Source organism: Pezoporus wallicus, unplaced genomic scaffold (assembly GCF_028554395.1).
Source record: "Pezoporus wallicus isolate ANWC-B61680 ecotype Strahan unplaced genomic scaffold, APGP_CSIRO_Pwel_v1 contig_5767, whole genome shotgun sequence".
Taxonomy (NCBI): Eukaryota; Metazoa; Chordata; class Aves; order Psittaciformes; family Psittacidae; genus Pezoporus; species Pezoporus wallicus.
The window spans coordinates 7,820,585-8,397,300 of NW_026640599.1; the positions used below are offsets into that span (position 1 = coordinate 7,820,585).

The 576,716-nt window shown below is 40.1% G+C and overlaps 7 protein-coding genes and 1 non-coding gene across 36 annotated transcripts in view; 2 read left to right on the forward strand and 6 right to left on the reverse strand.

The window, feature by feature from the left end:
* Positions 1-11,813: 11,813 nt before the first annotated feature.
* RS1 (retinoschisin 1) lies at positions 11,814-24,663 on the reverse strand. 2 transcript variants are annotated; one of them, XM_057419684.1, is made up of 6 exons: positions 24,433-24,663; positions 17,841-17,866; positions 17,441-17,546; positions 13,726-13,867; positions 13,405-13,600; positions 11,814-12,281 (listed from the first exon to the last, which is right to left on the reverse strand). In XM_057419684.1, exons 1-6 carry the CDS (start codon positions 24,560-24,562, stop codon positions 12,129-12,131), a joined length of 753 nt encoding a protein of 250 aa, XP_057275667.1. In that variant the 5' UTR covers positions 24,563-24,663; the 3' UTR covers positions 11,814-12,128. The 2 variants fall into 2 exon arrangements, with proteins under 2 accessions (XP_057275667.1, XP_057275666.1); XM_057419683.1 differs by lacking the exon at positions 24,433-24,663 and having other exon boundaries at positions 17,441-18,055.
* On the forward strand, positions 19,706-71,181 carry PPEF1 (protein phosphatase with EF-hand domain 1). Of its 5 annotated transcripts, none has more exons than XM_057419677.1 (17): positions 19,706-19,715; positions 42,234-42,409; positions 45,805-45,932; positions 46,760-46,811; positions 52,390-52,562; positions 54,280-54,394; positions 56,474-56,520; positions 60,025-60,191; positions 61,711-61,747; positions 62,207-62,356; positions 64,447-64,647; positions 66,016-66,201; positions 66,814-66,956; positions 67,545-67,651; positions 68,690-68,853; positions 70,336-70,420; positions 70,894-71,181. In XM_057419677.1, exons 2-17 carry the CDS (start codon positions 42,346-42,348, stop codon positions 71,085-71,087), a joined length of 2,013 nt encoding a protein of 670 aa, XP_057275660.1. In that variant the 5' UTR covers positions 19,706-19,715; positions 42,234-42,345; the 3' UTR covers positions 71,088-71,181. The 5 variants fall into 5 exon arrangements, with proteins under 5 accessions (XP_057275660.1, XP_057275664.1, XP_057275661.1 ...); XM_057419681.1 differs by lacking the exon at positions 19,706-19,715 and adding an exon at positions 32,133-32,284; XM_057419678.1 differs by lacking the exon at positions 19,706-19,715 and adding an exon at positions 36,142-36,606 and having other exon boundaries at positions 42,237-42,409.
* TRNAV-UAC (transfer RNA valine (anticodon UAC)) lies at positions 30,797-30,869 on the reverse strand. The gene has a single exon. It is a non-coding gene; the product is annotated as a tRNA-Val (tRNA).
* PHKA2 (phosphorylase kinase regulatory subunit alpha 2) lies at positions 57,508-117,880 on the reverse strand. Of its 4 annotated transcripts, none has more exons than XR_008973526.1 (32): positions 117,741-117,880; positions 112,350-112,508; positions 110,977-111,024; positions 110,344-110,512; positions 109,417-109,499; positions 108,721-108,801; positions 106,519-106,617; positions 106,051-106,197; positions 105,763-105,816; positions 105,083-105,205; positions 103,273-103,368; positions 101,741-101,848; positions 101,031-101,109; positions 100,220-100,354; positions 98,220-98,329; positions 95,884-96,028; positions 95,332-95,410; positions 94,293-94,456; positions 93,500-93,673; positions 92,249-92,337; positions 91,245-91,378; positions 90,791-90,947; positions 89,170-89,249; positions 88,527-88,605; positions 88,272-88,401; positions 86,285-86,386; positions 85,639-85,757; positions 81,654-81,821; positions 80,005-80,058; positions 78,460-78,660; positions 75,881-76,211; positions 57,508-57,634 (listed from the first exon to the last, which is right to left on the reverse strand). XR_008973526.1 is itself a non-coding variant. In XM_057419676.1 (32 exons), the coding sequence occupies exons 1-32, from the start codon at positions 117,816-117,818 to the stop codon at positions 76,038-76,040; spliced, it is 3,666 nt and encodes a 1,221-aa protein (XP_057275659.1). In that variant the 5' UTR covers positions 117,819-117,880; the 3' UTR covers positions 75,514-76,037. The 4 variants fall into 4 exon arrangements, 2 of the variants coding, with proteins under 2 accessions (XP_057275659.1, XP_057275658.1); XR_008973527.1 differs by lacking the exon at positions 57,508-57,634 and adding an exon at positions 61,821-62,166; XM_057419676.1 differs by lacking the exon at positions 57,508-57,634 and adding an exon at positions 83,701-83,748 and having other exon boundaries at positions 75,514-76,211.
* A 1,876-nt stretch (positions 117,881-119,756) lies between these two features.
* ADGRG2 (adhesion G protein-coupled receptor G2) lies at positions 119,757-172,368 on the reverse strand. The gene is made up of 27 exons (XM_057419546.1): positions 172,242-172,368; positions 164,470-165,087; positions 154,480-154,521; positions 153,107-153,145; positions 151,177-151,209; positions 147,064-147,105; positions 145,342-145,389; positions 144,069-144,136; positions 142,430-142,500; positions 141,384-141,423; positions 141,248-141,282; positions 139,858-139,940; positions 139,145-139,205; positions 137,896-138,632; positions 136,891-137,089; positions 136,392-136,548; positions 134,174-134,323; positions 133,826-133,948; positions 132,730-132,775; positions 132,119-132,222; positions 131,411-131,535; positions 130,338-130,606; positions 129,464-129,563; positions 128,886-129,160; positions 126,824-126,925; positions 125,958-126,110; positions 119,757-122,365 (listed from the first exon to the last, which is right to left on the reverse strand). The coding sequence occupies exons 1-27, from the start codon at positions 172,357-172,359 to the stop codon at positions 122,181-122,183; spliced, it is 4,023 nt and encodes a 1,340-aa protein (XP_057275529.1). The 5' UTR covers positions 172,360-172,368; the 3' UTR covers positions 119,757-122,180.
* A 20,609-nt stretch (positions 172,369-192,977) lies between these two features.
* On the forward strand, positions 192,978-264,294 carry PDHA1 (pyruvate dehydrogenase E1 subunit alpha 1). 2 transcript variants are annotated; one of them, XM_057419465.1, is made up of 12 exons: positions 192,978-192,982; positions 252,833-252,891; positions 256,019-256,087; positions 257,593-257,766; positions 258,465-258,591; positions 260,358-260,449; positions 260,830-260,922; positions 261,341-261,496; positions 261,701-261,772; positions 262,530-262,597; positions 263,394-263,502; positions 264,067-264,294. In XM_057419465.1, the coding sequence occupies exons 3-12, from the start codon at positions 256,031-256,033 to the stop codon at positions 264,229-264,231; spliced, it is 1,113 nt and encodes a 370-aa protein (XP_057275448.1). In that variant the 5' UTR covers positions 192,978-192,982; positions 252,833-252,891; positions 256,019-256,030; the 3' UTR covers positions 264,232-264,294. The 2 variants fall into 2 exon arrangements, with proteins under 2 accessions (XP_057275448.1, XP_057275447.1); XM_057419464.1 differs by lacking the exon at positions 192,978-192,982 and having other exon boundaries at positions 252,778-252,891.
* Positions 264,295-264,658: 364 nt separating this feature from the next.
* On the reverse strand, positions 264,659-354,668 carry MAP3K15 (mitogen-activated protein kinase kinase kinase 15). 11 transcript variants are annotated; one of them, XM_057419467.1, is made up of 30 exons: positions 354,102-354,664; positions 324,094-324,233; positions 321,429-321,452; positions 316,482-316,553; positions 312,930-313,123; positions 311,738-311,906; positions 310,046-310,152; positions 296,259-296,429; positions 295,099-295,211; positions 294,408-294,567; positions 293,631-293,781; positions 293,125-293,232; positions 291,770-291,819; positions 288,686-288,781; positions 287,346-287,433; positions 283,204-283,337; positions 282,476-282,603; positions 280,656-280,786; positions 280,271-280,376; positions 278,093-278,250; positions 275,109-275,292; positions 272,479-272,656; positions 271,582-271,756; positions 269,446-269,631; positions 269,018-269,123; positions 267,610-267,820; positions 266,635-266,747; positions 266,027-266,124; positions 265,822-265,898; positions 264,659-265,325 (listed from the first exon to the last, which is right to left on the reverse strand). In XM_057419467.1, exons 1-30 carry the CDS (start codon positions 354,427-354,429, stop codon positions 265,208-265,210), a joined length of 4,074 nt encoding a protein of 1,357 aa, XP_057275450.1. In that variant the 5' UTR covers positions 354,430-354,664; the 3' UTR covers positions 264,659-265,207. The 11 variants fall into 11 exon arrangements, 9 of the variants coding, with proteins under 9 accessions (XP_057275450.1, XP_057275449.1, XP_057275453.1 ...); XM_057419466.1 differs by having other exon boundaries at positions 266,605-266,747; positions 354,102-354,662; XM_057419470.1 differs by lacking the exon at positions 316,482-316,553 and having other exon boundaries at positions 354,102-354,662.
* Positions 354,669-366,981: 12,313 nt separating this feature from the next.
* The window catches only part of SH3KBP1 (SH3 domain containing kinase binding protein 1), a 231,365-nt gene continuing 21,630 nt past the window's right edge, over positions 366,982-576,716 (reverse strand). For 3 of the 10 annotated variants that reach the window (XM_057419651.1, XM_057419649.1, XM_057419652.1), the window contains exons 2-19: positions 570,171-570,302; positions 507,920-508,043; positions 476,658-476,764; positions 467,120-467,237; positions 461,731-461,805; positions 450,742-450,938; positions 431,109-431,184; positions 424,141-424,235; positions 403,837-403,938; positions 400,403-400,454; positions 396,220-396,300; positions 393,492-393,654; positions 388,028-388,113; positions 375,710-375,819; positions 374,228-374,353; positions 371,543-371,811; positions 370,067-370,130; positions 366,982-368,053 (exon numbers count right to left, since the gene is read on the reverse strand). In XM_057419651.1, the coding sequence (XP_057275634.1) occupies positions 368,012-368,053; positions 370,067-370,130; positions 371,543-371,811; positions 374,228-374,353; positions 375,710-375,819; positions 388,028-388,113; positions 393,492-393,654; positions 396,220-396,300; positions 400,403-400,454; positions 403,837-403,938; positions 424,141-424,235; positions 431,109-431,184; positions 450,742-450,938; positions 461,731-461,805; positions 467,120-467,237; positions 476,658-476,764; positions 507,920-508,043; positions 570,171-570,212 (1,929 nt within the window). In that variant the 5' untranslated portion in view covers positions 570,213-570,302 and the 3' untranslated portion in view covers positions 366,982-368,011. Of the gene's footprint in view, positions 368,054-370,066; positions 370,131-371,542; positions 371,812-374,227; positions 374,354-375,709; positions 375,820-388,027; positions 388,114-393,491; positions 393,655-396,219; positions 396,301-400,402; positions 400,455-403,836; positions 403,939-424,140; positions 424,236-431,108; positions 431,185-450,741; positions 450,939-458,192; positions 458,472-461,730; positions 461,806-466,552; positions 466,671-467,119; positions 467,240-476,657; positions 476,765-507,919; positions 508,044-567,238; positions 567,391-570,144; positions 570,303-576,716 lie in introns of those variants that run through there. The other 7 variants (XM_057419655.1, XM_057419648.1, XM_057419646.1 and 4 more) reach the window with 5 other exon arrangements.

Here is a 576,716-nt window from a genome sequence, read left to right on the forward strand (position 1 = left end):
TTGCCCTTCCCCTTGTGGTTCTCAAATATAGCAGTTGCCTTGTTCTTTGTTGTCTCTCTAGTGCAGATTATCAGGGAGTTAGAGGCCTTATCTACTACTCCACCCTGTTTGCTGTTTTATCCCAAACAGCTATCCTTAGACTTGCTCAGGATTTTCTTAATTTTAATTTTCCATTTCATCTGGGTGAGATAACTTACCTCATTGTGCCCCCACCAAAACACACTGCCTACCAGGCTTCTTCTGTTCCACCAGGTCTCTGTTTTCACAGGGCATTGTTTCTCTGGATCCATTCTGAGAAATGCAAGGTGGCATCTTCATTGTACAGGCTTAGAAGCGCATTGTGAAGTGACTGCTGTTGTAGAGCTTTCCATTAGCAACATTAAAACACGTTCATGGCACAAGATGGAAGCCGCTATTCAGGTTTCCTATAGCATATGAACCTCTTGGTGTAAACTCCTGACATGTAAATCCAATGGCAGAGCTTTTAACTCTTTAAAAATTTTAAGGCAAAAGTTTAAGTGTAGGTAATTGTCTCAACTTTCCTTTTCTTCCTACCTTTTTTTTGCTTTTGCTAGTGCACATCTTAGACTCGTACTACTGAAGAATATGTCTAATTGAAAGGAGTAACATATATATATATATTGCTTATATGGAACAATAAGCTAAAATCTTCCCTGAAACCATAATTTTGTTGGAAATTCGATGCAGGCATTTTAAAATCTGGTTTATCTGCTAAGGACTTCCAGGACTGCTTAGATAGCCACTGTGAAATGCTAGATTCTGAATTTGTGTCATTTGGGAGCAGAAAGAAAGAGGTTTAGAAACATGTGATCTTTTTTCACAATCTGCCAGTACAGACTATTCAAAAAATAAGCTGGATAGGTGACTTTCAAAAGTTCTACATTTATGGATAAGATTCCCTGATATTTTTTAACAGCTACTAGAAATCTAAAGCGCACAAACTTTTAAATTTACCATGCTTTCTGTTGTGGAAGGGATGTGATGTGGTGTTCATCTTTTTAATCCTGGAATACAAATTGATTTTAAAATGTGTTGAATATTTAAGGATGACTTCATGCAACTTAATAAAACCATTTGTAAAGTGTTTGTATACAACCCTTTGTATCATGCTGTTGGTACACACCTTACCAGATTTTTTTTTTTCTGGGGGGGGGGGGGGGGCATGTATTCCATTCTTAATTAATGTACAATTTCTATTGTTGCTGTAAATATTCTAAAAGAGAAAAAAAAAATCCTGTGGTAACCTTAATTATCAGCATGGAAATGGTTAATTTTTACTGAGCACAATGTATTTTTGAATGGGCCTTCCAAAATATGTCTTTAATAAAAATGCGGATTTTGCACTAGAACACTGGTGTTGCTCAGCAGCTGATCTTGTTCTCGACACGTCTCCTCCAGAGAACCTCCCCATGCGTTAGCTCAGCTCAGATGGGAAGAACAGGCCAGAACTGTACCAGGACTCCTCTGCCTGACAGGTCACTGCCAGGTCCTGGCCAATGCCCCAGCTCAGAAGCCAGCTTGTATATGCCCCCAAGCCTGATGTTTCCACAGGAGCAGAGGGAAAACACCTCTGAAGCACCTTGTTGCCCACCAATCCTGTGGTCTCATCGCAGACATTGGTTGGTGCTGTTCTTCCTTTCAGGGCAGGAATTTCAGCTATTCTCTCCTGTGAATAGTATCAACCCACCGATCCCCTCAGCAGGCACTACCCAGGAATGAGAAGGCCCTGAAAGTTTTCAACCCTTCCAACCCTTAAATCGTTTCTGCTACAGAAGGGGCTACTGTTGGTAGCATGTTGACATTTCATCATTGCCGCACGTACCCGGACTCTTCTAGGCAAATGTTCAGGTGTTAGTGATACAGTTTTTGATGGGTTCCTCTTTAATGTGTCCTGGCCCTCACTTGCTTTGTTATTGTGTGCAGCTGTAAAATACTTTAAATATTTCTCTGTTGGTCTCTCATTCTTCAGGGTAATTGGAAAAAAACTGAGGAGTAGGGACCGCTTTATCTTGGTGTCTCTTCTTTCCCTCCATGCTGCAGTAGCAGATTTACTGAAAGCCAGGACTTGCAGTCTTGTCAGATCCTTCCAGATCTGACCACCTGATGGGTTGTGCCACAGCCACAGCTGCTGTGAGAGGAGGCTGGTGCCTGCTGTCTTCACTGAGCTGTATCCATCCCCTCCCAAACAGAAAAACTGCTAGCCTGAGCTAATGGCTTCAACCTCCACAAGGACAAGATATCCAGCATTTCAACAGTCCCAGCCAGAAATGTATTCTCTAGCCTGTTTCCTCGAGTTGCCTAGGTCTGGGGACTTGGCTTTACTCTTACAACCTCATTTTGCTCTTATTCTGTCAAGGATCTCGTTGTAGCAACCCCACGCACTTCATACCCTTTTCTGTACCACCTACAGAGGTGGTACCTGCAGAGCTCCAGAAAACGGAGTGGCCATGCTGTGGTAGCCCCAGTGTATCAGCACTAGTCCCCTGTGGAATGGGTAGCATAGTGGGTGTGGGCATCTGTCTCTCATACCAAAGTGAAGGGATAATTCCTGCATGCACACATAAAGAGAAAGGGGCTATTGGCTTACAAATAGTGTGGTTGGTCCAGGGGGCTGAGGCAGTCTCTTATCATATGGCATAGACTGGGTAAGATGATTGATTTTTCAGCGTGGTTCCCTCACTCCTCTCTGTAAACATCCCAGACTAAAAATTCAGGTCACAATGCTGAAGGCAGCTCATGGTCTTGCCTCCTATTGCAAATCAGTTGCATTCTACACAGTCGCAAAGCCATGCATTGGTCTCCCTACCTCTGGAGGAAAAGACCCACAGGATATTCACTCCTAGAAGATAAATGTCCTTTCAGCATTGATTTGTATCATCTCCTGCAGCCTCAGTTGCTGGGCTCATTCTGGTTAATTGTGATTGGAGGCACCTGTGCCTCTAATTAAAAGGATAGTGATAAGCTAGGAAAAGTTAGACTTTATGAGGAAAAGTTTTGTATTTTTGTAATTGCATTTGGCTGGTTCTATCTCACTTTCATAATGCCCTCAGTCACACTGTTACTCCAACATGCTGCATTTATGCAGAGATGGAAGTCAAGTGCAATTCTAAAAGCATTTTAGGACCACTTAATTAACCAAGCCTCTCAGCACCCTTCTTTTTAGACAAGAGGCAGAGGTTAAGTGAATTTCCAAAGGTCGATTAGCAAGCAAGCTGCACAGCTGGGATCAGAACAAAAAGCCTGCTTTAGCAGTAAACATTCAGACACTGCAGAGGGAAACCAGGAATAGGTCCCTTTTCAACACAAGCTGGAGAGGTGAACTCCAGGCAAAGGACAGGGCAAGGCAAGAAGCAAGTGAACTGTGAAATGCGCTGTGTGCCAGTTAGTTCTACCTTATTTATCACTGTATATATCAATTTGGAAAAGGAGTCTAGTGATTTGTTTGAAACTGGGAGGCTGAAAGACTGATAGCACAGGTCCTTCCTACCTAGACAGTCTTTTCCTCCAAGGTTTTATTACATCCTATATGTAGGATCAGTCATGTGAAGATACATAATTTAGTGTGGTGCCTTGGTCTACAATGGTGCATCATCCATCCATTCAGGCTGTGGATTAAGCCTGAGGGCTCTTCCAAATTACACAGCTCTTGGCCCTTGCCAGAGCGGGCTTTTCCCAAACCAGCCAACTTGCAAAACCCTGGACTGTGCATGGGAGCTTTTCAGAGGCCAGTCACAGCCAAAGCTTTGAGTAACTGCAGTCAAGCTTAACTGCTTTGGGGTGCTACAAACATTCATTTGCTGGTGCCCAGTCCATCCATTCACCCCTCTAACCCCACTCCACATTCCTCAGTCACACAACAAACCAGCAGCACCGAGCTGCCTTCCCGCCAGCCACCAACCACCAGGACATGGAGCAGAGCTGCCTGGGCTGCTCTTAGGGAAGGGGAAGCAGTGTCTTGATGTGATGGCAACTGTGTCCAGGTGTCCTGGGTTCATCAGTAGCAGTCATTTGTCTCCTCCTTAGTAGCTGGTGCAGTGCTGTGTTTTTGACTTTCAGCCTGGGAACAGCGCTGATAACACTGATGTTTTTAGTTGCTGCTCAGTAATGTTCACTCTGACCAAGGACTTTCTGAGTCTCATGCTCTGCATGAGAGGGGAAGCTGGGAGGAAGCAGAGACAGGACACTTGACCCAAACTAACCAAAGGGGTATTCCATACCACAGCACGTCATGCCCAGTGTATAAACTGGGGGGAGTTACCCCGAAGGGCTAGATCACTGCTTGGGTTGGGCTGGGTATCAGTCAGTGGGTGGTGAGCGTTTGTATTCTCTTCCTTTGTTATTTCCCTTATTATTATTATTGGTGGTAGCAGTAGTGGTTTGTGTTATACCTTAGTTACTGGACTGTTCTTATCTCGACCTGTGGGAGTTACATTCTTTTGATTCTCCTCCCCAACCCTTCGGGAGCTGGGGGAGAAAGAGGGTGGAGTGGGCGAGCGACTGCATGGTTCTGGGTTATCAGCTGGGCTTAAACCATGACACCAGGGCCTCAAAACATGTTAGCTTTCAGCAGTGGTGTTTCACAAGGGCTATGATGGCTGGTGGAGAGCCTTTGTCTCCCCGTTGTCGTATGTGCCATGCCTCGAGGGTTGCTCTTACCCCATGCTGGTCCCACAGCCTGGCTGCATGGAGGACTTGCCTCAAGCTCAGAGAACCTTCTCAGTAGAGCTTGACTCAACTGATTATCATTAGGGAACCATGCAAATCCACTGATTTCTTACTAAGAAAACATGACTCTAGATCCTTTCATGGACAGGCAAAACTCCTTTGGGGGTTGGGGAGGAAGCAAGGGAGTGATGGTGAGATAACAACAATCATCTCAGAAGATGGGGATTGGTCTGTTCTACATATCTGTAGACTTCATTCTGTTTGTATGCTTTCAGACTCACCAGAACAGCTTATTTTTGTGACAGCAATTATTTGTCTCTATACACAGGAAAGAAAACAAGGCAAACATCTGCCTTCACAAATTAATAAAATGTGATGAATTCCACAGATGTCCAAAGGCTTTTCTCATGTTTTTGGTCACACCTCATTTGGTTTTAGTAACATCTCAACTCCTGCCCTGCACACTGAGTGCTCGCCTCTCTGCCAGTAGGGAAAAGAAGAGAGCACGAGAGGCAGGGGGCCTGCCTCGGTGCTGTTGTCTTCTTGCCTCACCTCTCTCTGCTGAGACAGCTCATGTGCCAGTGCCACGATTCCTTGGGATGGGTGCATGGGTTGTTAAAAAATAGAGAAAAGGCCTTGAGTGCCAGTTATGTTTGTGCCAAAGATGTGTGGGAGCCAAACAGTAACTGATACTCCAGAAGCCCCCAACACTCTCTCACATGGGAGCTGTGGGGGCTGCATTTCCCACCTGGGATGTGCTGAGCATCAGCTCCCGGGCAGATGCAGGGACATGCGCAGTGGCACCAGGTGGTAACCCAGGGAGATAGTGTATCATCAGAGCCTCCACATGGCCCAGACTCCTCAGGCGCTCAGCACCCCCTGGGGATCAGGACATGGAAATCAAGGCAGTTAATGAGAGCGAGACCCTGTTCCTCTGCCCAAATGCCCAAAGGGAGCAAAGCACCCTGGGCTCCCTGGGATGTGCCAGTGGAAAACCAGAGAGGATATGGAGAGGGTTTGGCCACCTGATGCACAGGCACCAAAACCAGCCACAGCAGCTCAGGACAGAAGGGACTTGATAGAAAGGGACATGTGGTGATTTGAGATTGTGAGATACAGGCGGCACCTCTCATACTGGGGACAGACCACATCTGACCTCAACCATGTCTCAAGGATGTCAGAGGCCAGCAGAAGGAAAGGCAGGATGAGATGGCAGATGTGATGCCCTGGCACACACACCAGTAGGGCAGTGGGGGGATGCCCAGGTTTAGGGACAAATAATCAAGCTACCCTCCCTGAGAGAATCCAAGCCCTGCCTTTGGACCCCATCTGCATTTACTTAGGTCTCCACAGCATGCTACAATGGTGATTTCACCAACCTACCATGGAGGGCCAGAAGCACCACATCTCACAGAGGATCAAACCTGCAGCCATGAAATCTCCTGCCTTCCCCAGTATATGCCACATAAACACCCACCACCTTTACAACAGGTTTTCTTTTTTAGGGACACAAAGATGACCAGAGAGATAGAGCACCTCTCATATGGGGAAAGGCTGAGAGTTGGGGCTGTTCAGCCCAGAGAAGACTCCGGGGAGACCTTAGAGCAGCTTCCAGTACTTAAAAGATGCCTATAAGGAATATGGAGAGAGACTTTTTAGCAGGGCCTGTTGCGGTAGGACGAGGTGTTTTACACTAAAAGAGGGGAGATTCAGGCTGGATGTGAGGAAGCGTTCAGGAGCCTCAGCTCCGAGCGGCGAGAGCCACTCAGGGAGCCTCGAGCCCTCCCCGGGCCTTGCCCAGGAGCCGGCAGCTCCGCTGAGGCGGGCGGGGACTCGCAGGGGGCGGAGCCAGGAGAGATGGCCCCGCCCTGAGCGGGGAAAGCCCGCCCCAGGGAGGGCGGGAACAGCGCGTGGCGCGGCCGTTGGAGCCGGCAGCTCGAGCGGGCAGCGGGGGGAATGGGGAGCGGTGGCCGCGGGGCAGGGCCCGGCCCGGCCTGGGAGCTCTGCGCTGGCTGCCCCGGCGGTGACAGCGGCGGCACCAGGCAGAGCCGGTGAGAGGGGAGGCTGCAGGGCAGAGCTCGGGGTGTAGGGAGGGAGGGAGTGCCTGCCTGCGCCGGTATCGTGAGGAGAGGGTGCGCAGCGGGCAGGGCTGCGCTCGGTTCGCCCTGGTGGAGGCAGAAATCAGGAAGCCTACAGGTGGAAAGAGTATTTTATTTGTTTATAAAGTTAGGTTAGTTTGGTTCAGTTAATTTCAGTCTAGTTTAGCTTAGATTACGTTTACAGTTCGTAAATATTTCAGAGCGGTGCCCTGGTGGTGCGAGAGCAGCTCAAGAACCCAGCCAGAATAGGCCGGGGAAGACCTGACAAGGGGTGGTGCTCAATGCTACAGAGGACAAGCAGCAAGTCCTGGGGCCACTCTAGGCCCACCAGAGGCAGACGGCTGCCTCTCCCCGGATGTGGGGCATGAGGGAAACCAGCGTGGAGCACGAGCAGCTGCCTTTGGGCGACACTAAGCCAAAGGAGCCCCATGAAGAGGCTGTGCTCGGCTGCAGAGGAAGGCAAAAAACCCCAGGGACACTTGCCAGTCCAGCCTGGGAGAAAAAAGCCCTCCCCCCCCCCCCAGCTGCAGGACACGAGGGGCCACCTTCATGGTGCACGAGCACCAGGCAATAACGCAGCCAGAAAGGACCGAGGAGCCCTGACAAGTGGTCATGCTCAGTGCTCAGAGGAAGGCAAAAAAAAACCCGGGGACCGGTGCCAGTCTGCCCCGGGGCAAAATTCCTTCTTGACCCCAGTGCTGGCGATCGGCTACTCCCTGAGCATGTGAGCAAGACCTGCTCCTGGTCCGAGGGCTGGGTATGCCGCTAAGGGGACAAGGGGACAGTGGCACTGCCTTTTCTGCCTCCACCTGGAGCCATCTCAGGGGCTTCCAGCAACACTAAGATGCCATTGTTCTGATGACTCCTTAGAGCAAGAATCCTTCCTGTGCTTGGCAGTAGGAGCTCCAGAGCACTGGGGGAGGGCACTGAGTGATCTGTGCATCCTTTTTCTTCTGGTTGCTGCCACTCTCTCCCCAGGAGATGAGGATGCCGAGCTCCTCGATGACTGAAGCAGGATTTCCTTCCTTTCCTTCCTTTCCTTCCTTTCCTTCCTTTCCTTCCTTTCCTTCCTTTCCTTCCTTTCCTTCCTTTCCTTCCTTTCCTTCCTTTCCTTCCTTTCCTTCCTTTCCTTCCTTTCCTTCCTTTCCTTCCTTTCCTTCCTTTCCTTCCTTTCCTTCTTTTCCTTCCTTTCCTGCTGATGAACTTTGAGCGTGGCCCCTCCAGGAACTGGAACTGCAGCACCGAACCTCCCACAGCTTCATGCGTCTTGAAGTTCTTCCCCCATTAACCCCCTCCCAGTAATTCCCCCGCTGCCTTCAGGGCTTCCCCTGGGATGCCCTCAGGCTGCCAGCTCTGTCATGGTGGCAGCGCCAGGCACTCTGGCAGTGGGACGGGAGGGCGCTGGACTTATACTGCCCCAGAGCATTGTGTTGCTGCGTTGGAGGGTGCTGGCACTATGACATGGCAGTGATGGGGCCCCCGCAGCCCTGCCCACTGCAGCCCTGCTGCTGCTGCCCCTTCACCCCGCATCCCTTGGAGAAAGGCCTTTGGGCTGCTGGCCCTGACGCAGTGCCTGTGCCCAGGAGGCCCAGGCAATGTCCCTGCCCATGATGGCCACACACTGGGCACCACTGCGGGGTGTCCCTGTAAATAAATCTGTGTGTTCAGACCGTATCCATAAAGGCTTTTATACCACGTACAGTCATTTGACTGTGGCCATCCCAAAGGTGAAAGAAAGGGGTTTGGGTTCCCTGTGCATGAACTTTACAGAAACGTAGAGAGCATGCATCATTTCCTCACCACTCCTTATCAATACACCAAGTGACATTTGCTACTACACTGCTTATGGTGAGGTCTTCTTCTTGAAAAGAAGAATTTAAGGAATCTCTTCTGTTTTTTTTTGTCATGGTTTAAGCCCAGCCGGTAACTCAGAACCTGGGAGCCCCTCGCTCACTTCCCTGCTTCTTCCTCCCCCTGCTCCCAGAGGGATGGGGAGGAGAATGGAAAGAATGTAACTCCCATGGGTCAACATAAGAACAGTCCGGTAACTCAGGTATAACCCAAAACCACTGCTGCTACCGCCAATAATAAAAATGAGAAGAGAGAAAGGGGAGAGAATACAATTGCTCAGCACCTGCCGACCGATACCTAGCCCGACCCGAGCAGTGATCTAGCCTTTCTGGATAACTCCCCCCAGTTCCTGTAGCGGGCATGACGTGCTGTGGTATGGAATACCCCTTTGGTTAGTTTGGGTCAGGTGTCCTTTCTCTGCTTCCTCCTGGCTTCTCCTCCTCCCTGGCAGAGCATGAGACTCAGAAGGTCCTCCTTGGTCAGAGTAAGTGCTACTGAGCAGCAACTAAAAACACCAGTGTTATCAGCTGGAGAGTATGGAACTCTTATCTGGGGACAGATGATGAGTCAACAGAGAGCTTTTGGGTCAGGTTCAAAGAGAGAACTGCGATGTGATGTACGTTACTATGGGGATCTGTAACAGGCTGCCTGCTCAAGAGGACTCTGTTGGTGATACATTCTATAGACAGATAGGAGCAGCCTCATGCTTGTAGGCCCTTGACCTCATGGGGGATTTCCACCACCCTGACATCTGTTGGAATGACGGTACGGCCCGGGACAGGCAATCCGGGAGGTTCCTTGATTGTGTGGAACACAACTTCCTCTTGCAAGTAACAGCTCAGCCAACGTGGAGAGGTGCCATGCTTGACTGCATACTCACCAACAGGGAGGGGCTGGTGGGGAATGTGACGCTCCAGGGCAGCCTTGGTTGCAGCAATCATGAGATGGTCAAGTTCGAGATCGTCAGGACAGTGAGAAGGGCACGCAGCAAGCTCACTGCCCTGGACTTCAAGAGAGCAGAATTTGGCCTCTTTGGGAGGTTCCATGGGATAAAGCCCCACAGAGGGCAGGGGGGCCCAAGACTGCTGGTTGGTATTCACCTGCTCCAAGTTCAGGAGTGTTGCATCCTGACTAGATGTAAATGCAGCATGAAGGCCAGGAGGCCACTAATGAATGGATAAGGAACTGCTGAGAAAACTTAGAAGGAAAAAAAGAAGCTTATAAAAGGCAGAAGCAAGGACAGTGTCTTGGGTTCAGCAGCCTTTGTCCGGGAAGCTAGGGACCAGGTCAGGAAAGCTAAGGCCTGGTTAGAATCGTCTGGCAAAGGATGTGAAAGATGACACTTCTATAGGTATGTCACAAGCAAAAGACAGACTAGGGATGATGTGGACTCTCTCCAAAAGCTATCAGGAGGACTGGCTACCCTGGATTTTGAGAAGACTGAGGTTCTCAATTACTTCTTTGCCTCAGTCTTCACCGGCAAGTGCTCTGGCCATACCGTCCAAGTCTTGGAAGGGAGATGCAGGGACTGTGAGAATGAAGACCCTAGGCCCACTGTAGGAGAGGATCTGGTTTGAGACCATCTTAAGAAACTGAACGCACGTAAGTCCATGGGACCTGATGAAATCCATCCGCGGGTCTGAAAGGAGCTGGGGAATGAAGTTGCTAAGCCACTGTCCATCATATTTGAGAAATCATGGCAGTCAGGTGAAGTTCCCAATGACTGGAAAAAGGGAAATATAACTCCCATTTTCAAGAAGGGGAAAATGGATGACCCAGGGAATTACAGACCAGTCAGTCTCACCTCTGTGCCTGGCAAAATCTTGGAGCAGATTCTCCTGGAAGGCATGCTAAGGCACACGAAAAACAATGAGGTGGTTGGTGGCAGCCAGCATGGCTTCACTAAGGGGAAATCCTGCCTGACCAATTTGGTGGCCTTCTATGATGGGGCTACAGAACTGATGGACAGGGGTAGAGCAGTTGCCATCATCTCCCTGGACTTGTGCAAACCGTTTGACACTGTCGCACAAGACATCCTTGTTTCTAAATTGGAGAGACATCAATTTGATGGATGGACCACTCAGTGGATAAAGAACTGGCTGGATGGCCACACACAAACAGTTGTGGTCAACAGCTCAATGTCCGGCTGGAGACCAGTAACGAGTGGTGTCCCTCAGGGGCCAGTTTTAGGACCAATCTTGTTCAACATGTTTGTTGGTGACATAGACAGTGGGATTGAGTGTGCCCTCAGGAAGTTGCTGATGATACTAAGTTATGTGGTTCGGTTGATACACTGGAGGAAGGGGATGCCATCCAGAGGCACCTCGACACGCTTGTGAAGTGAGACCATGCCAGCCTCATGGAGTTCAACAAAGTGCAAGGTTCTACACCTGGGTCGGGGCAATCCCAGGCACAGCTACAGGTTGAGCAGAGAAGAGATTCAGAGCAGCCCTGTGCAGAAGGATTTGGGGGAGTTGGTCGATGAGAAACTGAACACGAGCTGGCTTCAGTGTGAGCTTGCAGCCCAGAAAGCCAACTGTATCCTGGGCTGCATCAAAAGGAGTGTGGTCCTGCAGGTCAAAGGAGGTGGTCCTGCCTCTCTACTCTGCTCTCACTTGGATTATTGCGTACGGTTCTGGTGTCTCCAACATAAGAAGGACATGGAACTGTTGGAGCGACTCCAGAGGGTGGCCATGAGGATGATCAGGGGACTGGAGCACCTCCCGTATGAAGACAGGCTGAGAAAGTTGGGGCTGTTCAGCCTGGAGAAGAGAAGGCTGCGTGGAGACCTCATAGCAGCCTTCCAGTACCTGAAGGGGGCCTACAAGGATGCTGGGGAGAGACTCTTCATTAGGGACTGTAGTGATAGAACAAGGGGTAATGAGTTCAAAATTACACAAGGGAAGTTCAGGTTAGATATAAGGAAGAAGTTCTTTACTGTGAGGGTGGTGAGGCACTGGAACAGGTTGCCCAGAGAAGTTGTAAATGCTCTATCCCTGGTAATGTTCCAGGCCAGGTTGGACAGAGTCTTGGATTGACATGGTCTAGTGTGAAGTGTCCCTGCCCATGGCAAGGGGGTTGGAACTACATGATCTTAAGGTCCTTTCTAACCCAAACCATTCTGTGATTCTGTAAGAAATTTTTTACAATGAAGGTGGTAAAATACTGGCACAGAGAGGTGGTGGATGCACCGTCACTGGAGACAATCAAGTCCAGGCTGGATGTGGCTCTGGACAACCTGATCTAGTTGAAGATATCTCTGCTCATTGCAGAGGGGTTGGACCAGATGACCTTTGACGCTCCTTTCCAACTCAAACTATTCTATGATGCTATGATCACCAGGCATGGTGTGAAACAACATTTTATTCAAGACAGCCCTTCTGTTTGCAAGCTGGACATCCATACTGAAGGACTGTGGCCACAGCCAGAGCTGGTGCAAGGCAGATCAGCTGCACAGGTGGACACCTATACATTTGCCCCAGGTGATGGTGCTCAGCCACACTTGCCCAGGCACTCAAGGAGCTCCATGCGGATAGCAATGCGCACATGCCAGCCCAGTGGGATGAGGCGGATGTAGCGGGCCACGATGGGTGGCCGCAGCAGGTTCTGCACCGAGGATGAGCGGTCTGAATTGCCATAGAAAACCTGTGGAGAGAGGTATGGGCAGGTGGTTAGGGGGCTGGAAATCCTGCCCCATGAGTGTGGGGTGCTTGTGCAGAGCAGAGAAGGAGGAGGCTCCCTCTCCTTCACCCCCAAAATTAAAGACTAAAAAGAGCCAGGTGCAGAAAACTTGTCACACTCACAGGGTTTTCTGAGTAAGTCACTTTCCTCCTGTTGTTTCTGCACTTTTTATAGTTAGGCTGGACTTAATCTCACCCCATTTTCTCTCAATTGCCTTCCCATAGCAAGGCACTGCATGTTTGGAGTGAGTATGGTTGGCCTTGGCTGTTTGCATTTCATGAGCAGGGCTCCCAGACACACTGATTTAGACAAAAAATGTATTCAGGGGCCTTTTTCCTCTGCTTGGCCATGTGCCACATCTCCTCCTGCCAAGACCTGTTTTCAGGGAAAGCTCAGCATCTCCCCAGGGCTACAGGAACTAGTACTTCAGCAAAGCCACCTGAGCCTCCCATGCTGGCATGGGGCAATCCCCACAGATGGATACTGAGGATGGCTAGGATGCAGCAGCTGTGGCATCCCCCAGGCCAGGTGGGATGCAGGTGTATGACAGCCACAACTGTACCATCTCCCCAGTGCAATTTTTTGCTTCAAACCAACCCCTAAGTGCAGCATGACAGTAGTTCAGTGGGTTGTGACTTAACCAGTTGTGGATTTTGTCTCAGGGTTTTTTCTGTGTTGTCATCATGCAATAGCCCTGAATTTATGGCAAAAGGAGCCCCCAGTCTGCAGTGCTCAGGCATGGCCGGGGTTCTGTGGCTGCAGCCAAGAAAGAGGTTCCACCATGGAGGTGCTGCCTCCTCTCTCAGCTAATGCCTCCAAGCTTTATGTGGAGTCCCCTGTTATCATTAGAAAATACTTAAAATTCATTCTGTCCATCTGTGGCTGGTCAGTGTGGAACTCACCCTCACCACATGGGAGGATGCCCTAACTGTGCTGCCTCTGGACTTGGGGTGAGCACCAGGCCACATCCACCCTGCTCCTCCCACAGAACCCCCCTCTAGTGGCACCTCCCCGGCAGGATGTGATTTGTTCATGTCACCAAATAGGCCATCCCTGCACCAGTGGCCAAAGTGCAAAGTCCACCGACCCGGTTGTTGCCGGTCTGGTCCTTGTAGTAAACCCAGTTGAGGTTTTCATCGGTGCGGTACTGCATGCTGTACTTGGTCATCCACTCATCGGCATCGCAGCGCCCCTGCGTGAGGATTCCCGAGATCACCTTCACCTCTTTCAGGTCGATCTGCAGCCACTGGCTGTTGTCCTGGTACTTTGAGAGCCACGCACACCTGGGGGGACATCACTGGACCCAATACATCTGCCACCACTGCCCTCCGGGGCAGGCCCTCCTGTTCCCACACAGACAAGGGTCGCTGGTCCATGGGGCCGCCTGGGGAGGCATTTCTGAACTCACCCGAATCCTTGACCATTGAGGCGGGCCTTGTTGGCCGTCCAGGAGGAGTACCAGCCCGTGTACTGTTCAGGGTTGGAGCAGCTTATCTGGTCTGGGGTGACAGCGCCGGACTCAAAGCCCAGGGGCTTGTGGTAGGGGCACTCTGCAAAGCAAAGGAAAAAATACCTTAAGGGTGTCTTTGTTCCCTGGGTGTGTTTGTACATGTGTTGTCAACACCTTCTGTGGTTTCACTGCTCTTAGACCCACACTACAAACCCTGCAGTATTTGCTGCACAGGGCCATGGCATCTTCATTTTTAACTCTAGTGTGAATTTCTAACTCTTATCTCTCTATCAAACTTATTAAACCTGTGCTGCCTGCAGCATTTTGAAGGGAAGATTTTATCCAGATGTTGCAGTCCAAATTTCCTTCTTGCAAGCATGTGGAAGCAGATCCAGACTGGGATCCATTGACCTGAATCCAGCCTCCAGGTTGTCAAGTCTCTGCCTGGTTCTTGGAGAAATGCCTCTTCTTACTGGGCTTTATCTCCTTCTGCTCCTCCTCACTGACCTGATTTATGGCCATGCCTGCATGGCAAAATTGCTGAGTCTGCTCTGATCAGCCCTCAGATCTTCTGCATTTTCTGCTACGGAGACTGTATCTGGAGAAAGTCATCTTGTGGAAAACCTGTGGATACTCTGGTGCCAGTGAGATTTCATGCTTGGCCCTGCTGAAGGCTTAAGGATGTCCATCTGAGGTTTTGCCTTCCAATCTTCAGGCTACCAAACCTGATCCCACAGCTGTCTTCCACCACAGTGAGAAGTTCAGCAAGACTCTGCTGGCTGCAAAAGCCCTAGGGGCAGAAATATTCATTCACTATTAAAAACTTCTGTGGTGGGTCACCACACAGTGCTCTGGAAGGCAAGCCTTTAGTCATGCTGCCATGCAGATCATCTACATGCTGCCTGAACATAGTTGTGAGGTTTTTTTTGTTACGAATGGCAGACATGCAGGGAGCATCAGTGGGCACCCAGAGCTTGGCACGACTGCAGCTTCCCCCGTTCAATGGCCCAGTACTGCAGCCATGCAGTCAATGTCTCATTAGCAAGCTCCACTGTGTCGATATCCTATGCATCAATATCTCATTAACATATCTTGCTCAGTCAGTACCGCATTAACATGGCTTTCCCCATGGAAGAACATAGCTGCTGTCCCACTTTCCTCCAGGCATGGAAACATCATGCTTTTCCACCACGTTAAAACCCTTGCTGGGCTGAGGTGGCCCTGTGTTGTTTACTACTCGACAGGCTTATCTCAAACACCGCGTAACTTTACTTTTAGCAATACTAAGCCTCTGACCACACAACTGTAATGCAATTAGCAGGTCACCTTCTGGCATGTCCAGCTGCCCCATGTGCACAGGCACACAAAACAGATGCCTGGTGCCCTCCTAGCCAAACCGGCTGAGCCATTTAATGCTGTTACTGCAAACCTGAAGAAAACTCATGGAGTGGTTGTGAGGCCAGCTGCTCCCCTCCAGCCCTGCCAGAGACAGCTCTGCGGCACATCAGAACTGCTGCTCTGCAAAGCATCACCAGGCAGCGGAGGTGTGAGGCCTCACCACTATGGCTGGGCTGGGGAGAGAGACAAGCTGGGAGATACAGTGAGGAGATCCATTATTCAGAAGAACAGCCTTTATTAGTCAAGGAAGATACCTTCATTACTCAGCTACATATTGTTAATGTGTGAGAGCACCCCTCACAACTAGCCTGGCCAAGAAACCTAGAGCTGCTCCTCTCACACGTGTCCCTCAGCCATGGAGAGATCAACCAAACTTGCCATGTCTCCTCTCCTTTCCTTCCCTTTCAAGGAACAAAGTTTTAAAATGAAAGCAGGTAGGTTTATATTGGACATGGAGAAAAAAAATTTTGTGACACTGTTGGTGAGCCACTGGAGCAGGCTGTCTAGAGAAGTTGTGGATGCCCCATCACTAAAATTACACGAGGTCAGGTTGGATGGGGCTTTGAGAAACCTAGTCTAATGAAAGATGTCTTTGCCAAAGGCTGGTGGGCGCATTGATGATCCTATGACAAAGAAGAGTTGTGATAGCCAGAACTTTGAAGGAGCGGTGAGCCCAGGAGGGCTGTACCAGCTCAGGCTCATGTTTGGGGTAGTGCATATGGGTTTCTTGCATAAGACACTGGAGGAAACTCTCACAACAGGACATATAAAGTGTCATTTCTGGAACTCCTGTAAGTGATTCTTCTGCATCACAAGTGCTATCTACAGAAAATGCCTTTTTCCTTTTCAGACCTACCCCAGCAGGCAGCCCTATGGAGATAACAGCTGCAGAAACCAGAATGACAGTGTGAGAAGCCGTAACCCTTTACTGGGGGTGTTTGGGGCTGCTCTGCTCGGGGGACAAGACACCACCCATGCACAGTGGTTGAATCCTCCCCCTTGTAGTTTCTCCAGACAGCAAAGAAGCCTGTGGACAATGTTCAAGCTGGTTGAGGCCCAGGCAGATGTGGCCTCCACAGGAGCAGGATGCACAGAGGGAGAGCTCAGGGAAATCAGATGGGCAGACCAGGATAACTGGAAAGCCTCTGTGCTTGTCAGCTCCCTCACACTGTAGGAGGGAAACCTTCAGGTCCAGCAGAAGCATTGGATAGAAACAACTGGGGGTTTTCACCTCGCATTTCTGTTTGTGGCAAGCTCTGCCAATGATGTCATATCTTCTTGTCAATACATGTTTTATTTGCTTTCTAGTCTGTCCTGACTTCCACTGAGAGCTATTCCAAGATAATTCACTTAACCTTCTCCTCCTCCAGGGCAGCCATGACACTGAGCACTGGGGTGATCTTTCCCCTGTGTGTCTCCCCTGGAGCAATGGGGCAGCATAACATACCTCAAGTAGTTGCATAGCCTCTTGCAGGAGCTGGGAGGAAGTGGTTGCTAGTGGGCATGAGGCAGTGGCATGGCATGCCACCCAGCTGCAGCTGGGATGAACACATTAGTGTGACAGAGGCACAAATTAGAGTGAAGCTTCTGTGGAACACACGAGCTAAACTTGAAGGTGAGTTGGGCACTGATAAGACCTTGCTGGGATAACAGCAGGGAAAATGTGGCAGAGAGTAACAAAGAGCTTGATCAGAAACCTGTAAAACATGATCTGTGAGGAGTGGTTGAAGGAGCTGGGCAGAGGCAGCCTGGAGACCCCCCCCCCCCCCCCCCCCCCCCCCCCCCCCCCCCCCCCCCCACACACACATTTGTGGTCTTTTACTGTATAAAAATATGCTGCAAAGAAAGAATAAGCTGTTTTTCTTGACCCTTGGAAAGAGGACACAAAGTACCAGGCTAAACTTCAGCAAGGGAAGATGAGCCCAGGTGGTACAAAAGGTTTCTTACAGCATACTGTATTAGTTGCCCCAGGCAGTTTCCCACACCGGTGTGGAGGGCTGTAGGATAGGGCAGGCAAGCACCCACTGGCACGCACCAGCCTGGGCCACCCTGGGTGATCTTCCAAGGTCCACGCATGACCTCTGCTGCTACTGTCCCTCTGCCTGATGATGCAGGGTCACCCTGCACCTCCCACTGGTACAGCTCCCCTGGCCCCACCAGCAGCTGGGATTGGCATAAGTACCAATAATGTGCCACCTCTGCACTGCAGGGTACAACAGGGGTTGCTGCTGAAGATCACCAGACAGACATGGCTAAAAGTGCACTGGCCCCTTACCTGGCATGCACTCCAAGCTGTTGGTCCTGCTGGACCACACCGAGTTAGGACCTCCTTGACAGTCACATTTGCAAGCCTTGCTGTGCCACATCTCCAGTCGCTCATCCTTAAGGGAAGGTAAAAACCAGTAATAAATCAACATAGTCATCAACAACAGTGACATCAGATAAATCTGAGTACTGAAGCACCCATCCAGGCTGCTGTACCTTCTCTGATCCCCCTCCTTCATTTTGGCCTGGCATGAAACATGGAATGTCTGCCCCTTGGATTCAGAAGTGGGAGTATGTGCCTGGGTTTGGAGGCCCAGGTGCCATCCCTCCTTCTGCCCCGAGGCACCAGAACTGGGCAATGCCAGACCCTCAGCATTTGCCCAGCAGCCAAACCAGCCAGAGACTCTTACCTCTCCTGGAGAAAGGGCCATGGCAGCTGCAGCAGCAGGCATGGAAGGAAGAATAGAGAGATCAGAAATGAAGGCTGAAAGAAAATGTTAGGAAATGCAATGAACATTTACTCCTGAGCTGGGGACAAGTAAAGTGAGGAAGGACTGACAAATCTACTGTGCTTTCCCAAGTTAACTGCAGGGGAAAGCAAGAGAACATGGGCAGGAACAGAGCACTATGTGTGCCTGTGTGGGTCCTACTCTTCCACTGTGTTTTCTTTTTAATGCTTTTGGCATCTCCTCTTTCTGATCAGATACACCTGAAACATCCTGAGGAGAAACCCAGGCCAGCCCCCTCAGCTTCTGCTTTACAGCTGATTTTGCCCCTATCCCTTTTTGCCATCTTCTTGCCTCACAGTTTCCCTTTCTTATTGTGCCTGTGTGAGCTGGTGAGTCCCAGGGGTGAAATCCCAGCCCAGTGCCACCGCAAATCACCAATGCCTTTGGAGGAGATGGGACACCCCACGAGGTGTCTGGCCTGAGGACACTCCCCCTGGATGGGATAGAGGAAAATGAAATGTAAATAGGTCTCTCCAATCCATCTTACATACAAGACTCGTTTGTTTTTGTTTTTTTTTTTCCTTAGGCTGTAGAGGAAGAGCCACAAGAGATTTTTGTAGCATCTGACCTGGTTTATCTCCTCCTGCCTGTCACTGAGCAATGGCTTTTTCTAGTGAAGTTCAAAGTAGGCTATGTTAATAGCATTTGGACCATCAGTATAGTGCCCAGTTAACTATGAAAACAAAATAATTTTTAAAAATGGCTGCTGATAACTCATTAACACAAGTCAAATGTCAAACATTGTATATTCAATGCCAGTAGGGAATCTGCAAGCCACTAAGGACCAAGCTTTTGAGCAGGCAAAAACTCGTATGTAAGTTTTGTGAATACAGAAAGAGGACCTTTCCACCAAATGAATTAGACTCTGAATTATTCACTAAAATCTAGTTATGATTTATTCATTCATACACTGTCAATTTGCTGAGCCTAGGAAGCTCCAACTAATGCTGGGAATTTACATCTCACGTTTCTATAGCAAGTTTCATCTCAAAAGACTCACAGACACTGTGCAATTATAATCAGCTGAAATATAAACTATGTACAAAGCTCTTTTTATTACTGAAATGCAACAGCTCCTTGCATGTGACGCTGAGCCTGAATGTATAAAGAGTTTGAAAGAAAGACCCCAGCAAAGAACAAAATTATAAAGAAATTTAAAAAGGAAAATCCCTTTTTGAACACAGAGATGGTGCCCTTTGCTTCAGTGTCCCAGCGCAGCATTTCTGGCATCAGGAACTTACGGCATTAACCCAAGGCATCAGCCCTGGGAGTAGAAGCAAACATCAATCTACAATAAAAAGATGTGGCTTTTAGTGAGGCCCAAGAGGGAGGCAGGAGTCATCCAGATACCATCAAGCTCAGCAGGAAGTCGTGAATGCACGTCTCCAAACCTGGCCTCTCGGAAAGTGTAGGCTGGGGGCCACGCACAACACCACGCTCCACCCTCCCCAGCACAGATGTCACCCAGCCAAGACCTGTGATCCATTGTGCAACAAGAAAACCAAAGCAGAGCTGCAAGCCCAAGGCCATGTAGCGCATTGTCACCTCCATGCTGTGCCACACAGGGCAAAGCAGGTCAACTTAAACCAGAGGGAAGGTGGCCCGGGGAAGCAGCAGGTTTGGCTTGGGGTAAGCACAGCAGTCCTTCCTGAGCAACATGGCCTGATAACCCCTGGCATCAGGAGATGAAAGGAGAGGAAAAGATGCCCTTGCCTGCAGTCGGATAGAAAAAGTAGTAATTGATATATTGGTGTGTTTACAGCTGTGACGGGTCCTGTCCTACAAAGGAAATGAAGAGGAAAGCTGACTGCCAATAGTCTAAAAATGTGATGGCCAGCATGCTTTTATAGTGAGCATGTTTGCCTTCAAGGAAGGTTACAAAGATAATTGGTAATTGTAGGTCAGGCAGAACGAATTGTTGCAATTCATGGGAGAGTCATAAGTCCTGCGTGGTCGCCAGGGGCTGTTGTTTTAAAAGTACAAGATTAAAAAAACCCCAAAACGTTATAAAAGAAAAAGCCCTATTAACAGGCCTCCTCCCTCCTGGACATTCAGCAAACCATCAGTTCAGTGAAATAAATTATAATCTGTGCAAGTCTGTGAGAGGCAGGAAGATCAGGAAGATAAGGCATATACCTTTCCTGTCCCTCCATCCTGCCCTGCAGCATGGCATGTCCAATGCACTGCCATGCAAAAATGCCATCTCATAGTTCAGAATCTGGGGACAGGAGCTTGGGAAAGCACCAAGGGATGATTTTGTGCCTGATGGGAATGGGCTGAAGCATGGGCCCTGGGATAGCCCCGCTTGGCACTTGATGCTGAGCAGGATGAAGGGGAGAGATACCCACAGACCGAACCAGGTCTGGGAGAGAAGGAAAAGAGATGGCAGAGGCAGTCCTGGAATGCTGAGGTGGAGAGGACAGGGGTTTCCTGAGGTGGAAGTGGGCTAAAGCAGCAGCTACAACTTGGGGCTAGCTGGCGAAAGGAAGGGGCAACCAGTAGCATGGAAGCTCAGCTGCTGGCTTTTTAATGACAGGAACAGGTAACTGTGTGCCCCAGAAAATTTGTGGTCATTAACAACATGGTTAAACAGAGAAAGAAAGGAGGAAGGTAAGTGTGCAAAGAAGTAACATCAACAAAGGCAGAGTACATTTCATAGAATCATAGAATGGTTTGGGTCAGCAGGGGCCCTAAAGATCATCTAGTTCCAACCCCCCTGCCATGGGCAGGGACACCTTCCACTAGACCAGACTGATCAAAGCCCCATCCAGCCTGGCCTTGAACACTGCCAGGGATGGGGCATCCAATAAGCCAATAAGGCATTTTGGTAACATCAACTCTGAGAAATAATATTGAACATCCTGCCCATAGGGCCATGACAGCAAGCCATCCTTTTTAGGGTGCCTAGAATTAATGACAGATGTGCAAGCATGAGAAAGCACATTTACAATAAAACAGAGAAATAAAATATAACACAGAATAAAAGTCAGTCATTTGATTTGCCGGAGTAAGTTCACATAAACCTGGCCATTGCAGGTAAAGTATGTGGAAAATGTTAATGACTTTGTTTATTTCTTGACTTTACAATTTAGGTGGTCTAAAAGCTTAATCTGGAAAATAGTTAATTTTGTCTTTCATGTCTGCATGCATCAACTCAGTTTAGCAGAGCTCAGAAAGATGAACAAAATTATTTCCTCTCCTCGTAGTGAAGGGCACTCCCTCGTGATGCATCACTTTCCTAGCATGGTGGCTCCTAGGTGCATAGCTAGTCAACTGCTTCCCTTCTGCACATAGGGCAGGGGAAAGGAAAAATGCTTAAAAAACAGAAAAATTGACTGGAGACCTGAAAAAGGGGTGAGTGGAATGAATGGCACTGGTTTTAACACATTTTCTGAGAGGCACACCACTTCAAGTCCCTGTTTTCCTTGAGCACCGCATTAGAGAGCATCAGGAAGCAGAGCTAGGTACAGCACAGGGGGCTGAGACACTGAAAAAGGTACTGTGGTACCTCTGTGCCCACTGGGTGCTAGTTTGTGGGTTGCTATATTATTAACCTCAGCTATTTTTACATCCCAGGCCTGGAAATCGTGCCAGGCAAGCATGGTGACTCACATCAGGCTGCACCAGCCTCGAGCATGGTGCATTTGGGGAAGCTGCTGCGTCCCAGGCCACCATCATACGTGGCATTTTCCCCATCTCTCCTTACCCCTGTGCCAGAGGTGATGGGACAGCTGTGGCTGGTCCTCAGGTGCCCTTGGCAGGCGTAACCTCCTCACCCAGTCATTTGGTGGTTGCTTATTTGTTTTCCCCTCAGGGCTTTTTCAATGGCCATGCTAAGCAGGATCCTTACTGAGCTGAGCAAACAGTGCCTTTACTTGTAAAACGTGCAGGCTTTAAATGGTCCTTGTGAGCTATGCTGACAGGCAGAGACCATCAGGGCATATGCAGATCTATGTCCACCAGAAGATTTTGGGAGTCGGACTGTCCCGGTGAAAGCAGGCTGTTCATCCGCGGGCTTTCACCACCTAAAGCCACTCTGTAAATGGTATTTTGGCCCTGGCAACCCCCAGCAAGGCAACAGGACCAGCACCAATGCCAGTCTGCACAAGAGAGAAGGGCTCGTATTTCATGTTAAGCATCTCTCTCCTGCTTTAATGCAGCTTCTGCTTTCCTCATTCCTTTTGTGGGGATTTTCTCATTGTTTTATTATTTTCAATTCCATTTCATTTTCTTTCTTTAAATGATTTGTATTTGGTATCCACTTTCATTCATTTGTATTTTGTCTCATATAATATTTGCTGGTATTTATCTGAAAATTATAAAAAACATATTTAAATAAGGACAATTATACCTATGTAATTAATATTATCTTTTATGCCAGCTGTCTCCATAATGTTTCCACATTTTTTTATGTTGTGAAGATATGTGAAAAAAAAAGTTAACAAAAAATCAACCTTTTACCCTTTTCTTCTTAAGAGATGTGTAATTTTTCTAAATTTTTTTTTTTCCTCCAAAGTGTTCCTTTGAAAACTTTTGGCAATTTCTGATCTTATTGACATTTGTTCCTTCCTGCTTAGAGCGTATAGCTATGTAGAACATTGCCTGCATAATAATTTTATTAGATTTATTGATTATGCCAAAGGGCAGCACTAAAGATGTTATTTACTGTGATCTGAGGCGGGTTTGGGCCTTTGATTTTGATTTTTGTGGGGAAAAAAAGAAAATAATTCTTTTCAACTGCTGAGACGTGCTTATTTCCCAATGTGTAGTGATCATGGCTGGAATAATGCAGCACAGGCATGTCACATTCAATGTGCTAAAAGCGTATTCATGTCAACCCAGGGCTCAGGGTGCTCCCCCTCACCATATGGAGGGGCCCCGGCAGCTGCTGTGGCTCACGTCACAGGAGCCTGCCTGCTGCACCATATGCTACGGCTGCTGCTGTGATGGTGTCGCCGGCAAACACAAGCCCAGCCAAGGTGTGGGGGGTGCTCCTCTAAGCCACTTCTTTTGCCAGGGAAAATAAGTTAAGTAGCTTATCACGGCTTCAGCACACATGGCTTAGGGGATTGGCCTAGCAGCACCTGCTCCATGGTAGGAGAGGCAGCATTGTGAGGTGAACCAGGGCAAAGCACCACTTCTTGCTCTTTATCCAGAAGAGGACATATGGACCACAAAGCAGAGAAAGCCAGTAAACTAAGAAAACCAGTGAATTAAGAAAATAAATTCAATACCAAAGGAGCGATGCCTGGAAAGAGATCATACAAGTAATTTTTCACTGCAGGCTTTCCAAAAATATCCTGATGTGTGGGTGTCTATTTAAAGCAAGCTGTGTCTGGGATAAAGAGCAAGGTAGGAACTCATTCCAAGGACTAATTGCAGGTTATGCTATGCACTGGGAAAAAAATGCTGGAGTCCAGGTAAAAAAACAGCCTTCCAAGAAGCTCAGTTACCAGTAACCTTCCCAGGTGAAACAAAGGAGAGCAAAGAGATAAGGTATGAAGAGAACACACAACTATATGCTGGGAGATTATAAAGCCCTAGTAATTAGACAGAGGGGGGTACAGCCAAACATAAAAGGATGATGTGAAGGCATGGCTATTTGGGAAACACTTTCCATGAAATGTGGTAGACCAAAATATTCAATGTAAAGAAAGAAGGACAGAAAAAACTAGACAAAGCAAAAGACTGATAATTCAACATTCATGGCGGAAAACCTGGATTATCTGATAAATCTGTCCCCCACTCTGACAGATCATACTCTATTCACACATTAATGTTGGTAGATAACGCCCAGCACCTAGCAAGAGCAACCTCAGCCTTAAGACAACAGCAGCTTTGTTATTGGCTTTGATGAAGCCAGAATTAAACACAACCCACAAAAATTATCTCCTTGTTCCACAGCTGGGTTCCACAGAAGGCGACCATGACCCTGAATTTTCTGGCTGCTTCTAGCTCTGGTTTACCTACTTTCATTGCTACTTTTCAGAAAAGTAAGTTTGAGAAAGCTTCAGAATTGATACTTTTCTTGACTTATGATTGCTTTTTGTTTATAAAGTGCCTTTGGAAGTTTTTTCCAGGCCAATATGCCTGAAAGAGACTTTTAAAAAAAGTCAGATCTCCATCAGCAATGTCTTGCTGGTAATGATCAGCTTCTCATTAACCAAGAGTTTTGATTAAGGAAGGACCAGTCTTCCATATTATACTGTACCTCATTTTTCAAATCAGAATTATTATTTACACACTGGCTCAGCTGCACTACAATTTTTGTTGCAAATTCATATTTTGACAAATTATATGGCAAATTTTTTACACTGCAATTATTTTGTGAAACAGTTTTACTACTGAATATTCATAGAGCTGTAAGAATGCTGCTCACTCATGTACATTAATTATGCATCTCCTCCACAATTTTGACTTTCCCCAAATCATTATGCCTCCATGAGAATGCAGAGAAGAGCTTTCTCTATACTCCACAGCCCCTGGTGCGTACCTTTGTACAAGAAAAGAAGAAACAGCACGACGCTTCCCATCCTGAACCGCATCTTTTCCTTCCTCTTTTGAGAATAGCTCCTTAGCATGCTGTTAGGCTTACTGGGAAGGCATGAGATTAACTTAAGCATTGCCTAAGCACCTTACTCTCCTTCATTCTCATGATTTTATCAAGCACTATCAAGCCAACCACAAAATTATTACTGTCAAGCTCAATCATCTAGGATGTCATGTGCAACAGTTTTTAAGAGGTAAAAAGTAATGAGGTACTGACACTCTGAGTACTGATAGGGAGAAAACTCCAGGAACAAATCTGACTCTGTATGCAGACATTTGTTCAACTAAACAGGGACATACCTACCTAGAAACCACATACCCCCCCCCCCCCCCCCCCCCCCGTAGAAATGTAGCTGTCTAATGCTTATAAAATATATGTAATGTTGTGCTGGTTTTGGCTGGGGCAGAGTTGATTTTCTTCATGGCAGCCAGTATGGGGTTGTGTTTTGGATTTGTGCTGGAAACCATGTTGATAACTCAGGGATGTTCTAGCTATTGCTGAGCAGTGCTTACACTCAGAGACAAGGCCTTTTCTGCTTCTCATACCACCCTACCAGCAAGTAGGCTGAGGGTGCACAAGGTGCTGGGAGGGGACACAGCTGGGACAGCTGACCCCAGCTGACCAGAGGTACATTTCATACCATATGGCATCATGCTCAGCATATACAGCTGGGAAAAAAGAAGGAAAGGGGAGGATGTTTGGAGTGATGATGTTTGTCTTCCCAAGTCATCATTACCATGAAGGAGACCTGCTTTCCTGGGGATGGACCTGCCTGACCATGGGAAATGGTGAATGAATTCCTTGGTTACTTTGCTTGTGTGTGCATTTTTTGCTTTACCTGCTGAAGTGTCTTTATCTCAACCCACAAGTTTTCTCACTTTTATGATCCTGCCATCCCACCAAGGGCAAGTGAGCAAGGGGCTGTGTGGGGCTGTGTGGGGTTAAACCATGACAAGTATATATTGTCTGTTGTATGTGGTATGTATTCATTATCTTCCATCCCAGTTATTTACCTCTACACTATCAATGCCTTTCCTAATAACAGCTGTAGAAATCTGCCCTGACCTTAATGCTCTTTTAGTCACCTAATAGCAAGGGGTTGAAAACTGCAATTAGTAGATCAAATGGAAATTGCACATTTCAGTAGTTTACTTTCTGAGCTGTAAAAATCTCAAACCAAAAAAAGTAAACCTCCCTTTGCTAACAGTTCTACCTATAGTACCCTCTAATCAGCTTACGTCAAAGAGAGTTATACATTTGATTTTAAAATGACTGAAAGATTCAAGACGTAAACAGACTGCTAGTGATTCTGGTGGATCTTGCACCCATTCCTCCAATCTCTGTTAATTATGTGCAATTAGCAGTGACTTTTTAATGAAGGTTTTTGAAAGTAATTGCTTCGGAAGCAGCTTTCTATGTTTCAGATCTCAGATTGTATGCACGCAAAATAGATTAAAGTGCTGCATAGATCATGTATGCTGCTGCTGAATTAAACTAGACCTGTCTCTAGTTTTCTGGTGTACACCCATTCAAAAACACTGTGTAAACAAGGATGCTGACTTTTTGGAAACAGTCTACTGGGCAGGATTCATCTCACCTGCCTCTGGATACCCACATATTTGGAATGCTCTTTAAATGAGATGTCAGGGACAGCATCTCTCTGCAGATGCACCTCCAGTGCTGCATCCTGCCCTCGCCAGAGTGTGCGACATGACTGGGACAAGCCTCCTGCCAAGGGGGCTTGCTGCTTTGCTCAGCCTTGAGCAGTTTAACCTGCTCAACCCAACACTTTTCCCATTTTAATCTACCCTAAAGAAGAGGACAGGCAATCACAGGCAGACCCCTGAATGGACATGGACATCCTGCTTCTTGGACCTGGGCCAACTCACCCCAAACACTAGGGAACATCAGTGCATGGCAGGGTGAGTAAGCAGTGTGGCTACAGAGACAAAAATTTCCAGAGCTGCTGAAGACGCTTGGATATCTATTCTCTCTTTGCATTGATGAGCACTTGGTATTTAAGTCCCATGGTCTTGAAAATCCCAGCTTAAAAATCTCTAAATACATTCATTCACGTATCTCTTGGAAAACCAGATCAGAACTTCAGCCTCTCAGCTCATGGTCACTGGGAGGCAGAGCTGCCCACCCAAAGAGAAATCACCTACTGTACTTTTAAAAAGTGAAACCAAATTCTCTCCTACCACCCTAAGCATTTTAAAATCAGCCATGGGTTATGGTAAGCTCCACCTTTCAAATAGGTCTTGATTTTGTGTAAGGAATGTAATAGCTCAGAGATCATGTTCAGAAATAGCACAGCTGTTATCAAAGAACACTTCATCCAAAGGTACACTGTCAGGATTGGTGGCTCCCAGTTATAAAATTCCCTCCCTACAAAAAAAAAGTGCAATCTGTGTTTAAAAATGTGTCTGTAGCATTAAAAAAAAAATGAACTGGCTCACAGGAAGAGTAGAAGAGCCTTTAATATATTAAAATATATTAAAACTCTAGACAGTTCAGACCCTCTGTGTCTAATGGTGTTTGTGGGCCTTCGTTTTAGTAACTGTAAAGAGCAAAACTGTGCTGCCACTACAGACAACATTGCTAACTGATCATGTAGTTAATTCCTAGTGAGCATACAAATACTTTCAGGTATAGAAGACAGAAAACAATTTAAATCCAGTACACAATATAGTACCAGATAGGGCTACATTTCCCTTAAAAAAAAAAAATAAAATAAAATAAAATTGAAAAGGATAAAATTAGCCTGGCATTGATTATGGAACAAAACTATGGCTGGTACAAACGGTCCAAAGGAGGAAGGTTTGGTGATACCCACAGTGCTGTGTAAAACAGAGGCAGGAACTGACTGGGCAGGTTCACTCTTGGCCACACATCTCCAGGTCCAGCTCGTGTCCCATTGGCTTTAAAACATTTTGGTATGTTTTCATGGTCCTCAGATATTTTGGTGTATTTTCTTCCCCCATATTGTGGGAAATAATACAAAGGCTGCCCTGCACCATTGGAATGCTCTGAGTACATGAGTTTGAGTACAGCTTGCACTTCCAGGGGCATGACATGAAGGCATGGGGGTTTGTAAGGGTGTGAACCCCCTGGGATGGCAGCAGGGGGAACAAATTGAATGGAGGCTGTTCAACACCCTGCCTGGGGATGCTCCCTGGCATGTGTCCCTCCCCAGCTGGGTTAGGTGGCCTGAACCACAATTTTACCAGGCGTTTGCTAAGAATTAAACAGCATGGAACACTGGAGGCCAGTGTTCCAGTCCATACTTTGGCCTGGCTTTGTTAGCAGATAAAGATACATCTCACCACCATTTAAGGAGCTCTATGCCAATACTGTATGCAGACTTAGTGCTTTCTGCCTATAGCTTTCTCCTTATGAGAAATGAATTTGCTTCTGATCATGGCAGAGCTGTGTATCTATGAGCTCCCAAAACACATATATGTGCATGGAGGCCTTCCTGGCATTTGACTGACTGGCAGTGTGCACGTGTGCCCTCAGAGGGAAGCAGGTAAGAAAAGCACTCGTGTGAGAGAGAAGTGCAACTCCATGTAGTGGTTTTGTGCTTCTCCCAAAGTCAGACTGCCAGACAGCTAAATCAGAGCGGCACACACAGATTCACGCGTCTGGGAGCTGAACACACACGACATGCAGTGTCTCAGCGCAAATGTGTGACTGGTGTGGTTTGGTTTTAGCACAGTTAGGGAATGTACAAAATACACATTTATACATGTACGTGTGAACCACAGAAGAAGGATACTGACATGCTGAGAGCAAGACTGCCAACGCTTTTCAGAGCTTGAGTCAAGCCGGTAAGAGCTGGATCCTGTTGAAATGGATGAAGCTATGATGGTCTACACATGCAGAAGATCTGTATCTTGAAATAAAATATTCTTTCCACAAGCCTGAAGTGTGAGCTTAAGTTCTCTTCTGAAAAGGAGCCTTTTCCCTAAATGTAGGAAAACACAGTGCAGGTAGTTATTTGGTGCTGGCCACCAGGATCAGGCCCACTCACCCTGTTATGCATGCAGCTGGGGGAGTTGTGGCTGTCATTGGCAGGGTAGGCACCATGGGGACCACCATCCCTATTACATGGGAAGTACCTACATCAAAAGCTGGCAAACCCTACATTAGGAAAAGTCTAGCTACAGCTGATTCAGCTTTGAGCCTGTGTCCATCTGTGGAAGACAGTTTACCCAAGAGATGGAATACATTGCTTCGGCTTCACCTCCCGGGGGCTGCACACACAGTTCTAACCAAGTTAAGCAGAGGAAAGCCAGAGCTGACATCTGCACTTCCAGGCTGCAGGACACACAGGCCATTAGTGTCATTACAGCGCTTAACGTTATGAAATTACCCTGCTAGGTCTTACAATGTAATATATGTGTGCCTTCTACCCAAAATAGCTTTTGCAGCCTGGTCCAGGTATCTGCACATTGCACTGCAATTTGTAACTGCAACTTGCCCACACCCCAGAGTGTTTCTTTAAGTAAGACCAAACACTGACAAAGGATTCATAGTTTTCTTATGATGATGATTAAGAGAAGTTTCAGCTAAGCCGATTTTTCTCTTTCATCTTTATGATAAGTAAATCACACCCTCCTGCTCTGATCAGCAGAGCTAAGGAGCTTCCTCCTTCTGCAGAGGTGTTTTAGCCCCAGCACTCATCAGGGCTCCCATGCACAGACAAATGCCATGGCAGCATCCATGCCCAGAGGTTACCCTTTTCTAAAGGCTTGCATGTGCAAAATGAGACAACACATAATAACTCAAACTGCTCCAAGGCAAGCTCAGATGGCTTCTTCTTTCTCGATTAATAAAATCAGCAATACACGCAGTACAGGGGAAAACAGTTTTTCTCCTGTACTCAAACACTTCTCCAAGCACAGAGGTGAAAGCAACAGTGAAACAGTGAAAACTCCAGTCTGCCCTGGAGAAAACTTTCCTTGGGGATGCATTGAGCTGCAGCCTTCACCACCGCTATGTGGATGCTCGCACACCCTACCTGGGAGGAGGCACAGGCTCCTCCCCTCTGCCTCCAAGGCTGCCTCTGGTCCCTGTAGTCCCCTTGGTTACCCAGCCCAGGGACCATAGCAAGACCATGCTGTCGAGAAAAGACTCCTCTTTTGCTGCTGAGGATGAAGCCTCTGACCTGTGGCAGGGAGAGGCCCCATCTGCACCTTTCTGCAGCAGCCAGCCCCGGCCTAAGCTGCAACAGTGAGAAGGGGTCCATGGGAAGATGCAAAATGGCCCCCAAGAGCTCCTGTATCAGGCAGACTTAAAAGAAGGGGTAACACTTTTATTAGGCTTCCATCTACCTGTTTCCCCTTCCAGGTGACACTCAGAAAGGCCTCAGTGCAGACAGGCCCACAGCCCCTGCTCTACCCTGGGCATCCCTACTGCACCAGAGGCATGGGGGCTACTGACCACCACAAAACTGGTGCTCAGGGAGTACTGTAAGGTGAGCGACCAGATTTAAACCCCATAAATCCTGTCTCGCAGAGCCATGCTGGGCAGACAGGTGGAGAAAGCACCAGCTGCTTCGGTACCTCAGGGCGCTGGCACAAGCCAGCCCTTGCTGGGTCTCTTTGCATTTTGGTTGATGTTGTTGCAGGAAATCGAGCTTTTTAGAGGAAAAAAGCAAGCACTGCAGCAACATTGGCTAAATCATAGAATCATAAAATCAGCATCATAGAATGGTTTAAGTTGAAAGGGACCTTCAAAGGTCATCTAGTCCAACCCCCCTCCCATGAGCAGGGACATCTTCAACTAGATCAGGTTGCTCCGAACCACATCCAGCCTGGCCCTGAATGTCCCCAGGGGTGGTACACCACCAATTCTCTGGGCAACCTGAGCCAGTATTTTACCACCTTTATTGTCAAGAATGTTTTCCTCACATCGAGCCTTAATCTCCTCTCTTTTAGTTTAAAAACATTACTCCTTGTCCTATCGCAACAAGCCCTGCTGAAAGTCTCTCCTTTTCAGAACTGAAAGGCTGCAGTTAGGTCTGTCTTCTCCAGGCCAAACAACCCCAAATTATGGTCATACTCTTAGAAAAATTACTCTGTTGAACAGGGCCTGTGGAAGGGAGTTTCCTGCTTGAGGAGCCTTTCCACTCCCCTCACCTTCCACTTCTGCCGCAGGCAGGGCTTACCCTTTCTTTACACGCTTATAAGGTTGCCCGTCTTGGGGCGGGGGGGGGGGGGGGGGGAGTAGAAAGCAGAGACTCATCGCTCTATAGGAAACGACGAAAAATTGAGGGGGAAAGCACGAAAATAACCAGCGGCGCTGGTTCCACTGGGGCTCGAACCCAGGACCTTCTGCGTGTAAAGCAGACGTGATAACCACTACACTATGGAACCGCCACATACGCCCTGCTTCGCGGGACTACCCCTATGTGATCAGACACTGGGGCGCCTCCTGCGCTCGAAGCCGGGGGGAGGGCCGGGGGAGCGCAGCCGTTGGGAGCGTGAAGAGTGTAGCGGGGACAACATGTGAGGGAGGAGGAGTCAGGCCTCTGCAGCCGCGGCTTTTGTTTGCCCTTTTTTAATTTTCGTTTTAAATCGCTGGTTAATTAAAAATGTAGTCATTAAAAATCACCCTAATGCGTCTTCTGCCCCTCAGCTAGCTACAGAGGAGCAGTGAAGGGGGTAAATCGCTTTAGTAGCTCTCACGGTAGGGAAGGCACAGGTAAGGTTTTATGCGCGACTTCAGTGTCGGCATGCATCTCCACGCATTAGAGCCCTTCAGCTCCCGCCCTCGGGCCCTTATCTGCCCCGCCAAACCCGGCGCTGGGGCAGGTAACGAGCCTGGAGGGCAAGAGTCCCGTTAAGGCTCGGAGCGGGTACTGCGAGCACCCCGTTTCTATGCACCCGTACGTCGTGCTCCTAACGCCGTGACCTCCGGCTTGGGAAATGGCTGGCCAGCCAGCCTTCCTGCACATCCCACTGCCCTTGGGTGTGCTTGGCCGCTCGCTTCTCCCACGTGAGAGGGAAACAGCGGGACTGGTGCGTTAAATCTCGCACCCAGCGGGCTGGACGGAGCATGGGAAAGGCAGGCTGAGCTCCGGGAGAGGCGCAGAAGCACCCCTATTGCTTGGGAGGAGCGCGGCTGCGGCTGCGTGGGTCCCAAGTCAGCCAGGCATGGGAAGGCGTTCCTCCGCGGGCGGCGGGTGTTCCAGCCCTCCCGGCAGTGCGGGAGGAAGGTGTGGATGGTTTCATGGGCACAGGAGGCAGTGTTTGGAGCAACGTGCTAAGACAGAAGGCAGAGCTTGTCAGTGCTTCCTTGAGGAAGCTGTTGCGTGGTGCCTAACGGATGTGCGAAAGTTACGATTTATCCCCTCAGGCACAGCGTGTGACACTCTACAGAATGTTTTTAAAGCGAGGCGTGAAAGCGAGACCCTTTGCTTTCTAAAATCCACCCCGGAACAGCGGAAATTTTCTTTCACCACCAGCAGGGTAAAGCAAAGCTCCCCTGGAAACGGTCATTACCCCCCACATCGCTGAATCCCGTCGGCGGGCGAGCTGCGGCGCTGGCGGCCACGGCTCGGAGGGACGGGCTGGGCTGTCCTGGGCGGGGCCGAGCGGAGCGGGCGGTGCTGCGGCCGACTCCCGGTGCGGTGCCGCACCGCGCCGCCAGCAGGGGGCTCTCCGCGCTCACCAGCTCACCTTCTCACTCTCCGTGGCCGGAGCCCTCGGTGGTTGGTACTGCGCAGGTCGGTGTGTCAGGTTGTGCGTGATCCTCCTCTGGAGCTGGGTTGTTTTTGCAAAATGTTGTGGTACGTGTGGTTACAGTACGAGGCGGCCTAAGTGTTCCGTAGGTGTCTCTTTGCTAAAGGGAACCTGATGGAGCTCCTCATACTGTCTGCTCACACCCTCCTCACCCATCAGTAATCCAAGATTATTTAGGCCGTGGATTCACCGTGTTATCTTCTGCAGAAGATGGCTTGCTGTGAGGGTACAGAGCAGCTGTATCTGTGCAGTTCTGTGCCTGTCTGCATCAGGTATTCGTTAATTCTGGAACTTTTTTGTCATCTGTTGGATCACACAATGCATCTCTTATGTCATCCTATGTCATCTCTTAGGGGGTTTTCACTATATACTTAAATCCTCACCATGCTAAATCCTCACATCCCAAAGGGCGTGGCTTGTAGAAGTACACATTAAGGAACCTGTACAATGTTTATAGGACTGTGGTTAAAAGTTACAAAGAATTAATTTGGAATGTAAAAGGTAAGTTTGTTAATTTTCAGAAGCATGTGGTGCCTGTAAGCAAAAAATATATTGTTTGTAGCTAAATATTGTAGTTGCCTTGACTCTTGAAACTGATTGCTGAAGCAGCAAATGAAGGTAGAAAATTTTGTCTTTGTCATTAAAAACAATTTCATAAGGAGAAGATGAAAATAGAGGTGAAGAAAATTATTTCCATAGACTTTGCTGACTCCCTACCATGTATGTGATGGCTGTACTTAGTAGTTCCTAGTCTTAAAAAAAATATAAAAATAAAAAACCCCTTTTACATAGTGATCATTAATGTGTGAGTCCAATCTGTGTACCCTCCTGACTTTATGAGCCTGATTTAGCCACAGGCACCTTTTCGGAAGAGACCGTCTGGTAGGCTCGAGGCTTCAGGATGTAGGTTTTGCACTCAGTGCAGCTTTTGGTTGACCAGACCAACAAAACGCAGCTCAAGCTGCTGCTAGGCAGTTCTTATGCCTATTTCTTTTCCCTCTTGTTGCTTTACTAAGACTGCAAAACCTGAATGCTGTAGCTAGCTATCATCTCTACAGGCGCTAAGTGGAGGCTGAAGCTAACATGAGGGAGGTAGAGTTGTGCAAATTATATCATTAGTCATTGCTTCCCAGAATTATATGCATTCAACTGATAATTTGGGAAATTCTTCTTCTAAAAAAAAAAAAGTTCTAATTTTTACAGATGATCAGAAGATCCTGATGTTTGCACAGTGTTCTGGATTAGTTTCTTGGCCTTCAGGAGTTTGGAGGCCCTGCACCTGCCTTTGTTTCACATTTCTGATTTTGTGTTCTTTTTGCCAGCGATACTAATTTTAACCTCTTTTATTCCTCATCTCACCCAGAGTTGTCAAGGGGGAATTTATTTTCCTATTCACACAAATTAACCTCCTCCTGGTTTGTGAGAACACATTTCTGTCATCTGACTGACTGAGGCAGAGCTTAAAATTGTTCTGGACATTTATTTCTCTCTTTGTTTCTTCTATTCTTTTGATTCTTTCTGTTTGTGACTGGACATCCAGGTCCTCAGGCAGGGCCTTGTCCCCTGGCTAGTACTTTAAAATACTTTGGTATTTTAAAAAATTGTTTGGTTGCCTCAAAATACTTCTTTGAGCTTTGTAAGCTCAAAAAATACTCAAAAATACTTCTTTGAGGGAGGGTAAAAGGTGGGGAGCCATTGTCAAGACTCAAGAGGGAGCACATTCAATTTGACTATGATTATTTTTAGTCTTTCTGAAAATATCAGTTACATCACTTTGTAGTGGGTACTTCTGAGAAGTAGGCCTGAGGCTGCATTTGAATTATGTATGTGGAATGCCTGCATGGAAGCTTGCTAGGGAGGTTAATGTTTCCAAAGTATTTTAAAACAGAGTACGTGCTATTAGATCAAGAAGGGTTGTCTGTAAAGGGATGTCCCGATTCCTGCACATAACTGGGTTTTTTCTTGTCATGCCAGACTGCTCAACAACATATTGGCAGCATGTGTTGGCCTACTTTCTGTTACAACTGTTGATTCTAAAACCCTTTCAGCATCTTAAGTGTGTGTGTGATACATGACTGCTGAACAAAAAAGCGGTAGTATGTGAGACTTTATTGGTGGGACTGGTATGTTCTCTTTGCCTTATGCGGAAAAGAGAATGCTCATTTGATACAGCATACATCCTTGGACTTGAATGGGAAAGGTTAATTTGGAAAGCATATTTGTGTTTCCTCAAGTTGCATGTTATTGTGATACCTGTAGGTAACTGGAGAGGTGGCTCAGTCCAGCAGGACTGACTTTTTATCAGGTTGCTTGGTCACGTCAGACCACTAAGACAGAGGGCTAACAACTTCCATGAATAACAAAAGAAAACACGCAGTGGAGACTTTATGTCCTATAGAACCTAACAGCTAAAGGTTTGATTCCTCTTCCATTAAATGGATGAAATGTTTTGATGGATTTGTTGGCCACTGGAACATGCCTTATAGCCTCACATTATGCAGAAATCTTGGTTAATGCCAATAGAGATGAATTTATCAGGTACGGTAAGTGTTTTATAAATAATGTGTATCCCCAGACTGAAGTCGAAAGAGGTTGTGATGTATTTTTTCTTGCATGCATTTTGGCAGAACAGAGTGATCATACATAAATGATTAGCTACTGCAACTCTGATCAGGGAAAGTGCATCCTGCCAGAAAAACAAACATCAGAACCCTTCTGGGTCATGCAGAATTATCACACCTGATATATATGCCGTTTACTGTCTTGTCTCATAAGAGGGGAACAGCTTTGAAAGTGGAGGCTTTTGTCTGGGACTCCAGAACCTCAAAGGACTAGCTCAGTCCATCAAACCAGTTCATTCACATATACCTTTTGCTTTGCTAGCTTGGTACTTTAAATATCTTTTGCACATTAATAGATGCATCTGTTACATCACAGTAGGGGCAGTTGTCTGTCTCTGTCCCAAAAGATTATTTGATCACTGTTCTTCACAGTGGTGGTGGATGCCTTTCTATAACTGTCGCCACACTGATGGCAGAATTTCCCTGAAAATACCATGTTACAGTGTTATTAGCCTTTGGGGGAGGGGCTGCAGGGTCAAGATCTTGCTTTGATTGTCAGGCCCCTGCACTGATGCCACAGAAGTGGCTCCTGTGCTCTGTTCCATCAGTTGGCACAGCAGCAAGCCTCCTCTCCACAGCTTTTGGAGGGGTCTGGAAGGACACATTTGGGAAAAGTGTGGTGTAATGAAGATGAGTGATGTTGAAGACTGGGCCCAAGACTGTATTAGTGTCGTTACTATACTGCTATTTATATTTTTCAGTGGTGTATGTGTTCAAAATGGCAGCGTCCCCACGGTATCGGTATACTGCCTGAAATGGCAGGTTCCTTAGGGGCCTTTGTGGATCAGTGGGCAGTAACAAATCACCTTGGGCATGCAAAGGACACCTGTGCAGTGACTGAGAGTCCCTGATCAGCGAGGTGAGGAGCTAGGTTCGGAGTTGTGGGCCCTGCTGCCAGGGATTAGGTTTCGATTTGAAAGTGTACAGTGCCATGGGTTCTTGACTGCACGGGGGAGCCATACTGCAGAGTTCTCTGCTTCTTCAGTCCCTTTCCAGTAGTTGCACAAGGAGCAGACAAGCCAAAGCATGAACAGAGTCCACTGAATTTCAGTCACACATTTATGGAAGAACATGTGAATACACATGAAGAAATGAAGTGTGCAGGTGTTAGTGCACTGCTTCTGAGTACAAGATTTGCGTGCTTCATGCTGGTCCTATTATCTGGGTATGAGTGTTTTGGAAAAAAACAGTCTTGCTAACACGCAGATATAATGCCTCATCGTAAATTCAGTTTTTCTTTCCTTAAGGGCTTTCATAACCATGCCAGATCACCAAATACCTGCACAGCCCTTATGTTATTTTTCAGTGTGCTAGAGCTGCTAAAATGCAAATCGTCACCTCATCACAGCAGAAAGGCCATTCCTCTTGAGAGAGATCATGTGACTTCAGATGTGAAGCAGATAACTTCAGCCCATCCCTTTCTCTGCCTGAGATTCAGGGTGCATGCTGACAAAACAGCTCTTCAACAGCATGCATACACTGCAGCTGGAGGGTTACAGCCATGAGCTTGCACATCAGGCTGAATGATGAACACAGCGTTTCCCCTGAATGTTTCTGAAGAGCTGTGCTCAAGAAATTTACTCTCAGGAAGCTGTTTAAATAGGTGGAGAGCAAGTGCATTGCATCTCCTAGCTCCAGAACCCCAGAGAGAATCCGAGCACCTGTTCTGCAGAGCCTCACCCGTCATTGTGCAATTCTGCTGCCAAAAAGGGGCTGCTTTCTCCTGAAAAAAAAAGAATCTTCTAAAGGTACTCCTTATAGAAAAGAAAAAGAAAAAAATTGGTATTGCTGAAGCAGAAAGAAAAAAACAAGTAAGCTTTGGGTGGGGTATATATGTATATTTTAGTTCACTTTTAAAGAGCAAATTGTCCTAATCTTATGTCTGTGTAGGGAATGACGTATGTGTAACTGTGTATGATTTTACCCTGAGAAAAATCAGTGTGCTTTGGACTATAAAGTTTGACCTGAACTGGATCAGATATCCAGAACTTCTGAATACAGATGCAATCAGCTGGCTTTGGGACTACTGTATTTCATGTAGTTTTGTTTTTAGGAAAAACTATTTTTAATATAATTTTGAACCTTTTTCTGATGCTTAACTTATATTTTATTAACCAATATGAATTTCAGCTGAAGCATTAATTTAATATTTAAACTGACTTAAGTTTTAACACGTTCATTCTGGAGCTTTGCTCTTTCACCCCTTCTCCCCTTCAAGTAAGGAGAATTAACGACCCTGCTCATTAACTGCAGGGCAATGCATGGTTCAGACAAGGATGTTAACTTTTATGTTCTGGTTGGTTCCTGTTTACTAGAACCAACTTTGCTTCAGGATTTTGAGTTTTCTCCTTGCTTCCGAGAGGAATCTCCCCCTACAGGCATTTAGGATTTCTGGAAAATTATGTGATAGCTTTGGATTCAGGGTGATCTGTACCTCATTTGTGCACTTGTGTTTGCTACTTCCTCTCTTTTTAAAACACATTCTGCCCAAAGTCTTGCCGTGCAAAAAATAGGGCTGCTTGTTTTGTTTGTTTATTTTGTGCACAAAAATGTGCAAATGTTTTGTGTAAGTGTATTCTTTATTGATTGTAAATAACACAAACTGGCATTCTTCCATCGGTTTTCTACGGTTCTCCTTGGATTTGCATGTAGTTCCTGAACTCAGCAATTGCTTGAATAATCTCTACATGTTCACACCTTTGCAGCTCTTGCTTTTATTTCTTCTTGCAGAGCATTTTTGGGCTTGGGAATATGAGTCCACCTTATTGAGCTGTTCTATATATTCATCCTATGCTCTGTCAGGCTTTGCTGGCTTACTGGTATCTTACTACATCCAGTCCCTATTGATCCTTGGCCCAAATACAGAGATCTGCCAACAAAGCCACTGCTAGAAATGATGCCTTCAGTTTTATATTGAGCTTAGCCTTGTTTCTCTGAGCAGGTTGAAGAAATTATCTGTAAACAAAAAGGCTTTCTCCTTTCTTTCACATACGTGTAACCATTGGAAGTCGCTGAATGGAAATGTCAGTTTATCCCATGGATGTAAAATAACAGAGACCTAAACAGATACTGCTTTCCCTATGTTTGATGTTCTCATATCAGTCCCTTGTCAAACTAAATTCAGTGCTAATGTCAAAATTACATTTCTTGTGGCATCACAAGGTTCTCTTTCACTCTGTTAGTTGACTTTGGCTGCTTCATCCCACGTTCTGCAGGGTGTGTCTTTTAGATAATGAAATTTTTAACTCATCTCTAGATTCCCATCCTTCACAATCTCAAGTCTGGCCACAAGACAGTTTTGAAGAGTTGTCCCGCTAAAGGTGCTAACCTGTGTGTTGTGATTTAATGTCTGGGCTTTCTTAAGCATTTTGCTCTTTCCTGCTTTATTCCCCAAGCAATGCACAGAAGCAAATCAATCACAAACCCATGTCATGGTATCTCTCTGTTCTCTGCAGTCCTAATTTTCAAAGGAAAACAACTCTAACGGAAGTCTGTGAATCACAGAAAATTAAAAAATTGATAGCAAGAAGGGATCAAAGGAAAGCCCCTGTCACTGAAAGCATCTACCCACCCACCCATCCATCTGATCTTAATGGAGAAAAATGTCCCTATCTCATCATTTCTTTGACCACATGTACCTTCTAAGACATGTTGTGGGAGGAGATCATAACTACCTGTTCACAAATATGGTTGAGAGAGGAGGAAATAGGAAATGGAGGCATGTTGCTTGAGGTAGCAGTTTAAAGGAAATAACATAATTCCCATCCCAACAAAAATGGTGGGAGGAGCCTTTCATTCTTTATCAAAGAATCTTTAAAAGTTTTCCATTATTCTTTAGGCAGCCAGGTCTTTATGTGATTGACAGACTGGAGGCATGATTGATTTTGTGCAGCACCTATTACATCCAGCTGAAATGGTGCTGATTCATTCTCTCTGTAAATCAGGCTCTCGCCAGATACGGTTCTGAACACCAAATTTCTGAGCACTTGCTGCAGTGTAACCTTCAGTGACTCTTACCCAGGAAAAGATCAAAGAAACAAATGGAACAAAGCAAGAATAAGAAGTTAAAACCCAGTGGCTCTTACTTGTGTGGCTTCAATATCCTCAGGCTTGATCTAGCTTACATTTGTCTGCCTGTAGCACAGCTCATGTAATTTTAAAAGGTAAGGTATGTTTGAAAGGATAGCACTCTGCCCAAAGGACCTGCAGCCTGATTTCATTAAAAGTCAGCTGTAAATCTTTAAAAGTTTTCCATTATTCTTTAGGCAGCCAGGTTTTTATGTGACTGACAGACTGGAGGCATGATTGATTTTGTGCAGCACCTATTACATCCAGCTGAAATGGTGCTGATTCATTCTCTCTGTAAATCAGGCTCTCACCAGATATGGCTCTGAACCCCAAATTTCTGAGCACTTGCTGCAGTGTAACCTTCAGTGACTCTTACCCAGAAAAGGAGCAGCACATACCACCCTGGCTTAATTTGGTCCATGTCTATTGGCATGGTTAGAAAGATATTTTATTTTGCTTCAGTGGATGGGCAATGTATTCAGTGCTTACCCATCCCAAAATTGCCTTTTTGCTGAACTGAGAGAAATATAGCAGTTTCTTGTAGTTATATCTAAAAAATGGAACAAGTTTGCAGATGTTGAATTACTGCCTGCTTTTTAGTGAACATGACAGATTCTCTCTAATGGCATACCAGTGCCATAGTATCCAGAATGCTAACTCAGCATTATGTCCCAAATTCTCATCCAGCTACCTTGCATCTCTGAAGCCTTTGTAATTACCTTGGTAAAAGCCTAGCTTTCCATTTCCCTGTCCAGCATTTTGGGGAGTTTTATAACGGCAAATGATTCTTCACCAGACATTGCTACACTGCACGGTGAATAGCTCACATAAATTACTCTAATGCTATAATGCTTGGGTTTCAACCTTCTTCCCCATGGAAGGCATTCATGGCCTTTGCCTGGTATTTTTCTATGTCTTTGTTCAGGAAGGCAGGGTTTGGCCTGGCACAGGAGTTGGCTTGAACCAGCATAACTGGGGGGGTGGGGGGGCATGGGGGCTGGGCAGGAGAGGAGGGATTTCTCCTTGTGGAGGGGCTCATTTTTGAGCAATGAAGAGCCGTGGCCTGGAGGAGACACTGAATTTTTCCACAGAGGCTTGTTCCACTTGTTCATGATTCTTTAGTCAGACAAGAAGGGCAGAAAGTGAACTTGCTGGGCCTGGTTGGAGACCCTGCTTGCTGGAGTCTTCAATAGGTGTGGCTGCTCTGGAGTCTGGTTGTGCAGGTCGGTGGCCGGGATGGCTCTGTAGTTACCTAAGAAGCCATCAGAAATAAGGTAGTAGTTTGAATGTTCGCTATGCCCATTTTAGGATGCAGATACTGGGACTGAAGGTGATGATTATTCCCGTGGACTAGTTCTTTGATTGTCAGATTTATCCTTTTTCAGGTGTTTACTGATGGATATTTTTGTGCAACTTTTCCTCCAAGATTTGAGTGTATGTTTCAGGATTCATTTACTGCTATCACCATAAAATTTATGTCCCTATGCCTCTATCTTTTTTATTTCTTTGCTCAAGGAGGTGTTAGTAGTCCATGAATTTAGAGGTAGGTGGAGGGAAGAGTGGAGGTGCCCGGGAGAAAAGCTTAAGTCATTGAAAGTAGGTTACAATGATGATTCAGATCCCTGTTTCTTGGGTCAGACCATTGTTAGCTGTGGCTTGGGTGGCATCCTGAGAAACATGATGGTTTTGTTTGGTGTTCCTGTTACCCAGTTGCAAGGCACACGCTGAAGATCATCTTGCTGCAACAGGACTTAGATCGTATGCTCTATTTTGCTCTTGGTTCTAGTATTCAGATCACAGTTCAAGTCGTGGCTGGTTGGTTTGAGATGAACTAACACCAAATCTTATTCCCCTAAGAGGGCAAGCGAGGAGACAGTATTCAGGAGAACAACAATTGTTTGGAGATAAGACAAATTTGAGCTATTAGCAATGTCAGTGTGTCTGATGCTGACAAAGCCACTGACTGGCTCAAAATTAATGTTACAGCACTTTTTTTTTGGATTTCATGATAGCTCCTTCGGAGGGAAGAAAAGCAGTCCATTGTGGGAAAAAAAAATGAAAATCCCTCTTTCCTAAAATAAATACTGACTCAGAAGGTGGGAGACCCAGCTCAAGTGTAGGATGCCTTTGTGTTGTGGGATGCTGAAAAATAGCCCCACAACTATAAAGAGTTCTGCAATATTAATATAACATAACAGGACATTATATAAGAAAATGTATCAACACTGTAAATAGTCCTGCAACAATAAATACCTGTTGAGATTAAAAATAGGTTAATTATGTATTTGTTTTTTTCTCTTATCCTGTTACTTTTACTTCTGCTATTAAAGGCAAAATAAAATAATAGTAGTTAAACATTCATCTTATGCTAATGAATTTCTTCTTTGTTTTAAAGGTCAAAAGGAATATCAATTAAACAAAATAACAAATGCAATAATTTAGACATCAGATATGCTAGAGAGAAACCTGTATCCTTGGAGACAGGGAGAGAGGGGAATCAGCGTGATCATATAAGAAATCTTTAGTTCCTACAAAGTTCAGTCTATAAGAGCATCAGTGATGTTCTTGTAACTTAGAAATTAACTTATATCTCGGAGGAATTGTGTTCATTTGAGCTTGTTGGTTAGGAAGTGTGTTGCATTAGTGAATAATAGCATTTAGTGAAGACCTAAGCAAGTACCAGGAGAAAAAATAAAAAAAAAGCCATACTACAAAATGTACTTTGATCATTTATATAGTGAAGCCAATGTTTCACTAGAAATGCAGCTGAAAATTGGATGGCTTATTTAAATGAAATCTGATGATGAAACAATTTGCTATTGCAATATCTCAGCTTGCAAGTTTGGTGGTGGTGACACTGAGAGAAAAGTGATAAATGCAGTGGCAGGGCACTTTTCAAAGCAATACAGGTTTGGGTTGGTTTGGTTTTTTTTAGCAGTAGTATCAGATGTAATTTAAAGTCTTAGAATTCTGCAGTTCTGATTTTCAAATCACAAGAATGAAGAGTAACATGCCTCTCTAGTCTCTTGTCCTTACTACTCTTGTTCCTACCAGGAAATCGCAGTTGCACGTTAACTTCCAGCTAACATGTAAGGAGTAAACTGGACTAATTACTGAGTTCTTCAGTCTTGAATGCAAGCTGATAGTAATCAGATGTGAAAAAGAAACCAAGTATGGTTCATCAGGTCCAGTTTTTGCAAGACATGTTGTACAGTAATTTCTTACGAGTTGTAGCTATTTTAGATTCTGTGTTGTCAAATGCTTTCTTTTTTTGCTTTTTTTTCCCTCCAACTCCCTTCCTTGTTAGCAGTGCTAGGAAGAGCCTGGAGGGGTATAACCCTCATCACTGAATGAATGACACAGGAAATGTGTATAACAGCTGAAAGACACGTGCTTCATATCAGCAGCAGTTGAAACTGATGGGAAGCATTATTGGAACCATGGGGTGCAGCAGTTCTATAGCTGACAGAACATCAGAGAACGGTGAGTGCTGCCTTTGTCTTCAGGGTCAGTGGTTATCTCTGTAACACCAGAAGAGGATTGCAAGGTAATGTTTCCCCCCAGTCCTGTTGTGAAAATACTTGTTGAAAAAAAAATTACTTTATAATTATCTTCTTTTAAAAAGAGTGCATAGCTTTTAGATGCTGGCTGAGGTCAGAAGGCAACTGTAGACCACCTCTAACATCTACAGATTGGGAAAAGATTCACAGCATCTGGGGCAGAAGCTAAATTTCAGATATATGTGTGTTGCTGTGTTACTAGCAAAACATATGGATTAAGGTATTGAGGGGGAACTTTTAGAGCCTTTTACAGCACAGGATTTCTGGGCAAATTGTCCCAGTTTTCCTGCTGGTGGGTGACCCTGGTTATGAAATAAGTGTAGTAAAGCAGAGCTATTATAATGACTCTTAGAATCTGTTTTCTGCCATACCAAGTGCCTGGCCTGCAATTCTCCATTGTCAGTCACCGAGTAGAAAGTCTCCACAGTACCTGGTTAAATGTTCAATTAAAAATCTAATGTCTCATCTCCCTGCTTTTGATCATACCGCACCAGCTTTTGCACAGGGACATGGGTTCCAGGATTAGCTCAGACCTTTGTTCAGATCCTTTGTGTTCTCTTTCAAGGTTTGTCATTAAAGCGCAATTTAGGGGTCTGCCGGGAACCATGTTATGTGGCACTGTGCATAGTGTTAGGAGATTATTATGCTACCAGCCATGATTGAAAAGAAGGGCTTTTTTGGCTACTAAGCCAGGACACAAGTCACAGGAAGCTGGCAACTGAGAAGAAGGAGCACTTACAGGCATCCAAACTGACCGGTTTAAGGGTAGCCTTCAGCTTTGCGTACACTGCTTGGTTATCACAGCAGCATCAGCACTGTGTCACAGCAGTGGAAGTAACACGGAAGCACCTAGAGCGTCAGACATACCTCTAACTGAGAAGCTGTCCTTCCCTTTTGGGTTTGTGTCTGTGCATATATGTTTCTTGCAAGACCTCAGAGACAAGTTATTTGGGAATATTTCTGAGGGTACAAAAGCTTGCAGCAGGCATGAGGAGTTGTACTCTTCCTTGGTTTACAGCCATCAATACACAGTGGTGTGGAGCCAGGCTTTGCTATCCCAAAGCTGGCTTATGATTTTGTTGCGTGCTTGACAATGTTTTGTCTTCTTCAGTTGCTGGGTGATATTCTTTCTCCATTTCAGCAGTAGTCAAATGATGCCAAACCATCATTTGGTCTGCAGCCTGAGGCTGTACATCCCTCTAATGCATTAATAACATTAATTTAACAGGTAGGGTAGGGACCTTCTGCAACTGATAACAATTATTTCTATAGATACAGTTTAGCCTAGTGTGAAAATCGTGTTCTAATTCAGTCCTGAGAATAATAGCGCTGTAGTGAGTACAATTAAAAACAACAAAACCCTCACAAAAATACAAACAACAAAAAAAAGAAACCCAATCCAAAACAAAAAAAGCACCCCCCCCCCCGAAAAACAAAAACAAAAGAAAAAAACCCAACCCAAAATATTCTGTTAGATTTGCAACATTAACCAAAGAGCTCATTAGATACCTGTCTTATGGGATACCAGTGGAATTGTGCTGTATTAAGTGTTCAGGACCATTAAGCAACCTAGGGGGGCTTTAATAATGGGAAGTTCAATGCTTCTGATGCTGTAAATCAGTTTCTGTGCTGGTGGCTGTGCTTTGCCCCTTAGGTATTCTTCTAAAGAGAAAAGTTGATGACAGCTGTGCTGTGATGTGTCAAGCTTTCTGGTGTGTGGTGGTGGTGATGAATTCCAGAAAGGACAGAAATTAAGGAAGATCTCAGAGTTTATGTAGGGTACAAAGGATGTGCTTAGTCATATAAGGATTACATTTCTTTCATGCAAGAGGACTTTTCTAGGATGGATGTGATATCTGTTGCATGGGGGTCTCTGCAGACTTTTGGCCTTGTCTGGACTAGAAAATTTTACCACTTTAACTGTGCTGTATACTTATTAATGATAAAATAAGCAAAAAACCCCATGCTATTATGTCACTTCTAAGCATTTTTAGTTTAAAAAAGCTTTCTTAATTTTATGCATTTATTAACAGAATCACTTTTCTGTGGAGATTTTTCTTTACTTGCATAACTGTCAGTTTAAGAAAGAAAAAAATCATTCTCACTCATGGGTGCCACTTAGCCTAGTCTCTTCTTGGTATTTGTGATCAGCTAAAATAATTGACTAGTGTAAACTGTTGTCCCTGTGGTACAGAGCTTTTCTTTGCAATTTTGCAGGGAGAAAAAGTATTGGTATGAGTTCTTGTTTTGCTTTTCAGTATCAACTGTGCAACTTCAAGTGAGTAAATGTGACATCTCTTGAAAGCAGCCTCTTACCTTGCCCTCCTTTTTGTTGCCAGGCAAGGATATGGTGGTGATGTTGTGGTTGCCCTGGGACAGGTTTAGGGAGCCAATAGCCCTATGCTCTGTCTTCCTCTTGCTGTTACTCAGTGATGCATGTAATACCTCTTGACTGCCCCTGTTAGTGGTCCGTAGGGCTAAGCACGTTAATGCAGAGTCTCCCTCTGACCATAATTTAAGCAAATGTCTAGATTTGAATTTGGCATTATTTCAGCTGCTCCATCTTCAAGGCAGTAGCTGCATTTTATTTCAATATTGTATAACAAATGGTGTCCTCCTTTGGATGATAAATCCATACTTCCATATGCCCAAAGTAACTGAAAGGTGCATTTATTACTTTCTAGCTGATCACAGTTTACAAGTGACTGAGGAATGCTTTTCTCAAAGTTTGTTGATCTTTCTTGATGAGCACCCTTAAAGTACTAAAGAGTCACAACTCTGTGAAAAGCAGAAGCTGCTGCTGAGCTCATCTGCTTCTCCTCTCCCAAGATCATGGTTATTTCAGACTGAGCACAGCCCCTCCAGACTTCTGCTTTCACTCTTCCCTCTAGTTCTGCAGAATCTGCAGTGATCCCTGGTAATGCTGATGGCACACCTGCCCATCTTTCCTCTTGTCTTCCTGCTGGTAGTGCCCTGGCTCCTTAGAGCTGCTGCCCTTTGGATACCAGGAATAGCAGGGGGGATTGTGGGCATGGTGGTGAGGGATCAAGTGAGCATTAGCTCCTGGAGCTCCTGTCCCCCTGCATGGCTTTTGCTGCTGTCCACTGTTCATGCAGCATTAACTGCTTTACATAGATGTGAGGAGTTCTCCCCATGGGACAGTGCCCATCCCAGGACCTTTGTGCCGTCAGATGTTGTTCTGCTTGATAAACTTCTATCTGAGCAGCTAAGGGAATGTGATATGTTTGTGGTATGACTGGGGCCTGTAAACAGATTACACTGCATCCATGTGTACTCCATTGCTTTCTGTTTTGACAGTCATTAGATCTGCTGTCCTTATCCAGAATTGGTACCGCTTCAGAATGGCCCAGCTAGAGATGAGGCGGCGCTATTCTCTGAATATCTTTCAGTCAATTGAATATGCTGATGAGCAAGATCAACTACAGGTTTGTAATCTTCAATTCTTCCTGTACCAGCACTTAAATTATCCTAGAGGACTAAGTTGAAAAAAAAAAACCCACAAATGTGTGTGCTGTTATTTCTCCCTACAAATCTGTGTCCTGTGTATAAAAACTGCTTCCCTGCCTCACACACAAACTAATTAGGTTGTGTGTATACATACATGTATATACATGTGTGTGTGTAAGTGTGTGTGTGTGTATATGTATATACATAACTACATAAGCACCAGGACACCATTCTGCCCATGCAACTATATCTAGGTTAGAGATTCCTGTATAACAGCTCTGTTAGCCAGGAATTGCAGGTCAATCCCTATGGGTGATCTTAACTGCATCTGTGAGGCAAGATGTACAACAGGGATATCAGTCTCAGCATGTCAGACCAGGCTTCCTTTGGGATAAAAATGGGGAATCAGGAACTTCTAGGTCTTTGTGTTCATTGTAGCATCAGTGTCTAAAATCAGTTTGGTGTTTGTAGCATTATCTTTATATAGATTCCAAAGGAAGCCTATGCAAATCGTCTGGGTGATGGGCGAGATTAATTATATCCAAAAATGTCAGCAGCATTGATACAGCCCTGGAACTTTTTATGTATTCATGTAGTGTCAATCTGCTAATTGCTAGCAAAGAAGGAAAGCAGAAAGCAGTTTTTGTAATAGGACACAGGTTGTGCTATTATTGCAGGCTGATGCTATAGGATCATACAGAGGTGTCTTAGATCCCCCTAAGTGAGAAATTGCTAGTAACTGTGTAAGGAAAGAGAACATTACTGCTCTTTGATCAGTGTTTGTTCTTTTCTTTTCTGTGCTCAGCTATCCAACTTTTTTACATACATGCTGGATCACTGTACTCCAACTAATGCAGGTAAGGACAAAAATTAAAGTAATATGGAGATTCTGACTGAAAACCCAATGTGAAGAATGTTTATTTTCAATGTGATGCTTACAGCCTACTTCACAAGCTGGGCTGAGGTTTGATTTTCCAAATAATAAGAATTATACAAGTAATTATGAAGAATAATAAATAATAAGAATTTGATTCTGTAAATGTTGACTCTGCTAAATATCTATTCAGTGAGTCGAGATGTAAGACAGAACAGATACTTCTTTGTCTTTATGAGAATACTCAGAAGTGCTCAGAGGGCTTTCTTGTATGTTACTGCCCTTAAGCTGTCCTAACGGTAATCTTACTGACTCCAATTTTTTAGGCATGTTTTCTTAAACTACGAGATGTAATTATCCAGAAAAACTGCGTCTAGTTGATTTAGGGCAACCAAAGAAGTTGCCTTCAAAGAGGTTGTTCTTCTTGTTCTGTCTTTTCCTTTTTTTTTTTTTTTTTTTGAACCCTGAAGCAGTTCTGAATCACTTGTTAATTTAATTTGCTTTAGATTTCGCTGCAAAACATATGTCAGTATGTGAATGATCAAAAATGAAAGACATTTACACTGCTGGAGATAAATCTTTAGAAACCTTCTCAATTAAATTTCAGTTATTCAGAGAATAACCCTTAATTCTTGAAGTATTGTGGGATCCTTGGACAAAACTTACTTTTGAGGTCAAGCTCAGAGGAAGGACAGACTGAAAGTGATTCCTAAGTCCAGAAGACAAGCATGACTTCCCTGAATAAACTGAGAATATGTCTAATCCCAGTGTTTTTTTCCCCTTCCTATTGAATTACAAGAGAATGTCCTTTCTTTTTCATCTGGTCCAGCCACAGGTTATTCCAATTAAAATTTGCATAGGAAGCTTTGATAGCAAGATAAAACCACTATCAAATTCATAAGTGGTTCAGTGTTCTAATGGCAACCATTATAAATGGCATTTTTTTTCTCCTAAATACTTTAGAGTGCCTAATGCTCTCTGTGCTCTGCAGAAAAAAAAATTGTGGTTGAGCCTTGCTCCAAAGCCAAGGCAGATGATACAACATTCCAGACTATTGTATCCAGTCAGACACAGCCTTCTTCATCTACTTCTTCTACATGCAACAGCATGCGCTGGAGTTCAGCTGTTCCACCTGAGTGGGAAAGAAAATAGTAGTGCTAGGTTTGAGATTTGGAAAAATAGTGTTAATTTCTATTTTCATTATAATATTTAAAGAGAATTTTACAACTGCTCATTTTAGATATAATTTATCCACCTTTATTAACTGTGTCTATGGGTAGAAGGAACAAAGGTGAGGTGCTTTGGGTGACTTGCTGGGGCTCAGGACATGACTGGTACAGAGGACACTGCTACATGCGTAGACTGTTCATGGGCAAGTGGAGATCCAGGCCCTACCTGTGCGCAAGAAAGGACAGAGGGTTCTGTGGGTTGCCGCTTGTCACTGCTGAGCAAGTGACCCGTTTCTTGGTCTTCAAGATATTGGGAGTTGCAAGCATGGTTTAAAGGATGAAACACATGATAAAGTGTGTGGTTTCTGGTAAGCTCCCCTTTGTCTTGTTTGCTTAAAACTTTCATCTGTCAGGACTAAAGTTGGTAAGACTTAATAACTGCTCCAAGGGCTTTATTTTTGTCTTGGTTTTTTCATTTCCCCCTTTCTAACTCCCCGGGTTACAGATAACAGAACCCAAAATGGAGTGGAAAGATTCCAAAAGGTACATGTTTAATAGAGAGACTGCTGAGTCTTTCTATTTATGTGCTATTTTTTTGAGAAATTGCACATACAATTTGTGTTGTGTGGTTTGTGCTTATGTTAGTCCAATTACGGGCTGTGTGCACTCTTTACTTCAAGATCAATTGCTTGACCCTCTTAAGAGACCTTTGCAGCATTCATGATAGCCTATCTCTTTAAGCAAAATCAGTGCTGCATAGAGTAATGAACTGCTTTCAATTTCGCTGAATCATGGTCTTAAGATAGGAGCCACAATGAGTGTAAACATAACAAGCAGAGAGGCTTCAAATTGGCCTTGCTGTTCTCAAGCATTTTCTAAACCCCACTATTCTCTGGCTTTTATTTCTTTCCTTTTTTTTTTTTTTTTTTTTTTTTTTTTGCAGTGTGTGCTCGCTTAAATTTGAACGATACCACATGGTTCAAAAGCCCTTGCCAAAAAGAGAGTATGTAATATTCTTACAAGAGAATAGGTTGCCTGTTCATCTCAGTATGTGATGAGAAAGCTACCTGAAGATTTTGTGATCTATTTTTCTGTACATTATAAACTGCTGTCTCCACTATTCATGTTGTGACTTTCCACTTTTTAATCTGCTCTTTCAGAATATGTTTTTCAAAGAAAGAAAGCAGCCACTGCCTCATTAACACAGTAGTGCTTTTGATGTGACTGTTTGTCTGTTGTACCCTAAAGTTTTCATCATCCTCTCATCATGCTTAAAATGCCAGTGCAGTTTAAGTTGTGACGGGGACATTCTATACTTGTGTGTCTTGTTCTGCTTCTGATTAAAGGCTGTTTTCCAAAGATTTGTGAGAAGTAAGAATTAAAACTTTTCCACCTTACACTTTTCTCCCTCCCCAACTTGGAAAATTCTCTGGACAGAGAAAGCTGGACACTGCTTTTCCAGGTAAAGGGGACTCATTTACTCACTCTTCATATGGCGCACTGAGGGTGAGAAGGCTGCAAATACGTCCTGGGCAAGGTAGTGTGACTGGGGGTCTAAGGCATCCCTGTGCCTCTCAAGGTAACTGAGGCAGGAGCCACACACCTCCTGGAGCCTCCTTCAAAAGGGAACAACAAAAAAAGGTGCTGTTTTCTGCAGTTTCACTCCCCTTGATGCCTCCCTTACAGCCTTATTAACACCCTTCAAAGGCTTTTTGCATAGAGTGATTCTTACAGTGGGGACTAAGTCACAGCTGCTTTCAGCTTACAGCACAAGGAATGGAGTGAAGAAATGAATGTTTGGAGCATTATAGAAATCTTCATTCTCTTAGTGGGCTTGAAGTCCATCTGGATTTGACCTGATGGGTGTATCTGGCAGATATAAGATTCCTCAGGAATCAGGTACTCTTAGGTACCCCAGTGGTTAGTTTGAAGGCACATGGATGGTGGGAGAACAGAGAGCTTATTTCAGAGCTGCAGAAATAGCTGATTGCCTGTTAACCCTAATAGTGAGTACATCCTTAGCAGTGGCATCTTGGACTTGCCTTGAACAACTCCCATGGTGAGGTTGTCTTGTCAGGAGAATGAGATTCCTGGGTTTTCTGTGGCCAGACTAACTCCATGTAGCTCTGGGTTTTCATGTTTAATATGGAATATGGCTGTTGTCCTGTAGAGTAGTTGTATGGGGTCTAACAGCAAGGCTCAAATCACTGAGATTGGGCTGGATCTCTGTTGTCTTTGGAGTACAAAGCAGGTCACTCCCTGTAGTCAGCGGAGAGATGTAGATGCTGGCAGAGGGTATTTTATTTTGTCTTAAGACCTCTGCCTGAACTAGGCACGCCAAGAGTTTTTGTCCCCGTCTTTCAATATGGACTGAAAAAGCCTTGACAGCCCCAACTAGAGGATGACTAAAATGAAAGAGGTGCTGAATCCTTCAGAATTACTCCTGCATGCAACTTGTGGGGCACTCATTGGCCAGAGTGCCAATTCCCAGGCTGCGTTAGGGCATCTATTACTGACTTCCTATTCAGGAAGAAGCCTTAAAATCTCGGTGGAAGACTGTCTGAGAAGAGATGTAAGTGCACTCTAAGGCTAATGACCATGACTGGCTTTTGACAATTTATCCAAAAGTAGGAAATGGGGTGTACTTTTGCAGAGATATGCCCTACAGGGAAGGAGACTGAGTTTCCTAGCCTGGGTATGTGCCAAAAAAGGAAGAGAGGCTGTGAGGAAAGCAGGTTCATGTTCAGAGGTAAAAGGATGGGTAGCCTGCTATATGTGGGAAGGGAGGGCTGGAATAGGAGCAGGTGTGGGCAGGTGTCTGACTGCCTTGAAAGAATCTTATCAGATGATGAGAGCCTCCTGCCAGAACAGGTAAGCAATTAGGAATTTGAATGGTCTGAGAAACTGGCTTTGTGGTCTGCAGCCACCCACTTCCAGAGAAGTAAGGCACAGAGGGAGATGCTGTCCAGAGATCTGCTGCTAAAAGGCTGGGACAAGACTTGGTGCAGGTGTGCTTGGCTGATCAGTATGTGATCAGGGAACCAGCAGTTTCAGTCCATGAGTGATGTTCTGGCATCTGGCCAGACAAAGCTGTAACTGTAGCGGAAGGTTGCAAATCAGACTGTACTTTGTGGAAACTATGAACCCTGAGCACCTTGCTGTTCCCTGATGCCTTAATTCATTTATGTAGCTGTACACTGAATGTGCTAATCAGCTCACAGCAGAAGAGCTGATAAATAAAGCTTTTTTTTCTTTCTTTTTTAATCCAGAACTGGTAAAAAGTTCTTTGTTATCTATTTCTAATATGGATTTTATCCAGTTACAAGACTAGTTGGCCTCCCATATTTTATGAGGCCACATGCTCTTTTAGCTGCTGTGACTTTTGAGTCACAGTTACAGGTATTCCTTCAGCAGTAAATAATACATTTTTATTCCACTTGCATCTAATTAAGGTTACAGAAAACTTACCTGTAGCCCAGCAAAAAGCATTTACAACAATCATCTCACAAGAGCAGCTCTGCAAGAGCAGCTGCCAGAACACTGTCCTCTAGGGACTGGTTCTCTCTTTTAGAATAATGTATAATAAAGACAATCTGCAAGAAGAAAATACTGAAATCTACTGTTCACTCAGTTACATTTCAAGGATATGTCAAGAAAATATTGAAGTAACGTGCCTGCTTTCTCCATGTATCAGGAAAATGAGAAGCTATGCTCTACTTTTACTGTATGGTCTTGTTTACTTTATTTCATCCAGAGGTTTTATGGCAGCTAACCAAAGCTGGCATTGTGTCCTAGTTGTATGAGAAAGGAGTGCTTTGCAATCTGCTGTGAATAAATAGGATTCTGTTGATGAAATTTTAAATAATCACTGACCTGCTGGTATTTAGCCTTAAAGTTTTACATAGAAAATAAAAGCGAATCTTTAAAACCTGTATTAGAAGTGTAATATTGAACATTAAATAGATGATGGTCACTGAATGATCAGCCATGACTTTGTAATCTCCTTGCTTTGTGGGGGAAGGGGAAGAAAGTCTGTAGCATGTTAGGTTTTTCATGACTGCTACTGCTGAACCCAGGACATTATCTATGACAGCAGGTTGGTCCACAGCATCAGTACAAAATGTTTTGCATCTTGGCCACAGCTACTGGCTATTGGGACAGAGAGTTTGCCTGTTTTTTCATTTGATTGGGTTTTGCTTTTTTTGTTTGTTTGCTTGTTTTTAGTATTGTGAAACAATCTGGGGACACCTGGAGCTCTTGACTATATAAGGCCACTTGTAATACTGCAGCAAGTAGAGCATCATTTAGTTTCATCATTTCTAGTCATGCTCTTACAGCCCTATGTGGATCAGCGGAGTTTCTACATTGTTGTTTTTCTTCCCTCTTTTCCAGTTTCTGAAATTTTTGCCAGCCCTAATGTTTCTCATGTGGTAGAAGAAGGCTTAAGTTTAACAGAATTTGAAACGAAGATTGATGTTCCAGACTCTTATTATGGACCCCGACTCTCTTTCCCTCTTACTATTAATGATGCCAATGCTCTTCTTCATGCTTTCAAGAGTGAACAAGTAAGATACAAGTAGTTTGATTTTAATTTTTTTTTTTTAAACTTGTTTTATGTCTCTGTCAAGTTGTAGTTCCACGATCAGTTGAACACAATATAAGGCTAAATGGGTGACCAGGAGTTATTTCACCCTTCCTTACCATCCCATTACCCTCTCCTGCTAGCCCCAAGTGATCATAGAGGTGCATGGTGACCTGTCTTTGGAAACTGATCTAGCTTGAAGCTACCACGACAAAATCAAAACCAGTCAGTTCTCAGACAGACTGTTTCTCAGATTTGACTCACTATTTGGCTGCATGACCACCAGAGCCAGCACTGGGGAGGGAGCAGGGACTAGTTGGGACCTGCTCTTCAGGCACTGAGATTACAGTGATCATGTAATGGGAGCCCTTAGCAGCTGCAAGGCAGGGGTTATCACTGAAGGTGCAAGACTGGGGAAGGTGTCCTAAGCTAACTTAGAAGCTAGTTACCATCTTTTTCTGGGTTAAAAGTGGTTTTTGAATGGTCACCTTGTTCCAGTGTGCAAGACTCTACCATAATAAAAGAGTGAATATAAAGCATCACTAATGCAGTGGAACAGGGTGATAGCACAAATCTCAGGAGCTTACTGTCTGTGGCTGCCAAGGCATGGAGAAGGCTGTTGATTCTCTATGTTCTTGAACAGGCTCCTTCACTGCCCTCTATAAGATGAGAGTGAGGCAGGGAAACATTGCATGGCACAGCTTTGTTTGAACTTGTGGTCATTTGTGCTTAACCAGTATACTGTATGTAAAGGATAAGGGTCTGTCTTGCTTTTTAATTTACCAAATAATGGTGGTTGGTTGTTTTTTTGTTTTGGGTTTTGGTTTTTTTCTGTAATTTTCTGTGAAGGCTGATCTTAAAAGTAGTAAAATATAAAATCCATGTTAAATAAGCCCACCCAGGCTTCACCTTACTGTCAGCTCTCTCTTCACTTACTGTGGCTGGCATTTTATTAAGGAAATGACTATATGTAATTGGCCTTCTTTTTTGCTTTAAACCACAAATCTTGAAAAGTCAGTCCATAGCTCATCTGTCTCCTCTACCAAATTTCCTCAGAGTTGTTTGAGTTAAATGCCTTAAAAATCACAAACTGACAAAATTTTCATAAAGATAACTCTTGCTGGAGTTCCCCTCTCATATTTGCAATTTGCTGAAATATCATTTATGGTCTTTGTTGGGTTTTTTTGTTTGTGTTTTGGGGTTGTTTTTTCTTTGTTGTTGTTGTTGGTTTGTTTTTTTTGTGTTGTTTGGTTTGGCTTTTGGCTTATGTTTTTTGTTTTTTTTTATTTTTGTTTGGTTTGGTTTGTTGAGTTTTTTTTAATTCACACCTAGATATTTTTTTTTTCTTCCCTCAAGTTGCTTTAAACAGATGACCTTATGTAATGATTCAGAGTGCTGTAAAACTCACTCTTTTATCCTTTCTGTAGGTGGGAGTAGTAGAAACAGTACACTAGAAATAAAAGGGGAAAATATGTAAAGCAAGTTCATTAAGGGCTCTACATCCATTCACTGGGAAGCAAGTGCAAGGCTATGAACACCTCTAATCCCAACGCTAAACCATACAGCCTGCAATCAGATCCAGTGGTCTGTAGTATAAGTAATCTTGGCAATACATGTTGGAGATTAATAAAGCAAACAGACGTTTTACTACGTCTAATAAGTCTTCCTTTTCTCCCTGCATTTTTTTTTTTTCCTCACAGCTGCTTCATGCCCGTTATGTACTGCAGCTGCTATATGAAACTAGGAGGGTTCTCAAGGAGATGCCAAATATCACCCGTATTTCAACTTCCTACTCCAAGGAGATAACTGTCTGTGGTAAAGTGCCAGAGAAGATAACTGCTTTGGGCTATGAGTTGATATTCTAAGTGGTTAGAAAATGATACAGACATTTCCAAGTGTTGCCATTACAAGGAAGTTCTTGATGCTTTTGTTTCGGTTTTGGTTTGTTTTTTGTTTTTTTTTTTCCCCTACAAATGCATAAGTTGGAACAACAACAAAAAAAGGTTCCTGAGTCACACTGAGTACATTTTAAGAAAGTCCCTCAGCAGCTCTTTCCTTTTCTCATTAAACATTCCTGAATGAGTCAGTATTAATTCAGCTAACACTGCACTGTAGCTTTAATATTCCTGCACAAATCTCTAAAATGTCACAGAGTATTCTGATCACTGGTTGCAAGTCTCACTGCTTTCTCCTCTTGCTGAGAAAAAGATTTTGCCATCAACAATTTACTCAGTAATGATTTTAATGAGGACTTAATAGGGGTGGCAAACAAGGCCTTTCACTGGCAGCATGACTATCTAGTATAAATTGAAATTATAATAAACCCTCATTTCTAAAGGGACCCGAGAGGATGGATGAGTGTTTATACAAGCAACAAATTAGTCTCACAGAGTGATGTGATGTGATGTGTCACAAGGTAGAGAACTAAGAGCTCATTGCCCATTTATTTTGTAACACTTCTGTAAATCATGAATAAAGGGATGCAGTATCCTGATTCACAGAACGTAGTATCTGCAAACCAGAACAGTAATGGTGACGTTAACTCTTGATGGTTAGCAGTGTGCTGTGTGAAATGGTAAATTGATATAAGGAGGGGTACTGTGACGCATGCAAAACACATGATGCATTTGAAGAAGTGGTTATGCACCTACTATGATTGCCAGGAAAGGGTTTCTTTAAATGAGGTTTTGTATAAACAGTGATTTGTTAACCAAGCCAACAAAACCTCTCTCCAAACTAAAGCAACACAGACTCATACTTGCTTGTTACATGTTCTTAATAAGCATATTCTTAGTACGCAGAATGTATATTAGTATTGCATTTTAGTATTACATTTGCATTATGTAAGGAGCATCTAAAGGGGTCCCTTTCCTGCACTGAAACTAATAGCTTTTGTAACCAGAAAGTTCCTCTGCAAAAAGATGAAGGATCATTTTTCGGACATAATTGATCCAAAATGTTGATTTCCTTAACATAAGGAAACCCCCCTTCCCTTTTTTTTTAATTTCAAACTAATAATGCAGATTAAAAACACATGTGAAAAGTTTGCATCCATATAAGGATTACTTAGAATGCCTTCAGCAGGGTCATAAGTAATAAAAAGTTGCACAGAGAATATATAGACAGGGTAAAAACATCACTTTTCCTACTATTTGCTAGTGGAAGGATATTATTACAAGATCAGTTTGAAACTGTGCTGTGGCTTTTTGGTGGTGAGTCACAGACATGAGGTTGGTTCTGTGAGCATGAAATTTAGTCATATGTGGGGGGAGCTCTGCTGCAGTGATTCTTTGTGTTGGGGTGAAATCTGTTCAAAAATAAACCTGTCAGAAGGAGCCAAATCTCTCATTCCTGTCTCAGTACTGAGGCATACATCGTACATAGTCTCCATCAGATCCTGCCTGTAGTAATCAAAACCTGGCTGTGAATCGGACAGATGTTCAGTTGTGCTGTAGATAGTGGGCTACTTAATAAATTTAAACCTGTTAGTATGTAGAAGTCAATCATATGTCTAAATGTCTTTTAGTGACATTTTCTGGTTTTCATATTTGTAATATGTTTGTTCATCTTAACCCCATTTCCCTTGTTGAACCTCTGTCTGTGTGACTGGTCCAATCTTCAGATCTAGCTGGGAAGACAAAAACTTTATGCAAGACAATTGTAGACTTTTAAAGTATTTAATTGCCAGATTTTACAAGCAGCTTCAGCTTGTACCTTAAATGAACCTGATCCTAATAAAAAGCAAACTACTTAGGGAGAACATGGGGGAAAACACATTCAGACTAATTCCAGTTTTATAATTCCATTTTTTCTTTTTTTCTCCTCTGTGAGAAAATGTATTAAAAAAACGCCAACAAACCCAACAACAAAAACCCATCTTTTTGTTTCCTGTAGGAGATTTGCATGGAAACTTGGATGATCTTTTGCTGATATTCTATAAGGTAAGTAGGTAGCCTGTGATGTAGCATTTTTATTTCATGACTTGTTGTTAATAACATGTATTTATGTCTGATTTATCACTGTTAGAAATGTACATGCCCTGTGCATGTACCACACACACAGTCGTGGAACAATTTGAATGGTGCCTTTGTCATAGCTTTTCCTCTCCATATCCTCCTGCTCACTGTGAAAACGGGATCCAGGAGGTTTTTCTCTTCCTAAATGTTGAACTGGAGCAGAACCAGAACTCAAGAGGGTTCCTTACAATGTCTCCAAAGTCCTGCTGCTGTTTTGTATTCCGTATTGCCTAAAGTCTTCTAAAATCAGGAGCTAACTTAGTTTCTTATGTAACAGTACACCACGGATAATTTTGGCCTTCCAGAAAAAAAATGCAGAAGCTTTCACTTAGGCCTTCCATTGATATCTGCAAAGTGGTTTTTATTATTATTTGTTTACAGGAAACAAAAAGAATTCTCTGTTTAAAAGCTTTTTAAGTGCTGGAAGCAATCACATAGTCTGCACAAAATGGAAATGCCAAGGGCACCCTTCACATGTCTCTGAACAACTGATCACTTTTTAATGTTAAAAAAGCTTATCTCTGTTTAACTGATGTGAAAAAAATTAAGCTCCAGGCTATTATTTCCACAATTGTATGTTTACTGAAGATGCAGGAAATTTCCTGTATTTAGTTTCACATTTATCTTTAATGTGAATCGCCACCTTTCATTCAGCAGATACTTTGATTTGAGCTTTCCGGGGGGGAAAGGGTTTGTGTCTGACACATTCATCTGCACTGAATGGAGACTGAAGTGACCTAAACCAGATGTTTAAGTTATGTAACTGCCTCCCCCCGACCCCCGACCCCCCGACCCCCCTCAACTTTGTTATATTTTATCTGACACTTGTTGAATAGCAACTTTGTTCTTTTGCCCAGGTGCATACCTGAAGCCTGTTGAAGTATAATCAGACTCTGTAAAAGAGTTCTGCTTTTCTCATCAGTTACATTTAGCTGGTCCTTGGCTTGCAGTCTCTTTACCGTCTAATTAAAATATTTGACAATCTTCCTTTTTGAAATTGGAATAAGAGTAGGATACAGCTTGGTTTCATGCACAGGATCTGGAATGGGGAAAGTAACTATGTTAAACATAAATGCGCAGATATATATACAGCTGCAATCAGCCTGAGTTTTACTCTTTTGGAGGAAACAGATGATGATGCTTTTTCCCCTTTCTAGCGAATGTTACAAAGAGAAAAACTCTAAGAAAGGACTAAATCCTGACTTCAGTAAATTTGGAACCAAATCTCCCACTGACTTCAGGGACTAGATTTATCCCCTAGTTGTTCTTTGTTAAGCTTCTAGGGGAGTCCTTCCATCAAACCTAATAAAATGGACAAATATTTTGTCATTTCAAAGTGGTTGAGAAAACAGAGAGCACATGATAGAGCTGCTTAGTTATTTAGAAGCAAATTAAACAACACAGTATTTCATTTCCCCTCTGAGTAGTTCACTCAGCTGAGCAGTGAACCCAGTCAGCTTCTGGGATCCATTTTTTTATGCTTTCCTAACACTATTTCAGTTGGAAGGGATATCCTCCTCTGAGTTGGTATGAACCACCCATAACCTAAAACAAGTGGGTACAATCCAAAACAGTGCCATGAGTGAGGAGTGTAGTGAGCTCAGGTCTGCACAGAGCTGTGCAGAGCTAAAATGGCTGCTGTAGCATTTGGGCCACCTGCCTGCATGTCAGGACCTTGAGCGTGGGCTCCATCCAGGGAGCTTTTATCACAGCACTTTTACAAGCTGCCAACAGCAAATTCACAGAAGCTAGCAATCTACAGCTTATCAATACAGTGCTGCTTGTCATGCTTAAACCTGGTTTGAGTGAGGGTAGGATAACTACTTTTTTTCTCAACAGCCAGTTTGAGGCTCGTTCAGTCCTTGCATTAATCTCCATTAAATTACAGCATTTCCTGAAATTCCTTGAAACATTTGAATTTTAAATTATGTATTGCTCTATAATGGATGCCATGGATAGAAATAGCCTGAAAAAAATGCAAACGATGAACAGAAGTTAATTAATCACTAACCCAGCAGATACAGTAATGATGCCCAGCAGCAACTTGCTAGTCACTACAGGGCCTTGTTCGCCTCTGACATGTCAGAGGCTGCAAAGGCCTTTAATAGTTTTGCTCTTATTGTTGGTCAAAACCACAGAAAAGGAAATAAAACTTTGCATGAGTGTTAGCATCAGAACAAAACTAAAATTTCACATTGAAGTTGGAAGTCCAAAACAAACTTATTTAAAACTAAGAGTGGTAGGTAAGCTTTTCCAGAGAAACAATGATGGAGTCTAGAGAGTGCTTCAGTAGATTTGTTTTTCCATGAGGACTCCAGTTAGGGTGGCTGTCTGTATACTGACAATCTGCTCATGATTAATATGCCTGTCGGTGTAAAGGCACAGCTTTTATTAACTCGTCTTTCCAGGAGCTGCTTCTGAGCCTCTTCTTTTTGTTCCACACCTGAAATACATCCTTTCTTTTGTAAAACCGCTACGAGCCACTGCATTAGCAAAGTCTTGTGAATTGCCACTCTTGTGAGCAGAGAGAAACCACAGGTGTCCTCTAAGTTAACTTGGATAATGCTGGGGAGAAGCTATAGTAAAAACCAAGCAAGCAGTATTTACGACATTTGGGGTTGTACCACTGTGGCCATGGAGAGACCAGGATTCACTACTGCATTCTGACATTAACAGCACAGGATGCTTGACTGGGACAAAAAAGACTTTTCTTAATGAATTTAAATTAAACATTTAATTGAGTCCCTGGCCAAATAATACATCCTGCAAGAGACCTGCTAAGGCAGTACACTCAAGAATACCATAGGAACATAGGAAATGTTGGACATTGGCACAGTAGATACATTCAGAAGTGGGATGTTTTGCAATGCTGCCAAACCTGTTAAGAGTGGCTGCCACAGTTGTAACATGATTTTATAGAGGTTCTATTGATGATTCTTGTGCATTCAAATTGTGAAAAAAAAAGTTTCCTTTTTCTAGCAATCAAAATTGAAATCATATTTTGATTTTGATTGGAAATGATGAAGCTGTAGGTAGTTGCTGCTATACTTTCTGTAAGCTGATGGCACTCACTAACATGTTGATAACTAATCATATTAAACATACCATCAATTCACAATACTAGTTTTTGATATGTCACCATTCATGATAAAGCATCTTCAGAAAAAAATAAGGTAAGAAATACTTGCATTTAGCCTCTTTCCTCTAGGGCATGGCAAAGTGTAATGTGAATAAAATTCAAGTAGTGCTTTCAGGATTAAAGCAATGGGAATCAAATTCTTAAAGTTCTGTAGTAAGATTTGATGTCCTCTGGACTGTTGCCTTTCCTGTGAGTTTTGGAAGCATAACATGATCTCATTGAAACAGTTTCCTTTATTACAGTAGGGTAGCAACATCTCTAAATGTTCTTGGTTTTGTTTCCTTCTGCAGAATGGTCTGCCTTCAGAACAAAATCCTTACGTCTTTAACGGTGATTTTGTTGACAGAGGGAAAAATTCTATGGAAATTCTTATAATCCTGTTTGCATTTCTTCTTATCTACCCCAATAATTTACATTTGAATAGAGGAAACCATGAAGACTACATCATGAACCTGAGGTAGGTTTTAGGGGGCAGTGAGGGGGGAGTATCTGGCCTTTCACTAGAAACGTTGGAGCTTTTGAATGCTACTTTAGCCACTGTGTCACATTAAAACAGAAATAATGTTTTATTAGGTATTCAGGTGTAGCTTTGCATCTTCAGGATGTGTGAGGTGCGTAAAGAGCATCCTCATTATACACAGGCACTTGAACAGCAGTCATGTCTCTGACCTAATCACAATCCATTGAAGTCAATGGGTTTAGTGCAGCTTCCAGAGTATCAAATTTAGGGTGGATGGAAAGATGATATTTTACTTAAAGCATTGGCTTTTCTATACCATAGCAAAAGATATAGTAATATGCAATACAATGGAACCTGTAAACCAGGAGCTGATATTTCACTTAACTTTAGACTTAGATGTCACTTCCCAAACACAAGGGGTAGGTAAATATCTGCACTTCTACATAGTGGAGGTCCATTAGCTGAGAGGTGCCAGTCTGTCCCATTGCAGGAACAGCTGAGCCCCTGCTTTCTAATATAGACATTGGTATTTGGCTCTACCACAGGAGTGAGCATGGCCAGTGTCTCTGGCTGTAGTGAAAGTGTGACTTGTGGACAAAATTATCTGAATGGGATTAGAACTCCTTAGTGCTATTCTCTGTGTTTTTAAGCTGTCCCAGTAAGCCTCTGGGGGACTGGCTGGTGGGTAAACTGTTGTATCCCTTCTATCATTTGATCTGTGCAGAATATATTGCTGTTTTAACAATAAAATTGCAGAGGCCCATGTTCAAATCCTATTAATGATCCATGTAAGAGAACCAGGTTCACATGGTACCTACTTTTCCAGCACCTAATTAAAAAAAAAAAAACAAAAACAAAAACAAACCCACAACATAAACCAAGATCAGTTACTTTGTCTACAAGGTAGGATAATTCCCCACTCAAAATAACAGAAAATATTAACTAAGTCTGTGATGGTATGGAGTGTGAAGATGTATTACTGTGTATGGGTCTTTGCTGGGCATTTTGCTGTGCTGCACATCAGTAAATTTGAAAGCTGAGCGTTAGAGTGTTGCAAAAATTCCCTTTGCACCAAGGATATTTTGGTGTTAAAAGAATGAGGTATCAAAATCCATGTCCCTTGTGAGGAAAAAGACATGACAGATTACATCATCTAATAAGGTTGAGTGATTTAGGACAAAAACACCATGGAGTTTTTGTAGGAATTTTTACCTGTTAACAGGTTCCTTGGAATTTCTCTCCAGTATCCAAAAAGTAAAACTGCTAAGCTATTTCATTTAGCTGGGAAAAAAAGCCACTTAATCATTACTGGTCTGGATTTTGCTCTTGATCACTTGTATATACAAGAAATCAGTTTAATTGAATTCTTGAGACAGAGCAGAAGAAAGCACATTTTAACTGAGTTAGAATGGCAGGACAAAAAGAAGGCAAGAAAACTCCTGGCAAACACTGTAGCACAGAAAATAATGCAGAAGGACATACTGAAAAGCAGCTCATTATGCTGTCCTATTTTCAGATACGGCTTCACAAAGGAAGTTTCGAGGAAGTACAAGGTAAGAGTCCTCCTCCTTCCCCTATATTTTCTTTATAGGCTTGCACTTGTAAAATAAAAACTGCGTAAACAAGGAAACTTTCAACCAGTTTACTTAAGTGTAGCACTGAATGACTTTAGAAATGGAGTTGGAATTATTTTGGACTATCAGTGGAATAACCGACAAAACAATTTAAAGTGTTAGCCTTCCATGCTCAAAGATCTATGGGATGAAATAAATATCATTAAGGCCACTCAAGAACACAAAAAGAGGTGAAAGTGGAAGAAAACCAAAATGCTACAGAAACAGTTAAGCAGCTCTAAAGTAAATGTTGGAACATGTTTGTTTAACGTTGCATTTCAGAGACTCTCCTGGACGGAACGTTTATATAGACTGTGGCAGACACTTCAGCAAAATCTTGGGCTTAGAAGTAACAGAATCTGCAAGAAATAGGGTCTAATATAAACCTGTGTTTTACAGGACCATGGGGATCAGATTTTGTGTCTTCTGCAAGATGTCTTTAGCTGGCTTCCCCTTGCCACTATAATTAATAACAAAGTTCTTATCCTGCATGGAGGGATTTCAGACACCACAGATTTGGATTTCCTGAATGCACTTCAGAGAAATAAGGTAAAAGATGGTATTCACATGAGGGTAATCTTGTTTTCTTTAAAAAAATAGGAGTACAAATGCTAAGATCAAGTTGTTTGCACTAGGAAAGGAAATGGCTGCTGTGTAAGGTACATAAGGGGGGGAAAAAAAGTCTTATTTTCCTTCTAAATCACTGTTTAGGAAAGAAAGTTTTAGTAGCCCTTGGGAGCCAATTGTTTGGCTGCTGTAAAATAATGTGTCTTTTGACTTTAAAATGTCTAAAACCACTTAAGGTACCTCCTTCCTGCAGTGATGACACATCAGCCAGGAAGTATGAAAAGTACTTAATTCTCAGGCATTTTTAGACACTTCATAAATCAATCTAGCTACATCTTGCTAGCACTGCCTTTGTCCCGCGGCTGTGCTTCTGCCATCTGCTGTGTGTGTGTTTCTCCAGCTGTGAGGCTCTCCTGTGGCAGCAGCTGAGCTTTGCACATGTGGGAAAGCCTTTCCAGGAGGATCAAACATCGAGATGTGGGCTTGAAAAAAACAGACACTACTGCTTTTCAGGGATTTGGAAGAGACAAATGTTGTGGTTTTTTTTATTTTTATATGGTGAGCAAACAAAGCTCCTTCAAATCAGTGAAAAATGGTGTGGGTCTCAATTTGGACAACTAAATCAAGATGTCTGCTTGTGATGGGGATGCTGAGGCTCCTAATAATCAGTGGACATCCAGGTCTTGTCCTTGCTCAGGCATAGGTCTCCAGTGCTGTTCATGGAAGCACCCTGTAGCCTAGGGATGTCCCCTCCAGCCTTTGCCTGCCTCTGGACAAAACCTTCACAGGTCTCCTCCACCAGTCTCTTGGGTGACATCTGCCTACCTCATGTTAATTCTACATGGTAGAACAACCCAGGTGGCATGAGATACACACATTTAAGTGGTCTTGTGTACTTTGCCATCCATGTCTGTGGAATCAAGAGCTATTTCTCTTATCCTTGTTTTCTAATGCAGAAATAAATGCTTTACAGGACAGTTGGATGTATCTCCGTTTCTTAAAGATGCAAAAAGGCCAATTAATACTTCTGGTCATGGGAGTCTAGACTCTGCTGGCTGTGCTGTTTTACAGTAAAATTGGGTACCTAACTACGGATGGAGGTGTCTTAATTGTGAGCTGGGTTCTGCCCACACTTCCACCAAGGCTGGGCTTAGCATGTTACTGACAGAGTATCTGTGAAAGGCAAAATTAACAAAGTTGCTGTCACAGGAGAGTGTTGCTAATGAGACAAGTGTGGGCCACAACTTGGGGCAATATCACTTTGCCAACTGATGTATTTTAATTAGTACAGCTGGAAACTGACAGGTCTCAAATACTGGTCAGTGCACTGGGGAATAACCCGGTGTTTTGCATTTTGTTTTGCATCAGTCCTTTTCTTTATTAAAGAGTAGAATTTGGGGGAGCACAGGTGTGTGTTTTGTTGTTGGGTTTCTTTTCTTTTGGAAATGAGCTAGTATGAGAAAATCTCAAATGAGAAAAAAAGACAGTCAGGGGAGAGGAGTCTGTATTAACATGCATTCATGGAGCCATATCACACAGCTCCAAAAAAATCAAATGCCCATGCATATTGGAGGAGGTTGATTTAACAGTGAAAGGGCCTGATGAAATACTTCATAAATTTCACTGTTATCCTCCTGATATTCCAGTTAGCTGAATTAATAGCAGCTTGGTATTGTAGCAGAGCAGCAATGAATGCAGTTTCTTCATCAGTACAGTATAGATGTATATTTTCAGTTTCCAGTGATGCTGGGCACTTAAGTTTCCTTCTGGAGCCCACACTGTACTTGCTGTATAGTAAGCCTTTATGATTGACTGTGGCTTGGAATGAGTCTGTGGGTATGAATAAGATTATAAGAACAACTCTGAAGAGGTTGGTCACTGATAGATAGAAAGCAAAATTTCTGCAAGTGACAAACACCTGTAGCTTTCACCAAACCTGTGAGTTCATGACATTATGAGAGTTCAATACTGAGTACAGAAAAAGGGAACTGATGTGCATTTCAGCTAACATGCTTGTATCGTCTTTATGTTCTGATAACTCAGTCCAGTTTTTATTATTCTTTTTTAAATAGGTGAAATCTTTGTTGCAGCCTCCGAAGTCAGTAAGACTCAGACAAGACCAAGTGAAGGAGAGCATTCCAACAACCAGACCCAGTGAAAAGATTGCCAGCCAGAATCTTGCACGGAAAACCCAACACATCTCTTCATCAGGCTCCACTAGGCCTTCAGGCTCAAATTTGTCTTCAGACCCTTCTGAGAAGGAATGGAAACAAGTATGTGAAACCAAAGACAGACTGATTCCAAACCCCTCCTGCACAAAGCCAGCAGGTGTTCTGTTCAGGCAGTATGTAAGAAACCCATCACTGTTGGGAGTATACTAGCCAGCTATTTGGATGCTTTTTGTAAACCTGATAAGAAAGGCTTGTGCTTCTATACAAGTACAGTTTACCCAGTGTTTTCTTCAGCCATGACGAGGAGGAAACTGCTCAGTCTGAACTGTTTGCATGCCCTCATGTGGTTGGATCTGTTGGCACATACATAGTTGTCAGCTTAAATAGGTCAGACTTTACAACTGTTTGCAATAGCAAGCACCTTTCTTTGGCTGTGGTTTTGGCAGCTAAATGCTGGTTGTGTCCAAAAAAACCCCAACTCCTACAGGCTGATTGCTCAAGAGTGAATAGTTTTTGTCCTCTGGCCTTTCATTTCCTCTTAAATATTAGAGGCAATATGGAGATCTTATCATACTGTAATTTAATAAATTGTGACAATTTGAAAAGCATAATTTGCACAGCAATTCAGAAGCTCAAATTGAGTTTTATGTTTCTTTTTCTGAGCTTCTCATCAGACAACTGCTTTAAGAGGCAGATAGTTTTCTTTAGCTTCTTGAGAAGCCTATCTGTCTCTGAAAATGTGATTTCCCAGGATACCTATCTGACCTACAAACTAACATAATGGGCACAGGTAATGCCCCCAGATCTGACACTCCCCCAGCTAACCAAGCATTCACCTAGCCATGCACACACAGGTGGAATGTGTTAGTGTAAACCTTATCCAGTGAGGTTTAAACAAACACATTTTGTCTTCTAGAGCAAATGCCACAGACCAGAATTATTTGGTTAGGTAACTTTAAACTATGATAATTCATCCTCATGAATCCTGACATAATAATGTAAAATCCTATTTAGAAATGGAAGCTAACTGAAGACAATAAAGCCAAAGGCAACTCTTGTCATGTTTAGAGCAGGCACTCTCAAGCTTAGTTTAGGTAAAACCACTGACCCCTATGTTTATCAGGTCTGTGAAATAGAAAAGACCCCTCAGGTACATGAGAAGAAGGCAGCTTTTGCTCTCTTTGAAGTACCCTAGGTACTATTCCTGATGTACCAATCTGGGTCTGGAAAATTCAGCTGTAAAGGAGACAGATACATTTCTGAAATGTTATTTCATCTGAAAAAAGTTCATCCAAAATCCAGGTAAAGTTTAAGAAAAGCAGAACTTTCAGCTCAAAAGAATGCCCTACTAAAAGGAAAAAAAGGCCTACTTATTCAACTCAGGTGCGTTTTCTCCCAGTACTTGCAACAGCCACAGCCTGTCATTCCTCTCCTATTAAGTCTTCACTTACTTGCGTATGCCATTTATAGATCCTTGACATTCTCTGGAGTGACCCAAGAAGCCAAAGGGGCTGTACACCAAACAAGAGTCGAGGAGGAGGTTGTTACTTTGGTCCTGATGTCACTGCCAAGCTGTTTAAAAAGTATAATCTGAAGATGCTCATCAGGTCTCATGAATTTAAGCCAGAAGGTTATGATATCAGTCACAATGGGAAGGTAAGATGCTTCCAAATAAAGTAGAATTCTTCTGTGAATTTCACAGGCACATCCACAGTATATTTGTCTGCAAAATGAGTAACTTCTTTAAAATGGGACTGGGGAAATTGTGCACTAGTTAGAACAAATTAGAGTTCTGACACACACAGTTCTTTACAGCTTCAGGAAGTTGGGACTGGCTTTTTACTTGTGTGAAAACAAATGAACATCGACAAAATCCCTGAGGAGAGTTATGTGTAAATACAGTGCAAGAGATGTTTTAAGGCTCTAGAAGCCTTTTAACTTCCTACTTTCTCTTCTGAGCCTGTTTTCTGACATGGCAGCCAGCAAGAATTCTGAAAACCTGGTCTCTCTTAGAATGAGGTTTCTGTTAAATAGCATGTTATACCACACTGCCCCTGAACTGAAGTCTTCCAGTGACAGGCCTATAATACAGGCCTGGATCTCTGACTCAAAAAGTGCAAGCTATTTGGTGAACAACATAGTTGTTGACCTCTGATTTTCTATGTAGATGCTTAATTTTGGGACCTGGATGTTTTTCTAAGATCAGTTTCAGAAATCAGTCTCAAGAGTTGTTCTGGCCAATCCAGTTTCCTTGTTTCCTATGATCAGGTTATCACTATATTTTCTGCCTCTAACTATTACGAAGAGGGGAGCAACCGGGGAGCGTACATCAAACTGAATCCTGAACTGATTCCTCGGTTTGTACAGTATCAAGTCAGCGAGCACACACAGAGGCAGAATCTTCACAATAGGTAAAGTTGTGTGTTGTGTGCAGTGAGTGTGTACTCACTTAGCATGTGAGTACTTGCCACAAATCTATAGCTTGAGTAATTGAATAGGCATCATTTTCCTCGGGTTTCCTTGTAAATTTTACAATTTAAAAATTAATATAGATAGTAGACAAAACATATTCTAAGTGCTCTAATGGGCTTCCTGAGAAGCTCCCAAAGGTAATTAGTCGCAGAAAGTGGTTAGAACAGACAACTGTTAGGGACCATAAAGGGCTGGCGCCTGTCTGTCAGCTCTGCTTTAAGACTGCAGCGTTAATCTGAACAAAGCCTGTTACGAACAGAGCCCAAAAAATTGATCGTGACAGCTCTGCCATGCCTAGCACTGTGGTCAGATTTACCATGCAAAGCATCTTAGAATTACCTGCATAAATGTGATTATCTAAAAAAAGCAGATTATTCCCCCCTCCCCCCCCCCCCGTGTTGTCTTGTAGGATGACCCTAAACATAGTACATGTTAAAGGGTGTAAGAATTCGATTACAAATGCTGCAAAGCATAAAATGCTAGATTTAAATTTTTCAATGACATGCTCTGCACTTTTTCCCTCCTAGGGTGGGTACAATTGAATCATCTGCCTTAAAGTCCTTACGAGAGCAGATTTATGCTTACAAGCCTGAACTTACTAGTGCTTTTGCACAGTATGACCTCAATGGCACAGGTAACACTACCTCTCTGTCCACTTGCCACTATGGGGAACACAATTTCCATCAGCATAGCAGGGGCAGAGGGGACAAACCCCATGGAGAGGGGTCCTGCTTGCCAGTGTAAAGCTGGAGGTTAGCAAGGGGTGGTTGATCTTATGTTCTTCATGACCACAGGGGACAGGTGTTACCAGGTGCTTAGCCCCAGAAAACAACTTGAGGGGCTGAAGCTTTAAGTAGGAAGAAGAAAATGACTGAGCCACATAGGCAAATTATGAAATAGTGTTTGTTGTTGGGCAGTTTGGGCAGGCAAATCCAGATCCAGAAGCTGAAAGGTAATGAACCACCTTCACTCAGGAGCATCCTCAGAAGCTAGAAGATAGGGAACCGGGGTCTCAGGTGAGAGGTAACCAGTCTCCTTCTGAGTCTGGGAGGTATCGGAGGAAAGCTTGCTAACTGGCAGTGCCCCTAGGAGACATATCTGAAAAAAAGTCAGTGGCAAACCAATACATGAACCTTTTATGTAGGAGCAAGGAGTAGATGATTTCTAGCACAGATACAACTTTTTGCTTGTGATGGCTTCTCAGTTGACTGAGTTGTTATCTGTGCCCCTAAAAGGACAATCAGTTACAGGAAGGTACTGCTTCTTTGGCCACTGAACAATTGTTCAATGTTATTTCTGTCTTGTTGGGTTTTCAGCCACGTCTCTCTAGTTGCAGCTCAGCTCAGACCTGAAGTACACTTCGTGACATTATCTGGTTTTCTCAGAAGGTATTAAGACATGCTGGACATCATAATAGCATCAAAATGTTACTCTTCCAACCTTCCAACTTCCAAAAGTTACTCTTCCAAACATCATTAAGGCTGGAAGAGATGTGAGGATATGCCTAGTCCAACCCTGCTGCCGACTGTTATGAGAGGTTTTATCCCAGTGTTACTGAGAAATCGTTTGTGTTTTGCAACTGTTTTTAGAAAGGGCAGAAGGCATGCTGGTGACTTGATGAGCGCTGTGTCATGTACTGCCTGTAACCATGAACTGACCCCCCTTCTGGCAGGCAGGATTTCTGTCCATGACTGGGCTGCTGCAATGGAGTCTGTCCTACAGCTGGGACTGCCTTGGAGGATGCTGCGCTCTCAGTTAGTACAGCTGACCCCACATGGAGAAGTTGATTTCATGTCCTGTTTTTATGATCTGAAAATAAGTCAACCTGTAAAGGAGGTAAGGATGAAAATGCCTCTTAGTAAGGCTTGGAGGAACAGCTTTTGGTGCAGCTTGAGGCACAAGACAGTTGTTTGACCGATTGGGTAGACAGATACAGCTGAAAAGGACGCCAAGTTTCCTTTTATAGTTCCTGGAGGGAAATGAGCACTGCAAGGGTGCAGACCATCATCATTCCCTGCTAAGGTAGATGCTTAAAATAGGTTGGATGAATCACATGCTAGAACTGCTCCTTACTTTCTGTTGATTCTCAAGGGCATTTAGATAACGTAACTGAGATGTGACAAATCCTTCGACTTCCATCTCTCCCTCTTTGAGATGAGCTTTTCAAATGTGCTCCATAGCCAATTCAGGCACCTGTCACATTTGGGAGGGAGTCACATTTGTAGATGGCCTTTTAGAGTTTTAATGGCAGGTGAGGTCTCTTTTACAGAGTCCAGCTGTTACCAAGTGGCTGCACAGTGCTGATAGCCAGTGCCATCATTTTTCTAAGCAGCAGGATCCATTCACATATGTACAACAAAACCTTTGTACAAGCTCATGGCATGAAGCATTTTCCCTATATGATCCACATTTCCACAAATATGGGCCGGCAGTGTGCGCTCGCAGCCCAGAAAGCCAACCGTATCCTGGGCTGCATCAAAAGGAGCGTGACCAGCAGGTCAAAGGAGGTGATCCTGCCCCTCTGTTCTCATGAGACCTCAGCTGGAGTATTGTGTGCAGTTCTGGTGTCCTCAACATAAAAAGGACATGGAACTGTTGGAACAAGTCCAGAGAAGGGCCACGAGGATGATCAGGGGACTGGAGCACCTGCCATATGAAGACAGGCTGAGAAAGTTGGGCCTGTTCAGCCTGGAGAAGAGAAGGCTGCGTGGAGACCCCATAGCAGCCTTCCAGTATCTGAAGGGGGCCTATAGGGATGCTGGAGAGGGACTCTTCATTAGGGACTGTAGTGACAGGACAAGGGGTAACGGGTTAAAACTTAAACAGGGGAAGTTTAGGTTGGATATAAGAAGGAAATTCTTTCCTGTTAGGGTGGTGAGGCACTGGAATGGGTTGCCCAGGGAGGTTGTGAATGCTCCATCCCTGGCAGTGTTCAAGGCCAGGTTGGACGAGGCCCTGGGTGATATGATTTAGCGTAATGTGTCCCTGCCCACGGCAGGGGGGTTGGAACTAGATGATCTTAAGGTCCTTTCCAACCCTAACTATTCTATGATTCTATAAATAATTATGGAAGGTAGGAGGTGTGAAGGGCTCCTTCCCCCCCTGCCCTGCCGTCTGAAAGTGCCAGATTTTAGCTCATTTTTCCTTGGGGCAAGGCACAAAGTATCATTCCGGGGAATTCAAGCATAAGGATTGTGGTTTATTTTGAACATTTGATAAGTTAAACTGGGAAGACAGAATTGGCTAATACATATTCTGTTGGTTAGACTAACTTGAACCAAAGTCTCAATTGTTTCCTGTATGTGATTTCAAACCCAGGTTCAGCCAGCTTTGGTGGAGACACTGTGCAGATACAGAAAGGATCTGGAGCTCATCTTTAATATAATTGACAAAGATCACTCAGGTAGGTCTAGGCAGCCTCACTGCACCAGTTCTAGAAACCCTGTACCAGTTACTTTTCCCCACTGTGTCTCCTCCTCAAGACTTCCAAATATAGAGGAACCAGAGCTGATGTCATTTTTCTAGTTCAGTGAAGACTAATTTAAGCAGTCAGGCTGTAACCATATAAGGGACAGGGCACAGAGCCCAGCTTGGGTAAAAAATTCTCACAGAGCCCATCTCCAGTACTGGCTTGGCTCTTTCCGGAGGCTTTTTCTCCTTTCCACTCTCAGTATCTCACATTCTCAAATCCACTGCTGAAAGCATTAGATAATTACCTGAAGTAAAAATGTACTTCAGTTATGAAATCAAAACATATACCCAATCCATGGTAGGCAAGTAACTTCTTTGCAGCAAAGGTGTGTGCATGCATCCTTTTGTGAATGCAGGGAGGAGAAACAGCACTGGAGAAAGCAACCTTCTGCCTGTCTCCTTTAGGTCTGATTTCCCTTGAGGAGTTTCGCCACACATGGAAACTCTTCACTTCTCACCTGGGCATTGACGTAACTGATGAATCCCTTGGCAAGTTAGTCCTCAGCATAGACTACAACAAAGATGGCTACATTGACTTCAGTGAGTTTTTAGAGGCCTTTCACGTGGTTCATAGACTAGAGAGAAAGGCAAACTCATGAAAAAGCAGATCTTGTGGGCTACCATAGCAGCTCACACTCCCACTGAAATCATAAGCAGTCTGGGAGACTGGCAATAAATTGGCTCAGTATGGTATTCCTGGCCGTCACTGTGTAAGCATTTCTTTTGTCCTTTTTGGGTGATGTACAGCTGATAGTAATGAGACCGAGATGAAAAGCCACTGCTTATGGTATTACTGTGTCACAGCCACATGAGTATCTTTACAACTTATCCTCCCCCTTGGTGGCATCTCCCCCATCAGTCTAAGCCATGAACACTGCCATGGGTCCACCTTCAGTCCCATGAGAAGAGAAACTTGGGCATGTTTCTGACAGCAGCCCTTAGCAATGGCTGAGGAACAGCACTGGTGCCACAAGGAACATATCACAGCCTCCCTGGTGATACCACAAGCACAACAGAGGAAAACAAGGCAGAATCACCATATAGTTAAAATAAGCAGTTTTACTTTTAATCCTGCTCCTTGTGTGACACAGTGGAATTACAACAGTCCAAGTCACTACCTACCTTCCTTCTTAGAGTTTACAGGCACAACTCAGAAGATCTTATCTGAATGGTGTTTACTCTTGTGCGAGGTTTCCTCTTGCCACTGGTTACCTTTCCCTTCATTTCTTGGCATTTGGAGCTAAGCAACAATCATAACTTGTCACCCCAACAGAGGCCAAAGCCTCAGCATGCTCATGTCACCCATGACAGATCACTAAATAAACTCTGACCTTCACAGTAACATTTAAGTGTGGCGTCTTTTTGCCTATATTTTGGAATCCTGCACACATCTGAATACAACACACTCTTCCTAAAGATGAACTGTACATCTTTGAAACAAAGAAATTAACAAGAACCCCAAGTAAACACATTTTGAAGCTACCACGCCTAAATATTCTTGCATATAGTTAAGCATAAATGCTTTACCAAGTAAACTGATAAATTCTGAAACCGAATGTTGGGAACACAGCAAGATGGAAGCTGGGCTGCCAGCCAATACTCCTGTTCCTACCAGTCCTATCCACCTGCCCAGAGAGGAGAGTGGAGAGATCTGGATCTCTTGCATGTCCCAGTTGGAAAGAAACAACACATGGACATGAGGTGAAGCGTGGCCAGGTCAGGCACTTTCTGAAAACAGCATTATCTAATTCAGCCTTAGTACATCCAGTGTGCCCGAAGTGCTTTTTTGGGTAGGGAAAGGTTCCAGCCCAGGCTCTCTTTAGATTTTCATGGTGCAAGACAGGCTAGGCTTTACTTAATCACAGTCCGGAAAGTACAAAACAAAGCACCCATCCCAGTTCATCATCCCAGGATGTAACAGCAGCCTAAGCTGAGGGCACTGCTCTCTTCCTTATGTCTTGCTGTCTACAGTAACTTGATAGATTAATGAACAAGCATGCACACATGTAATTCTACTGCCCAGGGGAGGGGGGAAAGAAGAATCTTCAATAGTGCAAACAAAAGTTACAGTACATTTTAATGGTTGGTAATACTGTTCAATTTGAGCACACATTGACTGTTAGCTATGTTTCATGAGGGTCAGTCCCACCTTACTCCTGTGGAGCAACAAAAAAGGCTCCACCCCTGATAAACACCACCATATGTGGTGGGATCTTGCCTCCAACCCTGGTTTCCCTGGGACAAGGTGGAAAGGGACAGTGCAGCCCTGCACTCTGCCTTTGCGACCAGCCCCTCCACTGTGTGCTCTGAGTCAGTCACAGTTACTATTGCGGGCAGTGCCCCGATGAGCCCCAGGGCTGCCTGCAGGCCTGTCTGGCCACCCCCTGAGCTGGGCAGGGGTTGGAACTAGGTAATCTTTAAGGTCTTTTCCAACCCAAACCATTCTGTGATTCTATAAAACAGCTTAGGGCAGCAGTGCCGCTCAGACTGGAAAGACGCAGTCTCAGGTTGGTGTATTTTAATTCATTGCTGCCCTTGATTCTGAGGCATGGGATGTTTGTTTGCCTTTGCCTCTTTTCCATAATGAGTTTCCAGGGACCTGAAGCTGGCTGTGTCATTTTCTACTGCTCCCCTGGAAAGCCTAACAGCCACATTGAGCCTCTGCCAGTGAGCTCAGCTCCACACAAATGGCAAAGGCATCATGTATTTTAACTGGGAGCACACCCTTGCCGCACCAATGCTCGCTCTACTTTGCGAGAGCTTAACTCCTACCCCCTCCAGGTGGGTCCTCAGTGAAGCAGGGAGTCTATATAAAAACTTATTTGCTTAATTAGGTTTGCACTAAAATGCAACTCTCCAACTGGAATGGTTCTTTGGTCTGAATAGTAATGCAGCAGCAAGTTGGAGCTGTGCCTAAACTGCAAGTAACACAAGTTTTCCTTCCATTGGCCTTTTGTTTCAGAATCCCACCCTTCACCATCAGGTACCTGAATTCAAATTGCCACCGAAATACTTTCCAGGTGCCTGCAGCCCATGATCAAAAATATACCAAACTCCTGGTCATAACTGTGATTTTCAAATTAAAATACAATGATTCTCCCATTGATAAAACAAGTGCTAAGGGGGGCTCAGCTACGTTTGCCCATAGGCTTACCCAATGTGTTAGACTTCAGTGCTGCTGCCTGTAGAACCAGCTACACTGCCCTTCATGTTTCTGATAACAAAATCACACTGCAGGTAAAAGAGAAAAAAAAAAAAAGGTAGTCTGAGGGAAAAGTCATCCTGCATCTTCGAAAACCTAGGATTCAACAGGAAAAGCAAAACCAGCTGCTACTACTGACTTTTTGTATGATACGAGATAGAACAAGAAACCATCACACAGGCTTTTGTGTGCTCATGCTCTACACTGCCGTATCTGACTGCTTAAAACTAGACAAAGGACTTTTCTTTCATTTACCTAGAAACAAGCTTTAAATGATCTCTCACAATATATATGAAAACAAAAAAAGAAGACAATAAAACAAACCATTATGAAGGCAAATCCCTGCACAACAGGCACTGTGCCAATGACTTCCACATCCAAGTGCTAATTGTACCTGAGCTGCACCTTTGCTCCAGCTCCTCAACAGGTGCACGCTTTTCATGGTGGCTGACACAGGACAGGCCTCTCTCAGGGCATCCAGCCCAAGGGCCCCCAGGCTCCTGGGCTGCAAAACTCTCCTGCTCCCTGAAAAAAAACCACAGAATCACCTCCTAAAGCCTCCCACACCTTTGCTCTCCTTAAGCCAGTGTCCAGCCGTTGCTACAAGCAGCAGTGACTCTGCAGAGGGACAGCAGGCAGGGTACTGTGGCTGTCACGAGTGCAGCCTCCCTGGGACCGTGGATGCTGGCAAGTGAGGTTTACTTCTCTGCTTTCATCAAGGTATTTCAGATATCTGTGTAAAACTGGAACCAAAAATCTCATTCTCAAAAGCACCATGTACTTTCGTTACAGAAAAAAAGGTTTCTAAATCCTATTAAAATGGCATAGTTATGTTTTGAAAGAGTGGAGGGAGTCTCATGGAAATACGTTTATTATTAGTACAGAAAGCACTTTTTACAGGCCACATCTGTTCTTTTACACTCTCCCTGGCAAGACAGAATCACTTTGATCCTCTCTGCTGACAGGGTGGCAGTGCCAGCACACCTCCACACTGCTGAGGGAGGCTACAGCTACAGGTGCTTTCCAAAGCTGTCAGCCGGATGCATGCTGGCTGATGGCACCTGGGGTACAGCAGGGTTTTCCCCTCCAGAAGCAGCCTACCTCTGTTGTCAGATGAAATGACCACAGAGCCATTTCCCTGCAGGACACACTTATTCTTCAGAAACTGGTTTCCAGTGGATAGATTGAAGGAGCAGGCACTAACATGGGAGATGTCTGAAGAAAGAGTTCAAGGCAGCCCAGCCCTAACTGCATGTGACAAGTACAACTTCAAATTAAAACAAAAAAAATAACCCCCCAAAAAATAATGACAACAAACAAAAAAACCTCCAAAACAAACAAAACCCCACACCAAAACAACACCGCCCCCCAAAAAAAAACCCAGAACCCAAACCAAACCAAAACCAACCAACCAAACAAAAAACAAACAAACAAAAAAAAACAAAAAGAAGAGAAACATCAAAGTCTTCCATAAATTCCAGCTGTGCTGGAAGGGTGGCAATTCTGGCATTCCTAACTCTGAGGCTATTTGCAAGGGAAAGGACCAGTGGACTTGGAAAGGGTGCTGGAGTGGAAGAGGTTTATCTTGCTCCATTCAGAGGAAAGGATTACAGGCATAAAACTCTCTGTCACCTTGTAGAATCTGGAGACTTGAGATTTTGCCTCCAAAGCCTCAGGGATGCAGGGAAAGAAGCTGTTTGGCTCAGATTAAAGACAGATGCAGCTCCCTGAAAGAGGCCATCCTCTTAAATCAGTGGCTATTGCAAGACATTTGTATCTGCCAGTGTTAGCACTGTATTGACTGGGTGCAAATGAGACGAGAATCAGAATAAATGTGTATTAGAAATATCACCTGGTTATTACAAGTTAGTCATAGGCCTCCAATTTACATTTCCCTGGGTGTTTCACACTGTGCATTAGTGATTCACAATGATGTACATTTACACGCAGCAGGAAAAAAATTAATGAATTCCATCACTTCCCTTATTTGGGAGACTTTATACCCGAGCTACAGCTCCTTCCTTTTATTATGCCTTAGGATCTCCACAGTGTAACCTGTTTTCCCCTTGGCAGAATTCTCTAATTTTTGCTAATTTAATATGAATTACATTGATGCACTTTGGGCAGAATAAGCCTTAGTATTTGTTATTTCCCACCCACCCCCCTAAACCGAGGCCACATCCCACCTACCTGTCCCCTGCAGGGAGGCATGCACATAGCATGACAACCAGTGTGAAATGCTGAGGTAGTGCACGGCACACAAACATGCAGCAACTAAACCAGAAGTTCATGACAGTGAAAGAGGGAGAAGGAGCTGCTGAGCCTTCCCTCCTGCATAAGGCATTGCTTACTGCATCGCACAGCCTGTGCTGGGCAGGAAATCATGTAAATAAATAATTATGGCTTTTGTTAGGTACGTCATGGTGCCATAGGCCCCGCTTGGAGCACTGTCATAAAAAAAGTGGCAAATTCCTGTGGCTACATCTTTCTCCAAGATACTACCAGTAGCTCCGAAGGATTTCTGAAAAGACAAGCAAAAGAGGAGGGAATGTTAGGTGTGCATGCTTATTTACTGGAAAAACCCCACCAAACTATGATTTTGCATTTGTGTGGAATACTGAAAGCAATTCTCCTTTCCCTCATGAAAACCTTAATGAGGGTTATTATAGGACCCACATGACTTTTAATTGGATAAGTGGAAGTAAATGAGGAACATGTAACAGCTGAGATTTTTGTCTTTGTGGGGGGAATACTCACATATTGGTAATTCTGATGCCTTGGTAAAGCAAAACCTCACTTCAGTCTACCCACTTACTTCAGAGCTTGTTAGCCACTATAATTTCATTCCATTTGAATCTCCCACAACTCTTAAATTAGTGTTCTAAACATATTTCCAGAAGACACATCAGTGATTCAGTCTGTCTTTGTAAGGGGAAGAATACCCTGGATTTGGAGAAGGCTGAGGTTCTTAATGACTCCTTTGCCTCAGTCTTCCCTGGCAAAGGCTCTGACCGCACTACCCAAGTCTTGGAAGGCAGACGCAAGGACTGTGAGAATGAAGACCTTGGGCCCACTGTAGGAGAGGAACTGGTTTGAGACCATCTTAAAAACCTGAACGTGCACAAGTCCATGGGACCTGATGAAATCCATCTGTGGGTCCTGAAGGAGCTGGCAAATGAAGTTGCTAAGCCACTGTCCATCATATTTGAAAAATCATGGCAGTCAGGTGAAGTTCCCGATGACTGGAAAAAGGGAAATATAACCCCCATTTTCAAGAAAGGGAAAATGGATGACCTGGGGAATTACAGACCAGTCAGTCTCACCTCTGTGCCTGGCAAAATCTTAGAGCAGATTCTCCTGGAAGGCATGCTAAGGCACGTTTAAAACAACGAGGTGCTTGGTGACAGCCAGCATGGCTTCACTAAGGGGAAATCCTGCCTGACCAATTTGGTGGCCTTCTATGATGGGGCTACAGAACTGATGGACAGGGGTAGAGCAATTGATGTCATCTACCTGGACTTGTGCAAAGCGTTCGACACTGTCCCACACAACATCCTTGTCTCTAAATTGGAGAGACATCAATTTGATGGATGGACCACTTGGTGGATAAAGAACTGGCTGGATGGCTGCACACAAAGAGTTGTGGCCAATGGCTCAATGTCCGGCTGGAGACCAGCAATGAGTGGTGTCCCTCAGGGATCGGTGTTGGGTCCGGTCTTGTTCAACATCTTCGTCGCTGACATGGACAGTGGGATTGAGTGCGCCCTCAGCAAGTTTGATGATGACACCAAGCTGTGTGGTTCGGTTGATACCCTGGAGGGAAGGAATGCCATCCAGAGGGACCTCGACACGCTTGTGAGGTGGGCTGATGCCAACCTCATGGAGTTTAACCATGCCAAGTGCAAGGTCTTACACCTGGGTCGGAGCAATCCCAGGCACAGCTACAGGCCGGGCAGAGAAGAGATTCAGAGCAGCCCTGTGGAGAAGGACTTGGGGGTGTTGGTCAATGAGAAAATGAACATGAGCCGGCTTCAGTGTGTGCTCACAGCCCAGAAAGCCAACCGTGTCCTGGGCTGCATCAAAAGGAGCGTGACCAGCAGGTCAAAGGAGGTGATCCTGCCCTTCTGCTCTCATGAGACCTCAGCTGGAGTATTGTGTGCAGTTCTGGTGTCCTCAACATAAAAAGGACATGGAACTGTTGGAACAAGTCCAGACAAAGGCCACGAAGATGATCATGGGACTGGAGCACCTCCCGTATGAAGATAGGCTGAGAAAGTTGGGGCTGTTCAGCCTGGGAAATGGAAGGCTGCATGTAGACCTCATAGCAGCCTTCCAGTATCTGAAGGGAGGCTATAGGGATGCTGGGGAGGGACTCTTCATTATGGACTGTAGTGATAGGACAAGCGGTAACAAGTTCAAACTTAAACAGGGGAAGTTTAGATTGGAAATAAGGAAGAAGTTCTTTACTGTGAGGGTGGTGAGGCACTGGCATGGGTTGCCAAGGGAAGTTGTGAATGCTCCATCCCTGGCAGTGTTCAAGGCCAGGCTGGACAGAGGCCTGGGTGACATGGTTTAGTGTGAGGTGTCCCTGCCCATGGCAGGGGGTTGGAACTAGATGATCTTAAGGTCCTTTCCAACCCTAACTACTCTACGATTCTATTCTATGATTCTATAATATGGGTAAGGTCAAGCTCACCACACACATTAAAAAGGGAGCAGAGGACAATTTTCAAACACGGAGGCTTCACACCACTGCCCTCTGAACTCACCAGCTCCTGCAGAAAGAGGTCATTGGCCATGTGCACGATTCGGTCCACACAGATGATACCCCCAATGCTGTTCACCTCGACGTCGGAGAGGAACGTGAGAACAAGGATGGCTTCCACCAGGAGCTGCCTGTACTCAGGCTGGGGTACATGGTTCAGCACTGACTCCACGTGCACAGCAAACTTGATTTCACACGGTGTCATCTAGCAAGTTTGAGTGGAAATGGGAAGAAAAACTGGTAAATCCCAAAGCCTGGCTCATCATACCCTGCAAGCACTGAAACATAGGCTCCTCTTTGCACATGAGGGTAGGCTGGCCAAAGTGAACAAAATGTTTGTGTGCCTTTAGCACTTACAGAAGCATTTCATGTTGCTAGGCCCTGCAAAGAGTTAAGCAACTTCCAGAAGACTCTTCCAGCCCTGCAACCAATCACACACACTTTTTAGTTACACACAGGAAGGCGGATGCTTAGCTAGCAAATTAACTCTTTGCTCCTCATGCTGCGGTCTGACGCACTCTGCCTTGTAAGTATATTTCTGGCATCGCAGGTTAGTTGCAAAGTCAAAAATCACTGCTGAGTTTTAAAAATAACCACCTGAATGCTTTTCCACACAGGTGTAGCTGTATTGTCTGCAGAGCAGCTTCATTTGCACTGGCATTGCTCTATGGGTGAATGTGAAAGGCTGCTGCCTTAGGAGGTTTGTCCTTGTTCATTTAAATAGCAAAACTAGACACTGTCAAGGTCCAACAGGCTAAAATATAAGGCTAAAAATATAAGCCCATTTATCTACACAATAGGGATAAATAAAGCTCTCCATTATGAAAAAAAAAAAGAAGTGTAAATTTGGCAGAAAATTCCAGTTTCTCTTGTCAGCTTTCACCACTGTTCCTCAGACAAAAAAGTAACCCAGAGACAAATCTGAGGGAACCAGACAGAAAACCAGTCTCAGGCACACAAGCACGGCTTCTGCACTGATAGATTACTGTTCCAAGGAGTTGTTTTACAACTGTAAATTCAAAACTTGCCAGAGTGCCTAAAGACAGAGTGGCAATCCAACTAAGGAAAAAAAAAATGTAAGGAAATGTTACGGATTTAAAGAGTCAAAGCTTTGGTTAGAAACAATCATTCTAAACTGATACTTACTTTTGAGACTGTGATGCCAAAATATACTGGCTGCTGTTGCAGCATATTAAAAAGTGGCAAGCAAGGGGTCTGCCTAATTCTAGCCAGGCTGTGGCTTCCCCTCAGCCTGCCCGAAGGACAGTCATCAGCCACACTCTTTCAAGCACTGCCCTGTGAGCTCCCAGGGTCAGGGAAGGTGTGCGGAGAGCAGGCTAAGCAAAGGGGAAGCTTGCCACTCCCAGGCCTGCCTGGCAGGAACTCAGCTGCAGAGCTCCGGGGAAGTGGGTGGAGGTTCTGGAGGAAGGCCCCAATCTTATAACCTTCCTAAAACCAAGGATCTGCAAGAGCAGCCGCACTGCACCTTGCAATGTCAAACCAAACCTTTCAGGCAGGGGGCTAGAAAATCGCTGGCATTTCACTGTACCTCTCTGGTAGTTGAAGAAGGAAGGACATACCCATCAATGGACAGACCGTGGCACTGAAACAACATTTTGACAATGATCAGAAATTACAGTTCTTGCCAGTAAATCTGAGGCTTCTCTGCACTAAGACGGCATGCGCCAACTTTCAGTTAAAAAAACCCCAAAACAACCCAACCCCCCCAAACAGAACCAACAAAATCTGCTTAAAATATTATTTCACCTTTGGTGAAGGAAGTTATTATATAACCTGGCAAACATTAAAAATAGTCTGACATGACATTGTAGAGAGCGTGCTGTGCTCCAGTCCAGCTAAGCTACTGAAGGGGAGGAAAGTACTTGGAGAGCCACTACAGCAAGAGGCACACAAAGGAGGGAAACAGATCAGTGAGAACATTCTGTGGGAAAGGATGTAGAAATAAAAGGTAATGCGAAAGCATGACAACAGACCACTGAAGGGAGAACCTTTATTTTTCAGTTTCACTAAAACAACTTTTAGTTAAGTGTTTCAGATCCAGGGCAGTGCATCTCAAGGATGTCAACATGTTGAGGTGCTTGGACACAGGCCACCAACAGTGGGGGAGAGGCGGGGTTAGAAATACGAAGTTGTACATGAGGAAAGAGTGACAAAATCTAACTGGTGAGAAGGCAGGCTGAGCAGTGACACATCTGGGTACCTGAGGTACAAAAACACACCCAGAAGAGAGAGGTTTTATGAATGCTCCGAAGAGTTTAAGGATGAAATACTGAAGATAAATAAGCACAACTGATTTCAATAGCCAGAAAAAACATTGAGATACTCCCAGCTATTGTATTAGGTCAGGACAGAAGTGATGCTCACTCTACTGAAAGATCCCATTAGTAAATAGCCGCAGGGTCATATATGACTCATCTTGGCTGACATCAACACTAACAGCTTAAGGATAAGTGATTTCAGAAGGATAACCAAAATCAACCCAAGCTGGTGATGCACATTTTCCCCAAAGTGTGGGCATGAACTGCTCAGTGCTGCAAGGTGCTCAGAGCTGGCTTTCATCCAGCACAGCTGAACACCAGCATAATCACTCTGAAATGAGTAAAAACTTGTAATTCCTATCAAGTCCTTCCTGGAGAGCTGCTTCAACACATTTCCATGCCCCTGGTCTCCAAAGGCTGGCAAGGACTTATTTTCACTTTAAAAACCCCAAACAAGAAAAAAAACCCCAACCTGTTAAGAATGCCATACAGCTCAGAAGGGCCAGCAAGAGATCTTGAGACATTCTGAAAGAGTCAGTAGTTTCCTACTTCACTCCTTGCAGCCCTTCTGAACTGGAGTGCAGGAACCACACTGCCCTGCAGTGCCCCACAGCCCTGACCACAACTTGCATTAGGCCACGGGTGATGGAAAACAGACAGTGGTGGAACAGAATCATTCAGGTGAAATTCAAGCGCCAGTGATTTCAGAGAAAAAACACAATTCCAAACAAACATGTGAACTTGTGGAAACGGAACCCTTCTATGCTTGAGAGACACACTCCTACTAGTGACTAGTTTCCATCAGTTTTCCAGCTGAAGACCAACTTCAACTCCCAGCAACATGCCACCTCTGGACTACCATCTTCCCAAACTACCATACAGCTTGCTTGCTTCCTGTCCTTCCCAGCTGCCAGCTTACCTTCTGAAGAATTTTCCACACTTTCTCATAAAAGCCAACAGGAACCCTGTTAATAGCACCATCAAGCCTCCTTCTGCGCAGCCACTGCCCTTTTCTGTCACCCCAGCTCATGTCTCCACTGGAGCCAGCAGGAGAAGCACTAGTGGGAGATGACGGAGTACTGCTCCTCTGTAAGAAACATTAAAGCCTTGGTTAGTTGCCTTCTACCACCCGAAGTGCTACTGCTGGTGAATGTATCATTCTGTTGCAATGCTACCTCAGAAGAAGGGAAAAAATACATGCTATCATATCACACAAAGTGATGGAGCAGGATTGATCCCTTCCTCTCCCCTTCACATGCTTCACTTCCCCAATAATTCGATCATTTCTCAACTAAACAGGCAAGCAGTTCAACAAGACATGACCCAGTAAACTTCACTGCTTTGCTCAGCACAAGGCCTGACTATTTTAACAGCATAAGCTGGCTGTCAGGGCAGTGTCACTGGTGTGCAAGATGGTGGGATTTGCAGGAAGGCTGGACTCACTTGGATTTGTAAGAGAACCAAAGGGTCTGTGACTCCAGCAAGAGAGGTCCTCCATGTAAAAAGTTCCATTCAAGTAAGCAGACTAAAAACTAACTTAGTGTGGTCATGTAATCATCATGCCTGCCTCCCTCTAAGTATCAGTCTTGTTACCTTTATTGTCACTACTGCTCTATTATTTTACTCTACCAGACTTTGGCACTGAATTAGGCAGTAAATCACCTTCAAAATTGTGGCACCACCACCAAATTCTTGTTTCCATTCCCACACATTCAGTTTGCCTACTTTTTGCACTCCCAGAGACTGCACTCTTCTGCTTCCATGTTCCTTTTTGCACACCTATTACTTTCAGCCCAGAAAGGACTTCACTGACAGCCCTGTCTCAAATCTCATCATTTCTGAGTAAGAAACCACCTCAGCAAAGTACTAGGAAGAAGGAAAATAAACTGAAAACTGCATGTTTGTGAAGGGTAGGCTCACTGATTCTGCACAGATGAGCTCTGCAGAAAGACCAGCAAGTAAGAACACAACTGGTATCAGTGAGGCATAGGTGGTGTCCCCTTGATGTTTTGATGCTTGCCATTCTTTTCTGGTGCACACTGGCCAAGACAGAACTTCCTCCATTCTGCTAAGCAGGTCAGCAGGGGCAGGTGATGCCAAAGCAAAGAAATCCATCTGCATAAAATAATTAATCTGGCTACTCAGGTGGTTCAGAGAAGCAAAGGTCTCATTAAACAATTCTGTGCACCTGAACCAAACACACAGCTGAAGCCTGCCTTTCTGCACTGGTATGCGAGAAGAGAGATGGAACAGCAAGCACCCTGGCAGGTGTCAGGCCAGGCCACAAGGCTAGTGGTGCTCTGCAGCTGTGTATTTAAGACACTTCGGAGGTGTCCACACAGCAAGTCTGGAGATACAGAGAGCCATGATCCACAATCACCTGTTCAAAGTGCACACATAGCTGCAAACTTTCTAACTCTATGTGACGGATTTAGAACCTGAGACTTACTTTAAATTGTCAAGGTATCCATTGGTAAAATATTGAAACAATTATCTTCCTTAACAGCAAGAGCTTAAGACGAGCTACACTTCACTGCCTTCAAAGAAGACGACTTGCATGAGGAGATACCCAGGACCATAAAAACCCTGTCTCAGCAACATGAAGCTACTGTGGGTTCCTTTCTCCTCGGAGACTGCCAGCATTTATCAGAGCTACATTACTTTAAAATACTGATGACACCTGTAACATTATCCACCATCAAGTAGCTAAATCTGCTATAGTGCTTTATCTGCTACAACTTAAGCTTCAAAAGAACTAAGTGGATCTAAATACAAGGCTCAACTTCTATTAAAAGATTAGCAATGAGAATTGGTTCCCAATGAAGATGGACAAGACAAAGAGGTAGGGTTTGAAAACAAGTTTTTTATGCAGGAGAGGTCACATGGCTAAGAGAGGTCTATGGCTAAGAGCCTTGCACATACGCACAGGGTGAGGAGCAGCGGCAGAGCTGCAGATGGGGTTTTACCATGGAAGTAAACATGCTGCTGGACATGGAGCGGCCCTCATGAAAGAACTACAAAAGAAAGCCAGACACCAACACATAGATAGGCAGCTGGGACAGAACAGGAGGCAAACAAGGTTAAGTAACCCACATGTGTGAAGACAAGAAACAGGGAATAAGCTTGGGTACTCAGAGGAAAGAAAGGTCACCTTGCTGCAGAAAGTCTGTGGGCTGCCAGCTGGGTGAGCAGCACTAAACAAACAGCTGCAAGGCAAAAATTCTGCTGAAATGTGAATGCAGCACCTCAGAATTGCAGCATTTTTCTGTAACTGTCCACCCCAAACCAGTGTTAATGGTTCAGGCCCAGGCAAAGGCTTGATGTTCAGAGGTGTTACTACAGGTGCTTGAAAATGTTCCTTGTAACACAGAGTTGATCCCCCCACAGCCAAGATGACAATGAATTAGTACCTAGAGCATTACTCAGAGAATGCAATGAGATGTGGCAGAAAGCAGCATGAATGGCAAGGTGAGGGAAATAAAAATAAAACCAGCCAACTCCTCTTCTGTTCAAAACACCAGGTTTCTATCGAATGCAAAAGCAATACAGGAACTGCATTTCCAACCTCAATAAAGGTCCGAATACTTCAGCTCAGGCCCACCTCTGTATTTAAAATAATGCTGCCACCTAGCGCCTAGTCCCTCTTCCTTCCTGGAAAGGCCTTCAAGTCAGGCACCTGCCTTAGGGCTTCAAGCCCTGCTCAGGCTGAACCCCCAAAGTCACTTCAGGGCCAGTGGAAAGCAGCTACAGCTATCAGCACCTTCACAGCCATACCACGACACTTGACCACGGCATGGCTCAAACACAGGTGCCTTTGCTTCACCGCCTTACCATGTCCTATGAAGAATCCTTAACAGATCTTTACTGTCACCATCAAATGCTCTGGGTCCAGACCATGCAGAAATGCCACTCCTTTCAGAAGGCTTCCTGATCAAATATGTTTCATACAATCAAAGGAAAACATCAAATACCTCCTTAGCAACCTACAGGAATGGTCTCAGATTAAATGAAACAGGCTTACTTGTTAAGAGGGCCTTTAAAAAATAGGTTTCTAATACAGAATGATTTGCACTGGAAGGGAACTTTGAAAAATCATCTAGTCCGTGCAACCAGTGAGGACACCTTCCACTAGACCAGGCTTCTCAAAGCACCATCCAACCTGATCTTGAACACTGCCAGGGATGGAGCATCCACAGCTTCTTTGGGGAACCTGTTCCAGTTTCTCACCACCTTCATAATAAAAAAAATGTGCTCCTTGTGTCTATTCTAAACCTGTCCGCTTTCAGTTTAAAACCATTGCCCCTTCTCCTATCACTAAAGGCCCTTGTAAAGAGCATCTCCTCATCTTTCTTATAAGCCCCCTTTATATATTGAAAGGCTGCAACAAGGTCCTCCTGGACCTTATCTTCTCCAGCTGAATAAGCCAAGCTTGAAAAAATAGAACCACTCTTATAAATGTATTTTATTTGACCACTACCTTCCTATTTGTCTAGAGGAAAAGAAGTAACAGTAGAGGGAAAGAGATAATAGTAGAGACACAAAATAGAGAAATCAAAGCCATCAAGAGTTCTTTTCCAAGTGTCTCTTTTCCACAAGGAATGTGGACCACTTCAGCAACTGGGGCAGAGTACAAGAATGAACATCTGACTTTTCCTTAGCTAAAGATAAGTAAGAGCTCATTTTAAACTTGGTATTATGACTGCAATTGAGTTTGTTCATGTTCTATACTCAGCATATGAAACAAGAACAGAAAAGAAAGCACATTTTTGGAGGAAACATCTCTTACTGTCTTCTATTTAATGATCAGCTTTAAATCAAAGGATCTTTTGAAAATTTTGTCCTTTACCAAGAACAAAACATAACATAGCTGCATTTTCGGATGAGCATTGACAGAAAATCCTCACCTGCGTCATCTCACTCTTCAATTTAGTAATACCACTTCTTTCTGTTTTGGTTGCTCCAGAATGCCCCATTTCATGAATAGAAATTGAAGGGCTGGATGAAGAGGAATCTCCAGGTCGCACTAAAAGAAGCAAATGGACATTTTTTAAATTCTAGGGGCAGAAAAACAGATGACATTGTATCTAGAGCTAAAGATCCACACTGTGATATCAGTACCTGATTTTCCAAGACACAGAGCAATCATAGCTTTAAAAGATGTCAAAGTTGCAATGAATCTGTGAGGGCCTAAGAATGAACCCAGCAGACAGTTGCCATGCCACTGCTTGTTAGACACACTTCCTGCATGCAGGTTAGATGTGCCCTTTACATGGTTTTCATTCTGATCACATAAAATGTTTTAATTTTAAAAGTTTGCCTACATATCACTGAAAACTGGATACAATTGTATTTCAGTGCAAGACAGCTTCCATTATATTTGTTTTGTTTATTCCACAGCAAACATACACCTGTGGGTGTATTGGCCACCCAAAATTAATACATTACCTGTAACTGTATTTTACATGCTGAGAGAACCTACTTACAAGACAATCTAACTTTATATTTATAGCTCTTACTTAACACACACAAGTACCCAAGTGACCAACTTACAGCTTCTTTCCACACCAAACTCTTTTCCACTGAGAATATGGTGTAGAAGATTTTTCATATCAAAGGGGCTTAGATTCATCAAACTCTCTGAAGCTTCTTCACCTAGTTAAAAAACAAAAGAAGAAAACCCAAGCATCATTATAGGTGGTTTATACCTTGTTTACCTATGTAACTGCTGCTGAATGCAGTTCAGTCACATTTACCTTTGTGGCTAAAGCTTTCTCTGAAAGATTAATCTGTAGAGTCACATTTCAAAGAAAATTCACTTCAGGACTAAAGAACAAACACTGCATGGAAATAATACTATTTGCATTAGTGGATATTATGCTGGAACTTGTCTGAAATCTCACTGAAGCTGATGATGAGAAACCAATTGTTCCTTTGTAAAGAAAGATCAACTGGAAAGGCATTACAGCCATCTCTCAACTGCAGCTGACATGTAGAACTAAATTACAGAACCAGTTATTCCATAACAAAATGCATGCATGTGGAAGGGTTGTTGTATTTTAAGGCTAAGGAATAACAAAATAGACCCCAGGAAAAAGACTTTGAAGTGTGAACAAAGAAAGCACTGTTCAGCTACAGGTTTGGGGGAGACAGCACCTTCTGTATGCTCTTCATATAAGATGTGGTTCTGGGCCACCTGATCTAGTCAAGAATGACCCTGCTCATTGTAGGGGAGTTGGCCCAGATGACCTTTGAACATCCCTTCCAACCCAAAGTATTCTATGATTCTATTCTATAATTCTATCCCAGAAAAGGAGGGTGAGTGAGGCACTGGAATGGGTTGCCCAAGGAAGCTGTGAATGCTCCATCCCTGGTGGTGTTCAAGGCCAGGTTGGACAGAGCCTTGGGTGACATGGTTTAATGTGAGGTGTCCCTGCCCATGGCAGGGGGGTTGGAACTAGATGATCTTAAGGTCCTTTCCAACCCTAACTATTCTATGATTCTATGAAAATTACTTGGCTCCTTTTGTAAACTTCTCCTAAGGGAGAAACCTGCTACTCCCAGCAACAGCTACCAATTCACATTAAGAGAGAAGCAGAATCTAAAATGGGCTCCATCTAACCCAGCTACCAGGGACACCCTCTTCACTCCATGAGGGAGAAAACTAGGGAGAGACCAGAAACTTGCTTCCACAAAGTTATCCCCATTCAGGGTGTGCTAGGGCATCAGAAATGGTAACAAGAGCTGAGCCACAAAAATATGGCCCAGATCATGCTCCTAAGTGGTAGCATTTCACTATATACTGGTCACATTGATTACTTTCCATGACTGCTCCTTCTTAGACTTCTGACCCCTGTCAATAAGGAAAATCCTTCAGTGATTTTTCAGATCTCTCTTCAGTTATCATCATCCTCAGATCTCTCTCTAGTTTCAATTTTTTTAAATTTCAATTCCAAAATGAGTTTTAAAATATTTTGCCTTGCACCACTTGTTTGTTACTTACTTCTTGAGTTTTTGTAGGGCATATGCAACATCCTGGGGGCCTGTAAGTTTTTTTACTAATATGCTGACAGAATAACACATCACTAGCTGAATTCTAAACAGCAGATATTTTACAACTAAGCACATTCAAATGGAAAAGGCTTACACATAAGAAGTAGATCAGCAGTTACTTCGAATAAAAACTACCAGAACTATGAATTAAGGCTCAAATGCTCAGAAGACACCTAAGGTCCTAACGCTCATTGACATTGGTGGCACTGGGTCCTGAAATACACACAGATGTGCAATGTGATGACCTACACTTACTGAAAGCCATGGTAATGAAGTATTTAATAACCACTTCAGTTTGAATAACTGTGGGATTGTGAGACAGGAATCTTTCATTAAGCCAGAAAGGTAAGTTATTTTTGAAGCTTGTAGCTGTGCATGCTGAATGAAGATGTTAATCGAAGTATTTAACACATTTAAATGAAAAATCAACCACTGTGGTGCAGCAGAAATCATTCTTTGTGTATCCTTATGATAAAATTGCTCTTACCTGAGCATTTCAGACTTCGGGCCAGCTCAGTGGCCATCACCTGAATTATCAGACCAATGCGGAGCCTGAGCATCTCCACAAAAAGACTAGGCTGTGACCGGACGTACATCGCCAAGTACATAATTATTTCCTGCAAGGACAAATCCATAAGGGCACCCATTCAGAGTGAGTCCTCTTGGCTTTCCCAGTCACAGAGCAAACACTGGTGACACACTGGGCACAGCTGAAAGAACCCTTTTTACACATGCTACCTACCTGCGTCAGGACTGCTATACTGATGTCTTGGCCGCTGGCTTCATAAATCAGATCTATGAGCTCCTCAGGTGGCAGTGGGCTACAAAAAAGTTAAACCATGGTTAGCAATTATTCAGGCACCTGCTATCAACCTCTTGAACAAGCACTGGAACCAAATCACCTAAAAACACGTGTGCCACAAAGGTGCCTACGGCTTTGCCTGTGTAGTTACAGTTCCTTCTGAAGGTGAGGAATAAATTTTAAACCAACTTTTGACTACAAGAAATCTGGAGAGGGACTTTTGACAAGGGCACTTAGGGACAGGACAAGGGGGAATGGATTTAAACTGAGAGAGGGGAGATTCAGATTAGATATTAGGAAGAAGTTCTTCACTACAAGGATGGTGAGGCAGTGCACAGGCCTCCCAGAGAAGCTGTAGATGTCCCATCCCTGGTAGTGTTCAAGGATAGACTGTCTGGGGCTTCGAGCAACCTGCTCTAGTGGAAGGTGCCCCTGTCCATGGCAGGAGGGCTGGAACTGGATGAACTTTAAGGTCCTTCCAATCCAAACCATTCTATGATTCTGTGATAATAGCAACAGAACAGTACCAGCAGGAAGATGAAGGGCAGCCCGCTTCTGTAATTAAGGTAGAGCTCCAACTTACGTGGTAATGATTTTTTCACGGGGCTCTGGTGGCAGGCCCACTGTAAGCTGTTTGTGGTGCGACAGGAGGTCTGTGCATGCCTATCATAATTGGACAGAAAGCAAAAGACCTTTCTCTGAGTCACATTGAAGTGAAACCATTTTTAATTCCCCAAAACAAACTATTCCTTTACAAATATTTAAGTGCATTCCTATTAATTACCAGACATGCAGATCCAGCAGAATGCTGTTAACTAGTTGCCAAAGATCCCCTGAGGTCAACAGGGCTATGAGAGTCTGCCCAGGCTGAAAGCCTGCTCCCAGACTCATTGAAATCAGCAGCTAACGATTAGGGACTCCAGTGGGGCTGGCTGATCAATAAAGGACTTTATCCTTTATCATAAGATAAACATTTGTTATTTATTTAAGACAAAAAATGTCTTTAATCAATGAAGAACTTGGCAGTATTAGCTAAAATAAAACAAAATAAAATAAAATATCTGGAGTACTAACATATCTCTTAGAACAAACAAACATGGAACATATTGCATCACATTTCTGAATTAGGCACCCTGATACATTCTGAAATAGATGCTTGCCTTAGATCCACAGTGTTTACTTTTTTACACCGATGTCCTTTAAAAGTGGGTGTTCAGTTTACCTGTTTTAGCATCCTGAACCAAAGACCTCACAGAACAAGGATCCTCTGATTTTGAAGTCTGTTTTCCCTCGCTTAACATGGAACAAAGTACATCATCTCTACTCACTTCATCCCCAATTCTTTGTCAGTATCTTCTCAACTGCACATACACAGCTGCCTGTGAGCCTGTCTGTACTGCTCATCCATGATGTCTTGAGGATGGAAAAGTTCATGTGCTTAATGAAGTACCATGAAGCGTGATTATCATAAATTGCTTCCTGCAGATACGACTGCTGCTAAAATAGGGCATCCTAGGTGTGACAGTCAAAGCTTTGAAAATGGCCAGGAATTTTACAAAGAGCTCTATTCAGAAATATGTCAGGCTAAGTAGGAAATTAAACAAATACTTTAGAGTACTTGAGAAGAAACATTTTTGTAATGTTCAAAATTAAATCTGTACCCTTACAGTGGATCTTTCTTGTTACTACTTAATAGTCTCTCTATTAAAACTAATAATTTTAGAGGCATTAACATATTAATTAATCTGAACATCCTTGCACACAATAGACTGTCTGCCCAATAGGATGGAAATCAGCAGAGTATGTTTTGTATCATCTCTAGCACCTTGACATAGCAGTGTTCCTAAACTGTTCATGCTACTGCAACAGCAATAGACAATTCCCAATGACAACTACAGCTTTCAAATCACGTAACTGAGCTTCTCCCATTAACAGAGATGGGATGAAGTCTTCACAATCATTTACAGAGTGACATTCTCAGCCTGTGCCAGCACTAACAGAGTCTGCAGTATAGATGAAAGGTAAAGATGTCATAGTAAGATTTTAGATCAGAAAAGCAACCAGTGTTTACTGAAAAATGCTGCACTACGTATGTTGTGAAGTAAAGACCGGAAGAAGGGCAAGTACAAGCTCCACCAGCAAATTGGTAGTTTTAGCTCAGTTTCTAGGCAGGAAACTGAACCAGCATTATTTGTATGTCATACCTCAGCCAGGACTTCCACTCTCTTTTTGAGTATGCCAGAAATATAGCGGATTAATCCCCATTCTTGATTGAGGCCTGCCTTTCTGTAGAGCTCATTGAGTAGGCAATGAACAGTGACACCGTACTGTCCATCCAGCTCTGTGTCCCAGTTAGCACCTCTGCCAGAAAAGACACAGAAGGCTAAGTCATCAGGTAAATGTTATACAGCTTAACCTTAACAAACAAACAAACAACAAGCAGCCTGACTTTGATCAAACTGCTCATATTTTTGTATTAAGCAGTACATAGGACATGGGCCTTCACCAGAGATCAGCTATACGTGGGACAAAACCTTTGGTACCAGGAACTTCCATATTAACTTGAGCACTCACTTAGCCACGAGCCTATAGGTGACTATTTGGTCAATAGCTGTGACCAGACTTAAAGCTGCTGAAGTTTATACTTGGACAACTCACTTTAGTATATGCAAGATATATAAGACATCAGCTTGATCATGGAGCGTTGGACATTCCTTCAACTGCTCAACAAGCTTCCTGCAATCCAGATCACCACGAGCATCTTTAGATAAGTGCAAAACATTTCCACGGTCCTGGTAACAAAGATGGATGAAAAAAAAATCAGAAATGATCCTGAAAAAAGTAGCAGATCAAATTCAAACTGTAAATACCCATTAAAAACATATAACAGACTTGCAACATAACTCTGCACTTGAAATACATCACATAGTTCTTGCCAAGCTACTGCAGACATGAAAAGGAGATCGATCCCCAGGAAACACAACACCCAGAACGGAACTTTGTCTCTAGTCTTGGTTCAATCAACAAGGAAGAAAAAGTTTGTCAAAAAAGGAAATCAAATTATGTGCATGCTTTTCCTGTCATTTGCTGTCCCCTGTAAAGAGAAAAGTGGAAGGATACTACCTCTTTTTAGTTGAAACAATTTAGGGCTTTTTGAGTACCATCTCTAACCTGTATATATGTGGTGCTTTGTGAATGCATTTGTTTCCATCACAAATATTCCAAGCTTCATGCCTTGCTGTAGGATTTGATCAGTGCCGTAAGGACACCTGCCCTTTCACACACTCCCCTCCTGCCCAGATACTACTATAAGTAGCATTGCTTGGAGAACATCTCTAAAAGCCATGAACATCCCATTCTTCTCTTTGTGTGTTCAGTTAGAACTAAAGACAATGACTTAATCTTTGGCCTTTAAAAATAGGCACCTATATATATTGCACACACAGTTAAAAACTTTCCACTTGATGATGTCCATTTAACCAAGAAAACTTCACCAAGACATAAATTCCAAAACAAGGGAGTAGCTATCTGGTGCCTCAGGCAGAATGTCTTGTCTGTGAAGGAAAATGAGAATGTTTATAGGGTTTGGCTGGGAAACACAGGAAAAAAATGCAGTATTGAGTCCCAAAATGACAAACAGCATGAAAATTCCCACATCTTACCTTTGCCTCAAAGAAATGGGGATTATCAACAAGATTCAGAGACTTCCGGTGTGTGTTCAGAACTTTAGTGGGCAGAGACATAGACACAGCTGGAAAACAAAGCCACAAAAAAAAAAAAAAAAAAGACAAAAAAAGACAAAAAAAGTCTGTTTCAGTAACAGAAAAATCAAAACCACCTTCATGAAGCAGCTATAGTAGGTTAAAACAACAGAAATACCTCCAAGAATCAAAATACAGAGGCAAAACTTCTGAGATCCTGTGCGTGGAACCTGGACAAGATCAGATTCTGAACCTTATCTCCTTGCAGGCTTGCTCCAAGAGCTTCCAAGATGAGCATGTAGTGCCTGAGATTTTTACATGCTGAACTGGTATCTCTTATGGCAGCCTATGCCTCAGAAATCCTACAGCCCAATGACCTGACCCTGCTAAGGGTTTTAAACATTTCAACAGGAAGTACTTGGAGAAAATGGTCTAACTGGTAAGGTATCATAATTAAAATGGTAATGCTAAATGTAGGCTAATTCTCTGTTAACTTCGTATGTTGAATTCAATAGAGGATCAGATGATGTGGCATATGAAAAATAGGAGAAAAGACTAACAAAAGAGCTTGAAAGTTACTAATTTCCACTGAAGTTAATGGAAGCTTTCCCTTAACCAGGGCACTGAATACTACATACCAAAATATAAAAGAATGCATATGTCGGAATCTATTTACAAATTCAGTCAAAGCACTATTTTGGTGTAAAACCTCACATCAGTCTACTAAAAATCTACAGTAATTAAGAATCTGTCCTCCCTCTCTACTCCATTTGTTCTTACAAATTCAGAGAATACGTGAGCATTTTTATGTTTTTTCTGGCATTGAAACATTTCACTTCACCACAACTTTACTAAAATAAGAAAATACATTTTGTCTGCCTTTGTGTAAAAAGTGACAAAAAAGAAAAAAAAGAAAAAGAACTCTCTGACTTGAGTTCTAAAATTCTATCCAACTGAGAAGCTGTAGCAGTTCCCATACCATTAACCTTGATTAAATGTTACATTTCATAGCAGGTTATCTGCGTATACAACAAGACAAGGGAAAACAACAGTAACAGCTTCAGACTCATTCTTATTTCTTGATAACTACAATGTACTCAAGACACTGATTCTTTTTAAACAGCAGAATTTTGAAATACTTGAACTTGCCCCTTTTAGCACCCAAACCACACTTTCTATTATTATCATTGAATAGCTAACAGGAAGAAATACCTGGAACTTCCAAGCCCTTTGTCTTTGCCATTATTGACAGTATCTCTTCTGTGGAATGGTTTGCACTGAACACAGGTGGTTGATTTGCAGTCTTTGAAGTTGGAGGCAGGTATGAATTCAGTGCTGTACTCTGCAGGACATCATTTATGTACTGATCCAGCTCATCCTGACTTTCTAGTGGGACATACATAAAAGGTTTATTAAAGGTAAGATCACAATTTACCAGTTTTTTCTTTTTCAAACATACCATTTTATGCTTGCTATATAGAAGGGCACACAAAATTGCAAGAATATCATAAGCAAGAGATTTCTAAGCTGAACAAGTTGGAAATTAAAAAAAAAAGCAGTTTTTGACTCTGAAAACAGTTACATTAAGAAGTTGGTTTTCCCTTTGAAAGGAAGTTAAAGTGTTTCTATCTTTCTAGTAGTCCGCAGGACTCAAGGGTGTTTTCCAACCAAAATGAGTCTATGAGCCTATCATCTCCTCCATACAAGCTCTTGTCTATGACTTCTCAGTCTTTTCCTCCCTCTAGCCTCTTTCACACAGTCTTCATCTGCTGACTCTTCAGACTCAGCTTTACTGCAGCAGTTACTGTTCAACACCATACTACGAATGTAGGAGGAATATGCACAAATTCCATCTCCAAATTAAGTCATGCAAGTACTGTCCTCAGACTGACACACAAGAAACCTGAGTGACTATCAACGAGTGACTATCAACTATGCACAAAATAGACTCTGTTGATAGAACTTAGGAAGGAAAAAAAAAAAAGAAAATGTGGAAACCCACTACCTTTTTCACAGAAATCTGCTGAATAGCCTCCATATTCACTGTCGGGACTCCTGCGGCCTTCATTAGGGTCATCGAACAGTTTTACATCACAGTCTGGATCCAGGAAGCTCAGATGCGTATGAAAAGAGGTGGTAAGAAATTCTGACAGCTTGCCTATCTTCACTCTGCAAACAAGAATACACACCAAAAAGTAAGCAAATACACACCGAGTACCATTCTGATACTGAGTATCAGAGTAATACTCCCTGAGTTTTCAACAGCTCCTCCAAAATTTATAAGACCAACTGTTAAATCCACCCTTGGTAACTACAAAGCAGCAGATACTGATAGTGAGAAAAACAAATGTAAAACAAGACTAGCAGATCTAACTGAGTACTTAATGCTCTAGATACCTACAGGTGTTAACTCAAAGTCTAATTATGCAGCGTGCTGTATGTATGAATACAGACTCTGAACAAAGACCTAAACTCTAAGGATAATGTATTAAAAAACCTGGGGTTGAGAAGTTCCCATGAATATCAGTATCTTCACACCAAACTTCAGTACTGCTAAGAACCAGAAAGTGTATCTGATTACTGGGGGAAGATACTGATTGTCAGAGAGCAAGCAGAAAGAGAACAGGGAGGTACTGTGGCATCATAGTAAATTGCTCTTATATGCGGATAAATGGAACAAATAAGCTTACAAGTACAACATGTAATTTGTGTTTAAAACATCTCCAATAACTGTGAAACATAATTACATCTTAAAACCAGAAGACCAGCCATGACCAAGTTTTCGTATTTCCAAGAGTTTGACATTCATTTTTCCTTATTCATTAATGGCAGTCAGAGATGGTACCCCTTTTGGAGACAGATCTTGTCCACTGCATGCGAGGTCCAGCTACCATCTACTTGACACATAACTAAAGCTGAAACTCTTTGCAGAGTTCTAGCGCAAGGTCTGCGTACTATCACAAGTTCAAAACTGAGGACTGTATATGATTTAATTAAAAAAAAAAAAAATCACCGAAAGAATCATCTGGAGGTTCTGACATTACCTGGCACCTCCAAAATATCCATCCTCTAATTTTCTTATGGTGGCAAGAACTGCAGGATGAATGTCAGTACCACCGTCAACTGAAAAAGAATGTTAGAAGAGTCTAAGCTTACCAACACATTTTGAATTATCATGTCCAAATAAAGTAGATTACTAGGTGTTCTCTATAAAGTAGATCTGACAAATTTAAATCACTTATCAATACTAGCTTATTCAAAAAAAAACAAACAAGCAAACAAAAAACCAAACAAGTTCTAAGGGGATTTCTCAAGACAAAACCCAACCCACTTTACAAAAGTTCCAAAGGGACTTCTATCGCATTTCTTTGGACAGAAATAGCATGGAGATGATGAGGAGATGCAAGGATATAAACGGAGAGTAAAACTAAAGTGAAATATTAACATATCATCCAAATTCAGCAAATACTTGAGGAAGTTACACTGCACTTTTGATATTGGAATTCAGATTTTGAAATGTCTCTTCTCAAACTGACTTCCATCCTATTCCCCCTGCCTTAATCTGCTCTGCTTGAAACACAGAAAACTGGGTTTACCAAGCATTGTGTGGGTGATGGGAAATGTCAGGGTTGGTCTCCCTGTCATCCTCCAGCAAGAAGTGAGGTACGCCAGCTCTATCTTCAGCATCTCCACAATCATCTGATTGTCTAGAGCCAGATAGAAGTGATGCTGGTCAGTAAACTAGAGAACAAAGAAATACAGCATATGAGTAGCTGTCAGTACTCTTTTTTTTTTTTTACATGTCCTCCTTTAAATCATTTACAAAAGCCATGTAAGCTACTCTTAAGCACAACAAAGACTGCATGAATTAACCTAATAAGGCCTGTGAATGTGAAAAAGAAATCCATGCTTCAGCAGAAACCATTTTCTTACACTCGGAGACTGACTGTGAAAGAAGTAAGCCATACAAATAAAAAGGAATCAATCACACCCATGAAGTAGAATCTTCCCGGTGATGAATTACAGTAACCTATGGTCTGGAAGATGGAAGTACTCTAAATGTGGAAGAAAAAGCTAACAATAGCATCCAACCCAATAAATAGACTTAAGTGCATGCTGAGGACTGGGAACTGGTACCTGTATGTCTTTTGGGAACAATCTGAAAGTCAAGCTGAATACACAAAAGCTAGGAGTTACTATGTAAAAACGGTACGTTAAATGTACAGTGGTAAAGTGTGCTGTTCCCACTACAGAGGAAAGCCAAGAATCACAGTAAGAGACTATCTGGCTACTTTAGGAGCTGGAAACCAAAAAAGGTAGACAACCAATGGAAAGCATGACAAAGCAGCCACAAAAAAGTTAAGGAAAGACACTGGTCTTGGGGAGGGGTGAGCACGTAAATTCAAGCTGACAAAGTGCAGAGGAATTACTCCACAGAACTTAAGGAACTAGACAAATAAATCCCTGAGCCACTTGCAATTAGTTTTGATAATTCAAGACAAAAAAGTCCCAGAAATCCAGAGAGAAGCAAACACACTTTGAAGAGGAAGAGCCAGGATAACATAGACCAGTCAAGCCAATGCCAGTGCCTGAAAGCACAGGAAAACAAAGTCAATTTGAGAATGCCAAGATGATTACAAAAGTATAAAGCAATATGGCCAAACAATCATAACAAAAACCAATCTCAGCAAATGAGTCCAGTTTGCTTCTTTGGGAGTAACCAGATGGTAGGTACAGGAAAGTGGCTGACATCTCTCAACTTTCAAATGTTCACACTAATGAGCTGAAGAAAAAAATACCTGAGGAGGCAGAACTGTTTGAAAAATTGTTCTCAAAATAGTAGTTACTAACTATTTCTTCAGAATGAGAAGGTATCTTAATGGGGTCAGCCTTTGCCCCACGCTTCAATATTTTCAATCAATATTTTAATTAGAGAACAGGATGAAATACAAACTAAAAAAAACCCACAAAATTTGTGGACATTTGTCAAGATCAACAGAGATGAGTTAAATGCTAACTTTAGGAAGGCAAAATTAAACATTAGTTCCACTCCCCTCAACAAAAAAGTTAGGGGAAAATGTCTGGCTACAAATCAAAGTAAAAATGTTACGGAGATTTTAGTTTAACTCAGCAGGATAAATGCCATTTTGGAACACGTCAATAAGTACTTGATACATGGCAAGATTTCAGGTGGATCCACATTTTTTGCAGTAAATCTGATGTTGTTTGGACATCATGAAGGACTGCAGAAGCCATCTATAGAATTCACTGAACATGTCTTCCACTGGAATTTGAGGACTACATTAGTCAAGCATCTATATAGGAGGGTGTGAGCATTCTGTATCCTGCTCCAGTTGCATGTTTGTAGTAGGTGACCCCTTGGCCTTTTAGTACCAACTGCTAGAATAAGTCTACAGGAATAACTCTGTCGTATTTCATTAAATATACAAATAAGAGCACTAATTCAGAAAAATAAAGACAGAACATTCCTTTGTCAGCCCTATTGACCATTTTAACATTATAATGAACAGATCACATCTTAGTCTCTTCGGGGTCACGGTACTTGGCACACATATGTGAAACTAAATTTTCCATCAAGGCAATTGTAGGAAGATACACTAAGTGACCTACTTGTGGAGAAACTGCTTCACTAGCTAGAATGTTGGTTCAGGCAGAGTTCAGTAACAACTCTGTACTATTGATTTGCTGTGTTCTCCTACACCAGAAACCAAAGAAGCCAGACTCTGTATGACAGAGCACTCCTACCATGCTGATCATCCAATGCTATTAAAAAAAAAAACAGAGAAAAGTACATCTGCTTTATCATCCCTGTTCTACCTACAGCTGAGTGACAGCATGTAAAAGCTAAGTGCTACACTAATGATTAGCCATTAAGTAAGCAGTAATTTCCCCATCAGCTTTAAATGCTCACCTGAGGGGTAAAAGCAAATATTTGATTTCTTATCACATACAGCTTGGAGGTGCCCAACACTCCAATATGTCGGTGTGGCCGTCCACTTAATTTCATGTTCTTGTTCCGGCCTGTGAAGAAAAGAGAGAGAAAAAAGGTCTCGCCTAATATTTCCTGTGTGCTTTTCCACAACAACCATTTTAGACAAGGAGATCATTCATTGATATCAGTAAGGCAGAAGACAGGTAACAGAGTGAGATGCTACATACTGGTCCATTTTGTTGCAACCATCAAAATAGTAGCTGGAGTTCTTCAAAGGCCCAACTGAAAATAAAAATCTTGGCTTCACTGGCCATGGGATTGAGACTTTTAATTACAGGCACTGATTAGCACCTGAAGTTTCTCTACCAAAAGAACATGACGTATGCCCTTTCAAAAACAAGGCCATCAACAGACAACAGAAACTGCAGTGCTGAAATTGCAGAATTACAGTTCACTGTAGAACCTTAAAAACTCTTGCCCACAGAGGGCTAAGTCCAAACACAAAGTACATCCAAATACAAAGACAGATCTTCATTCTTTTCATCAACCCAATAAATTCGACTTTTTTCAGTAGGGCTTATTTGTGAATAATCCACACTGCATTCCTTGCTCCAGCAGCCAGGAGCTGACTTGACTCTATCTGTCAAGGAATATGAGCCAAACAACCAGGTGTCTGAAAAAAATACCACTGTGGAAATTCCCAGAGAAGTCACTGTTAAAAACAATGCACCAACATGCTAAGTCATCCTACTAATTTCCCCACTACTGAAAGAAAGCCATTATGAATTATTATGAAATAAATGTAAGCTTCAGCAAAGCCCTGCAAACATTTCATTTGTATAAAGTTTTTTTTGATAGAGACAGGTTCTCTCCACAAAACATCACCTGCAATTCCCCTTTACTGGAAAGGGAATTTACTGGAGAGTAAAGTTCACACTTCAGATAAGTTTCTCTTTGGAAACATCCAAACAACTTTCTGTTAAAAGTGAAAAAAAAACCCAAACAACAAACCCCACAACAACAAAAACCCCAACAACAACAACAAAAAAACCAACCCCAAACCTATCCCATGGTCTCATGGTCTCCCTCACCATTATTTGTAACCACACTGCCATGGGAACATGCTCCTGACTGACAGAGAAGCATGATATGGCTCCCCTTGTCCACACTGCAAAGGAATGCACCAGTGCTGATTTACCCCACCTCAATTTTACTGTGTAGTAACATCCACAAGTTTGAGTTATGAGTTGCTGGAATGCTTAAAGTTGTAAAACCAAATTCAATTAGGAATACATGTAACAAATTTTCTACCAATACCACCTTCATTCCAGCAAGAATTATCAAAAGAGACAGTTATCAAAATATTTTCAACAACTAGAACTAGTCAGAGTCTTGGGGTATTTATTTAATACAACTGCCAGGCTTTGAGGAAAACAGGCCTCTAGGGCCACTGCTGAGGAACTGGAACATGTTTGAAGTCCTGTGTTTAGAAAAGCCCTGAAGGCTTCTTGGTTTGCAACACAGAGTGCTTCAGCAGTTCAATTCAACTGAGGATTGGAAGGAACATTAGCAAGAACCTGAAAACCCAAAGATGCCTTAATAGCAGCACAGCTTCCCTGGTTTGGAGCAGAAAACCTCCCAGGTGTGTGCTGGTAGAACAGCAACTGCACTGCTATTTCCGGACTTAAACCGTAAGTACTCAACATTTGGGGTTTTTTGTGTCTATTTCTAGGCATATTTTCTAAAGCCAGTTTCTCTGTGCAAGTAGTTCCTGCAGGACAAAAAAAGTCAGTTCTTGCCTGACTCTTAGGGCACAGGAAAACTTGTATTTTGGACATCTTTTCTAATGAGGCAATTCTTTTTTTCCTGTTGGAAAAATTAAATCAAAGATACTGAGAGAGAGACAAAAAACAAAACACCACCCTTAAAAGCAAATCTTGCACAGTAGTAGAGAGAGGCTTCCATGTTCAAATACCTACCAAGCATGGTGTAGAGGTTACTCAGGATGCGAGCTGGCTGCACTCTGAGTGGATGGATATCAGCAATGCTCTGAACATTGATTCCATGGTCTTGCAAGAGACTCTTAATTTGATTAGATTCAGCCAAAACAGTTACTGCATAAAAGAAAACAAATACATTAGAAAGAACAAGCACCTGCCCAGGCCACAGTATCACTGACAAAGGCTGCTCCTGATAAAATGAGCTGGTTGCTTTACCAGAGCAGTACAGGCCCCTAAAAAGCCTTTAGGTCCTGATCAGCTGGTGCTTGCCCTCTACTTAATTTTCTGGTTTTGGCTATTCCTGCACTAACTAAAGAAGCCACTCCCTGCAGCAGCCAAAAAACAGACGTTAAGTCTGTCTGCCTCATCTCTGTGTACAGAGATCCTCCCCACTCACTGCTCTCTGGGTCTTCCAGAAAAGGGCAGCTCAGAAACTTAACTGACTTGTCTCCTACCAGTCCTGCTCCTTCTTGCAGCCCTTGCCTCTTCTAGAATTCACCAAGATTTTCCATGTTGATGCAAGATTCAGACTGCTGCTCTCCAGCCCCTGACAGGTCTTAAAATTTTAACAAATATTTAAAAAAATAAAACGTTTGTTAAACCTGATCTTCCCTCTGAAAAAAGGCAGCCACGCAAACAACCCCTGTCTCCTTCTCATGGTATCATCAAAACATCTACAACCAATGCAAAATGCACATTATTTTTAATCACGTCTGTTTTCTTTCCTGTACATAGAGACTTCACCATCACACAGTCCAATTCACCCAGAATATTCAGAAAACTCCCTCACCTTGCACCACAACATCAGGTTTAAGTCCAATGGAAAATCTCCTATTCAAGGGATCAACTTCACCTGCAGCAAGAAATCCCTAGAATAAATGCAAGAGAAAGAAAGAAACAAAAATTAAGTAAAAGGCTTCTGATTCTACCAGGAGGGCAGGACTTAATGCCTGGTTTATCCAACTTGTCCACTAAGTAGTACAGCCAATAAAAACAATGGCTGCAATACTTTTAGAAACAGCAGGAAAATGGTTATCACTGACATAATCTGCATGTGCAGATTTCTTGGTTTAGAGTTTCAGCAAATGACACAATTTCACCAGGCCATGATCTTTTATTTTTATTCAGTGTTTCTTCTAACAAGTTCATGGCTAACATGGGACAACTCCGTAGGCATCTTATGCCCCAGAGTAAGGCATAGCCTAGTGGAGTTTGAAGATGCTCCAGATCCTAGCTATGGGGTACCAAATCATCCTGGGCATATTCCTGTAGCCTAACCATATGACAACTTCTTCAGCTTGATTAGAAATAGACAATTGCATATCTGTGTACAAGAAAAAAAGAAGCTTCTGAAATCTCAGTCATCCTTCCATGGTTCATGTACATGTTTCTACTAGAAAACACATTGTCCTCTACCTATCGACCAAACTGTTCTTAAAATTCAAGCCAACTTAAAACAAAATGACATACAAGCCCACCTACTGTACAATAAAAGATTACCTCTGCTAGCAGGCAGCTAAGGACATACAGTGATTGGCCCCAAAGATGAGGTAACTTTCCCACTGGGACACGATCCACTGAGTGAGGATTTTCATACTCCTCATCCACCTGAAAATAAATGCATAGCAAGAAAAATTACCATAAAGTTCTGAAGAACAATGAATTACATGGAAGTATTTTAAAACTGTGGTCTATCATCTACCCTTTCTAACCTCCCATTATTACTGACATTGATATTTCTTGGTTTTATTATTTTGAAGGTTGCACATTTTCTGGGACAAGAACTATGCTTCCTTTTCGTACGCCACCCCCCACCCTTTGAAGCTGGAGGGTGAATGGGTATTCTCTGTGTAATTACAGCTTTGGTGTTAGCACTTCCCCTTTCTTCTCACCATGCCTCTGCTGCCTTCCCTCTAGGCAGCTTGTAGGTTATGGTGCATCTGCTTTCCAACCCCTTGCAAGATGATCCTTGAACTTAACTGATGTCTACGTAGTTTCTTGAAGTAAAGGTGCTTTCCAAAAATGAAGGCTGTTCTACCTTTCCTCTGTTAATAAGACTGGTCAATGCAAAACTTAAAAGTAGACTTTTCTAAATTTAGAAAAACTGCTTTGCTTTTATAGTATACAGATCTACTGAGGGTGGAGGAAAAATCCTCCTTGTTAACATCTTTACAGTACCCATGTTAAAATTCATAAATGACAGGCAAAATCTGCCCTCTTTATTTGGCATGTTCATCAGACCATCATCATCATAACAAAATTCACAAGGCAGCTGTGAACTCTTACATGGGTGTTCCCACTAGGAAGGCAATTCAGAGTTTCCACCTCAAATCTGTGAGCAAGACATCAGCTGTTGACACTACTTTCCCAAACTCAGACCAAGCCAGGGGGCTGCACACCCTTAGCGAGTGAGGGCTGAGAAGTCTGGAGCAGGGGAAGAAGGTGGCAGGGAGGGATACAAAGGCAAATAGCATGGAAGAGCACATAAGCTCATCTGAATTTCTCCGTCATAGTGGGAGAATCAGGTAAATAGTAATAGCATGAGGGAAAGGGGGTGGAAAAAAACCAAACCAAATGAAAAAAAAACAAGCCAAACAAAAACCTCAGCCTAAACCCTATTCCACCTCTCTGAAACCCGTTTCTCCCTCACATACAAGCTCTGGAAAAGAAGGAGCACAATCAATCGACAGACTAGACAGTAGGACAGTCTATGCTTTATTTTTTCTTTGATCTTCAGTTCCTAAGTCAGCATTGCACTTCTAAATATTATGTCTTGCTGTAAGGATTTAAAACTTAGACCTGCTCTAATATTTCCACAGTCACCCAGATTCCCAAGTAAAAACTGTTACCATTTGCAGCCTAAAATTTACCATTTCTCACTGGGAGCTGTGAGAGATCTTTTAGTTTTTAAATGTACAGTAGTCTTCCTATTACTGGTTTAGGTTTATCACCTGCAGGACAGCAATGAAACTGACACTCATCTTGATACCTATGTTTTGCATATTCAAGTGGATGCTGCATTTTCACAATACCTTTTCTGGAGGCACTGCGTACAGTTCAGGCATCAGCACTATTCCATTCTTCTCTCTAATAAGTATTCCTTCCAGAGCCTCTCTATACTCTTGTACCTAAAAAATATTTTAAAAAAGAGTGAAAAATTACATTACAAACAGCAAAACCAGAACTGTAAAATTTTAGTACTTTCCAGCAGTATGTTTCTGATGAAAGTTCATGGGGAAAATAAAAAAGGGGGGGGAAGGGAAAATCACAACTTGCTGATGGAAGATCAGGGTTCAGATTCTCAGAGACTGTTCCAACATCTCAATATTCTCAGCCTCAGAAACATGAACATACATCTTTAATCTGTAACGCATCACTGCAGTGCAAACTTCTTACATATTCCTATCAAGAAGTCACTGGAATAAATCCTACATGGAACTTGCAATGGATGACAATGTAGTGACATGGATGTCAGGACTGCTAATATCCACAGAAGTGTAAGGTGTATAAATAGTTAGCTTTCTGCCATGCACATTTGTCTATGATTTTCTGAATTCTGCTTCACAGGACCGGGAAATCAATTTAACTGATTTGCTTAAAAATTTGTGCAGGGAAAACTTAAAAGTTGATTTAAACTGTTTAAAACTATTGACATTAACTGAACTGAAAATCCTCTTGGTTTTGTGTTATGTATATTACACCGAGGAATACCAGAGTGATACAAAATAAAGAATATTTAATGCTCTTTTTGCCAGATCACTTATTTTGTTCCATTTGTGAACCATTCCATTACAAGCTTTTACCTATCAGGAGGCCGTTTTCAAATACTACCAGCACCTGCCTATTTCTGCTATCCCTTTCTAAGTGAAACACACAAAGGATACTGCCCCAGATAATCCAATTAAATTCTAGAGACTGCTTTGAGAAGTGGTATTTTATTGACATGACTGAAGAGTCAGTAAACTTTCCGATTTTCCCCCTCATGAAATAATGCCATTTTTCTCTCTCTACCAGACTATTTTCCTGGGTTCAGGAAAGCAACTTATATTTCTAGTCTCAGTAAGCATTTAATACCATTTACAACATCTGGTACATAAAGAAGGCTTTTGGGTCTGAAATTCGCTGTTTTGTTTCTGATGCCATTTTATTTTTAAGGGGTTATGTTTAACAATCTGCATTCTAGGCGATTTTAAAGATTACATTAATTTTTTACTTTCTTCAAGCCACCAACCTAGAGAAGTCCTGGTATAAATGCATTTTTATACCAGAGCGACTGGCTACATGTCGCTCCTTAATTCACCAATATTCTCCAGGTGCCACTATAAACTTTGGAAGGCTACAGTCACTTTAGCTTCCCTGACCACTGGATGCTTGACATAGTAAAGGCATGAAGTAACTTAGTGAATTCATGAAGATGAAATGGCTCCTCATAATCCAACCATAAATCTCCCTGTATGTACAGAAGGACTAAAGGTACTGTGAATCCTGTTTTCAGCAGCCAAGCCACAGAGGTAGCAGGAAAAAGAAGGTGGTCTCATCCTGAAGTAATTGGGAAAGAAGTACCAAGGCTGGCAATAAGACAGAACCAGGCAAATAAACCCTGGTCAGCCCAGTTTGACCACACCAGCTAAAAGAGCCATTCAACCTGGTAGAGGCCCCAGCGTGTACAACACTGCCGCTGCACAACACCAACTCCCCAGGAAGGTAAGATTAGCTGATGACTAATCCCATCCTGCTGATGGGGTATTCAACTGATACCTAAAATAAACATGGAGCAAGCTACAAAATACCATGGGTAAATGGCTTTGCATTTCCACTGACTGTGATTTCTTCTTTCCTTACCTGAATTTTATCCTCATTGAATACTCCATCAATTAGGAAGTATGTCCAGAATACTGGCCACTCACATTCAATATTCTCAAAGAGCTTGAGCTCAGCAGGATCATAGTGCAGCCTGCTTGGGTCCTAGAAATTCAACCGTACTTGTTTAGTCACAGCGCTAAATTAGTCACTCATATTCCAAGCATAATAGCAGCCTATTTTATCCAAGTAATTACAACCAAGAAACCAATAAAACCACCAGAAATAGTTCCCATTCAGACTCTTGAGTTCTTTTTCACATTCAGTTTCAAACTCATTTCATTGTTCCCTAGACAAATCAACCCTTCCCAGTCTCAGAATTTAGGTGTCACCCAAATAATCTTGGCTCTGCCTCAGTTCAAAGATATTCTTGGACACTTCAGCCACCACTTCTGCTTAGGCACCACAAGCATATCTAAGGGTTCTTTTCTTACGGAATTAAGTTCTGCTATTAATAATTGTTTTTCAAACCCTTAGTCTCCTCAGATGTGTGTCATTTCTATGGTGGACACCTGGATTGCCTCCAAATCCAAAATCCAAATCCAAAGATGTCTTAACAGCAATAGAGAACTTCACCCCTTCATGTAAATGACACAATAAATGTCTACAAGCAAGAAATAAAATTCTTTCTAATGCCTAACTGAAATACACATCAGAAGTACCTCTCTGGGTGTCTTGTAACCATCTCGGAGAAAGCGACAGCAGCCATAGCGGCCCTGTAAAGACAGACAAAGGTACACAAAACTTCACATACTGTTCTTTTTCACAGACTAACGCCAGCATAAAAGTTATGTGCTGAATTTTAAGCGTCACCTAGGGATTTTCCTTCCTCTCTTCCCCACACAGATGGACCAAGTCTGGTAACCCTTGTCTAATTAGGATTACTGGTTAAGAAAAGGAGGCTCTACTTCTCTTTACCTTTGGAAAATAAAAATAAAGGAATTCCTTACCTGCAATTTGGATATGATTTCACTCTTGGTTACATTAACTAGGTTTAGATCCTCCACCGCAAAAGCCGGGTAAGAAATAATAGAGAGAAGGCCAGCATCTATTTCCTTTGATGTGGACGCCCTTGGCAACATGGAGTATAGGATAGACTGAGCAAAACAAGAACAGAAGAAAGGGATGTAACACAACTTACCTACTTCAAAAGACTGTGTCAAGTGCAAATGGAATAGACTACAGTATTTGCAAAGACAGAATACTCATTACATAATTATTTTTAACTGAGTTAGAACAAGAATCTTCGTAACACTCACTTTCACATGATCTACTAGAAACAGGGTGAAAAGCATAGTCTGAAGCCATCCTTATTATATTAAGTTCTTGGTTCAGTTAATCAAGATTTCATTTAAAAACAGAAAGGAGAGAGGTGTTGGGGTTTGCCCTAGCAAAGGAAACAGAAGACTGTTTTTTACCTGACAATGTTCTACTTCATCAGGAAGAACATGAATCACTGATTTGTGTCCTCCATGAGCTCCAAAAAGATCTAGTTCATCAATTGCTTCCAAAGCAGCCTTCAAAAACACCCAAATAACAGCAAAAAATCATTAAATACATTTTAAGCCAAGTATACACTCTAGCACCAGTGCTTATCCTCTGAAGGAAAATAAGATGGAAGTTTGCTAACAGACATTTTTTCATCTTCAAAGAGATGCTTGGCAATACTTTAGAAACAGTATTTCTGTCCTCCTGCTAGTAGGATACAGGGCTGACGTGCTGGTGATCCTTCTTACAACTTAAAGGCAAAGCATAACAACGGAGAGCTGGGCTTCCACTGAGATAATATCTAAACATTATAATACTTAGTAATAAATGCTATATTCCAAAATAACCCCCATTCAGTGGCTTTTCAATTCCTCCTTCACCAAGGGCTGTTCAAAGAGGAAGGCTTGCTCAAGGCAACCCAGAATCAGCAGAGGCCGCTGCCCTGAGAAGAAAGTACTGTTGTCTCTCTGATAGTATCATTTCCAAAGGAAAGAGAAATGAGATATCTGCTCTCTCCAGAGCCAACTGAGGCACAGCATGCTCTATGTCAACAGGTGAATCATCACATCTCATACCTCTTGGCCATAATGCATTTGCCCAGCAAAGACAGCAGCAGCCCAAACACTGCCCTCATTTGGACACTGCCACCTTAACCTAGCAGGCTACAAAACTTGGCTTTGAAGAAGTGGGGTGTGCAGCACCACACAGGGAATGTGGTAAGAAGAGATCTAGAACCAGACAGCCATAGCCAGGCTAGCAGAACCTTCCTCCAAAATGCATATTCACAGGGTTGCAGCAGCACTGAATGCTGCTCCATGCCCATTTTTGCCCTGCAGCTTCAAGGTAATGTCAATCTCTGACAAAGATTGCACAGCACAACTTGCCTTATGTCTCTGCAGAGGTGCATGTGTATTTTTCTTCTTTCAACACAAACATGGGTTTACTGGCTCTATAGAGTGCCTCTCTCTAGCAGAGTGTTACAGCAGCAGATTTTCCTGATAGCAGCAGAAAAGCCCGTTGAGGAACTGATAGCTGGGACCATGGGCTTCCTTAAAGGCGCAGAAAAAACACTGAGATCCACTCAAAGGCATATGCTGTGTGTGGTACTGCTGCCACAGATGGCCACACAAAGCAGATACAGGAGAGAAATGTTGAGAGGGAGGATAAGTCCTGAGGCAGACTGAAGAAAAAGCATCTACCTTGCACCTCCTCAGCAGCGCCACCAGCATGCCTTCCCCAGTCCTCACCCCAAACAGCACTTTTACTGAACTCAGAGGCACAGAGAAGCAAAGCTGTCAGTCTGTCCTGACATCAGTATGCCCAGAAGTCATGCAGAGACCACAGCAACCCATGCCAGAATATTCAGGGCAAAAACATTCATACTGGACACCTAAGGAATAACCTCCCCCATGGACACTGCCCCACTACTATTCAACTGAACTGCGGCCAAGACCAGCAGTTACTGTCTCTTGTAGCCACCAAGGTCTTGGTAACTAATAAATCTTGCTGAAATGCTACTACGCCTCTGACCTTTATGGCAATTAGCTTGTGTGAGCCACCTAGACACCACGTAAAAAGGTAGTTTTTGACTGCATATTTACATTCATGGCCTTCTGAGCTTCATTTAGTATCTCTGTGACCTTGTGCTACGGGGGAACTAGAAATATCCACTTCCTTTTAAGTACATCTTTACTCATATCTCTTTCTAAATTACTTGTGAATAATTTCTTAGACTGATACTCTGCTGTTTTTCAGGATTTACATCTGACCTAATCGTACCATGAAAGTATCACACATAATACTGGGGCAGGAGAACTATGAAAGAAGGGACAGAAAACCAGAGGCCACTTTATGAGACTGCACCTCACTGAATTTATCAGATTCATGGCTCAATGAATCTGGTACCCTTCTTGCAATGTCCAGAACAACTGTGCTGAGGTCTTTCAATGAAAGCCATTACCACAATGATTTGACACTAAAAAATATTCTCTTACACCCAAACAAAAATTCTTATACAATCAGTTAATTATCGCAGTGGCCAAGAAGACGATGGAAAGGAAGCCATCAGGTTTGTCAGAGCCCTTCAGCATGACAGAACAGCCATGAAGGTGGTGTCAGGAAGACATTCTTACTTTGGCCATCCCTACGGAGCTTGCGTTCAGTTCAGGGATGCCCTGGTTTGTCTTATCACCACGTTCCCAAATTCCATAATCCTGCAACAAAATCATCAAGAAAAAATTGGCATGATTATATATAAAACCAGTGTTTTGTCCCACAACAAAACCAGACCCCTGCATGAAATCAGTTTATTTGCCTTAATAAATCAAAACTAAACCAAAACAAAAATGCTCCAAGTCTCTAAAGAGCTCCTCCTAGGGCTTAAAGAGCAGCACATAAAAACACATCCTAGCAGGACCAGGTCTACAGTCATGAATCACTGTCTTCACAGTACACAAAACCCTTTATCTTTTCCCCTGTGCATGATTCTCCCTGTGCCCCTTCAACTTGGCACCTTCCAGAAAGTTTATTAACACTCTGCTCTTTTTAGAAAGTCCCTTAAGATTTTAATGTGACATTGGGAAATATTTTTAATTATCAATAAAGAAAAACTATCATTATGATAAAACAAGTATACCTCACCAAGGCAGCAGTTAATCTTCCACAGTCCTCCCACCATCTCCAAAATGCTGCTCACAATGCAAAGTACTGACAGGTTCTGTTATCTTCTCATGGAAGAAAAAGTCTGTATTTTCCTTCTCCATCAATAAATAACTTCCCACCCACATCTGAGCAGTGTTTGGGTGATTTACATCCAAATAACTACTTACAGCGACTTTGTAGGCAGCTTCTATATAAAAAACAAGATTCTGAATAAAGGTAACTTCATCAAGGGTGAAGATAATACGTAACCCTGGTTATAAGAAGGAAAGAGTAATTATATTGTGTTAGAACTGAAATATTTACTCTTCAGTGAGTTTCATGCTTTTGTTTATTTGCTACCAACTACTACCCACTGAAATCAATGGAAAAAACTCATGCTGATTTCAAAAAATAAGGCAGCAAGACTCAATACTTAATACTGACAAAATACTTCAAATGCCACCAATACACATTGTTTCAAAGACAAACCAAAACCCACCCCATGGAGGGTGGCATTCAGACACAGTGGGTACAAAGGAGAAACCTCTGCACCAGCTCTGGAGAGTATCCCAATTCCTACAGTTCTCCACCTCTCCGCCTGCTAAGTGTTCTATCAAGAGACCACCAGGACACCCAGGCACCTGCTCTGCAGGGGTCAATGGCAAAGGGCTGTGAGGATAGAAAAACACATGAAGAAACATATCCTTATTCCTACAGAAGTACAGTTGAGAAGAACACAAGCTAGAACAGTGCCAGCAAGAAGAGGAACACAGATGGCACTGGTGGCACCTGGCTCAATGTCACCACTCTCTGAAGAATCCTGGTTGTCCATCAGGACACCCTATGTAGTCTTCAAACACAAAACTGTCCTCTGACACAACTCTGAATATTCCATGTATTTATATGCCAACAAACATCAAGGGAATGGACACTGCCAGTTACTATAAACATGAAATCCTAACTCACATCTCTTTTCCAGAGAAATACTACTTTATTCTGAGTAATAATTATGTAAAGATCTTCACAGCTAGTTACAACTTTTCTCCTTTTTTAAATGAAGGCTAGAATAGAAAAAGACTGCAACAATCGTCAAGGCTAAAATATCTTCTGCTTACCTGATGCAGTCATCTGTGCCAAGAAGAGGAGGTAAAGGGAAGTTGCATCCACTTGTAGATGCCCCCACTGGTCGTCCCCAACCACCGTGGCACAAGTTGCAGAGTTATACTTGGCATGGAGGCAGTCTTTGGTACTCTGTGTGCATTTGAACTTCTCTACCTTATCTACCTAAAAAGCACCACAAATTTCAAATCTGAAACATTTTGGAATAAATTCTCCAAACTATGTCAAAATGAACAACTTTTCTTAGGCACGAGAAACTTAAGGTCCTGATCCCTGCTACCTCACTTCAGTGTGTTTTGATTGATCAGAGTGCTTAAATGCAACTCTAACTTTAGACTCCATCTAAATTCACATCTGTCTGGGGAAGAATGAGATGAAATTGCCTTGTTGAGTTCAGATCTTAGTTACGAGTATGCATATTGGTGAAAATCAGCTGACAAAGGCAAAACCATGATTTGCTACAAGCACTATCTCAAAAAGGTGCAAGTACAATCAGAGCTTTGCTCAAGAGTTTTAAAAAGACTCCCCAGACCTCCATCTACACACACATGCAAAAGACACAAGAAACACATGCTTTGGATGAGATGCTTTATAAACACAAGGAGTACTAATTCAAATCATGACATTACCTGTCTCATCATGCACTGTAAGAGTCCCCGCATCAGCTTCACAACATTCTGTGGGAACAAAACAGACAAGTGACACCCTCACACAGCAGCTGTTACAAACAATACTCAAAAGTGATCAAGTTCACACCTCCTACTAAAGCTCTGGCAAAGGTGAATAAAAATGTGTATTTGCCTGAAATACCTTACATGCCTTTTCATATATAGATATAGATACAGATATACCAAATATAATGGTTGTATTTTATTCCCACATTCCTGACCAGAAGTGCAAGTATTTTCCCGAAGACCATCTCTAAACAACGGAGCATTTCTCTGTGGTCCTCCTATCCAGCTAAGAAGCAAGATGAATGCTGTGTCTTGTAACAATAATAATAATAGTAATTATTTTTAGAGTGACAGCTCCAGGGAACACTGGCAGGTGATTGCAAGACATCGACATGATTGGAAAACCTGTTGAGCTGTTTCTGCTCTTTATAAAACAGAAAGCAGATGACTAATGTAAGGAAAAGGCCTTTAGTGTGTACAAAGAGAAGTACAAGATCTTGCCTTACATGAAAACCACCCCCATCCTTTCACCCCAAAATTATTATAGCCTCAAAATATGATTGTGCACACTGAGTCAAGGTTATTTTGCCACTACAGATCTCCCTCGTTTGAATGGTAAATGTCAGCATAAAATTTACCCAGTGCCTGCAAAACAGAAGGACACCAATGCCAGCACCTCCTCACTTCCCATTTAACCCAACTTTGCACTCTCACTTCTGATGCCCACTTTCCCAGCTCCAGGTTACAGAAATTAACAGTGTGACTGACGTCCCCTTGCAATTCTCCAGCACACAAGTCTTCCAATTTTTGAGATCTTTATCTTGTTTAATTTGATCAAACACGTTTATGTATCACGTACACCTTCTCTGAGATGACACCAGTGCAAATTTTCAAGACTACTACTTAAACCGCCATGCTTCTCCTATGGGGTCCGAGCAACCTAGGCTGGATTTTCTGCTCATGAAGGATCTCAAGGTTTAATCAGAGGCTTGTAAATATGGGCATAAAATCTCTCAGGAGCCTAATTTTCAACAATCATCCAAACAATGGAAGTTTGACTCCTACATGGTTTTGTTTTGTTTATATTTTAACTCAGATGTTAGCCTCTCTGACACCCAGTTCTCTGACACCCACATTCCTGGTTGCTGGAAGGCTGCCAGAAACACTGCATACCACACCCTGCACCCGCAGGAACATGACATGTACTCCGAGCTGAAAAAACCCTGCCAGATCCTAGACAGAGCAGCAATGTATGCCAATCAATCATCAAAATCACTACTGTATGAAAAAAAACAGCACTAACTGGTTCATGCCGAACTCTGACATACCTGCTCAAGCTCATAGGCCTTGGCTTTATCCTCATCCCGGTCTGCATTCTTCCGATAAGCCATCCCCAGCCCCCAGACAGCCAGGATGCTGTAGACATTGTCCCGTACCCAAGCATCTTTATGGTCTGTACTGGCTGAAAGCAGCCCTGTAACTGGGTTCTAACCACAGCAGAAAGAATAAAGAACAAACATCATTATCTGTATTAAGAAGCACCAGTTCTTTCTGTATCAAAGGGTAACAAAACAAAAGAGAGCCTAAGATGATTTCACACTGATTGCATGCTATAACTGGGCAGAATTTTGAAACAGAAGTGAGGTCCCATCTTTCTTTTCCCAAACTCACACAAGTGAAATACAAAATGTATGTGAACACTTCAGGATGTAAAGCTTATAGCATCTGGCTGAGCACCCAAACCCACATAGGATTATTAACTAAGTCACCGAGTAAAATTTTAAATACATTGAGGAAACAGGAATTTCAATTTTACATATTTGTAAGGAAAAGAGAGTACTGACTTAACATTAGAAATTTAGTCTGGATCTGTTCTTCTCTATGCACTGGTCTGTGGCATGATCTTGAGGAAGTAAAAAAGCAGTACTTCCCTTCTAGGAAATTAAACAGTATTTCTATTATTTACCTGCTGGGTTTATGACAGGTAAAGCACAAATGCATGCAAAGCCCTTTTTAAAAGTAGCCTCTTTTGAAAAATGAACAGGAAGAGAAATTCTGACGGTACTGAAAAGCAGCACTGTCGGAAAAACAGCACACTGAGTAGCCTCCTGCATCCCAAATTCCCCAATAAATTTTTCACTGCATCATTAATTCCCATCACTTCACTATCATTAGTTTTTAAGACCATCTTTCTCAGCTGTATGTTCTTCACTAACAAAAAGATGAGGTAGGGAGGCAAAAGGTCAATAGAGCTTTCAATCAAATCAAGCTTTTACAGAACATTTCAGTGCACAGGGCTGGTGTGACAAGGGGCAAAGATTACAGTAATAAAGATAAGTAAAATTAAAAAGAACACATACACCAGTTTTTCATTTCTGCCACACACTGGTTCACTCAACTCCTTCCTTAGTTATTTTTAAGACAGAAGTTTTGAGAGGGAGGAGCTTCAGCTACAATTTCCTTTGCATGTGACAGCTGGGCATGAAAACAGTGACAGCCTGACACACATGACTGGGCACAGCCAGTGTTATTGTTACGGTTTAAATACAGCAATGTCCAGTGGCTCGTGGAGAGCAGATACATGTAGTTCTGAAACAGTCCCACAGCAGTCTTCCCAAACCAAGCAACAATCAAAGGACACCAACTCATATGTTTGATGGGGAATAGAGCATAGAGGAATCCAAGGAGCTTAAAGAACTTCTTTCTAAACTTGAAAAATCAAACCAAGGAGTAACAGAAGAAGTAAGCAAGCAAAGAAAGGACAGGTTACTCCCACCTCAGCACTGAGCCTGTGTTACAAAACACAGGATTTCAGTAGGCAGAGTGCACGTGTCCAGTATTTTTAGAGCGCACTTTTTTCCCCTCCCTCCCATGCAGGACAACAAACTTCTCTGCACCTGCAGCCCTGGCTTGACAGAGATCACCCTGCTGCCTGAGGAACAATCATTTTGGTTTATTTTTTCCCCATCCTCCATGCTGGGCTGGCTGCCAGTTGCAAAATCAAAATGCCTCCAGGTACCAAGATGGAAATCCCGGAAAAATGTCCCATGCAAGACTTTGAAAGCCCATTCATTCCCCAGGGAGGTACCTGTCTACCTTCAAGAGATTGCATTAAACACATCCTAAGGCAGCTATCACCATTTCAGAGCCTCTGGTTCACCTACAAGAAGGTCCCAGCTCTTCGGGCACACTGGGCTGGCACCCATGGACTGACAACACATTAATGTTGATCCTCATGCACATGCAGAATGCTAGCAGAGCAACACAACATTAATTAATATTTAAATGGTTTGGGGTTTTTTGTTTGTTTAGAAAATCCTTACTTTTAAAACTACAGTTACTTTCTTCTGTTGCCTGCTGACATCATATAAAAAGCACAACCCTTACAAAATGCTAAAAAACCTAAACACTGAGTGTGCTTAACCCTAAAGACATCAAAGAGATTTTAGCTCAGCTAAAATGTCCATGCAGTGATCACTAACTGGACTAGCAGGTCTCACCCTGCAAGTCACACAGCACATACAGATACACGGAGCAAAGAATTTTACCAGCACCCATGGGCTATGTGGGTTGAAAGCATCTCTACAAAAAGCTGATTGACAGATTAAGACTTTAAACTGCTGTATCGTGCCCAATCCTATTTTCAAATTGATCTGCTAATCTGGAGACCAAAAGAAACCCCACCAAAACACACTACCAGTTCCTACAGAGGTCCAGATGCCATTAAGAGCTTCAGCATTACAGGCACAAAAATAGGGGGGTTCTAAGCCCACATTTATCATCTTGCTGAAAACCTATTTAATTTACATCTGTCTCATTTACTCATCAGATGAAAACTGAAGTAAGCTCTAGCAAAGTTTGCAGCTAAGACTGTTTACATGAAACCAGACATGGCACAGTTGGGGTTATATGTAAATGTATGCCACAGGTGCTTTCCTTACCAGCTCCCTGTGCTTTTCTCTTATAGTACCCTAGCAATACTTACAATGTATCTAGACGTTAAGTTTTGCTATTTTATGGACATATTTTAAGATTTCCATTTTTTCTTACCTCAATCAAATAAACAAGTGTAATGAGCAGCTGAGAACAGCCTTCTGGTCATGCTCTTCAGTGCTTACTCAGCTACACTAATGAAGCATCCCTCTGGCCCCCATCCCCAAGGGCACAGGACAGGAGCTGGTACTTTGGTCTTACCCTCCTTGTACAACCTTTAACAGGATCGTACCTATCCCTGTGCACACTGCAGGCAATTGTGCTGATTAGCACAAAGCAGTGCTTGCAAAACACAAAAAAAGTAGGCTACAGATCCAACCCCGTGAGATGCTACATACGGAAAACTGTCAATGTTGGTGAGGGATCCGGAACTGTGCTTTGAATGCATGTCTGCCTGGTAGCACACGTATTCTGAATTACAATTTTTCTCTAAAATGACATTGATTTAGAGTGACTGGAATGAACACAAGATCAGTTGCTGCTACTGAGGAACATGACCCCTGGTGTACTAAACACCTTCTTATCAAAGCAAAATGTTCCTGAGCACACGTGTTCTCCCTGCTGCACCCTTACGAGAGCAAGCTCATTACTTCTGCTCATCAGAGCACACAGTATACGTGCCAGGTCTGCACACATGGCATGCCTGTGGCCCGGAGGTACACGGTCACAGCCACACACAACCCCTGTGTGAAGCAGCAACACTTCAGAAGCACCTTAAATGCCTCCTGGTTCTTCTGCCAGTCTGCTCGTGGGCAAACCAATGGATTAAATTCCCTTCCCTGGCTGTCCTGAAAGGCACCTGCAAAGCACCAGCAGTGAAGCAGCAGCCCAGCCTGTCGCAGGCTATTCTGCTCCCAAGCAAGAAAGGGTGGCACGTGACTCAAAGACAACTGTCCTAACTTGCCCAAGGAAGGGCTGCATCTCTTCACCTCACTCAAGCTGAACATTTTCAGCCTACTGCAGTGGAAAACCATAGGGACTACATATATAGAAAACAAAGCTAGAAACCCACATTGCAACATCCCTCTGGACTGCCCTGTGCACTATCCCTCTGACCTGCTGCTAGACTGTGATTTGCTTTCCACACACCAAAGAAAACTTACTTATGTCCTTTGCCCACCTCTGAACTTTCCCTAGCATTGAGCACTTAATGGAAAACACATCCAAGCACTGTCAATAGCAATTAAGAAATTCTATGTCACTGGTATAAACTCCCACATTACCATTAAGCTACACCCTTTTTGCTATTGTTAACTACTCATAGTTTTAAGGCACAGCTTTCATGGGCCATGTTTGATCTCTGGATCTCAGAGGCTCCATCTCTCCTGTAATGGAAGCTGTTATTAGCATCCTCACCCTATAAATATGGAAACCAAGACAGACACTGGAAGCCAAAGTGACTTGTCTAAGGTCATCTTGCTGAAGCACAGCTCAAAGCATCTCCTGCACCCCAGCACAGCAAGAGAGCAAAATTATCTTCTCATACCACTTATGCCATATTCTTGCATTTGTTTCTAAAGAGCTTGTAACAATTAGTTCACAAACATTAATCCACAGGTGTCTGGACCCCGTGCCCACAACAACAGTCAGTCTTACTGACCTAAGTGGATTTAGGTCCTAACCTCTTCTTTTACTGCTCTCCAGTTTCTTGTAACTCTCAGCAAGTATATTTGGGAACTGACTTATGCAAAAAACCCTGCTGCTCTCCTCTTTATGTACTGGACTGTTTTAACTGAAGCATGGCACTGCAGAGCACACTGTGAGAAACATAATCATAGAACACTGGGTTGGAAGGGAACCTCAAGGATCATCTGGATGACAAGCATGACCATGTCCAGCACCCTGTCCAGGGGAATCTTTAAAGTCCTCAGAACCTGCCTGGGTGAAGTGAGGACAAGCAGAGAGCACTAGGCCAGGTAGGATGGGGCTTTGAGCAACCTGGTCTAGTGGAAGATGTCTCTGCCCATGGCAGTGGGGTTGGAACTAGGTGATATTTAAGGTTTCTTCCAACCCAAACCATTCTATGGCTCTGTGTGTGCTGACCAAAAGCCAGAACAGGCAATAGGTTTTCCCTCACCAGCCCTGACACCATTTTGTTATTTGGCTGCTCACATACGCAGGCAGCCCTACTCCACGACCCAGAGCCCGAGCAGTGAGACACCATGAGAAGTAACCCCAGGCACACCAGTGCTGCAGAGGCTGCCCCTGCAGCAGGTCAGGATGGGAATCTCTTGGACGTGCACTGCTGCACACATACTGCACAAAGCACTGCGAGTCCAGCTCTGTCCTGGATTCACCCCGAGCTGACGCTGACAGACACATTTCAAAGGCCTTGCTTGGAAACCTTACGTTACTGGGACTTAGGAGTGCTATGGGTATGTGTGTGTATATATATATATACGTACCACTACAACGGGTGGGTGTGTATCATATGACCACGAACACATTCTATACACAATATTATCGTTTGCAAGCTCAGACTTGGTGCGTTTCTTACCCATCTGCCAATGTGCACTTACATGAGCGGCTGGCGAGCACCACAAGGACCTGCACCGCCTCAGCTTTCCCGGCTCTCTCCCTCAGCCGGGAACGGAGGCCGTGCGCGAGGGGGGGGCAAGAGATTCTTTTCCCCCGGCCCCGTCTTGGCCCTTTTGTGACCAGGCTGCGTCCCCCATCAGCCCCCCAACCCCGGCCCGGCGTCCCGCAGCGGCGGCAGCCGCCCTCACCTGGTGGCAGAGGATGGTTCGCTGGACCAGACGGGCGTAGCCGTCCAGGCGCACCCCCGAGTTGCTGCGGCTCCTCATCGCACCGCGGCCGCCCCGCTACCGCCTCAGCCGGCCCAGTTGCCAGGCCCTTTGCCAGGCCCTTTGCCAGGCCCTTTGCCAGGCCCTTTGCCAGGCCCCCGTAGCGATCGACCCGGCAGTTCCCGGAGATGGCGGCAGCTGCCTCCTGCCTCCTCCCTCCCGGCCAGCCGGCCTGCCCCGGCGGGTGGTGCGCCAGCCCGCCTTCCCTCCGGCGAGGAGGGGCGGAACGGGGCGGGGCGGAAAGGAGCGGGGAGTCCGGCCTCTTCCCCCCGTTCCTCCATCCCTGTCTACGGCGTGGTGGGGTGGAAGGCAAAGCGAGCCTGCGGAGCCCTAAAGAGCAAGGGTGCTTATGGTGCTGGGCGGGATGCACGAAATCACAATTTCAGCCTGTGGGAAGAAGAAGGCTTTCCCTGCGGTGTTCCCAGCTGCTGCTCTGGGGGGCGGCAGGAGGAGGTGAGCGTGAGGGACGGCCGGCAGCCGGGACACCGGGAATGTCTGCGTCCAGGGGAGCAGCCAGGGGCAAAGGCAAGGCCGTGCAGCCTGAGCTGTGGCGCGGCAAGTGATGAAAGCCAGGATAAATGATCCAAACCAAGGGCGATTTTATAGATCCTCTTCATTGGTGGGACTGTAGTGGTAGGACAAGGGGTAATGGGTTAAAACTTAAACAGAAGAAATTCAGGTTAGATACAAGGAAGAAGTTCTTTACTGTGAGGGTGGTGAGGCGCTGATACAGGTTGCCCAGAGAAGTGGTAAATGCGCCATCTGTGGTAGTGTTCAAGGCCAGGTTGAACAGGGTCTTGAGTGACATGGTCTAGGGTGAGGAGTCCCTGCCCCATGGCAGGGGGGTGGAACTACATGTCCTTTCCAACCCAAACCATTCCATGATTCTATGATAATGGTGCAAAAAGCCAGAACATTCATAAGGTTTAAAAGATTGTCATTGTTTATTTGTTTTGTTGTTGGTAGTTTTTTTTGTTTTTTTTTTTTTAATGATTGGTTGTTTTTTTTTAGCATTAAAAGTACCTTTACCAGGTATCTTCACACCCTAGCCTTGGCTTTCCAACTCAATGAAGAAAAAGATGTAGAGATTTCTGATGGAAATGGACCCACTGTTCCCATGATGCACACTAAGGGCATTAGACAGTGGGTGCTTTGGAATTTGCCATGGCATGTCTTGTGCTTCCACACTAGTTCCTGACTACAGGTAGGGTGGGAGCCAGCAGAAAGAAGGGCACTCAGGCAAAGGACACCAAGCCTTAGAAATGTGACAAAGACTTTAAAACAAACAAACCAACCCAAACCTACATGTGTTAGAGTTCCGAAATCTTCAGTGATTTTCCTCTGTGCTCCCCATCACAGAGCAATGGGAAGCGTGGATGGGTGCTGAAGCATAGAAAAGATGTTGCAGAGTAGCTGGAGGTGTGAGGTGTGGGATTCACTCGAACTTCATAAAGGATTTTTTTTTCTGTTGCCTTTTTTGCTTTCCTCATGTGCAATTGCAGCATTAACAGAGTTAGTTTTGCAGTTCTTTTTCGCTGTGCTGACTTCATTGACTGTATAACCGGCAGCATGGTTGACAAAACAATTTTCAAAGGAGGCCTGTTCCTTAAGGGGTGGCTGTCAGACACTATTCTGATAAGCACCCCACAGTGGGAAGGGGACAGGGCACTACTTAGGGGCTCCTAACTCCATCAGCCCAAGCCCTGAAGCTGCAGCTCAGGGGAGGCTGCACAGTCCCACAACATGTATCTGTTCCCTCTCCCCTAAGCTGTGCATGGGCTCCCTGCTCAGGGCAACTGTTTTTTTAGAGAGAGAATTGCACATGCATAGGGAACATGTTTGCTGAGCAGGGTGGTGCCAGCTGTACACAGAGTGTTTCTGTTTATGAATGACCCCCTGGTGCTCTGGGAAGGGGTTGCGGCTTTCACAGAGTGCCGGACTGCCATGGCTCAACTGCTAGCAGTGCACAAGACATCAAGGACCAAAAGGATACTGACACCCAGTGTGCAAAAGCATTCTCAGTTGGTTTAATGATGAGAATCATTTACTAAGATAAAATAATATGCTGCTGTGGGTGCAAAATTTTTCTACACTATGTGTGTGCATTTAAGTGGCAAAGTCAGAAAAGACACCCCCCCCTCCAGAAATATATGAAATAAAATCATTAAAAGAATCATAACATATGTTAGTGTGCAAAAAATAGAAAAAGAGGAGGATTCCAAGCAGGTCAGTGACAGTGGAATATGTGTTTTTCATAAGGAATTTAATTACTCAAGCCCAACTCCACTTTGGAGGACCTTCAGCAGACTTGAGGGCAAGCACTGTCAGCGTTTTCTCTGCTTAAAACCAGATCTGCTAGAACCACGAAAGGGAAAATATGTGGAAGACAATAAATCTAAGGGCTAGTCACCATCCTCTACAAGAGGTTACATACTGCAGCTCATGTCATCTGCAGAACTGGAACATGGCCCACTGTAACGACACATTTATCTAGAAGACAAAGTTTATGTATTTTATGTGTTGTACTTGCTGTAAATGTATTAACTTTTTTTTTTTTTACAGTTGAAAATATAAATACAAGAACATTAAATAAATTTACAAGAAACAGTGCAAAGGCAATTAGCCAAATAGTCAAAGCATTCACAGAAATGCATTCCAGCTACTAGCATGCCAGGACAGTCTTTTATTAACATGCAGTTAAAACCTTGTGGGTAAACACAACAAATACTTAAAATTCTCACTTTAAAAGTCTATTCAGAGTAGTCCTGGACACAGGAGACCAAAAGAACCTGTGCATTGCATACAGAACCACAAGAGGGCTTGAGTACTGAAGAGATTCAATTGCTGAGCTACAACCAAGCCCTAGGTAGGAGGCATCTATCTGATGCTTTTTGTGGGTAAGAGAACTTCCAGGGCTCCCTACCGAGTCTTCTGGGAAAACAAAGCCCTTTCTCGCCTCCACTGTGCATCTGCCTCAAAAAATCTCCTTTACAGGGTCTGGTACTCTGCAGTGTGGCCCCAGTTTGTTCTAGCTGTTGCTCCAGGAGCAGCTAACCTTTGCCCAAGAATACAAGTGTCCACAGCTGCGCACCTGCGTGAGAATGAAGAGGTACAACTACGGCTCAGGCTAATTTTTGTTCAGGAAGAGTCTTCACAATGTTGTATGGGGCTTTCAGCTGTTGTGCATGAAGAGCCAAAATCCAGCTTTTTCAGACAAATAATCACAAAAGGGAACCAGCCAAGGGCCACAGTACAAGCAGAAATACTCACTAGCATAGCTCAAGAGCTGCCCCTTTAAAAACAGCCACACAATGGAACAAACAATTTCATGGCTACTAAATATAGCAGCTAGCATTTACCCTCTGTGTATTTTTTTCTTCTAAAAAAAAACACTTCTCTACTTTATCATTGCAAATGAGAAATGGCAGCGAGTTTAATCTCTGGAACCACACTTAAGGTAGAATACTGACCCTGCTGAAAACAACACTAAAGTTCCCATTGACTTACTCAAGCCACTAACATAACTGAATTGTACTTAATAACCTACTATTTATCACTCCCTCATTCATGGCACTTGGATGATATCCAGTTTCTGTCCCTCTGTGGTGTACTGAGAGGTTGCTAAAGGTTCAAGACCAATACAGTTTGTATTTACAGTTCTGTATCTAGTAAATATATTTAAACCACTGTAAGTGATTTCATTTCCTAAAGAAATCAACTTCTGTCTCATTCTGTGTTAATAATCTCAATTAAAGAAGAATTCAAACTTACAATAAAAGTTAAAACAAAATACCAATTATTTTTCTATACAGAGGAATATTTAAATTTATATTACAAGAAATAAATATAAAAGTAACACTAAGATGCTTAGTTTGGGTTTTTTCTGTTTATGTACATCACTACAGAGTTTGCTTCTACAACGTACAAAAAGTTGAAGGTTGTATGGCTAACATTTTTAGAGCTAACATCATTTCTACAGACAAGCTGTAACTTCCTACATTTCTAAATTCTACTATGCATTATATCAGATAAATTTAGTTGTAATAAAAAAGTCTAATCAAAACTTTCTTTTAAATGTAAAAAAAGACGTCAAAATAAACCTCTAATGAAGAATCATAATGGAAATGTGCCAGCTGTAATTTGACATCCACAGTAACTTGTCAAAATAGTAGCTTCCTTTTTTCTTCTTTTTTTTTTTTTTTTTTTTTTAATAATTGTCCTTGTCAATTCAATGCATGGCTGCCTTGAAGTTCCAGTACCATACGTTAAATAAAATCAGTTCTTGGTCTGCTCACATTATGTAAAACCGTTAAAGTAAATCTCTACTTCACACTGTAAACCAATATGCTGTTTAAAAGGAAATCACATTTTCTCGATAAAAGTTAGGCTTCCCCTCTTTGAAGTCCTTCTGAGCGAGATGTGGCTTTTCTGGCTGCCTGTATCATCCTTTTCTTGCAGTACAAGTTGTTTGCCTGAAAAGTCATGAAGACACAAATCACCATTCTGTACACTGAAAGAAACGCCATTCTTCTCACTGGCAAGATGGCCTGTTGAAACAGAAAAAAAGTGCATCCCATCAGAAAGGTTCAGTCTCAAGTCTCCCACACTTTTTCAGTAACTGAAGGGAGTTCAGGCACTCTCATTTTATCCCTGCAACAATTTCAAAATGTGTATTTTTCTGTACATAATCTGCATATATTTCTTTTTGTGTGTAGAAGCCAGTGAGATTTGAGAGATGTTAATATATTTATGTACAACGGGATTCTGTATGCTCCAACTCTGGCAGTGTTCAAGGCCAGGTTGGATGAGGCCTTGGGTGATATGATTTAGCGTAAGGTGTCTCTACCCATGGCAGGGGGGTTGGAACTAGATGATCTTAAGGTCCTTTCCAACCCTAACGATTCTATGATTCTATGATTTGAAGCAGCAAAGATCACCGTTCTCAGAATGCAGACTTTGACTTGGAATAAACATCAGTAGATAAGGTGCAAAATAGTTCTCATTCTAGTTTTGCTTTAACAAGCTAAGTTTAAAAGGTTTCTCAGGTTTGCCATGCATCTGAAACAAGCAAGTGTTGGAGAATACAAATACTGTTTTAAAAACTTGGAAAGACACTCAACTTGCAGGTTTTATTTCTAGAGGACCATCAGAATATGGCCTTGTCAAATCATGGGTCTAAGCCATATATAGACTGAGAATCTTACACATTTAGGTGAATCTACAATGAACACATATAATACCACTGGTGACTGAAGCCTATTAATGAAATGCTCCACAAATGCTCAGTTCACTAGATAGCAGTATTTCTTTTGGGAGGGGATAATTTTGTTAACCACTGAGAAATGAGTTCACAAACGCAGATGAAGAGCTGTCACTTTATCATTTATACCAGAAACAGAATTAAAAAAGTAAAACATTCAAGTTTGCTACTTGTATTAATATTCTCAACACTTAATATACAAATGTCAGAATGATTCAGTAGATTTCAATAAATCTACTGAAAAGACACAACAGTGAAGGTAGAAAAGGCTTGTGGTTTATGGTTTTAGGAGGAGGAAACACATTGGTGATAAACCTCTAGGCAGTGAAAGATGACTCTCTCAGAACTCCTGGATTCAGTCCCATCAAAATGCCTCAAATATCCTGGAGCAGAATTCTGCTTTGGCTGTGTCCTGCCCTTTCACTCTCTCACTATCTCAAGCTTCTGAACCCTTTCAGAAATGGCAGGCCACTGGATGCTCTTCAACTATGTCTTGTTGGGGTCACCAGAGGGAGAAGTATATGGTGACATTCCTCCCCTGCACTTAATTCCTCCTGCAGAAAGGATTCTCTGTTTGAGTGGCTAGACTGGACAGTTCTTCTCTATTCTGCTTGGGCCAGGGCCCCCAAGCATGCAGGTTTGTATTGGTCTACCCAAATGCTTCCTCTAGAAACTAATCCTTCACTTTAGGCAGACTGCATACTTTCCAGAAGTTATCCTACTGATTTAAGCATATCAGCTCCAGGTTTCATCAAAGTCTCATTGAAAAACTTTTCTTTGTAATGAGAGATGGTATTTTTTAAATGAGATGTGAATGTGTATTTTTAGCTGATAAAGTTTACTACCAGTTTGAAAATGTAATGCATATAACAAACATCTCAGGATGGGAGTTTAAAGGAGTGGGTTTGTAGTGATGGTTGGCAAACAAAGATTACAAATTCCATGACAAACTACTGAGCTTCCACTGGACCCACTAAACAGACACAATGGCCCAACGGATTATGTGAAACCTCTTAAATAAAAAGTCTAATATTAGTAATTAATTTAAAAGGCCACTTAGGCACAAATGTAAATAGGGCAAGCTGAAAAGAAGAGCTTTGTTAGACAACTCAGATCAGATAAAGACTGAAATGACAGAAAAACCCCGTATTTGCCAACACTGTTAATTGTGTCACTGTTAATACATAGTTGTTTAACTCCCTGCCTGGCCACAACTGTTTTATAAGGAAGGTTAAAAATAGCTGTCAGGGCAAAACTGTAGAAGAAAATAAGGCTATTCTGCAAACAAATTCAGGAAAGTGATTTCTGTTCCACAGTGAGGAAATAGCAGGTTCAGCCATGTGATACCTAATGGCATCTCCAAATGCCATTTCCTGAAGTGTTGCGGTTTCTTTATGCAGCTAGTACATCCAAATGGACAGTAACCTATTAAGGGGGCAACACATATGAACTCTATCGCTTTTACTCTGTACATCTGAGAGATTATCTGCTAAGATTATCCCATTTGTTATCTGCTGTCTTATGACAACATGCGTGAGGAAATGAGGACAACACAACCCCTGTGAGCATCTTCTACAACTTCATACTAAACAACCTAGCTGACAGCATGACTTCTTAGGTTCGACTCTTGATCAGGTGGGAAAAATACCCTATGCACACGGAAGTAATGACCTGTAAATTTTGCTCATATCTAGTTTTCTCAATAGACAAATAAACTACACCAATTTGCACGTGAAATTGATTGGAATGCTGCATGCACCTGCATTTCAACTTCTCAGGAACAGAGCAGACAGTAACAGTTCAGAGAACAGTACTGTGCTAGAATAGGAAGAAGCAAGGATTGAGAAAAAAACCTCGTTACTGTGCCTAGCTGGGGGGCGACTGTTATTGATTTTACAGGCTGGGAAATGGCACGGCAATGCCAGACTGACTGCACTAGGTATGAGCTCCCCATCCAAGTCACCTTGACCTTTCAGTGCCAGAAAACCTACTATATTGAGCTGTTTGCTTTCCACTGCTTCGGCAGAGTTCCTTTGTGATATGCATTTATATTTCACATTTTCCAAGGTTTTCAGGAAAAATGCAAGCAACTTTTCTAAAACAGTAAGCATCCCAGTATTTTAGGAAGGCTTTCGGCACAGCCTCTGGTACTTTAAAAGTAGTAATGCCTCAACTTTTAGTACAAGATACTAGATTGAGAATTTGACTTCTGAAGAATTTTTTCCTACGACAAAGATATATTTGTTAGCCAAACACATCCATAAAAAACCCACAGGGGGAGTAAAGAGCTACACAGAAAATCAGCTTCAGTATTTACAGGCAACAATGAAGTAGGCCTCCCAGGAGTGCTCTCTTCACTGAGGTGATTTTATAAGTTACAGTCTTCATTTTCTTTTATTTCTCTTGTAAGTAGCTCCCATGTGAGCAATCCATTCATGTTCTTCCTCATATTATCTCCTACATGATTTTTTTCATACTTTTCAAGTCTATATTATTATCCTATATGTTTCTTTCTTGTTCAGGCAATGTTTGTTTTAATGAGGCTTAAAATATGCACTGTTCTAAAACATATTTTATTGTCACATATTCAGGTCAAGCTTTAACAGCAGCTTCTGGTAAGTAATTTCTCTAATAATTAACTTTACCTACTATTTGATACATAAATCAAGAGTTCCCACTGAGTAGGAGAAATAGATATTTAAAAACTTTGTTTATAGTTCCCTAAAACAGATGTGTAGTATTATTTGTGGAGACACCCTGAAATATTCTGACCCTCTACTTTTGAATAATATTTTGTCAGCACTTCACATCAGCATGAAAGAGCTTAAAACTTCTGTTTTAAGCCAAGTAAAAAACATGCTATTTTGCATTATACATACCATTTCCATTTGCATGCACTGCATAATCATTATTCATTAGGAGCGTTGTAGAGTTAGTGGAGTTGCTGTTTGACTGTAAGGAATTGGAAGAACTGGATACTCCTTGATTTACAGTCTGCTTCTTTAAACCATTAGTAGCAGTTCTACTCCAGTCTACAATAGATACATGTTACAGAAAATAGCACAACTCATACAAGCAACATATAAAAAGATAGTTAATAATGTAACTGAATTAAAATAAAAATAAGGCTTTTCCCACTCTCCTCACAGTATTCTAGACAGAATAATATTGTAAGAATTTTATGATTCTTGATGTTTAGAATTATTTAAATCTAGTTCCCTTTTCTCTTGTCCCTTTTTTAATACAAGCAGCCAACTGTAACAGTTTTATGACTGCAGACCAGATCAGAAGAATAACTAAAGTACAGTTGTCCCTCTAAGTTAAAGTGTGTAAAACATATACAGCTTTATGGAGAAGTCAACTAATGATTAACAAAATAGCATAAAATCATTTACAGTTTTTTTGGTTTAAACTATGTGGAAGTCACTGGTAGAACTACAGTTGATTCAGAAGCTGTAACAAATTTCATGGGTTCTAATTGATCAAGTCTTCTGCAAAGCCATGCCTTTATAGTACAGAGGAAGAGATCAGCTCCAGTTAACAGGTTAATGCAACAGCATGTAAGCATGTCAGAACTGCATCAGCCACCACTTTTAAAAAGAAGAATTTTGGAGCTTTAGTATACCTTGGATAATAAATTAGAAATGCAACTGCAGTAACATGATTCATTTTTTTCTTTAAGAAAAGTATTACAAGATACTAGGAACTTAACAGAGTGTAAGCATTCAGGAGTATTCATATTTACCAGAGTTTTCAGCCAGCCTGAATTTCCCACAACAGAGGTATCTTCTCCATTGTTTACGGACATTCTCCTTTGTTACACAATAGAAGATAAAAATGAAGAACCCTGCAAAACAATAACATTAGAGAATGTTGCAAAATTTACTTTTACTGCTTCTTAGTGAACAATGTTTTGGTTTTCTTTCACTGCTTTTAAATTTGTAATCAAAAGTAATGACACCTTTCTTTGCTGAGAAAGTTTACAGCTCTCTAAACTGAAGGGTACTTTTTCATTAACTAGATGAGAGGAATCATACACACAGATGTAGGAACAACAAATGTAACCAAATCCACAAAGTGCATAAAGTTTCCTTCTATCAAATAAGAAGGAAAAAATTCCGTGGATCCTGAAATTTACTTAACTGTTTTGGAAAAAAATTCTAAGCAATGTCAAGAAGAGGATATGATATGACACTGTCAGGCTATGCAGCTGTTAGCACATGGTGTGACACTGTCCCATTTTTTATGAGCAGTTAACCTGTTATCACCAAGTGTAGCAGAACCAGTAACTACAAAGAAAACAACTTGTATCTAAAATAATCAGTACACTCATTGCCAGAAATTCAAAGCCAAATATTTTCTAGAAGGGATGGGGCTCATCCCTATCTCTTGCCATCGCCACATTACAGACTCGTTGTCTGCTTCTCATTCACTTCTACCTGACACAAGGTGGGTCCTAACCTTCTCTGATAAAAAGTCCATTGTCATCTTTGCCCTGTAAGGAAAAGTGGCACTTGGTCTTTGCACAATTTTTCAGCTGCAGTGTGTCCCTGAGAACAGATGTGTTGAGTTTACAATTAATAGAAGATAACACGAAGAAATGCTAAATGATCAGACTGCTGCTACAGACATGTATGTTATATTTACTGGCTTTTAAGGCCACTTAAGTGTGTAAAATCCTACTAGAAGAGATTATTTATGTCATCCTTTGCTTCAGTATCTTTCCCAACTTTGGCTTTTGGGATGAATTTTTGACTGTAACTAGGTGTTGCTCTATAAAGATGGTTCTACACCATTTTCAAATATAGTTTTGAAACACTGCCATTAGCTCAGTTAAAGTCAATACAATTTATGTACCCTTATTACTTCTAATACAAAAATTTGCCCAGCACCTAACTTAAAACTGGGTAGAAGGGCAACTTAACTTCACACAGTGAATTACTCTGACCACATAGTATCTAGTCTTGTGTTAGTTCAACAAAATCCCATGAGAGACCTGGGAAGATGTGGGTTCAACCCCTCAAGTTACCAAAGAGGTACTCAAAAGATCAACATAGTAATAGGGGAGAGGTATATAAACTGAACTGCAATGTTCTTTGTTTTAGTCTCTCTGGGAAATCAGCCAGCCAGTCATCTAAAGTGCCATTTAAGCAGAAGTTTGAATCCAAACTTCAGCAGGGCAATTCAGGTATACTTTGATAACTGCAGGCACCTATGGTACCTTCTGTTTCTGTGAAAGCTTTTGCAGCCTTTGAAACTCTATGTCCAATATCATCCTGGCCTTTGCAAAGCTGCGTGCCTTCATATCTACTTCCTTTATGTTCTTATGTACTAAAGGCCATGCTTAACAGTTAGACCACTAACTTTAAGATGTTGAAGGGCTTGCCTGTCTCAGTGGTCCTTTGTTGAATGTTACACCTCAATCCTATGCCTTAGGGTAAGTGGAGAAATGATACAGTTTTCACTACATTAATTGCATTATTATGTGAACACTTACAGCAACTATTTGCAATTGATCTGTTGACCAGAGAAATACAGTAACTTCCACTGGATTCTGGTTTGCATACATTTTTTAAATTATAATATTTATAAATACATTATACCTATAAATAGTAGCTAGCTTTCCTGTACCTTTCTGAAACATAACTGTAATTTAAATTACAGTAAAGCAGTATCATCTCTAATTTAATTAACATGTTACAGCATGTATCAAAATTACTCTATTGCTAAATCAAGAAAATGCCACTTCCAAATGCTTTATTCATTACATTGTATGCAATGAGCTGTCACATGAAGGATAAACTTACCTTGCAAAGTGTTGAAAATGGTAAAGAGGTAAGTAAATACATCATTTACTGTGAAGAAGGCAAATCCCCAAGTAATTCCCAACAGGAATGTGAGGCCGGCAACACTCCTAAGGTCTTGAATACTGGTTTTTCTTTGAGCTCCAAGCTGTTTTTTCTTTTTGATACGACACAACTGGATCAGCACAACAATGAACATGCTGATATTGATCAGGAATATCACACAAAAGTATCCCACAGCAGTAATATAGAAGACAATTCTGTTTTTAATCCAACAGCTAGAACACAAGAACAGTCTGTCAATCATTATCAGATACCGAGATAGAGTAAAATGAACATGAGATAAAGGTGTAGTTTGTTGCAATGCGCACTATTATGCCTCTTTAGTAGAAAGTACTTTTTTGGCCAAAAGGTAAGAACTTTCATATAAGCCGTCATCACAAAACACATGATATACTGTAGAGCTATATAATTTCAAAATTCTCCCATTGTTTCCTTCCCTTCCCAATCCTTAAAGAAAAGCCATTTTGTAGGACATCTCTCCCACCCATCTCCCCCAAAAGCACCCCCCTTTAACTCACAATTCATCAGGTCTGTTTATTGAAACTTTTCCAGTGGTTATAAGTCCATAATTATCTGGTGACACTGCCAACACGATGGACACAACTACTGCTGGTAACCCTTAAAGATTATGAGATTATAAAAGTAAAAATCATGAGAAAAACAGTAGTATGAGCACATGAAATGATTCTATTTTTCTGTGAAATGTACAATTTGTTTCTGAAATTTGTCTGTTGAATTCTGTTGACTGCTAGCTGTCTAAAGCATCTAAAACCTGAACATGCAAACTGTTCAGGAGCATAACTTTCAAAGAAACAAGAGTTCTTCTCCACAGTTAGCTCCAAACCTTGCTGAATAAGGCAGCGAATACCATCACTCAATAAACTGATTTGATACCTGATTTTCTTTCTTACATCTGCTTTAATAAAACAGTTCTATTGATTTTAGTGCCTTCACTCATGTTTACTCAAGTGGCCAAAGAGGATAATCAGGTCTAGAATCTTTTTACCCAGTTAGATCTTCTCTGATGGCTTTTTGTTAGCAACAGTGCTATCCCAGAAATAGAATATATGTATACACTTATTATTTTCAAGACGCAACTGACGCCATCTGTTTGGTAAGTGGAAACAGAAGCACGCATGTTCAAAATTGGTTCTGTCGTACTTGCACAAGGAAAATTCATTATCAGTTTGCATCGCAGCAGCCTCAGTTCTGCAGTTAGGAAGGAGTTTCCTACCTCAGAAAGGTGGAATGTATAGGATCAGATTTACTGATAATAAATACCTGGTCACTGCAAGGTTGTAACACTGACTGACTACTTCATTTTCATTTCTAGCCTGTGTCACATTCACTGAAACACTTGCTAAGAGAAAAGGAAAAATAAAACCTACATACCCCAACCAACGACGCAAAATTTAAGAATGTATTTCCGCACGTAGGTATTAAAGACTTTCACCAGGGCCAGATACATGTGGAAAGCTTCTAAGCCCATCCAGGTGAAGGAAACCAAGAGGAAATAGTGAAGAAATACTGCAACTGCAATGCACAGGCCTCGTGTATCATACAGTGCAATCCATGAGTCAAGGAGGAAAACTAAGTTGAGTAGAAGTAATGCAGCACAGAGCTGAATAAGGATTTTGGAGGGGTAGTCTCTCCGGATTTTCCTAAAAAAGGCAAATTAGTGAGATTATATCAATTGTCCATGGATTTCTGGCTTACTTCCTCTCTTGTAGTCCTTAGTGCACAAATACCAAGGAAAAAAATACATATTTTCATTCATATATAATGCTTCATATATGAATAAAGTTTGTTATAATAAGGCTACGTAAATACAGCTATTAACCTGAATTCTTGGAGTTTAGTACCATGTTGGTTTTTTTTGTTTTACACTGTATATTGGACTTCTTGTTACAGTTCTTCCAAAAACGAAAATGTGATTATTCTTTATTGCTGAACTGGATTAGGCTTTTGACTGGGCTTCTAAAGCCTTGACATAGACAAGCAAGTCCTTGATGAGAGGATAATGAGAGACTAAACATGTGCTGAGTAACTTTGAGGACAGTTTCTGAAACATAGGATGGAGGATTCAATAGTTAAGGCTCAAATGTAAGAGAAAAGTTTTAAAAACAACAAAGAATACAAATGTATTTAAAAATTCTATCACCCTGCTCTGTTCTATACATGTTCTGTTTTGAACACATTCCTTCACCCTTCTATTATGATAATCCATTACAAAGTATTTAAGAGTGCTGCTTCTTCACTTCTGGCTGTATAAAGCCTCACGATTAATTAACTTGTGCACAACATTAACATTCCTGAAGACTGAATCAACACCTTCCTGGTAAACTGGACAAATCTGTGTATTATTAGCTGAGATAGAATCCATATTATTGGAAAGGACTTTGGAGTGAAGACTACAAGCAATCATAATTGAAGAATAATGGGAGCTCAGTTGAACAGGTACTTACTCAAAGGCTATGTAGGTCACAAGAGTAATAGAAAGAAAAATTGCAGAGAGGCCACAGCCTATGTAGGATATAAAAGTCAGTACCAATTCTTGTGTGGGATTCAAAGGAGTATTTCCATACAAGTTCTAAAATGGAAACAGAAGTCAATTTCAGATAAAATGTTTATTAAATGGAAAAAGATCAAAAAAAAAACCAACAAAATACACCTTTTCCTCTGCTGTTAAATACCAAAGGAAACAGTTCTTTCCATCATGAATCATTCTTAAAACCCAGAAAAACCAATCTAGTCCTGCAAGGAGTGGGGAGTTGGACTCAATAATCCTTATGGGTCCCTTACAACTGGAAAATATTGTATGATTTTAATTGTGAAATCCCATTTGATTAAAAACCTGTTTTAAATTTGATTTATCCTAATTTTCTATTTCCTACAGTATAAACAATTGCCTAAGTGTAAAAGCTGCAGTTTAATAAGCACTTAAGGAATTTTTTACTACAGCGGAACTCATGGGCCACCATTCAACAGGCAGCTTAAGCATGTGACTAAATGAATGGCCATATGTACTAACACTGAAGTAAATAAATCTGAGTAGTATTTCATAGGTGGTATGTGCTTACTGAAAACTCATTTGCTTAACACATGCTTAAGTATGTTCTCGGATTAGGGTAATTTTTAAAATAATTTATTAAAATAATTTTAAAAATAATTACCATCAAAACTGCAAAGCTTGTGAGGTGGTTGCACGAACAGACTGTTTCATTTACTCTACTTTCTTTAACTATGCAACCTTCATATGACCAGCCTCCATGTCCACCTGTGAAAGAAAACAGCTTTGTCATTCATAAAAACTTCTACTTATATTAACATGAGTGACATGCTGAGAAAGTTGGGGCTGTTCAGCCTGGAGAACAGAAGGCTGCATGGAGACCTCATAGCAGCCTTCCAGTATCTGAAGGGGGCCTATAAGGATGCTGGGGAGGGACTCTTCATTACGGATTGTAGTGATAGGACAAGGGGTAACGAGTCCAAACTTGAACATGGGAAGTTTAGATTGGATATAAGGAAGAAGTCCTTTACTGTGAAGCTGGTGAGGCACTGGAATGGGTTGCCCAAGGAAGTTGTGAATGACCCATCCCTGGCTGTGTTCAAGGCCAGGTTGGAGAGAGCCTTGGGCGACATGGTTTAGTGTGAGATGTCCCTGCCCATGGCAGGGGGGTTGGAACTTGATGATGACCTTAAAGTCCTTTCCAACCCTAACTATTCTATGATTCTACAACATAGCTAAACCGGCATGATATCTTAGGTTATATGAGGTACTTACCATTTTTATTAAAGTCCCAAAAAACACATCTAACTGTTGAATTATCCTGTTCAGGAGGTAAAAAAAAAAAAAATAAAAAATGAAAAAGAAAATTTTACTAAACTATGAGTTTAGGATCAAGTAAATTATTAATTATCTACAAAACGCAGGCAAGAATAAATACAGTATACAGCACAAAGAATGGATTAATATTGCAATATGCTTGTGAAAATATGCTTGTCTGAAGTCAGCGTACAGGAGCTAGCACTCATGTTTATGCTAAGATTCTGTTCCTGGTAGAACATTATGAATGCATGCTCTTTCACTGCCTTCCCACACTATACAAATTCTTGGGATTTCTCATCCTTGGTGATTTTGAAAGTATGGAGAACATGACCACAAAGACAAGGAAAATCTTTTTCATTTGCAAACATTTGATCCCTTTATACTACCATGATGTTAAAGGTTTACAAGAGGATTTTCTCTACACACATGAAAATCCTAAAAATAGTAGCAGTAATGCACTATACTGCTATGAATACTAATACTTTTACAGTTATATCTCAAAATAGAATAATATATCAAGATAAGTAAAGACCACACTACATTTTAAGATATGGGATAGAAGATTTTAATCTTTGTTGCTTATTTAGGAAAGAGATGCTGTAGATGAGACCTAATACTTGCAGATGACACAATCCTGTGTTCTTTTTCAAGGAACAACATTCCCCCTCAGAAAAAATACTTGTGTTGCTGTCCGGCCGTGACGCACCTACAAATGTCATGATTGCAGCATCTGCATAGCAACACCCACTGTCAGGTTTTCATCTAGAAGGTTTTATTCTTTGAAGAGTACGATAGAAGAGCAAGTAGAAAAGATAAAAACATAAAAACTGAATGGATAAGTTACAGAGTGACATTATCTGAAACCACAGGGGAAAAAAAAATATATACCAGTGATAAATAAACAAAGATGAGTGATTTGGAAAGTGCAAATGGAGATGAAAAGCCCACACTAGTAAAGCAGAACGAACAGATCTGTATTCTTAATACAGTGTTTTGTCTACAACAATTCTATTGGAGGCAACAAAGTTGTATGTCAAAATGTAGATCATACCTGATTAGGTTTGATATTCTGTAATACGACAGTAATATTTGCCTTTAAGTTGCTAATTGTGAGGTTAGAAACACTCGATGATATAACACTGCTGATTAAAGACGCATTCTTCAAGGACAGATCCTGGAACAACAAAAAAGAATAAGATTTAAAAATCATAAATGAAACAGTACTACAGTATAGCACCTACAAGCTCAGGTATTATCCAGAGCAGGCACTGGAGAAAAACAATTACATTTTAAATCAGGAAGCTTGGTAATGTGCTTTGTGGTAATAAAGTTCATTTACATTTTATTTTCCTCTAGGCTTGAGTTTAAAACCCATATGAATAGAGGATCAAAAAGATACCTGGAACACAGTGGTCTTCTTAAAGAGGTTGAATATAATTCTAGAAGCCAAGTTCAACTCATCATGGGGTAAACTGGTCAGCAATGATGAAGGAAGTGTAATTGATCCGAGATTATTTACATCATTAATTGCATTACTGCCTAGAGAAATCTGAAAAATAAATGCAAGGATTATGCTTCATTTCCATCCCTAAATTAAAAATAAACTATGACTTACTTTCAGTTTAGAACTTTGAAATGCTTATCTCTTTTATCATTGTCAGGAACTCACTACTGCTGTCTCATTGCTCTCCTGCTGCCATGAATAAATAGCACCCGCAGGCTTGAAAAGGATGCAACTCATTTCAGGTCTGCCTACCACCGAAAATACTCTGGCTTTACTCCATTTTCTTACAGGAAGAGAACACACTGCTGTGATGGATAATATTGATTTGAAAAAGGTGAAGAGCAACAACCTAGGTAAGTCTCCTCTGTAAGGAGATTAATATTTAAGCCTGAAAGGCAAAGAATTTTATATATACCCCATATGAAGTATGTCAGAATTCAGAAAAACTTTAAATAGCTATTATTTGTCAATAGGTTTTTAAATATAGTAGGTTAAGCAGAATCTAAGAACATAAATCCTAACTTTATGATCATCTGGCAAAAATAACAAAAATTAACTGGATAATCTATAATTCGTGTATCTCAAGAGCTCACTGGCAGAATATTATCAGAAAAAAATCTGAACTTTCAACCAGTTTTCTGTGCTGTACTTACAGAACAGAGAGCTTTGTTTAGTACAAAGTCTCTAACATTTTCTTGTTGTACATTAGTCACTTTACATACAAATATCATCATTTCAGAGTTCCTGAGAGATGTGTAACATCAGCAAAACTGAAGAAGTAAGTTATCTGTGTATTCAAACAATGGCTGTAATAGAAATATCAGTGTGTGCTCCTCACAGTGCCTTAACAATGTGGTTTAACTCTTCTGTTCTTAATTATTCTGTTCTGTTCAATAAACATTTTTGAACATGCACCCCTTAAAAATTTTTTAGCCATGCACCCCAAAATGTATCTATCCATTTATAAGTTATATGCATACACTACTGTACTAATTATGCATATTATAAAACATACACAAAAATAGAAATTGAAAAAGGATGATATGAAGATTAAACATTCTTTTAAAATATATATTTTTTATTTATTAATCATGTAAAAAATATTTATATATTTTTGCACCCCAATATTTCTTGCACCCCAATGGACACAACCAGAGGTACTCACACCCCATTTTGGAGATCACTGGTTTAGAAAGCCACCAAAGAAATCCTGAATCAATTCCACAAAAGCATTCCTGTTGCTGTGATTTGAACTAAGTAATACTTGTTGGAAAGTCTCTGCATTTCATTGCCAGTGCCAGAAGTTTTCCAAAAAATCATTAGCAAATTATCTGGTTTTCAGTACTAGCACCTCCCAGTCACCTCAGATTCATGCAGCACATATTGCAAAGAATATATCAAAGAACTCAAATGTTATCATACCATTTTCAGTGTCACAGAACAGTTCCAGCGCTACTTATGGCTCATGCTACGTTAAGCTATTTCCTTCTCTTAAGGACAGGATGTGCCAAAATCTATTCAGAACTTTCCATCTTTCCTTGCTTAAGCCTCCAAGACTGGTATTGTCCAAATTATTATTTCCTCAAGCAGGAGGGAGATTTTGAGACAAAGTGGATCCAAACTTTCCAAGCACTTCTTGGCAAGACCAACTGGTCATGAGCGACAAAGGTACGAATGTCATTATGCGAGCAACGTAATAGTTCTTTCCTGGAACACTCTGCAATTAATCTCCTTCTAGCAGATGAAGCCATCTGGTAACACTCTGACAAATTTCAGCACTGTCAGGTGGGTGATGAAGTGACTCATGATTCAGGGTTTCTGAGGCAAAATTATTCTGCCAAGCACTCTGTCCATTCCAGTGTTCTGGCTGTACCTCTCTAACAGCTTATTAGTCAAATGCCGGTCTGTTACTTATTTACACAATTGAATATGAAAGGAAAACTATGGAGGGCTTCAAAACTGAAGTATTTTTTCCTCTGGAACTAACATGAATTAAAGATCCTGAAATTATGACGTAAATACAGAACAAACTCGCATTACATATAAATATAAAACCATAAATACTTTAAAATAAATGAGATTTTGTAACCATTTAAAATTATCAGTGTTTAACCTGGAGATCAGCTGAGTCCTGGACAGCAAAAGACATTTGGTTGGAGCGGATGCTGGTGGTTTTGACAACTGCTAGAGCCAAGGAAGGGGAGGCAAAATCAGCAGATGTTCCTGAGAAGTTCAGCTTTAAACCAATATAATCCACCAGTTTTATAATCCTGTTAAGAAAAGAAATAGTATCACCAAGTACATACGCCCAATATTTTCAGGCAAGATGTAGCTTTGGAGCAGCAATTGAAGCATAGTGTAAAATACAACTGACTCTGCTCACTTATATGGTATTAACACAAAAAATTATACTGTTTTCCATGATATTATATTAGATAATATTATGCTATAATCCTATTCTATTCTATCTGGTAACACTAGAATGGTGCTCCTTCCATTTTGAACAAGAAACATAGTTTTGCATTATGATTATTAAAAAATTAATATTGCTGACACCCATTTATCAACACAGTCAATACAACACACATTTATCTATTGCCACAATAACCTACCTGTTAGATATTTGGGGTGGTAATGGTTCAGAAGCAGTCAGGACTTTGCTAACCTCACTAACCATCCTTTCTACATCTTTTGGCTCTACTTTTCCATTTGCTAAATCACTTTCTATTTTGGACACAATTTGCTCAGCGGTGGTAATATTAATGGTGGTATATACAGAAGTTGTGTATGTGGTAGCCAACAGTGTCTTTCCTGTGACAGAAGAAAAGTTGTGCATTTATTTAAACATTATATTCAACAAATTAAGTCGTTTGAGAAGCAGAAAAAAATATGCAGTTCTCTTGACCAACAAATCTTATCACAGCTTGAAAGGTCTCTCAAGGTGTTATGTGAAACAGAACCCCCTTTTCTCACTATGAGCTACTTTGCAGATAGCAATACCTCAAATCTTATGAAAACATAAAGCAAGGTTTCAAATGGCCAGCATTAATTCAACTTTTTATTGATTACAAAGTTCATCACATCAAGCCATTAGTGATGTTAAATATTCTATTATTCTGGACTTTTAGCTACTGGATGCCTGAAAGTAAAATAAAAACAAGGCAAGATCAGCAATTTAAAAAGAAACTTGTAAAGATGTGTACAGTCTTCACAGGAAAATACATAGCCATTAAGAATATTCCTAATCAATAACACAATTTTAAGAATGATCCAACATTGATTTGTAATATTTTAAATACTAGCTTAGTAAAAAAATTATCTACCTGGCTCAGTGACTCAATATTTTCTACAAAAAGTACCTGTTGGGAACTTAGCACAGTACCTGTTTATCACAGTTACAAACCAATTTGTGGAGTGAGGTATCACTCATCATGGCCAAAGACTTCTGAATGTATTTTAAAATAAGTACAGACCTTACAAAAGTTGTCTCAGGTTTTTCACAGTAACTGGAAGGTCACAGATTGGGTATATAATCTTGTTTAATAAAATTTAAAAGCAAATTCGATATTTAACATTCAAATTAAATTAAAAAAAATCATTTTACTTGTCATATTTACCTGTGCTCCCTTTAGGCAGGCTGCCATGGCCATCAGCAGTAGAATGATGATGAGAAGCTGAGACAGCATGGTTGACAGGACTAACAGTAGGGGTCAAAGTTATTGTGAAAGGAGTAAGGGGAAGAATAGGTGCTTTAGTAATGTTTTTGTAACTAGGAATAGGTTGGGTTGAATCTGTAGCAGGAGGTTGAATTTTTGCAACAGATTTGGTGGTAGTTTCGACAGGGGAAACTGTTACTGAAGGTCTGGGGGGAAGCTCAGAAGAGGATACTGCAGAATGTTTAGTGAAACCTACAGAAGGAGAAACAAGTGTAATAGGCTTGCTAAGATACCCACCATCAGATTTAACTGAGAAAGCAGCATTAGTGACAGATTTTGCTGCAGGTGTGGAGATAGTGACAGATTTATTAGAAGCTATGGAAGTAAAAGTTTGCACAGTAGGCTGGGCAGGAGACTCAGAAAAAGAAAGTGTAGTAGTAACACTGGTGGAAGACACAGAAGTTTCAGTAGTGGATGTGGTAGAAGCTTCAGAGAGAGTATTTGTAGTGGGAGATGTGGAAAGAGTTCCAGAAGACATTTCTGTGAACGGTGGGATCAGTGGTCTAATTGTAGGGCTTTGTTTGGTGGAAAGCATAGTGGGGGAAGTAAGAGTACTGGATTTGGGGGAAGTCTTTTTAGGGAGAGAAGGGAAATGGGGGAAAGGAACCCATATAGAATGAGACGGCACTTTTATAGTACTGCAAAAAAAAAGAAAAAAAAAGAAGGCACAGAAATGCATGTTAAATTTAACACTGTTTATATTTTAAAGAAAATAAGTTATCATACAGACATATATATAGAAGATACAGACATAATAGCAATAATGCATATTTTAAAAGCAATTAGATTGGGTGTTTCATGATCTAGTAACAAATACGAATTCTGTGACGCTTTGAGAGTTCTTGCATTCTATTTTGATCTATTTGTTAACTAGCAAGCCCATAGATACTACTGCTGCCTTTGCTGCTTGTTCTGGAGGTGACCTGATGCTGAACACAAAAGCTATCTGCATCAAAAACAAACAAGCAAAAAACCAGAAGAGAAGGGAAAGGAAGAGGGAAGAATGAGAAGGGAGCTATCTAGGAAAAAGCTTGTCAGTTTGTTCTTGTGGAGTCCTTCCTGGCTATTACACTGCATCATGGAAGTTGACTCTATTAATGCATTGGGAAATCCAGGAAATAAGCAAGTCAGATTTTGTATTTATACTTACTACATCTGTAATTCTTCAGCAGTCAAGGAACAATACTTCAGGGATGAACAGCAGCACTGGTCTGAGATGACAAAGAAGCATTAACCAAGTTTATCCTGAAGCATACAAATTGCTAATTGCTAAATAATAAGTAGGATGTTCAAATAAGCATGTGATTTATTATGCAATTATGCAATTGCTAAATTATGCAATTTTTTTTCTGAAATGGCATTTACAAAACAGATCTCGACCAGTCAGAATATTGAAATACCCCCCGATTTTTGCTCAATGCCTCACAAGTACAGATCTCTTTTTTTGTTAACGTAAACAAACAAAAATGAAATGCTACATCTTTTGAAACAAATGGTATGAGTCACCACTTCATACTACCACAATATTATTAAGAAATCTTGGCTACTTTATAAACTTTTCAATATAGATCACCATTTCAGTAACACATTTATGTCCTCGAGTAATTTTACACATAATTCTTTCAAATTTTGCTATATTGATGTGGTCAAAAATTTTGTACTGGTATTTCTATCTTCCCCCTCCCAGCCCCAAAATCAGATGGCTTCATTTTTTTATGTACTTCTCTTGTTCAGCAAAAAAATATTTTTCTATAAAAATAAGTAACAATCTTTTCCTTCAGCTTCTTGAAGGTCACATGTAAAGATAGAAAATTTAATCTGAAAGGCTCACTGTGATAAGACTGTGTTTAAAGCATAACTTACCAAGTCGGCTTATTTCTGCTTTGTCTGTTAAACTGCTTGTATTCTCTCTCTCAGCCAGCTTCATTATGAAATTGCAGTATATACTATGATGAGAAGAAAACCCCTTAGACTCAAGAAACAGATCTGTTTCATCTTTATGATGCATAAAACTAATATAAAATACAAATTGAAAGCACATTAGCACAAATGCTAAATCTGAAAGTACATTTTTCCTAGGCTTTTTCAGATTTGGGGATATTTTTAATGCACATAAAACACTATGCCAGGCTACAGATAAGAGTAATACATCAGTTTGAGGCAGCTTCTTTTCTGTTTTCTCTACAGACAGTTTATTCTTAAATGAGGTCCTTCCTAATTAATATTAGCCATTAAAGAGTTGATTTGTAAAGATAATAACATAATCTCCACTGTTACTGTAAAAAACCTCCCGAGAGTTTTTAGGTATCATAGGTGGCTATTGTCAGTGTATATTAAATCTCCATTGCCTAGGGAAAGCCAGTATTTTCTCATTTGACTTTAGAGAGAACCTAAAAACCCATTTAGCATGTAACTACATATTTACAATTATGGTTCAATGACTTGAAACCCTGACTAAACTTCCATCTTTTTTTCAGCTAACAAGAATGAAAATAGTACCCTATACTGCCAGTTTATGATATGAAAGTGTGATCTGACTTACTGCCTATAATAGTCTCAGTGGTTTGGACTTTTCTTTCATCCTAACACAGGAAGATAAACCCCAAATTCAAGTATTTGGGGAAATGAAGTTCCACATTTTGTTTTAGAATATAGTGTTTGCAAGCTGATCAGTTTAAAGGCCCAGCAATGTAGTGGTGAGTAGCAATTAAACTGACATATTATCTACATTTCAGGGTTTTCAGGATCACCTCTGTGAAGCAGCCTTGCCATTCTGGTACCACATGGCTTCCAGACTCTGAACTGGTTACTGTCTCAGGCTCCTACCCTGAGGATGACTGGTTTCCCAAGCCAAAGAACAGTAACTTGGGATGTCTGAAGCAATTCCATCATAAACATTGCATTGTCTTTACAAGCTATGGAAGTTTGGTGGTCCCAAATCCCATAGCTTTAGTGGTTAAGTTGCTATATAAGTCAGCTAATATAGAGATGCAGAAGAAATATGGTAGGCAGGCTGGTATTTCACCAGAAGACTAATGAAAGCAATATAGTTTGGTAAAAAATAAAATAAAAATCACTAATGCTCGAATAACGGGATGAGATTTTGTCTGCCTACATATATTTCTCCAGTCTATTTAACAAATTTAACTTTGCTAGAAAGTTTGTTTTTATTTCTGTTACACAGCCATTCATGTTTGATATATTAATATATAAGCTTGTAAATTTATGAGCATTTAAAAGATTAACAACAAACCTCTGATTTTCTGCACTGCATTCCATAATGGAAGACTGCAATGACAAGTGAAAATAGATTGTTTTGTCAGGACAAAACAGGACTGATACTTAGATAATAAAGTTTTCCAAACTATAACAACAATTAGTAATCTTACCTTACTTACTGCTTGCAAGGTTTTGTTGAACTCTGAAATTCTTTAAAATAAAAAAGTTACCATTATGGAGAATTTCTACTTTTAGTTCTAAAAACAAGTACAACAATATAATGAATAAAAGAAGCAATTACTGAGAAAAAAACCCACCAAAAGAAAGTAACAGTTGATTGGTGTTAATTTGTTTTTTAAATCATGCCAGTTCCAATATTGTAAGGACCCTTTTCAAAGGATTAAACCTGTAGTAAGTTGCCTTCTAGTAGTCACTCCACAAAGTTTAAACCTCTATCATCACATATGTTAATACCAACCCACTTCTTTAAAAGTTATTCGAAAGAAGTCTTAATGTTGCCTTTTTGCAAGCATTTTGAACAGAATTCTAAATTTATACTCAAAACCAGAATGAGTAAGATGTGCATTTCTTTTACAGAAAAAAAGACCTGTTGGCCAATTGATTTTCAGGACAAGTTTTGAGAATAGCAGTAAATATTCATTCATTCAAACTTCTCCTTATGAGGACTGTGAAAGAAGAAACTATGCCAAAATAAAAAATACAGTTTTGGTTCCAAGAATACATATTAAAACCCACGCAGATATGAAAGTTCTCTTAGTAAATTTCCTATGAGATAGTCTGAATCCCTGAAATTATACAAACCATTCCTTCATGAAGAGCAGAAGCCAGACTGGCATTCTCAACAATCCACACTTCATGTTACCAGGTATTGCTGCTGCTACTACTACTACTATTAACATCATCATGATATAAACAACAAGGCCTTCAGGCCTTGTTGAGGCTCAAGGAAACTGAAGGACCTAAAACAAAATCAGCAAGCATACCATTTTTTTAAAACAAATTCCAGTGGTACATAAAATAAAACCAAGACTTTTATAATCAATATTAGTTTTATGTTAAGAAAAACAGTAACTCATAACTCCTGAGGTTTTTCATTTATAAACTGCAAGGATAATGCACAGCCTGCTAACCACACAAACCACTTAATCTTTTTCAAATATAACAAAGATTTCATTCCTTATTTAAATTTACTTACCTCAATTCTTGCAGGGTAGGTGCTGGAACTGCAATTAATTTTGTAACTTGATTGTTGGTCATGTTATTAACCTGTTAGAAACAAAAATTCCACAGCTAAATAAAACCAGTAAATTTTATCCTTAGAAGAAACATGTTTGTTTCACACAAGTCTCGAATTCCAAAGATAAGAAGCACATTTTCTCATTAATACATTTCAACAAATATTCACCATTACATTGTTGCCACAACTTATGGAAGGAATTGGCTCATCTAGTATAGTCTGAGTAACAGGATCTGTTTTGTGAAAGATATGGGCAAGAGGATATTGACCTCAACATATCTCATGTTGGAAAGAGTGGAATTTGGAATTTGGCTTAGTGTGCAACAAAGGCAGCTTAGACCAGACACTGAACAAACTTTCTAAGTGCAGCAATGGAGCAGGTTCCAAAATAAACGTAAGTAACCAACAGTGTAGAATCCCGGGAATAAGAAGTCACAAACTTAGGTGACAGGCATGGTAGTAATGATCTAAACATATATGATCTAACCTTAGGGCCAGCGAACACCGTAAGGTTTATCTAAATGCCCTTTTTAGATCTGCATTCTTATGTTCTTTTGGTTGCCACGATGCAAACAGCCGACACTATGATGAAAACATCATCTAACATATATAGTATTGACATTACCTAAGAAGTCTGCTAAAAAGTAGAAGAGCTTCAAGAGACAGTAAAACCATCCTTCTAATAGCCATAACATTAATACACTGGGATGGTATCAGTAGGCATTACCACCACTGAAATACAACATGATACAGAGGTGGCTTTTGCCAGGGGCCTACTCCTGCCCAAACTCAATGCTTCATGCACACTTGTGCAGTAGCTCTCTGCAGTGATTTTGCTGACTACTCTCATGTTTGCAGAGTCTGGCATGTCAAATTCCACACTGAGTGCAGGCAGGGTTGTGTAGAAGAAAGGCCCTTCACAAGTTAAAGTCTCCTTTTTTTCCTACCTTCAGCTTTTTATCTGTAACAACTAAATATTCTCATCCTCACAGTGTTATCTCAATACTGAATAATCTATATCGTCCTTGCTTTGCATGATACTGTTCCTTTAAACCTCTGTTGTGTTGCGTAAGTGGACACACTTGTGTCACATAGGCCTGTTGCAAAATTAATAACTGATTAGCCACATGTCAAAAAGCATAGAACGATACCCTATTTGTGAGAGTCTCAAGATGAATTATTCCCAGGAAACAATCTAACTTAATTTATGCTGACACTGTTGCCATCCAATGATGTTGCCCGAGCAAATCTCCAAAGGAAGATCCTGTATGCCTGAACGTAAATTATTAATTAGGCAGTTCCTCTCTCCAGACTTCCCAGGGCTTCCCCCTCCTTTCAGTGGCTACACAGAGAATACAGGCCCTTATTGTATGAAGTTTACTTAGTTGAATTATAAAATTTAGCTGCAAAGCAACTGTTAGAGAGAACAGATCCATCCACTGCAAATATTACCTTATACTGCAAACTATATTTGAAATAAAACAAAACTATACAAGCCATAACAAGAATCATATTAAGGTATTAGTATTTTAAGTGTAGACAAAAAGACATATTTCAACCTTCCGTACAATAAAGTTTTAACAGAGAGAACACTTACTATTTCTACTTTTAGTGATGTGTTACTTTCTTCACTTGCCTGAAGTTTTACCTTCCCCACATAGAACACTAAAACCAAAACCAAGAAAGTTAAGAAAATCAACACTAAAACACATGATGTAAAATTACTTGAGAAATTAGAAGTTCACTCTCTTGTATTGCAATGGAAGGGAAATGAGTACTTACACTAGCTTTTCTGATCATTCACTGTTTTTGCAATTGTTCTTCCATCTCTTCACTTACTATTTCAACAAATGAAATAGTCCAATAGCTTTCATTATTTCCTATATATTTAGTTTTGACGGTTGTCTCTAAATTCTTTCTAGTTCTCACCCTCTGAACAGAAAAACCCCATTGCACATTACTATTAATACACCTCCAACTCCCACAACGAGAATAAAATATATGGGTAAAGGCAAAGTCACACTCTGAAAATTATTCCCTTAGGGACTAAGGAACTTTCAGGATACCATAATTCAAAGCAACATTCAACACTCCTTGAGAGCGGGGAAGTCCATTTTGGAGACAAAAAGGAACCTCTATGACACTTCTCTTCCTGCAGCCACACATTTAGTGAAGGCTATTGATAAAAGGCCCATACAGGAATGAATACATGACATCACTCAAACCATCTAGCAGTTTATTCCATCAGTCAGCAGGGAAACTTGGGGTAGGGGCCAGTTACTTATTCTGCCTCTTTCTCACCTTTAAAGTACTCTGCATATGGCTACTTGGCAGAAGTAACTTCATTTTCTTAAGTATTTCTCAAAAAGACATTTATCAGTGTTTTGGAAGGCAGCAACATGTAGCAACAAAATCTTTTAGTATGTTTTTGTTAATACACATATATGGAACATCACGGCCCTTTCCACTTTCGTTTGTCTGTTCTGTCACATTACACTTTTAATACACACACAGGCTTTCACAATAATTCTCCTAAACACTATTTCAACTTCTATTCCTGATACAGTTAGGCTCAGTAAGGTAAGCATTAGCATCCACCACAGCACAGAAGTTTCTTTTTTCCTCAGGTTTGTAATTCTTACTTGCAACTGTGTGTCCTTTGATAAGAAACCAAAGATAAAAAAATACAATAGACTAAACATTACTTTAAAATATCCCCCCCTTTTTTTTAAGTTATACAAAGTCTCTCTAAATTCACAAGAAATTTATTGCAGAGATAGTTTGTACATAACAACTAAAAGTTGATTTATCACTCAATGATTTTTGTACATGGTTTTTGTAAGAAAAAAAGGAAATAGAAAACTACTAACCTGAAAAATTACAGACAGCTGTAACGTTGCATAAAATGGTTTCTCCTGCTATAGTTTTTTGGGGGACAAAAAAATCTAGTGAGGAAAAAAGTTGAATTTAAACCCAATACTGATAAACGTACATATTTACAATAATTTCAGTAATTTAAATGTAACGGTCTTTACCTTTTAGAAATACCTCACATACTGTTTAGTCTTCACTTCTTTAGGATACTTACTATGACAAATTCCAAAACTTAGCTTTCATAGTAAAACATGCTGGCTTTGATTAATTAATTTTGAATCATTTTCTGTAAGAGTTTCCACAGAGGACCAACATGCAAATGATTGGTTGTGGGTTTGTTTTAGTTTAGCTTGGTTTGGTTTTTAATTCAAATAAAACAGAAATCAATGTATCATAAATAAACTCTTCAAATATCACCATATTCAATCATTAGGTAGTGTGTTATCTGCTTCTGAGGGTCCTACTATGGCTACTTATGGTAGAATGAAACTATAACTGTTCTACCTGATAGAATTCAAACTATGATAACAGCAAGCATGCATATTCTTACTAGCAGAACATGTTATTAGTTAGTTGCAGCAAGCTTTTGGCTGCTTCCATATTTTTAATACTACCTAAACTGCAAAGAAATAACATGGATCCCGTATTAAGGGTACTGAAAACAGATAGTTTGTTGTATAAACTCAAAACATAGGACCAGAAAAATATTTGCATCCAAGACAAAACTCCTACACTTGTTCATAAAAACAACATGGCAGCACAACTTTCCTTATTTAAGCAGATAGACTGGCCTCCATTGACAGAAAAACAGATGCTATTTTCTCTGCTGTTACCATTAGCTATATGAAATGAAATGGATTTTTTAAACATTTTTTACTCTTTATGTGCTACAAGTATTTGCCTGTTATATCTTGATGCTTCATCAATTTTATCACCATCAATAAACTACCATCAGAGCATACAGACTGTAAGCTGATGGCAATACTCATATTAGTAGAAAACATTATTTTCAGACTAATAAATTTGCCTTCCCTTTGGTGTTGGCAGTTGTCAGTGAAATAGTTATGAAACCTGTATCATCTTTTTTTTTTTTTTAAACAATCCTTAAAGAAATGTTAATAACTGAATTTGTCAAAATTGTCAACTACATAAAGAATAACACAAAAACTGAACACAAAATCCAGGAGTGACACAAAAGTAAAAACTAACAGCAGTCTTTTCTCTTTTCAGAGCACCCACTGGTATGACACCTAGTCCATTTGCACTAATTCAGTGCAAATACATTCTAATTGGTCTATCAGGCTACTAACTGGATAATAAAAAACTAATTCAGCCTACTCCTATAGACTGGACCTGCCCTGAGAATATCATGACTGGATCTATTCTGCTTCAATCTACTAAAAGGCATGAGGATTATTTTTTTTTAAGCAAACATGGTCCCTGAGGTTGTGTTTCTTACATCTCTGTGGTAACCTGCTGCTCTGACTTACAAAATGACCAAGCTCTTCTGTATGTGGCCATCTAGGCAAGCACTGCAAAATTAAACTTTCTACCAGACTGGAGATCAATATGACATAAGGCAGACTGCTCATATGAAACACGATTGTAACAAGGAAGAAGATCCTATTAAAAATATTTGGGAGCACACTTCCTAAACTTACACACACTTGAAGTTTGACAAGCACAGAAGAAGACAAGTGGGGATATATGAATCCTACCTGGTGTCACAGTGGAGTAATAATCAGTGATGTTAAGAGCCTCTGTTAAAAAAAAAAAAGTTTCAAAATTAAGTTTTCACATTTTAACTTAAAAATATGATATGAAATACATGTCACAAAAATAAGTCCTACTTTCCACTTTACACTCTCTCTTTCCAGGAGAAGTGGGAAATAAAAAGCACCGCTCAGAGTGAGATCCATCTAATCCAATGTCTATACCCCCATATGAGCCAGTTACTCTAGGCTCCCTTTATTCAGTGGAGAAAGTGATGCTTTTAAGGTTGTGATTCACATTTAACCTATTCTACATGGGTATTTCAGCATAAGATGAATCAGGTTCTACAAACGTGTCTTTCTGTCCATCAGCTATGAACAGCAGGATGTCTAGCTCATTTACAGACATGTAAGAATCTGTACTGACATGGGATGAGCACATTCCTTGTTTTCAAATACAAGCATCAGGAAAAAAAAAGGGGCAGCCAGTTCTGACTGAGTCTTTAATGATTGTATTTGGCAACTCATCGCAAGAACATATATAGAACCATAGAATCAGAGAAGCATGAACATGTATCATGTCCCTTTAAGGAAAGGGGTGTACATTTCACTTAAGACTTTAAATAGCATCAGAAAGTATAGAAAACATTATATATATAGATATAGCAAAAAACTACATACTTGCTAAACAGAAATATACCCAGTTTGGGCTTTGGTAATGTCCTGGGTTCAGCAGTAGCAGTCATTTTTCTCCTTCTTAGTGGCTGGTGCAGTGCTGTGTTTCTGACTTTTAGCCTGGGAACAGCGCTGATAACACCAATGTTTTTAGTTGTTGTCCAGTAATGTTTACTCTGACCAAGGCCTTTCTGAGTCTCATGCTCTGCCAGGGAGGAGGGGAAGCCGGGAGGAAGCAGAGACAGAAACCTGACCCAAACTAACCAAAGAGGTATTCCATACCACAGCATGTCATGCCCGGTACAGGAACTGGGGGCAGTTACCTGGAAGGGCTAGATCACTGCTCGGGTCAGGCTGGGTATCGGTCAGCGGGTGGTGAGCGGTTGTATTCTCTTCTCTTGTTATTTCCCGTATCATTATTATTATTGGTGGTAGCAATAGTGGTTTGTGTTATACCTTAATTACTGGACTGTTCTTATCTCAACCCGTGGGAGTTACATTCTTTCAATTCTCCTCCCCATCCCTCGGGGGGGGGGGGGGGGGTAAGCAAGCGGCTGCATGGTTCTGGGTTGCTGGCTGGGCTTACACCAAGACAGTTCTTTTTGGTTCCGAACGTGGGGCACGAAGGGTTGAGATAATGACAGATCTGACCAGAGTGTGTCTAATCGTATTTGTGATAAGCATTCATTGTTTCGGATTAAAAGTCACTCGTCACAATGCTGATTTATTGGCTCTCAAAGTTGTTGCTCTTGATCTCGGAGTTTCAGCATGTCATACCTTACTTACAGCTGGTATTTGCTATTTTAGTGTTTATCAGATGGGGGCCTGGGCTAGGGTTATTGTTTTGCTGTACTTCATGACAGTGACTTGTAATGCAAGAGACTCATTGATCATGAATCTGGGCTGGTATGTGTTCCCAGTGTGGTCATCACCTCTATACTTTGGGAGGTATATAATAGAAGTGTTTAGCAATTACACATCTTTTTTTCCCTCCTCGGGTGGTCAACCTGTGAAGGAGACATTCCCTCACACCCTCTGCTCCCCCACCAGACTATTTACAGTGGGAGTAGATTCTGGAAGATTTAAAGATCCTGAATATCCTTTCAATGCCCTTGAAAGCACCATGCTCCTCTTGATGGGAACCAGCTTGTTACTGCATATGCTCTCTTGTTTTGTCTACGGCGTGACCTCCCTGAGAATGCCTGATCTTGTCCAATAGTGGAAGCTAAGCAGGGTACGGCTCAAGTCTCGTCTAGGATAAGACGACGATACAGGAGGACCAAGAGGTTTTCCCCGAGGATGAACAGCCATGAGTGGCAGGGTGTCTGGGACAGTATGGGCAAGTATCTAGTCCAGTGGGTCCCTCCAGTGCTTTGGAGATGAAAGGCAGCTGTGTGGAGTCCCCGACGACAAGTTGTAGAAACTGCTGAAGGAGAGGGTGAATCGAGTCAGTTTGCTGAGGTGAAAGCCATCCAGCTGGCCCTGGACATTGCTGAACGAGAAAAGTGGCCAGTACTTTATCTCTATACTGACTCATGGATAGTGGCAAATGCCCTGTGTGGGTGGTTGCAGCAATGGAAGCAGAGCAACTGGCAACACAGAGGTAAACCCATCTGGGCTGCTGCACTGTGGAAAGATATCGCTGCCCGGGTGCAGCACCTGGTGGTGAAGGTATGCCATGTAGATGCCCATGTACCCTAGAGTCGGGCCACTGAGGAACACCAGAACAACTAACAAGTGGATAAAGCTGCTAAGATTGAAGTGGCTCAGATGGACTTAGATTGGCAATATAAGGGTGAATTATTTTTGGCCCAGCTGGCCCATGACACTCCAGGCCAGCAGGGCAGGGATGCAACACAGAGATGGGCCCGTGATCGAGGGGTGGACTTAACAATGGATACTATTGCCTAGGTTATTCACGAGTGTGAAACGTGCTGCAATTAAGCAAGCCAAATGGTTAAAGCCTCTTTGGTATGGAGGACAATGGCTGAAGTACAAGCATGGGGAGGCCTGGCAGATTGACTATAACACACTCCCACCAACCCACCAAGGCAAGCACCACGTGCTTACCATGGTGGAATCAACCACCGGATGGCTGGAAACATACTCTGTGCCCCATGCCACTGCCCGGAACACTATCCTGGGCCTTGAGAAACAGATTTTGTGGCGACACGGCACCCCAGAGAGAATTGAGTCAGACAGTGGGACTCATTTCCAGAACAGCTTTATAGATACTTGGGCCAAAGAGCATGGCATTGAGTGGGTATATCACATCCCCTACCATGCACCAGCCTCTGGGAAAATCAAACAATACAATGGGCTGTTAAAAACTACACTGAGAGCAATGAGTGGTGGGACTTTCAAACATTGGGATACACGTTTACCAAAAGCCATCTGGTTGGTCAATACCAGAGGATCTGCCAACAGGGCTGGCCCAGCCCAGTAAGAACTTCTACATACTGTAGAAGGGGACAAAGTTCCTGTGCTGCACATAAAGAATTTGCTGGGGAAGACAGTCTGGGTTATTCCTGCTTCAGGTAAAGGCAAACCCACTCATGGGATTGATTTTGCTCAGGGACCCGGACATACTTGGTGGGTAATGAGGGAAGATGGGGAAGTCTGATGTGTACCTCAAGGGTATTTGATTTCAGGGGAAAACAGCCAATGAACTCAAGTGTATGCTGTTGCCTGCTATGTAGCACTTTTATAGCCCACCAACTAAGATGTCTTCAGGTCATCAGCGACTGGCCCTGACTTCCCTTCAACCATCATCCCAACAAAGAATGAACTTTGATGAAACCAGACAAGCTCTCCAGTGTCATCAGCAGACAAGGATCCAACACTGCACGCAGCCTCTCCTGCTCTGAAAGACTGTTACAAGAGATGGAGCCCAACACCACAGACAGGATGAACTCAGCAGCTTTATAGGGATTGGTCCATGCACTTAAGGAGTGATCTCTCTCTTTCTTTGCATGTGTGTGGATGTGTATATATATATATATATATATATATATATATATGAGACAAGAGTGATGGTATATTGAAAAATGTGGGATCTGAGCATGACGTGAATGGTATGGAATAAGGGGTGGATACTGTCCTGGGTTCAGCAGTAGCAGTCATTTTTCTCCTTAGTAGCTGGTGCAGTGCTGTGGTTTTGACTTTCAGCTGGGCTGTGTGGTTCTGGGTTGCCAGGTGGGCTTAAACCATGACAGGTAAGCAATGTATTATTTTGAATACAAATGAAAGCTCAGTGTCAGTTAAATGCTATTCAAAACCCTACCCATGCAGACTTAAAATACAGATTGCAGATAAATAACATTTTAAGATCATGTAAGAAAATAATTTGGACTAAACAAATCACAGTTATTAAAAGCATTCAGGTTTCATTAATGCAACAAACATCTCCCTTCAGATCTTAACACTCTTCATGCTATTTCTTACCTGCAGTTTGTGTAGTCTTCTCTGAAGCCATATCTGAAGAAGAAAAATAACAGTAAAAACAATTTAAAAAAAAGAAAAAATAGAACAGAAATCTATAAAATCTAAAGAAAAAAAAATCTAAATCTAACTAAATCTAAATAACAGAGACATTAATAAAATCTTGCCTGAAGGGTTAATAGGATACATGATGTAAGTAAAAATAGAGGATTCTGGGGGGAAAAAAAAAAAACATAAAATTGTATTAATATAATATTTTATTTCTATGATCTTTGGAGGAAAAAGATGCAAAACTTTGAATATAATACTTATCTAAAATCCGTTTTAAAACCAATTGCATTGTTTGTTAAAAATGCTCCAAGTATTTCAATACAAGTATTTGAAATGATGCTCACATTATTTAAAAAATCTGAGTAACCGAATACAAACAGCTTGTAATGGAGTTCCTTCAGAGAAGTTCCTTTTACTGATTTCATTCTTTTAGAAGATGCAGATGAATTTGGTACACCCAATAGTGATAAGTGCTTAGCCCCAGGGAACTTTTCCTGCACAAAGTCATGAGCAGAGATGACACACTGGGTCTGGCAAACTGTGTCTTAAAAAAGCTGTTTTTTACAGTAACCATATATAAATAAAATAGAGTAAGAATGCAAAATTTTTTAGCTACATCTAAAGAAAAAAACAGATCATTACATCAAGACAGTGGAAGAAAATTTAAATATTGCTGAGGAAGGATGTGCTTGGTAAGCATATTTTAGGTGTCAGGGCAGGAATACAAGGTGGTTAGAGGACCACTTTATATCACTCCAATATGACAACTTAGTGACTTTTTTAAAATGGGCCAGAGCAGCTTCATAGCAGAAGAACACTATATTTTCCAAACTTCTTCACTAAAAGCATTAGTAGGAGCAGTATCTTAAGTATAATAAACAAAAGTTGGTGACTCTGCATAAAGATAGCTGCATATCAATACAAAAAAGTAATCGACTTCATTACATGGAAAGGGAGCTTTTCTTTCTGATAATATATATAACAATTATATATATTACCATAATAAGTAAATATATAATACCATATAAGCCATATAAACCCATATAAACCATAATAAATAAATATATAATAAATAAACCAAATAAGCATATTTGGTTCTTAAGTAACAATACTGAAGACAAATTATTTTCTAAGCCAACTAACATGAAGCCAAAATATGAGGAATCTGAGTGAAAACTAAATGCTGATTTCATTTGTTTTATTTGGCTTGGTATAAACTACAACAAATATTGAATTGGCTGCAGTTCTTAAAGACGAACCATTTCCAGAGAAAGACTGTATTTGTAAAAAACTAAAAGCATGTGTATTTGTGTCTGAATTATTTCTTTTCTCCAGAGCACAATATGTCAGTATACATTAAGCAAAAAAGTTTTCACACAGCTATTTCTGTGTGTCTAAATTTTTCATTTAAAAAAAAATGCTTTCATAGAAGATGTTCATCACCTCTGGTCCCAGAAGTTATTAGTCTCGTGTGTGTATGTGTGTGCACGCGCATGCAGTATACCACACCACATGAAATGACATAGGTACATCTGCTAGACTGGGAGGAGATGCAAGTGAGCTCTCTCACTACAGTGCTTCTCCTCTGCCGTCTCTGCAAACTGTTCACTCTTCAGGTTACTGGACAAAGGCCTCCTGATCAAACAACTTGCCCCTCCTTTGTCCCCAAGCATCACTGTCACAAACCACGAGTGATCCTATAAGGTAAGCTATTTTACTGCAAAGTAGAATTAAGAAATTAATTTACTCTTCAAAAATAAACAATAAAAACCGTAAGTGTTGGAACTTATTTGCATCACAACTTTCCTGCATTACCTCAGATAAAAACAGATTTATCTATCAGGAAGTAACAAATATTGCAGTAAAGTCCTGATTTTCTTACCAGGAATGGTTGTTACAGCCGATTCTCCCGAATCATCACCTTTTTTACAGACACGAAAAAAAAAAAAAAGAGAGAGGGAGAGAAAAAAAAAAAACGTAATGAAGTTTCTAACACATACATAACCGTCCTCAGCAGCCCTTCCTTATGTATCAAAGTTTGCTGCATTCACCAGCAGAGGGCAACACCTGTTAACACTTCCAGCTTGCCAAAAAAGGCAGATACAACAATCTCTGATGAAAAAAAAAATTACCATTTTTATGAATTCAAATAGAATTCACCTGAAGATGATTTCTTTTCAACAAATATTGGACCATTTGCATTGTATAATGTTAAGAAAACAAAAATAATTGACCCAAGATATGTACCACACTAGCCTGAAAGCCACAGACCTACTCTGACTGTCTTGCTAATTCTGGGAATGGGAATCAAGCATACATAACAAGATGGCTATAGCTGGGTACAAAAAACTCTTCTCAGACTTTGTATAATAATATGGAGACTTGGCAAATTTATCCCATACACATCTGTTCTTCTTTCTATCCTTCAAAGAACAGCAATCCAAAAAGCTAACTCAAGTTTGAACCTCTGATTGTGATAGCAGCCAGCTAACTTTATATAGTAAATACCACTCACTAAATCTTTAATGTTGTTAAAGTCAGTATTTTGATTACAAAAAAAAAAAAGGAAATTTGGTATCTGGTTGCCACACCAAATTCAAAATTAGCCCTTTCATTCACAGAATGGTATTTGACAGTGCCATTGACAAGGCGAATCACAGTTTCCATAGATACATAACCTAAAGAACAGCTGGCTGCAAATATTAAATACTATTTACAAAAACATACTTAAGGTATTTCAGCTCAGCATCTTCTCTCAAAACTCAAGTCATCCTATAATGTTATTTACAATATACTAATTATACTATAAAGCCTTTCCTGTTGTAGAAGAGATAAGTCAGAGATACCAAAAGTCCCTGCAGAAACCCAGAATTTTTTTGTTAAATATAGTTAACAAGGAGTTTCTGAAATGCTAATCACTCCCATGATTCGTTGTTCAGACTATTTTGCTTGCTGTAATGAAAACTAGTATTAGCTTCTTTCCAAAGGGTAAATAGAAATCTAATTTCTGCAGTGAAAGGAGAATCAGCCATCTTAGTGATCTCATTTTCATTTTCTCTGGAAAATTAATGATGCTATTTGCATGATGAAATATACGAATAAGCCCCAAAGATGATATGGATAATTAATTTACCAATATTTGCATATACTTAACTATCTCCATGAATTAAAAAGTAACAGCAGCAGCAACCTTTCTACTCACTTTCTAAAATATAAGGACAATGGGGAGAAAAATTACACAGAACCCACTCATACCTGTTATATCTCTTCTGCCAGGCAGCGTAGCAGCAGTGTCAACTACAAAGGAAGAAGATTTTTTAGGAGCAGAAGTTTTTATATGAATTTTTACAAATGCATATATACAAATACTTTTTTAAACACAACCATTTTACATGTGCTACTCACTTCAATTCAAGCTGGTGTGCAAAAACTGTTCTGCATCCATTGAAAAATGTATGTCAAGTCTTTTTGAAAGCTGGAATTTGAACTCTTACGAGTTCAATTTTTTACTCAGTATATCACTTTAATGCTCGTGGAAGACACAGATTAGCCTGTGAGCCTTCCCACTGCCCTTCCATTGCTAATGTCTTCAGAAACCCTTTCAGCACATTTGCTTGAGTAAAGATGAACTAGACTAAATAGCAGCACCCAAAAAAGTAACAGGCATGCACAACTGTGCTTTCATACAACTATTTTTGCAAAAATGTGAAAATGCTGCTGAATTATTCAGAAAGTGAAATTTTATTAATTCAAAGAGAAACAGAGAAACTAAACAAACAAACAAAAAAGCATGGGGCAGGAGAGTCAGGTAGGACATGGATGCTTTATTCCACACATACTTACGAATTACATGACATGCACTTTGAGAATACATCTACATCATGATGCCCGTATACATCCTGTAAACACTCACACGCCCAAGAACTGCACAATCAAAGAACATCTAAACAATGAGCAGACAGATCAGGGTGTAGGAGACCTGCATGGATGAACAAGGAACTCCTCTCCAAACTCAAACACAAGCAAGAAATATACAGGAGGTGGAAGCAGGGACAAGCCACTTGGGATGAATACAGGGATGTTGTGAGAATTTGAGCAAATTTGATGAGGAGAGCCAAAGTCCATTTGGAATTATACCTGACTGTCAAAGACAACAAGAAGGGCTTCTTCAAATACATCAGCAATAAAAAGGAGAACTAGGGAAAAAGTAGGCCCAATATGGAATGCAGCAGAGGCCCTGGCAACAGAGAATAGTGAAGGTAGAGGTACTAAATGTCTTCTTTGCTTCAGTCTTCCATGCCAAGGCCAGCCCTCAGGAATCCCTGACCCAGGAGACCACGGAGAAGATATAGAGAAAGGAAGTCTTTCCTGAGAGTTGGGTTACAGATCATTTATACGAATTTGACATCCACGAGTCTATGGGCCCTGACAGGATGCACTCACGAGTCCTGAGGAAGCTGGTGGATGTCATTGCTAGGCCACTCTTTGAAAGGTCACAGCAATCAGAAGAGGTGCATGTGGACAAAAGCAAATGTCACCACAGTATTCAAAAAGGGCAAGAAAGAGGACTCTGGGAACTACAGGCCAACCAGCCTCACTTCAATCCCTGGAAAGGTGTGGAACAGCTCGTCATGAAGGCCATCTCTAAGCATGTGGAAGACAAGAAGGTGATCAGGAGTAGTCAGCATAGACTCACCAAAAGAAAATCATGCTTGACCAATCGGATTGCCTTCTACCATGATTCAACTGGCTGGATAGATGAGGGGAGAACAGTGGATGTTGCCTACCTGGACTTCAGCAAGGCTTTTGACACTGTCTCCCATAACATCCTTATAGCCAAGCTCAGGAAGTGTGGACTGGATGAGTGGATTGTGGGGTGGATTGAGAACTAGCTGAATGGCAGGACTCAGAGGGCTGTGACCAGTGACACAGAGTCTAACTGGAGACCTGTAACTAGTGGTATCCCCCATGGGCCAGTACTGGGTCCAGTATTGTTTAATTTATTTATCAATGACTTGGATGAAGGGATGCAGTGCCTCCTCAGCAAGTTTCCTGACAATGCAAACTGGGAGAAGTGGCTGATACTCCAGTATAGGACAGGGATCTGGGGGTTCTGATGGACAGCAAGCTGTCCGTGAGTCAGCAGCAAAGTGCCCTTGCCGTCAAGAAGGCCAGTGGTATCCTGCGCTGCCTTAGGAAGAGCATTGCCAGCAGGTTGAGGGAGGCAGTCCTCCCTCTCTACTCAGCCATGGTGAGGCCCCACCTGAAATGCTGTGTCCAGTCCTGTGCTCCTCAGTTCAAGAGAGACATGGAGCTCCTACAGCGAAGGGCTACTAAATTATTCAGGGTCTGGAGCATCTCTCATAATGACATGCATAATCAGAGGCACACTTTTCTGGATGCAAATCTAATCATGACTTCTTTCACAGCACAATATTAACATGCATACAGTTGCTAGAAATTACTAGTGAGAATGAGACTTCTTCCTGATCAAGGTGCAGCATTAAGTTCACTAAGTCTTTTATCAGAATCACTTCTGCATACAGAAAGCGGGAAAGAGGAGATGCTGTCGTACATTATTTAATTTCACTTACATTTGTCAACCCTCCTCCTTTGTTGTGTTTAAGAACTAGAAAAGAAAGTGAATAGGGCTTTATTTTTTATTTCTCTTACATTGTTTACTATTGCTAAGAGGAAGAAGATCCTTACCTATATGAAACCTTGTTTTATTTGCTTCATGTATTTTTATTTGCAACACTGTCAGCTCAGGATCATCAAATCAACAAATCAAATATCCTATTGTAAAACACAGTATTATATGTATTAGTTACACTTTCCTATATTTTTTCTAATAGGGAACATTACAGAAATGAATAGGCAAGTAACATTTTTCAGTATTATTCTTTCCTTTTGTTGATTCAAGGGAGACAGAATAGGTCACCACAAGAATATTTGTTTCTGAAGGAAAAGGCAACTCGATTAAATAAGCACCAGTATCTCTTACTAACATGCATCATTAAAAACAAAAGCAACATGCCCCTTACTGTCTTCATATCACTTTGTACTATTCTGACACAAATAGCTTGGTAAACCTCGACTTGAGAATTCTGTCTGTATAGCCAAACTGTTCCACTGGTATAAAGCCTGTTTAGCAACTCTTGCTATTGCTTCATACCACAGCTGCAAAAAGCTTACCTGGGAACAAGTATTTGCATTGTGACAACTTTAATTTCCCATTTGACTTTGTATGACAGTGGGAACTACTGTAACTTTAACAGTTCCAGTCTGGTAGGAGACTAAACCCTTGAATAACAGTACTTAAGCCTAAATCCACAACGTGACATAGCTCTGATACCACTGTCTGCCTCTATCTACAAAACAGCCTTGTGCTTACAGTATTCCTTAGAATGACTGATCTTGATCAACAGTCTACTGGCTTTTTTAGGATGGGATGGTCTCCACATGCCCTGCTGAAGCTGTTCTATCAAGCAAAGCAGAATTCAAAACTCAATTCACCCAAAGGGAAAGAAAAAGAGGATTTGTAACACGCTGGTCAAGATGTGATGGATGGTTCTGGTCCCTGTACCAAAGACATCATCACTTTTTGTGCCTTTTTGTTTAGTAACTCAGAGGGTACAGAAAAAGCCCTTGAAGTATGAACAATGTACAATGTTCTATCTCCAACTGGAAGAATTAAAAATATCATTTTCTTCTCCATAGTGACAATCTAACTTATGATCAGTACACACTTTCTTAAAACTTTTGGAAAGGCAGTACCCTTTCTGATTCACCTGTATTCAGGCAACCCACTCTGCCAGCAGCAGTTCAGTTTTCCTGGGGTGGAGGAGTGACAAACATTTAGAACCTGGCTGCAGATAACATCATGAAAGAACTAAGTTACTGGCAGCTGCTTCTGGCTCCCCTATCTCAGTGCTGTTTTACCGTTTAAGCACCTCATGATCACCTTTAAACTTTTGCAGAAAGCATTGTTTGAGCAAGCCTGTGCTCAAACTAAAGTCCTTTCTTTGGAGAAAGAGAAAAAGAGTCTGAACTGTAGCGAACTAGAGTCCATATGGACACCCACCCTTCCCAGTCTGTGTGGTGTGGAGGGGCAGAAGATGGTACAGCAAGAAGGGTCATGCATGCTGATCTCTGTCTCTCAGGAAACTTGGTGAGAGAATGTAAGGAGCAGTTACTTCATAGTCAAGTCCAGACACAAAATTTCAAGCAGGTCAGCTCTCACAAATAGATCATCAGCAAAATCTGAACAGAAGAATCCCGAGGGACACCTTGATCTCCCTATATTGCAGTACTTGGCTGACACCACAGAATAGCATTAGATGACTACAGCTGTGTATTGCTGATAAGATCAGTTTTGATTTACAAATACAAACAAAAATACCAGGAAATTATTAAAAAACATAGATTTTTCTAAATAAGATGTGATAGCAAACACAGCATATGAAAAATTCAACTGATTCAGGCAGGAGAATTGATTTGCAGTAAAAATTCCCTCAAAAAATTACAAAGTGGAAGTTTTTATTCAAAATAGATACCTATCACTTTGTGGCTTTAAAATGAAAAAAAAACAAAATAAAACAACAAAATAATAAAAAAAAAAATTAAAAAAACCCAAAAGCAAAAACAAAACAACAAAAAAAAAACCAAAAAAAAACACAAACGCAAAACAAACCAACCCCAACAATTTTAGATCAAGAAGTCAAGTCCACACTGCATTTTTAAGTCAATACAAATTCTTTTCTAAATGTTCTCACAGGCAACAGTTATCAGTATGTATTACATCAGTTACCAGCACTGTGCAGCAACTGTCATCCATTTGTACTCAGTGTTACTAGGATACAACCATATGACAATACCTGGCATTAATGCATTTCATAGGACTTGCTCATAGACAAACCTGAGTAGCCCAAACAGCAATATTTCCAAATGATACTATTCTAAAATTGATCTATTTACAGAAATAGACACTGAAAATAAAACATTCAATTCTCATATTAAAATTAAATCCATATTTTCTATTAAGAGATTGGGTCCCTTTAATATTTGATAAACATTTCAGCTGGATAAACATTCTGCCAAAATGAACCATCCTGTTATATAAGGCATTAGTAACAGTAACATCTCCCCAGTTGTTCCACTGTAGACATTACGCCATATTGACTTTTTCCATAAGTTAGGTTGAGGCACATTGTAGAAGTTTATAGGATAAAACTATGTGCAGTCTGTAGGTAGTTAGGGCCTGGCGGCCGGAAGATATCGCGCTGTACAGAAAGATAGAGCCCCCAAGATAGAGCCCCCTGTTTAATAGCCAATAGTATGTAGCTTGTGATGTAAGCAGACGGAAGTGACGCTGTAAACCCAGAGTATATAACGCTGTGTTGCGAAGTAATAAACGCCATTTGCCGTCCACCACACTGGTGTCTGTGAGCTGATGGCCCGAGCGGCCTGGGGTTGGTCGCCGTGCCGTTCCTGAACCAGGTCACCACGCCTTGCGAAGGCAACAGCAGTCTTAATTTTATTGTTTGGTGCCTCTCATGACACTTCACGTCTGCTCTGACTCTTAGCAGTGGCACCATGGAAGAAAGGATGAATTATCACTGGCTATTGGACAGAAGCAAATGGAAGAAAATGATGAAAGTGCTTGTTCACATCAGGCTCTGTCACTTTGGCCAGTTCATTTTAGTATCCTTAAGAGAAAATTTAGGTGCAATATTTTTAACTCAGCTTTGATTTCCTAAAACCAGGTTTTTAGGAAACAAGGTTATAAATACAGTTTTTATCTGTTTGTATAAAGCTGTATATTAGATACTAAGGCGAATAAAATCACCTCTTCTCTGGCAGGCTTATTTCCAAAAAGCTACTTCCTTTGATATCACGTAAGAGGGAGGCAATGAGAGCAAAGAAAAGGAAGGTCAAACATGCATTCTGTTAATAGGTAAAAAGTAGATTGGTACATGACTCATCAAATAGGCACTCCAGAGTCAGGTATTTTTTCCCTGTCACATTTACTTCCTTTAAGAGCTTCTAGAGGTTTCCGTAGTATTGTGTCCTTACCGTTTTAGAAAAGAAAATGGTATTGGGGAAAAATTCTATTTCGTCACCTCCAGCTTTCATGATCTGCTCAGTAAACGTAACAATATGGCCCAAAGTTTCATATCCAACAGACTGGGATGCAGACTGGATGAGTGGCAGCTGCATTTCCACCTTCTATCTGAGGAGGTGAAGCCCTGGGACTCCACCCTTTCTTTTGAGAAAGCTGATCCAGTCATCAGAAGTGCACATAGCTCTGGAAACCTTTAAGAGGGATTACATGGGCCTAAATCATACGTCCTGTTGCCCACACCTGCAAACTAGAATGACAGCCCAAACTGAAGTTTTCTCTTCCTTGAGCATGCAAAGGTGAAATAGTCACACAGGGCACCAGTCACTTCACATTTCTCCCATCAGCATCACTGCTTTGCTTTCACAAGCCCAGAAATCCCCTCCAGCAACACCAATATCAGGCTCAGCAATATTGGAAGTGAAAAGAATACAAGGAATAGAGGGGGCAACACCTTAATCTTGAAGGTTGGACAGGACAGTTTAGAAAAATCTAAAATGCCACAGCATTAATACTGAAATGTATTTCTTTAAAAAAAAGTAAAAAAAAAAAAAAAAGTGCAACCAAAAGCAACAGGCACCAGACTCCTGCTGAAAGTTAGGACATCTGTACCGCAAAATGAGATGACAGTGCTTTATGGTCAGTGATACTATTTACAGTTAGGCCATCAATAATCTGGTTTATTTACTCCTTGAAATTTGTAAAAGATACCCCATCATCTCTGTGCTCCTTTGCATAAATACACAGTGTAACAGTTTGGATATTTACATTTGGATTAGGAATGTTACTGTTTAATATGTAACTGAAATGATTAATGTTTAAACAGAACATTTCTTCCAGTTGTCAAGTTATTAGTAAAGGCAAGTTGCAAATATCCCAGGTAAAAATGACAACTAGTGTTCACAGATGACTAAAATAACTTTCCAAGCATTTAGCATTTTAAACTCACTTATTATCTTGTGGGTTTTATTCTCTTAAATCACCCAGAGCTTTTTTAGTGCACTTTTTTCCTTGAATTATGCAGAGACAATAGTAATATAATTAAAGTATGCTAAATAGAATAGTATAGCCAAATAGAAATCATTCATCAAGGAACAAGATAGAGAGTTTCCAAAGTCAGCATTTGGAACAGTGAACCCATCTTTCTTCACTTACACATTTTTAAAAAACGAGATCTTTAAAGTGAGATATGTTTCTCCGTATCACAGCTGTTATGCTAGCTCTCATTCTCAGAAAAAGAGGAATTACCAAAGGAATGTGAGGAACGTAAGTAGATTAGTGATGCACAATGTGTGGGGCCTCCTCCCCTCTTTAGCCCTACCTGCAGTATTTACACCTCCTCAGCATGTAATGGTGAGCAGAGGAGAACCAGAAAACTGTGTTACTTGAAAGAAGCAGAGCTGCATCACAAATTCAGACCTGTAAGTTTGCTACTATAAATTCCCTTAGTCCAAGAAATGTGATAAGCTCTCATCACAAACTAGGAAGCAGTAATTTATGTCCTTTCTTGCAAATCTTCAGACATAGAAGTTACAAAGCTACTGCAAAGGTAACACCATCTGCTTCTGGGGACAAGATACTTGGTTAAAGTTAAGCATGCTGTTAAGTGCTAAGCGAATGTGTAAACCTTACCAGAATTGGGATTCTGGTCCTTATTAGATCTCACATGGTTAAGAAAAAACTAAATACACATTTCTGGTAATCTGAAAAAGTATTATAAAAATAAATAATAAAATCAAAAGAATCTCAAGAGTCAACAGAAAGAAAGGTGGGAAAAGGAGGTAAGGAAACATAACCTAACAACGTGATGTTAAGTCAACCTAGATTTCTTAGCGGAGAGCATCTATTTAGTGGAGTGCTGCCTGTGAGACACCAATTAGCTAGTGGCTTACAATCACTAAGATTTTGGGTGATTAAGTGAAGGAGAAATCACAGTAACCTTTGACTAAATATTTTACAAGCTGTTGTTTTATGAAGGCAAAAAATGCCAACCAAGTCATCAAAAAAAAATTTTAAACTTGTCCTCCAACACAATTACAGCAGTAATAAACCACTTCCTTTTCACCTTTAGGTCCTACACAGGAGGTGTAGCTTTTCCCAAGCTTTAGCCCTTTGCCAATTATGCTCTTTGTGGGTGCAAAATCAGATCTTCTTGAAGACTTTCTACTCAAAATCCTTCTGTTTTAACAAATAGAGAAGCCTCCAAAATCAGATAATTTTTACACAGGTGTACAGAGGAACTTATACAAAGAAATCAGATCTAGTAGAACTATCAAATTAAAATTGCCAGGCACTATGATATGCTCTTACTGTCAATGCTTTGGTTTTGTTTAATCATTGAAGTGATATTTACTAAATATACGCATTTCACTGGCTGATTTAGAGGGGGAGAGCAATCAGCTAAAGTAGGCAAATAAACTGTTACAAAAAGTCCAGTGAACTTTTCTTCAAAAAGTTGTTTTTCTTCCAAGTTATCTAGATGAGATAACGTATTTGGCAGTAGAGATGGCCCCTGTACCAAAACAAACCTCTATCAGCATAATTAAAGTTCAATTTGAGCTTCAGAAACCATGCATCTTACACACTCCAGTGCTAGAGAGTTCTTGCAGATCTTCCACAAGCCCTTAAATCACTAATTTTAAGATCATAAAGCATTTGGGGCTGGTGTCGTGCACTGCCTAACCAAGCTGTCATGCTCTATATTCAGGGCAGAAAGAGCTAGAACTGAAAACAAGTAGGATGTCCTTTCTGTGCCCGGTGAAAGATAATCAGATGCACCACCCTGACTAATATATAACCCACTATTCAGGCAGATGTCTCTCAGACTTTCTTCGTACCAAACTTTTGTCTGGTAGGCAGAATGTTCTCCTTTTCAGCCCTATGACTGTGTTCCTTCAAACACAGTCATACATGAGCAAAACTGAAAGACACCCTGTCTTCACCTTCTTTCCCAAATCACGCAACACAGCAGAAGCTATGCTGCTGCCAACTAAAGCATCAGGCCAGCAAAGGCATTTCATTCACTATGACCTAGTGCTAGAGGCATTCTCTGTGAGACCTGGTTTATCAGACAGATTTCTTTCTCTCTCAGAAAAACCTTATTTTAATATGGTAACCTCATTTGAATGCCCTTACTAAAACACTTTTAATCTACCTGGTCAGGCAGTGATTCTAACATATACAGCTAAAAGATATTTTTTACTCTGCACAAAAGAGACAGGTACTATTTTTAAGGATTAAAGGGATGAGGACTAAGACTGGCACCACAGTTTAACTGAAGCTTCTATGCTATATAAGAATTTTAGGAACCAATTATGGTAGTCACCTTAAAATCTCTGAATGACTTTGGGGGTAATACCATTTACTGTGTTTGATAAACTTGAATCAAGCTAGGGAGGGATCAAATTTGTCTTTCTTGTCAACAGATATGATAGGGAAAGCTAGAAAGAAGATTATTCTATTGCTTTAGCTCAATTTCTCAAAAATAAAATCTTGGTTTGGGTTAAAGATTTTTAGGGTTCTTTTCAGGGCAGAGAGGAATTCTGAGCAATGTGTGAGGAACCATTTGGCCATTTTAATAAAGGAAGACATTACTGATACAAAAACAAGAAGAAATCAGAGCTTACAGTAATCTTTACAGATGTAGACCATACCAGCTGAAGATGGTGTAATGAGCCAGTGAAGCAATGAAAAGTTGCATTTGTTGAAGTTCTGGCTCAGCAGAAGTGCAGAATGAGGACAAGCAATGCTTTCCTCTGTGTTTATTCCCTGAACTGAAGGTGTGTAGTTTAAATATTTTAAGGTGACATTGATAGAAGGCTCTAATAATCCGAGGAGTTTTGCTTGGCTGCATCATGCTCTCATTACCATTACATGGACAGTAGACAGACACAAAAGTTGAAGCAAGTGGAAAGTCCTTCAGTTTGAAGGACTGCTCCTATACCTTAGACATTTGGATAAAAGCTGGTGAAAGCTGAAGATCCTCACATGATCTCATTAAGTATTTAGCTAGAAATGACTAATAGGCAAAAAGTTTGTAAAACCTGGAAGACAAATGTTAAACACATTCAGATCAACTTTTAACAAAAATATTATTTTAAAAACAGGGGAGCACTGATACTTACCACACGGCAAAGAGTTATCCTCTTCTACTGTCTTATTGTAGACCCAATCCTCCTTTCTCCAGCGTATAACGCCGCTATCTTCACAGTCCAGAGATTGTTTTATATTTGCTCGATCCCACATTCTGAACATGTATAGCTCCCCAGTCACACCCAGGTTAGGTGACACAGCTGTACCTGGCACCTTTGAACAGCCAAGTAAGAACTGTCCTTTTCCAGGGAAATTAAATTTCCCAGTTAGTTTTTTGTTTTCTTTCTTTGTTCCATTTATGAATAACTTCATCTCCTTATCTTCACTTTTCCACTGGATACATATTTGGTTCCAAGTGTTTTCATGAAGTTCTACTGTTGTATCTATTTCATTTCCAAACAACCATATTCTCAATTTACCATGATCTCCTGTAAGTCCAAGATCGTATTTATCTGCAGAGAGATTTGTGTGAGGTGTTTCTTGACTGTATACATATGCTGTCCAGGGACTATCTGAGGAATACAGTTTGAGGTGCACACAGACAATGAATTCTTTCAAGGGACGTAGAGAAATTCTTGGTGACATAATCCAAGGATCTTCACATGCAGTCTTAAAGACAGCTTTGTATCGTCCTAGGAAATCCTCCTGATCTATACAAAGAAAAGGTGATTTGTAAAATGATTTATTTTTAAAAAGGATCTGCTACATGAATGTTACTCTTACATATAGTACTTTGCTAGGCATTTACCTAGGAGTTTTCAAAACCACATCCATGGTTTCTAACACATCAATAACCCTTGTCTCTTTGCGACCAAATGGATTTTCATCCTCTACCTCCAGAAGATGGCAGACTGACTGACCTCGCTAGCTCACCATCCCTCAAACATTGGCATGCTGCCCTCAGGCTTATCTCTAGCTAGACAAGCTTTATCCATTTCCCCCTTCAAATTTAGTTTAAAGCTCTTCTAATGAACCCTGCCAACTCCTGTGCAAAGATCCTGATCCCGCTTTGAGACAGGTGTACCCCATATGTTGCCAGCAGGCCTGGTGTCATGTAAACCAACCCATGATCAAAAAGAGAATGTCTATCTAGGGCAGCCCACAGATGACAAGGGGCAGGCAAAAAGAGAATGCAGATCCTGGTTCCTATTCCCAGGACTGCTCAGGTATTTTGCATTTAATAGATACTGAATAAAATAAAGAAACCGTGCTAGAAGGGAATATAGCCCTTCTGCCTTCTCATGTCCCAGGCTTCCATTCTCCTTCTCTGAACAATATCATGCACTTTTTAAAAAGGAAAAAAAGAAGACCCAGGGAAATAGGTCAGTCAGTCCCACCTCTGTGCCCAGCAGGATCATGGAGCATATCCTTCTGGAAACTCTGCTAAGGCACATGGAAAATAAGGAGGTGACTGGTGACAGCCAACATGGCTTCACTAAGGGCAAATTGTGCCTGACAAATTTGGTGGCCTTCTATAACAGGTTTACAGTGCTGGTGGATAAGGGAAGAGTGACTGGCATTATCTACTTGGACTTGTGCAAAGCATTTGACACTGTCCCACATGACATCCTCTTCTCTAAACTGCAGCAGCATGGATTTGATGGACAGATGACTCAGTGGATAAGGAATTGGCTGGATGGCTGCACTCAAAGAATTTCAGTCAACAGCTTGATATTCAAGTGGAGATCAGTGACGAGTGGTGTTCCTCAGGGGTCGGTATTGAGACTGGCGCTGTTTAACACCTTTGTCAGCAACACTGACAGTGGGATTGAGTGTGCCCTCAGCAAGTTTGCTGACAACACCAAGCTGTGTGGTGCAGTCAACAGCCTGGAGGGAAGCGATGCCATCCAGAGCAGCTTTGACAGGATTGAGATGTGGCCCTGTGCAAACTTTATGAAGTTCAATGAGGCCAAGTGCAAGGTCTTGCACCTGGGTGAGGGCAATCTCAAGCACAAATACACAGAATGGATTGAAAGCAGCCCTGAGGAGAAGGACTTGCAGGTATTGGTTGATGAGCAGCTCAATGTGACCTAGCAATGTGCACTTGCAGCCCAGAAAGCCAATCATGCCATGGACTGCACCAAAAGAAACATGGACAGAAAGTGAAGGGAGGTAATTCTGAGCCTCTGCTCCACTCTTGTGAGACCCCACCTGGAGTACTGTGTGCAGCTCTGGAGTCCTCAGCACAAGAGAGACACGGACCTGCTGGAGCAAGGACCATGAAGATGGTCAGAGGGCCAGAGCACCTCTTCTAAGAACACAGGCTGAGAGAATCAAATCTAAAAAAAACTCCTACAGGGCCTGTTCAGCCTGGAGAAGAGAAAGTTTCACAGACACCTTATAGCAACCTTCCAGTACCTAAAGGGGCCTACAAGAAATCTGGAGAGAGACTTAGAAGGGCAAGCATGGATAGGACAAGGGATAGCAGCTTTACAATGAAGGACGGTAGATTTAGATTAGGTTCTGGTGTCCTTAACATAAAAAGGACATGGAACTGTTGGAACAAGTCCAGAGGAGGCCCACGAGGATGATCAGAGGACTGGAGCACCTCCCGTATGAAGACAGGCTGAGAAAGCTGGGGCTGTTCAGCCTGGGAAACAGAAGACTGCATGGAGACCTCATAGCAGCCTTCCAGTATCTGAAGGAGGGCTATAGAAATGCTGGGGAGGGAGACTCTTCATTAGGAACTGGTGAAGTTTAGATTGGGTACAAGGAAGAAGTTCTTTACTGTAAGGGTGGTGAGACACTGGAATGGGTTTCCCAGGGAAGTTGTGAATGCTCCATCCCTGGCAGTGTTCAAGGCTGGGTTGGACAGAGCCTTGGGTGACATGGTTTAGTGTGAGGTGTGCCTGCACATGGCAGAGGGTTTGGAACTAGATGATCTTAAGGTCCTTTCCAACCCTAACGATTCTCTGATTCTATAAGGAAGTTCTTTACTATGAGGGTAGTGAGGCACTGAAATAACTTCCCGGAGAAGCTCTGGGTGCCCCATCCCTGGCAGTGTTCAAGGCCAGGGTGGATGGAGCTTTGAGCAACCTGCTCTAGTGGAAGGTGTCCCTGCCTGTGGTGGGGGCTTGGAACTAGATGATCTTTAGGATCCCTTCTAACCCAAATCATTCTCTGAAGCTATGATTTTTAATTTTTTTTTCCAGCCCTGAGATTCTTAAGTCCTGTGCTGCATAGCAGCAGAGTTTCAGCAAGAAAGGTAGAAAATAGCCATATTCTAGAAGAGAATGAGTTTCAAGTAACTTTCAGAAAATGTGTTTTGGTATATTTTGAATTTAATCCCATCCAGCTCCCATTCCCTGTTCTCTCTTGCAGAGACATCTGGTCTGTCAACTGCTAGCCTACTGAGGCACTGAGGTGCCAGCAACTCAGAATTCAACTGTGAGAGTAAATAAAATCTAGGGTGCTAACAGTAAATTTACTGTTGAAAACAAGGCTTCAGGCTCTAACAATGCTGGTAAAATAAGCAGTGCCAGAGAATACCCCAAACATTGGAACTTGATCATATTTGTTAAGTTTTGGTAGGTGCCTCATTTCCTCTACTGTCCCACTGAAGGAAGTACAGGCTTTTGCGGCTATAAGCGTAAGCTCTTTGGAGTTGACTCTTATTTTGTGAAAAAATGCACATTCCGACAATATAATCATTATCATGATTGCTTGCTTTACGGTGCACCCATTAGCAACAAAATACATCCAATCTAAGAAAAACTCCTACGGCGTATGAAATGTAAGTACAGAAAAATGAAATAGCTTGGTAGATACTCAGCCAACACAAGAGAACACATTACTAACATATTACTAACACCTTTAGGAGGCATTTATTTATCAATATATGCAGAGCTTTTATGTACCCTCCATGGTGAGGATTGGATAGCAGGAAAAGATCAGTCAATATAGGGGGAAATCTATTCCATTAGCTCCCCGCTGAAAGACAAATTTCCAGGCACTTGGATCAGTTTATGGTGTTGGGTTTTTTTTTCCCAAGGCGGGTTACAGTCATAGTCCTAGCTAACTTTCAAGGTCACAGCTCGCTCTTCTGTGATATTTGCAACCAAACAGAGCACCAGCTTTCATCAGGCCAATTCTGACTCATCTGTGTCTTGACCAGAGCACTTTCAAATCTCTTTTTCAATAGCAACAAATTAAATGAGGAGATTCCTAACTTCCAAGTGCAGCTTAATAGGTACAAGCCACCAGAAAAAGTTTGACACATAAAATAAATCAATCCAATTTCATGGGAAGTCATTAATAACTATGCTTGTTGCATACTATAGCTCTGACTCTGTGGTGCTAATTAGCAGAAACCTGTAGGCATCTTTCACATCCCTGAATCATTCTTGTAGTTCAACATACATCATGAAAGTGCCATAGAAGGCTATAGACCAAACAAAAAAAATCTCAGGGTACAGGCTAAATTAGGTGAAAATCCTAACTAGCAAACAGCAGATTTTGAATTGCAAGATAATACTTAGCATGCTTTTATGGCAATGGAGAAGAAAAACATACTTAACCTAACAGCAAGCAGTAGAATTACTTCCTCCATGCCCAAAACTACAACATGAATTCAGTCATTCGGTGTGAATGAGTGCATGACTCATATACCCTCCAAAATTCCTGTCTTGAGCGTGCAGGGATGGCCAAAGTGGTTAGGGAAGTTTCCTGACATAGCTTCAAAACTTGAAATCATTGTTAACTACCCAGATCAGAAGACTGCAAATCCATTCCTGAGCAAAAATGTTAATCAAGAGTTGAGGTACCATCAGCAGACTTGATTTTGGAAGTGAATGAGTTCTGAGACAGGCTTGATTTCATGTTAAACATTAAATGGCTCTGATTGAACAGAAACACTGCTTATGTGTCAACAGTGAATCAATTAAAGGGCTGCAAAATCCTATTACATTCTTAAGGGGAGCTGACACTATGAAGTTGTCAAGGAAGTCAGAGTGGACATAAACTTGCAGGTGGAAACAGTCCTACAGCAGGTAACCAGCAAAAATAACGTAAAATGTGATCAATCCTGCTGATGATTCTCCTAGTCTGCTTTATATCACTCAAAAAGACTGCTGTTGATCAGAATGCAAGGCCCACCAAATTAATTTAAACTAACAGAAGAGTTTACTTCAAGAGATCTACCCTTCCGGAAACTGGAAAGTCTGGACTAATTTGCTCTAAATAGTTAAAAAACAAAAAGTGCCAAAAGGGGTGCCAAAGTTAATAGAATACATACCAATACTACCTGAATTATTAGAGGATAGGCTTGAAAATTTTTATATGGTTTGTCTACCCAAAGAATGCTGAAAAGCTCAAAGGAAATCATAACCATGGAACACTGAAATGCATTTTCTAAGTGGAACACATGAAGTACAGCATTGAATTAGTTGGAAATTAATTATCACCATCTTGAGTTAGTCTGATATGTGGGTGGATGCAACATAAGTAGGAGATGACATTACTTGAACACTTTTGGAAGTTCTTATTTTCTCTCGTAACAGTAGCTGTGGTCTGCAACCCGCCCTCAACCATAAAACCAAGGAGCTACAACTGGCTGTGCTCTGACAGTGGCATTTCTGGCTTACAATTATTTCCTTTGGGTTCAGACGACAGAAATCACACTCAGAAACCCAGCCATGTCTATCATCACAGACCAGAAATGCAGCATAGTAGAAGGAATGCTCAGAACATCTCCAGAGTAAGAAAAATTAGCGAAAAATCACAATTGGGAGTCAAGGAAACTCCATGCAGTTGTAATCAGGGGTTGACTTTTCAATGTCATTTGCTTTAGTTAGGCACTTAAACTCTTTCAGAAATACAAATTGCTCCTTCTTAATATTTTTATCTCTAATAGATGCAGGAACTGGAGTTTTTACCCTCATTAAAACTAACAGTATCCACTTAATGTTCTCTTAAGCCCTAAAAGAAACCCTGAAATGTATGCACATACTTTCAAACACTGAAAATAAACTTTCTCAGAATGACAAGGTAATGGAAATGTAAACCAAAAAATGTAATTTTTTTGAAACATATTTGGATAGTCATAATTAGTATTTTTACAAGAGATAGCCAGTCACAGGTGGTTAAGAATTACGCATACAGAAGCAGATTCTCCCAGTACTTAAACAGCACTGTTGTTTTCCTTACATTAGCAATAGCTATTGTACCAGTATAGTTGAGCATTAATACAGTTGAGTATTCTCTTGAATAAAAATAGTCACAAGTTTATGTGTCTTCACAACCTGGCTTTTAACCAGCAACAACAGTAAATTTCTATCAAGTGCTTGCCACCTGTAACACATTTGGTTTACTACAGTCCACTAGAATGACATCACAAGAACCTTGTAGTCTCAGGTATTCTGCCTAAACCACGTGACAGCTCTTTATAAAAACTTTAAGCTTTCTACATATGGGGCACCTGATGCTACTGATTGTTTTGGAAAGCTAAATCTAAGAACTGTTTCCTCAAAATGACTTTCAGTCCTCCTCTTCATCCTCTGTTTTGATATGGGGATAAACTACATCACATTATTCAGTGTCCTAAATATCAGAAAGAATACAAGGCAGTTCCTCTTTCTTCATATTTCCTGGAGAACACAAACATATTTTTGCACCTTAGGTGTTGGGAGAACATCCAACCATCTGCTGAGCAGCACTGCCCTTTTTGCTATTCAAAGTACACAAGGCTAAAACCTCACCATCATAATAACTGGTTGTCACCTGAATGTCAATCTGTGTCTCAATAAAAGCTTCATTTTATGAAAATTACTACATTTGGAGAACTAGAATCAGAATTAATCTAGTCTGTAAATGTATGAAATTTCATTGCTAGTACAATGTCATTAAGCAGGCATACTTACTAAGCACATTTAAACTGCAAGAAACTCTGACCTTCCAGAGCCAAAATAACATGCCATGGCACAGGAAGCAGTTTCTAAAATATCCATTCAGTACATGGAAAAAAAGGCCTCTAAATTTTTTAATGTTCCATGCACATTACTAACATGATGAATGTATTACACACCATTGACATAAGGAAGTTTTACAAATGACAAGCACAGTTGTCATTTGTAAATGTAAATTGCCATTTGCAAATGAAAATTGTAAATTGTAAATCTACATCAGTTGAGGTCCAGAGTGGTAGTAGACAATAGACTTGTATCTGCCAGCTTACAGAATAGCCATAAATAAAACACAAATTGCTTATTCTTCTGTAGCTCATACAAAAGCATCACCATGTCAGTTACTCAATTTGTACAAGAACCATAAGAATTTATTTTTCATTTACTGTTATATAAAGAGCAGACTGTCAAAATCAAATGCACCATTTCTGTTACACGCTTTGGATCTTTCTATCCTTTCCCTAGCCATATTCAGCACAACCAAGAGCAATGCAGGAGATGTTCTGTGCTCACACATGCACTAAGTAGAGTGAAGCTCAAAGGATCTTGTGTTCGTGTAAGAACCCTGTGAGAGATTTAACAACATGTTGTGAAAATAGTAACACTTCTAGTTCAAAAATAGCTAGAAAGTAATTTTCCTTGTTATTATGTATTAGTTTTACATCTTGTCCTCATCCATAGACAAAAAGAAGTTACCACTGGTGATTTTTTATGAAAACAAATACTCTAAGCATAGGGTTTGTATATCCAAAGTGTTAAACACAAAGTGGTTTATTGCTTGTTAATCGCAGCTTTTCCTCTTGATTTCAAAGGGGCAGAAACTTGCCTGTTCCCATTCATCAAGTCTAATGCTATTTATCTGGAATACCAACACTAGATAAACAAGGAAAGAATGTCTTTCTTACCTTTGCCTGCTGTAGCCAGGAACAAATGAAGTAAAAGAATTGCTAGAACAATCCTGAATCTCAAGAAAAGGTCCTGTATTTTGCGAATGCAGCAGTGCTCTTTTCCCCAGGCAGCCATTCTAAAAACAAACAACAAAACAAAACACAGTGACTAAAAAAAGTGCAGGTGTACAGATACTATGATAAATTATGTTTCCAACCCAAGAGTGTAAATCTTTCCAACCCTGTTACACTATTGGGATTACAGCATAGAGAAATGCACAGATACCTTGTATATTGCCAAGTTGCTGAGAAAGAGCTGTTTGCCTAAAGAAAAAAACAAAACAAAACAATCCCACTCAAGATCGGATTCTCCAAAGTCTCACAAATACATCAGAGCATGGCCATAAGTCCTTGCACAAATAAGGCTTTCAACATCTGAAACACAAATGAACAAGCAACAACAACCACAAAAGACCCACACACAGGAAAAATAATGAAAACAAAACTAACTAGAAGCAGCCAAACAGCAAGCTTGGAGATATTACCCAAAAGCTTCGATAATCAGTATACACAAAGCATCTCCAGTCCCCTACCCAGAAAGTTCTATCACCTGACATTTTAATAGCAATATAGTGAACTCTTAAGGAAGAACCTAGAGACTGATTCTCATCATCTCATTCTCAAGGAAAGAAGCAAAAAAAAAAAAAAAAAGAGAAATGCCTCAAGTCACTGTGGGCAGTAAGTTCATGGACAGTATAATGAAAACCTGATTTGTTCACATTTCTTCCTAGTGATGGGTACTGAATGGGAGTAATAGGACATGGTGGTGGGAAAAGAACATACCTTCTACTATAAGAGATGAATTTCTATGAAATTGTACACTTCTTTTTTAAAGCTGACAAAAAATAAAACAATGGACACAGCTAATACACACAAACCTATGCAGGAACAGACCAAAATCAACTAACCAACCAAACAAAAAATGTTAAAAAAGCAAGAAATTTCAAAGGCAGGCTAGCTTTCTAAAGATTCACATGAAACACATCCAAATTTGTCTTCAGCTTGCTTCTCCTGAATGCCTTAAAAATCATGTTTTGATAAGGGTGTTTAGTCAGCTAACCAAGTAGTAAGCTTTTTTCAAGTCACACCTACTTCATCCATAGTCTGGGGCTCATTCTGTCTACTTTAGTACTTGTGCCCAATAAATTTATTGAATTTCCTTCTGAGGAGGAGGGTAATAGTGAATGGTAAGCCTATGGCTGTTGTTCTGTGACAGTCTGCACTATTCAAATCTATACCAGGTGATTAAAGGCAGAAAAGAGCAAGAGAAACACTGTATTGCCCAGGTATGAAAACTTCTTGATGCCTTTAATTACTTTCAGAAATGCAAGACTGCAGACTTCTTCCATCAACCCCTTGTATTTTCCAGACTGGAACCAAAACCTAGTAAAGTTTTTATTTTATTTTTAAATTTTGGCTGAAGCAAGTCAGATGTAATAGGGAGGACACTTATGTTGGAAAGTCTTACGTCACTGTGAATTCTGGCACATACTGTGTTCACTGACTTAACAGCAGAAGTAGCACCGTTGATTTAAGAATGTTGTTCCACAGGGGTTTTTTTTTAATGCGTTTTTCCAGAAGACAGTAATAGGATTATTACAGTCTGATTAATAGCTTGGTTTTCATTAATTTTATCCAGTGTTTATCAAAGGCTGTAAAAACAAGCATACTGTGTCCTATACAGTCACTTTATGCAGAATACCAGCTTTTTCTAAGACTGCAATGACAGTGTATGAAGCCAGTTCAAGGAACTTACAAACACGTCCTCCTGACAAATCTTTACTGTTTTGAAAGATATAAAACATTTCAGCTTTTAATAAATCAGCTTACAGAGAGCAACAAGACATTTAGTTACAGGCATCAGCCTTCTGTGAAACTCACAGCTCACTGGTTCAGTTTTTAACAGGAATAAACAGGAGGAAAAACTCTCCCAGAATCCATTTCAACTTTCAACAGTATTTCAACTGCTTCAGGATGCTGGTTATTAGAAAGACTCAATTTTATTTTATTTTGTAAATACTAAGCTGTGCAAGCCAGGGTCCTCCCTCAGTTCAACTCACAGATCTCCCCTTATATTCACATAAAAGTGTAAGCTTAATAATTAAGGTTTGTATAAGCGAATTCATGATTGTAATATTCTATTGGATGGCTCCTGATTAGATACTTCAATGCCAAAAAAGCACTTTTGGTACTTAATTCCCTCTTACAATAACTTGTGTCATTGTATATAGTGCAAAAATGGAACAGAGGACAATTTCAAGCAATTTTTTGTTCCCTCTTCTCAGTTTGGCAATGATTTACCTCCTCATATCTAGCAGCCATCTGGGAGATGAGCAAGAGGCCTCTTTCTTGCTCTTATAAAAGTTCTACATCAAGGAAACCCTCTTCTGCATTGTATATGCCCTCAAAAGAACAGTATTATCCACACACTCTATTAAATTATCTAGAGCAAACTATAAAGTCCTTCAGTGACAATACATGAGCAAGTTTACACTTCAAAGACTTCACGAAATACTTATGGAGTATAAGAAGCAGCGATGTAATAAAGTAGTTACATCTGTCACAAGTGTGTTTACTTCAGCTACAGGCATGTTGTTTATATTTTAATCAATAGTACTTTGTGATTTTGAGGTATATAGACTTCACGGAGAGGAAGTAAGAAAATGAGTGCTCTGCAGAGTAGAAGACTGGAAGTACAATAAAGACTACACTTAAGTAAGAAAGAAAGAAAGAAAATAAACGAATGCTAAGCATGCACCTTAAGCCACGTAAAAGGCATGTGGAAGGGTGTACAATAAAATAAGCATAGAAAAGTAGACAAAGTTTTGCAAAACCTTCACGTTTGGTAACAGGACTTGAATTTGACGGAGAAATAGGGAGGACAAAGACTTCTAAAGATGGAATATTGAAATCAGTGACCAATATAAGCAGGCTGTAAGGAATCAAGTGAGGGTCAAACATGCCAGAAGGAAGACTGTTTGGCTTATGCTTTTAATTTTCCTACTTTTCCAAAATGAGACCTGAAAGTTTATTTCATCTTAGTGTAACAGAAGGGGAGGTAGGAGCTGTTTCTGCCTTTCCTTCCCTACTCCCCTTTCCATACTGTCTTGGCAGCACCCTAAAATAGAAATTATATTATGGTTTCATCCAAAGCTTCACTTTATGGACTTAGCAGGTCTCTTGGATCTTGCATTTGCAGCTGTTAAAATTTCTCTGGAAGGTTTCTTGTTTGGTTGGGTTTTTTTTCTAAACAATCTGTCAGACTGTTGTAGTCAACAGCCCAACGACCAAAATTGATACTTTCTTTGTACCAAAGAAATAAAGCTCATCTGTTTTGAAAGATAGAAGAGCTGAAGCAAGCATTTTCCAGGATGATTAGGAATACGGCATCACTACCCTAAGAAAATACAGTCACTTTTGCACCTCAGTCCGTTGGCAAATATTTAGGGGTCCTCTATTAAGACATCTGAGGAAACAGGGTTATGGCAGAACAGTATTTTGGGCCTCTTTTAACACTGCTCTTCCTTACAGTACAATGTAAGTCTATGGAGCACCAGGGAAAGGACAAACCCCATAATCAGTTGTCAGGGAAAATGAGGCAGCTAAGTTCTGACTACAGCCCATGTTAGACCAATATAACTGGAACAAGTTAGTCAACAGCAATCATTCTTAAATTCTTGAAAGTCATCACACAACAGAGTCGATGATTTCAAAGCAACTTAATAATTTATTTAAACCAGGACCATTTCTGTGTATAGTCCCCATGAATGTATCAGCTCAGAAAACTTACTTTTTCCAAGCATGCTCCACATGGCTTTTTTCACCACCACCACGTCTATAGAAAAAGTGATTAGCCTTCTTACAAATAAGCCATGCTAACCACAATGCTGACTTGCTGAAACATAGATAAGCGTGGAAAAAAAAAAAAAAAAAAGAAAGCTTTTTTTAATTCAAGTATTCAAGTTGTATGAATACTTGGACTATGCTATGAATAAGTAATGATGGAACTAAGTCCCACAGACTTCAAAACAGGAAGTGACTAGTATTATCAGAAACCTATTCAGTCAGTTTATGGCCATAATTAATTTGGTGCAAAAGAAACAAAGATATTCAAAGTCTTGCTGGGAACTCAGAAATCAGGAATTTGGCAACATTCACAACTGGGCATACCCAGATGTCTAATAAATCCAGGCAGAGAGCCATAGTAACTTTTTTTCTAAAGAATATGAAAGGGATTTTAAAGAGAATATTTAAACCACTAAAAACCTCAGCAAGAAGATGTTGAGGTTTGTTACATGTGCATATTAATGTTTCTATAATCAGGATTCTCACGTCACTCATTTTGTTGCTAGTTCTAGCATTTCTGTATGTGTCACATCTTGTAAAACATGACAACTTCTGGAAAACCTACGGATGGATCTTAGGCCTTAACTCTTCAGTGACTCCTTTAAAGAACACCATAAATGACAACAGATACAGTGCTCAATTTCTGAGTGGTGGTTCTTTTTTCGCAAATAAGGCATCACCTGAAGTAATAATTGAATGCGAATTTCAGAAAACAGAAATAATGTGATACGTTCTAGTAACTTCCCCTAAATTCTGTGGACTTAAAAAGTATTTTAAGTAGTCTGGGCAACTATTAATTTTCTGTAGACTGTCTTATTTAGTATAACTGACATTCTAGTTTTCTTTCAAAGCTAACATAAATAAGCAAATCATGTTGTAAACTATAGCTTTTTCTCTTGAGATATTAAGAACACTGTATTTCAGCAGAAGAGGACCTAGAACAGAAGAACTAAATCACTGTTTTACTAAGGCACTAAGCTGAAAAGCAGCTGTTGCATCCAACAATAAACAGATTTCTGAGCTACAGCACTCTTCAATAAAAGAAAAACAGAAAATGCTGGGCTGGGACTTTAGGTGGCAATTATACTGCCAAAATCTTGTATCAGTTCCACTACATATTACCTGGAGTAAAACTGTCCTGAAGCTGATGTAAGAAACACTCACAAATTGAGCACCTGTGGCATACAAGCTGGAGACAAATCCATGTGACTCATGCAGGAAGGAGTCTGAGATCCCTTTTTTGGTCTTTGATTTAATGTCTGCTACAAAAGATCCTTTGTCCACCCTAAACAACAATAAATTTCAAAGATATTCTGGCACAAAAGGAATGCAAGACTCCCAAATAATTGAGTCCTTATTAATTACTATATAGTTACACAAGCTTATCTGCTCAGAGAGCAAGTATAGATCTTTTCCAAATTGTAACTCTATCAGGAATTTACAACTGCAAAGAATAAGACCCTCATAATAATGAGCACCTATCTAAAAGGCATCAAATTATTCACTCTGCTCCTTTCTTGTTCACAAGCTGAGCAGCACCTACCAATGTGCTGCAACAAACTAATATCCTCTAAATCCATGCATCTGAAAAAATGAGCAAAGCTTTTGCTTGAACCTAGATAGAGTACTTACCATTTATCTTAGTACTTACCTACTGCACTTACCATTTATCAGCAAGCTAACAATTCAGGCCAAATAGCATGCCTTTTTCATGTCAATTCTTCCATCGAAGTCAATGAGACTAATGGTACCCTGATTTTGGCTTTTGAACAATCTAGTCTACTATTTGACTGAAAACACAAAATTTCAAACTCAAGTGTAGTGATTGGTTTTAAAGCTCTACTGGGTTTGCCAAGGCCACTGATCATATTACATATTAAGAACTAAAAATTGTCCAAATTTAACAACATTTACTCTCTCATGAAGTCCAAAACTTTCTCTATGTGCCAACATTCTACAGTTATTAGTGGAAGACCTGACTGAAAGGATTCACAGCACAAAAAAAACCTGTATAAATTGAGCAATTAACTTAAGAATGGGAATTTAGTCCTTTATCTCTCTCCATCTGACTGTAAACTGAACCAATTTCTGTTGATGTATTAGAAGTTTTTAACATTAAATTTGGAAGGCATTTTAAGGAAAAAAACTTGCTCACAAACTCCATCTGATCTATAGGATTACCTTAAGATACTAGATTAGCATTAATAAGGATTCTTAATACAATAATAGACTTGGTGTCTGACTGCCACTGCAGCAATAACGTCATGCTAGTTTGCAATGCAAGCAGAAAATTTTGTGGCCCAAACTTGTATCTGAGCAAACTTTGTTTGCATGTAATTTCTTCCCTGCATCTTCATTCAAAGCATTTTTTATAGATTGTCTTTATCAGTAAGTCCTAAGTGTGCTTCCTCAGTGAAGACAAGCACTTGGAGACCCTCCAAAGCAAGAACGTTTTCTGTTCATTAGTTCAATTTACCAAACACATTTCTGGTCACCCAACAGAGGACAAAATCCTGCTTGTTTGCCCCATGTGAACAGTTGCAGAATTATACATTACAGCTTAGGAAGGAAGGGCTAAAGTCACAAGCTTAAAGCTAGAGAACATAAACACCAACTTGAGCAGCTCTCTTCTAAAGACGATGTATGCTGTTAAGCCTATGTAAGCAAAAGGGAGAAATGTGTTTTGAGACACATAATGCCAACTTTACCTTTCCAGCACAAGTGACAGAGATTAATTTGCTTTAGTAACACTTAGACCTGCATGCCTAAGATCATAAACTCTATTTTGGCTCATGTTGAAGCTCATTCTACCATGTCTTCAGCATTACTATAACCGATTTCATGTAAGCCAAAACTAGCCCAGGCTTGTACAACTGCATGTTTAATTGGCTAGATAGGCATGCCTTTAGAAGGCTAATGAGTTAGTTTACAAATATTTCTTCAACATTTCTGCATAAATCAATACGAGACAGTCCCACAGTAAAAGCAACAGAGTTAAGTAGTTATAAATAATACTCATGAATAACAAAACCTATATATTTGCAAAGCAAAACTGAATGCATCTAGGCAAGGATGCTTCCAGTATACTTAGTGTAAAAGGACAAGACAAAAAGACAGAAAACCTCCTAAACCAATTTTTGTGCATGACAGGTGACTCCGAAGACATTTTACTTTCAATGACACATTAACTTGCAGAACGTACAAGAAAAGCAGCAAAAACTTTCAAGCTGAATACTTTCTCAGTACTCATTCCGGCAGAAAACGTATGTGAAAGCAAACCCTGGCCCAACCTAGCAAGGCAATATCCCAACGGGACGCTGTCCTAGCCCTTCATCTTAAGCCGCATTAGACAAAACAGTTCACTTTTTAAGCTGGTTTAAATGCATTACTGATTTTTTTATTCTTACCGCCTCAATCAAGCCTTAATCAAGCGCTTAAAATAAGGCTGAAATCTTTCCACCAGCAGCACCGAGGAATGTACCTGGTCAAATGCGCAGTCTCCCTTCAAGACAAACTCAGACACGTGTTCCCGCAGCCCCTCACCGTGGCCTCACACCCCGCACCGGGCAGGCGGCGGGTCCCAACTACCACCCACAACTGCTCCGGCAGCGAGCGGCAGGGCTAGAGTTCGCAAGGGGGATTTTCCCTTAACCCTCCCGGGCAGGGATTACCGCGGCCAGACGAAACCCAAAAGCGCCATTGAAGGATGACCCGTGAGGGGGACGTGACTAAGCGGGAGCAGCGGGGCTTGGCTGCAGAGGTCAAAGCTCCGATATGTGCCCTCCTCCGCCCGCCACCGCCAGCTTCGCAGGTAGCTGCCCTCCGGACCTCCCTGTCCTCACCCCGGGGAGCAAGGCACCTCCGCCGCGCAGCCCGGAGAGTCACTCACCTCAGCCCGGCAGTGCAGGGCGGACTCCCACCTTCGGAGCCCGAGCGTTTACCGCTCCCTCCACGCCTTCCAGACGCGCCGTCTCTGGCCGCCTCTGCCCCCCGCGAGCCGAGCAGCCGCTCACCTGGCCCCGGGGGACCGTCCCGCGCCGCCCTCCTCAGCGCCCTGGCCGCTCGGCACTGGGCTCACGAAAGGCGGCGGCCGGCCTCGGCTCTGGGGGGCGGAGGCAGGCGAGGGAGGTGCTGCGAGAAGCCGAGAAGAAACCCGGCGCGGCGGCTGTCGGCGCGGTCGGCTTGGTCGCCTTGGGAGCGGCTCTCGCACCCCCTCGGCAAGGCGGGCCCGACGGCAGCTACGGCTGCGGCCGCCTCCCGCCCGGCGGCCCCGCGGGTGCGGGCGTCGTCCCGGGCCGCTGAAGGGAGTCTGGTCCTGGCGGGACTAGCCCTGAGGCGTGCAGCCGGCCGGGGAAAGCTTGAAGGCAGCGAGCGGTGTCAGCTGGATTGAGGGAGAACGTGGGGACGGTTTGCAGCCGTATACAGCACTCGGCGTTGGAGGAAGGAATTACCACTCGGGTTAAACTGTTTTAAACTCCTTGGTGAACAATGTGTTCAGTGTTAAAACGGCCTTTTTTCTTCATAGCTTACTTCGCCCTTAAACCAGACCTAACTAAATAAGCCCTAATGTATTTTTTTTGGTTTGTTTTTCAGAATTAACAGCTTTCATTCGATTTCGTTTGAGATTCATACCAAGAGTTGGTTCAGGTTACTTGCCGTGCAAATGAGCTTCACTTAGCCATCAGGATGGCAGTAAACTGTGGCCCTCTTCCCACTTTTTAATTGCTTGTAATGAATCATATTCTGAAAATGCAGCATTTTCAATTACTTATTTTTTTAATTGCTTGATACACCAAAATGTTTAGGAGCTGCTCTCTGCAAGCTGGAGCTTTTGTCAGCAGGCACTGCTGAGAAGAGCCTAGCACCTGGGCACAGCTGGGGAAAGCAGTTCAGCCTGCACATCCTGAGGGAAAGGCTGGAACTTGAGGCAATGACTCTCCTCAGTGTAACTGAAGATAAGACAGAGATAGATTCTGTGAACTGCAGGCAGCAGCTCTTCCTGAGGCTGCAGGGTGGGATAAGTCCATGTGATGAGCAGGATTTCATGGACAAATACCTATGAAGAAGAGCTGGGGTTACTTGAAGAGGCTTATTTTGATTTGCTTGTAGTATCATAGAATGGTTTGAGTTAGAAGGGGCCTTAAAGCTCATCCAGTTCCAACCCCCCTCTGCCATGGGCAGGGGCACCTTCCACTGGACCAGGTTGCTCAAAGCCCTGTCCAACGTGGCCTGGAACACTGCCAGGGATGGGGAAGCCACAGCTTCTCTGGGCAGCCTCCCACCTGTCCGTGGCTGGGCAGTGCCTCGCCACCCTCACTGGGAAGAACTTTTTCCTACGGTCTAATTTAAATCTCCCCTCTTTCAGTTTAAAGCCATTACTCCTTGTCCTGTCACTGCATGCCCTTGTGAAAAGTCCCTCTCCAGATTTCTTGTAGGCCCCCTTTACGTACCGGAAGGCTGCCCTAAGGTCTCCCCTGAGCCTTCTCTTCTCCAGGCTGAACAAGCCCAATTCTCTCAGCCTGTCTTTGTAAGAGAGATGCTGCAATCCCATGATCATCTTCATGGCCCTCCTCTGGACTCACTCAAGAAGGTCCACGTCACTCTTCTGTTGGGGGCCTGAGAGCTGAGCACAGTATTCCAGGGGGGTCTCATGAGAGTGGAGTAGAGGGGGAGAATCATGTCCTTCAACATGCTAGCCATGCTTCTTTTGGTGCAGCCCAATACACAGTTAGCTTTCTGGGCCACAAGCTCACACTGCTGGGTCATGTTGAGCTTTTTCATCAACCAGTGCCCCCCAGGCCCTTCTCCTCAGGTTTGCTCTCAATCCATTCACTGCCTAGCCTGTATTTGTGCTTGGGATTGCCCCAGTCAGTGGTGGCTTTGGATGCTTTGGACCTGGCATCTAGTGAATGGAACACAAGGCCAGTGCTTTTGCAGTTCCTCATACAGGAAAAAAACAGGAGGCATTTCTCTTCCTTGCTTAGTGGGATATCTTAATTTTTTAATTTCATCAAATGCTTAAGTACCACAAATGGTGTTCCCTTCCTATCTTATAATGCCTGTGAGTATCATGTCTCCTTCACTTCTGATCTGGATGTCTGAGGTCAATACAGAAGAAGAGAAAAACTGTCCTGAATGCTAGGGGTGTGATATATGAGAATATTGTTTGCCTATGAACAGACACACCTAGTGGTTCTACATCAGTGTTGTTGTGACACATCCACAAACAGTGTGCTTTACAAATGTGGCTTAGCAATGTCTCAATAGAAAGGCTGAAAGGTTGAATGAGGCTGGAAACTAAAGCCAAGGTTCCCCCTAGGCATGTTACATGTTGGCAGTGTAGGGTTAGTAAGCTCACTGTGTTGCTTGCTCTGTGAATAGATACCAGTGTACAGCTAAATGGAAGTCTGCCTTTGTCCACCTGATACTTCTGACATATGATATTTTCTTTTGGATTAAAATCAGCCAGTTGCTGAACTTTCAAGCGCTGAAATGTAACTGCAGGCAAGGGAATTACCTCAAAATACCTAGTCCCTTTCCAGTCAGACCAAGCTTATTTACCAGGAGAAAATACTGTGTAATTTATAAAAGGAAAACACTACTTAATTTATATCCGTAACTGTTTATTTAAACTGTGTATTACATACAGCTGAGTAGTGTCCAGTAACATACAGAGAAACTAAACAGATTCACTGGTAATGATGTAAAAAACAGACTAAGTAAAAAAACTTCATTCTCAAAGTACATCTTTACAGCTGTGCTTAGATAGAAAAGTCTCTGAAATTTATGTACATTCACTCAGATACCAGTACATATCTAGGACTACACTGGATCTGGCCAGTGTCACATGGAAGGTGAACTCCCATGTACTCACCAAGAAAATAGACTGTAGCAGGTCTGAGAAACAACCATGGATAACTGAATGATAAAGAACTTTTCAGTCCCAGTGGTTTTGTCATGTTTTTGAGAAAATGCCAAAAAAAAAGGGTTGTCTTAATTCAGATTGCTCAATGCCTCCTTTATTTTATGCTTGTGCAATACTGAACACTAGTTTAGTAGGAAAAGCAGGTGGCATACGCAGGTTTAAGTGAATAATGCTCCCTTAGAGCAAAGGAGGCAGATCTTTCCTCCCCAGGCAAAGTGATCATGTTAATAATACCTTGAATAAAGCTATAGTTTCAGAAACTTACTGATCAAAAGGTGACTAACTTGAAAATGAGAGTACAGATACCATAAACTGGCATTAATGTATTTGGCTATGTATCCTCCTAGCAGAGAAATACTGGATTTAAAAGGTTTGACAATTCAAGAATTTTACCTTCACTTGTGTTCAACAAGATTGAATGTAAGAACCCCAACAATGACTCCAACAAAGCAAATGCCTAAATTCCCATTAACTTCACCTTAACCAACGTTTCATATTATGCTTTCAATTGGTTTGGGATTTATTATTTTTTCTTTAAACTCTTTCATTCTTTATTTATATGTGTGTGTATACGTGTTTCCTAGGGAGGTAAGCCAATACTGTGACATACTCCAGTATTCATTTTGTGTTTATAAATTACGTATCCAAATAGGACATGTTCTAATGATGTAATTCATATCTCAGTAGGGAAAAAAAAAAAAGTAATTGACAAGAGAAAGGGGAGAGGAGAGGTGGTGGGAGAGGTGAGATCTGTTTGCCTTTTCACTCTACAGTACAATGCTGATGTTTCTCAAAGGTCTTAACATCTTCATCGCTGACATGGACAGTGGGATTGAGTGCGCCCTCAGCAAGTTTGCCGATGACACCAAGCTGTGTGGTTCGGTTGATACCCTGGAGGGAAGGAATGCCATCCAGAGGGACCTCGACACTCTTGTGAGGTGGGCTGATGACAACCTCATGAAGTTCAACCATGCCAAGTGCAAGGTCCTACACCTGGGTCGGAGCAATCCCAGGCACAGCTACAGGTTGGGCAGAGAAGAGATTCAGAGCAGCCCTGTGCAGAAGGACTTGGGGGTGTTGGTTGATGAGAAAATTAACATGGGCCGGCAGTGTGCACTTGCAGCCCAGAAAGCCAACCGTAACCTGGGCTGCATCAAAAGGAGCGTGACCAGCAGGTCAAAGGAGGTGATCCTGCCCCTCTACTCTGCTCTTGTGAGACCTCACCTGGAGAATTGTGTGCAGTTCTGGTGTCCTCAGCATAAAAAGGACATGGAACTGTTGGAACAAGTCCAGAGAAGGGCCACGAGGATGAGTACTGGAGCACCTCCTGTATGAAGACAGGCTGAGGAAGTTGGGGCTGTTCAGCCTGGAGAAGAGAAGGCTGCGTGGAGACCTCATAGCAGCCTTCCAGTATCTGAAGGGGGCCTATAGGGATGCTGGAGAGGGACTCTTCATTAGGGACTGTAGTGACAGGACAAGGGGTAACGGGTTAAAACTTAAGTAGGGGAAGTTTAGGTTGGATATAAGAAGGAAATTCTTTCCTATTAGGGTGATGAGGCACTGGAATAGGTTGCCCAGGGAGGTTGTGAATGCTCCATCCCTGGCAGTGTTCAAGGCCAGGTTGGACGAGGCCTTGGGTGATATGATTTAGCGTAAGGTGTCCATGGCCACGGCAGGGGGGTTGGAACTAGATGATCTTAAGGTCCTTTCCAACCCTAACTATTCTATGATTCTATGAAAGGTGCTTGACAGGACAGTTTTGCCCTGTATTTGCTTCTCCCTGCTCCTTCCCTATTCCTAGTGTGCAGGACTGAAGGTTTCTTTGTCCTGTGTTGTGTATATGGTCAATTCCAGGGAGGGTACAGTGAAGCAGTTAAAATGGTTACACTTCTCTGTTTAATACATAAATACAACCCCCACCCCCCAGTCACTCATGTTCTGTTCTATAACCTCATATACTAGTTCTGAGTCATGTAAATTACAGATTATTAGGTAAAAAAAAATAGGCTAGGTGTTTTTTAAAACTCTTGTTAACACTGCAGATTAAGTAAAATCATTTGTGACTTTCAGTCTATTTTCTGCTTTCAACATTGCAAAGATGTAAACAGCAAGTGAGCAACTTTAGGATAAGGAAGTGATACAGACTAGCTATGATGCTGAAAGGAGTTAAACATATCAAGGGAGGAGGATCTTAAATCTAATCTTAAAACTGCACATATTTAGCACAAAGTTGAGAGCTCAGTGTGTGAAAAAGAGGCTGCATCTGTTCCAAATTTGTGCTTGACCAATGAATCCATCTCTTACAAAAGAGTCCTTGCAGTAGATATACCTATCTAACACTCTAATAGAATAACTACTTACTTATGAATATTCTTTTGTCAGTAGCATATAGGCATGGATACCATGAGCAGAGTGTTTGCTGAATGTTAACTGAACCAATGTGTAGAAGAAATCTGTTAGATAGGTAATCATTAAATAAGAAGGTTTAGTCTATCCAGCTGTGATTTTACACATTGTCAAATACTAAGTACAACACCCAGTGCAAGGTTTTCTTTTGACTGTTGCTGTTTCTTCATAAAAAGAGAAATATGTAGTATCTTCTCTAACTGAAGGGTCAGGAATGATATAATAGTAATATATGACAACCATAACAATAACAACAACAACAACAACTGTATCTCTGTGGTTAACTTCTAAGCCTCTACTCACCAACAAAATATGCATTTCACTAGTTTTTAAAAGAAGACACGTTTACAGAGTCGTGGCTTGTGTCATTACTGGCTGACAAGTGATATTTATGTTCACCATGTTATTGGTCTCACTGAATTCCATGTTGCAGGTCCTCCTGCTTACAGATACAGCCATGTCATAGCAGAATGTATTCCACTCAGTGTCTCTATTGCGTTTACATTCCAAAATGGGATAAAGGTGGGAGGTAGTTTGACCAGTACCCAGGCCACAAGAAGAGAGAAATCTCTGATGTTGTTTTGTTTAGCAAAAATTCATGCTACTAAGAGGAAGAGTGAAGGGTTATATGTAGCAGCAGGACAAGCATCCTGCTCTCTTGGGTGATCAGCCCTTCAATACTTCATCCTCTGCATATGTTTTTATGCCATACTCCATTCTCTGGAGTTGAGAGCCTTCATTTTTACCTGTTGGAGTTAAAAATGAATGGAACACAAACTGAAATGCAAGAAGTTTCATTTAAGCATAAAAAAAACTTCTTTATGATGAGGGTGATCAATCACTGGAGCAGGTTGCCCAGAGAGGTTTTGGAGACTCCACGCTTGGAGAGATTCAAAGGCCTCTGGTCCTGGGCAACCTGCTACAACAGTCCCTGCTCTGAGCAGGAGGCTGGACTGGAGGATCTCCAGTGGTGCCCTCCCGCCTCAGCTGGTCTATGCTGCTGTGAGAGCTACTGCTAACCCTCTGTTTTCCTTCAGCATAAAAATACACTTTTGGCCAAGCAAAGCACAATGGTCCTTGAACTGTAAAACACTTGAAGGTGACGAAAGGCTCACATACCCAAAAGCCCAGCCCAAGGTGCTAATTAACATTATGGGAAACTACAGGGAAGAGTTGCCAAGGAAAGCAATTCTGAAGAGAACACCTGGAAAAGACTATAAAAACTTTCAATTCTCTATTTATGGCACTGATTCATTTTAAATTGTACCAACATTTGTATTTCCATGAAAAAAAAAGCATTTTAAAAGAGTTGTAACTTGGCCATTAAAAAAATGGGTCTTTGTGGATCTTGGCAGGCAAATTCTCATTCTGGGAACATTTCACATTTTTGTATTTTTTTTTTTAAAAAGTTAATTTACAAAAAAGCTGTGTTAACCTCAGAAAGTTTACACTGACTCTAGTGACTCCACATTAAATGTTTTTGTGTAGTAAGACCTTGATCATAAGATGGACTGCTAAAATAAAGGCAAGGAGGTTACTGTACCCCTGTTGATTCCCAGGCCTTTGTAACTTGTAAAGCAAGAGAAGGATCTTTTCTTTTTTTTTAACTTTGTTTAATCAGGGAACACTTTTTCAATGTATGGTCTGCAGTGTGTATCTTTCACATACTAGGGAAAGGATTTTAGCTTTCATGCCAAGTCATTTCCTCTCTGACAGCACTTTTTTCTTCTTTTCCTGAGAGGAAAACTTGCGTTCATAGTTGTCCTGTCTAAACTCTGTTCTTGGCTTTGCTGTATCTTTTAAAAAAAGTATGTGCATTTCAGCTGTAAAATATGAGGTAGATGGTGGGGCAGGCAGAGTAAAATGTAAGAGGCCATCGTGGTTTGAGGATTACCAAGGAAGAAAACCTGCTTTTGATGTGTGAAAAGGAAAGGAAGCTGCCTTCCCCCAGTTTAACTCCGTAATTTATTCCTGTTTTGCAGTGTTGAACTCTGCCCACTTTATAGCAAATGATCGAATCAGGGAGTGGGGGGAGACCTTGGTAAATGGTTGCAGTACATCTGGAAGACCTTTCTTCTGAAGTTTCAATTCCTTCTATTTTAATGCCACTCATCATTCAAGCTCATCCATTTTTCAATATTTTACTGGTTTGGAAGTGAGGAACACAGTTCCTAAAAGGTCAGCTAATCCATGCTGCCTTTGATTTTACACCAGCATAAATCTGTTTCACAAAGTTTCTTTTTTAATCACACTAGAATCTGTGAGGAAAACCGGAGTCTGAAAATTTTTCAGCTCAGAAGAGCCCTTCCTCCACAGCTCTGCCTGGAGTGCAGGTTTATATACATACAGAAGTCATAAAACTGACTTAATGCTGCTACTTTGTAGGAGGATTAAGGCAAGGGAGATATCTAGCTTTCCAGAGTCTTCAGTGTATGTAGACTTTACAATAAACAATTTCTGAGGCAAAGACTGGAATTTCAAGTGCTATTCAAGTGGCAGCTTCTGGAACAAGCTATGTGCAGCTAGGCAGCAGGTCAACTACGTTTCAACAATTCTTACACCTGGTTGGAAGCAGATACTATGCATGGTAAGAGTCATCACATAAGATATGGCTTGTTATCTTCATTTGGAATGCATTGAAATCAGTAGTGGCATGTCTGATGTCTGTGGAAAAGGACAGTAAAATGGTAGACAGCAATTTGGTTGTTTATCTGTAGACCAGAGATAATATTTCAACCTTTCTCTGTACACATCGGTTGTTTTACACTAAGTATCTTTTTATTTAATCATTTAAAATGTTAACAGCGATTATAATATGTCATTCTCAGTGATGCCAGAAAGCTCTTTGGCTAAATGAACCACAGGAGTTTTAATAAACCTCAGCACTGCCATTAGTTGTAATCTGACTGACATTCTGAATGCTTTGTGCAGAAAATACACTTCTTGTTTCTACCTAGGTCAAATAATTTGAAGTATTAAATATTAAACAACCTGTGATACTGGGTGATTGAGATAAAAAAAGAAGTGTATAAAGCATTGAGTGCCAGGAAATTAATGTTTTCTTTTACACTCATGTTCCTGTCTCCTCACATAGTTTGGAATGTCTTCTTAAAAGTTCTAGATCTTTCACAAAACTTAATTTTATAAAGAAAAAAAAAGGTTTTTTCCAATGGAATGACTCAAAATATATTTTTATAACAGAAGCTGTTAGATTTTGTGCCATGGCAAGGCGGGGGGTGGGCAACCTTTTTTAATTTAAAGAAATACAACTTTTTGGCTGTAGAACTTTTCTGTATTGAATGCCTTTACAATTATTTTTGGGCTTAACTTTTCTTCCAGGCTTCTTTTCTATTTGCCCTGTTTTTCAGATGTTGTATGTATTTATCTAGATGAAAGCCTCCATTGGGATAAGCATGGTGAAGCTCCATGGAGCTTAAGAGAGTAAAACCTTTGACAGAAAACTGTCAACCTGGTTCTAAACCATTGTATCTTTTCTACAAATGTTTTTCTACTCCTTAAGCCTTACTTAATCCTATTTCTTGCTTACATTACTTACTATATTGTATTCTCTAATAACCACTTCTTATATCTCTAGTTCATCATTATATTCCCTCTTCCTATCCACCTGATTTTGGTGTTCAGATAAATGCAGTAATTTGGTCAGCCTTGGAAAACACAGGATTGTGCTCCTCTAAATCCAGCTTTGCATAAATACAACTCACTCTTAATATTGCATTTAATCCGTGTGCTAATTATCGTACTGAAATCAGATGAGCATTTTACTGAGCATACACATCCTTACTTGTGAATCTTGCACACTTGGGGAATGCTTTCCTTGTCCTTCACAGAATCTTTAAACTTTTAGCAAAATTCTCCCTGAGGCAAGCAGTCATAACCTATACCTAATATTACAAAAAAAGATGATACTGCTATACTTCTTTATACTAAAGAGTGACTTTAAGCTTTCAATTTAGGTCAGCTTTATTTTATGAGTGAAGAAAATAAGAAGATGCTCAGGACAAAGCAATGTTTATGTCTTACAGCCCACCTTGCTGCAGTGGCAAACAAACTCATAGACAAACTGTTATTGTCTCTTCATGAAAAGTTATCAGATTTAGAAAAAACAAAGTCAAATTTTTCATAACTTTATGCAACTGCAAACTTTGCTCCAAAGCTCTCAAATTTTGTTTTGTTTCAAAGTTCCGCTTACATTTCTGTGCTGTGTATTAAGTCTTTGCTCGGACTGAAAGCTATGGGACCAGGCAACTGAAACGTAGTGGTGGCACTGGACTTGCAGTGCAGAACAGTGAAATTGAAACCACCATAACTGATATATCAATATGATATATTAACTATCTCCTTATATTTTGTTTTGCTAAGTTACCCTTTGTGTAGGGTAAACTTGTTTGAGAGTTTCTTGTGGGAGGTGTGTGCTTTGTTATGGTTTTGGGGAAATTGTTTTGTTGTTGTTGTTTTGGGGCTTTTTTGTGATTTATATTTTATCATCTTCAAACTTAGCCTGGCTCTGACACAAATTTCGATGTCACATAATTTTCTGAAATATATTACCTCCAAGATTAAATCCAAGATTGTCCTGTATAAACAAGTCCCAAATAACAGCACATGTATTTCAAGTATATATCATATATTAGGCCAGGAGAAATTCTACAAATGGTTTGTGGAGTTAGATGTCTGTTTTGAGGGCTTAGGTATTGTTCTAGTGATTGCTAGATCTTGTGCAAATCTTCTGAACATAGATGGAATTCATTCTTTGTATTTGCATTTTGGATGTAGAATTGGACCTACTGCTGTTCTCTGGAAAGAAGGTACACATTGCTTAGGATAGTATTTGATGACTGCCTTGGGTACTTTCAATGTACAATGGTATCTGAGTCTGACTTTTAACAGCAGCAAAACTGAAGAACTATATGATTGTTTTTCATGAATAAATGAGATGTCCACAGAAAACCAACTTACTCATGACTTTAGGATCTTTTTCTGTATGATGAATTATTTCCTCTAAGTTATTCTTTGGTTACTGTACTGATCAGAAATTAATTTTTGACAAGATGCAAAGTACTCCTAACTAATGCTGACAGAACTTTTTTCTGACTTTCAGGAAAGTCCCAGTGGTGGTCCTGTGTACCCCCAGCAAAGTGTTGAGCACAGACTTCTTTATGCCACTTTGTATTAATCTCTTTGGTTTGCCAAAGAATCACTAAGGTCTTAAGAGGAGGTTTTTTTCGTCCTTTTTATTCAGAAAGGTCCATTCAAATGGAAATGGGCCTGGAAAGGTTGCTGACTGTGCTAGGCTCCTGGGTCAGCAAAATGCCCATCGCTGTGGCCACAAAAGAAAATAAAGAAAAGGGATGGGACTGTGTTACATGTCTGCAAATAATATTGCTAAACAAAGTTAATGACCAGCTGAGATCATAATGTCAGCTGACACCTGGAACATGCTTCAGTGAGATACAGTTTTGCTGAGATTGATGGAAGGATAGTTGCTTGGAGCAGACCAGGATGGATAGAAAAGAACAGTGGTCTTCAGTTTTGTGAGAATAATGTGGAATAAAAGAATGTGATAATGAAAAGATAAGCAAGAATATGGATATTTGTACTCAGGTGGTAGAATCTAGGTTTTTTTCTCAGTAGTTGTGTTTGGCCTTACATTCCTAATTACTCTTAGATTCATGGCACACTGAGATTCATGTATGATCTTTAGAGATGATACATGACATCTCATGAGATCTGGCCTTGACAGAAGTTTTCCATCAGTAATATAAGGGCTAACCTTAAACCTTCCAGTAACTTCAGAAAAATTGTATTTGCAGAGTCTTCTGGCAATACAGTCTTGCGTACCATGCATCTTTTTTATCTGCTAAGTTTTTACTTAGGCACACATCAGTTGTGGTTTCTTTATTTGCTGTTAGGCAAATTCTTCATTTTATTCAATGGTTTAGTGCATTAAAATATTGCCCCACAGAAATATTTCCATTTCAAAATAATTACATTAAATTAATGATTGGCTCTTCAAAATATTAACTTAGCTTTGTGGTTCCTTCAAAGAGTTGTCTTATTTGTCTTTTATGGTATTTAATTATTTGAAGCTAAATAATTTGATTTCAAATGTATGACATTCGAGAGGTAATTTCTGGAGTCTTTTGGTTCCAGAGACTGTATCAGGCATTGTAACTATAAAAATGATTCATGTCACTAAGGGCAAGATAAGCCAGAAATCACAGTGAGCATCTGGCACGTGTCACTCTCTGCCGTATATGTGCAGTTCTTGAGTTCCATATTTTGCTGCACTGTGAAATGAGAACATTGTCTGAGCTGCACTAAAAACACTGAAGAAGTGGCAGTGTATTGTAAAAGAAAACAGATATTGTTGCTTATAAAAGGTAACCAAAACTATCATACTCCTATGGTGGGTTGGCCTTCTCTGGCTCATAGACACTCACCAGCCGCTCTCTCATTCCTCCTCCTCAGCAGGACAGGGGAGAAAACATGATTAAAAAGCTCGTAGTCAAGATAAATGCAAGGACATCAGTTACCAGTTGCCATCACAGGCAAAACAGACTGGGCTTGGGGAAAATTAGTTTATTACCACGTAATATAGAGTTGGATAGTGAGAAACAAAGGGAACCATCTTCCTCCCACCCTGTGAATATTTCAGGTTCATATTTGCTTCTTTGTTTCCAGCTCCTCTCCCTCCTCCCCCCAGGCATCGGAGGAGGATGGGGCATGGGGCTTGCAATCAGTCCAGGGCATTTCTTCACTGCTGCTCTGTCCTTTTTGCGCTTTTCCCTGCTCCAGCACAGGTCCTCTCCATGCGCTACAGTCCTTCAGGATAAACCTGCACCAGCATAGGTCTACCACGAGACACAGTTCCTATCAGAACCCACTCCAGTGTAGACTCTTCATGAGCTACTGTGCCTTCAGGATATATCTACCTCCATGGGCAGCAGTGTGGATATCTGTTCTACCATGACCCTCTCCGTGGGCTGCAGGGAAGTACCAGTTCCACTATGATATCCTCCAAGGACTTCAGGGGAGCCTCTGCTCTGGCTGGAGAACCTCCTCTCCTCCTTCACTGGCCTCAGTGTCTGCAGGACTCTTTCTTTCACTGTTTTTCCTCACTCCTCACATTGCCATGTGGTATTTTGCCCTTTCTTAAACACTTTTTCCCAGAGGCACCACCATCCTGGCTAAGGGGCTTAGCTGTGCCCTGCAGTGTGTCTCCTGGAGATGGCTGAGGGCAGCCCCAGCCTTGTCTCACAGTGCTTGCCCACAACCCCCTGCCACTGAAACTTAGCCAGAAACATCCAAGGCATTACACTAAAGTTCAGGATTGCTTTTTAGACAACACTAAATAAGAGTTAATTTTCCAAGCTCCATGGGGTTAAGTTACATCAGTCTAAGAAGAGCTCTGAATGAGAAGAGGATGAACCCCCAGGCATCCTCTAGTGAGATACTGACACTTTGGGGTACAGGCTGCCACACTAATTCCACAAGATGTTGCTGAAACAATGGATTTATTATGGTTCATGTGGCCATTGCACACTGCTATGACAATAAAATCCTACCATAGACTATTAACTATTTTCATAAATTACCTAAGTTGAAAAGCATGATTTGCATATCCTGACTCTATCATTTTGCCAAGAAAACATTACAAAGTCCAATAATTACGTTTTGCATGAAAAAATGGCCCTTTGTTTTTCATGAAGCCTGAAAAGATGGCCAGCTTTCTGCAAAGCCAGTAAAAATGTATTTCTCTCATTACAGTCAGCTATCTCTTATTCCATTTAATTTAAATTTGCTGACACTTAAGATCTCTTTTATGTGTGCTGGCTCTCTAGCATTTCATTAAAAATGTAATCGGAGTTTAAGAGATGCAGCTATTGAAATGTAAAGACGTTAATCAGATTAAAGTTAGTGTAGATTCTTTAGGCTCTGGTAACTAATCTAATCCTAGTAGCAGATGTTTCAACTCTGTCTTCAAGCTCTTGTGATGTGGCCAGGGAGACAAAAAGAAACTTCAGACGTTCTTGCATGACTGGAACTTATTTTCGCAGTTGGTAGCTGGCAACCAAAAATCTTGAAAGTGCTTATCTTAAGACACAATAAACCTAACAATGGAAGAGTAATTTGCTGGGAAAAATTAAACTTGCTCCTTGGATTCTTCTTCTGACTTGTTTTGCGATATTGCAACTTTTGACTTTTAAATATCTCTCCACATGTAATTTATAATTTATGTAATATATTGTAAACAATGTCATCAATTTGTGATAATATGATAATGATGTGTCTACCAGCCAGCAGTATACACTCTTAATGCCTGATTTTCCTCTGTTTGCTTTTGCAAAAACACAAATTTAGCTTGAGTTGCAACCATGAAACATGTATCACTCTTTATGTGAGGTATATCTACATAAATTTATGCTTATCTTTTAGGTATGTATGTATATGCAAATAATAAAGGATAATCATCAAAATGATTAAAAGATCTGATTTGGCTTTAATTATTTAGGATTATAAAACCAGGTGTCCATCAGCTTTTTCAGAAATGTAAAGCCAAAGTGTTTGATTACATATGTATGTGACTATTCATGTTCACCAAACAAACTGAGAAGCTCCTTCCAGTGACTGTTCTGTAGTTTATCTGAAAACATTTACTTTCATCTGAAAAAGAACCCCTTTTTAATTAGCTTTTGAATTACTTTCAATTATTGGGTTGCTATCATTCATAAGAAGTAAAAAAGAATGATTGTGGAGTAAGGGTATTTAGTTTGTTTGGACAAACCCATTTCACTGCAGCGCTCTGAAGTGCTGCGGGTGAAAGAAGGAAGCAACTTCATCAGCTTCTTAGTATTTTGTGGGCTAAACGCCCAAGTCTTTGCTGGCTTAGATCCACTGAACAGGCATATCTCCGCTAACTTCATTGTCAGTGTAAACTGGATTATCATTCCTAATACTTAGATGTGTTGATAGTTTCAGGTACATTATTTACAGAGAATGCCCACAGCAGGAAAATGAAACCTGAATCTTGGTTTAGTGGCCTCAGAAAAGAATTTAATTGTTTGTGGTTCATTCTGCTTGCAGGTAAAACAGGTATCTAATTTTCAGGCCTTTGGTGAGCAAATGAGGGCCTCATTCTTTCCAAATGCTGAAGCAAACCTGGCATGACACTTAGCTAGATATTATGCTCACCCCCCTTCATCCTCTTCCACTGAAAAACAAGCTTAAGGTCTGAAATTTGCTATCAGACATGACTGCTTGAGTGAAAACTTTTTCACAGCTACTGGTTTCTCCCAGGCTCCATATATTTTCCCAATAGTGTTTTTCCTGAAGGAAAAGGTGATGGCTATTGTAGGCTATCTATAACACAGACTTATAGCACAGGTACAGAAAGTGATTTGATCTACATTATCAGGAGCTAACCTGCTCAAACAATTTTAATCTGATACTCACGCTCCATTTCTGAAAAAAAAAACCCTTTCTGCTGCTACTTTCAACTACTACTTTGGCCAAGAGTGATAATGACACACTTATAAATGAATGCAGATTAATAGAGACATAGCTGTGAGCATTAAATATCTAGAGTCCCAATTGGATGGAGAACACTGGGAAAATGTAATAAGCATTTTAAAAGCATTGTAAAAGATAGTGCATGTTCTTAACCACAAAGCCTAGAAATTCATCCAGGTCTATCTTTGTAATAAGTTTGATGTTTATCTTCAGAAATACTAAAAATTAATGTGAATTATTCCATATACACAACTTAGATACTGCTATCTCCCACAGGAATAGCCAGTGAGTATAAAGAGTGAAGAAGTCAAAGGAGGTGATCCTGCCCCTCTACTCTGCTCTCGTGAGACCTCACTTGGAGTATTGTATGCAGTTCTGGTGTCCTCAACATAAAAAGGACATGGAACTGTTGGAACAAGTCCAGAGGAGGGCCATGAGGATGATCAGGGGACTGGAGCACCTCCTGTATGAAGATAGGCTGAGAAAGTTGGGGCTGTTCAGCCTGGAGAAGAGAAGGCTGCGTGGAGACCTCCTAGCAGCCTTCCAGTATCTGAAGGGGGCCTATAGGGATGCTGGGGAGGGACTCTTCACTAGGGACTATAGTGACAGGACAAGGGGTAACAGGTTCAAACTTAAACAATGGAAGTTTAGATTGGATATAAGGAGGAAATTCTTTCCTGTTAGGGTGGTGAGGCACTGGAATGGGTTGCCCAAGGAAGTTGTGAATGCTTTGTCCCTGGCAGTGTTCAAGGCCAGGTTGGACAGAGCCTTGCGTGGCATGGTTTAGTGGGAGGTGTCCCTGGCCACAGCAGGGGGGTTGGAACTAGATGATCTTAAGGTCCTTTCCAACCCTAACTGTTCTATTCTATGATCTAAGTCCTCTCAAAGTTTTCTACAGGGAAAAGTGAGTGGTGAAAGGCCATTACAATTAAGGACTATATGGAAAGTCTCTGTGGGTAAATTCATTAAGAAAGGCAAGTGCAAATTCCGCAGGCATATCTGCTCCCTGTTCATGGATTTTCAGGCTGGTCGTACTTGCTCAGAGTGCAGGATCAAGAGACCTGCTGATACCCCTTGAGACATTATTCTTTGTGAAAGGATGCTGACCACAAACTACAGGATTTTCAGATATGAAATTGAGTTTTGAATTCTACCAGTGTTACCGTTCCATAATAAATAACTGTGAAATTGCCAAATATTCCTCAGCCATAAATAGAGAAATCTGATTATAAAGAATGCAATTATAAGGAAATTCAGTCCCTGTGCATATGTGGAGCAGAAATCAATGTTTGCTGCCACAGTTCCATACAGTGGCTAAGACAGACTAAGCCAGCGCAGCACATCTTCTGCTTTTCTCCAGCTGCCCATCCTTCTCCTTTTCACATCATGACCTGCTTTGTACCAACACTGCAGTTACTCGCTTGCTCAACTAGTGAACTGGGCTACTTGTAAGTGGCTCTTTGACATGGGCTTGTGCCTCAGCCCAGAGGCTGAGAGACCACACAGGATGCTTTTGCATGAAGAGTGGAGGATGGCTCTGTGGCAGGAGCAGGGAGCAGCATGGGGGGTGAGGCATGGCCACTCCCTTCAGTGGCAGTCTCAGCCTGAAGCACTCATGGGACCACTGTGTCAGTTAATGCAATCATTTCCTGTTCTAAATATAGTGAAAGTGGTAATGCCAGATATTGCTGTATGGTAACTGCTTGCAAATTCCTCCCTTTTCAAATGATGAGCACCAAATGTGCAGACAGATGTTTGTTGTTACATGTTCAAGTTCTGTTGAGGGCTCATTCTTAGCAACAATATTCTCATATATAAAATATAATTATATATTACAATATAATTATAATTATATTATAAATATATTCTTAACAAGCTCATGGTGTTTATTTTCATTTCACTCTTGGTGAAAAACTGTGTTATGTCTTTCACAGGGCATTGGGCTTCTGCCCCAATATCTAGTATACAGGCTTTTTGTATGGAGATTCTCTTTAGAAGGTGCTACATATCCCTTCAAAAAAGGTGTACAAATAAAATCCTTCATTCAGTCAATGTATATTTGAGTGATTGGAAGGTGACTAAATTTCCAGTCTCATCTGTATGCCACATATGTACATCCCACAGAAACTGCCTAAATTGCAAACCGTGTAAAACACCCCTGGGTGCTGAGAAACTTTGTGATCTTTATGGGAGAAGTCAGGCAGGACATGATGTCTGAATAGATCAAGTTTACTAATTTCTGGGCATCAAAAAATGACAACAAAAGTTTGGTTTTTTTTTTTCTGTAAGAAACTATGGTCCAGGTCATAGGTGGTAGAAAAAAATCCTTACAGTGGCTCATTTTTTACCACATCTTTTTCCACTTATTGTTTTTCTGTGAAAGGATGGGATTTGAGAGCATTTTCATTCATTTGACTTAAGTAAAAAAATAGTGGAAGGAGAAAATGCATGTTGTTCCAGGCTTCCTGTTTGAAGACTTCTGGGCCATTATTGGGCCTTTATTTTATTGCTTAATTCAATGGCTTACAGAGTAGGGTTACAAATCAGTGAAGGCTTAACAGGCCACAATAAGAAACTAGAAATTATATATTGCTAAGATAAAGGGTAGAATAGATAGATTTTAAAATTCAAATATTTGTGATAAAAGCATGTGAAGATTAATGATAATTTGAACCTTTCAGTTTGTGGACCCAGAGATAAGAAAAATGCTTGTAAGAGACAATAGTTTCTTAGAGTTCTATTGAATATGTCTTAATTCACAGTAAAATCACCTCACTGTATATATGCTACACATTTCACAGCTCTTCTCTCCTTTCCTTTCCTCTCTTCTTCTCTCCTCTCCTAGCATAGGAATACCTGAGCAATGACCAAGACTTTTCTCATCCCTTACCAGATAGAGACAGTTTCTGGGATCTCATCATGTGTGGTCATGACCCGTCCCGGTAGTTCTGGTCTGTACCAAAAAACTCTACCCAATTGTATTGGGTAAATTGCAATTCTGTGTGGATCTCCTTCTTGCTAAAGCAAGTGATTTGTTGGGAAACTTCCCTAAAGCCTATTTTTATATATTTGAATCATCACATGCTCCTGAGAAGGTAAAGAGCAACATTCGTAATGTTTTTTCTCATGCACAGCCCTGCCTACAGAGCATATATACAAGAAATCAAAAGCAGAAAGGATTAAAGACAAGGAATCATTTCGATTAGAAAAACAGGCTAGGGCAAATCAGAGGCAAGGAGGCTACCAAAGATAAGAAGTTTCTGAAGGGAACTTCCCCTTTATTCCCATGTTTGTAGTCCACAAAGTACTGAATGTTGTGTGGGAAGAGAAGCTATTGCAACCTACTGTTTTTCCACACAAACGTCTACTGGGTGTTAAAGTAGAAACTCAGAACTGGGAAGCCAGTCAGTTCCCAGTATCTAGTAAGGGAAGCTTTGCCATAGCACTGGAGCCGTTACCATTTTCATATAACTTCAGTCAAACTTCGGCATAAAGCTGTGTAAATACCTAAAATTCCTACACAGAAGATCTACAATCAGTATAAACTGACCTAGGTTTTTTCTCAATGACATCCTTATGTTTAGATTGCCTCCTTGTCCCCTCAATTAAAGTTTTTAACAAGTGAATTTTGTAAACTTTCTTCCCATTAACTGATGACAATTTGAAGAGGTATTGTGAAATTAACTTGAGATCTACACAAAGTACGAGTTAATTTATCCCCAGTGTATTCCAATTATGACATCTTCTTGGCTCAGTGATAGCTAATGATGCCAAGATAACTTCTAACATTTTTTGAATAATCAGATGATTTTGCAATAATATCTAAAGTCATCTGATTTTTCTTGGACAACCGCCCAAGACTTTTCAAGTGACAGAATAATGACCTAACTGCAGATGTAATGTATGTTGCCTGCTTAGAGATCGTATTCAAAACCCTGCTAATACCCACCATCTTGAATTAGTTATGGAGTTTTCAGGAGACTAAGGAAATTGTGTTACACAGAGGGTAAGTTCCGACCTTAAGTAGAATTAATTTCTTCAGCAACAATAGGTCCCCAGGTATTTCTATAATCACTCACACCTACTAGTCAATGAAAAGGACCATCAACCTGAACCAAAGACGATTTTCAGTGTAAAAGCCACAGGAATGTTAAACAAGCCAAGTTCTTTTGTCATTTCCACCTGGTAAACCATTCACTCTCTCCTGTAAAATAAAATGCGCAAGGTAACCGCCCTGCCAATTTTTGCAGGAGCAGCTAACATGCTCTGCTACACGCTGATCTGACTGTCCAGCTCTGCACGCCTGATGGCAGGCATCTAAGCAAAGGTGGATCTCTGAGGTGGCAAATGCCTGCTGTTGTCATCGACCTTCTCCCATGCAAAGAAAGAGGCTCCTTTACTCAAATATCTAAATCCAGATGTCTAAAATGCCTAAATCTGTTCTATTATAGGAAGATGACTTTGAAACTCCTGGCCGCAGCTTGCGAAGCACTTTAGAACTTTTTCAAATTTTAGGTTTTTCAGGATTTTAGGGCTGAGAGGGGTTAAACTATCCAACCCATCGAAGGACATTTCAGTTCCATCAGCTCATCAGGTACGTATGAAAGGGAGAAAACAAATCATGTGGGCAAGCTGAACATTATTTAAAGCTGGCAATAAAAAATGGTGAAACCACTGCATATTTTTAAAGGCCTCTATTTAATGTGGACAATGTAAAGAAAGCCTTCAGAGAAAAATAAGACTTTTTTTTCCTTTTTAATCAATTAAAATTAAATTAATCAATAAAAAAGTAAAAGGTGGTAAGATCAGACCAACTGTTTATGTAAAACGTGTTGTTCTGAAATAATTGTTTACCTAATTATGCGTACAGATGGTTTACTAAATCAATCATCTTAAAATTCAAAGCATATTTTCATAATCCTACTTTTCATTTGACTTCCTCTTTCAAAAATGTAACCCAATGATCAAAAAATTTAAAATTCTTTCTAGGCATGTTAATTGCATTTCAATTTTTATCTAAATGCACCCTGACATAATTCAACGTTAACAAAAATACCAACTAGAACAGAAGAAACATGTCATAGAAGCTTCGTGGTAGTTTCTCTTCTGTGGCCACCAGTAGCTCCAACTGCAGAACAGGCTACTAAGGCTGGGGGTAATTCAGAACAGGGGGTCATTTGCCTAGCAAGTTACCAGCAGCACCCATTATGCACAGTAAAAAGTTTATAAAAAGAACTTTCCATTTCTAAACCTAAACAAATTCTGCAATACAACTTGGTTAAAGAAGCAAAGCACCCTGTAATTACTGAAGGAAAATATTTTCAGCTTTTTTGGAGTGTTTCTGGTTACATCAGAAAATGTAAATAAAAGCCATGAGCCAACATGAAAGTATTGAAAGAAAATGTCGCAATATGAAGGAAAAGCTACTACGAGATCACAGACACTATAATTATCAGATCGTATTTACAATTTAAATGTGCCAACTTCAGTTCTTGTTTCTCTAAAGCTATTAAAATTTCTATGTCACAGGCACAGCTGCAGAACTCTGGCCCTTCATTGATTTCAGGAGAGTGAGATATTTCAGCTGCTCTGTCAAAGTGGATGTTTTACTCCAGAACTTTGGAAATCAAATATACGGTCAATGTTCAACTTTAATAATCTTGACAAGTCCCTTCCATTTGGAAAAATATACACAAAAGAAGTAGTATAAGAGCACAGGACTCTGGCATTTTTAGGGTTGGTGTGTCAGTCTTTCCATTCTAAATCCTTATTTTGAGGTGATTTTTAGTATACTGTAACATTTGGCAGAGAAGCCTTTAGCGCACTGAAGATTTTCAATAAATAAATAAATTAATAAAACTAATGTGACTGTTGGGGCACTGAAAAAGAAATCTGTGGTTCCTACCTCCCATAAGCTGACTGGCTTTAAAAGAGCCCTGCTTTTAATATGTTATAAATCTCTCTGGCTGCTCATGTGGGCTAAGCTAAGGTATTAAGAGTTGGAGGCAATTGAAAAGGATAACAAGACTAAAAGTGAATTGCTTTTGTAATAAGCAGTGATTTCATATATTTGTCATGAATAACTGAATTAGTTTATTCAACATGTATCCATGATTCGAAGTGAATCAACATTTGATAGGGGCCCAGGGTCAGTGTATCATATCTGGGTTAGGAACATGTTTTGGAAAGCCTTGGGACCTGTGGTGGCCTCTGGGATGCATTAGGGAGTGGCAGAGCAGAGCTCACCACCGGACCCAGCAGCTGCATCTCATTCCATTTCCCTTGGACCGCACAGCTGCTGCCTTCGCACAAGCGAGCCCGGGGGTGTGGTGTCCCAGACTTGGAAACTGTGGCCAGCCCACACGCTCCCCCAACCAAACGAGGGCTTTTCAACACCTACTTAGTGTCAGTGGAGCCGTTCCCGGCGGCCTGGATGCCAGGATCCTGCACACTCACTGCTGTGTCTGTGCCTGACTTCTGGTCAGGGGCGGCTTGAGAAGATACACCAGCCAGTGTCCAGCCACAGGGCAAGATGGAGCAGCTCATGAACAGAGCTGAACACGAGGCCATAAAAAAGGGCATAGCTGTCAGAAGGGTGTCCTGAGCCAGCTGACCATATGCTGCATGACTGCTGCTGCCAACACCAGCATTACAGTAGAATATCATAGCTGGGGCAAAGGGGAAGGAAGGAACTATCCCCACCAGCCGCAGCAGGGCTGCAGGTTGAGTGGCTGAATGAGGAAACTGAGCCTGGGGGTTTCTCATCTGAGCTTTCCTAGGCTCACACAGACAACCTAGAGAAGAAGCTCGGTGTACTTCTGTCTCCATTAACTGCAGAAATCAATTTTGTAAAGTCCAGTCAAACTAGCGCTTAAAAAAACATCAACAGTATGTCTGGTTGAAGAGATTCAAAGCCTAGATTGTTTTGCTTTTAAACCTTTTTCATTGTTATGCGCAAGTTGTTTATGACATAGCATGTTTAGCAGCTTGGCATAAACATATAAATAGTGAGATATCCTGTAGCTGAACAGAGAGCAACAATAACTTAGTGTAATCAAAAACTACTTGTAACAAAAGGAAATCAACTATAATGCACAAGCTCAGCACAGTCAAAGGAGTTTCACATGCACTAATGGATCAGAAACTGAGTGCTAGGAAAACTGTTAAAAAGTAAACAGTTTGTGTCAAGGCAGTTGAGAGAAAGTCCTTTCTACATATTTTCTCTTTTTACCTGATCAGCCGAATATGGAAGAGGATGGCCCACAAAACTATTGTAGAAACAAGTTCTTCCAGTGTTTCTTCAAGAGCAGTGACAGTTCAGGAAGAAATATTGTGGGAACCCAGTACTCCAGCCTAAAAATACCCTGAGCCCACAATGCTTTTATTTCATTAAGACATATATTTAACTAGCAATTTGGAAGAAAATAATCACCTCTTCTCTACGTTTTAGGCCAACGTAAGGAAATGAAAAGCTAACATGCTATAGCGGAGTTGGGGATATGTGAAACTGAATACTAGCCTGGTTCCAGGAGACCCCAGTCAGGCTTATATACCCTTTAGAACTGGCAGATTTATTTTCAAAATCTCTCTGGAAAGGGGATGAGAAATCTTTTCACCTCAGGAAGGCCACCCAGTAACATATTCAGCTTTGTGCTATCCCAGGTCTTATCATATGATCTTAGCTTGTATCTGTTCTGGTCTGTCTTTGCCAGGTTTGCTTACCTTTCATGCTTGCTTAAGTTGCAGCTCAAGTGTTTCCCTGGGGCAGTTCTCGTTCACCAGGCAGTATCTCTAACTCTTTTTAAGCGCTACTTAAACTGAAGGTAGGTGGCCATCGGCTGATACTTGACCTGATGCTTGAACTGGGGATGCTGCTTGTCCAGCAGATTTTAGGCAGGTCACCTGCACTCCTGGTCAGATCAGGATGCAGCTCTCTCCCCATCTGGGATTGCACACACTCCCACTAAGATAATTCAAGTGAATTGAGATGTCTGATGGACATCCAGGATAGTGCTGTTACTATGAGTTCCAGATAGGAGGTTCTTGTGCTTATGATGCTTATGAGACTGGGTTTCTCACAAAAAAAAAAAAAGGTCTTCCTACCTGTGAATCATAGAACGGACTAGGTTGGAAAAGACATGTAAGATCATCAAGATTGCCAAGACCACCAAGAAAGTGTATTACTGAGGGCCTCATCTACATGTTTTTTGAACACTTCCAGGATGGTGATTCAGCTGTGTCAATCTGCCAGTCAGCACCCCCGGGTACTTTTCCACCCAGGAGCTTTCCAACCAGCCTTCCCTAAGCTTTGCATGAGGTTGCTGTGGCGTAAATGCAGGACCCAGAACTTTGTGTTGTTGAACCTCATACCCCTGGCCACAGCCCATCAATCCAGCCTGTCCACATTCCTCTGCAGACCCTTCCCATCCTTCAGCAGATCAACACTCCTGCCCAACTTGGTGTTGTTCACAGATTTACTGAGGGCGCACTCAGTCCCCTCATCCAGATCATCAGTGAAGATACTAAACAACACTGGCCCTAACACCAAGCCCTGGGGACACCACTAGGGACTGGTTGCCAACTAGATGTGATGCCACTTACCACCAATCTCTGGGCTTGCCCATCCAGCCGATTTCTAACCCAGCAAAGAACCAACCTATTCAGACCATGAGCAGCCAATTTGTCCAGGAAAACATTGTGGGAGACAGTGTCAAATGCTTTACTTAAGTCCAATAGACAATGTCCGCAGCCTTTCCCTCATCAACCATGTGGGTCACCTTATTGTAGAAGGAGATCAAGTTGATCAAGCAGGAACTGCCTTTCATTAACCCATCCTGACTGAGCCTGATCTCTCCTTTTTCCCACACACGCTCTATGATCTCACTAAGGATCATCTGTACTATGACCTTCCCCCGCACTGAGGTCAGGTTGACAGGCCTGTAGTTTCCAGGGTCTTCCCTCCTGTCCTTTTTGTAGAGAGGTGTCACACTGGCCAACCTCCAAGCCTCTGGGACCTGCCCACTAGACCAGGACTGCTGATAGATAATGAAAAGTGGCTTAGCGAGCTCCTCTGACAGCTCCTTCAGCACTCTTATAATTCTCAGGTTCACCGTGATCACTGTTAAACATATTTTGCCTCCCTTAAGCTTGTGCCAAAGAACTTAGGAAATAAATTTCAGTTGGGTTTTTTTGTTTGTTTGTTCCAAAGAGTATTTCATTTGACCATTGGCTCTTCACTGTTAATAGTATGTGATTAGTCACATATGTCTAACAACATTTTCCAGTTGACTGCCCAGATGCCTGAGAGCTTTAAAATAGGATAAAAAAGGATGCATACCAAATACTGAATCATTGGCAAAAGTACATTCTTGAAAGAGTTTCTTATTGCTGTATATTAGACTGTAGTAGAACATGTGCTTTGTAAAACAAAACACTGTTCGCCAGAATACTCCAGAGTTACATTCCACTGTAAGACTTTGAGTTACAGTGAAATTACTTAATATTTTCATTATTTTACTTTAGGTAAGAATTGGATTATGTATGGTTAATGAACATCAGTACCCATGCTCTTTGTCTTAACATCTGAGCATGCACAACCAGTTTGGGTGTTCCCAATTTCGACTCAATGGCTTGCTCATGTTGATTATATAATGACACATATTTCCAAGGCTGTGGTTGGGTGCAGGTGCTAAGATTAACTTTTTGGTGTTTTGATTCTCAGGAGGATCTTCAGAAAGTGAAGCATCTGTGGTTACATTTACAGTCATAAATCATGCAATGAGATCATCCTTAAGTCTCTTTGTTTTCATAACACATTTTAAAGCACATAGATTGTATACTGGAAAAAGCACTTAACGGGAAACATCTCCAGATTAAGGACCCTGAACATTTCTGAAGCACTAATTTTTATATACTTGAAGGTAGTTATAAAGTCTTCTCACCTCTTCTTTTTAAGGCAACTCCTTCACAGATCGTTTCCAGCACTTTTCAAAGAAATACAAACTGTACTGCAAACAAAGGCAGTAGCTAAACTATGCACTAATGGAAGAATCTTTGTTTAATAAGTGAAGTTAAAGCATTCAAAATCTGTAACCACTTTACTATTCTGTAATAAAAATCACCTTTTATTGGCATTACTACCTTTTTTCCTTATTAAGGAAGTGGCAGCTTGTACACAGTACTGTTTGCTCTACATAATACAAATGGAAATAATAAGCTATTGGCTAAATATTTACTTACTACATTCTTCCCCTATATGCTACTCACCAAGTCATGCAACTTGCAGCTTTACATAGGAAGATGATCAATTATTAACCACATGTTAATTCCCTGGACAATCTCATAGAGATTTCTGCAAAAAGGCTATTGTTTATTAGAGGTGGGTACACACACACAGATTGTGCCCTCTTTTTTAGGTGAATTCCTTCTGTGTCCAGTGTATTGTTTTTTCCACATCTTGTTCTGTTCTACAGTATTTGGTAGATACTGGAAAAAGAAATTGGTAGTCCATGTGTCAGAACATCAAAAGCATTCACAAAATCTTTTTAAAAGTAGAAGGACTTTATCATAAACCCCAAATATTTTCAGTCAAAATAATTAATTTTTTAGGCTTGTAGTATCCTGAAACATGTCTGATTTTCTAAAGGGTGGCAAATGTTTCCCATGAGATGCTTTGCTGATCCATACTATTTTCTATGAAAAACAAACAAATAGTAGTTTTAATGAAAATTTCATGCCCTCAAGGGTAAGAACAGACAATAAAGGAGAAGGTGTGCCTTTACAGCATGATTCATTGTGCAGGGATTCCTGTGGAAGTCTGAAATGAGTTTCTGTATGCAGGGACTTTTCTGCCATAAACCCTGCCCCTGGAAGGCATGATGGTGATGAGGGCAAAGGGGAAATTACAGAAATGTGTCTTATGATAACTTGGAGAGAAATGGTAGTCCAGCACAGGCAAGTGACTGTGTTGAGCAGAACCAAGATTTACTCCTCTGCATCATACACTAGCCAGCTCCACTGTGCCGCTCAGTTGGGTAGAAAACCTGAATGTGCTGCATATCATAAGGCAGGGAAAGGTCTCAGCTGAGCCAGAAGGGAATATACAGAATTAGTCTCACCAAAAAACAGTTCTGAATAGCTTCTTAAGGAGCTTGATATATCCTTCCCTGAGCACATCCTCTCAGTGACTTCATTTGCCTTTAAACATGTGCAGGCCAAAAAGTTATCACTGTGCATCTCTCAATGACCTGATCACAGTGCAAAAACTTCATGATCTGTTGACCACTTTCCATTGGTGAATCTAGGAGTAAATCATCATTGTCTTCTTTTTGATGGACTGATCTATGTGAAAGCTGAAACTCACATTTGCTTCATCTCTTGGTCCAGATGCGTGCTTCACTCACTGATGTGTCTGTAAATCTTTATACTGTTATACTATATTATGTATGCCACAGAACATTTCTTCTGAAACCCAGACAAATCCTTATTCTCTTAATTTTGGCCTCATTTTAAAATCAAGGCAAAATGTACAGTGGCAGGAACATTTACAGGTTTTCCCAGACTCTTATCATATAAAATAAAAGCCCTTTCATGTACTTCTGTACATGCACACACATTTTAATATACCACACTAAACCACCTCTAATATTATTCCTAAAGAAATTGCTCCACATTTGCTTTCATCACAGCAGTCTCTGTGCCACTACTGCAAATGAACTAGTGATGGCAAATGTGAAGCTAAAGTGAGGATATCACTTCCGCAGTGTTTTCTACATTATATATTCTGTCACATCACTCCCAGGAAAGAAAGGATGATAAAAATACATTGAGTTAAAAATAATAAAGTAAGAAATATAAATTTTAATTGCTTTAGAAGCTACAGGAAGAAACCAGGAAGTCACAGACTGTTATATAGAGTTATGTGTATATATATATATCTGAGATATTCACTGAGTCATGGAGTTAATGGACTTAAAAGATTGCTCATCACATCCACCTCACTGCTAGTGTGGAATTATTTTGTATACTACTTTCTCCAGTGCTTTAATCCACTACTATATAAATATTTTCTATTTATACTTATTTTCCTTAAGTGCATTGCATTGATTTTGTATTTCAGCACACCACAAAGGCTCTTATCATCATTAGGGTATAAAGTAAGAATACAAAAAATGCCCATAGTCCTGAGTTGAGAGGTTACAAAGTAAAGCCAAAAAATGCCATGTAGAATTCTAGATATTTATCTGAGAGATTTAGAGTCACAGAGTTATTAATGCATTAAGGCACCTGTTAATTTTACATATATGTCGTCCCTCTGTACATCATGAGAACGATCATCTTGGTTTTAGAAAGTGTTAGAGTTTAAAACACTGTTTTGTGTTCTTTGCTATCTTCTTATGACATGCCAAGTGTTCCTGGCATGTGCATTGGTTGTATGAGGTGTCAGTAAAATCTTGCAGGTGTATATTTCTGCTGAAAACATGTAAGTTATTTGGAAATGGAGCAGAGGTAGACCAGTAAAAGAGGTAAACTCAGGGTCTTCTCCTCTTTACTTCTTCTCCCTTTCTGCCATCCAAGCCCCTGTGAACAATGAAAGGGATATCCCATCTTCCTGAAAGAACTTCTCCTTTCCTGCGGCTTGTCTTCTTGGAGAAATCTCCAATGTTTGGCAAAGGTATATGTACTTGTAACTTAGAGATGCACGTCCTCACACCTAGGCTGTATTTATGCATTGATGCCTTTTCTTGGGATCTGGAATATAAGAAAGGTGTCCTTAGAATAATGGATATCATTTACTTCTTCTTCTACATATTCCTGAACACAGAAACATAAATTAGTGTGTGTAATGATCTGTGAATAGGTTGGAATGTTTGTTCTCTTGGTTTAGTCTGTTTTTAAAACCTAGATTAAAAAAAAACAATGTGAAAGTAGACAGAGTAAGTAGTATTTACAAGACAACTGGATAAATACTAACAGGTTGGTGGACACGTTGTCAAAAACATACGGTCTACCTTTTGGTCAATAGCTACTGCTACTCAGTTTACACAATAGCACTTTAAATCAATAGCTCCTTTTTAATATTTAATGTCCTTGTACCATTAGCCTGTTCTTATGTCCCTTTTAATTGCTAATCAAAGCTATTGGCAATGACCTTGACTTTTTTTCTAGGTTTTTAGTGGCTCAGGTTTCACTTAAATTAGCAAGCACAGGAAGAGCTTTTTGTTGATTTAAAATTCAACTACATTTTAAGAACTTTGGTTGCACTTTGTTGTTTCACCAGCAAGCAATTCTGTCAGTTTTATATGAACTATAAGGCCTAAATTAAAATTCTTTGAACTTCTTTGTTTTCACTGTGTATGGTATGCAGATACAATCAAAGCAACTTCTTATATACACTTAAATACGTGTTACGACTGCAGGTTACCAAATAAAGAATTTCAGTCTTCCATTGTAATTATCCAGAGAAGCTATTGTCGGTTTGGGTTCCCAGTTTGGATTTGTGGTTTGTTTGAAAGGATATTTGGGACATTTTCCTGTCTCATGGTTATTGTTTAGCTGTGGTGTAAGGTATTCAAATTCAGTTAGAGGTTTTCTGTTTTCTTATGTGTGAAACATACTTTTAGCTTAAAAATTCTTATTTTTAGTAGTAGAGTTACTGCACAGTTAACTGCATCCCAAGCATTTCCTTGCATATTGAGGACAGCCTACAATAATGTTTTCTGTGATAAAACACACAGCATCTCATTATTTAAATTAGTCAGGTAACAATAAGGAACAAGGTTCCAGAACTGAAATCACACCGTAATTAAATAAGCATTGATCCAACACAGCTTTTTCACACAGAGTGCTTTCCTGTTAATGGTGTTTTAACAATTATCTTATCAGTTGCTACTAGCCCAGTAGTGATTTACATAATTCTGCCAGTGTGGTTTGACTGGTCTTAGATTATATCCATTGAAATGAACATTAAAATGAAATGTTCTATTAAATAACTCGTTTACTTTTCAATGAGTCACAGGAAATACTTAAACCAGTTTACTTTGTACTAGCAAAAGCTTTGTACTAGTTACCAAAACATGTAGGATCTGCTCCAAAGCTGTTGAAGTCATTCAAATCTTTATACTAACTGCAATCAGCCTCTCATATACATGCATAATATTTAAAAAACAGTGTTGGTCTCTCCTTCTGTAATTTATTTTGTCTACAGTAACTCCTGCAGGTTTTTGGCTAGGCTGAGAGCTCCTCAGGTAAATGTGTTGTTAACCTTCCTCTGTGCTCAGGGCTGCCTCTGAGCTAGTGAAGTCCAGATGGGTCTTTCAGAGTAGGCTTGGCTGGAGGCAAACTTGGCAGATTTCCTAGTGTTATGCAGTGCTTTAGCAAGACACTGAACAGATCAGAGGGTAGGTGCTATTTACTTAGAGCAGAGGGTAGGTGCTATTTCCGTAGAGCAGAATTATACATGTTCTGTGGGAAAGCTTTGGAGAAGAGTCAAAGTTGAATGCCAAGGTCATGGCTTTGTCCTGCAAACCGTTGTTTATACGAGCCAGCCTTAGATAATGTGATTGCACAGTGAGAGGCACATTCACTTCCCGAAGACATACAGAAGTGTTGCTAGCAATTCTTCTTACAGACCAGAGGAAAAGACAAAGCCATTCCCAAAAGTTAATGAGAATTTTGACAAGGAAGCAATTGTGGAACAGATTCCATTGTATATACTGGAATAAAAATTATGTTATATGCATCTGAGCAACTTTTTTCACATAGAGATGTCAAGACACTTCCCGCACAGGGATAAATACTGTCTTTCCCTTCAGGCAGGTGTGAAAATTAATTGTAAAGTAATGGTTTCCCACAAATCACAATGCGCATTAGTGGTAGACCTAAACAAAATTTTGTTGAACTACCTTTTAAGGAATCCTTATTGAAACTGAATGCCATTTTATTTTTGCTATTTCTTCTATTCTTGTTTCTTTTCAGGAATATGCATACCTTCTTTTTGCACTGATCGACACTAGCAGATGTAGCTTCACTGAAGTTACTTAGGCAAAGAAAATTCCAGCAAGAGACATATATTTTACTGCCCTTTAACAAGAAGCCTATTTCTGTGCCCCCAAGAGTCTACATTTTTATCTCCTTCTGCCAAAGGAAGCTTCTTCTGTTATGAAGCCTGTGCTATAAATGAATTTCTGGAAAACTTACTAGTTTTAGAGGTACATTCTGAAACCAGTGGCACCCTACAAATGCTGTCTATTGCACGCTGTGAGTTAACCTTGAAGTAGTAAAAGAATCAGCATTTTTGCAGCATTGATCGTCCTCTGTACCACCACAGTCTGGCAATTAACATCACTATCATAATACTCAGAAGTGCTGAGAAATTTCAGGGGGTAATAGATAACTCAAATGCCTAATGCAAGAAATATTAGAAGGGCCTGATTATTGTGTGCTTGCATTTCTTGGGCATCAAGCTTCATTTAGGTATCTTGCTCTCAAAATAAAGAATTACAATTTATAACTTAGTCTTGAAATATTGGCTGATCTGTGTAGATGTAGTGATCAATAGATCAGTTAAGTGTAAAGAGTATTTAGGTTGAGTTTCTTTACTATTGAAATTAGCAAAATGTGCTGAAGGCTCAATTTCTGCTGGATCTTGGCAGTCTAATGACATACAAAGGAGCAAATGTATTTGTTGGGCCATTTGCTGGTGTTGCAATTGCTTAGTAATTTTAAACAAACAGAATATAGAGACACTGGCCCAAGTCTGAAAAATTGGAGCTTTTCTTTGATATGTAAAGTTATTTATATACTTAGAACCAATAAGCGATTGCCCCCGTACTCAGCCCTGGTGAGGCTGCACCTTGAATATTGTATTCAGTTCTTAGCCCCTCACTATAGGAGAGATATTGAGTTACTGGAGCAGGTCCAGAGAAGGGCAACAAAGCTGGTGAAGGGCCTGGAGCACAAGTCTTATGAGGAACGGCTGACGGAACAGGGGTGGTTTATCCTGGAGAAGAGAAGGCTCTGGGAAGACATTGTCTTTCTCTGAAGCTACCTGAAAGAAAGATGGAGCCAGGAGGCAGCTGGTCTCTTTTCCCATGTAACAAGTGATAGGACAAGAGGTAACAGCCTCAAGCTGCGCCAGGGAAGGTTTAGATTGGATATTAGGAAAAATTTCTTCACCAAAAGGGCGGTCTTGTATTGGAACAGGCTGCTGAGGAAGGTGGTGGAATCACCGTCCCTGGAAGTGTTCAAAAACTGTGTAGGTGAGGCCCTCGGGGACATGGTTCAGTGGTAGTCTTGGCAGTCCTGGAGTTTGACTTGATGAACTTAAAAGTCTTTTCCAACCTATTTGATTCTGTGACTCTATGATTCTCTTCTGGAATGAGGTATTCAGTTCTGGAGTATGATTTTATTCTAGGAATTCCATGGTTACAAGTTATATTTTATATTAACATTCATTTTATAACAAAGTCTGAGTAAGTAATAGATTCAGTAGTCAGGTGTTCTAGATTGCTATAAGACCATACTGGAGGATATATAAAACACGGTATTGTATAAATGAAAATAAATAACATGATTACCTGCTGTACTCTTAACAATACGTTGTCATGAAAATCTATTTTATTGGCCATTTATTAGTCTTATATGCACAAACCTTCACAGAGAGTGGCACTAGATTCACATTGAAAGAATATTAATAACACCGCAATGGTGCTTCTAAAATATTCACATTTTTCTCATGCCTCAATGTCTTCAGAAACGGTCATGAAATACCCACATCATAGGTGGTTTTAGGAGTCACAAGCAGAGCAATTCCTTCATAATTTGTGCTATGGTGTGAACAAGGGACTGGAACAGGGCAGAGCACCCTGTCAGACACTAGTACAAGTCATCCATACACCTAGGAGACAGGAGAAAAAGCGTCTTTCAAGAGTTCTCTCAACTCCAACTGTGAATCACAGTAAAAACCAGGCTAGCACAACAGAACTTCAGCTTGGCTTCTCAGTGTGTTACTGAATAGAGTAGGTCAATAGGCTCATCTTCTCAGAATGCAACTCAATTTCCTAGAAATGGCCCAGTGAGGAGCAGAAAGGACATGCTATTTCTATTACAGAATTGCCTTGCGCTCCTGGATGATTTTTTCTATGTCCAGTCCTAAGAAAGAGGCCAAAGACAGAAATGCTCTTAATTAAAAGATGGCAGTTGAATCGACTTTATACCATCAGCTCTTCTGTTGAATTTTAACATTAGTACGCACCCCTCTAATGGTGCCAGTGGATTTGTATTTTGACTCTCGACAGCATTTTACACTTCAGGTATGCTGGGGAAGAGGAACACAGTATTTCTGAAAATTCCTGTTTAGAAATCATGAGTCTGAGCCGCCTCATATTTCAGCTACATTTGGATCTAGATCAGGATCATGTAACTTGGATTAATATCTGTTATTAAGTAAGTCCTCAGAGGAGTACTGAAAAATCAAGTGTTAAGGTTGCACTGTGTACAGCAGGTTATGGTGGTCTGTATAATGTTTTCCCAGCCTTCCTGTGGGAATGCACTGTAATAATGTATTTAACTGCATGTCCTCAGCTTTCTAAAAATTGGTCTTCCATGTAAAATTTTAGAGTGGTTATTGCTGTGAGCACTTCACAAATATGAATCTGTTTCTAAAGTGTCCCTTTATGGTAAACAGGTACTGTTATAGTCACTTTAGGTTTCTATAGATGAGTACTCAGAAAACAAAATCAATTCATTTATATACTCAAGAGTGGTTAAAGTTGAGCTGCCCTGGTACTTCATAGCATAGCAGATTTGAAGTCCTGATATTTCCTGGTATAATAACTGACAAACATTGGTATGCAATATATTCAACATGCAGCCACACCAGGAAAGTAGTAATATATACTTTTTTAGGTGCCAGAATAACATCATAGGCCAACAACTATACGGACACGGACATACCCATATACATTCTGCCATTGTGGCATCAGAAGTGCTTGAGTCACTGTCTTTCTAAGCACCACACAGGAGCTCTGTGTAGGTGCATGAAGTTTGTGTGGGTTCAGAAGGGACAGAGGAAGTACTTGGAAGAGAGATCCACCCTGGGAGTTACTAAATAAGCCACAAAGGGTATCACTTGATTACAAGTGATTTCAAGGCTGAAGAAATCAGTTGTGATGCCAATGAAGGCTAAGAGTACTGAGGCACCAGAGGAAAGGCAGTTTGCTTTGAGTTGTTCTTCAAAAGGCTCTTCTTCTGGCTCTTGAGCAAGAGAAAAAACTGAACCATATGGCCCATGAACAGAACCAGTATTTTCATTCTTATGGAAGCTGCCATATGGCAGCTACCTTCAGCATGAAACATTTTTTCCACATGCAATTTCCTGCCTCAAAGCATAGTCTGCTCCATGTCAGAGCTCATCTGTTTCACTTCCATTGGGGAATGGGTAGAAGATTAAATAGCCTGACTGGATGCACCTTTTGTGACTCAAGAAATATAAAGGGTTACTAGGGTTACAGAGGGAAGTGCCTGGATACTAATGAAGAGACCCAGTTGTCTCCAATTGTATTAGCATCATGAGGCAGAAACTGGTTGCCTGCCTGTGGTATCCTGCATATCAGGCTGAGATGATCCGGAAGAAAAAGACAATGGAGAAGCCCTCTGGATCTTTGGCAACCAGAATATAGGTGTGCAATACATGGTCTGTGACTTATTGATCAGACTGGTGGCAACCCAGAAATGTTCCCACTGAGTGTGGTCAGACTGCCTACTCGGTCCTCGTCATGAGTCCTGATGTAGGTGTGAACAGCTAAGCTAGTTCAGCCATCCCATACTTCAAACAGATCAAGTGCGCTCTTTCTGTCCTGTCTTCACCATAATCTTTTGTAAGGTTTTTAGGATGCATAGTCTGTTTGGTTTCAGTGAATGAATGCTTTAATGCTTGCATCTTTGGTTAAGTTGGCATGCATTAAGAGTGATTTCAAGATGACTGAATAATGACAAAGCATTCCCCACCCAAATACTTGGTGAAAATATAATCTGCAGCACCTTAACAGTGTTGTAATATGCATCTCCTGTGTATCAGACCATAACAGGGTATTCTTCACAGGCACCAGGACAGGAAGAAATGCCTAATGATCATTAGGTAACAGAAAAGGCACTCTTCCAGGCAGTGAGACATGGCTGATTCCAGAAGGTAATTAAGCAACCTCTTTCACTTGCACTGCTGAGACAGAATCCATGCCTGTTTCTAAAGGAAACCAGAATTTATCCTAGACATCAGCAATAAAAGTTACACCTTATTTCATGGGGGGAAGCTGTTGAGGAGTGTTTTTTGTTTGGTTGTTTGGGGGATATTAGCTTAGGTATTACAAATTAGGGAACAAGGGACAGAACATTTCAAGCAAGAGTGGTTTTGGAGGCTGGGCTGCAATTTCATACTGACTGCGGAAAATAGTCAGTTAGAAACCACTGACTGATTAGAGGGGGTAGAACACTTTCTCTGGTGAGAGGCTTTTGACCTATTTCTATTTGCATTTGCAATTTAATGTATACATGGGTGCTTAGATATTCCAGGGAGAGCTTAAAGAAACGCAAAACAGGCTGAGAAAACTGGGGTTGTTCAGCCTGGCGAAGAGAAGGATGCGTGGAGACCTCATGGCAGCCTTCCATTGTCTGAAGGGGGGACTACAAGGATATCGGAAAGGGACTCTTCATCAGGGGCTGGAGCAATAGGACAATGGGTAATGGGTTCAAACTTAAACAGAAGTTCAGGTTGGATATAAGGAAGAAGTTCTTTACTGTAAGAGTGCTGAGGCACTGGAATGGGTTTTCCAAAGAAGCAATGAATGTCCCATCCCTTGCAGTGTTTGAGGCTGGGTTGTGTGGGGCTTTGAGCAACCTGGTCTAGTGAAGGGTGTTCCTGCCCATGGGAGGGGGTTGGAACTAGATAATGTTAAGGTCCTTTCCAACCCAAACCATTCTATGATTCTGTGATTCTATGAAAACTATGTTAATTCAGCACTGTTTGGATCAGACAAGTATAGCAAGGTTATTCCCAGATCAGCCCTGTTCTGGGAAAATTAGGGGTACTCTTGAAGTTTAAGTACAACTACTCTTTCTGAGATACTGAAGAAGAGAGCTAGTATAAAGGGAAAAGCAGCCTGAAGGACTGCAGAGAATTAAAGAGAGAGGATTTCATGGCCATGATATGAGACTTTAGTGACCCAGAGATCCAGGGGGTCGTTTTACTTTGAAAGACTGCCTCTAGGCTTTTATGAAGCAAGTTTTTGTTAAGGCGTATCTTGCAGTCTTTGAAAGTTCATTGAAGAGCATAAGGATCACTAGATATCTGCTTTACTAATAAAGCCGGAGAGCAACATTATATTTTCAACAGCCTCATCAAGGATGAGCTTCAAATTACAACCAGCCTAAATAAGATTTATTTTAAAAGTTCTGAATCTGGACTTTCAAGGAAAGTAAGACTCTGATTTATTCATGGATATGGTTGAACTGCTGGAAAACCTGCATTAGATTTAACCAGAGACTTTGAAAAAATTATCCCAACGGGTTCACTGTTGCTAACATCAAATATGTGACTGTAAATAGTTTTCTGAACTGTCTTCATAAGGATTACAGACTTCAGCTCTGCCTTTAATATACTTGGATTTTTTACACTACTTCTGATGTAACCTTCAGACACAGACCTGCAGTAAAATACCTCCCGGTGCGATACCACACTGTTCTCACCCTGTGTAAAACAACAGAGTAGCACTTAATTGCTTAATGTGAATGCTAAGACGGTTAAGCTGAGAATTCTGAGACCCTTAAAAAAAGGATATCACAAAAGCTCTCCTCTATTACTAATATTATTGTTGATGTTGAAAATTTGCTTGGATACTGCAGCAATGGGCTCTACAGAACATGTTCCAGAAAAAGAAAAACTTAAACATTTGCACATGCTGGAAAGAGAGTGAGTCAGCAATTGAGTGGAAACATTAATCAAAACTTAACAATGAGCAACATTGTGATAGGCCTTGCTTCAAGCATGGGATTCACTAGAAATTTATCCTAAAATAAAGTTTTAAGGAATAGGCTTAGCTGGCAATTCTTTTTCACAAAAGAAGTGCAAAAAGAGGTAGTGTAAAATTATTATTATTTTAAACTGGGTGTATATTCAAAGAACTAAAAGGAAACAACTCATTCACTCCTGAGACTTCATCTGGCTGCATATACACTATGGAGAGAGGTTAATTGGCTAAAAAGACTTGGGCCATGTAAAAACTCCTGCGTGGAAAAGCACTGCTGCCCAGACAAAAGGCAGTGAATGGAATCAGGAGGGATAAGCCAGGAGAAATATTTCTTAAACCATTCCCAGAGCTTAGAATAGTCAAATAACTCAGTTTTCCCATTTGTCTTGGTTATCCAGATAGTAATTTTGATACCCTGCCACATTATGCATACAAGCTGGTGAAATGAATACATCCTGTTCATAAAATAATCAGTCACACAGTTGTCTCTCTAAAAACACAGATAAACAGCACTGTTCAAAAATTACCCAGTGACAGAAATTATGCAGCCTTCTGTATCAATAGCATTCTGGAAGAAGTCCAGACCTGTCAACACTGGAACATGTAATATGATTTAATAACTATAGCAAAAAAGTTTGGGTCCAACGCATCCCTAATGAAGACGGAAAACTGTTAGTGTTCCCACACAGAATATAGCATGCTTAGTTTGCATGTGATTTTATCCTGAAAACATGAACTGTTATTGTGAAATCCATTACCAAATGTTTGCTAAAGAGGGAGAACATTGTTCAATTTTTTTATCGTGTATTCACTGAAAATTTCTGGACCATTGTCCCGCTTGACAAACCTGATCTCCTTCTATGAGAAGGTGATGCACTTAGTGGATGAGGGAAAGGCTGTGGATCTTGTTTACGTACCTTTTAGTAAAGCCTCTGATACTGATTCCCACAGCATTCTCCTAGAGAAACTGGCTGCTTATGGCTTTGAGAAGCATACACTTCACTGGGTAAAAAACTGTCTTTGGTGGAGCCCAAAGAGTGGTGGGGAATGGAGTTAAATGCAGTCGGTGGCCAGTCACAAGTGGCGTTCCCCAAGGCTCAGTACTGGGGTCAGTTTTGTTTAATATCTTTATCAGTCATGGGGATAAGGGGAATTGAGTGCACCCTCAGTAAGTCTGCAGATGACACTACGTTGGATGGGAATGTTGATCTGCTGGAAGATAGGAAGGCTCTGCAGAGGGATCTGGACAGGCTGGATCAATGGGCCAAGGCAAGCTCATGAGGTTCAACAAGGCTTAGTGCCGAGTCCTGTACTTGGGTCACAACAACCCCATGCAGCGCTACAGGCTTGGAAAGGGTGGCTGGAAAGCTGCCCTGAGGAAAAGAACCTGTGGGTGTTGGTCAACAGCCGGATGAACACAATCCAGCTTGTGCCTAGGTGGCCAAGAAGGCCAATAGCATCCTGGCTTGTGTGAGAACCAGCATGGCCAGCAGGGCCAGGGAAGTGATTGTCTCCTTGTACTCAGCACTGGTGAGGCCACACCTTGAATACTGTGTTCTGTTTTGGGCCCTTCACTGCAAGAAAGACATTGAGGTGCTGGAGCGGGTCCAGAGGAGGGCAACGAAGCTGCTGGAGGGTCTCAAGCGCAAGCATTATGAGGAGCAGCTGAGGGAACTGGGGTTGTTTAGGTTGGAGGCTGAGGGAAGATTTTATTGCTCCCTACAACTACCTGAAATGAGGTTGTGGGAGGTGGAGGTCAGTCTCTTTTCCCAAGTAACAGGTGATAGGATGAGAAGAAATTGCCCAAGGTTGCACCAGAGGAGGTTTAGATTGGGTATTAGGAAAAATTTCTTCACCTTCAAAGGGTTGTCAAGCACTGAACAGGCTGCCCAGGGAAGCGGTTGAGTGACCATCCCTGGAGAGGTATTTTAAAGATGTGTAGGTGTGGCACTTATGGATATGGTTTAGTGGAGTACTTGGCAGTGTTAAGTTAATGGTTCTAGGTTTGTAGTTTAGGTTCTAACCTAAACAATTCTGTGAGCCTATAATTTAAAAATAGATATGCCATACCTGAAATACTTGATAAAAGCAGGAAAAATTAATTACGGAATGCCTTTTTATAGTCTACATAATTATTTAGTTAATAATCTATGAAAAACTTGAATGCCAAATCTGCTATCCAAGGGTGTCTACTGGAACAGCTCTTTGCATACCCTAGGTAAAGGAAGAAATCAAAGTGTTCAAAGAGGTTTCTTAAAATTTTAGAAAGCTGAATAACATCCATATTCACATATGAAATGCAGTGAGCATCACTATCTAGCTTGAATTGTCCTGGCTTGTATTAGAAATCAGAATGACTGCAAGCCAGCTCCAGAATCTGGAAGACCCCGAAAGGAACGCCCATACAACTCATGCCTTGCTTCACCTTACTAAAGCTGAACCGCTTTGAGGTTACAATTGTGCACTTCCACCTACTCAGATCTTTGAATTATTTTTGTTTTGGGGAGAGAGTTTATTAATTATTGTGTCCGTGTGCCTGTTTGATACACAGTCCTTGCTGTTATGTTTTAATATTCCAACACACTTGAATGTGTCTTCTTTCCTTTCCAATATGAAGGGAAGTGATTAGGTGATTGAAAACTCAACTCATAAAACAGATAAAGCAAGAAAAGGCTCAAGGTCACACAGTCAAGAGCAACACATATAAAACTTCCTATGTCAAGTATTCTCAGTAGCTTTTAAGTCTTAGATGTCTATAAGAAGCCTCTACAACTAATGCGAAATTTCCAAAAGTTTCTTAATGCAAACAGATGCCTCTACTGTAAGTTGTGACACTGCACTTGTTCTAAGCATTGAAGAGAAACAGGTTTTAGTAAAATCTTAAAAAGAAAATACTTTTTCTTTGAAATTGGTAGGCATAAAAAAGCATAAAAGGAGACTCAAGATAGGCCTCTGATTACTTAGCTTCAAAGTGTTGCTGCTGAAGGTCTATCATATAAGACCAAATATAATGGTTCAGCCGGCCACCAGTTTCCTCCAAGGTCTGCAGCATATGGAAAACAGGCCTGGTCAGAATATTTTTAATGATTTTTTTTAAAAACATGTTGTTTTGCTAAAAATGAAAAGTTTCACAGAGACACATGGTTTTGACATAATCCTCAGAGTCGTCATAGGAAGTCTGCTCCAAGACAAGCAGAATAATGCTTTTCAAACAGGATTCCCAGCAGCCACCTCTGCAGAAATCTCTGCTCTTCATTTCAAAACAGATATTTTAATGCTGTTGTATTTTCTCAAAAGTGTTTGAAAGCTTTTAGTTTTATTTCAATGAACATACATGCACACAAAAGCAACCCACATTTTGAAACATTACTGTGAATTGCAATTGTCTTCCTCCAGGCAGCACCAGTGATTATTTTAGCATAGAACATTTGCTCATTTTAGGTTTTGTATTAAATCCTCACTACAGCAACAAGAGAGATGTCTCCCATTAGGCCATTGCTCTGCAGAGAAAGGTGAAGTCTGGTAGTGTGGAATGGTTGGCTGAAATTTGCAAGTTCATTTAAGAGTGTTTTAAATGTGGCAGTATAAATGGGGGAAGGGAGAGAAAAAAATGTTGGGAACTGAAAGTTTTATCATCATTTGGAGCAATGCAGGACACCAAACTGAATTACTGATAAGATTACCTTTAGATCTACAACAGAGACTTTTATTTTCAGAACAAAGAGAAGACTAGGCAACAGTACAATGCAATTGTCCTCCCTATGGGGCAGTCTGGAACTGGAAAGAGATGAGAGACCAGTATATGCTGCCAGCAGGTTGCAGAGCAGAGGACTGTAGAGAGTTAGGCTTAACATGTCTCCATCCTGTTTATCCCACTTGCCCCTGTGCAATCATCTTATGCCTTTTACTTCCATACTATCAGTTCTCCAGGTGAGAAATTGCTGAGACAAATTTCCCTTTTTATCTGCAAATATGGTGCCATAGTAGCAGCTGCTGAAGACAGAATGACTCCTCAATCCTAAGAAGATCTGCTTGCTTGATCTTCTGTGGTCCTTAGCCACAGCCATACACCAGAATCACTCAAATTATTTGTACTGGAAATTACCCAGTGAAATTGTTCTCCGCTGATACAGATACTGGGATTTCTCTGTTTGGACATCAAGGTGCCTCAAGAGGGAAGCCCAGGTGTAGTCCCACAGCTCATGGAGACATAAGAGTTTTTATGTGGATCTGGCACACCTTCAGACACACCAACAGAGAAATATTTCTGGGCCAGCACACAGAGGTGGTCATTGACATAGACAGAGACAGGTATTCCTGCCTCTCAAATATGGTCAGTTTAAATACAGTAGAATTCAGAAGAGTTATAATTAAAAAACAAGTATGTCTTGAGTTCAAAACTTTTACCGTCAGGCAAAGTTTTGAATTTAAATTCCCAGACTAGCAACCGTGAGGTATTTTTTAAGTCTCCTTTTCTTTGTCAATCATTTGTCGTTGTTTCTTCTCACCAGTTTTCATCTCTTCCTTCAAATTACAGGGAGGCCTGTGGACTATTCTGTTTCTTGAGATTTCTTTACTTTGCTAAGAATTTTGCTGTTGCTTCCAATCAGTTACTGTCTCACTCATATTAATTGCTTCAGAAAAAGCCCAATAATTGCAATGGCATCTCTCCAAGTCTCTTCCAGACCACAGCATATGTGATACCAAGGGGTGCGGTTCCATTAGCCTCTGCTAGAAATCTTAGCACATGACCAGCAGCAAGCCTGGAAATAATTTTTATTCTTTTATAATTTGTACTTTAAATGCTATTTAAATGTTGTTGAGGGGGTTTTTCACCCTGAAGCCAACTGATGCACACCCTTTTCAGTCACTAGCTTGTGCCTGCCAACTTCACAAATTATCCAACTTCTGCCTTAGCCCTGTCCTGAATTGATTTGATTTATTTTGTTCAGAAGCATGGATTATTTTCTTGTTTTGTTTTTTCTTTGGTTGATGGCTTTGCTGTTTGTTTTGGGTTTTGGTTTCTTTTTTTTCTTAAGAGGCTATGTTTGCGTGTTCCTTACTCTCATCCAGACCAGAGTGACTCATTCAAACTTGTAAATGAAAAAGTACAGCACAGATGATTTTTGTTATTAAGCACCTTTAGGTCTAAAAGAAGAGATCAGAGGCTCAGAATCATATAATCATGGAATGGTTTGGGTGGAAGTGACCTTGAAGATCATCTAGCTCCAACGCCACTGCCATGGGTGGTGACAGTTGCCCATGCACAAATAAATAAACAGTTGATAGTTACAGCATAAATCAGATGTCATCAACCTGCTACCTGCTGCTCAAATGCACACCACAGGTTCCATCTAAATCACTTTATTGTGTTTCACTAAGTTATCCAAATCTTCATCTCCTGGAAAATGTCATCAGAGGCAGTGGGATGGTATCCTGAGCCTTCCATCTACACTCTAGTGGCACACTGCCGCCAGCACCCACCCACATTGGGTCACTGCCATTGCCAGCAGCCATGCGGGCAGCTTCTGCTTGTGACTCGCAATCAAGGCCTCTTTTCCCCTCAAGCTTCTGCAGTGCATGTAGTTCTTGGCTGTGTGAGTATTTCTGATGTACATCTAAGAAGGGCCACCTGCTTCTGATGAGTTTCATCTCATCAGACATCTCATCAGACATCTCATCAGCTACTCCCTTCCGAAACATCAGAGAAGCACTCTGATCATCTCTTTGAGGTTTACTTTGTGCTTTTTGACAACTTTAAATCAGTTTATTTTCCTACAGTAGAAAAAAAAATACAGTAAAACGAAACAGACAGGTGGGTATGAACACCTAACTCCAAAAAATGCCAGTTAAATTTGCTGTTATTAAGAGGCTTTGAACCCCATGGGACTGGAACATGAACAGCCAAATTATTTTGCAGAGTGCAGCTTTGAGTTAGTATTGCAATGGCTTTACTAAGTGTAGGGGAAAAATAAGAGATCTGGAAAATAAGAGTGACACTGTTCCAAGTTGCTTGTGCCACCAACTGTTTTATTCTTCCCAAGGAGCTCTACAAATATCTCACCCTTGGCTTGTTAAAGACGATGAAAAAATACTAAAAGAGCTGTGGGGAACAATGACCTAGAGGCTTTTGGCAGAGTAGGATAGATGGCATTCTGGGGGGTGTTTTTTGCTTCATTTCATGGAGTTCATCACTATGGAAATTATACTTGCAGGTATTGGTAAAGGGTGACAGCTCTGATGAGCTTGTATTCAGTTATTTATGATATGGTTTCCAGCAAGAGAACACAAGGAACTAAAAGGAGAGCAACAGAACAAGGGAAGAGATAAATCCCACGTAAGAGGGGAAAAAAAAGAGTAAAACCAAATCCTAAATCCCCAAAGGCCATGTTCTCACCACAACAAATAGCACTTTATGTGGATTATTAACAACATGGGGTATAAACTTTAAGAAGAACCTCCAGATACAACTAGTATTTTGCTTCTCTCTTGCAGGTGGATTTGGATCTTCTGAAGATACTGACGAATGTGATAGAGATCAATGACAGATCTGGTAATGATTCTTTTCAGCCTATTTCAGGCATTTGTAGATGTGAAAATCAGATAGCTTAAAACTGCATTGAAGGTTTATGGAGCAGAAATAACCAAGAGGTTAAGAGGCCTTTTCTCCGTAGTAACCCAGACACTGAAATTGAATGGTTTATGTTGTTTGCATGTGGAATACCACCACAATCCAATATACATTAACATGGTCATAAAACACTGACAAAAACTTTTGTTGTTGTTGGAAAGAGAGCTTGTGAAATATCGGGAAAGTATTTTCAACACAGAACCGGCAAAGTAACAATCTCTTCTTTGCCGTCATCTTCATTCCTCAGCCCTGTCTGTAACACCTTCATGGAAATTAAATTACACATTGCAGGAACATTTGGATCCTCAGGCTAGAACTAATGCAGATTTCTCAGTATCTCCATAAATGCACCTTTTTGGCACTCCTGTCTTGTAGGTGATTTGGATTACAATACCAATATGTTAGCTGAAAAATTTTGTAATGGTTCCATAATGATGATTTCTGTCTTTTTCAGTTAGCATAATAAATGTACAAATTGGACAATATTACAAATAATTGCATGCGTGTCTTTTCCATGCCAGTCTCACAAGCTCTTTTGTCAGTATCCTCTCAGGATTTTTCTTCCACACATGCCTTCTCCTTTGATTCACAAATTCATGAACAGTGGGGCTGAAAGGAACATGGAGAAATCATCTAGTGTACTTTGGACCAAAGTAGTATCAAATGCACCTAAATCATTCTAAATGGATATTTGTCTGACATCCGTTGAACAATTTCATACTACCCAAGCAAAATATTTCAGTTCTTCACTATTCTTAATTTTAGAAAGATTCTCCATGTGTCTTACACTTCACTTTCTGCAAGTCTATTGCTCTCACATAGAAGGTATGTGTAGAAGATGCTATATAGTTTTTCTTATCTATATTTAGAGATTTTTATATTGTGTCTCCCATCTCATCATCTCTAAACACTGTTTTTCTATTCTCTCCTGTAAGTCTCTTAGAGCCAATCTAGCCCAGCCCCTGAAGGCTCTCCCACATTTAAGTCATTTGCGTTTATTTAATTAGTGTTTGTCTGTCTTCTTAATAACACAGATTTCATGAGAAATATTGTCATAGTTGTGTAGTTCTTGGTTTGTGTCTGGACTTCCCAATAATTTACTTTCTGACTTACCCAGTGTCCAAAAAACACTTCCTGGACCTGTAAGGGAGTATCTCTGCCCACATGCTTCTCAATGTGCTTCACATAAGGAGTGTGAAGTCCCCTTATGGCCAAATAAGACAGAACAGCAGGCTCCCATTACTTTTTATGTCATTTATAGACACTTCTAAAGTTAATGTACTATTTTATCTAGGGTCCACTTCAGATGCAATGCAGACTGTATTTTACCCTCTCTCCCAGAGCTCTGCAATGTTACACTGTAGTAAATAAAGCGAAGTAAGCTTTATGTTTTGTGGTACAAACCCCATTTTAATGCTTTTAAAAAAACTCCTCAAGGAGTTTAACTTATGATGATGCACAAGGCATGACAGTGATACGTGACATGTATCATACCCTTTTAGGATGATCTATGGAGCTGAAGGATGGCTTCACCATTTTTCTCACATCTGCAGCCTTAAACCAGAGGCACTCACACATTATTTCATGCAGAAACACTGCTTAGTGCTTCCAGTGCCTTTCTGGTAACTGGGATAATTAATAAGGTGTAATGTCATGGACATACCCTGTCCTGTGGCAAGTAGTTGTAAGAAAATAAACTAAGCATTGTTAACACTGAGTCATCTACAGTAACAAGCCATAAAATCATACAGGCTGGAGAGGGAAAAGACCTATTAAGTCATCCACTCCATCTCCTGCCAATGCAGGCTTCTTTTCTGCCATATATTATTAAGTGCTTTGTCCAGTCTAGTTTTAAATTATTCAAGCAATTTGATTTCCACTATTTCCTTTGGGACATTACTCTACAGTTCAATTGGAGGTATATTTATTTATTCCTTGCTCTTTGAATAAAATTGCTTTGCCTACCTTCACTACTTTAAAAACTACTCTCCAAATTCTTTTTTTTTTTCTTTTTTCTTTTTTTTTTTAAATTTATTTTATTCTATTACTCTTGGAGTGGGGATGTAAAATGGTGGACTGTGAAGACTTTGGATGAAACAAAGACATGAAGATCTCCTGAGAAAGTAAATAAAGGGAATACGTTTGTTTTGGTTTTTACCTGTTTTTTTTTGTTTGTTTTTAATATCGCACCACATCCTTATACTACTTACAAACAAGAGCCAAATAAAAGACTAGCATTTACACACTGTTGAATAACTTCTACTTGTCCTACTGGTAACCATCCTGTGTTGGTAAGCACCCCAAGCAATGGTGGGGGAGATAATAGACTGGGTACCATGCTCTGGAGGAAGCTGCAAGGTACGGAGTGATGGCCACACAGCACCCTGTCAAGGGACCACACTGCCCACGGACTGTGCTCCTTGGTGGCAGTGGCTTTCTGCAGTCACCACTGTGGTGGCACAGGCTGAACTCAAACACAGCAGGGGTTTCTAAACCCTCAGGCTGCTCAGAAATACAAGGTCAGCTCAGGGAAGTCCTGCATGCTTCATAACCCTGCTGGGTACCATGCGTTGCTGGGAGGGTTGTCTCAAGGGGAGCGATGAAACAGTAACTGTGTAGGACAGCAGCAAACAGAGGTAAATGATTACAAGGAATGGTTAAAAGCCTGTGTGTGACATAAAAGAATAAATAGTCAAGAAAGAAATTCTTAATCCCACTTGTTCAGCTGTGCCTCGTCAAGTGTTTCAGCAAGCTCATCCCCAGCCCTATGCTCCGGTACACTTAACAAGAAGTTTTCAGATAATGGGAGCTTAAAAATTAACTGTTGCACCCTGTGCTGTATGCTCAGGAGCATTTCCACCCTTTGAAGTGGGTAGAAAAATCCCCATCAATTTCAAAGGGCTCTGAAGAGGTCCCTCAGCACAGGAGACAATAGTTAATTTTACACTTAGACACAAAGACGCCCTTGCAAGCAAGCAGTGTGGTGCTGGGACAGGGAAGAGCCTCATGCTGGCAGCCATTCCTGCAGCCCTGACTATGTGAATGGCTGCCGGGAAGGTGGTGGGGGTAGAGCCAAAGCATGGCTGCCTGGCACAAAGTGGCAGTCAGCCAGCATGGTGTCCATGCGGCAGCCATGCCTCTGGCAGGTGCCTATCTCCTGTTAGCAAGGTTAAGGCAACGCAAAAGGACACAGATAAAAATAATCTGCCCTTCCTCTAAGCGAGAACAAATGTTCAGTCTTGGGAAGAGCAGCAATTGCAAAGTAAACACCTGGGAAATCACCTTTGCTTGGCAATGGGAATGGAGACGAAAGCAAGCTTTGTAGGTGATAGCTGTAAATAGGTAAGCTGTAGGTGATAGCTGTAAATACTAGGAAACACACTGAAGGGAAGAACAGCCACGGTCCTGGAGTAAAAAGGACATAATGTGGCAGCAGAATGCTGCTTTCCCTACAGCTGTAAAAGAAAATGAAGGTCCTCTTTGAGCAGTCGCACAGAAAACTCCAGGGTTAGGTGGTTGCCAGCAGCAAAGGCTTCTTTATTTATGTCTCCTTTTCCTATATGCTGAGGGAGATGAAGAGATGGCCCTGTTCTTGGTGGAACAAAAGTGAAAGAAAATCTCTCTCCTGAGTATCTAGAGGGCACTGCGGAGGACGGAAGTGGCTTCCCAGAAGGTGCTGTAAAAAGCAGCATCATATTAAGAATAATAGTTTACATTACAAATCATAAAGCAAAATGAAGTATTTCACCAGATATCTTCAAAATATTGGTACGTGTTACACATTTCTAGTTTGTAAGAAGCCACAGATCTTTTCAAAGAGCTCATTAATTTTTCCAATTTTTGAGAAAATGCTTGAGCACATTAATCTAAATGGTGGGTTTTATTCAAACATCTTCTTCTTTTGACCTTATGAGCTCTATTTAGCATTATCCATCTGGATCTACACAATCCAGTGAGAGATTCCACAAACACAGACACCATTTCTGGCACACCATGGGAACAGCTGTATTTAAGCAATGCAGTTTGGGATTCAGGCAAGTAAAATTCTCATGAACAAGGCTTTGCCCACTTCAACACCTGAGTTGAAATCTAATAAGTACTTCAGGCTGTTTTAACTACAGTCATTACTTGCTTCCTTGCCAACTCTATTTTAGCTCTATTTACGTGAAAAAAAACCACACAGAATAGCATGAACTCATGGAAAAAGCTATTTGGTAAAATAAGAATGGGACAGGAAATATATAGGAAGCCCACATGTCATGTAAAATTTTCCATTATTAACAAATAATATCAAAGTATCCCTTAGAACTAGCGTAAGAATAGCTGACCCTATCCTGTAAGAGGATGATGCACCAGAGGTGCCTTCTAGCCTTGGTGTCTCTACAGGGCACAAAGGCTGACAACAGAACGAAGTTCAGGTGAGGGAGAGTTCAGTGCCTGATCAATCTTATCAAAAGAAGTGGAGTACTTTGCAAAAGCTGTTTATTTCTGCTTGATCACTAGATTTCTCTACTCAAATGTGTTTTGTTCTATTCAAATATGTTTAGCCATATTTCTGGATTGGTTAGTGATTCTATATGGCTGGCAGGTTGTCCATAAGTTGTTTTGTGCTTTAAATATGAAAGGCACCCTTTAGATGATATAAAAGGCATTTTCAGCTATCAGTTGAAAAAGAGTCATACTCAAAGTTCCATATTTAAAAAGAAGAGAACTTTAACTTTCCAAATGGTCAAGATGTTCCACTTTGTCTTTTATAGCATATTTCTTATGCTATACAAATATGGGAAGTAGTTACTAATTTTTGGTGGTGGTCTGTACTTAAGGTAGGCTACAAGCTGAAAAACAAGTTTTAATTTTTGTTGCATTACAGTAATGTTAGGACTATGAAAACTGAAAATACAGTTTGTTTTGAATTTGATGCCTAATTCTTCAGTCTAAAAATTTTCTTAGATTTTTTCTTTTGTATACACTGCCCTAGTCAGATGGACCAGCATGCAGACTTCAGCCAGCTCCTGTGTAAGATGGAAGCCACTTGCACTCCCCTTGACTTCTTTGTTGTGTCAAAGTGAGGGAAAATAACTGTTAACCCTTGACTAGAGTCTGCCACAATGCTGGGTAACACCTTGCTCCTGGTGCAGACAGTGCTTTTTTGTGGAGTAGCATTTCATATAACTGTTACAAAACCCAGCTCTGAGATTGAGAGGTGAAGGTGTGCAAATTACTTGGCCCATTACTTCACGGTATTACTGCACATCACTAACCGCTCTTTGGGGATGAAGGGTAATGCCTACTCTGTGCCATGTAGTATAGAGCAAAGCCCTCTAAGCTAGCTCCCAGCAGCTGTAATGTATCCCTGTAGCATCACATGCTCCATAAAGTTCTGCAGGTTGCAACACTGCCCCTGGGCTAAGTTAGCCCTACTTCTAGCAGAGCTAATTAACCTAAGCAGAGTCTACACTGACACAATACTGCCTTTGGTCCTAAATCTGTCTGGGCTGCTGCTAGCCTGGGGATCTCCAATGGCCATGCTCCATTATATGCTTTATATAGACCTGTATGTGGATGTTTTCAAACCCTGGAAATATTTCAGTTCAGTGTCAGTGTGACTTAGCCAGTGGGTTGGGAGATGGAGTCGGGAGACTCCCATCAGGCCAGTGGCAGCTGTAGGCTGGGATACCAGATGGAGGCAAATATTTGCAATGCTATACGCAGTCACAAAGAAATCATGGGGTTTTTTTCCACAGATGGATTTCTTTTCACCTGGTCACATGTCTTTGCAGGGAGTAAAACAACTTGCTCACATATATTGGCCAAGCCCTCTCTCCTCCAGCACTGCACCAATACCAATAGGCTTTCTACCAGGATTACAAGTCAATGGGAACTGCTGTCTGAGCAGGAGTGCCAGGCCACCAGGTGGGAACTGATCCACTTTCAGACTACCACATTTCTTTTCATTCCATTAGACCCTCCCATGGAGGCCAGCCGTCCCAGAGTATACAAAAAAAATGATCTGGGCAAGACCCAGGCCAGTGGCTTCCTTGTATACTTCAGTCTTACCTACTAAGTTACAGATATGTAAGCATACAGTAAAGAAAATATACATACTTTGCCCCTGGAAGAGAGTTGCAAATATTTTTAAATAGAAAACTTAAGCTGGCAGATTCCACTAAAGAAAGAGGATTTTCAGTAACAGGAAAGTTTCCAATTAAATATAATCTCAGCCTCTTTGGTTAATTAAACATCACAGGGATAATTTATATTCTAAAATATCTTGCTCTCCTTTAGCCTACATTGTAGTTAGGTTTGAGACATCGGATATTGCTATAGCAACAGTTTGCTTTCAGAAAAACGAAATCTGTCAGGGAGTGTTTCACTTCCCTACAGAATTGAGAAGTTGGTAAAGACTAAACCAGAAATATCTGAAATCACAGGTTAGGGAATAGGGAAGCATAATGTACTACAAACTTATTTTTCCAGAGTGTTGCGAACTTTCACAATTATTAAATATCTGAAAGCCTCAACACTTGGCATCCGTTTATTTTATTTTAGTTTTTATAAATCAGAAAACAGTTTGAAGAGAAGAAAAATAGATGACATTTTGTAATGGAATTTGCTGTTAATAGGGAAAGACTTGCCTACTTAAACTACCCGAACAAGCAGCTTGGAAGTACTAGTATGCAACAATGACTACTAACTAAAGGATACTTAGAATATAAACGTGTTTGAGAAACTGAGGGCCTCACTAAAGTTGATAGATGATATGACAGAAACTGTAATTATGAATTTCAGCGGTTTATGCAAGAACACACAACTTGAAACATAATTCATGCATATAAAGATTTTCACATATTACTCATGGGAAGCTAGTCGGTGTCACGAATTTTAAAATGCATGCCATAGAGTTAAATACCTGAGCCTCGTGTGCCTTTCTCCCCCCAACAAATAAACACACTATCTCTGTATCCTGTAGTGACAGATAATCTTTTTTTCTTTTTGATTACATGTCTTCAAACTAAGCTGAGTAAACTGGAGTTTATACAAATACCTTTCGGGCATTGATAAACACAGAATAAAGCACATTTTGGAGCTTGACTATAAAAACCTTGCCCAAGGAAATGCAGACTGTGAGTGTCAGAGTTACTGCTGGGGATGAGACTAATTAATGTGCTAATGTGCAACTAACACAGCACATTAGCAAAACAAGCAGGTAGTCCAGTATCTTCGCTGACTCCTGTCAGACAGAGAAGGCACAGTCAGTGCCTGCTGAAATCCCATTTAAAAGCACCAGAGTGGTGATGACTCATTGCTGCAATATTAAAACATCCACAACTGGGTTTTAGAAAAAAAAAAGTGTTTCCAAGAATGGTCAATTCTATGTATACATATGTATTTATGTACATATACCTGTATGTTATGTTGCATATGAGCAGCAGCATTACAAACAGCTTTTGGTATGTTAAAAAAGAGAAGGAAGCAGGTAAAGGAGCTCAGGACATTGATGTATATTTAGCACTACTAAATGACAGAATGACACTAAGAAAGCATATGCTATCATCTTTAGAAAAATAGCTCAGCTGAGAACTGAAAATCATAATGGTGTATGGCTCTGATAGGGCACACTTCATATAATTTATCTAATGTGCCATACAGCATCAATTTTCTATCAGTTTTATGTTCAATTTATATTCCAGATACTTGTAGTTATAAAATAACCTCTGTACCACAGGTTACAGAGACAGTACTCTGCACTCTTAGGGGGGGAACCGAGCAAAGTTTGAGTTATTTGCTGGCCTTTTTATAATAGAGCACAGTCAGAGGCTGGTGTCTTAGAAAGAGAAAATAAAACAAACCCCCTCTCGTGGAAATACGGTTGCAAACAGCAGCTGTACTGTCACATGTAGCTACGTAAAAGCTATGGAGTCATAGGCATCTTCTTCGTCTCTCAAAAGCAGGGGAGATAACAAGCAAAGAGCTGCTGCTGCTCCTGAAGTCTATGAGGGGGAACAATCACTGTAGGCTGAGCTGGCATGTGATACAACCAGATGAACAAACATACCAACAACAGAACACAGGTGTCTTTGGAAAGACCTGCTGATCAGACAACAGCTCTGAACTGCACTGGTTGAAACAGAGACTAATTGAATGTAAATTGCTTACATAAGTTACATTTTGCTTACATAAATGTTGCTAATTAATTTCATTATTGTTGGCTTGGAAACAGGAAAAAGTGGGTAACTGAACCTTCTTAGGATGCAGCTGTTGTGTTAAACAGTGCTTGTAACAGAGTGGTCATTGGCTCCTGCTCAGACACAAACCTCTGCCAGGTAGAGTTATGTGTCAACAGCACTTTGGAGGGGGTCCTTGCATTCAGCTTTCCAGGAAAACACGGACAGGATGCTACCTACCCCCACGTCTACCAAGAAACTGAATCAGTCAATAACACCCAGTATTTTCAATAGTCTTCAAGTTTCAGGTGTTAGAGTGCTTTATGCAGAATATAAACAGAAACATTTATTTCAACCCCATACACACATTTGATTTCTCAGAATACCCCTTGAAACTGATACCAAGCGTGTTTCTTGCACAGTAAGCTAGAATGTCAGAAGAATCATCTTTTGGATACCCTCAGTATTACAGCTATGAGTTGCCTTGGGAACTTAAATTCCAAAGCAGAAAGAAAAAATATCATTAAAAGTTACTCAAGACCTGTAGGAAATGTTAGCAGAGTTTTAGCTGACTTCACTGTGTATTTAACAATAACTTATTTATCCCTTAACTGTACTAAATCTTTTAATAGCACTTTCTCAGGATTGGAACAGTCCAGGAAAATTCCGGACTTCATTTTGGCTGAGAAAGCCAGCAAGAAAAACAATCTGAAAAGCAGAAAGCAAGCAAAACCTGAAGCATTCAGACACTAGGGAAGGTTGGACTGATTTTCCAGAGAACAGGGTAAAGGACAGCTATACACAGGTGCCCCTGGCCAGCATTTGTCTGAAGATTATACTAGCTGTTTTCAGGTTTTACATTTGCTTACTTTTTTTCATTTGGGCACCATCCAAGAATGATGCATAGACCATACTGCTTTTCTAGAACACTTAGAAGAGGAAAATACTGAGTAAGAACTCAGTGAACTTGTTCTAATTCTAAATGATATGAAATAATATAGACCTAAATCTTTTTCTTGAATTGTTAAGCTTTTCATAAGGTAGAGGGGTAGACCTATTACCTTATCACTCACTAATACAATGATTTACTCAGAATTGTTATTAAGAATCAAAACTTTCTTCCTAGCCCCCCTCACTTTTACAGTTGATTTTACATAAAAGTGCTCCATGGAGGTAGTTGGCTTTCTAATGACCCAGGTAGACACCTGTAGGAAGTTGGGCATATTTATTGTTTGTTGTCATGGTACTTCCAATGTCTGCAATCAACTAGATTGTATTTTGCCTTCTTGAGTTTGCAGACATCTTGAAACTATTCCTTTGAAAAATGTACCTGTACAAATAAGATTGACACATGAAGAATATTGGAAGCTTTCACCCATGTTGTTATCTCAGGCTCTCAAAATTTACTACAACATTTCCATTACATGAGTTTTCAACATTGGTGCAAGAATCAGGCAGGAAATGTGGTAATTAAATTTAAATTCATCAGCTACAAAACATTTAGGCACCGCTATTTACTTTGCATTCTTTTCATCATTTTATGCATTTAAAGTATATATTGATACGTGCCTGTGTTTTGAAAAATTATAGTCTTTGATAAAGATGTTTGGTACAATTTACCCAAGCGTACATAGGCATTGTGAGCCATCCTGTATTTTGTTGCATTTTAAATTGGTTAGTGGCTTTATTTTGGCTTACATGAGTTCTGCGGTTTGCTGACATGACAATGTAGTCTAACTTCAAAATCAAGTCCAGAAAAAATAGATCATTTTAAGCCCCATGCTCCAGGCTGTCAAACAGCCTCCAAACCGCTATCAACTGCGTCTTCTAGTAAGGTCAGGGGAAAGCCTTTTCATAATCTGGGTCCTGATGGAGTTTTATCTTTTTAGAAAACGTATTCCTAGCTTCCAGAACAAAATACGTTTTTAAACTTCTTAACCATACAGCATATGTAAACCAGATAGCCTCCTCTAAACTTTGTACTTTTGTTTTATTCTTTTCTTCTGTATTTCTTTTCATTAGTTTTATACCATTCCTTTAGGTTATGTTTTCTATACCAAAAGACCTGGACAACAAAACTCTGGGGTTTAGTCATATAAATTCCTTCTCTTTCTGATTTTGACTACATTCTTTTCACTGTTGGAAAAGATAAAGATGAGTGGATCCCCAAAGACAAGCAACATCTACTTTTCTTCCATTGTCCTCATATTTTAAGATACTTAATCTATCAGTGGAGGAAGGTGTAGTAGTTAGAATAACAGGCGACGCCCACCTGCCCATGTTGGTAGCAAAAGAATGTATGGGGTCAAAGCAACAGGATGTTGCAAAAAGAAAAATATCAGCATGTGGGCTGTGATGCAGCAGAGATCGAAGCCTCCCACAGTGCAATGTGGGATATTCCAAGCTGGGATGGACAGTAAAAGTAGAGAGATGAAGCAGGTGACTTCACTCCAGAAAGAAGGGAAAGGATGGCAGTAGCTGGGATGAGGTCTTGCTATAAATACAGGGGGCTCTTCTTGGGTTTTGTCTTTAATTAAGCAGTTCTACTGAAACACCTCTTGCACAGCCCCAGGAAGAAGAGACTGGTTAGTTAGAACCAACAGTGAACATTTTCACAGTTATTTGTTGGAGGCTCAAACCAGCTTCACTCAGCAAAATGCTCATAACTATGGAAATTTCCAAAATCTGTTTATCTTCTGATGTATCCCTTTTCCATCTAACATTATTCTGGACTTCCTCAGATCATTCCTCTTCTGTTTGAATTATCCTTTTATCTAACATTTGTCTTTTCTCCTGACTTTTTCTCGTGACAGTCTTTTGACTTCAATCAAAATTTCAGATCCTCTTTGTAGAAGACAACATAAATAACTTAGAAGATGTGAGAGAATTAAAATCAAGACATAATTTTGGAAAGGGAGCTATCAGTTCCTCTTCTCATTAATTCTCTTGTTGCAGCAATTACAACAGGAGCATGCAGCAGGATGTTTTGTCTGGTGGTTTGGTAGGAACTTAAACGAGATTTTTCTCATAATGGGCCTCCTTGACCTCGAATCTGTGCATCCCTTGATCTTCCCTGGATCATGTTTCCCACACAGGGACTCCACAAGTTTTTTCCTTTTCCTTTTTCTGACTGCTGCTGTTCAAAGAATTGGGTTTACCTTCTCTTTTCAAAATGGTGCAGGATTTCCACAGTACCAGTCTAACTGATGTGATATTTTTTCATTTGTAATGACAGTCCTAGAGACTTAACATTCCTGGTTTAATTTCAAACCCACAACATTAAATTGGCTTTGATATTAGGCAAGGAGAGTCTGTCCAGCCGACTGTAAATACATGCAAAATGTTCACACTTATTCCATTACAGCACACATTGGTTATTACATTAAATCCTTAATATAGTTACATTAAAAGGCTTGTAAGAGGGAAACAGAAACTTCCCACAGAAGGGAAATACTGAGTAAGTATTTCTGATGTGTCTTTAATTCCTTTTGTCTAGACATCACAACAGCGGTTAGGCTTATCCTGCCAATGTTAATAAAGTCTCTTGAGGATACATGGTAAATTAACAAACACAGCAATAAAAGTAATGGGATGAGAATTACCCAAGTATAATAATAATAAAGTATATATTAATTAAATATACAAACACACACATGCATACAAATATGTAAACTTACAGGCAGCTATATGCATATGTATAACTTCTGAGCCAAAATCTGCAACTCACCTCACACCATAGCAACCTTGTTTATTCCACATAGATTTGTACATGCATAGCTCTTCATGGCAGATGGATCTGATGGTTAGGCCATTCCAACGTCTATATATGAGAATAACAACGTGGATTCACAATGCCAGGTATATACATATGCATAGATGTGCCTGCACATGCTGCTACAGCCACCCTCCTCTGAGACAAGGGAGCCCAGGCACCCTCTAGTTCTCACTGGGTACCTCATGGTACCTCATGTTTGTATTTTCATGTGCTGCCTGACCTCTGACTGAACTCAGATGGCCCACTAATCCCAGAGTCCCTCTTTCCAGATGGAGCTGAGCCCATACAGGAAGAGCCCTCTGCCATCTTCTCTGTGGGGGTGCAATGACGTGGCAGGATGCTCAGATGAGCTCCTGAGCATTTTGTGAGCTAGATAATCTCATCTAGGCTCCCCCTCATATAAAAGTTTGGACCAGATGAGGGCCCTTTTGAGGTCCCTTCCAGCCTGGGCTGTGCTGTTGTTCTGTAATTTGGTTGAAAATCTGATTGGGTTCTTCTGACTTTTCCAAGTTCATGAATTCCTCAGCTAGAAATAGTTTTTCATGATCAATTTTAACTATGACACTCTTCTAAAACAAAAAGTATTGAGAGAAGAGAAACTCAGTTCTATCACAGCTGTGCAGTGGACAAAACTGTAATCACAGTTCTTAGCAGTCAATATAAATTGATTGAACAAAAAAGGCCAAACTTGCCTCTAGTGAGCTATTTCCCTTGGTTCCTTACTGATCAAACTGAACAAAATAATCCCAAGGAAGAGAGCACAATAATCACCTTCTGATATATGAATCTTCTTGTTTCAGTATGAATCCTAAGTAACCTCCTTTTTCTCCAAGCTCCATCTCCTTCAGCATAAAGCACATAAGAACACACATCCTTGCCATAACCTGAACTACAGATTACACCCACGCATTGTCACTGGATTGCATCAGCAATCACATTAAAAAGCTTAAAATTGAATAAGGGACTTGTAAAATATCATTTCCTATTTAAAATGAGAAATGTCCACCTTTTTATAGGCTGAGCCCTGCACTATGCCTTTCTTGAAATTGTTAATAAGTTAGAAAAAGAAAGCAATAATGAGGATAGTTAAGACCTTTTTGTGTGTGTGTGTTTTCAGGGAATTTGTACTTCTCTCTTAAATGATGCAATGTTATATGTATCATACCTTAACTTCCAAACAACCCTATTGAATGTTATAATTTATTTCCAGTTCCTCACCAACAAGCCTAGATTCTGTCTTCACATATCTCTCCAAAAGACAGAGGGGTTTTCACCAAGTTTAGCTGTGGTTCAATTTGTTGACAGAGAGATAAACTCCAGAAACAACGGCTATATATTAAAGTCTCTATAGCTGCCAAAATTTACAAGATGTGTGAAACAATATCTTGGGAGGAGATATAAATGACATTAGTCGCCTAATAAAAGAGTGCTTAAGTCTCTTTTTAAAAGACAGCAAAACAAGAAAGTTTTAAAGCTTTAAGTGTGGATGCTGTCATTAAACTGCTCTGACCAGTCCTGAAAGAGTTGATGACTTTTATTTGTTTGTTGGTCACTGTCACCACAGCAACTAACTGGTTCTACATGAAGTTACAGTGCAAGCCAGCAGGGCTGTAATGGAATACATTCCTTAGCATTAGTCAACGCCTGCACTGAAAAGGAAGCACACTGTTCTGGAAATAGGTTCTAAAATGGTGTGTTCTGCTCAGAGAGTGGAAATAAGAAATGGTCTGGAATCAAACTTCCTACTCTTCCATGTATTTTTAATTATATGTACTTTAATTATGCTTTGCTTGTGATGGATCGGGAGTCCTGTTCTTCCAGTCTGACTACAGAAATGGAAAGGAGGGAGGTGAAGCTGAGGTTACTTTGTGCCTTACAGAACAAAGGGAAAGATCTCTATCGGTCACAGTGTAGGCTGGCAAGTATTTCTTCTAAGAGCAGGGTTCAGATGCAGTGTTTTTCACACTGTGCCCCACAGATGCCTGGGATTTTGATGACTGCTTCTGAAAGGTTTTCAAGATGGGATTATAAAACCCAAGACATTTAAATTCACTATCCAGGGATCTGTATTTCCCTTGGAAAACTAGGAAAGGTCAAAAACTCAAAAAAAGCTGAAATCCACTGATATGCACAATGGAATAAAACTGTGTAAAGTGAGTCTCATTCTGCCTTTATAAAACCAGCATCAGTCAGGAGAAATTCTGATTGCATTGGGAATTACACTGGTGCAGATGTAGGAGGTCAAAACTTCTGGCCAAACTGCTCCAGCTCAAGTTGTATGAAAAACTTTAGACATAGATAAGTGAAAAATCAAATACATTTTATCATGTGATTTGTGGGGCAGGGGAAGAGTTATGGCTTAGTATTATGTCATTGTAAAGGCAAGTTTGAAGAAAAATAAAATCAAATTATAATCCAAACATCAAATTACAGTAGTGACTAAAATTAAGTAAATTATTAACACAGTGCATTTAATATGCTGCATTCAATGTTACCAGTCTGTGGAAGGAGTTGCATGAATTCTAGATTTCTATTTTAAAGCAACATTGCATTGCCCAAGCTCATAAATCAGCAACGTGATGAAACCTTGGGACTGATTATTTTTGCACCAGTGTAATTCTCTGCACAGTCAGAGCTACTTTGGACAGGTTTTGGGTTGTTCTTTTTTTCTGAAACCAGAATGAGAGCTCACTTTGCATCACAGATATTATGCCATCTGCTTTAAAAAATAAATCTACAACTCCAGCCACAGGGTGGTAACTTCAAATGTAACCCTTCACATTTGTCTTAATAAATAAAACATATTAAGAATCAGAATTTTAATGATGACTTCGTCTTGGAATTGTTGCTTGGAATTTGATTTTATGTTATTTTCCCTCAAGCTTTCCTTTAAGACATTTATTATAAACATCTTAACATTGAGCCATAATTTCAGCAAAATAAAACCAGATGACAAAATACATTTGCTCCCTTAACAGTCAAACTTAGGGAAGGCTTAATGAAAGGCTTATGTGAGATAACAGATTTAGAAATAAATTGGTCAATAAATATATTATTTTTGTTCTCAGTTTAAAGTAACTGCTTGATCTCATTTTCTGACCCCTCCAAATTATATTTTCACATATGACTCTATAAACCTCAACATCTGTGAAGCTTATTTGTATCCTACTACTAATGGGCAAATTGCAACCACAATAAACACATGAATATTTTCAAGTAGACTTGCAGGGGCCACCCTAACAAACTGTGATTCATTGACACTCTTGGGTAGAACACTTTCTCAGAAAATTAAATGAAATAATGACTTTGCCTTCTTTGTTTCAACATATGGAGGCAATACATAAAGCTAAAGAATAGAAAATAATTTGTAATTTATCTCTGTTGCTTTGATAAATATTAATAATAGTACTGAACTCTGCAAGGAAGTCCAGTCATAGCACAGTTTGGCCAATAAAATCTTGTAGATTCATAGATTAGTAAACCACCAGCCTGATTTCCTGCATAATGTCATCTGTGGAGTGGCATCCAGCGACTCACGTGTGGAGTCTTGTGCTCAGCTCTGGGAAGTGTTTCAGGCAATTTCAGTCTGAGGATGGAGAACCCCACATTTCTCTTGACAATTTATTTAGATGTCATTATCACCACAATTAAACATGTGTGCTTTCTTTTCCTGTTTCTCAAATTTACTGGACTTTTTTTGTTTTGGTTATGTTTTTCTCTACTAGATTGTCCATGGTAAAAGTATCAAGGGTGATATTTTACGTATGAAAGCTTACTTTGTGTATATAAACAGGTTGTGCTCTTTAAATTTATTACTGTAAAGCATTATAATAATTTTTAATTACTTGTTTTTCACTTTCTGTCTGCATTTCTACTGTACACAATGTGGCAGTATCAGCACTATAAACAAAGATAAAATAATTTTCCTGATTCTTCACACTACTCTCCATTTTATACAAGTATGGATTATAATAAGTATTTCTTTGTACTTATCTGTTTTTCCACAGCGATGAATGAAACCTTTCCCAAGCCTTCAAGGTTACTGCCCTAAAATTCAAAATTTGCAAGAGAAACAATCTTGTTACATAACGTTAACAGTATTTCTGAATCTTGACATTAATTTTCTACATTTCTTTGCTTCTAGGAAGTTGTTAGATATTCTGGACTCAAAGCTTTTGATGAACTACCAAATACTAGATACTCCCATTGTTCTGCTCAAAATAACCTGAGGTGATACTCAAGTCCATTCTGTACCAGTTTCTTTATTTTCTCTTAGAAAAGTCAGGATGTTACCTGCTGAAAAGGACAGCTGGCTCCTCTGTGTATCAACTGCGTCCTGAAAGGGAACACTAAATCATAACTAGATGTGAGCCCTCCAGTTGTAGAAAACTTCATTTTTTTTTTTTACTTTCAGATAAGAAGATCAAAGTTCAAGGCTTCCTTAGAAGCTTCCTTAGTTCTCTTGTGCTAATTTACGTATGTAGAAGAAACAGGACTTCTTGTAGGTGCTGATGAAATTCAGCCTGTGGCAAATTAGACCATATGGCAGATCAAAGCTCCCTCCAATCCAATTTGTAAATTACACAGTGAAGGAAACTGAATCGATTTAGGATTTCCTTTCATCTTACCTGCTTCCTTCCCTACAACTGTTCAGTCACTAGACAAATGCTTGATTTTACTAAACTGAGCAGACCCATAGTGGGGTCTGCTTTCACAGATGTAAAGCTAAGTCTCTGCAAAAGTACTTCCAGGATTGGGGCTAATTTGTCTGGCAAGCTAGAGAAATTCACTCTGATTTCCATTATACTTATTATCTACCAGAGGCTGGAAATGTAAAGATTTTTAGAAACACTGTAATCCTCAGTTTAAAAATGGTTGTAGTATAGCTTTGTCAGATTGGAAGGCTGTGAATCAGATGTATCTTTATCTCTTGCTTACTGACCCTCCATGGCTGCAATGACTTTATTTCACAAAGTACTAGCCAAGGGAACCAGAAAGAAGTTACTACAATAACACTGATCTAATGTATTTACTTCAGAGAGGGAAACCTACATGTTGTAAAAATGTGCTTCAAGAACCTATCTTCTTCTATGGGCAAAATTAAAGTGACAGGTTGGAGGTAAATGTAGACTCTTGACTGTGACTACATGGAGAAGAGGCTGTTTCAAAAGCAGTGTGCATAAGTCCAAGGAACCTAGATTAATTTAGCTCAGACTCCATTGCTGGCTGGATATGGAGAATAGTTGCAGTAATATTTTTTACAATAGTAAAGAATGAGTAAGATTTCTGTATGTCCAGCAACTAAGCCAAACCCTGGGCAAATTTCAGCCTATGTAGCATTTGGCAGGGTCAGAGTGTGAAGAGATGGTAAAATTCCCCTTTCTTAGTGTGCTTTGAAAAAAATATACTAGAGGTATCTGTGTTATTCCAGCACTGGCCCCATAAAGAAGAAAAATCTCAGAAATCCATTGGGAGTGCAGTTAAAAAGTTATTGTTGCTTTTGCCTGTTTAACAGGAGCTACGAAAAAGGAAATTAAAATGGTATCACAGAAACTGTTGGAAGAGGCAAAAGACGGGTACCACCAAATTTCTGGATTCTTTCTGTGTGAGTCTGTGGCTGCCCCATTCCTGCAAGCGTTCAAGGCCAGGTTAGATAGGCTTTGAGCAACTTGGTCTAGTGGCAGGTTTCCCTGCCCATGGCAGGGGGGCTAGAACTAGATGATCTTTAAGGTGCCTTCCAACCCAAACCATTCTATGATTCTGTGATTCTATGACACCCATCTACTAACCTTTTTTCCTCTGAACTTGCATCTAATCCTAGATGCATAGTAAGCATGCATTGCTTTGTAACACCAAAGGCATTTGTTTTCCTGGTTGAAAGGGTCCCTTTAACCTTTTTTATTTAGTACAAACTAATGTTTAACTCCTGTATTTCTTTTCTATCATGATCATGTTACATGTGATTCTTCTCACCTACATATGGCTGTTTCAAACTAAGTACGTATTCTAAGCCAGTCTCTTCCAGAGGGCCATTTATTTTACTGGTGATATTTTAGGGTAAAGTGAACTCTTCTGTAGGATTGTTCACCTCTCTTGAGTGACCATAAAGTCTAAATAATGAGCTCAGACAGCATGCATTACTTCTATATATGTGAAACTATGTAAGATGACCCCCCTGTTTTTTACATAAATATGTGAATCCTTTTGTTTGGACTTACGGTTCTAATTTCTCTTGTGCATGATTTTTGTTTCTGATCTTAGATTGTTGTCCATAAGTACTTTAGAATTTATTTTATATTTGACTCCTATTTAAATCTAATTCTAGCATAAACTTTTTTGTGAAGTCACAGGCTTTTATGTCCACAGTGGACGGCTATTGCCACATAATGACCCCCAAGAAAAAAAAGTATTATTGCTGTTCACCTTTTGTCTTTGGAGGCATTTTCCAGTTTCATAAATGGTACTGCCTGTACTCTTCTGTCTGCCAATGCAGCATCTCTGTTTACATGTTTGTTTTGAGGCACATTTTCTATGTGTTCTTAATACTGGCATTCTTTCTGTTTTACATCAGAGGCATTTACTGGAAACCTGTTCTCTCTGTGCCTTTGCTCTGACTTTATGATGTGTTTCTTGCCTCCTTCTTCAAACAGAAGACATTGTGTGTGTTGGATTCTTGTCTGAGAGAATTTGCCTACAAAAGGCAGAAAGTTCTCATTATTTAATTAAGAACATAAATAATGTTACCGTCAAACTACATTTCTCAGAGAGAGATCTATGTAAGCACACATGCACACCGGAATAAAGCACAGCAACTATGCAAAATTTGCCCAAGCTAGCTAAAATTAGCTACATAGGGAACCATGAAAGCATATCTGAATTTCTTCTGGCACGCAGATTACTTGATTTAACTCTAGCTCAGTATCTCTGTATGATGCTTCTTTTCCATGACAGAAAATCTTTTTCAAATAAATCTGTTCAAAACATGTTTTTTTTCTAAATTATTCTTAATGGATCTCTTTCTGAGGGAGCCGTATAAATCAAGACATGCTAGCAGTACCTGCATGCACTTTCATAAGACTTATTTCCCATCAGCAAAAGTCCAATAGCATTTTCCTGACATGAGTGTAGCTTGACAGATGTGAAACTGCTAAGAGAAAGAACGCCCCAAAAAAAGGCAGTAATCTCAAAATCAGTTTTTATTATGATCTGAATTTGTCGCCACTTTCAGGTCTGCTGCTTTTACTCGTCCAAGTAACCACTTCTTATAGGACTAGTCAAATTAGTATCATTACATCCTTAATTACAAAGGAACTGTTTGCAGACCGATTACTACACAATTATGGGTTCCTGAAACAAGAATGACTATTTTTACATTGCTTTTAATGATGTCCAATTTCAGTTTGACAACATCAAATGTTCAAACCCATTAAGAACCTAATCAGCTGGCTGCATAAAGATTTTTCAAGAAACCCTCTGGGCAGGCAGACAGATCCACAGCTTTTTTTCTTTTTTGCATATAAACAACCCACTGATAACAGTGTAGCTTTGTATGTGCAAGAAGAGGATGCAAGCCTTTGTTCTGAGAATTAATGTCCCTGTAACAATGACTTGAAAAGAAGTATTGTCAGAGACCCTCATTTTGAGATCCTTGTGTCTGGATTTCTCATTGACTCGTTATACTCTTAGATTGGTCATCTAGTATTACAAAGAGTTACAATTAACTTCCCTGATCCTGAATGATAGTCTTGTTAACAAAAATCTCTATTTCTTAGTTGCTCATCTGCTGAGCACTTTTCCAGCAATAGAAATTCTGGAAACAGAGGTCTGGTAAGAACTGATACCAGAGAGTAACAGTCTAGATCAGAGCTGGAGGCAGTTGGCAGCTTGTGGGGTGATTTTACAATTCAGACTTATCCTACTGTGACTGCACATGCTTCTGCCCTTTCTTTGATGCAATAATCCCATCTGAGTTGAAACAGCAGCATAAATGGACACCAGATGTGCCCAAAATTGGCATCTGTCCTGCTGAACTGTTAAGTAGCCCTGGTCTAAGTGGTAATGAGTCTCAGAGGGTGACAGTGTCTCACCCTGACTTTCATGGGACTGATACCTTAGTTAAAAAAAAAACACAAGAAAAAAAGAAAAAAAAAGTGGTCTTTAGTATAAAATGCTACAGTAATAGCCTCAAGTGTCCATTTCAGTGTCATTGTGGTGCTTAAATTAATTCTAACATATTAAGAAGAAAACTAATTACACTTAAGAGGGCAGGACAGCCCTTTAGTGTCAAACATTTAGGCTGATCCCGGGCATACTCTTCTCTGCAACATGTTTTGGTCTTCCCAGTGATACATCTTTTGCTGGCATGGGCAATCTGGAAAAGAGGCGTGTCTGAAGCAAAACTACATGCACTGTGAGAGGTGAAGAACTTATTCCTATCTACTGTCCAAACAAAAGCAATCCAGAGGCAAATTGTTGAGTATTTTATTCCTTTCCCTTCCTGGAATAATTTATGCTCTTGAATATTCTTTAACATATAGCTAACAAGCAAGCTTCAGTCTTCATAAATACTTCAGTTATAGGTAGGCCAAGTGCAGAATCTAGTTACTAAGATCAGCACTAGATAAAGGGAAAACAGAAAGAAAATCAGTTGAATACAACACCCTGAAGCACCACCATTTTATATTTCTACCTTTGGCCTTTCTCCTGCTGGGACAAATGAAGAAGCTTTTCAGCTGCCCAAATGTACGTGTTTGAAAAGTTTGGAAAAATAACAGGAAAACTCACACTGGCTCAGATTTCCTTTGCTTCTGTTCTCTGATCTGCTCTTTCAGCTAAACTTCTCCTAGAAGAGCTATAAAAACATCCACACTGGAAATCTACATTTACACTGCTTTGGGTCAGCCAGCTGGATCACTTATCTCAACCACTCTTCCAGCCATTGAGAAATGTTCTTTCCCAAATTCAGTTTGCCCATCTTTCCTTGCTATCTTTTCAAGTGGTTGGTTGCCACACCATCATGACCCCATATACTAAATTCATCCAGTAGTCTTGCCTTCCTCCATTTCAACAGACTGAGTGAAAAAAAGGTAAAAATAATACTCTAATATTGCGTATCCCTTGGTTTCATTGCTGCCTATTCCTCACATATAGCTGTGATTATCATCCCTGAGTTTTCCCTATTAGAATTCCCTCAGGATGAATGTTAGTATTGGAAATTGATACGTGGTCATAATGTGTTCTGAAATGGCTTACCCAACTCTTTTTTTCAACATAAATCTTCAGATGTTTTAAAGCATTGATTGAGCTGAATATTTGAAGAGCACACTATATGTTGCCATTAGAATGGCTTCAAATATTTTAGGGGTTGAATTCTGGAGGGAGGAAAAAACAAACAAAACAAAACAAAAACATCCAAACATAAAGTGTATATAAAACCCAAGCAATATATATCTTTCTGACCACCCTGCAAATCTAGTCTTTGTGAAAACCAGATGCCGAGGCTGCTTGTCTACTCTCACTGAAAAATTGATGAAAAATTAACGGAAAAAAATGAACCCATTTCACAAGAGACTAAACCAAATTGCTATAAGCCCTGCTGAAAAGTACTGTCATGCTGCTATAGAAAAATATAACACGTGAATTTTTCTCACCCGTGCACGCTCCGTCCAACTCATATGGCTCCCTTCCTCACCCGAATGTACTTGCTTCAGGTAAAAGAGCTAGCAAAATTTTACAAGTTTGTTTTATTTGGCTAATATGTAAATCAAAATAGTTGACTCACTCGAAGTGCTAGCTTTGTTTGAGAAATAAATAACCACCTGCAAAACCCCAGGAAATGTTCCAACAAACATAATTTAAAACAAATGAGTGACTATTGAGGTTTCTAATGGGAAAGAAAATTTGCCATCAGCTGCACTATATGGCACCGGCAAGAGAATACTAGAGTCTAGCTGGCAAAGGATCCAGGAGAACACTATTGCATGAAATAGGAGACAGGTGCTTGAAGAAAAAGTAGAGGAAAGGGATGTGGCACCACGCAGTAAAAAGATCCAAGGCATAATTACTGTAAAAATTTTATCATTTAAGCAGTTGACGTTAGACCAAAATAAGTAAATCCTGCCTTATTTGGCAGACACTATAAAATTAACACTGAGTTGGCAGGGCCAGGGCAGTGATCATTTTCCCCTGTACGGAGCACTGGTGAGGCTGCATCTTGAATACTGTGTTCAGTTCTGGGCCCCTCACTACAAAAGATACATTGAGTTATTGGAGCAGGTCCAGAGAAGGGCAACAAAGCTGGCAAAGGGTCTCAAGCACAAGTCATATGAGGGATGGCTGAGGGAAATGGGGTTCTTTAGTCTGGAGAAGAGAAGGCTCGGGGGGATCTTATCGATCTCTACAACTACCTGAAAGGAGGTTGTGGTGAGGTGGGGATTGGTCTCTTCTCCCAAGTAATAAGGGATAAGACAGGAGGAAACAGCCTCAAGCTGTGCCAGGGGAGGTTTAGATTGGATATTAGGAAAAATGTCTTCACAGAGAGGGTGGTCAGGCATTGGAACAGGGTGCCCAGGGAAGTGGTGGAATCACCATCCCTGGAAGGGTTAAAAAAATGCATAGTGAGGCCCTCAGTGGTATGTTTTAGCGGCAGTCATGGCAGTCCTGAGGCAGTGATTGGATTTGATGATCTTAAAGGCCTTTTTCAACCTAGTCGATGCTATGATTGCATGATTCTCTGGTTCTATGATTCTGTGATCTCTCCTTCATGTTTACTGATTATTTAAGTAAAGCTCAAGCTAATCGTGTGCTTCCAAACTCTGAACACAGGACACACAATCTTAAATTCTCGTGATGTTTTGCCTAGTTTGTATCAGTGTTATAGGCTTGTATGTTTGACACGTATTGATATATTTGAAAAATAACACACACTGGGTTTGACTGAAAACACACAGAAATCAATAGGAAGCTTCTCACTGATTTTGATTGAGCCTGCAGAAGACCCATAAACTGAAAACCAGTATGGTAAACCTTATTCTCATCCAGATGGTAGATACACAGGCAACTCTTCCTTGCCTCCACTAGCTGTTTTCTGAAGAGATATTCCCCTCCTTCTCCCCCTCCTGTGGCTTTACAATGAACTACTCTTTAGAAACTACTTTTGCAGGTGAGTCTACGTTGGCAGCATACCCTGGCCCTTCAGGCAAAGACTCCCAGGGTTTTTAAGCACGGAAAACACATCACAGATGCACAGCTGGAACTAAAAGCCACCTTTGTGCAGGTTCAACTAGAACCATGGGCAAAGCCAGGATTTGCGTAGGACAGCTGACTGCCAGAGGCAACAAAATTATCATGCCCTTACTGCTTATCTTTCTTGTGCCAGGACCCTGGAAATCCATGCTGGTTGCTGGTACTGGCAGGTGAGTCTGTGGGGCAGCAGTGCTGCTCTGGCAGGTCATGTTATCTGAGCTTCCCACCTCCACCCAGGCCTCTGGAGCCACAAACCCAGCTTTACACAGATCTCCTTACAAGTGTATAGGTCTCTCCATTCCTTTCTGTCCCTGGCCTAGGACACAGCTCCAGATCTTGCTTAGCCAACTCAGACTCCCCAAAACTACTAAGAAGCCTTTGGCTAGTGCTGCCTTTGGCCACTTGCTAAGGACTTGCCTGACTGATAGTAACACAATCTAATATCCAAATGTAAACAAATAATACAGTGAAATATTCTGAGATTTTAGGCCAAAACTGTGTGAAAGATCCCATTTAATATTTTAGTAACATTTAGAAAAAACTGTGTAGCCATTGCCTTGTAATACTCAGGACCAGGTGACACTGAATTCAGCTCTAACAATGCTGTACTTAATTTTCGAATTAAGGAACACAGTAATAGTAAGGGTGCATTCTACTCATGCAGGAAGTCACATACAGATTACCAGAAGAGATTCAGCAGTTTGGTGAAAGTTAGCCAAATTCCCTTAGCAAATTTTTGCATTTAAATGCTTTTTAACCATCCTCAAGAAAACAAAAAAGCTGAATGGAAAATTGTCAGCCTGGAGGGTCTACTCTCCACCCCTCTAAAAACAGACATCTGTTTTTACTCTATTCCCCAGTCCCCATTCTATTTGTCTAAATTTAGAGCAGTCTCAGTTACATAACTGAAAATAATTTTGAATGCCCTTAATCATGGCAGAAGAAAAGAATTTCTGAAAGCGTGACATTAGAGAGATAAGTTTTATTCTTGAGTCCCCCACAAAAGGGCAAGAGTGTATTTTAGTATCAAAGCTCAGGAAGCCAAATTAAACAACATCCTTAATTCTGTAATTTGTTTGATCTGCTTTTATAAGCATAACATTCTCTCCTATAACTATCTGCAGGTTTTCTGCACATGCATCTAGATGCACACATGCTAAAGCAAGTGGCATCATATCATCACAAATCTAGACTAAGCAAGGGATTAATCAAAATCCTCTAAGGACTGTCTGAGACAATGTGACAGTGCAAAATAGCTTCAGATCATACAAGTCTGGTAATAAATGGTCATGACACATATTTGGGGGGGTGGGAGGGGAGGGAACTTGTGATATATGACCCTTACTGTATACCATACGACTGGCCTGGATTTTGGAGAGGTTCAAAAGCTTTGCAGTGGAACAGTTGTGTTTCTTTTATGTGGGGAGTGTGAGGAGGAGGGTTGTATAAATTTGACTCTGCTCAAATTTATGGGCTTCATTAAGACCAGATAAACATCAAAGTTATTGAAGTATAAATCTAAACTAGGCACTCCTTCCCTTGAGGGAGCCAGGGGACTGGGGGCAATGGCAACAGACTGGGGGTGCCCAGGGAAAGGAAATAAACACCACAGACATAACTGGGGAAGCAAGACGAAGCGGTCACACCCTTTCTAGTGTAACCAGTTTATTTTCAGTTTGTTCCCTTAATATTATACTAACATTACTTTCTCAAGTAACTAGGCAACCTCCAGTGTCCTACTGGTGAAACGGTTTGAGTCACTGCTGCGACTCGGTAGTTTCGGTTGGCTGCCAGAGGCAGCAAATAGTGCAAAAGCGCTTCCATCCCAGGGCTACACTGCCGCCTCACGGCACTTTTTTACATAGCTCTCTTTTTCTCCCCCAAGGATCCCAAAAGCCCATAATCAAAGAATACTTACCTATGGTTCCGCTGGTAAAATAATTTTGACAAAGTCTTTCCTTCTGCCTGTACTATTAAATTTTCTTATCGGCAAGGGTAAGGAAACGCATAATCTCCCACTGAGTTCTGGGAAGATATAAACTGGAAAGGAACAGAGGATCAGAACTCAGAGTTGCTTGTAAAATTGGACGAGTGACCTTAAAGACAGGATGTAAATCAGCAGTTTATACCTGGAAGCAGAGAGCAGAACTCAGTAAAGAAAGGGCAGGCAGGGAGCAACAGGTCTGGCAACAATCCTGCAGGCAAGAATCTGGAACTGTAGTGGATCACAAGTGAGTGTTGTTCAAAAATACTCTTCCACTGTGAAAAAGGAAGGTGTTACATACAAATATAAAAACAGGAATACGATCTGTAAGGTGATGTGAAATAGAACTCAGCAGAATAGGATGTCTGTGCAAAAAGTATAGTTGGTTTCTTTAAAAACTTTCTAGGTACACAGAGGTTTCAACAGAATGCTTGTTTAGAGCATTTGCTTGGGCCTTGCAGACACAAAGTCTAAGACACTGAGTTTGGATAAAACTATACATTTTTATATATCTGAAAGATACATATGATTTCAAAATAAAACAGGACTAAATTAAGTCCCAGACACCACATTTTGGTTTTCATACCAATCAGATCCAGCAACAACAGAAAACATGGCTGCTTTCTTTTTTTCCCAGTTTTCACCAAGGTTATGTTGAAATAACTGTACAGTAGTTAGGCTTACCCAGGAGAGTAAAATAACATCTCTTTTACCCTAGGAGTTCACTATGTAAACGAATACAGCCTTTTATAAAGAAGTGCTTCTCTGGATGTTGCAATATTAATTACTCCTGGGAATAAAAAAAGTAAGCAACATAATGGGAAGCACAGAGGAATGGCATAAAACCATAAAAAAATCAAGTGTAAAAAATGACACTGTAAATTCATTGGCATCTTGCTCCTTCAGCGTTTTCTGAAAAAAAAAAAAAAATAGTGCAGGAAAGCAATCAGAACGACAAACAGAAGTGGAACATTCTTAATCCATTATTTTGTCACTGCTAGATGCAAAACATCTGGAAGATCCTAGAAAACTCTTTCTCTTCCAAACTCCAATGACTCCAAGGGAAAAAAATCTGAAGGATTTTGAAAGAGCAATTAATTGTTCTAATTCCCCCATCAGTGGTGATTGCATGTGTCTCAATATTTAAGGTAAGTTGGGAGCAGTGTTGCTGTCTGAAGCAGAAACTACTAGAAATGGAGGACAGAATGGGAATTAATCAGAAGAGGGGGGAAGCAAAAAGAGCAAAATGGAGAGAGACCTTGTTTGTGAGAGATGTGGACCTGAGGAAAGGAAGAGTGGAAGAGTGACAAAAGAAACATTTGGGCAAGAAAATGAGATAGCGGAGAAAAGGAAGAAAAATGGGAAATGAATCAAATGAAAACTCAAAAGAAGAAATAACGAGAGAAAAATTATTGTTCCCACTGACCAGTTTCAGATAGAGTGTAGTGTATTTCGAACTGAAGGATGCATCTGAAGTGAAGCTGGTGACTCTGGTTTTAAAGATGGAAAAGGAACTAAGGCTACATCTTTTCCCTTTGATAATGTAATTCTTCAGCTCAATCCCAAGACCTTGTTGCCAGTCATTCACATCTGAGGACTTTCATCCACTTGTGTGCTCTCCTTTGGAGCTAACTGATAGCTGCCCCCTAGGAAGAAGCCAGGGCATGGCCTTGGAGGCTGTTGCCTGTGACCAGCATGGATAGGCTGCACCACCATCCTTCCCTGCCAGTCCTCCAAAACAGGGAGAGCTCACCATACAGAATCCCTCACCACCAAGCATGCAGCACAGTCCCACAGCACAGTGCCACCGGAATACCATTTGAAAGGGCTACTATGTTTATTTCAAGCATTTTGAACTAAACAAACACAAAGAATAGTTATTACGATTTAAGTGGCCGCTGTATGCTGCCACACAGAAGACCCGGGCAAGCACACCATGGTGTGGATGCCCCCAGAGAGCAAATGAGGGTGCAGCAATGTGGCTACAACTTGTTCTGTGGCTGGCAGCCACAGGTCAGTCCTCTACACTGCTGCCTTCTGTCAGTTAGAACTATGGTGCCATGGGAAGAAGAAAAATCAGGTGGCAACCTCCTAACTCCTGAAGTAAGGTGAGGATTGCTTTCACCTGGCGTGAGCTGGGGTGAGTCCTGAATGCTGGATGTTTCCCTCTATTTTTAATCCAGTGGCAGACATCTGTAACAGCAGCTGCAATCTGAAAAACAGCATTTTAGGATTACACCCAGAACAATAGGAAACAATGGGCTTTGGCCAACTGCCACACAACACACCCTTGATGTGGTAATACTAAAGTCACCCATGGCAAGGTGCTCCATTATGAAATATTACATAAACATCTTCCATTAAATTATTTTCTATAGTCATTCTCTGCTTCTGATTTGATTATGTTTTCATTACTTACCTCATGCATGAATTACTTTCTGAGTTAATTTTCTGTGGGGAAACTCAATCATTTCAGGATGTTGTAAGAGGTTTTAATGGAGAAAACACGTGAATATTAATGCAATACCACGAAAAGTAAAAAAGATGCAGAGGCAATGTAGATCAATGCTTTACTGTATATCCAGGGAGGAAAAAATGGATCCTTTCCCAACAAAAGTAACTATTTCCTATGACTACTAGAAATGTAATAAACGATCATTCTACAAATGCGTAATTATAAAAGCTGCTTTGCTTTTCTCTTTCATGTGGAGAAGGAGCAGGTAATGACACTGAACTTGAAATAAGCTACACTGCATTCTTTTGTAGTAATAATGATTCTTCCTTTGATCAGGACCATGCCCAAAGTTAACAATTGTTCATAGAACTCTTGAGACCTTTACTTCAACCTTTACTTCAACAGGTTGCTTAGTGAACTGACACGTGGATTTACCACAAACTTTGTGTCTCACATACTTTGCTCTTTATTCTCTTGAGCTGGCAGAGAGAAGGAGAGAATCTTGCAGATAGCAGGAGTTATCCCATCCCAGGTGCCATGTGGCCTTGCTATAAACTTGAGCAGGCCAGCAGAACACTGAAAGCATTTGTGCTTCCTGAGTCACACCAATATAACTTGCGTGTGCATGAACACCATCAGTGCACATGAATCCATCAGTAGTCATTCCAGGACAGTGCAATACTGATTGATAAATCAGTAAAATTTATCTATAAAAGTGAAGGTTATAAACTTCCAGCCAGTGACGGTTATGCTGCTCAGAAATGGCCTGGGGCCTCTGGGGCTGTTGCTGTAGCTTGGCAGCCCTGGGGAAAGCCACACACAGACCTTTCAGATATTGCCTTCTCTAACTGCAGAGACACTCCTTGCTTGTAGAATATCTCCAGCAAGTTTGTGCTTGCCTTCCAAGTGGGGAAGTGCTGCAGACTAAAGATAGCTTAGGAAAAGGAGGGGAGATTTCAATTAGATACTAGAAAGAAGTTCTTTACTGTGAGGGTGGGGAGGCACTGGAATGGGTTGCCCAGAGAAGTTGCGGCTGCCCCATCCCTGGCAGTGTTCAAGGCCAGGTGGGATGCAGCTTTGGAAGCAACATCCCTGCCCATGGCAGGGGCTTGGAACTAGATGATTTTAATGTTCTTTCCAACCCAAACTGCTCAGAAACTGTGGTTCTCTAGGATTCTATGATTCCTCGTAGTATCTGTCTACAGAGATGGCTACCTACTTTGCACTACTGATAATACGAGGAAGAAATCACATTGGCCTCTAGTGTCCTGTGTAATAGAACAGGTGGGAAGCTAAGGAAGGAGGTGAATGGTGCAGTGGGGATCCAGATGAAGCTGTGTTTTGGAAATTAGTTGCCCACTTTCTGTCCAACTGGAGGGAGGCTGCAAATGTAGTTTGAGGAACACATTTTCAGTGCCACTTATGCCTTAAACATTTACCACTTGAGCTGCAAGTGCATTGAGCTCTGCGAAACCCTCAGGACTCACCAGACACAAGCACTTGTGATGCCAACAGGAGAACAGAGTTTACTTTCTGCTGTATTTTGATTTTGTTTTGTTGTGTTTTTTTTTTTGTTTGTTTGATTGGTTTTTTGTTTGTTTTGGGGTTTTTTATTTTTGGTGTGGGGAAGGGAAAGTAGAGGTGCTACCTTTAAGCTGGATCTATTGTGTTCAGGTTCACTTGTGCAGGTGCTGGTGTCGGCACTGCTCAGGGAAGCAGAGCAGGGGCGGGAGCCCACAGTCAGGCATGGGGCCAGGACAGTAACATGAGCAATTAACCTTCTCTGGGCACTCCACTGCAACCCAATGAGGAACATCAGTGTGAGCCTTTTAAGCTGCTAGCAAGACAAAAAGGGAGGCTGGCTGGAGAGATCAGCACACCAGGTACGAGAGCACTCTTCAACATTTAGTTACATCTTGACTTTCTGGTATATTTCCCAGGGGATGGATATCTCTTAAATTAAAAGGAAGCCTTTCAACACTTCAGTTACTTTATGCATCTAAAAACCAGTCAGGGAATGCTCTCACAAGGACCAACTGATACCTATCGGAGCAGGAAATACCTGTGTCGCAGCTCCAAGCCATGGCGACCCGAGCCAGTAACTACAGCTGGGGAGGGTGCCACGGCTGGGGGAAGCAACGACATGCCCAGTTTTCGTGTCAAACTGTCCAAGATCAGCATGAATCCAGGTAAGGTGTCTAGACTCCACGGTTTCTGAACAAATTAGGTCTTTTCCACAGTTAATGGCCGGTTCACACGCTCGCCAAAGCCGTCACCCAGGGCTCCCGGGCTGGGATACATCATAGCCCGGCCCGGCCCGACACCGGGCGAGCCGGCACTACAGCTCTCTCCCGACCTCCCCTTCCCCTCCCTCCCTCCGTCTCCGCGTCCGATCTCCGCACATGCGCACCGCGGCAGAGGCACGTAGGCGAGCGGGTCCCGGCAGTCCCTTCGGGAAGTGCTGGGCCGGGGGTGGGGCGGACGGCTGAAGGAGATCCGGGGACGGGGACGGGGACAGCGTCAAGGTGGTGTTGGCTGTCCCCGCTCCATGCGTAAGATGTTGTTGGCCGTGCTCTCCCGGGTGCTGCAAAGCCCGGCGGCTGCTGCCGCCGCCGGAAAACCGGTGAGTTTGGTCATCACCTGCCCGGGCGGAACGAGGGGGGCAACGGGTGCTGGCACGCGCCCCTCTGCATAGGGGGTGGGCAAGGCCCGGGGGACGGGAGGCCGGTGCTGCCTCTGCCGTTAGTGGGGGTAGGTGTGGGTCGTGCTGGGGTACGACGAGGAAGGGGCATGGCCGGTAGGCCCGGCTGCCGCGGCGGGGCCATGGGTCTGCCCTTGCAAAATAGCCCGGGTGTAACGGCGAAAATTCAGGCGGGTAAAAGAATTTTTAAAAATGCGTATAATTTGGTTTAGATTTGTGTTTTTTTGTTTTTTGTTTTTTGTTTTTTTTTTTATTCTGTACTGTGTGTAAAATACCGCCTGAAAATAAAATGGTTGCTGCGTGCAGGACCTGGCTTGATCAGTGCATCCGATAAACGCGTGTGTGTAGGGCAGGGACCCGCACAGGGCCGTCGCTTCTTCCCGACGTGACAATTTGTGGCAGCCGTGGCCCTGGAGGCGCGGGTGGTGGTGTTACAGGAGGGCAGAGGACGGGCTACCCTGCCCAGGACCTTCATCAGCACTCGCTGTAACCTTAGACCTAAACTAACGATAGTGTGTGTGCCTTTAGCATAATAGAATAAACCAGACTATTCTAACTTACTAACACGTAGCTAGAAAGGAACGTTGGGTTAATGGGGGAAGGAACATCATGGGACTGATAACAACTTAGGAAGACAGTAAGACCAAGGATGCTAGTCTTCAAGATAACAGAACGGGGCGCAGCGTGGAGCGAGACTGGAACAGAACTGAAGCAAGTACGTACCAGCTGCTAGGACCTTGCAAGCACGCGCAAGCACTGAGGTGATTCAGTAAACACAGTGAGGAAGACGATGGACAGCCACCAAAGACACCCCCCTCAGCAGGAAAGCGCATGTGTAATTAGGATGCAAATATTATAATTAGTTCCCAGTAAAGCTATGAATATGCATGAGCATGCTAAATATATAGCCCTTGTCGGCAAGCATCGAGTGCAGTCACCTTTACGAAATGGTTCTCCTGTGAGCCCAGTACTGCAGTAAAGAATGCCTGCTTTCTAAAACTTCAAATTGAGTCTTAGAGAATTTCTCCGACTGACTTTTAGGGTAACTGTGCCCTGTGATCTCTTTGCTATTTATACTTTTGTATCTGTAAAACATGTTTTGATTTGTTTCTGAAACCCTTTTCCGACCTCTTGGCTTTGATTTATTTATATATATTTTGACTGTCAGAACAGGTCAGATCCTAAACAGGGAGTAAACATACTCTTCTTGTTCCATTTGAAATTCATCCATCTGACCTTTTGAGCTGCTTCACCTTTCTTTGCTCAAACAACATTCCCTTTTCATGTGTCCCCATTTTGGTTTTTTTTTCTATGTTTTAGTTGATTGGTTTCTTTTTTCATTAGTGAGTCATTTCCTGTGTTTTAACTCTTGTGTATGAAAAAGTCATACTTTTACCTCTTCATTCTCCTTATTCTATTATAATGACTATGGCCCTGAGGAAAAATTAACCCCGCTGAAAAAAAACAAGTTGTCAAGATCCAATCAGTGTGAAAGAGTACTATTTGGTAATTGGAAGTCAGCTCACTTTTTGCCACAGAGAGCAAGTCTGTCGCTGCATCTCTGTTCTGAAGTATCTCACTTACCTGAGCATTAAGTTCTTGTGGAAAAGCAGGTAGGTGACTGGATTTGTGAGAATCAAACATGAGAGCATATTTACCAGATCTTCCTGTGTCTATTGGGACTATGGATCTAAAAGTTTTTCTTTTTTTTTTTTATTCTTTCTCCAAATGCTGCTAACCTAGGGAGCCGTTAGTGAGGTAAGGCCTAAGTCAGTCTTAAAAAGGTTCAGTTTTGGTATGTGCACTGGCCATCTATTTAGAACTCTTGTACAGACTCCTCAGTGTTGCTTTTGTGTCGTATGCAGGGCAAGGGGGTTCTGGCTGACCTATCAGAGCTTCCTTCCAACCTCAGCCATTCTGTCATTCTGGGAATCCCAAACTCTTGATTTACTTCCAGCTCTAGAAGTAAAAGAGATTTTCCTCACTGATAATACTGACACTTTGGGGTAAACCGTGTAGAAACTTGGTATAAATTTAAAACTCTTAAGTGCTTAATCTGATAAAGAGGTGGTCGTGACTGCTAAATCAAATATGCAACAGAGTAAGTAACCTAGAGGGATTGAGAAATGTCTCTTGGCTTTTTTCCAAGCCTCATAGCTATCAGTCAGACCTTTTTTTGGAAACTGACCTGGACATTCTCAAAATTTCACAATAATCAACCTTCAGCTTAACGTGTGTGACTTGCATCATAAAAGAAGCTACTGAAAATTATGTGTAACTCCATGAGCAATACAGTTTTGTTGGTAAAGGTGTAGTGCATTCCTTATGCTGTGGACACAGCGCATGCACAGACAGATGAACATCCTGTGCAATGCTGCAGTGAAACATACTGAAGTAATTTAGAAATACCAGATATTCATAAGTCAATAACCTGTGTTCATTCTTTAGGACAGAACAGTAATAGATTTTTAAGCATCCTTTGTACCTCCCCACTACTGTGTCACCCTTTATGTTGCTCTGTATTTCATGTCTCCTCAGGTACGTCACCTTTTATGTTTCTGTATAATTTTTAAGTAGTGGCTATGCCGTTATCCACTGAAACAATATTCCCCTTCATTGTCACTGCCTTGTGTCTCCCCAAATTCTATTCCTGTTAATAAGAAAGACTAAGAGTAGCTCATACTCTAGAAATCTGTTGAGGGGTTGGGGAAGGGGTGGGAGTGATTTTCTTTTTCCAAATAATTTTTTATTTTGTTGAGACAAAATTTCAGTCAGCGCCGCGAGCTGTCAAAATCTGTGTTGGTTTTCTTTCCTCATGTAAGCAATCTGGCATGTGAAGGGAAAAGTAATTATTTTTGTGCGTTTGATGATCTTCACAGTCTTTTGAAACTAACTTTTTATTTTAGATCTGGTGAGTTTAATTCCCAAGATATTTCAGTTTGGGAGTACTGTTAAGAAATTATTGGAGAATTTGCCTACTTTTGCTTGATAAATATGTTTAAATATTCATGTTTTGTTTTGGTTTTCTTTTGTTGGTTTTGTTTTTAAGGCCTCTCGAGTGATGGTAGCATCGCGTAACTATGCAGACTTTGCAAATGAAGCTACATTTGAAATTAAGGTAAAGAAGCTGAACGCTTAGTACGGGCATTGTGATTGTGTGTGTTGTAGATCCTAACAGGATGGACTTGGCCCCTTTTTCAATTAGAAAGCTACTGTTTGAATTTCCAGACCAGACCCCTTGCTGTCCAGCTTGATCTCTAAATGCAGCTGGAGGTGCCTTGCTTTGCTGTATGTAGTAACATTACTTGTTTCTTAAGAATGTGGTACTTTGCAGCTGTGATAGTTCAATGCAGCTGTGAGCGTGGAGTCACAAAGGTGCCTAAGAACCTTTTCTCTTCTAAGGGAAGAGTATTAATGTTTCTCTGCTTGTTTTAAAACAAATAGCTGGTGTTTGCTGCCTACCCTTCTTTCCATCTCCCTTTTATTTATGGAATCGTGGGTGTTGCATCCCAGATGTGCAGCTGATTGAGGTCTGTATGGATTTTTGAGGAAATATTGTGGCACCCTTTTAATGATTAACTTGGTGCTGTTCAAAAAGTATATTTGTTCTATTCTGTCAGCTTCTGCTATGGCTAGTTTGTAGAAAAAAAGTGATGATTCTATTGGCAGTAGTAGCTTTTCTGCTGGCTTCTCATTCAGGAAAAAAAAGAAAAATCTGGAAGAAATTATTTGATTTTCCTTCTATCAGTTTCTGTGCCTGTAAAGTACTGAAATTGTTGCACAGGTGGAAGGGAGGGAAAATAAGCTGATATGAAAAGTCTTTTCTGAGTAGATACAAGGTTTAGTGTTTGAACCTGTACAGACTCCTAAATTTCTTGAGTAGCGTTCTTGAGTGGTGTGCCCATGTGTTATATCCAGTTCTCCTAGGTGCCAGCAGATTTGCTCTGGTATGTAAGCTGTCTTAATCCAACATAGCAGTGTTTTGTCCCTTTAATCGCACAGATGAAGTAATTTTTTTTAATTGCTCCACTGAGCTTGACTGCTTTCTAATTCTTTTTAATTTCATTCTGTATGGGTGCCTAAAGTAAGCCCTCCCTCAGTACAGTCTGTTGTTTAGTAGTGAAGGTGTGCTGTACACGTGTTGGTTTGACTGGCAGGAGGACTGGTGCAACAGCGGTTTGTTACTGCTTGGTATAGGTGGTGTAGAAGAGGTGAAGTTCAGCCTTAGAGCCAGATCTTACAAACTGATTCACGAAGGAAACTATATCATGTCGTCACTAAGCCTCTGTAGCTCTTAGCAAGTATTTAGCCTGCAAGAACCATGGAAACGTACCTTTCCCAAGTTTTGTGAGGGCTGTATTTCATCTCCTGATAGTAGGAACTACGAGACTTCATTTTGTGGGTGGAAATCTGCCTTTAGTAGAAGTAAATTTTTATTTCCCTAAATTTGGAAATAGCATGCAAACCTTATGCTTATTTTGACCTACGAATTTAGGTTTTGCTGGCTTTGTTTTTTTAAAGCATATTACACTGAATTTGAAAATAGGACATTATAAAAACTGTGTGATACTCATAAATAGGACAAATTACTTTCAAGAAATAATTACGTGTTCAACTTTGCAGAAATGTGACCTTCATCGCCTAGAAGAAGGCCCCAGTACCACCACAGTGATGACTCGAGAGGAGGGGCTCCAGTACTACAAGACAATGCAGTCCATCCGACGCATGGAGCTGAAGGCTGACCAGCTGTACAAGCAGAAGATTATTCGTGGCTTCTGCCACTTGTACGATGGCCAGGTAAGATTACTTCTTTTCCCCAGGTTTTTTTTTTATTATCTCATCTTATTTAAAGTAGGGATTTGACTAGAGTGGAGAGTAAATTAACATGTGCAGTGTTTGAAGTAGTAGTTGTATCCATGATGTAGTTCACTGTTTCTTTAAAAACAATGTTACGGCACACAAGAGAATGCCTGAAATCTTGCGATAGCGATAGGAAGAGGGAGAAGGCCAGGTGCATCTGAAGATCAGCTGAATGAGAGGAATGAGCAACTGCAGCATAGTAAATTCAGTGCATTTGGAGGCTCACATCCTTGTCCTCAAGCAGTGTCTCGTAGATCGTGTGGCCACTGTAAAACAACAGCCACGAGTAGGAATTTCATGAATAAAGTCAAACTGTGCTGTCTGCGTATTCCCACCTGAGATTTTTGAATTGCTGTTTAGATGCTTCATTTGGGAGATGGGTGTAGAAAAAGTCTGCAGATTTTTACAGGCCTTGTTCCCCTCCTGTCTGCTTTTGTGAGTCACCATCAGGTTGGAATTCAGAGCTCAAGGCTGTTACAGCTCGAAGCCTGCCACCCGCTGGCATTTAAGGAGGTCTCCTGTATTAGTACTCTTCCTGTTTTGATGTATGGGGGGTCATAGCTAGCCCTTGCCACGCTGCTGGCTGTGGATGTTTGCTTTTCTTCACTGCTAAATTGACTTTTTCTGTGTAACAGGAGGCTTGCTGCGTAGGGATTGAAGCTGCCATAAAGCCTACAGACCATGTGATAACAGCTTACAGGGTTCATGGCTTTACCTATACACGAGGAGTGCCTATTCGAGAAATTCTCACTGAACTTACAGGTTTGTGCTGAGTAAAATGAGGAGGATTTGCATGCTGCTGTACTTGTGGCAGAATTTTTTAGTACAATCCAAAATGACGTTGATGCACAGTGTCTACTGAGGCATCAGAAGCTGTTTAATTTTGCAATGTTATGATGCAGCCACGTTTTACTATAAGACTTAAGTCATAAGGAATATTTAAGTGCTTGCACTTCGAAAGCACAAACTCAGAGAATTTCTCTTGATAGCGTATGTTGTATTTATTGTGTTGCAGCAGCTTGTTTAAATGGAGATTGCTTGTGGCAGTTCTCAGCAGGACAGGGCATTACCCCCCCTAGGAGAGAGACTAGGATTTTCAGAATTACGCTGCTGAAGATTTAGACTGGTAAACACTGCCTGTAATGATAAACTGAATGAGGTGGGAAAACTTGACTGTAACAATAATATTAAATGGTAATCTGCACGGATGTCAGATGTTGCAGAACGGGTAGATAGTCTGTGCACAGCAGAGTTGCAGGTGGAGCAGGGAAGAGAGGATCAGCCTGCTGAACTCTTAAGAGATCTGTGAACAGATGCCAGAAGTGAAAAGAAACAAAGAGTTTGAGGGCCTTAAAGAGTTATTGGTACAATAAAGACGTGATCTGAGAATTTGCATGCTTGAAACATTAATATAGGAAAGCGTGTTTTGGAGGTAGGGAAGAGGTGTGCATACTAAGAATGGATGTGTTAGGAATGTATGTTAGTAACAGATTAAAATCAAACTTTTTTTTTTTCCTTTGGCCCTAGCTGGCAGGTTTCATAAAAGCTCACGTTAAACCAGTTCATAAAGGTATGAGAAAGGTTTGAGAAAGACAGATAATAAAAGTGATCCGCTATTAAGTAAGAAAGAGAAGAACAAATTCCAGAGAGAGAGATCCAGGAGTCAACTTCTAAAATAAACACCAAGGCTAAGGCAAAAAACCCAACCAACCAATCTGTGCTTATTAGGAATAAAATAGGAGCCTCTGCAGCTTGTAGCAAAGCAGATTAGAATAAGTGATGGAGTGAGCTGAAGAGAAATTCTGTGTTGCTAGATCAGTTCATATAAACAGTTTGCTGTAATGCTTCATGGAGCACTGCTTCTTTTCAAATTGCAGCTTGAATAATGCTGGCCTGGGTAACTTTTTGATGTTTATCCTGGGTTCATAAGAGGAGTTGTTGGCTATGTAGATTTTGTGGTAGTGTTATTTTGGATTTTGCTTTGGGTTTGGTTTTTTTTTTTTTTGAATGTCCTATCTGTAATTTTTTACTTCTGGTTCTGTCACAGAGAAGACATGTGTAGATTATTGCGACTAATTTGAATAGTGTTCACACCTTTGTTGCACAAGTGAAAAGCAGGAAGGACTGGATATACTTTTTTTACAGATTTACATTTATGAGAAGTAGGGACCATTTTGGCTATTAAACACCACCCCTCCACCACCACTCCCCCCGTTTATCAGGAAGTTCTTGTACATAGGTAGAGCACTGAAACTTCTTGGTTGCTTGTAAAATTTCTTCTTAATCTCATTCTGTATTTCCTGAATTAGGTTTCATTTACTGTTCTCTTTCACCCTCTTTTCTTACTTGTTTTGTGATGTATTTAAGTGTAAACACTTTGGGAAATGGCTGTTGTTTCTTGACTCCACATAGATGTAATGACAACAGCTTGGTCTTACTGTTAGTACCTTTAGGCACTGAATTAGATGTTCCCATTTGCATAGGATTTTTCCTTTGGAAAAGTACTTTGCTTGTTATTCATGTTACAGGGCGAAAAGGAGGATGTGCAAAGGGAAAAGGAGGATCAATGCACATGTATACCAAAAACTTCTATGGTGGAAATGGAATTGTTGGTGCTCAGGTATATACATGACTTCTGCTTCAAAGCACAAGTTGAATGTGGCTCCTGTCCTCTGTCAGTGTTTCAGTGCTTGTGGTGTGAGCTTGTATGCAGCCACCATTATTCTGAGGCTATTTATGATGTCTTTATTCTGTTTTGCTCACTTTTTAGTAATCTAGAGCAAAGATGTATCACACTGAGATATATGTAAGCGATGTGTGAATTTTAGCTGTAATAGAGATCGGCACAAATGGAAGTGAGTTGGTATTTACCTACTGACTACGTGTATGTTGAGCAGATCTCTGATAGTGTAAATGTCTCTTCACAATTCACAAGCTGCCTACCTCCAACTCCTTTAAACATTGCTGTAAAATGGTGTTTTTTCATGTACTCTCTGATAGGTTCCTCTTGGAGCTGGGATTGCGCTGGCCTGTAAATACTTTGGTAAAAACGAAATCTGCATGGCCTTATATGGGGATGGTGCAGCCAATCAGGTAAATCAGCTTTGTCTGGTGTGGTGTGGTGAGGAGGAGAGTGGCTGTTGGTGATCTGTTTTTGTTCTGTGAGCTGTGAGCTCTGCCTTTCCACCAAGTAGTGGGGAGCACCTCCCGTCCTCCCTGGGTAATGCTGTCACACAGGCAGTATCTGACTTGGGGCTTCTGCTCTGATTGCTTGCTGGGCTTTCTGCTGAGAGGATACTTTACTAAAAAAGAGACAACTAATGCAGAAAAAGCAATCCTAGAGAGAGAAGGGTATGCACACCCTCAGTACTATAGCTCACTGCAGTTTTTCTTAGGGCTTTTGTTGTGAAGTGTTGTGCACTGAGACAAACTTCATGTAGGTGATGAGGCACCTTGCAGATTTGATGCTTGAATGCTGAGCTCCCTGTCTAGATGCAACTTGTTCTTTCAGGGCCAGATATTTGAAACATTCAACATGGCTGCCTTGTGGAAGTTGCCTTGTATTTTTGTCTGTGAGAATAACCGCTATGGAATGGGAACTTCAGTTGAAAGAGCGGCAGCCAGTACCGACTACTATAGAAGAGGAGACTTCATTCCAGGTCTCAGGGTGAGTACAGACACTGTTGCTGTTTTTTTTGTGGGGGAGAATGGGCATGCACATATGTATGTGTTATTTATACGTAAATTTATAAATATTTTTTTAAATATAGGAAAATTTGCAACTGAATTCATGTTGTTCTTGTGGAAGTGCTGAAATTGGAAGTTTGGGGTTTGGCATTTTTTTGCCTCAGTGTGTAGTTTCTGTTTTCAGGTGGATGGCATGGATGTTCTCTGTGTTCGAGAAGCAACGAAGTTTGCTGCTGAACACTGCAGATCTGGCAAAGTAAGTTAGTAGTCGTCATTCCTTTTCCATAGGTGAAATTCTTAGCCATGTTACTGTTGCATTAAAAAGTTCTTCATTGGGTGGCATGCAAGTGGTATCAAACATTTAAAATAGATCTATCTATCCTGATACTCTGGCATCTTTTTCCCCAGTTCTACTCCAGTTAAATTTTATTGGGAAAGGTGTCCTGGCTGTCAGGCAGTTGTTGTCTTTGAAGAGATGAATTAGGGGAAGCATGAAGGAACATACTGATCATTCTGTATTTACGCAGATGTAAATCAGCTTTAGCGTGTGAATCAGCATTAGTGTCTGTCACCCAAGTACAATACGCTGTGTCTGTAATTTTTTAATATTTGGTGAAATAATGTTTGCCCCAGCAATGTACAACAGAAAAAGAAAAAGGTTTGTGCAGAAGAATAGGGTTCTGTGAGTTCAAACCTCGCAGTGAAACATTCGGCATTTGGAAATAGTCTGACTAATGGTGGAAGGACCCTGGGAGGGAAGAAGTTATTTAATGCAGCTCAGTAAGAATGTTAGAATAAAAGTTCACAATATCAACCTATGCTTTTATTTGAAAAGAGTGAAGCTGTATTTTACTAGTTGTGGTAGTAGTGTGAAAACTAAGTGGAGAAAAACACTGAGTTACAATCATGGTACATTTCACCTGTAGCAAATACTTGCTGCTATAGCCATATATTGGTCCCTTAAGGTGGTAACATGCTCTGTGCTAGTTTGTTTTTTTTTTTTACTTTTTAAGGGTCCTATTGTGATGGAGTTACAGACCTACCGTTACCATGGCCATAGCATGAGTGACCCTGGAATAAGGTACTGGGATGTTCTTCCTTGGCATTCACTGAAACAACCAAGTAGTGATGGTCAAAATCCTGAAACTCTTAGATTCCGTCTTTAAATGTGTTACAAAACTCATATAAAGGTTATGGTGAAGCTGCTATAGATGACTATGAGCACAAAGTCGAACTTTTGTGCTTTTTATTAATGAATTCTGCTTTCAGCGTGAAGTTATAGTGTGTTCTAATTGAGCTTTGACTGAAAAGCATCATGTTTTTCCAAGGTTTTTAGAGTATGTATAGCCCAATATGCTAAGACTGCAGGAACAGTTTGGATTGTCCAGTCAAGTAAAGTAAAGTAGAACACTTCTTCAAAACACAAACAGGCAGGTGTCAAGAATGCTCGGGCATTGTACCAACTGATACACCTGAATGAAGCAGGAGGTGTAGCCCAGTGCTTTGGAAACTTGTTGTGAATTGGAAGCATGCAGCAAGTCATCTAGCTTCATCATCTAGCATCATCACCCGAAGGGTGATGGGAAGGAGGATATGCAGCTCCTTGTGGGAACTGCCTCAGGCTGGGATTGCTCCCTTTCCCCTGCCTACGTTATATTCATTTTTGGAGCTACGGTAGCTCGGTTGCCACTTACAGATGTAAGGAATGTTCTAGATGTAGCTGTGCCACCCTCTGAGTGATGAGCTTCACTGTATTTTCATTGCATTCCTGACAATTCTTTGTTCACACCTTTCTAAGAGTGAGCTGCATCCAGAACCTTGCCTCTGGTCAAGGACACTTCTGGAGCAGTTCATGTCTCTGTTTCTCTTGGTCCTAGCTATCGCACTAGGGAAGAAATTCAAGAAGTGAGAAGCAAAAGTGATCCCATTACTTTGCTGAAGGACAGAATGGTCAACAATAACCTGGCTAGCATTGAAGAATTAAAGGTATGGCTTTTAGTTGCCATATGAGCAAGGTCTGGAGGATTTGCATGCTAATGAGCTGTGAAAAGCACATGTGGGTGCTGAGGAAGGCTGTATGCATGGGAGATCATCTTTCAATTACAGCTCTTATGTAAGATGTAGAAGTCAAAATTACTGTGGCATTCTCAACTACCTAGGAAGGGCGGAAAAGTCTGAAAGAGAAATTTTCAACAGTGAAAAATCCTCATGAAGGAGTCAGGAGTCCTTTAAGTATATGTTATAAATACCTTCATCAGCTGTGCTTAATAAAACCCCCCAAATTGACACTGACCCTCTCAGTGGTTCGCAGAATCTGAACAGAAACTGTAGAAGATCAGTGGGGTCATATTCCTCTGGCAGTAAGGTATAGGTACTGTCCAAAAGGCACAAAAAGCTGCAGTTTAGCAGGGATGGATTTCTCACAGGTTTTTCATCTATGTTTGTAAACAGCATTAACACTTCTGACCAACACTTCATCATTGTGTTTAAATTCAGAATTAAGATGTTTTTTCTGAAATGCCTTCTAATCGGCATCCATTCTTGGTTTAGGATATTGATGTGGCAGTAAGGAAGGAGATTGAGGAAGCAGCTCAGTTCGCTACCACTGACCCAGAGCCACCACTGGAAGAACTCTGTCACCACATCTACTTCAATGAGCCACCCTTTGAAGTGCGGGGCCCAAACCAGTGGATAAGCTACAAGTCTACCAGCTAAAGGACTTTATACTGTCATAATTTATTCATAAGAATAAGTGAATATATTTACAGGAACTTAAATCGTGGAATACTTAGGGTTGGAAATGGCCTCTAGATCATCTACTTCCAACCCCTCTGCGATGGACACCACACATTAACCATGTCACCCAAGGCTCTGTCCAACCTGGCCTTGAACACTGCCAGGTGTGGAACATTCACAGCTTCCTTGGGAAACTCGGACATGACTCAGAAACAACCCGTAAGGTTATTTAAAAGTTCTTTCAAATGAGGAAGTGTGTGGGGAAATCCATCTCAGTTTGGATTTGGGTAAACATGCTGAAAGTTGTTTCAGAAGGAGTTAAAGCAGCAGCTTACTGAAATTGCTTTGTATCTGCTTTATCGACTTGTCTTTGGATTGTTATGTACAGTTAAAAAAAAAATAAGCTTCAACACCACTTACCTAGTAGTGTGTTTGCTTTGTTTCTTAATGAACCATTTTCTTCCCAAAACCACCAGAAATGCCCTTTAGATGCTGTGGGTTTGCTGCAGGTACGTTACTAAAGGAAGACATTGCACCAGGCTTTTCTTAGGAGTTCTGTGAAGGCAGCTTTAATACAAAAGTTTTATACAGGCATGTGGGAAAAGGTGCCACAAGCTCTGGCACATCCCCTCCCTGCTCCAGCCGCCAGAGCTGTAACATGTTAATGTTCAGAGTTTTCACAATGCTAAAGCCAATTCAGGTGTGTGGTACCCAGTTTGCAGAAAAGATGGGTTTTTTTTCCTCACCTAATGCTTTAGGTTACAGTGATAAGCATTTGACTTCTGCATTACTCTGTCAGAAATAATTTAAGTGCATTGACACCGACATAAAAGCTGTACTAGTCACTGTGTTACGCTCAAGGTCAAACAAGCTACATCGCCGTGCAAAACCTGCAAGGCCACTGTACAGACATGTATATATACATCTAATAATTGAAGTGTAGTGAATGCAGTTCTCATTTGTTTATTCCCATGTCATGTTCTTCCAAAGCATGAACCACCTGCGCAGAGGTCTTGCCAGATGTTTGTCGGTGGTTTAATATTGCATTCCAAATCCTGCAGAGAAGACCACCCCTGTATGAAGGAGAATAGAGAAGCATTATGGAGAACTTCCTCATCTTCTTTAACGTTAGCAAGAAGCAAAACCTAGAAATCCCAAGTCTGTACTGGTTATGACACTACATAGGAAACACTACAAGCTTCCCTGAGGTGGCAGCTCAATCTCTTCCACATCAGCCATTCAGACTGATGTTGAAAGGACTTGAGTCAAGGAGCAGGCACAGCAAATGCTGGATGCCTGCTATCCTTGTGATTACATCATCCCAAAGGGTGCAGAAATAACTCCCAACTTTGACAAATACCAAAACTTGGATAGCTTGAAGCACCGGAGATGCAGGTGTTTCACTGCATCAGTTAAGACATGAAAAACTTCAACAACAAACCAGCAATGAAACTCGCAGCAGTTGCCACTGACTGGTCACTGATTATTTCAATAACTGAATGTCTGAAAAAGGTTTTTACAATCTACTTCAATTACAGTCTCACCAGGGAACTAAGAAATACTTCTTACCGCAGCTGAAGGTAGCGCAGGTCATCCTTAGTGATATCGTTAAGGACAGCACTTAGTGTATAATCTTCTTCAGCAAACTAAAAGGCAAATTTATTCCTAAATTAACATTCCCTTGTTGAAGTAAACTGCTAATACTGACTACAGTGCCTTTTTTTAAAGGTGGGGGGTTTGTTTGTTTTTTTTTTTTGTTGGTTTATTTTTTTACCCTTTTAATAGCATGCGAGTCTGCTCCTTGTTGTTTCAGCCAGTTCATGAGCTCAGGGTCTGCATTCGTTCTAAAAGGTGTGGCAGACCAGTTGGAGTCTTTAACAGAAAACAAATGTAAAGGTTAATGCACCTCAAAACCAGGGCTAAAGTGGTCAGTTTCAGACTACTGAAGCTTAAAACAAAGCGTTCTTTATCATAGACTGGTTTGGGTTGGAAGGGCCCTTAAAAATCATCCATTTCCAGCTTTCTGCTACGGGCAAGCACACCTTCCACTAGATCAGGTTGTTCATGCCCTGCCCAGCCTGGCCTTGAACGCTGCCAGGTGTGGAGCATATTCTTTGAGCAACCTGTTCCAGTGTCTCACCGCGCTCATAGCATGTAATGTAAATCTTCCCGCTTTCAGTTTAAAGCCATTCTCTTGCTCTATCACTACATGCCCCTGTTAAAAAGTCCCTCTCCAGCTTTCCTCATAGGCCTCCTTTAGATACTGGAAGGCTGCTCTAAGGCCTCCCAGAGCTGCCTTTAGGCTGAACAACCCCAACACCCTATCCTTTAAAAAAATATATTAGTGTGCACCTGTCAAAGTGTGCAGTATCTCCTCATAACCTTCAGGTTTAAGTTTTAATCGAAGCAAGTGTAATTCCTGAGTTTTTTGCTCCAGAGATTGTCGTAAGAGGGTCTGATACTCTTTCTCCTTCTGAACAAGGTTTTCCAAAAGGCTGTTAGCATACAAGAGAGATCAAATACAACCATACTGAGTCAGTCTAGCTGAGAAAAACATTTGTTGTTTTTAATGACTACGAAAGGACAGAGACACTTGAGAGATACTGTCTTAAGTAGCATATTTTGTGGCTTAGTTTGTTGTCTGAGACTCGCTGATCCATGAGACTTTAAATCCTTCATATTTGCGGAATTTAGTAAATTGCTTGTAAATTCTGTTCCAGCTGTTTTGCATCCTCCCTGGGCAGAGCTGCCTTTATACTGCAATTTACTACTGAACAATGTAAGAGTGATGTTTTACCAGAAGTGTTCTGATCACAGATTTACATCACATCCATGAAGGAGAATGAGATTGTAAACTGTTAACACACTGGCAGCAGCCTACAAATGCAGTAACCCATGAGAAACAGGACAGGGGCTCTGCTGAGCTCTGCTTGTGCTCATCAGTGGGTAGCCTGCCCTGTGGGCCAGGATGGTGCTGCTCTGGCCTTTCCTTGCAGGAACAGCTCAGAGAGCAGTGCTGTGGTGTCAAAGGAGCCAAGGGAGCAGGAAGGAAACCACACAATTGCACAAGCGTCATTACTTACTTAACAGTAGAAATACAACATGATGTTCTGCAATTAAACAATTAATTACACAGAAACAATACTTCAATACTGAAGGCTGTTGAGTTGTCCTACTGGTACTGCCAATGTATTCTGAATCCCTTTGTGTTCCTGGAAGGCCTGATTCACCTTGAGGCAGCAGTGGTATTTGAGCAGTATTGATGTTAGGTATGTGCATGTCACTGTAGAAAGCAACATCTGAGAGTTTCTCAAAGACTGGCTGAAAACAAATCCGGAACCTTTACAGGAGCATTACCTTAAGGTCTCTTGTTTAAGTCTGCCCAGCTCCAGGCTAAGCTGCTGCTGAGCCTCATGGGATACCACAGAACTGAGGGTGCTGACTCCTGATGTGGTGGTGGGATCCTCAGCCCTGTTTTGTTCAGTGGGCTGGAAACTGTCCTCTGCTTCATCTCCGTCTTTTTCCCCACCTTCAGTTTCTGACACTGGCTCAAAGTGAGCTCGAAGCTCTGGTAAAGAAAGCGGGTAAGAGAATTTCTTTGGACAGGTCTCTCTTCAGAGGTGTTGCAGCTTGTTCTTGGGGGAGCTTCAGCTGAGGAAGTAGACTATTTACACCTTGTGCTTTACTGTAATACTGAGCAGGGGAGTAGCAAAGCGTTATGCAAGCTGGACCACAGGTTCCCCAGCATCAATTCTAAAATGGGTGGCAATGTAGTAGCTTAGCTGCAGCATACCAGTAGAGGTAGGTAGCTGTAGATTACAGCTGTAGAGGGGACAAATACATTTGTGATTAAATGAATAAGAAGAAACTAAATGTGCTAATGAGAAACCCTTCAAAGCTTGCTTTCAAAGCATCATCATTCTCCTAATCTTCCTTTGGATCAAAACTGTTTACAAAGCCTTTCTCCAGGTAGCAATTCTAACCCCAGTTCTTTCAGCACGTGCTGCAGGTGGCCACCCTTCCCACCAAAGAATGACTATCATTTTTCTTCTACAAGCAAAGTCCTAAAAATTTTTGCCTATTTGGCTTAAAAACAATAGCAACTTTGAATTGAAAGGGCTCACCCTCACTAAGTGCTCTCCAAACATTCCCATACTGGAAGGGGTACCCAGCACTTCAAGACTTAATTACAAAACTACTTGCAGATTTCCAACTCACACTTAGTCCTAGATACTTCTTCATCAGTTATCCTCTTCCTCCTCAGGTGGTGATGATTTTTCCTACTATTTATCTGAAGGCCAAGACTACATTCCTCCTTATATTAGTCCCCTCCCTTTACTGCATCTGTTCTACAGCTCAGTAATCAGTTTTCAGAATACGTAACCAAACCTGTGCAGTGTCACCCACCTTGGATGTCATTACAATCTTGTACAGAGTCATTTTCTTTCTTCCTTCAAAAGTTCCAGCTTGGACTGAATTTAATTTGCCCTCTTTGGTCACGGTCAGACCACACTGGTGATGCAGAACCACTAGTTATCTCCTCATTATGTGCTTTTGTACCCCAAGTACAGCATTAATCCTCCTGATCAACACTTATTTCTGTATGACATTCTGACCCTGTGCTTTTGATGTAGTAGCACATGGGATGCAGTTAATGGCATACTGACAGATTAAACATCTAAACTGTTACATTTGCTGCAACTCTTTGATATGCAAACAGCCATCTTTTTTGCTTTAAAGATTATTTTCAGCTGCTTTGATTTACCTGGAATAAGTATAGTGACTGCTGCTTGGACTGCACGGCGAATTATGTTATCCATTGCAAACATCCAGTGGGGCCTTATTAAGTGATTTCTTAATACTTTGTTCACCTATAAATAAATGAGTAAAAGTAGTGGCAAACAACATTTGCTTACACCTGAGGAAAGAGAATCATGTTTTCCAATAGCCACATGAAGTTTTATAATCTCAACTGCCTGAGTCACTAAAACCCTCCCCGCCTTTGAACATTTAACAAACAGTTTTTGACAGTTTTAGGCTAGAGCTTTCAAACAGTGCACAGGCTGTGACGTTCAAGCCCCTTCACAGTAGAAGGAGGAAGAGGAGTGAAGAAGACTGGGGAAGCTGCAAACCCCTGGGTTGAGGTCTGTCCAGGAAGAGACTCTCTACCCCTGCAATGGGCATGGAACTCACAGCATCCTGAAATCCAAACAGCACCAGATGAATCTGATTGATGGAAGTGCTGTCAAAGTCCAAATCCATTTTCAGCTTGGATATGGTAGAAGCCATCACTCTCTGCTCAGGAGAGCGTATGAAGTCTCTTAAAATCCCAATAATTTGCTTGATGTGGGCCACTGAAAGTTGCAGTTCTTCAGAGCTCTGAAGAAAAGATAATGAACGTATATCATGGAAAACCCAGAGTCATTAAACATCCTTTTAGCAGCAATAGTAGTTTTAGGATTACAGTTTCTGGCTTTGCCTGTTTATGCCTCACACTGACATGCAGAAATTACAGAACCTTTGTTTCTGCAAAGCCTTTATTTTCTACCTGATTTTTTTTTTAATAGTAATTCCTATTGAAAAATAAAACAACAACAAACAAACCCAAAAACAAAACCAAAAGTCTGCTGGCACCATGGCTGTCACAAAGGGAAGAGGTTCCAGACAATCCCTACACATTTCTGCAACGTACTGGAGAGGGCAGCTCTCCTCCATAAAAACAGCAGTCTGTAAGAGACACCAATTTTTTAGATGCTATCCTTTCAATAAGCTGGATCTGGACTAATATCTAATTATGCAGACATTTGATTTCCTTAGGCCAATAATTATGTTTACATTATGTATTTAAGTCAGTAAAAGGTCTAAGATTACACAGTGATAGGACTTGACTGTATTCTGTGATTTCCAGTCCACAGCCCCCACAGTTAAAGTCATCCAAGGGCCTGTAAGAACAGCCGCCTATATAATTAAAAGGTAAAGGGAAAACTATTACATAAATTATGGAAAATAAATTATTACACCAGGGCTGTAAAACAGCTGGAGACTAACATAGGACTTGCTGTTACTAAATAATCACAGTATCACAAAATGGTTTGGGTTGGAAGGGACCTTAAATATCATCAAGTTCCAACCCCCGTGCCATGGGCAGGGACACCTTCCATTAGACCAGGTTGCTCAAAGCCCCGTCCAACCTGGCCTTGAACACTGCCAGGGATGGGGCAGCCACCGCTTCTCTGGGCAGCCTGTGCCAGTGCCTCATCACCCTCACAGGCAGACATTTTTTCCTAGTATCTGAACCTCCGCTCTGTCAGATTGAAACTGTTTCCCCTTGTCCTGTCGCTACATGCCCTTGGAAATTATTGAGACCCCTGGTTATTTCTAAGATCTCACATATGAATTTTAGTCCTCTGTCAGACTATAAGCTATTCTGCAGTTTAAGCTCAGAGCAGAAATTTACATTAATTGCTTCCCCAGCCTGAGTCTGGGGGCTTTCCTCTTGGGCCTGTGGAGCCTTACAAGGAGCCCCTCAGTCAGGGACAAGCTGCTCTGCCCTATGAGGCAGTTCGTGGTGGAAGGAAGTCACAGGGGAGAAGCAAACCCCTGTGATGTGCTGTGTGGAGCAGGCTGCCCATGCCAGGCTCACCCCAGGAGCAGCAGGACTCTTTGCAGCTGTGCTGCAAGGGTCTTTGTGACAGGACCAACAGCTGGCCAGGAGTACTGCAAGAAGAATCAGCAGGGTCCCCTTCATGTGAATGGCGTCCAGGTGAAAAACCACAGCTTTGCCGAGAACAGGTATTTCTACTGTTAGAAGCAGACATTAAGCAGAAAAAGCTAAGCAATCAATTCTGTTTCTGGTGTGTGGCATTGCTTAGGTATGGGTTAAATGAACACAAGATTGCTCTTGTTATTCTTTACAGTCACTAAACCTTCCCATTCAACCCTTCCTGCTGCAGAAAATCTACCTTAGCTTTTTAAAGATTCATGGAGTGTCCTTAGCACCTAGTTTACATATGCTTTGAATTAAAACCCGTTAATCAGTTATCTATCCTTGAAGCAAATCATACCAATTACTACCTGGTGTTCCATTTCCCTGTCCTTTAAAAGCGAACAAACCAACCCACCAGCCTCACAACCCCATATCAAATGGCCCAAACCTCTTCCTCAGGAAATAAACCCCAGAGCCCAGACAGTTACAGGTCTGAGAGATTAAAGGTACTGAGAAGGAGCAATCCAAGCTCCTTCATTTGTTAATTTCCAGAAAAGGAGTACTCCTACCTGGCATGTCATCTTCCTTTTAACATGGGAAAAGGAGAGCTGAAGTGAAATTACCTGTGCAATACAGTCCTGCAAATTGGAAGCAACTTTATTCTGTTCTTCCTTAAGGATTTTATACAGGATTGCTCGGCGTTCACTGTCCTTCCTCAGCAGAAACAGACCAGAATCCTTGTCCTCAATGGAAGGAGAGGCACTCCTGTCCTCTGAGGCTGAGCCCTCATCAGGTGCACTGTGTCAGCAACCGGGCGACAAGAACAGGAGGGAGACAGCATTAGCAACAACAGCTGTACTGTTAGAAGCCAGTAGGGATACTTTGGAGGTTAAAGTATGAGTTAAACTGCAGCAGTGGATTGATCAGACTGTTAAATACTAAGTCTGAGACAGAAGATGACTCAGATCCTCAGCTGGCATAAACCCCACTGAACCCAAAAGCACGAGGCCGATTTCATCCTGCTGAGCAGCTGGTATCAATGTCCCCCAGCACTGGTTCAATTCTGGGGATGAAACTGGAAAACCCTGGACTAAGGTAACTGTTTATTTTTTCTGGCCCCATACTGTAACATACTCATTTGAAAGTAACAGTTGGTGCTCTCTGAGCAGCAGAACTGCCTTTCTGCTTCCACATTCCCACATTTTTTTATGAGTACATGGGAAGGATCAACTCTTCTAACTCTGCTAACTTCTGAATCCATATCCATTATCAATGAGACGACTGACATTTATTAACTGAGCAGGGAAATGGGGGAAATCTATCAGTATGTGGAAACCTTCATATAATTAAATATAGACAACATTTAAGTTGGCTGTTAACTTGCCTGTGCAACTTGCTTGCTGTTTTTAACAACCTGCTTATCTAGTCATTAGGTGAAAAGATTGCCCTCAGATAAAATATAATGTGAATTAAATCCACATAATCCCTCATGGGTGTCAAGCGACAAGCAAATGCTTTACCTTAGTAAATGGGAAATGGGATGCCTTGTCTGAATCTCTGAAATAGATCTCTTTGGCCTTTCGAAAAACATGTCATGCTGTGCATCAGAGTCTGGCGAAACAGAGCCATGCTCACTGCTGCTACTGCCAGCCTGTTCTCCATGGATTGGCAGGGGGAGGTATGTATTACGATTACAATCTATGAACAGACATTGTAAAACATGTAACAGAACTAGGCAGAAAAGGGCAATGTGCTTAAAACAGCTGTGATCATAGTCAGTGATATCAAGACCTCATTTTGTAAAATGGCTGAGGGAGAGGTAACCTTATTGACAGAAAGCAGTGATACAACTCAAAATCAATATATGCGTAAGTAACAAAAGGTGTGAATGAGCTAGTTGCTGAACTCAAAGACAGCAAAGCAGCTAGATGCACATATACAATGCCATTTTATTACCCGTTCTGGCATGTACACACACACATATATACACACACACTCTCTCCCTTGGTTCCCCTGGCCTCACAAAGTGGTACAACTGCACATACAGCTGTTTAAGAGCCTGAATCAAACCAACGGGTGACCATCAGCTGCTCCACCACAGCCATTTCTCTAAGCACAAAGCACTCTCATACCCACTCTTCTCACCTCTGCCTGACTATGTTAATGGACAAACATTTGCTCCCTCTCTAACACCTGAGGCCTCTCTTGCATGTCCCCTTGCCCTCAGTAAGGGCTGTCTCTCAGCACCAGCCTAAAGGAAATCTCTTGTTGCCTTCCAATTCATCTTGACAAGTAAGAACAAATTGAAAATAACAAATATTGAGGGTCTGCAATCATCCTGGTAGCCAGTTTGCAGCTATGTGACTGGAAAGATAAGGAAGAAGTTCTGTCAAGTCAGAGTGCAGACATCCATGAAGCTAAGATATCACAAAAGATGTGTTGATGCTTGTCACTACAAATGATATGGAGGTGGGGAAGGAAGAGAGTTTGAAGTTAAAAGCTGTTCAGAAAGCTCTGACACACTCCATGGCATGCAACTGATGTTCAAATGGCTGAGGTCAGTCACATAAATGAAACAGTATGCGTCACTTTGTGAGAACTGGTTCAAGGCATCTCAGCAGAACAGAAAACTGAAAGCTGCTGTCCCAAGAGTAAGAGTTGATATTTGCTCTGGGCTGTCTTTATTATTGGAAAGAAAAAAGGGGTGGAGACAGGGAGGAAAGATGGGCACAAAGCTGAGGAAATTGGCAATGAGGAAAACAGTAGAGGGAGGAGGCAGAGTGAGCTGCTGAAGGTGAGACTATGGCAACTACTGGGCCAGGACCTGCTTTAGCCTGCCAAACTCCCTTGGAGATGGCTGCAGCAGCCAGCACAGCTTTTCCCAGCTCTGGCACAGCAGAGCACACGCTCAGCTGCAGCCACATTGCCTTTCCCTTTTCTCACCCAGTAAACAATTTTCATAGCATTTGCCCACTCCACTCATAACAAAGGTCAGCACTGAGCTTGCTTCTTGCTGCAGGTCAGTGCTTAACTCTGCAGCATCTGATCCTCTGGCCATCTAAAGGTGATCCATAACCTCATCAATGAGTGGAAGAAGAAAGGAGGAGAGCAGAAGGAGGCACGGAGTACAGAAGACAGCTGCACCTCCCCTGGTATTTGACAAAGAGCCTGTTGCTCTCAGGGCAGCTAACAAGGCAAGCTCCTTCCTTTCTAGTACTATGCAATTTTTCCAGGAAAACATCCTGAGGCAAGGGCTGAAAAGCTCCAGAGAACATTATTGAAGTTCCTGACTGCCACTGCCCTGGCTGAGCAGTGTGAACTCTCCCATTACCCCAGTGTAACTGCAGGGATTGCAGTTCTCAGTGCCCCTCAGGACAAGAGATGCCCAGTTCAGCTAGATGTCAAATTCTTTGCTAGTTCCCCTTAGAATTCCATTCAGCAATTCAATTTGCATTGGGAGTGCTTGCATGTGTGTGTGTACAGAGAGGGGAAAGAAGCAGCGAGACCAACGAGTCTGCCTATTTTTAAATGGACAGTTCCTTCACACAGTAATGATTTATTTGGCAGGTCTATATTAAGGTTTATTATCTCATCACTGAGAAAGCAGCTGATATACAGATGTAAGGGAGGAACATGCTAGGCAGATAAAATAACCCACTAAACAGCTACTTCAACAGCTCTGTGACAAATTTCTAAGTAAGTCGCATACCAAGTTTGAAAGTGCCAACCTGTATAGACCTGAACACGCGATAGATCTGCACTTTCAGGTGCCAAACACCTACTCTATAAAACTCAGACCTCTGAAGTAATTCTGAATCTAAAATGTAGACTTGCATTGGAAAGTCTTCACCAACTGCCATTTCTCTAATTGTAATTTACTGTAAATGAGGCATTTATTTCTGGGCAGAGGAAAAACAGGGTTGGGAGATTTCAAGCAAGCAAAATGCAAAATAGCAAGACACCATATTTTGTGGGAATTGTTAAATTTAAATATGTCTAATTGCAAATCACAGACACTTTCACTGTTGAGTTCCTGCTGCTTTCCTGGCAAAGGGAAATGTCCTTTGTAAAAGAGTGTGCTTAATAATTCCAATCTTTTATATAACACTTAATGATGATGTTGACTTGGATTTGGCTGATAATTCTTTACCTGAAGGCTTGAATGCAATTCTGCTTTTCTTGCCCTTGTTTACTTGTTTCAGGAAGGAATCTCTGAGCAAGTCAGATGCTGTAACACGTTTACTAGGATCAGGTTCAAAACAGAGCAAAATAAAGGCCCTTGTTTCAGCAGACACCGATTCTGGAATTTCAGGATGAATCTTAAACATCCCAACCTGCAAGAAAAACACAAATAGAAATTATTTATACTAAACAACTACGCACAGACCATGGGCCAAAGCTCTCTCATAGTATAATCTCTCGTATTGCCTCTGATGTTTGGAAAGGGATTGATCCAGGCATCCACACAAAGCAGTGAAGTGTCAACAAGCCTGTTTTACTTCGTTACAAACACGGCATGAAGATCCGTGTGGACACATACATCAAGGTATGGATGCATCCAACCATCCACCTTCAGACAATCTCAGCATCTGGACATTATCCTCACCAAGTGCTTCAAATGCTGCTTCTACCATCCACAAATCCCTCCAGTTACTTCCTAGGCTTCCCATCACCCCTGCCCAGTACTGTGTGTCTCAGTTGTGACTCTTCCAGCGCATTCGTTTGCAGCAACACGAGCAACTTCCTCCTCTAGCACTGACTGCCTGGGGCCTGTACCTGTCCTGCTCCTGCCGCTGACAAATTTCCTGTATGAATGCTCGTAATGACCTTGCCAGACCTCATCACCACCCCTGACACAGAGCCAGATGTCTTCCCTTGCCTTTCAGTGTTATTTAACTGAAAACCACATGATGTCCCAAGGTTTAACTACATCCCTCCCCCCCCCCCCCCCCCTTTTTTTAAGTAATGAAAAAACGTGATACTACAGGTTGCTCAGTAGCGATTTTTCCAGCTCCTTCACTGCTTTCTTAATCTCAATGCCAATCTGGCATAAATCTTTGGAAGTATGAATTGCGTAACGTGTGCAGTGTATGGTATGTAGCTGGCAAGATTAGGGCTTGTAGTCTCAGCATCTTTACATAAAAGAGGCTCTGGAGAACCAGGCAGAAGGTGGCCAGCCACAAGGGAGACAAGTAGCCCAGAAGTTAAACAAGTGTCAGCTGCTTTTAAATAATCTCATAATACAGCTGCATTAACACACTGTGGCACCATTAGGCACTCACAATAGTGGTTCAACTTCAATGCAAGCTGAAGAAAAAAGTGCTGAGCAGTCATGCTACTGTTTGAATATTCTTCTATGTGCAGAATAGAAAATGCTAATAACGCATTAAGGCCTTCCAAACCATGGCTCTGAGCACATTCAAAACTAGTATTTTCTGCATGTAACATTTTTAATACATGCAGCTTGTTGACCTCTACAATTAAATCGATGTATTTAGCAAAAAAAAAAAAAAAAGTAAATAGATGTCCTGTTGGCAGGATACAACATCTACACATTTACCCTGTCCCGTGCAGCATCTCTGCCTGATTTGTAAAATCGCATGTGCATTTTGGACAGTGCTATATAAATGGGGGGTATAGTTTCACCACTGCAAAACATCAGCCCAGCAAGAGTTTTGCTTTGGATTAAAGGAGAAGACAGCCACCTGCTTGCTGTGCTCTTGACACGCCTATCTCCGTGGTCAGCCTGCTCTTTGTGTATGCTGGTCACACAGCCATTTTCAGCTGCGGCAGCGGCACAAGCTGGTAGCACATTGGTGCTAGGTTATACCCTTACACACTAAACAAAACCCATGACCAGGAAATTTGAACACGTCTCTGATCTTATCTTCATCTCTGTTGCTCAAGGGGAATAAGGTTTTTTTGTAATCATCCAGAAACTGTGGCAACATTAGTTTACTTTATCTCCATTGAATGTCATTTGTTTGCACTCCTTTCACACAGAACCAGATGCACACATACAATGCTTATAGATTAAATATCACACAACATACACAGCCAGGAGTTATTTCCAGTTCTTGGTTCAGTCTTTTTTTTCCTCAGCCCCTTTTCTCTGCTTCCTCCAACTCTTTGGCCATTTGTAATTTCTATAGTGACTGCACAGCCAGACTTAGACCTTCCCCTCTCCTCACCTGCCCTATGCACGACAGAGTGTGCACATGTGGAGGTGGCGACCTCAAAAAGTTCAATATCCCAAGTTTTCAGGCTTCTGTTCTTTTACATGCTTGCCCAGTCAGCCTGCTTCATTCCTGGCTTCAAACCTAGCTTCCAGCTTGCTTACTTTTATTATACAGCAAAAAGAAACCACAGTTTGCAATTTATGGTGCCCAGTAAAAGGCAGCTCCAAGCAGGTCCCAGAGGAGCAAAGAAGCAGAAAACAAAAACAAATGCCTGACAATTGCACATTAGCACAGTCTGCAATAACAATGATAAAAACTCTGCCGCATCCTTGAAGAAAGAAGGGCAACAGATGTATTTTTTAAAAATGCCAGTTCTGAAACATCAGAACACAACTCTGTGGCATGGAAGTGCTTATGGGCAGGATGTAGGGACACATACAGTCCTGCCAGAGCTTACCTCATGAGCCTGCACAAAGCATATTGAGCACCCAGAACTGAACCAGTGCTTCCTGACAGCTCAATAAACTGCTGAAAAGTAACACGTGTAACTCACTGAACAGCTCAACTGCGTGCCAGGCACATAAGGTGAAAAGGCATCTGCTAGAAGACTTAAAGGAGCAGTAATAACTTGGTTGTCATTGTCAGATAGCTTTTTGCCAAGACAAAAATAATAAACCAAGAACAGGAGGTGACAGAAGTAAGAATATTAGTTTTCGTAAGTCTTTACTCTTTCAGATTGCTGCTCTGAGTCATGACCTATTTCCCCTAGAGCAATACAGCTGAGAGCAGAGAGGGATCATTCAGTGAATCAAGAACACTGATCAGACTGTGGTTTTGTGCAAGATAACCAATATAACAAAAGGTTACTACCAATTAAGTTAATATTAAAAAATAAAGTCAGTATTTGATCATTTATAAAGTCTATAGCAAAAAAAAAAAAAAAAGCTGTACTTACTTTAAACATTGCTGCTTGAGGCTCCCCTAGTTCATGAAATGGAGGTTTGCCTGTTGCCATTTCAATAATGGTGCAACCTAGTGACCAGATATCTGCTGGTGCACCGTATCCTCGTGGCCCTTTATCAATGATTTCTGGAGCCATGTACTGCAAGGTTCCTGGTAAGGTCAAAAGGAATAGTCAAGTGTTACAGTTTTCATTCTTACTAAAAAGAATTAACACACCACTAAGCAAGTCAAAAATTGCCAAATGCAACCTTTCAGAGCCAAAATATTTGATTTCCCCTTTCAGCGCTAAAACATATTAACATCTTTTCTATAAATTATCTCGCCTCCCTTTCTAATACAAGGCTTCAAACTGCTTAAAGTATATTTGTCACATAATCCAAATGCTTCCTCAGAATGTAAAATTATATCAAACAATTTTTGCAGAGACTAAATTGTAAAAATTATACATGTAAAAGGTGATGAAAACCTTCAAATTACAGATAGTCTGTACTACTTTCTCCATATGAATGCCTACTGGCTCTGTTATGACATCCTTAAATTCTTTTTCTTCTTCAGAATGCAATAAAATTACACTGTTGTAAAGCTGTGAATTATTAAGAAAAGAACATCTGGTGAAGATAAAAGAGATTGCATATTACTATGATCACTAAATGTGACTGGTGTAGAACAAAAGTTCAAGCCACAGCTTTGCCCTCAGGCTGTGTGTCTTGAATGGAGGTGGGTAACATTTAAACCACTAGAAGCCTGATACTTCGAATCATGTGATTGTATTGCATAAAGCCTAAAATCCACAGAGTTTATGTACTGAGTTAAGGAACAAAACAAATAGCAAGAGATCTTTTAAAACTATCTAGGCTATAGCTACCTGCTTACTGATTTTAAATCCAAAAGAACTTGAGTAAAATATTCTCACGGTAAATTCCATGTCTGAAGCATAAGCAGGGCTGCAAATGTGAACGAGAACAAAGAAGGAGGGCACAAGGAAAGATGTACCTCTTCTTATTACAGTATGGTGACTTTAATTCAGATACCATTTCTCCATATACTATCTCTTATAGCAACTAGTTATTGTCTTCTGTCTTCCACACAGGACTAATGGCTATTTCTGTGTACTTACTTAAACTGCAGGCCAGTATGAGGCTTGTGATTTTTGATATCAGCACATGGCCATATAAAAAGTGAAAACATCATGTTATCTGTATCTTCACTGATAAAAGGGTTGAGTAATTATGCGACCATATATTCATTTTTCAATGTGGACTTTTAGCTGTTACACAGCAAATTCTGTTTTCCCGGAATACTGCTAGTTTTTACCACCTTGTTGTATATTAAAGCTTTTCTGCAACATACCAGCCCAATATTTTTATGTCTACTGTTCTTTTTACTGCTGACAACACCAAGGTAGCCAGTTGATTTGGTTTTATAATTAATGCCTCAAAACTGAAAATATTTTTAAGTTTGTGTTTGGTTTTCTGCACTTTCAGACATACTTCAAGACATACTCATGCATGCATGAGTTACTAATCCCTAGATTAATAAGTGAAAAAGTTGATGTATCCCAGCAACTTTTGTTTCCAGATATAATTGCAACAAATCAATTGCTACTTAACGGAAAACACTTAGAAGAAAAACTATGACCCCAACACACTGAAGAAGTGTTTTTTATAAGAAAACGAGTAAAATGGAAGAAATTACAAAAGGAAAGGAAAGAGAAAGGTAAAGGGAGAGGAAAAGGGAAAGGGAGAGGAAAAGGGAAAGGGAAAAGGAAAAGGAAAGAGAAAGGGAAGGGAAAGAAGGGAAAAGGAAAGGGAAAGGGAAAAGGAAAGAGAAAGGGAAGGGAAAGAAGGGAAAAGGAAAGGGAAAGGGAGAGGGAAAGGGAGAGGGAAAGGGAAAGGGAAAAGGAAAGAGAAAGGGAAGGGAAAGAAGGGAAAAGGAAAGGGAAAGGGAGAGGGAAAAGGAGAGGGAAAAGGAAAGGGAAAGGGAAAGAAGGGAAAGGGAAGGGGAAAGGGGAAGGGAAAGCAAGCCTGTGTTTATAGTGATTACACTCCCAGTCATTCTTCCCTGAAAATAGAGACCTAATTTTGTTTTCATCACAAATCCAAAGAGTCTCTTGGCTCCAACTCTAAATCTATCATCAAACCCCATATAAACTCTGCTAAATTACTCTTACCTGTAAAAGTTTCGGTGCATGGACTGATTCCTGCCAGCCGTTTGGAAGTACCAAAATCAGATATCTTCACCACGCCACTATAGGTGTTCACCAAAACATTATCCCCCTGTGGTTTGGATAAGAGAGAGAAGGAGGGAAGACAGATGAGTACAGATTCCAAATCCCAATCCCAATACTCCTTCAAGTTTGTGGTTATTTTTGTAAGATACCTTTCTACAAAGGGATTTTCCTGCAGCACCAGGGAGAAGGGGCTGTTTTATTCTTTCCTTTTGTTTTAAGCTTCCATGAAATACTACTAAAAATTCTACTTCAGGTTAGAGTAAAACTAACTGAACTAAATAAGATAAAAAGCAAATCAAACAAGACCCACTAAAGGAAACTTTACCTTTATATCTCTGTGTACAATCTGGTTCTCATGCAGGTACTTAAGGCCTTCCAGAATCTGCTTGGTGTAAAATTTAATTGTAGGTTCTTTCATTGGGCCCCACTTAGATCTTAAGAGAGCTGAGAGACTGCCTACAAGAGTTAAGAAGAAAGTATCAAGATAGTAAATCCTCAATTAGCACAAAACATTGAAGTCTGGATTAAGCCTTTGCTCAATATCCTAACACAAGAGAAATGCAGTACCTATAATTAACCCAAATTATTCCTAGATCCCTCAGAACACATAATTTGTTGCTGGTTTAGACTGGTTATTTCTTTCTTGCCAGCTCAGCTTTCACTTCCAGGACAGGAATAAATGTTACAACAGGGCTGGATGCATCCCCATTACTTAGTCAAACAACTGTTGAGACTAGGACTAGCAACCATGTAGCCCTTTAATGAAATAGAAGCTAAAGATAACACTGTATGATATTATATGCTATAATATGTGTCATGTGTTTCATGAGCCACATGCATGGATTTACTTGGGGTGGGGAGGGGAGAAATAAAAAGGCAAGAATCTTTTCCTTTCAAATACAGGATTAACTTTTGGAAATATTCAGAGACAGAAGGAAGCAAGTTCCTGAAAGAAACCAAGTAGTGGATGTTCAGGGTTGGAGACAGGCAATCTACACCTCCCCTACTTCTAATGTACTTAATCTTTTTTTGAATAACACAAATATTTTAATCATGAAGCAAAATAAAGACAGATTTGTTTTTTCTGCTCATAATAAACTAACTGCAGTGGTTCTACTTAATGCCAGACAAATTCAGCTAAAGGGATTTTCAGTCCACTTCAACACTTTTCTGAAGTGAAGTTTCCTCGAAGAATTTTGCATAATCTGAACAGCTGGTTCCTTGATCTGAATCAGTTCAATAATATCTTGGCACTAGCAACTAATCAGCTTACTACTGTGCATATAAGAACAAGAACTAAACAAGGTGATAATTTTAACAAGTGCAGAAAAACAAGCGGAAGTGTTGGTGCAAACTCATCACATCTGCATGCATCATATGCCAGCGTCTCAGCTTTTGGGTGAGAAGGTCAGAGAAATTAAAAAATTAAACAACTTCCCTATGTTGCATGCCCAGATGTATTGAATTACACTGAATGTTTTTGTCTTGATCTTCCCTAGGAAACTGGAATTTATTTCCCGATTTTTCTTCTTTCTGTTTTCATTTTGGAAATTATATTCATACAAGAATTTAACACTCATTCTGACACATACTTGACACTGAAGAGCAACTGGCAAAAGGGAGATGGAAACATGACCTAGAGAAGATATAAAGGGACTTTACATCTTAACATGAAGAGAAGGATAGAGAAGGAAAACTTGGAAATTATAAGCAAGGGAAGTATACAACTTTAATCTACCTAGGAAATGGCAGTGCTTTATCTATAGCAGTTACAGAATAGTACTTAATAGCTCAACCAGTGTTACTGCTTAACAGAAACTTACCCTAAAAGCTCCAATCATCATTCAGATGCTCAGGCTAAATGGGACTATACAGCTCAAACTCCACTGTTTCATAACACATGGGTATTGACACCAGATACTTTTAGTGACTTTTCTCTAGATTTATAATTATTACAGAAAGAGAAGAGGGTTCTGGGACTTGTGCACCTCAAATCTATTATTTATATGAGAAAAATGCCACCTGTAGTTAATGTTTCAGCAGAAAAGCCAAACACAGTGCACAAACATAGAAGTGTTTTCAGTAAGTTTAGAGTACCAACTGCTTTTGATTCCTTGGAGAGATTAAGCTCAGAATGATACAAACCTCCTGGCACCTGCTCCATAAAAATCTTAATGTATCCATCTTCAGAAACAGATCCAAGATACTGAACAATGTTCCGATGTTTTAAATATTTATGTAGTGCTATCTCTTCATGAAGAGGTTGAGAATATCTATTAAAAAAAAAAAAAAAAAGGCAAGTGGAGTATGTTATCGTGCAGGAAAAGGTTCTAGCCTACACTTAAATGCTAGTTTGCAAAGAGAATGGATTTTAGGGATACTGACCCAACTTTCAGCAAACCTCTTGTCAATGACCTTCAAAATGCAGTGTGACTGGCTGCCTACTCAGAAAAAATACAGAAGTAGGTCTCAGAGGAACCCTGAAGGAAAAACATGCCCTCAAAGAATTTATTTCTTCTGTATTGTTACATAGTACTGTTTTTGTCTGCAAAACTCTGTTTATGCTTTTCCGCCTCCCCAAAACCAATATGAGATACAACTACAACTTAAAATCCCCAAATATTTTATTCTAGAATTTGAAGTATATATATAAATCATAAACCCGTGGTATTTATGATATATATAATACCTTTTCCAAAAAATAAGAAGTCTTTATTTTCTAAAGGGTAGTGTTGAGTACTAGGGGGAAATGATAACTGAATTTTAGTACACTAAACTAACAACATAGAAATACATGCCAAGAACGCAAAGTTTTTTGGCAAACAACAGCAGTTTCATTAGCAATGTGTATGTAACAATAAATCAGATCTTACCTGCTGTCTCTCTCGGGTATTTCTTTGATGGCTATTCGGACCTGGTTGCTAAGGTCTCTTCCAGCATAAACTATTCCGTAAGTACCTTTCCCTAGAACTACCCTGTCACCATTCTCATCATAATCATATTCATACTGCGAGCAGAAAAGATAAACAAAACAGCACAGAAATTGTTGTCACTAACATTTGACATTACAAAGACCTTTAACAACAGTTATGTGCTATACTGAGTTAGTATGACACAGAGTAGTTACTGCAGTACAGCTGTAGTACACCAGGCTACTCACCGGCCTGGTACATTATACAACTTGTAAAATGTCCATGTTACTTGCTTTGCAAAACAGTCTTCCCTGACCAACTTTGAAGTGCATTCACCCAAACAAGGAAGACAGCAGCGTGTCAAATTCAATGAAACAGTGCTGCCAAAAGAACACGCTAAGGTATCATCTCTAAGAATTGCTGACAGAGCCCTTAAAATACATAAATGTATGGAACATAGAATCATGGAATTGTTTAGGTTGGAAGGGACCTTAAAGATCATCTTGTTCCACACCCCCTGTCACGGGCAGGGGCACTTCCACTATACCAGACTGCTTAAAGCCCATCCAGCTGGGCCTTGAACACTTCCAGGGCTGGGCCAGCCACAGTTTCTGTGGACAAGCTGTTCCAGTGCCTCACCACCCTCACAGTGAAGTATTCCTTCCTAATATCTGATCTAAATCTACCCTGAGTAGTTTAAAAAATAGATAAAAGTGACATTCTCATTACAGGGAGTGGACAGTGTTTTAAGATCCTAAAGTCTTATTTGATCTTAGCAACTGCAAAATTCATTGCTGACATATTCCCCTCCTTATCAGCTTTTCCAAAAGGCAAGGGGAAATAAAAAATGCTTGTCTTCTCCAAGAATGATTAAATATATGAAGTAGTGGTGTCCATTGCTGCTGAAACATGGCAGGTCATGCTGCCAGCTGAGTTTACTGCTGGTTTACTGGCTTCGGTAAATCTACAGTAATTTACACCACCTCATGATCTCGTCCCATATAGTGATCTTATCAGAGAACTCTCCTACTATAAAGGTCAGTGAAAAAGCTGATTGATGCTCAATGGAAGTGTATCTTAGACACTAAATAAAACCAAATGTCTTATGGAAGTTGGGTTAAGCAGCAGATCCTAGAATCAAATCAGGGAACTGATAAGGGATATTGAAAAAGCATTTTTGCAAAGACATAAGAAAGGAATTTGACAGTTTCATAGCCTCAGATATTATCAGAAGTACACAGACCTCCCTTACTATCTTCCCAAATCCAAGATGTTCCATATGGGAAAACTGCAGGGTATTCTCTGTGGCTTCATATGGATTCTGTATTTTAGAAAAACAACCAACCTTTTTACAGTGGCCACAACTACTGACATTTCTGTCAATTACCACTTTTTCTGCTACACCCAATAAGGCGCTCTCATACAGAATGCAGTCTTCAGATCTATCTCTTTGAAGTGTCTTCCCAGTTCATATTGCAATGTCCGCATGTCACTGGCTTTCCCCTCTCTTTTCATCAGCAAAGATGGTAAGTTTCATGCTGCTGTATGGAAGGTGCTAAAGAAAAACCATCTGTCGTTTATCCTAACAGCATATTCTGCTCAGTGGAACTAAACTTGAGCTAGCGCAGCTTCAGTACAGTTTCAATTTCCATGTTTCAGCGCTTCACGGTTCATAACATAGTTTCGTTATATGACAGGTATAACTGACCCAAAACGCCATATGTAAAACTTGTCAGGTTCTTTGGCAGCAGCATATCCAACTTTCACAGCTATCATATGACATAAAACTGTGCAAAAAAAGACAGCAGTCACATTGTAGAATTTAAGGTTGACAGTAACCTTATCTGCAACAGACTTGTCCTAAGCCAACTCTTAAATTACTGTGGAGAAACCCATGTTCATTAATATGGGTCCCATAATACATGGAAATCATTGAGATTTATAGTTCTGTGCTAGTTCGTAGACAGTTTAATAGACTTGTATATACTTGATGCCACTTTACATTTGCCTCCTTTTTTTCCAAGGGCTACAAAGATCAAATAAATCACTGCTGGTTGCCAGAAGTCTGAATATGTGATCCACTGGATGCTGAATTCAACCATCGGGTATGAGTAAACAAGTGTTCGTAGCTGACCTTCTGCATTGAATGGGGTAGGTCACAGTCTGATCTCTAGTATATAACATTTGGAGTACAGAAGGTACTCTTAAAGTGATAGGAACTTCTTCAATATCAATATCCAGAAGTGAATACCTTAAGGTAGAAAGGACTGCCCACACTCACTCTTATTCTAAATGCTTTTTAGCTATAAAACTAAACTGTATTTGCTTTCAAATAATACCACAGTCCAAAATATTTAACCTTTTAGAAATTAATTCTAACAGAATTAATTAGAAATTCTAACAGAATTATTTCTGTTAGAAAACATTCTAACAGAAATAATATTTCCTACTCCCAAACTGTGCTCAAGGTTATTTCTTCCTCTTTCCAAGATACGAACAGATGGTTTATATATGGTAAGAACTGCTTTCTCTGTGCTTGTCAAGCCCATCAAAACCATACAAAGCTGCATGTGCATGTTATCTTTGCTTAAATGCAAGATTTCAGGCTGCAGAAAGACATCAAATGTCTTTGCTCATTTATAAGCTAAACAAATAAATACTCCCCTTCTGTATCTTGATTTCTGTTTTAATTTCCTGACCTAAGGTATTAAGTACAAGGTGATAATAGTGAGAAATTCAAGGTATGTAGAATTATATAGCTTAAAGATTTATTTAAAAGTAATTTCTGTAGCTGTTCCTTCATACATCAACCCACACAGGATTGTTTCTTGCTGTGCATTCTCAAGTGATTTTTCAAGTCCAATATTTAAAAGGCTCAAGTCATGGTGAGCTCACTTCCTCTGAAAGCCTATTATACAGTTGAATAGATTATGCTGTTTGGAGATTGTCCTGCTATTAGCTAAATATGTAAGTATGTAATATAAAATCTGCAGCTATAGATAATAGCCTGTCTTTGCCAAGGTGGAGCCCTGATCCTATGCCAACAACACAGATGTATGTATAAAGCTGAGTTTAATAGATGTGCTTCTCTTGTCCTTTTCACTTGAGGAGAGAATTCTGTGGCCATTATTCACAAACTTCAGTGCAAAAACGCATCTTCCCCACAATGCAATTGCATTCAACAGTCCAGTACACAGTCTTCTACTTTCTTACTGCTCTTCCAAAGCCTTAGGTACTACAAAAGGATCACTATCATAAAGAGCTGCTCTGAGTTATAAGCCTAAGAGAATTGCTGGAATGAGACACAGTCAGAAAGATACCCAACTCAAACAACATCAGGGTTTCTACACTCATAAATCAGATTGAATTTGCTTGACAACAAATAAAACAACACACCTTTTATGGTGGTATTTCAGATTTCAAAACAAATAAATAGAAGCACAGCATATATACTTAAAAAGTGCTAAAATGCCGGACTTTTGCTATGAGGCAGTGTGGCTTATGAAGACATGGATCCAGCTGCCTGAACCTCCATAAAATTTGAATAACTTTTCAAGTTTTGTTTTCTTTTTCCCCTGTGTACTAATTATAAAGAAAGCCTGCAGATACTAGGTTCCTAACATGGATGTTTCAGTGATAAGTAAGAAGCATGATGGATTAATCTGATCGCAAATATCTGTAAATCTCTGTGACAGAAAAAGTCTGTTAAATGGAATTACTTGGAGTAGTAATAGTACCAGGTATCAGCTAGAAAAACTGAAGTACCTTTGCTAAATGGCTTTCTCCTAGAATTTATTAAATATCTTTTTTATCCATATAAGCCAGCTGATACCAGATGATTCTCATCTATAGATTGTTTGCAACATAACACCCTTTATTATGGATTTCGTAGTTTACAGTGGTAACAGGCTCCCTTTATCAAAAATGTGTGTTTTAAAATGAATGGAAGTCTTGAACACAAAGAGTTTTGTAAGAATTGAAAATTCATATACAATTCAGGGTTTAAATGCTATTTAATTATCTTTCTAGTATACTGAGACAAAGTACAGGGAAGACTGAGAATAAATTTCAGAGTTCTTGAATCTTTTATGCTTGACACATACCTCCAATGTGTCTCCATCTATTTCTCCCTCTAGTTCCAAAGTATTGCCAATGGCATCAGACAAAATTTCTTTTACCAACCCACAGAATCTAAAAAAAAAGTAATAAATAGCACAGCATCAAAGAAAAGTATCTTTTCCTAAGATTAAACATACTTTGCAAGGTGGACTTAGCTTTCAACCTAATAAATTGACTAGCATGTTCATTAGGTTTCTTTCATTACTTACTTTCTCCACATTTATCTTATTTTAAATGAGGAAGAATGTCAAACACACACTGAAATGACTAATTATTTATAAAACTATTTTATTTGTTGTATCAGAACCCAACACTTGCTTGTTTTTGTAATTGCACAGTAAAATCTTGGTAGATCCAACTTGATTATTTTTTCTGAACACTTTGACAGAAAGTGCTTAGTATGGCCTTGTATTTACAAATGTAATTAGAAAAAAAGCTGAGATATTAAAAAATTAAAAATTGATTTTCAGTGGTTCAATTCAGTAGTGCTAAATTTGTGGCATCGTATTGGGTGGTTCTCCTTCTGTGTACTGATGAGAATTTTATTACTTTCAGTTTAATTTAGATGTTCCTATGAACTTTGGTTAAAGTGAGATTACTCAGTATTTCTGAAAAACAGGTTTTGTGGTTTCTAGCCTGGCAGAAAGCCAAGAATATAAAAGTAATAACGTGTTTTGAAGAATAGGGTTTTAAGTAATTTCAGCTAGTTCTCTGGGATGGAGATCCTAAAGTACAAGGATATATTTTCCTGTAGTTTCCTGCCCAAGCCACTCACTTTTTTCCACATTCTGTAACAAATTATTAAAACTATTATAAAGCATTCACATCTCTTGCACTGACTAATAGTCACACATCTTTGGAACAGGCTTCTGTAGTGCAGTGCATAAGGCATAGAAAATTGTGACCGTGTTTCATAACACACAAATTGCAATGCCAAATTAAGTCTGAGCAGGTAACATTAATTTTAGTGCTTCCTATCTTTTATGCAATGCACTCTGCTGAACCCAAACCAATATGTGACCTTACATGACATGGCCAAGTCACAGAAAAGGAAAATAATAGTTATAAATTAGAATAAGCTATTTCAGCCTTTTCTCAGACCTAATAACTTCTGGGTAAACTGATTAGAACCAGCCAACAAGTGTAATGGGACAGTGGTCTCACCACCTTAAGTATCACTGATGTTAGCCCATTGCTTCTGAATCAAGGAAAAATAAGTGAAGAAACAATTTCTGAAGCAAAAACGTCAGCTTTCAATCTTTGATAAATCAATTCTATTTAGGAAATAGATCTCTCATGCAATACCCACACAAACTATACTCACCTACTACATTGGTGTTCTGTAGAAAAGTAGATTTGAAAGTCATCAGAGTTGTCATGGACATAAAGAAAACAACATCGTTCATCAAACTTGGAAATGCTGCAAAATTCACATTAAGAAATTACCATTTTGGATGTAACTATTGGAAGAAATAGAGCAAGGAAGAGCTTTTTTTTTTTAATTAAAAACACTTAGCAAACATCTTTTTCACAGTTAATTACCTCAGAGGGGCAGTATGCAATTATATTTATTTTCATTACAATTGGAAGCTTTGAGTTTGTTCTTGTATTCTACAATCCTATCCCAAATTTGACAAATGATTAGGCTACTGCTTACTTTGGTAAAATACTACACTGAAGTGGTTTGAAGTTTGTTTGTTATTTGCCTCCCCTTCCTTTTTTACACAGCTCTGTCAGCTTTTGTGGTATTTGATGACACCTCAATGGGAAGTGAATTGCTTTGACACTAATGCAGCTAAGAAGCCTTTCTTTAAAGCTTGACAAGTACTTCTGCTTTTTATAATTCCATTATTCCTACAGTAAAACTAAACTGGGAAATACCTACAATGTAGCAGATCTTTCAAAGTATATACTGTTATGGCCTGAATACTGATAAACAAGTTTCAGGACAACCAGTATTTACTCCAGATTGCAGCAATAATTCTGACAATGATTATTGCATATTTTGTCCTGCCAGCGCCATATACATCCCATCTAAATGCACTGAAGTGAGAAGTGAAGAGGCCATAAAACATTATATCAATATGAAAGTAAATTTAGGCATTAACCTCTTATTCCAAAGACTTGCACTTCAGCATTATTCTACATAGATGCCAAGCCGTTATGCTTGTTAAGGTATTCTCCTAATTTTTGTGCATTAAATACAACTGATGAGATTCTTGCCTGATCTGTTTAGTCAAACTCAGATTTCGGTTAGCTTCTGATGAGCTAATAAGTTAAAATACATGACGGTAGACAATAGAAAAGTTGTAGAATGTTACAAAACCAACTTGCTGAAGCATCATAAAGGGCTACATTGACAAACGTTACAAAAAATTAGAATTTTGCTGGAAGATTTCTTCAGAAATATGTGAAAATACATTATGCCATTCTGTAGCTTCATTCTAGCCTAGCAATTTCTAGTCTAGCAAGGCAAATTAATACATACCTGACGTGAGAACTATGCAACAAAGCAAGATGATTCTTCCAAAGGCAAATATAGGATAGACAAGACAGCATCTAAGTATTATACTGTATTATAAAAAGTGCAACGTAGGTGGATGAACTGGTTAGCATAAATAACTTTAGAACTTTGACAGAGTATAAGTTAACCGAGACTTTTTTCCAAAGTGACTGTGATTTCAGAAGTACAGCAATTGTAAGTTATCACATACAAAGCAAAGATCTAATTCCACCAAGTTTAAAAATATTGTTTCTTTCAGCTTTGTAATCCCCAGCAGTGAGTAAGAATTGAAGCAAATGCATTGCTTGATTCCACTTAATTGTTACTTTTTCAAAGTTTAATTTCTGTGCAATGTGTTGTCTGAAGGCAATTAATATGTTTCAGAAATCTTATGCTGAGTTATGCTCAGTTATCATCTCCACAGACCTAAGTAACAACAACTTCACATCCACTTACATTGCACTGGAGTAGTAGAATAAAATATCACATTGGAGTGATTTAAACCAAAGCCAGCTTTTCTTTTTTTTTTTTTTTAAGAAGAAGAAAATGCTACAGTTGTAGTAGAATATGTGCAAATCCACAATTGAGACTTTATAGCAATAAACACTCCCCTTATTCAGAGAAATTAGAAATACTTTTTCACTGAGCTTATTTTCTTAAGCAAATTATTCAAGTTCAGGGAACACAAACTTGGGATGTAAAAGTTAAGTGTTTAGGGTCAAAATCACAGCTGAGAAGCCCTTTTGAGAACCACAGAACTCATTAGGTATCTGAATTCATGTTTGTACTTGAATCAGAAATTTTTTCAAGCTCTTAAGCTTATGCACTCACACAAATGGCTCCACCCAACAGCCATTTACATCCCCAGAAAGGCCAGAACCACCAATGTAGTGACTCGTGAATTTAGAGGGAAGGCAAAATCCCACCTTGTGTTCCCTGTTCTTATGGCTCCTTCACTTCTTAGCTACAGCCTGCATAATTCAGACAAGAGAGCAAGAATGCCATAGACGCACTGCCAGGCTACACAGATAGCTATATAAAATAGATTTATTTTATTTTCTTTTTTTCCTGTCCTGATGTTTTGTGTCTCATTTTTCTGTCACCAAAGTAGTCCAATTTTAGACATGTAAACTAGCTTCAAAATGTAGTCATGTATTTTGCAGTTGTTATTGTCACTATGATTCTTTTCTATCCTTTCAGTTCTCGGAACAACCCTGTTCTTTCTATGTTTGATCTTTTTTTGTACTAATATTTGGACTCATTTACTTGTGTCTAGCGTTTCCACTAATTTAGCATCGCAAAATGGAACTATGTTAATTATTTAAACGTTAGTGCTTGAGAAACTCCACTAGCAGTCTCCTTCCAGCTCAAGAATTCTTTCCTTAGCACAAACTACGTCCATGCCTCATTTAACATGTCTCTAATAATACAAGTTTTAGTAAGTAGGTTTTTTTAGATAGAGCCATGTCAGAAGCATTTCTGAATTAAAACCAGAAAAAAGATACCATCGTTACCTGTTAAAGGAAAACAAACTATTCTTTCACTTACAGAAGGAGCTAAAGGTTTCTGACCTCCATGTTTTTAAATTCAGAGATGGCAATAATGTCACTGAAGCATTTAGAAAAGACATAAATAACAGATACACAATTGAAAATGGGAAAGTATACCAGAGAACATGCATGACCACACACCCCTCTTAGATGTGTATTCCTATAAGAAATAGGTACAGCTCTGCCCAGGCATGGAAAGGGAAATTCTTTTGTGTGGACATTTCAAGGTGGTTTGGACAGAACAAGCTTTTATAATAATGCAAAGCAGCAATTTAAGGCAGCATCCAGATTTCCCACTTAAAGGAAATACAAAACAAACAAAAAACCCCACTTTGCTGTTTTCTGACATACCAACCTTATTCCCCTGATGGAGGAGGCTGTAAAATTCCACTCGTGAATCTGTTTCTGTAAAGATCAAAGAGGTATAATCAACCACAGTTTAACCTTGATATACTATTGAAAACAAAGTCACAGCATGGAAGCAAAATATTTTTTTTTCCAGAATGTCTCTTTTCCTTTCTCTCTTTCTTCCCCCCAAATTTCAAATAAAATGGATGTATAGGTAAAGAAAGGTCATACATTACTGTTCTATTCACTTGAGGAAAATTGACTAGAAGAGGCACAAATGGTGGAAGTAAAAGCTGCATTTCTTCGTATAAAATAAATTTTGAAGAACAGATCTTCAAGTACAATTTACCAAACATTACATTTTGACTCAATACATCAACATTTCATATTAAACATGGAGCAGACTATGCCCTACTCTTATCTAGGATCAAAGGGAAAGGGAGCTTTATATATCTTCCTAAGAGGTATTGAGCCGACAGCTTTGGCCCAGGGAGCACACTGGAGGCAAAACATCATCAGCCTATACCTAGGACTATAGCCCTCCACAAATCTCTCACTAATACGTGGATCTTATTTAACACCGCAAATTTGTTCCATAAAGCTGTCAGACACAGTCACTCAAAGTAGTAAAGCAGAACAGTGTACTGCAAAAGAAGTTCACAGATCCAGGCAATTGTGGTCTTCTCTTCTCTAACATGTTTCTTTTCTGCACCTTGCCTCTCAACATTTTTAGTCTATTCTCCATCTGCATTTTTCTGATATTAAGAAGGGATGGTGAAATACATTCCAGATTTCAAGTCTTTCAATGTGAAACTGAAGTTATTTCTCACTTGCAAGAAATTACATTGTCCATGACTCTGCCTACTCCTTTCCTAATCTCCGTTGTTTCATCCCATAATCCAAGGTTTCAAATATTTAATCTTTTGACACTTACTTGTCACAGGCTGCCATTCTAGTTTCTGGTCTTATAATTGTAAAAACTTCAAAATGTCTAAAAAATTAAACACAATTCTGGGCTTTATCTTTATTTCTTATCTAGCTTTGAGCTTCATCTTCATAAATATCACACAATTCTAGTGAGAAATATTATGAGCAGAACAAATAACCCAAGCGCTTCTAAGAGATGTGGTCAAGACAAATGAAAGATGAACTAGAGGTCAAAAACAGTTGGGTTCTAATCATAGTCCCTCCTTTTACTTTGTCTGTAAAAAGTAAACTTTCATATCTGCACAAAAGAGATACTGAGGCTTGTGCTTCACACAGAAGTAGCAAACTTCAAATTATTATAAAGTGCTCTAAAATCTACACATAAAAAAGTACAACAAATCAGAATACATGAAACACATGTGCTGGTAGTTTTACCATTTCAGTGGGAGAGACATGCCACAAAGACAGAGATCTCTCATCTGCTTCATTGTTGATTGAAACATATGCAGGCTGGTAGACTTTAGTTGGTTCTATCACCAAAACCTGAAAATAAAGAATATTTTTCCTTAATAAACCAGTGGCTAATACACAACAATATTTTCAGATACAGGCAATGGGTAATCTCAAATTAAGGCCTAAAAAAATTTCAGGAGGAAAAAAGAAGGGCAATACAGGGTATGAAGAGGCTGTGTTCCTATGTACAACAAAACAGTGATCACTATTTATTGTATGAGACTTAAAAGTATTTCTTAGAATGTTTTTAGGATGTTGGGTTAAATGTTTTATATACGGTAAATATTAGCAGAATACAAGGGTTTAGTTCATGCAATGAAATAACAGGCAGTTGATTATGTGAGTATTGTGTTTAGAGTCTTACAATTCTTGTTATATCCTATCCAGAAACATAAGAATACAACACTTGATTGGATGTAACATCTTACTGGAAATCTCAGGCCATTAGTTGTTTCTTTCGTTGCCTCAAAAATTATATCTAGCCAGAAAGTCAATCTCTCTTGTCTAGGAGAATGTTCTATGGCGAGTTTCTTGAAACGCTGAATTAACATCAGATTCTGAACTAATGATTTCAAGTACCTAGAATATATCGAATTGGTGAGTTTACAGAGAAAAACAAAATGTGACCAGATTCTAAAACGGCTTAATTTACATATACATCAAAAAAATGAATGGCAAAATTAAATGTACTTTAAAAGCTACCATACTGGAAATAATTGTGTTGATTTTTACAGATTTCTGGAAATAATAGCAAGCTTAGTCAAAACCTTAAGTCATAAACTCACATGGATGTTCATTAACATCTTTGTTCATGTTACATGAGTAGTTATATAATTACATGAGTAGTTATATGGTGATTAGAAAAGGATGTTATCAGCTAGAAGATGATGGGGGAGGGAAGCAGCAGCTAGCTTAGCTCTAAAAGAACAGTTTCACAACCTTTACACGATTGTTTCACAAGGAATCATCACTGATTTCTTATAAAAGATGTGCTTCAATGCAATATAAACCCAACAACGATGAGTAAATTTCTTTCTTTCACCCTTCCTTCCCAAAATAATGAAAAAAACAGAATATAAAGTCAGAGTTACAAATAATCTAAGATGGAAAAAATCCAGATAAATTATCCTAGTGACTATAAGAATTTTTAAATCTGTGAATTTCCCCATAGTTGGGTACTTGAGCTACAGCCTTCTACCACATACCACATGGGAGGTTTCAGCTTAAAAAGTTTCTCTGCTGCTTGTACTGCTTTACCAACGTCATTAGCCAGCATGCTCACACTGAAGAACTGTCCAACATCCCAGTAATTATTCATTTTTTCTAGGCTTCCTTTTCTTCCCAATAAGCTGTTTAACCGTACACCTGTAAAATTTCAATTAAAACCTTATTTTCTGTCAGTAGAAGACTAATAAGTATTTTCACTGCTAAGTCTATCAGTAAAAGACAAAAAGACTTGATTACACATTAGTGGTAAAAATAAAGTGGAGCAAGTTTTCCCCAGCGAATAAACAAAACAAAACAAAACATTGCCCAACGTAAAGACTGGGTCTGCAAATAACATTCCCAATACAGTCCATACAGTCCCAACTCCTGCGACAATGCTGGAAAACCTCTTGCGTTATCTGTCTGGGCTACCTTCCTCCTGTTTGTCAACGTAAGCTGCACATCTCTGTGTCCTCAAGATCCGTATCTACTGCAAGAGATCAATGGCTAAAGGCTCTACACACGTCCACCCCACAATGAGGTCAGGGGAATGATTTAAAGCCACCTTTGCATTCTCCCCCTTTTAGGTTCAAGCATGTGTCTATTGCAACCCATTGCCAGAGGCATTTTGTTTTCTTCATAGGGAGAAAGGCAGAGAACCTGTCTGTGGCACTGTGTGTGGATATTTACCTATTTTTCTCAGTTCCATTGAACTTTCAAACTGTTGTCCTGCAACAAGTAGCAAAATTGCAAGGTTAATTCCAGAATACAGAGTTGACTGGAGTTCAAATCCTTTGCGATACCTGCAGAGAAGAGTCAAGAGCTCACACCTCTGTATAGAAGAACTGAAATACTGCAAAGTTTTGGTAGGTATTTTAAGCTATTAATTTATCACAAGGACAATAAGGCTAGTTGGTACCAATGGCACTTTTTGCAAAGAGCGCTTGAAAGAAAGTAGCTTTTTTTCTTATGATGAGAAAGAAAAACTTCTACTTAGTTTTATGTCTTGCCAGCTTGTGTGGTTTTGTTAAAATGAAACAAACTGATTACTGCAAAACTCGAAAATGCAATAGAACCTGATTTTATTATATTATTCATATGAGAAAAGCAACAAAAATATTAATCTTTAATGCAAGTTTTTTTAAAAAGGCTTAAGCCCTTTGTTTTAAAGCTTCATTCTCATTAAGGGAAACAGACACAGCTGATGGGCTGAATGCACACCACTAGCTGGTGCACAATGAAAAGATCCATCTGAAACTTTTATGGTAACTACTACCCATCCATGTTGCACTAATCATGTTGAGGGAGGAGAAAAAGAGGAGTATTTCACAGAGCACAAACGCACATTGCTAACATTACTGTACTCAGCAGTAGTTTATATGATTATACAAACACTGATGTGAACAGTGTGTTGCGAGCTTGTTTGCACATGCGTGCCTTACTATCTTAAGAAAATTCATAATATAGTTTATCAATACTTTTTCTTATATACAGTAGATCATTGCATTTCCTGAGGATCAGTATGGCAACCATCCTTGCACAAGGGACCACTTTAAGTCCCATGATCTAATTTGTATTTCATTTTGGCCTTGAAGCATATTAATTATAATTTTTTTCTACAAAGATCTGGGTGGATGAAGTTTATCGTTCTGTATTCATGATAGCCTATAAAAAGAAGCAAGGAAATACCTATCCAAAGATCGGGTGCTCAGTAAACCAATTAATCAAACAGAACCCTGAAGAAAAGAGATGAGTGGAACAACTGATTTACTAATTCTTACAGCCCTGCTTTTCATAAACAAAAGTAAAAGTCTGAAAACATTTTAATGCAGATTTTTTTTTTCCGTTACCAGTCAATGGCATGGTCTCGACTACTGGTATCTTTACATTCAGAATCAAGAAACATATCCTTGTAGATCCTCCCACATAAGCAAAACATATCGGGAGCAGGGTGATCACACGTCTGCAGGACTTGAAGCATAACTTGTAGCGCCTTCTCTCTGTCCCCTGCATTATTTCTTCTGAAATCGAATACAGAGAATAAGAGTTCAGATCTGAAACAGTAACTTCAAGATGGTGGAATGACATTATCCACCATCTGTTCCACAACCTATCATTCATTACTATATGCAGATTTGCCTTTATTTAAACTGATTATGATTGTTGGTTGATTTATAAAAAACACAGTTGTTTTGTTTTGTTTTTTATTCTACCATGGGACTCCTAGCTGACATAAGAACCGATTTAAGCCCAGAGCTCCTCTATGAAAAAAAATCTGCCATCTAACTTGATTCCTCCATGTATAAGCACACAGACTCTGCACATCCTGCAATAAGAAACAAGTGCTTATTTAGTGTTCATTCCTAAAAATACTTAACAAAACTGGCCATTTCAGCAATTGAGCTGACAGCTCATTCTGCCATGCCCAAAGCTTGTAATCTTGAATCGAGTTGACCCAGAGCCAATACAAGCCAATGCTAAGTAAAGCAGAAGCCAGGTCAATCCTATTTTAGCCAAAAGAATGAGAGCTCAATATGGCGACTTTTTGTTCTTCCTTTTACCTTCCTGTTTAAGTGTGGAATTCATTATTTACTGCAAAGAGTCACCAAGAACAAACAAAAATGTCTGTTTGCAAGAGTAATGTAAACACAGCTTAAGAGTTTAATAGCCTCCTGAAGACATTTTTTAATCATCAGAGAGATTCAAAATCTTTACCAACTCCTTCTTATAACTGTTTACAATTTTCTAATCCCTACCTTGGTATCCAGGAGTGGGCTTACAAGTACTATGATAACTTTGTCAGCAATACCAGTAGCAGATAATGGCTTCTGGTAAATTTATTATTTGCATGCCCTGAAAGGATTAATATTTACTGTAAAGTGGCTTAGTTCCTTAGGTAACCAACTGATGCAATAAGACCAATAACACATTTGTAGCAAAATTCAGGCGTCTGTGCACTCTAAGTCCTGGAGAACATCTAATAAGATTAAACAGATTTGTAGCTAGCTGTGCAAGCTTTATCCTGCCTTTGATGTCATTGTGTAAACTCTCACAGCGAATACTTGAATATTTTTTAAAGCATTTTTTTTCTTCAGGTTGACTATTGTTCTGAAATTAATACTGGTCTTCTCTAATGAGCACATAAGGAGAAAGTATCTTTTTTTCAGTTCTACGAGAAATAAACAGAAGTTAAAAAGTGGGATAAATCCATTACATAGGTCTGCATACTCTAACGAAACCTGTTCTGAACCAACTGAATTCTCTCAGTACAGGCACCCAAGTTTCACTGTTGTTAATATGAACACGCAGAAATCTGAGTAAACACAGCTTAGAACAAAATTGAGCCCTAAAATGTAAGTCCAACAGCTCCCAAGTAACATGTAAAATAGTCATGTAAGTCAGCACATGTGCAAGCTTTTGTTGAAAAGAAATACACAGCTAGTGTGTACCTTACAGCACTTTAGCATGAAAAAGAAACTTAAAAATTCACTGCTTTCCGTTTAGAACAAGCTTTGACTCAACTCTGCCTTGTATGAAAATATATGAATAAAATTGAGAATATCACAGTATCACAGTATGGTAGAGATTGGAAGGGACCTCAAAGGATCATCTAGCCCAATCCCCCTGCCGGAGCAGGAACATCTAGATAAGGTTACACAGGAATGTGTCCAGGCGGGTTTTGAATGTCTCCAGAGAAGGAGACTCCATAGCCTCCCTGGGCAGCCTGTTCCAGTGTTCTGTCACCCTCACTGAGAAGAAATTTCTTCTCAAGTTTAAGTGGAACCTCTTGTGTTCCAGTTTGTACCCATTACCCCTTGTCCTATCATTGTTTGCCACTGAGTAGAGCCTGGCTCCATCCTCGTGACACTCCCCCTTTATATATTTATAGACACTTATAAGGTCACCCCTCAGTCTCCTCTTCTCCAAACTATAGAGACCCAGCTCCCTCAGTCTTTCCTCATAAGGGAGATGCTCCGCTCCCTTAATCATCTTCGTTGCCCTGCGCTGGACTCTCTCCAGCAGCTCCCTGTCCTTCTTGAACTGAGGGGCCCAGAACTGGACACAATATTCCAGATGCGGTCTCACCAGGGCAGAGTAGAGGGGAAGGAGGACCTCTCTCGACCTACTAACCACCCCCTTCTAATACACCCCAGGATGCCATTGGCCTTCTTGGCCACAAGGGCACAGTGTTGGCTCATGGTCATCCTGTTGTCCACTAGGACCCCCAGGTCCCTCTCCCCTACACTGCTCTCTAACAGGTCGTTTCCCAACCTATACTGGAACCTGGGGTTGTTCCTGCCCAGATGTAGGACTCTACACTTTCCCTTGTTATATTTCATCAAGTTATTCCCTGCCCAACTCTCCAGCCTGTCCAGGTCTCGCTGGATGGCAGCACAGCCTTCTGGCGTGTCAGCCACTCCTCCCAGCTTAGTGTCATCAGCAAACTTGCTGATAGTACACTCAATTCCCTCATCTAAATCGTTGATGAATATATTAAATAATACTGGTCCCAGTACTGACCCTTGAGGCACTCCACTAGTTACAGGCCTCCAACTAGACTCAGCCCCATAGACTACAATTCTCTGGCTTCTCTCCTTCAGCCAGTTCACAGTCCACCTCACTACCTGATCACCCAGACCACACTTCCTTAATTTAGCTGTGAGGATGCTGTGGGAGACTGTGTCAAATGCTTTGCTGAAGTCAAGGTAGACCACATCCACTGCTCTGCCATCATCCATCCACCGTGTTATTTCCTCATAAAAGGCTAAGAGATGGTCAAACATGATTTCCCCCTGGTGAAGCCATGTTGACTGCCCCTCATAACCCTCTTATCCTTGATATGCCTTAAGATGGCACCAAGGATAAGGTGTTCCATCACTTTCCCAGGGATGGAGGTGAGGCTGACCGGTCTATAGTTACCCGGGTCCTCCTTCTTGCCCTTTTTGAAGACTGGAGTGACATTTGCTTTCCTCCAGTCCTCAGGCACCTCTCCCGTTTCCCAAGACTTGGTAAAGATGATGGAGAGTGGTCTAGCAATGACTTCCGCCAGTTCCCTCAGCACCCGCAGGTGCATCCCATCTGGACCCATGGATTTATGGATGTCCAGATTGCTCAACTGGTCTCTAACCCATTCCTCATCGACTAAATATAAAGAGGTGTTATGTACTGATTGGAAAAGCATAATTTTAAAGAAAAAAATACAATGCATAAAGCAAGACCCTGCTTAAAATAGGACGCCATGCAGATTAACACTTCTGGACATCAAAGGATGAACCTGTACACACCAAATACAATACTAGGAACATTTCAAAGGACCAAGCCTTAAATAAACAGGGACTCAAAACTGAGTCTCTTACATGAGAATGAAAAACTCATCATTAAAATATATATTAAAATAAAATTTAGCACATGACAGATATACGCTAATCTAACAGGATATTATTAAAGCAAAAGTCAGTTTAGGTATCTTTATATTAAACTCTGTTTCTCACAGCAGCTGAATTTGATACCCACTGGGCAATAAAACCCCAACATACCAATTACAATAATCTACACTTTTGGGAACGGTTATTGCCTTCTAAAGCAATCTCAAAAATAGATGGCTAACCAAGGAAAACATAAACACACACCCCCAACCTCCATCCCCAAAAAACAACCAACAACAGAAAAATCATGAAATTTAGGTGGCAAGGAACTTCTCTAAGTCAATATAATGAAAATAATAGTCTCGGATAATATGCAGAACCTATTATGCTGGACCATTTTCATCTCTTATTTCACATCCCACACTTTGTCAGATCTGCATGTCTGACAGCTTATGGCTTCAAGGTGTCTTGAAAGAGGTTTGTGGTATTATCAATACAGTAAAAGAGAGTCCCTTAAATCCTCAAGGCTGTAGCACTGATATTTATTTTTCTCACCCAATATCAAATACATTAGCTTCCCCACCCTCCTCAGACCCCATTTAAAGCCACACTAGAGGGAATCACAAAAATGAGGGTTGGAAGGTACTTCTGGAGGTCAATAGAATCTCCTTCTCAGAGCAGGACCATCTCCTAGCACTGTATGACAGCAACCTTGGCTTTGCCTGAAAAGCTGAATCGATTAAACCTCCAAGGATGGAGATACCACAGCCAGTGAAAATGAGTTACTCTTCATGGTTTGCCTTGGGTTTGGGAGAGCGGTTTTTAAAACAGCTGATCACAATCTGAATGTTCTTTCAAAATACAGTTTTACCTTTACAAAATACCCTATTTTAATGGTAAATGAGATAAAAAAGAAAAAAAAAGAATACTACTACAATTTATATAGAAGCATTGAAACAAAGCATATGCCTTGGGTAAGCTGTTAATAACTTTTTTCCCTCCCACTGGTTTCTTTGTGAGCACATTTTAGTTCTCTCCCTACAAACCTTGCCTTGTGAAAGCTTGCACAGAAATGAAACAGAGAAAATCAGTCTAAATTATGTGAAGACAATAACATGAAAGCTACTGCCAGTGATGAAAGAGGTCTGAGTTACTTATAAATACTAGGGCAATTATGAAAATATCCTAGTGCTTAATAAAACACCACCAAAATCCCCCCACAAGCAAACTGCTAGGAATTAAAAGGAAATGGACAGAGACTAAAAATTAAAAACATGATGGTGCTTTTTTACAAATACCCGGCACACCAGTCTTCAATACTGTGCATAGTTTTAGGCTGTATTTGAAAAAGAAACTGAAGTATTATGATTAAGAAAAAAAAAGGCAAATGAAGAAAAGAATGATCAATGGTATGAGATAGATAGTCACTGTATGAAGAATACTTCAATAAACTGAGGCTTTTCAGTAAGACATAACTATAGAGAGATAAATTAGTCTTAACGTTCTGTTGCCAGTTCAGTTTTGCCTGGTAGTTTATATTCTCCAGAAACTGCTCACTGATTTTCTTGTCAATTTGGTAATTTGCTCATCACAGTGTTGCCATGAGTTATCTGGCTGCTTACTCTGCCACGTGTCTTTAATCACAGAAGCAGTCTTCTCACTTTCCTCTCTACACAAGCCTCCTTCATCTGTCTCCCCAACATAACCAACTGTCCACTCCTCCTTTACTGCTCTGAATCACTCTGTAGGGCTACAAACCTAGCACATCATAAAAATTAAAAAGCTTAGCACATCATAAAAACATTTTTTTTTAAAGCATGTGCATATAAATGCACAATGTACTGAACAAACAACTGAGGTATGATCAAGTTACAGTGCAACTTCAGTATTTTATCATGTGTTCTAATTGACTGGTTTCTACCCCATCCCACCCTGCTGTCATATTTTGTCTTAATCCAGTGTTGGAGTCAGATATTCTTATTCACAATGAGAGGTATTCAACTCAAATACTTTCCTCTGAAGCCAAGGGACAAGTTGTAAAATGAAGCAATACTGGTTCTTCAAAAAGCACACTACATTTAAAACGTTGCTGTTATTGAGTAGTTGCGATGGGATTTTTTTCTGTCTCTCGCCACCCTTTTTTGTTTCTCAACACTCTCCCTGTCAGAACAAAGCTGCTGTTCTGTGACTTAGCAACTTCAGTCAGCAGAATTGAGGCTTGGATTTAGAAGCCCAGATGTACTCTGTGCTGGTGAGACATGTTTGCTTGTTTCCATGGGGGTACAACTACACCACCAAGCAGTAAGTCCTAAAGGATGCCCTCATGCTCTTTCCTTCTCTTGTACCTGCAGCATCCTCATAGCTATTGATATTTAAGGGATCTGATACATTCTTCGATAAAAAATTTGTACCTGTTAATGGAACCAGAAACACTCCCTCACAAATCAGTCCTGTCCCCATCCACCACTCCACAGTTCTGTAGACCTATACCCCTCTGAAGCACAAGCATAATTTGATGAGGTTTGCTACTGTTTGCTCAAGCTTCCTGTGAGTTTGTACTAATGGAGAAAGGTTACAAAACCAGCAATCAATTTATTTGCAGAAAGCAGAATCTTAACAAATCTATACCCTTCTTCCCTTCTAAAATTTACTTGACAAACACAAAAATTACTACTGCTGCCTCAGCAAATCCCTGAGATGCAAGCTGGTGGAAGCAGTGGGAATATTTAGGGAGATCTATCGTTGTGCATTTTCCTGTATTCATACTCTTCCCCACATATGTGCTACTGACCACCGTCAGAGACAGTCTAGGACCTAGACTAGAAGGAATTATGCCATGAGCCAGTGTGGCCCCCCTTACACTGTTTCTCTCCCCTAGCTCTCAAACATGATCCAGAAATCTTATTCATATCACAGCCTCCCCCTGGAATAACTGCTGCCTTACAGCAAAATCCAAATTCTCTCTTTTTTTTTCTTTCTTTTTTAATTCATGGCTTCTTCCCCCCAGCTCATTCCCCCCCCCCTCCCCCCCCCCCCCCCCATTTTTTTCCCCTAATCCTTCTCTCCACTTGCAGTCATTATACTGAGTCCTAGTTTTAAATATCCCCCAAACAAAAATTCTTCCTGCCTCACAGGCTGGTTTTACTGGCTTTAAAGCATTGGCATGGTTAAAGAGCCAGAATTACACTCAGTGAACCAACAAAGTTAACAGGAGCACCATGGATTTCACTGGGACAAGAATTAGCTTTTTCTGTAAGTAAAAGCTGATACAATCCTTCCACCTTTTTGTTCACATCTTCCCCTGTATGGCTTGTTTCCATCTGTCTAGCTGGAGAAGACTATATACTATATAGAAAACCATATGTCAGTGAAAAGTAATTCACTCAAGGAAATCCACCTTTGGTTTCCTTTGTATTTCATGTTAACTTACTGATTTGATCTTCTGTACTACTTTAAGGCCTCTACAAGCAAACAGATTTCTTGAAAAGCAATGCAAGGGGAAATAAAGCATAACAATTCGGAAAACGTCTCTCATAAAGTCAAATACATTAAGAAAGAGCAACCTGTTTTTTTCTACTTTATTCCTATATGACTCTTGGTTTTTTGTTATTTCAGCCTCGAGGCAGTTACCAATAATTTACTACACATAATTATGATTAAAAATACCCTGATCTCACTGCAGAGGAAATGGCAGTCAGACAACTTAATTGATTAGTATAAATACCACCTTTCATAAAATTAATTGGTCTTCATATATGATACTGAATTCATTTATCATCACATACAATACCTTTGCCTACAGTATACACGATTAATTTAAAAATACAGGGTTTTTTTTCATTTTCTTGCATAAAATAGGACACTATTAGTTAAGTATACCCTAATGGCTCCATGGCAGATGGTCTGAATTGCTACTAACCATACAGAAATCTACAGGAAAAAAATATTTCAAATAATGTCTTACTTATTGAGGAATACAACTCATTTGAATTAAAGGCATTACACCAGCACTCTCACTTAAAACAAAAACCTAATTTGTGAGTTAAGACATTTCACCAAGGATGCAATTTGATTGTATAATCCTCAATATTTGAAATAATGAATGAGGAAAACAAGATCCTGAATAGGGCCTTCAGACTAGATCTAAATTTGCAGTTCTTCAGTTAGTTATGACAATGAAAAAAATAGCTTTCTTTTTTTTATCTCATATACACTTCAGGTGCTTCATGCAAGTCACTCATACAAAATGAGGAACCCTATGATGTGTTTTTCACTAAGTCTGAGTAATTGCAGAACATTTTTCAATGGGAATAATTTCCTATGGCTACTATTATTCACAATTACTAGTGATTTTCTCCTTGCACCCTGTTATGCCCTTCACTTTATAATCACCCTTTTTATTATTGTATTGGAATATGTTGCTTGTTAAAACACAGCATGCTGAGTTAAATAATAGTGACTGCAGCTGCCCTCATCTTTAATATAAGTGAAGATAGAACTGCCTTGGAAAGAGACTGAAGTCTTCACAGCTCTGGCCTTATGCTAGGGCTGGGTTTTGTTTTAAAGTCTACTCTGTTTTGAAGAGAATTTGGCATACCCTTTGGTCTCTTTACAAGCTTCCAGAACTTGGTAATTTGGTAAATAAGGCCAACTGGAAAAATACTCAAAGATAAGCGTACTGGAAATCATCGAAAACGTTGCTGTGAAGCCCTAAATTCATGAAGCAGATCCTAAGCAAACAGCCAGCTGACAAGCACACTTAATATTTAAATCAACTATATAAATAAAACTCAACTAAATATCTGTACTTTATCTACTATATTATACTGCAGCAACAGGAGATAAAAGAATATAGAACAAACTATCATCTTTTTTTATTACTCAGTTAACCTTATTACATCAAGTAAAATTCACAGAAAAAGACTGCAAAACTTTCCTCTCCCACTGGCTTTGATCATGTTTTGTACTGTCCATGTGCTTAATGTACTCGCTCAATGCTTTCAGATAATTCAAGACAATATAAACCACAGAATAGGAAATGGTTCATTTGAGTCTAGAATTATTACAAGAACATATTCTATAAACTCTTTTTTTTTTTTTATCACAGTTTATTGGTTTCTACAAAAGACTTAGTAAAAATCACAGTAGGGTGTTTTTAAAAAAAAACAAACAAACCCCAACAGTAAGTTTTTCTTTCACTGTTTTGTTTTGTTCATCAATAAAGGTACTCAGCAGAACTCAACTATAAGAGCAGTACACGAAAGAGCTCATTTAGCGAGACCCAGGTTGTAAGGCCAGCGGTACTAACCTATGTCAGTGTTACCTATTGTGGCTGTAACTTGCACAGGAAAGCAGAGTGGACAAAAGTAACAGTGACATGCAAACCATGGCACAACACAAAGGAACCCCTGTAGAATTGTGAAACTCTCAAAGTTTCAGGAAAAAAAAATAAAAAAATGGAGAGAGGGAGATTCAGGTGATCATTACAATGTAAATTCAGGCCCCATATGTGTACTTGCCAATGTAAAATTAAACTGTGTGATCAAGGGAAGGACTTTGTGTAGGTGTGGTTTGGTTTAGAGGAAACATGACTACTGGTCCTATCATACATGAGCTGGTTTTACTGTGAGGGTCTGCCATGGACTTTCATTCACTACTGTTATTGAGGCCTCTGCTTTGGGAGCTGGGATGGAGGTAGAGTAGAGGCTGGAATACACCTGAGGCAGCTGGAGGCCATCCTGCATGACTGTCTTCTAGCTTTCTGCATGTCCTTTCACTCAAAGACTTGCCACAGAAATGTGCAGTCCTCATTTTATAGGAGCACCAGCCTGAGAACCTAAAGGCTAATTAATAAGGTTGCATAAACATTAATTGTTGAAGACAGTGGGATTCAAAATATGTTTCATCGTGCTTCATACTTCAAAAGCCAAATCACTGTAGACACCTCAATTTGAAACCTTTAATTAGTGAACTTCATGTATCTGTATGTTAGTTCCATGTAAATGGAACATCACTCTTCTATTTCTCCATGATATGGTTATAAATTACTTAGGTATTGCAGCAATAAACATTAAAGGACCACTTCATGCAAGGACTGGAGGGCTGTGCCATACAATAAATGTGTTTATTTATCATATGGCACTGTTATACCTTTAACAAGCAGATCAACACAAAATATTGAGATACTGACCAGGTGACCTCCAGCTATTCCAATGCACCAGGCAAAGCTCTCAAGGAGAAAAAAAATCAGACAGCCGTCAATTAGACTCACATTTAAAACAGAAGAAATAAAATGGCAACCTTAATTCAGAAATTTCTTAGCTTTCAAGAATCTAGAACTACAAGAACATCCTTTCCTGGTGGCTCACATACCTTGTCTTCTTACACAGTGCTTGCCTCTCAGGCAGAGTATACCTGAAGCAAACAGCCATCTACCTCTGAAACACTCAGCCCTCGATTACACAGTATCTTACTTCATAACAAAGCCGTGAATACAAATATTGAAAACATTCAGGTTGCCCATTTGGGCTCAACTTATACCTAAAGATATGTTCCATTCTATGCCTAAACTAAGATACAATCAGACCTAAATCTCAGCTGGGAGGTAACAAGGAACAACACCTTAAACCAACCCATGTCTGTTTAAAAAAGAGCACTCTACTCTGCTTGTATGTAGACTAAGAATTAATTAGCTTAAGACACTGGTAGAGGAATGGCCTTTTGTTCCCTCAGACTTCTCAACAAGCAGCCAGGAAGGTGACCTACTTAGATAGGCCAGGCTTGGAATCAAGCAGAAGCCTGTAATTGCAAACATCCTTTATTAGGTTCTGGTATTAAAGTGATGGCAAATCTAAGACATGCTCAATGCTCTGCTCTGAAATGGAAACCAGGAATGAAGACTGTTGATCTAGCAGAGAATTGTGTTTAAAAACTTGCTATGTGAATCAGGGTACCAGAAATTAGCATTAAAATGTCTGCCTTCACTACATATGTTAATAATAAGTGCTTTAGCACATTTCTGCACAGTACTTTGCAGGAAGGCCCAGGTTTTCTTTGCTCATGATCCAAGACAGGTCAGACTGAGGCTGGCTCTGAACCAGGAGACATGCCGCTAGGCTGGAAGGGTTTTAAGACTGAAGTAAAATATCCCTGCCCCTTCCCTTGGCTCAGCTTGTTAACTTGAACTCAACATGAGTGTGGTACAAACTGCATTTGTGTCCACCTGATGTACCAGCAAAGACCCGATGCCCCCAGAAGAAACTCACTATCACTTGCCTGCCACATTGCTAGCTCTCTACAGTATGAGAATAGCACTGACTTGAAAATGCTAAGTGAAATTCACTGCCAACAGATCTCAGTTGCAGAGCCTAAAACTAAATAAAGGAATGACTTTCTCTGTTAACTATGGTCACAGGTACACCTTTGTAATGAAATTAAGCAAACATTAACTTCTGCAGGGTCAGATATTCTTACAGATGCCAATTCTGTTTTCTTTATGATGTATTTTGCTCCTGGTAGGCTCAATCAGTTGTACTGAATAACATTAATATTGTTTTTTTATACAGAAATTAATAGAACGGTAAGTGAAAACACTGTTCTGTATTTTTATAAATAGATTCTGGTAGAACTTACTAAAGAGAATTTGTTTTTAAAATAGAAAAAGTGATTAAAAAATACCATGGAAGTAAGATGGTAAAAACACTTCCGGAGTCATTTTAAACTAACTGGACTTGTTCTGAAAATTTTCAAGTCTTAACTTTTTACTTTTGTCCCGCATTTTGTTTTAAGAAGGAATAAACACCTATAGAAGCTAAATTCTGCATTCTTACCAATGGAAAACTGGTCATTTAGTTTACAGAAAAAACTTTTCTCTGGGAATGTTTAAATTGTTCCCAGAAGAACACAAGGAGAGTCACGCTGGTTCAGGCTAGTGATCAATTTAATGAAACCTGTTGACGGGGAAAGCAAATTCATAGCAAGTAATTTTGTCTTGTCTTACCAAGATGCTATTGTCATTGCCAAAACAGATGTTTTAATGGCATGAGTGTCACATGGTGCTCAAAATACAAAGAATTTGAAGGCAAGGAACTTGCCAATTATATTATGCACATCTAAATGTGCACAGTAAGTTTTAAAACTTGATCAAATCAAAATTTGAGAACAAGGCACAACCCTAGCATAATTCTTACTGCCAAATTTAAGAATCTTAAGTTCCTGAAATAATAAAAAGTTGGACAAACTTCCTCTGAAAAATAGGGCTAAATCCTTTGTGTTGACACCACTTCTCAAGACATTAAAATGATATCTTAAGTAGACTTGCATTTCAGAAGTTTTATAAGATCAAGCCTGCGATATTTCCATTCAATAACAGCAATGAAATGCAATAATAACAGTAACAATTACATGTCAAACACTGGTTTCTATTTTAAAACACTGCCTTGTGTTGTACGTTAAAAATTTTAGCCCACAAGTGCATTTTTTCCTTCATTTTTAAGCAGTCTAATGAGAAAATTATCTTTCATCAGAGCAAGCTGCAAACTACATAAATAGATTCTCTCTGTCTTCATCTATTCAGATAAAAATTTTCTGAAAGGTACACTTCAGCAGAACAACACAGCAGATTCAGTAGATGGTTAACCAGCTATGACTTAATGGTCTATGATACCAGAGAGAGAATACAGATACTCTTTAATAAAACCCAACAAACCTACAAAAGCTGAACTACATGTAGGAACCATATTCATATACTTGGTATCAAGAACTAAATACTAATAATTTCTCCCTCTTCTTATAAAAAAGGCTTTGTCATTATCTATCTTTGGGTTACGGTTCCAAGCATGGGTCTAGTTATCTTTTTCTGTGAGAAAAACTTAGTTAACTTTTTCTTGGTCGATGAGAAAATGAACATGAGCCTGCGTCAGTGTGTGCTTGCAGCCCAGAAAGCCAACCGTATCCTGGGCTGCATCAAAAGGAGCGTGACCAGCAGGTCCAAGGAGGTGATCCTGCCCCTCTACTCTGCTCTCATGAGACCTCACTTGGAGTATTGTGTGCAGTTCTGGTGTCCTCAACATAAAAAGAACATGGAACTGTTGGAACAAGTCCAGAGAAGGGCCACGAGGATGATCAGGGGACTGGAGCACCTCCCGTATGAAGACAGGCTGAGAAAGCTGGGTCTGTTCAGCCTGGAGAAGAGAAGGCTGCGTGGAGACCTCATAGCAGCCTTCCGGTATCTGATGGGGGTTCACAGGAATGCTGGGGAAGGACTCTTCGTTAGGGACTGTAGTGATAGTACAAAGGGTAATGGGTTCGAACTTAAACAGAGGAAGTTTAGATTGGATATAAGGAAGAAGTTCTTTACTGTAAAGGTGCTGAGGCACTGGAATGAGTTGCCCAAGGAAGTTGTGAATGCTCCATCCCTGGCGGTGTTCACGGCCAGGTTGGACAGACCCTTGGGTGACATGGTTTAGTGTGAGGTGTTCCTGCCCATGGCAGGGGGGTTGGAACTTGATGATCTGAAGGTCTTTCCAACCCTAACTATTGTATGATTCTGTGATCCTGTGCCATCCTGATGCTGCTCAGTGCTGATTTTTAGTTAGATTGCAGATCACAATTTTTAATAGCATGTGGATTTTATCTAACCAGTTACTTTTATTACTACATGTGATTTTATTTTCATAAGATCTATTTTCTACAATACAAAATTAATATAAATCCTTTAGAAAAAAATAACTATTGTACATACGCACTGCAGATATCTGTAGCTAACCAGAAGAGTTCAAAAATATTTCTGTGCTTCTTAATCTAGCAAAGCACCTGTAGGTCCAGATCAACTTTCAAGGTGCCTTTCAAGGAAGATGTATCATGAATGTGTATTCATGAATCAAGCTTGTTACCTATTACTTTAATATCTCAGCCAGAACTCTATCATGCTAAACTTTTCAAGGTGTTCAGAATAATCAGTATCTCAGGATAAACAATCTCAGCCTAACCAAGAGTCCATGGCTATCGCTGGAGTCTTCCACAATTACTCAAGTGGCCTTCGGAACAGGTTCACTCTCATCACGTTTCTGACAAAATCATGGTTGTTGGAAAATAATTATTTCAAAAGTTACAAGCTGTCCTGGTGCACAGGGATTAAAGAAAAAATGACTACAGTAAATATCTGTGTGCAGAAAGGTAAAAGAATTTGGATATTATCTGCCCTATAAATTTATACATAAGCCCACACTGAACAGGAATAAAATTAAATAACTTCAATCAATCATCCTTACCTATTCAATGCAAAAGCATAATGAAATTTGATGTTGTGTTGATCAGCCAGATCACAGGTAGGAAGCATTTCTAGTGTTTCTACCAGCTTCACCATAGCATCATAGTCCTGTTATGAATTAAAAAAGAAAAAAAAAAAGAAAAGAAACTGAAAGCAGAGGAAAGCATCACTAAACTAAAACATATCATGACTGCTAGACAGTATCTCAGGTGACTGTTCCTAGAAGACTCAGTGAAACAGCCACAAAATCTGTGTAAGGAAATGAACAGGGATTTTGTCCATCCATGTCAGTACTTGCTTCTTCCTCATTTCAATGCCACTGCCCAAATTACTGAGTCCCTCTGGCCAGTTTGATCAATTACACTCCCAGCACTGGGAAGAAGGGTGATGAGCCTGGCTTTTTCAGGCCTTTACTGAGGATTTCTGGTGAATGACGCTTCATCAGGTCATTGCAGACTAGGGCACAGTTCATTCTGCAGCATGTCAACTGGTTGTGCATACATTTTGATTTTTCAGGGGTAACTTGCATATACATTGCTGAAGAGGGCAGTTTACTGACATCAACAAATGGCTTCATGTTACTTATTTGTTGAAAATATGTTTTGAGACTATTACATTTCTCAAGGAAGACCACTCAAAGGAATGCAAATGATCACCAGAGCTGATCAAAATGAAGCTGGATGAAGTGCTGCAGGAAAATATGTATCATCTCAGAGTGGAAAGTTGGGTAATGCAGGATGATGTGGTCACCCAATGCTCTCATGACCCATTTATACTTACAAAATAACCAACCTAACAGCCTTCCAGTACCTAAAGGGATGCCTACAGGAAATACAGAGAGGGACGTTTTCAAGGGCATATAGTGACAGGACAATGGGGAATGGCTTTAAACTAGAAGAGAGGAGATTGGGACTGGATATTAGGAAATAATTCTTCATGGTGGTGAGGCACTGGAATGGGCTGTCCACGTAGGTTGTGGCTGCCCCATCCCTGGCAGTGTTCAAGGCCAGGTTGGATGGAGCTTTGAGTAACCTGATCTAGTGGGAGGTGTCCCTGTCCATGGCAGGGGGGTTGGAACTGGATGAGCTTTAAGGTTCCTTCCAACCTAAACCATTCTGATTAATTCTATCAAAAAAAAAACAAAAAAACCTATTTCCATAGAATGGTTGGAAGTGTATTTTAAAAGGATGTCAAACACGCAGACTGTCAGTTTGGAAATACATGACACAAGCTGTGTTTTAGCAAAGCAGATTAAAAAAAAAAATAAAAATGTTTCTTTGAATGACAGTTCACAACTTGAGCACCTCTGGCCAATACAACAAATGTATTTTCTTCATTTCTAAATGTATCTGATTTTGAGGGCAAGGGAGGGAAGGGAGGGAAGGGAAAAGCAAGCATCTTGCTTCACTAGAAGCTGAGAGTTTGGCAGGAGGGGAGGTTTAGGACTTTAAAAATTACTAAAAGCAAAGGAGTTGACCTCAGGGAGTCATTTAATGTTTCTCTTGTTCACAGGCAAAATAAATAAGAGTCCAAGGCCCCTTGAACTGGCCAAGCAGGTAAGTCAAACTGTTAAACAACGTAACGATTTAGTGTCAGCTTTGAACCACTGTTTAACAAACAGTGAAGTACAGTAGGACAAACAAGAGCCCAAATCCCATGGTAAAATAATCGTCCTTAATCTTTAAGAACATACCTGAATATCTCTGTAAGAAAGAAGCAGGTTTATGACAATGTCAGAAGTCAGCACTTCAGTGTTATCCATACGAAGCTTAATCCTAGCCAGCTCCTTAGCCAGTTCATCTCCTTGATACTTCTCTCTAGCTTTTCTAATATCATTCAGCAGCGTTTCTTTATAATAGGCACTACAGAAATAAAAGATGGACATATAAGAAGAAGACAGACAGATATTTCTTATTTTTCTTTTTTTTTTTCTTATTTCTAGATATTGTTGGCATAATTTCCAACAAGTGCCATTTCCTCACAGTGGGGTGCACATAAAAATTTTCCATGAAGTACATGATATACCCAGCAAGGTGCCAGAGAATAGCAGACCTGCCATGGATGGAGGTGTGAGGAGGGTGTATATAGGCAGGCTCATCTATGGTATTCTAAGAGTGGGACCAGGTGAGAAAAGGAGGTTTTTAGGTGAGCCTTTCACTGGGGTGGGATGGCAATGGGGAAAGAGAAAGAAATCCAAGGGCCCTCAGCGCTACATCATGCTCCACACACTAGGAAAAAGAAAACCTAAAAGCTCAGTCTTTCACCATGTTTTACAGAAATACAAACAAAACCAGACTAGCCTCAGAAAACAGGGTGAGCAATCGAGAGAGACTTTAATCTCCAGCCTCAATCCTCAAAACTACAACAGTCCCTCGTAAAAGTGGCCAGTGTCATGTTTATTATCTCATATTAAAAGGCTAATGTTAAAAAAACCCAAACACCCAAAATGAACCAAACAAAACCAAGCACCACTGAGAACAACAACAAAAACCAAACTATCAAAGTTACATTTGATTGCCTATTGTTGCCACATTATTTGGTGACAGAAAAGGATAGTGTTTGGCTTTGAGCTCTACGAAGAGGCTGTGATTTATCTCCTATTTCAATCTTATGCACTGTAATTTATACTTCACCTAACCCATGGACTGCCTTTGCTTACTGATGATTCAGAAAGTAACCATAAATCAGGACAGCAATACAGAAGGCAGTAAAGATAGCAGTTTTTTTTAAAAACCATATTAAGTGCAGTGAATAATAATAAATAATAATAAATCATCAATGCTGCTACTATAGATGGGGGGGGGGGGGTGTTGGTTTTTTGTTGCTTTTTTATAAGATTCAAGAGACTATCAAAGGTTCTGGAGATGTATGTGTAGCAAAATTACCACGATGTAACATGGACATCCTTGAGAAGGCTGATAAACTTGTCCACCAGGGGGACACATAGTGGCCCCAGGATATTGTCCCAGCTGGGCTGCATATACTCAGAAGCTCTTCGCTGGGCATCACTTTCACAGCAAAAGTAGTCAGCAGAAGGTGTGACGATGTATGGAATAAAGTAATAATTACCACTGGAAGCCTAAAATAAAAACAGGCACAGTTTAGAGAACAAATGAAAGTAGAAATATGCTTGTGTACACACACAATCTTTTACTATCGGAAGAAACAGCTAGATTGGGGCTAGTGCATTACAAACCTTTAGCGCACTGTTTAACACAAGATTTGCAAACATTAAATTAAGGGAATTTTTCATGGAAGAGTTAAAAATATTAACAAGGGTTAAATTTTATTATTAACAAGGGTAATCTGTTAAGCAACAATGCAACTAAACTGTTCAATACTTTTTGTATGATGTATGGACCCTAATACAGTCTGACAGTTACAAGCTAACCTTCTGCTCCCAAATTTTGGGTGTCTGAGGTGTACTTGCATCCTCTAGGCCCACTTTTTGCTAGGAAGCATATGACGCAGAGCTCCCCCCAGAGAGAGAGGTACAGAAACACAAGCATTGGAAAGACTTTATGGAGGTGTTTAATCCGGAGGAGCCTACAAAATATTTGTTGCATGCTACCTTCAAATACCAAACCAACCAACCAAGAAAACCTGGTAAAGTTTCATAATGTATGTAATACATTTAGCACAGAATTCTAGAAGTAAAAAAATAAAAGTCCTAAACATGCCACATAGAAAGTGTAAACATAATCATGGTGCTGAAAGGGGAAGCAGAAAATACCCTTCAGAGCCCCAAATCAGCAAGTTCAGAGTCTTCGGCTCCTGAGCAAGACTCCAAAAAACCAGATAACTGCAAAGTTTTCCACAGGTACTAGAAGCATCAGTTTTGAGCTGCGACAATTCTCTGCTGTTTAAAAGTAAACTGCATTTCAGAGTAACTAGACAGGAGCACTGAAGAATGGGTCAGTATGATACATCTAACACAATCAACTACCACTAAATACCCTTCAAACTCCACCTTGGGGATATCAAGGCATCAAACATACAGCAAAATCAATACCTTCTATTTTTTCATAGCATCTAGGCTGGCAGTAAAGCTGTAGCCATTCAAAGTCACCCTGAACAATGGGAGAATGCCGAGATAATGGAACGAATGGATATGAAGATGACAAATTTTTATAGGCATTAATAAACTAGATGAGAAATAAACAGTTTATGGGAAGTTAACAATGTAGGGCATGCAGTTACTAAAAATACAGATGGAAAAAAAACCTGTATCAGTACATCCTATTGTTGCTATAAGTCTGCAAAGATTTAGAATTTTAAATTATTTCTAATAGATAAAGATCAAGCCACAATCCTTCCTCATAAACGCTACAGTACCTTATCTCTCTTGTAACAATGTAATTATCTGTTGCAATGTCATCTTTACTTCCTATCAAAAAAGGTGGAAAATTTGCAACTGAAACCACCAGTATTCAAAAGCGATTTAGTCTCCAGTTTATTCAAATAAACACTGAGTTCAGTACAAAACAAAAACTGTTTGTGTAGAAACTCTGTTCTTAAACCTGTAATAATGAATTAGTTCTTCTTGCAATGGAAAAAAAAACCAACAATTTGAAAGCATGATGTATTTTGTGACATAAAGGGAACTGCAGTCATCTAATGAAAACACAAAGCAGTTTTTCAGAAAAAAAAAAAAAATTACATTTGTGAAACACTGTATTAATATTATTGAGCCAACATCTCATCTATTTGACCTATATTTCTTGCCTCTGTGGATAGGAAAATCTATACAATTAAAAATATACGACAGACACATCCTTCTGTGCAGAGAAGAACTCTGCACATATTTGAGCATGTCACCTTGTCTGAAAGTAACCAGCTCCAATTTTCTAACTTATTCTGTCCAAATCTTACATATAATAAATTATAAAGCTCCTTCATGTAGAGTGTGTGGCCTTTCTAAGACTGTCTTTCTTATCTTCATTACATAGAAAACCAGTTCTGTCCATGTACTTTTCTTACACTATTAAACATTAGAGACGTCTTTAAAGGTTAGAGAAGGAAGATATCATCTTGGCTTCTTATGATTATCTACTCAGGATGCTGGTCTTCGACACCACAAGCTAATCATTGTGAAAATTACTGTGCTGTCATACACCACCTATTGCTTTTTAGGATAATGAATAAATGGCACAGGTGAGTATGAAGTAAAATATATAGAAATCCAAGCTGCAAGTATATAATACCTATAAATTATGAGTTATTTAATTGTAATAGAACTATAACTTCATAGCTTATGAAGACTGTATGCTGAGCTGGTTTATTTCAGGATTAGTAGTTAAGCTCTTCTTATTGTCTTATTTTGAGAAATGTTTAAGTTAAAAATAACAAAAAATCAAGCAGACTGAAGAAAAAAAAAGCTCATCTACCAGTAAATAATGTGTGCTCAGTATGCTAGTAATGAAAATTTTGCATTCAACAACACTTCAAAATCTAGCACAAAAGGAGCCAAAAATTTAGGATAGTAGGAAAAACAGAAAATAACTGAAATCAAGTTGAGAAAGGGACCTGCTCTTCAGGGAAAAATGGTTAAAGGCATTAATCACAGAGTCATGCTTTTGCTGAAGTGCTGAGTTAGGCTCACATAGACCATTTTTAGGCTCTAGACAAGGCAGGCCAAGTGTAGACTACTTTTCACCTTAAAACACTCCTCTAAGCATTTTCTTAATGCTGCTAAAAGTAAACTTTTGACCTTACTAACGTGATCAGTTTGTTTTTTAATTGCACTGCTAGGTATTCCAGTACAACTGTCACTGTGACAGACACTACGCTAGAACTAAAGTTTAGGAGTCCTTTTTTTTCTTTCCCTCCATATAAATAATGTTGCGTAAAATCTCTGCATTTTTAGAGGCAGTTATGCCTGCACAGCGAAGAGCACAATTATTTTACTTAAGCTATGCAATTCATTTTGCTACTTATTCAAGCATCAAGAGCATTAGGATTGCTTAGCCTACCTTATCAAGCAGTTACAAGGAAAACACACAGGATAACAGAAAAATAACTGCATTCACTCAAAGAAGTCACAAAGTTTTGAGGATTTAAGGAGTTTAATCCACTGTTGCCTTAAGAACTGAGGTTTTCACTGTGGTTTTCTGTGACATCACATTCCTATCCATCATGCAGTACAGTTGACCAAGACTTTTAAAAAATACTTCCTCTTCTAAAGTTGAATATATGCAGTATTTTTATGTAAAGGCTGTGAAGAGAGATTATCACAAGCCAAACAGTCTGGATGCTGGGATCTAGCTCGCAAGGAAAGAGTACTCCAGGATAAGAATCACTTTGAAGAAAAGATCCTGCCAAGTACTATTCTTAAGGAATCCTTAAGAGAGAAACGCTGTACATTTTTAAATGCCTAGAAACATGGTTATAAGATGCCATATCTGTTCAATAGGAAGCAGATTTAAAGTAATACATACTTTGTCTATCAGATAACCACTGTGGTATTCAGGAGGTACTTGAACCCGAAGAAAAGCTTTGTGGTTGGCAACCTACTCCAAATAGAAGTAAAACAACAAAAAGGAAAACACCACCACAAAACAGCATAAGAATCAAAAAGACAGACATGACACATGAATAGAGAAATTATTAAAGAAACAACATAAAATTAATATAGATATTTATAGCAAGTGCATTTAGAAGGCCAAGAAAACAGTGCTCTTGCTACCCAGTATATGATTTGTCTGTCTACATAATTTGTCTATTCATCTCCTTGTGTCATCAGAAACAGACTTTCAAGTCTTACTTTTATGAACCTATCAGACTGATTGCATGATTAGTTAACACTAATCCAACCACTACTAATACACATCCCTTGAGATAGTAATATTTCCATAAAAACTACATAAACGTTTATTGGCTATTTAATATTTAACACTTACTGGCTTACCCATTGCTTTTGTACTATTCTCCCCTCAAAAGAGAAAATGATTGCATTGAAGATGTTCCTACACGTCTTTCATTCTCAGCCCTTTTGCAAACTCTTTTTATACAAACATTTATATTTTGTAAATGTTTGTATAACATACAAACATTTATATTTTGTAAAAATAACCATAAAATATAGAAAACTACTCTGCAATAATACTTCTTCAGATTATTAAATTCATATAATGTAATCATACTTTTAGAATCTTGGCTCTTCCATGTATCCACTGGGGCTACTAAATTGGAGAATATGAGTCCAAGTGCAAAAATCTTTCTTAAGATTTTTTTTTTTACTTAAATGTTCATTGCCTTGAAATAGTAGATGCAGTCTAATTTATACAGCTAGTGAAACTCTGAAGAGACTTTTTTGCCAATTACCATAAGAAGTGATTTTTCAATATAAAAGTTCCTTGCGGCAAGGATAAATTGCAATCCTGTCCCCTTTAGATCAAGGAGAACTTTTGCTAATGACTCCTCCATGGCCTAGACTTTATTCTTTGCTTGCTATAGGAGCTGCTACATGTTCTAACAAAAAAGCCCCAAACCATTTAAATCTCTGAAAATACTTTATCAGGCCCAGTGGCCTAAGTATTTTATAATAAACCTTTTGCTTTCATAGCCAGTTTACTTTCCTTTAAATAACTTCCCTGAAAGCAATTAACAGGGTTATTCAAATTTCTTCAGGCATACCATCAACTAAAGAAAAATTAACTATTAAGTCTTTTTCCTTATATCCTGTACTTGCCATAATAATTTTCCTAGAGTGTGAAATTCTAGCTTGTCTTTTCAATGCCACATTTAAACAACTGAATGTATCAAAGTATGTACCTCAAACTATGTGCAACCAATGCTAGAACTATTCCCAGAAAGACTGTGTATTTTGCTTCCTGACTCCAGCAGCTTTAAAAAAGTCCCCTGTGAACTCTTGGACTTTCTGTATACAACATTTCTTAAAATACTGTAGAGGGAGAGGAAATTTCCCTATTGAAACAAAATTAAAAAATCGATAGCAACAAAACTTTGCATCATAATGGAACAACTTTCCCATGTGTTTTGTCTATTACATTGGTTTGGGGAAAAAGAATTTTTTAAGCATTTTTTGCTTTCAAAAATCCTTAAAATTTCATTTTGTCAGTAAACCAAAGTTTATCCGACATCTACAGAAACTCCAAAGCACAAGCCAGTTTTTCCTTAGGTGAATTTATTTTCCTTTACTCTACAGTCCAGTAGCATCCACGGTGCTCTCAAACCTTGACTTTTCCATAATGACACAGGAAACAAACTGTTCTGCAAGACTGCATATTTGCAATTTATTTTATCAGTTCTTATTTTGACAGAAACTAGGAAGCTGTGCATACACCCTCAACACAATTAGCAGAAAACAGCCCTCAAAGCTCAGAGGAGCTCTGCAGAAGGAAACCTAACTGATGGGACATAGAATCTTGACCTTGAATTTCATGCCAGGGCAATTCATTCTTGGGAACTGAATTCCCAAGCCAATAATTCTTTCCTTTTGTATCCAAGTATGCAATAAATTATCAATGCAGAATTTTAGTTGTTTGTTTGAGGAAGTCAAGTAGAACTGAATCAAATTCCCCATCTTATCTCACCTCTGAAAACTTTCCTGTATGGTGGAGGGAAGGAAGGAAGTTCTCCTACTCTTAAGCTCTTTTTTTCTGACAGTAAGCTATAAAATATCTCGAACTCTCACCACTGCAGTATGCTGCTGTATAATTTTCACTGTTAGACCAGTTGTACTTAGGCTAAATCTCAAATTAATTGCTGACCTTTCTTCTGGGCACTGTTTTCAGCTTTATGTCCAGGTTCTTCACTCTTGCTTCCTCCTTGATGCTGAATTAGAATATGTTTTCTTTACAAGGAAAGCGTCCATTTTATTCAAGGCTTACTGGTTATATACAAAAGAAAATCACCCCAGATGACACACAAGACATTCATCTGCATCTTTAACACAGCTTCACATCTGCTCCATGCTATGATTTTGTTTGCACCTTTTGTACATGACTTCAGATTTTCAGGACAAATAGTAAGGGTGAGGGCAAACAAACCTCAGAGAAAGCTCCAAGCTCCAGCAGCCAGCACAGAAAGTTTCATTTGTGCTGCTGGAAAAACAGTTTGCTGTGCCTGGTAGAATCTCGGTTGTTCCCCTTTCCATTATACACAGTGCAAATGTGTGGACACAGAGGTTGTAAGATGTGGAGAGGACTTCCCTTCATAAAACCAGCAATGGTATTCCTGTGGCTAACTCTGGGTTGGAGGAAGGCTTAGCAGGTCAGGTATCTATCCTCTTTCCAACATGTCTTCAGACCCTAATGAAGAGTGCACTTAAACTCTTTCTGCTATTGCATTGCTATGGAATACCCACACTTTCTAATCAAGAGAAGTGAAAGGAAAACACAAACCCCTAATACAGAGATATTAACTCTTGTATCTAATATTCAGCATTTAAACTGAAGTGCCAATGTAAATACATACCTCATTGGACACAGTAAATTCACACCAGTTCTGGACCTACTTAACAACGGCAGCAATCCTCCTTAGCAATTTACTTCAAACAAGATATTGCCCATATGGTTGTAAAATATTTAACCAAGCAATGAAGCAATAGCACCATATTGGGGCAGCAGCAAACTGCAAGCCTCTCATGGCAACTTATTGGATCTGAAAGGAGTAGAAAGCAATTGTCTATTTGAAGTCAACTCTACCTGAGAAAAACATGAAGTTTTAACCTACTAACTATTTGGCTTCCTAATTAGTTTGATGTAATTTCTGATCAAAAAAGGGATGAAACAATGCAATATAGGAGCACATTTAACTAATAAAAGAGAACAACCTCATATAACAAAAAAGGGTCAAGAATCCATAGTTGGTATTTATAATCTTTTTTTCTCACTGTATTTTACTCAAAATTGTTTTCTTAATTTAAACACTTGAAGAAAGTAGGTTAGGCAATCCCTCGTTTTTAAAGGAGGGATCAGCATCCTAGTTTCAAAGTACTTCCCTGACCCATCTGCTAGCCACATGGTGTTTACAGGTCTGATACCAGGCCCTGCTCCAGAAACCATGTTACCACATCCATCTTTTCTTCTCTTCATGTGAAGGTAAATACCTCCCTCTGTGGGAGGAATCTGCCAAAAGAAAAGATTGCAGGTTGCTAATCTGGGCTCACTAGGCTGAATTTGCCTCCACTAATCTGTCCACTAGGATGAAGTTGCCATCACCTTCTACCTTTTTACTCCATTTCTGGAAATACCACTAAATGGCTCAGTCAGAATTCTCTCTCTTGCTCAGGAGGGGAAAGTACATGCTTGTTACGTTTTGGTTGTTCACCAGTTGATGGACAGAAGTATTCACAAGCAAATCTGCTTTATTCCTAGGACTCCCTTAAAAAGCTATAAACTGGTAAATGCAATTTACACCCCACAGGTGAAACTAGTTCAAAGATCACTAAGACAGACAGGGAAATTACCTGGACTTACTCAGGATCTCAACCTGATCTATCTTTAGCCTACATGCCATGCAGTGCTGTAGCCAATTATAAACAGCAGCTCAAAATAAACTGCTGTGAGTAATGAATTATTTCTTCTAGTTCTCTTTTAAATTATTAGCAAGCTCTAAGAACATTTAATTATTTTAGTCCTGCATAATATTGCTCAGAAGAAAATTAAAGGATATGATGAATGGGGGGAGACAGAAAGGAATAAATGGAAGCTTAAGATTTTTGCAGATTCAGTAGTCCTAAAAATAACAGTGTAGAGTGTTTAATGAAAATAACTACTAACATGATGTCAAGTGAGACAAAATGTATAACTGTCTAAGATATCCTGGCATATTGCATTAAGCCTAAAATAACCACTAGATTTTGTCTTGGTTCAGGCTTACTTGTTTAATTTTCTTGCTTTAAGGATAAGAATATTTTTACTTTGGGAGAAAATCTTTTGCATTCCTAAGTAAAATCTGTGAATTTATGAAGAAAAGGATGGGTATGCAGTAGCCAAAGCTGCTTCGAGATATATATACACACACCATATATATATACACACATATACATGTATGTGTATCTTGGAGATATTAAGGCATCACACACACATATACATTTGCACAGGTGGGTGAAAGTGGTGGAGGGAGAAAGAGACTTAGAATTTCTGAGTTTACATTTTGACCTATCAACCTACAGACATATATATTGCCACTTTTCTAGAATTTTCAAAGGAATTTCCAAAGAGAAGTAACTTTTTAATTTAACTTTACTTCAGAAAGGAATTCAACAAGATTTCCACTAGTTTGAATTGTACATAAGTGAAACAGATTTCCTTCAATCGTATAGAGCATAAACATGCCTAGCAGCTTTGTTATTAGAGTTGCTTCAAACTTAGTATCCTCATTTTGTGTTTTGAAATGAATGTGGATTTAATACTTACTGTGTTTTTCTGAGATACCATATCCTGGGAAAAAAAAAAAAAAAAAGAAAAGAAACATAGGAGAGAGACAATAAAAATGTTTATTATTTTTTACTGGGAATTATTCTTTCCAATAAAAACAACTGGTATACATATATATATACACACACAGTCATGTTTTTCACACCATAATCCAGATTTCCTGCCACAGCAAATTACAGGTAAAGGGACAGAATTACATAGAATCATAGAATAGTTAGGGTTGGATCAAGAAAAGTACTTAATTGTTTGTGCTTTGACAACCTAAGATTATTCTGCTTGAGCAACTTCATGTGTGACAGCCTGAAATCTATTGCACAGAAAATGGTCATGCCCATAGACCCTTTTCCTCAACAACAGGCAATGTATCAGGAGCCATCTAAGAAGTTCAGTTTTGCAAATATGATCCTCTTGAAATCCAGATTACATATTCTTTCATATGCTAAGAACTAGGTTGTTTTGTAAAGAACATTGGTGAAACTGAAAATACAACTCTCAGGATAATTTCTGCATGGGTCCTAAGAGGTAAGTGATATAAAATCAGGCTGTCCAAACTTCCCAGATCTTCCCAATAGAAGTAATAACAGTCTTCAGTACTGCCTTTACAGCACTTAGGGTAGCCACTCTTAAGAGGCATGCAGACCAACCTAGACTGAAGTAAAGTAATAGATTTTGAAAGAAAGGAAAAAAACCTGACCAAATTAGTCATAAACTTGAGAATAAAGAAAACACCATCAGATTGTCAAAAATACATATTAAGGTACCAAAACCTAATAAGAATTACTGACTAACTTAAACTCCTTAAGCCAAATGAAATACTTCAGAGCAAAATTGATGGAAGGCTTAGAAATATGAAATAGCACATATCTGAAAATTAAAATATCTTCCTAACTATGCAAGTACCTCCAGTAGATGTTTACCTACAGCAATTAAAAATCTTTCTTAGCAGGGAGAAATCAACTCTTCTGAGAGCTATCCATCAGCTACACCATGAGATGTCTCATGAACTGAAAGGGTCCAAGAACAGCCCTTGTCTACCTTTTGAAGTATTCCTAAGAAAGAGGAATTAGCATATGAGTGATATCCAGCACTGAACCGGGGATCGGTTGCAGAAGAGGTATCAACGACATCAGGGTAGGACTGAATCATGTTATGCTGCCCTGCTTAAACTACTCTAGCACTTGATCTAGAGAATCTCTTCTACTTGATTTCAGCAACTTAAATCAAACCTTCTATTCCCATAGTAAGATAAGCTAGAGCCCCATGCAGGCCAAGGAGGTTATGCAAACAACTGGTAGATGAGGAAGAGGCACTGACAGAGTTTCTAGCAGACGAGGGATGAAGGCAGATGGTAATTTTTCTAATCTTAAGTGATCCAGTCACACTCCGGTGTTCCCAAATCCCCAGATTTGTCATTGACTTTATGTCCTCAGACAAAAAAAACCAGAACTGACAGTGCAAAGAATTGCAGGTTCTGGCAACAACCAATGTGAAGGCCTAACCCATGGATGGATGTAATCCTGGAGGTCATTCAGCACTTCAGTTATGGAGCAGGTCCTTGCACGTGTGCTTGGCACAAAGCACAGAAATCAAAGCCATCCACAGAAGTCCTTATTGGGCAGAGACTAATAGATGACTAGCCTGTACTTCCCAAACTTTGGTACATCCTTAGGAGAACCAAGCTGGTTGGAACATCTGAGTGACAGCGTGGAAGAAAGGTAAAAATGTGCTAATGAAAAATAAAAATGAAAGATCTCTTTGCAGTCAGGTGTATTACCAATGCAGGATGAAAAGTTGCATGCCTGCCTAAACAGATTAGCTAGAAGAATAGAGAGCATGCAAGTATGCCTTAGCACAAGTCTGTGTGGATAACCTCTGAGCAAAGTGTGAGAGGCTCCAACTCTGAGTTCTTTTGACTCCAGGTCACGCGACTGCTCTCAGTGATGGTAGCAAGAAAATGGATGATATTAAAAGCAGCAGTATGTGATGATACGGAGGATTAAAGTCTAAATGTGATCTAAAGCAAAGACAACCTGCACTGAGAAAGACAGAAACATCCACAATATATGACTTGCATCCACAACAGCAATTTTAGGACTTAAGTGTATAGCATGTATTATCCTACTATAAAAATGAGCAGCAAGCCTATGAAAAGATTTGTTGAGGATCTCCTGTTTTATCTTCAAACAGCATGAAAAAGGAGATCCCTGTAGTCTTAGCTACTCAGTACCTAGCAGATGCAAACTTCATCTGACAGAAGTGCTTCAATAGTAGGAGTATCTTGCAATACAGCCCATGTTCAAGCATTGTTATTATACATGTCATAACATTTATTTTTTTTTTTACATTTCCTCTAATTATAAGAGGGAAAGGAAGGAAAAAAACTCCCTGGCTGCATTCTCACTTCCATGTCTAACCATCCAGAGCAAAATCAGTTCCATATTACAGATCTTTTCTTATAAACAAGCTTTTATACAATTCTAATCATTACTATTTTTGCTAGCAGCTGTTTTTCTTAGCAGGATTTTGTTATCATGCTATCAAGAAATCACATTCAGTGGATGTTTCAGAAAAAAACATACATTTGCATGATTAGTTATTTAAAAATATTTCTGAAATAAAGCAGATTTTGAAGCAAGAACCTTACTTTGAGAGACTGAGCAGTGTCAGCATCAGTGTCATGGTAGAGTATAACATTATTAGCCATGTCAAAGCTTTCACGCACACCAAGGTGGTAGAACAGTGATGGTTGCTTGGAAATATCACTCATGTCCACAACTGCAACATCTGAAAAGAGAGAGGGAGGGAGAAAAGAGGGCAACAAAAATAATAATCTTACACACAGGTTTGTTCCTACACATAATTTAAAATAAATCCTGAAATAAGTACATTTGGACAGACAAAACCAATACATTCAAATAAGAATCATTTTCTCATGGTACAAGTAAATTTTACCATTCATATAACAGATAAGAACCTACTCAGGAAATTATCACAGTATTAGAATAATTATGAGGCAGAGTTTATTAATTCTGCTTGAGGGTTTGAAATCATTGCATCAGGAATACCTCACATGAAGAAGCAGTTCTGTGTTTGCTCTGTGAACCATGCCTGACAGCCTGAATGCCTAATAGGATATAAGGCTCCAAACCTTCAGGTGGAACCTCTAAGAACAATAATGTATCAGAAAATTAGGGGAAAATGCAAGACCAAGTTTATCTTAGGAGGCTGAGGTTTGAAGAACAGGAAATTCCTGAACAGTAGAAAAAGAAATTACTGTGAAGGTTGACCCCTAAAAGCTAGAGGCAAGATGTTCAAGATGAAGGGTGCAGGAATAAGGGGATTCAGCCATGAGTAGCAAGAACAAGACTTCCACTGCTCTTGGGTAGTATTCCAGTCAAAAATGGAAGTAAAAAATAAATAAATAAATTATGTCAGCAGAAGATTATTTATACAGAGAGTTAAATACCCCTTATTATGCAGAACAGCTAAGATACAGGCAAAAGAGTCCGAGTTCACCATTTGGTTCTCATATACAAGCCTAAAGGCCAGTACAGAGAGAAGAGGTAACTAGAAAAAAGGACACTTAACACCTATTTTTTTCCTTGATCCTTGTAACCTCTGCACTAGCTAAGAGAATTTTGCTTTAAAGCTTTTTAAAGGTCTGTGTCATAAAATCACAGAATTGTTTGAGTTGCAAGGGAACTTAAAGATCCAGTTCCAACCCTCCTGCCATGGGCAAGGACACCTTCCTCTAGACCAGGTTGCACAAAGCCCCATCCAACCTGGCCTTGAATGTTGCCAGGGATAAGGCATCCACACCTTCCAGGGCAACCTGTTCCAGTGCCTCACAACCCTCACAGTGAAGAATTTCTTCCTATTCGTATGTATCTGTATGTCTGTCTGCTTTCACTGCTATGGGATAGATGAATCAGCTTAAATCCAAAGTATTCATAAGACTAGAGCCTTGGCATTGAAACCACAGGATAGTCTAAGGTTCAAAACAAACTCCAGAGACTCAGTGCAGCTGGGCAGTAAATGTTTTATCTCTGAAGGAGTAACAGACAGTGGCTCTACCTACAAGGAAAGACAGAGAAAGGTGAGCAAAAAACTAGTAAACAAGAAATCTAAAAGCAGGTCTGATATATAAGATCCAAACACAGTAGCCAGTTTACCTGGGCTTCACCAAGGTTACACATCACAAGAATAAATATCCCATACTTAGTATGCAAGTTCTTGGAAAAGCCTGCAATGAATATACACTTCTATACAATTCCATCAGGCTATGCAAACACACAACACTGTGGTCAGCCAGTCCCTCTGGTTACTAACAGACTCCCTGTTAAAGCACAATGAACATTTTGAGACCAAAGACAACTATCTGCCTCAAGACCAAAACATCACCATTTAAGAGAAAGAAAAAAAAACCAACCACCCCAAAACCCAACAAAACAAGCAAGCAACACAAAAATCCAAGCACCTCCCCTTTCCCCACAAATACACAAAACCTCCACACAAAATCATGGTAACATGAGAAAACCCCTTAGTCCTGTGGAACCTCAAATCCTGCACCATCTACAGCTGATCTTTCCAGTTTCTGTTTAGCCAGCTATCTACAGCATGGACAAAATTCTTAGTATAGTGCACCATGTAGGGTTCACACAAACTGAGCAGGCTTGAAGCAGTAAACCGCAATTCCATAAAGACATCCAAATCTGGATTAGCTGAATATTTTTGGAAAACATCATAAATTATCTATACAACAAAAGTTAAGAGAAAATAACAAGAAGACCTATAATCAAATACCGTCTAGGGAAAAAAAAAAATGGAGTCTAAGAGCTTGGACAGTTTTCAGCAGTTCTTATTGAACCAGAGTGCTGTGAAATCAAAATCACCATCTTGGTATGAGAATTTGGACAACGCGTTCATGTAGCACACAGATACTGCATTTTACAATACAGTGTGAGCAATGATCCGTAAGAAGAGTTCATTGAAACACAATTATGCAAGTTCATTGCCACATGTAGTAGTCTACAACTGAAATTTGTCTTTTATTGTCAGCTGCTAGGTAACAGTAGTAGTATCAGAAACACATTAAATGGATATAAGAACAGAAGTAAGCATCTGCATTAAAAAGGGTAATTATTCATCGCTTAGATATTAATTCACACTGATAAAAGATTGCTGAGAATGAGCTTTTCTTGTTTATCCACACCTCATGAACACAGGTATGAATAAGGTGAAATCAAATAAAACAAATTGTAAACTAGCAGAAATGAAGATTGCATCACAAAAATATGCATGCAAGCGAAAACAAGCCCCAGGAAGATAATTGGCAGAGTCAGTCTGATCATGGGAATCAAGGGATGACACAAAGCAAATGACAGTGGACAGAAACAGAGCATCAGAAGTGCTACTGGCTGTGGACTAGAGCAATGACGAGAAGCTGCTTTCCCCGGAAGCTCTCTAAGCTCCTCTCCAGCAGCAGCAGCAAGCTTGGAGCAGGGGGGAAAGAGATCTACTTGCAAACCAGCTTTGCTAACGTGCTAATGAAATGTAGCTTGGGTCCGGTGAGCTCAGAAAATGAATGCAGATGTGGTTGAAGAAAAGATAACCGATAATAAATGTTTATTAATGAAGCAAATGTCTAAGACGTATCCAGTGCATAAGAGTCACTGATCATTGGGTCTAAGCACAGTCCCCAGTGCTACTGTTTTCAGAATTACATCTTTCTTCTTGGTGAAGGCATTTTGTGAATCACTTAACAATGCTATTACGTGACCCCACAAATACCTGTTTCAGTTGTCTTATATCTTTCTTATGATTTATGCTAAAATCTTTCATCTACCATTCCTTAAACACAGACACGGGGCTCTGTACTTCAACCACATATTTAGTACAGCTGATAAGAGAGAGATAAAAACTCCTGAGATACATGAAAAGAAATACTACAACACTAGTGTCTGTTTCACAAAGATTGATTTATTAATAGAAACATAAATCAATCACACTTCATCCCATCGCACTTCAATTCCCATCCTCCATACCAGGAAAGCCTGTTCAGCCAAACATACTTTTGGACTTTACCTTCCCAATGTAAGTTCAATCTCCTTCATTACAGACAAGTGTGAAGCAAGAGCCAACTCTGACCAAATCTTTTAATGAATGAGGAATTTATGCAATAATGAAGCATTTCACACAGTTCTAAAAGACCAATGGATATGGTTACCTGTGTTAAGAGGGAAAGAGAGCAAGGGAAGGTACAGCACCTCGGTAGAGACAGAAGGCTTCTAAGTGAAGTACAGAGATCTTTAACTGTGCATCCACAGGAGGGTGCAGAGGGGTGGGGATATGCTTAATGTTGTACATGAGCAATTTTGGATGATTCTGGAACAGAACATTTGAACTCACTGCTTTGTTTCTGCAGCAGCAACTCACATTCAGATGAACGTACCCATAAAAACTTGATCTTCCTCATTTCTTTTTAAGCATATAGTTGCATGAAACTATTTTCATTCTGAAAATAGTTGTCTTTTGCCCTGAATCCCCAAACTGAGCTTACTTTAGTAAGTATCTGTTTGCAATTTCCTTGTCTAAGCTTTTGTTTCCATTGTAAAACAATATTCTATGTGTATTTTTTTTCATGCATTCAGGTAATTCATCAGTACTATTAGTACAATCTTGATTAGGTCTCTGCATTGTTTCAGCAGATGACACATAAATAATTTCTTATACTACTGTTTACATATTTGAACACTAGCTTGTCCTGAAAGACCAGGCAGGGGAAGAGACAAATAATCATGACAACTGAAATGAATATTAGAGATCATCAGAGTTATGGTAAAACAGGAGACAATCAAACTAATAAACAATTCAACAGGAAAAACATCATTACACAGGTTAAAAACAGAGGATTTATTTGGAATGCACATGAAGGCATCATATAATTCAATCATCTAAGCAATTTACAAGTCTTCATGCAATTGTTGTATGATTTATGGTTCTGCTAGTGACAAGAAAAGGAAAATTTTGGCACCAGGTTTTGGGATTAGTGAGTTAAAAGTAGTAAACAAGAGAAAATAAAGACATAGCCTCATATAAGCTGAAAGTCAAATGGAATCTAGGAGGCCTAATGGGGAAAAAAAAAGTCTATAACTGCTTTCAGCTTCTAATCTAAGACTTGCCTCCATCCAGCCTGATCTGTGTAGAGATCAAGAATCTTAGTCCATTATTATGGATTAATTACTTTTCAGTATTTAGAACGTATCTATACATAATACATTAAAATCAACCAACCAAACCTGCGAAACACCTTAACATGATAATAGAAACCTTATTGGAGAAAAATGCAGAACTCTATTCCTTGTTACTCACTAGCATCTTCATAAGTTATGAACCTTTAGATTGCTATTGTTTCAGATTATTGGCTAATTGCATCAGTGTCTTTCATAGTTAGTAAATAAACAAATGTGTTATCCTTGAAATCCACTGGAGAAAACTGTCAAAGTTATTCTTCAGAAGAACAACAATGCTCCTTAAATAAAAAAAAAAAATCATCATAACTATCTTCAAGAATCTGTAACTTCAGAATGCATATTCTGGTGTTTGTTTTTTTTCTGCATGACTGCATGGTCCCTTATAGGAAAGAATACCAAAGATTTTAGAGGGAAACAGTTATGGTAAAATTTTAAGTGTATCTGAAAACTAGAAACCCCTTGCAGCTTTCACTTCAGCTAAAATTAAAGGCACAACACCCTCAACTTCAGTATATCTTGTACTCCCAGAAACTGGGCAAGGGACTAGCTCAAAGCAATAAAGCATAACAGTAACTACCCACAGAACTGGTAACACAGCTTTTCAGCACAGGTTGTTATACCACCAAACTCTCAGTGCCTTCTATTAAATGTTAAACACAAGACAAATTTAATGTAAAGCCACTGCCAACATTTGTGATGCTATTATGGGCTCCCACAATACGTCAAGTTTTATTAAAATCTCTCTGCTCTAAAATCATGCTATTCTGTGAGAATTTGCTTGCTGGGAAAAAAAAAAAAAGAATTATAAGTGTCTCATGACACATAAACATGCAACTCTTTCTAAATTTAGGAATTTCTGGTTGCAGCCAAGAAGATTTCAATTCAACCTCTTCGGGCTTGCATTACTATAGCCTGAACTTTACTAACTCCACTGGTTTGTTATAGAGCCAGAATTGCTCACAAAAATAACACCCAACTAGGCAGTAATGATTTATCTTGCACTATAGAATTGCATACCTTATAACAACACTAAATAGCATTTTGAAAAACATTTCATATATTTCAGACTAAGCCTGATTTCTTGCAGATTAAAATCAAGTGCTGCACTTCTGTATAGATACTAAAAATTAACTGTAATAGTTTAGAAACTGTTGCAAAGCACCTTTAAGAGGAAGGTTCTTATAAATTGCGACCAACTTTTTTGCAAAGGAATTCAGTTGTGGTTGGAAGCTGAATAGAAGTTTCAGCCTACTTGGTACTTCACAAAATGAAACACAAGTACCACACTGGAGGTCTGAAACTATTTGATACAGTGAGGGCACTTCCTTTGGAAAGAGCCTTTAGTTCACAGGCAGGCTAAAGGAACCGAGAACTCAAATGACAGGAAATCTAAGAATTAAATTAGGAGTAAACACTCATTAATTTGGGAAAAAAGGTTTCTTTCTGTTCACATACAGTAAGAGCTGAAGAAAAATCAGTGAGATCTCACAGTTTTATTAATGACACTAATCACGAACTGGAAAAAGAAGACAACTTTAATATTGGCCAAATAATTTTTAATTCACTACTTTAATTTATTTTTTTTTTTTTTATTTTGGGAAGGCAACAGACAAAATTAGACTCTGGTGTGCTCCATCCACACCCACTCTGATTATAAAATGAAGCAAAATCTAAACTTAGATGTATCTCACTCTTGACAGCTCTAATGGATTTGTTAAGTGCTTTAGAAATTCAGAAAATCTGGGCATCAAATGGCAAAAAATCTGAAACGTGCTTGTCTATCATTTGTTTGCTCCAGAAAACAAAAGGACAGTTGTAAAGTGGCAATTTCAGGCACATATTGTTTTATCAAGAACAGGGCAGCACCTCTAACTAGTGTTGTCAGACTGAGATTGTCATTTACCTTTCACTCAGCTATGGCTTTAATCATACCTTCATCTGCCACAGGTTCTATGTTACAAAATAATCTACCGGTGAGAAAGGTGCACCCCACATCAAAATGTATTAGTTCTGCTCCCCTCACCTAGCAAAATGGAAGGCAAGGAAAAAAAGGCTAACAATTGGGGCCCTTATAAAAGCCAATATTAGCAGAACAAACCAAAGCGGGGGGAAGTCAGACCTTTCTTTTACATTTCTTCCTTCCTGTGTGTCAGATCTTGCTCTGGAAAGCAGTTTCACATCCTTCCACATGAAGGCATTCTGCTCTGTGAATATGAATATTGTTGACTGCTGAAGAAGTAATTTTAACTATGTATTAGCTGAGCATTCTCAGCTAAGGAAAGTAGGCTGTTGAATAACTTTTCTGAAATTACCAGGCAAATCCAGATCCCCTCTGTTCCTAGGAAACTGAAAAAACTGTAATTTTCAGATGAGCCTTTCCATTATATGGCAGCATTACTAACTGCAACAATTAGGACGATTGCTTTGCTTCACTTAACACACAAACACATTAAAACTGGCAGCGTCCCACCTCCAAACACAGATTTGAGAACAGCTGCGTTAAGCAAAGTTGTCCAACTGGCACTGCTCAGGCCAGTTCAGCTGACCCACTGCCTTCATTTGGAAAGCAGGCACATTCATATAGAGGAAGAAGGGTTGATATCCGAGCCTGTTTCTAACCACAGCATTTTGGTGCATGCTAGGGAGTCTTTTCACATGGCCCTGAAAGGCATCTTGCCACTTCCTACACACCTAAAAAATTTGGAGCACTCAAACTCATGCCTCCCAGCTCCCAAGGAAAAAGCTGAAAATACAGCAGTTTTTAAACTACCAGAATGGTTAGAATTTACCAAGCAAAGCCATAGCCTGGATTATGCTCTAAAAGTACATAAGATAAGAAAGCTGGTACACTTGTTTTCGTGTATAGATCACAAAAGTGCCTCATACATTTTCTATTTAAACCACTTGGGAGAATCTCCAGCCCCCTCAAATAGCACAGGAATGAGCACATTTTGGATAGCCATCTCACTGGTGGCAAAATGTGAAGTCCAAAGAAACAGCCAGCAGAATAATCCAGCATGGAAGAAAGAGGCACAGGTAGCTGTAGTGAAACCAGTAATAAATGCAAGCAGCACGTACACAGAGCCTGAAAGCATTTTAATGTAGGTAAGGAATGCAAAATCCATATTTATTTTAAATATTTGCTTTAGTCATAACCAGAAAGAAGCTTATTGTTCATGAGAACAGTTCCCACCTGTAACCTTTTGTCCTTTTCAATTTCAAATACCAGCCTTTGTCAACAACATCTGAAAATCTTAATCTTAGGCTATTTTAGTAACATAAGACATTATAACATTTACTGGCAATTCCTATCCAGTAAAATTAGCCCTCAGGATACAGTGAAAATAGGTCAACCATCTAAAACAACAGAATGGACAAGACTGAGGGGCCACTGCCCATCTCTGGCTTTCATATTTCTGTATGAGTACCTATTTCATACAAACTCCACAACAGGGTTACATTCAGACCCAAACATTACAGCCACTAATCATGTTAGCACTGTGGTGTTACTTTACAGTTGTACTCAGATATGGCATCTTTCATCTGTCCTCTGGTACATGGATCACACATTAAAAATAGAACTAGAACATATTTTTCACGCTCCAGTGGCATTTATTGAGACTCAGGAGAAACTAGTGTTTAAAGCTATTCGTTTTTCTAAACTATGACCAAGTATTCGTGCCATATTTATAATTGATATATATTCCTTAATATCAAAATAACCATCTGTTCAAAAAATGAAATCTTCCAGGAAACTGCACGTTAGTTAAAAGGAACAGAATGACAGCCAGTGAGCAGCACTGCGAGTTTGAGGAGTTGCTCTATAATCTGAGTTCTCATTTATTTTTATGTTTTGGGGTTTCCTTATTCATTAGATACACCACCTGAAACTTTTAAGTCTTTAAGCTGCAATTGCAGATTAAGAATTTTTTTGTTAAATGGAAGGAAGGATTCTCCCAAAAACTTTGGATACCAAAAGCAAATGCTTCAGGAAACATTTCAGATGTTTCTTAAATATAATTAAATACACAGTAAAACTGAATTCTAAACAAGGCAAAGCATTACGTTAAAAAAGAATAAAGCCCTACTGATACTGAAAAGCAAAAACTGTGTCAAAAGCATGCCTGTACTTCTTATTTCCTTAACTGAGCTTTAAAGAGAGTCTCTCAACTCTGCCAAAACAAAATACACCCAGCACTCATAAGACCTGGTGTGGGAAGAAAAGTAATGCAGTTAATGTAATACATAAGGCATCCAAACTTAGAATGCATTTCAATGGTTTTGCACAAGTATGAAGGAGAAAAATACTGTATGACTGGAATAGTGAAACACCTGACAATAACCTGTCATTCAGAAACCAGCAGGAAACTTTTATTTTTTTTTTTTTTTTTTGATAGAATTGGCAGTTTAGGGAAAGAAGGAAGCAAAGAAATAATCCTCAAAGAACTTTTCTTGCAACACTGAATTGCAGAAGTTAAGAAATAAATAATTCACTGTAAAGGGTGTATGCCTAAGCTTAGAAGTTGCTTAATGTTTTCCATGACAAACCTTTGTTTTCAGTCCTTTTTAACTTTGCCAGTCTGCTTCAGGTTGTTGTTTATTTCTTTATAAAAGATTTAATTAAAAACAAGCCAGTCATTTCTGGGACTCTGATGGAGAACTTATTTTTCTGGCCAATGTTAAAAATCCTCTCGTGCCAAATTAAGAAGCCTTAGTACTTCCAAGCACCAAAACAGGAATTTATCAGCTGGGTTGGGCTGTCTGGAAATACTCCTGTTAGCCTCATGAAACGCTGCTCACTCCAAAGCTGAGTTCGGCAGTGAGTTGGGCAGAGTCACAAGGGAGATATTTGGTCTCAGATGAGCTAGTCCCCACTCCATTTTTAACACAGAAAGAGGAAAATCACTTTTAGAGCACCATTCATCTGATCTGTCAGAAGTCTACTTTAGATTGAGATGAATTGCAGCCCAGAAGTGCCCATTTCTCTCCAATAAGTATGAAGGGAGCCAAAGCCAACTGCAGATACTCACACTGAAGGTGTTCAGTGCTATGAACCCCTTCCATGGAGCCTTGAAAAAAAAATCATTAACCATTAAGGAATTTCAGTCAAGAATATCGTCATGGCAGCCGATCTTCTCCTGCAGATGTTCCCACCAGCTGACCAATGAATTAGTGGCCAACAAAGGACTACCACTCTTTCTCATCAGTACTATCACAGTCTGCCTGTGAGAAAGAAAAGGTAGAACTGTCACAATTCAAACCCTTAGCTAAGATTTCCAAAGGAGTCTCTGAAACACCAAAGTCTTGCTGGAGCTCTCTGTAAGGTGAGAACACAATTCTGAACCCCAGCTTACAACATTTGTTTTGGCTATCAATAAATGATTATACAACTGTGCAAATGACTGTTCTTTAAGAGGCTTTATGCAAGTATAATCTCAACCTGAAATCTTTCCTGGTTCTCTCATAATCTGATTGCTTAGTTACATTGAAGCACTGACTGTAGCCTCCTGGCCTATGGATGAAGTTTATAAACAAGTTAAATTCTCAATAAAATTACCTTCAAGCCAAATATAAGCATTACATTTTCCTGTAAGGCAATGACATTCGTACTAAAGCTAGTAACAGACTTTACCTTTCATACCATAGATTACGAGGTCCTGGGAACAACATATCCTCAAGTCTGAGGGAGCTAATTCACAGTGGTGTGAGAGATCACACAATCAAAGTCACAGATCTGTAGTTACCAACCACAATTATATCAGATGTGTCCTGTCAAAGTCTGCACACTGCCAATAAATGAAAAAGAGATCAATGTTTATAACATTTCTTTGTAAAATTACAGCCTTCAAGCTCCCAGGTAAGAAGTCAAGAGAGATCTCATCACTTAGCCGTTTGAGCTAAGGTTTCATGGCTCAGGCAGATGAATGCTTATGCCTGCCTGCAACTCCTACCTCTTTCCCATGACCCAGGGTCTCTGGTTCTCTCTCCTCCCATTCTAACCTCCCCTTATCCCTCAGCCTATATTTAGCTTGATAATTAGCCTAACTTTGTGCTAGCACATCAGTAGACAGAAGCTCTGTAACTACAGCTTATCAGTCCTATGACTGGTACCAGCTACCAGGCTCATGCTAGCCCCCTGGAAAAAAAAAATTAAGAAACTGTTACACTTATAAGAATTGAAAGAAATAAAGGTTAAAAACTAAATTTCATGAAAACTCCATTTTTACATATCATATAATAGAACATACTTGCATCTGTAACTAAAATACTCAAAGGTGTAAGTAGTAGAAAAGACTCTGGTCTGAGATAGTACACAAACAAACACCTGAGATATGGTCACCCATACTGCTTTATGATATTATTTCTTGAGTGCCCAAACAAGTAGTTTAATTTATAGTGACTGTTATTTAAACCTTGTAAGCATGCACCCAATGGAAGGAAAAAAAAAAGAAATTAAGGCAATTCGCTATTACAGGTTGACATTCATCATTTGACCATGTCATGTAAAAAATAACAACTATTAATCACCATAAATTTCAGGAAAAACAATTCTTCCTTTAAAAAGCCAATATATAGTGCGAAATACTCTATACTCACTACCTAATTATTATTAAAATATGCTGAAGAACCTTAACATTCTACGAAACTTGCTTTAAAAACCACAGCTCCTAGCAGACATTCGACTGTGGGGTATGTGGTGAACAAAGCAGTTCCAACCTCCCTCAGTGGCTACACAGGATAAGCAATGACACCATGACAGAGGCTGACAAGACTGCAGGAACAGCATTATCATGGCTTAAGCAGCTGAATGCTTGCCTGTGAAAGTGGGTTCTATCCATGCTTCTTTCTACCCTGCAGCTGCTGTGTGATGCTAGCCTAGTTACATAAAGTGATATTAGAGGCGGACTTGGTGACTATACAGTTAATACGATTCTGATTTTCAAGGGGGAAAAAATAAAAAACAAAAGTACCTTACTAGAATGCAAAAAGTGTCTTTGCAAAACAGGGTCCTCGTTTTAAAGACAGTTTGTAATAAACCAAATGCCCTTAGAGAAAAAAGAAATCCTGATATTTTACTTAGGCTATTTCCTTCTATCATTCAATTGTCCTTCAGCATGAGTTACAATGAAAATAGTCTTTGATTTAGCATCTGTAGTCTTCCCTCTGCAAAACAATCAATATCTCTGAATCCTATCTCAAGAAAGACAGATATTTGCATTCCTGTGTGCTCATTCAATCTTTATACCCAAATGAATACTAAAGCAGCAGAATTCAAAACTTCTCAAAGAGTATTTAAATAATTAGCAGTTGTTTCTCTTTTTGTTATTCACAGACATTAGGCAAATGAAGAAGCCAGAAGCCACTCCTCACTTTTTCATAGAATCATAGAATAGTTAGGGTTGGAAAGAACCTTAAGATCATCAACAAGACCGGTCCCAACACCAATCCCTGAGGGACACCACTCATTACTGGTCTCCAGCCAGACATTGAGCCATTGACCACAACCCTTTCCGTGCGGCCATCCAGCCAGTTCTTTATCCACCGAGTGGTCCATCCATCAAATTGATGTCTCTCCAATTTAGAGACAAGGATGTCGTGTGGGACAGTGTCGAACGCTTTACACAAGTCCAGGGAGATGACATCAACTGCTCTACCCCTGTCCATCAGTTCCATAGCCCCATCATAAAAGGCCACCAAATTGGTCAGGCAGGATTTCCCCTTAGTGAAGCCATGCTGGCTGTCACCAAGTACCTTGTTGTTTTTCATTTGCCTTAGCATGCCTTCCAGGAGAATCTGCTCCAAGATTTTGCCAGGCACAGAGGTGAGACTGACTGGTCTGTAATTCCCTGGGTCATCCATTTTCCCCTTCTCGAAAATGGGGGTTATATTTCCCTTTTTCCAGTCATCGGGAACTTCACCTGACTGCCATGATTTTTCAAATATGATGGCCAGTGGCTTAGCAGCTTCATTCACCAGCTCCTTCAGGACCTGTGGATGGATTTCATCAGGTCCCATGGACTTGTGCACGTTCAGGTTTTTAAGATGGTCTCAAACCAGTACCTCTCCTACAGTGGGCCCAAGGTCTTCATTCTCACAGTCCCGGTGTCTGCCTTCCAAGACTTGGGTAGTGCGGTCAGAGCCTTTGCCAGTGAAGACCGAGGCAAAGAAGTCATTCAGAACCTCAGCCTTCTCCAAATCCTGTGTAGCCAGTTCTCCTGAGAGCTTCCTGAGGGGGCCTACGTTGTCCCTAATCTGTTTTTTATTTCTATGTACCTGTAGAATCCCTTCCTGTTATCTTTAATATCCCTAGCCATGTTTAATCCTAACTGGGCCTTAGCTTTCCTAACCTGGTCCCCAGCTTCCCAGACAACATCCCTGTATTCTTCTCAGGCCGCCTGTCCTTGTTTCCACTTTTTATAAGCCTCTTTTTTTCCTTCGAATTTTCCTCAGGAGCTCCTTATTCATCCAAGGAGGTCTCCTGGCCCTCCTGCTGCACTTCCTTCTAGTTGGGATGCAACACTCCTGAGCTTATAGCAGGTGATCCTTGAATATCAACCAACAGTCTTGGGCCCCCTGCCTTCTAGGGCTATATCGCATGGAACCTTACTAAGCAGGTTCCTGAAGAGGCCAAATTCTGCTCTCTTGAAGTCCAGGGCAGTGAGCTTGCTGCACGCTCTTCTCACTGTCCTGAGGATCTCAAATTTGAGCATCTCGTGATCGCTGTGTCCAAGGCTGCCCTGGAGCGTCACATTTCCAACAAGCCCTTCCCTGTTGGTGAGCACGAGGTCAAGCACGGCACCTCTCCTTGTCGGCTCCTTTACTACTTGCAGAAGGAAGTTGTCTTCCACGCAATCGAGGAACCTCCTGGATTGCTTGTGCCAGGCTGTTACTGTTGCTCCAACAGATGTCAGGGTGGTTGAAGTCCCCCATGAGAACAAGGGCCTGCGAGCGTGAGGCTTTTCCTATCTGTCTATGGAGTGCTTCATCTGCAGGTTCTCCTTGATCAGGCGGTCTGTAACAGATCCCCACAGTAATGTCTCCCATAGCTATACTCCCTTTAACCCCGACCCACAAACTCTCTGTTAACTGCTCACCTGTCCCCAGACAGAGTTCCATACTCTCCAGCCTATCCCTAACATAAAGGGCAACTCCCCCTCCCCGCTTGCCAGGTCTGTCTTTTCTAAAGAGCCTGTAACCTTCCATTCCAACACTGCAGTCACAGGAGCCATCCCACCATGTTTCTGTGATGCCTGTTATACCATACCCCTGTAGACGGGCACACATCTCTAATTCCTCTTGTTTGTTCCCCATGCTATGGGTGTTTGTATAGAGGCATCTGAGCTGAGATCCAACTGAAGCCGGCTGATTGGCTGGAGCAGCTGGGATATCTCTACAGTTCTCCAAGCATTTATTATAGGTGCTGGCAACTGACTGGGTGTGTTGGGATGGAATGATGCCCCCCTCCCCCTACACATCTAGTTTAAAGCCTCCTTGACCAGTCTGGCAAGCCTCCTGCCAAAACTGCTCTTTCCCTTTATCATCACACCAGCTAGACCAGCCCCCACTAGACCTGGCCTACAAACTTGGGTCTCGTGTTCAAGACACTCAAACCCCTGACTGTGGCACCACCCTTCTAACCATTTATTAACCTGGCTAATCCTCCTAGCTTGTTTTAGGTCCTCCCCTGTATCCTGGAGAATTGATGAAAAGACTATCTGAGCTCCAGAGCCCCTCCAGAGTCCCTAACCACCTCCCCCAGGGCTCTGTAGTCTTTCTTTATGCTCCCCAGGCTACTACTATCTATATCCCTAGCACTCACATGTATCACTAGAAGTGGGTAATAGTCCATGGGACTTACTAGAGCAGGCAGCCTCTCTGCAACATCCCTGATCCGTGCCCTAGGTAGACAACACACGTCCCTTGAGACCGGGTCAGGCAAACAGATGGTTGCCTCTGTCCCTTTCAAAGTAGAGTCCCCTACTACTACGACCCGCTGCTTTTTCCTGGCAGCACCAGTAGAGATCTTCTTTACCAGTGCATCAGACAGCTGTTTCTGGTGTGAGTGCGTTTCCTCATGAGCCTCCTGCAGGACAGCAAAGCGGTTCTGCGTGGGGACAGGGGATTTAGGAGGAAGCCCCTTACTTTTAATTGTCCTTTTCCTCCTTTTTTTGTTGGGTTGTTTTTTTTTTGTCACTAAAAATTCATTAACATTAATCACTAAAAATTCACTAAATGTCACTAAAAATTCATTATCATTAATTGAAAAAGCCTTCCAAATCTGTGTATCCAGGGCACTACAAAAACACTTACCCATCACCGATGATCTGAGAAAGATACCTGTTCAGTAATTTTCCCTGTTTATATGCTCTGAGTGTATTATAAAGTTTGACATAGATGCTAGGCAGCCATAATGAGTAGATGTCTCACATCATACATTTTAATTATGCCTGATCATTAAAAATAACATTATTTCCTAAACTTTCTCTACAAACAGAAGACCATCATACTAATTCTACAGGATCTGTCATTTCTCTGCTCTACTTAACAACAGCGGAAAAAGGAAGAACAGAGTAAATTAAAAACAGGCACTTCACACTTGCCTGCCACACTAGTAGTATGCCAAGCATCACATGAGAATATTTCCATTGCAATGTTTACTAAAGCTAAGCTGGCCAGTTGAGAAAATGCACAAAAAACCCACTCCAATTCTGAACCCAATCTGAACCTTGCCTGCAGTTTGGGAGGGAAAATGAGAAAGGTGAACTTTATTTAACTTTTCCTACACCTCTGCACTTTGTACACTGGGTCATAAAAGGCAATGAAAGGGAATGAAGCATCACAAAAAAAAAAAAAAAGAAGAAAAAGAAGATTTCTTATGGGATAATCTGGCCTATGTGAAATTAAGAAGAGTATGAAATTCAACAAGAAAGGCTGTCCCTTCCTCCCAGCTGCAGGCAAATCAATTTCTAAGCCAAGAAGGTTTAGATAAGCTCCAATGTTTAAGACATTTATCCAAACTAAACCACTTGAGAGTCACCCATCATTTAATGTTGAATACCTTGGCTGGGAGCAGAAAAAAACCTGCCAAATCTGCACGTCTCCAACAGGTCACACACTGGCCAACAACATATATCAAAAACACTTGAAAAATAAAATTACACTGAGCTTTATCTTCTGCCCAAAGAAATGTAAGAGATAAGAAAAGTAATCAAAAAAAAAGGCACTACAATGGAATTAAAATAGATTTCAGTACACTAAAGCTCATAAATCTGTGTTAAGCTAAGAATTTTATTCGTTTGTTTGTTTTAAGAATTAAAAATAGAGCATACAAAGATAAATGAGACTTTCCTATTCTGAATCTCTGATTTTTCCCAGACGTATGTTCTAAACTGAGGTATCCCACATCATAAATAGGTTACACATTTCCTCCTTATATTGATAGACTCCCAAGGCTGTCATTTAGGACCCACATAAAACCACAATAAATTATGCAAAGTGAAAATATTAATTGATGAAAGGCAGTATTATTAAAGTGCAAATGAAAACAGAGTTTACATAAAGCCACAGCATCTTCCATGAGCCAAGAGGCTTGCACCCACATATAGATACAGAGTTCTTGATTTAATATTCTGGGTGCTGGGCAGATGTGGATTCAATCTGCAATTTTTAACTTTCCTGTAAATAGTACAAGCTTTATGTGCCAGCCTAAAAAAATTATTTGCCACTGAAAAAATCCTTATGTACCACTGAATATTGTAATTTCAAAAATTGGCAACATTTGTTAAAAAATGAGAACAGTCTATTTTAAGGAGCTAAGTAATGATCAATAAAACCTAGAATTTCAGTACAATCTGGTCTTTCCAAAACAAGTCATGACCATTATCTGTCTAAACTATAACTACCCTATAAATAAAGAATACATTACTTCCAGCATGTAGACAGATATTTGTTATCACACCAGATCCATTCTAGGTTTCCCTACTTGTTAAAGAGATTATAGCTAAAAGATACCCAAAACTCATCATTAGAGGATCTCTGCAGAGTCAGAGGAATATTACTATTTCCACTCTGTGATTAATCAGACACAATGAGTCACATGAAACTGTGATTTTACAAGCACTTATTAAACATAGTGTAGGTTGGTTCACCTCAAACTATACATACATGCCCACTTGTCACAAGATGAATCCCAGCACAGACGCTGACAATATCTCCGTTTAAATATTCAGCGGTGTGTTCTTTTCTCTTAACTTTTTCTTTGCAAATTTAACTCTACAAGTATTGTTTAGAAACTGAATCCACAGCTTAAGTTTTAACACTGCTGTTTGAATTAGCAGTCTATGAGTAAAGTCCCAAACAGACTTCATGAAATCTCTGGCACTTCTTGATGGAACATCCTTTTCTTCTAATTTTGAGGGAAGACCATAGTCAGATTTGGGGATGATCAGCAAGTAAGAATAAATAAACTATTAATTAAAAAAAAAGAAAAAAGAAATGGGGGAGAAGAGGGTTTAGAAGCAGTCAGCAAGTTCTTCTACTAAGTAAATTTTCCCTTTTGAAGATTTATGAAGTCTGTGTATTGCACCTCCTTGTAGAGTTGATGGGTGCCAAACCATAATGTTAAGACAGACTGCTTTACCCCAGGTTCAAGCATATTCACCCTAGCACCATTTCTCTGCATTGTCCAAGCAATCACAGCATAGTGTGTTATAATTCACAGATCAGAATTCAGTAGTGAAAAAAAAAACCCTTAAGTTTGTTATATTGGTCACTCTGAAAATAAGTTTATAACTTTAAACTGTCAGAAAAAGCCAGCTGCAAATTATTGGAAGAACTTAGAGGCCTATGCCTGTACATAAAGCTTGAGCCATGGAGGAGGGAGAGCACTGGATTTTCTGTCACTAGAGTCTGTGTGCTGGTTTTACACAGTTTGAGATGCAATACAGAAAAAATACATGGATGATTGCAGTAAGGCAAGCAGTTTCTAAGAAAACGTTTTGGAAATCTGTGGTTTTGTGTGAGGTGTCCCTGCCCATGGCAGAGGGGTAGGAAGTAGAAGATCTTAAGGTCCTTTCCAATCCTAACTATTCCATGATTCTATATCAAGTCCTGAGATACAAGTACAGAGTCCTGAGGCATTTTGATGCACATGGGCTGTGTACCTTCAGCATACATCATCAGAATCTTTCCATGAGTTCAGATATTGTCTGATTTTACTTCACTAAACTACCCTTCATTCAAAGATTAAGTTCTCATAATCACAGCAATGGTATTAATTGTGTGTGTAAAAAATAAGCACCAGTGGAATGTTCTTTGGTAACTGAGTACATCTCATGATTATCTTATTACCAATCTCAAAGACACAAAAGAAGACATAACGTAATTCCCTCTTTGTGCTGCTTCCAAAGAAAGGATGTTGCTTGTCACATTCACTCAATTCTGCTGGAGAATATCTGGAGTCAGTGTCCTGACAGACTGTCATGTAGTTATGGACCAAGCCAGAAAATCGGAACTGCGCTTTTACAACAGAGTTCTTGTTTGCGGCCAGACCAGCCACAAAGCTGCCTCCTTCACCATTAGAGCCATCTTTTTTACTGCAGTGTGACTAGGAGACATCCAGGCTATTAGACAATATCAAATGCTGTTGAAAGTGGACACTTACCGCTTTTTCCTTTGGAACTAGAGTTTGGCTCCTGTTCCCTAGCTGGAATTAAGAATTAGGCTTGCAAGACAAGACTAAATCAGCGTATTTTTTTCAAAGGATTTGTTAGAAGTGCTCAGGAAATATGATAACAGTGAGTATTTTCATGAATAGCAGCATATGCTCCAGAAGGAGGAGGGGATCTATTCAACATATTCTAGCATTCATTTTCCAGGAATCCTTAAAGATTTATCAGCTTTGATGAAAGACAAGTCAAAGCTAGGGTTGAGTAACTACCATAGTGAGATCTAAGGGCCCACAGATGTATTAAACAGACAGGATGAAATAGCAACTGCCACCACTTTCAGGGGCTATAAGATGGAAACTCAAATTTGGAAGGCTCAACAGTACATTGCTAATCTGTACCTTGTGAATGTGGGAGTGTATCAGGGACAATAGATAATGGTCCGTGGTGAAACACACAAAGATAGAAAAGTACTGTTTGTCCGCTTTGGCTCCTACCCGGAGAGTCCCGATTTGGCTGCTCCCCGGAAAGTTCCACTTTAGAACTCCCCAGAAAAGTCTCAACCTTTGGAGACCTTTCTAGATAGTGCTGGCCACTTCTTCTGATGTAGGCTGGCCCTCTGCGTCAGAATGAGTGCGCAGTTTTGTCAGTATAAAAGCCCAAGCCTCATGTGATGCAGGGAGGCAGACATTCATACCACCCACAACAATGCTGCCTCCGCAGGCGCGTCCGCTAAGGGTGAGCCTGCCACCTCGCACTGCAATGATGATTCTCTGAGCTGGCTTCCTGATCATCTTCACAGGGTCCTTGGGGTTGGTAAGATAACCAAACATCAGAGAGATCATCTACTTGTATCTGTTAGTATCTCTATTTTACTATATTAATAAACTAGTTGAGAGTTCTCTGTCTCTCATTTTCTCTCACCTGGAATCCTTGAACTCTGGAATAGGGAGTGTGCAAGAAAATTTAGGTTTAAGATCATTAATTCTGAATATCCATGTTTAAAATTGTCCAAGATACTAAAACTTCAGGAAATAAACTTATTCTCAGAAGTATCTTCTCAGAGGCAATCATTACTGCAAAACAAGGAATCTGAAGAGGCATTAAGTGGTAAAAATAAAAAAAAAAAAATCAAAAATACTCAAGCAGTCTTTTGTGCCTTGCTTACAACCCAGAAAGTCAAGGCAGTTTCTGATTTTCCAAAAACAATTATTTACCTAGTTTTGTTCTGCAGTTATTATAATACGCAAACAGGTCAGTTTATCAACTCTGAAACTTAATTACCACGAAAACAAAAAAGAAGATCAATCTTAACCATTTTCAGACTGTCTTTCATTCTGATTTGGATACTTTCTCCATCTAACAACAACTCATAACTTGTCAGTTATCTCAGGGTCCATGAATAGGAACAGTCACAATATCCAGCTTTGAGCTTGGCAATCCTATCCTTTTCTCAAACTGCGTTTAAAAAGACTGAAGCACATCAAGTATCCATTTACAAAGAAAATATCTGTAACAAATAATTTGGTTCAACAGACAGAGATGATGCTGATAAAACCAGACAATTACTTTGTTAAACAGGATTATGCACAGAGAAGCTCAGCTAAATAAGGAAGCCTAATGTCAAACAGTAACTCCATTGTAAACATTAGCTTTTCTCCTGCAAATTTTTATTATTGACTAAGATTAGAGCAGCAGAGATGACTGGTCGAGCACTGTTGGAAAGAAACACACAGACAGAACACAGCCTTGTATTGGTTTTATTTACCAATTCCCAACTCCAGTTTCATCTTGTCACTCTCAGAGGAAAGGCAAAAGTAATGAGAAATCTCTCCCCTCAATACACAAAAATTAGCAGAATTTAAAAAAAAAAAAAAAAAAGCAGCTTTTTCTTCTTTTATAGACTCAGAATGATAGAACAGTTTGTGTTGGAAGGGACCTTAACGCTCATCTAGTTCCAACCCCCTGCCATGGGCAGGGACACCTCCTCAGACTGGTTGATCAAAGCCCCGTCCAACCTGGCCTTTCTGCAACTGCTGTGAGCGAAAGGCAGCAACAGGAGTGTTAATGCAGCTAGTCTCACCTGAATGAAATTATTACAGGCAGACATTTTTCTGCATTAGATAAAACCTACACCATTTCTGGGGTTGCTGAGGCAAAGACAATTGGTTCAATACAATTTCTTCTGGCTGAGCTAGTTACTAAATATTTGAAACAAATTTAAAGGGGGAGAGGAGAGGGGATAGCAATGAAGTAACAAATAAGTCACTATCCCAGCTGTAAACAAAGTCAGGGGAGAGACAAGGAATAGAAATAAAGTAACAAATAAGTCACTATCCCAATTCTAAGCAAAGTACTCCCCATTATTTTCCCCACAATCAGTTTCATGAATCTACAACTGGTAGGCAGGCCTGGAGGCAATGGAGTACTACAATTTGTGAAAAGCACTGCTGACACCAGTAGAAAACCGAAGAATTTTAGGAAAAGCTCATTATCATGCTCATTTACATGGAAATTTTCTTGTGTTCTGGAACTAATGCGCTTTGGGCTTAGACTTCAAAGGCTTTGAATATCATGTGAACAACATTTTTCAAACTGTTGAGAAGCCAGTGACCATCAGTGGTTGAGCTACACTTTTGTGCATGACGACATGTTTTCCTAAACAGGAGAATCAAAAACATAAACGTCAGAGAGTCTAGACATTTCTTTCCACAACTTGATTCAAAATGAAACAAAGAAATATTATACTGAGTGAAATACGGTTAAAAAGCACCTGGAGATGGTTGTATTTACAACTACCCTTTGTTTCTTTAAAGAGATACCAAAAAATTTTTAAACATAATTTAAGCATAGAACCAGTATATACTACTGTAGACACAACTGTATGTGCACAAATTCAGTTACGATAAACTAGAGCACTTCCTTTAATACTGGATTTTGCTATACTATCCCAGATCAGTTGTCTTAAGTGTCATTACTGTTTTGGATTTGTGTCTGTCATCAGAATCCACTTCAGTCAATGAAAGTCCATGCTTACCAAGGCTGGGATCTCAAGAGGCTTATACCAAAGTTTAAATGCTCAGAGAATATCTGAAAAGTTTCACTTCTACCACCTTGAATACCACAGCAGAATCATCTACCCTGTCAGGCAGAATATTATGAAAGATAAAAACCAAAAAGCAAGCACAGTTTATTATGACAAAGTGATCCAATACTTCTAAGTGTCAAAATTCATATCCCAGCTTTGGGTTCCTCCTCGCAGACTACAGTGATGCTGTTTCTGCTCCTGGCGTGCCTCTATAGCCATACCAGCCTCCCAGGGAAAGGTGAAGGTAATTGTAGCACTCCTGACAGAAAGATGACAGGCTTGGTGAAACCACGCTGTGGGACATGATCATGCTTGACCCATCAGCTTGAATCACCCTGACCTCAGCAGAGACCAGCACTATGCTGTTTGCTGCAAGCCTGTGCCAGGGAGCAGGATAAAGCAACAGCTGTGCTCCCTGCTCTCGGCTCATCCTCAGGCACACACATTGCTCTTTGAAGGTAGTCTGAGGCTAAAGCCATTCACACCCATGCTGAAGCTGCAAGGAAAACAGAGCCTACCACATTCACAAATTTCATCTGCAAGTGGCAAACTGTGTTGAGGTCCTCCTAAGAAAGATCCTACACCTATCTTGACTGCTTAATTTCAGCCACACAACATCACTGTAGCATGAAAAGATGCAGCAGCTAGGCCAAGCAAACTGCCACGGGGCTGCTCCTCCGTGTCCGTGGAAGCAGCAATATGCCCCCAAGTATCAATGGAACACACATTTGCAGCCAGTGAGTTTAAACTTGAGGCTATCTTATACACAGAATACAGAGGAAGCCAAAAAGTCTGGAGTTCTCACTCGAGTTCTGCATCAATTCCTTCCACATCAGAAGAGTTTTACTCAAGGTTCTATGTCTGCAAACCAGGAACATTAGCTACTTTTTAACTAGGCAGTACATCAACAATTTTTAACTTGCAAGTATAATTTGATGATTAAAAAAGCAATGTATGATTACACTGATAAAAGCAGAACATGACTGCAGAATATACAATAAGATACAGCCTATCTATCATAATTATGGGAGGATGGAAATAAACGCAATGTAATTAACTCACATAAGCAATATTTCGTCTCTTTTTTTTTCCTTTTTAACTTAATTTTGTGACATCAGGTGTTACAGTACCAATTCTTAAATCTAAGAAGAATATGCTACACACAGCACAGCAAGACTGAACAAGCATGCAATCACTGTAAAGGGGATGAGCGGCCAGGAACCAGGCTCCCACACCAGCAGCCTCAAGTGCCCACCCTGCTTGACTCAAGCCTGTCAGCTTCATTTACAGCTCTCTTCAGGAGCAATGTGATGTCATTGAGAGTCAGCCTGAAATGCAGCAAGGCAAAGCCAGAGATCTGCTTGCCAACATCTCATGGTCAAATGGCACAGCAGCTGCTTTCAGAGTGACTTAGGAGCTATATCGAAAAATATGTTTCTATGTCATTCTTAAACAAGACAAAAAAGTTTCCTTTAGAATTCACTGACTGGTATGCATAGGCAGCGTGGTTCCCCTCTCCCCCCCATCAGTAATCAGAACCATAATTACTTATTTGAAGAATTCCAGAAAATGCTGCAGAAATGTTTAATTTCCCCAAAAACATTTAAGCAATATTTAAATATTTAAAATATTTAAAAAATATATAATCAAACAACCTTAACTGCAGTGTTTTTAAGGGCCATACGCGTGACAGTAATTAATCTTCACATCAAAGGTAGCTCAAGATAGACGCAGTTGTTCTTCTCTTCAGAATAATCCTAAATGTTCAACTTTTCTAAAAAATTTGTAATGGGTATAAAAGCTTCTAAATAAGCCTATTTAGAGAGAATCAATAAGACTTCTAATCAAACAGTGGGAAATAATATAGAGTAAATTAAAACAAAACAGAAACACACACAATTTGTATTCTAATCAGGAAGAAGACTCTTCTAAGCTGATTCAACACTTAGAAATCATCTGATGTGTTCCTAGGTATACACAAGCCCCAGTGACACAGTGTCCACAGTCAGATTATGGGAAGCCTTCTCAGATTTAATTTTAAGTTCAGGAGGAGAGAAAGACAAGCAGAGAAAATGGACAGATGTAGGTTGGGTTTTGGTTGTGTTACTCATTGTGTTACCTCGTTTTCCTTCAGAAGGAACAGTGAAAGAAAACCTGCATTCTTTTTTTCCTTTTTTCTTCATCCAAAAGTCATGGCACAGAAATGAGTCACTTTGCATAGACAGTGCATGCACGTGTACATAACCTCACCTTAGAACAATGAAAGAAGTCCAAATTTGCATTGTTAGCACCAGATTTTGAGAGATGTAAACAACTTCATTCAAAGCTTCGCTAAAAGGTAGGACATGCAGGTCTGGATTTTCAGTGTCTCTTTCCATGTGACCCATCACAACTAGAGAAAGATGATACTTCCAAAAGGGGAAATAATAAACCAGGATCTCTTTCCATTAGAGAATCAGGGTATGTTTCCTCTTCTTGCTTTTAACATCTTCATCATTCTGTGAATACAGCTCTGATCCTGCATTTGACTCATGGCAATATAACAAAGGAAAGTTAATGAATTCCACCCAACCTATTTATGGTTATTTATTTACATAACCAATACATGGTTATTTATTTGTATGTTTCTAAGCTTGTTCAACTGACATTAAAGGAGCTATTTCACAGAATACACACAAGCGTAACCAAAGTGATGCCTTCCAGGTTACACACACAAAAAGCAACATGGTTGATACAAAGACATTTTATGGAGGTGACAGGTAGAAAATAATGCTCCCTACTGTTGAGAAAAACATGCAAATCTCTGAATGCAAATAAACATTTCTGCAAGAAGATTTCATGCTGGAAATTGACCCCAAGTAATATCATTAAATCAAAATATACCTCTTGAATGTACTGCATTTATCACAGCAGCTGAGATACATCATAACAGAGTAACATATTGACTTGATGGATTGCATCAGGCATGTTACTGTCATTCAAAACTCACCTCAAGGACTTGGATAGAAAAGAATTACAATACTGGTATGTTACAAGGTCTTGTTATCAGAACATTTAGTTCAACATGCAGAGCTTTGCTGGAGACACCTGCAGCTGATCTAGATGTTCAGTACTACCCAGAGATAAAAGCGCTGGGGTTGTATTAAAGCAGCACAATATCCAACTTAGCTAGCCCTAGCCATTCAATCACCACGTTCCCATTCTGAAAGTGGTTGGTTTACTTATCTTCACATTTCTGTACTCTATGGTATATACATCTCCCAAGATTCAAAGCAAACACACTCCTAGCTGCCGAGCCAGCTGCAGGGGAAAGAAAGAAATGTAAATATTCCAAAAAAATAAAAGCAACCCCTGCTTGCTCAGGTAAGCATCAGAGAGCTGACCCTTAACCCCTTCCCCACTGTTCACTGTCACACCCAGGGGCAAAGATAAATTGCAGCAGGAAGGTTTGTCCAAGTTTATTCAAGAAGTTATTGCTCGCAGCTGTCATCCTCACCTTCCTGTCAGAGATTACAATCCCTGCAGCAGACAGCAAGACAAGCATGTGCCTCCATCTCAGCTACACTAGTTACCACGGCATATATTATCTTACACTAGCGACAAATTCTTACTGTACCCTGACATACTAGCTTTTGGGCTGAAGAAGTTGAAGCATCCCTGTCAGTTCTGAAGTGGGAGCACTGGCCTTCAGAGGGCAGAGGGCCTCAGGGCAGGCAGCTGGATATAAGCAAGGATGATTCCTTCAATGGCTGACAGAGCCTGAAAATTAGGATCCAGAACATATGTTTCCTCCCTCTCCTTTTGTGGTGTAACATGAAGAAAAAGATTTTCAGGGACAAGAAATTAGGGTTATGTTAAGAGAGGTTCAACTATGGCACAGAAGTAAGGAGGATCCGTGTTTCAGTCTCTGTCTGGGCCCTCTCCCAGGTCTGACTCTGCGTGAAGGTGGGAGACAGGCATGAGAAAATGCACTTTAAGACTGCCTCATCCTGCAGGATTTTGGTTGGAGAAGTTCATATGTAGCAAAAAACCAAGAAACAGACTTCAAAATATTCAACTGTACTCACAAATGACCTGACATATTTCCCTTGACTGTCAGAGGAATACTTGTTTTTCCTCAGGCAAACTTTTAGCTTTATTCCTCAGTACTTCAATTTCTCTCTAGCTTGTCTTTCAGTCAACTTGCTTCCTGCGATGCAGTCACTGTTGCTTCAGTGACTGCAGTCATTTCTAAATGCTTGTGGTCAAATGGTCAAAGAAGTATTCCAAGCCTCAGGATAGATTACTGTACATCCCTCATGAGGTAAAAGGACAATCAGCTACAGAAACACAACTGCATAGAATCAAAATGGAACCATTCAAAACTATTACAACTGTAGAGGCCAGTCCTCCACTTAACACTGTAGCCAGATACTGTGGCACTAGAGGCAAGAAGCCTTGGTAAAACTTCAGGTAGACAAGTAAAAGCTACATGCCTTTCTATCTAGTATCACCCTTTCATAGGTACAGATCAGACACTTAACTGGACATTTGTTTGCTTTCTTTGTACATTTAGAACTGAAGTATCTTTTGCAGCTGTGGTAAGAGCAAAAAGAGGCTGAATCCTTCTACCTGTAACATCACTAACCAAGCCACCCCCACCTTTTCACTATGCCTCTTAAGCTGTTTATGAATGCCTGTAGTTTGATTTTCTGCATGGGATAATTCTGAAGAATTAAAAAAATCCTCAGCCTGTAGGCTCACTTTTCCTGTGTAAAATTGTTTTTATTGTGTGCAAAAAAGCCTCACACTAATGCATGGTATCTGTGGCTTTCAGTCTAAAAACATTGCCTCTTCTTCTGTCCAGAGATAGTGTATGCAAGCATCCTTGTTGCTTCTCTGTTAGGTAGATACCATCATCTACTTCTGCATAACATAAATTACTTTGTTGACAGCTTCTAGCACTGACTGCGCAGACACACCTCATATTTCTGTTATCAAGCTCTTACTACACAATTTGTTGTAAGTTTGCTCTCCCAGGTGTTGTAGTTCCCCTTTAGCAAAGGTTCTTAGAAAGTTCAGTGATTTCTTAAAATCATTCTGTATTTCCTGCTGGTCTGCAATAAACAGGTAAAAGCATAAGTCACAACTCTATTCACGATAAGATTTCAAATGATGGGGAGTGAGTAATGAGTACACTCACGCAGAAAAGAGGTAACACACTCTTATTATGCAATATGGGTTTTTTTGCAGCACTCGGTGGTTTACAGAAAAATCATACACTAGAAAATCGACTGTAGAAATGAAAGAGGTCCCTGTTGGTCTTTTGTTTTGCACTCTGTCCTTAAAGTTTGCTGGTGTTGTCATCAAAGATACCAATTCCAAGAACCACTGTATTATAGATTCATATCAAGTAAGAGAGATAAACTTACTTGAGGTGGGGAGGCGTCTTATGACTAAGTAAATGGGCTACAATTTCAGGCAGACTGGGGAAAGCGGGCAATAGATAGCACTTTTAACAAAGACCCCTGTCTGTAGTTACTATTCACAATGAGATGGACCTCATTGCTCAGTCTTTAAGTGTTAGGACATGGTTAAGGTTCCAACTAGCAAACTAAGAAATGGCTATGGGCAAGAATTCCCACTCTCCTAACAGAGAAAAAGGAATTGCTTCTCAAAGATCTGCACATGGTGTACAGAAAGTAAATATACATTATAATAGATATCTTCAGCATGGAAAACATCCGCTCAGTATCTTACATGGGCTGTGATAATACTTTTTCAGATTGTTTTCCTTTTAAAGTAAACACATAGTAACTTCCTAACACAAAGTTCATCATGAGCCGTAGGATTGTCCATATTAAAACTCATTCCTAATGTTCTTCATTAAGAACTGAATACATGCCAACAGTCCCAATCAAACATATATTCTGGAAAAAATAATATGGTAACTGTATCTGTAAGATATAGAAATTAAAAAGGACTGACTTTTTAAAGATTAAAAAAATTGCAGGGTAACAGATAAAGAAAGCTGTATGTAAATGAATAATTACCATGTTCAGAATTTTTGGATAGTAGCTTGATACATATTCAAAACATCAAGCAGGGAGAGTCCACCAATAAGCAACACAGAACAAGAAAACAAGAAAAGAAGTATGCAACAAAAGTTCTAAGGAAAAAATGACAAATCGTTGTATATAAAATGAGAACTAGAGCACTTTAAAATCCATTGTAATGAGTATCCAGTATGAAATTTAGGTCTCGTGCTAGCTGACACCAGAAAGAATAAATTAATAGAACAACAACAAAGGGGGGGGGGGGGGCAGGGTATATAAAGATGAAAGTGTAATGGATACTTTTTGTCCCTTTGCAGAATGAAGCAAGAAGATGCAAATACTCCACACAATACTGCTAAAGGAATTTTCCTCCTCTTTACCATGTAGCAGGAGGAAATAAAGCAGCAAGTACTAAAATAAAGACACTTCAGGTCAGTGTACCAGCATAATTTTGCAAGTTTAAATTTTAGAAGTTTAAAGGTTCTGACTGAGTATTTCTCTGAACAACAGTGTTAGATACACCTTAGAAACTGGGAAAACTCAATGGGACAAATGCCAGTACAACCTGACTACTTTTAAGAGAGGTAAAAGGGAACTACATAGATATTCAGTTGAATAGGCAACAGGAACTGCAGCAATACAAGAACAAAAAAGCTAGTTAAAATGTTAATGCTAGAAGACCTACTTATTAAAATACTAAAACAACATAAGAGCAAAAGAAATACTCTATTAAAACTATTGTTTATACTTAACAGCTTTTTTATTACTAAGGCTGTCTGCATTTTCAGGGTAAGTTGCAACTAATGCAAATATAATTGAGTTTCTCTTAATACAAATAAATTGTCATTAAAGGATGTTTTGACCAAAAGCTTTGCCAAATAAAGGCATACATTACACCAATTAAAAAATTGCTTCCCCACTGATCTCAAAACGTTGTTACTGAAAAGAAACACACACAAAACTTATTTTGAACAGTCTCCTTTGGAACAGTTCCTGGTTTAGGACTATTAAATTAGTTCAGGACTATTCAGTTAGTCTTTAATGGACAGTGAAAATGATGTATTTGCTGACTAAACCTGGAAATAAAAGTGTAGTGTGAGTATCAAGTAACAAGGGACTTTACTATTACAAAGTGATATTAATCACTGATAAAATTATCTTGGTCCTACAAGATGACTTGAATGTTAAAGTCTACATGGGTGGGCCATATTCCCACTCACTTCAGAATGCAGCAACGTGAAAAAAAATTTTAGATAACTGTCTCAAGCTCTCAATACAATGCAGAGCAGGTGTGTGCATAATACATTAATAGGGCTATTAGTAGAAACAAAGAAATAATTATGCATTGATGAGTATAACATTGTGCTTACCTTCAGAAGGGCTACAAAAATACTGGCAACATACAAAGAAATTTCATGGTTGTGTACTAAGACACACAAAGAAAATATTTATTACACACTTGTCAACCTTGCTAGCAGACATAAAATAAAATCCCCTGACCGGGAAGCTAAACAACAACCAAGGGCGTAATGTTCCTCAATATTTGGGTGATTTATCAGAGGATGAAATGGACTCATCATCATATGAGAATTTAAAATAAGATTTAAGTTTCAAGAAGTGTTCTTTAACACATCTGATGAGCAAAAATAAGTTTCTTCTTGTGAGAATGGATATCAACATGGACTTAACATTGGACTTTCCCTTTTTGGAGTCTGTGAATCCCCCACTTTCCCAATGCCTGCTCATGCAGTTACGGGAAATAGTATGTCTGCATGTCTGGAACAAGTCCACATACTCACCTTGATTGGTTTTAATAATACCTATTGAGGCAGGGGCTTCCTCTGCTTGCTCAGAAAGCTCACAGTTATCTGCCACAGTGCCTAGCTAACCAGATGGGTTTTGATGAGTAAGGACAACAGCTTTCTTTTGAGCTATCAGATACTCATCACCAGCTGGAGCCTGGACATGGTGAGCAATACGCAGAAGGCTTCTTCATCAGGGCATGCTTCTAGGCTTCCTTGTCCAGAACGATGCTGGATCACTCTGATGCTGTCTGCATGCAAGTCAATCTCACTGTCCAGGTCTTGAGTTAGAGCAATAAACATGAAACATCTGGCCAACCCAGACCAGAGACTTCTAGCTGGCCTGTCTTCATGCTGTGTCTCACTCCCAACCAGCTGTCAGAGGGTTCTTAGCAAAACATATTAGCAAGAGTTTTGATACTCCTTAAGGCTCAGTTGGTACTGCAGTCCTGCCAAAGTCCTGTTGAGGCATCACAAAGCGGTGACTGAAAGAGCTGGTGTAAGGGCCAGATTTTTGTCCTTACACCTTCTCCTCCGCCATGTGCAGGACACTCCTGAAAACCGGGCTCTTGCTCCTATTACCTGAGGTTCCCCTCGCAGCCATTCTCCTGTCGCCATACCCCCTCTCATCTCAAGACCCCCACCACAGTCTCACATTTGCCCCGCTCCTCCTCTTCCCTGACCCCTCCGGCACCACCTTTACCGGCCCTTCCCCACCTCGGACCCCACACACCCTGGGAACGCGGCACCCGGTAAGGCCGAGCCTGAGCCCCCGCCCGCGGCCCCGCCTCAGCCCAACCTGCTCACCCGCGTCGTAGAAGGCGTCCAGCACCGCAGTCTCCCCGAAGTCCAGCTCCCCGAAGTTGACCGTGCCGAGCTGAGCCCCCTCGGCCTCGCAGGCCCGCAGCAGGCACTGCCGCGCACCGGCCTCGGGGCTCCGCGCACCGGCGCCCACCTTGGGAGGGTCGTTCAGCACGTACACGGCCCGAAGGCAGCGCGACCTCGCCGTTGCCGGGCTAACCTCCGCCGTCTCCCCTCCTCCTGTCACCTCGGGCGGGCCGGCGGCCGGTAGCTCCAGCTCCGCGCAGGGGTGCGACGGCTCCGCGGCAGCGCTGCCGCCCGCGGGGCTCTCCATGGCGGTGTCGAGAGCTGAGGGGAGCCGGTGGCTGCCGGCAGGTGCTCTCAGGCGGGGCCGCACGCCATCGCCAACAGCTGGGCGAGCTCCGGCAGCGCGGGGGGAAACGGCGCCTTCCCTCCCGGCGGCTCTTCCAGCCCCGCCGTGCCTTCCCGGGACAAACGCCCCGTTTACCTCCGCCACCAAAGCGGTACTGAGAGGGAGGAAAGAGGCAGCACCGTCGGGGCGATCGCTGCTGGCTTACTACTTCCCTTCCCTTCCCCGCCCCTCGCCGTGCAGGCTGTACCCTTCGTGCACCGCCCGCTACTCCGCTGTTACTGCCGTGGCTGTTACTATTTTACACGGAGGCACCGTGCGCCCCGCTCGGGTTCCTCCGAGGGTGACAGGGTTAGGTCAAGGCCAGCGGGCTGCCGTGTTCTGCGGCGCAACCAGCTCCTCTCATATCCCGGGGGTCTGTCCGCTGCTGGCATCTTAGAGCCTCCCTGCTTTTTAAGAAGCAAAGGCAAACTGCTACCGCTTTCTCCTCCCTCAACTCACCGTGTCAGAGCTTTTCCACAGACTACACCAGAAGTTTGGATAACGCTTCATCCTTAAATTCATTCTCTTTTCTTTAAAATCTCTTGTGACCATGGCAAAACCAGCTCATAGAAACTCTGTAGCAACTTCTGGCTTCTTTCTAAGAACAAAATCAACTTTGAGCATCTGGTTTCCTAGCTCATCTTTTTATCAGCTGAGCAGATGACAGCAGCGCCAGCTTTGGCACTGCTATGGAGGGAGCTGCTGGTTCACCCAGCAAGAAAAATTGAAAGGCGGTGTGTGGGTAACTTTGTACCGCTGCCTTGTGCCCCATCAGTCAAGAGGACACCACCACACCCTACAGAGACCACAACCTATTGGCGATCAAAGGAACAGTGGAAAACTGCAGTCCTCAAGAAAAAAAAAAAAAATCGTATTTGAAATTGTAAACCTGTCTGGCAAGATTTTTCATCTCATTTCCACTCACTGTCACAGAAGAGGGTTTAAACAAACAGCATCTTCTGTTTTGTTTTGACAAAAGCAGTAGTACATGAGACTTTGGGGGAAAGATAAACCAGATACATATTCCTATAGCTTTCCTCTTCAGGCAAGAGTAAAACTTTCTATACAACTATGCCATTATCTAATCTGCATTTGGAAGATACTCTGTGTGGACACTGAAGCCTTTGACCAACAAAAGGCACTAACGGGTATGTTTATGATACTCCTTAATACAAATCCTACTTTGTATTTTTTGCCTAATAAGAAAGTTTGTTTGAACAGCTGGTATTAAAACTTGAAATGAGAAATACAGCATTGGCAAAGTGAAGGGATTATTTGCACAGGGAAGGGCTTGTTTTACTCCAGAACATTCTTGGGCTTTCAGCAACCAACATGCAGAAAACAAATTGCAATTTAATGGGTTCAGAACAACCGATGCACGGTGTGGTGCTTTCTGTAATCATGAAAATTGTTGAAGTGTCAATTTAGAACAAATATGTAGGCTGGAATTGCTTAGTGGGATGCCACTGAGACATCATAACAAATAAGCCTTTTCTGCCTTCCAGTGATTATAAAAATGTAGTTTGTTGTAGGTCTTAGACATGTCTTTGGGGTTCATTTTAGAGTTATTAACATTTGGTAGCATTTTAAACTGCTTGCTGAGTGGTCTGTCTCTTGGTCTTAAAACAGAGTGATGGTCTATCTTAGTAGATACTTCATGCAAATATAATGAAGAAAGGACGTTTTTCCCTTTTCTTAATTATATTCACTCCTCACTATTCCTTAACCCTTTCCTAACAAGCTGTCATGTTCTGAATACCCATTTTCAGTAATTTCACCCGTTGTAATTTGCTCAGAGTTTGCATGGCTTTGTTCTTTTGTGTTTTTTGGTTTGTTTGTTTTTTTTTTTATTTGTTTGTGGGGTTGGTTTTTTTTTTGGTTGGTTTTGTGTGTGTGTGTTTCATTTTTTTGTTTTTTTGTTTTGGTTTTTTTTTAGGCTAGAAACAGGAAGTATTTTTAAAAACAGAAGCTTCAGTTTACATACTGCAATGAAGTCCAGAAACTGCGGTTTCCACTGAGCAACAGTATCTTCAGATCTTGCAAGTCACCTGAGTGAGAATAAAATGGGAGATGCAGGTTTTGGGATATTTGAACTGTTTCTGTGAAAACCAAGAAAAGATTAAATCTCGAAGAAAAAAGGTAAGTCATGCAATACTCTTTCCTTTTTTGGAAATGCGGTCCAGTAATGAGGTTATAGAAAGAGCCACTCTGCCCCCAGATTTGCCTATTCAAAAGTCCAGGCCAGAACTGAACATTCAGCTCTCGCGTACCTTTCCAAGACATTTTGCCTTTGCACAGAGCTCAGCCCAACAAAACCAAGCTTTAACCTGAGAAGTCAACATTTGCTCTAATATGCTAACATAAAGATGAGGTGACAATTTTCTTAGGCAGCACTTTGCACCTGTCAAATGCACTTAGTGCAGAATACTAATTGCCACTTAGACACCAGGAGCAATATAGCAATATGTTTGCTGCAGTTCACAAGGACAGCAAGTGCTCCAAAGAAAATAGATGTCCTTGAAACCACCTTTTGGGGTTTTTTCCTTCCCTTTAATTTTGCAAATCCCTGAGCACCAGTTGTTTCTCTAGACTTAACTGGGCTAACGGGGAGGGAGTCCTTCCTTTTTTTTTCCTAGGGCTACAAACTTACTTTGAATTGGAAAGCTGAGCTGTAAATTTATATAAAGTTTGCCTCTACAGGGAGAAATACTGCCTTTCTGCCCGACGCATACACAGCTACAGCATACCTTTTTTAAAAGAAAAAGGCACGCTAGAACTGGTGGCACATATGTCAGGCTGCAATTTCAGTTTTCTCTAGCATTTTTGGCTATAAAGAGGGCTCATTCCATTTTCCCCAGGGTCAGGGAAATACAAGATCTCTTAGCTCAGGTATGTACTAAGTAAGCCAGAAGGCACAAGGCCCATGGGGAAACTGCAGATCCAAGCTGTTCTTTCAAAGCGCAAACCCACCCGGCCATGCCCTGGCAGTAAATCCTGAAGATCTCCTGCCAGCCTGGTATCCTGGGCATCTGTCACACTTGGTGCAGAGGTTCCCAGGAGTCAGTCCACAGGCACTTGGCACTGACCAGCCTCAGACATGGGTGCATCCAAGAATCACTTGGCAGAGTGGCTGTCACCTTGCAATGACATGGACCCAGAAAGCCTGAGCTCTGTATCCCAGATGTGAGAATTTTTTTTTTGTGTTGTGAAGATCAAGCATTAGGGAAAATATTTTGATGTCAAATTTATTTCCCGGCAGCCACTGTACCAACCTTCCACAAGCTAATGCAATCTGTGGTGCTTAAACTATTCTGAGTGAGCACTTTGTTAATGGACTTTTTGGTTTTACAGTTGCTAGGCTTCTACCCCGCTTATTTTTCATTCACAGTGAGCAGGTCTCCAGGTAACAGTACAGGTACTGCTGTCATGTGGAGAGGAAGAAAATGGATAGATTCTTTACTGAACAGGAAGATAATATTATTTTTTAAGCATGGATCCAAACAGAAGGTGTTATCTTTCAGGGTCATTATGTAGAAGCTCTACTACAGTTTAAATAAAATGTTATGAATTGTCCCTAAGAAGTCTAATAAACAACTTGATTTTGTTCAAAAGCGGGATTCAAAATATTAACTCCATACAATGGAAGCTAAGCAATATGGATAATTCTTGAAGAAAAGCTTCATAAAGAGGCCAAAAAATACTACAAGCTTTAAAAGTAGACTTGCAGCAAAGCACGCCTCACTTGGGTGCCTCAGAATGATGTGAAGTCAAAACACCTTGGCCACCAAATCAGCATTGGAATGGCTTTCAGGGATCTCTCTTGCTTTTCTGTTCCTGGGAGCCTGAGGCCTCACAAGCTCATTTGACTTACTGACAAAGAAGGAAGGTGAAGAAGGTGACTGCTGGGTCAAAGAATATAATCAGATCTATTCAGACCTACTGTTTTGCACAGGAAGCACATTGAACACAGCATCTGTTTGTCACCACCCCATGCAAATGAAGAGTGCATATATACACATGTCACATAGAGAGTGACATCTTGTATGAAACACAAGGCTACTCAAAGGGTGACCTTTCTCTTCCTTTCCTCCCCGCCTGCCTTGGAGAATGGTAATTTTATACATATGCACTGTGTGCCCACAAGTACACAGAGCAAAACGCAATAAATTTCAAAATGATTCCAAATTTCTCACCTGCTCTAATTTTCAGCACATCCAGCACTGTAATCAAAAGTTCTTGCCTTTGGATTTTGAGTGGTTATAGGGCAAGTATTTGGGAGTGTGGCTAATTAAGGAGCACAGGCTAGCAGTGAAGAAATTATGCATGTCTTCTCATTAGCTTCCACAAAGCTAGATTTTCACTTACAGATGACTGGATGCATTTGAAATACTAAATGCTCCCTTCCTCTCGCCCCAAACAACCATACACTAGTAAATAAAGTAGAAAAGAGAAAGATAAAGAAAACTCCCCAACCTTTCCTGACTTTACTGATGGAGAGAACTAATACTTTCTAAGCTGCTGATAGTCTGCATTATTTTCATTATTTCTCTATCAGACAGCTACACTAGATCAATATGCAAGACACAGGCATAAGTGTTTATAGACTGGTTAAAAACCTTGTTCTGATGTAAGTACCTGTGGCTCTTTGATTTTTCTCACTCAGTTCAGGAATGGAGGAGCAAACAGCTAATTTAGAACCAGAAGTTAACTCAAATTCAACTGATCAGTCAAACAGAAAATCACTATCTCCACAGTTTTCAACACATTTCAAATAGCTTCTAGTTTATACTTCAGATGGGAGAAAACCAAACCAGGCCCTCAACTAGAAAGACCTCCCTTAGGCTCTGAAATTTCTGACCCCCCAGTAAGATGACTAATGCTAGGAAAAAAGAGTCCTAGATTTCTTCACTTGTACAGCATCTTTACATGATGAATATTTTCTCTTTCACTATCCTAGACCTAACAGATTCCTCTTCAAGTTCAGTCTTTCTCTAATTCAGCATGTCCTAGGGGTAAGAAACACACATTTTCCTGAGGAATAAGAAACTGCTTCAAGAGGTCTGGTTTAAAATGTTTGCATGGGCAAAAGAATAAATATTCTTACAGAATTGATTAATTTACATGTTCTCAGCTTGATCAAAGTATCTTTGACTTCTCTACATGTCACAGCTCAGTGCTTTCATTGCAGTTCTTACATACTGTGTTAAGACAAGATTCTCACTTCTAGCCTCTCGTTATTTCTCACTAAAGAAACAGTCATGATAAAGGCCACCTGAATATTCACTTTTATTCCAGTTAAGCGGGCTTGTCCTGTCTGCTGATTAACCAAGCAAAACTGTGACTGTGACAGGGAACACACTATGGTTATGCACACATTGCACAAATAATGGGAGGACTAGAATACACAGATCATTTTTATCCACGTTTAGGTGATTTTTATATTGCTGTAGATGCCAGATACAGGATATATGGGTTTTAGAAGCTTAGCAAAGCAAAACTGTCAGTGCTGCTGAAAGGCATTTCAAATATCTGTAATCACAATGGCTTTGGTACTACCTGTTAGGACTGTGAAAAGTAAAGGAATCCTGAAGAGGCAAGAATTGTTTTGAAGTGACAAATAAAACCCTGACATCTGCTGTGTCAATACTCACTTTTATAATAGGTACTAATGAAGACTTTTTATATTTCAGCAAATATAAGAATTTAGTACAACTACATTAAGAATCCTTAAACCGCAAACACATCTTCTCCTTAAGGCAGTTAAGAAATTGCAACATTTATTAAATACAAGCTTGATATGTGAAGTAGTCTACCAATGTCCAAAACGGTCAGTGGTTGGTTGGTTTTTGTTTGGTTGGTTGTTGTTTTGTTGGTTTTTTTTTAATCAATAACTAATTAACATTCATGAACTAGTAGAGTGAAGTAGTCACAGGAGAAGCTGGCAACAGTTGGTAGGAGCACAGCTAAGGCACCGAGTGAGAGAGAGCAGCATCAGCCTTTCACAAAACCCCTGGCAAGCATTTTTGCTGTGTGCATAGTGCCCTTACCTTGTAAGCATGACCTTATTAGCATTGGGTCTGAGTTCTCAGTGCTTCTAATGATGGGACCTGAATGTACATAATCCTTATGCACCAGTCTACAACCAGTCCTGAAGCTCTCCTGGTTACAGTGAGACAAGTTGTGATGCCAGACACTTTGCCTTCTCTGTGTTGTCAACTTGTACTACATTTATTCTTTGCTAGAGCAGTGGCACATGCTCGAGGCTATTAAAGCCACTGCCAAATAACATGTCAGTCTTGTACAGTGAGAAAATTTTACAGTCAGATACAATGTCACTCAAATGGAATCCCTCTTCAGGCATCTATCTGCCATTATGATAGGAATTGCACCAGGAAAGTTTTATAATGCTATAAGCAAGACCTTCAGCCCATCATTGTCAAATCACATTTCTACCAAAGTACCGAAGAGTTTCCTCCTATTCTTCACAGTGAAAACCAAGTTAAATAATAGCTCACTTCCTGTTCTAATCCAAGGCATCTAGTAATCACAGAGTGTTCCTGTCCATTTCATAGGAACCCGTAGATGCATTGCTAATAGCCTTGTAATAAAAACTTCTACCTCTTTGGGAAATCCCAAATAGCTTTTTGAAGAAGAGTCAACATGCTGATAGCAGTAAGATTTCCAGAAGCAGCAGTAGAAAGTAATCCTTTTTATTACCTGACAGCCTTGTTTCTTCTAGAAGTTTAAATCCAGTTGGGAAACTGTGAATCATTTCAGTATTGCTCTGGAGTATTCTTAGCTATTCACGCAGCAACAAAGAAGTAAAACATAAGGTGATTGCTTTGGCAGGTAGAACAAATGTCAGATACTCTTTCTTACATCCCAAAATGAGAGAATGAAAAAGCTGCAGATTTCCATATGACATGCACACACCACCACAGCGTGAAGACAACTTGTGGAGCATCTCATTTGCTTTCTGTTTAACAAATGCAAAACATCATCTCAGTTCAGCCTGGAAAGAGATACTAGCCAGAGCCTGCAGAAGGCAACAAACTTACCTGAGCTGCAGCATCACATCACATGGGCAGCATCTTCACATGGGCAGAGTGGTGGGCTGCATCCTTAGGTGGGCTGCATGACCTCTGTGTCACAGGGGGGCTAAGATACACATTTCTAGAGTGGAAAGGTGTTGGATTCAGGACAAGAGGAGGTTTAAAGTCTGGGATTACTGCCATTTATAATTATGCAGGAGAAGGCAGAGGAAGCATGAGGCCTGGTAACCTGGAAGGGGAGTGAAAATGTGAGCAGAACCCAGGCTTACCCCACACTTGCACCCAGCTGGAGAGAGAGGTGCTGCTCCAGCATAGTGCATTGGTGATGGTTACCTTCTGCATTGACATTTAGGAGCTCTGAATAGCACTTTGACAAATAAGCCTCATTAACTTTAACATACCCCAATTAGTCAAAGTCCAGTATTGAAGCCTGTGGCCATTGCAGTAATGTGGCACCCTTCCTGTGTTAGAGTTCTTCCATGCACAGGTTACTGAGCTGTGTTTTTGAGGTAAACAGGTACTTCAGGTCAGAGCATCAGAAGTTTTCTGTTCCCCTGAGATCTGTGACACATGTCAGGCATGACTGTGTAATCACAGCACAAACATCCTGGACCTCTGGTGAGAGACCTGCCATCCACTAATGAACTGGCTTTCTCCAGCCAGCACTGCTTATTTCGGGGACTAAAAACTTATGCCATGTTTCCCCATGCCCTGTGCTTTTACTTGCTAAATGGCTGTGTCTGTGCTTCCAACAGGGCTCAGTAAATTTGGCTCTTTGTATCCAGAGTAGCCAAATTACCTAGCAGCAGCAATTTCCATGCAGGTGCACCTTTTCTATTTATCCTTCCTTACCTGTTGGTAAGCTTTTTGATGCTTTGTGCTAGGCAAAAGAGCACAGTGCATGGACTGTGTGAACTGTGCTGTCTCCTGCACTTTTTTCCTTCACAACAAAAGCCATTCGCAGAATGGGGTAAGCCCAGGTGATGGGTTATCCTGTAGCAGAGGCAGCTGCCCAGCTTAATTTTCACTACCTCTAAGAAGAGCCCAAAAGTGCTCTCACAAAATCCCAAACCCTTTATTGTTGTTATCCAAGGAGGCGAAGAGCAGCCTGATGGATCCCCTCATAGAAGCACCTTTGTTGTTAACTAGCTGGGACAAAGCATGCAGGGAAGAGCTTGCTGTACTGAGGAAACAATCTTCCACAGCAAATGAAAATGCCAAGTTTGGGTGCAGTGCAGTGAAGTGAAGTGATTTTGACAGAGAAAGTTTTGAAAACAGATACTTTTTAAATGTTCTAATATTCAGAATTGCTTGTGAAGCCTGGTCATTCTTACCTAATTTGCTTTGTCATTCTAATTTTCAAGTTCTCTTCTCCAAGAGAAATAGCCTATTAAAACTTTTAAGATTATACTGCTAAAAGCCAATTATGTTTTCCTGTGACTGTCATCATCTACCTTCTCCAGTTGCTGTTTCTACTTAAAAAAAAGGAAGAGTGTTTGAAATCTACTTATCTGAGGGGCTGAGAGATTGGTAGGCCTTGCCTCCTTATTGTAACCCTTGCAGTGTGTCAGAACAAATAATTACTCTCATGGTTCTAGAGATTTGTCTAGAATTACAGTTAATTAACTTGCTAAAATACACTAAGATAGCACTCCAGTTTGTAGGGTAACAATTTCAACAAAATTAATTTATAGATTAATATTTTCATCCTGCAGTGCTAACACATTTTAAAACATGATTAAATTTCTAATACTGAAAAAAATAAATGCACAAGAACATTAAGCCATTTTTTTAGTTTAGCTGTTTGCGCTCCAGACCTCCATGCAGTGGAACTGTGAGCAGTGAAAGCAGAAACTCAGCTGCGTTGCTGGTTCAAGGAAAGCCTGGCTGTGGCAATGCAAAGAAAACTCTCTCAAGCATCTGCTCCTAAGGCTGACAGTGGTTTACGCTAGCTACCTGTAAAACTTTGTGCCTGCATGGGATTGGAAATCATCTTAATTAAAAGAGCTCGTACCAAACAACAGTGTGTTGAGTGGGTCCGACGCTTATGTTACTAACCTAAGTATAGGGAAGGAGCCATAATTCAGAGCTCTGGGCTGCCCAGCCCAGACTGGTGGGTGCCAAGGCATTCTCATCCCCCAGCAGCACACACAGCACCACAGCTTCCTGTGAGTATTTAAGAAGTGTCTTTTGCTTCCCCAGCTTTTCTATTCCAGGCTAGGAAGTGCTGGCACGCCCTCAGCTTCAGGGATGAGGACCTAAGGAAGCTGGTTAGTTTCCAAAGGCAGGGAACAGCAAGAGCAGAGGGACTGGGGCAGGAGGAGGGGAGCAGCTGCGGGAGGCGGGAAGTGAATAGATCACCAGCTGCTAATTCCTAGGCTAGCTCAAGAGTCAGCTGAGGCCAAAGGTGACAAGCAAAATCTAATTTCTGTCTGGAGGGTATTAACAACCATGGATACAAGTACTTGGTATTTAGTGTGGGAAGTTCAGCTCCACCCCCTCTGGCTCTTTTTAATCTGACCAGAAGTCAATGCTTGAAGGACCCTGCCCTTGCCAAAGTCTTTGGGAATCGCAGTGGCACTGCAGGACTCCTCCACTAAGGAGGTCAAAACACCTCCTCAATGAAGAAGTTGCAGACCAGTCGTTTGCTCCTACTTTTCAAACCACAGTCTGCCTGTATGAAAGGTATCTTCTCTCTATCCAGCCTTTCCTCAACAATGTGCCTCTGTCCCGTTTTCAGCCTTAGGGTCCTTTCTTCAAAGAAGTAGCAGACACCAGCAACCTTCTGCCCCTTCCCAGCCTTGTACTATCACTGCTGCCTGGCCGTCACCCCCACCCCAGCTTTTCTCCCTTTGGCTTTTGTTGCTTGGGTATTTGTGGGACCTATGAACTGCAGCACCTCTGACCACAGCCTCCCCCTGCCTGCAAGGCAGGCCCGCAGAGAATAAAAGCTCTAAACCAAGGCTAAAAGTTTGAGAGCTGTTAGCAATGTGGCATGGCCAAGGAATTAACAGGAACACCAGGCATCTTCACACCATGCCAGCCCTGCAGCAGCAAATGTTATTTCTGTGCCTGCAGAGCATGAACGGGGCACCGCACAGAGATGCTGGCAAGGCTGCAGCTCCTGGGCAGCTTCTCCTACAGCAGGGCAGCCTGATCTGCAGGGTGAGCAGGGGGGAAGTGGTGCTGGTTCACACCTGAGTCAACTCTGCAAGAAGATGAGTGAAACAATTCTGTAGCTTCAGCAGAACATGAATTTCTGAGGGTGTTTTATGGCACTGTCTCACCTTGCTTGCACCAGTGCAAATTTCAGTCCTGGCTGTCACACAGTATGGCACTCCTATGGACATTTCAAACACAAAGCAGCTCACAAAGTTTACTGGGCAGCTAGCTATCCAACACCTAGAAACAAAATTTACGGCATACAGTTGTGTTCAATCCTTTGGCCTACTGGCATAACAATAGATTCATCTAAGCCTTTTGCTCACTTACAAATGGATATTAATAAGAAAAACACAGAAAAACACAGAAGAGGATATATAAGTAAGAGAACTTAATAAACACTTTGAATATTTACTATCTTATTTCCATGCAGAACTTTTTAAAGTGCCAAGTGCTATGATCTCTGTCCTGGGTTCAGTTTAAACCACGACAATCTCACATTAAGAAACAGGTGCTCCCTTTAGAGTTGAAACGAGAACATAAAGAGAACATAAAACTGTTTTCTTAAAAAACTAAAAATTTTCCAAAACAAGAATTTAAATATTATCACCCAATGGCATAAGCCTGATGTTTCATACCTGACTTCTACATGTAAACAGAAGTCTGCTGCAAGACTGGTGTGTGCATATTAATGAAAAGTCATTTTACACAACTCTTCAAATAACAATATTTAATCATTTTCACATCAAAATCACTTTGTAGCTCACCAGCATTTTCTGATTTTCTTTAAATATAAACCCAAACATTTTTAAAAGCAGCAGCTTATATCCACAGGTTTAATGCATAATTGATCTTCTTTAAAAAGGGAAAATCCATATGTTATGTGAAATACTTTCTATTAATATAATGAAAAGCAGCAAGAAGAGTTTGTAACTCTACAAACTCTCTTCTCCCAGAATAATCAACTTTCAAAACAAAGCATTTTCACAAAACCTTATTTAACCTTCTTTTACAAAGCATGATACGTTGGACTTCTAACCTTGATTTATAAAATGACAAGTTATCATCTCAACAGGAGGGGAAAAAAATGTAGTCTGGTATAAGGAAACTCTTTCAAATTCAGACTTTCATTTGCAAAAACCAGAACATTTCTGAGATGTCTCTTATATTTTTGAGGTACAACTCCAGACTCAGTACTGTATTTACCACAGATACAATAGTACATCTCTTTCCAGGGGTGCAATTAAGAAGCTAGAGCTGTTCATTTCTGGATACATGTTGCAGACTATAAATCCAAACAGAATTCTTATTCCTTATCCCTCAGTTCCTCCTGTTCTCCTAACTCCTACTAACTTTACAAAAACCATGACAAAAACATCTAGGAATCTTTATTGCTGGAAAGCTAAGATGGGACTATCATTCCTTGTACAAAAATATTTTAATGCAGTTATTTAGAAATGTTAAATAAGAGTATTTCAGTGATAAAATATTTTATTAGTGCTTCTGTTTTTGTACATTAAGCAATGTATTGGGACTTTTAAAAAAGTTCTCAAGTTTCATTAGTTGACCTTTCAATCTCCGACATCACTGTTACAGTAGAAGCAGATGGTACAGTAGAGGAAATTACTCCAACAGTGAGGTTCTGTAGTGGCAGATTCATGTATGGTGGAGTATTTTATATATCTACGCATATCAAAAAGATTATGGGAACTCTGCCAACCATGTGTGAATGTGACACGCAGAGTGGTTAGCTGTGATATGGGATATGTTGGCTGGAGCCAGCTCTAGCATTCGACAACATGTAGATCCTTTATGTGGGCTTTTTCTGTCCCTCTGAAGCATCACCAATATCACTCACCCACTCACTCCACATTACGCAAAAATATCCATTATTTAAACGCTTTGTATAAACTCAACAGCGATTGCTGACAAGGTATAAGATACTCCGTGGCTAGCAAGGAACACATGAAACCACACACAGAAAAACAGGAGACCTTATTTTGAAAGGATAAAAACAAACAGAGAAACTGGAAGAAATGCGCATGGCAGGGGAGTTGGAACTAGATGATCTTAAAGTCCTTTCCAACCCTAACTATTCTATGATTCTACGAAGCAAGCACCAGGTTCAATAAAATGATGAAAAGTATGTCCTGATGCAAAACCAGGACTATAAAGTGTATCAGGCTCTAAGTGAACAACATAATGTAACAAACAATACCAGGTAAACAGCAAGTGAAACAATGTCACACAACAGAGAACCTTGTGCATGAGATAATACAACTTTTTATTCACGTTTTATAGATTATTTTCATTTATTTTTGCTTTAATAATGCATATTCTGTTCACTCTGTGCAAAACTGGGGACAGAGGCAGGCGTTAAAATCATCTAATGAAAATCAAGCGGAGATGAACATTCGAGTTGAGGGAGAGGCCCATCAAAGCCAGGAAAGCTAAAAAGCCACAGCTGCTCAAGACAAAGCTGCTTTCAGCTGCACCCTTTTGCCCTGCCACTTTGCACAAACCTGGCTCTCCTGACTGAGCAGCTGTACACTGAGAAGGTGCCCTCCGCCGGACACCAAGGACAGGAGTCGTCGTGGTAGCTACATTACGGAGACCTGACTTGTGACCGGCTCCAGTCAGCGTGTGGCAAAGAAAGGCACAAATCATTGCAAAGACCAGATTTCTGTTGGTTTGTTTCCTTCTTGTAAATACATTACTGTACACAATTTAAGTTTAAACTGTATTGGATTTGGGGACATAAAATTGCATATTTAACAGAACTTTAAAACCATAACAAAAAGTAGGCTGTTCTATCTTGAAGCAAAAATAATCCCTCCAGCCCCAACATTAACATTCATTCCTGGCTATATGCAGTAGAAACATTTTAAAATCTGTGACAAAAGACAATTAGAAACCAAAAGTCAAAATCATAAAGCTTGTAAACAGATAATCTGAAATACATTTTATTTATGGAAAAATATCATCAAAATAGTACCACTATGGACTAAACTGCCTGAGTTTTCATTTCATCTAGGATCTTGAAGTAGAGAGCCTTTAGCACAAGAGGATCAATTTCAGTCACGACTAGTGCTGCACAGCACTGCTTCAGGTGGAAGTTTTGTCCTCATTGTTGGTGGTTTTATTGTGCTATCAAAAACTGTTGTGCTAATCCTTCAGATAAAGGGATGTTGAGGCAATTCTTAAATCATTTGGCACAAAGTTATTTTGGCTGGGGCATAAATTTGAGTCTCAGTCATGAAGAATAATGCAACATTCCACCTATCAAGCATTCACTTTGACTGAAGAGCTTTCTTTATGTCATTAACTTCCATCTGAAAACAAACAAGTAAAAAAAATTGTGATGAAATTAGATGCCTTAGCAAGCTGAGGCACCATTTCTAGGTACTGATAAAAAAGCATGTTCCATCTTGTCAGCAGGTGTTGAGTACAGGTTTTATACTACTATTATTTCCAGAGATTTTACAAATTGAGGTGACCTTCTCAGCTGTGTAAGATGACCACTCATGGCTTTCTCCCCTCAGAGCTTGATACTGAATGTAACACAAGACCTTTCAAGCTCTTTAAATTACAATTTTTACAACCCATGCAGCTCACTGCCAGGAATTACTTGCAGAATGAGCACTGTGTCCTTGCATCAGTTGCTGCACTTACACACAGCACAAGTAAACTCAATTGCCGACAATGAGCAGTGATAGCTGAGGACCAAAACCTACTGTCTCTCCCGTAGGGAATGGCAGTTGCCTTCTACACCCATCAAGCCTGCATCTAGGCACCTTAAAGGCTCTGATGGATGTACAGCCATGTGGTAAAAGGATGCGGCTGAAACCATCATCAGACCTAGCTGCACACTCAGCCTCTCTAACAGACCCTGGAAACCCTGAAGCAGGGGTATTAGATTTATTCAAACACACCTGTGACACTCAACTGTGGCCTATCATCAAGGCAGTTTTCTTTAATACATGGACTCCTAAACTAATTCAACTTGTGTTTCTTGAACTCTCACTTTCATGTAAAACTAATAATGCCACCTTGGCTAGCATCTGAACATCTACCAGTATATGCAACATCTGAACTGGAGTAAAAGTATTTTAGATCACAATTTTAAAACCATCAGTGCAGGTCTCTGTTTGCAGATGTAAAGCCAACCTTGTAGGTGGACTTTGAATAGTTTGGCCTTTTAGACTAAATCAGTAACTGTTATTAAAAATGTTCATTGGTTTTATCTGAATAAATGTCAGTTTTAGCCGAACATGTATTGTGTGTTCTTAGAAGCCATACTTCTATGTGGCTTCATGCATAAAGCCCATTAGGCAGCCCCAGAGCACAGGTATTGATGGTTCCCAATTCTGTTACTCTTTGGCATATTCCCAAGTAGTTTACTGAGTGGAAACAGCCCAGTGAAATTACAATTTGATTTTCTACCCTGAGAACAAAGAAAAAGTACAGTTGACCTATAACATAAAAATATAAAATATAATCAATACTAAACCACTTATAAAGAGAATAGAACAGAACAGAATAGGACTATTTCAGTTGCCAAGGACCTACAAGGATCTTCTAGTCCAACTGCCCGACCACTTCAGCACTGATCAAGTTAAAGCATGTTATTAAGGGCTTTGTCCAAATTACTCTCCAAAACCCAGAAAAGCAGTTTCATCACCACTCCATATTGAAGCAGTGCAGTCAATGACACTAGCAAAGGTTTGGCTCCGTGACTCTCACACAAGCAGGGCAGCATGCTGTCTGGCAAATGATTAAGCCAGCATGACAACATCTAGAGCCAAGGTACAATACAAATGATAGTAGCAATAACTGGGGTCTTAATTAGAGCACCTTCTTTTATATTGTTTAGGATGCTTTCGTAAAGACAACCTGAGTACAATCTGTAAAGCAGACATAAAAATCTTGCTATATGAAATAATGTTCCAAGCATATCAACACTAAGACAAGCCTACTACAAAAGAGAAAGCTTTGGGAGAGAGCAAGTGATTTAAAGAGACATGATTTCACTCGTGAAAATATCAAACCATTAAAACTGAGACTAAAAAAATGAATAGTTTGAATCCTATATTGTATTTAATTTTTTTTTTTTAATTTCTCTCCTTGTGCTGATAAATTTTTAGATAATTATGCTTTTCAGTAAGAACCCAGTACTGTGATATATATGACACCGACTGGCAACACTATGAAGGGAACAGGTATGTCCCTTTCAGAAATGTTAGTATCATTTGATTCAACTAGAACCTAGCAGAGTTTTGTGTCCCATACCTGAGGCTAAATCAAAGCTGCCAATACTTTCATAACATTATTAATAATTTAAGTACCTGCAATCGTAGACGGATCTTCTTTTCTTCATCCAGCTCAGATAACAACTGTTTAATTTCTTTTCTGTTAAAAGAATGCAAAAAAGAAAAAAAAAGTTTGGAATGGTAATGGTTAAACTAGCAAAATACAAAAGGTAACCTCTTAAAAGTCATATTTTCCTTTCTTTACTAGTTACCTTTTTTCTTCTGGACAACTAGCTAAAGTCAGCACGTTCTTGTATACTATATGTTATATCACAGACTCTATAAAAAGACGCGTCCCATACAATGTCATGATTAATATGTTTCCTCCCTGCATCCACAGACTTTGTTCTGGGCTAGTTGTTATCAACACTGTATCTGCACCCAGTTGTCTTTTTTCCCTACAAAATATAGACGGATTTGCTGTTGGTGGGTTATTTGGAACTGGTAACACATATCCCGTCCATGCTATCACATATTTAAGCTACTTATAAGCTGTTTATGCCAGCTATAAAAATGTAAGCTTCAACTTAATTTATAAGACTTAATGATCCCTAATATGGATTTGCTGTCATCCTTCTTTGTCCGGAAGGGGAACACAGCTATTTGAAGCAGACATTTCATGTTCCCACTGAGTGATCTCACCTTGAACTGAAATCAGCAGGTGGAAGCAGCCCATACAAGAAAGCCTGGGAAGACCAGAGGACCAAGAGCCAGCATTAGAGGTAAAGCTGTGGGGTTTCCTGGCTCCATCCAGCTTCAACCAGGCCCTCCTGCATCTCTTCCCAAACTCCCCCACACACCTCTGTTAGCCACAGTCTGTGCATGCTACTTTCCCTTTACTTTCTCCTGCCTGGGCTACGCGCAACTGACAATGCAAGTGAAGGTTTAGCTTCCAAAATATTTAATATTCTCAGGAACAGGAAAAGCTACATGCCAGCCCCAGTTTCTCCTAAGAAATGAGCATCTTAGAGAAAATAAAGATGCCCAACACTAAAATAGTAAGATTCAGGCTCATAAACACAAAGGTCTTCTAATGTCCTAATTTAATTACTTCTTTTGTAATATGAGCTTCCTGGGAAAACATGCTAACAGTCAAACAACAAATTGATTCAATAATTATAGGAACTTTTTATTATACTAATTTATTATTCTAATTTGCATTACAACAAAAACAAATGCACCCCTTTTTAATATCAGTGCATATGAGTTTCCAAATAGTTACTGGCAAATAACCTTATTCACTGCTTACCACTTGTAACTTAATTTTTTCAGCACCCCATAAACATCTGCTTATGTCATAACACAGGGAAAAAAAGCTGTTACAGACGGATAGTGCCAGTCTTTTTTCCTGAGATTCTCACCGCTGAATGTGTTCTATCAGACAAAAATCACCCCCAAACAGCAAGGCAAGCTGTGCAGCATAACTTACATGAAGGCAAGCTCAAGAAGAAACTGCCACCATCATGCATCAACAGACGCATCCCACCTACAGCTGTTATTTGCAGTGCTTACTTTTGCTGGTCTTTCATAGTTTCAATGATGGTTCTTAGCTCCTTAATTTGTGTTCTCAGCTCCTCCAGGGTAGTCTGACCTTGGCTCAAGTACTCAGTCTTTGGCTTTCCTTCAGTACCGAACAGGGACGGGGAATTCGGCCTGTGGCTTGTTCCCATAGCAATTGAGTGAAATCCAGGTGATGGTGAAGGAGATAGTGATGGTTGTATAATACAGCCAGAAGTCAAAACTCCTGGTTTTGGAGGCAAGGAATTTTTATTATCAGACACCTGCAACAAAAAGAATAACACCTAATGTCTGGAGAAAGCTTTATGAAAATCAGACCATTAGGCAAATAAGTGTTTTGCTGCCCTTCAATAATGTTGAAAGTCCATAGTCAAACATGGACAGTTTTGGCCACACAATGATAAATATAACAATTAGTCATTATCTTTGTACATGTACATCAGAAGGGGTATAGCTGGGATGCAGAAGTTCAGGTAGCTTCAGTAAGGCTTTCCACAGTTGCTACAACCAGTCAGTAAAAGTGTTTCTGAGATCTCAGACCTAGCAGTGAAAAGAACCAGGGATGGATGCTCAGAGTTTCCCACAGACATTTCTGAGAACACACCTACATCCATGGATGTCTCCTGCAGAGCTCAAAACTACATGGCCAAGAATCCAAGTTGTATTTTTTTGCAGAGTAAATTTATGATTGTCAACTAACAAGTGAAGTTATCTTCAACACCTAATGTTTTATAAAAATTAAAAAATTTTTTACATGTCACTCTTATTGTTATGAAAATACCAAAATATTCTGTAAGCTTGCTAACTGGTATGATACAAAAAGCAAAACAAAATCCCATGGCTTCAGAATGTTAATATATTAATAAGAAATAAATGTACTGTACTGTCCTCTGTTTGCTGAAGCTTCTGTGAATCCTCATACCTACCAATGTCTTTTTGTTCCTCCAAGGACTTAACAGAAAAATGCAGATTTAACCTAGTTACCTTGGAACCAGGTGCCTGGCTCATAAGGATCCCCTACTTCTTGAATTGCAATCCAGTGCTCTACTTATTAGACAAGGTACAGAAAAATCTGAAGTCCATGACTTTACCAGATATGACCAGCTACTTCACTGCATACACAGAACAGTGTAGAAGTGCAGTTATCACAATGTCAAGTAAGGTGAATCTTAATTATTTATCATGTTGCTATTTGGCAATGCTAAAGTGTGCATTATATGACAGCTACCAGGAGTATCTGAAAATCTGATTTGGCCAAGAGTAAGAAAAAGCATGAGGCAACCCTCCAACTCTATCTTGGGCAAAGAGATACTGAAGTTGAGTGGCAAAGAAGTTAATCTATCGAGAAAAAATTGCATGGAAATGGAAGGAGACATTAAAAGTAAGGACTTGGGGACTGGGGCAGTGGCATTAGCTGGATAAAGTAACTGAAAGAAAAGTAGTTGGTCAGATGGAAATTAGGAGAAAGTGTGATGGGAAAGGAAGAACAGGATCCTCTGAGACTGTTTTTTTCTTCAAAAAACAGTCTTCCCCACTACAGGAGCATGATTGAGCACAGAACCTGTCCCAGGCAAGCACTGCATAAAAAGGTGTCCTGCAGAAATGAAAATGGTGTTATAATCACAAGAAAGCTGAATCACTCCAGAGGCTTGAATGCTTGACTTCATGACCTTAATGATGCTCTTTTAACATTTTATATATGTGTGTGCATGTTTGAGAACCTATAAATGGATTGTTCATGGATAATAATCTTTATATCAGTAGATGCAAGTTTCCTTTTCACTGAAAAGAGATGTTAGGCTCAGCTTGAACCCAGAGCAAGTGAGAAAGGCACAACTGGAGTCAGCCACACTGAACACCTTATTCCAGAGCTTAACTGGTATCGACATTAAAGCCTCAAGCAGATATTTTCTGATAGCAGTCATCTTGTTTTACAGGAAGATCATCTACATCCTTGGCACAAACATACAATTTACAAATGTTGTCCCAAGAGTATTCCTTAATGCAGATGCTCCCAGAAGAGGGAGCTACATAGCAAAACATTATCCTTATAATTTCATCACAGAAGTGCCTTGATTTGAAAGACGACTCCATCTTTCAAATACTTCTATTATACTATTATAATGTATTACTTGTATTATTAAAGATATCCTTATGTACTAAAAAATAGCTCCAACCTCTAAAGCCTGATATACCCACTCTTTCTGTAATTGATTATCCTAGTTTTCTGCCAAAATACAGTAAGAATGGCACAAGCCTATAAAATGAATACAATTATATCAGTATAAAAAGTGATCATACTTGCAAATTTCAATTCATGTACTATCAGAGTGGGTCAAAGAGTTGTATTTGCTTATAAACTCTTCTAATGTAAACTGAATTTACAGCTGCCCTGAAAGGCCTGTGTTTCTAAAATTTATTTCCCTAGCTTCTCTCATTCTGTGCAATGTATGTACATTAGAAGGGTTTTTTTCACAGTATGGCTATGGAGACATTTGAACTCTGCAATTCACTCCAGACATAGAACAAACTTTAGTAACCTTTACCATTTCAAGCTTCTTTAAAGGCCAGTTACCAGGTGACTGTTGATTTAAAATTTGAAAATAAGTATTTTAATACAGTTTTAAAAAATGAATATGCACATGATAAGGTTAAGCAGACACTTTCCAATTAACTTACTTGTGATATTGTAACAGTTCTTGATTTCCTTGACACTTCAATAGTTTTCTGAGTAATGGAAATATGCTCCTCCTTCTCTTCTTCAGGACTTGGGGAGTCAAAGAAATCAGGGCTTGAAAGGGATGACTAGGTAAACAAACACACACACCACAAGGAAGGGAAAAAAAAAAAAGAAAAAAGCAGGTATTTTCACTGTGCAATAATTTGACAAAGGAAGAAGAAGAGCATTACGTGAGGACATTTTTATTTTATTCTTTTTTTAGTTATCATTTTCAAAGTAATAATACTTAAAACCAGGACTCTTTCTCTTCCCACCCTTCTTTTTTACATGCTATTTGCAAGGCTAGAATGCTTTCAAAGCATTCATGAAATAAGATACACTTAAGACTTGAATCCACCATTAATTTACATCTTTGCATTGCATTATGTTGTAAGAAGAAAACACCTTCCTGTCCATAAGAAGAGCTTATTTAGCTAGGACACTGAGCACTGTGCTGTGGGGATGCCAACTCCGCCACTTGGGCAGCTCTGCCATGGCTTTGTTCAGTGCAGGTCTCACTCTGCTGCTCTTCAAAGGACCCATGCTGCTGCCCATGCACACTGCTGGTGCTGCAGGGCTGCCTTATTCATGGCCTCTGTAAAAGTACAAACAGGGGAGGTTTTTTCCACCCCTTGTTCCTCTCCCCGGAGATTTGACAGGGGAAGAAAAACCTTTTCAGTCATCTTTTATGTTTCTGTATTTATGTACATAGTCAATTTGAAAGATTTCTTTTACACATTCTATCAGTTTCACAATAATCCTTTTTGTTTCCCTCCACTTTTGCTTCAGCAACATGAACATGGGCAACCATAAGTAGCTGCTGTCATTCTGATATCCAGAATGCAAAAAAGCACAGAAATGAACAAACCCCAAAGAAGATGACACTAAAAAAACTAAGCAATGGTTTCTCAAGTATGGTTTATGAGATCAATTTGTCCAAAGACACATATTAAAGTGTGAAATTTAAATCACCGTTATATGTATGATTGTGAGCTTAATGTGAAGAAACATGATGGCTCAAGGAGAGCTGTCAAAGGCTGAAATGGTCTGTTTGTGCTCAAAATCTGCTAAACGTCCTAAAGAAACCAAAGGAATTGCTTCTTTTGAGAATCACTTTCAAAATCCTTAATACTTAGCACAAACCAGTTTATTTCACAGTTTTTTAGAAAGGACTTTTCTGGCCTCAGTCATGGCTGGCAAGGAATACTTGGCAGCACCCAAATAAGGGGTTACAAATCTTATAAGGGAGGGAATGTTTTAAACATCAGTATTCAGAACACTCAGCTTTTCAACACTAATTTTCCTGAGCTGCATTTCTCTGCCTCACTGTATGTGTGCAGGAATGGCTGTGGAAATGTAGTAAAACACCAGGGAATGCAAATGGGGAGAGGGGTGAAAAATCAGAAAAAAATATTTTTAAGAGAAACGGAAAATTAACTTACAGATGTGAGAGACTGGGAGGGTGGTCGCCTGCCAGTAGCTTTTGGTCTAGTTGTAGTTGGATGGTTAAGCTTCTCAGCAATTGGTATTACAGAGTCAAAACCTTCCAAGTCTTAAAAATAAAACAGAATTGAATAGGTTTTCTGGAAACTGTCCTCAAAGGGAAAGAATCACAATTTTTTTTTCTAATTTCAAAGAAACCAAATCCCATTTTCTCCACTGTGTCACAGTGTTCTGCACATGTTTAGCCACCTGGATGACACTAAAAACCTGGAAGTCAAAGGTGGCTGTAATCCAGTCACCCTTACTATGCAAATTTACCCTTCCCTCTCAAACACAATAAAGCAGAGGGAGAATGTGTAGAGGAGCCTTTGGCTTTATTTCCATTGTAGTGAAAGCTAAACGACATGGGTTGTATGGCTTGGAATAAACAGTTTCAAAATTTCCATCTTGCTACTAAAGGGCTTAATATTTTTTTTTCTTGAATAATTGGAGAGGTAAGACAGTGCACACATCTCAAGAACCGTACTGTCAGTGCTGCATCTGCAGCAACTGCTTAGGGGAGCACAGAATGAGAATGAACTAGCTGTAAGTGATCTGTAGGTTCCTGCAGGAAGCATAGTTTCTAGTAGCTATAGGTGAGAAGATTATCTCCCTCCTGTAGTCCAGGGGTTATGGTAAGTAAAAACTCCAACAGGCTCCTGAAGTGGTACAGAGCCCAGGAAAAATAGGTCTGCTCAAACGCAGTATCAACTGTCTTCATACTTAGTGAAAGGCACTAGGGAACTGTTTACTGAATCCAGCCACGTGGTAGCATGTTTACGTGAAAGAAAGATGTGAAGGCTGAAGGAATACCACAGCTTGTGATTACGTGCCTGAATCAAATGGCTTAACACCATTCATCTATTTTTATGGGTTATATCAGTTTCACTCACCTCCATTTCAAAATACCCTACTGCATATGTTAAGCAGAAATGAGTCAGAAAACCTGCAAGAGGCACTTTAGACAACAGATATAAAAATTCTGTAAAATTACTTTCGACATTAATCAAATACTGGAATAATATTCATTATTCAGAGACTGTTTTTCATTGCACGCATGTAGGAAGAAATAGCTTTTAATAGTTATATATACTGCACACTTAATTTTCAGAACTGTGACAGAACAATGAATCTCTGAAGATCCAGCCATATTACAACCATTGTACAAAATTACACAATGGAAAGACGAATGAATTAATAGGCCTGTAAAATAAGTTATGTGTGCTGAAGGACACAAGCTGATTCCAAGTACTCATGATTTGGCAGCTAGGAAGCAAAGGGGATCAGACATTCCTTATTCAGCAATATTCTTCCATTTCTGGGAGATAAAAAAAGAAAGAGACCTCTTTCAATAGCCCTGAAATAGACTAAGGCTATTCACCTCCAAGTACAGCTCTATTTTTGGAGCAACTCTTCTTACATATAACAAGTTGACCCCACTGTCCTCTACCAGGTATTTCTCTCATTGCTTTTTTGCTGACTGTCGCAACCTACATGCAAAGGTAGGTCGCCCAGTCTGTCAAGGGAAATTTGGCAATGCAAAGACAAACCTACCAGGTAAGGCTGCAGTGCTTTTAAAGTAAAAATGAGCTAACATTAGCAGACAGCACAAAACCTATCTGTAGTCCAAAAAAAATGCAACTGTAAGAGCTAGTTTCCAGTAATATCCAGTTTGAAGCTGATGTGTGAGATAGCTAAATGACTTGCTTAAGATCACAAAGCAAATCAGTGATGTATTTTAATAGGCCTTATTTTTGCCAATGTGTTACTTTGTTAAGTTGCACAGCAAGAATATATTGCCACCAAAAATATACACCTGCTTATAAAGATACGAAGCTCACATACATAAATACAAGTGGAGATTGAAGCAATCCTTCCACTTCTCCCAGCCACTCTTTCTCACCTGTGTTTACTACATTTTTTTCCTGAGCTAGTTTTAATCCAGCTCATTTTCCAACAGCAGGTGTACAGCCACCAAAACACCCACACTGAAGGAAGGATCAGTATCAGTACCAGAGGAGTGATACCAGCTGCTAAAAACTGAGACGAAGAGCAGACTACTGCTTTGAGGGGCAGCAAATGGCTGAAGTTATCTTGGAGCCTAGGAAGGCTCCAGTGCATGACTTCCCTCTCTTTGTATTGCTGCTTCTGTGGTAAGCACCACTGTCCCTTCCTCTGTTCCTACAAAAGGTAAGCATCTATACCAATATGGAAAACAATCAATGAAAAAAACAGTGAAGGCATTAATTCAATGTGTTTCTTTGGCTTAAATAAACTAATAATTACCTAGAATTCTATGTTTGATCAGAATAATCAAATATTCATGCACAAATTGTAAAATACATTTATGAACAGAGTGTATGCATTTGTGTCCTTGAGATCCATAAGCACTTGCAGATAAAATTTTATGCTCCACACATTTTATGAATACCATGAAAGATAAGCATTTCTATGCAAAGTTTCTAGTGTCAAGAAATATTAGGAATCTTCATTTTTTTCCTAGGTAGAGGAAAAAAGAATAAAATAGCTAGAAAAATAAACACATGCAGCCTGTACCTGTCCTGAAATTAAAAAAAATAAAAAGAGCAGAACAGAGGTCGGAAAGGTTCCACAGGTAGAATCTGCTGCCAAACTAGTGAAATCACAGCCATTCAGCTGATACTATAAATGAAAATCTATTTAAGTGTGAGGGACAACACTTGGTACAATGTTAAAATAGTAAATCCACTTCCAGTACTTCCATACACCCTTTACTCTCCAGTTTGTCCTCGCTATTTAGATGTACTTCTCACTCTTGAACCCACTCTGCACCTGAGGCTATCACCATCTTCCACGGTCATTCAGGAAAATTACCATCTAGTAAACTGGTAACTAGTAAAATGAGAAACAAAACCACCCAAGAGACTTTTGCTTTACTCTCATTTATATTCTAAATTCAATAATGAATTCACTCATACTGGTTATTCCATTATTTTTTGCTGATGGAAAGCAAGGTTATACAGCTGTGGCTATATTATACTCCCTGAGGTCATTAAATGCAGATATCTGATTTTAGCTTGATTTTCTGTAGCTGTCAGAAACCAGGAACTTTCATTTGCATACTAAATGTAAAACCATCCAGCTTGAGCTGGACCAAATGGAGCCATTAAAAATAAAGTATTCACAGCCATGCTAACTGCCAGTAATGCAGCAGCAACACCCAACAGACCGGAACTCGGCCCTAGTCCAGCAGTGTTTACTAGTTAAAAACAGTAGGGAAAGCTCTGTTGAACACATAGAACATAGAGGGCACCCATCGATTAACAATGCTGCTCCCTAAGCAAAAGGTAGTTGATATTTGTTGGATTTCTGTATCACTTACTACTTCTGTGGTTTACAAGCAATTATAGACCAAGTCTTCCAGAATCTCTTGGAAGGAGCATTTCCTACCCTGCTTTACAGAGAGAATGGAGCATCGGAGAGGACTGGATCCTGGTCCAAAACATGCTGAACACCACCTCCATGAAACGCAGAAAGGAGGCTGCTCTGATGGTAATCTGGTCTTGTAGCTAAGTAGGTGAGGCTTGTTTAGTTGGAGAAGCAAAAAGAGGCAAAGAAGCCTGCAGAAGTACAGGGAGTGGGGAAGCGAGTGCACACAATAAAGTAGACAGCTATTGGTTAATCCTTGTTATGGGTGGAAACAGGCTCTGCAGTGCACACGTGTGGCTGTTGTACAAAACCTGGAAAATAGTAATTTAAACACTGTTCAACATGAGGGGAGACAAGGGGTGGCCGTGAGGGGTGAAGGGTGGTCGTGAGGGGAGATCATGATGAGAAAAGGGCAGCCACAAGGGAAGACTACAAAGGAAAAGGAGGGGCAGCCATGAAGGAAGATTGTGAGGGGACAAAAGGGGTGGCCATGAGGGGAGATGAAAAGTGGCCATGAGAGAAATCCTGAGGGGAGAGTAGGAGCACCCATGAGGGAAGACTGCGAGGGTAAAGAAGTGGTGGCCATGAGGGGAGATAATGAGGGGAAAGGAGGGGTGGCCATGAGGAGCGAAGGGCAGTCGTGAAGGGAAGAGGAAGGGCAGCGATGACAGAAGATCATGAGGGAAGAGGAGGCATGGCCATGAGGGAAGACTGTGAGGGGAAAGGATGGGCAGTCACAAAGGGAGATCATGAGGGGAGAGGAGGGGGGGCCATGAGGGAAGATCATAAAGGCAAAGGAGGGGTAGCCATGGAGGGAGACTGAGGGGAAAGGAAGAGCACCCGCAAGGGAAGATCATGAGGGGAAAGGAAGGGTGGCCATGAGGGAAGATCATGAGGGGAGACAAGTGGTGTCCATGAGGGACCATGGCGGCCATGAGGGGAGTTTGTGAAGGGAAAGGAGGGGCAGCCATGAGGGGAGATGAGCAGTGGTCATGACAGGAGATTGTGAGGCGAAAGAAGGAGAGGCCATGAGGGCCGATCATGAGGGGAGACAAGGGGTGGCCATGAGAGGTGAGGGGCTGTTGTGAGGGGAGATCATGAGGGGAGAGGAAGGGTGGCCATGAGGGAAGATCATGAGGGGAAAGTAGGAGCACTCATGAGGGGAGATCATGACTGGAGAGGGGAGGTTGGCTGTGAGCAGAGATCATGAGCAGAGAGCAAGGGCAGCCATGGGATGTGAGGAGTGGCCATGAGAGGTGAGGGGCAGCCATGAAGGAAGATCATGAGGAAACATCATGAGCAGAGAGCAGAGGCAGCCATGGGTGGTAGGTGTGGCAGCTATACAGTGTGGGCCACTGTGGGTGCAGATGAGGGGTGGCTGTGAGCGGAGATCATGAGTGGCAGCCATAAGAGGAGATCTTGAGGGGAGATCAGTTTGACCTTTGTGACATGGTTTAGTGGTGGGCTTGGCAGTCCTGGGGTAAAGATTGGACTTGATGATCTTAAAGGTCTTTTTCAACCTACTTGATTCCATGATTCTATAAATAGATACATTCATCGTTATTACAGTCTCACTGATCAAGCAAGTAATTCATGAAGTAATTCATGACATGGTAAGAAAGATAGAGTAATTCTAATATAGTAATGTAGTATACAAGAAAATGTCTGACTTACTGAGCAAACATACTTAACGAATATGAAACATGTTAGCTGTGCAAGAATTATTCCCTGGTATTCTTCCAAGCCAGTTAAGAATAGGATATTTTTCCCCATTGATGTGTTCATTTGGAAAGACAGTTATTTAAAGCATGATGATGATGGTTTTAAAAGCATGCCCAGATCCAAGAAAACAATTATTTAAGAAAAACATTCCTGGCTCATTAGACTTGTATCTTCCTGGAAAATAACCTTCAACCTCTCTCCCTATCAAGAAAAAAAAAAACAGAGAGAAAAAGTTAAATTGTAATGCTTCCTTCCTTCCCCATTTTTGACCTCGCATTTGCAATTCTGGCATAAAATGTGACCAGGCCTTCACTTTATCTTACATTTAGGTGGGGTTTTTTTAGTCTTTGGGCAGCAAAGTGATTTATACATAATGAAGACAGAAAGTTTTTTGAATTAGCAGAGAGATTTCACATTGAGAAAACTGAAATAGAAACTGATGGATAATAGAATCAATGCATTCAGAAAGCTAACAGTGAGGTTTCATAGAACAGGAATTCAGCAGGGCTGCAAGAAATGAGGCAAAGGTGGCATTCAATTAATTTAAAGATAATAATGTCACAAAAGCCAGAGGTAGATTTCATTTCAAAATCATCTTCAATACATTCAAAAGATTAACAACAGGCCTGGGAAATAGTGTGTGTATATATATGGTCTAAATCCAATAATCTTGAAAGTGATCAAATGAGAGAGATATGGCAGATGAAACCTGCATTAATGTCTTTCAATATATAGCACTAATTAACTATTAACCATGCTGAATATTACTGGAAGTTTTCAGGAGACCACAATTATTTTAACTACTTCAAGCACCCAGATTCTGCTACTCCCTTAATGCTGAATAGCATTGTACCCTTCAAGAAATACAGCCATGCTCCCAGCCAGGGTCAGATCAGCAGAATCTCATCCATAATGAACTGCAGACTTTTTAATATTTGTGTAATGGACTTTCAGTAGGAGAGCTCCCTGGATACAGGGTTACTGTGTTCAGGAGCATAACAGCAATGAGGCAGGGAGTCTTGCCCACATGGTTCTTTCCCTTGGAAGGGAAACAGCTTAGCTAACCTGGCTTCTCAGGACAATCACTGGACAGCTACCTTTCCTGAAGTACATATAAATAATTCCTTTTCAGTCCTAACTTTTATGGTTTTAATAGCTGAATGTAGGAAGCTGCCATAATGAGCTTTGCTAACCACCTGCCAGTGCCCTCATAAGGATTTTATTTTTAACAATTCAGAAGATGCCAAGAAAGAACTGAAAGGTCAAGAAAACTGAGCTAGAAGAAATGGATATGCTGTTTCCATGCACCTCAACTTGTCACACATGGAGAACGGTTTAAATTTCTGGTTTACTGGCTTTTTTTGGACCCTCTGGGGCAAGAGACCTAATTATTTTATGTATATAAACCATTAACATAAACCTGATACATTAACATATCCCAATATTTACAATTCACAACTATGTTTATGGGTACTTTTGATACGCTGGCATAAATATTACAATTAACCCAGTTAGGCAATTCTGTTCCTTTGCTTCACTCTATTAAACTTAGCATAAACTGCAGCATAGAAAGAAATAACTGCTTAGGCAGACTTCAGTCTTCATTATAAAAGTCACATTTTGTCCTCCAACTCTTACACTTACCAGTATTTTCTTTTCTCCAACTTTTATTCTGTGCCTTCAGGCAAAATCATTATAGTGTCTCACAGTATAACAGTCTATGAGTTAAAGACAAAGCTACTCCATTCTACAGCCTTAAACTGGAAATATTCCCCATCTTTTTCCCTAGTGCGGCCCAAATCTTATTAGATCACTTTTTCTTCCAAAGGTGCAGTGATCACCTCTCTGGACAAATACGAGCATGTTACAGCTGTAGAAGAACTACCAACACAGTTAAAGGAAACAAGATATACTGAAGATTTTTTTATTATTTGTTTATTCGATATTTTCAAGCAGGGGATTTTTAGCCACCTTTCGAGGGAAGTTAGCACCAGCCTTAGAAGGAAAGACAAAAAGAGTATGGCTACTAATGTGGATTCGGCCAATACTCCATGATCCACCAGCAAATGCTCTGAAGATTAAAGTCTGAAGAAATGCTGGAAATTGGACTCATGTTAACCAGTTTTCAAAGAATCTAAGAAAACTCATACCAACACTATATGTTTAAGCAGGAATCAATGAAGGCATATGTGCCTTATGTTAGCACTGATAAAGATTATTAACTGCTTTCATAAATACTATGCAAAATGTGTAAAGAGGCAGGAAAAATATGGAAAAGATGTGTCTGCTTGGCTCTGTGTGGGAAGCGCCTGTGCAGCTCAGTCTTTTTGCAAAGCACTGAAACTGCTTCTCTTGTGGATTAACTGAGCATTACCACAGCAGATTTTCTATTTTTATTTCTTTGTGGCTTATTCTTCAAATCACTCAGCTATATCCATATGATTTTAAGTGTTAGATGATTCCAAAGAAAGCCTATTTCAGAAAGACAAGACTTGTTTCACCACTGGATTCCAAAGTGTGTATGTATATATATAGTTAAAATCCTCACTTGCAGAAATAATACCAATAATTAATTGGCATAATTCAGTAATTTTTTGGAAGGATTAGTTTTTGATCTAGTAAGCTATTATATGTGCTAGATGTTTCTGTCATTACCCTGGCCCTCAGATGTAACAATATGTTGTGAAATTTAAAAAAAAAAAAATCAAGTTAGGCAATAAGGCATGAATTTAAGATGTTGAAATCAATGTAATCCTACATAAGGAGTACTATTCTGTTGGTAGAACGGGGCTTCAGTGTAGCTTATGTTGCTATAGAAGCCTTTTAAACTAAGCTCAAAAGCCCCTGTCAGTCCAGAGCAGTCACTGGTACATGAGATATAACAACGGGTGCAACTACTGGGATTTAACCATAGCAATAGTGCAGATAAAGTCTTGGGTGACACAACCATGCACTTTCCACTGAAAGCCAGTGAGTGCTCTTCAGATTTCTATGTTTTGTTTTGTTTTATCTCTTTCAGACTAGAGAACCACCCTAGCATGTCACTGAATGTTTTTTTGCTTTGTAACATGTAAGGACATCATAATGAAAAATATGCACTACACTTTGCAATGACACCATCTGTCTGTAAGAATAGGTTAATGAAACCACAGCATTGACAAACTGTGTGTGGATGTCATGTCCACTGCTAAAATTTTTTATGGTACAATAATAAATTATAATGATTTCTAATTTCAATGCTACGGTGATTTTCTGTCACAGTACACTCAGGTTCAACTTTTAATTAAAAAAAAAGCTATAATAGCCATGTATATAATAGGTGTTCTACAAAATACTTCTTCTTGTATTTGCTTGCTAGATATTGTCAACTAAAGCAAAGACAGGACAGAAAAGAAATGGAGAAAAAAAGTGCCTTACCCTCATGAAATGAAGAAGAGTTACCCATGGCAAAGAGTTGTAAATAGGAAAAGTTGGATGAAAGATGTGTGGAAAGAAAAGTAAAGGCATCACTGAAAACAGGGAAAAAAAAAAGAAGTGAGGAGGAATGGGGAATGGTTCCTCTTAATATATTCTGAAGGCTAGTTTGTCAATGTTTTTTGTAAGGATTGTGGAAAGAAGCAAAGGCATGAGCAACAGTGGTAACAGCTGCCATTATATCTATAATCAGCAGAGATGTTGCTGAACAGGAATTGCTCTTGTCAGAACAGATTGCAAAATCGTAATCAGTTCTGTATTATCATCAAGAAATTTAAATGTCAAGTCACAACTCTGCAGAACATGCTAGTGAAATCAAGTCATGTGCTAACATCTACATAAAAAAAACTTTTCATATATGCAACTGACAGAATGTTACGTACAGTATCACACATCACCTCAGCATTTGTGACTTTCCTGATTGGTAAAGTTGGGTTAGAACATTTTTAAAGGTGTGGGGTTTTCCATTTAGACAATAGTGATCCACTGCTGTAATATTACTTATAAAAGAAATAGAAAAATGCCATTTCCGAAACATGCAATTTTTAATACACTGATCTAGAACTGGAGACCTAGACAGAAAACAAGTTTTGAACCTGAATTCCCCAATTCACCTCTGCATATTGCTTCTCAATCATTGATGGAATTACTGATTTTGTTGTTGCTGACCACTTGTTTGTTTCTGGGGAGACTGCATATGGAAGGACCCTCTACCTTTTCCTCCCTTACCAAAAAAGTTTTGCTCTCACCATGATAAAAGAAAAAGAACCAACTTAGAAATCCTTAAAAATGGTTTTATGGGATGGCAAAGTGCTCTCCATCCAGCTATTGTATGGTTTGCTTTTATAACCAAAACTCTATGCAGTGCTTTTGTACGTCTCTGCTTTGAACAAAAGAACAAGAGCTTTAGACTAGCTATGGAGCTAAGAAAGTGACAACCATTATCCAGCTTAACATCACCAGTGCACAAAAGGCAGGAGAGTTCTGTAGTATTCATTTTCAGTCCATGATTCACCACCAGTAATAGGCATAAGCATGGAAGAGGGCAAGGCAACTTGAGCTAATTGCTGCTTTTTCCTCTGTCCCCCCAAGAGCTCTAAAAGCCCAGGAATGGCACTGGAGCCAATGGCGGAATAAAGAGGATCCCAGTAACCGGAATGGTTGTACAACTGAGCTGCTGCAAAGGCTATTTAACCTTGATTTTTTTCAAAGGCTACTGCTAAGCTCCACCTTGTCTGTCACAGAGGCCCACTCTAATTCCTTGTGTAAATTTGGATTGACGAAAAGGCATCAAATGATAGATTTAATCAGATCCATTTTTCACAAGAAGGATGAATCTTAGAGAAGCTGAGCCTGTCCTACCAAAAGTACACAACACTGGGCAACACCAGTAACAATATCATAGTTAAGTATTATATGGACTCACTGCCTGAGGCATCAGTATTTTGGAATACACTGGACAACTCACTCATTTATGATTTTTACTAATAACTCATTTTAGCCACATGATTTCTCCAACCCATTGTTCTCTTTGTAAATAAATCATAAATCTAACACATTTATCATAACTCTTTCCAATTACTCTGCCCCATAAACTGTCCTGAACTCCAAACCTTCTCTCATAGTAAAAGACATTAATCCACTGTGAATTGGTTCTGGCTTATTAAGTTCTCGTTTATTACTCTACCCTCTTTTAAAAGGCTGTTTATTTCTTTAACAATATTTTACATGAACCATCAAAAGCTTTCTGAAAATTTATAACATTTATGATCTTTGTGCTCACTTTCATTCCAAAATCATGATTTATTTCTTTTTTTTCTTTTAATGAGTTGTCTAACAGGCTAGAACAACATGATTTGCCCTTGTAAATGCCATTCTGGTTTGACCCTATCAAGTTATACTTATTTAAGTGTTCACACTATTTCAGCCTTAGGCTCAACAGGTTCCCCTTGTTAGTGGTAAAAGGAGGTCACCAGCCAAACCCTTTGCAACATGTTGCGTCTGTGGTTTGGTTTATGGAGTCTTGTTGGCTCCTACTCTCCATTAAAAAAAACCCAAAACAATCCACACCCCCTAAATTCTGGAGATTAACAAAACCTATTACAAATCAAATTTCCTACCAAACCTTTTATAAATTGTCAGAAAAATACAGGAGAGGAAAAAAAAAAAACAACCCCAAAAACCCAAACCCAAACCAAAAAACCCCCAACACCACAAAATACTGTAAGATTTTATCATGAAAAGGACTCCAAGGAAATGATTTTATGATTCTATGAAATTAGAACACGAATTAAAAAAGTTTACTTCCATCACACCACTATACCCTGTCTGCAGCTATAGCGTTCTCTTTCAAATAAGCAAAGGCTTACATGCTTCAAAGCAAATTTGTAAACATGGGTAACAAACACTAAATAGTAGAATTTGACTGTATTTCCACACCATTCTTTTATAGGAATGTCTACAATGAAAATATGCATGCAATTTATCACAAGCTTCTAGTTTTCCATGTTTACCCAAATGAAAATCTGGGAAAAACATACTACTTGCTTCTCCAGAAGAACGTTACTATCATAAACCATATCAACAGCAGAAGGTCAAAAAGAAAAAGCAGACATACGGATGGTGGAAAGCTTATAAACCTATGTGAAATTAATTCAGCAATTGATTTCACTGCAATTACACTCTGTCTATAACGATAGCTCTGCTTTCAAGCCCAAAGAAAAGTCAGGTTTGGCTGTTGAATGTATACTATTTTACAGAGAGGTTTTATTAATAAAGCAGTCTGGGTAGAAACCAGCCACACTGAAATAACATTTAAGGGTACCAGTGAAAGGTAGCAATGCTTACATGTTCAGGGTACCCTTGCTCTGCCTTTTACAAAAACAGGTCTCATGGCACAGCTGTGACTGCAGGAGGAGAGTGACGGCAGCAGCTGCTGCCGACATATTTCTAAGTAGAGGTAGAAGATGGCTGTCCCAGCTTTTGCTTACAGCCCTGGGGCAAGAGTCAGAGCACCTTGCTTTCCAAGTGTCATTTACTGTGGCACCGACCCCAGCAAACATCTCTCCTGCACTGCCAACTTGTGAAGGAAGGAGGATGAGAGAAGACAGAAAAATAACCTCTTGTTACTCCTGTCCAGGTGATTTCCTGACTAAACTGTTTGTGTTGCAGAAACACAGATTATTATTTTCAAGAGAAATTTAGACTGTTTTAAATTGGTGTTTGCAGTAAAATTTATCCAAATTGGCCTGAACTGGGTCTCTGTTCTTATGTATTAGAAAAGGTAAAGGTTACTAACTGCACCAACCCCACAATCTTTTGTAGCATTAAAAGCAGGGCAGCACTAATATTACAGCTGTTAAACAAGTATGACTTATTATTGTTGGCCTTCTCACTTTTTTCAGACTTTTAACAGAAATAACAAAAGCCCTCCTATTCAAAATAGCTCACCATTCCATATTTCCTTTTTATTTTTTTATTTAATAACACAAAACCCTGATAAAACTTTTAAAGCACAAATGATCCTTTAATTTTGCAATTAAAACATGATATAAATGCACTCACATACATTGCCAAACCCTCAATCTACCCTTCAAATCATAACAAAGTCACTAAAAAGCATAAATTTGCACCATAAACTTCTTAGGTAAACTTTAAAAAGCACTGTAACTTACCGATGTCATTGCTTCTTTCAGAGGAGTCTTTCTCTAGAGTGCCGGATACTGTACTGCCCACTAATTCCACTTTTGGACTATCACTCCTGCATTTGGATCAAGAAGAACAGATATTTTACTGGAGTTTTCATGTTACAGTAAATTAATAGCTAACTTGCAATTACTAATGAGAGAGTGAAATATTCTTTCCTTTGTAGCACCAGAGTAATAGCAATGTGTCAGATAATCTCCAGTAAGTAGACATGCTGTAGGTTAACCTTATCTCATTTCTCCTTAACACCTGTCAAAATAGCCTATTTTAGACTGTAGTGTCCTGAATAATTCTTCAGATGTTCACAGCATCTCAGCGTGAAGGAAATCTAAGGGCAAAGGGACATTCTTCAATACATTGTTTAAATTTTTTTCTAATTAATTGCCTTGCATAAACTACAGCAATGGACTATCTCGTGCAGAAAGGGAGAGAATCTCAAGCTAGCACTTTGCATTTCAATGCTTCCTGGTATTAACTCATAAATGCAGCTACTCAACACATTTTTGCATGTTGCTCATGAGATTAGACTATTAATATTTTTCCACAGGTCTAAAGAACCAAGATCATCTACTCGGAAATGTCTTTGGAATGGGCAAGTGTAAAGACTGGTGATACTTTATGCAGAGGAACTATTTTTAAATCAAACAGGAGATCAAACACAGGCAATGTGATTACTGTTTCTTCATAGAACTTTCTATCACACAACTATTTAAGTTTACTAGAATAATGCAACTACTGAAACATTTAATTTAAAATGGGCAAGTGGCAGGTGAGTAGCTTGGCACTGCACAAGTCACACAGACAAATCCCTGTGACATTTACTGTTATAACAACTGTCCAATTAACGCAATCAATTGTACATAATCATTATCAGGTCACCTAACACATATCATAGTTTTTCCACAATGACTATTCCCAGCATAGCAATGTAACAATTATGATGTATGTAAGGTACCTAAATTATAGGTAAAAATATAGATCTGTCCCTGAAACAACCCAGGCAGAGGTACATTTCTATGAAGAGCAATAAGTACCCATCAAAAGTAAAATACATAGTGAGCTCCTGAATCTTGTTGACTTTTTCATTTGTCTTTGCTTTTGATGCCATAAGCTGATGACAGATGGCCTGAACCTCAACTCATGGCAGTCATTTATGAGCAAAGTACAAAGTTGCTGGAAACCCTATTTCAGAATTCAGGAAGTCTGAAAATTTGTATTAAAAAATTAAGTGAACATATATCCTGTCAGACACCGTGGTAGGGCAATATATGTTCTATGAAATAAAAAAGATAAGCAAGCAGTTTATGACCTGAAAAAAAAAAAAAAAAAGAGTGCTACACAGCTGTCAATATGGCAAGCAGTCTGCACCAGGAAGGAAAGAGTAGAAATATAACACATTCCTAGAAACATTTATTAATTGGTGAGATGATAAGGATATTCTCCAAGTGATCCACCTGACAATTAGTTTTCTTATTTTTTGGCCTTTTTATTTTTAAAAATCACTTATGTGTTTGTAAATCTCTAAGAAGCAACTTAGCTTCTTGGCTGACTGGCAATGAACATTTGACTACTTTGTTCTGCACACATACATTTCCCAGCAAACTGCCCCTCTACTCTGCTCTTGTGAGACCTCACCTGGAGTACCGTGTACAGCTCTGGTGTCCTCAACATAAGAAGGACATGGAACTGTTGGAACAAGTCCAAAGGAAGGCCACAAGGATGATGAGGGGACTGGAGCACCTCCTGTATGAAGACAGGCTGAGGAAGTTGGGGCTGTTCAGCCTGAAGAAGAGAAGGCTGTGTGGAGGCCTCATAGCAGCCTTCCAGTATCTGAAGGGGGGCTACAAGGATGCTGGGGAGGGACTTTTCATTAGGGACTGTACTGATAGGACAAGGGGTAACGGGTTAAAACTTAAACAGGGGAAGTTTAGACTGGATATAAAGAAGAAGTTCTTTACTGTAAGGGTGGTGAGGCACTGGAATAGGTTGCCCAAGGAAGGTGTGAATGCTCCATGCGTGGTGGCGTTCAAGGGCGGGTTGAACAAAGCCTTGGGTGACATGGTTTAGTGTGAGGTGCCCCTGCGCACTGCAGGGGGGGTTGGAACTAGATGATCTTAAGGTCCTTACCAACCCTAACTATTCTATGATTCTATTATTCTATGATCAGCTTGAAAGAAACCTCACACTAATAGAAATCCCACTGCAAACTGATTAATTGCCATCTGGAGCAACTCCCTGACCCATATGGCTGAACGGCTGCACAAATGCTGGTGCTAACATAAGGGAGGCTACAGGAACAGGCTGCCAGGAGATGGAACCTGCCACGGTTAGCAGCAGCATGGAGGCAAATTGGTTTAGACTGACTGTAAAAATGTACTTTCTGTACGTCCTTATGGCTTGCCTGCTCCAGAGAGTTGACTCATCCGTAAGTTGTATCATCACAGGTTAAATAAGTTTTGAAGCCTTTGGAGGAAATGGACATCTATTCTCTGTCTCACATGGATTTTGTCTTTCCTTTTGCCCTTGAAGCCCTAACCTGCCTCCAAGGAAGAATGATTACATTTAAACGGAATAGCAGTCGTCACCACAAAAAATCAGTGAGAGATATAAGATGCAAGCCACTTACCCAGAACAGAAAAATAAAAACTCTCTTCTGCTCAGCAGCTGCCATGGAAATCTCACAGAACTCACTTTATAACTACAGCAATTTTTCCCCCTAGGATCATGTACTGGTTTTGGCTGAGATAGAGTTAATTTTCTTTCTAGCAGCCTGCACAATGCTGTTTTGGATTTGAGATGAAGTAAGTGTTGATAACATGGGGAGGTGTTTTTTTTTATTGCTGAGCTTGGCTTACACAGTGTCAAGGCATTCTCTGTTTCTCACACTGCCCTGCCAGTGAGAAGGTGGGGGGGGGCACACGAAGCTGGAGGTGACACAGCCAGGACAGCTGACCCCAGCTGACTGAAGGGATATCCCATACTGTATGACACTGTGCTCAGCAATAAAAGGTGGGGGAAGAAGGATGATGAGAAGGACATTCAAAGTTATGGTATTTGTCTTCCCAAGTCACCGTTACTATGATGGAGCCCTGCTTTCCTGGGGATGGCTGAACACTTGCCTGCCGATGGGACACGCTGAAAGAAGTCTATTTTGCTTTGCTTGCATGCACAGCTTTTGCTTTACTTGTTTAACTGTCTTTATCTCAACCCATGATTTTTCTCATTTCTGCCCTTCTGATTCTCACCCCTATCCCACTGTCAGGGAATGAGTGAGCAGCTGTGTGGAGCTAAGCTGCCAGCTGGGGTTAAAACACGACAGGTGAGCAAAAATTCTGCTGTTTCAATTTTTATTGTAATTGCCTTAGGTTTTTCATAGTCTGGAAATGCATACCAGCAGGTCTTAAAAATCTTCACTATCTTATAAAACTGAACTGTTTTAAAAGTAAAATGCACTTACTGAAGTGACTGCTTCCATGTGAAGTTTCACATTTCTTAATAATTCAAGTAATTTGAAGTCTATTCCATGGATTATTTAATTATGTGCATTTCCTGCTCTCTTCCTACAAGACACCCTTACAAGTTAGAGCTTACCAGGCAAAAGAGTTATATGAGGTAAATCCATTAATTTGAATTAGCTGCTGAAGAAATTCATTAGGAAACTACTAGCACTGAGATCATCAGCATGCATCACCACCACCCTAAAAATCACCTTCCCTTCTAAATTTTGATTTAACGAGCTGTCTGGCTAGGTTTAAACCACGACACTACTGTTACAAATAAAATCCTTTTCAAATAAAACAGTATTAGATAAAAAGCAAAAAACATTTTTTTTTTCCTGTGCTAGACACAGAGGAGTTTGGACAATTAAAGAACACAACAGGGTTACTGTTTAGATCTGCTTTTTCACTTTGTTAACTTCAAACTTAGAAAAAAGAAAATGAGAAGGGCAATAAAACACCCCTCCATAGCTCTAAATGTTTAAAATATTTACAATGTGTTTAAAATATTCCAGGCAAAGGACAGGACAAAAGAATAGCTACCCCGTTGTATGCCCAGCCTGTTGCGCGCCCAGCCAGTGAACTGAACGCTAGGATACGTATTGGTCTTGCCAAGAAGACATTACTTAGCTACATCTAAAGATCATAGCAAATACTTGCTTTTCCAGGCATGCCCAAGTGACCAGCAGGTGTGGACTATATTTTGGAATAACTAGGCAAGCATGTTCAAAGCCAAAAAGTCCAAAAGAAACTGTGACAGTAGCACCTAGGAAGGAAGGGTGAGAAGTTCTCTCAGAGAAGTCAACACACTTTGCCGCCACAGTCAAAGCACTTCAGTAAGATGAAACTGGCAGCATCAGGCAGTCCCCATTTTTTCATTTTATATGTCTCAGATTCCACTCTCAGAGCATTTGTTTGATGTATTATATGTGGAGGAATGACGGGAACCAATGACTAGGATTTTATTCCACTCTACCCAAATACTCCATATTGATATTTAATTCACTATCAGTATACTTGAACTCCAGTAGTTCAATGGTAGTTATTTTTTCTAATAGTATTGTGCCTGTATTCTAGTAGTTCCGCAAGATGTGAAGCTTTCCCATTTTAGGCAACTGCTTTTTTCTGCTTTTCACCTATTTCTATTTACTATGCATAAAGGAAGTCTAGAGTGCAAAACCCAGATGCTAATGACTAATGCAGCCATCTAGACTTCACTAGGACTACAGGCAAGGCCTTTAATTTCTGCAACCTCTGCTTTTCCAATCTCTACAAAAATTAAATGGAATTATGTTGGCAAGACCAACTTCTCAGTGCTCCTCAAAGGCTGTAACCACCTTTGATAAAGAGCATCATGTAACTATAGAATAACAACCAACATTAGAACATACATATTTGACAGCAGCATTCTGCAGTGGCACCAGCTTAAAGAACATTGTATGAAGACACATGTATTTGTCTCAAAATTGATCTAAAATGATGAAAGAAAAAAGACTGAAACCAAACTGACAGTATTTGAAATATGCACTGTCTGATGCTGTTCCTCAGTACAATCCAAGCTTTTGCACTGACTTAGTGCCAATACTAAGCTGAAATAATTTGAGGTAAACTAAGAAATTCAACACCAGTTTAACTTACTGATGCAGGTATTTCCCACATATTCTGCAGTGGAAACGATGATGTTACAGTGTTTTCTTCAGTAGAAATGAATCAGCAATGAACAATCTAAGACTATTATTTTTGAGAAGATAATTATGAATCAGCCAGGTGACTAGATGGCTTTTCTTTTCTTTTTCTTTGTTCTTTAAATACAGTTTACCATAAAATAAATTGCGGCATTAACTGTAAAAGCTAAATTCTTTAAATGTATGTAAATTCTATGCTTCTATGTTTTTTTCACTAAACCCAAAATCAGTGGACAGAGGAAGAATAGTACCTTGTATGAGTCACAGGCACAGCTGGTCTTTCTGGTCGTCTTGGGGGCAAGGTACCAGGTCTATTCACAGAGTTTGCTTTGGGTGGCCGAGGTTTCTTCGGAGGTATAGCAGGAACTGAAGGCTTCTGCAAATCTAACTGCTTTTGCTCTCTCTCTGATCTTTCTTTAAATCAATTATTTCCAGGAATAAAGAACACAGATATTATTAAGTGGAATGCATTAGCACTTGTAAGTCTGCAATTAAACAAGAAATCTTCAACTGTACATACACTGTATACAAACAAAAACCTTATCTCCTTTCCACATCTGTCCTAAATAATACTTTATTTCTTTATTTGACATAAGATGTTTACCACATATCAGATATTTGCCCTGCCTGACTGTTCTTGTCTGTAATTCCTCTTGGCCAAAATGTGTGTGCAGTGTCTGAATAGGAATGCTGATTTCTGAGTGTAAAAAAAAAGAATGGCAACAAATTACGTACCATATGGAACAATATCCCATGAGCACAACTTACATCAAATTCTAATATAAAACAATATTAAGTTAGAAGGTCACAAAAATAATTATGCTGGATATCCTTAACATCTCTTGAGCAAACAGAGAAATACCGTTATTGGGAGGAAAATAAAAGTGTGTTTCAAGTGAACCACAGTTAAATGAAAATACAAGTATTAAAATTTAGCAATGTTTGGCAGGATGTAAACCCCTCAGGAAAATCAGACCTTTTATTTAGACTTTTAAGCACAGACTTACACGCTGAAGTTTTCAGCTTACCAGTGAAAAAACAGATCATTTGCAGAACTGATTATGCATAGTTGGGAAGTGCCGCAATACTAATACCCAATGCCAAACACACAATGCCTGTGAGCATGCGATGTACAATATATATGAATAACTCTTGTAAATAATATGCTCTAAATTCATAAAACAAAAGAAACATGTAAACACATTTGCCACACCATAGGAAACCTGATTCTTCTTAAAGAAAGGACAAAACTCCCAAGGGGGACCAAAGGGACCGAAGTTTTGTTCTCTGTATCCTACTATGTCAACACCCACTTCCCTTGATAACACTGTCTACAATATGTTGTGAATATTACATCTCTGTATATGTGTAAGAGGTCTTGGCAGTGTTCCTCCCACGGGATTTTTATAAGGGTATTCCTTAATGGGTTCTAGGTTTCAGTCTGTGAGGATCACGGAATAAATCACCAGAAACACAGTCCACAGGAGATTTGGAATACTCCAGTAAGTGACTGTTCACAAGGATACACCCTCTTTCAGTACACTTTCAGTTGATGCAATTTGTTGGGTCCTCTGTAACACTGAAGCTTTTCCAGTGTATTGTGTAACTTTTACACAGTTACTCCTATGGCGATTTATACTGCACCAGTGTCCAAGAATCATAGAATCATAGAATAGTTAGGGTTGGAAAGGACCTTAAGATCATCTAGTTCCAACCCCCCTGCCATGGGCAGGGACACCTCACACTAAACCATGTCACCCAAGGCCTCCCGAACTATGTGTGAGGGATGGCCTAGGCAGTGTACCAACACACAGCATAAAGAACATTCCTGAGCCACCCTTGCTGCCACACCTCACTGAACAATACCTGCCACTTCCTGGTACTCCAGAAATGTACACATGACTCCTACAACCTCTTTTCAACATTCAGAAAAGCTACCTGTATTTATACCCTTGGACAGTATCATGTTTATACTTCCTCCACCATTTTGACAGCTTTTTTTTTAAATCCAAAATGGAAAGCAAAGGGTTTTATTGCTAAGATAATCACAAGAAGTAGCACACATAACCAGAAATAAACATATGTAGATGAAACTGCTACAACACCTGTCAGATCACTGAGACATATATCCAGAAACAGATCTTCGGGCAAAGTCTGAATGTTCTGGCACTGAACTGTAACCGCATCTAATGCATTCAGACATGTGCATACCTGTGCCTTTTACAAGACTGCAAGGTTGAATACTTAAAAGTTAAGAAATCCCATAAACAAACTTGTCTATATAATGTAAGAATCTGCTTAAACGAATGAAACTTGACACCATTAGAGAATCAGTGTAACTATTATCCCCAAACTATTCAGAATGCACAATGAATACCATGAAACCATTAAAGGTTTAATTTGCTTGTCACTGCTCTGTATGGTACAGTGTCCCATTCCTCGCAATGTTTAAACCTGGCTTTGAAGACAGAATTTTTTCATTTCTTCACAGACTTGCCTATGACTTTTGTGACTATGCTAATGGCATGATTCATAAGCATTGATGACTAGATCTTCACAAAACCCCTCTGTGATGCAGGAAAACCACTAACCCAGCTTTCAACTAGAGAACCAAAGCATATAGATGTTAAGAAAAAAGTAGACACTAATCTGGGGTATTTTACTTGATGAAGGGCCTGTGTTTTACTGAGCACAGAGCTTTAGACAGCATTTTATGCATTGAGAGCGTATTTCCCCTTGACTTCAGGTGAGGCTGCAAGCGCTTACCAGCTCTGGATTGGTACAACTGAATACCCTGAATTCAGTTCTAAGGCAACAATGAGATCCTTTCTAAAATGTGCAACATCAAAGATCTATCAGAGTGGGAAATAAACATCAAACAGTGCACTTAATGAAAACAGAAACTGAGAAATGAGGATGTGCATCAGTTCCATTTCCCTGTCTCTCTGCAGAGAGCAGGCAGGAAAGCACATTTCATACCTCTTTCTTCTGTTCGATTAGGAAGACATTCTGGCCTTTCAGGAGGCACCTTTTTGATTTCATGCTTTCGATCTGTAGTACCTGTCAAAGAAAGGAAAATTTGGAATTCTGAAGAAGTCAACAAACCAGCACATACGATTTAATTCTGCAATTTCTTAGGCTTTTTGCATGCTCTGATTTGAAAATGTCTCGCTAAAACTGAACATAAACCTAGATTCAAGTATTTGCTTACATCAATATGACAAAAAAGCAACTACATATTTATGTTCTCCCAGATCAGGTTCACAGTTTCCAAAATGTGTATCTCAAAGGAACAGGTACTTTCTGACCATCCCGTAAAAATAAAAATAATAAAAATTAAAAATAATTCAATAACTACAGATTTTTAGAGTGTGAAAAGATTCTTTACCATTGTAGACATACTTAATTGAACAATTCAACAGTGTGGAGAATAATTAGGATCAATTAATTAGAATAAATTAATTGGGCATTTCTGCCAAAAGAATACTTAATACAGACAAACACAGGGCTTATTTTACATTGAGTACCCTTCTCTTTTTCAACTCTAGTACTAGCTGTTCACTTCAACATGCTAGAAGGATGAGAACAGTAGTACTGACAGTATTCTGCACGACTGTTTTAATCGACAGTTTATAGCCTGGAGGTGTAAGCCTCTGTTGCCTTCTGCCTCTGTACTGAAGACCCTGACATACTGACTTCTGTTGCTGGTAGGAATACGGGAACTTGTGGCACCAACAATGGGAAGATTTCGCAAAAATTTCCTGGCACAGGAAAGATGCAATCTTCCAGTCCTTGTATTACAAGAAATGCTTTACTGGATATTGGCTTCACTGCACTGGCTAAATACTAGGTGCTAATACCATTTCAACTTAGTAGTGTTGAAAACTGCTTTAGCTAGGACTATCAGTATTCCAGTAAAAATTACAGTAGATGATATCCAAGAAAAGTGAGGAGGCAGGGCAGGGAACACATGCAATTTTTTTCTTCAATCTATTCTATTATATGCACTTCTAAAATACATTTACATTTTTTGAATGTTCTGTCACAACTCTCTTCTGAACCTGGTTCCCAGAAATCACTACTCATCGTTGGCCCTTGTTTCTTTACATAACTGTGCTTTTGAACAGGCAGCATTTGCATCACTTATCATGGCAATAAATAATACCAAATTCCCATTTTATGGTTGGATTGTATGATCTTAAGGGTCTTTTCAACTTAAATGGTTCTATTAAAATACTTCACTCCTGAAGTGTTGCTAGAAACAAATTAAAGACTTTCTAAACACAAGTTATGCAAAGCACAAGTCAACATATTGATAGTCTTGCACATACTAGCATGTTCAAGAAAAAGAGACACAAGTCCGTATACCTAATTACAGTAAGATTAACAGTCATCATTAACACACAGAGGGATATTTTTAGGACATTTCTAAACCAGTGAGCCTACAAATACTGGCGAGCTCCCAGGCACAAGTCTACTCCCTGCCTGTGTTGTCACCCCCAAATTAATAAGAACTTAGGCAGGCACCATGATCCTGCCTTAGCTGCCATAAGAAAGTCACCTGCGAGGAAGCTCTGGTGAACACTGTACAAGCTCCCAGAGGGACTTGGAAGAATATTCTTACCCTCCAGACTAGATGAGGGTGTATTGCTTATCCCAGGTACTCGGTGAAATGCCTAATGCTTTCCAAAGGGACTTGTGCACCTAACTTTGGCTCTCCAGTTTTCACATTACTTTGTATAGTAGCCCAGCACAGATGGCCCTGGAAGTCTACTGCTATGCAGATCTGGAAATACAGCGAAACTTTCAGCTATATTATAATACAAACTAGACACCTCCTTCACATATGTGCTGCTTATACTACAAAGACCAGCTCTAATTCCCTGCTCTGATTTTATGCTCTGCATCAGAAGATACTGATATTTAATTATTTAGGCTTCAACTGACAGTTATCAATTTATTCATCACTATGACTGATTAAATATACAGAAACATCACTGGATGTTGTTACCTGTCATTAACAGTAAGGCTTGATGTGGGGATGTGGTAAAATATAGCATTATCTCAGTAAAGTGATAATTTGACAAGGTAGATGATGCCAGGATAGTAATAATAGTCCATAATAAACACATAGTTTTCACCTTTACATATCTATCAGAAAAAACTCCTGTGCATAACAAGGATACCCTTGTAAAAAAACAGAGTTTAAACTTAAACAGGGCAAGTTCAGGTTAGATATAAGGAAGATGTTCTTTACTGTGAGGGGGGTGAGGCACTGGAACAGGTTGCGAAAGAAGTGGTGAACGCTCCATTCCTGGCAGCGTTCAAGGCCAGGTAGGACAGAGCCTTGGCTGACATGGTCTAGGCGTGACACATTCCTGTCCATGGCAGGCGGGTTAGAACTGCACAATCTTAAGGTCCTTTCCAACCCTAATCATTCTGTGATTCTACAATAACCAGCCAAGACTTGTCAAAGACTGAGTATGAAAACAAAGAACAGCAATAGCCTTGGCTTTGCCACAGACTTATATGGCCTTGACTGAATTGTCTGCATCCTTTATGCATCCATTTTTCTTTCTGAAAACAGGCATATTATCTTCCTATGGTGACACAACTAATGCATTGCATGCTAACAGGTACAAAAATATTAAAAGTAGTATTCTCTAATTATAGGCATATAAATTGAAAGAAATACAATGTTTTATAGAGCTTTTCTAAAGTTGTCACTAAGACATATTTAATAAGCAGGCGCCACTAGATGGCAAGGTTATACTGCTCTCTCTGGACACTGTTACTGATCTTAAAATCAAATTCATGTTTCTATGAGTCTCAAGACAGAGTGAAGAATAAACCATGGGTGTCAATAAGTAAACTAAATATTTAAAGTCATGATTCTGTAGTTGGAGACTGCTTGACAAATTAAAACTATCTAAATTATAGCCTATTGATTCACAGTAGATTGTACACGGGTGTAACTTTTTCTTCTATTAATAGATCAAGACTGCGGGAGAGGGAAATTTACATTTTAAAGCACTGAAACCTGGAACAGACCATAGTGACAAGTAAAATTATCTGGATAGATTGAATGTGTTCATTTCGCTTTTCTAATGTGTGCCAACACTGGGGGAAGTGGTAGTGCTGTTGCAGAATTTTAACAAATGGATCGGAGTTAAGGGATTAAAGAATTCCAGCCATACTTATGTTTCCACCAAACTGCATTACAAATGAAAACTGACAGCATCCCCTGCCTTTTGCTGAACAGAACTGGAATTTGGTTTCTGAGGTCAGAACTGCCAAGCATGTAGGTATTTTAACTGTTTCTGAGTTTCATGGAAAAAGGAAATCACGCAGGCACTTTTGAAAATTTGTATTGAGAGGTCATTTTAAAACTACCAATACAAGTGGTTTCAGCTCTCAGTATTCATACACAATTTAGTCTAACATATTCCAAAGCCAGCTTCGCTAGTACTCATCTGTTTGCAAAATCATCAGCCCCTTAATACATTTGCAAAAGCATTATCTACATGAACAGGTTCAGGATAACTCCTTTAAGTTTTATTCTTACAGCTATGAAAATTGAAAATTAAGAATCTACATATGGCACAGAACCTGGAGACAGACAGAAAGGTCCAGCATTCATGCAGATCTGCAGCTCATTTACTGCAACTCAGATGAGGACACTGTATTACAGCCAAGTTCTCTGGAACTATCTTATGGACATGCTAAAAAGCTCTTTATCTCTAGAATGAACCAGATCTGGAGATGTAAAGGGAATGCAGTTTCCTCTTGCAGGTATGCTCAGACTCCAGCATACTGGGTGTATACTGCAAAGACATGCATACAATCAATTTCAGTCAAGGAACAGAACTGGAGAACTTGTAAAAACTGAAGTATCAATGCTTGCTCTGACTTAACATGTTCAAGGGGTAAAATATGGCATTTAAAAGAGGTGAAGATGGTTGCCTGCAATATACTTAAAAAGTGCACCAGCCTTTCAGGGTTATCACATTTTTGCAACTTGATTCTTAGTTATTAGTTGTTTTCTAGGCACCTCCTGCTTATCAATTTTGATACAGATAAATTCTATATAAATTTGAGTACTCTTTATTTAGATTGACATGTGCTCACTGACATATGCTGTACAGCATCAGCTGCACCTTACCTGATCCTTGTTTGATGATAGGAGCTGCTGGAGGTGGTGGCTTCTTCGGTCTCTAAAATTTAATAACAGAAGAAAACAGACTGTTTTAAAATGCCTGTAAACCTCATTCATACAAAGGTTTCCATTAATAGCAATAATACATTGCTTACCATTAATAACTACAAATCTTGACACTACAGATCTGTCAAAAATTTCCCTGGAATAACTTCATTAAAACAAATTTGAAGAGAGAAAATATCATTGACAAATGAAATTTCATTTTTTTACCTTTGCAACTGAAATGTTCTGCTGAGAGGGGTAAAAAATGAAAAAAAAAAAAAGTCCAGTTCATGTGCCTTAAGGTGAGAGAAGTACATGATCCTTGATTTACCTAAGAAACCTAGTCATTTAAATTTTAGTCTTGTAAATATTCCAACCCATTTTGGAAAAGAACCCCACCAAACACAAGAAAAACAGATAGGCATGGCAAAATCTGAAGCCTGTTTTTTCAGATGCATAAATGGAGCAAAAGTGCAGAACACAGGAAATACTGCAAAGGTTGCATTTTATTCATTCACTATGAGAAATCTACAGCTCCAGTTGTGAAAGACAGTTATCAGAGTTTTAGATGTCTGTTGAAATGAAATAAATTATTCCAACTAGTCTGTACTTTTTACTTTTATCTTCTTTATTATGACAATTTTCCTAATAGATCTGTAACGGTGTGGCTGAGAAACATGACAACCAAATTAGCACTGGAACCATTCCTCTTCATGTCTAGGCTAGGGAAAGAGTGGCTTTTCTTCTGTGTTGATGTGTGTGTATGCATACACACCATACTGGCATTTACCATACACATCTTGGAATGAATTCAAAATCAAATTACATACCTTAACTCTCACTGTTAAAAAGCCATGAAGTATCATAATTAAAGAGAATAATGGTAAAAATTTATAATTGTTTTCTTCATATGTCAATCATTTTTTTCTATAGAAGGACGTTATTTCTTTTGCTACAGATAGATCACAATTGCTGTTATCACAGCAATCAACCTTGCTGGGTATGCAGTATTGTATATAGACTTGTGAACCTACCTGTAAGATGATTTTCTACATACACATGGCTTTGACCATTTAGGTTCATATTTTCTATCAAACCCATGTTGATATCAAATCCCTCCCTATTATTTTCTATACATCTGCCAAAAGGATCGCATACTTTCAAGATCAGCTGTTTTGCTCGCTTGCAATAATTAGTTCAGCCTATGCTCTAGGACTTCAAAGTTTTGGTCTGAAGACTAACAAGGAGTGAGGTTGCTGTGAAGGCTGAGCCCTTGCTGCTCACCCTTCCCAGCGATCTCTTTCAAATCTGGCAAATGTATTTAAAAATACATGGTGAAAAAAAATAAACTGCAGATGAACAAGTGAGAGATTCACTTACAAATTCCACTCCTGATTAAAAGTAAAACATTAATGTACCTTGTACACAAAGGAGAAAGCATCCTATGGTTCATTAGACAAAGCGGCTTTAACTGGAAGCTGACTGGGGAAATACATTGTTTCAAAAAGGCAGACAAAGATCAGAATGGAGGTAGCATGAAAAAGCCTTAATACCGCTGAGGGAAACATGGAGAAGCAAGGAAGAATTACAAGGGTCTGTGGCTGGATGAGATAACTGAGAAGGTGACAGAGACAGACTAGAAATGAAGCCAACAGAAAGGAAACCAGGACTTGTTGGACAAAAAGAGAGCGAAACTACGGAGAAGAGACAAAGAGTGAAAGGGGAGAGGAAAAGAAGCTGGATAAAGAAATTTGGTGTAGGGATAGAAAGTAAATCCAGATGGTGATTCAGACTCAGGTAGTGAGCTCAGGGGGAAATTCTGTAATTGAGACCACCTAAGAGGTGGAGACTGGGACTAAGCAATGAATAGAAAAGGACTCGGACAAATACCCATGTGTGGAAAAAAAATCAGGATTGGAAAACTGGGGACTGAATAATGAGATGGGAAAAAATATCAAGCTTTTGTTCAACAAACAGAAGAGCTACTGCAACAAATACTTTCATGCCATCGGATGAAATCCAAGGTTTCTCACATCAGAAAATACCTGACAAAGCCACCCATTTCTTTCCCTTTTAGCACTGATTCAAGCAGATAATCTATAGTCCTACCAGTTCTTTACTCATGTGGCCAGATCTGTGCCATTAAAAAAATTAATAAAGCTTTATTCTCCACATTTACAGCAAACCTAGCTTCAATTTCTAAGTGTCTGAACATTTAATTTATTCTACAAGTCACAGTCACAGTACTCTGAAAAACACTACAAGATACAGAGTTCATAAGTTCAAAAAGACTGAATAAATTTCATCACGAAAAATTGCGTAAAAGATTTTTTTTTTTTTCTTCTATAATAAACTCACTGTGTTTTACAGTTTAAGATTTCTGCCTCTTCTGGAAATCACCTTCTTTTATTATTAGGCCTAAAGCCAGGATATCCACTCTGCTATGGAACTGCATTTTCATCTCCCACAGTTTTTGCTGCTCTTCTACCTTCATTTTCAATAATTCTCCTGTTAGCTTCTGTGAGTTGTTTAATAGTTGCTTTATTAAGCTTTCCAAGTGATTTAATTTTTGCCTCTGGCATCCAATTTTATTGCCAGAGATTGAAGTTGAGTGTCAGTAAGTCTCTGTTTTATCACAGAAGGCTTACACTGTCCTTGTGAAATACTCATCAAAAGCCTGATTGCAAGTTTGTAATATCCCACTGATGACTGACAAGGTTCCTAGAAATGGAATGGACTTTTGGGGGAAGTAATCCGTTACTTTATTTCAGGAAGCTGCAGGATTTCTAAATATTGTTTGGCAAATAATAACGCCATCTTTTTCAAATAAACAGAAGCTGAAATAGCTTCTGCATAGATTTTATACCTTCTTTTTTAATAATTCTGAGAGAGATAAGGAAACATGCCTCTGAGATACCAAAAGCTCACTGTTGGTTTTCAAATCTCACAGTTAAAATTTTCCTCTTCTCATTCTGGAAAAGCGTTTGACTGCTGTCAATCATACACGTGGTATGTTAACTTTATATTCCATCACAGAAACAATGGAGAAGAGTTAACAGTTCTGGCCACCACTGCTCATCTGACTCAGCAAATTTTTCTGGGACCTCCAGTTTCTCTCTCTTTCATACTTAGGATGCAGGAAAGAGGGCTTTTCAGAGCAACAGAGTGGAGGCTGACTGACTGGATGGGCCAATCAAACCCTTCAAAGAAACTCCATAATAGGATTTTGACTGCCCCATGCTCTTTTCATGGATGCTTTCTAACCCAGAATTTCATTTTCTTTAACAATATTTTGTTACTAAAACTTTGTGAAAATCACATACCCAAAAGAGAATTTCTTTATCTCCACTTTTATTCTGTACTCTAAAGTGAAAATGGAAGAATACATTGCTTACCTCTTTTTCAAAATCAGAAGGAAGAAGCTTGACAAAGTTATCTGGAAACACACCTCGTCTGCCATTTAGTTCTCCTTCCCACCATCCCACATCAACGCAATCCTACAAAAGAGTAAAATAACATGAAAACCACAATGTACTTGTGTGCTGAAAAGATCTGTGTGCTGAAGTGCTCTTTTGCATAATGTCCTGCCTTTTTGCTAGAACATGACAATTTGCTGGAGTGCCAGGTTAACAGGATAATCTACCAGATAAGAACCTCAGTAATCACTCTGCATTACAACATCACATAGAGCAGGTAGAAAAGAACAATAAACATGCTGTACGAGCTCAAGAGCTTGTCAGTGTCTAAAGCAAAACACTATTTCATCATTTGATCTATTAAACCAGAAAGCATTTCCAGCACGTATGATAATACTTCTCTCCGACTTCATTTTACAGAATGACAATAACTTAATTAAACATCATAAATCCCAGGAGGTAAAAAAGCTCCTTTATTTCCCACATTTTCCAGAAAAGCTTGACACATTAGAATTATTACATTTCATCACAGTCCAATCAAGAAGGCACTGTACTATTGAACAGTATCAAGAATCACCTTTTTCTGCAGCATTTTTGAGCAGCACAAAGCAGTCTGTGCAGCAAAACAATGCACAGCTAAATGCCTGCAATAAATCAACTAGTTCAGTTGATTTAGTTAGTGAGTCTAAACGATGAAAAAAATAGTACAGGTATTTTGGTCACGAATAATAACAGTGATAGAAGCCACAACCATTTTAGAAAAGTTTGTCATTGTTCCTTAATTCCTGGATGGCAAACTTCATGATCACTGGTTTTGTGTTTGCTAAAGAGAATACTTCTAGTTAAGATTTTCCACATTCTCTGAAAGCTGTAGCTGAACCAATTCAGCTCTATTCCAAAACACATAGGAAAGTCACCCACTGTCTGCTCAGTCATAAAACCCTTTCAGTCAATTTTAGCAGCTGGCTCAGCCCTTGGCTGGCCAACTTTTCTATCCTCTTGAGCAGTAGCCTTAAATCTTCAGGTAGTTCAGAGCCATGCAACAAATATTATATACCTCAGGCATGAGGGAAAAGGAAATCCCACAAACAGGGCATGGGTTTAACATGACAAAAACTCACCAAGGATCCCTCCATTCTATGAGAGCCAGGGCTACACAGGGCTGGGTTTACAGCTTGGACCCTGCGTCATCTGGCAACATCAGCCTTAAGCTATCACTGTGGCACCACTGCTTCCACAGTTACAGAACTGGACTGACCAAGCCACCTGCTCCTGCCAGGTATATCCAGCTGTCCTGGGAGCAGAGTCACACTGTAACTACTCAAGACTTCAACACAGTGGATGTTAATATTCTAACATTTCTAACCCAACCCTCTGGAAACTCTCTCAGATTTAATGAAATACTTCAGTTTTTCAAAATATCACATTTCACCACTGTTCAGAAAAGATAAGTTGAAATTTAGGAGCTGTGTTCTCTGAATACTCAGTGGCACAAACATAGATATGACTGTTCTAGCTTGGGGCATGGTCACTATTCCAGGTCATCCTTCAGTGAGGATTCTCCATCACTCACTGTTGAAGAAACTGAGTGGTTTTTTGCCCTGAAAGGACTTTATATGGGCTATGGAAAAATGCATGATAATATAAAACGCTGGCTCATTACAATCATCCATTTCTTCTCATTTTTCAGTAAAGTGAGAGAGCTAAAAAGCTGTGCATCTGGTATACCAGAATAAAATTACAAGAATATATGCGGGGTATGGATATAATAAAAGTAGCAAGAGTGAGCAAGTAGTTTAGGAAAAAAGCAGAGGCAATGACATACACTAATAGGTTTGCACAGAGAACAAAGCTACGAAAACTGGACAGAGGCAAATGAAATAGGCCAAATATTACAAGTCTCATATATGCTATCAGGCAACATCTCTCTGGAAACAGCACTGGATCAAGAAGTTCAGAATCTTAACATTCTCACTGTGTGAGAAAATAGCTTTAAGAACACCAGGTGGAACTGCATGTCTTAATGCTGTTCATCCACACAACTTGGCTTTGAAGACATAACTGTTTTGCAGTACATATAAAAGCTCCAGGGTTAAAAATGTCACATGCTCAAATCAGTCACTGTTGTAGCCATGTATAGTATCATAGAAACATAGAATGGTTTGGGTTGCAAAGGACCTTAAGATCATCAAGTTTCAGCCCCCCTGCCATGGGCAGGGACACCTCACACTAAACCATGTCATCCAAGGCTCTGTCCAACCTGGCCTTGAACACCGCCAGGGATGGAGCATTCACAACCTCCCTGGGCAACCCATTCCAGTGCCTCAGCACCCTAACAGGAAAGAATTTCTTCTTTATATCCAATCTAAACTTCCCCTGTTTAGGTATGAACCCACTACCCCTTGTCCTATCACTACAGTCCCTAATGAAGAGTCCCTCCCCAGCATCCCTATAGGCCCCCTTCAGATACTGGAAGGCTGCTAGGAGGTCTCCACGCAGCCTTCTCTTCTCCAGGCTGAACAGCCCCAACTTTCTCAGCCTGTCTTCATACGGGAGGTGCTCCAGTTCCCTGATCATCCTTGTGGCCCTTCTCTGGACTTGTTCCAACAGTTCCATGTCCTTTTTATGCTGAGGACACCAGAACTGCACACAATACTCCAGCTGAGGTCTCACAAGAGCAGAGTAGAGGGGCAGGATCACCTCCTTCCACCTGCTGGTCATGCTTCTGCTGCTGTAGCCCAGGAACGGTTGGCTTTCTGGGCTGCAAGCGCACACTGAAGCCGGCTCATGTTCATTTTCTCATTGACCAACACCCCCAAGTCCTTGTCCACAGGACTGCTTTGAATCTCTTCTCTGCCCAACTTTTAGCTGTGCCTGGGATTGCTCCGACCCAGGTGCAGGACCTTGCACTTGGCATGGTTAAACTTCATGAGGTTGGCATCAGCCCACCTCACAAGTGTGTCCAGGTCCCTCTGGATGGCATTCCCCCTCCAGGGTATCAACTGAACCACACAGCTTGGTGTCATCGGCAAACTTGCTGAGGGCGCACTCAATCCCACTGTCCATGTCAGCGACAAAGATGCTGAACAAGACCAGTCCCAACACCGATCCCTGAGGGACACCACTCGTTACTGGTCTCCAGCCAGACATTGAGCCATTGACCACAACTCTCTGTGAGCAGCCATCCAGCCAGTTCTTTATCCACCGAGTGGTCCATCCATCAAACTGATGTCTCTCCAATTTAGAGACAAGGATGTCGTGTGGGACAGTGTTGAACGCTTTGCACAAGTCCAGGTAGATGACATCAACTGCTCTACCCCTGTCCATCAGTTCCGTAGCCCCATCATAGAAGGCCACCAAATTGGTCAGGCAGGATTTCCCCTTAGTGAAGCCATGCTGGCTGTCACCCAGCACCTTGTTGTTTTTCATGTGCCTTAGCATGCCTTCCAGGAGAATCTGCTCCAAGATTTTGCCAGGCACAGAGGTGAGACTGACTGGTCTGTAGTACCCTGGGTCATCCATTTTCCCCTTCTTGAAAATGGGGGTTTTATTTCCCTTTTTCCAGTCATTGGGAACTTCACCTGACTGCCATGATTTTTCAAATATGATGGCCAGTGGCTTAGCAACTTCATTCACCAGCTCCTTCAGGACCCGCAGATGGATTTCATCAGGTCCCATGGGCTTGTCCACATTCAGGTTTTTAAGATGGTCTCAAACCAGATCCTCTCCTACAGTGGGCCCAAGGTCTTCATTCTCACAGTCCCAGCATCTGCCTTCCAAGACTTGGGTAGTGCTGGTCCCTAGCTTCCCAGACAACATCCCTGTATTCTTCCCAGGCCACCTGTCCTTGCTTCCACTTATTATAAGCCTCTTTTTTCATTTGAATTTTCCTCAGCATCTCCTTATCCATCCAAGGAGGTCTCCTGGCCCTCCTGCTGCACTCCCTTCTAGGTGGGATGCAACAGTCCTGAGCTTGCAGTAGGTGATCCTTGAATATCAACCTATATCATATAATACCAATATAAGGGAACAGAATGTTAAATATTCATTAAAAGACAGATCTGGTTTGGCTTTGTTTTGTTTTTCAAGAGCAGTATCCAAAGTGACTACAGACTTTAAAATACAGCCACTCTGACCTTCATCTCATCATCTGCTAGAATTAGTCATATGCCCTCACAATGCTTACAAAACATCCACATACTACAAAAGTACAGGGAGGAAAAAATAAGAGGAAACAAGTAGTTCTTTGTCAAGAAGAAGCATACAGTAGTTCAAATAGAGTAGAGGATCCACCGAGAAAAATCTGAATGTGAATGGGCAATAAAAGATTGTACAATAATACATGCATTGCAAACCAGCTTTATTGCTATATTTCCATGAAATCATTTGTTTCAGCTGCTACAGGGATGACAGAATAATGCAAGTTAACTTAATGAGGCGTACTTAATATGAAGAGAAATCTTAAAATTATTGTTCACAATGCCTGTTCTTGTTGGCATTCTTCTGTAAGTTATAATGCATGAACATTGGATGATACTTGACAGAAAACAGACTATCATTAAAAGATCATTGCTTTTATGTTCTGGTTGGGTTTTTATAGTTACTTTTCTATTTTAAGCTTTTTATTTAGCTTATTTAGTCCACCTCATCTCTTGAGATACAGTATGTGCTAACATAATATATGAGCTAAATAGCCTGGTTTCTTGCATCATGTCTGGTTTGGGGGTTTGTTTCCCCCCTCGCCCCTCCACATCTCAAGATTTTACTCTGATATAATCTGTTCCTAATCTACAGATGCAGGCACCGAACAATTCTGCCATTCTTTTTCTGGTTGTTTTCTCTCATGCTCAATCTGTGCATTTCTCCTGTGTTCTCCTTTCTCTTTAGCAGGATGGCCTTTACCAAGGACACTTACCTTTTCTAGACCTTCCTGGGAGTTATATAGCAGTATTTACCGTTTCTGTTAGACTGTCAGGCCTTTGCTAGTGAACAGGGCTTATTCCTGACTCACAGATGTTTTCAAAATATCCACTAAGTGAACACAGGGCTCCATGAGGGACTGAGATAATCAGCTAGTCATGCATGGCATGGGAAGGTGCTGTGCAGGATGCTACTCTCACTGCAGAGCCAGCACCCCTCATTCCTGATGTGAAGGCGCCCTCCCACTTGGCTCTATCTACTTGCACAGCCTAGTAATCAGTGCGCTCAACTGTTCTATCACATGGTGTGCTCTATAATGCCCTCCACCCCCTACGCCGCTAATCTGAAATTGCCAAAATATTTATGACCCGATTTAGATTTTGAAAAATATTAAGAATAATTCAAGCAAAGCTTCTGCTTCAGCTGATACCACAGCCTAGTGTTAGCTAATAAACCTGATTAAACAACACACTACATGACATACATTCTTTTTAGGTCGGATTTTTTTATGCTCTTAGGAAACACAACTCTTACTCCGACTTCTTCATTTTATTAATACACATGAATGTCATATTCAATGCTTTGTTTAAAGCTCATTTGTTTTCATGAAGATGCTGTTTGCGTTACACAGTCATTAATCCCAAACAGCTGCAGGTTTGCTTTTTATTCTTCTCCGGCTTGTTGCTCAGGCTTATGAAGCCAATAACCATGCTGGATTTTCATAAAGTAAATTTTCAGGCAGTTTCTCTTTGATTTTCTCATTTACTGTATTTGCCAGAGGAGGCTTCTGTGTCACTGAGCAAAAGGATACAGAGATCTCAGAAATTAAAAGCTACAGATGAGATCTGGTGAAGAATCTCAGTGTTGCAGAGTGCCATTTTGCTACCCACAACTGCAGGCTTGGTCTGCCTCAGTAGCCTCTGGAAGCCCATGTATGATGCTGGCAGCAGGTAAGTCTTCATCATGAGACAAGACAACCATACAAGGGTATCTGAGTTACAGCTGCACAAGCTGCCTCAAACACTAACAAATGACAGAGCTATGAAGCCCAATCAAGGCAACGTGATCGAAACTATGTGGCTGCCTGTGAACACTGAGCAAAAGATACTTCAATACTTTGAGATGCCCATCAGCCACGCAATCCTAATCATATTGTCTCTTTTAATATATCTGCACATGTTCAAGGTCAGCAAAATGGCTGTCATTTCAAAATGCAGGTTTTATAAAAAAACTGTTAAGCTATTACCATCCACTATCAGTATTCCAAAATGTATTAACAAAGTGGATCTCTGCCTTATCTCCATGTTATCCTGCCAGACTTGTAACAGTGTAAACAAAAATCAGACGCTGAAAAATACCAAATCTCCATGAAAAAATATATCCCAATTACTGAAAATGTATTTTAGTTTAATATAAGAAAAGGAAAACAAAAGATTTACAAAACTGAAAAGTAAGACACAGCAAAAAAGTAGAAATTGTGTTTGACAAATACTAGAGTTCATGAAAGTTAGGTGGTAGCTGGGCCAACATTTAGCTACTGTAAAAATCAACTCCTACCAAAGCTTGACTCACAGACTGTACTCATTGACTCACTGCAGTAACAGTGCAAACAAACACCTTACAGAAATCCACTGCCAGTTCACATTGCCAATTCTGTTTTCATGGCTCAGGCAGGGGCAGATTCATGAAACAAAAATCCAGAGGGAAAGTTTAGCATTTTTTTCACTGAAACACAGATCTTGGTTTTATCCTCATTTCCAGTGAAGTAGAATCAGAAAATCATTTAGGTTGTTAAAGACCTTTAAGAGCATTGAGTCCAATCATTAACCAGCACTGCCAAGTCCGCCACTAAACCACACCTGTAAGTGCCACATCTATGTGTCTTAAATACCTCTCCAGGGATGACGACTCCACCACTTCCCTGGGCAGCCTGTTTAGTGCTTGACAAACCTTTGAAGGTGAAGAAACGTTTCCTAATGCCCAATCTAAACCTCCCCTGATACAACTGGAGGCTATTTCTTCTCATCCTATCGCCCGTTACTTGGGAGAAGAGACCAACACCCTCCTCGCCACATTCTCCTTTCAGGCAGCTGCAGAGAGGAATAAGGTCTCCCCTGAACCGCTTTTTCTCTGGGCTAAACAACCCCAGTTCCCTCAGCCACTCCAGTAGTGATAGGGTGCAATTCCAGTAGTCTCTGCCTCTCTCAGACTCCCTGATACTCCTCAACCCACCCACCTCCTCCTGGAGCCCAGTCACCAAGCGCAGGAGTTCCCCTACCTGGGCACACCTCCCAGAGGTGTGCTTACCACTGCCATCCAATGAAGGCATAAGCACAGAGCACAGCCTGCAGCTGACACATGGGTGGCAGCATGTTCCCACTGGAGCTCTGTTTGGGCAGCTGTGTCAGTCACGGCGGGTGCAGAGCTTAGAGAGGCCATGGCTTTCTGCCGGCGTGGATACCATTGCTCCCTGGTTGAGCTGGCAGGCCCTTGTGCATGAACTGCCACACAAACCGCAGTGCCATACCCTTGCTGCCACACCATGCCCCTGTTTGCCGACCCTGCTGGTGGCACTCTTGGTCACTGGTGCTCCCTCTAAGGGCTTCTTTTATATGTGGGAGGAGCTTGGCCACTTTTGCATCTGGCCCTGCCCAGTAGTTTTGTTCCAAAATCTTGTCTGTGATTAATCCAAATGACCTTTTAGAGAATGAAGTAAAGGAAGGGAGGAGAGGCGAAATGAAAGAAGGACTGAAAAGCTCTTCTATGGCAGAATCAACATCCATTCTAATTGCAAGCTCAGCAGATCCCAAATAAGAGATAATAAACTCAATGCACTGGATTTATTAGCAACGTTCATTTGTGATAAGTATTAGGGTAAAGAATTGGACAAAACATAGTGAGGAGAAAGAGATGTGGAGGAATTTTTGAGGAGGAATTTTTAAACTTTACAGTATTTGTGACAAATATTACACAAAAATTTAGGTACTAAAATGTCAACCTGCTCTGGCATTCTTACGTAAGTCAGAAAATTATTGTAAGAGGAGAGGGTAAACATGGGAGAAATGGCAACTACCAGAAAAAAACTAAGAGAAGGCTTTGGGGAGACCTTAGAGCAGCCTTCCAGTGCCTAAAGGGGGCCTACAGGAAATGTGGAGAGGGACTTTGTACAAGGGCATGTAGTGACAGGACAAGGAGTAATGGCTTTTAGCTGTCAGAGGGGAGATTTAGATTAGATATTGGGAAGAAGTTCTTAACTCACTGTGAGGGTGATGAGGCACTGGAACAGGTTGAACACAGAAGGTGTGGATACCCCATCCCTGGCAGTATTCAAAGCAAGGTTGGACAGAGTCTTGGGCAACATGGTCCAGGCATGAGGCATCCTTGGCCATGGAACCGGCTGATTTTTAAGGTTACTTCCAACCCAAACCATTGTATGATTCTATGAAGAATAAGAGGGAGAGACCTATCCCTCATGAAATTAGAAATGAGACATGCAAGTTCCGAGGAAATAACGTGGATAAACCAGACCTTTATTTATTTATTTATTTTTTCCCCTCAGAAAGGAAATTAGAAGAATAGAAAAGAAGAAAACCAAATAAAAACCAAAACCCAATAATAAGAAAGATAAGGACAAAGCTCACTCTGAAACCTATGTCTGTGGTGACTAAAAGACTAAGGATGGAGTGGGGAAAAGAGAAAGCGATGCATGACTAGAGAGACCATATAAAAGCCGTGCAAAGACATTTTAACATACAGGCAAAGAAATTTTCCATTTGGAGCACCATATTTTTCATCCTGTTATTGAATGTAAGTGAAATATAGTGAAATACTTAAGTAGGGTTGACAGCATAAGATCAATTCTTAGTCTCCTTTTAGCAACTGCAGAGATCCTGAAGCTACTCATACCAGCTAAAAAAAAAGACATAAAACACTGGAGTCTTGCTCCCTCGTCTTCTGGGTGAAAGAATCATGACATTGTTTGGTCTCTTATTCACACAGTATCTTATGTTTGCTTAGTAGCAAAACTACTGCTCTTGTATTAAAACAAACACCATGCTGTTCCTTCCCTCAGCACTCTCAATCCAACCGTAAAAAAGCAGAAGCTGGTGGAGATTGAACAGAAAGACCCAGCATAAGGCATCTTATACTACGCAGTCTTACAAATACTCTGCTCACTGCAGAGAAGCAGCTGTACCTAGACAGACACTACTGACAAGACGCCAGCCCTAGTCATCTCTCCAGCGTAGGAGTACAGCTGGTTGCAAGACAGGAACACAAACTTCCCCTTAGTTGAACACCGTTGCTGGTTTTCTTTGGTAGCAAAAGAGATGACAAAAGAGGTTGATAAGGCAGAGCTGTCAATCCCCCAATAACTTCATCTCCTCTTTTATTAGCTGATGTCACATTGTTGTGACAATCAGTTGTGAACGCTCTATCCCTGGCAGTGTTCAAGGCCAGGTTGGACAGAGCCTTGGGTGGCATGGTTTAGTGGGAGGTGTCCCTGCCCATGGCAGGGGGGTTGGAACTAGATGATCTTGAGGTCCTTTCCAACCCTAACTGTTCTACGATTCTGTGATTCAAGACCATGAAACTGAAAGATGCAAGTTCATACCCAGCAAGTGGCACGTCTCTCTCACGCTGAGCCCTGTTCCAGCTACGAGCCTGACAGTGACAGATTGCTCTGTCAGGCAAATATGACTGAACTCTGGCTCCTGGAAACACTCACAGCTTCACAGGCTCTCCTGCTGCTCCAAGTAGGCAGGAGTTTCATATACCCCAAAGACTGAGGGGTTTTGACTTCATATAATGCTCTCTCTCTTAATAACCAGGCTTGGCTATTACAGAAGGATTTATTTCTAGCCCATGCTGCTACTTGCAATCTAGGCTCAAGCCAGACGAAAGGATCGCAAAGGCAACCAACATTTTCTCTGAAAGTGGAAAGCAGCACTTCTGGTTGTGAATGTATTTACAATAAAAAATCTTGTGGATTTTTTTTCCCCATTATTTTGCTAGGAATCAATAAAGCATACAAATTACTATAACATTTATATGAGATATGCGCCAATCAATTTCTTCCAATTTCTTCCAATTACTATGCACTGGTTTACTTTTCCTCCTTCTTCCTTCCAGCCACTTACAGGAGTTACTGTGTGCTACGAGAATATTCTTAATCACTTAAATAAAAACCAGCAGCTACTTGTCTCTCTGTCCACTAATTATAATTTTTCTCCTGCCTGTGTTCAGAAGCTGCTGCACTTGTACCTAGACCACTGCTGAAGCCAGCTGCAGTCTTTCCACAATGGATAGCCAACCTCATAATTTAAAGAAAAACAAGACACCTTCAGTGTGAACAAATGTGTCTATAGCAGTTTTCAAGACATCATCCATGCACACAGACACATGTAACTGTCCTGGGTTCAGCGCTTCAACCAAGGCAGTAACATATACAGGCTTCTGAATTTGAGGATTAAAGGCCTCAAAGAAAGACACATCTGAAGAACAAGCACTCTGCCAGTCAGCTCATACTGCATCAGATCTACAATAATACAACCTTGTCATTGGGGTGAAATAAGAAAATCATGTTAAAGCTGGGTGAAAAAAGCAGTTTAATCATGTTTAAGAATGTGGGTTGGTTTTGTTTTTTTTTTTAGATTTCTTGCTAGATTCACTATCATGATGCTGAAACCAAGACATGTCAAATCCCAAGACATATCAAAATCCAATTTTATTTTAAAAGCCAGAAAAAAACCTGATTTTAGAGTCTCCATAAATTCTCATAAAACTTGGTAAAATACCTGTGAATGAAGGAAACATCTCTCCAGAGGCTTACATTGCACCTACCTTGTGCTATCAAAGACTATTCAAAATGATCAAGCTTAGTTAATTATTAAACTCAGTTACTGGGATTGAGAATTCAAAGTATAGTGAAAATTTGTTAAACAGTTAAAAAATAAAGGGCTGTGATTTAAAGCATCTGGTTAGTGATCAAGGACTCCTCAGCAAAAACATCATTTTAAAATCTGGCAACAAGGAAGAATGACTCTCAACAACTACCTAATCCAAGATCATTTAGATAAAAGAGATAGTCCAATATACAATTAGTTTTCTGAGGCAGTCCTGGAGAACACCCGTTTTCCCTTTACATACACTTTCTTGCAAATACTCATGGATTATGAAATACTGAAAGAAAAGTATGAGAAGAAACCTCCCACTGTGGCTCTACTTGGCTCCTAACCCAGGATTTATCCCTCAGGTCCTCAGCCTATGTCCCAGAAGCCCCATATCCTGCATGGATCATTCCCAGCTGCTGTCAGTTCTCATGCCCAAGCCATTAAGACCTTGCATCTGATAATAACAGTTGCATCTTTTAAAGCTTAAAAAATCAAATAGGCAAACAGCTATATTTTTCTTTATCCATGAGGTCCAAGGCTCTACTAAGAGTTTACTGTGTCACTATTGTACAGAAGGAAATGGGAGAGACCATCAGAAATTAGATATGATTTCAGCTGTGGTTACACTACTCTTTCCAAGCAGTGTTTTTTACTGGAAGGCACAACCTCTCCAAAAGACAGTCTGTTCAAGAACTGGCTCAAGTTATTTGGCCCTGCTAAAAAAAAGAAACTGACTGAGAATAATGAATGACCTGCCCTACACAGGACATTAGAGTAGAGGATGTACCAGACCAGATATATTTTGTCTGTTAAATCTGTTTCAGGCTAAATCTAACCTTTTGACTTTAGACTCTGTGACTAAATAGTTTCATCAGTAGTGAAGCTGAAATGCTTTGATAAAATATTTGTACAAACAGGAAAAATTATGTTGCTCATTGAACAAAACAATCTCTTCTGGGGATTCATTTCACTTGCAATGTTCAGTCAGCAGAATATCATGGAGAAATAAATATGTTCCACATCATAAAACTCTAGCACTCCAATATTCAAATTAAAACTAAATTAGCCAACACAATCACAAAAGGTGCTGCTAGTAATTTATTAGACATAATTTATGCCTCTGATGAGCCAAGATAAAATACTTATGTAATTACATTTGTTATATTTAGAAAGATTATAAAAACACAGAACAAAACATTTGAAGGATTATTTAATGCTATTACTACTTAGGTCACAGGCATCTTAGGACCAGGGTCCTAATTACAATTACTAATTACTTGGCACCATTTGTGCACATTTACTTTCCCTTTAAATAGCTCTCCCTACCTTGAAACAGTTGGACTTCAGATAATACTACGAAACCAGCAGGTGAACCCAGCATTCAGGATAAAAGAAAGGATGAAGCTAAGCAGTGAGTCTAAAGCCCACATTGTGAGCAATAATCACAGTTTTCCAGAAGCCTCAGCATTTCAGTGATAACGTTTGTAAGCACAGGGTAGCAAAAAAATGTCTTTTTCTATCTTTAAATGTGTCACCTTTTTAGATTAGCTTGGCTGTGTTAAACATACTTACAAATAAACCTAACTCTTTCCAAATGATTCAAATCTTGAAGCATTGCATGCATGGGGGATCCTGCTCGTTCTCCTACATAGCCTGGCATGAACTTCCATTTGTCAAAATTAAAATTCCTAGGAACAACAGCATCCCTTCCTCTGAAGGCACTGTTGTAGCACTGAAATCAGTGATAACAAGAACAGGAAAAAAGAACTTCAGTGCATACCTAAAAAAAAAAAATTAATATTATAAATATACTAACAAGAAGAACATTCAAGTGCCAGCTTCTCCCCTCTCTCCTGTACTAATCTCAGGCTTCACAGATTATTTAAGTGCTCAGCTCAAACATTAGCATTTCAGTAATGTTTCTAAAGATACCAGTGAAATGTAAGCTGCACATGGTACCTCATTAAACATTATTGTCAGGCTTTATCTCTACACAGACCTTCCTAATACCTCATTGCTAATCACAGCAGCCAATAAATGCCGCAAGATAGGAGTATGCATTAAAATTTATTTATAAACATTTAAAAGTCTTGGCTAAGGACAAGTTTCAGGCAAGAAGAAAAAAGACAGGACAATTACTCACAGTCAGTTTTCCCTATAACTTAATGACTATATCAAATTATTTTAGAAAATAAACATATTTATTTATTTGATCATCAGTGTCCCCACAAGTTTTATATAGTTGCTTTATATGACTCATATGGGGAAACACTCATACTTCTATGCAGTGACACAAGTCTTACCCGATGCACTTGCCACACACATTAGCATGTCAAAAGGATCTCATTCTGCAGGAATTCTGCTACCATCCCATATGGCACAGTGTCTTGAAACCCAGCAAAAACTCAAACCTTCTCATTCCATTAGGTCAAAACTTTCAGATGAAAGTCTCAGGTTAGGGAAAAGTGACCCTACCACTAAGCCAGTCTCTTGGCAGGCTGTTGACTGCAGGAGCAATCCTGCTCCTCGACTCACCCTTTCCTACTCACATGTCCCCATGTGTGCTGCAGCCAAGGTTGCCAGATGCAAGGCAAAAGGGCAGAAGCAGAACCATCCCTTTCAGCAGCCACTTACCATCAATCACATAAAACTGCACCCTCAGCATGCACACTTCACAAAATAATTTCTTATATGCAATCAGCAACTTTGGTACAAGCAGGTTTCTCAACTACCTAAGGAGGCGGGATGTCTTGGGAGAAAAGCTGGCACTGATCTAGAGAGAGCAAGGAACACAGAAAGCAGATAAGGTATGGCTATTAGGGCTGGCTAAAGATGAGTTGAATAATTCATGCTTATCTCAGGAGAGAAAAGGGCATGAACCGAGGCTCTTTATGGTATTGTTCTCTTAGAGGGAAATACCTATTTATCTGCAAAGGAAAGCAAGAAGTGCTGTTATTGCTTACATGCTATTCTTCAAATGCAAAACATCATAAAAGCTCTCTTAAAGCTGGACATTATCTGATGTTTATTTACTGTATTCCTTTCAGTTTCTGTATGCGGGATTGTTCCAGAAGTTACAAACGCTCAAAATACCTTGTATTAGAACCCAAATAGGGGCATCTGTGTGACCAGATGTCTAGTGTCAACAAAATTCACTGTGCTGCTCTGACAGAAAGCCATTTTTGTTTTATTAAACCAGATCATATTTTCCCCTGCATAACCTTTCTTTTTGTATTGTTATATTAGTGAGCTCATTTCCAAAAATGAGATAAAAGCTTTTAGCTGTCAATCAATGAAAAAGAAAATTATCTGAACGACTATTATGAAGTATGACTAACTTTTTTCCTTCCTTCAAAAGAGATAAATTTTAGCTACCATACTTTTGCTTTGAAAATTTCTGTTTTCTTGGCCAATTAGGTTTATTTTTAATGACCTCAAATATTACCAATTTTTTTTTTTTTTTTACCCATAGAGGAGAAAATACTGCAAATTCCATCTTAATATGGCAAAATGAGCGACACTATCTATCTATTTGATCCTACGGAAAGAAAACCTGAGAGTCTTCTAATTCTTTCACATAATTCTGTAACCAAAGGTTGTAAAAGATGTGCATGCTGTTTGTAATTAAAATTGTACAGAAAAAAATCAGCAATGGAAAAAAAAAACCCATAGGAACAAATGCAGGCAACAGGGAGGTTTGTACCCTAGTGACACCACAACCTAATGAAACATTTAATTAAGTGACAGCTAGCATTCTCTGTCACACTGTCCGGCTCCTGCTCCTTCCCCCCTCATGGCCTCAACTCACTGCCAAGACTCTTGTACATAGCACTTACTAATTTCATCCCTTTCGGAGCTTCCTGCATCTGTGAAAGCAGCTGTTTTCCTTCACAGCCCTAGCCAGCTGTATTCGCCTTGGCAATCACTCCACTAAAGAAAGCGCTCTGAACAGTTACCTTCTGCACCATCATGAGCATTTAAAGATCTTGTAATAGAGAAAGAAAACCAGGAGAATTGTTTTAGTGAAAGGGCCATACTCAGGTAAATGTCTATAAATAGAAATTAAGTGCCTAATGACTGCTCTAGGATTTGGAAAATATTAAGTGCTCCGCATAAGGACAGATTTCATACTTTAACGTGGACAGATGAACAGAGCAGTCATTGCAACATTGAAAACATGACATTATGAAAGAAACTATCAACACTGAATCTCATTTAATTGTCTCCTTACATCCTTCTACTCTCCTGTACTTAATTGTGTGTCTTACCACTTGATTGCATGTGCTTCAGGGCAGGGACTCGCTAAATGTACAGCATTTTGAACCACAAAACTTGCAAATCTACCAGTAAAAGTATATAATTAATAATAACACCAAAACCAAATACTAGCTTTGCAAAAACTGATGGCCATTATTATGCTTGTTTTAGAAACTAGGTTTATGGCTCTTTTTTTCCCAAGACAGAATTAAGCACTATAAATTGGATTGCTATGAAATATCTGGATTGTCACTGAATATCTAGACCGATAATTTGTCATGTCTTTCAGTAGTGACACGCATTACACTGTTGTGTCTTTCATGATACCAATGCACCAACTTTCGCAGTACTATCTGAAAAGCATCCGCAAGAGTTTGGGAGGCTATATGTGACTGTTGCTTTCTCTTTCACCCCATTAATCCTTCAGACATTTCTGATGAATTCACAAGGAGGCTGGACACCCTCCATGAAACTTGCCTCCCCATGAAAGCTCCTTTGCAAAATCAGAAAGGACCTCAGCTCATGTTCATCCATCAGTTCAGCGCAACGCGTTTCTACCACTAATGGCATGTATTTGGCTGTTATCCTTTAGCACAAGAAGAAAGGTTTTGCAATCCAGGTAGGTGGAGGCTGAGGGAAAAGCCAGATGAGGTATGCAGATGGAGCATGGCACAAGATTATTATTCCAGCTGATATATTGACATCTATTAATTTCAGTGTCTTGCAAATTCAGAATTAGCAGAACTGTCATTGATACTGCCCTCTACAACTCCTACTCCAACAGGAAGAATTCAGGTGAGGATACTCTTCTATTACTGTCAACTTTTTCAATTTAAAATGATTTTTGAAGTACTTAATTTTATTTATCCAGACCATTTTCATTCCTGGGAGCAAAGTGATCTTTACTGCCTAGAGCTCAGGTACACTGATGAATGAAATCAGCTCAATGAAATCTTCCCACTCTTGCAAGTAAAACTGCTCTCAAATAAGTGCACAGCTGCCAGTGTGTGCTTGATGTATTTGCTTTGAAATTATTTAGCTATTATTATCAATTTCTCACACAGGTCATTTCCTGTATGCCAGTGAAATCTCCAGATTCCTATGCATTTTTCAGAATTTATTAGAGTTACTAAGAAATCTGAACTTTTTGCATTAAGAGTCTTTATTAACACTGGGAAGTAGCCTACAGTTAGCTATGTCTAAAAGTGCTGGAAAGAAAAACCCCAAGATTTCAAGATGACAGTTGAAAACATCACATGAATCTTCTATTGCTTTAAAGCAACTTTATCTGTTACAAATACGATCTCCAAAATCAGTATTTGAACATGATAGAAGATCTGTTTGCCACTCCCTGCACAGCGCAGCCACTAGCAGCGTTCTTGTTCTTATCCAAATGCTGTCACGAACATTTTGAAGACAGTAAAAAAATTACCTAAGGAACACAACTGCTTGACATTACAAAGAATAACGTATGGGGTCATTCTCACAGCCTCTTGCCATTCATGTCTTTTCAGCTTACGAAAATATTTTATCATCAAATTGCACAATCACCTTCACTAAACAAGTAAAATCACTGTATTTTGCTTTTTCTTCTCTTCCTTCCAAAGGTGTATTTTAGATCCCTTTTGCAAAGCAAAGGTACCAAGTTTCCTGGTTTATTGCCTTGAAGATGAAGCTTTTACCTTCTTTTACAATTCTGAGCAACATTTTCTGGTCCTTTAAAATATTTTGCATGAAGAAATTAAGGGGCTACCACTTTAATTTTCAGTAATAAATAACTAAAACCTTTTCTATGTATATACAAAAGTATTTGCTTCACTGGAGAAAAGGAGGAGAGAAAAACCTTTTCCAGAATTTTTGGAATACATTTATGTGAACTTAATTTCTGCTTTTTGTCTAGTCTTTTAGGTATATTTTAACCTATGATACTGACCAGTTCTGACTAGTAAATGATCAGCCCCTACTGATTCACTTGTGTTTAAAAAAATCTTATCAGCACATTCTCCAAGTGACTAGGGAAGTCAATTGTGATTCAGCAAATTTATTCAAAGTATCCTTTGGCTATTTCATAAAACCCTCAGATATTCAAATTCCCTTATGAGAGAAGACTATAAGAAACATCTGATCAGCTTTTGACTCAAGATCTCAACATCTGTCAAAAGAGAGTGAGAATTTGAAACAGATTCTGCAAAGGCCATGACAAAAAAATGTTGGTTTGTTCTTTATATTAGGTATATATTTGATCATCATGAGACAAAGGGACTTTTACAACTGATTTAGCTGGAAAAGACAGAACTCTGATATAATCTTATGCCTTTTACCTGCAGGGGCATGGTTAAAATGGTGGGTTTGAATTCTGCATTTACTGAGACTACTCCTTAGCAATTCTTCCCACAAAATAAAGGTATAGCATTTAAAAATGAATACCAGACTAACAGCTCCCTCACACACAAATTCTCACATGTGCATGCACAAATACAGAGGCTCTCCTAGTAACTTATCATTTAGCTCATTTAAGTCATTCCCCTTCCTCATAGCACCTACCAAGTGCTATCTCATTTTCATTTTAAGATTATTTTGCAATATTTTCATGACATTTCTCTCCCATTCTTGTGTTACTCATTCATTACTTCAGCCACTTCCACACATTCTCACTAATGCAAATTTAGTTCAAGTTAAAATTGTGACTCTTCAAACATTCCTATAGACCCAACTGTGTGAAAATGATCAGCATAGTGAGGGACTTTTCATACTGACAATTTATATACTTTCTGATTTTAGTGATTTCAACAGGATACATACATGATAATGCATCTGTGGTTGTGGAAAGTACTTCAACATCCATTACTTTCTTTAAAAGCAATGGTATAGATAACTGGGAAGAATAAATTCTGTCTAATGCTCTCCAGCATGAAAAGCAAGCCCTGCAAAACAATTTCCTGCAAATCGATTAAAAGACACTCCGTAATCTGATAACAAAGCAAAACCATGGTAATAGCTTCTGAAGTACTCCATAGATTTCTATTTATTTCCTCTCAGTCGGTATGGATCACTGGTCATGGAAAGGAGACTCTAAGCACGGTGATTTCAATTCCAGGTAAAAGTTAACTCTCTAGCAGAAGCCATTGGTGGGCAGAAAGGCGAGGCTGACCTTGTTATTGCTGACTAAAAGAAAGATGTCAACAGACACCCAATTCAGAAGACCTGGACTCAAATAAAGTTACTACATTGCGTGGTAGCGCATGGAGGAGACCCCACTGTTTTCAGAACTATACATCAAGGGCCTTGACTCCACATCACTTGAATTTTATTTTTTAAACTATGCATTAAAAAGAGACGAAAAAAAACCCACAAGTCTGACTGCAATGAGGTCTACAAACCACAAAGGGAACTGCAAAGTGCCTCCTTGTTAAGCACTATTTACTCAGTATCTCACATTAGTTCAGACACAGCATAAAAAAAACATCCATGGAGAAATGTCAAACCTTTTTTTGTTGAGATCCCCCACTCTAGAGGCGTGGTCTTATGTAATTGTTCATAGACATGTGACATACCAGAAGAAAAAAAAAAAGAAAAAAACTGAATAAGATATCTGCAGTGGCTTGCTACCATCAGGCTGGAGAACAGAAGGACAAGGGGATATACTAGAAACTATACCGACAAACTTCTCACTGCATGATTGTGAGATCTGATCAATTCAGTCAAATCATCAACTCAGTTATTATAAATGACAGATATCTTTTCATTGTGGGGCAGAGCAGCAGGAAGAAAAAAATTGGAAAAATCAAGCACATGAAATCTCATATCAAAACCTCAGTAGTCATGGTCTCTTTGTCTGCATATATTGAAGAACATAGCTCCATCTGGAGACCAGCTGTCTCAAAGAGTTAAATCAACCTGGTCAATATAGCGTAAAGGGGACAGGAACAATGTCTTAAATGCCACTTCCATGATCAGAGACATTGTTTAATACTCACACAAGAACATTCTAAATCAGGCAAAGCCAAACTGTTTTCAAGACAACCTAAAGAAAAAATCATGGAGGGCAAGTTATTGTAGGATATTCAATGTACACATTTCATTTATAAAATTTGCAGTTCCTCTTCCTGCCAAACATCTGGTTACTTTTCCTTAGTTAGATGTATATTCTTCAGGACAAAGATATCCTCTAGGATTGCAAATGGCTTAGCATATAGCAAACACTGCCCCAGATGTACTTCTCCAGGTTTTTGGGGGTTTCTGCCCAGGTGACAAAATGCTTAGTCAAATAACAATTTCTTATGAAACTTATCACCTATAGAATTAATTCTTTTACTTTCATATAAGCACAAACAACAGCAGCACTACTGTACACATAATTTCTTCAACTTCATAATGCTAAAGCCATGGCCTTTTCTAGTTTGTAGATTCTTTTTTTTTCTTTCCCCTAATACTTATGTCCAGCAGTCAAAAACATTTAAGCAAACTACAAAGTCTTCGAACAAGAGCAGGAAATAAGGTGCATCTAAACTATAATCTGTTCTTTGTAACATGGTGTACAGATCTTCTAAAAAGAAAGCCAACTGTTTACTCACCATCTACAATATAGTTTTTGGAGATTTAACATAAATCCTGGGACTGGTGTTTCATTTCTCATCTTGAATAATTTCAAGTATTTTTAAAGAAAAGAACACGGATCTAAAATTATTTAATTTGTTTTATCATCTTTTTCTGTTTTACCATAGTGTTAGGGTGGCTACATTTTAAATAAATGTTTAGCTCATCAAGCTAATATAGGCACATTATCTCCATCTAACCCATAAAATCTAATTCACAATTCCTACAAGAAAGATAACACACACACCTAACAGAGATGTTCAAAGCTCCTGCTTTCATGAGCCTTCCAGTTAATTGTCTAGCTTTTATGTCTGATACAGGGATCAATTTACAATTTATGTATGCAGATCTGCCAGCAGATTCAAATTAAAATTATCTGCATGAACATGTAGACTCAAGAGTACATGTGTGCTGCTCTTCACTTAACATCATCAAGGTAAGGCTCTAAAGCACAAAAAGAAGGGAGATACAGGCTCTGAAGTCTATGCAGTGTTTCAGTGTCAAACTAACGTTTTAGACAGGACACTGTCAAAGGCACAAACAGGGATTTTACAGCAATTGAATGATACTGATTTTAAAAACTGGATGCCGCTCATAGGAAAAAAAATATTGCTTTTACCTTACTGATAAGTGTGACGACATCACCTTCTCGGATTGTGAGCTCATCATCATTCTGTGCTTCATATGGAAATATCACTTTGCAATACTCCTTGGCTGAAAGGAAGAACATCCAATATGATAAATTATCACTTTTTAACAACTGCTTATCCAAGGGTGAAAATCTTCATAAAATATTCCACAAGTGCCTCCTGCTGCTGCTTTATTTTCTTGCCATCTTTCTCTTTGTATTTTAGACCTTCATAAATATATGAAATATTTACAAACCTCACACTGATAAGCATTCCTGCACACGTCATCCAGGGAGTTGGCCCTGTAGCCCCTAGAACCATTACCTCAAATGAAATTGCTCCAGACAGCAACCTGCCACAAACCATTTCCCTTAGGGTAAGCCTGCACCTGACACTTGCTTCAACAGTTCTACTGGTATGGCCTTCCACCAGATCACAAAAATTGGAAGCATAAAAGACGCAGCATGCTGACATAGCTTATCTATTCCCTGATATGCAGGAAAGAAGGTATTTCTGAATTTATGAAGATGGTAAAATAATAAATCATATATTAATAAAGTTGAAGGCATTCATAAATAAATCTTCTGTATACTCAGCATAAAAGAATAGGTTTGAATATTAGTCTAAAATTTCCTCTTCCCTTTTCCCTTTACCATCTATAAATAAACGCAACATCTCACCTTTCATCTGGAAAATACAGGAGCCAGCACTCCTACTTAGAAATCATAAAAAGCAGTTGTCATGAAAAGCAGTTACTTACAACATGTTGCTGTGCAACAGACAAGTATGTCAATGTGCCTTACAAATAAAAAGGGAATATGTATTCCAGCTGTTAAATAATGTATAAAAAATATATGATACTCTAAGACAGCAGGCTTAAAAGATCAAAGAAACACACACAGATATTCTTGGACCCTTTGTAGAAGGGCATGTGACTATGTAGAAGTGTTCTCCTCACTTTAAATGTCTCAGTTTTGATGACCTCTATATCTAGTCAACTGTCATGTTTGACGCAGAGAAACAGCTACTTGCAGGCCACAGAAATACAAATTAAATTGAAACAACAGGACCTATTTCTTTACACTTACTATATAGAAAACCTGCATTATAACACTTCGGGTGTCTGAGGCTCCACCAGGGCAGAGAGGACACAATGACAGATACAGTGCACAACCTATGGAAGAGCCAGGTCTCTCTGGAGTGCAATTTGCACTGACATACACTAAATCAAAACATTCCTCTGCCTAACAAGAACCATGTGGATGACACTGCAACAGAGCTGGGTCTGGAACCGTCTAAGTGACTGGACAAAGTCAGTCTCAAACTTCTCCTAAGGAAATGATAGACCAACACAATTTAAGTATGTAAAACCAAAGCTAACAGGACTCAAAGTAATATGAACCTTTAAAATCAGATTAATAAAAGCAGAGATTAATAGGTTATTTTCGTACTAAAATTGTCCTTAATCAACACAGCACAATACCACAAAAGGATGTAGAAGAACTTAATTTCAGCTGTTGTATTTAAATAGGAAGAAGGAAAAGATAAAAGGAAATATTAATTTCAGACACAGCACTGCAAAGACCACACTGGAATATGTTGAACTTGGGTGTTTTCCAAGTGAATGAAAAAAAAACCCCAACAAAAAAAGCAAACACCATCAAAAAACTAAAGGTCAAAAAAAGGTCCTATTACAAGCCTGGCAAATAGATCTAAGTCATGGAATAACAGAATCATGGAGTCATAGAATCGTTTGTGTTGGATGGGACCTTAAAGATCATCTAGTTCCAAGCCCCCTGCCATGGGCAGTGACATCTTCCACTAGACCAGGTTGCTGCAAGCCCCATCCATCCTGGCCTTGAACACTGCCAGGGATGGGGCAGCCACAATTTTTCTGGGCAGCCTGTTCTAGTGTCTCACCACCCTAACAGTAAAGAATTTCTTCCTAATATCTAATGTAAATCTACCTACCCTATTTCAGCTTAAAGCCCCTGCCCTGTCCCTACCTGCCGTTTTAAGAAGTCCCTCTCCAGCTTTCTTGTAGGCCTCTTTTAGGTAGTGGAAGGTTTCCCCAAAGCCTTCTCTTCTCCAGGCTGAACAAATCAAATTAAAGCTTCAAATAAGATATCAATATGAAGCATTCCTCAACTACAGATGATAAAACTTATTTTTACATTTGACCTCCAAGGCTGGGTTTATACACCAATAGATGGCTCTTCAAGAAGCCTCTTTTTTTCCTTTGACCTGAAGACATCTTCAAAAATATACGTGTTAAACCCCCAACAGCAGACAACTTTGAAACATTAACAATGGAGAAAAGAAAATACTCATGAGGTGTTCCATTTGCATTTATTAATTCAACAATATTTTATTTGGTCAGACCACAGAGTCTCTCCCTGCAAACTCACAGCTCCCCCAAAGCAAAGGAGAACAACCTGCCATAGGCAATGGGCATTGCTCAGGGAACCGACTGAGCAGATAAACCTTACAACTTAAACAGGCTGGATCTAATGTACAATATTCAGCTTCTGGCCCAGCATATTGTGAACTGAGAGGGCTTGGGCTAGGAATAATCCCACTTGAAAATACGTACCCTTGGTTACATTCTGTGATTTTGAACTGTACTGTTTCAACTAGACTGGGTACAAAGATGACACAACAATAAGCATCTTCTCTGCCCATGTCCCTCCTAGTCCTGTCCTTTGAAAGAACAAAGACATTGCTAGCTTCTCTAACAGACCCCAAGGGCCCAGGGTGATGTGCAATTCCCCTTCCTAGCACCATCCTTGTAGCTCAGAAGTTGGAAGAAAAAGCTAGAACTAGATATTTATTACAAGTGATGTGTCACTGCCTACACTCTGTTGAGGAAAAAAGTGTCAGAACCATCCTAAACACTATAAATGGGCTATCTATCCTGTAAAAAGAACTGGATATTTTATGGCCGTAGTTAACATGCACCTCTTTCTGTTCAGCAACTTACATCCCACAGTCTGTCCCAAGTTCAAAACACAGCATATTTTATACAGTCTCAAGCACTTCTCTCCCCATTCACTACCTCAATGAGGGGGAATGACAGCAGGAGATAGCCTTCCTACAGAATACAGCTACTTCATACCTAGGCCATTGCAAGCACTGTATTTCACCAATAGAATTCGATATACATGTACAATTGCAGTGTAAAGCACTGCTGTCAACGTATAGACCGTCTATATGAACTGGGGTCATGCAATATTACAGCAGGTAAATTCATCTGACTGTATTTTGAGACTGGTTAAATATTATACTGTGCAAACCAGAACTGAGCAAACTCCATTTACTGTATCGGTGGACCGTGTTTCACTTTAAAAGCATGTCTCCTGGATTTGTCCTCCTGCCAGACCCTTAGGATGAGCTGTGACTTTCAAGACAGCAGTCCACAGACAAACATACCTTCAAGCTTAAATTTCACAGGGGATAGTGAGTCTGGAATTTGCTTTTCCTCTTGGGCCAGGATGACACAATTTCCCCTACTTAACTGCTGCTGTTGCTTCCTTCTTGTTAGGCAAGAACTGTTCTACCCCATAGCAAGATTTCCTCCATCTCAGGTAAACTAACCACTGAGCTGGATTCACCCTTTTAAGTTTTCAGAAACTGAATTTTTTTTTTTTTTTTTCTTTAATGAAACAAACAACAAAGTGTGTACCTGATTTTTGAAGACTGAATATTTCCCCCTTGATGAAGTCTAAATCATACACCAAACAATACAGACACAAACCGTAATACTATGTAAGAAAACAAGCAGCATAAAAATTGTGTTCCTTGAGCTTAAGCTTCCTCTCTTTAATTATTACTCATAATTATTTTTCAGAAATGAAATAAAATGTACAAAATCTAGTGAAAAATTGTGTAATTGTTACCAAAACCACAAACCAGATGAAAAAAATCCACTTATTTCAGCAGAATCTGGTTTTACTACTAACTGCTACACTAAAGACTCATAAACAGGTTACACTAATCAATATTTTCAGAGAACTTCATGAGATGCAAACTGTAAAAAAACCCCAAACCTCATCAAGACAAAAAGCAGAAACAGAAGTAATTAGGGCCCCACTAATCCAGATTCAGCTACTTCTCATACGTTCTGCCACCAAGCAAGATGATAAATTGCTTGCTAGGATTTTGGTATTCCTATGCAATAGCAAATTGCAAATAGTCAGTGAGTGGAGTAATCAAATCAAGTGCTGTGGTCAATGCATTCTGTGACTGACTGCCTTTGCTGTTATCTGCTTATTTTTCCTTCATTTTTTTGCAATCTCAGTCATCTGCAGTAGCTTTCTCAATCATTGTGGATGGTTTTGCTCTGCTGAATTTTAGAATCCAAATATATAAATGTATATATATTTTCTACAATATAGCCCTTATACCACAAGCCACTTAAACTAAAAGCAAGCTACTTCATAGAAAACCCAATATATATCACGCCAGAGACAGAATTATAAATACATATGCATGCATATGCTATCCCAGCTATGCAAGAGAGACAGAAATGTACCAGTGGAATAATTCCCCTATAAGTCTAGGCACCCACAAATCTAAAACAAACAGCTCTCCCCTCTTAAAAGATGCATTCTTTCATTCCTGAAATGTTAGTGATGTTTTCCAAGGGACTACTTAAGCTTTTTAAGTATTTGTACTTTCACTGTGCTCTCCCATTGAGCAGAAAGTCCTCTTTGGCCCTGAAGAGTCACCTGCTTATCTCCCAAAACCTTAAGCCCACTTTTTAAGGGAGATTTACATATCATACTGTTGAGAGATGCACCTATAGAACATACTGCTCTGACTCTTGCACTGCTGAGCTCATCCCATCGCAGAGCTTAGGCCATCTTGCATGTACTAAGAGCAAACAGCAAGCACATCTAGTGCCTTGCTGCAAATCACCGCCTATCGCATCTGAAAAGGTGTAGGAAAAAAGCAGACTCAAATTAACATGCAGGAAGCATCAGCAACCATCACTCCATACTGAAGCTCCTGTGGGCAGAGACAGAAGATGTTACTGCTCCCTGTTTCCTCTCTCAGCAGGCTCTTCAACAGCACAACTGCATTTTTTATCCAGTTGAGACTAGGGAATAACAACATCATTTATGGAAATAAACAGGTGGAAGGTGAAAACCTACCAACATTCCTCTCTTTCTTGCAGTATACATCTCTAGTAGTAAACCCAAGGGAACCTAATCACATTATTATATCTAAACTACATGATATTGGACCTTCCCATACATGTGCTTCTCTTTCCCAAGCAAGAACAGAATATTCTACTGAGGCCCCAGAGAATCCAGAAAAGGTAAAATATCCTAAATAATAAAGTTTAGGTGAAATTCAGAGGACATGTAGAAGATACTGTAAAAATAAGTAGCCCACCCTTCTCACTAGTTCTGGCAAAAGGGATATTGAATTATATTTGAACACAATCATGGTAAAAATAGATGGCAAGAAGAGGAATTTTCTGACCAAAATGGCACATCTGAGGGAAATAACAAAAAGCTGAAGTAAGTACCAATCAGAGCCCAAACGTGTTAATGGAGAACTGCCTCTGAGAGTCAGCCAGAGCTCAGTGTGTCACTGTAGAAGGTACATTTCTCTAAATATCGTTCCAGAAGGTTTCCACTTTAGTTTTTAAGCAGTGAAAAAATGAAACTAGTGCCCTGGGATATGATTCAGTGAGCAGCTTCAGCTGCCAGAAGTATGAAAGAGGCAGCTGTCTCCCAGTCTGGCTTACCACACAAGCCTGGATGGTGCTGCAGGGGGGAAACCCCATGGGACCACCCCTTCTGATGACACCTCCACTCTGGCTAGTTTTATCTGCTCAAACTGCAGGTTGGAAAAGGTAATTCCAAAACACATCAGTTCAGGAGCCCTGCCCTAGGCTACCAGTTCACACATTTTTCAGTATTTCAAGTTCTCACTTCCTCAAGGCAATTGAGTCCCATTAACAGCCTGATGTCACAAGTGGAGCAAAAAAAAAAAAGGATGCAGCAGGTCAATTAGTGTTGTGCAGCTAATGGATAATAACTCATTCAAAGCTGTTTTAAACTGCTTTTGCAAGTCTGAGCTGAAAACATGTGGTAAACCAGGTCATAACAGTACACTTCTTGCAGACAGTGCCTGGTCTGCTCCTCCAAATGCTTGCCTTCTTATGTCTTATGTTTCAGTTCTGAGACAAAGCATTATCTGCTAAATATCTAAAATGCTAAACACATCAGGGAAGGAAGACTGCACGACTTAAAAACTCACTTTATATTATACTCAGTTTCTTTCCTAAGGTATGGCTAAATTCTCTTCCTTATTCTTTTCTACCAGAATCCATTACATTTAGTTGTAACTTTGTATAAATAAAATCAAACGATGGGGAATATAAACTTCGGTTTTTTGGTAAGCTATTTACATATGCCTCCCTAGAACAGCACTGAAACCTGCCTAGAAGATTTATTTATTGCTTTTTGTCTACTAAGCATTGAAATGACATAACCAGAACTGAAGTTCTTGGACACTGTTATTCCCCATACAAACTATATCACCCACACAGGTGATTTCTGCTACATAATGAAAGAAAGAGAGAGGAAAAAAGCAAGGGCACTCACACCAGAGATATTTTTTTCTGTGACCTACCTACAAGTCTGAAGTCGTATCTTCAACTCTGATTAATTCCGATGCGCCTTCAAGGCTGGAGGCTGATCATGTAATTTAATTTGATTTTTGGTGGTAGAAAATTCAAGGTAGGATTACCAAGCAAAAACAATTCAGAGAATTCTGTGAAACAAAGCATTCTATGTACTGCCTGCTCAAAGTTTATCCTAAATATATCTATCTCTATCCTCGCTTTTCAGATATAGAGGACAGTCTTTTAGAAAAATATCCAACTTGCTTTTAAGACGCTTAATAGCACAAAGTGCAATGAAGGAAAAAAAACTATGAAACCTACTTTTTGTTCTGCTGTCCACTTCTATTTTTGTTGGCTCCTGAGTTGCTGTGGCTGGAGGTAATTTCTTCCCAACACTCTGAAAAAAAATAATTATGCTCCTTTAAAACTTGCAGTTTTAGTTAAAAGTTGGACAACATAAAAAGTTGTAACAGAAATACAAAATACAGGAGAAAAAAAAGGACAGTAAGAAACAGAGGTAAACTGTACTTCGGTTTGGGGGTGTGTGTTAGTTTTGTTGTTTTTTTTAACGATAAATAATTCATTATAATGAGATCCTTGAATTTTCCTTTAAAAAATGTTTACTAACATTTTTAAAACATAACCCTTTAATGCAGTTTCAGGGAAGACTCACGGAAGTTTAGTTAGTGGACTGAATATAGGATGAAATTACTTAAGTAAAGGTGCTATTCAATACCAGAAGTGAAGCAGGAAGAAGGGCATATAGGGGAAAAGCCCTTGACTTCTGTCCATACAAGGAGTATTCATTTCATTTATTCTAGACTGAGTGTGATTTTTTCAGTTGACAGCATCTCCTTAAATGGTTCAAATTTTTATTTATTTTGAGAAAAAACCCATCTGATTTACAGAGGACTACTACAACAAGCAACAATCAACCTCAGGCAGGTAAACTGAAAGAACAGTAAACAAACAAAAAGAACAAAATAGGAGACAAAATGCCCGCAACAAAATAAAATTGGTGATATTCATACTTATATAACTTCATCAATTACTACATTCATGCTACGGACTCTTCCACTCAGCTTTTCTGCCCAGCAAGAAAGCTGTCAAGCAGCACACTCCCCTCTGCCTTGTGCTTCAGAGATACTCTTAAAGAGTACCGTTTCAGTTTCCCTCTATCCTCCTCCAACATGCTGATTATCACAAATCAAATTTCTAGATGGTGGCAGTCAGACTCCCAACACACAACAGAACATATCAACGAAGCAGGCCAAATCTTGATCCCGCTATTTCTGCAAGGTGAGTATAATTAGATTATTTAACTGTTAAACACACCCCCCTCAACTGCCTGGCAAGTGAATCCTAAAGATGAAAGAGGATGAAGTACCCTCTTGATGCAGAAACAGCTGATAAAAGCATTGAATAATGACCATGATTTGGTGTACAGATATTCAGAGGGATGAGACAGATTTAGCAGCAACATGCAAGTATTAATGCTTGGGTTTATGAAGTCAAGGGAAGGATAGTCTAGCATTAAATAACAGCTTCTATTAGCAGAAGAGGCCTTGATTGGCAGTTTGGTACACTGCAAATCCCTATCACTGTAGACCAGTTTCCTCTGATACTGAATTAGCAGTGATTACAAAAGTGGTTGAGGTGGCACACAAAGTCACATGGATGGGGTCACGGGACAATCTAAACAGTCTCATTTCCTTTCATTTATGTATTTTGGCTCAACTGCAGTCTCTAACAACACAGAACAACACATAAGAAACAGAGCATGTAATGGGCAGTATACTAATGAGTTTTTCTCACTTGAGGGCATTACGACCCTTCCCTACAACTATTCAACCTTGACAAGAGGAATAAAAATAGACCTGTGATCAGGTTTCCTCCTTCAGGGATATTTTAAAATTGTATTTCAGGATTTTCTGTTGTTGTTTAGGTCTTGTGTCTCTTGAAGACTTAATCTGACGATTCCAACTGAATTGTCACTTCTGCACCAGCTAGGTTCATACAGAAGATTTTGTAATACTTCTTTGCACTAAAGATACGTGCTCATCCTCTGACTCTCCTTTACGAATACAGGCTTCTCAAAGCAACAGCTTATTTACTCATAAATAAGGAAAAAATATTTACTCGGCATCAGCATTTATTCTGGAAAGTATACTGAGCTCTTTATCCTAAGTAAAATATTTTGGCACTGCTACTTGAAATATAACTCCTTGAAGATATTCTTAAGGAATACATCAGACATTAAAGAATTCATAAAAATGGGCTGTATGAGCTGAAAACACTAATGTTTTTAAGCTTAACACTTTCTGGCAGTATGAATAGTGAAAATATAACAATATGCACTGATGTTTATACAGGAGAGGAAAAGGCAGTTATGTGCCTTGAGAACTTGCAGAATTTCAGAAAACCTCAGTGAGGTCAGGGTTAAAAATATGCCGTGTTTGTTTGACAAAAATACTTCCTTTTAACATTCAACTAGTATTTTTGAATGCTATTTATATGCATGAGAATTTTTTTGCCTATAGGTTTACATTCAAATCCAAGACCACTATTAGTGGCAATATAAAAGCTGTATTCTTTAATGTATTTTTCACAATCCATTTGTAAATGAGAACATTTTTTCACAAAGAAGTAGAAATGGTCACTAGATCCACTGATCATCCAAATCTGGATGACCAGTAGCATAAACAGTCTTCTCACTGACTATGTATAATGCTTCTGTTGTGAGGGGGAAGCCAAAATTTATTTTCTTTTTCTAGTATGCTTCACGTGCCTAAAGAACATCAATAAGTCCTTAATGCATCCTACCTGGTCTACCTTAAATTCAAAAAACTCTAAAAAGCCCAAATATATAAGCACCAAAACCTTCCAGATGTCAAAATGCCCTTATTCTGTCAAAGACAAAATAAGAGAAATGTTCAGGGTTTCAGCTTTTCCCATGATATTAACATTCAACTCCACATAAAGTACTTTCTGTGACAGCATGATCAAGTATTGCTATCCTGGGGTTTCCCAAAAGGACAGAGTTAACACTTTTCCTAAAGGGTCACCATATGGCACTTCAAAGTGGGTAATGGGAATTTTAAGAAACCTTTATAAAGAAAACAAAACTAGCGAAAGTGTCTGCCTGCGTATTTAATTGTCTCAGTCATCTCAAATAGCTTCTTCCTCTGTACCTGCTTTCTACCCACCTGTGCTTTGGTAGAAATACCATTCACATGCTCCTGAATGACAATGATTGGTAGTTTTTAATACCAGCTAGATAGGTACATCTGCCCAATTTACCCCGGCTAATACAGACAGCCCCAGTTGCCCAAGCTACATACATTTCTACTGACATCATCTGGGAAGACATTCCCGCCACAAGGCAGGGTAATTTCTTTAAAACTAGGTTAGGTTAATGAATGGGACAGGAAACAAGTGTTCATCAAGTCCTCAATTACAACCAGACTGTTGCAAGCACAGACAAGCAAAATCCTTCTTATTTTCCTGCTCCTAGTTTACTCTGAGTATGAGCACAGAGACAGGATGTCTCATAATTGGTGTCTCATGGGTATCTCTAATTCACTTGCTGTGAGCAAGAGAGAGGGAACAGCACAGTCATTGCCCAAGCCCACCCACCAAAGGCGGCCGCATCCCCACAACGCCACACTTGACCATGGATTCCTGCCACTGTTCCTCCCCTGTGCCATGACAAAAGTGTATCTGCAAGGAAGTGGAGGGAACTGATCCATGTTAAAAGGTAATGCAGACGGAAAGGAAGAACAAAAGAGAGTTTTAGTGTTATCTGCTTCACTAAACAGCTGCATAAACATTTGGGTAGAACTGAGGCAGGAAAATTTATGGTTGTAGGGCTCAGGTGCAACTGTAGGTTGCAGTGCTCATTTATACCAGCTTAAGTTCATTGGAAAAGCATGGTGAGCGTGTCACAGTGTGCTTCAATAATTCCTGGTGCCAGCATGTCACATTTTGACCCTTCTCAGGGCAAGGTTGGAGTAGTGCTGGCCTTTGTATCATTCAAAAGATGAAATATGAACAACACCCAAGTACTCAGCTCTACATACCAGATGATACTTCCATAAGGAATGGGCGCTCTGACAACAGGATCAGATGTGGCACACACCCAGAGAACTTTTGTAATGGGATGTTAATGTGGCAAATATTTCACAGAATGCAGAGAACATAGCAATTAAAGTATTTTTAAATTTCATCTTAAAGTTTCTTTGCACATAGTTGAGCTATATTACCTTCTACTGGACAATCTGAAAATACCACATTTTCACATTTAGTTCATATACCAGCAGACTTACACGTAGTTTTTCCAGCTAATGTCTGTACTAGATGACTTTTGACTTGGATGAACACAGGCTTTCTCAATTGCAGCATATCTTAGCAAACAAATATTTTTTCTTTTGAAAAAGATTTTACCTGTGAAAGATTTTACCCTTGCACAGTAAGATTGCAAAACCCAGTACTTAGGCGCTGCGAAAAGCATATGAACACTTGCCAACAAAACCAACAGCTCTCTAAATAAAAGACGTCCCTCCAAATTACATCCTGCTCTTACAAAGCAAAAGAGCAAAGCCTTCATCCTTTTGGAGCTCCTCGAAAAGTGACATAATTTCAGCCATCAGCATGACTCTGACCACAGTTATCAACTTCGGACAAAGGAGACAAGTTTTCTGAAGTGAACAGTGAAGAGGTGAAGGCCCTGTAACTGTTCATGAACATCAGTCCTCCAGGAACTAGCTACTATGCCAGTATTGCCTTGGAGGAAAGTAACCTTCAACTAGTCGAGAAGTATATTCTGTTTGCATGTTAAAAGCTTTTGAATTAGAATGCATATGCAGAAAAACTAAAGATATCTGGGGGAAGAAGGTTTTCTAGTGTTCACAAAGAAATGGATAAATTTTTACTGAATACAAAAGTTACTTGAATGCAGAAGAAAAAATAAAAGGGCAAGAAAAATAGCATGTCACTCTAACTCCTACTATAATACTCTAATTCTCATTCCAGAGAATAGTAAACATGTTGTGACCACATTACACGACACCCAGTTCACTTGGTGCCCTAGAAATACTGAGCGTCAAGAGCATCTTACAATTACTGTATCTGTCATCCACAGTCATGGCACTGGAATCCAAGCAGGCAGGCAAGCCAGCAAGTAAACAAAGTAAAGGAAACAGCACAGAAGTCCTGAAACAAGGGAAATTTTAGAACAAAACGTGATTTTGATGGGACTTTGTTTTCTGATTCATCAGCAGTGATCATTCTTCTGATGTTTTTACAGTTGATAAAACCTGCAAAACTACCTCTTCTCATTAGTTGAACTGCTTAGACTGTATCAAGGCTAAGAACAAATGTTTTGAATACTTAAGAAATAGTCACATTTGCTTTAATTAAAAACTATTTTATTTTTAAAAGTAAATGGAACTTCTGAAATATTTAATGAAGTTACTAGTGCTTTACTTAATTATACCAAAAAGTATTTGAAAATGACATAAATTCCTAGAAAATCACTTACCAGTCTAGACAATGAATGTTTTATGGCGTTCTAAATGTTTATGGCAAAATAAAGACAAAATGGCAAGCCTGGAGTACCTCTGGCATCCATCTATCTATCTATCTATCTATCTATCTATCTATCTATCTATCTATCTATCTATCTATCTATCTACCTACCTACCTACCTACCTATCTACCTATCTATCTTTCTCTCTCTCTAGATCTACCGATAAATTTATCTAATCCATACCTGCTGGTGTTAGAGAAATACAACACTGTCTCTATGCAAATCCAGTATGTCATCTTCTACTTTTCATGGCCAATTCACAGCAATTTTCATTAAAACACACAAATAAAGAAGTTGCTGGCCCTGGCTCCTGAAGAAGACTGAAATTGTCACCTGAGTGCACACTAACATCTAAACATGAGATTAAAGAGTTTATTGATCATCTTTTTATAGAAAATATCGACTTGGTAAGTAACTGATTAAAAAAGGAAACAAAAGACATGATTTCACTGTGGTGACCAGCGGTGTCCCTCAGGGATCTAGAAAAAAGACTCTCGTTCTCTATACAGAGATAATCCAGAAAAGGGGGAAGACAGCAACTCAGTTCAGATAAAAGTAAAATTACACAGTCGAAATAAAAACACTATCTTTAGACAGAAATGATGGGCTTTGAAACACACAGCTGTTAATACTTTGGAAAGCAATAGAGAGCAGTGGAAAGCACTATCAAAACGCTTTATAAATCCATTCAACATGTAGATCATTGTGTGCGGTCCTCGCCTCCTTTGCCCCTCACACATAACCTACCTCAGTCCCTAAAGGAACTGAAAAAGACAGAAAGTCACCAAGAATGATCAGACGTATGGAACAGATCCCTCACTCTGGAAAGGTAAGATTCACACAAGTCTATAAAAACCAGGAGAGGCCCTGAGAAGGTAGTTAGGGAGGACTCATTATCTCTTCCTGTAATAAAAATTAAAGGCTAACAGATGAAATTAGCAGGTATCATATTCAAAACAAAGGGAGGTTAACTCCTTCCCACAGTGTGTGATCCCACTGACTGGAACACTTCCACAGGAGTTACAGATGCTGACATGTTACATGCTGTGAAAATGTGACTACTTGATGAGGAAAATCCATTAGGGTTATTAAACACAAAGTTCAAAATTACTAAAGGCTGTGAAGACTCAATGCAGGAATTTCTCGGTATGTTTGTCCTGTTCCCACACTCTTCCAGTATTGACCTCTGTTTGGAAACACTGTACCAGCTCAGACACAGTTCTGATCTGAGTTACAGATGTCTCAGGATCTTTCCAGTTTCCTGGAAATCTCATTCTTTTAACACATGGAAATGGAATATTAGACACAGAACACTTTGCAAAGTGCATTTAAATAAAGCAAGGTGACATAAACCCAATGTGTTAACATAAGGGAAACTTCAAAGGATTACTGCAATTCTTTCTCCCCCAAAACATTATCAAACAAACCAAGTTTTTCAGTTAAAAAGAAAGCAAAACCATAGGGAGAACAAAAATACATGGAGAAGATAATTAGAAAAGTTTCAAAATTATAAAGTACTAATCCTTACAGGTTAATTTAAATGCTCTGATTTGTGGGCCACTACAGAAATTTTCCATGGAGAAGTTTCAGAGCTAAAAATATTTTATGGCATACACAAGTCTGCTTTCTTGGGCCATCCTCTGTAGCTCCCACAGAAGCAGAGAAACCCACAATAAGTCTGTAAGATCATAAAAAGCAAACAGTGGATTGACAGTCAGCTACTGCAATGAAAAAGACGAATCTACAGTACAGAAAGATATATTTGCATTTCCTGTCCAGACACCGCAAGCGTTTTCTGACCTGTGAGGTCTACCACAACACTATCAGTGAAGTTCTCATAACAACTTAACAACCTCCTGAATAAATTCAACTCTGTTAAGCGGTCTGAAAATGCTTAACTGTCTCTGCCTTTCTCTGAAAAAGTGCTACAGGTTTAAGATGTCTTCAGATACACAATATTTCAGTATTACAGTGTATGAATACACACTGCGCCCTCAAGTGAAAATACTGGTATTTATGCTGAGCTGCAACTGTTTATATCCTCCACATTCATGTAATTTATATTTTTGCATTAAAAGGAGAGTCTCAAATCTTCGTAGTGGGCAAAATATCTAATTAGAGAGACTGTTTCACAGATTCCTAACTTCCCATTTACAACAACAAAACATCTCTTCAGCAATTTCAGAAGTGCTTAAATGGAAAATTACTGTAGTTCTTGTTTCCAGCTGTTGAGCTCCATTAGAAATGACCTGAGCCAGCACCAAATGTCCCATCCAGCTATCCAAGCACTAAAACTACCAGGCGTTTAGCAGACCACCAGCAGTCTACAAACCAGAAATGAAGAATATCTTCATTAGCATTATGCAAGTCATCAGAGAAACATGTGCTATCTCAAATAACATTCAAAAAAATAAGTAGGTAAAATATGCAATGCATAATCTTGGTTTTAACTTTGTGGCTGGAAAAAGGGATAGGAACAAAAGCATGAATAGAGAAACATCATTTTCATTGAAGCTCTAGGTAGCTTGGAAAGCAGAATAGTGCACATTTTGCCTTCTACACCACTGTTCTCCACAGTTAAATGTGTTTTACCAGCAGGTGACTTCAGACTCTAAAGCTGTTGTGAATTCATATTTTCACAAGTTCTTAAAATTTCAATTTATGGGCAGGGAGGGGAGTGGAGAGGCTTTTTTCTATCAATATGTTGTGGGAGACAGGAGAGAAACCTATGTGACTTAACTTGCACACTTTATAACATCTATATATCTGTAAAATTTGGAATCCTGACATTTGATGCTGTCAAGGTGTCAGTTTCGAACCACTAATGAACCAAAAACTGCCTTCCTAAAAGGTTAATTATGATAAAGTGAATGTAAGACTTTGGATTTGGTAGATGCTGCAGAAACATCAGAGCAAGACACATGAGAATTGCTTATGAGTAAAAACACTTTAGCAAATGAAATTTAAAAACAACAAAAAGCAGCAAATACAGAAGGAAACTCACACAGCACACTCCCAACTGCCTCATCTCAAAGCACTTGCATGCATGCACATCAAAAATAAGCTGTATTAACCAGCTCATTCTCTTTCCTCCTCAAGCTGCACTTCTGACAACAAACTGTGAAGCAGCTGTTCAATTATCTTTTTCAAATTCAATGATTAAAAGAAATACTGCATGATACTTTACTATCATGCTGATAACCTCAGACTTAATGCAAATATTTCTTCCCTTTTGGCACTGTATTTCTTCTTCTCTCCTCATATTATCTTTAATTTTCATTTTTAGTGTTCCACCCTCCAAGGGAAAACTGCAGAGCAACAAGTGACAAAGCAAAATGCATTAGCATCTCCATCCACTTCTCTTTCAACTGACTGGAATCTCATCTCTTTCCTTTTGAATGAAGCTCCCAAATTCAAAACACAAATGGAAAATGACTAATAATTATGTATTTCAGCTTTTCTTTTCAGTGAGTGCTTCAGGTACAGAGACTGCTACAAAGGACACCATCAGCTGTACAAATGGAGGTCTACTGCTCTCTGGGTGGCCAGTGTGTGGCAAATATCCCAGTGCCCAACAAAAAGCTGTCATCAGGAGCTTCTACTTGGCTACCAGTTGCTGTTGCATCAGGACTTCCTCCCCCAGAGCTGAGTCTTCTCTCCCTGCTCCCAGGATTTTATTGGGAAGATTTTATGAAACACTTAGTCAACTAACTGTAATAATATATGCTCATGTCCTTAGTATTTAAGAACTATTTCAGAAACAAGAAATGCCACTGACCTCCCATAAAAACACACATAACAAGGAGTTAATCAGGCATCTTCGAAATTGGCCTACAGAGGTTTTTATCCCACTGACTGCCTGGCTGGTCTATGATCCCCTTTCCTTTCTTCCTTCTTTTTTTCTTTCTTTTTTTTTTAAGGCAGAAAAATAGAAAGACACATGGCACATTTTAAGAGAAAAAGCAACTCAGAAAATTTGTAGATTCATTTTTTTACATGTCTTACTGACTTTAGCTGTGAAAAGCCAGAGTTGAAAGAAGTTTACATTTTTCTACTAAAAGACCCTAAAGTATCTGCAAAACATTAAACAGTTTACTTGGTATCTCTCCATTCAGCTCTCCATAAATTTTTACAAACAGCAGTTGACTCCAGTCTTCCCTGCTTTTTCTTGAAGGAAATGATCATATCTAGTTAGATTTTACTATCCTACTATAATTTTCTCCAAAGCCCATTTGTATCAGTTTTCCTCATTTGTACAGAAGACTCCACGTGTCACTTCACACAGAAGAGGAATTAGTAAAGCTCCTCCTCTTTTTTTCTGCCAAAAAGAGAAGTACAGTTTTATTTATGCATTTAGGAAGGAAAAAAAAAGAGGAGGTGTGTGGGGGTGAATTTTTGATTATTAAGCAAACATTTGAAAGAGCAACACATCCTAAAGACTGTACAACTAGTCTTGCTTAACTGCAAAGCTACAGTATTCTTTGGAATAAGAAATTTGAAATAAAATCATATAGAAATAAAAATATCTGGGCAAGTTTAATGACAAAACAGTCTGAAAGGAAAAAAACCTAAACATAGCCAGGACAGAATATGCTTTCACACAAAAGTAACCCCCTATTCTAGCACAGTCCTCTACAGCAGAAATGGACTTCAGGACCCCCAGCACTCTCCTTCTTTTCTTTTTACCTACCCAGCATCTACAAAGTGTGCAGAAGAACCAAAGAACCCTGTAGCTGAATCCTGTGCTCTGCAGAATACATGTTACAATACAGTTTTAAACAGCCACAACAAAAAAACCCAGCTAATTGTAAAAGAAATACCTCCTCTGCCATTGCGAAGCCAAGCTGCCTTCCAGCAGCTCAAAGTGTCCAAGACGAGCCCTGGAGTCCTGCCCCTTCCTTGCATGAGCTCAGCTCAACGAGAACAGGAGCCCAGCCCTGACACTGACTCACGTTCCAGGCCATCCCTGGGAAACAAAGGTTCCATTTGTTTATTTCACAGGAAATCTGGAGCTTTTCCTACCTCTGCTCATTCACAGTGCGGAGTTTCCTCTCCCTTTCCAAGACAGCCTAATCTCTCCTGGCTTCTTGAGACCAGCAGCTATGAAAGGCAATGTGACTGAGGACATACAGATCTTTTGTGAACAGCCCAGGCATAAAAATTATAGGAAAATGAGGTTTGAGAAATTCTGAGTGCACTGGTCTGTCTGCTAATAAAATTTAAAAAAAAGCCAAAATGTCATGCCATTTATGCCTTCGTTTCAGATTTTGTTTTTAAAGAAAGATGATCAGAAAACTGAACACCATTAAGATGAATGCTCTCTTCCATGAAATTCTTTATAAATTCTTAATACTTCCTCCTCACAAACATTCAACTTTAAAATGACTAAAAAAGGGCAAGGGAGGGAAACACACCATGGGCATCTCAGATAATGGGGAAGAAATTAAAGATTTATACTTAGACAAGCCACAGGGTACTACATATTCTCACTCCCGTTTGACCTTATATACTATTCAGTAAGCATTTACACACAAACACATCTACCTAGTATGGACATACTTATGTGCACTCAGCACACTCCCAGTACACACGCAGCTCATTCTCTACAGAGGCATTCTCATGGGAATGCCAACGCAATTATGGGACAAGAAAAAAGCCTCTAAAGACATAAATTAAAAAGATAAAATAAACAAACAAACAAACAGTTGGTTCTCTCTGGTTTTAAGAACCAGTGTAAGGAAGGACATGATAAACTTCATATGCAGATTTTAAAGGAGAGGACAATAAATTGTTCAACAAGGTTTCTACCAAAACAAAATAAACAAGAAAAAAGTTATTTTGCAGAGCCAGGGTATCAAAATAAATTTTCTGCTGCAACAGTGAAATATGACAACATAGGAAGAATACACAATTTTCTTTACTGGATGCTTTTTTTAAAAACCAGCCATCACCTGAGGATTATTTGTACGTATTTGGTCCTAAAGCAGTTAAGAGGCTTGGATTAGATATCTCTGAGATCCCTTCTTGCCTTATGCTGAAGGCAAATCAAAACTGATCTGAGTAGGACTATTACTGCAAGTACAATCTCCAGAAAAATATACCCAGATACTTTAAGGAATGGAAATGAGCAAGAGATGATGGCTCACAGAAAAGGCTACATCCCTTGCAGCAACGCTCCTTGTCCCTGCACCATGCTGCAGAACAGGTTCAGGAGTGATTCAGAACAAAGTCTCATGGCCTACTGAGACTGCAATCTCCTTCCTGAAGAAGTCTGTTTACCAATCAGAAATTATTTCAAAGTTATAATACAATATGCCATTAGTTTCAGTTAGAGAAAGCACACAATCCCTCGTATTTGTTTTAAGAAAAAAGAATAATCTGCAGCAATTCATGAGTATATAGAAGTATAAGTATTACAATCAGGCATGACTTTTTAAAAACAGCCCTCAAGTAGAGAAAGTTTTAAAAAGGAAAAAATCCACAAACTAATGAACCTAAACACACAGCAGAAGATGAGTGTATAAATTTTACTTTGCAGGTCATATTCATTTTGGTTTACATTCATCAATTTTTTAAATGTTATTTATTTAATTTCCAAAGTTGTGGTTTTTTGCATAACTGTATTTGTTCTTTAAATTTTCAAAGATCATCTGTGCTAAGAATATAAAATGTCATTTCATTAGAATTTTTATCACATTTTCAAAGTTAAGTAACAACTCAGATGCAGCAACTGAAAATCAGTTACATTATCCAACAAAATCCAAGTGGAGTAAGACAAAAGAAACACTAAGAACGCTCTATACAACTGTTTATTCCCAAAGCCTTGATTACACTAATTTAAATGTTTTGTATCAATTTGTACCAATTAAATTTTATTTAGCTAGATTTTATTGCTATTATTAGACATACTGTATCAATTTAATTCGTGAACCACTTCTCTTAAAGCTTATCATATGGCAAAAAATAGCTATCTCACATGCCAGTACTCTTTCTGAAGTAAACTTTCTGAAGCATTTTCCCTGTACTGATGTTGAAGCAGGAGACAAATCTTTCCTAGAAATTCAGTTTATGCCTCCATCAACTACTCTGGAACTCAGAAAATCAGCTTTATGTTAAACTATTAAAGCACAGCATTTGGGGTTTTTTAACCATTACTTTAAAATGCTTGTTTGGGTATAAGTTTTGGTACTGGTATAGAGTCAACTGAAATTCAGAGATGTACTATGATTAGCAAGCTATTGATCATAAGCTGATCCAGAACACCTTAACATAGACACTTTTACTGTCTCCCTATAATGAAATAAAATTGCATTAGTTTAAACCTACACATCCTGCTTTTCCACAGAGCACTCCTCCAGGAGAACTCATTCTGGCGAAAGACCAGTGTTGTGCCCCAGGAGAACCAACCAGATTATCCACATTGCTTTAAGGAGTAATTTCTGGTATAACAATACTTTTTACATTACTCTGCTTCTATTTTTAGATGTTCTTCAAGCAGCTCAAGTCAGGAACATAAGTTGAAAATGTTTTCATGCACGTGCTTGATGTATTTCTTTCACAAGGACAAATATTTTCTAGAGACCAACAATATGCACATATTTGGGGTCCTCAACACAAGAGTGACACGGACCTGCTTGAGTGAGTCCAGAGGGGAGCCACAAAGATGATCAAAGGGCTGGCGCCCCTGTCCTTTGAAGACAGGCTGAAGCAGTTGGGCTTGTTCAGCCTGGAGAAGAGAAGGCTCGGGGAAAACCTTAAAGCAGCTTCCAGTACCTAAAAGGGGCCTACAAGAAATCTGGAGAGGGGCTTTTTACAAGGGCACATAGAGATAGGACAAGGGGAGATTTAGATTAGACATTAGGAAGAAATTTCTTACAGTGAGGGTGGTGAGACATTAGAGCTGGCTGACTGGAGAGGCTTGGATGCCCCATCCCTGGCAGTGTTCAAGGCCAGGCTGGATAGGGGTTTGAGCAACCTGGTCTAGTGGAAGGTGAGGTTGGAACTAGATGGTCTTTAAGGTCCCTTCCAACCCAAACCATTCCATGATTCCATGAAAGTCCTGTGGCATGGACAACAACTAGCTTGCATTTTAAAGCCCAATAGGCGCTTTGTTAAAAATAAAAGCCTAAAAAAATGCCATGAGCAGCACAAACCACTGTGTGGGTAACCTCCTTCACCAAAAACCACTAGTGCACACTGATGTGAAAGCTGAACCATGTCACCAATACCTGGACAACTCTGTTCAGGCAGCTTGAACATTTTACAAACCAAACTGAGAAAACATGAAAGCACAGATACTTAATAGGATAGCAGGGAAGGGCAGGAAGTATACAGGAGATCAGAACTCGCTCTTCACTCATGTAGCGCAGTTAAGTGACTCAGCAGAGACTCATTGCTAGTCAAGGTTATTGAATTTGTTCCTCTCTTTAAGCTTAATTTTGCATTTCCCATTCCATTCCCTTGGTACCAAGTCCTACTTTGAGTCAGCCACCCCAAAAGGGGCATGCTGCTTTTTGATTGTCCCTCATTTCATAAGCTGACTATATTTCCACTACCCTCACATCTTATTCCTGTGAATTAGCTGCTCCAGAAAGGGTAACAATCTTCCAAAGAATTTATTTATAATGTCTACACTGCTTCGTATGCATCAGTCACCATTTGCAAACATGTGCTATTTTTTTGTAAATGAAAAAACACATAAATCCTGTTTACACACTCAACTCAAGGAATGGAAAGTTAAACCAGTGAAGGAGCAAGCCCCCACTGCAGGCAGCTTTGCTCTCACATCAGCTGCAGAAAGGGTCAGGGTCCTTCTTCCTCTGTAGCTTTTCTCACAAGGTGGCACTAGAATAAACGGTTAGGGCAGGAATGCCAGACTCTTGCGGACAGCAGCACCTTCAAAGCAAAACACAAATGCTGCTTGAACAGCAGAGTGCTTCCCCCTGTTCCTACACAGAATCTGACATGCTGATGCTCGCCACGACTGCTGCTGCCATCACTCGTGGCTGTCTCTGAATAAACGAATGCCAGAAACATGTGCTTTCAAGTGCACACACTCGATATATCGCATGCTCTCTGCCTTAGCAGGCATTTTTAGTAGTGTTTGTATTCAGTGCCAGGTGGTTTTGCTCACATCCACTTTTTCGTTATCTCAGTATTTTGAACAGTGGCTTCAACAGTTCTGTTACAGGAGCAAGCACCTCCAAAGGCATCAGAGGAAAAAAGTAGCAGTGAGCCAGGCAACACAGAGGCAAGCGCAGACTGATGCGTGCAGCCCCCCTACCCAGTGCTGGCCATGGGTGCCGCTGGGCAGTGCTGGCAGAGCTCGGGCACATCATTAGCCAGGAGAAGCTTCCAACTTCCATCTCTCAAAAACTTTTTGAATGACAATTGAAAATTCAGGGGGAAAATTGTTTTCTACAAGCAACCAGGCAGGAACTGACAGAACAGGTGTAGCAAAGATGTGACTGTCAGCACAACACACTTACCACGGTTTCTGGGTCCCTAGCTCACCAGCTTAAAATAGAAACTCAGACCTTGCAGGCACTCAGAGTTTACAGATTTCTATCTTATTACAAAGGACAGGTAGACTTAATAATTGACATGACCTTCTAGCCTTTATAGCTCTTGTGTCTACTTCCATTACTACTTCTCCATTTCTTCTCCGATGCATACAAAATATATACAGAAATAATTTTTTTTTTAGAAAATCAATGCTTTGCAGTGAGAAGGATCCCTAAACACCAGTTAACTACACCTTACATGTTGCTGGGTCCAGAGCAATGAGCCTCCCCCCATTATACTAAATCATTACAATGGATGCAATATTCCCCAGTTTGATGGTTGAGTATATAATTTACACTAAGTTCTGGCAAACACTAATGTGACCTCATCAAAGGCTGTTAATGAAATGTAGCTCTGCTCAAATTCACCACTGCTAGCCAACTATGAAAGTCTTGCCTGAAGAAAACTACAAATAATACCTCAAATGGAAAATGTACAAAATACAATAGTCTCTTCTGAAGTAAGGGCAGTCTTCAGAAAGATAGAAATGGCTTTTCAAGACTATTTTATTTTACATTCACCAACTATGGTTGTTAGCATTTCCAGCTGAAGCCTCAATTCAGGGACCAACCCAATACAGTTAACTCAGAAGGAATGTATTGGTTGAATTAATTTTCCTTTATTTTTTGAGGTTTATTTTTTAGATACAGGAGAGGAAAAAGTGATCACTTGTTAGAACAATGGAAGCATATACAGATCATATTGGAAGGAAGTCCAGCCTAGAAACAAAGGTTTTAGATAAGCTACTACAAAATGAAAAAGGAAAAAAAGAAATAAGCATAAACACCTGTTTAAATGTCTTGAAGCTGCATGAGCAGGAAGACACATGAAACAGGCATTTCTATTTGACCATAAAACTTGTGCTACTTTAAACAGTGTTACACTGAATTTTCTCAGGAGAGACAACGTGCCGATACACATATTATTTTCTTCTAAAAATTCATGTCTCGGCAAGCTATGTCTTCAGTCATGTGCAGCACTGTAAATTAGATCACTTACACCTATCATTAATGGGAATTTGACAGAGCCAAGCCCCAGGAATCTGATTTTAGTTACACATGGCCAGGGGTTGATTGATCAATGCAGACAGGCAAACAAAAGGACTATAGAGTGTATTTGATTCTTCTTTTTTTTTAACAAAACACAGCTCTAATGACACTGCTCATATTAAACTCCTATAATTGCATCATTAATTTCCCTAGGATAATATGCTTCTGTGATTTTTGGAACAAAGAACAGCAAAGCAATGAATCCTGCATGCCAATAAAACCAATGGGGTTTCACACAATTCCTCAGCTTTGTCTTTAGTTAGAGAGTTTATTGATCACCTTAAAATACAAGGGCCACTACCTCCTCCACTGACCTAACACTGGGAGCACATCAAACTGCCTGGTGATTTACAGGAGAGCTAACGGCACCTGTTTCTGCTCAACTGGCATCAATCCTTTCTGCCCTCATACTCCTGCCAATATTTGTGTAAAAGCCTTCTTAATACCCAAATAATTCATATCACCTTTGCGTGAAATATGATCTAAACTTCTGATTCATAAAATTGAAAGCACTTTAGCACACAAACTGAAACCCTGTTGATTCTTCTGTAAATGGGACTGACATTTTCCACATTAATTATCTTCTCATAAATACATCTTCTTATAAATAATCCCACATTATAAAATCGTCACAGTGATTTATTGATGCTTTACAAAAAACAATAGTTAGAAAATATTTTAAATCAAAAAAGCAACAGAATTATTAGAGTAATATATAAAATGTTTCATCAATAACTGTATGAAGAAGAAGCAAGTTTTAGGGTCTCCAAAATTCAGAGAGAATTCTGCCTCTTCAAAAGATTACAAGCTATTGAAAACCTGAGGCTACTTGTAAAGGAGAAAGGCACGTATCAGGGCAAAGATCCCTTTAAAAACTACACTGAGAAAAATCTGTACCCGTTTGGCACTCTGCGTAATATATTGCAACACTTCTGATCCAGTATACAGAGCTCTTAAACTAAGTATGACCTTGCTTGGAGCAGCAAAGTTAATGCAGGATCCTCTCACTCTCAGACAGCATTAAATGGGAAAATGGCAACGATGAGGGAAAAATTTCTTGCAGGCAGGAGAGAAGTATCTGGGAACATTAATGTTCTGCCATTGTAAATTAATGTTGTGTCAATGAGTCATGTCTTGGTGCTGTGAATAGGAAAAGGCCACAGAGCTGAAAGCCTCTGAATGGTACTGCTCAAAGGTTAACCATCCTGACCCTAGACAGGAAAAAAGCAACAACAGCAAAGAAGTGCTCCCTTTAGTTATCTCCACATTGAAACACAAATAATGAATTTTGTTTACAAAAATGAAGCCATTATTTACTAGTAACCATGCCAACTTCAGTAAAAATCTGAAGACATAGTCTGTGGGTAAGATGGAAAATTCTAGAAGTTTTTTGAAAATTCTGTATTCAATTTTTGGCTGAGTAGCAAAACCATTGACTTATACTGCACAAATATTTTGTTCTTAGTGAAAAAGTTTAGACTTGCCATTACTATAAAGTGGAGTAGGACTTCCCATCACGGAATGAAGGCCACTTTATCAGCACTTTGCAAACACTTCATATTGAAACAAGGGACTCCAAGGTTCAAGGGATACATAGTTTATTTTAATTAGCTCCCATTTACAAACACTACTGTAGCGATGGATACAGTTATTGTAAACCTGCAGACACAAGAAATCCTTCATGTGGAAGGGCCTTATACTTTGTAAATTGTAATTTTCCTCTATCAGACTCAAGAGAACTGAATTTTGTGCAATGCTTGAATTCTGGTCAGTGCCTACATATACATCACCTTACAAGTGAACACTTACGTTACACACCAGTTATAAAAAGAAGTTTAAGCACAGCCACGCATGAGTTGAAGTCTGCCTGCTATCAGGTGCTTCCCATATACAAAGCAATTTTCCTTACACATGCCTTGCAAAGACAGACTTGTAAATACAAGATCGCAGGTAGCCATCAAACTGTAAAAACAAACATCCTCTGAAATGGTGTTAACAAAAATAAAAATAACCCATTTATTAAACAAGTTCATGTTCTGGTAAAATTATTTTTTATCATACTTACAAAACTTCCCTAAAGCCCAATCTCACCTTAATACTGGCAGGTTGTCAGGGTCACAAATAAACTGTGCTGCAGAAACACACCATGATAGCTCCATGCAATGCTAACTACACTGCTTTGTACCCCATTCCCCGAATCTGCCAGGAGGAAGGTTCATTATCTACCATTCAGTGAACACGACCAAGGCCTGACCTGTCCCTGTTTTGTATCCTGGGGAGGGCTTCTTTGATGACATACCACTGGAATACAGCTCATATGCGCCTGTTCCTGCACAGTAACAAAGTTCCACACTTGAGTTAATAAGCCTACCCAGAAACAAGAGGCAAGGAGGGTACTATGCAGGTTTTGAAGAAGTCAGCAAGAGTCAAGGAGTAATACAATCTAGGTTTTTCCTTTATTAGATTATCCCAGCTTTTCATTATCCTCCTTCTAGAGAATGTAAATTGTGATCTCCTGCAAGATACTAAGCAAATGTCCCTCAATATAACTAACTTAAGAAGTTCCCACCATGCCTCTGCAGGATCTCCCTTCCTCCTTTTCCACCAAGATTCAGGGTGGATGTGCAGGAAGGTGCTGTGCCAGGTCACTGAAATGATCTAGGTTAAAAAGCAAAAGCCGCGTGGGCCTAAATATGTAATTCTGTAGTGCCTGGTTCTACAGACAACTAAACAAATGCAACACAAAAGGCAAGAAGCTGCCACACCAGGGAGCAGCTGCCCAAAAGTGCCTTAAAATCATTGTGGAGACAAAGAAAAGGCATCACATAACAACGCCCTTAGCAGAATTCCAGTTTGAAGAAGCCTCCTAATGCTTCTCAGTGTATCAGTAACCCTATGAAAATCTAACTGTTCACTTAAACAAATGATTTTACACATTTTTCTTTAGTTGTTACTTCCTTAGGAAACAATACACTTTTCTGTTTGTTTCCCTAATGAACATACCTTAGAGTTATCAATCCCCCCCCCCCCCCTTTTTTTTTTTTCATGTTTACCTCCTCCAGTTTATTAGAAACATTTCATTTGGCTTTCTAGTCTCCATTTCTAACATACTTAATGATAGGGTTTGGAGGCTTTGGGACAAAGAATAGAGATGGTCTGCTTCAACTTGGCAGAATGTTATTTTTTTCCCCAGCTGTTAATCTCAAGACTTTCTTCTTATGTCACGTAGAACAAACCTAGAAAAAATATACTTTATCTTTTACTAACTCCTTTAAACAAAGGTAGGTAATTTTGAAAGCATCCTTTAAATCAAGAAGTACAGTACTAAGCTGAGGTATTCTGGTATTTGCCAAAGCTGCTTTTGTTTTTTTAAGCACACTGACAGTATCTCCCTCTTAGTTTAGATGAGAATTAGCAATTATTTTTTTAACCATAATGTGAGTGACTGAAAACGTGAAAAGCCTCTCCAGTCTTGTTCTCTAAAGTAATATTTTCTAAGGAAAAAAGGCCAATTAAACAGATGGAGATATGAACAGAGGAGTAAATCTCCACGCAAAGTAACAGTTCTTGCAGGCAGTTAACCTCACTGGAATTCACTTGCTGGTATGTGGCAAGGGAAAAAAAAAAAAAAGCAAGCAGAATATTGCCCACAGAAAGATTAGGAAATCACGACCATAAAGTGTCAAGTTTTGGCCAGCGCAAGGTTCGAAACTTCAGGATGAAAACTAAAACACATTTAAGAAATGACACGTACCTTATCTACTGGGAGAAAGTCATTTTCAACTTCTATTGACCTTGGTCGTAGCTTTATAGGTTTGTCTTTGAAGATATCTCCAAAGCCAACACCCTTGACCTTTTTGGGTTGGATTGTCGTGCCTCCATTGGCTCCTTCTGATTTTGTGCTGCAAGAGTCACCACCATCACTCTCAGAGCCCGCAGCATCTTTTAAGCCTATGAAATGGAGGGATGAAAGAAGGAATCTTAGGTGTGAAGCTCATTATTTTCAAAACAGATTGTGACTGGAAGATTCTCCCTCCCACCATCCTCTATAAAGGAAAATGAAACCAGAAGAAAGAGGTAGAGAAGATGCTCTCTGTGCCATGTGCTCATTTTTGAGTTTAAAATATAACTTAATTTCATGCCATTGGTGTACCACTTAGAACTTACACCAATCCACAAAACATGCAACCTCCAGCATCAAAACTTCATGGCCATTCTCTGAGTACCAAGAAAATCCTTCTTCCTCAGACAAAATTTATTTGGAAGAGAACTCAGTAAATTAAAGAGTTAAGTTCAGTTGTAGAGCAGCTATTGTATAAAGCCACTTCAAGCTAACAAGCAATCAGACCAGGCGCACTGTACCTTAAATCCGTGACTCATATCAAACCAATTATGGAATTAGTATCTAAAGCTACATTACCTAACTGAGAAATATAAAGCTGAAAGCTGGTCAAAGAAATTTGCAATCAAATAAGCTGCATAATGTGTTCCCTGCTGAAAATTAAATCTCTCTGCAGCATAGACAGCCTCACAAGCATCCATGCACACTATCCTCTAGGAATACAATAAATCAAAACTGACATTCTGTTTTGCATTACTTCTTACAGTGAATAGGAAAATTTATCTGCACTTATCTGAAAATATCTGCTGTTTGAATAGCAGAGGCCATGTATGTAATATGGTGATGCTTCAGCCATTTTACAAAATGGTGCAGAATTAGGCCAAACAGCCACTGGCAGCAAAAGTGACCAACTGAAGTTTGTTTCAAATGAAACAGCCCCTTAGTTCATTTAAATTTTCTTTCCTAGATTACATATTGACTTAATTATGTTTCCAGGAAACCCACAGCAATTGCTGTTACTACAGCACTAATTCTAGCTAGTAATAGCAAACTCAAATCCTCACATTGCCCTCATAAGCATTTGTGGATCTTACAAGTCAAAGAAAGAAAAATCTCAAAGCAGCTTATCTTCTGAACTATTTTTATATCAGATCCACAAAACTATAGCAATGAATTTTCATCAGAAAAGGCTGCTAGCATAGAAAATTCTTATTTAAAATCTAGACACCTAAAATAGAGATTTTATACAAATCTCTTTGTCTTGTCCCTTTGTTAAACAAAGTAATGTTACCCAAAAATTTCTGTATTTCTGACAAAAGGAATGATACTAAGATGGACAAAGTCTACGGGATCCCTATAGAAGGCCTGCAGCTTAAGGAGCATGTGGGAAGTTTTATAAAATCTTCACAATGCCTCAGTTTTTACGATTCTCTGATGTAAACTCCTGATGTAGCAACAGAAACAGAATGAAACTATTCCTGAGCTGAAAGCACCTGAATATAACTTCCAGCCTACACTAGAACAACCCTTCAAAACCAAGCAGAGCAATTAAACTGAAGAAAAAGTATTTTGAAATCAATGAAAATCTTTATGGATAAAATTTTAATATTAACAGTTGAGTCCTTTGCTTTTGCCTCCTTGACTCAAGTGATACCTTTGGTTTTAACAGTCTCCATCCAAAAACTTTCTGCCTTTCTGGTGAGCAGCAACTTGTTTGGGGGGGGGACTTCTTGTCATCCTGGCAATTAATTGTTTAGAAACATGATTACCCAGTAAAAGATAGCAGCTTCTTCAAGGGCTATTTTAAGCTTCTCCAATGAACCACAGAAACCAATGTAAATCCTAAGGCCTACAGGCACAACTTCAAGATCTAGGATGCAAAGGGGTCATCTGTTAAATTGGTTTCAAAACCAGAGTGCTGCTAAGAAATGAAATCAGGAATTATGTATCAAGCCAGGATATTTAGCAAAACTGTTAAGCAGAAAAGTCATTATATGCTGCTCTCAGATCTTCTGTATCTGAAACATGAGTGTAAGACTGGAATTAGAGAAAGTTCCCAATTAGAAACAAACAAAACGGCTAAAGACTAATGAAAATGCTTACTCTGTCCTCCTCAGTGGCTGCCACATCTACCTATTGAACATAAGTAACATAGTGATCTTGATCTCTTTACTTGGCCTTTTTATTTTTCCAAGAAGGGCCATGAGGAGAAACTTCAAATCTGGTTTCACTTATTTATTATGGTAGTTAGAACGGTAGTATTCCTACCACCAGTGAAGTAAATTCTGTGTGTTGCTTCTTTACCAGACCTCATGAAAACAATAATTAGGAAATTCAAGCATGCAGTGCAATCCTCATCTGTGCTGTGGATGGCAGCAGGAGAGTGATTAACTGTAGCGAAGCCATTCCACAGTGCAGAGGCACTCAAAGTAAATAAAGTAAGCCAAGAAGGTATAAATCTCTTCAGGCAACACAGCAAAGGCACTGCCTCTTTCTTATTCCTACACCTTGTTGTGACTTAGGCAGTAACAGAAGAAGCTGCAAGTACTAGAAAACTGGACCTCCCCAGCTTTGCAAAATACCAGTTACTAGGGCCCTGGCCAAGACAGACATTAGAACCAATTTTGTTTACTACTTCTAAATGCAAAGAGAATGGTCACCAATCAACTATATGGACTTACTAATAATATTTCTCAGTTTAAAACATCTACACCTAGAACTCAAATCACAGTTACTGATGCAGAGGGTTGACCAATGTACAGGGGGGTTGTACAAGGGGGTTAGAGGAATTCGCTTGCTTAAACAAAAGTACTGTCTGTTGTAAATGCATACTAAGCAGAACAAAGACACCTGGTTCTATTGACAAGGAAAAGCAGACACCTGATTCTACTGATAAGAAGCTATTGATAAGGAAAAGAAGAATCTACTGATAAGGGGGAGAAGCAGATGGTTTATGGCTGGGACACCGACCAAACCCTAAGGCCATACCTGGAGACTAAAAGGTGAAAAGTTCAAGAAGAGGAAGACTCATTTACTTCATCTTGAAGACCCCTACCCACAGGAGGAAGACTCATTTACTTCATCTTGAAGACCCCTGCCCATGACCAGAGGGGACACTGCATGTGTGCAGAGGACCTTCTAGCTCATTATAATATGAAGCGGGGATAGGACATGAATATGTATAGGCATATTGTGCAACCTTATGAATATATATAACTTTAGAGAATAAATGTAGAGGGAAACAACACTGAGGCTCCATGACTTTGAGGAATTATCCCCGTGCATCTCAGTGCTGAATAAAAAGCATACCTACTTTACAACTTTAACGAGTTGTGGAGTCTATCTGAGTATCATTACCATCGTTTCTTTGCTGAACAAAAGATCTTGATAAGGGATGGGAAAATTACCCTCTGGCAAAGGTTCCTTCTTTCATCCTTGCCAAAATCTCCTCAAACTACTCTGTGATGGAGGGAAAAAGCACTGCAGAAACCTTTCTCCACAAGTAACTGGATTTTTACTGATAGAGTCCATGACTGCTCTTAGCCTCTCCATGAAATGAACAGGAAGGCAACCTTTAAAACAAGGAATTAAAATAAGATTTTCTGCATCACTAACTGTGGGAGAAGAGGACCTAGACCTTGGCTAGTAGATGGAAGTTAATTATCGGAATTACTCATGAGTTCTCACATGGACTTCCAGATCTTTGAAGCCTTCATGAAAGCAGCTCAGAAACCTCAAGGGGCTTCATTGAGAATTAGGCTTTTGTTTCTGCGTCATCACTTGTTTTTCATTATTGCATCTTCATCTTTTATGACCATTCTTCTGTGATGAGACATCACACCTTGTATCAGAAACCCAACCTCAGGCTTACAACGGATTTCCCTAGCATCACCCATCTGTGCTTGATATAATCCAAAAGTAATTTGTCTCTATGATGCCACAGAGCTTAGTCTCAGCACACAACCCTCATAGTGAAAGCAACATAGGATATAACTGCTGCTTTTTCTTTTTTTTTTTAATTACTTTTTAATTAGAACAGAATGGACTGAAGTGATGCCTGTCCAAATTAAACTGCTTTTGAATGGCTGGATACAGAGGCCAGCCTTACAAAGCCCTTTCAGACTTAGAAGAATTCTTCCTGTCAACTGGGAAAATGATATAATTTATCACTTTTTGACTGACACAAACTGAGGAGACCTCTGGACTTAAATAGGTAAGTAAGAGTAAAAGCTCTAGCTTTTCCAAGAGCTAGTCTGCTCCTGCTCTAATCATTTCATGGCTGAGGGCAAGAAGCAAAGGTGACAGAAGAGGAGGACTACACACAGTGGCAACTAAGAACAAATTAGATAAAATTAAGATCTGTATTAAGATTAATAAACAATAATGCACTACAAAACAGTCCCTAGGCCTGCCTACACAAGGAAGGGATGGCTGACAGCTGAAGTCAGAAAAATGACAGCTGAAGCAGAAAAATGTCTCTCTTCCAACCACCTCCTTTGTTTTGTTTGTTGTTTTCTTTTTTACCCCCTTCAGCTTTTCATGGCCTTTTTTTGCCAACACTGCAAACAGCTTAATAGGAGAACAGAGCTGGTTGGATAGTTTCCCTAAAAGCCCAAGGATACAGCTGGGAACTAGGTAGGAACCTGAGTGACTCAGACTGTGAGATTATGAATTTTAAACACAAAATTTTCTTCAAGAAAAGCTATAGTTAGCAGGGAGGTCAGGTTGCTAAATGGGCATTAAAACCTGATCAGTTGGCACAGTGATCTGCTGCTGCTGCCCAGTACACCCACCCAGTATGAAACAGCTGTGGCAGATCCACGAACTTGAGCTCTAAGGTAAGGTCTGCAGCTCAGAAAACAGCTATCCTCAGAAGCACTGAGCACATATTGCTTTTATTTTAAGTCCAGTTATTTAACACTTCAAACATAACCAGGATAGGATAAAAGCTACAGTACTCAGGCCTTGGTTTTGTTGTTCATTTTTGTGTTTTTTTTTTTTAACATAAACTTTTCTAGAATCAGTCTGTCAGCATTTGGAAAGCCGGCAAGCTAAGAACGTAACATCAACCAGGTGCTCACTAACGTGCCTGCTATCACACCAGTCACAATAAATAGTACAAAAATTTTTTTCAGATTCTTAAAATTTCTTTTGGAAGGAACATTTTCCATTTCTGGCTTTATTATCAAAGGCACCATTCTTTACCTAGATTTATTGCTGCTGAATCATCTATAGCACCACAAGGTAGAGCTCAAATCTGAGCAGTGGTTGCATTTTTATAGTAAGCTCCTTGAAGTCTGAACAAGGGCAGAATAAGGAAAAAGAAACTAAAATTCCCAGGAGCTGACCATTCCCAACTTTTGGCTGGGACAAGATATGGAAGTACTGACACACAGCTATTTTAAAACAGTCAGAGCTCCAAGATGCTCAGTTGCTTCATGCTCCTTACAAAAGCAAGCTAATTTAGTATTCATGAAGATAAATGCTCACCACACTGTCTGAAGGAATTTCGCACTTCACACACAGTTTTTTCCTCTATGGGTATACAACACAGATTAGTTTTCTTGAGACATTTCAAACACACCACACTCCTGCTATGCCAGTTACAGGTCTTTTGAGAGCAACATTCTGAAATGCACCGAAACAGATTAGCTCAAACAGGGATTAGAAAGAGACCTGCAACATAGACTTAATTCACCAACAGCCCAGAGCTGCACTGGCATCAAACCAAGATTATAAATCAGAAAAATATTTAGGGATGATAAAGAGCTGTGTAAACTAAAGCTGTTAAAACAAAAATAAACAGTTGTGATAAAATTAACTCCATTCAAAGCAGGAAATAAATTGTTTCTAAAGAGCTTAAAATGGCAGGAAAACCAGGGAATACATTGTGAGGTTTACAGAACTTTCTATTTTGAGCTGTTATTTAGTAATTCGATTTTTGTTCTTTATTCTGGATTATTCTCTCTGCAGACAATTTATGGCACTGGGCAAAAGACGTACCACTCTGACGATGTATAAGCAAATTATGCTCTGGTCCTCTAAGCATTTCTCAGGCTTAAGTGATGCAAAGGTCAGCTGTTCAAAGACACACACCTGAGACAGTGCAAAGGACCTCTTGATTTGGCCTGGCAGCCAGAGACAAACACTGTCAACTGTGTTTAATAGAACAAAGAACTGCGTAAATGAAGCTTATTGGGACTTTTTCCTTTTAAGGAAAGTCTTTTTGCCTTTCCTTATGTTGATTTTCCACAAGGGAAGCAAAGGAAATATGTCCTTCCTTCTATTTAGAGAATGACATCGTGGAACACCAGAATGACTGATCTGAATGACAAAGAAGGTGAAATTAGACATAGTAATTGCAGTAGATGGGACAGGAACTGTCCTTTTTCCTTTTCCTCACATACTGGTGAAGACAAAACAAATACCCACAGCCTATCAAGTGTTTATCTTGAGCTTGCTTTTTACCAAAATCCTGTATTTTGTTGAAGCCATCCCCAAAAACATTCCACAGTGTCATAAAAAAAATCAAAACCAGAAAAGGAAGTTTGTTTTTGAATATTACTGCAGAACAAAGCCATGCTGATTCTTCATAGTTTAAAGGTTAATAAATTCATGCTTTCAGAAAACAAATTTATGCTTCTTTACCAAAAGTGGTTATACATGTACAAATGGCTGAGGCAGACTATTTCAATATTAGCCATTATTTATTATTCTCAGTTTTATTCCTTGAAGAAATGTAACCACGTAATCTAAACATTTTGTCATTTCCTTTCAACATGTTCATTTTACTCAGCACAACAGTTCTTGCCACATAAGAAACAGCCCCAAGATTTTTATGTATGCACAAGAAATCATGCAGGGAAAAGGGGAGCAGTATCCAGCACCACACAGCAGCATGCATGCAGGGCAACACAGCACAAGCATCCCCTACAGCATGAACACAGAGCCATCAATACTGAAATTGGTGGCTTCACCTGATCCCCAGCCATTTCCCCGAATACTGTGAGAGCAAATAGAAACAAATATTCATCCAGGAGCTCTACAACTGTACCATTGTCATCTTCATTTTGGAACTATTTTTCACCACCCTTGTTCTCACCAAGCACAGGAACAGATTACTACACATGAAAGGATGGGTAAGCAACCAAAAGGATTCTTTACCTGCTACTCACATAAAACAGGTCTTTGGTGAGACTCACGGAAAACCACTTGGTAACTAGAGTCCAAATCAATGGAATGATGTAATGTGTTTCACCCCACTCCACGTAATTCTTCCAGCCACCACCCCCAACCCCTTGCCATTTGTACATCCGTTCTTCAGAAAACAGGATGCTTATTTTAATCATAAAAATTCCCCTCACCTAATTTTAGCATTGTTCTTTCTCAAATGTTAATTTTTCATTGTAGCAGCTGCGTATTTAATAGACATGCTTCTTTGTAAGCAAGTTACATGAAGTTCACATGAAATAAAAAAAATTGCAACTGTCCCCTCTTCAGAACTCTTAAACATCCACATTTGTTTTTCTCACTTCACTTCACTCACATTCAGTCACTCTTAAATGAGGTTAGTAATGTCATAAATACATCAACCATATTGATTTCTTGGAACTCTGTCCAGCCATAGTTCCTCAAGGATTAGGGAGAGGGTTAAAAAAAAAGGAAAAAAAAAAAAGGGTGGTGAAACAATACAAGACACAATTAAGGTTACTCACGAATATTTCTGTTTCAACGCTCCTGTCTCATCTTCTTCCATTATATCTAATATCTATTACTGACAGCATTGTGGATCCACATATAAGGAGAGGCAAATATTTGTCAAATCAAGCATTTTATATGCCCTGATCCTCAGTTATAGCATCTTTGAAGAAAGTGGAGGAAGAAAGAGAGATTAAACCAGTAAAAATAAAAATATTAGAAATCCAAGAAGCACTTTTTTTGTGGAGGTACAGGAAAGTTGCAGGATGAGAAAAGAGAAGGCTGTGATCAATAAACGACAAGTTACTAGCTTTTTGTTTGCTACAGCATATGCAGTAGCAAAGATTTTGTGACAGCAAGTGGATGAGCAGAATGCCAGAGGAGTTGGAATTATCACTGAGCGGAGCCTGGCAGATCTAATGACCGAAAAAGCCATGTCAGTGTATGAAGGCAAGGCTGAGTGTTTATGCAGGAGACAGTCTTGCATATTTCAGTGGAAGGTATCTCTAGAAGCAGCTACACTAATTCAACAGCATTTAGCTATTACAGGCCTTGGTTAAGTAAGAGAATGTCTTCTAAAGACAGCAGCTGAAAATGGCTTTCAAAACAAAATTATTTAGCACTAAGCATATGTTTGTAAAGGAAAAGCTCTAAGCTTGCTACAAAAATTGAGCAATGCTACATGCAATGTGATACAGGTGAATCCAAGCACCCTTTGAGCATAACTGATCTAAAGCTATGAACTGACTGGAGCTTGATTTATGAAGAAACCAGAAAGCTGAAATTAGAGCAGCTGTGGGTTGCTCTAAACAGACATCCCTATGCGAAAACAATTCAGTGGAATGTCTCCAAACTATTTTCATTGGAGTCCTAAGCACATGGTTATTTGTCTAAAAATAAGGACTACAGATCAGATATAAAATGGAAGTAGCTGGCCACACCTTTAGTAGGCCTGCCTGGGAAGAACATGAGGATGCAGGAAGTCAGCTGCCAATAGATGGAACCGGAAGAATAACGAACCCCCATTTTTGTATGTTAGTTTAGAAGATAACATCTCTGATAGTATCAACAATGCCAACCTTCATTTTATTTAAAACTTTCCCTGGTGACCTGATTTTGCATACCACCCAGTTCAGTCCTAGTTCCAACCCAGTAAGCAACAAATAAGCACAAATGTAGCTGGACACGTAGCCTCCTGAGATGTAGTTTTACAGAGAAAGCAAAATACCTTTGCAGCATGAAAAAATACGCAAATCTCAACCAAATGCCAAGGGAGATAGTATTAAAACAGCATTTGTCAGCTTTAAAAAAAAAAGTTTACATGGGTGGTTTGCTCAGAGAAACATGCAACTATCTACTGTGGCTTAAGCTGTTTTCTTGCAGCTTGTTATCAAGCATACAGGTAGATACCCACCCAATCCTGTACTCTATGAAATTAGTTTGATAAAATCTATTTTATGTGACATGGCACAACCACATGCCAGTATTATTAACAAGGAGAACTAAATGCAGAGCTCTAGCACAACTTAAAGGTAACAGAATTCTTCCTGACTTCACTTAGGCTCACCCAAAATGACTGGAGAAAAGGGGAAAAAGCCATTTAACTCTTAATGAAAAATGGGCTGGACATGGAGACCAGGTTTCTGGAAAATTTTTAAGTAATGTTAGGGCAACACTGCCCATCAAGTTTAATGTGAAATTAAAGGTTCCACAGGCAGACCTTACATCTGATTTGAAGCTAGATCCTGAAACCAGAAGTCAAGCATCCTGGAGATTTACTTCATAAATACTTATTACGCTCATCGGATTAGGTGGATTTGAGGACATGATGGTCCAGGAACTCTGCAAGAAGCATGTAATTTGAGTGATGCATAAGCAGTCATGAAGTCTATAAGGGGAGAAGCAGCAGAATAATGTGAAGACCACCAGTCACATGGTTTGCTCAAGGCAGAGCAAGAGCTTGGTTGGATGCTTGAGAAGAGCTGCAGAAAGGAGAAGAATCTGGGAGATAATTCTCAATGAGGAAATACTCAGAGCTGCACACATTCACACAGATTTCTATTTTAAAAATCAGCTTGAGGTTTGTTTTTTTTTAAAAAAAAAGTGTAAATGCAATTATCAGAATAAAAACTACTACTTCAACTGCTTCATCCTTTGCTGTGAACATGCATAAGACAGAAGTCCTCAGAGGTAGGACAGCAAACATGCCCACCCAGAAAGGAGGAAGAAGGGCAGCACAGCTTGGATCTTCTCAGGAGAAAGCTCTCTGGGATGAAAGCAGATGCCAAAGTTAGCACAACATCCTGTTCACCGGAGGACAGGACTGAACACTTTGTATTTAGTCACACTGAATATGACTCAGTAGGATCTCTTTCTGCTACATTCCTCAATGAGGAAGCAGGTGGTAAGACAGATTTCTGTCTTCCTTGCTTTGTCTGTCTTTCAACTTACACAACCATCTTGTCTACTTCTGTATTAAGTCAGTAGTAAAAGCATGCAAAAAGCAGCATGTTCCCTGCTTCCAAAATGCAAAAGGCAAAAACCCGACCATGAAATGAAAGTAGCTTTATAACTTTTTCCCTCCTTGGCAGAAAAAAATGTATCAGCCAAAATGCTGTGAGTAATAGCTGTCAAAACCAGAATGCCAAATGAAGAGCATGCAATAAAGCAAAATCAAAACCAAAACCCAACAAAACAACACAAAACTAAATAAACCCACCAAAATAACCTCAACCAATCCACCCCTAACAAAACAATACCCACAATGTTCTTTAAGCAAAGTGAAGCATATTTTATGAACAGCAACTGCAATGGGGTCTTTATTTTTAGAGCAGAAGGACTTTTAATTCAAAGATTTGTGGCTTTTAATCTACAGACTTCATGTTTCAGATGGCAAAAATGATGGGACTAAATGGTCTTAATGTCAATCCACAGCTGAGATCCAAACATCAACTTAATTCATAATTAACTGTGGGCTTACACATATTATATGGACATATAACATACACATGCACAGAAGGAACGGGTGCATTCTCATTGCATTAAGGCAGCTCATCAGCAGCAAACTGACTTTAGCTTACAGACAGATATATGCATGTAGAGTAGCCATAAGTGAGTAGCAGTGGCACATTTTTTTACAAGTGTAAATAGATCAAACAAGTACAGAGGACTAAAGCCATTGCTTGTTGATTTTGAAACACTCACTGTTATAACGTCTGTAGCTGTCAATCTTTGCCGGTGCCACTCTGTACAGAATTGTCCCTTGAAAGGCAGATTTTCCTGACAGCAAGCAAGAGAAGACAAAAAAAAAAAAAAAAAAGGAGAAGGGGCAGGGTGGGGGTGAAGAGATCGAATGATGGTAAAAAGAAGGGAAAGGAAGAGGTTTTAATCTGTATTTTCAGTCACTAACATTTTTAAAGCCTCATTAGCAAAACAACGAGAATATTAACAAAAATATCTGATTGTACATGAAGTTAAAATATTCTTACTACATGTATGTCAGATAAAAGAAACTCATGATTTTGCTAAAGCTGTTTTATGCAATGTCCAACAGAATGCATTTTTCTTAGGTTTTGTCTGTTGTCCATCAGGTTATGAGACTTGCAAATGAAATTGTCTTACTCAGACTGCTTACAGAGTGAAGGAGAAATCATTGCTGCAATGATGCACTCACAGTGACTCAACACTCCTGATGCAGATGTAGTGCACTTGAACAAGCACAGCTGACATCTAAACAGGGCAATGAAATACTCACATTTCTTTAACATACAAGGATCCTGTGAGCATCAGAAAGACTGCATCTTTCCAAGATGACTTATTAGAAGTGTTTTGGACAGGGGAACTGGTCTTAAACAATACTCAGTTGAAGGATAGGACACTAAATCCTGAATAAATCAATTTTTCAGCAAATAGCTCAATCAGGTGTTTGACTTGGTACACCTTAACAAAACCAAAATAGTAAATTGAAAAACAACAACAAAAAAAAGCAAACAAAATGTACTTCTCACCTCAAATCTTTAAGATATCATTTTTATTATCAAGACCATTAACTTCTTAGTTTTTTTCCTCTGATAACAATGTAACTCATGCTCTAACATTTATGATATGCAATTCAAGTGAAGGCAAAGGCATGAGCAGCAGTTTTGTGTATCGGGTTTGGGTTTTTTAAAACTTGAGGTACCCAGGCAAGCCCAAGAATATGCCAATGTCAGCTTGTTGCCAATCTTACCTATGTATACTATAATAAAAATTAATGTCTTCAGTAAAATTTTATAGCAGAATAGCCAGTACATATGAATTGTCCCAACACAGATACCACCCATTTTGGTACCTGCATAACATTCTGTTGGACTTTCAAAAAATAAAAAAAATTACGATACACTCATTTGTGTATTGTAAAAAGCTGTTTCTTTGTTCTTGCAGCTGAATTAACAACTGAAGTTTTTCCTTGCCTTATTTTTTAGAATGAGGACGTAAAGTCGCAAATCCACCTTTCCACCTTTGTTTTTACAAAATACCACTAAAAAATGCTTTACAACAGCCAAACACAATTAAGATACAGCTAAGAGGAAAGTATGTCAAGCTTCATGACATTAAGAAGAGCGAGAGAAACATTAATAGACATCTGAAGTTTTAAAAACTCAAAATACAGAGGTTGCCTGACTAAACCATTAGCTGATGAGTCTATCATCAGTTCTAACTCCAGTCGTCATGACTTCTCTGTGGCCATCACTGACAGGTTCTAAAAATAGTTGATACATACCATACGGCCTAGCATTTCCTAAACAGACACATAAAAGAGCACCAAGACATAAAGGGCCACCCTTAAATACCGTCATGACATTGCCATGAACATACTAAAATGTTTTTGAAATCATCTCCTTAATTGCCTGTGATTTCTCTCATATGGTTTATTTGACTACCTGACAACTCTTTGCTTCTTGACAGGCTGTAATAACAGGATGTGGTATTAGAATACTCTTAAAACTAAAATGTATCTGAGAAATCTAGAAAATAATCTTATAATTTAGGCATCTATTCAATAGAGTAATAAAATGATAATGTACACTTCATTAACATGTTGTAACAGTAGGTCAAAGAAAAGCAATGTTTTAATTTAAGAGGATGCTTTAAAGAACAAAGAACTGTTGTTGACTCTAAGGGTATCTGATCCTGTCCATACTTACATTCTGAAATGTGCCTTTGAAGACAAAATATTTGGCAGTCACCTTACACTTGGGGCAAATATTTTAAAAACAAACAAACAAAGCCCCAAACTCACACTCTTTTGATCTTCTAAAGGTCTCACTTTCCAATCTGTTGAGCGCCCACCATCTGAGAAGCACAGGTTCCCAACCCTTTAAAGTTATCGGCTGAGTAAAGTCCCACTGTCAATATTCAGAAATACTTAGGCACCACCAAAACTAACCCCAAACATTTTCAAGAAAGGGGCTTTTTGTTCTGAAGAAACTTTTGACATTACACTATGGCAGTGCATAGCAAAAAAACAATACCATACCTCTGCGGCATTTACTCTGATCTGCCATGAAAGATACATGGACACAATAAACCCAATCAAATCAGACAGCACCTTGCTCCCTTTCGGGCCTGTGTAGGTCATAATAGAAGGCCAGAAAAATATGCATTTTTATTAATCTTATTCATAAAAAGTCAAAAGATACCATTTTTCTCTTCTGTAGTTCTTCCACTTTGAGTTCAACAAAAATTACATTTGCCCCTCCAAAAAGGCTCTCTTTAGAGAGGGTCAGTAAAATGTGATTGAAAGATTAATTTTAACTATGTTTAACCAAAACACTAAATTTAACTATTAATGAAAAAATACTCTTGTGTTTACTCAGTGCCCTTCTCCAAAGATCCCGCGCTACTTTGCCAAGTCGCACAGTAAACCTGCCAAGTATTACCTTATCCATTTCACAGGCTGGGCTGAAGAATTCAAGGTTGCTGCTCATGACTACAGAGCCATACTCCAACCCTCTCTAGGCCCCTCTAGAAGCTGTGTAGAACCTCAGTGACTGCCTAAGTTTTAATGTGCAGGTACAGCCCCTCATACCTGAGAGCTAATTTAATAATCTAACATTTTACACCACGTTTCTGCCTTACAAAAAAATCCTGTGATACAGAAATATTCAAACAAAATTTCCAGAGAAACAAAAATGAGTTATTTCTGATATGAAGTGCTGTCATGTCTTGACATCCACAGAAGAAGGAGTTGATCTGGAGGCATTAATGTAAATACCCTGTTGAGATACTTCCCAGAGCATTTCAACAGTGACGCTAGCTTGATGTCCAAATCTTCCAGGATTTACTTAATTGGGTTTTATTTTCTGTGTTTTAAGACTAAGTGTAGCTATCTGGAATAAGATAATCATTCCTAGTCAACTGTATAAACTTGCTGAAATTCTTGCAGTCTCTTTATTCTCAAATCCATATAATCAGTGTACCTGAATAGAGCCTTATAAAGCCCCATGTGTTGGAGTAACACCTGTAATAATTACATAAACAATATAGAAAGAAGCATATTTCCCATAATTCTGCTAAGGGAATGAAGTTCTTAAATTGATGGTTTTACTTGAAGAAAAATAAAAAAAAAAGCAATAAACCACACATGAGAATCTCAACATTCTTTGAATCTCGGTCTCTCTGTGAGGAGGCTTACAGTGTTCATATGTTTTATAGGTATTTTGATATTTTAAAAATAGCTTCTAATAACACATCATCTTGGCTAGCCACAAAGCACCTCAAAAGAGCTGAATTTCCTATGAGAAAAAAGAAAAACAATCTTTCTTATATAGTTACCTTCAATTTAGTTAAAGGGACAAAACCATTATCTGTGTTACTGATATTTTCTCAATACAAGTTATCACAGCTTTGGGGTTCCACTGACAGTCAGAACCAGCACACAAAACTGAGTTTGAACTAAGCATGTGCCTTTATGGATCTCAACTATACAAGGTAGTGCTTTGGGACTGCTTTCACACACTCAATTATGTGGTTTTATTAAAAGATACTTTTAGGATGTTTATTATAAAGTAAATATTACCAAATTACCTAGGGAAGGAATATTCATTCATTCCTACCAATAAAATTGGGGTATTCCATCCTGAACAGTATCACTTACCTTGTTCATTTATAAAGTACAAAACACTACAGAATCCAGAGCTGAATCTACATCTATATAATTAGTTCTTCCAAGATTCACTGTGTTTATAATGAAAAAAATACATGATAGCATATACAGGTTATAGAAAGCAGTTTCCAATTTCACCCAAATGTGTAACATCACTTAATGCCCTTCCTTTTTCCTTATCATGCTAAAATTGTCAACTTCCTTTAAAATATTTTCATACCAGTCTGAAGGAATGTCACCTTTAAATATCTTCAGCAGCACTGACCACAAGACTAGGTCACCAGTGCACTACACATGAATAGGTACTCCATTACTAAAACAGCATGAAATTTTTTCATTATTGCAGAAGTCAAGTTTTTTAGGATCTTATTTCTGTGGGATGGAATAAAGATGATAAATATGCCTTAAATGGAAAAATGGAGAAAAAGGAAGAAAAAGAAGTATTGTAATTTTCTACCTCTTACTAACAGAGTGAGCTATAAAGGCTGTGGTACATTTCAGCTGAAATAAGCTTACAAAGACCTCGGGAGTCCTTTTGCTTTTTCTTGTTCAGAGATTCAGAATACTACTACATAGCAATGAATAACATTGTAGCAGTGCTACATAGCAGTGCTGAAAACAGGAAGATCTTGGCAGATATGGTGGAGTTAGCCTGAAATATGGAAATACAATTGACTTTTTTTCTTTTCACTAAAGAACTGACCACAGATTAAGAAATAGAATATCTGTTTGAAGAACAGAAAAAACATAAAGACAAGTGTCCAGTTCATATAAAAGCATACTTTTGGTTCAGGTTATTCTCCAAGGAAAGCTATATATATGACAACCTACTACCATGCTTATATTATTGTAAACTTAGTTACCAAACATGCTTTTCACCTGCAGCAGTACTGGCCCACTGTAAGTGAGAGAACAAAGTCCATGTCCCAGTTCTGGCCTTTTTCCCTTTGGCTGCTGGGGCAGTGAGTGACGGAGGTAATAGTAACATGCTCAGCACCTGGAGGGAAAAAGTGCCGCATGTCCCACACCAATAATTATGAATCCTTAAATCTACTGGAGTCATTACAGAAGGCATGGCACTTTAATCCCTCATTTAAATAAGCACAGCCATTATGTAGATGTTTGGTTACTTTGCTCAGTTTCCACATCTAAAGAAAAAAAGAAATCTTGCAATTCATTTTGAAATGCAAATCATCATTGCCTTCTCTCTTCTTGGTCTGCTGCAGCTTGGCAATTCTTAACACAGCTAACAGAGCATTGCCTATACTACAACACAGGTAGCATTGCAAGTACACACTTATCATCACCTGACTCCTTCACAGCAGAAATTAAGAACATGGCATTCAAAACCACTTTCAAGCGAGAGAGAAGAATGTGCTACCCTATCAACACGTTACGCGGCAAAGACACAGCCATACATACAGAACAGCAATATTTTTTCCTTACTCGGTTTTACTTGCTCTTCTATTCCAGCATCTTCAGAATCAGACAGCTCTTTAATGAAGTTGGAAGGAAACATTCCAGTCTTTCCATTGAGTATACCTTCCCACCATCCCTCTTCCACCTGCACCAAAACAAAACCAAGAAAACAAGGAGGTTAATATAACAACCACTTCAGAGAATTAAATTGTGTATATGATTTTCAGTAACAATGACAGTAACAATTTTGAGTAGTTTGTATTTATTTCAGGTATAAGGAGCACATGACATAGGCTCCAAGCCAGAAAATACTTCTTTTTTTTTTTTTTTTTAATGTAAAATCAAGAAAGATGCATGCACCCATCTGTAAATGTCAGCAGTGCTGACAGGAGTAAGAAGCATGGATGAGCATTAAATAAAAGGATTAAAAAAAACCAAAACACAAACTAGAGAGCACACAGTGTCTCTACATTGAATTTTTTATGGATATCAGTTCAATCACTAAATTTGCTGTGCACACTGTACTCTTACTCATCTTCTTGATGCGATTTGCAGATAAGACTTTAAATTCATTAAGCAATCAATGGCCAAAGAGAGATGCCTGCAAATGGCTATTCAGAAAATCTAAACTAGGTATCTTAGTATATATCATGTGAATATTCTTGGCTTCCCCATCAAAATCAGAAATTCTCTATTTTGAAAATTAAGAATGTTGCTATATCATTAATGTGTTAATGTAAGTAATCTATGGAGAACAAAGAACAATGCAAATGCATATTTGACTCTAGCTTTACAAAATGCTACTGAAATACACAACAATGACACGGTCAGGAGGAGGAGAGACACTTCCTAGGCCAATCCCAAGAGAAAATACCACTTAAAATTTACAAATTCCACCCTGTATAATCCATTCAGGGTTGAATGGTGGTGTCAGGCAGTGAAACGACAGCCCTCAGAAACCAGATGCCTTTAGGTTATAAAGGGACAGGAAGAAATTACTTATACGCATCAGCCAAACACACCCTTGACATATAAATAATTTTCATCTGTCAGTCACTGTCAATTCACAAAAAAAAAAAAAATGACGGGGAAGGACAGTTTCAGTCTGTGACACATCAATCACTCTCCAATAATGTTTGACCCTCCTCTTTTTGCCCCACAAAAAAAGATGAAAATAGAATTTTGACTTTACAAATTGAGGGTATTCACATCTACTGCCAAAAAAAACAACCCCACATCTTAGATGATATTACAGAAAAAAAAATTCCAACTTGCTTTGTATCACTTATCTGTGAACATCTCAACTCCTTAGAAAACAGATTTCTTAATACAAGCAAGTATTTCCTTAAACTACAGAGGAATGGCTGGGATTTGTTTTTTTTTCCAACTTAGCTACATGTACTATTTCACTATGAAGAAAACTGTTGTTACTTCAGGAGTGTTTCTTGTGCTTTTTCTCCATCTTCAACCATTTTACCACATTTGTCTTCCTGGTTTGATCTGCTTTTTTTGGTTTGAAAGCAATCCAGACCAGCACAGCTACACAGCTACATCCATTTAATCTCAGTACCTGCCCATAACAAAATTGCCCCCTTCTTTCTCCCTGCCAAATGCATCAGCAATATTAGTGAGCTCAGAAGCAACTCTGGGAAGAACAGCTATTTTCTTCTTTCTACTTCAGAGCACAGAATACATATAAATCACTCACTTCAGTAGACTGCAGGTTTTCCACATTAATATCAAAGTCTCTAAAAGGCAATATTTGCTTTTCTTCTCTCCAGACAAATTAAAAAACATTTGGAAAACTGAAACTGCATGACACACAACACTTAGTAGACTCTACAAATTATATCTCTAAATACCTATATATGATATGTTGTTATATAGAAAATACACAAATAACCAAGACTCTCCAAGCTATATTTCCATTTTTCTAATGCAGTATACCCAGATGGCTCTATTGATTTGAACTAAATATTAAACCATAACTGCATTAGCTGATTGACCAGAAGATTAATCACAGGAGAATTACACAGATCTCAAGATCCCTGTTTTTTGCAAGATGTGGAGATTACTTAACAGAAAGAAGGTGAACAATATAATCAGTTCCATCTTTCTCTCTAGTAATTTTCCTCTGCTTACTTCTTCCAGGGTAACACTTCACAGTTTTCTTACAACATTAGCATTCTTTGTGTAGCATGTTTATGTATGGGTCTTTATGTATGTGTATAGAAGTCCACATAGACAAAGGTAAATCTAAATTGGATATGAATATACTTACAGCATTCATTAGCTTACTATAAGTTTTCCAGCTGATACAAGAATGAATTCTCTGAAAACACAATGTCACATTCAGTAATTTTACAAATTTAGAAAAACCTAAAGGAAAACCCAGCTTTTTTTCCACAAGAAAATGTGGAATTGTGTTAGCAAGACATTAGAGGTTGAAGTCAAACTGGGCCTCCCACAGATCTATTAGGAAATTTTCATCAAAAGCATCAAAACTTTAAGTATTTTTAAACACTATAGCTACATGCTACATACCTTTAAGCCTCAAAACACCAGCTAGAGATTAATCCATACACTAAAGAAGACATTAAAATACCCCTGGGGTTTAGTTATCCCAAAATGTGTCAATCCATTACCATATGGTTTGAAATGTTGCAATAATTCCCAGCAAATAAAACCTCACAAAGGAAAACCCATTGTTCATGGGGGTAATCCATCTGGAGGTACAAGCACTCAATAAAATTTGTTACTATACTATTATAACAAAGTGCTCTCAGGATTTATACATCAAGGTCCTGATTCATGCCCAGAATTTATAGGCCAGACCAAACAATCTAAAAGGAGAATTTCATTCAGTAGTCCATGTCCCTATCCCAGAAAAGAAGTTCTACTATTCATAGTACCCTACATATAAATCGTTAAGTTAAGCCTGAAAACAAAGATACCGTTTTTAAATCAGAAAAAAAATGGCTCCAATCTGGAAGAGGTTGCCCAGAGAGGGGGTAGATGCCCCACCCCTCAACATATTCAAGGTCAGGTTGTAAGGGGCTCTGAGCAACCTGGTCTGGTTGAAGAAGTCCCTGCAAACTATTCTGTAATTCTGCCAAATGTAAGTGGCCGCAGCTAGAGGCATTTTCAAGACACGTTTTCAGTGTGTTATCTGTTCACTGCCTTTCAGAGAGACATGGCACACTCTCATTTTGCCAGGCCTCTAGGCTGCCAATACTACTGTCACACCACATTTGAAGAGCAACAACACAGAGGAAAGTGACTGAAGATAATTCATTGCTCCATTTAATGTATTTAGGGAGGTGACAACTCATGCACCCAACTGCAACTCAGTCAGTGCCATGCATGGGGCAGGGACAGATGCAATAAGACAGCTATATGTGGTCTAATGCCTGGATTTGATTGAACAAGATACAGATGACAGTATCACCAGAAAATGGTGCATCATCTCTAGAGAAATGCAACCCATTAAGAAGCCTTGCCTTTGGATTTACAGAGAAATTTTATCTATACAATAACTACGCAACATTCAAGTATTCTGCCAATATCACTGGGCTTTGGGTTTTTTTACATTTTCAGTGAAGAAAAAATACTTGTATTTTGGTTTTAATTGAATTAACCAATAGAGCTTTTTATGCAAATCAGGGGTTAGAAACTATAAACCAAATGCAGATTAAAATAACGCAAAATGTATTCATATAATTTATTAGGGAGTATTTAATGAAATTGGTAGATCCCTGCACACAATGACAACCCAGACTAGAAAGACACTAAGAGGTTGTAATAGTAAATTTTACTTACAAATAATGATATAAGTAAGAAATGATAATTAAGTGCTCAAAACAGATACAGTGGAAGTGGACACGCAGGACAATAACACAGGGAATTATATGTGTGAGACATTCAGACACATAAAGAAGTTCTCAAGGGGGTACAGAGATGCTATGACATTCAGCTGCTTAGAAATCAACAAAAATTACTGAATTCAGCCTATTTCCATGTTTAAAGAACAACTAAAAATTAAAAAAAAAAGAAAGAAACAAGAAAAAGGAAAATAATATGACAGTAGTTCAAGCATTCAGGAAAACATTATAGTTCTACTTTAGACCAGGAATGTAGTTTTATTCTGTAACTGTAAAGGAACCAAAGAAAACATAATCACGTTATTAGGCCACTAGGTATACAAGATTAATATCTTCTAAAAGTGAGGAAATGTTACTTTTTATGTTATTTAGGTTTTCTCTTCATGGCCAGTAAATACAATTTGCAACATCCCCCTTTAAATAAAGAAATGTCAGAGAGAGCATCAGACTGACCTGGAGTGCAACAAATGTTGTTGCTATAAGCCTAGAAACCCCTTCCCTTGAGGGAACTGGATGGCCAACCCTGTACCTTCAGGATGGGATACCCAAAAAGAGCAGAAAGTGCTGACGTCAGCTACCAGCAGTTGCTTGCCAGAATATTTAGGTCTGCCACAGCTTCTTGCTTACACCTTGTTATATAATTAATAGGCCAAAGTTGTTATATGATCCATTCTATAAATATATAAGCAGTTTGTCTGCAGGAAGTTCGATGGTACTACTAGGCTGAGAAAGTTGGGGCTGTTCAGCCTGGAGAAGGCTGCGTGGAGACCTCATAGAAGCCTTCCAGTATCTGAAGGTGGCCTACAAGGATGCTGGGGAGGGACCTTTCACTAGGGACTGTAGTGATATACAAGGGGTAATGGGTTCAAACTTAAACAGGGGAAGTTTAGATTGGATCTAAGGAAGAAGTTCTTTACTGTAAGGGTGGTGAGGCACTGGAATGGGTTGCCCAACAAGTTGTGAATGCTCCATCCCTGGTGGTGTTCAAGACCAGGTTGGACAGAACCTTGGATGGCATGGTTTAGTGGGAGGTGTCCCTGCCCATGGCAGGGGGTTTGGAACTAGATGATCTTAAGGTCCTTTCCAACCCTAACTATTCTATGATTCTATGATAAAAAATCTGCAGCTATTTGGAATCACTGGCACTAACTTAAACTGGCCTTTAGTTTCCAATAAACTCCTGTATCTGCCTGTTTCACAAGATTTTCTACAACCTGTAGCTTTGCCTATTAGGCTGGTAGACTACTTCCAGCTCACAAAGGGAAGCTTTGAGTCGGGAAAAGTTTCAGGTGGAATAAAGTCTCCCTGGATCACAACACAGTCTTTCTGGGCTGTTAAAACTAAAACACAATCTCAGGAATAAAACAATGCCACAGGCAGGCAACAGGAAGGAGAGAAGCCCAAGGTCAAGCTTAGAGAGAACTACAGCCCATAAAGCAACGGAAAAAAATATTTTATAAATTTCAATGGAAGATCTTGAGCCTCAAGTATAAAAGCTGAAATGTTGAAATGAAATTAAAAACATGGATTCCCAAGAGGTAAAATAAACACTACATTTACTGCCAATGGGAAAAGACCATTTTGGAAACAAGACCACAGAAAATGGTGCCTACAGTGCCACTTGATGGCTTATTCTGGGAGTGCATTCTGACAGAGCCAAACCCATGAGATATCAACCAGCCCTTGGGCTTCTGCTACAGCACACCTGGAAGCTGTTTGATAACTCTGGTGCAGAAGGGAAGAAAAAACTGCACAAGCACCTTGTATTAAGGTATCTTTTCAGCTTCAGAGGTTTTTATTTTACAATGTCAAAATGTGCTTTGTTGTTTTTTTTTTTTGTTTGGTTTTTTTTGTGGTTTACGTTTTTGTTGGGTTTTTTAAACATAATCTTCTATGTAAGGCACTGAGAAACAGGGAAGGCAATCATAAAGAACTGGAATGACCTTATAAACTGTTCAAAGGTATTTATACCCTTATTTCCACAAAAAAAGTGCCTCATACCACATGAACTATTCAAGCTGTAGTCTTAGAAGTCCTTGTGAATCACCTGTTGGAAGAGGAGCAGGAAAAAGACCACAGCTTTTCACAGAAAAGTAACTGGGAGACATGGAACCTCAGGATCCATTCCCAGCTGTTTTCTTGAGTGTTGTATGGTTCTGTACTTGCGGCACAGATCATCCCCTTTCCACTATCCCTTTCAACTCTACAGCTGTCAAAATAAGTTACTGTAAGGGAAGTCCAGCTCAATCCCCAGTGTTTATCCTGTTCTTGGAAATGGGTTGAACCACTTTATCCCATAACAACAATATCACCCCACCAACCTTGCCCAGAAGGAGCAACAGATTTGTAAAAGCACAAACTGAATTTGTAAAATTTCAAATGAGTTACCTATAGTATTTGATCACATAATATATGGCCTATCAAGTAAAAGCCAAACAATAAGCTCAGCAGTACTACAGCAAGTCTCAAACTTAGTTGTGAACTTAAATCCCTGCACCTCACATTGCCAGAAAGCTGACTTCTCAGCAGGAGGATGTAACAAGCTACACAGCAGCATGACAATAGAGTAACCCTCAATGAAAGGAGGCTCAGAACTGTCGAATGACATGCCAAGTGTCCTTACTCTGATGTTACAGGTTAATTATCTGCATCCCATGAAAGTCTAAGGATGAAACATAATTGGAATTCAGATATCTGCATTTAATAAGATGATTAGTTACAGCTTTATTTTGGGACAACTGTAATTAGAGTTACAGCTAATGAGCTCGGAAGATGACAAGCAAAAATCTATCAATCACACATTAAACGTGAGCATAAACAATGATGAAAATGCTTCTCTTGTTAGTTTCAAATGTACTTTTAATTTAAGTATGCTAATTGATGTCTCATGGGTATCAGTGTCTGTGTAGTTATGGAAACCTGTAGTTTAACAACAAGCATTTTATCTATTGGGATGAATGCTTGATCTTATTATAATTAATTTCTAACTATTTAGAACAAATAGGAAGGTACTGTGAATTCTGAACATACACAGTCTCCAAGGATATCTATGTGTTGACAAGCCTAGCGTCTCAGAACTCACACTTGCTGTAGCAGGTGTTTCAGTTCACTCACTGTACAGCTCCAAACCACTTCTACCACAACAGGAATTCCAAATAGTATCTACCGTTACCACAGACATATAAACCCTTTCAAAAGTATCTTATCCAGCCTGTTGGCACCAGGAAGAAGGATGTGGGGCTACTACACCTCAGAGGTTGGTTATCACCCTGCAAGCAGAGGCGGGAGAAGGGAAGGCATCCTCATCCTCAGCATGTCACCATCTGGTATCAGTGTAACCCGTTTTCACTGGGGATCTGGGGAAACATACTTGGGCACTGATGGAGGCAACTGGAAAGACTTCATTTCCCTTATGCTAACCCTTTGCTGGAGGCAGTGAACTTCCAGGGGCTCAAGGAGGAACAGAATCCATTTCTTTAAGGATGAAGCCAAATTAGCACAGTACATCAGGAACCTGCTTTTCTTTGCAACAAGAAAAGTTTAATGAGTTGTCAACAATAAGTGATATTTTTGCCACATTTTTTGATAAATATACACACAAAGCTATATAGGCAGTATTTTGATCTAAACGATACCCATTTTAGTTTGCTACAAGTCATTAGAAATTAATTTATTTTCAACTAAACAGAAATCCACAGATATTTGAAAATATTAATCTAAGTCAATTTAAATTAATTCAGCTGATGAAATTTTTTTTTTAGGAGGATACAATTAAAATACTACCTGTGGGAATCTGAGACCTTCTACTCATTAATAAAAAGATGAGGTAAGAGAAAGGAGCAACTGGAAATGGAAAGTGAATGACTGTTAATGTTCTAATTATCCACTGAACCACTGTAAATAATGCTGAAGATGCTATCATAGGGTAATGATAAACAAAACTGATATTTTGCAAGAACTCTCCCCAACTGTTGCCTATGTGGGACAGGTTTTGTTGCAGCTGTTTCAGGTATTTTTGTACAGTAACACATTATGATTCTGGCCCTTGAAAAGAAATCTCTATTTTCACAACTGAGGAAGACAGATTTTTTAAATAATAAGGCACTCACATCAAACATTTATCATTTGAAATAAGAAACATCATATAATGACATAAACAGCGTGAATCCTATTTCAATGTAATGACTCTCTGTGCGACATCACCTATAAGCACAAATCAGTACACTAGCTGGTACAGCTTTCTACATCAAATAAAGTTCCTGCTTCAAAAGAAAAATTCTGCCTAGTTTGTCAAGGAATTAACACTATTACGGTAAGGGCAGAAGAGGAAGCAACAACAACGATTCAAAATCAACTGTTTGGTATCAACCATGACGGAAAATAAAGTTCACACAAAATCACTTCCTGAGTTGCTGATCATTTTTTCTCTTTTCACCTTCTTTCACCAGCTGATCCAGTTCCACCCAGAAGAGCCAGACAATGCCCTGGATCGCATGAATGTACCAGATGGTGCCTGAGGCACAGATTACGTTTCAGCAGGTGACAGAACAGGGTACTTCATAAGGTCAAAGTGGACACAGCCTCACCTGTGTCAGTTATTCTTCAGCATTTAATTATGGCCAGCAGCTGAAGCTAGCTATGAGCAATCCCCTTCAATAGTACAATAAAACTAATTCCAGTGTAAAATTATTTAGGACTGCCAATCAAAAAAAAAACAGCCCTAGACTATTTATTTTCTTAAACCTTAGAACCTGCAAGTTGTCAGTGCTTTCTTCAACAGTAGTAATTCAAGGTACAATTATGAGTTTAAGACTATAAAGTCTGTAATCAGCAATCCAAGTAGGTTTCAAAAAGACATACCCTTAACTATAAGCACACAAATGCAAGTACAGGAATGTTTCATAGTTTTTCTACAGCTTTCAATTTTAATGCCAACATTTTTAGTCTCATTTGGATTTAAATAAATCTGTTATTTATAATTAAGTTGTTTATATTTATAAGATGACAAGAGATGCATTTCATAAGAGAAGTCTACTGTCCCATCTAAATTATTTAATCATACAACTCACTTGGTAGAGCTAATTCGCTGGATGGCTACTAGGAAGGGATTTTATTCCATCACTTGAGAATTAAATCTCTCATAACAAAATGCTGGATGTCATATTTCTTAAGTGACAGATGCAGGAAAAAGAAAACTAATTGTATATCCCTTGAGAGACATGAGAGACATAGACTTAAAATTTTTAAGTAGGCCAGCTGATGGAAGGTATTTGTGTGGCCATGTAAGTTCAAATTTCTTAAAAGTGTTTAACTCCGTAAAGATAATTCTTCCCTGTGGCTGTCTTACTAAAATTCGGAAAAGCTTTTTCTGCTATATAACCTTGGTTCTTTGGAGATACAACCTCAATAGCCCTTTAGCACAGACTTCAAGCTTTTCCCTGAACAGAGCTCAGAAGTATCAACTGATCAAGTAAAACCTACAGGGAAAAAAAAAAACATGAAATCCATACAAACAATCACATCCCCTCAATCCCAACAATAACTCAAACCAGACACATCCATATAGCAGAGAAGAAAAATGTCTGGTTTAAATTATGGCTTAAAACACACTGTATCTAAGAGCTTAACACGCATAAGATATGTTAGAACTGCATGTGTGCATATTCCGTTAAAGATTTCCTCACCTCTCCCACAACTTCAATGATGTCACCAACTTTTAACTCCAGTTCATCTTCATTTTGAGGCATGTAACTGAAAGCCACCTGACATCTTCTTCTTCTGTTTCTCTCTCCTGGTGGAAATAAAACAGGGAAACTGTAAAATGAAAACAAAATTCCACGCCAAACACAAGCCAGGAGAAACAATTAAAGATTATTCTTTGAGCACTGTTAAAATAACTGGAATGTTTACAATGCTTAGTATATCTGATTAGAATTAACTTACAAACAGAGTGTGGAGAAAAGATTTCTGGTGCATATTATTTCTTTCAATTATTTTTATAATTCAGTGAAATTAATAAATGACAAGAAATTGTGGGGATTTTTTTCTTTCTGCAATATTACTCAGGAGCCAAAATTTAACTAATAGATTGTGCTTCCTAGTGACAGGATGGGTAAACTTTACCCAGACGATCTTTCCAAACGTATCTGCTACAAGTTCTCTTCTATGCTAATACTCCATATACATGGTACAGGCAAATCCTGACAATAAAGGGATGGGAAAGGGATCCAAAAGGGATCCAAAACCTTGTGGATTTTGCTCATATGGAAATAACTCTCAACTGATTACTTTATCCTGTATCTTTTTCTTTATAATTCATTTACAGGTGTACAAAGAACACTTTTTTTTGAATATATATTCTTTTACATATACATATATACACACACAGTTATATATGTATACACACATATTTGTAAGGCGCATATTTATGCACTAATATCGGATTAAATAAAACCTATCCCAAAGGACCCCCAATGCTAGGTACGTCATTGGGTGAGTGTGGTTAAGGCAGCCTAATTTTGAGAATCAACCAGGTACTGGAAATTATGTTACCAGCCATCTTTTTTTTTCATTTGTCCAGGATGGACGTGACGTTGGATGCATGACTGGAGAGAGGCTTGAACTCATAACTCTGAATAAGAGTAAACCCTCTTACCTGAGCCTTCTGACATCACAGTTTTAAGACAGACAGGTAAATGAAAAGACTCAGTTCCAGAACTGTTTGCCACATCTGCTGGCTAATTTATATGCGATTTGTAGCAGAGCAGATGAGAGAACTTCCCTAAATTAAATTGCCAAGGCTTGCTGCTGAGCCTCTATTAGCTGAAGGACAGCTTACTGACATGAATCATTACCCTGTTGGAATGTGTTGGAGGAGAGTAGGAAACTAGAAATCATTCAAAACACACAATTCACTGATTACTCCCTCTTCTCTAGAAAATGTGCAATGTATAAACCATACTGTTCTGTATATTTACAAACAGGTATCCCCACATATACACACACTCTATGCAAATAACTCTACTTTCTCTTATGCTATTTCTCTTAACTGCTAAACATGCTCAATACACACCCAAATCAGTTGTACAAACTCTGTCCAAGAATGGCCTTAATCTGACATTAAATCACAGAAATGTGTCTTATGGTCAGTCTATTACTTCTCCTGCAACATTTCTTGATAATCCTTCTCTAGGTTGAACAGGAACAAAAAATTACAGAACTTCCTCTTTTTTTATTCTATTAATTGAAACTAGAGAAAGGAGAAGTGATTGAATTTGGCTTTCTGACAGTATTTTTCACATCCACTGCAATCCTGCATAAGTGGCAGTTTACTGAATCCTAAAATTTGTACCTTAATGCCATATAACCAAACTTGCTCAAATTGGCTCTTTTTTCCCACCTACAAATGACTCTTCGTTGTTCACCATCTAAATTAAAATGGTCTTAAACCGACAACTTTATACAGCTGTATTCAAAATAACTTAAATATAACAAATACCTTCCTTATTGGGTGCTTCTTTCATTGTGCAAAAGAGGCTGGCTATTCTACCTAAAGATAACATCCCCACTATGATTTCTAACATCAAAGAGCAACCTATGTGCTGATGTTGCCTGCTGTGACAGATATCAGTTGCCACCCCATTTAATAATCAATATTGTGTGACTCTTGGAGAATATTTTTGAGATTGCTAAAAGAATAAGTAAATACAATTCTGAATGTTAGCAACAGAACTATATGAATCCTTCCTCCTCCCACCCCAGAAAGTTTATTACTGTATAGAAAATTTAGTGAAAGTCTGCATTTATCTCCATTAGTCTCACGGCTGTCTCACTGATCTCCCTCTCCTCCTGATGCTTACAAATGTGAACAACAGGCTTTGCTAATCCAACTCCTTTTGGTGTTTATTCTAGGATTCACCTATCTAATTGTAGAAGTCCCTGAATCAGATGTCTAAATCTGAGCCTATCAGTCAGGAGTGAAGAGAACCTAATACATCCTGAGGGTATTTAGTGTCACTGTAAAATAGACAACTAATATACATCAGATGAATGACTGGAGGTGCCTTTTTCTACTGGTAAAGCTAGATCAGACCTCAGCATCTAACTTTTTAAAGTCTAAAGTTAGGTCAAACGGGAAAAGGAATGAACATATATTCAGAAACTAGAAACAAACAAATCTTTGAGGGTATAAACCTAATTTGTTTCAAAGTGACGTCTGATCAGATTCTAAAAATGGTATGGTTGCCTGTGACAGCAGGAGACCCTAGAAGAGCTTCCTCCAGCTGTACACATGCAAGAGAGCATGATTTCCAGACACTTAAACACCCTTCTGGCATTAGCAATGAAGAAAAAAGAAAGAGGTAATGACAACTCACTGGCATACAATACTTACCTTTGTAAGGGTCACCAAAAGCTGAAGCAACGTTACACAGGAGGTCACACTGGTACTTACATACTGCTGTCAGACGCAGGAAAGGTCACAAACTGACAACGCAGGATTAGATGAAAAGTGTGGCAGAAGCAGAATAGACAGGAAGCAAACTATTTCAAAATGAACTGGAATGTTCCAAGCCAAACTATTTTTTTTAAACTTGAAACCTCCCTCATGAAACAGATCTTTATATAAATAAGTGTCTGAATGGATTAGATGGTATTTTTTATAGAGCCTACTTTTCACTGATGCCAATGTCTGTACAGCCTGTCCTGTCAGTGAAAACCACATTGTTAACTTCACCAGCAAAATGTCCATCAACTTTACATACTAATACACATTTTCCCCCCCCCGTCACAAGATAGCAGTACAGCAACCTGCTTCATAACACAGCACAAGTATTTTATAGAGTCAAAAAAACTATAGTCAATAAAAAGTTCAGAGACAGACCCATGGAGCAAATGTCTGTTTCTCTTCCTTCTGACAATATGTAGATCTAAATGGCTGACAATCTCTTCAAAACTAGGCCTCATAGTTTTGTACTTGGATCTGGTTTATATCATGCATATCATTTATATCTGCATCAATATCACTGTGGTAAAGACATTTCTCCCACATCTAAAAAAATTTCAAATGCACTAAAGCACATAGCTCCTTCAGACCCATGGACTTCCCTCTAGTGCAGACTTGCTGAGCAGGCTCAGGTGAACCATGGAAGGAAACTGAGATCCACTGAGCACCATTCAAGTAGATGCAAAGTGACTGAACTCAGTAAAACCATACAGGAAAGAAGTCCCTTTCAGGCAAGTCTATTAGGAAGAAAATGACAAGTTGGAGGAAAAGTTTCCTGTCTTTTTGCAGACTTTCCTGCACGCGGCATCATCTGCCTTCAGTCTCAGTTGCACTTCCCATCCTTCCAGCTCTCAAAGCTGTATCTGTAGCTGGGGGAGAACTGGTTCAGTGCACAGTGTCTCTTGGTTAGACAAGCTGGGCTGTGATATGACTCAGCTAGAAAGCAGTTCTAAATTTGATGTGCCGAACAACAAAAGGCAACTATTGTTCAACTAAGAGGTGATGTATATGCTTTTAGGTTGCATGCTACTGATTTTAACAGTACTGATGGAGTTCTGGTACAGATGTTTTGGACTGCCAGCCTAGATGGTTACTGTACCATCTTTTATTATAAATCACTGAATTGTGTGTATTAAAATGCAAAAGCTTGAGCTACAAGCTTACTTCTGAGAAAAATTCTTAAATCCACTACCCTCCATAAATGCTTTTGAAAAACAGAAGTCACCTAATTAAGAGCAAACAGACAGCATTAAAATTTTATCTTTTTAAATTGCTTTTTTTAAAGTATAATGAAGATAGTGTTAAGACTTCAGATAAAGTCTTAGTCACACTCAATTCTAATGTAGATTCTGTCACTACCTTCTATAACACAAGAACTCCACCATCTTATATCCACCCGCTAGGAGAAATACAATGCTGATTTTAAAAAGCACCAGAAGTCTCAGCTTCCAATTTCCTTCTTTTCCTGGGGGATTTGGGAAATATTTCTCTGACTTGGGATATGACATGCCAATTCCAACTGTCTCATCACTGACATGCTGTTGAAAGGGTGAATGCTTTCAGATGTGTGACAAAAAAACCACAACCAAACCTGCTGAGGTCTGTTTATTCCCTGTCTAGCAGAAAACAGAAGTAAGCTGGGTGCAAATATTTGGGGGGGGGGAGGGGAGAGGAGAGGAAGAAGGAAAGGGGACATAATACACACACTGTTTGGTTTGGGTTTTTTGTGGTAGTTTGGGGTTTTAGGGGGGATTTGTTGGGGTTTTTTGTTTTTTTTTAAAAATCTGTGACATTAAAATACCAGAGAAGAGAACAAAACTGCAAGGAGGATTGAGGGGAGACAGAATATCTGAGGTGCTTCCAGTACACTACCAAACTGGTTATATAAAGCTGCTGCATTTTCTCACAAGCAGATGAACTGGGAAGTGTCCTGATTTGACATGTGCAGCTGAATCACAGAGATTGCAGGACTCCATTAAGCACAACTAAGCCAAAATGCAAAATACCATTGTTGCTAGTAATATATGACTCCAAGTGTGTTAATGTCCTAGTGTTACCAAGGAGTAGGTTTTCTTTTGCTAGACTCCACAGAAACACTTCCAGGTATTAGCCATCTGGCTGCTGCTTTGAATCTTATGACCAAGGTCTGTCTGTGAGGAACCTGAAAGCCTGAAAGATACATTTTTGTTACGCTCTTAAGTCATAACATATGCACCATCAGAGTATCAGCAAACCTCATGCTGTTCAATGAATTCATTCTTTTCTTCAAAACATTCAGCAATATTCAGGCCTTTTAGCATGTATGAGTCTTTTGCGTAACAGGAGCAATTACGGGAAGCAACTTACAGTAGTACAGTGGTCATATGCTTTTACAGGAAAGCCTTTAACTAACTAAGAAGTGGAACTCTTCTGTATGCCGCAGCAGGAGCCAGGCTTGTGCATTTGACAGACACAACTGAAGTACTAGTGAAGCCCAGATCATTATTTAAGTCTAACCCAACGAAGAAGGAAATACTAGAAAAGTAACTGGAAACAAACTCAAAAGACACCTGCACAGTTTAACCATATACCAGCAGGGTTTTTTTTGTTGTTTTTTTTTTTTTTTTTTTCTAAGTCTGATAGTTTTAAAATGCAATGAAAGGAGCAGAAACTTCTGCAAGTGCAACATCAAGAATGCAGTCGAATCGTCACCAGCAAATTAGACAAAGCAAGTCCAAACTCCAACAGCAACACTTGGCCTTGCCATACAGGCTGCATATTTTATATCTTTCAGTGGCAAAGTGTAAAACACAGTATTAAACTACACATTAACTCAACCACATGCAGAACTGAAAATGCGTATGTTCATCAAAGCTACTAGTTCTAGTACATGTATCTTTTAAACTTCCTAGTATGAATTATTACTTTGGATTAGTGTTATAGGTGAAACACTCTATCACAAGACATAAATTGGAACTTGGTGACAGGGTTTCCAACACGCTTTTTAGACTGCACTTTAAAAGCAGTTACACAGTCTTACTAGGATTGGACAAGCTCATTCAGCTTTGCACCTTCCAGAGATGCAAAAATATTCCTCAGCATCAAGTGGTGCCTTTACACCAGTTTTGGCCAAATGACCCATTGTCTGGCCTGTTCTCAACAATAACAGTCTGTTGCTCTCATCTAGTGATTTTCACAAACAGCACATTCCAAAGAGCAGCAAATGCTTCTGTCCTCACTGTAATTCTGGGTGGCTTGCTCCAGTCATCTGTAACTTCGGGACTTAATTAATTGCCATACGCACTAGGTCCCACTGCCTGGCACTGGAGTTCCCCACTCTCCCTTATGCAATTAGCACTTGTGCCATGAGGGGGCCTATGACCCAACACAAGATCTTGCACTTGCCTGTGTCTTTGGTTTCTTTTCTCAGATGATGATTGGCAAAGATACATTACAAAAAGAGCTTGTTACACTGGCTAGCACACAATTCATCCAAAATGACTGTATAGGGAACTTTAAGAAATACTGCAGGCAAGACATAGATGTATCGATAAATTAACTTTTCTAAAGAACAAGGATACACAAACTTGTAATATTCTTTCGTGGATTGCAGATGAAGCTTCAGAATGCAAGAACAAAAACACAAGATTTGTGAATGTCCCATAAAAGGCCTTTTCTCCTATTCACACTGCATACATCTCATGTTATCATCGAATAATCCCAAAATATTACTCCCTTAGCTAACCTTTGAGACAGTGTTCGACTATTTTGCTCCTTGCTGGCATTTTGCATTGATCTCTAGAGAAAGCATTTGGATAAACCAAAACTAAACATGAATTGCTGTTGCGTCTTTCCCACTTCTCATATGTTCTATCACATAATTCACACCCCTTAAATTACCTATGCACAGCAGCACATCACAACACACAGTAAATGAAAGCAAATAGCTCAAATTTGTGGAACCACTGTACACATTCAGCTTACTTTGTTTCCTCCTCTCTATAAAGGATCCACATGGATTCCCACAGAGTAATCCCTAAAATATTACCTTTGTAATACCAGATTGCTGTCTTGAAGCTGACTTCTGCCCAACTTAACTCAAAAAAATAAAAAAAAAACAGAACATCTTTAAAATGTATGCCTTTTTCTTAAAGCACATTAACAACTGAGCTACTCATTTTTAGATACCAGAGCATCAGTGCTTTTTGACAGGTTCTCAATCTCTGTAGTGACATTGCAGGTCTCACTCTGACCTCGAGAGATCAGTTTCAAGTAATTCTCTCTTCTCAGGAAACAAACAAACCAACCAAAACAAAACAAAACCGAAAACGTTGTCGAGATTTTATTTTCACTCCAACAGGTAACAACATACATTAAACAAATGCCTCAAGAAATCTTGGAAAGATGTAAAAATACAACAACTGATTTTCTGGTTGCTGCACTCATGAGAGCTATTACACAAAGAACACATGCAATAAATCAACAACACTTAACAAAAATCAAAACTTTCATATTGGGCTCTTAGGACATCAGCGGGATTTAACCTAGAATCTTGTTTTCCTCTAGAATATCTCTACAATTTAAATATTCATTTGAAGACATTAAAGGCAACTAAGTTAAATAAAAAATACTAACACATACACAGGCAGAGCAGACACTCCACTTCCCTGTTTAGCATTGTTCCTAAAACTTGGAGTCTATGTTAAATTTGCCTTGGAACACAAGCTTAGTCACATCCTAAATTCTATGAAACTATCACGTAAAGCTAGGAGATGCCCTGGTAAACAGAAAATTCCTCACCCAGTCTGGTGTAATGGGATGGATAGTCACTTGGGCAGAAACACTCAGGCATGTGTCTCCCATGGCAATTAAGCCATGACATTTTTAAAGCCTTGCAGAGAACAGACCTTCAGCAGGGCTGCTCGCTGGGCTGCTGACACGCATAAGCTCAGCGTGTGAGGTTATACAACTGCCAGTCCTTCAGCTCTGCTAAAAGGAAATCACACCAGGAGGAACCCTCAATTGCACTGCTCATGTTAAGATTTGTTGTTTTCCTCAACTACCATTGTGAAAATGCTATAATGCCAAATAACCTGCCATTTTAAAGGGCATGTTTTGCTATACTTTGTTATTTGAGGGTTGCACAAGGGCCCAGGAATACATGTTCAGAAAAGTAATAAATAAATATGATATATTGAAATAAATCAATTATTCTTGCTGCTGCTGGCCCTCTGGAGCCCCAGGCACCATTAGCTCTACAATAGCTGAGCAGAAAGTAAGTTTCCCAAAAGGTATCTCAGTACTGAAAGTGAAAATTAACATTCACTGTTCTACGTCCTCAAAAATGAACAGTGCCACATTATCCGCATAGAATAGTTCATTCTGCAAGCACAGGACAAATATTCCTGTTATCAGGCAGGTATGTATCACATTCCTCCAAAGCTGAGCAACAAATGGGAAAAAGAAACAAACCAAAAGGCTAATTCTTTTGGCAAGTCACCAGCCTACATATACAGTGCAGGAGTAGAACAAGTTGCCCAAGGCAATGTTGGAAAAGAGGGGGAAGCAAAAATTCTGCAATGCCTGCATCTAGCCAGCCCTGCAACGTCTCTAGCTGGTGGTGCTGAGAAACTCTGAATGCCACAGAAATTTCCCTGTATTTTCTTAGTTGTTCTCATAAGTTAAATGAGCCTTTGTGGTATTTATAAGCATTCATTTTTACTAAATTAAACTGAAAAACTTTTAAGAGTGATGGTTTATGGTAAGAAGGCTGCCAGCAATTCAGTTCTTTAATATAGAGTAATTTTCAAAAGACGCCACACGCATATTCTTTTGGTCTTCTTCCTTTTTTTTTTTTTTGTGTGTGGTTCACAAGAGTCTAATGCATTCAAAAAGCTGTAATTTATCAAGAGGGTTTTTAATAGAAAAAACACCCAAAGTTATAATGTTAAATTTCCTCATCACTGCCTCACACCTTTAGTGCTCATGGAAAGCAGACTTTATACCTCAAAATCCTCTGCTACTAAGCACGTCCAAAGATTTATAACCCTGTGGGTAAGGGATTTGCTTCACTGTGATCATTAATGCTAAACTAACAACACATATTAACAGTAACAAATCAAATTGCCCATGGTGAGCAACACACTCTTTTTTCAGTGCTGTAAAACAGGGAACATAGCACTTGGCTTGGCAAACCACAGAACAAAATTCCACCTCTAGAAGTTTAAGCTTTGAACATCACATTGTTGCATCTCAAAGCATTTATCCAAACACAAATGCATTCCTAAAGATCTGTAAAATTCCCCGGTAAGACTTGCATCAAACAAAATGAACTACCATTGAATAATGACTATGCCACCCCCAGTGGCACATTGCCAATAAAACTATAAGCAAGTGATATAGAAACTCAAAAAGCATGCTCATTAGAGTATCTGATTGCACCTTGTACCTCTCTGGCAACCTCAGACATCTGTACTTCACTAGATAGTCCAGACAGAGCCAGAGATACTTCCATGTCTTTTTAAGGCAGAACTTTTCTTTGAGGCAGAACTTTTAAATTATGCTATGGCCACTGACTTATACTTTCAGATACTGGCATGTCCACAGCACTTTTCTCCCTTATGACTACACCTTCATTTCATTTCATTTCGTTTCGTTTCGTTTCATTTCATTTCACTTTCACATGCATTTGCATGTCATTTCATTGCTGAAAAACACCTAGAATTGGTCAGGATTGTTGGCAGAATAGTTAAAATGATCAAAAGCCTTGTTGCCAAAAGACAAATGTATTTTTTATATACAGAATACTCAGAGCACTTAAATAATAGTTAGCGTCTCTTCCAATAGCTTGTTAGTCACTACTTGATCTCCCTTGCTGCATTCATCACAAATGACTAACCTCTAGTTCAAGTACTGAGATTCCCATTTGTCTACCCCAGAAGCCTAATTTTGTCATAATAACCAACATAGTTAAAAGGTAGTAACATGGGAAAGATTTGCAAGTATACTAATGTATTTAGGCACCTAAGGTTACATTCACTCTAAAAGACCCCTGCTTCTACATCTTTCCGACACTCTGTACAAGCTCTTCCAGGGTTAAATTTTTAGCATAGCACTAGTTGTTACTGCAAATAAGTATCCAAGGCAAACAGTAACAAACTACATTATGGAATAGTTTATAATCCTCAACTGCATTTAAAAAAAAAAAAATACAGGAAAAAGAGAAATTGCTCAACATTAAGCAAGAGACAAAAAGGGCCTCCAAATCCTTGCCTTCTGAGAAGTAAAAAGGAACAGCCACTCAAAGTTAACGCTGATTCAGTCAGAAGAGCAAGGAACAGGAGCTGTTCCAGCGTAAATGGACAACCAAAAACATGGAGCACCTTAAAACTTCAAGAAAAGATTCCAGTACAAAGTAATGAAACAATTGGCCCATACGTGCTCAACCCAAACACTGTTGCTCCAAACTATAACTTATTTACCAAACTTTTTCTCATGACTCCTTTGTTATTCTGTTTCCCTGCATGACCAAAAAAAACCCACAACAACCCACCCTGAAATCCTGCAGGGATTCATTTTTGCCTTTACAATAATGAAATAAAGCAATTTAAGAAACCAAGGACACTTGGATGTGTTTTGTGGATACACTTTATGAGGGCAGAAAAAACACGGGACTGAGTCTATGTGATTAATGCATCAATTATGATGCTTAAAAATATCAATACCATAAAACATTATTCTGTAACTTCTTCTTTATAACTATCAAAGTGTGCAAAAATAAATACACACAACATTACATGACACTCTCCTGGCACTTCATTACCCACAAGATTTACAATTACTAAATAGCTTTGCAGCAACATATTTCCTGTTCTGTATTCCTTAATACTATTCAATATACAGATAAAGAAAGTAGGATAAAAAGGTCATATTAATATTATATTCCAGCTGTGCACATGGTCACAGATATACATAATGGGTCTACAATTACCTTCCATCAGTTTTGGAGTACCTGTATAAGAATGCTTCTCCTTTAAGTACTACGCAAATGTAAGCCTCTGAAAACTTCCCTGACTCGGCCCACTATTCATTCATGACTTCACCTTTACTTTCACATACACAACACAAAATGCAGTTGTCAAATATTTTAATTTTCATCAGTCACCAGAAGCACTGCAATGTCTCAACATGGTATTTGCATTTGTTTAGAGATGCTCAAGTATATACTCCAGTGCCACTGCATACCTCTTCTAATGCTGAAGCTATGATACTGGAAGGTTGATCTTACCCAAGGGAGCTTATTGACATGGGGTAGAAAGGGACACAAGCACACAACCACAGAAGCAATTGAAACAAGACATGCTCACAGGGAAGACAGCTGTCAATGATTCCTTCAGTACTAAGGGTTCAACTCTTTTGAAACCCCTTTTATTATGTGCAGTACCTGACTACTTCAGGTACAAACACCAGCTAAAATCTTGCTTTAAGAGCAGCTTTTTCTAGTTAATCTTTAATGCTGCTTGGAGAAGAGGAACAGGAAGATTATGCAGCTTCCACACGCAGTCTTTGCATGACCAAGGAATTTCAGTGTATTTCCTCTAGCAGCCTCTCAGTCATGCCTTGTGTTTCTATGTAGCCCCACAGCACACCTGCAGCCACAGACAGCTTCCACTTCCAGACTAATGCTTGTATTTGTCTCCAGAGCTAAATTTTTTTTGTATGAAAACATAGAGCTACTCTAAGCTACACTATACCCTGATACAGTCACCTATAAATATTAAATCATCCACTAATATCAGTCTAAATATCTTTACAAAATGCAGCACATGGGAACAAATATGAACCCTGGCTGTCCCATGAAGGGTGCGCTGCTTGCATTACTGAAAACCAGACAGTAAGGAAATTCAGTAATATAGAAAGTAATATTCAGTAATATAGAAAGCTTCTATTAAGCATAGAAGAAATCTCTACCAATACCCAAGATGGGGGGAGGGAAGGCAAATCTAGGACTTTGTATCTCAGGCAAAATTTTAAATCAAGCACCACATAAAAGATACTTGGTATCTTTGTGCTGCAAGGAAAGATTAATATAAATATATGTAAAGCTTTGCATAATTCACTATCTTTTGCCTTTGAGGACAGAGGCTGAAGCATGCAAAATATCTAATAACTTGCTTGCCTCGGAGGTAATTCATACCTTTTTTATTTACAGAAATATCGCTGTTACTTATTACTTGTCAGTCTTTTTCTTTTTTTTTTTTTTTTTTTGGTAAATTACATTTCTTTGTCTGCTCTTAGATCCTGATCTTGTCATTTTATTATTTTGCTGTGTTCACAGATGTTCATATCTTAAAACCCAGTACGAGAGATGAAGCCTGCACTGAAACTCCAATTTAAACAACCTTTTGTAAAGACAAAGAGAGCATTTATACTTCAAAAAGAGTGTGGTAAGGTAGGGATGTTGACTCAGTAGCAAGAGGCAAAAGCAAACACAGAACTGTTTCATCTCCTTTCTCAACAGATCAAGTTTAAGCTGGGATGACAACAAATCTGATGACCATTCGGCCTTCACTGTGAGACTAAACATGCTCTTGCAAATCAATTTGCAATGGATATGTATGCATGTAAAAGACCTCTGAACTCCAAATAGCTTAGTGAACAAAGCCAAATTTGTACATGGAAATAGAGAGAGTCACAGGGTCTATTTAACTGAAGAACACCTTTCCAGTACAGAAGATAGCACTCCATGGCAACGTTTCCTTGCAGATAAACCCAGAGTGACTAGGCAAACATGGCCCCTTCTTTTACAGTACATAGTATTGGCAGCCGCTCCAGAACTGTCAGTCCTTCCACTTTCACTTCAGTTAGCACAGAGAGCCACATGAATGACAAAATATTCACCAATGTATCTAGCCTTTTTCTTATACTGGGAGCAAATACATAACCCCTTTCTGAGCCAGAGCAATTAGTTCACATCTTATTCGGTTTCCAGTATTTTATCTGCAGTGTGTACTCAATGTACAAACCCACAAAGAATACACTGTTGTGTTTGGTTTGTGTTGCAGAAGTTTTACTGCAACAAGTCTCATGTTATTCTTTGCCATCTTCAATACAGTCCTGGGTAGTGGAAGATAGTGATCCCTGAGGAGATTAGAATATTAATACAAGAATCTCACATAGTGAATGGTGACTGAAGAGAAACGGCCCTTTACTGAAGCTGAAAATACAGGCTGTTCTGAATTAACTTTAAAAGATTTCATACAGTGTCCTTTGACATTTTTTCTCACCAATAACCACAGAGTTCTGCAAAAAGCACTATATTTGAAGTGTAGCAAAACAGACAGTCAGTCTTCATGTTTCCCCGTGCCTAGCTGACTTGCCTGTAACCAAAGGCTGAGTCACAATGAACAGAAAGATTATAGTCCAAATACAGGAGAACCACTTCTCCTCATTGAAATCCCCACAGAATCAAAATGCTTGTGAGCAAAGCGATTTGTTAATATAAGAGCTTTGCTAGATTTTGAGACGTGACAGGTGATAAAATGTAAGAAATGAAATTTTTAGACTACAAGAATACTGCCTTGGCTGCCCATTGTCTTCTGTTATTTTCCTGTGAATTCATAATCTTTAAGACATCTGTTATCTCCAGCTGACAAAGAAAAGAATCTCAAGGAGGAGGCAAGCAAATGAATCATTTATCATCTGCCCTCTCTCCTCCTGACTGCTTCTCTGCTGATTTCAAGTGATACAGGAACAGTTTATTCTAAAAAGGCACCATCAATATCTTCTAATTTTGAACATACATTAAGTAATTGTTTTCTTCTACTCATGCCACCTGCCCTGGTTTCCTGGGCCACATTTAGCATGGGAGCTATGTGGTTTTAAAAGAAATACTTGTAAGACTCCAGAAGCTTCTCTGTTTAAAACTGCCTGTTAAATGATGCAATGCATTACTGGAACCACCTAACCACATGACAGTTACCTGTGCTAGAGATGCTGCTCTAATAGGAGAGCACTGGCAAGAGGCAGACACACTTGAGCAGTACTTGACACTGCATTATAACACTAACTCTTTGACCTTCCAGTCTTTCAGCATTGGCTAATGGACACTATGGCCAGCATTTACTTGTGTTTACTTTTTCAACAGTGCTCCACCCCCTCCACATCACATTCCCCTCAGCCTTTCCTGATATCCTTTTATCCTGTCCACGTTCACCTTTTTCTTTCATGTTACAGTGACACTTTGCAGACCGCTCCACTCCAAAAAGCCTTTGAAAATGGAGTAGTAAGTTTGCATTTTAAGAAACTAGCTTGAGACATGGGTTAGGGGTGGCTTCATTCTGTGATAATTTATGATGTGTGCCTTAAGCATTCAAGACTACAATCTCCTGTCTGTACAGCATCTTGCTATTTGGCCAGCAACCAGAAAATTAGAAAAGCAGGAATTCCAGTGGACCAGGATCTCTAGTTTTTAATTGAATATAACTAATGCTTTTCTTACTTTTTTTTTGGGGGGTGTGTTTTTTTATTTTGTTTTTAATATATATTTATACTGGGTGGGTGATAAAACACTGGCACAGGCTGCCCAGAGAGATTGTGGAGTCTCCATCCTTGGAGATATTAAAAATCCAACTGGACATGATCCTGGGCAAACTGGCTCTAGCTCACCCTAGAGCAGGGGCTTGACCAAAACCATCTTCAGAGGCGCTTTCCAGCCTCAGCTCTGCTCTCACTCTATTTTAAGGCTATGCCCCATGATTCTATATCACTTCTCTGTTACTAATCTTCCTTGTCTACAGTTTGACTGCTAAAATCCAACCAAGCTGCTCTGAGGCACTCTCCTTCCTGTGAGTCAGCCTCTGACACGCAAAGATGCTGAGAGCAAAGCATATTATTGAAACTAGGTGTGAGCTGTCAGCAAACCTGCAGAAACTCAACTTCATACATTTGATGCCTTTCCCTGTTTACAAATCTCATGTTAGTACAACCCATCCTCTAGCTCACCAGGCTGAACTCCCGTAGGATCATATCTACAGTAAATGTCACCTGGGATCAGACAGCAAATACTAGAACTACAGACTATGAGCACTGGCATTTTACTAGGGAGCTGCAGTCTCTTTTTAGAACTTTTAATTCCTGTCTTGCTTCTTAACCAGTAAGACTTCCATCTAGGTAACTGAAATACAAGAGGAAGTGAAACCTTGATCATTTATTCCAAAACCACTGCAGAGCTACTGTTTATTTTTATTATTAAACTCAAACAGAAATCAGGAAGATGAACTACCACAGTTTTGCTCCTCTTTGCATTTAGACGAGGGTGGCATAAGTTGAGTGAAAAAAAAAAAAAAAGATTGTTTTGTGTGCTTAGAAACATGTTGAACAACACATATGCATAGTATTAAATTATTTCATCTTTGCATGATGAACAGGCCATCCAAAAGCCTCTGAAAGTTCTTTCATAAGCAGCAGAATTAATGAAACTATGGATCTGCACCCATTGCCTTCTAATCACCTCAACCTCTACCTGCCCTTACTGCCCCTGACCCCAGATTGTCACAAGATGACACTCTCCTGACAATGTGACTCTCTTCCCTCATATGCAAACAAGTATTTGAGCCCAGCTCCTTTGCACTAAACTAGGAAAGGGGGTCAGGGCATGACAGTCGCTTGCTGCAGATGGCTTCCTGGAGCAGTACCTGGAATAGTAACGTGAGGGCTATGTATCCCATCTTCCTGAATGCTGTCTGCCTCCTGGGGCTGCAGTTACCCCCTTCATCAAGTATGGACAGATTGAAGGGGGAAGTAAATTTCTTATCTCTTTCTTCCTTTACATGGGCATGTAGGGCAAATAGCAATCTTAGAACACAAGGATGCTAGCAAAACCAATTTTACACTTTTTTAATAAATCTGATTCAGAAAATTACATCAGTGCCTTCATATTCTGAAATGAGTTTTATAATAGGATTCCTATAGGATTTGAAAAAGGAAGTTTCATGATATCATGACAAATTTGTCTTTTACTCTCCAAGGACTCAGTTATATTTTTATTTCAAAAGCAGTTCTATCCGTCACACTGTATTTTGGGTTTTAAGAACTAGAAAAGAATAGTAAGGAAGAAAATAAAATCCTCATAGGTTTCTGTATTGTGTGCAAACCAGTTGTCTGCTTTCCCTGAATTTATTTCAAAAAATATTCTTCAGTGTACTGTTACATTTCCTTACATTAGGTCCAGTATTTATACTGAGAAGCTTAGGTGGAAATCTAATCTAATCTTTAATACCTTACATCATAAGATAGCTACTGAAGAGCATCCTCCTTTACTCTGGAGACTGCAAAGGCCAGTTGTCCACTCCCACATTACAAATCCTTTAGTCCCAAAGACGCTGTGGTTTGCATTATGTTTCTAAATAAACTTGAAATAACCACTTGAGCAGCGTGCCACTCTTTCATTAAGCAATGAATTTCACAACACAAATGATGGGGAAGTGCCAGAACAGAGCAAAGGCAGATAGCTGAGGCAAATTGGAATGTAATCACTCTGCCCTCTTCTAGACATGGCCAGTTAACAACTGAATCCACAGGTTTGTGGCACAGAACTCCCTACAACCTGACTGCAGAACATGTGCTTGTTGGGTTTTGTGTCCTTATACTAAAAGCTTGTCTGCCTTTTAATTTCTATAATTCTATTTTCTACATGTGGCATGGTAACTACCCATATGAATTTCAGAATGGTGATTAAGAAATTAAACATTCTGTGTCCTAGTCAAGGGATCTATTGACAACTGTCTTTCAAATGATCTTTGCTCACCTTGTATTTCAGCTTCCTGCTAGTTTTCAGCAGGTTTTAGACACTGAAAGATTTCTATGCGGAAATAACTCAGTCTTACTACCTTGTATCAAACACCAACTTTTAAGCTGTAAATAACTTCCCACCAAAACCTCTGTTGCTTTGCCTGCTCAAAGTCCTTCATCCAGTAGCTCATCCAGATTTTCCCCCTCCATGATACATCTGGGCACGTCATACTTGCAAGACTCTTCACCCTAATGCCCTTCGACTTTGCCTCTAAGGTCACAACCGTTTCTGCTTCTAACAATGTGCTGTGAGTAGTGATGACTTCATGTCAGCTGTGATGTGTGTAAAGATGAAACTTCCTGCCAAATAAACCAATTCCTGGAATCCAGTTGCACAGCTCTCCTAACACCATCCAAGGATGCAAATGCACCCAAGATCCCCTGCTGAACCTGCCACCAGACTTTTCTTTGACAGTTACCTTTTTCTCCCCACAGCAGTATTCACACAGACTACTTCTATCCCCATTTCTTGGCACAAACTTTTCACCAGGATGCTGCCTAGGACTCCTTGATGTCATGTTAATCAACGTGCTAGAGCTCTCCATGTTGAACTGAGTGATTTTGTATAGATTACTTTCTTTGTTTGTTCTGTTCCCTTAAACAAGAGTCTTCCAGACTTCTGACGTTAGGCAAGGCAAGTAGTCTGGTTTCATAACTCACCATCTTGATAGCTTTTTTGATGGCATCTATACACCCATGTCTGCTCACCCTCTCCTTTTGAATCTTACAGTCTATTAAAAAACTATTATGTCACCTGTTATGCTAACATATTTGGGCAATAATATTACTTTTATTTTTGAAAGCATTACTTGTATTTGTAAAAATAAAAATAATTATAAATGCTTAAAATGCACTCTGTGCCTTTGAAGGCATTTTATCAGGTTTGCTATTTTTCCTGGCACTATCGGTTTCTATTTTTTAGTGGGTTTTTCATACAATGCATAGGAGAATATAAATCTCCATAGAAATAAAAAGGTAAGTGGAGGACTACTCAAACAGACAGTCAACTGATGTACACATTAAAAGACACTCCTTCATCTTAAAAGAATTAAAAAAAATAAATCTGTCCAGGTTTTAAGTTTGCAATGTCTCAACATCTCTTTTTAGTTTTGCTGGGATAATCACTCTCTTTTCCTAAAAATAGCTCTCAAGTTCCTCTTGTCTTTTCCATTACACTTGCTACATGACTTAGAAGTTACTTCCTGAAAGTTAGAAGCTGTGAATAAACAGGCCTCTGGTTCAAGTCAACTGCATCTGTAATGAAATCCATCTCCATAACGATTCTGTGATGGGGTGAGGAGAAGGGTTCTGTATAAGAAATACTCTGTATACAACTGTAGTGGTGTTTCTCTGGGACACTAACCAAGCCACATACCTCCCCAGCACAAGAAAAAGTGAAGAGCAACACTGACCATTCAAACTGACAAGAAGATATGTCTGGTTTTGATAGCAGTTGATTTAATTGACTGACCATGAAAAAGTTTGACAAACCATCACTCTCTCCTAGCATTTTTAGGATTATTCTAATCTGCAACCAAATAAAGGCAACAGTGCTTCTCCCTTTGCTTCTCTCAGCTCCTGCAACGCTCCTTGCCATCCTGTCAGATCAAGTGTTCCTGCAGCAGTGTGAGGAGGCAGACAGTGAACTGGCTGGCTATTAAAAACAACCTCTGCATTTTTCTTTCTAGTTTAATGTCAACCTTAATCATTCTTCCTGTTTGGCCCACCATGCAGCCAAATGGATAACACTCTGCTGAGTCAGTAGTCTAACAGAGAATTCCTGGGCCTGAAAAAAATACCAAGTCTTATGATTGTAGTTGCAAAATTAAGCACTAATGGCTGACATTGCATCTTGCAGCTTTTGCAGAGCTAGATACAACACTATATAGATCAGGGACATCTGGAATCTGGCAGGAGTCTACACAGAAGTCTACACAAAGTACACATGGTATTAAAAGAGGTAGGGACATACACTACAGGGAATACAGCATTTAAAGTTATTTAAAATGAAAGGAATATCTGGTGTTAATGACTGAAACTTGTGTGAGGGTACTTTAACTGGTTAGTTTACCACTGAAATATCCCCAGTGAATCATACAGTGGTTTGGGTTAGAAGAGACCTTAAAGATCATCCAGTTCCAAACTCCCTGACATGGGCTAGGACATTTTCCACTAGGTCAGGTTGCTCAAAGCCCCGTCCAACCTGGCCTCAAGCACTGTCAGGGATGGAGCAGCCACAGCTCCTCTGGACAACCTGCTCTAGATTCTCACCACCCTCTGGACAACCTATTCCAGATTCTCACCACCCTCACAGTAAAGAATTTATTTCTAATCTAAATCTACATTCTTTCAATTTAAAGCCATTGCCCCTTGTTCTGTCACTACATGTCCTTGAAAAAAGTCCCTCTCCAGATTTCTTGTAGCTCCCCTTCAGTTGCTAGAAAGTGCTTCTGCTCCCTAGAAGGCTGCTCTACAGTCACCTGGAGTCTTCTCCAGGCTGAACTCCTATGAAGACAGGCTCTCTCAGCCTGTCTTCATAGAAGTGGTCCAGCCCCCTGATCATCTTCACAGCCCTCCTCTGGACTCACTTGAACAGATTCACGTCCTCCTTACGTTGGGAGCCTCTGAGCTGCACACAGTACTGCAGGTGGGGTCCCTTGAGAGCAGAGGGGGAGACTCTCCTTCCTCTATCTGCTGGCTATGCTTTTTTGATGCAGCCCAGGCTATGGTTGGCTTTCTAGGCTACAAGTGCACATTGCTGGGTCACGCTTAGCTTCTCGTTAATCAACACTCCCAAGTCTTTCTCCTCAGGCTGCTCTCAATCCAGCCTCTGCCCAGCCTGTATTTGTGCTTTCAGACTGCCCCAACCCCATGCAAGATCTTGCACTTGGCCTCATTGAGCTTCATGAGGTTCACATTGGCCCACCCCGGAAGCCTGTCAAGGTCCCTCTGGATGGCATCCCTTCCCTCAAGCACATCAACCACACCACAGAGCTTGGTGGTGTCAGCAAACTTGCTTAGGGCATACTCAATCCCACTGTCGATGTCGCTGACAAAGATGTTAAACAGCACCGGTCCCAATACCAACCCCCGACTGATGCCACTCGTCACTGGTCTCCACTTGGTCATCAAGCTGTTGACCACAACTGAGTGTCATCATCCAGCCAATTCCTTATCCACTGAGTGGTCCATCTGTCAAATGTCTCTCCAGTTTAGAGACAAGGATGTTATGCAGTACAACGTTAAATGCTTTGCACAAGTCCAGTTAGATAACATTTAGTCGCTTTTCCCTTATCCACCAGCACTGGAATCCTGTCACAGAAGGCCACCAGATCTGTTACATGTGATGTACCCTTAGTGAAGCCATGGTGGTTGTCACCAATAACCTCTATATTTTCCATGTGCCCTAGCATAGTTTCAGGACAATCTGCTCCACAGTCTTGCCAGGCACAAGGTGACACTGACCAGCCTGTAGTTTCCTGGGTCTTCCTTCTTGCCTTAAAAATGAAGATTCTTCTTCTCCTTTTCCAGTAAGTGGGAACTTCACCGCACTGCCACAGCTTCTCAGATATAATGGATAGTACTTAGCCACTTCATACACCAGTTCCCTCAAAATCTGTGTATCCAACTCATCAGGTTGCATGGACTTGTGCACCTTCAGATTACTTGGATGATCTTGAACCTTATTTTCTCCTACAGTGGGTGGCTATTCATTCTCCCATGTATGAATGGGAGAAAAGGCCCATGCCTTTTCCTTTAGTGACATCGGTTGTGAGGCTGGAGCTCTTACTGATGAAGACCAGGAAAAAAAAGACATTAAGAACCTTGGCCTTCTCCATGTCCTGGGTAACCAGGTCTCCTGTTTCCTTTCAGAGAGGGTCCACATTTTCCCTAGTCTTCCTTTTATCACTGACATACCTATAGAAACCTTTTTTTGTTGCCCTTGATGTCTTTGGCTGGATTTTATTCTATCAGGGCTTTACCTTTCCTAACCTGACCCCTGCCTGTTCAGATCATTTCTCTCTATTCCTCCCAGGCTACCCATCCTTGCTTCCATTCTCAGTAGGCTTCCTTTTTTGTGTTTCAGTCTGTCCAGAAGCTCCTTGTTCACCCATGCAGACTTCCTGGCATTTTCAACTGACTTTCAGGATATACCGCTCCTGAGCTTGGAGGAGGTGATGCTTGAATATTAACCAGCTTTCTTGTGCCCCTCTTCCCTCCAGGGTTTTATCCCATGGTACTCTACCAAGCAGATCCCCCCAAAGGCCAAAGTGTGTTTTCTCGAAGTCCGGGAATGCATGGAAAATACATAACCTAGTATATAAAAAAAGAGCTGCTTAAATGTGTATAATTTAAATTCAAGGTACTGGGCAGCTGGGATGCTATTGTACCCTGTTTGGTCACTAAACACAGTGCTGTCCCTGTCATCTACTGCAGGGCGCTACTCAAGAAATTTGAGCAATGAATACAGTGCCAGACTGACCACTGTACAAGTACAATGCTGATGAAATCTGTTCCCTGGAGAAAATGGTATCAGACACAGATTCTGGAGCAGCCAAGCATTTCTGGGGGGAAGCAGATGTATCTTAGGCTGTCATGGTGGCTGGGGATGCTTGCACGTGCCAGTGCTCTCTGGAGGGGTCTGTGGAGCAGAGTGGCAGATTTATGAAGATGCAGCCACACCAGATGCTATAGTAACATACATAACAGCTAAAACCATGAGGAACTTCACTGGGGTTATGCAGCCCAAACAGAGGACCATACTAGTGGCACTACACTCCTGCTGACTTCAACACTCATTCCCAGCTAATCTGAGCATCTGCAGGGAGCTACTTCTCACCATGAGGACCTCTGCCCAGCCTCCGCTTCAGCTTCTAATTGAAGTCGGTGCTGAAGTTAGGAAATAGTGTCCTTGCTGTGTGACAGATAATAATAGCAATCTTTCATATTGTAATCTTGTGCTTGGGGCCAAGAATCAGTGATCAGCCACTTACCAGTATTTCCACGTTTCACTCCCTTGTAAAGCACAACCACCCTACCAATGAGCTTGGACATCAGCAGCATGCTTTGAATTTTTAAAGAGGAAGACAGTACAAATTAACACCAAGCAAGAAAAGGCACAAACATGTATTTATAATTGAAAAGAGAATGCAAAAAGATATCGAATAGGAACTACTGCAAACTACTGGTGCATCTTAACCGTGAAACATTAGAAAGCGGCAAGAGAATAAAAATTCACGGTAAACAGAACAACACATAGCAACACAACACTAACAAGCACAACTTCCCATGTTACAAGGCACCTTGAAAATGGTGGAATAGACTGTAAAGGAGGAAATTCTGGAAGACAAAACATGCATGAAGTATTCAATGAATAAAATGGGGGTAAACTTCATTCCAGTGGAAACAAGAATTGTATCTTTGCAGGTACAGTATCTTGTTACACAAGTCACTGCACCCACATAATACAGGAATCTGAAAATGAAAGCCTAAATAACTAACAATGCCATCCTACTAAGAATAATCCAAGCCATGCATTATGAACACTGTCAGATACCTCCATGTGGTTTTCCAATCTAGTTATAGCGAAGCAAACATCCCTAACTTCAGGGGCTTTTAACCAGATGAATCAAAGTATTTCACACTGCATGTGAAAAATAATTAAAATTAATGCAGTGACAAGTGCATTCCAGGCATGTCACTTTATCAGAAGAAAGTTTTAAAGCCTGTATCAATGCCTGGAAGTAGAATGTTTCATAGAATCTGTCACAGATCATAAACCAGCACAAACAATGTGCTTTATGGACAAATCTTTCATAGTTTCTTGTCACTTGCAGCAAACAGCAAAGCTTTGCTTAAAGCACTGTAGATGTTGCATACGTGCACACGGGAAAGGGAGTAAGACAGTAAGGCAAAGGAACAGGTGAAAAATACCTGTGCAAAGTGCATTCAAAGTCTCCTCCACAGATACACTCCTAACCAAACCCCAGACTGGCAGCTGGTTCACAAAGGTCACTCCCACAGCATGCTTCTAAGCAAAACTCTCTGCTAAGCTCTCCTAAACCACCAAGACAGTGACAATCCTTCCCTTGGTGTGTACATTCTTGCCACTGTCTGCAGAAGTTTATCTCAACTTGGTTTTATAAATACCATTCTGTCAGAAAAGGAAGATCTTGAATAATGACTGTAGTCTCCTTCTGCTCCAAGCAGATAGAAGTCAGAAAGTTTCCTGCACTGAAATGATTCAACAGCAGCAGAACAAGTCACTATCCCAATGCAGAGAGCACAAGTATGGAGCTGCTTTAAAAAAATGCAATCACAGAAGAGTATAAAGGCATATGTTTACATTAAACTTCCACTTATATCCAAAAACCTTCTTTATAGAGGGGTGCTTTTACTGGGTGAAGAACAAGCTTTCAGACAAATAATTTATGCGAATGATTTAGGTCATCATGTCACATGACACTGCAATTTGAAGGACACCAAAAGGAGCTGTTGACAGGTCCTGCTTCTCACCTACACCACCAGAAGTCATTTAAAGGTTTTATGGTTGTCACAGGAGCCAGAAATCTCCAACTGCCTCAGCACGCTGATTAGAGCCCTAACTTAGCATAGCATGGCTCACTCTTATCACTGCCTACAGGCAATGGGGGAAGGATGACAACACCTACACAGCCCTGATTCCAGCCCAGCAGGGGAGGCTAACATCAGATCCCTGTCCCTATATAGCAACAGAGCACCATCCTACCTACCATCCAAGACAAGCAAAGGTAAAGCATCACTGAACTAAGGATCTGTCCACTTAAATGGACATGCTTAACTTAGCAGTTACAAATTCATCAAGATTAACTCCAGGAATGACAAGGCAAGCATTCCTGACCCAGTTTAAAGTACACTGGCAAAGTTTCAGAGGTAACGGAAAAGATGTTAATTTACACAAAGTATACACTTTGACCTCAAATTTTCATTCCAGATAGGGTTAGGTTTTATATTCCACAGCAGTATCCCTGCATTGCTCCTTTGTTTTCATTGTCTCTGTCACAGAATTAGGAAGTCTGTCTCTTCTAGCAGAGCTGCCACATACAAGGGGTAGATACCCCATGCTAAAGCACTGGGAAATGTAGAGAACCCAGTGACTCGTTTCGAAGCTCGGTTTCAGGTAAGCCACCCTGCTCATCTTCTGCCATTCCTTAACCACAGAAAGTTGTGAGAAGGGTGAGGGGAGAAAGGTTGTTCTGCTAATTTTCAAATCAAGTTAGTCACGCTGTTCTCAAAAAATCCAACACCACCCGGATGAAAGGCCAAAGGAGACAGACACAGTTACAGTCAGGAGGCAGAAGGTCAGGGACAGACCTCAAAGGCAGCTAGGCCTTACTAGGTGCCAAATGACTTATCCTATGGCAGTGAGAAGGAGGGAACTTCTGGCAGCAGGGAGACACTTCTCTGCAGAACCTTGTGGAAAAATAAGCAGTTTCTTTTGTGATAGGGGAATTAGTTTTAAGATGAGAAAATTACAAACTCATTGCTGTTGCTACTTTAAAAGAATTCTTTTAAAAGAATTCCATTTAGTATTCAGGCACCTGACAGTGCCTGCTGAATTTTAAACGCAGTGTTATCACAGTTTTGTCCATACTGCCCTCCCAATTTTCAAATGCAGAGCCATATTTAGCCCGATAGCAGTCATCCAAATAATGCATGTTCCCTTGTATTCTTTTTTTTTTGTTGTTCTCTGTTGCCTTGTTTCATACATATATATACACACAGAGGTGTATATAGTTAGCTCCTTGATGTAGTGGCACTATTTTTGCTCAGTGTTTTACAGCATGATCCATAAATAGGAATCCTAGAGCTAAACATATGACACACAAGAAGACAGCCACCCAGGCAAACAGATGATGATGAAATCAGGGCATACCCAGATACAACAAACTTGGAATTACAATTTAAATCAAGAGGGATTTCTACAACCAACTTCTACAGGCTACTCCTGCACACAGCCTCACAATACTCACTAGGATCCCACATCAGTGATTGGATCCAACTATGCAAAATTGCAGCAGCTACATCAGGGCTCAGCACTTGTGCATTCTGCAGAATAACTGGAAGAAGTAATTGAAAAGAAAGGGCAGCTACTTAGGATAAAAAGAAGATGGGGGACACTGCAGAGTAAATGACAGGAAAATAAATTTTCTCACTGGAATAAGCGACTGGAATCTGGATAGATAATGAAACCTTAACTGAAAACAGGGCAGCAAATGACCATAACATAGAAAAAAGTTGAGAGTTAAAATATCTTATTTATTCATTATTTAGCTAGGACTTACAAAAAAGATCTGCTTTGAGAAGAATGAGCCCCCATTCCACTGTTGCCAAGAAGACGGCATTAAAATCTTTCTTCCAGAGGAAAAAAAAAAAAAAAAAAGTAGTCATGTCAATGGTCAACAGACTAATCTTAAATTTAGAACAATGGTACCACCTATCCCTGTATTCCTGTTCTACAGAATAAGCCTATTTTAGGCAGATTTCACACTATAGTTACAGCTACAAGAAAAAAACCCAAAGAACTAAACTCATTTTATGGCATCAGACAGGTAATGCAATAATTTTAAAATGCACTGTTTTGTAATTTCCCTTACTGTATAACTGTATTTATATGAGGATACTGAAACCAAAAGCATGGTCACATGACGCAAAGAAGGATGTTCACAGATTAGAGAATTACCCCTGTTGTGAACATATCTTACTCTTCAGCTCTCTAATCAGCTATACTGCATGCACCTTAAGTGTCCCCTCATCACATTCCTGAGAATTATTTTTATCAGAAGAATCACGAAACTAAAATGCTAGAGTATAATTTTTCCATGTATCCTCCACTGCATGCATTAAATACAGTTTTGAATAATCAAGAGGGAACTTTAACAAGCAGAGATCTTTCCTTTAGCATGGGATAAAGTCCTTCTTGCCTGCCTCCAGAAAAAAATTATTAAACCACTAGAAATCACACACACATACACAAGTTTCTTTCTGGCTGCCATCCACACGTACAGCACAAACAAGTGCCTTTTCCTGCCTCTCTGAACTGAACGCAGTGCCTTTCAGTGCAGTGTAGCTTACCTGAGGGTAAAAATCATCCAAGCATTTATTTTCAAGAAACAGTACTTTTAAAGAAAATGTATCTGAGACACTACTTATGCATATGAAGATCTGGTGTTTAAACTCAAAGAATAAATATTTTGCTGAATTCAAGTTTCCTGTGCCATTAATTCTTTATGTCTCATTTTGGGTTTGTGTCGTATGTTGTAAGCACATTTTAACCTTAATAGGCTGAGAAGTATATTCTTGTGCATATTTGTGTAAACTGTATACTGATTATACACCAATTAGCTGATCTTAAAAATGATTTTTTTTCATGCTAGCTATAATTTCTCTGAAGTTGGCAGCATTTGCAATACCAAAGCCTGTCTGTGGAGATGGCCCAAATGTATTAAAAGCAGAAAGATAATCCAACCCAAAGACAGATCAATGCCTCCAAACTTCCTGTGTTTGAAAGAAAAAACAAAGCTGAGCGTACTGAGGGTCAGCCACCTCATCAAACATGACTAGCACATGACAAAAGCAGTTATTTGCACTAGGTTTATAATAAAAGATTTTATGAAGGAAATTTTGAGGTTTGCCTTTCTGTTGAAAAATGTGACCAGAATCATAGCTTACATACATCACTTAATATAAAGCTCAGAGTTGACACAACTCATACACTGAGTCGCCATTGCTCATCCCAATAATAAATAGGGCGTCTTTTCGTATCCAGATCATCATAAAGCTACTCAACAATGCACCACATTTCCTGTAAAATGCTTTTACTATTTCTCTAATTTACAAAAATAAACTTAAATCTCAGGTTTGTATATACTAGACTTGTTAATTATTCATAACATAAACCTATTATATCATTAAATCTACTTTCACAAACCTTTCCCTTTTAGGGTAGGATGCAAGTTCTTTTCATTATTTAAATGTAGTGTGAAAGGTAAAATAAAGAATTCTCAACTAGAAAAAAAAATTTCTTCCAGTGTTTGGCTCTGATTAAGAACATGTAACACACAATGAGCTGTCAGATTTGCTGGCCTGAACAACCCCAATGCAGACTGCATTTACAGTTTATATAAAATAAATACATCTGGCAAGGCAATATATCTTTTCCTCAAATATGTTTACTTGTATAACAATTGTTGTTAGCTTACTTAGAAAATACAGCCTGTCAACTCCAGTTTTGCAATTTGGCCTTTGCAAGTGGGCTCCTATTCCCCGACACATAAAACAGCACAATGAATAGGATATTTTAAAAAAGGATACTCAAAATTCAGAGAAAAAATATCCTAAAATAAGCCATAGCCATTTAACAGCTAAGCTCTTTGCATGCAATTTCTTTGTACCTGTACGAAGATTGTATTGAATTTATGACAGATATGGAACAGTTGCACAAGTTCCGATCTGGTTTTAGATTTTGAAGTTAACTTGGAAAAAATGGAATTTCACCATGTTGGAAAAACATTTATGAAAATAAAAAAATATATATCTTACAGTGTCTTCCTGTTCCAAGACCCGACTAATTTTCTAACGTTTCTTAGATAATAGTAATAATAGCGACAATTTTGTTTTTTTCCAAACAGCCTGAAAATGTTCTCAGGGAAGAAAAAGCTTCCCCAAACTTTTACTACTAGGGTGCAACAATGCCAATTGTAAATAGAAAAAAGAAATTTTACATTTTTTTTTTTAAGTCAGCTGTCAGAAGTTTTAGAACAATAGTTCTACATGACACCTAAAAATTCTGGAGCAGTGAAAAGATACACTAAAAGACCTACACCTCGCATTGAAAGATTTGTCTTGGCATATCAACTGTAGGGAAAAGCAAAAGAATGATCCCTCCCTGATTCTGGCAATAGCTATACAAGCCAACCATAGCTGACATTCACACAGCTTCAGACAGGTCGTTCAGTGCCACAGCCTTTTTCCCTAGACAGGGGCTGATAACGCAGCACCTCAAGCATCCATTAGAGCCTAGACTATTGGTGCACAGCCCTGGGAACTGTCAGGGAACACATAAGGACTTCACATGTCCTTAAAACCAACTCTACACTCAAGAAGATGGTCCTTTTTTGAACCTCTTGGAGGGAAGCATGTACTCACTAGAATGCTATAATAAAACGCTGAGTTTCCTTGATATGAATTGCCATGGCTACCATGCGATAATGGATCTCAGCATCTTTATGAGGCATGTATAAACCCAGGTTTTGCCAATAAGCAGCCTGATGCAGACACACCTGGAATACCTGGGGGTTATTTGGATATTTAGATATGCCACAGCAATAAACCAGAAAAAAAATTAAAAAATCCCTCTGCCTTTCTAAAAAATCAATACATATTAAGATACCTGATCTTGGAAATTAAAGTGTGGTAATTTGGCCAACAGTTTAAGTGATTTATCAGGAGTTACACAGCAACTTTGTGGCAGACCTAGAAAATAAACCCATTATTTCTTAGGTGTAGCCTAACTTCTAGATCATACTTTCTACCCTGTAAAGAGAGGAAATACCTACAAATATTAACTCTCACAAATACATCAAGGCCAAGTGTAAAAGTTTCCTAAATTATGCCCACCACAGCAGTCACTTCTACCATGTATTTCCATTAGGTCACTAGTATTTGTGGTCGGTAAGAAACATTCAAGGATTGGAAATGTTCCATTTTTACTGCCCCCAGTGAAAAGCTGACAGAAGTCAAATCCTTCCATTTTCTCCTGGTCTTTCTAACAAAAACCTGAATGATTCACAGATGGGGACCTACAGCAATTAATACCACAATCAGTTGCCACCCTCACTGTGTAATGGCAGTACTAACCCAGGTAGGCTACTACCTGTGCCATTACACCAACTTTAAATTGTTCCTACATTACACCTGTAATCCAAAGTAGTAATATTCATTACCTATTTGATGAAATAAGCTTTCACAGAAGACATTTCAATTTACACTGATTTTATTATAATATGGCACTTAGAAATAATCAGCATGAACAAACAATATGAAGCTGGATCCTAAATACCTTTTTTGTTCAGAAATCCATTCTTTTCCTCTTAGCTACTTAGATGTTTCTTACGAATAATGCAGCTATTTTCCTTGAATACCACTTCTGGACACTTGTCAATATTCCTGAAGGAAAAACTCCCTACAAGCCAGAAGCCCAAGAGGCCAAGATTCTTCTGCTCAAAATGTGAATGCCTGCTAAAATGCTGTCACTTAAATTAGGCCAACCAAGTTAAATAGTAAAACTATGCAACATAACACCACAGCAGTAGAAAAACACTTGTCATCATCTCAGTGATAGAAACAATGCACCAGCACAGAATGCTTCAATCCCACGTCACTGAATCTGCTCTGAAGTTCCAAGCAGCAACACTACATTACCCAAGCAAATAAATACTACTGGCTACTATTTTTAATACTGAACAGTGGTAGAAAAAAAAATAAAAATCTAAAGACCTTTAGATACATCCCATTCCTTCTCACTTCCTAACAATGAGGGGGGAAAAAAAAAAAGTACCATCTTTCAGGTCAGGTCACATTCTATGATCAGTAAAGAGATTGAGGGAGGGTTTAATAAAAATTGCGGCACAAGAACACTTGAAGAAAATACTCTCTGTGGCAGTTAGTACTCCCTCTTCAGTAAAATATTGCAATACTTTTCAGAAGGAGAGTTGAAACATACAGCTTAGAAGACTATTACTGCACACAACAGTTACTACTCACTTAGCTGTTCTCACTTAAGCAAGGCTACTGTGGCACCATGCTCAAACTGACCCCAGAAAAGAAAACAGGGAAAGCTCTCTTGGCCTTGTTATGCTCTACGTATCCTCAGCTACACTGCTAAAGTATGGCATGATGCAACTGCTTGCTGTGCAGCAATGGAAACAGCTGCGGAGAAGCAGCCAAAATGAAAAATTTACTAACCCTGACACTTTATAGAGGTAGCTATGAGATATTCAATCCCCACCAAAGACATACAATGCAGTAACATACTAATAAGAAATTTTGCTATTTCAAAACCTAACCCAGTTCCTCAAGCTACAGATCTTCCCATCAGTCTTTGCTTCTCTCCCTTCAATAAATATGAAGTTTTGTATACTCCAGCTACAGACAGAAAAAAAACTTCTTTATCCCCTGAAACCTTTAAAGTTTCTGAGCCAGAGGAAAGAGGAGAAAGCCTGTGCTCCAAGTATATTAGAAGTGTTATCCCCTTGTGACTGAACCAAATCTCTGCATCTGCTGCAGCTATTAGCCTTCTCCAAATAGCAGCTGAAGCAATATGGAACAGACTTGGTCCCTAGATAATTTCCCAACTACTCATATGGTTCTGTATAGCAGCCATGAAATAAGAGTAATTCTTGGTAATTTAATTCTGCTGTTGCTTGAAAAACCTATGACCCAAAGCAGAAATGTTGGACGTATCTCCAGATTCAAGATGACATTGCAAAGTCAAAAGACAAAGCTTTCTGAGATTTATTTCCAATTTTTCTTTCAAAGGACATCAATCCTTGCAAAAGAGGCGGAGATTACTCCCCCTTGCCTTTTAAAGGAAGGCATACGTTTTGCAGAAATTATTAAATCTTCTCTACTTCCAGTTCCAAATCTTAGGTTTAAGACCTCTGATCAAGCTGCAGCTCAAATGCAATATTCACTGGTAACACAGAAGATGAAATTTCCATATGCATAGTCCTAACAGTATAGAAGACATGCCAAAGTTGAAATCACATTACAGCAATGATTAATGACAACAGATTATTCTGTAAAAGGCAGCAAGTGAGAAACTGTCCAATGAATTCTTCATGAAAAAACACAGTCCCTCTCTAGCACATAGCCTATTATACTCCCATTGATTTGCGGGAGGACAAACATAACCTAAAGAAAATGCCATTTTTTTTGTTTTGTTCTAATGTTTCTGAGAGCAGGACTGAGAGCTAGGGAAAGAGGCAGAAGATCTGGAGGCTCTCATTTCAGTAACTCAAAACCCTACACAGGAATCTGCATTGGAAATCAAGCCAGATATGAAGAGCACACATTCCAGTCTGAAACAGAAGACAGTGACAGACACTCCCCAGGAAACTAACGCATTAAGCTTTATGATTTCAGGATTTTTTATTTTATTTATTTTTTTTTTTAAACTTCTCTGTCAGTAACCAGTCTCTGTCCCAGATAGAACATGAATACAAGAAGGTGGACTGACATCACTGTACAGAAACCTCCTCAGATGCAAGCTGCCAGTTCCTTACTTTAAAAAGCTTTAGTAATCCCCTCATACAGCCCTCCTTAATTAAATGTATCTAGGAATGATTTCTTCAAGAAGAAAGGAGTGTCTGTGCAAATTCATGTGGAAATAGTAGACATAATACATGCAGCCATATGCCAGTTTAAAAGGACAATGAACTTATTTTTATTACTATTCCTGCTATGCCTTTACAGTTAAATAGAATATAGCTTTATTTCTAGAAAACAAGAAAGGTTTACATATTGTTCTTTTAAAGGTCTGCAGATCTGCACTAAAGCTTCCATATACTGTACCTTTTCTGTTGGTTCTAATAATTGTCTCAGACAGTGGTAAAGAGCTTCCATTGGAAATTTCACTTATAGGCTTCTCTGGTGGTTTGTTGGCAGTATTTTCTTTCTTCATGTCCTTCTTTATTTCCTGCAGAAAAAAAAAAAAGCAGGTGGAGAGGGAGAAGAAAAAGAAGAAACAGTTTAAAAAAAGGTATTACAGAATATTCTAAATCTCAAGCTCCCAAGATTTCTTAAAACTGCTGCCTCTTCTAATGCTACCTCCAAGGCTCTTTATAAGTTAAAATGCCACAAAATGGCCAGGCTGGACAGCCTTGGGTGGCATGGTTTAGTGTGAGGTGTCCCTGCCCATGGCAGGGGGCTTGGAACTAGATGATCTTAAGGTCCTTTCCAACCCTAACTATTCTATGATTCTAAAATGAAAGAAATTTTAAGTAACTCTTCCAATGGATACTATTTTTTTTCTTTCAAAAAGAGGTTAATTTCTTATTTATGCTTGAAAATTATAGGACAGCTCTGCAAATCTTTTACTAAAGATCACTAAAGCTCGGGGGGAGAGAGGCTTCTCAGTTTAACCATCATTAAACTGCACATTCGACACACAGGGCAGAACTGAGTACAGTATTCTTGATGTAAAGGCAGCTAAGTTTGCTTCCCCTCCTTCTAGAAGCCCACAGAAACAACCACCACAGCAGGAAGAAAAATATTAACCAGGAAAATATGACAAATGTTACCATAATTGGCAGAAGCATATAGAGAGCCTGCTGTCAGAACCATTGCTAACACTAACACATTTTGCAGCTGACTGCCTTTTAAGGTGATCAATTTCTTTGGCATCTTGAAACACCACTGATGTAAACAAGTAGGCATTACCTCCATTTTACAGACAGGTAACTGACATACTGAAGAGGCTAAAGCATTTGCATATAACCATATATCAAAATAGAAGGGAAAAATAAGTTCAGTTTTGGCTCCAAGCTTTGTCATAGGTCAGGCTGCAGAGCCACTTGAGCTGGGAGGGAGCTCAGCAGTTCTCCAATCTCCAGCTCAAAGCAGGGCCACCTCTGGGGTCAGAGAAGGTTGCTCAAAGCTGTTTGTACAGTTGGATCCTGAAAACCTCGAAGGCAGAGACCATATAAGCTTATGAACAATCTGCTCCATTGCTTGACTGTCCTAGAGACAAAAAATTTCCTTATAACCAGCCTGAAACGTTCTTTTCAAGTCCTATCTACTCTCTCCTGTCTTCCCCACCAAGCACCACTGTGAAGGGCCTGGCTCTGTCTTCTTGATAACCTCCTTGTATGTATTGGAAGGCTCTCCTCCCCACATAATTTCTTCTCCAGGCTGAACAAACCCACCTCCCTGAGTATCTCCTCATAGAGCATGTGTTTCAGGTCCCTCAGCCACAGAACCTGCTCCAATTTATCAATGTATTTCTTTTACACACAATCCATATCCTGTCCACAAAATGGGATGCTGTACTCTGGATGCGGCCTAATTGGTGCTAGGTAGTGTTATCACTTCCCTTAATCTGCAGGCTATTTAATGCAGCCCAGGATTGCTGTTGATCGTGTTTGATGCCAGAGTACAAAACTAGCTTATGTTTACCTTGCTGCCCACCAGGACCCACAAGTTCTCTTCAGCAGAGCTGCTCCCAAACCCATTAAGCCCCAGTCGGTGTGTCTGCCAGCAATTCCTCATTCCAAGGGACAGAACTGGTATTTGCCCTTGCTGGTTTTCATAAGGTTCATGCCTGGATCCCTCTGAACAGCTGCCCTGCCTTCAAGTATGTCAACTGCTTCCCTGATTTGGCGTCATCTGCAGATTTGATGAGATTGTCTAAATTGAGCAGGCATCAGGGACAGGCGATAGCTTTGGACAGACTCTTGCCCTTGTAAAAACCTCTACCTCTCCTCCGCGCTTTTAACACATTCACTGCCCTCTTCTACATCCCAGTGCAGTAGCAACCTCCGCCATCCCACAGCACCGTACCATACACAGGTAGTACTGTACATCTTAGTTATGTTTCCAGCATATCAGACATGAGCACTAAACCACAGAAAGCGAATTTCTATTTGAAGTTTCTGAGGTTACCTGAGAACAGCACCAAACAAAACTGGAATTTCCAAGTCACTCTCTTAAAAGATGCACTTTAAACCTGAATGCCATAAATTTCCCTAGTCCAATTGATATGTCAAAGCTGCACTATTAGCCACACTACATTAATAGTGTCTTTTGTATCTGCACAAGTCATTTACTGTGTATCAGCATTCCATTAGCGGAGATAAAAGTTTTATGAACTGCTGGCCACCAAGGTTACAATTAATTTTCTATCTAGTGCCATCACACAGGTAAAAGAGTATCTAAAATCCAACTCATCACAGTACCCATCATAACTGAAATAACAAATGTGAACGAATAAGTGTATAAAAGGTGAATGTATGTATGTAATAGATGCTGCTGTTAGAAGAAATACTGCAAACAGTTCTTGTATAAAAGTGAACCATGTGATAATTTAAGAACACTGCACACATTTAGAAGAAAATGCTATATTACTTTCTAAAAAGTGGACTAATACATACTAATGAGTACATTATTCCATGAGTTTTTTTTCAGTCTTAAAAATTAAAATACACAATGAGTCCTCTCAAAGCTTGTTGTATTGAAGCTTTAAATTTATTTTGTGGCAAGGTGACAAACTCATGGTATATTAAAAAAATCTAAAATTGAAAAAGAATTTGTGAGTCAAATAGCACTCTTGTGAACAGGACCATAAGACCACAGCCAAAGAAGACCCCACCTTGTCAGAACTTGCTTCCTGTGTGTCATTACCGTGTTATTTTCCATTCTTTATGTCAGAATGCAATGAAATCCTCAACACATCAATTCTGAAACAGCAGTACAATAATTTTTATTTTTAAAGCCCTATTTCCAACTTCAAAAGTGGCAGAAAAAATTGTCTGCTATAACTGAAAGCAGCACTGTACCCTCAAGTCTCCAAAGGAATGATAACTGGAGTCTTTGCTGCTCTTGACAGCTTTTTGAGGAAGCCTTGTTTGGCTCCTGAAAACAAGCACAAATGACTTTGGCCACAAAGGAATACCAAATCAGCTCACTTTATTTCACCACAAAAAATACACTGAATTTCACAACCTTGCATATTTGGTAAATAATACAATTATAATTGCCTTAAAAGCCCGGTGCTCCACCAATTATAATTATAGAAATCTCTGAACATAACCCACTCATTCTAGATTTGCATGGAGCAGAAGCCTACCACGTGAGGAAAGAGTTGGCAACCAACCTTCCAAACCCACGTACACTAAAGATTGCTTTGGGGAACTTTCGCCAGCATACGATAAAATTCATTATGGTTCTGGTTTCAAGTTGAAGTATGCAGGTATTACTTCTAAACAAGAAATTTAAAATTTCTAAACAAGAAAGAAGGCAAACTTTCACTCAGGACAGGAAATCCCCAATCTGCCATGAGTAGTTCAAGAACAGCTGAATTTAAGTGTTAAAGGAGTATGAACAGAAACTAACAATCCAGTTGTGGGCTCAGGGAGTGCTGTTTCTTGAAGAAGGAGCTTGTGTATGCAAAGAGAGGAAAAACAGTAAAGGTAAGAGACTTTATTACGGGGGGGGGGGATCAACCTGCAATTAGCTGCCTGCCTAGCAAGGACTTCAGTATGTCTCCTGATTAGGATTCTCGTAGGATTCTTGCACTGGTTTCTGGTCATATTTTGACTACAGCAAACACATTCACACCCTGATTAGCTACAACCGCCACTCACTGTAGACCAATCTATCCCTGAGTAGGACAAGGGGGACTGGACAGGTACTGCAGGACATCTACAGCACGCTGAGTCTCCACACAATGACAGTGTGAGCACTTTCACTAGGAATCTCTGTGGTAATGCTAAATTGGTCCAGACCCGATGACCTTGAGAGCCCTTTCCAGAACCTCAGGATCCCAGCCCTTAAATAAATAACCTCACGTTTCAACCACTAAATCTAAACCAGGCCCTTTTGACACCACAAACATTAAGACAGCTTCCACCTCATGGGTATGTGTGTTTCAGAGTGATTCCAGTAGTATAAGCAGTATTTATTGGGAAGAGGCATCCTCCATCTGAGAAATTCTGAAAAGCCACTGTGAACTTTAAAAATCCCGATTTTTACATCAGGCTTTAAGCCTGATTTGATGAAATATTATGATTTGAAAGACATTATAGGGTGCAAACACATTTTAGAGTACTCAGAAGGCCCTTACGCTTTGTATACTCTTTTATAATCTAAAAAAAATACTGTTTTTTTAATGAGGCTTTAACCATACTGCATAGATGTCAACTGCCAAATCACCATGAAAAGATCACTTTCTTTTAGCAAATTTTGAAATAACGTTTCTCCAAAGAAACACAAAATCCTAAACAATACTTCAGTTGGTTTTACTTGGATCTTCTCTAATCCAATCCTACACCAATATGAGCCACAAAATTATAAGGTATTTTCTGTATGCTTGTGAGCTTTACAATGTGACAAAATATTAACTAACAAGTTATATAGTGCAATGAAACTCCATTGCATAGCAAAATATGACATATTCAAGTGTACCTATGCCCTATTAAATGGCTATTTCAACCTATAAAATCTAGAAATTCATCATCTTTCATTTTTTTAGTCAAAACCTGTTACTTGTTGACATGACACGTGCCTTGTCAAGCTGGAAAGAGATTAAGAAGAGTGGTTAATGGTTACCAAAGAGAAAAGTCTTCAGCCCATCTGCCATTTTCCTACTGTTGCTTGCAAGACCTAGCTTTGTTTGCAGAATTTCATCATTTATTACCTTTCAAAGAAAAAGTCTATTCTATCAGACTACATGCTGAAGCTTCTGCTCATCTATCAAGAAGCTTCCTTTGATTTATAGCAAATGTTTGAATTAGGCCAGCCAAAAAAGTTACAGTTAGTATCTGTTACCAAGTCTAAAGGAAAGTAAAAGAACTTCTGCCATTTTCACTACGGCAAAGCATCAAGATTTTTTTACTCTAGCAGTTCTGACCTTTCCAGGAAACTCAGCTGAAAACATCTGAGGAAATTGCTGCAACCCCTTCTATGACTATAAATGCAATTAAATACTATTCTGTGTTGCTGCACGTATGAAATGTTCCAGCCAACACTTCACTCTTCATAGTTGTTGGGAGCCATGAAAAATCATGAGAAAAAATCTCTGTCAGAGTACAAGGTGATTTATCTATGGCCTCCATGTGCAAAGGGAAAAACAGTTAAAAGCTAAGAAATAATGAGGTTTTCACTATTAAAAATTCTATACCCTGTACATTGCTTGAAGCTTAATACGGAAGCAGGAAAAAGAATGCAGAATCATATGGAGCCGGGGGTGGGAGGGAGCCTGGGTGAGCCAACACTGCAACACATGCAAACTATCCAAAGATGACAGTGAACTACATAAGGAGCGCTTTGACCACTCTGAAACGCAGAATACTTTTCCTTTAATCTCTTTTCTCAAAAATATACTTTACCTTTCAAGAGACAGCTACCACCATGCTTTCCTGCAAATGTCTGCAACTCCAAACAATATATGAATTCAATTACCCATTTATATTAAAACCTCAAAATGTAACTCTGCTGCAGGGTGCCTCAATGCAATATTTAGTCCTCCTGAGTCATTTCCTGTGACATTTTCACTCAAACTAGTTAAGAGTTATTGAATAATTATAAGTATGCTTAGATATAAATGCAACTCTCATACTGTTAAGACTCTTGTAGTTCTGCTGTAAAATAAACAATGTACCTGGCAGTGAGGTTGGAACAAACCTTCCAGCAACTGAACTACCATCAGTGTGAAAATTATTTTCGACCAGAAAGATGGTGGCAACACTAAAATCCAGTACGCCTTCATAGCACTAGCCTTAAATTCCATAAAAAGGGAAATGTTTCAGAGACAATAGGGAAACCACCTAGCTTTTATTTTCCTGACTTCTGCAACGTTTGAGATTCACTAGTCCTTGGCTTCTCCTTTCTAGGGCAATACCAGCTCCAAGACATGGAGGCAGAATGTAAGACCTTCAAGCACCATGATCAAGAGTGAGAGCTCTCCATGAGCTGGTCACAAGAGACAATCACTGGCTGTCACCAAGTAGAGCGGGAAGGACAGCCTGGAGAGTGTGCTTCCCCAGAAGTGAAAAGTGATCCCTCAGTTCTAACAGCTAGATGGATCCCATACTGCTACTGCACACATCATCGGAGCTCATGACAAAGTTAAGCTCTTATTTTACAACTGCAAGATTATACATCCTCTCTCCTCTTTTACTGCCTTGATTATCCCAAGTTTATAGGAAACGTGTTCCCAGCTGCCTGTCAGGCATGTGACCTAACCGCTGAAAAAGAAAAAAAAAATAGGGTTACCTCCTGGTTTGTGCTAGTACTATCTAGTTCTAGGGTTGTTTTTAAACCAGAGCCTCCTAAGCCTCTCCCAAAGAGTTCTTTGGTTTCTGTCTCTAGCCTTCAAAATATGTGTTCCTGTAGCTCACGTGACTTCTATCTGATTTAAAGCTTGATAGAGAAAAGCACTATTTTTTCACCAAGTTTTACATGCTGAACAGCATATCTATTCCAGCAGTAACAGCAGGAGTATGCAGAAGAAACCATGTTAAGGATGAAGGCTCCAATGTGCCTTTTCTTTCTTGTTGTGTTACAAAAACCAGATGCAATCTTCTGTTTTGCTCTCTCCCACTGCAAATAAACTCTTGAATGCCATCCAGATAGTGAGAAGTGCTGCTTGCATGGCTGCTCAGGTAAGCCACAGTGCTGCCTTTGCATCTCATATGGAAGGCCTTACAAAACACTGTAAAGCTTCCTGCCGGGATGCTGCTCAGCTATTTATCATATGCATCTCAACTTAGCCTGTACAATCATAAACTCATTACACAGCCATAAAAAAAGGCTTCTACAGCCTATCTGTCCTGTTCATTGTTCTTGCAGCATTTAAATACTATTTTTATTACTGATTTTATTATAAACTTAATTTAACATGGAGGCAACACCTCAAATATTTGGGGCAATATAGTGGGTCACATGAAAATATCCATATGAAAATGCAGTAGTTTAGATTTATTGCAAACAATTTGCAACAAACAAAATTACTATGAAATGACAAAACAACAGTTGCTCCGAAAGAAAATTAACACCTACATCCAGTGTATTCTACATTAACTGCAAAAATACTGTGCCACTAGAGTCACAGTGAACCAGCTCCTGTTTAAACTGCTGGCAACTACTCTGTGATATCCACGTCTAAGCATTCCTTGTGTACGCCAGCCTGAGATGCCCATGCTATGAAGCCACACTGCCACACCTGAATACCTTTGTTCCTCTCCTACACACCAACACCCAGTATGCTACAGTAAACTGAAGCTCCTCTTTTAAAGAATCTTCACATTCTTCCTTTTTTTGATACAGCTTTGTTTTATCTTGTACCTTTTCTATATACTTCTGATAATAAAAGATCTTCTGGTAGGATACGCATTCTTGCATATGGCGAAAGCTGTGTGCTCTTAGAAGGCCGAGTGCATGGATTACAACAAAATTAACATAACTCAGATTTGTTAAGTCTATGGAATCTTTCAGCTCTGTTTTTATATGAAAATGAGCGTGTTTCCTGCATCTATTCAGATCAAGAAAACCTCCTTGTTCTGCATCCTTAGCAATCAAACTTCATTCTTCAGTCAAGGAGACATATTTAACTATACCATTTCGGTTTTTTAAAAAATTACCAAAAATAAAATAATAAAAGAAAAGGTAAAGAAAAAAGAGAGACTATGAGAAACAGCAAGCAATACAACAGTGAGAAAAATGGGAAGCACGTTTTACAAAATGTGTACCACGTATATAACACCAATTGTCACAGAGAAAGGAGGAAAAAAAGAATACACTCTCTGCTCATTGTGGTTTTGAGATGTGCTTGGCTACAGCAGTGATTAGCTTCGCTGCCACGAGGACAAGCAACTCATTACATCTTAATGAACCTAATGGACCAAGGCTGAAAATTATAATTAGAGCAATAAAAAAAGGCAAATAGGAAAAAGATGCCAGGCTGGGTGCTAGATGCTGTTCCCAGCCACTTATTCACACTAACCCCAACACTGGCATACTGAGAAGGGAAGAGTAGTCCAGGCCTGATGCTCTCTGCTCCCGATCACTTAACAAGTACTCTAACAGCACCTACATACAGATCCCACACCGTGGTGGTAGAAGAAAAATAACAGTACCTCTCTCTGAGATGTTACAATCTAGGTGTAAAAAAAAGTACAACTGATTAACAGAAACAGCAGATGTCAGGAAGCATGAAGAAGCAGCAGTGATAAGCATGGGCCAGGTACATAAGCACTTATCAGCATTTTGTAAGTGCTGTGACAAGACACTTTCAAGGAAGCCTTTGAAAGACAGCAAGTAAATTTGTGGATCTTTATATGCAGTTTTCCCATGTAGGTGAGAAGTACAGAAACAGAAGCATGTTATAAATTTATTCAAGAGGTAAGGAAAATAGAATTTGTCCCCTTGACACCAGAACAGGCACACAGAGCCTCACCCCCACCATGCACAAAGTACTTGCGAGATGGTGACCTAGAGACTCTGGAAACCGAAGTCTACAAATTGCGGCTCTGCATTTCTGAAACCTTACAGAGAATCACACTGTATGGCTGCAGCAGATTTTGTAACCTGCAGGTGAACTGGAAGTGACCTCTTTATTCTATTCTGCCATCGAATTGTCTGCTATCACCTGCCAGTGAACCCCTGCAGCACACACTCCTTCCCAGTTTTAATCTGGGGCTGAGAATTTGTTCTGCCTTACATATTTAACAATGTATGTAAATAGCAGGGTTCAGGGCATTAGGCAGGGATGGCCATGGGAAAGATGACTGGCAAGTAGCATCTTTAACTGCTGCCCTCCTCCTCTCTCACCTCCATAGCCTTCATGCAGTGGACGGCCACCCAGGCTTTCATAAGCTGGATCTCCTGCCTTTCACCTGTCCTTGACAACAGTACAATACAATTCGTATAGGTTTTAGTTGCCCAGCAGTCTCAACGCATGTGTACACGTCTGTGTGGGTGCTTAGAAACACATATATGCTCCTCCCTGCATCTGCAAGTACTGTGGCAAGGTGCTGCAGGGAGGCACAAAAGCTGCTTCTCTGCCAGCTTCCCCTCCGTCCAGATCCAGCAGAGTGAAACTATTTAAACTATTTAATTTTTTAATAGAATGAAGTTTCTTCTCACAAAGGCTCTATTTCCATCCAACTAGTAGAAGCATTATTGCTTTACTTGAAAGTGCAGTACCATTCCTCATTTCTTTAAACATTGAGTGGGATATGCCAGAGTTTTCCTCCACAGGCACCTGGCCATATTAAAAAAGCCCAATGTAATAGACTACATTTTTAGAGGTAATTTTTAAGGCAATAAATGGATATTTCATGTAGCAGAATTTTTTCTGCTGTCAATATAAAAAGCCTTGTGCATATTACCATGTAAAGAAAAGTAGATAAGATATACAAGAAACTACTTGAATCCATGAATTTTCAGGTTTGCATCTTCTCACAATACAATTTGAAGTAGATGAGCAACACAGAAAGAGAAAACACACATTCTTAGAAAAAAAAGCAATGGGAGACATTATCACAAATTGTAATGTGCTAGATAACAAGATAAACTATCTCTATGACACAGGTTCAGGCAGAGACAAATCCTATCACACACCAGATGATCCTTAACAGCAGGATTTTCTAATGAAAACATTAACTGAATCATCCAGTGCTTTGCATTCTCTGTTTAAAATCATATGGAAGAATTCTTTTATTAAACAAGTTATCTTCTCTAAATCAGATGCTATACAGGAAAAAAGAAACGGAACAAGGAGCCGAAAGTCACTGTGCTACATAAAACATACAAACTACAGAAAACAGAGCTGCACAGAATTTCAAAATTTTTATTTCAACCACACCTACAAAAACCTTGGTGATTGTCCAAACAGACATTTTTCTTCTCAATTAGCAAATTGGGGAAAATTATAACAATTCCTATAAGAAGTCTTTAATCACATAATTCTACATTACAGAATGAAGAACTGTGCTGTAAAAAAGTTTGGGCAAATGACAGAAATTCCTGTTGTTCTTTGATAGGCCTGTCTTCAAATATATGCTACTCTATTGTATCAACCCAATTACTCAGTCCTCTGCAGCATATAGTTAGAAAGGTTATGCAGAGAAGTCCACTGAACCAGTGCAGGCAGGGCAAGTGTTGTGTAATTTCACTGCATGTAAAATTAATATTAAGATTCCTGAAAATGCATCAGTATTTTAAAAAAATCCTCCCAAACAAGCTAATACTTTTTCAGGAACAAAAAAGGGCTCATGAAAATATTTACCTGGAAAGATGGTTACAGTTTTACAGGATTTTTAGGGTTTTGCTTGTTTGTGTAACCAGTTGTATGAAAGCTAGCAGGCATTAATGAACTAAGATCCTGGATTAAATCAGGCTTAATGAGATCAGGAGGAGACACATCATTATTCAAATCACATACCATGTGAATAGGAAGTGCTGCCAGACTTGTAAATCAGAGATTAGAATTTAACACTCATCCTTCTGCAGTCTAACAGTTTAGGGCTAGTGATCTCTTCATAAATATTGCTGGCATCCACCTGCCACAGCTTCACAAGAAAATGTATTATGATTCCAGTTTTTCCTGGTGCTAAGCATCAACAATTTCAAGAGGGAACTGATGGCAGAGGCAGTTCCTCAGCACTTCTGACAGCCACATTCCTCAAGTCTTACAACCTTTGCAGTTGTCAAGCAAAATTTGTTATTTAATTATTTTTCTTCTTAATCTGAACTTGCTTCCAGTAAACATTACAGCATGTACAGGTTAACTCATGGAAGTCTGGAATGGGGCCATACACCTTCTGAGTTCCCTTTTGTCTAGTACAGCCTGAGTTCTAGCATGCTCTGGTACGCTCATCTGCAGGGGTGGTTCTCCTTCCAGTATGCCTGGTATGCAAAAGTTTGCTCCCAAGGTTGAAGACGTCATTTGGGGGGGGGGGGGGGGGATAATAAAAAAAATTAAGAAACTGAAAAGATTCAGAGCAAGAATTTTAAAAATACCATTAAAAGTTGTCCCAGAATCATGCATGAATATCCCTTTATGAAAAGTAGGTCACATGTTTCTTTGGAGGCATTAGACTTAATCATAAAGACTTGATATTTAGAAAAGATAGCCCTATTCATAAAGTCTTAAGAGCTGGGAAAATTGACCCCAACCTTAAACAAGGGGGTCTCAAAAACTCCCTGGCTGACATAAGAGTAAAGCAGTGGCTGTCCTCTATACTTCAGGCCACTGTTTCAGTAGTGTGGAAGTCTGTGGACAAAGTTTTTCACAGTAGAACCTCTAGGCCCTTCGTATTTTCTGTCTGCTCTTTTACAGCTGTGAAAAAGGAACAAGCAGGCAAAAGGAGATGGGTGGGTCTATCTATTCAAGCAGAACAACCTTCGTCACTTTGGTCTTATCCAGGAGAAAAGAGACAGCAAGAATGCAAACAACGATGCTCAACACTGATTCAGAACAGCAAAGAGTGTTGTTGCTCAAGACTAAAAAAGGTGTGATGAGTGCTACAACTGCTTGAGAGAGTTTGCAGGAGAGGTGAAGCCTAGCATCTTAGATAGGAGAAGATTTGGTGACCACGATCCCCACCTCAAATTACTCAATCCCATAATTACTCAATGTTTGCAAAAGAGATTGGCATGTTACCTTTGAAGTTACACATACTGAAACTACATTTGCAGTTTCCCAACCTAGTGTTTATTCAGCCAGCAAGAAACTTTACATAAACTTTCATGGATATCAGAGCCACACAGACTCACTGGCTTGTATTAAAGGAAAAAAAAAAAAAAAGAAAATGTAGAGGACATACTATAGTCAAGCCCACATGATAAAAACTGATGTGTATCTGCCTAGCACACTCAGCGGGACTCCTGTTTATAGATAAGAAAGATAGGATGAGTTGCATGAGAAAGGATGACCTTTTTTTGGATAAGTCTCCTTCCAAGCAGAGGCAGCCATTTTATGGTATTTCCCCAACATGACACGCGGTACCAGTATGCATGGGGCTCACTGCTATTGAAACTCCAGCTTTGTAAATAAGTGAGAGGCAAAAGGAAAGTACTAATTATATAGTTATGCTGAGGGGAAAGGAAAGTTTGAAGATAAATGTGTGTGTATGCAGAACACAAATCAGAAAAAATAAGCCATCAGAAAAATCACTGGATAATGAATATAAATACAAACATCTCTTGAAAAAAACAGGGAGGAATCTCATTTAGCAGAAGGGAGTATCTTTTCACTTGTGACAAAGGCTGAAATCAAGAACTTGCAGACAAAGCTGAGTAGGTTTGTTGTTTTTTTTTTCCAGGCAATTCACAAGAGGGTTCTCTATCCATCCTGTCCCCAAATTGTGTTCCTTATTGAAAAGGCAAGAAACAACACTCCTCCTCCTAGATACTGACAGCTTCTAGAAATTACAGAATATCCCAGATGCAATTTATCCCAGACTTCTTTACTGAAAGTATCTTCAAGTTCAGGTGTAGGGTGGTTTATTTACCGTTACAATATTAACTTTGATACCTCAGAGCAGAAACCACATGGTTCCTTTTCTTTTTTTTCCTTCATTGGGAGCCGTTCTTGACATGTTTACTCCAGGTGAAGAAGTACGCTATACACAGAGGTAGTCCTACTGATTTTAACAGGCATCATCATATAGTAAAATTTTTAGGCATTTGAAGTGAGGATAACTTCCTCTGCCCCTTGGAAATAACACAAAACCTCATAACACTTGAGTCTTATGTTACATCATAATAATTGATGAGGAATGAAGTGGCTGGCTGTTGACAAGCAATAGCAAAAATCACCCAATCACAGTACATAAAGATTAATGAAAATACAGAATCACTGGCATTTTAAGATGTAACTGCTACACGTCATAAAACCACCTTCCTTACTGTTCCCCTCTTCTAACTGTATCTGGAAAGAACTGGCAGATCCTACAAACTTGTATTAGAATTTATTGTACTTTCAAGCACCTGAAGGAAGTGCAAAACAAACTTAATTTTGATAGTCTATTAAAACTTGTCTCATTATTTAAAAAAAAAAAGTAGGAAGAAGCAAATATTTACGCCACAAGTGCTGCAATAGCCACTTCAAATTACAAGTCACATTCAGTGTATCACTCATACCTGAGTGGTATTCATCCAATTGTTCCTATATGGGAAACTATAAGGAAAAGGAAAATCTCATTTATTTATGGAAGAGGGCCCTAAAAGGTCATCATCAGTAAAAGAAACTTAACATGTTGTGGTTTAAGAAATGTGTAGTGAATGAGATGTACCTAAAAATCCCATTCCTCAGGAAAAACAAGACCCAAAACCTGTCCGCACTTCTCACACAGCAAATGCACTGTTCTTCTCCCTCTGTGATCCAGGCTAAATGGGGGAATATTGAAAAATATAACGGTTACCTAGGAGACCCAGCACAACCGTAGTTAAAATAATCCCCCCCAAAAAACAGGTGTGCTCTACTTTGTTAACAGCTTACTTATAAGCACAAATCTTCTCCACAAGTTTGGAGGAGTCTGAGAGGTGACCTTATTAGTGTATATAAATATATAAAGGGGGAGTGTCACGAGGATGGAGCCAGGCTCTACTCAGTGGCAAACAATGATAGGACAAGGGGTAATGGGTACAAACTGGAACACAAGAGGTTCCACTTAAACTTGAGAAGAAACTTCTTCTCAGTGAGGGTGACGGAACACTGGAACAGGCTGCCCAGGAAGGTTGTGGAGTCTCCTTCCCTGGAGACATTCAAAACCCGCCTGGACACATTCCTGTGTAACATTATCTAGGTGTTCCTGCTCCGGCAGGGGGATTGGACTAGATGATCTTTTGAGGTCCCTTCCAATCTCTAGCATACTGTGATACTGTGATACTGTAAATCAACTAACAGACTACTTCAGAAAAGTCATTAACCACTCTAGACAAGGCCTATGCTGGACACTTCCCAGAATTCACAGGAGTGGTGGACTTGGTACAGAGATCTCTGAAAAGGAAACAGGGATAAATGCATATCATACTACACTGAAAGCATAAAAGGAGAAGTGATCCCTTTTAATTCCAATATATAACTTTACAAGGCCTATTAAGGATGTTCTACAAAAGAAAGTGGAATATGAATGCAGAGCAAGCAAGCAGTAACCACCAGATCGAAGGGCCTGGTAAGAAGCTTCCACAGCTGAAAGGAAATCCCACACAGAACTGTGGAGGTGGACAGGCAATCATAAGCTGGTGCTACGCAAACTGGTTTGGATGTGTCTGCACTGTAACATGAAACATACATGTAATGTGCTTGGGTGCAAAGATGACATTCACTACCCTGTAAGCTGTGGTAAATTGTAAAGATCTGAGAGGCAGGCAGTATCCCAGTAGAACAGACCTGCTAGTGATAAAAACAAAGTCAGGCATGCTATAGCCAGTACCCATTTAAGGAGATGAAACTGATACATGCCTATAACAATATCTCCATCTAGCATTCAGACCTTTAAACAGAATTGGCTGATCCTACATTTTGCTTCTGGCCACTTTTCATATCTCTTCTGGCCCTCCACCATGTGAATTTTGCACAGTTGGTGACCGCTTCATTGAATTTGTAAGTATTTACAGGTAGTTTCAGACCTAGGCATTTTCAACACAGATTTCATTATCTACCATCTATGCAACCACTAAATTTCACTTGGCAAAGACTACAGGGCATGAGGAAAGAGTTTGTTTGCTTTTGACTTCATTTTTTCTGGAGTACTGAACAGGGCGTGAACAGTGACAAGAGTCACATGAGCCCACTGAACAGCTGAAGTGCTGATGAAGAAGGGAGGGAAGTAACTGGTATGATCAAACATGTTTGGTAATTACTAGTCAATCTGCTAAGGCTTGCAATTCTATCAGCTACAAGAAGTTTCCAAACCAACAATTATAAAGCACATTAAATGCTTAAAAATCATGTTTATCCTTATTACTTAATAATGCTTTTTAAAAAGTCACACACTTCCTCAGCTAGACAAGCTTTGTCTTGCATTCACTGTGCCTAGACCCACTCAAATAAATGTGCAATAATAACTGGAAGAAGCCATAAAAAAAGGTAAAAAAATACAAGCTTGAGTATAACAGCTATACTGGACAAGTACTAGTCAATTTCATGTTTCCTGAATTCTTAAATATTTATTAAATACACAAATCCTTAAACAGAAACAAGCACCCCTTAACATTAACACCACTGACAGTTTAATAGGAAGTCATTCACCATTTGGAAAAAAAAAAGGCTGAAGACACAGGTAATAAAATCCAGCATAGCAGCTTCTGCCTTCTCCCTCTTTATCATAGAAACATAGAATCGTTAGAGTTGGAAAGGACCTTAAGATCATCTAGTTCCAACCCCCCTGCAATGGGCAGGGACACCTTATGCTAAATCATATCACCCAAGGCCTCGTCCAACCTGGCCTTGAACACTGCCAGGGATGGAGCATTCACAACCTCCCTGGGCAACCTATTCCAGTGCCTCACCACCCTAACAGGAAAGAATTTCCTCCTTATATCTAATCTAAACTTCCCCTGTTTAAGTTTTAACCCGTTACCCCTTGTCCTATCACTACAGTCCCTAATGAAGAGTCCCTCCCCAGCATCCATATAGCCCCCCTTCAGATACTGGAAGGCTGCTAGGAGGTCTCCACGCAGCCTTCTCTTCTCCAGGCTGAACAGCCCCAACTTCCTCAGCCTGTCTTCATACGGGAGGTGCTCCAGTCCCCTGATCATCCTCGTGGCCCTCCTCTGGACTTGTTCCAACAGTTCCATGTCCTTTTTATGTTGAGGACACCAGAACTGCACACAATACTCCAAGTGAGGTCTCACAAGAGCAGAGTAGAGGGGCAGGATCACCTCCTTCGACCTGCTGGTCGCTCTACGTTTGATGCAGCCCAGGATACGGTTGGCTTTCTGGGCTGCAAGTGCACACTGAAGCCGGCCCATGTTCATTTTCTCATCAACCAACACCCCCAAGTCCTTCTCCGCAGGGCTGCTCTGAATCTCTTCTCTGCCCAACCTGTAGCTGTGCCTGGGATTGCTTCGACCCAGGTGTAGGACCTTGCACTTGGCATGGTTAAACTTCATGAGGTTGGCATCAGCCCACCTCACAAGTGTGTCAAGGTCCCTCTGGATGGCATTCCTTCCCTCCAGGGTAGCACCACACCGAACCAACCGAACCACACAGCTTGGCGTCATCGGCAAACTTGCTGAGGGCGCACTCAATCCCACTGTCCATGTCAATGATGAAGATGTTGAACAAGATCGGTCCCAACACTGGTCCCTGAGGGATACCACTTGTTACTGGTCTCCAGCCAGACATTGAGCCATTGGCCACAACTCTTCGTGTGCGGCCATCTAGCCAGTTCTTTATCCACCGAGTGGTCCATCCATCAAATTGATGTCTCTCCAATTTAGAGACAAGGATGTCGTGTGGGACAGTGTCAAACGCTTTGCACAAGTCCAGGGAGATGACATCAACTGCTCTACCCCTGTCCATCAGTTCCGTAGCTCCATCATAGAAGGCCACCAAATTGGTCAGGCAGGATTTCCCCTTAGTGAAGCCATGCTGGCTGTCACCAAGCACCTTGTTGTTTTTCATGTGCCTTAGCATGCCTTCCAGGAGAATCTGCTCCAAGATTTTGCCAGGCACAGAGGTGAGACTGACTGGTCTGTAATTCCCCAGGTCATCCATTTTCCCCTTCTTGAAAATGGGGGTTATATTTCCCTTTTTCCAGTCATCGGGAACTTCACCTGACTACCATGATTTCTCAAATATGATGGCCAGTGGCTTAGCAACTTCATTCCCCAGCTCCTTCAGGACCTGTGGATGGATCTCATCAGGACCCATGGACTTGTGCACATTCAGATTTTTAAGATGGTCTCGAACCAGATCCTCTCCTACAGTAGGCGGAAGGTCTTCTTCTCACAGTCCCTGCATCTGCCTTCCAAGACTTAGACGGTTTGGTCAGAGCCTTTGCCAGTGAATACCGAGGCAAAGAAGTCATTCAGAACCTCAGCCTTCCCCAAATCCTGTGTAGCCAGTTCTCCTGAGAGCTTCCTGAGGGGGCCTACATTCTCCCTAGTCTGTTTTTTATTTGCTGTGTACTTGTAGAATCCCTTCCTGTTATCTTTAAGACCTCTAGCTAAGTTTAATTCTAACTGGGCCTTAGCTTTCCTAACCTGGACCGTAGCTTCCCAGATAACATCCCTGTATTCTTCCCATGCCACCTGTCCTTGCTTCTACTTTTTATAAGCCTCTTTTTTTATTTGAATTTTCCTCAGGAGCTCCTTATCCATCCAAGGAGGTCTCCTGGCCCTCCTGCTGCACTTCCTTCTGGTTGGGATGCAGCACTCCTGAGCTTGTAGCAGGTGATCCTTGAATATCAACCAACAGTCTTGGGCCCCTCTGCCCTCTAGGGCTGTATCCCATGGAACCTTACTAAGCAGGTTCCTGAAGAGGCCAAAGTCTGCTCTTTTGAAGTCCAGGGCAGTGAGCTTGCTGCACGCTCTTCTCACTGTCCTGAGGATCTCAAATTTGAGCATCTCACGATCGCTGCATCCAAGGCTGCCCTGGAGCGTCACATTTCCAATGAGCCCTTCCCTGTTGGTGAGGACGAGGTCAAGCACGGCACCTCTCCTTGTCGGCTCCTCTATTACTTGCAGAAGGAAGTTGTCTTCTACACAATCAAGGAACCTCCTGGATTGCTTGTGCCGGGCCGTACCATCCTTCCAACAGATGTCAGGGTGGTTGAAGTCACCCGTGAGAACAAGGGCCTGCGAGCGTGAGGCTGTTCCTATCTGTCTATGGAGTTCTTCATCCGCAGGTTCTCCTTGATCAGGCAGTCTGTAACAGATCCCCACAGTAATGTCTCCCATCGCTGTTCTCCCTTTAACCCTGACCCACAAACTCTCTGTGGACTGCTCACCTGTCCCCAGACAGAGTTCCATGCTCTCCAGCCTATCCCTAACATAAAAGGCAACTCCCCCTCCCTGCCTGCCAGGCCTGTCTTTTCTAAAGAGCCTGTAACCTTCCATTCCAACACTCCAGTCATAGGAGCCATCCCACCATGTTTCTGTGATGCCTATTATACCATACCCCTGTAGACGTGCACACATCTCTAATTCCTCTTGTTTGTTCCCCATGCTACGGGCATTTGTATAGAGGCATCTGAGCCGAGCTCCAACTGAAGCCAGCTCATTGGCTGGAGCAGCTGGGATATCTCTACAGTTCTCCAAGCATTTATTATAGGCATATAGCACTGGATTTTATTCTTTTCTCAGGCTCTCGTGTACCTCCTAACACTGTCTTCAGCATGACAGCTTCACTGATCAGAGGTGAATTATAAAGCAGTTTAGTTTTCAGTAACATGAAATTCCCTCTTTTTATTCAAATCAATTTAAAATATATATACATATATGCAATTCTCAAGAACTCCTATGTATTTACATATGTCTTATCTATCTCTAAAGTTCTTTCTATTCAGATTTTTTATTTCAAATGGTATTTTCTATACAAAGATGATTCTACAGCCACAAAATAAGACTTTCATTTCGTTACTCATGTTTCCTGGTAGATGAGCAGCACGTCAAAATATTTCTCCAGATTTCTGAAACTGGAAAAACATACTATTCCTTTTCAACAAAATCATAAACTCTGCCCTTGTCTTTAGTTACTTATTTTCATTCACTCAAAATGTGTGGCAGTTGGACACAAATTATACTTTTCAAATAAGCATTGTAAAATCATCGCTAAACCTGTTTTCAGTAAGAATCTTTGTTCAAATACTTTTACAAGCTCTTCAAAATTTCTAGCACATTTTTAAAACAAGGCAGAGAATTCTATTAAATCACAAGAATTATAGTAACTATGTGTCTTGCATTCTTAATTAACACACAGATGCACATATCTCATACGCAACAAGGTTAACTGAATAAAACTGCAGAAAATTAGTCTTCACAGCACATTTCTAAACATCAGCAATTTTTAAAGTGCCCTCTGGAGAGCACAGCTAAATTTTACCACTAATCACTTCTCACATCTCTTTTTTTGAAATTCTTTCCCTATTTTGACAACATGAAATGTCTAATAGTAAAGATGTCCTGAAGACTATTTTGATACAAAATATTTCCCAGACTCCACTGTACTGCAGTGAATAGTATCTTTGGAAATTATTTTGCATAAATGAACACCAAAACTGTGTAACTGCTCAGTGTATTAAATAACAAAAAATCTAAATTGCCATATTATATGCAAAGTCCTTTTGAGTATAAGGAAAGACAACTGAAACTCATTTATACTCCATTTCATTTTGTAAGCTTTATTTAATAAATCTAATCTTTCTCAATTAAGTGCCTGCTTCAATTCAATTATTTAAACAAAGAAGACTCTGATTCTTTCAATCCTATTCCCCAGTCGCTGCTTGAATGGATATCTATTGGATACATTAGAAAATCATCATCATCTGAAAGTGACCAGTAGAAATACTGTCCAAATTAATCATAAGACAAACTAGGAAACCCAGCCGGGTCATGAAAATTGTGAAAGCTGCCCAGATTTTCTCACGTATTTTTCTGAAAAAGCTATTCCCTTTCAATGCTACAGAACATGGAAATGATTATTTAGATTTTAACACATTGAACTTAATTCAACACTTGTGTGTGATCTACTCTGAAGCAGAAGTAGCAATGCTGACATCACCAGCATCGCCTGTAACTACAACCAAGCAGTGCTTGGCTGAAGGAGTTGAGCAGGGCAAAAACCAGTGATACAGCAGGGTTTAACAGTAAAAAAAAACAAAACAAACTGCTTGGTAGTTCTCATTCTGTCACATATATAAAGTTAGCTTTATGTATTTGTAAGGACTTACATAGCAGAAAAGCATATAGTCTTTCTGTTATTCAGAGGAAGTAAATCCAGAGTTACACTATACAGATGTCAGAGAAAATAACAAAACAAAATCCAAGAGCATGTGTATCTGACCACAGCCAGATGACACTTTTGCCTGTTGCAGTAATAATGAAAGAATCCAAGATTCAAGTCTAGCAGAGAGGGAACAAAGCCTCCAAACACAGTAACATACAAGGTACTATCTAGCTTGTATCCAATGGAGACCATTTGGTATTTTCCCTGGCATGTTGAGGTACTCCTTTGTAAATTCACAGCTAGAGTAACTCTGCAAGAAAGCTTCCAGAGAAGCTGGCAATTGGAACAGGATGCAAACTAGCCTTTCTGAGTTTCTTTAGACTACAGCAGAGTCCTATAGACATCCTTACAGAATCACAGAATTGTTTCAGTTGGGAAAGACCTTTAAGATCATCGGATCCAACTATTAACCCAAGACTGTCAAGTCCAACACTAAACCATGTCCCTAAGGGCTACATGTAAACATCTTTTAAATACCTCCAGAGACGGTGACTCAACCACTCCTCTGGGCAGCTTGTTCCAATGCTTGACAGCTTTTTCAGTGAAGAATTTTTTCCTAGTGTCCAATCCAAACCACCCCTGGAAAAATTTGAGACCATTTCCTCTCATCCTATTGCTTGCTACCTGGAAGATGAGACCAATACCTCCTTTCAGGTATATGTAGAGAATGCCAAGGTCTCCCCTGAGCCTCCTTTTTTCCAGGCTGAACACCCCCAGTTCCCTCAGCTCCCCATAAGACTTCTCTGAACTCTTCACCAGCTTCACTGCCCTTCTCTGAACACACTCCAGCACCTCAGTGTCTTGTAGTGAGGGGCCCAAAACTGAACACAGGATTTGAGATGTGGCCCCACCAGTGCCCAGTAGAGAGGGACGATCACTTCCCTAGTCCTGCTGCCCACACTAGTTCTGACACAAGCCAGGATACTGTTGGCCTTCTTGGCCACCTGGGCACAAGCTGGCTTATATTCAACTGGCTGTTTACCAACATCCCACATCCTTTTCCACCAAGCACCTTTCCAGCCAATCTTCCCAAGCCTGCAGATTTGCATGGGGTTGTTGCACCCCAGTGCAGGACCCAGCACTAAGCCTTGTTGAACATCATACAATTGGCCTCAGCTCACAGATCCAGCCTGTCCAGATCCCTGTGTAGAGCCATCCTATCCTCCAGCAGACCAACATTCCTGCCCAGCTTGGTGTCACCTGCAAACTTACTGAGGGTGCACTCAATCCCCTCATCGAGATCGTGGTTAAAGATGTTAAACAACACTAGACACAGCAATGAGCCCTGAGGAACACCAGTTGTGACTGGCTGCCAACTGGATTTAACTCCATTCCCCACCACTCTTTGGGTTCGGCCATCCAGACAGTTCTTAACCCAGTGTACAATTCTCCAACCCACAACCAGTTTCTCAAGGAGAATGCCGTGGGAAACTGTGCCAAAAGCTCTACTAAAGTGCAGGCAGACAACATCCACAGCCCTTCCTTCATCCATTAAGTGCATCACCTTCTCATAGAAGGAGATCAGGCTAGTCAAGCAGGACCTGCCTTTCATAACCCCATGCTGACTGAGCCTAATGGACTGGTTGCCCTACATGTGCCATATGATAGCACTCAAGATGATCTGCTCTGTAACTATCCCCAGCACTGCGGTCAGGCTGACAGGCCCCAGATCTGCTTTCTGGCCCTTCCTGTAGACGGTGTCACATTTGCTAACCTCCAAGCAACTGGAACTTTCCCAGTTAGCCAGAACTGCTGACACATGGCTGAAACTGACTTGGTGAGCACCTCATCCAGCTCCGTCAGTACACGTGGGTGGATCCCATCCAGCCCCAGAGACCTGTGTGTGCCTAAGTGGTGTAGCAGGTCACTGACCATTTTCCCTTGGATTACGGGGCTTCATTCTACTCCCCTTCTCTGTATTCCAGCTCAGGGCAGTGGGTACCTGGAAAACAATTGGTCTTACTCTTAAAGACTGAGGCAAAGAAGGCATTAAGTAAATCAGCCTTTTCTTCATCCTTTGTCACACAGCCCCTTTCTAGCCAGTAAGTATGCATTATGACAATAGGAGGCTGTGCTGTTGAAAGGGAAAGAAATACGAATCCTACAATAACCAGGCATGTCTACAATGGTCCTGCTAACAAGTTGCACAGAGTTACATGTGGTACTTGAGAAGAAAAAGTGAAAGAGTTTGTAACAGAAACTCACTATTCCCATAACAAATAAGACTAAAGAAGAGGGGAAGCGGGGAAAAAACTCAAGTAATGAAATTAACTAGATGCTTTGAATTGGGGATTAACAATCCAGGAGGGTGGGCATCAGCTCCAGCCAGAGACCTGGCTATGGAAAAGGAAACTCCTTCCCTCTTTCCCTTGAAAATTCAGTCAGTCCATAGATCAGGTTGCTAAATACAAACCATGTTCAAACAAAGGCAGAAGTTAGGCAAACCAAGCATTGGGTCTAGAACAACAGGAACACAGGAGTCAGCAGGCACTGGTAGACTAAAACCCATTGCATTATTGAAAATTGTTTGATGAACTCAGAGTTTTGAGGGAGAAGGGAATGAATTTGAAAATTACTTATTTCAAAACACAGATGGATAAAACATATATAAAAATGACATAAAGGATACAAATTGCTAAGGACAAATTATAAACTGTTGCACCTCTACCTCTGCACAGTCACTTTCCTCAGAGACCGAGTCCCTGCTCCTGAAGGACAGCAGTTACAGCACAGTGTGAAGCAGCAAGTTAAAACTAGCACCTATATTTTATTGCAAAAAATAGTTAGCAGCTGCAAATCTGTACATCTGGATTCAGGAAAGCTCAGCTCCATTACAGTCCAGTACTGTAATGGGCAAGAGAGGCATATTCACACCATTTCTCTCCTAGGATTACATATACAGATGAGGTATAGATAATTTCTGTAATAAATTACTTGTGGGGGAAGAAAAAGAAAGGTACAGGTAGTTAAGAAGGCTTCCAGCAGGCCAAGTAGTGTTGAAGAACTGGCATTACCAATTCAGCATTCTTTTTTTTTACTTCAATATGTACATTTTTTCTATCAGCACATACTGCACACTTAGTCACAAATAGTTAACTCTCTTGGGAAAACTAATGCTAACATATTATTACATTTCAAAACAGCATCACCGATGTAATGTCTTCCTTTCTATAGGACTTTTTCCCTTCAGCAACAGAAATGCATCAGCTCTTCTGAACAGACTTGTAAAATGGTACCTACAAACTGTATAAGTGACAGTCAGCTTAGCTGGAAGACCCAATTTAAGAAAGAAAACAGGCAATTAGAATAAAGCAGAGGAGCTAAGACTTTCCTTTAAAAATTCACAAAGATTTTTCCTGAGCTAAAGAGATGAAGCAAGGAGCCAATGAGATTAGATCACAACCCAATTTTCATACAAATAAATGGAAAGGCTGATGTCTATCTACTCAACCAATGCAATTACAGCTTATAACAAAGAGCAAGATAGGCACTGGAAGCAGTCAGACTAAGCACTTCTTCAGTATTCAAAGCAAGAAGCCCAGAACTGGCAGGCTATACAGCATCATATATAAACCAGAAAAATAAAAAAGTTTAAAGGCAGTTTCACACTCCCATTTTGAGAGGTAACAAGAAACACTCCAGTGACAGATTAATTCAGAAGAGTCTACTGACTGTTCTCTCAACTATCCATTACTGCTGAGTGCTGAAAATAGGACACTAGGCAAAACAGAGCACCACTACAGAAACTCCTTCATTTTAAAGAAACCTTGGTCTCTATACAGTGATAATGGTACTTACTACCTACATGCACTGATTTGAAGCGAGTAGTCTGTACTTTTTTTGGTTACCTACAAAAGACCAAGTCCATTGCACTGGCAGTCCTATTACTACCTTGTTAATGCAACCTTTATGCAAAAATAAAATTGTTGTCTGAGTACTTTCAGTTCTTGTGCACAGCCATTTAAAAGCCAGAGCAGCCTTCTGCTTTTCAAAATGAGCTTAAAAGAAGTGAGAACTAAGATCATTGTGCTAAATGGAAGCAATACAATCCCTTCTATTACACATACAAAGGAATCTTGATTGGCATAAGAAAGGAAAATAAATATGTATTTTTAACCAGAGATTTTACAGTTAGATTTAATTGCTGTTGTCTTCTCCAACTGCTTAAGCAATACAACAGATGAAATATAAGCCCTAAACCAGGACATACATTTTTAAACTTCCTTTCAAAATACGCAGAGTGACTTTTTATTCCACCATGCCAAAGCTCTTAAAACATACATGTAGCAGGCAAAAGGGAAGCCATGCCCTTCCCTCCTCCATGATGCACTGACTGGGTCTCTTCAGGACCAAAATGAGCCATTGTCCGTGAAGTAGGAGTCTCTATACTTTACTGGCAAGGCTGCAGTATGGAGGAAGCAATACTCCAAAGGTTCTTCTGCTACTCTTCAAGGTATCCATAACACACAGCTAGTCATGCAACAAGTTTTGGGCTAGGTTTTGATCAGCAGTTTTGGGGTGTGCTTTTTTAAACCTTTATTACTAGGTTCACAGAAAAACAAACAAACAAATCCACTAGGAAATGCACTCTAAGCTTGTCCTACTAGGAATGGAGCTGTGAGGACAATCAAACTGCTAACACAGACACAGGAACCCAATCCTACAGCTTAAATAATGTGCTGAATTGATGAAAGGCTGCCAGACACTCAAGATCATTGTTAGCTGCTATGGTTACTAACTGAGTTTTAAACACCATCATGTATAGAACCAGCTACGGGGTTAATTACTTACAGAGAAAAACTTGTGGTGCAGACAGAAGAGGAATCTCACATGGACAATAACCTGCAGCTTAACTGTATGGAGCTGCCAGTACCCTTCCAAAATAAGCAAAGAAGATACCAAGGTTATGGACACTCCTTTCAGGCTGTTCTTAAGATATATTTCAGGATACTACCTCCAGTTTCTCCTCCCTTCCCCATTACTCTTCTTTGAATAATCTCTGAGGCACAACAGGGGACATCTCACTGCTTGTGCTTTGCAATCCTGACAGCACTTCTCCATGACAAATGTGAAAAAAGAAGGGGAGAAGGAGAGCTAAAACTAAAATTGGGTGAAGGTGGAGTGAAACAAAATTAAATAAGATACTGGCATATTTTCAAGGAAAGCTCATTTAAAAATAACACTAGAAAAAACTATCAAATAGTTTAAAAGGTCAACCAACAGAAAATGCATGTCATCACTTATGTTCTTCACCATTAACTCATCACAGCTTTGACAGATCCCGCTCAACTACATCACTCCCAAGACCTCTGCAGTTAACACTAGGGTGCTTCGGGTAGGCCTCCTCCTCTTCAATTATTTTCAGAAATACCATGCAGTATGCCTAATAGGTGAATCATGGATTCTTTATGTACTATTCTCAAAGAAAGTCAAATTAGTTTTCTTCAGAGTAATGAATCTTAGTTAAGTAAAGAGACAACTTAAATTTTTTAGAAAGATATAACTTTGATAAAATTATAAAAATACTTTAAGACTGGGTAAGATATCTATATGCACATTTAATTACTACAGTTTTCTTTTTTCAATAATAGAGCAGCCTTTTCTTCAAAATTTAAAAAAATTTGTTTTGGTTTTGTTTGTTTTTTTTAAAAAAAAGTGATACAAATGTATTATGTTGTGGTAGACTATAAAAAAATTAAGGAAAAATCATGCAGCTTAAACAGTGTATCTCCCTCTCTTCACTCCCTACTACATATTCTGCACTGTCACAGCTTTCATACGACCACAGCTACAAATACTACCTTCATTCAAAGTCTAGTAGAACAAAAACATATCACAAGCAATCATACCTGAACCACTTTCATATGCCTAGCACATAAATCTAGATGAGTGACGCAGTTTTCACATATGCCATCAAGCCTAAGTACACACTCAGGATCTTTGAAGAAAGCTTCCTGCAGTCTCAGTTTTGCAGTTGGTACCCAGACAAGCTGCAGCAGCAGGAACAGGAATGGGAGCACAGGGCAGAAATAATTTTGTGAAACACCAACTCCACAGAGGCACCAGCCTCCCAGTGAGCCTGCTACCAAACTGGTTTCTGGCCAAATAAACTATTCTTCTGCTTTTTACACAGCAACCCCTTCCTAAATAACAGTGAGAGTACAACTGAAGTTTCAAGGAAGGTGACTTTTGTGTGAATAGCTAACACATTAGCAACTTATTTCTTTGTACTAGCTTGGGCTTTGCCACATGAATCACAAAATATCAGAAAAGAAGAGGCTCATTATGTCCTTACCGCATTGTGAGGGTCCACAGGATGAGAACTAATTTGGGCACAGAGAACGCTGTAATTCTTTTGGTTACATGCACATTACATAATAACACTTTATATTGGTATTTTGCAACTTACATAGGTTATAGGTTATCATTTAGGGTATTTTTAATACACAGTAAATGTCCCTGTAGATAGCAACATACAATATGATTTATAGGTCATAACATCAGCCTGTTCTATTCAAAAAAAAAAGGAGTGCTGACATAGGTGTCCCGGGTTCTTTGGGGATTTTTTCCAATTAACTGGTAAGTCAAGATTCCACATGAATGCAAAGGATTTCTGCTTTCAGCCTCCCTTATTATTAAGATGCTTCATTATATAACACCTCAGCTCTCACATAGGCTACAGCGAGAGCAACTCCTCTCCCGCCAGACCAAGATTTTTCATTCCCTATTTTGGGCCTTCTGTGGAGGATTTTACATACTCAGTATTAAATGGCAAAGATGGTGACAGAGGCCACTGAAGATGACCTAAAAAACTGGGGGGGGGGAGCTACTACCTCATATGCTTCAGAACTAAAAAGAAGGAAGGAAAAAAAAAGAACAACCAAACAGTGCAGGAGATGACAAATGCATTCCCAGACTCCTGAAAACTGTTAAGAACATGGAAACAACAATAATGTCTATTTTGATGCGCAGTGAAAGAGCAACCACAGATTATGAAACAACCCTGAAGCACATTATGGTGATTCAGATGCATTCATCACCAGCTCACAGGAAAAACCTATCGCCTCCTATCACCACCACCAAAAAGGCAGTCAATTCCCACCTCCTCACCGCAAAGAGTTTGCACCATTTTGTTCTAATAAACATGTAGAGGCTTTCATTGGGATCTCACTCCAAGTCCAACTGAAGGGCCCAGTATTAACAATGCCGGTTAAATGAAGATAGAGTTCAGGACCTTGCTATTGCTAGGTCGGACAGCATGTCAGATGGAGTGGAAAAGAGTATTAGAAATAAAAATATGCCTTCATTTCCCAAAGGGGAAGCCCCTCATAAAGAAGAGGCTTAGAGTGATCCCTAAGTCCCCTGTCTGTAGCACTCCTTTGTGATGCCCAAGCAAATAGGTGAATCCCTACATTAGTCTCTATGATGATAAGAAACCAAAAAATGATTCACAATACTGCCAAAACTAGAAAGACTTTATCTATGCAAGTGTGTTTACGTTTTTGCTTGTTTACCTTTAAAACTAACAAATTTGTTCATTTGAAATTAAAAAGGTTCAGTTTCATAATAGAGAGGAACTTACAAAGCACATAAAAAAATCCTAATTTGAGCTTTCATTGCTTTTTTTTTTATTTGTAACATCTTTAAACTGTTTGCGTCAAGGAGTAAATTGAAGCAGGATATTGTAATGCAATTATTTCCTTCATAACAGTTAGATGCTTCTAAATCTATTTAGTGGGCTCTGAAACAGGACAAATTTGGTAAGGGTGGCTCAGTATTATCTCTGCCAAGCAATGAGCAGATATTAGATATTTCAATCAATATTATGTTTGTTTGTTGCCTCAGGAGATATTGGGGGTTTGTGGCATATGAAAAAACACATTTTGCTGTTTTGTGATACTTTTTCCTTCCAGAAAAAAAAACAAAACTATAACAACAACAAAAAAACCCACCCACCAAAAAACCCACAACATTAACTTTGTTTGCATTTCAAGCTGGACCCCTAGTACTCAAGAGCTAACAGTTTAATATATACATGATGCTGCACAAACTGAGAAAAAAGCTTACGTCATGAGCAGAACAAGTACTACTTTAAAGAAATAAAATCTTATTTAAATCACAAAATCACAGCAGCCAACAGTATAAATATAATACAGAAGAATCAAATGTAAAGCAAATAGTTATTAACCAAATATATAAGCACTGTTTGGCATATGAACACAGATCATATACAGAGGTAATTATGCCTGTCACTACTGATAAGCTTAATAACAGATCAATAAAACCTCCAGCTAAAAATCTAAATGTTTGTTGGTATTTTGTATTTGGAACCTATTACTTTTTTATTTCTTTTAATTTATTTCATTTTATGCATCATAGATTAAAACAAAGCTATATAATTTGGCTGATGTAGTAGTGAAAATTTCATGGGGTTTTAATAGCTTGCTAGAATTAAAAATAGGGAAACACTAATTTTGCACAAATACTTATTTTCCTTGGTTCTTATTTGTTTTAAACTATGTTTTAAGTGAACGGACAAGTTTAACAACAAAACTGAGCTGATTTTGTCCTTCTGAAAATGTAACTTATTCTTGTACAAATTGCTCAGTATTTCCGTAGTACTCTTATTGTGAATTATTTCCTACTGTAAAACCTACATTTATCTAATTATCTTGACAAATATTTTTAAATATATGCATATAAATATATATAAAAGAGAAATTTTAACATCTACCTTTTTATATATTTCTGACAAGAACCTACTTCTATAAAAAAAAAATCCTTAGGATAAAATATTTCTAGCTACCATAAAATCCTAAATCTCTGAAAAACACACACTTAGAGACAAGTCTTAATACGCCATGGGTAATATTTCTACAAGGAGTATGCTTTTTGGTATACGAGTAAAAAAAAACCAACAAATACAGTAAAAAAAAAATAATCTGAAAATAAAGCAAGCACACAATAGACAGATTTAGGAATAACTGCTAAGATCTTCACATAGTCTACCCTCACTAACCAAGCTGGAGCCTCTATCCAATCTTAAAGCAAACCACACCACACACACTAAGATGCTCAAGTGCATTTACAACAAGGCTGCAAGGAGGAGGGCAGAACTTCCCTCTCATGACAGCTCTCAGTTGTGGCAAGCAGAACTTACGCTTCCAGTGGCCCCTGCTAGTACCACAGCAGCAGGAAATCATCAAAGATCAAGCTGGAGGAACAAAAGAACTGAGGGAGGAAAATCATATACATTGAAATAAAGATCTGGATCAAAAATTTGTTGGGGAAGGAAACAAGGGGCAGATTGGAGGGTGAAGCAGAGCAAATTTCGAGTCTTAACCCGGTACACAAGGAGGAAGAGAGAGAAAAGAAACACAGAGCCAGGGGAAAAAAGGAGGAGGCATGGCCTGGCTGAAAACAGGTGACAAGCTTAAGAAGCCCTAGAGCTGGGAGGGAGGAAGAGGCAGTCATACCTTACAAGGAACGGAACATCAGGGCCAGGCCTGAAACAAGATAAGGAGCCTGAATTAAAATAATAATAATAATAATGAAAAGGCTGGAGAGAAGCCTTGTAGAAAAATAGTTACCATGTAAAAAAAAAAAAAAAAAAGAAATATTAGGTCCTAGGTAAGATGGCCTTTCCTGAAGTGCTGCATACAATTCTGCTGCAAAGAAAGGAGTAATCACACTTACATAGGTAAAGCAAAGGTCTGAGAGGCCCAGTGGAAAGGAGAAGACAGTTGAAAGGGGAAATCAGAAGAGCTTGGCCTGTTTGCTAGGTTGAAAATATATACGATTGCTCTCTAAAAATACATCAGAGAGGAAGGAATAGTAAAATAACAGGAAGGGAAGGAACTATCTAATCAGAAATATAAATCATGAGAATAAATTAGCCAAGATCTGCCAGGAATAATTTTATGCTAAACAAGGGAGGAAGTTTTTTGTTACTAAGATTTTTTTTGGTGGTGGTTTTTTTTTGCTTGGGGGTGGTGGTGTGGTACTGTGGTACTTTTTAAATCATAAGATCAATACCTTGAATAACATCTGAAGAGAAGCAAAGAGATTTTTTTTTTTTTAATGCACAAAAACCCCAAAACTCTGTCAAGCTAACAAACCAAAACTTTCCCTCTAAAATATCCCCCAACCATCACCTTTAAATCGTTTAGAGCAGAACCTGCTGAGCTGATAAGAAGCACTCTCAGAGGTAAACAGGAGCGGTAAGCAGGAGCAGCAAGCAGGCCCCTCACCTGGAGGCACAGCCCAAACAGGACCTTATGCTGAGGCTGCCTTTCTTCTCCCTCTGCTGACAGCACGGGAGCCAGTAACACGCTCCAGAGAAAAAGCTCATGAGGTTCTTGGCCAGTTTTGCTTTTAGCATCTTAATTTCTGATGGCTACAGCCAAAAGAAGGGGACCATCAAACCATGCTTTACTGAGACCAGCACTAAAAGCCATCCTTTTGTTGCCTGGGGATTTTTTAAGCTCTGTGCTCTGACTTCGAAACTTCTGTAATGCTTTTCTCTCATCTCTGTATACAAGTTCACAGTCAAAGGAAAGCAGCATTAACTGAAAGATTTTTGTAATAGTATAGAAATATATTTTATTGAAGGACCTGTAAACTGAAATAACAAGAGCTCTGGATCTATTCTGGGACCCAGGGTAAGTCAAAAATAACACACATGCACATTTATCTACTTTGACAAGAGGCTTTGTTCTGTTTTTAACTGCTGTTTAATCACCATCCTACTCACATTTAAAGTAGATCTACTACATATTGAGGTCATATTTAAGGGTGAAGTCCTGTTTCCACCGAATTAAATAGGACTTATAGTGTCATATTGAGTGGAGAACAGGACTTTATCCCAGACAAAAGATTTACCTTGGAACTACAGAATGCAGTAGTTACAATTGGCTAATTTTTCCATTCAGGAGAAAAGCTGGTGCAATATACCACAACTTAAAACATTCCATTTTTATTTGACCAAAGTGGATCCAAAGCAACTAGACTTCCCTTTAAGCAAAACAATCTAGAAATTAACCACAAATAGTTCATCATTTGTTCGCTATGAGGAAGGACACACCAGTCCCCACATCAGAGAACTTCCCAAAACAACTGGTTAATTCTATGATTAATTCAGTAGTTACTGGGCACATTTCTAGTGAAAAAAGGCAGAAAGCCATTCAACTGTTAAGTATGTCATTTTGTGGGTAGTATCATAATGAAAGCTTTTAGTTTGCATAATTATTTTCAAAAGGTTTCTTTATAGGACTTCAAATACTTAAACAGGAGTAAAGACTCCAGCTAATACATGTTCCAACAGGGGCAGTCTCCAGCCCACCCAGGTATCTATCATCCTTTTTGCCCAAACTCAGGACATTTTGTTATTTATGTGTAAAATAAAAATACTTTCAGTTAAGGGCACACTGTTCACAGATGCTCTGCAACCCCGAACATAGTGCTTCAGTTCTGATCACACCCACATCTCAGGTTTTGTTTAAAACTGATCATTCCTTTATTTCTCCTGCAAAGAGAATTTTGAAAGCATGACCCCATCTTAACTAGTTGTCTTGCCAACCTACATATACAAACACAGTGACAAAGGCTACTCCAAAATCATACATCTTTGCTATTGGTTAATATTAACTTCCACTGATCTCAAAGCCTTTCAAATACATAGCTTCCAGAAAGACTGAAGGTGGAAGAAGAATACACAAGACCAACAGCCCTCAGAAAGATACCATCCTTCACAGGACAGCTTCTACCTGTTGCATGAGCACACTGAAATGGGATTAGCATAGTAAGAACAAAGGAAGTGAGTAAGAATAGCTGACAATAATAGCGAAGCAACTGCTTAAAGTGAGTCCTCCATACATTCCCAATGAGATCAAATCCTTTAAAATGCACCACAAGGTCCTATGCCCTAGGAAGAATGCTTTGGCATCTATTATTTATCCTCACTTTGCTTAAAACATTCCTACACTAAAAGATTAGGCTGACTAACATCACCCTCCGTGGCTGGGTTGCTGGCATCCCTCATGTCTCCCTCTCCCCAGCCCCCTTTGTTGGTTTGGTTTTTTTTTTAATCAATACTTCTCAGTTGCTTCAGTGCACCACTGACCAGGCTTTAGTAGAGCTTTATATCTTCAGAAAACGTAAAAAAAAAAAAAAAAAAACAAAACAAAAAACAAAACCCAAAATCGGAATTCAGATGTTCAAATGTTCCAACAGGACCTTTTTCCCTTGCAAACAATGACAACTATATAAACTCAAAACTTATTAGCAAGACATACTCCTAAGCATCAATGAATTACTTTGACTTCTCCATATGACCAGAAAAGACTAGAAAATATGCTTTCCTAAAAAGCACAGTTCATTTTAAAACAGACAAAATCTCCAAACCTAATTGCAGATTTACCACTGTCTGCATCACCATTAACTCTTAACTGCTGCACTGCTTTTTAAGAAAAAAATATGAAAAAGCGTACCAGGTAGGTAAACTAAAAAAAAAAAAAATAAGAAAATTTAAAACTACAATGATATTCCCATTCTGTGGGAACCAGTGTTCTCTCTTATACAGGTATCTGATACAACACAAAGCATCATCCAAATATTCCACCTCTTCTGTGATAAACATTAAGAGTGTATTTTCATTTTCTTACTACAAGTTTGATTCAAACTGCTCCGCATTTACAGCTGACTGACAGCCCAAGCTGAGAACAAGCTAGAGATAACCACTCTGAGTTGGTTTCAAACAGTTGCCCAATGTAGTAGTTTCTTTAGAGCAGAAGACAAGGAAGAAGTGAGAAGGGGAAGAAGCAAAGACGAGGACCGCTCACCCACAGCAAGTATGGAGATAAGACTCCCAGCGAGTTTCTACAAACTTCCAAACCAACCTTTAGAAACTTTAGCATACCCAAAAGTACTACATCAAAAGGTCAAGTAAACACAGCAGTCACTGCTCACCAACATCACACAACAGTCACTGTAAACCAAAGTCCCAGAAGCCATCAGGCCTGGGTCACAACTTCAAGCAAAGTAACAGGAAGATGAGAGGCTCCAGGCACACAGTTTTCTGCCTACCACCTCAGTCGCAGCACTGTCACTTCAGGAATACTGCCCTGGATACATAGGTGCAGGCAGGCAGAGTGTAAGGCTGGCAGGATCCAAGCAGTTTCTATTTCAGTACTAAAGTCCAAGTTAAATTTCCTGTGGCACCACACAGGCATGCTTGTCTGAGCCTCCTGGAACACCTCGGACACTCAAATCACCCCATAGCAATTAGATCCCTATCCTCTCAATCTAAAATTCATATTATTTCTCTAAATGCAAGGGAGAAAAATTCCTCTTGCAAAAGCCACATTCTTTAGCTGTAAATTACAGTGGTTACAAAAGGCTAGCCAAGGAGCGTCATTTATACCAACCATACATAGCACACATGACCATTTTACAAAGATGCTTGTACAGCTTATACCATTATGTTTACTTTTAGTATGTGAAGTAGTTAGAATGCAGCAGCAATAAAACCAGGCAAAGGCATTTCTTACGCTAAATTCTACCCCAAAGATCAGCTGTCACAAGTATGGTTGTGTAATAGTTATTAGATGTCAGATTCTTTGAGACATCTACAGATAACCTTTCTCTTTCCTCTTCTCTCTTGCTTCCACCATGGCAGATGTTAGACAGAACTGGTATTCAAAGTCAGCCAACAGGCAAGATCATGTTTATTTCTACTTTTATCTTCCATGTGTTCATCATTTACTTGAATCTTTACTCATGTATATTTTGAAATATTTGGAATTTGTTTGATTTGCATTTACAGAAAACCAGTGAATAATAATAAGGGAAAAAATATAATCTCTTGGCTTTTTTCACACTAAAGGATGAGGTCACAGGGCTCTTGACAATTATTTTAAAACAATCAACCATTCATTGAGTTATGCGATCATGTATATTCACACGGCTTGTTGAAATACAGGCTTGCTGCTATCTAGAGCCTCAGGATTGCAGCCATGATATCAAATAGCAGTTTCCAGACCCAGAAACACTTTTCTAACAATTTCACAGACCAAAGAGAGATCCTATCTTCCTTCATACTTAATGCCCAAATGTGAAACATTATTTCATAGCCCTTCAGTGTTCTAAAAACGTGGCTTTTAACAGCATACACATTAAAAAAAAATGTAATTTTTCCTAAAGCATTTTCATTGATCGTAAACTTACGTACTCCAATCAGTTCTAAAAGACAGCCTTTCCAGCTGCCTCCTATTACTCCTCCTTAGTCCCAGGAGCTCAGCCATCAGCCGCAAGTAACTTTCTACAGCACTGCAGAGAGAGAATGACTCATCTGTGCCTCTTCCCCTATCTCTGAAGAATGACTTCAGCTTGAACATAAGCAAAAGAACAGACATTTTAAAAACGAGAAACCTACAACTCTGGCTCCTTCAGCTGCTACTCAGGTGCTAAAAAGAAGTAGCAGACGAACAAATAACTGTTTCAGATCCCTGAACACAGATTAAAGCAGCCAGACTGGGGGAGAAATTCTGCCAAAATTGTTTGAGGTGTCCAAGACCCGGGAAGGGCATGTCTACCGAAGTACGGTTAATAACACACCTTACACCTAAATTTCATCACAGGTACACCCTGTGAAAGGAAGATTTATGAGTAACTGAGGACTTGCAAATGTTTGTTACTTCTGTGCAACCCAAACAGTTCAAAAGAAGGAAGAGGCAAACAGGTGGTTTCCAGGGTTTGTGACGTTTCATAGTCAAGGGCAAATCAAACTATGGAAGTTAACAGAGTCTCTGTAACTATTCATTTCAAGATGTTTTTTTCACAGCTGAACTTGACTTGAGGCACTACACAAGAAGGAGCCCTACGAAGGGCTCAAACAGACTCCTAGGCAGTCAAACACCCCATGTCCTGACCCTATGAGGTTGCTACATCTACTTTTGGAGCAGATTCCCAGTCACCCTCTGAAGACAGAAGCACATTCAAACCCTAGAAAGTGCAAGGATAACTGCTTCCATTCTGCAATAAGGACGTATTTCAAAAAAACTAACACAGACTCATAGATTATGTAGGGTTGGAAGGAACCTTAAGATCATCTAGTTCCAGCCTCCTCACAAGCAGGGCACCTCACACTAGACTATGTCGCCCAAGGGTCTCTCCAACCCAGCCTTGAACACTGCCAGGGATGGAATATTCACAACTTGGGCAGCCTGATCCGGTGCCTCACCACTCCCATAGTAAAGAATTTCTTCCTTATATCCAATCTGGATTTCCTCTGTTTCAGTTTGAACCCATTGCGTCTTGTCCTATTGCTACAGTCACTGATGAATAGTCCCTCTCTGACATCCTTATAGGCCCCCTTCAGACACTGGAAGGCTGCTAGGAGGTCTCCACGCAGCCTTCTCCCAGCTGAACAGGCCCAACTTTCTCAGCCTGTCTTCGTATGGGAGATACTCTAGCACATAGTCATTTTTCTCAGAACAACTAAAAAATTTGGGTTCATTCTGTTAAAAAAAACACAAAACCAGACCCCTGCTTTGTATCCCTGCTACGTTTCTGCTAATCTAGACACAGACACATCCTCTGAAAACAAAAAACTGTTCTGGTACCTAGCAAGGATTTTGTTCAAGAATTACAATAAAACCCTAATATCCCTGCAAAGATTCAAAAGCCCCTTCTAAAAAGGGCAAAAAGAGATAAGTATGGAGATAATGAGCCACAGTTACATGCTTAAAGATTCTAACATAATTTCAGGAATTAATGAAGAAAGTTTCCCTAACACTTCCTCTCATTCTTTAACATCAGTAAGATAAACCTATGCAGCATAAGACTTTATAAATCCACTGAGACAAATATTCCCTGAGCTATATGCACTGCATAATAGCTGTAGTGTAAACTATGCCAGTAACTAATTAAACTTATGCCTCAGGCATTAGTGGTGTCAATTCATCTATTCCAGATTTATTCTGATTTTAAAAAGCATGTAAATAATTTTCTTCACAAATTCTCCCATTAAAAAGAAGAAGAAATTGATTACTTAACTAAAGACCTTTTAAAGTAGAAATACACTGTGGAGAAAATGTGTTTGATATGACAGGCTATCCTATTTGAATAAACATAATAAAGTTTCACGCTCTTGTGAGTCAGCTGGTCATTCCATCTCAGTAGGCAGGAACTCCTTTTTTCCTTACAAGAAATGAAGAAGTATGAAAAAGAGCTTTGCTCTTGACTAAAGGTAGCTTGTAAGAATTTCTACAGAAAATTAGATGCTCAAGAGTTACCAGCTTTCATTGTATTGTGCTGTGTTCTTTAAGCTGCAAAAGTTCTCTGGATTAGGTTATTTGTGACTATAAACTACAGCAAGTTACTCTTCCCATTTCAGCAGAATGGCTATAAAACTGACGTAGTTTTTGCAATAAACCGCTGCAGCTTTTACCTCACCCTTGCTGCTTTCGTCAGCATCTTCTCAAGAAAAGAGGGCAGTCACATTTCCTACCACAGTTCTTGTTACAAGATTTACACAAAGGCAGCAAAACAATGACAGTACCTCTTCTTTTTAATTGTAGCAGAATTCAGCAGGACAATCTCTTCCTAGCTGTTGGTCATTCCAATTGTCCCAATTCTTTAAAGGGTAAAATAATTTCTATATTATATAGCATTTTCTTCTTTACCAAAAGCTCTTGATTTACCCACAGTCTCCATAAAGCTAACAGAGTAGATCCTCTGATCACACTACTTGTGCGATCATTTTAGGGACACTGTATTCACACAAACAAGTTGTTCATGCATTACCAAACATAAAGAAATCAAACATATTGTGATTAACTGGCTTTGCTTTTGGCATGCTACTCTGAAAACAGACAACTAGATGTTATTTCTCCTTTCATCAGAGGAGTGCTTGAATTCATGCAAACACTGTGCAAGCAGTCCAAGTTCACAAAGAATGAAACTGCTGTTTACCATCTGCACTGATAGTGTTGCACTGCAGAACATTAAGCTTTATTTAGCACCTTTTATGCTCAAAGTGTCATCAAACACTATTAAGTGGACTGGTTAAATGCTGGTGTCAGAGAGACCACTACAGCAGCCATTAAATAGCTATCAAAAGCTCTGAGTGAATGTCCTTGAATGTTCAGATCTATTTTACTATAAGCAATTATTAGAGGTATCAATAAACATTTAGAGACAAATTTACCTAAATGCGTGAATCATTTTAAATAATGCAGTCATCAAGTAGATATTAACCAGGTATTCAAGAGAAAGAAGGTTAGATTAATGCAGATGTTCACTTCTTAACATGCAGAGTACTTGGCCTGAAGCATTTACATCAGCTGTGGAACAAAGGCATGCTGAGTGCTCTAGCACAGAGATTCATCAGCTTGCACAAGAAGTGTTTTCAGTAGATTCCAAGGGTACCGTTGCAAAGATGTCTATCCAAAACAGTAGTTGCAACTAAAACTGATCTTTAGAAGCGACCAAGGAAGATGATCTTAATACCGCTGTTGTCACAGAGAGGGAAAGAGAATTCAGAATGAAATTCAGTCTCTGCAAAGGTAACTGATGCAAGGGTTACATTCTGCTACTCCACCTTAAGGTGATTTTACTGATTCGACTTTAAAAGTTTCATCCTTAGACTATTATAATTAATTTCATTTGAAAGAGTGAGCTTTCAAGAAAGAAAAAGACAATAAACAAACCCCATAGATATGTCATTTCAAGTCACAACATTGGTCCGTGCAGTTTGCTGTGTTTTCTGTTCCTCCTGAGAGACTGCAAGAAAACTCTAAGTATAGTCTGGAGATAGATAAGAGAAACAAACACACATGTACAGAGCCAGATATCAAAATGTTTAAGCAAAAGCATAACTCGAAGAACCTATATCTTACGATTGGCAACAGGCAGTGCAATCCTAAAGGGAGCCATTTAGTAGACTGCATGAGCTTTGTATCAAACCCATGAAGCTAATACTACAAACCATCAACAATAAAAGATTCCATAAAAACAAAGCTATGCAAAGTAACTGTTGCAAGAAGCCATGAGTATCTGTCAAAAGTGAAACCCGAAAAGCCAAACCAAAATCAGATGAACTGATTTTGATTACAGCATTGACTGCAGTTTCGAAGGAGGCTAATTGGAGGAAATCAATATAGTCACAATGGCACATTTAAAAACACTACAGGGAAAAAAATCTGGCAAACACAGCTGTGTCTTTGCCAGTAGACACTGTCACAGAATACAATTCTTTAAATCCATGCTCTCTTCACTGCTTGTATTAAACCTTCATATCTTCTGTACAAACACAGAGACAGCCCTCCTGGGTGGCTCCTAAGAGCCATTCTGTTTAACCTCAGTTCTTGACTTCCCAAGTATCCCCTCAACTTTCACTCACCTTGCCCCTCTGTCTTACTACTAAATCTCTGAAACAGGTGGAGGAGACATGGTTGACAGATGCTGCTTATGGTTTGCAGAGGGAGTCACAGGGGTACGCTTATTAACAGGGTCATAACTGAGGGAGACGATGAAAAAAACCAATAAAACAATTAAAAAAACCCAAACAAAAACAAAAAAGAAAGCACAGCAGAGATTATGTTGGGTTTGAACATTACGCTCATTTCCTCCAGTCCCGTTTCATCTCACTGTTGGGTTTTTTTCACAGCACTTTTCAGCGTATTACCCTGAGTTATGGTGCTCCATCAAAACCTTTTAACCCCAACCCATGGTTTCACTCCCTTTCAATCACCCTTCTCAAATTCAGCCTTTGTTAGTAATTCCACAGAAATCTTAAAACTGCATGCTGTTCTTTTTCATCCTTTTGGTTTTTACTATTATTATTTCTACCTATCTCAACAATGGTCATCAGTTTTAACTCTCTAGAACAGTAAGCATGCCCCAGTCATTACAATATTCTTCCTCAACTTCTCTATTATAATTGCACTGTTCCTCTGTTTTCCTGACTGAAATCTACTACCAAACTAATTCCAGTTTCTCACAAGTCTGGCCTAGGTATACAAATCTGAGAGGCAAATACTCCACTTCCAAATGTAACCTAGGTAATTTTCTGCCTTGGCCTGGCTTCTGCCAAGTGTCTTTGAACTCAGGGACAAAATTCTACTCCAAGATTTTTTGCTTTCTTTACTTCCCTCACACAGGTACATTTACAATATGGCTACTGAAAATAAATTTTACTTCAAGATGGAACAAGCTGTTCAAACACTCTAATCTAAAAAGATCTTGCTCATACAAAGGTTCTATCTTGGCAGAGCCCTCTATGAATGACAAAAGAGAAGCATGATTCATTTGGCAGCCAAATTATTTTAATCGTTCCACAAAGGCATATAAAGCCCTATACACATGACAACTTTTGTCTTCCACAGTCATTTTTCTTTTCCCTTTCACTCACTCATTTTCCTCTAAATTATTAAAACCTTCTTTCCTCTTGCTACAGTTTGGGAATTCTCTGACTGTATGAACTCATAAAAGAAATTTATAATTAGAAGTAAAAAAAGGGGGTTGTACAGAAAACATGGCTCTTTGGGAACCCTGAAACGGAAGCTATTTCAGGTAACCAAAAAGCCTTATGCTCACTTCAGTGTACAACTTCTTTAACAAAACTCGTCCCAGCCTCAATCCTGCTTATCAGAGAGTACACAGTTAGTTCACTGGTTGTTGACGCGGGAGTCACGGACAACGCAGAGACGATCAATGTGATCAAGCGATTGCCAAATTTATTACAAAGCCTTAACTCCTTATATACTATTTCTTACATGCACTTACAGTGATTTGGCATATTATGATTGGAGACATGTCTTGAAGACCCTTAGTGACTAACATATGAGTGGTTAAGCACAGGTGTGAGAACTTGACCTCGAAAGCTTGCCAACAGTCCACAGTTCTCATTAACTCAGTGAATTCCAGCTTCTTCTTATCTTGCTTGCTTAAGCTTCTTTGGGCCTCCCATGGCCTTGCTGTATCTTTCAGGATTATTCAGAGTTTATGTACTAATTATGCATTCTCCCATGAGAACACTGTCTCCACATCTCCCCCTTTTTGTTTTATATATGTTTTGGGTGACCCTACTTGAGCAGGGGATTTGGGCTAGATTATATCTCCAACATATGCCAACTACAGGCTGCTGGGCCTGCCCCTTTTTTCTGCTGTATGGCTCTCTGATAACAGGGGAGGCCATCCTTCCCATCAAGGTCTGGCATGGCATGTGTCTTCACCGCTCCCCGCCTGCTGGGTTGCAGCCAACAGCAGAGCTAAAGGTTCTTCTTGGTGGCAAACACAGAGGCCAACCCAGTCTTGCCCTTGACTGTGGTAGCAGGCATTTGGTCAGCCTCAGTCCTTGCACCTTGTTGTCAATGTAGAGTTTCACCTGCTTCATCCAGTAACAAGTCACTACTACAGCAAGGCACACACAAATTTACATTAGCAGAGTAACTATTACAAGGTGCAGCAGCATGTTGAAGATGCTGATGGCAGCGAGGGACTAGCCAAAAAAATTTCTTACCAGTGGAATTCTCCCACCCTCTTAATTTGTTCCATCACCGGCTTTATAACACTACCATGGTATTAGAATCTTTCCAGCTTTTGCCTTAGCATTTCTAGCAGCTACTGCAAATTTCCATACTCTAACATCTCTTTTACAAGTGACAAATCTATACAATACAAGGTGTAGTTCCTCATTACCAACTGGCTAGTAAATACAGGTGGTTTTATACACAAAATCACAGCCTCTAATAATAGCTGCTTTACAAGCACACATATTCAGGATGTTACTTTTCAGTTGCCCCCAAGTGATGTTTTGCAGTTATTTGTTCTTTCTCTTCCTCTATTTCATTCTGCTTGGGGTATTCATAGTCAGCTCCTGTAGCTGAGGCATCAGGTTTTTCTATTCATCTGTCCAGCTCACGGCAAGCCTTGTCAAACTTTGCAGGCAGTCGCCACGGACCTGTAGGCAGGAGGACACAAACACACCCCCTCCCCCAGGTTATCAGTTCTTGAGAAGCAGACAGGTTAAACTGTGCATTGTTAACAGTCGAGGAGTTTGCTGCATCATTGCCTCGTTTTGGTTTTTTTTGTTGTTTTTTTTTCCTGCCACCCTGATGCTGCTTAGGTGACGGCTCATAAAGCTTGTGGTTGCACTACCCCTCTCGCTTTTTCAGTTAGCAACTTTTCTTATTTCAACCGATCTATCTACTCCTCCAAGTCTTGGATCCACCCCCAGGTTACCTTAAACATACTAAGCAAGGCTCCTACCATGCACCCACTGTGTTGCAGGTGCTCTTTAGGCTTTGTCTGTGGTGTCTCTACAAACTGCCTCAATACCTCAATAGATTGAGAGGTTGGGTTTTGTGTTGTTTGTTTTGTTTTGTTGTTGTTCTGTTTTTTTTTCCTTCACTCCTCGGCTCTGGCGTCCATCCTGGCCGTTCCGCCGGTGGAGCACCGGGAGCTGAATCGGAGGTCAGCTTTTTTTTTTTTTTTTCAAAAGTCGTTCACCCTGCTTTGCACAGCTACAAACGCCGGCCTGCTTGGCAGCAGCTATTCGGCAGCAGTTATAAAAGCCTGCCTGCTCGGCAGCAGCTACAGCTGCCTGCCTGCTTCAGCAGCAACCATAAATACCTGTTCGCAACCGCACTTTTGCATTAACCCTTTCTTGCCTGAAATGTTAAACTGCTACCGGTTAAAAACTTTTATATGAACCCAACAACAAAAAATACACAGAACACCGTCTGCCCTCCACACACACACACACACGTATGGGATCCCACAAACACACGCCACACAACTACAATATTTGAAGCACAAAATCCAGACAACCATTACTCCCACTACAGTCCCACGTACAGAACGTGGCACAAGGACCCTGTGGAGACTAACAGGAAACCAGCTCTGAGAAGCATCATTGCAGTGCGAGGTGGCAGGCTCATCCTTAGCGGGCGTCCCCACAGAGGCTCTGCCTCCCCCACATCGTATGAGGCTTGGGCTTTTATACTGACCAAAATGCACACTCATTCCGACACAGGTGGCCAGCCTATGTTGGAAGAAGTGGCCAGCAATATCTTTAAAGGTCTCCAAAGGTCGATAGAAACCTGGACATACTTACATTTACCAACTTCTAGTACATGAGTATCACAGAGAAACTGTATTAAATGAGTTGTATATGGGCTCCCAAGTCCACGGACCGTCACAGTATGCCCAATACCCCTGATAAGAGCATAAGAGAGACCTTCCCACCACCAGAAAATCACACAATACGTCTGTATCCCACGCTGATCTCGCTTCCCTGGAGGTTTGGGGGAGTGGGGCGTGGGGGTGGGTTTTTTTGGGTTTTGCTTTTTGTTTGTTTGTTTGTTTACTTTAACGTAAAAAAGGTTGCTCCCTTCACTTTAAGAAGGACTGAAAACATACATAAAACGGATGTCCCAAGCTCAAATTTCAATTCATTCAATCACTCACAAGGGGGGTGCCCTGGAGCGGTGCTGACTCTTTCCAGGGTTTCACCCATCGAGCTGGCACCCACTGCAAACCGGAATCTGTAATTTACACACATATAACCTCAACCAGTTGGTTTTACTTCTGCAGGACCTTTCCAAATGCCGGTTTCCAAATCCTTGTATTGGACCAGAATACCCGGAGTTTTAGTCATATAACCTGAACCTAATGCCTGACCATGTATTATAGCAGGGGAGTCATTAAAGTCTCCTCTCAATCGCAAAAAAAATCATAACATATACAGCTTGAGTATAAGAGGATTTTAACCCATATGTGGTCACTGCTTGTCAGGCCTCCTTAACTATTTTGAGATCAAAAGCTTCCCACACTTTAACCCTCTGCTGTGTATTAAACACAGGATATGCAGAGAGGCCCATTGCAGAAAATTCACCTCTAATAATCGCATCTTTGATTAACCCGTGCCAACAGTGCGCAGGATTTGTGCCCCCCGATACCTCTCCCACCCCCTCCCCCGGTTTGCCTTCTTTAAGGAAGGGGTTTTGAGGAGGATAAGGTGGTGGCACCAATAGAGTTGTCTCAATCCGAGTCTCCAGGGCTTCAAGCTTTTTCATCAATTGTTGCAGCTGAGCGTCTCCAAGGCCACTGAGTAGTTGCTGATGAGCTGAGCAGACCGACCTGGGAAACGAAGAGTCAGAGTCTGGAAGCAGAGGATGTAAATCTGGCTTGGATTCAGGGGACTCGGGGTCTGATCCTGGGTAGAACTCAGGGTCTCCGTTGTTCGCAGCTATGTCTTTCTTGTCAGATGTCTCTCGTTCGGTATGTGGCCATCTGCGGACCTGGCTCTTGCTTTCATCGGCTCAGGGCGTTGATTTTTTCGGCGCTGTTCCAGGTACCACAGGAGGTGCAAAAGTCATAGCCGCAGCACTATGAAGGGGGTTAGGGGAGACAGCCCCTTCTGGAGCTGTGGCGGCAAATACAGAAGCTACCACCGCCCTTTCCAATTTCATCTCTTTCAAAGTCTCAAACACCAGTCTCCAAAGTGTAGAGTGTTTCTGTGCATCTTTGGTCCCTTTACTAACCTCACGATCATGGCACCACTTTAACAGCCTCTGTAAGGCGGCTCTATCACATTGCAGTCCTCTCTTAGAGAGAATGTGTTGGAGGAGCTTCACCACCGCCTGTTCCTCTTTGGATAGCAAGTGCCCCATCTCCTCCCCGGCCGCTCACCTGATCAGGGCAAGATTCGCGAAGTTCTGCAGACGTCTGACTTCCCAGCGCCGGGGCAGCGCTGAATTTCGGCCGGCTCTCCGCCCCCTCCTTTTCATCAGACCTTCAAACTCGTCTTCGTCAAGTTACTGGTCGGAGAGTCCCTGTTCGGGCGCCACTTGTTGACGCGGGAGTCACGGACAACGCAGAGATGATCAATGTGATCAAGCGATTGCCAAATTTATTACAAAGCCTTAACTCCTTATATACTATTTCTTACATGCACTTACAGTGATTTGGCATATTATGATTGGATACATGTCTTGAAGACCCTTAGTGACTAACATGTAATTGGTTAAGCACAGGTGTGAGAACTTGACCTCGAAAGCTTGCCAACAGTCCACAGTTCTCACTAACTCAGTGAATTCCAGCTTCTTCTTATCTTGCTTGCTTAAGCTTCTTTAGGCCTCTCATGGCCTTGCTGTATCTTTCAGGATTATTCAGAGTTTATGTACTAATTATGCATTCTCCCGTGAGAACACTGTCTCCACAACTGGTAACTCCACAAATTAACACACACAGGCACACAATCAAGCCAGTAAAAAGCAGTTTTATCTAAAAGACCAAACTATACGTCTTGTAGCTAATGAGACAAAAGCACTCTTGATGGCATGAACAAATCCAAAATAATCATTAACGTACAGCTCTAAAAAACCAATCTTGTAATGAGATGAGTTTCAGAGAAAGTTACAGCTGGGCATACTAGTCAGAAAAATGTCGTGGTTTAAACCCAGTCAGGCAACTTGTTCACTTACTCCCAGTGAGTGGTGCTGGGCTGACAACAATCGAGGCCCCCCCCCCCCCCCCCCCCCGCCACGGGCCTCTCCCCTTCCCCGCTCCCAGAGGAATGGGGAGGAGGATCGAAAGAGTGCAACTCCTACGGGTCGAGACAAGAACAGTCCAGCAACCAATGTACAACACAAATCACCACTGCTACTACCAACAACAATGATAAAAGAAAATAACAAGGGTAGAGAATATGATACCACCGGTCAAGAAACGAGTCCCACCCAGAAGCCCGTGTCCTTCCGCGTAACTCCCAGTTACCCCCCACCCCGGCCGTGACGTGCTGTGGTATGGAATTCCTCCTTGGCTAGCCCGGGTCAGGCGCTCGGTCTCTGCTTCCTCACAGCTTCCCCTCCTCCCTGGCAGAGCATGAGCCCCACAAAGTCCTTGGTCAGAGTAAACATCACTTAGCACCAACCGAAAACATCGGTTTCACCAACATTGTTCCCAGGCTGGAAGTCAAAACACAGCACTGCACCAGCTACCACAAAGGAGAAACATGACTGCTACTGCTGAACCCAGGACAAAAAAGAAACTACATATTACTGTGTTTTTCAAAAAACACGCAGATTTTGCTTCTCACAGCTTTGAGTCTGCCTGACAAATAAAAGTCCATGAACTGATTTACAGGTTTTTGAAAATGATTTAACAGATAACAGATGAGTCAAAGTCAATACACAATGCAATACTGAGGCTTTATCTGGAATACCGTGTACCATTTTTTATCACATCATGTCTGTTCAGAATATGAACATGTGCTCTAAAGAAAATACAGAGAAGTACTGCTAGTACTCTCAAGAGAATGAGAGCCTACCTTACATCAGTATCTCAAGGAAAGTATCACAATAGCTGTTTAAGAACAAAGAGCAAACTGGACTGATGAAACACCACGGGGGGGGGGGGAGAATAACAAAAAGCTGTCTTAGCTCACAAGAGTGCTTGCACAACAGCGAGTGATAAAAACTGGCCGTTAATAAATTTGGGATAAAGTGTAAAGGAAAGTTTCTAACCACAAAAGCAAAGAGAGTCTCAAGCAGCTGGGCATGGCAACAACATAATGAAGCTTCATAAATGAGAAATATGGGGCTGCAAGAATAAGAGGACTAGAACTGTGAACTTGAGACATGTTTTCCAAACTCATCTCATGCTCTTGCTCTCCCATTCATAAATAAATCCATTCTTACACACACACCTCTCCATTTAAGCAGACACATTCCCCCCCCCCCCCCCCCCCAAGTGATTAGAAGCTGCTCAAAGTAACATCTTGCCTCTTGTGGTTGATTAATATTCTGATATTTGTACTTTCTTGTACACAAGTTTTTCCAGCAGTTGCCTCCAAGCACTCTCCTCCCTTGATGCTTTTACATCAGTCAAGCCTTTAATTCATACTGCTATCTTTCACAGAATGTGGCTACTCTCTGTAGCTGACTACTTTCACGAAAGGTTACTTACCACTCGTAATAAGTTAACAACTTACCTCTTCACAGTTAAAGGTCACTTCAGAAGTTGTGCAATATAGAATCATAGAATAGTTAGGGTTGGAAAGGACCTTAAGATCATCTAGTTCCAATCCCCCTGCAATGGGCAGGGACACCTCACACTAAACCATGACACCCAAGGCTTCATCCAACCTAGCCTTGAACACCGCCAGGGATGGAGCATTCACAACCTCCCTGGGCAACCTATTCCAGTGCCTCACCACCCTCACAGTAAAGAACTTCTTCCTTATACCCAATCTAAACTTCCCCTGTTTAAGTTTGAACCCACTACCCCTTGTCCTATCACTACAGTCTCTAATGAACAGTCCCACCCCAGCATCCCTATGAGCCCCCTTCAGATACTGGAAGGCTGCTAGGAGGTCTCCACGCAGCCTTCTCTTCTCCAGGCTGAACAGCCCCAACTTTCTCAGCCTGTCTTCATACGGGAGGTGCTCCACTCCCCTGATCATACTCGTGGCCCTCCTCTGGACTCGTTCCAACAGTTCCATGTCCTTTTTATGTTGAGGACACCAGAACTGCACACAATACTCCAAGTGAGGTCTCACGAGAGCAGAGTAGAGGGGCAGGATCACCTCCTTCGACCTGCTGGTCACGCTCCTTTTAAGGCAGTCCAGGATACGGTTCCCTTTCTGGGCTGCAAGCGCACACTGAAGCCAGCTCATGTTCATTTTCTTGCACTTGTCATGGTTAAATTTCATGAGGTTGGCATCAGCCCACCTCACAAGCATGTCAAGGTCCCTCTGGATGGCATTCCTTCACTCCAGGGTAGCAACCGAACCACACAGCTTGGCGTCATCGGCAAACTTGCTGAGGGCGCACTCAATCCCACTGTCCATGTCAATGATGAAGATGTTGAACAAGACCGGTCCCAACACCGGCCCCTGAGGGACACCACTTGTTACTGGTCTCCAGCCAGACATTGAGCCATTGACCACAACTCTTTGTGTGCGGCCATCTAGCCAGTTCTTTATCCACCAAGTGGTCCATCCATCAAATTGATGTCTCTCCAGTTTAGAGACAAGGATGTCGTGTGGGACAGTGTCGAACGCTTTGCACAAGTCCAGGGAGATGACATCAACTGCTCTACCCCTGTCCATCAGTTCTGTAGCCCCATCATAGAAGGCCACCAAATTGGTCAGGCAGGATTTCCCCTTAGTGAAGCCATGCTGGCTGTCACCAAGCACCTTGTTGTGTTTCATGTGCCTTAGCATGCCATCCAGGAGAATCTGCTCCAAGATTTTGCCAGGCACAGAGGTGAGACTGACTGGTCTGTAATTCCCCAGGTCATCAATTTTCCCCTTCTTGAAAATGGGGGTTATATTTCCCTTTTTCCAGTCATCGGGAACGTCACCTGACTGCCATGATTTCTCAAATATGATGGCCAGCGGCTTCGCAACTTCATTTCAGCATCTATTGCCAAGAGGAATCTGGCTTCACTTTCTTTACCACAACACGTATCCAGAAACATCAATAACATCACCCTGAGCATTCTCTTCTCCAGCTAAAGCAGGCCCATCTCCCTCTGATTCTCCTCAAGATCTCGGATGTCCCAATCCCCCAGCCACCTTCATGGCCCTTCACTGGACTTGTTCCGGTATCTCCATCTCTCTCTCATACAGGAGAACCCAGAATTGGACACAGCGCTCCAGATGTGCCTCACAAGCAAGGAGAAGAGAAGGACGACTTCCTTCCACCTGCTCGAAATCCTCTGCCCACAAAACTACGAGATGCCTTTGACACAAGTGCATATTATTGCCTCACGCTCTACTTGGGGTCCACCTGGATCCCTGTGTCCTTCTCTCCAAAGCTGCTTTCCAGCCACTCAGCCCCAGCCTGTACTGGTGCCTGGGATTATTCCCCTCCAGGTGCAGCACTTGGCATTTCCCTTTGTTCAGAAGGATCCCGTCAGCCCACTTCTCCAGCCTGTGGAGACCTCTATCAATGGCACTGCAGCCCTCTGGGCAGTCAAACTTCTCTCAGTTCTGCACCATCTGCCAGCTTGCTGAGGGTGCAGCACTCTGCCCCAGCATCCAGGTCATTAGTGAAGATGCTGAGCAGCATCAGCCCCATCATCCACCCCTGCTGCACATGGTCAGGGACCGGCCTTCCACTGGACCTCATACCAGTGATCACAGCCCTTTGAGCCTGGCACTTCAGCCAGTTTTCCACCCACCTCACTGTCCATTTACTTGGGCTGCAGTTTATCAGTTTGTCAATGAGCATGATACAGGAGACAGGGTCAAATGCTTTGCTGAAACCAACATAAACAGCATCCACTGCCCTGTGCTCCTTCACCACATCAGTGATCTATCTCATGGTGGAAGGCTAAGAGATTGGTCAGACATGACTACGCCTTCATAAATCTATGCTGACAACCAGCTTCTTGTCCTTCCTATTTGTGGAAATGGCTTCCAGGTCAATATGAGGTTTGAGTTCCCCAAATTCTCTTTCTTTTCCATGTTGAAAACAGGAACTACTTTTGCTTTCTGCTATTCTCCAGAAGCTTCTCCCAAGATTCCTCCTGAGAAAAACTGATTTTCCTTCTGGAGTAATCTCTGAGATCTTCTGGGTTAGATATTATAGCAGATCTATCTACCTTTATGATGTATGAATGAAACTAAGGCTTGTTTTTCAGATATCAGGTTGGGTTGCAGCAATAATGGAAAGAAGGGAGAATGTGTCATCCTGTGGAAGCAAATATGACCTAGAATTACTGAATTACATCTGAAAGAATAAAACAGGTCTCCCAAACAAAACATACTGCAAATAAAGTTATCTTTTCTTTTGCAGTCAATCATAACACAGACCAAGAAGAAATGAAACCATGTTAGACATAAGTACTCAAGCAATTCCAACACTCAGACAGCCATGACTAACTAAAACACCACCTTTCAGATTAAAAATGTGTTCTTTAGAACGTATATACATCCCATCAGCTACAATAAAATAGAAGTGACCATATATTACATATACATAAGAGCATCCAACCTTCCTGTGGGGAGCTATGCTGTAACAGTTTTTGGCAAGAACTGCAATCTGTTCACATTAACCTTTAACACAAGGCATCATGGCAGAATTAATACCTGAGAAGTTACTTTTCCTAAGGTCAGGTACAGAAGTTATGCTGAACAACTTTTGAGAACAGTTTCCAAGAGGTTAAGCTAGAAACAGCAAAATGAAGGAAACTGTACAGGCTAGGAAGAGGGTGTGAACAAGGTTCTACTGAAGCTCCCATGTAATCCACCATGTAGGTTGCAGGTATTACAGCAATGATTTTTCCCACACTGTTAGAGAGCCTGAATTTACATGATTTGTCTTGTGCCCATTTCTGCCATGTCTTTTCTTGTTTATTCTGCTTCTTTCCTGACCAAACTTGTGCTTCCTCAAGCTTTGCTTAGTCACACCATCCTTACTACTTGCATGAAAGCAATCTAACAGTACAAGCTGCACAGCTGTTCTCTTTGCACATAAGTGCACTCAGCAGAGAGGTGCTGCAAGTCATCGCACCACTGAACACAACTTCAGTTTAGTGCCAGCACAGCTATGGTTTCTGCAGTGCACGGAAATGCTTCATTAACATTTTAAACTATGTCATTTGGTGCCCCAGCTACATTTCCTATGATGGTCTGTATATCGGAGTTAGCTTACTATGTGTTCATATTAAAGAAGCTTTCCTAAATAACCTGTAGGTATCATTTTCACTTAAAAAACATTAAAGAAACTCTTCAATCACTTCTTTCTACTTGTCTCACATGCTAACAGTTGAAAACAAAAATAGAGTTAATGCTAGTATTGAATGACAAAGCAATAGTTATTCGGATCTTAAATACTTCCATAGTATCTTGCACAATTTACACATCTACCATTATTCTAGCTCTTTTGTTTGAGAATAAAATCTGGACACTAACTTCTATTTCTTCCACTTACAGAATTAAAATCTTAAACTTTTCTGTCTTCCAAGAGTGCCAAAAAAAAAACAACAGGTAGAGAGGAAGACAGCTAACAACTGTATCAACAAGCAGCTACATTTAACTAAGAGGCATAGCTGTAAAAGGATACAAAAGAAGAAGAAAAAAAAGGAAGAGGCTGCATTGCAACAATGTGCTATATATTAAAAAAAACCAAAGCGGAATCCCCTAAAAAGCACCTTCCTGCACACTTGCCAGCATAGCTGGAGCAGGAAGACTGGCAAGTGTGATTTGTAAATTAAGCAGCAGAAGCCCCTGCCACTGAATTAAACTAGCTAACCTGGTTTAACTGATTGAGCTTTTACTGGTACAGCCCATTTGCTTGCTGTACAGGGTTTTACTACATGGCCCTGAAGCAAAGCTTCACTTGTATAGCTGCTTCACAGCAGAATCAATCTGGCAGTACATTATACTAACACTTTTACAACCACAAGAGAACAATGGTACAGAGCAAGCAAAAGAGATGCAAGCTGCTATCACAAGTGAGGCTGCTCATCCATAATGTTTACAAAGAACAATTTGGCTTTGTATTATCTTATGCTATGTATTTTTGCAGCAGATAATATTTACACTCCAGTGTGTCCTCACTGAAAGGCATAGACATTTAGAGAAAAAGAAAAAATATTTTAAGCAGCCACTGTTAGCAACTCAAAAATTAAGAAGCTCTGTTGGTGGCCCTGAATAATCATTACTGCACAATTACTACTACATTGATGTTTTGGGGTTTATTTGCACACCTAGAAAAGCACCCGTAATTAATCACAATATTGTCACTGAATCATTATGTGTGACACATTTTCACAAGCCCTGTTATGTGTATTTCCCTGAGAGCAGCAGGAATGCAAAAACTTGCTACTTTCAGGTGAAGTTCAATAAAATGATGGTATCAGTATAATGGCAACACAGTAGTAATAATGCTGTTTCAAATTCTGGTCTCCTCCTTCTACTATGTATCATGCTTCAGTGACGCAAACTTCCCTTTTCTCTCAAGCAGTCTAACCAGCCAATATTATTTGGGCTTAACTAAAAATAATTGCCCATAGCAAGTATTTAATTTTGTTGCTTGATGCCAGATCTGACGAGGGGATACTGAGTCTGGGAGCCAAGTCAATTTTTCCAACAACACAATCTAGTAAGATACAGCAATTCAGCCTCTCCCTGTAAATCTTGTTTTCACTTTACGAAACACAACACCAGTAGGAAACAAATACATTTGTTAGCACTCATTAGCAAATGCTGGGGGTGTTGGCTGTTAAAAATCAAACCCCATCTTCCTGTCTGTCCCTCCACAGACATTCTTCAATAGTAGGAGTTTAGTACCTCATTTTAGCACAGACAGGCTCAAAGGTATGACCAAGACAGCTTTGACTAATATAACCAGTCTTCAAATAAAAACCACTCTCTAACACATCTATGATAAATACTTCTCTTGTTCTTTGAAGTGCTTAGCGTCATGGAGCTGCAATTTGACAGCAGGACATGATACAGAAACTGGAGAGACAGGTTACCAACACACTACAAGTAACTCCAGGCATAAGCAAGGAAGCCCTGAAGGAGCTCTTCAACCCTGTAACTTGTACGCCCAGTTTCAGCTTCATGAGAAAATAAAACCTCCACAGAAGCTGCTGGGTGGGGGAGTTGGAAGAGAAGGGCAGCTTCTAATAGGAACACATGAACCTTATAAAAATAAACTACTGGGGAGTACAGGATACACACTTTGAAGAAAACAAACAAAAGTTACCATTTTCTAAATATTGAATGCCCACTAAGGAAAGAAAGAAGAGGTGAAAATCCCGGGCAAAGAAATGGGGTAAGTATTATAGAGTGTCACTGCAAGTGTCATTAAGGTTTGGAAAGGCCAGCAACACACATTCTACTTCCTTGCAAAGAATTCTGTTTCAGATACAAAAGATCAGCATTACACAATTGTTTAGTGAAGTACAAAAGGTTGAATTAATGAATGAGACCAAGAGAATACATTTCCTTTCTATTTTGTAAAATAAAAGTCCCTTTAAAAATAATTTCTTACACCTTAACATGTATGTTCCGGATTTAGATCTAGTGTTTATTTCTGTGTACCACACACACACATTCTGCATGTCTTTTACACCCGTTTGCATTGCTGAAAATATTTTGAAAGAAGTTATATATAAAGAAAAAAAAAAAGCTTCTATTTTAGAGTTTAATGAGGTGTTCCTCTCCCTCCACTTACTCTGATGTCCACCACACACTTTGACTGGATTCTCTACAAAATACTCAGTGTCAGAAAGGCTGCAGAAGTTCACATGACCCACTAAAACCATGTGGGCTGACAATATGGAAACTGGGAAGTTTCCCACACAGAACCACAATCAAGGACTATGAAATGCAGTGCTCAGTCCCACAAGAACTGGTGCATGTAAGCAGCTGTATCCTCCTAGTCATTCCGTAAGCTTCAGAGAACTACCTTGTACATGGAATTTATTTCTGTACAATAGTTTTTAAAGAACCTGCCCTCAACTGTTCAGTTAAGAGGGGTTCAAAGCACGTATGATCTTTCCTTCTGCAGGGAAAAAAACTGGCAATAAATCACAGCAAGGTCACACAAACCCTATCTCCTTCCAGGACTTCAGTTTATCTTTAGCATTCTGTACATTTACAAAACATCAGTAGCAAATGAGTGTTTGGTTTTAAATTAACCATCATTATTTGTGACCACCTGTTCATGAGAGGTGCCTTCAGATTGAAAGTACAGATCCCACAGAGTCAAAGAAAGGTAAATAGATAAAAGCACACCACAAAGCATTATGAATTGACTGAAGGTCACAAAATGGAGAATCTGTGTGAGAACAGAGGAAAAGAAACAAGCATATGCCCTTTTGTACATGCGCAACAGTACTTTTTTTCTATGAAATAAACTGTATCAAAAATGTTTAACTAAATTTTAGAAGTAGACGCCTGTAAAATAAAAGTGAACAATTAAAAAAATTGCTGAAAGCTACATTGACATATGTATGCAGCTTTCTGGTGGGTGAATTTTATACATTTTTTATTCAAGATAGTTAATGTGGTACTTCTGAATTGCAGGCCTTTTTCCATCTATATTTCTCTAATTCAGCCCCAGAAGGGGAATAACTCAGGTCAGCTTTTAAAAGAAGAATAGGTTAAGTTTTGTATTTGTGCTTGATACTACAATAAAATTGAGACACAGGACATTAGGAAAGGATAAAGAAAATGCTGAGACGTGCATCTTACCCTCTTCTATCTACAGATATTAGGCATTCACTGGGCCAGTAATAAGGCAACAGCTGAAAAGCGTATGAACTCTAAAGTGTCATGGTTACATAATGCAGACATGACAACAATGTGCAGTAACACAGGCAGTCTGCTCACATGCTGGCAGGGTCCTGACAGCAAAATAAGGAGGAAGCTTGGGGCAAGGGAACCAAGAAAATCCTTCATGCAACCAAAAGCTGATAAACACAGGTGACAGAAGGAAAGCTGGATGATACAGTATTCTTGCTCCAAGTAGGAAAAGAGTAATTTTCAACCAAAAAGATAAAAAGGAGTTTCATTTGCTTTGTGCTATCAATTAATAAATAAACACTGACAGATAAATTAGAACACCTAAACTCACCTAAGCATGTCTAAAAGGGAAACCAAGGCTTTAGCTAAGCTGGTTGTCATGAAAGTTGCAAAAGAATTAACTGTTTTAGAGATGGTTTCTGTTGAAAGGGAGTTTTTAATCAGTGTTTTTGACAAAGGCTGACAGCCTCTGGGAAGGCAAATATTAGTCCTCTAGAAGAATGAGCACTAAATTAATCTTTCAAATGGAGAAATCAAGGTTTTGTGAAGCAGCACATAGACACACTCAACACCTTGCACAGTCTTGAATAACTTGTGCTGCATTTATTTCTCTCAATATTCCCAGTAAAAAATAAATAAAAAAAATAAATAAAAGAGAAGTCATTGCCACCTACTGTAAAGATAAAAGGCTTGCCTTGTTTCTGTCCCCTGGGTGGGAGGTATCACTGTTATGTTTAAAAATGTATGCTCTACTTATTTCTTCTCTTCAATCCCTCACCACCTCCCACCACAACCATCACCACTAAGGATCCATCACTAAAGAAGGAGTCTGAAGTCAGATTGAGTAATCAACTCATTCTATTACATCACAGTAGCTTACTTGCACCTTTCTCCTCTCCAAGGGTAACTGAATGACTACAGTGTCTATATATAAACAATAATATATTTCATATGGCTGTAACAAGGCCAAAAAATGAGGATTAAGAGACTCAAATATACTAGTCTCTCTCCAGTTCTGAAAAGAACAGCATGTGCTGACCATAAACCTAAATCACTCCAATATACTCTGTCATATTAGAATTTTACTAACAGTGCCAGCGAAATTCTAGCAGAGTAAATAATTAGGTGATAGCAGGAAACGAAGAAACCTTTAAGGACTCTGTCACCACTATCAGCTTCCCGAATAGTTCCCGAAAGATTCTACTAGGGAACTGTAGCCCTCACAGACACTGAATACAAAGATACCTAATTAGTCATACAATTCTTCCAATACTAAATAATGCAAATAGTTTGCTAGTCCAGCTGACAGGCATTTTATAAAAGCATGAAAGCTGTCACACGAAAGCTGTTAAGTGGTCTACACGACACATCAGAAAAAAAACAGCACTTCTGTACTCAGAAGTGAAATCCCAAAACAACAAAGAAAACCCAAACAAACTAAAAAAATCAAGATCACTAAACAACATATTGTTAATGAATTACAGTGTTAGAATATTCAGAAGTAATAAATATCATTAAGTCATGACAGCAGCAGTTAGAAAAATAGTCTTATGATCCCTGATAGCTTTCTTTTTTCATCATGTGTCCCTCTTGCTCTCATCTTCATGCTTACTTACTGTTAATGTCACTTAGCATTTAAGTAATACAAACTGAAAGACAACCAGTAAATGTAGTCCGGATACAGGCTGGATTGTTCTAATGGAGCAAATGGAATACTTGGCAGACTAAGCTTGAATGCAAGCACAACCCTTCACATAACAATTATTAAATGCTGTAAATATACCACATGCATCCAGAATGCTGTTTCTATTACACCACTTTGCAAACAAACATTAAAAACATCAAAATCAGACAATGCCTCCTAAAGATGACTAAGTACATCTCGGAACGATGTAATTAAATTGCAAGAAAGGTGGAAATACCAACAAGCATTCTCCTCTTATATGGGCATGTAGAGACAGGACAAGGGAGAATGACTTTAAATGAAAGAGAGGAGGAGACTAGACATTAGGAAGAAATTCTTTACTGTGAGGCTGGTGAGGCACCGGAACAGGTTGCCCAGAGGAGGCTGCCCCATCCTTGGCAGTGTTCAAGGCCAGGTTGGATGAGGCTTTGAGCAACCTGGTCTAGTGGAAGGTGTCCCTGTTTGTGGCAGGGTGTTGGAAGTAGATAATCTTTAAGGTCCCTTCCAACTCAAACCATTCTGTGATTCTATGATTCCATGTTGACTTCGAAACAGCAATGGGACTGAACTTCAGTTTCTAGGAGCATGTGCTTTTTGTGACTGTGTTTTAAGAAGTCTAACGAGGTTTTTGGTTCTATTAGTAAAAATCAGATACACAGCTGTACTCTCTGGAAATCCAAAACTGTAGAAGTGTGTTTTGCAAGACATTTGCATACAAATGCTGCTAAACACCTCTACAGATTTTACCTATGGGAAAGAGTTTCTCATAGCAGCCTGCTCCAACAGTAAAATAATTGCCAGAATAAGTGTAAAAATTAATCAGGCCAAAATACATGTATTACTAACATGCCCACCCACACATAAACAAGCTACAGAGAAAACAAAAACATCCAGAGCTTGGAAAGTTGCCAGAGGGGATTTAAGAATAAAAGGAAAAAAAAAAAATAAATCTTATTTTCTTCAGGGAAGAGAAGGTATGAGGTCAGGACACCTTATCTTTGCCTTACAGCCTTTTAGGACTAAGTTGAAAAATCGCCCTCAACCAGCTAATCCTGCAAATTCTATAAATCCTGACAGAAACTACTGTAAGAGGCTATTGCCAACGCCTCCCTGTGTAAGACACAATCCCAAATAATAATATATAAATAATTTCTCAGGAAATTAAAGCTGCTTGAAACAGTATGATATTACAGCTCCAAAGAAGTTACATCTTTGAAAATATAACTTCTAGATATCACGTTTCAATCTCTGATTATGTTCTTCTACAAATGTCTTGAAGCCTCAGGAAGGGGAAAAACCCAACTGTTTTATTTCTTTTTTATGATACTTTTTTTATTGTTTAAATTTAAACAATAACATATTTTAAACAAAAATACTCTGAGTTTCTTAAGAATACAAAAGACAAACTCAAGCAAAAAGAGGAAACGAGTCTCCTTAGTATATCGATTTATACTACCTACACTGAACTCTATCAGTGAAGAAATATTATGTGTATTTAAATAAGAATGCTTTTAAGCATCAGCAATTACAATGCATATTGAAGAATGAAAAGCAATACATTTTGTTCTCATACTCCTAAATTTTCAGCAGTTCTATCAATATATAATTACAATTAAGCCACCAGCTTTTCAGAAGGTTACTTTTTACCAATAACCCATTGCAATATAAAGTACTAGTCACAAAAAGCTAATAAAAACCTTAACGCTGAAGATTCACATTACCATGTGTCCACTGCATGACTGCTGCACGTATTTAAAACCCTCTCACTTTTGCATAATTTATAATATGTTCACATGCTGGTTCCCACAGAAAAATTCAACAGCTGACAGCCCCAAACAGCAACCCTGCTTTCCTCTCTCGTCCTACAACCCCGCAAGTAATACCCCTCTTAAAGGCCGGCATCAAAACATATCCAACAAATTGATCACCACAGGACAGCTAACACCACACTTGCCCCCACGACAGACATACGAGATCCATTCTGCTGACTGCAACAAGCACAGCACCCTTCCCATCTGGCTGGGAGTACCACCAGTTCCTTGCAACAGGGAATGGGATGACCTTCTGTTGCTGCCAAGGAGTCTCACATCTCTTCCAGGCCAAACACCCAGGGCAGCTTCCTAATTAGAAGCTCTCCCACCTCCTCTGAAGCCAGACAAACAGGTCAAGGCATGACATTACTTGTAATCATACCTTGGGCATCCAGGACAACCAGAGCACTGCTGCTGCTCTGTGCTGAATTCCCCTAGAAGACTGAACACTGCCAAGTCAGGACTGGTACAAGACCATCTTGTTTGTGGGGCAGATGTGCTGAGAGACAGTGAAAGATTTTGACTAGTTTTGCTTTCACCATTGTCAAAGTAATAACAGTGGCAATAATAAATAATAACATCAGTCATGCTATGTTTCTTCCCACAAAATCTTAATTGCTGTTGATAGAAACAAAAGCTCAAAGAGATAGTTTCCATCATGTGAAAATGTTATCTGAAAGTTTGTTTCACCAATGTTATTCTCTTGTTATTTCACCATAAGGATAACAAGCTTAATGGCTATACTCAGAACTTGCAATAAGAAGCTAGTACTCCTGGCTCTCATTTCCAAGACAATGCCACAATCTATAACATTTCCTAAGAGCAAATATATAGACAGCATTCTAGCAAGATTTCCAGAAAAAAAAAAAAAAAAAAAAAGCTCAGTAATTGAATTGCAAATTCCTGCCCTGCAATAATTCACTGACCCATAAAGCAAGTTATCTTTTCAGGTACAGACAGAAATGACACTGCTTTCCCTAGCCTGCATATATCCTTAGTGGATGCCACAACTTTCACAAATGGCTACCGAGGCAAAGCTGACCCAGATGTCACTTAATTACCAGCATTTGGAGTACTTAGGAGAGCAGGGAAGGAGACAATAACCTACAAGCCCTGAAGCAAAGGTGGGCATAGCAGTATCGAAGAGCAAACTGGCAAAGCAAGAGGGAAGGACAACTGGAGTTGGTCAGTTCTCTGACCTGACAAGTAGGAGCCAGAGGGCTAGGGAAGCAGAAAGCACTGCAGGAATTTCCGGTACGTGGGGAATATTCTCTTTTCCCTCCCAGGAGCCAAACTACAGCTGTAAAGGGCCCTTGCATGAACACAGACCCAATCTTCAGAAAGGTTTCAGAAGAGCACTAACAGGGATTGGTAGGGGTCTGTGGGGTGTGTAACAAGCACAAGCAAGAAGAGCCTGCAATACAATTACTTCCCTCCTACCTCTGGCTGGTCATGAAAATTGCAACCCCCCCCCCCCAAAAAAAAAAAACAAACCAAATATATAGAGAAGAAAATTAAACAACAAGCAACAGATAACAGTCTCTCCCATGTACCTATGATTCAGAATGAACATCCCTGACATCCTACAACTAGTTTGCACTGAAGATTGTATTCTGCTTGTATAACAAGAAATCCAGGTTGCTGTTCTGACCTGAGGCAGTAGTTACACAAAACCCCTGTCCTGTTTCATTGGTTCTAAAATCCACGCTACACACCACAATTTCATAAATAACTACCACTACACTTCTTGCTCATTTTAAAATTAACTTACCTCCCCAATTCTGCTAGCAATATTGGCAAGTCCTCTGAGTACAGACAAGCCTTGAGGTTGCCACATGTGGCAAATTCACTTTATCAGTATAACGCCGCCCAATCCCACATAGAATTGGCTTTGTAAAACAAAACGAGCAAACATGGCTCTGCACCACAGTTTCCTGCTTTCTACATCTTCATCTGCTATCAGCAGAATCTGTCTCGGATGCCGTCACACAAAGAGTTTTACACTGCAGATCATGGATTTCAGGTTGAAGTTTTCAAGCTAGAAAGACACTGAAAACTAACTTTATACCATGAATGAACAACAAATGCAAATGAACAACACTGCAATGACACCTGCTACCTCCTCTTTTTCAAACATGTAACTGAGGAGCAAGGCAACTAGGAAGAGTACATAATTCTCCACTCATAGTTCTATTTCTCTGTCTGAAAAACTGGAAGAAAACAGAAAAAGATGACAACCAGATCCACTTTCATACATTTTTTATAATAAATTCAGCATCTGCACCTCTAACAGAAGTAGATATCTACAAAGGCTGACAGTTTTAGATATTAAAGAGGGTCCAAAGAATTTTCTCATGTTTAGACAAACCTCTCCCAGAAAACCTTCCAAGTGACCATAGCTGCAGTTTAACAGACAGTGAAAGCAGAAAGAGAAAGAAATTTCAAATACCTTTTCTGTTACACCTTGCATATTGACTTGCAGAGCATAAGAAAGGTATGACTCTCTGGCTTTTTGTGTCTGTATGTGTAAAATATATAAAATTCAAAGCAGCTGTTTTGTAGATTCAAAACCAGGAAGCAACTCTGATATAACTTCACAGTGAAAGTCCCCTGAAAAAAATAACTGCACATGTACTGCATATGTATCATTGCTACCTCCCCTTCCGCTCTCATACCTCCATCTTCAGACAGCTCCTCTTTAAATCCTAATTTGCATTTATGCCATGAAGTTTAAAACCACTTTTGCTTAAGCAACTCCAAAAGTCTTTTCCACATTCACCTAGTACTCCCTTGAAAAATTTTTTATTATCTATCTTAAAACTTTGCATTAATGTCTTTTCCTAAACATTTCAATATATTGAATTTCCCCAATCTTTCAATTTCTGGTTTGTACATCTTTTCTTACAAACAATTTTCTCTTCAAATTGTACTTCCAGAATCTGTGCACAAACACTAACAGAGACCACTCAGGACTCTTTGCTGTGTTAATTCAGTAGTTTTAATTCAGCCCAAACATTGAATTTTTGCAAAGCCCAGTTTCTTTGGAATATCATCATGAATTTATTCAAAAGAAAATCAGACCACAGGAAGGAAAAGGTCTTTTTTCCACAGGAAATTATTCCTCTACTTGAATGCAGAATGCAAAGTACCTCAAAAATTTCATGAGGGATTTTTACCTCTGAATAACTTTCTTATTAACTACTCTCACAACCAATTCTGATAAGCAACGGGATTTTGGATTTGCATTCAACTCCAGGGCTCATTTGTATCATCCCTTTTTGCCTGCCTCTCAGTTACCTAGCTGACACAACAGCATAGCAATGAGGCACGAACTGATTGCTGGTGAGCTCAACTCTGTATGCACTTGTTACAATATTTTCAGTAACTGAAAGTTTACAATTCCTTAGAACCTTAGTGGACAGAATGGCAACACTCAACAAGCTTTCTAATGGAACTATTGTTACATTTTAACTATAGCTCTCCAGATACAAGAAGGAGATTTATGAAAGAAAAACTGAAGAAAAATAGAGATTTTCATTCAAGATATTCACAAAATAACTACACTCTAAAGAAGTTTGTATCTTCCTCTCCACGTTATCCAATTTAGAGAGGGAATGAAAAAGAGACATGATTTCGTGTTCAAGCTGAAAATGAGGAAGTATTTAATGCATGCTTTAGTTCTTTAGAAAGCAGTCCTGGATGCTGATTTAATTTAAAGAAAAAAAAAAAAAAGGGGGGTGGGGAGCAGGAGGAGTAAGAAGCACAGAGCCTGTAGTGATATTTTATAAGAACACAAAATCAAAATCATTTATTGTTGGTTTAGAACTTTCTACTGAGAAAAAGCTATTTATTTTTCAATTATGTGTCAGGATGCCACAGTTTGTAGCAATTTTGGAAAGCAGAAGCCTTAAAAATTAGGTACAAAGGCAGAGAGAACTTACAAATCTTCATACTGAGATTATGATATTTTCATAACAGAAATTCATAGGCTGCATTTATTTAGCACACTAAATCCAACACCTCCTAGAATCAGCAGCAATTTAAAATACCAGCCGTAACAGAGCCTAGAGGAAGTCTGCTTTTGTCCCATAGAACTTCACAGCTCATTAGTTCAAGAAGAAAAATATTACCAATATACAAGGAGTCCCAAAATAGTTTCTTCCCTCTACCCCAAACTGTGGATTTTCAAAGGTTAAGAAGAAACAGAGTATCCATTTTCATCCTCTGCTTCCTTTCATCTCACTGAGGCTGTTACTTCCTCCTAATCATCACTGCCTGACAAAAACAGCTGTTTCTTGCACTTGGCAATGACAAGAACAAGGATTAGGATGGGAGTACATTTGTCCCCCCAGGAACACTTGAGGCTCCTGTGTCCCCAACCCAATTACGGGCTCAGCAAGTTTGCCACCAAACCACTTCACCAAATCACTTTCACATATGCAGTGCTATTGAAGCAAAATGAAATTACTTTGTTGTGTGCATATGTCTAAACACACAAGCTCACACAGAAGGAAAAAAGGGGGGGGAGAGAGAAGGAAAAAAGATATATATCCTTGGAAAGGTTAAAGTCCCAAAGATTCTCTGAAACTGTAGTAACAGATTAACACAAAACCTATTTATGTAATTTATTGTACTTCTTGCTCTCTTTTACATAGTGGAGAGCCAAGTTTATGGAGGATTATAGAATCTAACAGCCTAGGTCTGCAATGACAAATCAAGGAGGCCCAGAAGTACTAATAGCTAGTCTCATATGTGCAGTCATATGCATGTACATACACAGGAGCCCAGTAAAAATGATACAGATTTCTAAAACTCGGAATGGCTTTCCTAAAACCAGTACTGCTGCAAGTTATTTGGTACATTACATGGAATACAAAGTAATGACTTTTTTTTTTCTTTTTTTTTTTTTTTAAGTCTTTGTAGGCAATTGTTTGGAAAAATCCACTTTATTCTCAACTAGCTTAGCCCGGACTAAGTATTTACAAAAAGCTTCTATAAAACATAAGAAAGCACTCTAGAGAAGAAATTACAGAGAAGCAGCTACAAAGAAAGTATTGCAAATGCCAAGATATATAAGTTATTCTAGAATAATCACTTTGTTCCCAGAACACACAAACATAATCACTGAAAAGAACAGAAATGTAAGATTAGCTTTATTTTCAGGATATCAAAACTACATTGCCTTTGCAAAGAAAGTTATTTTTCTTTGCAGCATAGCCTTAGCTGAACATTGCATTGCAATGTATTATGGGTTTGGATATAAGAAATATGATATAAAGGCTGATATTTAGACTGAACAGCAGAGTACACAAAATGTAGACACACAACACAAGAACAGTTCCACTTTGTACTCACTCTTACAAAGTTGTCAGGGAACAAACCTCTTCTGCCTTTGAGCTGTCCTTCCCACCAGCCTCCATCATCTTTCTTGATATTGGTGATTATGTCACCTACAGTGATCGTCAGCTCATCATCATGTTGAGCTTTGTAGTCAAACTCCACTATCGCCTCCACTAAAAAAGAAACACACATACACATAATTATTGACTACTTTTAAGTTTCCACGGCTTTAAAAGTAATAAGAAAACACCAACCCCGTTATATATTCTCAGTGAAAATAATATATTCAGCTTAACCAAGACAGCGTATAAAATAGGCAACATGTAATGGTAACATTTTGAGAGACCAAAGAAAAAAACACATAGGAATGCCCATCATGCTTAAGGCAACAAATTGCACACATTTTTCTTTACTGCTTATAGGAAATCAGTTTGTGATGCTTCAGCAGTATCTCTGGCAGCATTACAAAGTTTATTTTTATTTATTGACAACATTTTAGCATTTGTTCAAGGGACTTCTAAAGCACTTTATTTCTGGAAAGGTTCTCAAATTCATAAGCATCCCAAGCTTTACCTACTTTGCTAAATACATCACTAAAGAGTGTTTAACAAGAATTCTTCACAACATGCTGAGTTTCACTGTTGTTTATTCACAAATGCAAACCTTTGCTGCATGAACATGCTCTCACCAAAGGGAGACAAATTTACTTTCACTTATGATTATACATCAGAGGATCTGAAGATTAAATACTTCTACTGCTCTGAATGTCTGTTATCAGATAGAGGTGCATTACAATCTTGCTACCATTATCTTTGTCTTTTCCTGGGAGGACTCCTCATCCCTTGAAACCAAAATCACAACAAAGTCTCTGGAGAGAATTAAGGAAGTCATAAAGACAGAAATATTCCTTTACAGAACCAAAAATAATAGACCAGGGGTATTCAAATATGGAAGCAAAAGCTACATTTAGTGGCTCATCAATTATCTGCTAAGGAAAAGCCAGATTAGCAAGGCCAAGGCTAGCCATATTTGTAAAGCCTTACTCCTTTTTCTTCAGTGGAAAACCATGCCCAAGATGTTCCACCAAACATTTCGCACTTCAACCACCAAAACAGAAAAATGAGGGCTTTCTGCACAAATGACTGTGCTATGTAAACCCTGCGAAATCTGGGCTGCAAACAGGCAATACAACTCACAAAACAAAGCTAACCATTACACCACACACACCAGAAAGTTCTGCCTAATAACAAGCCCTGCAGACTAAATTGAATTAAGCTGACAGGAAAACAGTTATTCCTCTCCACCCCAAAAATGTCACACAGTCATGATGCTGAACATCTCCCTCCCTCCTCCAGAGCCTGCAAGGCACAGCTAAAAGTGTTCTAACTTTCGGATACATCTCAGACACAGGACTATGGCTGGTAATGTTAAGCAATTGTTGATCTTCTCTGAAGTCCAAAACGTAATAAAACCAGCCCACAATAGGCCTGCTGAACTACATTGTGAACAGCAAGAGTGGCACCACACATAACAAGCTGACATGCAAACAGAGCTTGATAAATTTACCACTGAAACTAACTGAAAAATCAGTCACTTAGGCTGGAAGGGACCTGAGGACTCTAGTTTAGCCTCCTGTCTAAAGCAGGACCAGCTCTGAGGTCAAACCAGGTTGCTCAGGGGTCTGTCCACACGGGTCTTGAAAACCTCCAAGGATATAGGTAGGGTACACAGGGCAACCTATTCCACTGCTTGAGAGGGAAAAAAAAGTTTTATCTCTCAGAGTACATTGGAACATTTCTTGTTCCAATTTACACACATCAGTCTTGTTATCTCACCATGCACTGCTATGAGGAGCCTGACACCACTTCCTTGCAGGTAGCATAAGGCTATTAGGACCTCCTGCTTTTTCTTCTCCAAGCCAGACAAGTGGAGTTCCCCTAGCCTCAGGTCCCCCCCATTATTTAGCACTTGAACTGTTCCACCAATTTGATATCAACCGCAGACCTGAAGACAGTGCACTTGACTGTATCCTCCAGTAATTGATAAAGATGTTAAGCAGAAAGGTCCAAGGACAGCCCCTGGTGGTACTCCATTAATTAACAGCTTGCAAGCAGAGTGCTACTCAAACACCACAACATTTGAAGTTGGAAAGCACCTCTGTAGATCAAAACCTATTATTAAAAGAAGAGAGCTAAGGTATAGATTGCTCAGGGCATTGTGCAACCAGGTTTTGACATCACGAAGGATAGCAAGTGCAGTATTTGATCACTCTTAAGATTAAAAAACTTTCCTTAAATGAATTTTCCTGTATTTCAACTCATGGTGATTTCCTCTCCCCCTTTCAGTATCTATTGCCAAGAGGAATCTGGCTTCACTTTCTTTACCACAACACGTATCCAGAAACATCAATAACATCACCCTGAGCATTCTCTTCTCCAGCTAAAGCAGGCCCATCTCCCTCTGATTCTCCTCAAGATCTCGGATGTCCCAATCTCCCAGCCACCTTCATGGCCCTTCACTGGACTTGTTCCGGTATCTCCATCTCTCTCTCATACAGGAGAACCCAGAATTGGACACAGCGCTCCAGATGTGCCTCACAAGCAAGGAGAAGAGAAGGACGGCTTCCTTCCACCTGCTCGAAATCCTCTGCCCACAAAACTACGAGATGCCTTTGACACAAGTGCATATTATTGCCTCATGCTCTACTTGGGGTCCACCTGGATCCCTGTGTCCTTCTCTCCAAAGCTGCTTTCCAGCCACTCAGCCCCAGCCTGTACTGGTGCCTGGGATTATTCCCCTCCAGGTGCAGCACTTGGCATTTCCCTTTGTTCAGAAGGATCCCGTCAGCCCACTTCTCCAGCCTGTCCTCTATCAATGGCACTGCAGCCCTCTGGGCAGTCAAACTTCTCTCAGTTCTGCACCATCTGCCAGCTTGCTGAGGGTGCAGCACTCTGCCCCAGCATCCAGGTCATTAGTGAAGATGCTGAGCAGCATCAGCCCCATCATCCACCCCTGCTGCACACGGTCAGGGACCGGCCTTCCACTGGACCTCATACCAGTGATCACAGCCCTTTGAGCCTGGCACTTCAGCCAGTTTTCCACTCACCTCACTGTCCATTTACTTGGGCTGCAGTTTATCAGTTTGTCAATGAGCATGATACAGGAGACAGGGTCAAATGCTTTGCTGAAACCAACATAAACAGCATCCACTGCCCTTCACCACATCAGTGATCTATCTCATGGTGGAAGGCTAAGAGACAGGTCAGACATGACTACTCCTTCATAAACCTATGCTGACTACTCCCAACCAGCTTCTTGTCCTTCTTATTTGTACAAATGGCCTCCAGGATTATTTGGTCCTTGCAAGGGATCAACCTGAGGCTGACCAGCCTGTAGTTCTCACCAAAACAATCAAAGATTTACATTTGCTTTATTCCTGTCTTGAGGAACTTCTCCCAGTCACAATGACCCCTCAAAGACATCAAGAGTAACCTCTCGATATCAGTTAGCTCCCTCAACACATACCCTACCTGGGCCATGGCCTTGCACATGTCCAGTTTGTTTAAATATTCCCTAACTTGATTGCTCTTCACTGAGGGTAGATCTAACCTTGTCCTGGACTTTCCCACTGATTTCACGGGCCTGGGATTGCTGCAGACCAGTATTATTATTAAAGACTGAGGCAAGTAAGGTATGAAGTACCCCTGTGACAAGGCCCTCATCCCCATTTAGCAGCAGGCCCACACTTTTTCTAATCTTCCTCTGGCTGCTCATGTACCCATAGAAGCCTTTCTTATGGTCTTTCACATCTGTACTTGTTTTGACTTGATTAGAGATGATTTTCTTCACAGCAGCTCATTTGATGCTATGTTTTGGATTTATGACCAAAACAGTGTTGATAACACAGATGTTTTAGCTATTGTTGAAGGGTGTTTACACAGCCTGAAGGCCTTCCTACTGCCCTGAAAGCAAGTAGGTTGGGAGTGTACTAGAAGCTGGGAGAGGACACAGCTGGGACAGCTGACCCCAACTGATTAAAGGGATATTCCAGACCATACAATGTTGTGTTCAACAATAAATGCTGGGAGGGGAAGAAGGAGGAAGAGGGTACATTTGGAGTTACGGCATTTGTCTTCTCAAGCCACCATAACGTTTACTGAGCCCTGCTTTTCCTGGCTTCATTCTATAAAGAATTAATTCCTTATTTTGCTTTGCCTACACATGCAGCACTTGCCTTACCTGTTAAACTGTCTTTGTCTCAACCCACGAGTTTTCTCACATTTACCCTTTCATTTTACTTCCCCTCCCTCTGTGGGGGACTGAGCGAGCAGCTGTCTGGGGCTGAGCTGCCCACAGTAACATCCCTCACCACATTCAACTCCAGGTGGGCTTTGGCTTTCCTAACCCCATCCCTACACACGCAGACATTCTCTCTAACTTTGTCCCAAGTTAATTCTCCCTTCTTTCATCTCCTGTACTCTTTCTGGTTTATTTTTTTCAGCAGCTCCTTGTTCATCCATGAAGGCATCCTACTACCTCTGTTTTCCTGCTTGTCAGGACAGAACAATATTGAGCTTGGAGCAGAGTATCTCTGAAAACCAAACAGCTCACTCTTCTCCACAACTGTCTCCAGTGTGGTTCTTCCAAGCAGAGCCTTAAACAGGCCAAAATATTTCCTCTTCAAGTCCAGGGTTACAATCCTGCTTTTTGCTTCCCTCCCCCATCCTGCTATGGATCCCAAAATTTGCCATCTCATGGTCAGAGCAGCTAAGGCTGCCCTCAGCCTTCAAGTCCCCAGACAATTCCTCTTGGTTTGCAAATATGAGATCCAGCAGTCAACACAGTCCATAAACAACATGGATTGACACATCCAGGCCATAAGCAAACTATTCTACCCTTCAAGATATCAGGGTGGTTGAAAACCTCCATGAGGGCCAGGTCCTGCCAACATGAGCCTTATTCCAGTTGTCTTAAGAAGGCCTCATCAACTAGTTCTTTCTAATGAGGTGATTTTTCAGTATACCCACCACAACATTGTCCATGTTGGTCTGCCTTCTCACCCTAACCCACAGACTCTCAGGTGGCTCATCATCTGTCCCACAGGACTTCAGCTGGTCTGCTGCATAAAAAGCAACTCCCTTTCCTAGCCCATCCTTCCCATATAACCTGTGTTCAAGTATTCCAGCATTCCAGTTATGTGTGCTATCCTACCCTCATGATCCCAATAAAATCATAACTCTGCAACTGCATGCAGACACATAATTTTTCTTCTCTGAACCCATGCTGTATGCATGAGAGCACAGGCATTTCAGAGAGGCAACCAGCCATGCTGAGTACAAGAGTTTTCCCTGTAGTTCTGAAAGACACTTCCTTGTTTATACAGATGCGCTGTACCCTTCAGTTGCGTTGTTTTGTTGGGGGTAGGTATATATAGATTTTTTTTTTTTTTTAGTTACAAGGTCCCCACTGTTTGCATCACCCCACACATTTTGTTTGCCAGTGTGGTTCACCACTTCCTCATAAGATTTTTGGTCATTCTCTCCCTCCTTCTCATGACTATTTCAAAGCTCTCCTCACCAGGGTGGTCTGCCTGCTAGCAAGATACCTTTGCCCTACTTGGGTGGATTCCATCTTTTCCAAGCAATCCACAACGACAGCCATAAAACTAACGATCATAAAACTAAAACTGTTGATGACACCTGCTGTGCAACCAGCTGTTACCTCCAGGATCTGTCCACTCATCCTCACACCCTTCCCTCTCACCAAAAAGATCTAGGAGAAAACTGCCCATGTCCATGACAGTCACCCCAGACCCATACAGTCACAACTGACACTTTCCAGATCACTCCTGCCAATACCATCAAAGCCTACATGGAAGAGCAGCAACGGGTAGTAGTATGATAGCCAGACAAGCCTTGATAGTCTTTCCACAGTTTTCCAGATTCAAGTCTCTGGCAAGCAACAAGCCTCCCTAAATGACAAATTGACAGATGGGAGTCTCTGTGCCCCACAGCAGGAAATCTCCCTACTGTTATCACTTGCCACTTTCTTCTTGGTGCTCCTGCATGGCTCAGATTTAGCCAGCTTGGGTGTTTCACTGGATTGAACACCCAGGCCTGCATCGCCTACAAGTGCACTGAATGTGTTCCGTAATCATAGATCTTGAGGTGGAGCAGGAGTCTTTCTCCTGGTGCCAGAAGTTATGAACTTCAGGCTTCCAGACTGGCCATTCTGGGAATTTCCAATCCCACCCCAAGAGACACAAGTTCCGCCCTTCAATTCATGAAAGTTGGGGTTTGGGCTCTTGGAAGTTCAGGGACACAGAGAAGAACTGGAAAGCCCAACCCTTTGAGCTCAACCCACTGATTTTTAAACCCTCCTAGGCACCTTGCAGCATACCACCACAGCTACTAAGATGTTCCACACTACCTTTGGCAGAGTCTCTGGACCCTTTCTGTGCCAAATGCTACACAAACTAGAGAATCTGTTGAACCTGAACTAACCATTCCATTTAGAGAAAATAAAAGACGTATTTCTAAAATACAAAATAAAATCCCTAAAAATAGCATTGAAATTATCCATATATG

Bases quoted from the DNA above. Each gene is read 5' to 3' on its own strand.
- PHKA2 (XM_057419676.1), bottom strand. From the start codon at position 117,818: ATGAGGAGCCGCAGCAACTCGGGGGTGCGCCTGGACGGCTACGCCCGT. The intron at 96,029-98,219 runs GTGAGCATTTAA...TTTGTTCTCTAG, and splicing joins TATTTGCTTTTACCCCTCAG to TTTACTGACCAGCATCACTT. The intron at 80,059-81,653 runs GTAAGCTGGCAG...ATGTTGTTTCAG, and splicing joins TGTGGAAAATTCTTCAGAAG to TGCCACGGTCTGTCCATTGA.
- PDHA1 (XM_057419464.1), top strand. From the start codon at position 252,817: ATGCGTAAGATGTTGTTGGCCGTGCTCTCCCGGGTGCTGCAAAGCCCG. The intron at 256,088-257,592 runs GTAAAGAAGCTG...TCAACTTTGCAG, and splicing joins AAGCTACATTTGAAATTAAG to AAATGTGACCTTCATCGCCT. The intron at 260,450-260,829 runs GTATATACATGA...ACTCTCTGATAG, and splicing joins ATGGAATTGTTGGTGCTCAG to GTTCCTCTTGGAGCTGGGAT.
- RS1 (XM_057419683.1), bottom strand. From the start codon at position 17,882: ATGCCTGCTGCTGCAGCTGCCATGGCCCTTTCTCCAGGAGAGGTAAGA. The intron at 13,601-13,725 runs GTGAGTTCAGAA...ATGTCCCCCCAG, and splicing joins CTCAATGGTCAAGGATTCGG to GTGTGCGTGGCTCTCAAAGT. The intron at 12,282-13,404 runs GTCGGTGGACTT...CTCTCTCCACAG, and splicing joins ACCAGACCGGCAACAACCGG to GTTTTCTATGGCAATTCAGA.
- PPEF1 (XM_057419677.1), top strand. From the start codon at position 42,346: ATGGGAAGCATTATTGGAACCATGGGGTGCAGCAGTTCTATAGCTGAC. The intron at 52,563-54,279 runs GTAAGATACAAG...TTTTCCTCACAG, and splicing joins ATGCTTTCAAGAGTGAACAA to CTGCTTCATGCCCGTTATGT. The intron at 64,648-66,015 runs GTATGTGAAACC...TGCCATTTATAG, and splicing joins CTGAGAAGGAATGGAAACAA to ATCCTTGACATTCTCTGGAG.
- MAP3K15 (XM_057419466.1), bottom strand. From the start codon at position 354,429: ATGGAGAGCCCCGCGGGCGGCAGCGCTGCCGCGGAGCCGTCGCACCCC. The intron at 293,233-293,630 runs GTAAGATGTTAC...CTTTATTTTCAG, and splicing joins CTAATGGCCTGAGATTTCCA to GTTTTGGTGATAGAACCAAC. The intron at 275,293-278,092 runs GTAAGTACAGCT...TTTTTCTTGCAG, and splicing joins CTCAAGCAGCAATGTTTAAA to GTTGGGATGTTTAAGATTCA.
- ADGRG2 (XM_057419546.1), bottom strand. From the start codon at position 172,359: ATGGCTGCCTGGGGAAAAGAGCACTGCTGCATTCGCAAAATACAGGAC. The intron at 139,206-139,857 runs GTAAGTTATGCT...TTGTCATCTCAG, and splicing joins AGCAGAAATAAGCCGACTTG to ACCAGTGCTGCTGTTCATCC. The intron at 130,607-131,410 runs GTAAGTACCTGT...TGCCTTTTTTAG, and splicing joins GTGACCTACATAGCCTTTGA to GAAAATCCGGAGAGACTACC.